Source organism: Hemicordylus capensis, chromosome 4 (genome assembly GCF_027244095.1).
Source record: "Hemicordylus capensis ecotype Gifberg chromosome 4, rHemCap1.1.pri, whole genome shotgun sequence".
NCBI classification, from domain to species: Eukaryota; Metazoa; Chordata; class Lepidosauria; order Squamata; family Cordylidae; genus Hemicordylus; species Hemicordylus capensis.
In genome coordinates, this window is record NC_069660.1 from 23,150,021 (window position 1) to 23,726,736 (window position 576,716).

At 44.8% G+C, this 576,716-nt stretch overlaps 6 protein-coding genes, 2 long non-coding RNA genes and 1 other non-coding gene across 26 annotated transcripts; 3 read left to right on the top strand and 6 right to left on the bottom strand.

Annotated features, from left to right (window-relative positions):
* Positions 1–35,179: 35,179 nt before the first annotated feature.
* On the bottom strand, positions 35,180–68,482 carry CSTF1 (cleavage stimulation factor subunit 1). 5 transcript variants are annotated; one of them, XM_053250169.1, is made up of 8 exons: positions 66,661–68,482; positions 65,345–65,578; positions 59,665–59,860; positions 58,197–58,474; positions 56,437–56,634; positions 54,975–55,365; positions 46,425–46,469; positions 35,180–35,904 (listed from the first exon to the last, which is right to left on the bottom strand). In XM_053250169.1, the coding sequence occupies exons 1-8, from the start codon at positions 66,778–66,780 to the stop codon at positions 35,645–35,647; spliced, it is 1,722 nt and encodes a 573-aa protein (XP_053106144.1). In that variant the 5' UTR covers positions 66,781–68,482; the 3' UTR covers positions 35,180–35,644. The 5 variants fall into 5 exon arrangements, with proteins under 5 accessions (XP_053106144.1, XP_053106145.1, XP_053106147.1 ...); XM_053250173.1 differs by lacking the exon at positions 35,180–35,904 and adding an exon at positions 44,400–44,428; XM_053250170.1 differs by lacking the exon at positions 46,425–46,469 and having other exon boundaries at positions 66,661–68,481.
* Positions 68,483–68,553: 71 nt separating this feature from the next.
* AURKA (aurora kinase A) lies at positions 68,554–92,750 on the top strand. Of its 8 annotated transcripts, none has more exons than XM_053250183.1 (10): positions 68,724–68,759; positions 70,357–70,426; positions 71,024–71,083; positions 72,762–73,026; positions 74,332–74,428; positions 81,849–82,040; positions 83,141–83,279; positions 85,014–85,162; positions 85,635–85,809; positions 92,055–92,750. In XM_053250183.1, the coding sequence occupies exons 3-10, from the start codon at positions 71,030–71,032 to the stop codon at positions 92,244–92,246; spliced, it is 1,263 nt and encodes a 420-aa protein (XP_053106158.1). In that variant the 5' UTR covers positions 68,724–68,759; positions 70,357–70,426; positions 71,024–71,029; the 3' UTR covers positions 92,247–92,750. The 8 variants fall into 8 exon arrangements, with proteins under 8 accessions (XP_053106152.1, XP_053106153.1, XP_053106158.1 ...); XM_053250175.1 differs by lacking the exons at positions 68,724–68,759; positions 70,357–70,426 and adding exons at positions 68,861–68,904; positions 69,257–69,305; XM_053250176.1 differs by lacking the exons at positions 68,724–68,759; positions 70,357–70,426 and adding exons at positions 68,861–68,904; positions 69,257–69,305 and having other exon boundaries at positions 74,347–74,428.
* Positions 92,751–98,126: 5,376 nt separating this feature from the next.
* Positions 98,127–115,188, bottom strand: FAM210B (family with sequence similarity 210 member B). The gene is made up of 3 exons (XM_053250185.1): positions 114,335–115,188; positions 100,806–100,969; positions 98,127–99,737 (listed from the first exon to the last, which is right to left on the bottom strand). The coding sequence occupies exons 1-3, from the start codon at positions 114,887–114,889 to the stop codon at positions 99,521–99,523; spliced, it is 936 nt and encodes a 311-aa protein (XP_053106160.1). The 5' UTR covers positions 114,890–115,188; the 3' UTR covers positions 98,127–99,520.
* A 27,320-nt stretch (positions 115,189–142,508) lies between these two features.
* LOC128324948 (uncharacterized) lies at positions 142,509–144,211 on the bottom strand. The gene is made up of 3 exons (XR_008307173.1): positions 144,033–144,211; positions 143,002–143,147; positions 142,509–142,569 (listed from the first exon to the last, which is right to left on the bottom strand). It is a non-coding gene; the product is annotated as an uncharacterized LOC128324948 (long non-coding RNA).
* Positions 144,212–150,471: 6,260 nt separating this feature from the next.
* LOC128324949 (uncharacterized) lies at positions 150,472–228,701 on the bottom strand. The gene is made up of 3 exons (XR_008307174.1): positions 228,596–228,701; positions 152,869–153,007; positions 150,472–150,571 (listed from the first exon to the last, which is right to left on the bottom strand). It is a non-coding gene; the product is annotated as an uncharacterized LOC128324949 (long non-coding RNA).
* Positions 205,177–428,660, top strand: LOC128324941 (uncharacterized). 7 transcript variants are annotated; one of them, XM_053250167.1, is made up of 19 exons: positions 205,177–205,265; positions 207,664–207,746; positions 214,241–214,400; positions 340,494–340,628; positions 347,988–348,074; positions 356,816–356,989; positions 358,844–358,992; positions 363,955–364,128; positions 369,234–369,633; positions 370,479–370,638; positions 377,610–377,721; positions 379,945–380,035; positions 382,554–382,640; positions 384,173–384,325; positions 393,588–393,717; positions 393,858–393,890; positions 398,587–398,690; positions 401,522–401,605; positions 428,468–428,660. In XM_053250167.1, the coding sequence occupies exons 4-19, from the start codon at positions 340,521–340,523 to the stop codon at positions 428,570–428,572; spliced, it is 2,151 nt and encodes a 716-aa protein (XP_053106142.1). In that variant the 5' UTR covers positions 205,177–205,265; positions 207,664–207,746; positions 214,241–214,400; positions 340,494–340,520; the 3' UTR covers positions 428,573–428,660. The 7 variants fall into 7 exon arrangements, with proteins under 7 accessions (XP_053106142.1, XP_053106141.1, XP_053106139.1 ...); XM_053250166.1 differs by lacking the exon at positions 205,177–205,265 and adding an exon at positions 205,542–205,981; XM_053250164.1 differs by lacking the exons at positions 205,177–205,265; positions 207,664–207,746; positions 214,241–214,400 and adding an exon at positions 262,840–263,020.
* MC3R (melanocortin 3 receptor) lies at positions 231,527–235,205 on the bottom strand. The gene has a single exon (XM_053250184.1). It carries the CDS (start codon positions 234,853–234,855, stop codon positions 233,872–233,874), a length of 984 nt encoding a protein of 327 aa, XP_053106159.1. The 5' UTR covers positions 234,856–235,205; the 3' UTR covers positions 231,527–233,871.
* On the bottom strand, positions 353,403–353,474 carry TRNAA-AGC (transfer RNA alanine (anticodon AGC)). Its single transcript has one exon. It is a non-coding gene; the product is annotated as a tRNA-Ala (tRNA).
* A 50,099-nt stretch (positions 428,661–478,759) lies between the features above and the next one.
* On the top strand, positions 478,760–513,348 carry CBLN4 (cerebellin 4 precursor). Its single transcript, XM_053251019.1, has 3 exons — positions 478,760–479,901; positions 491,889–492,005; positions 511,838–513,348. The coding sequence occupies exons 1-3, from the start codon at positions 479,617–479,619 to the stop codon at positions 512,033–512,035; spliced, it is 600 nt and encodes a 199-aa protein (XP_053106994.1). The 5' UTR covers positions 478,760–479,616; the 3' UTR covers positions 512,036–513,348.
* The last annotated feature ends 63,368 nt before the right edge of the window (positions 513,349–576,716 follow it).

Here is a 576,716-nt window from a genome sequence, read left to right on the forward strand (position 1 = left end):
ATCCTCACAATCTCTTGGTTTTTACTACCCTAAATAGTTTGGTGTCATCTGCAAATGTGGCCACCTTGCTGCTTACCTGAACGTCTAGATCATTTATTAACACGTTAAAGAGCACTGGTCCCACTACCGATCCCTGGGAGACCTCACTTCCCTCCATTTAGAGAACTGTCCATTTATTCCTACCCTCTGTTTCCCTTCCTTCAACCAATTACTGCTAAGTTTTCTCAAGAGCCTTTGATGAGAAACTTTGTTGAAAGCTTTTTGAAAGTCCAGGAATACTATATCAACTGGATCACCTTTATCCACACACCTGTTGACATTCTCAAATAATTCCAAAAGGTTACTGTGGCAAGAGTTACCTTTCCAGAAGCCATGATGGTTCTCCTTCAGCCGGGCCTGTTCTTCTATATGCTCTTGACAATGTTATCCTTGAGAATGTTTTTCATCAATTTGTCTACTACAGACATTAAGCTAACCACCCTGTAATTTCCTGCATCTCTCCTGGATCACTTTTAGAAAATCTGTTACATCGGCTGTTTTCCAGTCCTCCGGTACAGAGCCTGATTGTAGGGATAATTTATATATTTTTGTAAGGAGCTTGGCAATTTCTCATTTTGAGTTCTTTCAGGACTCTCGGGTGGATGCCATCTGGCCCTGGAAACTTGTTAATTTTTTCAGATAGTTTAGAACATCATCTCTCATCACTTCCATCTGACTCAGTTCTTTAGCCTCTGTCCCTGAGAAGCTCAGTTAAGGCACAGGAATACACTCATTATGCCATGAAGACAGATGCAAAGAACTCGTTTAGCTTCTCTGCAGTCTCCATATCCTCCTTAATAATCCCTTTCACTCCCATATTTCATCTAATAGTTCAACCACCTTCCTAGTAAGGTTTCCTGCTTCTGATATATTAAAATAAGTTTTTGTTATACTCCTATATGCTTTTAGCAAAATGTTCCTGAGACTCTCTTTTCCCATCCCTTATTGTCTCCTTGGATTTCTTTTGCCAGAGTTTGTGTTCCTTTCTGTTCTCTTCACTTGGGTAGGCCTTCCAATTTCTGAAGGAATTCTCCTTCTCCTTTATAGCTTCCTTGACTAGCCTTGCAGGCATCCACCAAGACTTGATGGTACCTTTCCTCCTTTTCAGCAAATATTTTAACTGGGTTTCTATCATGTGTTTTAAATAAACTCCATGCATTCTGGATTGAAATGACTCTCCAGATTTTCCCTTTCAGTTTTCTTTTCACAAATTCAAAATGTCTGCGTTAGACTTCCTTGGCGATTCTCTCCTCACATGTTTGCTGAATTTGATCACACTATGTTCACTGTTCCCTAAAGCTTCCAAGACACTGACATCTCACACCAGGTCCTGTACACCACTTAGGATTAAGTCCAAGATTGCCTCCTCTCTGGGTGGTTTCATGACCAACTGTTCTAGGGCACAGTCATTCATCATATCTAGAAACGTAACCTCTTTGTCATTAACTGACTATAAATTTACCCAGTCTATGAGTGGTTAATTGAAGTCATCCATTATTACTGCTCTGTCTTTCTTTGACTCCTTTCTGATTTCCTCCTGCAACTCCTGGTCACTGTCAGCATTTTGATCAGGAGAGTGATGGCACGTCCCTAGTAGCACATTTCCTTTCAGGCCTTGTATTGTCACCCACAGAGCTTCTGTGGAGGATTCCAGTCCTCCTAGGTTTTCTACCTTGTTAGATTAGATCACTTCTTTAACATACAGTGCTACTCTGCCTCCAAGGCACCCCTCCTTGTCCTTTCTGAGTTTATATCCAGGAGTAACGGTGTCCCACTGGTTCTCACTGTTCCATCATGTTTCTGTTATGCCCACGATATCTATTTCTGTGTTAGAAACCACTCCAGCTCACCCATCGTGGCTCGGAGGCTTCTGGCATTGGCATATGAGCACCTATATGCTGAATCTCTTTCCTGGTGTGTACTATCTTTCTTTTGGCCATTTGATCTCTTTGACCAGCTAGCACAGCCTTCTGTCTGCTTTTTATCCAATTCTACTCTGTCCCTTTCTTGTTTATCTGAAGCATTTAGGGATGGCTTATTAAGATGTTTGAGTAAAGTGGAAGTGTTTAATACACCTTTGTAAGGATGAATGCAGAGCAAGTGAGTTTTCTCAATTAATTATCATGCAAGTCAAGGAGGTCTTTCACGCAACCTCCAGTGGCCACTACCAAGGGCTGCAGGAAAGGCCCGCATCCCAGGGTGCCTGCGCTATGAGCATGGTGGATGATCTCCTTAGAGCATCCACCACCTGGTGCGGCCTCTCCTTCCCCTAGCTCACAGCCGGAAATGGTAGCAGGTCTGGGGGAAGCCTCTTAACCCAGCAGCAAGTCAGCAGCAAAATCCACAGCACGCTAGCATGCCATGGCACACTGGTTGATAAACACTGCATTCAGGCACTAAATGTTTAGTACTTGCATGAAGGTGCATTTTAAATACAGAGAACTGAGGCTAATACCAGAGTTGGCTCCAGGTTTCAGGGGGCTCTCTGTAAGGTGACCTCTGGATGGACCCATAGGGGTATGATGATTATCTTGCAGTGGGGGTGGGGGTGAGAAAAACTCATTTAGGTCCAGGCTGCAAAATTACCTAGCTGCACCTCTGCAATTCCAAATGGTGTCACCTGGAGACTGTTGCTCTGCAAAGCAGGAGTTACTGTATGGAGTTCCACAAGGCTCCATTATGTCTCCCATGCTCCTTAACATCTAAATGAAACTGCTGGGAGAGATCATCAGGAGATTTGGTGCAGGGTAGTTATCAATATGCTGACAACACAAAAATCAATTCCTCCCTATCAAATTCATCAGGAAATGGCATAGCTAGCTTCCCTAAATGCCTGCCTGGAGGCAGTAATGGGCTGGATGAGGGATAACAAACTGAAGCTGAATCCAAGTAAGATGGAGGTACTGATTGTGAGGGACCAAGACTCGAGAGATGGTTTAGGTCTGCCTGTTCTTGATGTGGTTACATTCCCTCTGAAATATCAGGTACATAGCTTGGGAGTACTCCTGGACCCCAAACTCCCTCTGGTGTCTCAGGCTGAGGCAGTGGCCAGGAGCGCTTTTGATCAGCTTTGGCTGATATGTCAGCTTCACCCATTTCTGGAGGGAAATGACCTTAAAACAGTAGAACATATGCTGGTTACCTCCAGGCACTCTATGTGGGGCTGGCTGCCTTTGTTCATAGTTCAGAAACTACAACTGGTCCAGAATGTAGCACTCAGGTTGGTCTCTGGGACTATCCAAACGGACCATATCACACTTTCTGAAAAAATTGCATTGGCTGCCAATTTGTTTCCGAGCGAAATGCAAAGTGCTAGTTATTATCTATAAAGCCTTGAATGGCTTAGGTCCAGGGTACTTAAGAGAGTGCCTCCTTTGTCACGAACCCTGCTGCCTATTAAGATCATCTGGGCAGGTCTGTCTCATCCGGCAGCAATTCAGGGTCAGGTCTTCTCTGGCTGCCCCAGAGAATAAATATAAAAATAAGAAAATAATAAGAGCTTCTCCATCGCTGTGTGCTTTTTGAAAGACCCTTAAGACACACCTATTTTCTCAGGCATTTAATTAAAAGTAGTTTTAAACTGTTTGTTTTAATTGCTTTATTATGTGACTCTCTCTATATAAAAGGCTAAGGACATACGTGGCAAGCCCCACCCACACAGTGCTTTACCAATCGGAGGTAACAGAGCAGAAATACTGTGTTGATTGGGCAGTGGGGACTCCATATGCAGATAGGGAGGAGGAGCTTGTGATGGTTAAGGTCAGTTGGAATGCAATTGTTACTGGCCAGAAAAGAGAGAGAGAGAGAGAGAGAGATGACAGGGGTCTGTGAAGAGAGAGGTCGTGAGGGAGGAAAGAGCCCCTTCAGAGAAGGAGGCTGCCACTGTGCGAATTAGATGAGGAAACAAGATGAACAAGATCTGTTAACTCAGGAAGGAAGAGAGAGAGAGAAAGAAAAGGGAAGGGAAGAAAGACAGAGGGGAAGAGCTAGAGGAGGAGAGAGAGAAAAAGAAAAAGAAGGGAGGGGAAGAGAGCAAGAAGGAAGGGCGAGGGATGGGCCCAGGCCTGTCAGCGGCCTGAGGGGAATGAGCTGCCATGGTGGAGGTTGTAGCGGCAGTGAGGAAAGGCCTGGTCAGCTGCTGCCACTGCTGTTGTTTGAGCCTACCAAGCCAACGGCAGAGGGAGGCAGACGGACAAGGGATGGCCCAGGCCTGTCAATGTCCTGAGGGGAATGAGCGGCCATGTCCATGGTGGCAGCAAGGAAGGGCCCAAGTATCTGCTGTGGCTGCTCCTGTGTGGAGGAACAGGAGCAGGGCTCAGGTGAGGGTGGGGAGGTCTCTGGGGTTAGGGGGCTGCAGCTTGGCCAGTTGATGCCGGCAACATCACAGCCGCGACCAAGAAGCGTGAGGGAGATGGAACAATGGGATGGAGGAGGAGCAGGAGCACGGTTCAGGTGAGGGTGGGGAGAACTCTGAGGTGAGGGGGCTGTGGCCAGGGGTGAGGGGAGCAATCAAGTACTAGTGCACAGATGCTCCGTGTGGGTTAAAATAGTTGTTTTTAATTGCTTTTATTCTGTGAATGTGTTTTAATAGTTTATTTTATTTTTATTTTGGAATTTGGATTATGTACCCCATAGATAGGTAGGTAGGTAGAGATAAAATATATTAATATATATGCATTATATATAATGGCCACACATTATATGTGTAAACTGTTGCACAATTCAGTTTGTACTATTTTTGCACTGTGCCAACGTTATGTTCCATTGCATGCATAATGTTGCACAGAATGTCAGCCTGAGAGAAGAAAGTCGGTGTGTGTGTGTGAACACTCTGTCCACAGGCCTCTTAGAGTCTTAAAAAGGCCATCAGTGAGACTTGCTTCTCAGTAATCATGCATAGGATCAGGCTGCACATGATCTTGATTTTGCATCCTGGAAGCTAATTCCACGTGCAGTGGCTTGCAAGGAAATCTCATTGAAACCAATAGGTCTGAATAAGCCAGGTCAGGAGACAGCAGTTAACAGGGGTGGTCCAAGAAACGATGCTGCCTGAGTAGAAGGAGAGTACAACTACGATGCCCTCGCCATCTGTGTGTTGGTGCGCTTGTGTGCTCTCAGCATGCTCAGGCCATGCTGTTCCCCAAGGTTCTCCAAGGTTTCAGGCAGGCGCCTTTTCCATCCCTACCTGGAGATGCTGCCAGGGATTGGGATCGTATGCGTTCAGAGCTGGTGCTCCCACTGAGCAACATCCCCACCCCCATCCTCAACTACTATGGGAACCACTCACAGGAGCCTGATGCTTAGAAATACCCAAAGACAATTCTTTATCAGCATTCCAGGAGCAATTTAGCAACACAGCACACCAGGATAGCAGCCCAAGCAAGATGAACAAAGAAAGGTACTTCATTTCTGAACAGATCTGAGATATTTTCAACATTCCCCCAAACCCCGATCTTTTAAATCCCATCCATGTTCAGCACTTAAAAGCTACCGACCTACCTTTGCAAATGTCCTGAGTCGAATATTGCTATCCATACTTGTCACCAGTGACTGCTACTATTTCATGCATCATAATCAACCACTATTGTGGAACCGCTTAGTTTTGCAAAGTCAGCATCTCAGGAAGTACTATTTCAAGAAAAAAGGATCCGAAATTGTATTCTCCAAAAGGCAGTGAGGAAGCTGAAGACAAATGAGCTTGGAAAGGGGGATCTCCAGAGCAGTCAATAATCAATAGCAAGTGTCAGAACAGCATTCTAGCTGCATTCAAGCCTGGTGGCATGTTTTCTGCAAATAACCACACAGGAAAAAAAAAAAAAACCCTTTTGCCTTGCTTCATCTTCCTGTAGTTCCAAATTTAGACAGCTGATAGGACGAACTAGCTGCAAACATCCAGGAAGAGCTTGGTACTGTGCTAGACTTTAGAAAGACAACACTTTTCAGTAGTGTCTATATTGTCGTTGATCAAAGTTGGGTGATCTTTTCAGCACTGTGGACCAGATTGGAAAAGCATCAGGAGATGCTTAGTGTTTGCAACAGAGTTTGCATATGCATGCTGAACGTGAGGAAGTGAGGGGAAGCAGGAAGTGTTTAAAACAATGATCAACATAAATCCAAGTATGTTGCTTCAAAAGATGGTATCCCTTTTTTCCTGCCAGAAATATAAGGGTCATGCAGCCCTTGGAGACATAAGAACAGCCCTACTGGATCAGGCCCAAAGCCCATCTAATCCAGCATCCTGTTTCACATAGTGGCCCACCTGATGCCACTGGAACCCTACAGGCAGGAGTACAGGGTGTGCCCTGCCTCCTGCTGTTACTCCCCTGCAAGTGGTATTCAGAGGGATCCTGTCTCTGAGGCCTCCATAAAGTTATCCAAACCCCTCTTAAAGCCATCCAGATTGTTGGCTGTCACCACATCTTGTGGCAGAGAATTCCACAAGTGGATTATGCATTGTGTGAAAAAGTACTTCCATTTGTTGGACCTAAATTTCCTGCAAACAGTTTCATGGGATGACCCCTGGTTCTAGTGTCATGAGAGAGAGAGAAATTTATCTCTATCCACGTTCTCCACACCATGCATGATTTTATAGACCTCTATCATGTCTCCCCACAGTTGTCTATTTTCTAAACTAAATAGCCCCAGGTGTTGTAGCCTAGCCTCATAAGAAAAGTGTTCTAGGCCCTTGATCATCTTGGTTGCCCTCTTCTGCACCTTTTGCAGTTCTACAATGTCCTTTTTAGATGTGGTGACCAGAATTGTATGCAGTGCTCCAGGTGTGGCCTCATCATAGTTTTGTATAAGGGCATTATAATATTAGCAGTTTTATTTTCAATCCCCTTCCTAATGATCCCTAGCATGGGATTGGCCTTTTTCACAGCTGCCGCATATTGAGTCAACACTTTCAATGAGCTGTCCACCACGACTCCAAGATCCCTCTCCTGGTCAGTCACTGACAGCTCAGATCCCATCAGTGTATACCCTAAGTTGGGGTTTTTCGTCCCAATGTGCATCACTTGACACTTGCCAAAATTGAACCGCATTTGCCATTTTGTCACCCGCTCCCTCAGTTTGGAGAAATCCTTTTGGAGCTCCTCACAATCTGGAGGAGATTGTTTAGGAGATTGTTTAGGGATTTCACTACCCTAAAGAGTTTGGTATCATCTGCAAATTTTGCCACCTCGCCGTTTACCCCAACTTCTAGATCATTTATGGGCACAGTCATTCAGCCTATCTAAAAATTTGACCTCATTGTCATTACCTGACTGTGAATTTACCCAGTCTATGTGTGAGTAATTGAAATCACCCATTATTACTGCCCTGCCTCTCCTTGAAGCCTCCCTGATTTCCTCCTGTAACTCCCAGTCACTGTCAGCATTTTGATCCAGAGGGCGATAGCATGTCCCCAGTAGCACATTTCCTTTTTCTAGCTTGTTAGATTCTATCCCTTCTTTAACATACAGTGCTACCCCTCCTCCAAGGTGTCCCTCCCTGTCCATTCTATAGAGTTTATATCCAGGGATAACAGTGTCACACCGGTTCTCACTGTTCCACCATCTTTCTGTTATGCCCACTATATCTATTTCTGTGTTAGCAACCAAGCACTCCAGCTCACCCATCTTGTCTTGGAGGCTTCTGGCATTGGCATATAAGCACCTGTACGCTGAATCTCTTACCTGATGTATGCTATCTTTCTTTTGGCTCTTTGACCAGCTTGCACAGCCTTCTGTCTGCTCTTTATGTTGTTCTGCTCTGACCCCTTCTGTTTTATCTGAATCTTTTACACCCTTGCACTTTAAAGGATGGCATTTGCCAAACCGGATACTGCCCAGCGCCTGTCGGCTATTCCCCAGATGTCATTTTAAAAACTGCTCTGCAACCTTTTTGATTTTAAGTGCCAGCAGTCTGGTTCCATCATGGTTCAAGTGCAGCCCATCCCTTTTGTATAGGCCTTGCTTGCCCCAAAATGTATCCCAGTGCCTAACAAATCTAAACCCCTCCTCCGGGCACCAGCGTCTCATCCACGCATTGAAACCCCTCAGCTCTGCCTGTCTCACTGAACCTGCACACAGAACAGGTAGCATTTCTGAGAATGCTACCTTGGGGGTCATGGATTTCAATATGCTACCTGTCAGCCTAAATTTGGCTTCCAGGACCTCTCGACTACATTTCCTCATATTGTTGGTGTCAACGTGCACCATGAAAGCTGTCTCCTCCCCAGTACTAACAGCCTATCTAGACGCTGCGAGATGTCTGCAACCTTGGCATCAGGCAGGCAAGTCAGTACTGTCAACATGCGGGTTGCAAACCCATCTCTCTATACTTCTAATGATCGGATTGCCTGCTACAAGTAGGCCCCCACCCCCCAGAGGAGTATCTCCTGTGCAAGAGGATATGGGCTCATCATCCACAGAAGGGTTCCCTTCTAAGGGAGCATTTCCCTCTTCCTCAGACTGATGTCCTCCTTCCCTGAGACCTTCATTCTCCCTGACTGCAGAAGAGCTGTCAGCTCTGGAGTGTGATGCCTCTATCACGTCCCTGAAGGTCTCGTCCGCATGCCTCTCTGTCTCTCTGAGCTTCTCCAGATCCGTCACCTTGGTCTCAAGGGAACAAACTTGTTCCCTGAGAGCCAGGAGCTCCTTGCACCGAGCACACACCCATGACTTCTGCCCATGGAGCAAATAGTCATGCATGTGACACTCTGTGCAAAACACTGGAAAGTGCCCTCTCCCCTGCTGGCTTTCTATCATCATAACTGGTTTTCTTGGCAAGTTTACAGTATTTAGAGATACTATAAACTGTATCTCTAAATGTATGTAGAGATAGCCTACCTTCTAATAAAGTTAGGTCTCAGCTGTACTGGTCAGCTATTTAACTGTCTAAACTTCCTTTCTCAAGAATATGAAGGAGGGAGTGGTACTTACCTTCTCTTCCCACTGGGCTCCTTGTGATCAAGGGGCCTCATTTCAGGCTTCCACTCACACTTCTCTTTAATTTAATTTAATTTAATTATTTCAGGCTTCCACTCACACTTCTCTTTAATTTAATTTAATTTAATTATTTTATCCCCCCACCCCCAATTTTTATACTGCCTTTCATAAGGCACTCCAAGGCAGTTTACAAAAGTTAAAAGACAATAAAGCTCCATAAATATCATATTTAAAACCTTAAAATCAGTTAAACAGTAAAAACCATAAAACATCAAAATGAAACAAAATGAAAGAAAAACCACACACACACACACACACACACACACACACACACACACACAAAACCACCATTAAAAAGACAAAGACAAACAGAATCAGAAGAGCTAAGAGAGCTGGCAGCTCCTAAGGAGTAAAAGCCTGAACAAATAAAAAGGTCTTTTAATTGTTTTTTAGAAGCAGTCAAAGAGTGAGCATTCACTGGGAGAGCTTTCCAGAGTCTGGGGGCAACAACAGAGAAGGCCCTGTCCTGAATGCATGACAATTTAGCCTCTTTCAATGTCAGCACACAGAGCAAAGCCCTTCTGACAACCTTGTTGAGTGGGCAGAAACCCCTGGGAGCAGGTGGTCCTTCAGGTATCCAGGGCCCAAACTGTTAAAGGCTTAAAAGGTAATAACCAGCACATTGACTTGGATGCCAGTAGAAGGGTGGACGTGCACCCTTCTACTTGAGTAATAGCCTGGGGAAAAACCTTGGGCTACCCAGCAGGGCAGCACCAGGATTGGGCTCAATCACAGCACTCCACCAGGGCAACCAAGGCAGTTACAGTCCCAAACCCAGGGCGAAAGCCAGATTGAAAAGGGTCTATGATATAATAAACCATACCACCCAAGACTCTTTGCAGCTGCACAGACATGACACGCTCTATCATCTTGCTTAAAAAGGGAAGATTTGAAAGAGGCTGATAGTTATCAAGGTTGGTGGAATCAAGGGACGGCATTTTAAATATTGGTCTTACCACTGTCTGCTTGAGGCTCAATGGCATCTTGCCTTCCCTTAGTGAAACTTTAATAATGGGCTTCAACCACCTACCTGTTCCTTCCCTGGCAGATTTTACTAGTCATGAAGGGCAAGGGTCCAGAGCACATGATGCCTAGGATCTTGTCCATTTCCTCAGGCTGCACTAACTGAAAAGAATCCACCACAATAGGATCAGATGGTTGCCTAGGCACATCTCCTGCAACTGCCAAAATCCAAGAGTCCAAATTGGCACAGATACAAGCAACCTTATTTGCAAAGTGACAAATTGGTCACAGTGAGCTGCTTATGGTTCTTCCCCGTCACATGGGAGCCGGTGTGAAGCAGTGACTTTGCCACACAAAACAGCTCCTCTGGCCTACACTGGGCATATGCAATGGAAGCAGAGAAGAAAATGATTCTTCGCCACCCCCACTGCTAGTGATGTGCACGAAATGGTCCGCAGGCCCTGTTAGAGGCCTGCGATCTGGTTCACAAATGGCCTGGTCCGGTGGTCCAATGCCTGGGCGGGGGGGGGGTCCTCGCTTTAAGGGTGTGGGGGGGTTGTACTTACCCCTCCCGCTGCTTTCCCCCCTCTGGTGCTCCATTTTTCAGAGAAATTTTCGGGGCGGCAGCGTTCCTCCCTGACGCTCCTACCCCCTTGTTGACCAGTAAAAGCAGAAGTAACTTCCGTGCATGCGCCCGCCGCACACATCACAAGTTGCGTGCGCACGCTGCGTGGCGGGCGCATGCACAGCAGTTACTTCCGCTTTTACCAGTCCGTGCACGGTAAATGCGCAGGTCCTCCACAGTCTGTGCACATCCCTACCCACTGCCACGGAGTAGTACCTTAAATGGGCTCTAGCTTGTGTTCAATCAGATTAGTTATAGCTAATCTGTTATGCCTCCAGCATCACTCTAGCTGTTGTCTGGGTTGTATAATTGTCCTAAGCTCCAAGAAGAACCAAGGAGCGGATCAAGCTCCACCAAGCCAGAGAGGGCATTTAGGAACGACCATGACAATAGACTGGGCTGTCTCCACATTCCAGAGATTCACCAGGGCCTCAACAGAGACACTAGTTCTGGACACTGGAAACTCCCCAAGGAGGTCAGGAAACTGAGTGGATCCATAAGCCTTTGGGGGGTGGACCATTCTAATTGGTCCACCACCCCTGCAGAGGTTGGTTGTAGCAGTCAAACTAAACCCCACCAGATGATGATCTGTCCATGACAAAGGAGTTATATCAAACTCCCACACCTGCATATCATTCAGTCCCAATGGACCCAATATTAGTTGAGGTAGAACTATGGTTGTCATGGTGGCCATGAAGTCCTGAGCCACTCCTACTAGGGGGCCCTTGGTGCAGACATTTAAGCTCTCCAAGACATTAAGCCTAGGGGAACCCAACACCACCTCCAAGACCACTCCCACCAGCTCAGGGAGAGAGACTGAGATGCAGTGGGGTGGTTGGTAGACCAACAGAATCCCTATTCTATCTTGTAGGCCCAACCTCAGCAACAAAATTCTGATATTACCTAACTGGGTTTCTGGAAGAGGGAATGGACTCAGGGTAAATGACTGCAACTCCTCCCCAACCCTCAAGGTGGGGCTGCTGCAGGATCATAAAACTTGGAGGGCAGAGGTGGGCGAGATCCACTCCACCAAGCTTGCCCAACTAGGTCTCAGTCACACACATCAGGTCAGCATGGTCACCCACAATTAAAAAATGGATGAGAGATATTTTTGCATTTATTGACCTGGCATTCAACAGCAGAACCCTAGTCCTTGAGGGAGTGTTCCCAGAACTCCTGGAGCTGCAGGACTGGGAGAAGAACCAGAAAATGCAATAAGCCTCAGTAGCCTAGACTGTTTCCCCCTGTAACTGCCATTTGTCCCTCTGCCCGCCACACCCAGACTACCCCCAGTAACCCTCTTTCCTAGGCACATGCTAAACACCAGCTCCTGTTATGGACACCACAACATATTAGACTCAGAGGTACCAACCCAGAAGTAGGTGGAATATAGGCCTGTGTCTGATTTCATTTTATATTAAGAGTTCAATTAAATGCCTGAACTTGAGGTGAACATGACACCCAGATCTGCCTGGGTAATGCTTGATAATTGATTTGTAAAGGCAGAGGTAATCTAGCATTGGTTATCAGTGTTTGTGGAAACTCACTGAGACACAATGGGTCAGGCTTAATTACCAGTCTCACACTGCTGAAATTAACCTGCTATCCAGTAATCCCCTTAACTCACTGACAGGATGCTTCTGCCATGTCCAAATGTGTTGATTAACTCGCCTCACACATGTGCCCCTTTTTGATGTTACTTTGAATATTCTTTTGTTATAAATACACACTAGATAGAGGTACACAAGAAATAATGTAATTGCTGTCTCACACAAATAGAACTAACTCTCCCACTAACTCTGGACTTTTAACACCTTTTGGGACCAGGCTAGCACATCTGGGGGCCCATTTGCTCAGAGATGCAGATTTGCTTTGGGCTATGTCCCCTCCTCAAGATAGCAGCTAACAGAAGATGAGATTGAGATCTCTCTGAACTGACCAAATATCCTGAGAGATTTTTGGTAATTAAAAGACAATATTCAGAGGATAACAGGAATAAACGCCTTTTGTGATCCAGAAGACTCAAATGGACATCAAAGGATGGAACAACTATAAGAAGGAGTCTCTGGACATGGCAGATTAGCAGTCATGTGCCTACGGGCAATCTTTTGCCTAGAGCTGCTCAACAAGGATCTCAGAGTTTGCTGCTAAGCTGTGGGGCAAAGCAGGAACTCTGTCCATGGGCAGGAGCTGTCTGTGACTTCTACTGCACAGTGAGAAGTCAAGACCTCCCCAGCCATGGTGCTCTGACTCTCAGCCGTGATCTGAGCAACTGCAACAACTCCTGTCTCCAGCCAGAGGCCACACTCCTTCAGCTGAAAATATCTCCGCTCTCAAGTCTCTGATCCTAGTAAATATGCTGCCCCTACAAGCCTGGAATCCCCTCATCCCTTCCCCTTCCCCTGCTCCCTTCCCCTCTCCCCCTGCTAATTCCTGATCTCCCCCAAACCATGCCGGCCCTCAGCCTTCCTCCCCGCCCCTTTCCCCATCTGTATCTGAATTTTATTAGTCTCTAGGAAGATTTAATACACACACATATGGTAGTTAGGAACACTGGTTGTGGCTAGGATGTTCTATTTACTAATACTGTTAGCAATATTGATAGAGTGTTCTGCTTTCTGCTAGATTATGTTGTTACTCTTTTATACTCAATAAAGCCCATTGAATCTTTGAGGATTGGTTTGATCTCCTTTCTTCCATGCGCCCAGATCCTACATGGTCACCATATAAAAGAACTTGGTCACTTGGTGACACTATGAGCCAGACCTAATTTTGTATGCTAGCTAATGAGCATATTTAGTATATAAATCAGGCCTGGACGGTAACACTCCCACAGGTGGGGCAGAGTTTTAAAAGTTTTCTCAAGGCCATGCAAATCCCAGGTCACAGACTGTTCTCACAGGCTGAGAGCACAGGATGAGAGCCCTTGGGCTCCTGCCTTTAAGCTTGCGCTCTGCCTCCAGGTGGTCTCTTGTCCCTGAAGAAGGGGAGGGGCAGAGCAAACAATTTAGGGCTCCACCCACACGCTTCTATATGGCACAGAAGTTAAGATGGACACTTTAACTTGCGATTTCCAGGCTTTTTAGAGCATGAGTGAAAATGTAAAGCATCTGAACTCACATCTTAAACCAAAGGTTTTGGGGTTAATGAATATTCTCTAGATCTTGCAGTCATCCCAGTCAGGGGTGGAGCCACTATTGAGCGAACGTGTCCAAAGAACTCAGGGGCCACGCCTTGCACCCCTGATATGCCTCCTGGGTCCAATGTCAGATGCGGGGGTGTGGTTGAGCTCCCAAACGGAGCCATGTGGCCCTATTTGGGAGCTAAACCACACCCTGCATCTGATCCTGGACCCAGGGGGCGTGGCTAACTGCTCCCTATGTCAGATGCTGATGCTGGGGGCAGGGCTAGGGCGGTTTCAGAGGCCACCAATGACTTCGCTCTGTGCCTGGTCCAAGTGTCAACTTCAACAAATTCGGTTTTCAGAAGCAATAGCCCCTAGCAGTGCCACTGTCATGAATAGTGAGGAGCACATAGACACCCTCCCCACCCCATAACACTCAGAGAACTCTTTGTGTGTGGGTATGCATGTGTGTGGTGGGGAAGGAAGTATCTCATGTCATGCTGAACTTAGGAGCTTGCAAAAGCAATGAGAGAGAAGGGTCAATAGTGACCACAATAACGAGTACCTTTGGGGCCGAGCCGGAATGTGTGGACATGTCATGCTGCCTCCTCCTGAGTCAGAACTTTGGTCCATCATGCTCAGTATTGCCTGCATGTACTGGTAGCGACTCGCTGGGGTTTAAGACAGGGGTCTTTTTCCAGCCTGAGCTGGAGATTCCAGAGACTGAACCTGACACCCTTAGTATGTGAAGCACATGCTTGACAGCTATCAACAGCTCCTTCCCCAGTCACCTGCTGGAATTCTAGACCTCTAGTAATGAACACCCATGAATGGACCAGCTCTCCAGCTGGGATCCAAAGAAGAGACATGCACGATCAACAAAGAATTGCCTGCACAGCTGAAATGTTCTGACTGCTGAAGATGCAAGACACTGTTTTATTTTGTTTGAATTGCTTCTCATTTTAGCAGTGGGCACTCTGATGACATCAATAGCAAGAAAAGCTCTGGCTCTATACCTGGTTCTTTGCTACACTGATATTCCCCCACTCCTTTTTCATCCCAAAAAACATCCAGTTTCATGGGTTATTAAACATGCTGCAGCACATGTGTATGTCACTGAATGGGACATGGCACAGTCTATTAAGGCAGTATTTCCCAACCTTTTCCCCACCCTGAAGCACATTTATTTTTTTAAAAAAATAAAAAAATCCTCCTGGGTGCTTTCCAGACTGAGTGGGAGAAAGTGGTGTGTAATCCGCTAACCCTAACATTTTGAAGATGGTTAGAGTTAGCTGTTGGGTTTTGCCCCATTTTCTCCCATGCTGTAAGAGAGACAGAGAAGAAAAGGAGGGGGCAGGTGATGGGATGGCTTTCCCTCCCCCCCCCCATCCCAGTGAATTTGCACAAATGCACAAAATATATAAATAAATTGGCGATAGCAACTGAAGGAGGTACCGCTGGTACCGCTGCACAAGAGAATGAAAAGGAGCACCAAAGCAACACACACACACACACACACACACACACACACACTGTCTCCCTAGACCAAGAAGCAGCTGGGTCATTTCAATTACTCACCCAGACTCAATAATAATCATAAAACACCACAGATACATACACCTCTAAAAGGCACAGAGGAAAGAACGGTCTCCCTCTCTACAAGCCACGCTTCTACAGCTGCAATCCTATGCACTCTTAATTGGGAGGAAGCCCATTGAAATAAATCATTTACTTCTTAGTAAACATAGCAAGCTTGCAAACTGCTCTCAAAACTAATAAGTTGTTCTAGTAAGTAATCAGCTTACTTTTCTTTCTTTGTCTATACAACTGGACTAAATTTGGTTCAAATTGAAGTCTACAAACTAGATCACTTGCACCTCAAATGTTCACGTATCCACCATCTTGGATCAGGGTGCATGACATCATTACAAACTACACTATTAAGGTGTCCCTGTGTGTCACTCACTACAACAGTACCTTATTTGGACCAAATCGGTTAGACAGTCCTCAAGTTAGTGCATTTGCACCTCAAAAATTCACGTCTGCCATCTTGGATTGGGGTGGATGACATCATCACAAACTATGACATTGTGGTGACCCTATGTACCACTCATTCCAACTGCACCCAAATTGGTTCAAATGGATTAGGCAGTCCACAAATTAGCCTGATTGTGCCTCAGACATTCACGTGGCTGTCATCTTGGATGAGGTGGATGACATCATCACAAACTACACTATTGAGGTCCTGCTATGTGTCCCTACAGCTGTATCAAATTTGGTTCAAATCAGTTAAGAGGTTTACAAGTTAGCTCACTTGCTCCTCAAAAGCTTATGCATCTGCCATCTTTAATCAGGCTGGATGATATCATCAAAAACTACACCATTGAGGTGTCCCCTGTGTATCACTCATTGCAAGTGTACCTAATTTGGTTCAAATTGGTTAGACAGTCCACAAATTAGCCTGCTTGCACCTCAGATGTTCATGTGGCTGCCATCTTGAATTGGACTGGATGACATCATCACACACCACGCCATTAGGACATCCCTATGTATGCCTACAGCTGTAGCAAATTTGGTTCAAATTGGTTAGGCAGTTCACAAGTTAGCCCACCTGCGGCTCAAAAATTTATGCATCCGCCATCTTGAATTGGGGTGGATGACATCATCACAAACTATGCCGTTGAGGTATCCCTATGTGTCCCTACAACTGTACCTGATTTGGTTCATATTGGTCCAGGTGTTGCAAATTTGATGGTGGGGACACACAGACACATGGACACACACACAGAATGCCAGGTGATCTCATAAGCCTACTGGAACGTTGGCTAAAAAAAACCCAGCTACTATTTTCTTATGCACATACAATGCTTTAAACCTGAAACATCAAGATAAGATCTGAATACAGGCTGTGGCTGTGCGAACAGCACCTTGCTGATCCCATACGCAAAATCCAGATTGTACCAACGCAAACCAAACCTCTACATAGCAAAGCAATTTTAAATTGCCGTCTGGAAAGCACCCTGGTGCATTATGGGGCAAGTCAGCAGCAAAATCCACAGCACACTAGCATGCTATGACATACTGGTTGCTAAACACTGTATTAAGGCACCAAATGTTTAGCACTTGAATGGCATTACTGCACATTGATAACCTTGTCAGTCATTTTGCAGGCCGCTGCTTGGATCACAAAGCCTGTGACTGCTCCCTCCCAATGTTCAAATGCCTCTTCACAACAAAAAAAAATATTTATATACCACTTTTCAACAAAAGTTTCCAAAGCGGTTTACACAGAAAAATAAATAAATAAGATGGACCCCTGTCCCCAAGAGACTCACAATCTCAAAACAAACAAACAAACAAACAAACAAACAAACAAACAAACAAACAAACAAACAAAACATAAGATAGACTCCAGCAACAGTCACTGGAAGTACTGTGCTGGAGTTGGATAGGGCCAGTTACTCCCCCCTCCCCCGCTAAATAAAAGAGAATCACCATGTTAAAAAGGAACATTGGTCTTGACGTGAAGTGTTCTTTTTCCTGGTGGTAGGAGATCCTCATAATCGGTTAGGAACTGCGCATGCCCGAGACAGAACTGGTCATGTGACTCTTTGTAGGCATAGCTGCCTCCCCAGTTCCAGTGCTATAGAGTGAGGCACGCCTGAGTACCTGGAGAGAGCTGCATATCCGTGGTCTGATCAGATGAAAAGCGCAGAATACTGAAAACAGAAAAGGTAAGTAACAAGGAAAAAAACACCCCAAAAACAGGACAGCGACAACAGTGGAAAACTGTAACCCAGAGAGAAACGCTTCTCATAAAACATTGCTAACCACTGTCCCATACCCCCAAGAAATTCCAACGAAGACATCTGGGAGGGGCTGAGGATCTCCTACCACCAGGAAAAAGAACCCTTCACGGTAAGACCAATGTTCCTTTTTCCCCGGTGGTAGGAGATCCTCATAATGGGACGTGCACAAGCAGAAGATACTGGTCCCAGGGTAGGGTAGGCTGTCTTCAGAGAACCTGCTGCAGTACCGTGCGCCCAAAGGCTGCCTGCTGTTTGGAAAAGTCTGAAATCTTATAATGCCTAATAAACGGCGTTGACGAGGACCAGGTGGCTGCTTGACAAATCTCGGACAATGGTATGTGAGCAGAGAACGCTGCAGATGTTGCTGTGCTCCTAGTTGAGTGAGCAGAAACCCCCCCCCCCGCCAGAGGAGGTAGGTTGAGGGCCGAGTAGGCTAGAAAAATACATACTCTAATCCAGCCTGCCAGTGTAGAGGCCACTACCTTACTCCCCGATGATGGTGGGTGGAAGGAGACGAAAAGGGCATCTGCCCTACGGATGTCTCTAGTCCTCTTCATGTATGTGCGTAGAGCCCTACGAACATCTAGCTTATGCCACAGCCTTTCCTTCGTGTGGCTAGGTGAAGGGCAAAAGGAAGGAAGTACAACCACCGGGGCTCTATGGAAAAGAGAATTCACCTTTGGTAAGAAGGTGGGATCCAGGCGGAGGATTACAGAGTCGCTTTGAAAGGTACAGAATTCTTTCCTGGACGACAGGGCGCCCAGCTCCGACACCCGCCGAGCGGACATTATTGCCACCAAAAATAAAACTTTGTACGACAAAATCTTCAGGGGAATTGTCGAAATGGGTTCAAATGGGTCCTTGGTTAAGGCATTGAGCACCTTGTTGAGGTTCCATGTGGGAAAGCATCTAATTGGAGGGGGCGCCAAATTAGTAGCGCCCCGTAGAAATCTCGAGAGGTGTGGATGTAGAGACTGAAGGTTGCCAGATAGGTTTAGGATGGAGGCTAGCGCCGACACTTGTCGACGCAAGGTGGCAGGTCGTAGTTGCATGTCCAGACCGGCCTGAAGAAAAGCCAGCACTTGAGGTACCCCTGCCAATAGTGGATCTATACTGGCGCTGCTAGCCCATCGAAGAAATGCGACCCATGTAGCCTGGTATATTCTATGTGTAGACTGGCGCCTGGATGCCAAGATAGTATTTTGCACCACTGTGGAGTATCCATGTGCCTTTTATTTAGAGCGCTCAATCTCCAGGCGGCGAGTTGTAGCCACTGGGGTTCCGAGTGAAGAAGAGGGCCTTGACAGAGGAGGTCCAGGCGCGTCGGCAGATGCCAAGGTGGGCTGATTGCCAGTTCTATGATGCTGGAGAACCACGGCCTGCGGGGCCAGAGAGGTGCCACGAGGATGAGTTCTGCCCTTTCCTGTACTGCCTTCCTGAGGACTTTCATCATGATAGGAACGGGTGGAAAAGCGTAGAGAAGTGTCTTTGGCCAGGGGGAGTGAAGAGTGTCCATTGCTTCCGCCAGTGGAGAGTGGTACCTTGTGAAGTAACGAGGAAGTTGTTGATTCGAGTCTGAGGTGAAGAGGTCTACCTGAGGGCAGCCTAGGTGATGGGTCATTAGGAGGAATACGTCGGGATGGATCGACCATTCGCCTGGATCGATGTGGCTGCGACTGAGCTAATCTGTAAGATCGTTCTCCTCCCCTTTCAAGTGTTCTGCTGATATTGACAGTAGTTTTACTTCTGCCCACTGGAAAAGAAGATTCGATTCCTCCATCAGCATCCTGGACTTGGTGCCCCCCTGCCAGTTGACGTGAGCTTTCACCGTGACGTTGTCTGTTCTGAGTAGGACGTGTTGGTGTTGGATCAGATCCTGAAACTTTATGAGTGCCAGATGGGCCGCTCTGAGTTCCAGCCAGTTGATCGGTCATTCTGCCTCCTCCTGAGACCATGAACCTTGTGCCACTTGGTTCTGACAATGGGCACCCCATCCCGATAGACTGGCGTCCGTAGTGAGCACCACGCGTGGGGGTTCCTCCAATGGATGACCCTGTCTGAGAGCTGGGGACAGCCACCAGAGCAGAGAAGTTCGAACATCCTGAGGAAGTGGTACCTTCGTCTTTTTGCAAGCCATGATGTCACCTTGCCAAGGAAGGAGAAGCCACTGTAGAGAACGGGAGTGCCATCTGGACCAGGGCGTGCAAATCAGGCAAGCTATCGTGGAGCCCAATGCTTGAGATAGGGTCATAACATCCTCCGATGTTTTGTACAGTAGAGGGCGCAGCTGTTGACTGATCTTGTCCCTTCTTTCCTGTGGGAGACGAATGACCCCTCGAGCCGTGTCAAATAGGGCTCCCAGATGAACCAATTTTTGGGATGGTTTTATGTGGCTCTTTGAAAAATTGACTACGAACCCATGATCTCTGAGAGAGTTTAGGGATGTGTGAATGTCCTTGATGGCCTGTTCCCTTGAGTGGGCTCTTATGAGTAGATCGTTGAGATATGGGTGAACATGCACCCCTTGCAGGCAGAGATGAGATATCAGGGAGACCATTACCTTGGTGAATACACGCGGAGCGGACGAGAGCCCGAAGGGGAGGGCGCGATATTGGAAGTGTATTCCGTTGTAGGTGAAACGTAGATGTTTGCGTGAGCTGGTCTTTATGGTGATATGTAGGTAGGCCTCTGATAGGTCTATTGAGGCCAGGAAATCCCCGGGTTGCACAGTCTCCTTTATGGCGTGCAATGACTCCATTCTGAATTTTCTCTTGCGGACGTATCGGTTGAACCTCTTCAGATCTAATACAGCTCGCCATGAGCGGTCTTTCTTGGGCACCAGAAATAGCATGGAGTAGGTACCCTTGGACTTTTGGGAAGGAGGTACCGGTTCGACTGCTTTCATGCTGATCAGATGCTGTACTGCCTGAAGCATCTGGAGATGTTTGTCCGGATTGGAAGACCTTGGTGTAGGAATGAAGTGATCTGGGGGTGACGAAGAAAGCTCGATGTCGTAACCATTGGTCACTACATCCAAGACCCATGTGTCTGAGGCTGTGGCCATCCAGGTGGTGCAGTAGTCCAACAGCCTGCCACCCACTAGAGTGGTGTCATTGTTTCTTGTAATTGGGAAAGGAACTGTACGGTTTGTGGGAGAAGCCTCTCGAAGTGCCCCTGAAATGCTGTGGTCTGGATGCGCCCCTAAAATTAGAGAAACGGACCTCCCTGGATCCATAACCTTGGTTGTAATTCAATGAGAATGCTTGGTTATAGGGCTGCCTGTATGGCCGAAAAGGACATGAGGAGCCTCAAAAGGAACTGCGGAAACCCTTGCGGGCGGAAGGTATTACTTTTTTCTTGTCCCATGATTCAACTAACACTGGTTCTAAGGCCGGACCGAATAGATCCGCACCCGTAAAAGGAGTAGATATCATGGCTAACTTTGACTTAAAGTCCACGTTCCATGTCTTAAATCAAATGGACCTGCGAACGGCCACTCCCACCGCCATGGCTCTAGAAGAATGCTGGATACTATCTAAACTGGAATCTGCCATTAAGGCAGCTGCCTTGGCCATTTTATTAATGCCCTGCCGTAGTTTAGGTATCTCAGGTGGAACAAGTTTGATCAGCTCCTTAGCCCAGAGCAGAGACGCTCTGGTGAAAATGGAGTTGGTTGCGGAGATCTTAATGGACGACGCTGCTGCTTCATGCACCTTTTTTAACAGGGTGTCACAGTGCCGATCCTCCTGAGATTTAAGCTGTTCTTGGCCCTCAGCCTGTACTACAGCTCCCGAGACCAACTGGGCCACTGGGGGAGCCACCTTGGGATTAGCCAGTAGTTTAGTAATATCAGTGGGAACCATATAATGCTTCCTGGGAATATTACCAATAGGTTTGGGCACCATTGGATGTTGCCACTCTGCGCACATTACCCTTCAGAATAATGGTGGGAATGGCACCACAGGAGTGACCGGTTCGGATGCAGGAAAAACCTGCTGGTCAAGCGTAGAATTAAGCCCTTCAGGTTCTGAAGGAGAGATATCATTGATAGTATGCTTCGCTTTAGAAAGAAGGACTTCAAAATCCAGTGGGGAGAACAGCCTAGCCGAGTTGGGAATCAATGGGGCTACGTCCTCCTCTGATAGTTTCCTCCTCCTCCCTGTCTGATTCTATGGGTCCTTCCGGCTCATGCGGAGATCCTCCTTCTGAGGAAGAGTGGATACGTGTCGGAGCCACGGGATTGTCTGGTCTTATGGGTGCGAGTTGAGGAATGACAATGGGGAGGGGCGGGGAGGTTGGAATTGGGTGAGCTGGAGGTAAAGGAACTGGTCGTTTAGGATGAGCATGTTTCCCTGCTTCACTGTCAGCAGATGAAGATGGTGAAAATCTGCGCTTTCCCCCCTGTCTCTGGGGCAGATGTCTGCGTATTAAAAAGCCCCGTTCAGATAGCGGAATAGCCCTACGTCTAGGACTAGAGTCCAGTGAAGAGGATGACAGGCGCTCGGAAACTCAGCGGTTGAGCTCCCTCCTGCGCGCAATTCTCTGCCCTTGTAATGGAACTTGGAGTTCTGATATACAAGGTTGTACATCAGGAGGAGCTGCAGCAGTTTGCACCTCAGGAGCTACTGTAAAATCTGCAGCAGGCACTATAAATTCCCGCCTAAAGAATTCTCGCAGCCACTGAGTGGCACCCGGGGGAAACGGGTATTTACTCACATTAGCCGTACCAGTCGGTTCCTCTGCAAGCGGCGGTAACTTGGAGCTAGTAGGCTTCAGCAGTTCAACAGATAAGCCCTCATTAGGCAAAGGAGCCGTAGCCGGAAAATCGCCCACCGGGCGCCGATCGGCTCTTTTAGACTGTGAGCGCTTCTTATAAGAATCTTTGCCTTTGGCGCCATTTCCAAGCGTTTTAGTCTTAGAGCGGCAGCAAACCGCCTGAATTAGCAAGCGCTCGCTAAGGCACTTGTGTCCCTCCACCTTTACTAGGGACTCTTTGCGCTTCTTCTTCTTTTTGGAAGATTGCTCTCCTAAATGCTTTGACTTCTTTGGGGCTTTTGTTGGTAACTGCCCTGAAGTCAAGAGTTCTATTGACAGCACCACCGGTGCAGCAAAGGTAGGAACTACAGGCATAACAGTCACGGCGGGAGCTACTGCCGAAGTGGAGTGATTTCCCCACGCGTTGCCCAGGTTCTGCGGCAACTGAGAAGCTTCCGACATTGAACCTTGCAAAAACTCCTCTGCATGAGAAATGTCCATGAGGACTAAATGTTCTTCAGTGAATAACGAAAAATAAAGAAAGCTAAATTTAAACTCGAGCCAATGAACACTGCCAATTTAAAGTAAAAAGTAATTTTGTCGATAACAATTTGGGTACCAGATAAGGCGTAACTCTCTTCCCCCCCAGCACAAAATTAAGTAAGGAGATAGGAAGGCGGCAGAATGCCTCAAGCAGAAAAGAATCGAAGTGAAAAGGGACAACCAATTAGCTATAATAACAGAAGAACAGACCAGAGCCTCGAATAATCTGCTAGTGAAACTGAAGAGCTCTCTCCAATACGTCTAGTCCTGAGCGAGACAGAACTGGAACTGGGGAGGCAGCTACACCTACAAAGAGTCACATGACCAGTTTTGTCTTGGGCATGCGCAGTTCCTAACCCATTATGAGGATCTCCTACCACCGGGGAAAAGGTGCCTCTTTGCCCGGTTAGCAGGGGATAATCTTCAGTTCTTGCGATCCGAACGGAAGACCAGTGGTGCTGTGGTTTGTCTTCTGCTTAGCTGTGGACCATTCTTCAAACCCACAGCTGTCCTCCTCTATTTTCTCTTAGAAAGCTCTCTTAAAATGACAGTTTAGAAAGCCAGGGGTCACCATTAAGCACAAAGTTAAGCATGTTTCAATCCACTGGGCATAATCCAGACTAAGTTAATCGTTACCATGTCCCAATGAAATCATTTAGCACCCCTTAGCTACCATGGTAGTTCTCTTATGTTTAGCAGGGGGAGAACCCCTGACCCTATCCAGCTCCAGCATAGTATTTTTCCAGTGGCTGTTGCTGCTGTGCTCTCCCTTGTGTTTCTTTTTAGATTGTGAGCCCTTTTGGAACAAGGCACCATCTTATTTCTTTTCTTATGCTTTGTGAACTTTTTTGTTGTTGAAAAGTGGTATTAGTAATAATAACGATAAAATAATAATAATGACAATGATTTCAGTGGTGCTTAGTGATGACTAACGAGTCTGGAAGCTGCCCATGGGTCTTAAACCGTCCAAAGTGCTTCTTTTTTTAACTGGCCCTATCCACCCCCAGCACAGTACTTCCAGTGACTGTTGCTGGTGTGTGTCCTATGTTTCTTTTTAGAATGTGAACCCTTTGGGGACAGGGAGCCATCTTATTTGTTTTATTTCTCTTTGTAAACCGCCCTGAGCCATTTTTGGAAGGGCGGTATAGAAATCGAATTAATAATAATAATAATAATAATAATAGTAATAGTAATAAGATCCAATGTACTGAACACAACAGAGACTGAGGTCTGAAGTTTGCATTACATTGGAATTCTGCGATTGAAAAACCATGGTGGGGGTGACAGTTTGGATTAGGCCAAAGGCATGGAGGGAGGGGGTCCAACCCTTTCCTCATGCTGATTCCCAGGCTTATATCACCTGAGTGCCAGCGGCCCCCGCCCCCCAGCTACTATTAGCTAGAGAGGAGGAAGTGATTTTCACCAATCCCCCTCCCTTCTCATGGAAGCACTCCCTGAAAGCCAGAAGTACATACCTGAGGGCAGTGTGACCTTCTCAGACCTATTTCCAGGTTTCATGGAGTACTTCTGAAAGAGGAGGGATTGGCAAAAATCACCCCTTTGCTCACATAAGCCTCTACACTTCAGAAGTGAGGCCGTTAGCCCTGTGCATGAGCTTTTATTGGCTGTACATGCACAGTTAGTGAGGATTTTGGCCACTATAATTTTTTTTTGGTTCCTTGCTTTTATTGTGATGCTTTTAATAAATATATCTGGTAAACTGCTGTAGGAATTCCAGAGTTGCAGAGTCAGCAATTAAATGTTTAAAACAAAGACAATAAAATAAATGTACCAGTACATTTCAAGTCCACCCAGAGACAGAGGTTTGGGGCAATCTACAAATTTGGAAAATGAAAATAAAATAAAATAAATAAATAATATAATATAATTCCCACTAAGTTCTGTGGGGCTTACTCTCAACATACCTGTGCACAGGATAGCACCCTAAGTGTTATTCACCTATTAGTAGGCCTCAGAGTACTGCAAGCACAGGAAAGCTCATTTGTATATAGATAAGGCAAATAATGGGTAATTAATCAAGCAGGGTCTCCAGCCAATTCTCACATGCTCCATCAACTCCTCACCCCTTCTGGCTTATTCCTCTTCCAGTAATTTATTTTATTTAGCACATTTTTATACCACCCCATACAGGAGGTCCCTGGGCGCTTCACAATCTAAAAACCACCACTAAGATAGCAATATGATTAAAACCATTTAAAATGCAAATTTAAAAAAAATCTAAAACTCGAAGCCTTAAACCTATAAACTAAAAAGCCTGGCTAAACAGGTATGTTTTCAGGTCCTTCTTAATAACATTCTGGGAAGGGGGAGACTCAAGTTAACCCCTGCTAACTTGGCAAAGAGGCACCTTTTAACATGGTGATTCTCTTTATTTAGCAGGGGGAGAGTAACTGGCCCTATCCAGCCCCAGCCCAGTACCTCCAGTGACTGTTGCTGGTGTCTATCTCATGTTTCTTTTTAGATTGTGAACCCTTTGGGGACAGGGATCCATCTTATTTATTATTTCTCTGTGTAAACCGCCCTGAGCCATTTTTGGAAGGGTGGTACAGAATTCGAATAAATAATAATAAATAATAATAATAATTTCATTTGGTTGATGTTCCAAGGTCAGAATCCCATTAGAGAGAAGTTCAAGTTTGCAGTAGAAAGGAACCCAAAGTAGCTACTCCCTTTCACAGCAGGTTGGCAATAGGGCAGGAGCTCAGAGAGGAGCTCTATTCTCCTGCACAAAGCAATATACATTTGTGTGTGTGTGTGTGTGTGTGTGTCATAAGGAATCGAAGGCTATCCCTCTTTAATCATATCTTATTGTGGGCTTTCCCTCCCCCCAGCAGGCTCCCCCCCCCCCGCCCTGGCCCCCTGCTGCTGGGCACATCTGGTTAAGCAAGCCTGATCGTAGCACAAGCAGCCGGAGAGAAAAAGGAAGCAGCTGCAGCTGGCCTGCCTCATGTATATGCAGAAGGCACAGCCAGGACCACACTTAAGAGATGTCACGGTGGGCAGCTTCCTCCCCGCCTGAAACCATTCAGAGTCTAGCAACCGCTCTAAAGCCCTGCATCTGCCTGCTGCACCTCACCCACTTCCTTTGCACCTATTATTTCCGTAGGAGTTAAAGCCAGTTTGATTGATGAGGCACAGGCGTGTCCTGGATTGAAACTGGAGGCAAATTCAAGGAAGGTACACATATTTATTTTGCCCAAGCAGCTGATTTCTCAAGCCAGCAGCCGCCCCCTTCTTACAGAAGAAGCACTGCCCTTTGCACAGTCAGAGGGGGGCTCAGGGCAAGAGAGATGCTTCTGAGATCTCTCTAAACCCACCAGCTGCAGGGCAGGCTCCATTAGGAAACCCCAGTGCCCTTACTCTCACCTTTTAAAACTAGGTCAAAGGGAAGCGGAGGCAGGGGTGGCATGAACACCGCACAAGACTTCCCCATTCTTGATAGCAGCAAAACTGATGGATGCAGTCACCATGTGGGGTTTCATTTTTCAAGGCATTCTTCTGCCCCTCTCACATACCATACGGAACAAAGAGCAAATGTAGGGGCCCCAGAGTGTGAGCTGAGTCAAGAAGGCTGGTCCAAATTTCACTTGATCCATGAACCTTATGAATAAGCTGGGCTTGCTTGCTTAGTAAATGTACATAGGATTGCATTTCAGAGGCATTAGTCAAGCCAGCTTTCTTTCAGTCCCTAAACTGCAATATGGGGAGAACCCTGATAGATATTACATGACTGCTACAAGGATTAATAGGTTAATGTAGATGGTGTCCATTTTAGGAAGAATGGTAAGAAACTAGAATGGGTTCTAAAGAGGGCGACCAAGATGGTGAGGGGTCTGGAACCAAGCCCTATGACAAACTTATGTTTAGCCTGGAGACGATTACAGGGAGAGATGAGATCATTTGGGGAGGTCCGGTGACAGTTACCACCGCCTCATTTAGTGGCAACTTGGGACTGGGGCTTCTCAATGCACTCCCTGTCAAAATAAGAGCCTTTCCATCTCTGGCTGCCTAAAAAGAGGATTTAAGATACAAACAGTGTTCTCTCTAATTTTTTTCATCTGTGTGCGGAATGAGTTTTGTTCTGGGAGGCAGTATCAAGGCAGTATATGTGCACGTATATTCAGAAGGGGACCTTCCTGATTCAACCTGAGCAGGATCTAAAATTAACTGAGCCATCAAAAAATCTGTGAGCGGATGCACGTGCGCACACCTTGGAGGCAACACTGTGTACAAAACACATTTATGACTGAATATTGATATAGTAATCTAGAACACTGAAACAGCAGAAGCTATGTTCAATAATTAGCCAAAGTGCAAAATCCTGTGGTATTATTCACAATATGTAATCACTGACTTTGATAAAGTTTATTCAAAGATGTGGCCACCCACTCTGGTTAACTTATGGATCCTTTCTTTTTGTTTGTTCACCACAATGAACAAACTGGTAGCCCATTCACCATTCAGGAGTTACAGATTCCATGTGAACTTTATCAAAGTCAATGATTATAGATTATGAATAATAGGATTGTATTTTGGATAATTATTGAGCATAGCTTCTACGGACTGAGGCTTCTAGATTACTATATCAATATTAAGTAATAAATATATTATATGTTTTGTGTATTGTACCTTTGGTACTCTTTTATTCATACAATCTTTGCTTAGATCAGGGACACACCTTGTCTGCTTGTTGCCTTTAAAAGACCCTTCACACACCTATTTAATTTAATTTATTTATTTATTGGATTTTGATACTGCCCCAAACCAAAGTCTCGGGGCGGTTCACAATAATAAAATAATACAAATAAAACATTAAAATCAATTAAAACTCCCCCCTCAAGCCTATTTTCTCAGGCTTTTCGTTAAAATATTTTAAAATTGTTTTGTTTTATTCTGTTTTTAATGTTGCTGTATTTTTAAACAATGTTCACTGCTGAGACATATGTATATCTGGCAGTCTACGAATATGATAAATAAAAAACATGATAGCCATTTTCAAATATCTTAAGGGCTGTCACACCGGAGGAGGAGCAGTTGCTCTCTGTTGCTCTTGAGGTCAGGACTAGAACCAGTGGGTTGAAATGACAAGGAAGCAGATTTAGGCAAGTTGGGGAGGACTTTTCTAACTGTAAGGAGCTGTTTGACTGTGGAGCTGTCCACCTTACACAGTGGTGGGTTCTCCTTTGCTGGAGGTTTTCCAACAGGGCTTGACAGCCATCTGTCAGGTATGCTGTAGCACTAAGCTGGAGGTTGGACTAGAAGACCTCCCAGACTCCTGACATTCCATGATTCTCAGTGCTTTGAACTGAATTTTGAAAGGGTGCTCCTGTTATTGAGACAAGTGACACATTCTCTTTTACTCTCAGCTGTGATTTGGCAGTAAAACAAGTTCTGCAATTCTCAAAAGCAAGGGAATGGTTAGTAGCAAGGCATTTGTTATCAATATCGTCACTTGTCACCTAAATCAGATTTTATAACTAGCCACTCATCTGGTTGCCAAGTGCAGAGCAAACACTCCTTCCTGCTCACAAGGCAGGTGGCTCTTTCTTTTAGGCTGCAAATGGCTAACATACATGTATGAGTAGCTGACAAAGATTTTTCTTTGTGAGCCAGTAACTTTGCTAGACTTTGCAAGACGAATTGTAAGGGAACAAGTTGTTCTAGTAAGAACAAAGCAGCCCACTTTCCTTTCTCTGTCTCTACAACTGGACTAAATTTGGTTCAAACTGAGGTCTACAAGCTAGATCTCTTGCACCTCAGACTTCAATGTGTCCACCATCTTGGATTGGGGTGGATGACATCATTACAAACTTCACCATTGAAGTGTTCCTGTGTGTCACTCATTAGAATTGTACCAAATTTGGTTCAAATTGGTTAGGTGGTTCACAAGTTAGCTCAATTGCGCCTCAAAAGTTTACACATCGACCATCTTGGATTGGGGTGGATGACATCATCACAAGCTATGCCATTGAGGTGTCCCTGTGTGTCACTCACTACAGCTGTACCTAATTTGGTTCAAATCAGTTAGCCAGTCCACAAGTTAGCACACTTGTGCTTCAAACATTCATGCATCTGCCATCTTGGATTGGGGTGGATGACATCATCACAAACTACACCATTGAGGTTTCTCCATGTGCCCCTACAGCTGTAGCAAATTTGGTTCAAATTGGTTATGTGATTCACAAGTTAGTCCACTTGTGCCTCAAAAGTTTATGCGTCTGACATCTTGGATTGGGGTGGATGACATATCACAAACTATGCAGTTGAGGAGTCCCTATGTGCCCCTACAACTGTATCCGATTTGGTTCATATTGGTCCAGGTGTTGCAATGTTGATGGGGTGCAGGGTGGGGACACATGGCCACACACACAGAATGCTGGGTGATCTCATAAGCCTACTGGAAGGAAGGCTAAAAATGTGAAGCCAAGTAGGTGACAACACAATGAAAAAGTAATCTAAATAATTAAATGCCAAAATATTGCCAAAAATAATTGAGAAAGGAGCCACTAGCAATTCTGAGTAACTGAAAAGGATACCACAGAAACAAAACAAACCTCACCACAAAAACCAAAACTGAAAAACCCTAAACTGAAAAACCCTCCAATTCATTGCTAAGATCTTGCACAAGTAGCAGGTTATAAAAGACACATTGACAATATAGTGTTTGCTTTTTAAATTGGGCATGGTGATTAAGATTCATGTTTACCTTTTCAAGGGACAGACAGTATAAGGGCTGAAATACACATTTGTTTGTTGCCCCCATCACAATATGGATTTATTTATTTAATAATTATATTTGCATACTACCCCAAACTCACCTCTTTTGCCATGCAGCTGCTATTTACCCCAGGAAGGAAGGAAGCTCTTGCTGATGTTAATGACATCATCTCTCCCAGGGCAAATAGCAGCTATTTTGGGGTGGGGATTTGTTTTGGAACTGTGGTGTTGGAAAATGGTTGAAGTTTCTTTCCTCTATGCCAGGCTCCTGATCCAGACCTGCATCCCCTGGCTGCTCTCAGTAGCTATGATATGGCACAGAGAAACAATAATGCAAGGGACAATCACATGATGGTCGTAATGAGCAGACTGGCCCTAAGCCACAGCTGTCATAGAAGACATAGCAGCACCTGGCTATTGAGGCAGCTTTGAAATGGATAACATCAAATAAGGTATCTAAAAATGTGCATGCTAAATGGACTTTGCATAAGGCAAGCCTGGTAATCTTGTGTGCGTGAGTGTGCATATTGTCTCTAAAATACAGAACAAGTGTTTCACTTCTCACTAAGAATGGAACTATTTTTGGTGCTTTTAAAATGGTTAGCCAAAAGAACTTACAGAGGAGAAGTTTGGGAAGCTGAAAAAGCTTTTGTCTTCATCGCAACACTGTCTCCAAGTGCAGCACATTACTTTTCCTGTAGGAATGGTACTAGCCACATATGGGGGAAACTAAAGAGGAACACTCAGGGACACAGTTTGGAAGGTAGATTAAGCCTGGCTCCTGTGCCTGGTGGTGACTTAAGATATTATTTATTTAATTCTTTGTGGACAAAATCTCTCGTATTCGGGTCGACTTAGATTCCATCTCCACAATTACTTCAGTGTCTGATGTGGTGTCCAGTGACTCCTCTTATGTGGTTAGGCTGGATCAGTTCCAGTTTGTGACTCCCGAGGATGTGGACAAGCTGATTGGAACAGTGCGGCCCACCACTAGTTCTCTTGATCCTTGCCCGACATGGCTTATATTATCTGGCAGGGGGTTCTCGCAGAAAGCGTGGTAGAGATTATAAAAGCTTCTCTGAGGGAAGGTAGGATGCCTCCTAGTCTTAAGGAGGCAATTATTAGACCGCTTCTGAAGAAGCCTACTTTGGATCCCGCAGAGCTGAGTAACTACAGGCCTGTCTCCAACCTTCTGTGGCTGGGCAAGGTAATTGAGAAGTTGGTGGCCTCCCAGCTTCAGATAGTCTTGGAGGAAACGGATTATTTAGACCCATTTCAAACTGGCTTCTGGACTGGCTATGGGGTGGAGACTGCCTTGGTCGGCCTGATGGATGATCTCCAACTGGGAATGGACAGAGGAAGTGTGACTCTGTTGGTCCTTTTGGAACTCTTGGTGGCTTTCGATACTATTGAACATAGTATCCCTATGGAGCGTCAGAGGGGGTTGGAGGCGGGAGGCATTAGTCTGCAGTGGTTCCGCTCCTACCTCGCAGGCAGGTTCCAGATGGTGTCTCTTGGAGACCGTTGTTCTTCAAAATCTGAACTTTTGTATGGTGTCCCCCAGGGTTCCGTATTGTCTCCGATGTTGTTTAACATCTACATGAAACCGCTGGGAGAGATCATCAGGAGATTTGGTGCAGGGTGCTATCAGTATGCTGATGACACCCAAATCTATTTCTCCATGTCGGCATCATCGGGAGAGGGCATAACCTCCCTAAATGCCTGTCTGGAGGTGGTAATGTGCTGGATGAGGTATAACAAACTGAGACTGAATCCAGCTAAGACGGAGGTACTCATTGCATGGGGTCGAAACTCGAGAGACGATTTTGATCTGCCTTTTCTGGATGGGGTCACACTTCCCCATAAGGAACAGGTACGCAGTCTAGGGGTGCTTCTGGACCCAAGTCTCTCTCTGGCGTCCCAGGTTGAGGCAGTGGCCAGAAGCGCCTTCTACCAGCTTCGGCTGGTAGACGCAGCTTCAGCCAGCTGCGTCCGTTTCTTGAGGTGAATGACCTCAAAACAGTGGTACATCTGCTGGTAATCTCCAGACTGGATTACTGCAATGCGCTCTATGTGGGGCTGCTCTTGTATGTAGTCCGGAAACTACAGTTGGTCCAGAATGCGGCAGTCAGGCTTGTCTCTGGGTCATCTAGGAGAGACCATATAACTCCTGTATTGAAGGAGTTACACTGGCTGCTGATATGTTTCTGGGCAAAATACAAGGTGCTGGTCATAACCTATAAAGCCCTAAACAGCTTGGGCCCTGGGTATTTAAGAGAATGTCTTCTTCGTCATGAACCCCAGCGCCCATTGAGATTGTTAGGAGATGTCTGTCTGCTTTTGCCACCGGCTCGTCTGGCGGCTACTCAGGGACAGGTATTCTCTGTTGCTGCCCCAAGGCTTTGGAATGCACTCCCTAGTGAAATAAGAGCCTCCCCATCTCTGACAATTTTTAAAAAGTCTTTAAAGACACATCTGTTCAACCAGACTTTTAACTGATATTGTTTTAATGTTTTTAGAATATCGTTTTTTTAAAAATTGTTTTTAAATTGCTATGTTTTAAATTTTGTTTCAGTTTTTTGTTTTTAACTAATGTTTTATCTTTGTTTTTACCTGGTTGTAAACCGCCCAGAGACGTAAGCTTTGGGCGGTTTAAAAATGTGTTAAATAAATAAATAAATTTAATTTAATTTAATTTAAAATATTTCTATACCACCTAAAACTTGCATCTCTGGGCAGTTTACAATTAAAATAATTTAAAACATCAAATCAATTAACAATTACAATCAGTTAAAACATTAAAAACATTTTAAACTCAGTATTAAAAAATTTAAAACTATAAATCTAATTAAAAGCCTGGGTGAATAAATGTGCCTTCAGTGCCTTTTTAAAAGTTGCCAGAGATGGGGAGGCTCTTATTTCAACAGGGAGTGCATTCCGCAGTCCAGGGGCAGCAACGGAAAAGGCCTGTTCTCAACTAGCCAAACGAGTTGGCGGCAACCGCAGACAAACCTCTCCAGATGATCTCAACAGGTGGTGGGGCTCATGGAGAAAAAGACGTTCTCTTAAATACCCAGGGCCTAAGCTGTTTAGGGCTTTATAGGTAATAACCAGCACCTTGTATTTTGTCTGGAAACTTATCGGCAGCCAGTGTAGTTCTTTCAACACAGGAGTAATATGGTCTCTTCTAGATGACCCAGTGTCAGTAATCTGGCCACCCGGTAGGGAAGTCTAGGATGATAGTTCACAAAAGACCAAACTGGGTAGCAGAAGAGAAACATGGTTCTCTCTCTCTGGCTCAGGCTGAAAGCTGTCGACATTAAGAATGACATACATTGCCTTCCAGCGGCTAACTGCAAGCTGTAGACATGCTTTATAGTTCAAGCTGATAAATCTCAGCTGGCAGGGATTCAAGGCTTATCAGCCCTCTGCAAGAGGCGCTTACTTCTCCTGATTGATTCCAGATGTGCCTGCCGCCTTGTGACCTGACTCTGCTGTGGAATCAATGGGGGGTTGCCTGCAGAGCTCATCCTCCAGTTCGTCAGTCCCTGTCTCTGCTGCCTCAGACTGCTGTGCCTGCTCTGAGACATCAATCGGACTGGACTCCGCCATCTCTTGGGAACCGACAGTCAGGCTCTGCCCCTCAGGCACCCCTGCATCAGCTAAAGGGCTGCCAGCATTCCCTTTTTCCTTGCTATCTGAGAGCGAGGGCGTGACACCCAGAGACCAACCTGGCCTCTTCATTCTGGACCAACTGTAGTTTCCGGACTACATGCAAAGGCAGCCCCACATAGAGTGCATTGCAGTAATCCAGCCTAGAGATTACCAGCAGATGTACCACTGTTTTGAGGTCGTTCATCTCAAGAAACAGACGCTAGCTGGTGTATCAGCTGAAACTGATAAAACGCATCTCTGGCCTCCTCAACCTGGGACACTAGGAAGAGGTTTGGATCCAGAAACAGCCCCAGACTGCGTACCTGTTCCTTCTGGAGGAGCGTGACCCCATCCAGAATCAGCAGATCAAAATCGTCTCAAGTTCCGATCCCATCTTAAGTACCTGCGTCTTATCAGGATTCAGCCTCAGTTTGTTATTCCTCATCCAGCCCCTTACTGCCTCTAGGCAGGCATTTAGGGAGGTTATGCCTTCTCCCGATGTTGACATGGAGAAATAGATTTGGGTGTCATCAGCATACTGACAGCACCCTGCACCAAATCTTCTGATGATCTCTCCCAGTGGTTTCATGTAGATGTTAAACCGCATTGAGACAATATGGAGCCCTGATGGATACCATACAAAAGTTCAGATTTTGAATAGCAACTGTCTCCAAGAGATACCATCTGGAATCTGCCCATGAGGTAGGAGTGGAACCACTGCAAAGTAGTGCCTCCCACCCCCAGTCCCCTCAGACGTTCCAGAAGGATACTATGTTCATTAGTATCTCAATAATATTGAGAATCAAGCATGTTCCAATGTGTATAGTCTCCACTCTTGTTTCTTGGTCACACTGGAATGTGATAAAATGCTGGAAACTGGCTAAACAGGAGATCTATTACAGCCAAAAGATTAAACTTCTAGTCTACAAGGCCTATCTTGTGCTTCCCAGATGTGTATTGTACAGAGTTCACATTTATTCAGGCTGTACTTAGGCAGACATGCCTCCGGCCACTCTCTGATAGTTAATGCTAACTAAACATCCCATCTCATTCATGCTATTAAGATTTTCATCCAATTTCATATGGTAATTAAAACAGTTTTGATTGAATCTAAATGACATGGGTCATAAAGTCATTGCACCACAGATGTCCTCTTATGTGACATCTATATTCTGCTGAATTTTGTCCTTAGTTTGACACGCTCAAGCAGGTAGGAACAAGAGGCTTTGTTTAACTGAAAGTGATGCCTTTCTTGTATAAAGGAGCCTTGGTGGCCCTGACAAATCAACTAAAATCACATTCCTTATCTACACAATTATATACAGTAAGCAGAGATGTAGAGACTGTCACACTGAAGCGAGCAGTAAGAGAATGACTATCACTAAGGCTTTCTTGAGGCCCAAAGCTGGAGCGTGAGTGTGTTTGGAAACAATGCAGCTCATCTGGTGAAAAAATAAAAACCGATTCCAAGCATGTTTATGAAGGCAATCTTACTGTAGGCCTTTTAGCGCTTTGTGAAGGATCCCTTATTTAATATTGTCTCCATGTGGAAAGCTGATGTTAGGAAAGATATTTTTTTAAAGGAGGACTGTTCATGCCAGAAAGAGCATCCTTGCCCTGGTTGTGACCAGAGATAAAGAGGAATTTCTCTTAATGGTGAACGTTTTTCAAAATTCACTGCTAATTATATTGTTTTTAAATGCAGCTATCTGCATGAAGTCTTGAGTACAGGACAGTTTAAAAAGCCAATTTAAACAACACCCCCCTCATTTTAAGCTGGCTGTACTTAACATCCCAGACACCAAATAGTGCAGGGCCCTAGAAAACCATTGGTATCCAAATATTAGAATATTTTTCAGTCCTGATTTAAACATTCTATCTTGCAGCTGTGATGCAGTAACAGGATAATAATTATAATAATTATAAGATTAAGACAAACCATTTTAAGAATGAGATTTAATAAGAGCATTTGAAGTTTAACTGATCTAAATAATAGTTAAAACACACAAAAGAATGGTACAGAATTCCAACTCAGAGCTAGATAACTACAAGATGAAAAAAATATATACAAAACAGCAGTTAACTGTACATTGAATGAATCGAGGAAGAAGTTAAGGCTCTTAAAACATAAGGCCAGGTTTGGTTAATGAACACAAACCGCCTGTTCTATTAAATGTGAACAGACAAACAATGGGGGTGCGGGAAAGGTTTTAAGCTATCACAGTTGTTTTCAACATTTTTTTTAAAAAAATATGTTACCTTCCAGGACCTTCCATCTTACCTTCCAATATGGATTGTTTTTATTTCTAGAGGAGAAAATCCCATCCAAAACTACTTAAATTCAGTTATGGTAGAAAATAGAAAAATGGAATAAAATCCAGGCAATTATTTCACAAGTGCAGCTTCAGTCTGTGGTTGACCTTCGGTACCAAAATCGAGCTCTGTAGTCATCACTGCAGGTCATGAAACCAGGATTGGTAGGAGAGTGGACAATACAGCGAACTATACTGTTATGCCCTAAGGAAAGAAGATTCCTTCGTTCAGCAGTTCGTGAATCCCAGCAGCAAAGGCTAATGGTCCTTTCATCGGGAAGCAGCACATAGTCTTCTGTGTGGTTGAAGACAGCTTGTGTCCTATGAACCTGGCGTCCACTCAAGCCAGCTCCTGCAAGTGTAGCAGCATACATATTACATTAGAAAGTTTAGAAACAAGTCAGCAAAACCTTTTTTAAATAGTGAATTTCATCTTTAAACTCATGTGCTGCTGGCTAGCCTCACATCAGCAATGACTAAATTCCCAAAATACAGTCTAATAAAAAGCAATAGAGTACGCCTTAGTCAAATACTCATTCCTCAAGGAAGCAAGGACATTCCTAAAAAGAAAATCCTTACTGACTTTTCTAAAAGCCTCCATAAACTGTCTCACGATAGCATCCTTTCATGTTTCACAGTTCCAGGTCCAGTACAGAAAGTGCCCCACTTCAAATTAATGGTACTCAGGCTTGCTCAGATGGGGGCTGGCCGTCAGACCTGGATGAGTTGGCACACTTTAAGAAATGCAGGGCCCAGGCTTCAAAGAAGTCATACATCAGCACTTCAACTTGCATCCAGAAGCTAAACAGACAGCTAGTGTAGCTGCTCAGTAGTGAATGCCTACATTCCTGCTACAGGAGGAACGTAGATCAGGAGGATACAGATCAGTAGGCACACAGAATTTTGCTTGAGGTGAAGCTCTTGAATGGTCCTGAAGAGCCAACCATGGAGAGCGCATTGCAGTAATCAAACCTGGAGGTTACAGAAATAAGGATGGTTGCTAGATTGCTGCTTCCCAGATAAGCGAGCAGTTGACAGACCAGGTGACAAATGGCAGAGGGGCCTTCACCACTACCTGTTTATCAAGGGCTCTTTCCAGACTGTAAAACAATTGATTGATCAGTTCTGCCCATCTTTAAATCAATCAGATGCTCTCCCTTTCTGCAGAATCCAAAATTCAGTTTTCATAATGTTCACTTTCATCCAATTAACCACAATTTAAGATGCTGCTTCAGTGCCCCTCAGTTCAGTGAAAAGGAGTTACGTGCCTTCGACATACCAAATGAAACCTCTCTCCAAGAACTACACATTATCTCCCTATACAAATGTTTAAAAAAAAAACTGTGGAGAGAGAATGAAGCCAAGGTACCTACGTCAGCTCTTACAGTGATAATAACACTTGCTTATTCTTACACTTAGAATTTCTGGCTACAAGCAAACATAATCAGGCAAAACCATTTACCAAATCTCACAGAGAGCCCAACAAGATTAAAGGATCTGCAGTACCAAAGGGTGCTGAGAGATCTAATGGAATTAAACATAACAGTGTTTCTGTTATCAAAACAACAAAGAGCCTTCTGGCCACCTTAAAGACTAACACATTTATTGTAGCATTAGCATTTGTAGTTAATAAAAGTTATAAAGGTGGTCCTGTGCCTACACTGAAAAACAAACAGAAAAGGGTCGAAGAAATTTGCTTTATATTAATCCCAGAAAGTCTACAGTTACGGTGTAACAGTCGATCCAATTTGTCTTCCATAAATAAACAAAATACAAGAAGAGGTGGTAACTACAGGTTGCTTACCTGTAACTTTGGTTCTTCTAGTGGTCATCTGTCCTTTTACACCAATGGGCTATGCACCTGTGCAGAGACCTCGTTGGAACCTAACAAGCTCAATTCTCCTGATTTAGGTGAGAACCCTGCCTCCAGCCGCTATATGCGGCTGTGCCACTCCATATCCCTTCAGTCATGGAGTCTGTCTTCAGTAGACCCAGCGGGGAGAAAGGGAGGGTGTGTAAAAGGACTGATGACCACTAGAAGAACCAAAGTTACAGGTAAGCAACCTGTAGTTCTTTGACGTGGTCTCTGTCTTTTACACCAATGGGCGCATAACAAGCTAGCACCAAAAGGAGGGGGGAACAAAAGGAAACAAGGATGCACTCTGCAAGAAGTATTTATTTCAAAGAAATGAGGTACATCAACTGAAAACAGACTGCAGGACACTCCTGCCAAACCTAGCATCATTCTTTGCCATGACATCAATGGCATAATGACTAATAAAGGAATGGGGCGAAGCCCAAGCAGCTGCTTGATAGATAGTGTTCAAAGGGACCGCATGATCAAAGGCAACAGAAGCCGCCATGGACCAAACTGAGTGTGCCTTAATGGTTGCAGGCAATTGTTTATGTGCCAAATTGTAACAAAGTTTAATAGTACAAACAAACCACCTAGACAGGGACTGAGCAGAAACTTGCAAGGCCCATCATGCAGAACAAACACAAGAACAATGCCCTTTGAACATCCAAACGTTCTGTGCCAGATGAAAGGTTAACCCTAAACCTACCATTTCATTTTATTTAAAACTTAAAGAGAAAGAGAAAGTTGATATTGATTATATTTGTCTATTATGGAATCAGGATCTTGAATATACCATTCCAGTAGACCAATGGTTAATAGCATTAAGGATAATGAAACGAGCATATATAGATCTTAAATTGAAACTTGTTCAGCAATTTTTTTTGTTTCACTCTTACTGGACTCCCCAGAGGATGTTCAGAAAGGGCTGGGTTCAGAATGCGGTTTTCTGGAGATGCAATATTTATGAGGGGACATTGCTGCATATGGTTTAGTCATGCCGAATTATAGCATCTTTTTGGGATGAAGTCCATAAAATTGTAAATAAGAAACTGCAATTATCATTGATTTTTAAAGATAGCTATGTTCTCTTGGGATATATTCCCAGGATATGGAACTTATCAACAACTATGGATTCTTCGCGTTTGGGGAGTGGCCAAAAGGGCGGAATAGAAATCGTGTTTGGAAGGGCGGTATAGAAATCAAATAAATAAATAAATAAATAAAAAGATTATAATTCAACAATGGAAAAGCAGATTCACTCCGGAACTTCAGCTTTGGACTACTGAAATGTGTTCATTGTCCGCATTTGAATTGGTTTCCCCCCGCGGTTTAGACAAAGAAGAAGAGTTTCAAGCTATATGGTCAAAATTTAATCAATTGTATGTGCTTTAGAAGGTGATTGCATATAAATGCATTGTTTGTTGGGGTTTCTTTTCTTTCTTTTTCTCTTTTTCTTTTAAAACTTTATATGAAAGTTTTTCATTCTTAGGAGTATCTTAAACTGTAATATTTGGGGTTTTTAAAAATTTTTTTTTTAAAGTATAGTCCCATTCATCAGCCACTACCAAGAGTTCCTGTCCCGCGAAGGTATGGTCAGGCATCTGAGTGGGAGACATCGAGGCCACCGGAGAACTAGTAGGAAGGCGAGGGTCAGTAGAACTCGGTATCGGAGGAACTGGTACCATGGCCAGGTGACCTTCTGACACCTGGTCAACAACTGCCATGCCATGTCCCGAAGATGCCAATTTCGGCTTCTTAACCAGCAGAGCTTCCAAAGAAGAGACTGGCGGGGGCTTCTTCTTTCTGGGGATAGGTGGAAGGTGTTGCCTTGCTGGCAGATGCGGAACTAGCATCGGTTTCTTCTTCTTTTGTGGTACTGAAGGAACCGAAGGGAGGTGTGGTACCGAAGGTAAAGTTCGCTTAGGCAAGTCTTCCAGTGGCACAGAAGGGGCCAAAACCATGGAGAGGTATGCGGCAGGCATTGACGACACTGGTACTGAGACCAGAAGTTCTGGTGCTGGAGGAGTGGAGTCCAAGCACTTTGACTGCATCAAAGAAGCCATTTAAATGATTGCTTCAGTGACAAGGCCTCTGAAGAATGGAGGGCCAAGTCCCACAGGGCAGCGTGCAAGCGAGAAGCCCTATTCTTTCAAGCTTGTTTCGTAAACCTCTGGCAATGAATACAGGTCTCAACAATGTGGGATTCCCCCAAGCAGAGAAGAGACTCGGTATGAATATCATGGGAAGGGATCTTAGATCCACAGAGAACACATTTCTTAAAGTTTTTTGTGCCCGGCATAGAAAACCTATCCTGGCCGGGATCGAAGCCACAAAGATTTGGGGGTGGAGTGGGTGGACACAGTAAAATGCCAAGAAAAAAACACTAACTGCAAGAAGTAAAGAAAAACAAGAACAGGTGTGAAAACAGGAGAAAAACAAGAGGATTCAAGAATAATCCTACTCGTTGCCGAGCCAAAGATTCCACAATGTCTACTGAAGCGCAAATGACAAAGATTGAAGTGATGTGCAGTGGCGCAGCCACACATAGCGGTTGGGGGCGGGGTTCCCACCTAAATCAGGAGAATTGAGCTTGTTAGGTTCCAACGAGGTCTCTGAGCAGGCACATAGCCCATTGGTGTAAACGACAGAGACCACGTTGAAAGAACTGTCATGACCGGCAGTATAAAGCAAGGTTAAAATGAATGAATGAATGAATGAGAGGACTTTTGACCACTCCATGGAATTTTCTTTATCTGCAATGAAGCTTTACAAGAGAACTGCTAATAATTATTTAACCATTTCCTCTACCTCCAACAATAGCTTTGTTGCTACACACATTAGCAATGTCTGCACAACAAATACAGACATTAGCAGTTGACCATGTCTATCTATTTCCACATTAGGAAAGATTCATTTCTGTAGATTAAGCTTCTACTAAAAGCACTTGTTTTTTGCCCAGTTAGCAATTTTAATGAACCATTTCCACCAGACGTAGCCTTTCCAGTGTGACTTAAAAATAAATAAATCCAAAAACCTAGATTATATGTTGTTACACAACTCCATAGAATATCCTGGAAGTAGCTTAGCTGAAACTGATCCAAACAATTGTGACAAGAGGTTGCTAATGAGAACTCCAGTTGAGTTTCCACTTTATAGTGCTAAGTCACTGCAGGTGTGATCAATTTTATTCATTAAGTGCAAAGCACACACTGGAGCAAGTTATACAAGACTAGATTTCCGGGCAGAAATTCCCACAACGTAGCACTTCTCACACCAATTAAACCCCCTGCTAACTCTGCAAGGTGCCATGTAAATGGGATGGTAGCAGAGAAAAGCCAACTTCACCCCCACCCCCTTAATTTCCTTCAAATGGCCTCTCTGCCATATTCTGTCAGATTTATTGCAAGTCTTTTGCCACTTGTGCTTAAGCCATCTACTGATATTCAGGTGCCATACATAAGGGAAATTCTGCAGAGAACAAAGACAATAAGTTACTGTGTCAAGAGCTGAGGTAATTCCAGAAGCAGATGAGGTAACTGACAGAGCAGCTATTGGTAATGATGGATAGGTCATCTTGGAGAGAATTCCAACCCACAACTGGATCTATCAGTTTCTGAGGGAGACCTCTCCTCATTGGTCTGCCCCTCCTATGTAAGCAGCAAGATGTAAGAACCTATGTTTTCACAAAGTCTTACAACCAAAAACTGGAAAGACATTTTGGAAGTTGATCTAGAGGACCTACTGTTACAAACATGGCCCAGTTCCTCCTGATGCAGTTGAATCTCCTCTCATACAATTCTCTTCTATGTCCCATATTCCTATGCTTATTTAATAGAACTATATGCCTTATAAGCCACTGTACTCAATTGCTTAACTGTTTGGTTTGTGTTCAGTTGATGATGCTGAATTAATTGTTCAGTTCTATATTTTCACTGAGCCTCAAAGCAGAAAAGCTACAAGACAAAAAGCACTATGGGAAAGGAAGAAGCAAATTGCTGTCTTAAGCACTGTGTATAATTGCCTATGAAGGATTTATGAAAGACCTTGTTTACTGCTGGAATGTGATTTCTATTCCATGTACATTCAAGGTTAGAAAGGATGGCAGAATTCAAAACAAACTATGAGGAGAACATCTTGTTAAGAGCAACATTGTTGTACTTAATGTCTATAGATTAGAGGAACTGACACTTTCTGTATTATTTTTGCGATATGCAAGGCTATGACATGCTTTAACTGTATGTAAGTGAAGGTATCATGGCTTAACTCCCCCAAATTCCAACCCCAGCCCTTTCCTTCACCTCTATTCCTATATTGAGCACCAATGGACAATGCCTAAGACAGGCCAAAAGATTGACAACACTGTTTATAGCGGAATCCATCAAGGTAAGAGGACTCTAATTCACAGCATTTCCCAGAGACATTCTGAAACAGCAACATCTTGTGAGAGATAAAGACTTGGGTTCAAGACACATTGATGCCAGGCTGGCAGAGGAATGACAACACTTGGACCAGAAACTAGAATTTGGGCATCTGAGTGCATCTGAGCTGATGCAGCCAAATTGAATTGGGCTGCCTTGATGAACTGAGAGCTGACTGAACCAAGGGAGCATCAAAGAAGAACCAAAGCTATAACTGTTCTGGACCAGGGGAAAGAAGCCAGAGGAGTAGATGAGACCCCAGTCTTATCACCATCTCAAACACGTGCTGCTTAACTTAACTCTCTAGCTACTTTGTACAACTCCTCACGGCATCTCTACAATCTACAGCATCATTGGTAAGCTGAGGATGATTCAACCAATCTGGCCAATTGAAAGACTAGTGCAACATACATTTCTTTTAAAATCCTCCCTCTCCCCTTACTTTTATTATTGTAACCTGGTAGGTTAGGGACTTTAGCTTGCCTGCCTTGCCTCTTTTCTGTATGCTATTTTCTTTAGTAAATGTGCCAAAAGATAATTCCTGGTCTGATCTTTGCCTCTATTCACACACTGGCTGAGTAGATGAACTCACTCCACAGAGTAAATTAAGGTGCCTTTCTTGCTGCAAAGCTCTGTGGGTGCCCACTACAAGTGACGGTGCAGTGCAGCCAGATAGCACAGGTGGAGTAGTTCCACAACCACTGAGCGCTCAGCAAGGATAGATTGGTTCAAGTCCAATCAGGCACACTTACTTGACACTAGCCCAACCAGATAGGTGGGGGTTAGCCCTGCCAGTGGCGGTCCTATCCTTAATAGGGAAGCAGCCTGGCAAGTCAAGAACTTAAAACTGTAGCCTGACAGTGGTGGTGCCACCTGTAGAGGGTTGGTTTCCTGACTGCAATGTTCAGCAGCCTCACACAGCGACAGGGAAATCTTTGATCTGCTGCCTGAGAAACGGCAGTACAGCCTTGTGGCTGTAGCCTGACAGAAGAGGTTGGGAGTGGTTCAGTTAAGCAACGCTGTGGAGACAGCCCTTTTCCTAGAAGAGAGTGGAAGATGCCGTATGGGATTGCTGGTTAATTGACACTCTATTGATTTAGTGATGGTGTGGTTGCAGAGACTGCAGCCAGAGAAATTGGCCAGTGACAGTATGGGAGCAGAAATTGCTGCCTGACAAATGGGCAACAGTGTGGAGACACAAGCTGTGGATGGACAAATTGCCAATTTTGTTAAGGTGCAACTGCCTAATACAATCTGATGCCTCACTGGTGGGAGCTCATTGCCCCCATCTGGTGATGTTTAGTAAAATTACAGTTGCAGCTGGATAGAAAGGAAGACCTCATGCCACCCAGAGCCCTCTGAGGTGTGCCCCTCAACAAGACAACCCCGTTTGTTTGTAATTGAAAGAGCAGCTATTGGTAATGATGGATAAGTCACCTTGGAGAGGATTCTAAAATACAATAGGACCCATCAGTTTCTGAGGGAGACCTATCCTCATTGGTCTACCACTCCTTTGTAGGTAGCGAGATGGAAGAACCCGTGTTTTCACAAGGTCTTAAAAGATCTTCCACAACCAAAAATCAGAAAGACATTTTGGAGGTTGTTCTAGAGCAGCGATTTCTCAGCGTTGGGTTCCCAGTTGTTATTGGACGTCAACTCCCATAATCCCCAATCAAAGGCCACTGGAACTGGGAATTGTGGGAGTTGAAGTCCAACAACATCTGGGGACCCAACATTGAGAATCCCTGATCTAGAGGACCTACTACACTTTCCTTTTAATTACCATGAAAAAGAACAGTGTTTCAAGTTGGGGGGGGGCAGGGGCAGGAATGGGGCTGTTAGATGAGGAGGAAATAGGATAGAGTTATTCATCCAGGAGTCAACACCAACTTGACGGTACAACCTTTCCTTTCCCTTTATTAATCGTAGGTTATTTTTACAGTGAGCAATCCATCCCCCCACCGCCCCACATTAAAGTCATACCTTCAAGTCTATGGGGAAGTAGATATATGAACCTTTCTTTTTAGAAGTACTGTATTCACATTTTAAAGAGAGCTAAAAATGAATTAATCCCCAATAACACTATACACCAAGCCATAGTTATAATAGTTACAGAATGTGGGGAAAACAACTGGAGAATATCATTGTAATAGCAATTCTAAAAAGAATTAGGGTAACATTGAAAGACTGAAAGATTATAACACACTGAATAAGAAAGCCAAGAATGTCATTGAGGGTACATACAGATGTACAAAGATGGAGGAGCTGGTACATTCTTTGTGCTGCAAGATGAACAAAGATTGAATTCAGAGTAGGTGATCTTAGAGACTATCACTAAAGAGAGACTGACACTAAACTATTCAGGGTAGTAAAATCTAAAACAGATTGTGAGGTGCTCCAAAAAGATCTCTGCAAACTGGGTGAGTCGACAACAAAATGGCAAATGCGGTTCAATGTACGCAAGTATAAAGTGATGCATATGGGCGGGGGGAGACACAACTTTACAGTGATGGGATCTGAGCTGTCCATGACTGACCAGGAGAGGGATCTTGGGGTCGTGGTGGACAGCTTATTGAAAGTGTTGACTCAGTGTACAGCAGCTGTGAAAAAGGCAAATTCCATGGTAGAGATCATTAGGAAGGGGATTGAAAATAAAAATGTTAATATTATAATGCCCTTATACAAATCTATGATGCAGTCACATTTGGAGTACTGCGTATAGTCCTGGTCACTGTATAATAAGAAGGACATTGTAGAACTGGAAAAAGTGCAGAAGAGGGCATCCAAGATTACCAGGGGCCTGAAGCACTTTCCTTATGAGGCAAGGCTACAACATCTGGGGCTTTTTAGTTTGGAAGAGGGGCTACCAACAGAAGGAAGTATTTTTTCACACAGGACATAATCTATGGAATTCCCTGCCACTGGATGTGGTTATGGACACTATCTTGGATGGCTTTAAAAGGGGCTTAGACAAATTCATGGAAGACAGGTCTACCAGTGGCTACTAGTCTGGTGGCTATAGGCTACCATCCAGCCTCTGAGGCAAGATAGCTCTAAATACCAGTTGCAGGGGAGCTACAGCAAGAAAGAGGGCATGCCCTCACCTCTTGCCTGTGGACTTCTCAGATGCATCTTGTGGGCCACTGTGAAAGAGGATGCTGTACTAGATAGGCCTTGGGCCTGATCCAGCAGGGCAGTTCTTATGTTCTTAGAGCAGCTATTCTGGTATTTAAGTAATATCTAATGTTAGATAACACCAATTCACTAACAGAGTAGAGATGATTTATTTGTTTCATTTTCTATTATCTAGGAGTTAAGGGAAATTGTTTACACAGCAACTTAGAAACAGGAATTAAGCTAGACAGGTTTTAAACACGTTTTTAAAAGTCTGAAGTTCTACACCAGAGACAGAAGAAAATGGAAATGTTGAATAGGAACTACAAAAAGCTATAAATATATCAATGCTTATTGGGACAGCGAAAGGTGTCAAAACACCACCGCTGTCAAGGCAACATAAGGAACAAGGTTTCTACCCTCCTATGTTCCCACAGGAGTGCAAGGCCAGTTAGACTGGTCTATGCTTAGAATTTCATGGGGTCAACTGGATTCCAGAACCATCTGGGAGTGACTGTCAATGGCCTTCTGAATTTATGGAATAGCAGACTGACATGAGCCATCAAAACAGTTGCTCCCAAGTACTTTCTCTCACCACTTTGCTGGCACAGATTTCCCCAACTTATGGAGGACCCAAGGCAAACTAAGTGGGAAGGGAAACTATTGCGCCAAAGCTAACTGACTGTGGCGCAGAGTATCTGTTAAAGTTTATGGCAGTTTCAAAGTTATCACATCTGCAAAGTGCCATCCAAAGCTATTTCTGGTAGTAAGCAGCTACATGAATGCATGCTCTCTCTGTACAGAGTCAGATACATTGAACACCTGCTATCTAATAAACAGACAAAAATGGCTTGAATTCCATTTAAAGTAGCAGCTACCATTTCAAGCACAGGATCAATTTGAGGTACTGAAATCATTCAGGGAGGATGGATTGCAATTGTGTGGCTCCTGCTCAGAAAAAGATGATAAAAAAGAAAAGTGGATCTTGAAAGGTTATGAGCAAATAGTTGTCTTCTAGATATGCCAGGACATACTGTAATCCATTTTCCAGACCAAAACGGCTTTTTGACCTGGGTTTGGCATTGCCCTTACAAACCTGGTTGAAGATCTTCACCTAGAAACTGACAGGGACAGGTTTACATATGGTCCTCCTATGCTATCTGATCAAGATCTAGCAACCGGTGTTCATAACCTCAAGGCTAGGCTACTGTGACGCGCTCTGAGTGGGGCTATCCTTAATGGTTGTCTGGAAACTCCAGATGTTACACTGTAAACTTTTTTGAATCGGCTTTCATGGCCAGGAATAAGCATGAGTAGATAATTTTTATACACTTTTTAGATTCAATTTTACTCTATTGTCTCTTTTTAAAAACAATGTAACTTGAATCCAGCACTCAGGATGGGGGTGGTTAGAAACTGAAATAAACCTAATCTTGGCAGAATTGGTTAAATATTATTCATAGTTATATAGGTCTGACTCACCCCAAGAAAGAGAGGTTGAAGCCTTTCTTTCTAACGTCCAGATTCCTAAAATTTCAGATGAGGAAAGGAATAGGTTGAACCAACCAATTGCAGTTAAGAAAGTAAGGCAGACCATTAGACAACTTAAGAATAGCAAACACCAGAAAATCCTCAAACCAGAATTTCACAGCTTTGCTGGGATCTTAGTAGATCCTTCAGTTGATATAATTACTGAATACTGTATCCCTTAACCAGACAGTTACCGTCATTTTGGAAAGTAGCTAAGTTACAGTAGATGCCTAAGAGGGCAAGGACTTGGTTATACCAGACAATTTCTCTTCTAAATAAAGAATATATACCTTTATCTCAATCTTGGCACAAATTTGTTCAAACCTAAATATATCATGAAGGATGTACCAGCATTTATGCCCAGTTGAAAGTGAAAGATATGATATTTGAAAGCCTATTTGTAGTAATCAATCTAAAAAGAAATGATTGTCCTCTGGTCATGTCCTTTTGGAATGCTGAAAAAGCTTTCAAATGGCATGAGTACAACTTTTTGTTCACTTCCTGGAAAGTACTTATTTCTATATAACTACAAATGTGTAAACAATTTCTAAAAGTTGGGCGAATGATAGTTTGCCAGAATCTCTATTTTGAGAAATGGTAAGTGACAAGGATATTCCTTTCAACTATTTATTAGTAATGAAGTTTTAGCTTTTGTTTTCGGAGGAAGTGAAGTTATTACAAGTTCAGAGACAGCACAAAGAGAAACTAGGTTAATGTGCAGATACTATAATGCTATCATTGGCTAGCCTTCATTACTCTTTGAAAGAAGTTAAAAATGTACTGAGCCATATAGTTCTATCATCAAGATTCAGCAATAGCTCACTAGAAAACTTTATGCCCATGCTTACGAGTTAAGTGCCCTTCAACTCAGTGGGACTTAATTCCAAGCATATGCCCATCAGATCAGGCTGCATGCTTTTGACTTGTGTGAATAAGTCTATTAGACACATGAAACGGCGGGGGGGGGGGGGGAGAACAGCTTGGGACCCACTGGATATGTGGTCCTGCTAGATATTTAGAAACTCAATTGACAAATTTTGTTACAGATCAAAATTATGGCACAACTCAAGAGGTGCACAGCTGCTTAGATATTGTTTTTATGATTTGGGAAAGTTACCTTAAAAGTACAAGAGTTTAATACCTTTTTATTCCTCCACATCCAAACCCAATAATACACTTTCCACCAAAGGCTTTGCAAACTTAGCAGAGGCTGAGCTGCAAAGGTTTTGTAAGGAAAAATAGGGAATCTAGAATCAGGCTAGAATTTGTCAGGGTTTAATCTAGTTCAGCATTCAATTTCTAACAAGTGGCTAACCAGATTCCTCTGAGAAGCCTACAAGCATGGCATGAAAACAGCACCGTCACCCACCGCCATCTCCAGTGTCTGATATTCCAAAGGATATTCCTATTGGACTTGGAAGTTCCACGTAGTAATCATGCTCTATAGCCGTTCATAGACCTATCCTCAATGAATGTCTTGTTATGAGCCATCTATGCTAGTGGACAACATACTATTTTATGGCAGTAAAGTCAATAAGTTAATTCAATTATGGCGATACTACCAGCATTCATGAGGTGTGGTAATCAATACCCTTTTTGTTGTTGCTGTTACAGCAAGGAACTAATGGCATTCATTTAGAATGTTTACCATACATAGCCATGGAAGAACTATAAAATGCATGTAGTTTAAATGTTGTAAGTTCAAAACTGAAACTCATTTAAGAGGTTTCCTCTTTGAATTCTTCCTTCTTTACAGGGTACTCTCCAAATTTTACATAAAAATGGGAACACAAGACCAAACTACTTTTGCTGTAGTACATATAGTAGAACTTTTGACAGTTACTAAAATAAACTACTACCCACTGTAAAGCCCTGTGTGAAGATACTCAGCAATACAACCAACATGATCAGAAACTCAATAATTGAAATCCTTACTAACAGGGCACATGTGCGGCTAGGGATGTGCACGAATGGATTCGTGCACTCCCGTGAGGCGGAGGATGATTACCTTTAACGAGCAGGGAGGGTGCTCATCCCCCCACTGCCACTTCCCCACCGTCGGCACTGTCTCCAAAGCTGGCGCGGTACCTCCTTGCAGCCCTGGTCAGTCTTGTAACGGAAGTGGCTGATATGCGTGCATGACCTGCATTGGCCACTTTCAGTACAATGCTGACTGGGCCTGCAAGGAGGTATGCAGCAGCCTGGCACCAGCATTTTGCGGGGCAGTGTCAGAATGAAAAAAAGCAGCAGGGTGGGATGGGCACCCTCCCTGTTCCTTATAAGGCAACCCCGCTGCCTCCTAACTGGTCTGAATGCCAGACCTCCGGACCAGTTTGGCGGTCTGTAGAAGGACCACTGAACCGGTTCATGCACATCCCTAGCCCTGCCTAGGCTCTGCAACCCACAGAAACTACTCTGGGGTTGCACAGAGTGCCCCAAAGTGTGTGTGTGGGGATTGGCTATAATCCCACCCCTGACCTGTGGGGGCACCATGCTTCAGAAGCAGAGCTCCGAGCATTGTGAAGGTCCTTTTTTGGCTGCACATGTGTGCTGCTAGTGAGGATATTAGTCAGTATGAGTCACGAGGGAGGAGAGCTGGTCTTGTGGTAGCAATCATGACTTGTCCCCTTAGCTAAGCAGGATCTACCCTGGTTGCACATGAATGGGAGACTTGATGTGTGAGTACTGTAAAATATTCACCTTAAGGCAGTGATTCTCAAACTTGGGTCCTCAGGTGTTATTGGACTTCAACTCCCATAATCCTCAAGCAAAGGCCACTGAGGCTGGGGATTATGGGAGTTGAAGTCCAATAACACCTGAGGACCCAAGTTTGAGAATCCCTGCCTTAAGGGATGGAGCCGCTCTGGAAAGAGCATCTAGGTTCCAAGTTCCTTCCCTGGCATCTCCAAGATAGGGCAGAGAGATTCCTGCCTCCAACCTTGGAGAAGTCACTGCCAGTCTGTGAAGACAATACTGAACTAGATAGCCCTATGGTCTTACTCAATATATGACAGCTTCCTAGGATTATGTAAAAAAGATTTAATTCTGATGTTAATAGCTCCTAATGCGAAAGCAAAGAATGTGTACAATAATTAATATTACAAAGTAGAAAAGAGACCTAAAGAAACTGATCTCAGGAGAAATTGATGAAGGACAACCTCCTAAAACTTATCGAAAAACAAATCCAAAAGACGGTGGTATTACAATCCTAGAATTTCGATACCAGAAAATTAAAGGTGCAGTATCGTTAAGGGAGACTTGTACCACATATGGAAGTCTTTCACACAGGTTTAACAAGTTGTTCTAGTAAGAACTAATCCTTTCATTATCCCTACAGCCGGACTAAATTTGGTCCAAATCAGTTAAGGCAGTTCACAGGTTAGCCCACTTGTACCTCAAACATCCATGTGTCCACCATCTTGAATCAGGGTGGATTACAAAATATGCCCTTGAGCTATCTCTCTGTGTCCCTAAAGCTGTAACAAATATGGTTTAAATCAGTTAGGCAGTTCATAAGTTAGCCCACTTGAGCAAATGTTCATGCATCCACCATCTTGAATTGGGGTGGATGACATTATCATAAACTATGCCGTAGAAGTGTCCCTATGTATCCCTTCAACTGTACCCAATTTGGGTCATAATGGTCTAGGCATCGCGAAGTTGATGGGGGAAGAGCACACACGCAGAATGCCTACTGCACAAGTCTACTGCATAGTAAGCTTAAAGAAATGAGATAAGTTATGACTTTTTAGTTGTGACCTATACAGGCCATTGGGGGATATTTGAAAGAGGGAAACAGCAAATATTTTGATTGCATGATACAGGAGAACCTCGTTACAACCTTGTTACTTGCGAGGGTTCTGTTCCTCAGCTACTACTGCGAGTAACGAGGCATTCCAGCTATGGGGAAAGGGGATTAGGTTCCAGGGTGGAGGAGAAAGTCCAAAAAAACACCCCCCCAAAGCCCAGAACCTTCTGTGGCATGCTCTGCAGGTCTCTCATATACCAAGTAATGCCCCACAAAGGAAGAAAAACTTCAAAAAATATTGCGAGAAAGTCTGATTTTTGGACGGAACGAGCCACAAAATGGGACCTTGAGACAAAATGGAGGGTGGAAGTGACTTCCGCGATCACTTCTGGTCCTCTAGGAACTGCAAATATGCTGTTCTTAACACTATTTTATCCGCACGAAATGGAACAGGTATCTATTAGACACCCCGTGGATACATGAAATCACAAATAATGGGGCTCTCCTGTACTGAAGGAAAGTCTATATTCCCCTGAATATGCACTTGGCATTTATAGGCATGGTAGATTAAGAAATATATAAATACACATTGTAAGATATTACAAGGAGTGGAGAGAGATTATATTTCTTCCCGCACTTTATGACAAAGCTGAGGAAAGTACATAGTATATTGTCAACTTAGACTATGTTTTATTTACCTATCCTATTTTTTAAAAAATTAATTTTAACTCTGTTCTGAGTTTTCCATAAATCTCTTTGTAAGTGTTCAATAGATTATATGGGTTACCTTAATGGGCTAACTATAGAGTACATTCACTAATTAACAGGAACAAAACCATCAACCAAATGGGTTGAAACCTCTGAAGCTGAACATATGAAATAGGTTTGGGCATTCCCTCATTCCCTAGGCACAATTACTGGTACACTCATAGTGAAATCTTAATCATAGTGAAATCCTACTTCATTATGCTCCAGCATAATGAAGTAGGATTTTAGCCATCAAAAGTTTACACCAACTATGTATTGTCCATTAGCTGGATGACAAATCCTCTCCCTGATTCTGAGATAAGGGTCTTTAAAACTTACTAAGGTTTATATACTGGCATGGCATGGGTTAAATGTATATTACCAGTGTTACTGTAATTAAGAGTCTGATATGCCAGAGTAAACCACCCAGAGTGCAATGGGACACTGTTCATAGTAAACACTTTGAGGTCTGAAGTCTTGTTCTGTATGCAGAAGTTATATTTAACTATTATAATTATTTTATGCCCTTCAAAGAACGTAAGAGTCAATAACATTTCAGGAACTTGGCTGCTCCCTGCTGGTCTAAAGCATTAAAAAATGAAGCTCAAATTGGACGATAGTCATCTTACCAATCAATTCTAACATCACTATTGCACCAATTGCTTTGAGAGCTCTGTATTAGTGCAGCAGCTTATTAGGTTATGTGTGCATTGAAACAGTAGGTCTGTTCAAATTTGGATTTGAAAATTCAAATTTTATTCATAATTGCCCCAAATAAGTAAAATCCAAATCCAATTATTTTAGAGTTGGATCAGTAAAGTTGGAATTAATTCTGCAATATCAAAATTAATTTCAGAAATGCTTTGGAATTTTTGAACTGGCAAAATGGAATAGGATTTTTCCAGAGAGGTGAATGGAGAAGTAGAAAATATCACTGGTTGATCCTAGTCTTGAAACTTGCCACACATGCGGCAAATGAGGTCAGGGCCTCTTGTAGTGAATTTGAATAGAACTCACCAATCCCTTGATTTTTGGTGAATTTTTGAAATTTTTCTTTAAAAACCGTTAGAAATTATGGAATTTTATTTTATTTTTAGATGGGGAAGTAACACAGAGTCCTGCCAATGTGGATTTCATTTTTGAACATAAGAACAGCCCTGCTGGATCAGGCACAAGGCCCATCTAGTCCAGCAACCTGTTTCACATAGTGGCCCACCAGATGCCTCTGGGGAATCCACAGGCAAGAGGTATGTGCATGCCCTCTCTCCTGCTGTTGCTCCCCTGCAACTGGTATTCAGAGACATCCTGACTCTGAGGCTGCAGATGGCCCACAGCCACCAGACTAGTAGCCATTGATACACCTGTCCACCATGAAACTGTCTAAACTCCTTTTAAAGCCATTCAAGCTGGTGGCCACCACCATATCCCATGGCAAAGCATTCCATAAATTAAATATGTGCTGTGTGAAAAAGTACTTCCTCTTGTCGGTCCTAAATATCTCAACTTTCAGTTTCATGGGGTGATCCCTGGTTCTGGTGTTGTGAGAAAGGGAGAAAGGTTTATCTCTGTCTACCGTCTCCACTCCATGCATAATTTTATATACTTCAATCATGTCTCCCCTTAGTCGCCTCATTTCCAAGGTAAAGAGTCCCAAATGCTTTAGCCTAACCTCATAAGGAAGGTGCTCCAGGCCTGATCATTTTGGTTGCCCTCTTCTGCACCTTCTTAATATCCTTCTTACAATATCCTTCTTAAGATACGGTGACCAAAGCTGTACGCAATACTCCAGATGTGGCTGCACCATAGATTTGTATAAGGGCATTATAATATTAGCATTTTTATTTTCAATCCCCTTCCTAATGAGTCCTAGCACAGAATTAGGCTTTTTCACAACTGCCGCACACTGAGACAACACTTTCAATAAGCTGTCCAGCACGACCCCAAGATCTCTCTCCTGGTCAGTCACCAGCAGTTCAGATCCCATCAGCATCATAACTGTATGCCATCCATTCAGGAGATATAAAAGTGGGGACAAAAGGGGCATGCTGTTACCCCTTGTCATGAAGGCAAAGGGAAGATTTCTCCACATGTTGGTGGAATGATGGTTCAAGGAGGGTATTCAGTTCCAGAAGGTTTTGTAAATTTCTGGCTTGAAACAAGCCAGACTTCACCATTTTTAACAAAATTTCCAAAACTTCACAAAAAGTCATGGAATTGACCAATTCTATTCAAATTAATTACATGTATTTATGCCCTGATCATCTTCCCCACATGTGTGGCAAGTTTCAAGGCTCTAGGGCCAACTGGTGATCCCCCCACCAATTTCCCTATTGACCACTATGGAGGAAAATCTGAATTTAAGTTGGAATTTGGATTTGAATTCCGAATCCAATCCACTATCACCATAGAATCCAAATCTGATATTGTCAAACTTGGACTGGGTCGAATCCAAATGTTCAGTACACACACAGGCCTACCAAACAGCAAAATGGCAAGCACAAACTTTGATGCTGTTTCTTCTGATCCAGCAATAAGAAAATCAAATTGGCAACACCATATTTGTACCAAACAGAACTGAAAAGAAACAAGCTGATGCACCATTTCAGGAAATTCTCCTCTGGGCTCCAGTGGTTGGAATAAGAGCTGTGCAAAAGCAGAAGTATGTTCTTGGGCAAGTTTGCATACTACACCTTAGTTTCTCCTGGATCTAGCAGAAGACGTTCCTCCCCCTGAACAGATGAATTATTTACTTACAAGAATGGACCTGCAACAGGTATGCATGTGTTACATTATCCAAGTCTGTGCCTGAACACATGGAAGTCTTTAGGCACCTTTTGCTCTCAGAAGCAGAATGGGTTGCAATTGTCTTGAGGGAGTATTCTTCAAGCTGAGAAATGTCACACTCATTTTGTTGAAACCCTCCTTGCCCCTCCATTGCCATTCAATTCCATTAGCTCTGCCCATCCGGTTGTCTGCTAACTTTCCTCCGAGACCACAAATATTCAGCTCCTTTGACTTATGCTGGGGCAATATGGGTCACCCCACCCTTCTGCCCTTTCTCTTTCAGATTTTTGTGAAACCAACATATTTGCAGGTTACCCGAATCTGCCAATACCTTTTTTTCTCCCTCACCTCCAAGTGTCACTTTGACAAACTTTATATAATCTAAAAGCTCTATTTACAGTTCTTCCTCAAATCAACCCACTACAGGTAGACCTCATTATCTGCATATTCGCACATCCATGGTCAGGAAAAAGACACCCAACTTCGGCATATGTGGCCGGGGTGTGTGTGTGTGCTGCCGACCTTGCATATCCATGGGTTGGAGGTGGCCAGAAATGATCGCAGAGATAATTTCTGGCCACCATTTTTTTCAAAGCCACAAAATGGTTCCTGTCTTTGTTAAAGGGGGGGAAATACACATACCAATTTTCAGGCAATTTGGGGGCACAGCACGACTCAAGGGGAGCAGCATAGCACGGTAAAAATCTCCCCCTGTAAAAATTAGCCGATTTTTGGCCAACCAGGAACCTAACCCGTGCAATCCCATAGCTTCCAAAGACTGCAGCCGGAATGAATCCCATAAAGTTGCAGCCGGAATGTAACCCTAGTGAATATTGAAGTTCTCCTGTATTCAATCTGTTATAGAGAGTTGCAGCAACAACATTTTGCTCAGCTGAGCAGAAGAAAATGCTTAGGTTCCCATGGTTTTCAGTCTAACTCTCAACTCACTGAAATAATTCTCCTAACTCAAGTCACCCACCCAGAATAAACTCCCTCCATGCACAAAGACAAACCCCTAATTTGAAGATGGGGAACCAAGGTAGAAAAATGGTTAGTAACTCAACAACAGTTGGGTTTTGTACACGTAGTAGAAAACCACTGCAAGGAGATATTAAAGCCCATCGAGCTAGAAGCAACAGCTTGTGGAACGACGGCTAGGGTTGCAAGAAAGACTGAAAACTCTATTACTTGGAAGAATATTTTTCAGGTTAGCTTCTACCCACCTGTATACTTGACCAGTGTTCTCCCTGTGGATATCTCCCATAACTTAGCTACAGAGTCCTTTCCACTTGACAGAATATATTTGGAGTTCTTGGAGAAAATGGCAGAACAGACTTCAGCCCCATCATGCGCTTTCTCAAAAGTAGTGATACAGCGATTTGAAACGCCATCCCACAATTTGATGCATCCATCTTTGCTGCCTGTTACATACATGTTTGCACTTGCATTGTAATTAACTGAGCATATGGCATCAGTGTGCTGATCTTGAGGATTGCAAGATACAAAACACTGGAAAGTATTGACGTCGTATAGTCTCAGAGTGGGATGCTGGGTACCGACAAGTATGAAGTCTCCAGAAGGATGGAAAGAGATCGAACGCAGCATTTCTGCTTCCTGTTAAGTTAGAAAATAGGCAATTAACATTAAAAGACATATTCCTGTTACTAAACACCACTGTGCTGGTTGCTGGATGGAACACAGAAGGAATTCATTTCCATGAAAGGCCTTTGTGATCAACTGCTAACTATTCCATGGCTTCTAAATCTGTTTATCAAACTATGTCACTTGCCTTCAACTTATTTGCAAATAGATTTGCAAACAATTGAATAATGATCAGTAGCAGAAAACAGAATAGTTTTGTGGCTATGACAAATCAAAGTTTGGAAGGAAGGAAACTAATTTAAAAGGCATAGCTTATGTAAATATTCCACACACTGTACATCCTAAATCCTTACCCCACACAAGACAGAAGCAATTAGGAATGCTAGCCAGTATTTGGGGCTAGGAAGATTTAAGTTCTGCTCACAGAAGTCACAGACCACAAGAGTTGAAATGAGTTCAAGTCTGTTGAGAGCTATCTTTGTGCCAATTGTGTAAAATAGGGATATGCATTTCTTCAGTATTTAACTGAGAAATAAGATTTCAACTTTATCAAAGATCTGAAAAATTAGATCCAAACTAGATGTTACACAAATTCTGTCTTACTTTCTTCCTAAATAAATAAAATAAAACCCCGAACCAAACCCAAACATAAGCAACTTTGGTATGTGGTCTGTCTGAGAAGAGAGTGGCTGCCCAATTCCCCCCCCCCCCCCCGCCCCCTGGTCCCTTTTCAGCCCAACTAACTTGTGGGGAAAATATATGAACACTCATTTTTTCCCTTGTGTGTGGGAAAGCAATCTGCAATGTTGCTTTTCTGTTTTAAGAGTTGGGCAAAAAGTCACAGAACACTGTGTTCCATCTAGTTGAGTCCTTAGGCTTAACACATAGCAGCTGAATGGCCTCATCCACAAGTACAATGTAATCGAAAGTTACAACCTGTGGTTTTCTTAATACTAGGATGGTCTTAACTTCGCAGATACTCATTTACACAGTTCAGTGAAATGAACAAAACTTCTAAGTCAAATGCTTTCTAAGCCAAAACTAGTTATTTGTATGTAGAAAGTTATGATTAAAGGGTCTAACCTGGATATATTTGAAGGCTCTTTTTGCAGATGGTTTCGAGTAGTCAAACAATTTAAGTGTGTAATCCCTTGAGCCAGAGGCAAGAATCTGTTCTGTTGGATGGAAAGCTAAACATGTCACCTCATCCACATGATCATAGAGAGTCCTAATAACAGGGTGGTTCTCCATGTTCTGCTGGGCTGTTTCATTCATCATGACCTGAAGAAAACATTTAGAAATATAGTGTTGAAAGTAGTCTTTTAGCTGCATGAGCTAAGGTACAAGTAAACTTACACATTTATCTGGAAGGAGTTACCTCCACAGAGAACACAGTGGATCAGTAGGTTCTAGCAAAGATTAGGGCTGTGTGTCGTATGCTGTGATAATCTGCAGCACTGTGTTGCTACTGTGCAGAGGCAACCACTCGCAGCACAGACATTTCCACACAGTTCCTCACATTTCTGGTGCCATGGAAACCAGAACATGTGGGGGCTGGCTGGGGGGGTATGTGGGGACATCTGGGAAATGTTGTTCTGCAGAACTACATTTCCCAGATGTTTCCGTGCCCTCCCAGCGGTGTTCTAATTTTTTTTCATCTGTGTGCGGAATGAGTTTTGTTCTGGGAGGCAGTATCAAGGCAATGTGTGCACATGTGCATCCAGAGTGGGGCCTTCTTGATTCAACCTCAGCTAGCTAATCGATCCGTGAGGTCCCTGTGCAGGCGCAGAACCCATTCCTTATGAATGCAATGGATTGCACTCCAGATCTTATCTTGCAAATGGGAAGTGAAACAGTGAGAGATTGGGACTGGTCCAAATTTTGCCAATCTGTGGCTGTGTCTACATTTGAACATCAAAGTCTAATAATACCTACTAAACTTAACAATGTGAATTTCATTCTTACAAAAGGATGCTTCTTATAGATATTCAAAAATAGTTATCTACATCTTAATAAAAATTGACACATATCGAAATTTCTTGAAAATTTTATTATTCTCAACTTGTATAATAATCTCTAAAATAAAGATGGTTTGTTTAAGTTTGAAGTCATTGTTCTCATGACTGCTTGCAGACATATCTTCTACCAAGTCATTCCTGTATAGAACTGGGATAACCAGATATGTGCTCCCAAGAAAACTACAGATATGTTCAGCAGCTGCATTACCTCCAAAAGTAACACATTTACCTTGTTTAACTTCCCATGATGTGAGCTACTGAGGTAGGAGGACAAAACTGAAATGACCCGCTTAAGACTGTGTAGTCAGCAGTATAACAAAAAAATGAGACTCGAATGCTAAGTTCCAGTTCACCAGAGAGCTGTCAGGATCTCAGATTAAACACATTTACCTTTCCAAAATACATCCGTGAATTGTGTTGAAGGAAACAGATACTCTTAAAATCTAATCACTAAACACATCCAGAACTCTCATAAGCAAAGTGCATAACCACTATAAAGGCCACAGAGTCACACTGACAGAGGGGCCAAAAATTCCCCAGACCACCCCACACACTCTGGTTCACAATCAGAGAGCTACAAAATGAGCACTTATGTGACTCAAATATCCCTTGATCACTTTCTGATCTAGGAAGACAAGAAATGTATTCCGATACCAAATATGGTGGACCCCAAACCTCACCAATCTGGTCTATGCAGCAAGAAAATGTATTTAGAAGGGAGGAACAACTTCACCTATCCAGCATCCTCTCTCTTTGAGATAGCCCAAGCTAACCTGAAAATGCCAAAGAAAAAACAAAATTGTGAACCTCCATGCGGTTTTTTACCTCGATGGGCATAGCACTCTTTGCCAACATTCTCTCTGTATCAAGTATTTTTATTGAAGCATCAGCTGATCCAGTAGCTATTAGCTGTCCATCTCTACTATATGTAGCTACGCGACATGGTCCCTTGTGAGATGTGACATAACATGTCTCGTATTCAGAAGCCTCTGGAGACATCGTCTGTACATCTGCATCAAATTCCAAGTCAATACCTGTGCCAGGGGCTACGGTATCAGAACGGCCAATAGCATACTGAACGGCACTATCGTCATTCTCCATTCCTAGAAGAAAAGAGATTACAGAAGTCTATTTCCAAAAGTAGGCAGACCCAGACTTTGAGCAGGCAAGACATTAGTGACCGGTTACTGCCACTTTGGGGCTATTCTCACAGCCATTCTGAAGATTTTGCAAGCAGGAGGGGGACATATAAATACACCACAGATCTGTTGCTACTCTATGCTGTTTATCAACTAACACTTCAAACCTCATGTAGCATGTTCACAGTAACAACATGCTCATAAGTCTGACTGATTTCCCCGAGGTTTTATAAGTCTACATATTCTATACCCAGGGTTGCAGCAAATTCTGATCTCAGGAAAAGGACTAGATAATTTAAACATCATGTTTTCTATTGTTGTTCTTGCATTTCAACTGACTAAAATTAAACAGAGAAATTGATGTAAGTAACTGAGCCTGAAGAAATTGTATACCATTTGGAAATCTAAATCTACATCCAGCTTATCAAAGAAACTAATACTGACACACAGTTTCTGTTGAGCTGGATGGAAGAGCAAAAGCATCTCAGAAAAAGCTCTCTGCAACTCAGCTGAAATACTGGAAAAGCATGGGAAAGCTTGTAGATTACCGTCACAACAGAACTACATCACTAAAGATAATTACTTTTGCTATATATGAGAGGTCCAGTTATATAATACTACTCTTATTACTTCTTTTTTAAAAAACCTAAAGCTAAAACAGTCATTTACTACTGTGCCTTCACCTAACACAGAGACACAAACAGCTGGGTAGGCACCAGTTCATCTTCAAAGAAGAATGAGGTGGTATCAGGGACAGTGTAGCATTTCTACACATGTATAGTGTTGTTAAGATGCACCATGCTTGTAAACCCAGCTGAACTAGTTTTACATTGTCGCTCTGGCAATATACTGGAAGACATTATGTACATATGTTGTGGCAGCTTTATATTCTGCTCTGAGCAGGCTTATAGGACATGACTGTACATTATATATTTTTGTCTAGTTATACATTGTAATCTAGGGCAACTGATGTTTCTTAGGGACTGTTTCAAAAGACTGGCAAGTGACTGTGTTATGACCTGAAAAACCACAGATAAAGAGGGAATTTGATTTTCAGAAGTACTTGCTAAAATAGCTGTCTCAATGTAAAACCAATGTCATATATCTCACCTTAAGCATATCATCCTGAATTTTTGTCTGATATCACCACTTACCTAGTTTAATAAGATGCAACAGCTGTTCAGAGGGTGCACATACAGATTGTGGCTTTACCTCATTTATTAGACCATTAGCAATGTTGATGTATCCATCATATAACAATTGACTAATAATCAGCTTGTAAAGTTGCTGCCTGTCTTTCAGGCTTACTTTTGGCCTATACATTGTGAACAAGGGCTGTCTTCCAACGGTCTGAAACAAAGAGTGGGGGGAGAGAATTGCTTACAATGCAACAGAGACATTTATACTATAACAAAAGTGCAGAACTCTATTTATGTCATTCAATTTATATACCACCCTTCCTTAAGTGGTTCAGGGCGGTTTACATTACAATTTTTTTAAAAAAGAGAAAATCAAGCAACATTTAAACCAGATTAAATCTCATTAAAATTAAGGTTAAAACTAGATATCATTAAAAGCCAGGCTGAAGAGATGGCTCTCCTGAAGATCTCCAAAGAAGACAGTCCTCTTATGACCATGGGGAGCACATTCCATCTAGGGGCGGCGGCAATTGAGAAGGCCCGATCCCAAGTTGCCACCAGTTGAACTGGTAGCACCCAAAGATGGATCCCTCCTGATGATCTTAATGAGTGGTGGGGATCTTATGAAGAAAGGCTCTCTCTCATGGACCTAAGTCATTTAGGGCTTTAAAAGAAATAACAAGCAATTTGTACTTTGCCTAGAAACATATTGGCAGCCAGTACAACTGTTTAAAAACAGGCATAATGCGATCATGGATGCAACGGTGGGCTGTGTGTCTGTGTGAAAGAAAGAAAGAAAGAAAGAAAGAGAGAAAGAAAGAAAGAAAGAAAGAGTTGTGACAAAGGAGGAATGTGCTATTGTTTATCATGAACCAACACGGGATGATTCACTTGTAGACTTTATTGTCACAAGATTTTGTCATGGCCAGATTTAAAAGAAAATTAGACAAACCCAGGGGGAGGAGAGCTCTACTGACATCTATTAACCATATTATTATTATTTTTACATTTATTTCCCACTCTTCCTCCAAGAAGCGGTGTACTACATACTTGAGTTTCTCTTTCACAACAACCCTGTGAAGTAGGTTAGGCTGAGAGAGAAGTGACTGGCCCAGAGTCACCCAGCTAGTTTCATGACTGAATGGGGATTTGAACTCGGGTCTCCCCAGTCCTAGTCCAGCACTCTAACCACTACACCATGCTGGTTCCAGTGTGGTGTACAGTGTGGTGTACATATCCAGTGTGGTGTACAATGGAGTCAGTGGTGTAGACTAGAGATGTGCACGAACCTGTTCAGCATTCTTTTCTAAGAACGCCAAACAGGTTCTGAACCGGTTCGAAAACGAGGGCAGGGGTGGTTTTAAGGACAGGGGTACACTACCCCCGCCAGCTTCCTCCTCCAGCACTCTGTGGATAAATAGTCTGGTGGGGTGGCAGCATACCTCCTTGCCGCCCATTGTTTTACTGACTGAAAGTGCTGTGCGACGTAAACGCGTTGCGGGCATGCACAACATGCGCCCACAGCACTTTCAGTCACTAAAACAATGGAGTGGCAAGGAGGTACGCAGAGCTATCCACAGAGCATTGGAGGGGCAAGCGTGGTGGGTGGGGGTAAGAACACGCTCCCCCAAAGCTACCCCCGCCCCACCATCAGCTCGAAGGGAGCTGGTTCCATGCACATCCCTAGCAGTGTTCCCTCAAAGACGTGTGCGTGTGCACACGCTCACATGTTTTTTTGATGTCTGCTCAGTTAATTTTAGATCCCACTCAGGTTCAGTCAGGAAGGCGCCATTCTAAATGGATGTATGTACACACTGCCTTGATACTGCCACCCAGTTCACAATTCATTCCACACACAGATGAAAAAGATTAGAGAGAACAATGATCCCTAGTGTAGACATTAGAGAGAACAATGATCCCTAGTGTAGACAGAAAGAAAGCTTTAGGAGCAATTCCTCACTTAAAATTTTGGGAGGAGAGGAAAGATACTCAAGTTGGGGGAGAAAAACTGCTTTGGTGATTGAAGAAATGGGTTCTTAGGTTTGCTGGGGAGCAGGCTCCTCAAATGCTTAGGAGGGGCATCTGCACCCTGGCAACATGATCCAGCAAAGTTCCTATATTTTTAGGGCAGAGTGGCAGGGTAGGGGAGGCTTTTAAAAGTATGGCATATTTCAGATATGGCACCAAATCAAAGTTACAGTGCAATCCTATGCAGGCCTCCTCAGAAGTAAGTCACACTGTGCTTGGGGTGGGGTGTTAACATAAGAACTGCCCTGCTGGATTAGGCCCAAGACCAATCTAGTCCAGCATCCCATTTCACAGTGGCCCACAGGCAAGAGCTGAGGGCATGGCCTCTCTCTTGCTGTTGCTCCCCTGCAACTGATATTTAGAGCTATCTTGCCTTTGAGGCTGGAAGTGGTCTATAGCCACCAGACTAGTAGCCACGGAGAAAACTGTCCTCCATGAATTTGTCTTTAAGCCCCTTTTAAACCCATCCGAGCTAGTGGCCATCACCATTTCCTGTGGCAGAGAATTGCATAATAATGCGCTGTGTGAAAAAGTACTTCCTTTTGTCTGTCCTAAATTTCCTGGCCTTTAGTTTCATGGGATGATCTCTGGTTCTAGTGTTGTGAGAGAGGGAGGGAGAAAAATTTATCTCTGTCCACTCTTTCTACTCCATGCATAATTTTAATACACCTCTATCATGTCTCTCCATAGTTGCCTCTTTTCCAAACTAAAAAGCTCCAGATGATGTAGCCTTACCTCATAAGGAAGATGCTCCAGGCCCCTGATCATCTCAGTTGGCCTCTTCTTCATATTTTCCAGTTCTACAACGTCCTCCCTAAGATACGGTGACCTGTACGTGGTACTCCAAATGTGGCCGCACCAAAGATTTGTATAACGGCATTATAATGTTAGCCTTTTTTGTTTTCAATCTCCTTCCTAATGATCCCTACCATGGAATTTGCCTTTTTCACAGCTGCCATGCACTGAGTCAACAACTTTAATGAGCTGTCTACCTCAACCCCAAGCTCTCTCTCCTGATCAGCCACTGACAGCTCACATCCCATTGATGTATATGTGAAGTTGGGGTGAGGTTTTTTTTGCCCCAATATGTATCGCTTTCAGGGTGGATTTGATTTAAATCAAACTGATTTAAATCACGATTTAAATCACTAGCAGGGTGGATAAAAAAAAAATCCGATTTAAATCAAAAAAATCCAATTTAAATCAAAAAAATCGGATTTTTTTTATTTAAATCGGATTTTTTTTTATTTTTATCCACCCTGCTAGTGATTTAAATCGTGATTTAAATCAGTTTGATTTAAATCAAATCCACCCTGATTGCTTTACACTTGCCTACATTGAACTGCATTTGCTGTTTTATCACCCACTCACCCAGTTTGGAGAGATCCTTTTGGAACTCTTCATAATCTGTTGTGGATTTCACTATTCTAAAAAGTTTAGTGTCATCTGCAGATCTGACCACTTTGCTGCTTACCCCAACTTCTAGATCATTTATGGACATATGCATAAGTGTGATCCTTTTGGCTCTCTCAGTGGCTTTCAATATCTTGACCATGGTATCCATCCTGAAGGGGTTGGGATGGGAGGCACGGCTTTGCAGTGGTTCTGCTCCTACCTCTTAGGTAGGTTCCAGATGGTGCCGCTTGGAGACTGTTGCTCTTCAAAACAAGAGCTCTGGTATGGAGTCCCACAAGGTTCCATAGTATCTCCAATGCTTTTTAACATCTACATGAAACCACTGGGAGAGTTCATCACGGGGTTTGGTGTAGGGTATTATCAATATGCTGGTGACACCCAAATCTATTTCTCCATATCAACTTCATCAGGAAATAGCCTAACTTCCCTAAATGCCTGCCTGGAGGCGGTAATTGGCTGGATGAGGGAGAACAAGCTGAGGCTGAATCCAAGCAAGACGAAGGTACTCATTGTGGAACGTCAAGACCAGTGTTCCCTCTAACAGAGATTCCCAGATGTTGTTGACTACAATTCTCAGCATTCTCTACTGCAATGGCCGTTGGCTGGGGATTATGGGAGTTGTAGTCCACCACATCTGGGAATCCCTGTCAGAGGGAACACTGGTCAAGACTTAAGAAGTGGGTTACATCTGCCTGCTCTGGATGGGGTTGCACTCCCCTGGAAAGAGCAGGTACGTAGTCTGGGAGTACTTCTAGGTCCAAACCTCCTCCTAATTTCTCAGGTCGAGGCAGTGGCCTGGAGCGCTTTCTATCAGCTTCGGCTGATTCACCAGCTATCCATTTCTAGAGATAAATGACCTTAAAACAGTGGTGCATATACTGGTAACATCCAGACTTGACGACTGCAATGTGCTCTATGTAGGGCTGTCTTTGTACATAGTTCAGAAACTGCAGTTAGTACAGAATGCAGCAGCCAAGTTGGTCTCTGGGGTTGCCTGGAGAAATCATATAACACCCATTTTGAAAAAACTATACTGGCTGACAATTAAGTTTCTGGGCAAAATACAAAATGCTGGTCATTATCTATAAAGCCCTAAACAACCTGGATCCAAGGTATTTAAGACAACACCGCCTTCTTCAGCAACCCCGCCACCTATTAAGATCATCTGGGGAGGTCCGGTTGTGATTGTCACCAGATTGGTTGGTGGTGACCCAAAACCAGGCCTTTTCTAGAGTTGCCCAGGACTTTGGAACACACATCCTAATGAAATTAAGAGTTTCTCCTTCTCTGAATGTTTTTAAGAAGGACCTGAAAACATACCTGTTTAGCCAGGCTTTTAGTTTATAGTTTTAAAGCTTTGGGTTTTAGCGTTTTTATCGGTATTTTTAAAATTGTTTTAATTGTGTCAAGGTTTAATGGTTTTTTAGAATGTGAACTGTCCAGGGACTTCTTTTTTTTTTTTTGTATGGGGCAGTATAGAAATGTAAGAAATAAATAAAAATATTCAAGAGCACTGGTCCCAGTACAGATCCCTCCCTGAGGGACCCCACTTCTTACTTCCCTCCATTGTGAAAACTGTCAATTTATTCCTATTCTCTGTTTCCTGTCCAACCTGGCACAGGTAAACCTTAAATATGCTTTCCATCAATTTACCTGGCCTGAAGTTTCCCGGATCCTTCCAGGGTCCCTTTTTGAAAAATGGATTTGTAGGGACCAGTTACATATTTTTGCTAGGAGATTTGTTATTTTTTTAGTTTGCAGGACAGTTTAGAATATCACTTCAAATTGGCCCAGTTCTTCAGCCTCCAAGCTGGAGAAACTCAGTTCTGGATTGGGTATATGGCCAGTATCCTCCACCGTGAAGACATGCAAAGAACTCATTCAGCTTCTTTGCAATTTCTGTAACCTCCTTAATAAGAGGATTACCCTCTAATAAGTGGAAGAATTGTAGCCTCAGTGAGCGAGGCAACACAACTTACCTTCTACATTCATAACATTTAATTTCATACCCACACTCCACCCAGCAGCTATCTTTCTTCTCTTCACTCCCATTTTCACCAAACCTTTCTCCCGCGCTACTGCCATGCTCTCGCTGTAAACCAGCCCCTTCTTTTCCCATCCCACGTCTCCAAGCTATTGTTAGAATGATCGATAGGGTGGGGCGGCTGCTGAATAAAAGGGAATCTTCGCTTACATGCAAGAAACGACCCCGGGAGCAATAACGAAAAATCAAAAAGCGAAACCTACTCACCAGCCCGTCTTTTGGTCTTGATCGCTCTCCGCTCAAAATGGCTGCAGGAGAACCGAGAATATCGATGTGCGTCTGTAGAGGCAGCTGGAGAGAAGCAGACGGAGGAGGAGGAGGAGCAGGTGGGGGAGGCGGCGGCGGTGGCAGAGGAGGGGGCGGTAGCAGCTGCCTGGACCGAGGGCCGCTCCGCCGAACAGGCTGCTGTGTCGAGCCTACACACATCGATTGAAGACGCAACTGGGAGGGAAGGTTCCAGCTGTTACAGAGAGTGGCTATGTGCATGCGCCATCAGAAAAGCAACTTCAAACATTACTAACTCTAACTGCAGAGGAAAGCGCGAACCTGTATTAATGTGGCGGGACATGAATAGGAATGTTTGGAAAGGAAAGAGCGAGGATCTGGCCCAATCTGTAGAGAACAGGGATTGCTATCAGAAATTCTGCGGGTGATGCTTTCAAAACCATTGCTGAATTTCTCCATGCAGAGATTTTATTTCATTCTTTAATTTCTGGCTGTCATGACTCATGCCACCAAGTTATTTTATTTTAATTGCCACTCTTCAAAAATGTATACAGTCTGGTGTACAATTTAGCATACATTCTGTCTAACCTCTCATTCTGCTTTCACACTGATATCCTGAAAATGCTTGTGCACTGCTAGTTCTATGACTAATTTAAGTTTCAGGAGCTACTAAAAGCTTTGGCACAGGAGAATGTTAGGGAGAATCCTGGGTCTGAAAATGATATTTCTAGGTTCTGATGTCCAGCTTGAAATAGGACAGTACTGTATTAAGAACTATCGGATCTTGACCCAAAAGTCCTGAACTCCCACCCACCGGGGCTGTTTGTATCTAGAATTGTCCCATCATTCTAATGGATGGGAAGCAGCAAACTTGCTTTATGGAATACCATAATCCTAGAAAATTAGAATATTCATTCATTTTTATTTGTTTATTTAACATATTTATATACTGCCCAAAATGCAAATCTCTGTGTTAATAAATGTGTTAAATAAATACACTTAATATGCAATGGAGTTCAGATGCTGTGGAAGATGGGACAACCTAGAGATTTCTGGCAACCTTAATTCCAGCTTGATTCTAGTCTCATTCATCCAGAAGAAGGACCCTTGAGCTTCCTCCCAACTGTGTATAGAATTACAGCCTTAGGCAGTTGAAGGAAATGAGCACTGTTCAGTGACCAAAAAATAAAATAAAACAAAGTTTGTGCTTGAAAGCAGTGCCTTGGGGATTTCCTATTTGTTTGATTATTCGGGCTCAGATAGTCCCAACCACAATACCAAGAAACAGTTCTACTCACATCAACCTCCAGAAATGGCAGTCGCATTGGCTGTGGTTCATTGGTGGGTGATCCCATGGTATTCATGCCCCATAGAAGCTGCCGTCTATCACATGCTGAAGAAATACGACGACTTGACATTCTTCCTCACAGAACTAGCAGCAACTTAACAGACACTCTTCAAATTTCACTTTGAAATTCCCAGCAAGTGATGTGAAAATGACCTTCTGCCACCTTTGTGGCAATATCACAATATCAATCTTATTGATTTAAGATTGTGGCAATATCACAGTATCAATCTTATTGAATCTTATATCTGTTCTGGTCCCTAAAGCAACTTTGGGGTCACTTTCACAGTTTTCCAAAGCACATGGGCAGTAAGAATCTGCCTACATTCACAGTAGCCTTGACTGCTAGCTTGGTATGACAGAACAAGTGAATGGTTTGACAATCAATGCAAATTTTACTTATTGTGGGAAACTTAGCCTGGTAGAATGTTCTTTCACCCTTGCCTGAAAACAGAAGTTCTTAACTGTAGAATGACTCTAGTTTGATTTAGTAGCCAAATGCTCCCACTGTATAGTTTGGTTGATCAGACACCACTATTTTGACAAAATGAGGAAAATTTGCACGTCACATATGCTTTTTTGGGCTCCATGAACTGTAGGAGTCATCTCATCACCGGAAGACCAGGTGGTTGCATAGTACTACACATCCTGATAGTGCCGTAAGTCACAGCCCCTACCAGCCCAACATCCTCTTCACATTGCTCCCGTTGAGCTCATAGGCAGTATTAATTTACAGTTGATTCACGTTTGGAGGACAACAGTTTAGCATCCCTTCAAGATAGCCCTTCAGTTGTAAATCCAGCCATGTGCCACTTAGAAGTCGTGTATCTTCTTTGTATGCTTGCTATTACTTACTGGGAGCAACCCAGAAAGAGTGTATGATCCTACTGCCTTGGTGAGCCCACAGTCATGCTGTAACCCTATTTTGCAAGTTAGGGCTGTTTCCAAAATGGCAGTGCAGTCTTTCAGAGCTGGCCTGATAGACCTGTGCTCTGGGGAAAGCCAGTTCTTACTGTGCAAGCACAATTGCAGCAGCCCACTTCACTTCTTGTATTTCTCCTTCACCTTGTGGCACACAGAAGCCACAGTTTCCAGAGTACAGCTGCAGGCCTTGCCACCGCCGTCCTGGGGGAATATGGAACTGCTGGCCACTATATATTATAGGACACTGGTGGCACCCAGTTACCCATCAGCAGTGGCCCAGGCCCAATCTTGTATGCATCTAGGCTGGTCTGCTCATGTCAAGTGGTAGCCTCAAAAAACACATGTGTCATTGGATGGTGGGCCACACACAAGGGCCCTGAGCTGGGCCTACCAGCCTCATGAAGGACACAGAAGCCACCTCAGGGTAAGGCTTTTGCCCTCAAAGGGTGTGGGTGTGTGAGGATAGATATTTCTGAGCCTCCCCGCCTCAGCCTTATACTGACACCATCATAATCGACCGAGGAAAGGACTGTGTGCGTGCGTGCTTGTGTGTTAGAATGGGGTCCTTCAGCCACCGTTAGAACTGCCTGAGGCGATACGCTATTTGCGTAAAGGAGAAGCCTCTCGCCACCCGCACCAGGCTTTCCCGGCTGCAGACTCCTGCGCGCGACAACTTTACGCAATCGGCGTAGCGCCCAACACCTCCGCAAGAGAAGAGACGCAGCGGAGCGTTAAGCGCGCACGTGGAGTCAACGCTCGCCCTGCTGGGCAACTCAGTACAGGAAGAAAGAGACTAACTGGCCTTCCCGGGCCCTCAACTTCCTTTCGTGCGTATGTACCAGATGATGGGGGACCGCGAACGAAGACGGTTAGGAACCAATGAACGGGCTGCGCTGTTGCAGGGGAGCCAACCGGCGCCCGGCATTCTCGATGACGAGGGGAGAGGCCCGCCAATCGGGGCGCGCTGGCGGTTTAAAGGGCGTTGAAAGAGGCGGACCGAAATTTGAATTAAAAAAGCGTTGGAGTGTTGTGGCAAAAAGGGAGAGCGATATATGAGGTGAGTCGGCTGGCAGCAAAGGAGCGGTAGTGAGGCGGTCTAGTCTGGGCCAAGGACGCGCTGTGGGGCTCGTAAGCGGGGCTAGGGTGCCGGCCAGTCCCTCTCAAGCTGCTTCGGTTGTCTGCGGAGGACTGGTGGGGGGCGGAAGAGAAGCTTTCTAAAGAGCTGTGGGAGGGCTGAGCGCAAGATGGGGGCTCATAGTTGTCTTTCACCCGGGTGAGGGGCGCCTCTGGGAAGTATGCTTTACACTGAAAATATGCATGTATCTCTGTAAAATAAGTGTTTTGTTTCTGGTACCTGGTTTTGCCTAAAACAATGCTTGCTCAGACTTGGGGATTTGATAAAAGAATATCTCTGTTAATAAATGGAATAAATTTCCCGAGGTTCTCTGTAGTGTTCTCAATAGAGAAGCTATTGGAGCTTGTAAAGTGATATGCAACCCCAGCTGGTGTTAGGTGGATGTGAAAAAAATTGTAGGTTTGCAGTTTTTGTGCAAGGCATATGTCATGAGAAACTGAAAGCCAAAAGTGTATTTTATTTACATTTCTATCCTGCTCTGCTTTCAAAGGACCTGGAGCAGTACATGGTTGTGTTTATCCACAAAACAATCCTGTGAGGTAGGTTAGACTGTGATAAGTGACTGGCCCAGAGTCACCTAGTGAATTTCATGGCTGATTGGGGATTTGAATTTGTGTGATCCCGGTCCTAGTCCAACACTCTAACCACTACACTACACTGGTGGTTACTGAGTGCAGTGGTGTATCTCAGGTTAACTGATATAAGGTATTGGACTTGCTTGTAGGAATGCATGCTTTTGTCTCCACTTGATGCTCAGCATGTGTATTTATAAATAAAATCATGTGAAGGCATAGTAAGTTACCAGTTACTAGTTGCCTTTCTCCTCCAAAGGTAGCCAAAGCTTGGATAGTGTTGCCTTTTGAACTTATTGCTGTTCGTGGAAGTGAGAAGTGCATATCATGACTGTGTCACCTTAATGGCACAGCAGGGAAATGCTTGACTAACAAGCAGAAGGTTGCTGGTCTGAATCCCCACTGGTACTATATGGGACAACAGTGAAATAGGAAGATGCTGAAAAGCATCATCTCATACTGTGCGGGAGGAGGCAATGGTAAACTTCTCCTGTATTCTACCAAAGAAATCCACAGGGCTCTGTGGGTGCCAGGAGTCGAAATCGACTTCATGGTGCACTTTACCTTGGAGAGGAGAGCTGGTCTTGTGGTAGCAAGCATGACCTGTCCCCTTAGCTAAACAGGGTCTGCCTTGGTTGCATATGAGTGGGAGACTTGATGTGTGAGCATTGCAAGATATTCCCCTCGGGAGATGGAGCCACTCGGGGAAGAGCAGAAGGTTCCAAGTTTCCTCCCTGGCATCTCTAAGATAGGGCTGAGATAGATTTCTGCCTGCAACCTTGGAGAAGCCATTGCCAGTCTGTGAAGACAATACTGAGCTAGATAGACCTATGGTCGGACTCTGTATATGGCAGCTTCCTATGTTACTATGATTTCTTAATTGGCTCATGGAAGAATTGGCAGGCAACTGTCTTGCGACTGGGAATAGCTCAGTTAATATTGGCCTTTGACTAGTACAATGAAGTATCTTGTTCTTAGTTAAAATAGCTTCCTGATTTCCTGTCCTCTCTTACCACAGGGTAGTTGGGGATGAAGGCTGGAACTACTTCCTGCACAATGATGAAAGCTTCAGGCATTTCCCCACACATGTCAGTTATTGCTAAGCTGCATTGGAGAATGCTGGTGTATGTTTACTACCTCCTTTGTTAGATGTCAGTGCCCACATGTTGGCAGAGTAGAAGTCAGTGCTACTTCAGGCTATTACTGCTTTGACACACATGGGTTGGTTAGCACATCCAATATATGATGGCTTGATTTTTTAAAGCATACTCATTTAAGAATTGCCGGCATAGGCTGTGGAAACAGCAGCCTCTAGTTGTGTAAGTGGGGGCCTGATTTAGGGATGTGCACAAACCTGTTCGAAGGTTCGAATGACAGGCGGTTCAGCCAGTTCGAAGGTGGTGGGGGATACCTTTACTTCTCCTGTTGCTTCCCTTGCCAGAGCTGCAAGTTAAAAGGGTCTGGCGGGGTGGCAGCATACCTCCCTGCTGACCTGTTCCCTTGACGGACCGGAAGTACTTGGTGCATGTGCGCATGCCGTGCATGTGAACGTGGTGGTAGGGGTAAGAGCACCCTCTCCTGCCATTAAAGGTATCCCCCCCCCCAGTTCCATGTACCTCCCTACTCCTGCTGTATAAATGTTGCATCCTAAACATGGTGAGTGACTGGATTTTGATTCTCTTAAGGTAATAATGGACAAAACTGGCAAGGAGAACTCAAGTGGGAGCACAAATCACAATGTCAAGGTAAGGTGATCCAGTATTTGACAGTGTGCAGATACTGGCTTTATTAATGTAAGTTGCAGTTCTTGCACAGAAATTTCATCGTGAGATGATTAATATTGATAAAAATAGATATCATTATTCAACAACATGTCAACTTATTAATGTGCTGCCCATATTACTAAAAATTAGCATGTTGAATAATGTTCCAGATCTCTGCTTTTCTGGTCTGTTTGGTTGTCTGTGTGGAAGAGGTATTACAGAACAGCTGAGAGAGGGGAAGGTAATGAACTGTTTGGGCAATCTGTGGGCAATGCCCCTTTTCTCCCTGGCATGTTTTCTCAGACAGGCAACAGGCTGCTGGAGTAGATACTCCCAAAGTCAACCTCCAGACAAGTAGTAAAATGTCCAACTCGCGCTTAGTTTTCTGCATTAGTGGTGTGCATGGAACCGCAGAGCTGCGGTCGGGCACTGGGTGGGGGGTTCCAATAAGAAATGGGGGGGGCGTTACTTACCCCTGAGACAACCACGCCGTAATTCACTGAGCAATCGGGCGGCAGGATATCTCCCTGCCGCCCGCTTCATTCCCCGCTCGGCGGCTCCGTCCTCCTTATGTACTCAGAAGAATCGTCCTCCAGTATTTAGAACCTTCAAAGCCCCGCTGGCGCTGGGCTGGCGGCGCCCAAGAAGACCCTGCTGCCCCCAAGACGCCCTGCGCCCCTTCTTCAGAAATCACCTCCCATTGCAAGGGGACGGCAGGAGAGCTGCCTGATGTCCCCCTTCCGCTTTGCCGGTCTGGCTGCAAATGGCTTCTAAGAAGCCCTTTTGCAGCGCGGCTTCTTAGAAGCCATTTGCAGCCAGACCGGCAAAGCGGAAGGGGACGGCAGGCAGCTCTCCTGCCGTCCCCTTGCAATGGGAGGTGATTTCTGAAGAAGGGGGCGGCAGGGGTCGTCTTGGGGGCAGCAGGGGTCTTCTTGGGGCGGCCGCCAGCCCAGCGCCAGCGGGGCTTTGAAGGTTCTAAATACTGGAGGACGATTCTTCTGAGTACATAAGGAGGACTGAGCCGCCGAGCGGGGAATGAAGCGGGCGGCAGGGAGATATCCTGCTGCCCGATTGCTCAGTGAGTTACGGCATGGTTGTCTCAGGGGTGAGTAATGCCCCCCCCCATTTCTTATTGGAACCCCCCACCCCATCCTCCTGAACCAAAACCACCCCGTGTCCGGACCGGTCTGGAGGCCTTTAGAATGGCCTCCGAACCGGTCCGTGCACATGACTATTCCGCATGGCTGCTTGTGTAGTATTCAACATGGCTGTTTGCAGGACTCCTTAAAAGTAGGGAGAGGAGAGCTTATCTTGTGGTAGCAAGCATGACTTGTCCCCTTAGCTATCTGCTTTGGTTGCATATGAATGGGAAACTAGAAGTGTGAGCACTGTAAGATATTCCCCTCAGGGGATGGAGCCACTCTGGGAAGAGCAGAAGGTTCCAAATTCCCTCCCTGGCATCTCCAAGATAGGGCTGAGAGAGATTCCTGCCTGCAACCTTGGAGAAGCCGCTGCCAGTCTGTGAAGACAATACTGTGCTAGATAGGCCAATGGTCTGACTCAGTGTATGGCAGCTTCCTATGTACTGCAGCTAATCATGATGGACTTCTTGGCCTCCCTGGTTTACAGATAAAGTGTGTGGTTTTTTCTTTTAAATCAGGCAGCTGTTCTGGATGGTCCAAGACGAGTTCCTGTAACCCACAACAGGACAGCTGGAAATGGAGTCCCTCCACAACGTGTTCTGACTCATTCAAATGTTCCCCAGAGAGTGCCTATTCAGTCCCACGCACAGAAACCTGCTGTTGCCAACCCAAAACGTCCCAGTCAGTCAACTCAACAGCAACCAACATCTCTCGTTCAGCCAACATCTCGGAGTCTAGTTCAAACTAAGCCTAATAGAACACCTCAGCAGCCTTACATATCTGGTAAAACCTTCATTGTCTCTTTCTCTGTAAGAAATCTGTTATGTCCTGTTCCTATATCAACATGAACAAATGACACACTTATCTATTTGTATGTTCCTTTGTTTTAAGGACTGTATTCAAAACATTTGTGGGTGCATAAATCACCAAAAACCGGCTTGGTGTTGTCAATACTATACTTCAGCACTATTTTCCCTGTGTGTGTGTGTTCTCCCTCTGATTCAAGATAGTATCAAAGGAATACAACCTGGTTTGCTATCCTAAACTTATCTGAAAGTAGCTAGAGACCTAGATCTGCATCTGGGAAAACCTCTTATTCAAATAACTGCTTAGCCATGAAGCTCACTGGATAGCCTTGAGCATTGGGCTTAAACAAAGTCATGGAGGACAGGTTTATCAATGGCTACTGGTTGGGTGGCTATTGGCCACCTCCAGCCTCAGAGGCAAGATGCCTCTGAACACCAGTTGCAGGGGAGCAACAGCACGAGAGAGGGCATGCCCTCACCCCTTGCCTTTGGACTTCCCGGAGGTATCTGGTGGGCCACTGTGTGAGACAGAATGCTGGACTTAGATAGGCGTTGGGCCTGATCCAGCTCTTATGAGCAAGCTGTAATTGAGAGCTAAGCTGCTTAACAGGTTTGATCAGAGGACAAAAGAGAACCACATATATACTAAACAAGTGCTTGTAGTGCAAGTGTTTGTGTCCAAAGTGCCTCATGTTTTCCCAATTACCTCTTAAAACAGGCCATAGGAGTCTACTTCCACACCTGAGTTATAAAAATGATTTTTAGGCTTTGTTCTTTTACAAGGACAACCAGCCAGTTGTCTTTATGAGTTTAACTATTGATGAGACCTGGCTTCTTCAAGAAGTCTTGTTTATTATTTGAATGGAAGCTTAGAAGCAGCTGCTTAAACCATTGTCTAATGTACAGCATGTTATGGCCTAAGTGCTGCTACTCCATAAAATATATCTACTACACTGATTTTTGTATTGCTGATGAGGCACTCTGATGTGAACAGTGATGTGCCCAGGGGCATCTGAAGTTCTTGTGACTAAAATGAGATGTACACCAGGAGATTTCCAGTTCAAGATACCACACTAGCTCTGGAGGAAGGGCAGAATACAAATGTTGAGTAAATGGAAGTTGACCATGCAAGCAGACTAGAATAGGAATGTTAATTGGTTGGCATTAGTGCTTGGGGTCAATGTAGTTATGTTCTTAAATTATAGTTCTGTTGAGAAGGATATTTTAAACACTTAATTGTGAGAAAATACTTGCTTCAAAAATGTGAGCTTGTCTTATTTAGCTTGTCTATATGCAGAAAAACCACCTGAACCAGAAGGTGTATCATATCAGAAGAATGAGATAAAAGGAACATCAAATCCAAAAACTGAAACCAAAAAGTAAGTTGTGGTGTTGACTTGATCTTGTGGAAGGATGTGTGACAGTGAATTCAACTGTTCTATGTATGTAGCTACTGATTAATAACATATAGCCATGGTAGAAGTATAGAGCAAAAGATGTTCAGTGCCTTTTTCTAACTCTTTCTAGTCTGCCCCTTGTCAGTTCTGCAATAATTCTAAGCTGAGATGCTTTGAACAAATGGGTTAATCACTGTGAAGTGAATACATCAGTCACCATTTCTTAGACATCTAAAGATGTGTTGGGATGCATCTAATCACTGGTGACTGACAAATAACCTGTTTAAATGCAACTTGTTGCATTTCAGCTAACTTTAAAAACACAACCTGATGTGCATTTTCCCTCAGAGGAGGGTTGTATCAGCAAAGGATGCTGGGTTGTCTCGACCTCCTGCTCCTAGGCAGGGCCAATCAAAGCTTCGGCTCACGGCAGGATGGAGGGGCAACCCCCTCAGACTCCAGTTCTTCGCCCTGTCTGCTCTGAGCAGGTGTCCTTTTCTCTGTGCTCTTCAGTTTTGCTGTTTTTTCCATACTGTCTGGTCCTATCTCCTTGCACTTTGCCCTCCTAGCCTTCAACTTCGAATTATTTTGGTACCTGGCATTAGTACAGAGGTTAGCAGGGAGGCATTAGGACCCAGTATTCCTCTGCCGCCATCGCCTCCTTTGGCCTTGTTTGTATTGCGCTGGAGATGCAACGCAGCGAGAGAGAGGCTTCTCCTTCTCTCTCGGAGGACTCCGTGGCGCACGCTGTGTGCCAAGCCGAGTGGGCAGCGGCTTTTTCTCCTGCGTCCAAACCTCGGCCCCACAAGACTCAGAAGGCTCACAAGGCCTCCAAAGGCAAGAGGCGGGACAAAGATGGGCCGAAAGAGAAGCGGTTGGCTGCCTGCCTTTCTTCAGGCAGCAGGGCTGTTTTGGAGCGTCGGGCAGCTCCAGCTACAGAAACCGCCGCTCCGATTCTGCAGCGGGAGCCTGAGAGCTTCAGCCGGTGAGCTTCCCAAAGATGTGGAAGGGCCCTCGGGGGAGGGGGGTGTTCCCGCCTCTGAGCCGCCTGCTAAGCGCGCGCGCTCGCCAGCTACAGCAGCGCACCCCCTGCTCCCCTCCAATCTAGAGCCGGGCAAGGAGGACATTCACCCGGCCTTTGCAGCGTTGTTGTGCTGTGTGGTGGCAGAGCAGTTTGCGAAGCTGCCCTGGCCGCCGGTCCCTTTCTCCTCCCAGCTGCTGCCTTTAGCTCCTCAGTTTCCCGTGCAAAATTCTCCAGCCGCCATTTTGGGCTCTGCCTCAGCAGCCCCAGTCGCTGCCCCGTCTTCCTCTCCTATCCTCCCTACTGGGGCTGGAGGACCTCCAGTTTTATCCCCTTGCCATCTATTGCTCCCCTCAGGTCCAATAGCCCTTCAGCCCCCTTCTCGGGAGCCAGTTTGCCCTTCTGATGTTTCTGATTCAGATAGGGAGGAGGGGGAGCTGTCTGGGGATGAAGATGATGTTCCTGCAGTTCCTCAGCAGGCCCCCGCCTGTTTTCACAGGCTGATTTCCCAGTCTTGCTTCATAAGGTTAAAAAGACCTTGCGATTGGGTGGGGGGGTTCCGCCTGTCACAGAGGGCGTTGAAGGGGATCCAGCGGTGCTCCCTTCCCTTCAGCCACCCGAAATCGCCATGCCTTGTCCTCAGTTGTTCCTGGAGCTGTTCCAGTCTGAGTGGGACAAGCCCACAGAGGGGAAAGGCCCCTCTGCCACTGTGAAACGTATGTATAACTCTAGTAGCTCTCTCATGGAAAAGCTCAGGGTGCCTCCGGTGGATGCAGAGGTCGCTGCGCTGGTGACAGGGGCCGTTCTCCCTAGGGAAGGCGAGGATGTCTCAAAGAATGTGGAGGATAAAAAATGTGATGCTGCCCTTCGTAGGTCTCATGAGGCCACTGATCTGTCCCTCAGGGCCTCCTCTGTGACGTCCCTCTTTGCCAGGGCAGCGGTCCTGTGGGTCAAAGAGCTCACACCTTTAGTGCCACCCGAATTGACCACTCTACGACAGGGCAAGAACAAACTGAGGAAAACAGTTACCTTCATGGCTGATTCCTCCTTAGATGCGGCTCAGCTATCTGCTCAGGCCCTAGCATCAGATGTTACTGTGGGTCGCCATTTATGGCTCAAAAATTGGAAAGTGGACCAAAAGTCTAGGTCCAATCTTGCCAATTCTCCATTCAAAGGGGGGAAGCTTTTTGGCGAGATTTGGACCCTATTTTGATAGAGACCACGGATAAGAAAAAGGTGATGCCTTCTTCTTTTTCTTCCTCCTCCCAGCGTCGGGATCGGCATTTTTCATCATCCTTATCTTCCTCTTCTGGTTTTAAGGGCTTCAAATCTTCCTTTCGTCCTTGCCAGAACAGGCAGGACCGGTCCCCCTGGTTTAAGGGTCAGCCTTCCTTTCGAGACAACAATTCTTTCCGGAGGGTCCAGCAGTCCGGCCAGCCTCCCAAGCCCAGCTTCAAGCGTAACCAGGCCCAATGACTGCCCACTGGAGCCCCAGACACTACAGGTAGGGGGCAGGCTTCAGCAGTTTGCACAGGTTTGGGCTCAGACCTGTACGGATGCCTGGGTTCGCCAGACGGTAGCCCAAGGCTACTCTTTGGAGTTCTCAGCTCGACCCCCGGACCGTTACCTTCCTTCGCCTCAGTCCCGCAAGGACTCCAAGCATCAACTGATATTGGAGGCTATTCATCATCTGGTTGCCATTCAAGCGGTCAAGCCTGTTTCTCTGGAGGAATAAAAGCTGGGGGACTACTCGATTTTATTTCTAGTCCCCAAGAAGAACGGGGAATGGAGGGCAATACTGGACCTTAAGTTTGTGAACAAATATCTCTGAAAAAGGGGGTTTCGCAGGGAAACCCTGCACTCGATCCTTATGGCTCTTCAGGAGGGGGATTTCCTAGCTTCAGTGGACCTCAAGGAGGCATATCTGCATGTGCCTATCCACGAGCTGGACAGACGCTTCCTGAGGTTTGCTTACCTATCTCATAATTACCAATAGCGGGCGCTACCCTTCGGTCTATCGACTGCGCCTCGGGTGTTTACCGAAATTATGGTGGCACTCGTGGCACACTTGAGGACCAGGGGAGTCCACCTTTACCCCTTTTTGGACAAGCTGCTGATCAAGTCAGCCTCCCTGCTCAGAGGCCAGCAGGATGTCCAGCTGACTCTCTCCATGCTGGAGGCCCATGGGTTCATAGTGAACTACCCCAAGAGTTCACTTCTTCCTCAAACCGAAGTTCTTCACCTAGGAGCTCTGATCAATACAGTCCAGGGGACAGTTTGTCTATCCCAGGAACGCAGAAACTCGTTAGCGTCCCGCTGTCGCACACTGATCTCCCGCCCCAGCTCTGATGTCCTGTCTCTGTCTCAACTGCAGGGACGGTGTCGACACTGGGCATAGTGCCCTGGAGTCGCTTCCACTCTCGTCCGCTCCAGGGGTTACTTCTCAAGTACCAGGATCAGGTGATGTGCAGATCCAGAATGTGCCTAAGACTGCTGCCTCGGGTGGTGTGGTCTCTGCACTGGTGGATGTCACCGGCCGTCAAAAAGGGGGTCAGGTTTCTTCCAGTGGGGCGTGTTCAAGTCACAACGGATGCCAGCCTCCAGGGCTGGGGGTGCTATTGTCAGCATCACGTGGCTCAAGGTCGGTGGTCCGCGGCCGAACAGGTCAACTCCATAAACTGGCTGGAGCTGCGTGCGATCCAGCTCTCCCTCATAGAGTTTCGGCCAGAAGTCCACGGTCACCACGTATTGGTGCGCACGGACAGTGCTACAGCCAAGGCCCATGTCAACCGGCAGGGTGGTTTGAAATCCCGTGCCCTGATGAGAGAGGCCTCGCTTCTGCTGGCATGGGCAGAGCAACATCTACTGTCCCTAGAGGCAGATCATGTAAGCGGAGTGATGAACACAGTCGCGGGCTGGTTAAGCCAGTCGCAGATAGACCCGGCGGAGTGGTCTCTGGATCCTCGAGTCTTCCAGCAGATCGTCTGGACGTTCGGTCGACCAGTCATGGACCTTTTTGCAGTTCCAAGCAACACCAAGCTGAGGCGTTTCCTCTCCAGGTATCGCTCTCCCGGGGCGGAGGGAGTGGATGCCTTGACTTTTCCCTGGCCGCCTGGCCTGTTATACGCCTTTCCGCTGTTTGCCATCATTCCGCAGACCGTTCGACGGGTCTGCCTGTTGAGAGCGGAGGTTGTGGTATTGGCGCTGCCGACCCTGGTTTTCGGACCTGGTGGAGTTGTCCAGCAAACCTCCACTTTCTCTGGGACGCGACAGCCACCTTCTCCGCCAGGGTCCAGTTTTCCACCCAGAACCAGAGTGACTCAATCTCGTCGCATGGAGATTGAGCAGGGGTCATTAGTAGAGTGCGGTTACCCTAGTTTGGTCCAGGACACTATTTTGGCTTCTCGTAGGCCTTCCACAGTTAGAATCTATCAGTCTACCTGGAAGGCCTTCGCTCTCTGGTGCGACTTACGGGGGGTGTTGCCGCTGTCCGCTACGGTGGCCCATGTGTTGGGGTTTCTACAGAGGGGTCTGGATGAGGGGCTTTGCCCCAATACACTGCGCCGCCAGGTTTTCGCAATTTCTTCGATTCTGCAGTGGCAGGGGACCTGTCTTCTGTCTCAGCATCCCCACGTGCAGAGGTTTTTGAAAGGGGCGGCTATACTCAAACCTCCCACAGTCCATAGGTTTCAGACGTGGGCCTTGAACCTGGTTCTCCGGGCTCCTACTAAAGCCCCGTTTGAGCCCCTATGGTCCGTTTGCTTACGTTTAAGGTCTTGTTTTTGGTTGCTATCACTTCCGCCAGGCGGGTTTTGGATCTGCGAGCTCTGTTGGTGCGGAAGGAACTATGTCTGGTTTATCCAGACTATGTCCTCTTATGCACCGACCCGACATTTATTCCTAAGGTCAATTCAGTGTTTCATAGGGCTCAAGAATTGATGCTGCCTTCATTCTGCCCCAATCCGCCTTCACCTAAGGAATGTGAATGGCATATCTTGGATGTACGTAGGGCGGTAAAGATTTACCTTAGGCGCACTAAGGTTTTTCGGGTATCGGATTTCCTCTTTGTTTCATTCAGGGATTGTTCATTGGGTAAACAGGTCTCAACATCCACTTTGTCGCGCTGGATCTGTCAGTGCATCAGGTTGGCCTACTCTGTCTTGGCTACCCCGGTTCCAGAGGGGATTACAGCCCACTCCACCAGGAGTGTGGCCTCCTCTGCTGCCTTCTCCACCTTGGCTCCCTTGGTAGATATCTGTCGAGCAGCCACATGGGCCTCACTCTCCACCTTCGTGAGGCATTACAAAATCCACGATTGGACCTCGGCAGATGCTGCTTTTGGGCGGAGAGTCTTGCAGTGGGTAGTTCCTTCTTGAGGCTGGATCTCACAGCTCCCTCCCAGTGGGTCAAAGCGGCTATGGTAGGTCCCAGCATCCTTTGCGGATACAACCCTCCTCTGAGGGAAAATGAATCGTTGGCACTTACCTGAAAGGTCATTTTCCTCAGAGGTACGGGTTGTATCTGCACCCGCCCGCTTGTTCATCCGGTCTATATATTCTTCTGTCCTGATTCCAGCACCCTTCTGTCCCCTATATTTCTGTGGGGTGGTTTCTTTCCTAGGGTGGTTTGTCCTCCCTGCGGGGTTTTTTTCAGTTAAACCAGGTGCTGTAAAGGGAATAGACTTTCTTGTCGGATGTACTGCTGTTTTGCTATGGCGCATTATCCGTTTGCCTTTTCTGCTTGTTTCTTACCTATTTTGTTCTGGAGCACGTTTTAGAGCTGGCTATGAACTGGAGTCTGAGGGGGTTGCCCCTCCCTCCTGCTGTGAGCCGAAGCTCTTATTGGCCCTGTCTAGGAGCAGGAGGTTGAGACAACCCAGCAATCTTTGTGGATACAACCTGTACCTCTGAGGAAAATGACCTTTCAGGTAAGTGCCAACGATTCATTTCATTCACAAATGCCTACTGATCGGAGAGAAGAGTCTCAGAAGTGCTGTAAGTGGCATAAGTAAAATCTTGGAGATGAGTAGTTGAAATGTGGTCAAGTATGCATAGATGCAACTGTGCCAGAGTTCCTTAACTTACCTGACTCATTAAACTGGACAGATGACAAATGAGGCTGAATGTGAATAAACACAAATGAAATAATTAGGCTTTACATACTGGCTGAGGCCTGAATAGCGAGTGACAATCTAGCAAAGAGGGTTGTGGTAGCTATCATGATGAAAATAACTGGGTGTAATAGCAGTGGAAAGCCATATTTCTCTCTTGGATTATTAAGGGACTACAAACAAAAGTGCCTTTAGCATAATGCCAAAATGATCAAGGGTTTGGCAAATCTTCCCTATGAGAGAGATTGAGGCATTGGGAATGTCTTAGTTTTAGAAAAAGAGTACTGGGATTGATGAAGATTTATAGTACTATGAATTGTGTGGAGAAAGATACTATTGCCTAACAAAACTGACTTGCTCAGAGCTGTCATAACTGTATGAAGTAATATGCAGCATTCATTGCCACAAGATGAGGCAGTGGCTATATGGCTTTAAAAGGGATTAGATGAACTAATGGATGCCAGTTCTATCTATGACGGTTGGCCATAATAGTTAAATGGAACCTCAATGTTCAGAGGAAGCACACCTCAGAATAGCAGTTGCTCTGGGACAAACTGAGACTGCAGGCTTTATGTTCTGCTTCTTAGAAACATCTGGTTGACCACTGTTGAAAATCAGATGCTGAACTAAATAGACTCTTGGTTGATTTGGTACAGTTATGTGTTGATGGAATCACATGCAATCAATGCCAGATTGTATTTCTAAATGAGAGAGGAGGATGTCTATTTGTTAAAGTTGAGTACTTACAAACAGAAAACTCTCCATATACTAGAAAGGAAACAAACGACTCATTGCTTGTAACCTTCTTTAATATCTCCTTTGATGCCCAGTAAGATAGGGCAGCTTATATGGTTGATATTAGGGTAAGAAAAGCCTCCTATCAGGACTCTGCAGTCACGATTCTTGATCGTGTGTCAGTTAAAAACAAGGTTGGGGGTGGGAAGCTTGGTCATAACTAAGCCCCAATTGGGTAGGATAAGCATACTGTCCTCTGATTTGGCACGAGGTAGGAAGAAATTGTCCTACCCAGCTGGGGCTGGGCATGATCAAGCTCCCCACCTCTGACCTTGTGTGTTAACTGACACATAATCAAACATGGGAGCATGCAGAGCTCTCAAATTAGGGGAGAATAAGTCTCCTAATGTTGATTGTGTGAACTGTCCTAGAACTTCCTTTAACACAGGAACAAGTGCATGATGAAGTAACTACTCACTACAGAGGCAGCATCCCCCCACACAACCTAATCTAAAATATAGCTTTAAATCTTGTAGAAAACAGTGGTCGCTTGATGACTTTGAAATTGGTCCTCCTTTGGGAAAAGGAAAATTTGGTAATGTGTATCTGGCTCGTGAAAAAGAAAGCAAATTCATCCTGGCACTGAAGGTTTTGTTTAAAACACAGTTGGAAAAAGCAGGTGTAGAACATCAACTGCGGCGAGAAGTAGAAATACAATCTCATCTTCGGTAAGCTTGAATTCAAACTGTCTCTCATGTGTTTGTAGAATTGCTGTTTCCTCAAATTGATTTTCGGTGGTAGGAAGCCCACCACCTTCAAGGTCTCTCCACATGGCATTCACATTGTGAAGCCACTCTTAAGTAAATTTGCTGGAAGTCATAGATGTAGTCCAAACCTAAAATGACTTGCTGCTGGCAAAGTATTTTTAAACTTTTTAAAATGAGCTCTGGTTTAAGCTGTATAACTTAGTGACAATCCTCAAACTTAACTAAAATGCGAAGTTCTAGACTACCATTCCCAGTCCCTGCATGCAGCTGGGATGCCAGCTGTCTCATGGAAGGAAAATGCCTACATTCATGCTTTTCTTTCCCCACATCTGATGGTAGGAAAACCTTATTGCATACATGGCTTGCCTTGAATGAATCAAACTTCACTGAATATTAGCTTTAGGGTGTGTGTTTAGCTGAGATAAATGGCTAGGACTAGGTGTTGAGAAATCCCTGCAAGGTGGCTTGAAGTGCACAACACAGTTCTTCAAAAGGATGTATCTGGCCTTTTGCACACAAGCTGCAGACTTTAATAGAACTGTCCAGCAGAGAGTTAGCACTAATTAACATTGCTATAAACTATGAGTCTGAAACTTTGAGTGGTGAGCAGAGATGTTTCCTATCCAGTGCTAACCAAAACATCTTAACTATATATCTGTTATCAAATCTCAGGCCTCATCTATGGCTGCGGAGTATATGCTATTGATTCTGGATGTTACACTCCTAAAGATCTATTAATCTGAGTACAAATTTTGGTAGATGGTGACTCTCCACTTTATGTAGCAAGGATTCAATCACTGCAGCATCTATCAAATTGATCTGATGTAATATTTTTTCTTAGAGTAGCTAAATCTTTCAAAGTACCACTTGGAACTATAAAGTCGAATAACAAATAGAACTGGTTTGAACGTAGTCAGATCTGCAATGACTTGGTATTGGTTGCAGGAGAATAACCTCCAATCAATCGTACTTTATTTCTTTAGTAAATGGGAGGGAGGCACAGAACTGCAACTTTTAAATAAATGATTGTTAGGTTGTAAAACATGAGCATACTTTTTTAGGCACCCCAATATTCTCCGGTTATATGGCTATTTCCATGACACTACGAGAGTCTACCTTATCCTGGAGCATGCGCCTCGTGGAGAAGTGTACAAAGAGCTTCAGAAACTTACCAAATTTGATGAGCAGCGAACGGCTACGGTATGCTTATACAAACATTAATCAGCTATGCAAATATGACCCAATCTAAAACACAGTTGCAAGTTTTGGTCCAAAGAAAGGCATAATGGGGCTCCTTCACAGACTTGAGACAGGGTTATTTCTTTTTGTTGGGGTTTCTTCTCTACATCCACCACTCCACCCCCAGAGAGGCAAAATGAAAAAGGGTTTTCTACCATCTTGGAACATCTAGCTGGGACAGTCTTTATGGCTGAATAGTAACTTCAGTTAGAGAACTCGTTTACAGAAGGAAGCAAAGAGTTGATGGGAGCAGAGAACTGTTGCAGGCTGCCTTGCTTTTCCTAAGGAGAACAATAGTTCACAACATTATATCCCACACAGCTAAGGTCATAGTGCATCTTGTGAGTAAGCTGAATAAGGTTTAGCTTGAAAATCCTTGCCTTCTAGGGAAACACTTAAGTCAAGCAGTTGGAGCTAGTGTCTGAAGAATGTAACACAGGACACATGGAGTATACTACAGTTATGCTGTAGAATATTACAAATATCAGGAAAGCTTTGTAGGGTCTGCGTTCTAATGAACTTCCATTTAATGACCTAACCTATTAGCAAACATTCAACACTGCTCAATGGGCTCACATGCCAATCTTGGGCAAAGCTCCAAACAAGGTGCTATTCTATATGGTACTGATTTTAATCTTTTCATGTGACGTTTGTAAACTGCCTTGGGATGTCTTGAAGGAAGTATAGAAATTTAACAACAAATAGTACAGGTCTGTTCTTGGTGCATGTAAGTGTATATGCCTGTATAACTTTTGTAGCAAAGTGATCCTACTGTTAAGTGAGCTGATTTTTTCCATTTCTTGAATATTGTTTGGAATACTCCTGCTGTGAGTCTCTCTTGAAATTATAGCCCTAATGACTATCCCTTGCCTCAGAAGATGGACTAGTAAATGGGGTGGGTGGAGGGGAGTGCTCATTTTGTGATGAGATGACCCTGTCGGTGAATGTAAGAGCTTACTCAACTTAGGCTCCAGTGTTCTTGCCATTATCACGTTTACTCAAATAGAAGATTACTCTGAAATTAAGATAACCCTCTTCTAAAAATATGTTATACATGTAATTATCCAAATGTCAGAAGACTCTGAATTTAAGATGACCCTCTAATTTCTAATATGTAAGAACTTGTGGACGGGGGTTAGTTCTGGATTCAGTTAAATACAGTACTTGGCTGTTGAAGAAAAAGGCTTCAATTTGATATATAAGTGTTTGTCCTATAAGAAGGTCTTGTATCTGTTGTTACTAGCTGAGCTTATTCTGCCTGGCTCCCAGAAGCCTCCCTGTTTACAGCTGCATCTCCAGGCTTGGATACTGCACTTCTGCTATGCTCAGGGGCTGCACCATAATGTGAGCTAGTTTGTTATACATGGGGTCAAGTTATGTAGTTGGCAATGGACTGGTCGCCCCTAGATTTGGGCTGCAAGTAACACAAATTGCAAAGGGATTAGAGTCACACTCCCTCTCCCTATGTGGGAGCTCAGCTAAGCAGACTCCAGAACTAGCTATTGTGAGTTAACTGGCATCTGAGGTCATTTTGGACTTAGGATGAACTCTAAAACTCCCCTCATCCTCTTGCAAGAGAGATAACACCTGATGCTAACAAAGCAATTAGTCCAGGAAGGGAAGGCAGATAAGACAAGAGTTCAGGCAATCTTTCATCTTGGCACCTTTGATCTTGCATTTTTGTTTCTTCCACAGTATATGACTGAACTGGCAGGTGCTCTATCATATTGTCATTCAAAAAGAGTAATTCATAGAGACATAAAACCTGAAAACTTGCTGTTGGGATCAAATGGGGAACTAAAGATTGCTGACTTTGGATGGTCTGTGCACGCTCCATCCTCTAGGTAAGAGCATTGAATGCCCAAGTTAAGAGCTAAAGTGTGTGAAGAACCCAATAGAATCAAAACTGGCTGACTTTGGCAGAAACTGATTTGAACTTTCTGTAAGCAATAAAGATATGTGCAAACAAGCAGAAAGTTCTGTGATAAGAGCTGAATGCAATGGCATGAGAGAAGGAAACTAGACTGCAGAGTTGGTGAGCAGATGCTGAACTTGGTTTTCCCATAAGGAGCTGATATTTTCAGCATTTAGCTGAGGTCAAATAGACCAAATATGCTTTATTGTCTCTAGCATGTTTTTAGTTATCATAAACAAAAGCTCACAATGTCTGGGAAGTATCAATCAAGATGGAGAATACAATTCTAGAAGAATGCAGGGGTGATGTGAGAGGTAGGAAATGCCCACAGCAGCTTCTGATTTGAGCACTTCTTCTTTGGGCTAGCAACCTCTTAACTTATACATAACTTTGTATTATAGGAGGTCAACCCTATGTGGTACCCTTGACTACTTACCACCTGAAATGATTGAAGGGAGAACCCACGATGAAAAGGTGGATTTATGGAGCCTTGGTGTCCTCTGTTATGAATTTCTTGTAGGAAAGCCTCCTTTTGAGGCAAAAACATATCAAGAAACATACAGAGCCATTTCAAAGGTGAGTTATAATACTGCTTGATCTGGATCGTGATCCGTTGCATTCATAAGCAATGGGTTCTGCACCTGTGCAGGGACCTCATGCATAGATTGACTGGCTCCTCATAATGCCCATTCTGCCCTGCACATGCTCCATGCTTCAGTTGAAATCAGCAGTTGGGGGCGCCATTCTCTCAGTTTCTATGTGACTGCCAATGCATCAACACCTTGTTGCTGGCTCCTAGATTCATCTAGATTCGTTTGCCTGAAAGAAAAGATAAGAAATTGGTTTCATTGTTCCTATTTGACTTTGGACTGTATTTGACTATCCTTACGTGTTACGGATTGATTATTGGTGTTTTGGGGACTTTTTCAGTTGGCTCCAAGGCTGCAGCCTCAAGGCGCGCCTCTAATGGCAATGGAAAACAAGCAAACGTTTAAATGTTGTGTGGACTGCCAGGCTAAATTGCCATTGACTTACTATCATGACTCATGTTTGCTTGCTTAGGAGAGCAGCATAACCCAGTTGCATGCAAGATATGCTGTTCTTTCTCAAAGCAAACTTGGAAAAATTGGGTGCTATGACTACATGCAGTGCTTTATGATGAGGCATTCCACCCACCAACACCAAGAACAAACTACCCCTCGACATCAGGGTCAGGATCGAGATTAAAGTTGACATCATAATCGAGCATGCAGGGATCTGCAGACATGCAGTCTAAAACTGCTGCCAAGGATACAGAACAGATGTTTAAGAGACCAAAGGAGGTTCAAAGTCGCTGCACAGACATAAAGACAAGAAGAGGAAGCCCTCCTTGGATGAGGAAACAGATTCTTCACTGAGAAAAAAGCATTGTATCAAATCAAAATCAAAGGGCAGTATGCCTTCTTCAGTACTGCAAGCCTATAGCCCACCTTCAACATATTCATCGGATCCATCAATGGCGCACCCCTTGAGTTTGACGTCAACATCAATGGAGGAAATGCTTGAATTAATAGACTCCAGGTTGTGCCTCCAAAAGTTACACATCTGCCATCTTGAATTGGTGTAGATGACATCACAAACTATGCCATTGAGGTGTCTCGGTGCGTCACTCAGTGCAACGGTACCCAATTTGGTTCAAATGGATTAGGCAGTCCACAAATTGGCCTGCTTGCACATCAGATGTTCACATGGCTGCCATCTTGAATTGGAGTGGATGACATCACACACACCACACCATCCCTATGTGTCCCTACAGCTGTAGCAAATTTGGTTCAAATCGGTTAGGTGGCTCACAAGTTAGCCCACTTTACACATTCACCATTTTAGATTAGTAGATGATATCACAAACTATGCTGTTGAGGTGTCTCTACAGCTGTACCTGATTTGGTCTAGGCATTGCAAAGTTGATGGCAGGGGGGTGGGGAATGCCAGGTGATCTCATAAGCCTACTGGAAAGTTGGCTAAAAAGAGGATGCTTCTGATCACGCCCCCACTGCAGATGCTTATTCATCTGAATCCTCAGAACCAGATTCGGCTGGGGCTAGCCATCCTTCTGATCCACCTTTTGGTAGTACATCCAATACATCAACTTCGCTCTCTGAGGTACTAAAGACCTATCATGTCCAAATCAGGGAAATGGTGGAGGGCTTGGGTTTGGACGTAAAACAACCAGAGGCAGATCTGCAGGACCCAGTCTACAATATGACAGCCTCCCAAGACATCACATCTAGTGGCACTCTCCATGCTGCCTCTGATTAGTAAGGCAATGCAGTCAGCATGGGACGTGTGACTGCAGTAAGTCCAGATGCATTATAGGACAGGCTTGCTGAGGTGTACAGGAAGATTACTGCCATCACTAGGCAACACCTGAGCAAATTCAAGCATTTAGCTGAGACTGAGTCGTGGGCTATGGGAATGGCAGTAACAATGTGCCATCACAACTGGCTAAGATCTACAAGCTACAACAGGATATGTGACCAGATAGAGAACTTGGCCTATGTTCAGTGAGAGCACAGACTCCACTATGGAGTAGCTTAAAAAGTCAAAATATAGAGCTAAGACTTTAGCAAAGCGAAACATTGCACAACATTGTGTTATTGCCCATATGGGAAACAGACCAATTACAGACACAGGACTGGAAGGATTTCCGGCGACAATACAGGCCATACCAAAGAAATAAGGGCTTTGGTCAGAGGCTGAAGGGCCAGAACATTGGGCCTGCTAAAAGCAAAAAGCCAAAGCAAGCGGACTCTGATCTGCTCAACTGTCCACCACAATTTTGAAACACCAGCAACCACCTGCCAAAGCACACACCTGCTTTGTAGTTGCCATCAGTTCCATCAAGATGGCAAGGCATGCCACCACATAACATCAGACCAGTGGGTGCTTAGAATTATCAAGACTAATTACGTTATAGAGTGCAAGAGTGTGCCTGTTTTCGGGAATTAAATATACAAGAGCAACCCCGATATTGCTGAGGAGGGGCAGGTGCTGTTGGAGAAAGAGGCGATCGTCTCTGTGTGGTGGGACGGAGATGATGTCTGGATTTTATTCACGTTATTTTCAAATCCCGAAGAGGGATGGGGGAATTCGGTCAATCATGGACCTTCAAGGCCTCAATTGGTTCGTGTGGATATGCAAGTTGCAAGAAATACTGCCTCTTTTGTGCAAGCAGGAGTGAGTGGCAATGTTAGACTTGAAGGATGCATACTACCATATAGGAATAAAAGAAAACCATCACAGATACCTACATATTTTTATGTCTAACCTAGAACCAAAAAGGCACATGTTACACTGGGGCAATTCTGGATGTGCAGTTAAAAAAGGCATTCTTACCAATAGAGCAATATCAACAAATTGGAGATCTGGGTTATGACAGATGTTACCTACTAGGGTGGGTGGTACATTGTGCTGAGCATCAGGTGCAAGGCCTGTGGACAGTGCAACACTAGTTTCAACTCATAAATTACTTAGAGCTACTGTTTGTGTTTATGGGGCTGAAGGCATTAGAACCCTTGCTATGCAATAGGGTGTGCAGTTCCAACTTGACAACACCACTGCCATAGCATATCTCAACTGGGGTGGAGGGCAGCAGTCTCCTACTCTCTTTGAACCTTGAGCTAAAAAATATGGGAATCGTGCATCAGTCACAGTGTATACCCTCTGGCTGTATACATCCGTGGTGTGGACAATGTGCTGGCAGACAACCTCAGCTGTGCTATGCAGTACTACCAACACAACGATTGGGAGATCAACAGCATCTATCTGAGGCGGGTGTTCGACTTATGGGGACATGCGGTTGTGGACGTGTTTGCAACTGCTGCCAACAAAATGTCCAAAATCTTGCTTGTGTGCCAGTTTGTTTGATTTCTATACCACCCTTCCAAAAATGGCTCAGAGCGGTTTACACAGATAAATAAATAATATGGATCCCTGTCCCCAAAGGGTTCACAATCTAAAAAGAAACATAAGATAGATACCAGCAATAGTCACTGGAGGTACTGTGCTGGGGGTGGATAGGGCCACATTAAAAGGTGCCTCTTTGCCACGTTAGCAGGGGGATGTGTTCCAACATGTGGTGGGTGGGGAGGGCTTCTTTACCTGTTTCTGTCTCGGCCACATATCAACCATGTACTGGCACAGATCTTGCAGGACAAAACTACTGGGATTCTGGTGACGCTGTGGTGGCCTCACCAGCCATGGTTCGCACTGCTTCTCAAACTCTCTAAGGGGTTTTCTCACAAAGTGCCACTACGACCAAATCTTCTGGTGCTAGATGGAGGGGCGGTGCAGCATCCAGATGTAAGGGCTCTGCAGATGATCGTTTGGAGAGTCGGCTTCTAAGGAAAATTCTAATTAACAATAATCCTCTAATAAGGAGACCATTGGCGCAGTGGAGTTTGTCCTCAGTTTTATCAACATTCACAAAGAACCCATTTGAACCTCTGAGTGAGGTTTCACTGAAGTGGCTCACCTTGAAAACTTTCTCCATAGTGATCAGTACTGCGAGACGTGTAAGTGAATGGACGCCATTGCGCAAGACATTCCTTATATTCAGTTCTATCCTCATAAGGTAGTCATGCAGTTAGATCCACAGTTCCGTCCTAAAATAGTGACGGAATTTCATTTAAATCAAGACATTTTTACCTACCTATTTCCAGAATCCAGAGTCACTGTTGGAAAAGGCACTGCATTCTCTGGATGTGAGATGTTCTTGCTATACTATCTAGAGGAAACAAAAAAAAATTAAAAAATAGAAAAACAAAAAGACTACTTGTCACCTACCAAGGTGGGGCCAAGGGACAACTGATATCTCAACAGAGACTCGCACATTGGTTGGTGGAGTTAATACTGCAGCATATAAGCTCCAGGGTATAGATCCACCATGTAAAATACGGGCACATTCAACTAGGGCTTATGCATCCTCAGCGGCAAATCTGTCTGGAATCCACATGGCTGACATCTGCATGGCTACAACATGGTAATCACAGCAGCTATTCATTAAACATTATGCCATTGATGTGCTCTGCTGAGCTGGCAGGTTTTGGGAGAAGTATTTTGAAATGGGTGTTGCCATAGGCTTCAGGAGTTACTGTACCTGCCACCATGGTTGGAAGCTGGCTAATCACCCATTCTTTAATGCAATTGATCATGATCCATAAAAATGTTCCAAACAAATGTTGGAAATGTGGACATTGTGAAGGAACTTTTTTTCATATGTGGTGGTCTTGCGGGAAGGCAAAGGCTTTTTGCGATATGATATATAATGAGTTGAAGAAAAAAATTTAAATGACATTTCCTAAGAGGCCAGAATCCTTCCTGCTGCGAATAACGCAAGGAGAGTTTTCCAGAAGAAACTTAACATTTTTAATGTATGCAACCACGGCGGCCAGAATAGTATATGCGCAGAAATGGAAAGACAATGAAATGCCCTCAAAAGAAGGTTGGTTGATAAAAATTTTGGAATATGCTGAGATGGCAAAACTTACAGTACTGATAAGGGATGAAAACTTGGAATCTTTTAAAGAAGATTGGAAACCATTCTTTCTATACTTAAAGAACTATTTTTCTAATATGGACCTTTCAGCAGGGTTTGAAAATTAGTAATAGCAGGTTGGGTAGAGTAAAATTGAGTTTGCAATGTGTAGGATATATGTTTTGAATTACTATAGCAATGGTTGACTTGTATAGTTAATGAATCATGCAGATTGATGAGCGGGAAGTCTATATTTACTTAATTAGATGTAACGGGATTGTTAAGATATTGTAAAAACCAATTAAAAAAAATTTTTTTAAAGCAGTTGATCATGATCCAGATAAACAGGTTGCTCACCTATTTATGGTCTGGTAGTGATTTATTGTATCTATAAGACCCTCCTGACCCACCCCACTACAGTAGCATTTAGTAAAAAACAAAAACAAAAAAGCACTTACCCATATGGTCACTAGAAGATCATCAGGATATGGCAGTCTGCAAGAAACTGAGAGAAGGATGCCCCCAACTGCCGATTTCTATGGAAGCATGGAGCATATGCAGGGCAGAGTGGGCGTCATGAGGAGCTAGTCAATCTACCCACGAGGTCCCTGCACAGGCACAGAACCCATTCCTTATTAATACAACGGATCACTACTAGATCATAAGTTCCAAGTGAGCAACCTGTTTATCTACTAAAATTCAAAACTGAGCAGGCTTTGACACATAGTTGGCCCTAATAGTTATTGCTCTGTTATGGCTTTGGGGCTTTTTCTAACAAATCAGCATGGCTACCTAACGAGTTTTCAATACTGACTAATGTTGCTTGTCTAAGCTGTCCGCCCCTGATTATTTCATCCTTTGCAAATAGGTTTTAAATGGCTCTCGTGGCACTCCTAAGCTCCAGTATCCTCCATGTAACCCACCAAGAGATTAGAATTTCCACTTGTCGAATGGGTCTTGACACATCTGCCCGGCATATTCTATTCACCTACTGTAATGAGAGGTGGGGCCCTTTCTGTGTGGGTTCTGCACTAGGGAGGCAGAATGGAGCAGAGCAGACTGTACAAGCAAAAGAGGTCTCCCTTTTGAGGTAGCTCAAGAAATGGAGAAGGAGAGCTATTTAAATGATAGGGTTGTAGGGAAATACAAAAGAGCTAAAATTAAATGGGACTGGTCAACAAAATTGGAGGCTAACATTGAAGGACTACTGCTGGGAGTGGGAGGGGACCTGATAGCTATTCCTGTAACAGCCTGTGTGCTCTGAATATGCCTTGCATCTAATGACAACTATTTATTTGGGTTACAGGTTGACTACAGATTTCCTTCTTTTGTAACAGAGGGAGCTAAGGATCTGATTTCAAAGCTCTTGAAGCACAATCCGTACCACAGGCTGCCACTGGAAGAAGTGCTTAGACATCCATGGGTTACAGCAAACTCTAAAAAATCTTCAAGGCACCAAACTGCTGATACCGCTGCTACTAACACAAGCCAATCGTAGGATGATGGATGCAGCTTTCATAGTTAATTACATTTCAATGTAATCAATATAGGCTGCTTAAAGTTGGATTTTAAAAACACAGAATATCTTGCATTATGATCTGTTGACTGTGAACCTTATAAAATGCAGCTCAATCTTATGATTTTCCTGTTGGCGCATTATCACAGGTCATCTAGTAGTTTTGAGTATCTTAACATACTTGAAGTCCAGTTGCACATGGTTCAAACACTGAGGCACAGTTGGAGGTCCTTCTCAACCACATGACTGTCATTTGTGTTGGTTTACTCTTTTCTTGATAGCAACATAAAAAGGAGCTGTGGCTTTCTACAACCGTGCAATAAAATGCCCTTTGAGGCTAAAGTTAACTGCATGTGCAGTGATGTGAAATAGGTAGAATTGTATTCTGCAATTGTATGTGCAGTCCCTAATTGTTCTGTCCTGTCCTGTCCTTGGTTGTGAGGCCTTTGAAACTTCTATTGAATAAAGACTTATTTTTAAGGAACATCCCAGCATCCTAAGACAACTTGTAATATCTGCTGCAATAACTGTTAATTCAATGCTCCTCCTTCAAAGCAAGAGTGTGTTTCTGCTTGGAATGCTAAACCTGAAAATGTACAATTGCCTGACTTCAGTGGCTTCTGATAGAAAAATAGTATGTATGGAACATGCAAGTTGTCAATATTAAAGCTGCAGACTAGGCATGCATATCTGCCAGTAAAATTTCACTACAAAATCAATGAGATTGTACTGACCCTACATAACTTGCAATACTAGTCCTCAATTATATGTAAGAATTCCAGAAAAAATCATTTGCCCAAGCAGTCCATTCTTGGCTTCAAGTTACATTTAACTGCTTGGATAAAGCAGTTAACTTGTACGGGTCTTGGAATAGTAAGCTTCCTTGTCCATCCTCTAGGCTTATCCAAAGGACTGTTGTAAAGGGCCACTATTGCCTGAAGTTGGGGACTTATTATATTTTGTAGTGCTGGTGTGAACCTATTAGAGAACTTGATCAAGGGCTGAGGCTTCAGAACTTGGACTGCTTTGGGTTTCCTTCATGAAATATTATTTTTGTTTGGAGTATTGCACTCATGCCTGTCTGCCTCAATTCAATAATTTGAAGAGGCATACATATTTACCAATGAACGTGCTCACAGATCTATGATTAGTAAGTGATGGAAGTGCTGTCCTGTATCTCTAGACTGTGATGTGCAAGATTACAATAAGATGGTTTCAAATATATGTATTCAGCACATGAGCAGGCCCTATGCTTGTTTTGTTCTACATTGGACTGGAGATGGCCTACTGTTAGATCAGGTGGGTACTCTTTGGCTTGTTGCAATCAGTTTACAGAAGTAGCAGATACTTGATCAACCTTTTTTTTATCAGGTTTATGCTAGAGTTAGGAACATAGGAAACTGCCATATACTGAGTCAGACCATTGGTCTATCTAGCTCAGTATTGTCTTCACAGACTGGCAGCGGCTTCTCCAAGGTTGCAGGCAGGAATCTCTCTCAACCCTATCTTGGAGAAGCCAGAGAGGGAACTTGGAACCTTCTGCTCTTCCCAGAGCAGCTTCATTCCCTGAGGGGAATAGCTTGCAGTGCTCACACATCAAGTCTCCCATTCAGATGCAACCAGGGCAGACCCTGCTTAGCTATGGGGACAAGTCATGCTTGCTACCACAAAACCAGCTCTCCTCTCCTAAAGTTACAGATTAGGCAGTCTTGCTGTAATTGTTTGAAAAAGTTTCTTGTCAGCACAGATTACAAATGAATATAGTGAGAATGCCACTTCCTTGGAAGTGGCAGTGACCTAACAAAAAATATTCTCTCTGAAATCTCCCAAGGTTTTTACTGTAACTGTTCCATATAGAGCTATCCTTTCAGAAACTTCAGCTGGTTCTGAGAAATTCTGAGAAAGTTGGACTGCTGTCAGTCTGTGGACCTATTGTAGGGTGAGTGTGATACCCTTTTAAAACCATGCATGTTCTTGAGTGTTTCCCAAGGCATGTTAAAGTATGCCTTGGGAAGCACCCTGGCTTTTGCCTTTCAACTTTTTTGAGGCAAGAGACCAGTCTAGGCTACATAGTATAAGACTTTGAGGTGGGAGAACTTTCCTAATGGAGGCTGTAGTGTGGAACTTCATAAGAAGGGAGATCAGCCTTGGCTAGAACTAGGTATTGAAGCAAACAAGACTCTAATTTCTGCATTTTACTTAAAATATGCAAATTGGGATGGGGGCTCCTTTTTGGAAGGTAAAAGTGGCAGGAGCAATGCGATATTTCACTGCTTTCTTCCAGGTTGGTGTTTCATAATCACATGGGGGGAAACCAGCATGTGTACGTACATGTACAGAAGAGAACTGGCAAGTGGAGAAGGGGTTAAGTATCCCATGCAAACCATACCCTCATGCATACACTACTTGGTGGAGGCAACAGAATTAGGCATTTCTAGTTCCGCTTCAAATATTATACATTCTCTCTCTGACTCTTAATGGGTTTGTTATACAGCTAATGACTGGCTCTTTAATGCTGATTTAAAGTACTGGTAACTCATTTCCTCTTTTGTAAGGTAGTCAGAGCCTTGTAGAACTGAGCAGGATGCAAGTGGAATAAATACAGGCTGTAATCTCATCAAATTCAGCTGGATAGCTCAAACAAGTTGAAGCTGTTGTTTATATGGACTCTGTACTGTGCTGACAAAAGTTGGAAAGAAATCTGCTTGTCCTAATGAAGTACAAATGGTCATTGCTCTAGTTTCTCAAGTGGTTAAACTGGCTATACTGCTATTTCCCTCCGCTTGGGAGTTGGGCTCATGCCAAAGGTAGTGGATAGGAATCTTGCTCTGCCTAGCTCATCCATGTATTATGCAAAGCTTTTGTAACTGGTATTGCCAGCATTATTCTGTTTGTGGCAGATATTGCATGTTGGAATATACACTGGCCCTTTAATGTCCTTTTTCAGTACAGCTTTATAAAATTTCTTAGTTCTTGTCTCTTAAAAACTACTAGTAAATGTTTAATGAGTCTTTATCTAGCTTCACTATCTCTAAAGGTTGATACAACTTTACGGGTTAAGGATTCATCTGTTGCTGCTTAGCCTGACAAGTTATTCTACCACTAGTCCTGCATATTATCAAACTTTTTAAAGTGTACATACTTAAATTTGTGATTGACTAAGCAAGCTATAGCACACCAGTTGTAAATGGTGGCCTTGAGAAGTCTCCTGTGTCTGTTGCTTGGGATTGTACTAACTGCAGCTGTTTTAACTCCAGTACTTCACTGGGTGGAAGACACTTAGGTTGGTGGCTTACAAACTCTGTCATCTTGGCTGAGAGTGAGAAGGCTGTGAACTGTCTTAGACACTACAGGTGTAAAGCTGTTCCTACTGGCAAGCAATCCGCCCCAGAGTTGTGTATTATTCCCTCTAGAAGTGAACAACAGCCAGACTGGAAAGGAGCCTTCTATGAATCACTTGGTGGTTGCAAGCTTTATGTAGAAAGACCCTCTTCTTTACTCTGCCAAAAAAAAAGGGTGGGGGCAGTAAAGGGCAACAGATGCAACTCAACACGGGTAGAAAACCCACTGGGGTGGTCTCCCTCCCCATGATCTCATAAAACCACAAACTGTTAGGATTACCCCTAGACTATGACATGCAAATAGGAGAGGGGTTGCTTTGAGCCAGCCTCTGTCTTCTGTGTGTGTGTGTGTGTGTGTGTGTGTAGCTCATTTGTCAGATGTGGAATGTACTATCAGGTCAACAACTAAAAGTTAGTGGTGATATCCATTCAGAGGTTTGTTAAGCATGTCTTTTTACATCAAGACATTAAATATGCAACCTTGGCCGCTTAATTTTTCAAGAGTGTCTCTGTAGTTTGCTTAGGGAAGAGACATTTAAACTAATTACTGTTGGAGCTAAGACTTGGCAGCATCAGCTCAGCTGCAATGCCTCATAATGACCATTGGGGTTTTTTTAGGGTCATGGATAAAAGTGCTGGACTCCACTCTCTGTTCTTCCAGTGTTGGTCTCCATTTTGTCTCTCCAGAGATGGCTGCTTGTTTTGGTCTCTCTTCAGCCATGAGCTACAGCTGAAATTAAGTTGCGGGCTTTTTCACACTTGTTTGTAACCTTTTCTTTAAATAAATCCTTGTAGTTCTTCAATACTAAAGAACTGTCTCAAGACCTTTTGCTTTGCTGCTTTCTCACCAAACTGGTTTTGCTTTATTTGGGGACTGAACTGCCATCCTTCCCTTACAATTACAATCTTCACTTTCCATATAGGGTAATTTCCAGCCAGTGTCTACCAGTAAAGGCCCTCAAGTGTATGATGGTGGTGGTGGTGATGATAGTAGCCCAGGTGCAACTACTAACTCGATCAGTTTGTGTTCTACCCTCATTTGGTCTCTACCCTTTGTCCTATTTTGTTTCTACCCTTAGTTGTCTTAGTAGACTAGAGTGCATCTCTGTCATTTCTGATGGACCTGTGGCTTTTGATACAATCAATCATAGTACCCTTCCAGACAACATTGTGCCTACTGAGCTTGATCCCAACAATGTTAACAAGGCTGCACTCCTTCCTGAAGGGAAGAAAATATTGCTGAGGGAAGGAAGAGGAACTGTTTAAATGCCCTAATCCTTGTCTTATGGGACTCCGTGTTGTGCCCCTGTGCCACCGAACATCTCCATTAAATTCCTAGGAAGATCACCTGGCATTCTGAAGTTGGCTGTTGTCCATATGCAGATAACACAACTCTATCTGCTTATACTCAGTCCAGAGAGGCTGGGGCAGTCCTGCGTATGGACACTAATGATGAGCAGGACAAGCAGAACCTGTCAGCACAAGACCCAAGAGTGCTTGATCGGAGGCCCCAGCAGCCCAGTGATAGGTTGGTAAGCCCATTCTGCAGGGGGTTGTATTCCTTGCTGAAATAACAGGTTCAGAGCTGGAGGATGGCTCCTATAATTAGCTCTGCTCCTAGCAGGTGTACCTGAGAGTACACCTTCCATTCAGCTTTTCACTGGAGTGCTGATTACTACACCAGTTCCTGGAGATAGTATGCCTGGCCATGGTAATAATGCCCTAGGTATACTGGACTCCTATAAATGCCCTTGAACGTTTTGGAAACTTCAGTTGGTGCAGAATGTCACTGGCACAGTTCTATTTGGTGCCAGGTTTGGGGAGAAGGGGCTAATTACTAGTCCATTTCTGGGTTCAGCTCAAGGTACTGGGTTATTGCCTCTTTAAAACCCTAAATTTCTTTAGAACCACCATACTGAATGGACTGGCTTACCTCATATGAAACTGTGTTAAAGTTATCACCTGCAGCCCTTCTGCATGCCCCATTACCTCCAACGGCAGGGGTTCCCGTAAGACAAAAGCCATCCAATGACGTAAGGAGCCATGGTTAGGAACCCCTGCTCTAAGATACAGTTGGTGGGGCATGTGAGAGGGTCCCTTTAGTGGCAGTGCCCAGATTACAGAACATAACAACTAGTGTGGTGTAATGACTAGTGTTGGACTAGGAGCAGGGAGACCTGAATTCAAATCCCTTTTTCAATCATGAAACTCACTGGGTGACTTTGGGCCTATCACTTAGCTCTTAGGGTTGTTGTGGAGGAAGAGGATATAAGTGTAAAAAATAAACTCCCTGCTGCAGAGTCCTACACTTTGGCAATGTTCCATCTGAAGACATTTAGTTGCTGGTGAGCTTTTGATTTTATCTGCTGCATAAGAATATTATTAGTTGCAATGTTGCTTCTGAGTGGGGTACATTATATTCGTCTGCTCAGTTAGAGATTGTCTTTATGATATATTTGTAAGCCAGCTGGAAGCAGAAAGACAATTGTTTATAAATAAAATACTGCTGGAACAGACCCACTGATTTCAAACAGACTTTACCAGAGTCCCAACAATAGGAATCTAGAGATATTTACACCCCAATGAAATGAATGAGATCCTGCATACAAAGCTTTCCTCACATCAAGGCTGTGCCCCTAAATTTCAAGTCTCCTCAAATCCAGAAGAACAACAGGCAGTTGTGGCCCATCATGCTGTTGCAAAACAAAATAAAACCTCTTAGTTTAGCTTGCATGGTGGTTCCTGGTTGGGAAGCCATAATGGAATAGGAAATATGCTACCCGTTGCTGGATACATCCCACTTTCCTGCTTGCAACAGCTTTTATGTGCATGACAACAGATTTGTTTGAATTGAAATATTAAAACCACTACTTTACAAGACACAGTAAGCAGGTTACATTAACAAGGTTGGGATATAGGTACTGATCCAGACTTCCATTTATCTGCTCCAGCTAAATCACATATAGCAGGGCTGCTAAACTTCAGCCGTCCCACTGTTTTTGGATTACAGCTCTCGGCATCCCCAGCCACAGTGGCCAAGAGTCAGGGATGATGGGAGTTGTAGGCCAACATCTACAGGAGGACTGATATACAGGAGAACCTCAAGATTTGCGGGGGTTCCATGACTACACTACTACCACAGATATAGAAACCACAAGTACTAAGTAATTAAGGCAATAGAAACCCTGGGATTAGATTCCTGGCGGTTGGGAAAATGTCAAGAGCGGTTAAATGGCCCTAGAAACATGGGAGAGGGGAGTGGCCTACCATGCTCCATGGGTCCCCAGCAATCCAACAATCTCCCCCAGGTTTAAAAAATTGGCCAAAAATCATCATTTTTTTGGGAAATGAATCATAAAATGGCTCCAGATCTCTTCCAAACTCAAGATGGCAGCTGGAAATGACGTCTAAGGCAATTTCCACCCAACTCCAGGCAGATCTACCCCCCACCACAACACACACATACATATATCAAGGCTGGGTGTCCATTCCTCGAATGCAGATATGCGAAACCGCAGGTGCTAGAGCCACAATTAATGAGGTTCTCTTGTACAGCAAATGTGGCTTACCAGAGTTCTTTAAACAGTCAGTAGTTATTCCTAACATGTTGTAATAAATACAATCCCATATGTATATACTTGCATATTTAATGTTAAGGTGCCTAACGTGATTTTCTGACAGAGCACTCCAGGAGCAGGCATTCATCTGCCTCTGTTAGCTGTCACTGGATTTAAGGAAGAAAGATTTCAGAATTTTAAAAGCAAATGTTTATCTCAAAGACACCACCCTTGAGAACAGGGGCCATGCAATAGTGGTATTCCTGCAGTCCACACAGGGGCACCACCAGGGTGCAGCAGTTCTCTAGGTCTTCTATTAATAAGCAAGGCATCACTCTTCTTTTTCCCAAGGAATTAATCATGGGTTTGGAGCCGGCGGTTTGAAGAAGCCTATCTTCCGGAAGTATCTGACAAGCAGTGGCACAGAGACTAAGGTGATGCTGATGCGGACAGGAGCAAACAGTTTGTGGACAGCATAGGCCAATACAAAAGTGCTGGTGCCGGTGGCCAACTTGGATTGTACAAAAGCTTCATCAAATCCCAGTTTGAAGAGAAGGGCAGTCATGTCTACTCCACTAAAGGGGTTGGGGGAGAGAGAAATGAAACGAAATGGAGGATCAGTGGCAGCTGAGATGGTTCCAACAACACCACAAGAGCAGCTGATGAAAAAACTATTTATTACAAGATAGTTTTTTTTAAAAAAAATACACAATTTTCATGCTGATAACATGAATACAGACAACAGCCACAACCTTTAGCTTACACTGGATGTAACAAACTCTTCATCTTGAGCCAATTGCATTATTTACTAATGTGTTCCTGAGCCCAACTCAAGGTGCTGGTTGTCATCTTTAAAGCCCTGTACAGTCTGGGACTAAGTCACCTTAAGGACTGTCATACCTGCCTGGGTCTATGATCTTAATCTCAAGCTTTGGTCTCTGGTCCTCCACTGATGCAAATTAGATTGGCAGGGACAGAGCCTTTTCCATGGTGGTGCCTCATCTCTGAAGTCCCTATCCAAGGGGATCCAGCATGTCCCACACTTTCAAGCAAGCCCTTAACACCTGTCTGTTTAGACCAGGAATTCTCCACATTGGGTCCCCAGATGTTATTGAACTTCAACTCCCATAATCCCCAACCAAAGGCCATTGGGCTGGGGATTATGAGAGTTCAAGTCCAACAACATCTGGGGACCCAAAGTTGAGAATCCTTGGTTTAGACTGTGAGGTCATTCACACAATCAAGAACTATGTTCTACCTGGGTTTGGGAGCTGTGTCTGCTCCTAATTTTCAGATGTGTGGAAGCAAGGTAGGAGGAAAACCTGTCCTGAGTAGCTTTTCCTCCTGCCTTGCTTCCACACAATCACTTCTACCCAGGTTTTCCTCTTACCTTGCTTCCACACAACCAAAAATTGGGAGCACACACAGCTCCCAAATCCAGGTAGAATACAGTTTTTGGTTGTGTGAATGACCTCTGGGCGTTAAATGAAACTTTTTGCTTTGGACTTTTGTTTGGTTTTCCTTTTGTTTTTATGTTTTATGTTTTTATGTTAGTGTAAACTGCTTTGTATGAGATATTTTTTAGAGAAACAGTATATAAGTATTTTAAACAAATAATACACAGAAAGCTAAAGAGAACATACCTTGATACAGCCAGATAGAACATTCCCAGAGACATCAATGAAATGCCAACATGGAAGGAAACTCCCACGGCTCCATATTCCTTAAACACTTTCTTTAGTTGCTGGGATTTGTTTGGTTTCTTCCCAGGATCTTGAGGTTCATTTTCTGAGAACCCACCAGCATCCTGCATAAAGGGGAAGAACTGAGCCTCTTACTCAAATACATACTGTTGTTTCTACAGCAATTGTACTTTTATTTTGGTGTCTGAGGTTGTATGAAGACACTCCAAACTTGGTTCATATAGGGCTTTGTTCAATCATTTCATTATGGTATGCAGGCATATGATTCTATGATAACACAGTACCCTTGCCCCAACCTCCACTATTTGTATGGATATTTGGCTTCTGCACAGAGATGAGATAAAAGTGATTAGTATCTTCCTGCCAAAGACTCACTGGCTGCCAACCAGGCTAATCCTCCACTGATGCATCAACTGATCAACATTTTCTGCTGCAAAAGGAGAAAGGGCAATTTTTAGCGATCTTCCCTGCACAAGGAAATTGTGAAAACAAGCAAAAACATGGAAAGGAAGGAACAACTTCTCAGTGGGAAGAGCCCTTTGTTACATATATAAAATCCCAGGCTTGGGCATCTCCAATTAAAAATTCTGTAGCAATGGCATGGGGAAAGGACTTTTTAACTGGAGTACACACGGCTGAGATACTTGGTCCATGTCACTGACTCAGGCTAAAGGAGCTAGATCGCAAGTTCCAAGTCACCACAATATGGCTTGCATAGAATCTGAACCCAGGGCTTCAGCCATATTTTTACTAGCAGCTTCCTCTCAAGCAGAAGTGTAGGTCCCAATCCTGCAACCAAGTTCATGGAGGCTACCTTGCTTCCCATATTCTGGCTTTCCAAATCCGGGTGACTAATGTGGATAGTATGTAAATTGGCTTGAAAATAATTTTGCATGTGCAAATTAGCAGCTGCACTTTCCAGTTGATTTGTATTTACTCTGGATATCTACCAACAATAGTTGGGGAGGATAACTTTGTGTGACCATTTTCCTTGACATATTAACAGCAGCAATAGAACAACAACAACAACAACAAAAAGCACAGCTTTTTAATTAAGGCTGAAATTCTGTACGCACTTATTTGAGAGAAGATCTTCTAAGTAGACATTCATTGAACATAAAGCCAAGGAAGTCCTTAAACAGTACATACACAGTCTGGTAGGCAGGTAGTGATTCACATCAAAAGCAAGCTATCCTATCAACTGCCCGAAAGATATCCCCTGCTGCTAACCACCAAGGCAACATTCCTGAGGGGATTACTGTACTTGTGGAAGTCAAACCCTCCCAGCTAGCCTCCTGTGCTCTTCCTCTCTTAATCCAAGTCCAGCAATTGAGCAGAATAGTGACTGCACATTTTCCTCTATAACTCTGCTTCTACAAGGGCTAGAGCCTACCTTAAAAAAAAAAAAAGAAACCCGAAATCCAGGCGAATCCAGGTGGGCTAAGCAATCTGGGAGAGATGCTTGAAATCCAGGTGAAACCCAGAATTCTGGGGGGCATGACAACTCTAATGGAGGTGCACAAGCTGCACACCGAGAAAGAACTACGGAATTTGAATCCAGGTTATGATGTCATAACAATTTTTGCTTCCAACTTCAGCAGCTCAGCCAAAGAGTATAAATCCAGTGGGGGCAGAGACGACTGTACTGCCGCAGGCAACATGGTTAGTAACTCAGGAAGCCATTTGACGTGTGTGTGTGTGTGTGCGCGTGAGAGAGAGAGAGAGAGAGAGAGAGAGAGAGAGAGAGAGAGAGAGAGAGAGAGAGAGAGAGATGCTTACTCAGAATAACTCATCCTGATAAAGGCCAGCATTTTATGCTCATACTATGCAACAAACATGGAAAGGAAAGGGATCCATGGGGAACTACTTCACAACTGCTTACTGACAAGGATAGTTGTAATAGCCTATCCCTGTGCTGAAATACTGCAGACTTGGATGGATCCATTTCAGAGGGGTGCAAGTCTGTTGCAGCGAACACAACAAAGTGGTGCATTAAAGACTAACAGGTTTATTGTAAATGTGTTAGCCTCTGCTGTGCTATTGACTTATTGTTTTTGCTAGAACTGCCAGTTTAGCACCCTGAGACGGGCCCTGAGGAAATTCCAAAGGCTCTGCACAGGGCAATCCTGCCTGCAATTTTTAATCAGAAATAAACAGGATGTGAAAAGATGGAGGGAGGAAAACAGAACATCTGGTAAGCCTTGGGGACCCAAGAGTGGTTCTCCATCCAGGACTGCCCCCCCCCTTTGTAAAGGGGTCTTTACAAATTTCAAGAAATTATCCCAATGGGTAGATAAACAGAAATAGGGGTTTTTTGTTTTTGTTTTAAAAAACTCTCTTAAAAAGCAGTTATTTATGTTCACCTTCAAGATACTTTACAGAGTACATAGGAAGCTGCCATATACGGAGTCAGACCATAGGTCTATCTAGCTCAGTATTGTCTACACAGGCTGGCAGCGGCTTCTCCAAGGTTGCAGGCAGGAATCTCTCTCAGCCCTATCTTGGAGATGCCAGGGAAGGAACTTGGAACCTTCTCTTCTGCTCTTCCCAGAGTGGCTCCATCCCGAGGGGGATACCTTGCAGTGCTCACACATCAAATCTCCCATTCATATGCAACCAGGGCAGACCCTGCTTAGCTATGGGGACAAGTCATGCTTGCTACCACAAGACCAGCTCTCCTGGAGAGGACTGAAAGAAAGGGGTGGTAGGAGACAGGGAAGAATCATTTCAGTTCCATGTACTGAGGCCTAGTTACAGTTGACTATGCAATTATTTCAGTTACATGTACCTAAAATAAGAGAATTCCGGGGCTGGAAATAACTTTGCAGGCCTTCTAGTCCAAAGCCCTGCTCAGTGCAGGACTCTGCTAGAGTACCCTAGACAGATGACCATCCAGCCTCTGTCTGAAAAGCTCCGTGAGGCAGACTGCTCCATGGTCAAACAGTTCTTGCAGTCAGAAAATCCCTCCTAGTGTCTAGTTTAAATCTGCTTCTTTGCAATTTCAAGTTAGGCTTAGGGAAACTGCCCTGAGCCACTTTTGAATAGGCAGCCTATCAATGAAATGATAAATAATAAAAAGATAAGTTAGAGCAGGGCAGGGGGCTTAGGTTGTACTAAAGGCTTTGAAGAGGGATGTAAAGGAAGTAACAGAGGAAGCATATACAGGTGAAACTCGGAAAATTAGAATATCGTGCAAAAGTCCATTAATTTCAGTAATGCAAATTAAAAGGTGAAATTGATATATGAGACAGACGCATTACATGCAAAGCGAGATAAGTCAAGCCTTAATTTGTTAGAATGGTGATGATCATGGCGTACAGCTCATGAAAACCCCAAATCCACAATCTCAGAAAATTAGAATATTGCATGGAACCAAGAAGACAAGGATTGTAGAATAGAACAATATTGGACCTCTGAAAAGTATAAGCATGCATATGTATTCAGTACTTGGTTTGGGCCCCTTTTGCAGCAATTACTGCCTCAATGCGGCGTGGCATGGATGCTATCAGCCTGTGGCACTGATGAGGTGTTATGGAAGACCAGGATGCTTCATTAGCGGCCTTCAGCAATTCTGCATTGTTTGGTCTCATGTCTCTCATCCTTCTCTTGGCAATGCCCCATAGATTCTCTATGGGGTCAGGTCAGGCGAGTTTGCTGGCCAATCAAGCACAGTACACTGTATACTTTTCAGAGGTCCGATATTGTTCTATTCTACAATCCTTGTCTTCTTGGTTCCATGTAATATTCTAATTTTCTGGGATTGTGGATTTGGGGTTTTCATGAGCTGTACGCCATGATCATCACAATTATAACAAATTAAGGCTTGACTTATCTCGCTTTGCATGTAATGCGTCTGTCTCATATATCAGTTTCACCTTTTAATTTGCATTACTGAAATTAATGGACTTTTGCACGATATTCTAATTTTCCGAGTTTCACCTGTATAAGGAAACTGCCTTATATCAAGACAGACCATTGGTCCATTCAGCTTAATATCATCTACACCCAGGGCTCCTAACTTTGTTTGCCCTGATTATGTTAGACTACAGCTATTGACTGTAGTTATTGACTGAAGTTATAGACTACAGTTATTGACTGAAGGCCCTTGTGGCTGTGGATAATGGGAGTTGTAGTCCAGCATCTGGGGACCCAAGGTTGGGAACCTCTGGTGAACACTGACTGCAGAGGTGTTCTTACCCCTGGATTTCCAGGCCAATGTCCACAGCCTCTACACTCCCTGGGGGCCCCCAAATCCTCTCTAGTCCGTCCTGAGTAGTGTGGGTCACTCTGCTGTGCTGCACTGGGCAGCCGAAAGTGACCTCTGCTTTAGAGACAGAGAAGGGGAAAAATATTTGGGATAGGAATATGTTTAGTTGCATGTTGAAATGTTTCTGCTAATGCCTTATATTTGTATAAATATTACTGTTTTATATTCTTACATACTTGTGAGTTCAGCTGCTGTTTGTGTTCGCAAGAACCCACGTGTTAAAAATACTATTTGCGTCACTGTGTGTGTGTATGTGTAGAGATATGAGGTTTAACTTGCGGGGCGGGGGGGAGGCTCCAAAGACCTTTAGGTCTAGGCTCCAAAATTACCTAGGTACACCTCTGATTGACTGACAGTGGCTCTTCAGGGTTTCAGAAGGGGCTATTTCCAGGGATTGAACTTGGGATCTTCTTCATGTCAAACATGGGCTCTACCACTGGGCTATGGCCTCATCCCCATGCTGGAGGTCATAGGAAGCTGCCATATACTGAGTCAGACCATAGGACCATCCAGCTTAGTATTGTCTACACAGACTAGCAGCGGCTTCTCCAAGGTTGCAGGCAGGAATCTCTCTCAGCCCTATCTTGGAGATGCCAGTGAGGGAACTTGGGACCTTCTGCTCTTCCCAGAGCAGCTCCATCCCCTGAGGGAAATATCTTACAGTGCTCACACATCAAGTCTCCCATTCATATGCAACCAAGGTGGACCCTGCTTAGCTAAGGGGACAAGTCATGCTTGCTACCACAAGGTCCCAAATTCAATCCTTGGCATCTCCAAGTAAGGCTAGGCAAAACCCCTGCCTGAAACTTTAGAGAACTGCTGTCAGTCACTGTAGACAACACCGACTTAGATTTATTATTATTATTACATTTATTTCCCGCTCTTCCTCCAAGGAGCCCAGAGCGGTGTACTATATACTTAAGTTTCTCCTTCACAACAACCCTGTGAAGTAGGCTAGGCTGAGAGAGAAGTGACTGGCCCAGAGTCACTCAGCAAGTATCATGGCTGAATGGGGATTTGAACTCAGGTCTCCCCGGTCCTAGTCCAGCACTCTAACCACTACACCACGCTGGTTCTCAGCGCCCCAAGACTTCACTCAGTACAAGGCAACTTCATATGTTTATAGCACAAAACAGCATCTAAGCAGGCTCACACAACTTGTATCCCACAAAGTTGAATGCAGCTCACCAGAGGCTCAATAAGCCTATTGTCTTTGCTGTTTGACTGGGGTGGCAAAAATGGGGAGGTTGTCCAGCACCTTAGCAAGGCACACCACGTGGCTTGTGGATTCTGTTCAGATTGGTGGGTCACAAGTTCGGGAGGCCCGATGTTGCAAAGTAATGTGCTGCTGTGCTGGGTGGGCAAGATGTACCCTCTTGACAGTCGTTCTTTCATTTCTGAGCATCAAAGTTTGCTTTTGTACATTGGGTGAGAAACACGACCGAAGCCAAGAACCAGGAGAAAGGCTAATTTGTTTTTATTTTTTAAAAAGCAAACAAATGCAGAGACAAGAGAGACTGTGGGCTATTTTGCTTACTGTGGAAAGTCACGAGGAGGGGACAGACAGCTTCTTTTCAACGAGACAATGAATTTGGCAGTGGCGGTGCCAGACTGAGATACAATTTGGTTCTCATTCAGGGTGGCTGGTCCTGAACAACAAAGTCACTCAAATGCTGCATACCCATCTGGGGGCTTCTGATTCTTGCTTGCCCAGTGCCACAAGCTGAATGACAGGCAAGGAAGAAGAGGCCAGAGAGGGCTTCCACCTCCTTGTTTCACCTTCTTGTTTCTCTCCTCACACTCCCAAACATCTTAACAAACATTTTGCAAATCTGAAAGTATGTGTGTGTGTGTTTGTCTGTGTGTTCAAAAACTCTGTTCTACCCGGGTTTGGGAGCTGTGTGTGCTCCCAATTTTCAGTTGTGTGGAATCAAAGTAGGAGGAAAGCTACCCAGGTTCTCCTCCTACCTTGCTTCCACACAACTGAAACTTGGGAGCACACACAGCTCCCAAACCCGGATAGAACACAGTTTTTGATTGTGTGAAGGACCTGGGCATTTCCTCCTTTGTGAAGACATAGGGCCAACAGCACCAGATCAGACCTGTGGCTTTCTGGCAAACATTTTACTGCTCAGAGACCAAAATAAAACTGAACTGGCAAACTTGATCTCTAGCTCTTCCCTTTTAGAAATTCGAGCATTGCTCTCCCTTACTGGTCATCTGTCAATCCTTGCCTGTCTAATCCAGAATGCATTCTCTGGGCACCTCTATACTCTCAAAGCAGTCTATCTGCCACATTGCTAGCACTACATGATGCACAGGTGTACGGAAATGGAAGAAGGGCTGCACCCTTGCCCAGAGGCTGCAGCGTACAGTACCAGAAGAGAAGGCTTCTTCCACAACTATATGAGGGTGGAGGGGGACGGCGAAGCAATTTTCACTTCTGTCTCCACTTCCCAAAGGTAGAAATATAACCTTGAAGGCTGTACAACCATCAGGGACATATTCCTATCAGATAAGGGAGGGAAGGGAGAGCAGCAAAAGTTCTTGCCAGTCCTTCTTCCACTCTGCTACAGCTCCACAACATGTGGGCTAGTGTCTAAAGATGTTGCTAACAGCAGATTGCAAATTCAAATAGAGTAACTGGGGCTAGAAAACACACCCTCCAGTAAGTGTCTTGTTTGTCATGTAGATAAGGAAGACATGCAGTGTCTTTGCAAAGCAGACATTTTGTGCATTGGGCACGTTGCCTCTTTTAAGCAAACATGGCCATACACTGTTTCATCTAGCTTCTATTCCACATCCCACAAGCTAGTTCTGCTACTTATAGTGCTGCAGCTATTAATGAGAGTGAAATAATCAACAAAGCTTCACTTGATTAAATGGACAAGGGTAAATATTAATTGGTGGGAATGAAAATTAAAGGCACGTTTATGTAGAATATTTTGGTGTATTGCTGAAACAGGGAAGGATAAAGAAAATATTAAACCTGTCTTTCCTTCTAAGAAGAGAACATTTTATATGTTGTCTCTGCTTCCCTTCTATGGCTTAAAAAGGCACTATATTGAGGTTTTGGCAAAATATGCATCCATTTATATTTAACTGATCAATTAATTAAACCCCTGCTAACTTGGCAAAGAGGCACCTTATAATGTGCTGATTCTCTTTATTTAGCGGGGGAAAGTAACTGGCCCTATCAACCCCCAGCACAGTACCTCCAGTGACTGTTGCTGATGTTTCTTTTTAGATTGTGAGCCCTTTGGAGACAGGGAGTCATCTTATTTATTTGTTATTTCTCTGTGTAACCTGCCCTGAGCCATTTTTGGAAGGGTGGTATAGAAATCGAATGAATGAATAATTGATGCAAAGCCTGATGATTAATCAGTTGAAATGTTTTTATCATTTGACAGTCCTAAGAAGGGATGGAGGTGTTTTCTTTTGAAGGGAAAGGAGCTGGTTTAAACTGCCAAAAGGCCCCAAATGTTAAACAGTAGCAGAAAAAAAAACATCTGCAAAAGAGATAGCCTTTTCCTCTACAAAGGCAGTTTCTTTCTATAGTTGCAATTTGCCAACTTTGTTACTCTTGTGTTGCCCCCTAAAAACAACATCCCAATCATATTTGAAAATGTTAGCAGCAAAGGTCATACAAGAGGCTCTGCCAAAGTGCTTTAACCCAACCAAGCGAGGGGCAGATGGATAAAAGCCTGCAAATCTGTAGGTGGTCTGAAAACAGGAAGAGAAAGGAACTCGTCAAGAGCTTTAAGTGATGGGAATTGGCAGCCATTCAGCTCCTCATCATTATGCTGCTCTCCTCAGACACTTCTGCTCAAAATAGCATCAAGTGCCTCCAGCTGAAAAAAATCAGGCCAGCAATGTAAGAGGCACAATGAGGCTACAACCTCTATTGACTTCGGTCAAGAATGGGCATGAGGAGGGTTGGGGTCATCAGCTCTGCAGAGAGCATGCCGGGCAGGTTCTCGGGTTCGTAAGAGCAGCCCATTCAGGAAGAAAATTGGGCCTCAATATTTGGATTTAGCCATTTGTGGGGGCAGGGGGGGGGAAACGGGACGGGGACACAAACATAAGATAAAAGCATCCAAAAAATGAATCCAAAAATGATTTTTTATATAGAAGAGGGTAAAGATCCAATACATGACCCTAACGCTCTAAATTATTTATTTCTTATTTTATTTACTATTTATTTTATTTATATACCAGCTGACTCCAAAGGCTCTAGGTGGGTCACAAAAACACACACAAGAAAAATAAAATAAAGCAAACTGTTAAAAACAGCAGTTTAAACATTCAAAATATTCAGAAATTACTAAAAGCCTGGCTGGAAAAAAAAAACATGTAAGGGTTCTTTTGAAGGCTGGTAAAGATATCAGGCAGCTGTGATATAGGAAGGTGCTGAAAGGCATCATCTCATACTGTGCGGGAGGAGGCAATGGTAAACTCCTCCTGTATTCTACCAAGGAAAACCACAGGGCTCTGTGGGTGCTAGGAGTGGAAATTGACTCAATGGCACGCTTTACCTTTAAAGATGTTAAACCACAATGTTAAACCATGAATGTCTATAAGGAGCGCGTTCCACAGCCTACATAAATAAATTGCATTTATTCATGGTGAAAGTTTATGTTCATTTGCAAAAGTCAGCTAACTCTGTTTTTCTTTTTCGTTGATGTTTAAAACCGGCTATTTAATGGAATTATGCATGAGGAACTTATACCTTATTATAACTATAGGTCATTATGATGCTTGATATTTTTGTAATTTTTTAAAATGAAAATGCCCAATACCATTCTATTCTTTTTACAAATACAATGGTATTTGTAAAATACATATCATTGTAATTTTAAAAAATGAAAATGCTGAATAAAACATTTAAAATTAAATCTAGGGGTATTTGTACCCAGTGATGGGAACCCCTTGGCTATATCATGATAGGAGTTGTGGTCTAACAACATCTGGGGAACCAAGGCCAGGCATGCCCGCGCCAGAACCTCGCTGCATATTGTGCAGGTGTAAGTATACAGGAAAGAACAGAAGAAGCTACCTTATAGCAAGTCAGACCGCTGGCTCATCTAGCTCAGTGAGGATCCCTGCAAAGTGCAAACTGAGCAGAGAGGCACCTTATAAAATGCTTGCTTCGCTCTTGTTTGATAGCAACCCCAAACTGGGCCTTCTCTAGGGTTGCCCCAGAGAATGTGCATTTGGAACATGCTTCCAAATGAAATCAGAACCTCTCCATCTCTGGCTTTTTGTAAGCAACTTTTGAAAACAGACATCTTATCAGGCTTTTATAATGTTTTAAAGTTTTACTGATGGTTATTTTAATTGGTTTTATACTATTTAAAGTTTTTTATTGTGTTTTAATTTGTAAACCATCCAGAGATTTTATATGGGGCATTCTATAAGTGTGATAAAAAAAGAAATAAATGAATTAATAACGTGGCAAATGGTTAATATTTGCCGGAGGAGAGCATCCCTCCAGTGTTGTTGCCTGTGTCTAATTTAGGAACACACTGAACTCATACTGTCATTGATCCATCTAGCTCAGTACTATCTACACAGATTGGCAGCAGCTTCTCCAAAGTTATAGGCAGGAGTCTCTCTCAGCACTATCTTGGAGATGCTGCCAGGGAGGGAACTTGGAACCTTCAGCATGCAAACATGCAGATGCTCTTCCCAGAGCAGCCTCATCATCTAAGGGGAATAAGTGCTCACATGTAGTCTCCCATTCAAATGCAAACCAGGGTGGACCCTGCTTAGCAAAGGGGGTAATCCATGCCTGCTGGGCAGAAAACCATCGTTATTTATTATTAGTTTATTTTTCAATGTAAACTGCTTTGAGAACTTTTGCTGAAAAGTGGTATATAAATATTCATGGTAGTATTGTTTACACTGACTGGCAGCAACTTAGGGCCTCCCTGCAGGAGAAAAAAATTACGACAAATATTTATATACCACTTTTCAACTAGAGTTCCCAAAGGAGTTTACAGAGATATAAATAAATAAAATGGCTCCGTGTCTCCAAAGGGCTCACAATCTAAAAAAAGAAACACAAGATAGACACCAGCAACAGCCACTGGAGGGACGCTGTGCTGGGGGTGGATAGGGTCAGTTGCTCTCCTCCTGCTAAATAAAGAGAATCACCATTTTAAAAAGGTGCCTCTTTGCTCAGTGAGCAGGCGATGACTCAGAAATTGAGAGGAGAGTCTGGAGGAGTGGGAGGGTTGCCCAGATATCAAGGAAAACAGAAAGAGGCGGGGCTCCTGTCTTCTCCATTGGCAACTAGCCATTGTTCGATAAGCTGTTCCTTCTTTGAGCTCTGCCTTCTGAGACAAGGACAATATTTCACCTGGCTCTGGTGAGTGGTCCTCAGGGTTCTAGCATAAAACAAGTTAGACTCCGCAGGCCCACTGTGGCCTGTTTGCTTCTTCCAAATCCTGACATGCCAGTTGCTTTGGGTCTACACTGAAGAATCCTCTCCCTTGTGGGCACAAGAGGGCAGTTTTTGCACGCTGTTTGCCTTAAGCAAGGGTGTATTTTCAAGCAGAGAGAAGATGGCCCCTTTATTGTATGGAACTCTTCAGCTGTCAGATTCTCCTGCCTCCCTGCAATTCATGTATATGGCTACCCAACCTCTGGCTAGGCAGCTGAAATGGTGGTCGTGGTGGGGAGGAGGGGACAACCCAAACACTTCCCCTTGCACACTTACATACATCACACACACAAAGAATTCAAAGTCTTTCCATGTAAAGTTCTTATTCTCTACAGCAGGGCTTCTCTTATTCATCTTCCCTTATTTATTCTTTATTTTTAATATGTAAACCATTTCGGAAACTTTGCTGAAAACTGGTATATAAATAGTATTCTTATTCTCAAAATTGTTGATAGTCTACAACTCCTATCATCCCCAGCCACAAAGGCGAAGGGGGCTAGGGATGATGGGAGTTGTAGTCTGATAACATCTGGAGAGGGAACCCAGGTTTGGGAACCCCTGTGCAATTGACCAAATGTCAACAATGTGCAACAATTTCCCAGTGAAATCTCTCTTCTAGAGCACTAATGACATTTTTGTCAGAAATTCGGTTTTGGTCATATACATGTGGGGTCTTAACATAGTGTCACTTAGAGTGAGAACATTTGAAAGATCAGGTGGATTCTCTCACACACTTCTATGTGAACAAGAAACATCTTGCGACATGCTATAGGAGTAAACATGAAGAGGCTTCACTCCTTGTTACCAAAGAACACTGACCTAGGCACAGTGTGGCAATCACTGGTTTCAAAAGCCTGCAATTTCTGCACTATGCAGAATGAAACCCGAAGTAACTACAGCCCAGAATACCAGGAGAACAAGTCTTTTGCATAGTGTTCACTCCTTAATGCAGATTATCTTCTTCTTAACATTCTTATAACCAGAACCCTCTTGGCCATATAACTGAGGTGGTTAGAGAATCATAAAAGCTGGATTCTCCCACCCGCTTTTTAATGCACATTTCTGTGGGGAACTGGAATGACAATCTATGTTAGTGACCAATAGTACCAAAGCGTGAAAATTATCCTGGATTAACAGATTTAATGTACAAGGATGCAATTTAGTGTAGCATCTGAGCACAACCGTTTAACACTTAATACCAAAGGTGTTCTAGACCTTATACAGAAGATCACCAGGTTCTTGCGTGCGTACACACACACAGCATGCACACAATGAGGGGTGGCAGGGGATGCTGGGAGTTGTTGTCCAGCAACAGCTGGGAGAGCCACAGATGAGAGCCAGGGTGGTGTAGTGGTTAGAGTGTTGGACTAGGACCAGAGAGACCCGAGTTCAAATCCCCATTCAGCCATGAAAACTAGCTGGGTGACTCTGGGCCAGTCACTTCTCTCTCAGCCTAACCTACTTCACAGAGTTGTTGTGAGGAGAAACTTAAGTATGTTGTACACTGCTTGGAGGAAGAGCAGGATATAAAATGTGCTAAAAAAAAAAAAAGATTTACCACCCAGATCTACACTATGCAGATGAAAACATCTACCCTAAAGGGGTGTTGTGTGAGATAATGAATGTGGAATGCATGTGACTTTACCCAAGTAGAACCCCCTATCTTGCAATAACGATTAGTATGGTGGTTGTGTGTTTTTTTTTTTAAGTGCCACTGCCTGGAAGGTAAAGTAATGTATACCTAGGGGTGTAACTACCCTTAGGCAAGGGGAGGCAGTCGTCTTGGGGCCCCACTGCCTCAAGGGCGCCCCCAGAGTCACATCACATGACTCCCCACCCACCCATGTTGCACCCCCTATGAATTATGTTGAGTCTCTTGGAGATCAGCAGGAGCAGAGAGTAAAAAAACTAGATTCAATGTGAACTAGATATTCACCGTATTCATAATGGGGGTGTGAGTGCACGATATATTGTGAAGTGTGTTTGTGTGTGTATATCAGCGAGGGGCCCATTTTAAAATCTTGTCTCTGGGCCCCCTCCAACCTTGCTACGCCCCTGCCAGGGGTGTAACTATAATAGGGCAGGGGGAGACAGTTGTCTGGGGACCCACTGCCTTGCCCCCCCCCAGAGGCAAGTCACATGACTGACTCCCCCAGCTTCGCACCCGCCCGGGCTTCCTTCAGTTGTATTCATCCTCCGAAATTGATGTGAGGGTTAAGACCTGGAGCGACCACAACAGCATGTCTTTCTCTAGTACCATTAAATGACTTGCATCATCCACAATTTGCAAAACCTTTTAAAAAATAATTTAGGGTGATGTTCTATTGTGGCACATAGGTGTTATATAAAAAAATAAATTTTACTATGCTTTTTGTTACCACTATTCAGCCTTATTTAAGAGTTCTTTCCTTCATGAGCTGAGCTTCAGTGAGGGCGGGGGGGCATTTTAAAATCTTGTCTCTGTGCCCACTCCAACCTTGCTACCCCCTGTGTATACCCTATGCCCTGGGAACCCAGCCCCCTAATCTCAGACGTGTGGGGTTTGGCGAGCAGGAAAAGGCACTCTGCATGTGCTTAGAGAGTCTCTTCCTCAATATCCAGGGGCGGCTGAAATCGAAAGGCAGGTAGAGCGGCTTCCAGCCAGGAAGCCGCTCTACTCCAGTTTGGGCGCTGCACCTCTAGGCCGCCTCCAGATGCATTTCTTGCTGCAACTCCTCGGAGTCCCCGTCGTCGTCCCCCCCCCCCCCCTTCACCCACCTTCTGAGATCCGACGAGGCTGCTACTGCCTCTGTTGCCGCCGACTACGCCTCCACCGGCGGGGAAATCGCTCGCAGCGGCTTGCAGGGCTATCTTGGGCAGCTGCGGGCGGGAGTCGGCCGCCTCCACCCCAGGAGAAAGCAGCAACAGCAGCAGCAGCTCGCCCTCCTTGCAGCGGGGATCAGCTAGACGGAGCGAAGCCGCGGCGGTGGAGAGGCAGAAGCCGCCGACGGGACGCTGCAGCGGCGACCCCCGCAATAGGCAGTGGAGGCTGCGCCCCGCTTGCCAAAGCCTGGCCCGCCTCTGGGGCCCCCTGAGCGGAGCCTCCCCCGCCTCCGTGGCCGAGCTAAGCTGCTGCACCTGGCCGCCGCTCAGGAGCCCCACGCCGGCGGATCGAGCTTCTGCAGCCTGGCGGAGGAAGAGACGGCAGCGGCGGCGGCTGCTGTTGCTAATATTAGCCGCCTGCCTTGAAGCCAGGCTCCGGGTTGCGCCCTGGAGCAGCCGCCCCTCGGGGGGAAGCGCGTGGAGGGCGCAGAGCTGGCCTAGCCAGCGCATGGCAGTAGTGGGGCGCACGCCTCGTCTCAGGGGGGTAGCCCGGCCACAGGAGGAGCGGCAGATCAGGCCCAGGGCGAGGAGCGAGCAAAACAACCGCACCCACCGCCTGCCAGGCACCCTCCTCCTCCTTAAAGGCACAGCGCCGCCTGCCCTGACGCCGAGCAGGGGCAATGCCTGTGGCCTCCGGGATGGATCCCTGGCAGGCAGCAGAACGCGTTTGCTTGCTCTGCCCGCCCCGCTTCTTCTTCCAGAGACGCGTGGGTAGCACTAGCTGAGGCGGGAAGGAAAGGAGGCTCTTTTCCCTGCAAGTCCTGGAAACTCTGTGCAGCGTGCATGCTGCCAGGAGGAAGGGCGGAACGTACGTGTCATGGAATAAATGGGTTAGCCAGTCTTGCTTGAGCAGGACTGGCTGAATGGTATTCCCCAGGTGAGGATTGGAGGATCTCTGAACCCTATTCCCATTTCCTCAGCTTTTGCATGACTTGTCCCCTTCGCTAAGCAGGGTCTACCCTGGTTGCATATGAATGGGAGACTAGAAGTGTGAGCACTGGAAGATTTTCCCCTAAGGGGATGGAGCCGCCACTCTGGGAAGAGCATCTGAGATTCCAAGTTCCCTCCCTGGCAGCATCTCCAAGATAGGACAAGATTTTTTTTTTTAATAGGACCAGATTTTTTTAATTGAACCAACAAACTACCAAAGCATACAGTACGTTGCCAAAGCACAATTATATACAAAGTAGTAGTTTGTACATCATGTATCTACAAAGATTTACACACAAGGATTTGGAGACCCACAGGGTTATAAAGTATATGCAGGCAGTACTGTAACTCGGGGATGGGGGATTACAAGGCACATCAGGTAATGGGGGGGGGGGTTTACGTCCAACGTCCATTTCCACAATTTGTCCCATTGCTGTTTAGAAGAGATACACTTGTCTTTTTGCACATAACCATACAAACTTTCCCAGAAGAGATTTACTGTCTCATCCACGTGAACCTCTTGGTCACGTCTTCCCTCCCTATTCCTATGTAGGAGCATTGCATAAATGACATACAGGTTTATTAGCCTGATTACGAGAAGGGGAACGTTCCAATTCCCTAGTATGAGGGCACCTGTTCCATCCCGTTTACTTGAAGGTTTCTTTCTGGGACCTCGAAAAGAGGTTCTATCACTCAAACCCAAGGTTAGTTCTTCCCAAGTCTGTTTTTCCAAATCAGGCCACTCTAACAATTTGCTTACTCCCTGCCACACTAATAGGGCTGAAAGAGATTCCTGCCTGCAACCTTGGAGAAGCCGCTGCCAGTCTGTGTAGACAATACTGAGCTAGATAGACCAATGGTCTGACTCAGTATATGGCAGCTTCCTATGTCTTTTTTTTTAAAAAAAAATTCAAGTAGGGTAATGTTTCATAAGGGACCGACCAAAACGGGTGAAATATCCAACAGCTAGCTTCCGAGTCCCACAGAATTATTCAGCAAACACAAGTCACTCATGCTTTAAGGGCAGAGAAGGGTGCACTTACATCCCCTGCCACGTTTCTCCCACGGGTGCTCTCTTAAAAACCGGTCTGGCGGGGCAGCAGCGTACCTCCCTGCCGCTCCGTACCCTCCTTGGTCTGGAAGTGACCAGAAGTATCCTGCGAGGGAGCGTGACATACGCAGGGTACTTCCGGTCACTTCCGGACCAAGGAGGGAACAATGCGGCAGGGAGGTATGTTGCCACCCTGCTGGACCAGTTTTAAAGAAGGTGCCAGAGGGGGAAATGCGGTGGGGGTGGGGGTGGCAAGTGCACCCTCCCCCACCTTTAAAGGTCCCCCCCCGCCTTCGAACCAGCACCCGCCGGTTCCGTGCACATCCCTACCAACATCTTGGGATCCAAACCTGAGAACCTCTGGCTTACGTGAATCCTTCTCCCTAACATGGGCTGCGATCCAAAGGGCTGTGCATGGCCCACTAGATGTTCATAGGGCCTTTTCAGCCCCATATTCTATGTCTTAATCCCATAGACCCTGAAAAGTCACCCTGGGCTATTCCCAGGTGGTGATTTTACTTTCCTTCACCACAGGAAGGGCAGGTGTGCATTCACATTTCATCTAGATTTACATCAAAAGTCCCAGCGAGCTATCAAAGAGCACGCCATAAATGATCTGAGTTTTAAATCGCACATTGGAGCTTTGCCTGATTTATGTCTGGGGTTAAAAAAAAATCCACTTTTTACATTGATTCTTTTTGCCAAATTCAAAATATCCAATATGCTTCATAACTTGCATTACTTCACTCCTCTTCATCCCACGGCAAAGACTGTTGTCTGGGAAAGGCTCTTTAAAAATTCACTGTAAAAATTAAGTGAAATGTGTGAGATCAAGCATGTGCAAATGTATGACGTGTTTTCTGGGTTGTTGAGAAACTTTTTTTTTTTTTTTAGGAGGTACCAGTGGAAATAATGCAGTAAGGACTATGCCTTTGCTGTGCTTTTCAAGCAAAGCAAACCCTAACAGAGGGTCAAAGACTGAAAAGTCTAAGAAGGGCACAAGCAAGGCAAGAACATGCTTCAGAACATTCCATATGCCACAGAAAGATCTGGATATAGAGAACCAGCCCTACAATGCACAAAGCCTTGATTCAGTGCTTGCAGCTCGTAAAGTTTGCAAGAACAGCCTCTCAGTTAATGAATGCAAAGCTCCCTTGAAGAGACTCCTGAAGACGCATCTGCTTTGCAGTGCATCATTACTCTGAATGTAGCCCCCACATTGCTCAGCCCACCCCCCACTCTCCCACCATGCTGTTTGGGCATTGTATCATCTGGTGTTGATCTCTGCAGTTCTCTTGTGCTCCTAAGCAGGAAGCCTTCCAGGCAGGAAAATTCTTGTTTGGCTTAGCACAAAGTTCACACAACACTAGAACCATAAAGAGGAAACAACATGTCTAAGGAAGGATGGATAATGAGAGATCAAAAGAGCCCCTTCGGTGAGCCAATGTTTTGTATCAGATGTGATGGTACCACTTATGCTCCAGCAATGATCCTTTTGAAGCTGAATTTTGCCAAGGTCCCATCTTCCCACCAGCGGCAATGCTAGGTACTGAAAAGATCTGGGGTCTATAGGTCCTGGCTCATGCTCCAACTTCCACCACCACCCTCCTATTAGTATCTATTCTATGATGGTGAAGTCACCATGCTTTCCCTGGCTTTTTTTGCATTTACTGTATTTCTCGCACTGGTTCCATAACACCTCCCACTCAGTCCTCCCCGCTTTATGTGGTGACAAAGCTGCTGTGCAATTTTGTTCTTGTTTATTACCTCCCTCATCTTCTGGCCTCCTCCATCTCTTCCTCCTCTTCCACCTCCTCCTTTAACCCATCCGTGTGTGTTGCTGCTGGGCACACATTGCATTATATTTACCTTTTTAGGATTCCCACCCCCGCCACCCCGGAATCAGGTGCTAGAGAAGGAGATAAGAATGCATTAAACACTGGAGGCATGATAGAGGTTTATAAAATGATGCATGGTGTGAAGAGAGAGAATTTTTTCTCCCTCTCGCAACACTAGAACCAGGGGTCATCTGATGAGAGTGAAGGCCAGGAAATGTAGGACCGACAAAAGGATTCATGTGTACTCCTACAAAATCCATGTGTGTGTTACGTTTTGATGTAACATTTCTCTTGAGTATTCTTTCATGAAGAAAGAAATTGTTGTCATGACATCAAGCTTCATTTTGTAGCAAAAATATCTGTATGGTAAAAACAGTAGGGCTTGCCTGACTCAGTGTTATCTAAACCCACCACTCGGGAATTGGTGGACCTGTGACCCAGATAATAAGCATGCAGAGCACACAATAGCCTTACAGTACAAGCAAACAAAGCATTTGCAAAGCTTGCTGTAAAACAGGAAGGAAAGTGCATAAATAGCTGTTCCTGGGTAAGAAATATTACATATAAATATTTGTTTTATTTATTTATTGTTTGGTGTTTATACTGCCTTTCATTAGAACAATCTAAAGGTGGTTAGCAAATCATTTAAACACAATACAAAACTACTAAACAGTTAAAACAATACAAATATTAAACTGGAACATAAAAATACAAATCTAATTAAATAGACACAAACCTCAGCCATAATAATGTGAACCAATCAAAATTATTTGTTTGCACCGATAAATTAAATCTATAGCTGAGAGATACCTGGGCAGTTTGTAGTCTGGCCTCTCATTCTTTGTGTCTTATGGCAGTATTGCCTATTGGCCTGAGGCGCCACTGTGACCTTGCTAAAGGTAAGCAGGTCCAGAACTGATCAGTGCCTGGATGAGTGTGTCTGCCTTGAAACCTCATGTACTCTGGCTTGAGTTCCATAAGGTAAAATAAATGACCTGAGTCCCTTTCTGCCTATTACAGAACAGGAGTTAGTAAAGAGGTTCCTCTTTTGTTCCAGAGAGCAGGACTAAAACTCATGAGTTGAAATAGCAAGGAAGCAGATTTAGACAAGATATCAGAAATAAGTTTGTAACTGAAAGAAGTGGAACAGCTTGTCCCAGCTAATGGTGGGACATAGGAACATAGGAAACTGCCATATACCGAGACAGACCATTGGTCTATCTAGCTCCGTATTGTCTTCACAGACTGGCAGCGGCTTCTCCAAGGTTGCAGGCAGGAATCTCTCTCAGCCCTATCTTAGAGATGCCAGGGAGGAAACTTGGAACCTTCTGCTCTTCCCAGAGCAGCTTCATCCCCTGAGGGGAATATCTTGCAGTGCTCACACATCAAATCTCCCATTCAGATGCAACCAGGGCAGACCCTGCTTAGCTATGGGGACAAGTCATGCTTGCTACCACAAGACCAGCTCTCCTCTCCTGAGCTAACTCCTGCTAACTGGGCAAAGCGGCACCTTTTTAACGCGGCGGTTCTCTTTATTTAGCAGAGGGAGCGTAACTGGCCCTCTCCACCCCCAGCACAGTACCTTATGTTTCTTGTTAGATTGTGAGCCCTTTGGAGACAGGGATCCATCTTATTTATTTATTATTTCTCTATGTAAACTGCTTTGGAAACTTTTGTTGAAAAGCAGTATATAAATATTTGTTGTTGTTGTTGGACTATCCTCTAGACCGAGGATTCTCAACGCTGGGTCCCCTGATGTTATTGGACTTCAACTCCCATATTCCCAACCAAAGGCCACTGGGGCTGGGGATTATGGAAGTTATAGTCCAATAACATCTGGGGACCCAACACTGAAAATCCCTGCCCTAGACTATGGCTGCCTTTGGATGCAATGTGGAACCATGGGTCCAGTGGACTCACTGTTCTGCACCCACCTGCCCACCCCACTTTCCCATGCATATTTGGACATTTATGAGGGCTCCCTCTCCACAGTCCCACTAACTGCACAGAGGAGGGGGGACTGGCTGCCAGGGCTTCCTTCTTTACTGAAGAACAGCCCCAGCAGCCAATAGCAGCTGGAGTGAGGGAGGAGCTTCCTCCCCCAACTCTGACTGCAGAAGGGGGAAACTGCGGTGCCAGTGTTTGGATGTAACACTGCAGAACTGGAGGTCCAGGCAGTGGACCTCCAGTGGCTTTAAGAGGGGATTGGATAACTTCATGGAGGAGAGGTCTATCAATGGTTTCTCGTTGGAGGGATATACAGGCCACCTCCAGTCTCAGAGACAGGATGCCTCTGAGTACCAGTTGCAGGGGAGTAACAGCAGGAGAGAGGGCATGCCCTCAACTCCTGCTGTAGGCTTCCAGTGGCATCTGGTGGGCCACTGTGTGAAACAGGATGCTGGACTGGATGGGCCTTGGGCCTGATCCAGCAGGGCTGTTCTTATGTCCTTTTGCCCTTACTACAAACCGAAGGTACAAAACACAGTTCGGGGAGGGAAACCGTGAATCAATTTTTAAACAAAATGGTGGATGCCTGCATTAGAGCCCCTGGTGGCGCAGTGGTAGAACTGTCACCCTGTAACCAGAAGGTTACAAGTTCGATCCTGACCAGGGGCTCAAGGTTGACTCAGCCTTCCATCCTTCCGAGGTCGGTAAAATGAGTACCCAGAATGTTGGGGGCAATATACTAAATCATTGTAAACCGCTTAGAGAGCTCCGGCTATAAAGCGTTATATAAATGTAAGTGCTATTGCTATTGCTATTAGGATGTACACTTTCTGAAACCAGAGGTCCCTTCACCTCCGGTTTCCTGTTATGTGTGAATGCGGCCATTGTTGGACCACAAGCCATCATCTCTAGCCACAGTCATTGTGGGATGCTGGGGATGATGGGAGTTGTAGTCCAACATCTGGGGACCCAACTTTGAGAATCCCTGCCTTAGAGGTTTTCAAACAAAGGTTGGAAGGCCATCTGTGTGAGGGGTGCTGTAGCAATTTCCTGCACTTAGCAGGGAGTTGGACTAGATCACCTCAAAGGTACTTCCCACCTCCAAAATGCTGCTATTCATATAGAGCCAAACTCCTTATTCCAGAAATACTCAGCTACAGGTTTTTTAAAAGATTTAGTTCTCACAAATGAAACAAAAAACATTTGTTTTAATCCCTTCTCATGTTATTTCAAATACATTTCTTCATATATCACTGGAGTAATTTCAGATTTGGGCAAGGAGGGTAGGGGATAAAAATGTTGTCTTAGATACATTGTAAAACTGAGGCACCCAAACAGATTTCCCACATGCTGTTTAATACAGGGTTGCCATATTCAAGCTTTCCAAATCCGAGTGGCCTAATTTGCATATTATGCAAATCACATGTCAACTAATTTGCATTTTATTTATTTATTTATTTGACAGGTTTGTCTACTTTCCCCTCCTTCTCTGCCCTCCCATGTGATTGGATCCAGAGTACAATCCGGGCAATCCGGGCAGCGCATTTGAAATCTGTGTAAATCCAGGTGGGATTTAGCAGCCGGATGGAGGAGCCAAAATCCGGGGGCTGCCCGAAATTCCAGGGGACATGGCAACCCTACGCTTAAAGTGCTGTTGAGCCTCTGTTGTAGAAATGGCCTTGTATCAGATTTGCAATTCAGATTATGACTATGGATGGAAGAAGGTGGATTCACAATTGAACTTTCCTGCCCTGTTTGTGTCACCTGTGGCCAGGAGTATTTGACTTGAGGGGCATTTTCAAGATGTGAAACAAACCAGAATGTTTGCCTTTTGTATGCAAGAATACCATTGGCAAGGCCCTTGCCTGGTATGCAAGAAGGCAAATGGCCAAAATGCTTTTGTTGTATACAGAGTGAAACCAATTAGAATCCTTGCCGTATATACAAGGGTGGCATTGAGGAGAATACTTGTCTTGTATGCAAAGTGGTACTTAGGGTGACTGCATCTAAGCCAAGTCACACGGCACTGTGGTCCCATATCCAAAGCAGTGCGATAATTAAAGCACTTTCAAATGTAGCTGTGATTATAGTCCTTGGACAAAGAAAGCAAGCCTGACCTGAAAACTCTGGCCTATTGTGGCTGATCACCCGGCAGCTTCCTACCTTAGTCAGAACTGGATGGTGTGGGACACAAGCTGAATCTGCCCCTGACATTCCTCAGATCACCTGTTTATTTATTTATTTATATTTATTTATTTTACATATTTTTATACTGCCCAAAACTTACGTCTCTATCTAGCTCAGTTTCAGACCTCTTGCAAGGTTGAGTCCTGGCATGACGGGGGTCTCTCACCTCCTCCACATTTCTATTGCTAAATGCAACCCTTGTGCATATGAACAGACGATGGAAGAAGACCATTTTAAAACAGAATAACACCTTCCTGTCTTCCCCCAGATTACAAAGATGGGAACTGCAAAGACCAGTCACATGCCCAGCAACTCTACAGATATTGTCTGTGGGGAAGACAAGTTTTTGCTGCCTTCCCCGCCTCCTGCCCTCAAGCCCTCTCACTTGATCATGAGAAAGGGCTCAACTTGTTGTATGTGTAGTCAGACATCTGTGCACATAGGAAGCTGCCATATATTGAGTCAGACCATTGGTCTATCTAGCTCAGTATTGTCTTCACAGACTGACAGCGGCTTCTCCAAGGTTGCAGGCAGGAATCTCAAAAAATCTTGTCCTATTATATATATATATAGTCCTATCTTAGAGAAGCCAGGGAGGGAACATGGAACCTTCTGCTCTTCCCAGAGCACCTCCATCCCCTGAGGGGAATACCTTACAGTGCTCCATATATCAAGTCTCCTATTCATATGCAACCAGGTCAGACCCTGCTTAGCTAAGGGGACAAGTCATGCTTGCCACCACAAGACCAGCTCTCCTTTCCTCTCAAAAACACCCATACATGTTTTTGTGTGAATAACTTTACTTGTGTTCATTATAAAAGTGAACCCGGGTACAAGTCCCTCAACTGCATGGCACAGAAAGGAAGCATATGGCTATACCTGTGTTCACTATAACGTGAATACCCATACCTGCATACACTGTATATTTTCTTATTACACTTTAGGCTCCCCACTTGTATGAGTGTCCATTATATACAGGCAGAGTTATTAACATATTATGTTGAACACAGGTACAGAAGTACATTTCCTATCTGTACCATGCCTTTGAGGGATATGTTCCCAGGTTTACTTTTAAAATGAACACTATAGCTATTCACACAAAAACATGTATGAGGGTATAGGCATCTGTACATTCATACAATATAATGTCTGAATACTGCTAGATTGTGCGGGTGTTGAATATGACGTGTGAATGGGACTATATCTTCCTAAAAATGCAACCATGTAGTGCAATCCTATGCACATTTACTCAGAAATAATAGCTCTTACTCTCAAGTAAGAGTGCCTAGGAGTGCAGCCTTAATGTTTTCTGTACAGCTAAAACTGAAATAGAAAGCTGTACTGGTAACTGCATAACATCTCCAGCTGACTTAGCTTTGAGACATTATCCCAGAGCATGAGCAAGAAAAACATACCACAAAGCACGGTTCATGACCTCTAACTACTAAATGCTGCAGCTCAGCTCATTTATATTTGATCTCCATGTAGCTTTTCTGCTGCTCCCTTGTGTTCAAAGCCCCTCCTTGGACTTGTAAAGTATTTACCAGGCTTAGCGTTACAGATCCCAGTGGGAAACATGGAATTCAAATTCTAGACCTGATGGTGAATGTACTAGCTACTGAATATTCATGAAGAAAAACATGATCCTCTGCCTCCTGGTGGTTGTATTTCCCATGAAAATAGAATAATCCAGCTCTTTTCAGCTGTTTGGACGTGGAGAGCATGTTAGCATAACTGCCGGGGTGTCTGAAAACATATATATATATATGTTTTCCTGTATATATAGTCACTACTGTGTCTTCCATCACTATGCACTGAATTCAAGTTTTAGCACTCCTTGAGAAGAGTACTTTCCCCAGTGTTTCCCAACATGTCATGACATCTGAAGAGGAGAGGAGAGGAGAGCTGGTCTTGTGGTAGCAAGCATGACTTGTCCCCATAGCTAAGCAGGGTCTGCCCTGGTTGCATCTGAATGGGAGACTTGATGTGTGAGCACTGCAAGATATTCCCCTCAGGGGATGAAGCTGCTCTGGGAAGAGCAGAAGGTTCCAAGTTCCCTCCCTGGCTTCTCCAAGATAGATTCCTGCCTGCAACCTTGGAGAAGCCGCTGCCAGTCTGTGAAAACAATACTGAGCTAGATAGACCAATGGTCTGACTCAGTATATGGCAGTTTCCTATGTTCCTATGAATCCTGTACATGGCAGTGTGCATGTGTATAGCCAGCTCATCATGGGAAAGCTTTTCAAGTAGTATTCCCATGGCCACCATAAGTTCAAAGGTTGATTCAGGGCTGAGCCTTGGGCAGACATTAGGGATGTGCAAACCAGTTTGATGTCGAACGTGTTTGCTGTCAAACCAGTTTGGTTTGACTATTCGGGGTCAAACTGAACCACCCCTGTTTGGTCCAACCATGGACCAAAACCCTCTGGGGGTTCACAATTTTTTTTAAAAAATATTTTTTTCCAGGGGAGTTGTCTGAGGCGGTGGCAGTGGTGGTGGTGGTTGGTCCACAGAGGTTCCCCCTCCCCCCCACAGGCCTCCCTTATTCTAGAAATTAACTGATAGGTCGCTCTTCAGCTGGTTTTTGGCCTCCCCCCCTTGGCGCAGTGGCCATTTTGGAGGCCACCGCACCTGCACAATGGGCCTCTGCAATGGGCCACTATCATGTGATAGCATTAAGTGTTTAATTCAATTTAACACAATGTGAAATTCCGGAGCTTTCTTCCCATCCATTCGAGAGTTATTAATCTTTTTCAGTTTTCCAGTGATCCCTATGGAGAAATTATCTGATAAGGCCAATGTTCAATTCTTGCACGCGGGACCCTTCAAAAGGTTGTTATGCCACTGCTGTGCACAGCTGGGTCACCATATCTCAAAAAGAATATTGCAAAACTGGAAAAGGTGAAGAAGAGGAGAACCAAGATGATTAAGGGCCTGGAGCACCTTCCTTATGAGGCAAGGCTATAACATTTGGGACTTGGTAGTTTAGGGAGGGAAAGACGACTAAGGGGAGATATGATAGAAGTTTATAAAATTATGCATGGTGTAGATAAAGTGAATGGGGAGAAGTTCTTCTCCCTTTCTCACAACACTAGAACTATGGGTCATCCCATGAAAATTTCCAGGAAATTTAGAATTCACAAAAGGAAGTACTTTTTCATTCAGCACATAATTAATCTATGGAAATCTCTGCCACAGGATGATGGCCACCAGCTTCTATGACTTTAAACAAGACTTAGACAAATTCATAGAGGGCAGGTCTGTAGGGGAAGAATGACAGTTCAGTCTCCAAACAGCAGAGCAAAACCAGTTTGGTGAGAAAGCAGCAATGCAAGAGGTCTTGAGACAGTTATTTAGGACTGAATAATAACAAGGATTTATTTATAGAAAAGGTTACAAATGAATGTTAAAATGCCTGCAGCTTAATTTCAGTTGTAGCTCATGGCTGAACCAAAACAAACAGCCATCTCTGGAGAGACAAAATGGAGACTAACCCTGGAAGAACAAAGAGGGGAGGAGTCTGGCACTTTTATCCATGACCCTAACCCTCACCCCCAGTGGTCACTATGAGACATTGCAGCTGAGAGCTGATGTTGCCATGGTCCTAGCTCCAACAAGGTCTACCAAGGGCTATTAATCTTGATGGCTATAGGCTACCTCCAGGTTCAAAGGCAGGATGCTTCAAAAAAACAGTTGCAGAGGAGCATTGGCAGGAGAGGGGGCATACCTTCATCTCTTGCCTGTGGGCTTCCCAGGGGCATCTGGTGGGCCACTGTGGGAAACAGGATGCTGGGCTAGTCAGGCCTTGGGCTTGATCCAGCAAGGCTTCTCTTATGTTATTATGTCCCTGATTCATCACTCTGTCACTTAACCACTATCCTTCACCAGCTCAACTGTTACCCTAATCACATCCCATTCCATTCTACTATAGTGTCTTAGAGAGGAAAGAAGACCACACACACTAGTTCTTAACTGGGAAGCATTTCCAAATCAATCATTCCAAAGAAATCCTATTGACTGGGACTGATCCTACACTCATTCCATTTAAAGCATACACAGAGTGGCTTAATATCACTCCCTCACCACTGCCTACAATCATAGGAACATTTTAGCCAGCCATCTGCTATTCGCCAAAATACCTGAAGCAGTCATTGCAAAAGCAAAGTTTTATTTCCTCTTCTGTTCTCTCGCTTTTCCTCAGCACTGAACTAGATGGTTCTGACATTCTAAGATAAGGAGGAGGTGAGAAGGAGGTTCTCAAGGTGAGAAGGAGGTTGATGGGGCCCTCAATAAATAAACTCATGTATTGGGACAGAGGTGGGCAACCTTGGCTCTCAGCTGTTGCTGAACTACAGATCCCATCATCCCCAGCCTCTACAGCTCTCATCATCCCCAGCCTCAATAAATTGTATGGGGGGGGGGGGGGCGTGATAGGAGCTGTAGTTCAGCATCTTATTTATTTATTTACTTTTTCTCCATGTGAACCGCTTTGAAACTTTTGTTGAAAAGTGGTATGTAAATATTTTTGTTTGTTTGTTGTTGTGGTTGTGGTTGTTAGGCAAACTTATTTGACTCTATAACTGACCCACATGCAAAAAGGTGTAACTCAGTCCACCTTATGCAGCAAGATGTTGTCCCTTGTCAGTCCCTATTAGTGTATCATTAGGGGATCGGGGTGCTCAGAGTGGCAGGAAGCTCCTCCCTGGCTGGATTGCCGAGCCAGCCCCAGAGTCCACCCAGCAGCAAGCAGGGAAAGGGCCTGGATGGCAGCCACCTTGTTATGCTGCCCAAAGTGGAGCCCTGGGACTTGCCCGATCGAATGGGGAACGGGGGCAGAAGCCGGAAAACATGCAAGGCAAGAAGGGCCAGCCAGAGCCGAGAAGGCAGGCAGTGAGGAGTCCAGCCCAGCCACCTCTCCCCCTGCATGCCTGGAGGGCTCGCTGCAGTCCCTGATGGCAACTTTGAGGCTGCCGGGCTTGGCCGAATTAGAAAGTGCCGCCGTTCCCCTCTGTCTGCCTCTTCAGATTGCTCGCCCTCACTGGAGGAGTACTCCCCTCCCCTCTGCCTCTACCCCCTCCCTCCTATTATTATGGCCTCTGCTGTTGGATTTTTTAAAAAGAAAAATTTATTTCCCCCCTGGAATCGCTTGTGCAAGGCTGCAATGATGAAAGACTTTGTTTTTAAATGCCACTTCCCCCTGCTGGTGGATTTGCACAAAGCAGCTGAGAAATTTTTAAAAAGAAGAAAAACAAAGGTTGTCACATCACATACACACACACACACCCCCAAATGGAGCAGGAGGAGGGAGCAGATAAATGTGTTTCAAGGAGAATATGGACACCTGCCTGCCTGGAAAACACATCGCAGTGGACAGAAATATGAATGGCCACCAGCCTACAACAAAGCATTGAACAACCATACTCTTGGCTTGAAACTGTTGCACTATTCCATCGCACTTTGCAACCATTTGCAAACCTCGTAGTCCGGAAAACACCTTGATGGTGCGTACATCTGTTTTCTTCCAAGGACAGATGTAGAAAATGAGATCACTGCAGGATGATTTCCAGATTCCATGCTGCAATGGGGTGAAATGCTTCGGCTTGGCAGGATCGTATGGAAGACAACCCCCAGAATCTCAAACTTCTACAATAGGAAAATACAGCTATTATTCTGCAATGGACCTGCAACATGGTAGCACTATACCACAAAGCTACAATCTGAAATAAGGCATCAGAAATGTGAATGGCGTCTTGCTGTCCGCACAGGGACTGCTGTGGTGTCACCACACGGGAAGTACGGAAGGACACTGAGGAGACCCGTAGTGGTCTTGTTGTAGGGTTTAATCTGGAAAGCGCCCAGGAGAGCAAAAGCTTCAGTGAGGCTTGCTTTAAGATATGTCTGCATGCATCTTTAGTCAGAGAATGCCACCTAGTGACAGGATTTTGCATGAGCTCACTCCATAGGAAAAATGTGAGCAGAAATCTTGACTTTATTTCTTCTTTAATTAGTCAATCAATTAACACACACACGTGGTCTAAATATTAGCTTGATCTCTACCAATCACTGGGGTAAACAATGTATACATGTTTCTCCTTTTAAGAACATAGGAAGCTGCCTTATGCCAGGACAGACCAATGGTCCATCCAGCTAAATATTGCTCACACAGCTTGCCAGGCACTTTCCAAGATTTCAGGGAAGAATCTTTCCACTTTTAAACTCAAGCAAGTAATTTTCCTAGAGAGCACGAGCTTGCTTGTTTAAATCCCTGCTGGCGTGTTTTCCAGAATATGAGAAACACCTATATCAGGCAGCTGTGATATAGGAAGATGCTGAAAGGCATCATCTCATACTGCGTTGGAGGAGGCAATAGTCAACCCCTCCTGTATTCTACCAAAGACAAGCACAGGGCTCTGTGGGCACCAGGAGTTGACACTGACTCGATGGCACAACTTTAACTTTAAGCCTTATCATAACCAGTCATGGCTGGTGTCTCCAACATCCCACACTCACACATATGCCCCCAAGTAAAAAATGCCTCCAAGCTTGCCAGGTTGCTCATACCTTCAAATGTGCAACCCAACTGGAAGACAAGCAGCATCTTCCACCCATTTCTCCTATCCAGTCCTCTTTCACACCCCACCTGAAGCTTCTTGAGCAATCAAGACTCTGGCTGCCTTCAGACATAATGCCTCCCTCCAGACATAATACCCCCCAGAAGCTTAAAAGCACAGAACCAGCAAGCTCTTGCTCCCTAGGAAAATTACTTCTCTGAGTTTAAAAGTGGAAAGATTCCTCCCTGAAATCTTGGAAAGCCTCTGCCGGGCCATGTGAACAATATTGAGCTGGATGGACCATTGGTCTGTCCTGGCATAAGGCAGCTTCCTATGTTCTTAAAAGGAGAAACATGTACTGTATACATCATTTACCCCAGTGATTGGTAGAGATCAAGCTAATATTTAGACCACATGTGTGTGTGTGTGTTAATTGATTAACTAAGGATGCCTGTGAGTACCAGTTGCAGGGGAGTAACAGCAGGAGAGAGGGCATGCCCTCAACTCCTGCCTGTGGCTTCCAGCAGCATCTGGTGGGCCAGTGTGTGAAACAGGATGCTGGACTAGATGAGCCTTGGGCCTGATCCAGCAGGGCTGTTCTTATGTCCTTATGTCCTCTTATGTGCTTATGTTCTCCCCTCACTCTCCCATCCGCATTCAGACGTTCAGCAGTCAGTGAGACTACAGAGAGGTGGCTGGCTGTACAGGCTTCCTTCTTGACAGAAGGACAGCCCATACAGCCAATCTGGCTGGAGTGAGAGAGACAGAAGCTTAAAAGCACAGAGCCAAACAAGCACACACAAGCCTGGGCATATAGAAAAGCTTCCACCTGGGTCTGGAATGAATGGTACCAGGGGGGAAGGGATTCTGCAAGCAATTAGGGGGCCAACACAAAAAAGGCCTCTCCCAGAATCCCCCACCTGCTGCCTCTCAGATATGGTGGGAACCCCAAGCCAGGCCTCCAAGGCAGATCTCAATAGCTGGGGAGGTTGAAAACAGAGTGGGGGGTGGTGGAGGGAACAGATCTCACAGTACCTTGCCCCCAGGGTCCTAAACCTTTCTTCCAAGTCTAGAACAAAAGAATGCAATCTTAACTTCTGCTTTTGTCTTGCCATGCAGCTGTAGCCTGGAGCTCAGATGCAAAATCTCTGCTTGCTGGCACTAGGTAAGGCATCTGGGGACCCATTCCTGCAAAACACCACCTCTCTAATGTGCTGTCCTCTAACTTCCGCTTCTCCGTGAGCAAAAACACAGTGAGGCCCTAGCTGAAGCAGTCAACAGCCTCTTGCGGCAGAAATTACACAGCAGTCTAAGTAGGAGGTTGCACATTATCGATAATTACACTTAACCCACCTATCTGCTAATTAACCTACATTTGTGGTAAGAGGGAATGGTGCTCTTTGCCTTGTTTGGTGCTCTCCTGAGGGTCTGAATTGATGAGATGCTGCAATTTTGGAGCATATAATTTAAAGCTGTGCCACGGGGTAAATGGCATGGATCATTTGTACTCTGACAACCATGGCTTTGCTTGGATCAGCGACGGTGTGTGCATGAGTGAATCAGTATGCCTGCAGCTTAGCCCACAATGCTATCACGTTATGGGCAATAAGGGAGGAATTCTTCCATTGTGTGCCCTCTAGGCGAGAAGAATCAGATGCTAGGACTGACCAGCACAAAAATCTGTGATGATGGAAGGAGCCAACAAGACATGCTGGCTCCTTCACACATGACGACATTTCCTACACAATGAGAGTGATGTCACAACTGCATTTTCAGAATGCTTAGGAACATAGGAAGCTGCTTGATACCGAGTCAGACCATTGGTTTATCAAGCTCAGCATTATCAACACTGACTGGCAGCAGCTCTCCAAGGTTTCAGGCAGGAGTCTTTCCCAGCCCTACCTTGGGAGAGTGAACCTGGGACCTTCTGCATGCAAGCAAGCAGATACTCTTCCACTGAGCTATGACTGCCACCCCCTTAAGGGGAATACCTTACAGCATTCACATGTAGTCACCCATCCAAATGCAAACCAGGGAAGATCCTGCTTAGCAAAGGGGACAATTCACGTCCGCTACCCACAAGTAAGGATGTGCACGAACCGGTCTGGAGGCCATTGTAGAAGCCTCCAAACTGGTTCGAACGTGGCACAGTTTGGCGGTTCGGCACTGGGGGCAGGGTGGTTCTTTAAGGGCTGGGGGGTGCACTTACCCCTCCCACCGCTTTTGCCCCGCTGGCGCGCCTTTTAAAAAAGCAGTTTTGGGGGCAGCTGCATACCTCCCTGCCGCCCTGGCCCCCATTTTCGGCCAGAAGTGGCCAGAAGTACCATATGCACGTGCATATATTGGGCGGGCGGGCAGATCAGTCGGGTGTGCATGATGTGCGCATGTGCGCACGGTACTTACGGCCAAAAACGGGGGCAGGGGTGGCAGGGAGGTATGCTGCTGCCCCCAAAACTGCTTTTTAAAAAGGAGCGCCAGTGGGGGGAAAGTGGCGGGAAGGGTAAGTGCACCCCCCACCCTCAAAGAACCCCCCCCAGCACTGAACTGTGGAGGTGCATATCTACCCACTACCCACAAGACCACCTCCCCTCCAGCATGCAGCAGCCCCATCTCCCCCCCCAGCGTGCTTTACGGTGGCAAGCAAGGAGTGTGTGTGCCTCTCACTTGTATTGGCAGTTTCCTGGGCAGTCCAGGATCCCATATATTTAAAGTCACATCTGATTTGACCCTTAGTGACTGATCCAGGGTCGAGTGAGCTTTATGGCTGAGCAGGGATTTGAATCCAAGTCTTCCTGACCCAAGTTCAAAGTCCTAGTCACACATTAGTTTCATTGCATGTACAATCTGTGTACAGATGATTTGGGGATGTTGCCATATGAAATAACATTTAAAAGACAAGATATACACTATACTAATAAATCAAATGACCTGTATCCCCATATAGTTTCAATGCATGTACCAAGCACATGATCTTGTGCTTCGGGGATAAGACTGAGGGTTGGGGGCAAGCCATAAAAAGTTGCTTTAAAAAAAACCCTCTGTCTTTATTAACTCGGTCGATGCAGGTATGTGTTTTGGTGTATCTGGAGATGGGGGCGGGGCGGTATTCACTGTCCCTGGGGCTATTCCAGTGACGGTGAGGAACAGAGGAAGATGTGGCAGCTGTTGGGAATTATCTCCGGTAAGAGATACCCTTCTATTACAGCAGAGTGCACAGAGCCACAACACAGCGGAGTCTGCCTAGGCATGTGTGTCTGCTGAGAGCAAAAGAAACTTGGAGCCAGTTCATAGTTTCAAATCAATATAAGGAGTCTTTATTGGAGAACTCCATTCTAGATAGGAAAGTGGAGAGATAGGATCTCTAATCTAGCTAGCTAGCTGGATGCCGAGGGATGGTTTCTGCATCTCTGCACGCATGGTGCAGGGAGAGAGGAGTGTGTGTGTTGCAAGGGATAAGAGAGGGAAGGAAGAGGAAGTGGCAAGGCAGGCAGGCAGGCAGGAAGTCCCTGAGAGTAGCAATCTACATATCAAAGGGATAGTGTCAGAGCAGTAGAGAAGGGATGAACAATATATCAACCCCTCTAGTCCTCTGACTCACTAATCTGTCCCCCTCTGTCACTGAGACATGAGACAGCGCAGAGTCCTTCACTTCCAACAGCAGCAAGGTAGCAGGCTGTTACAGGGAAGGGAGATCAGAAATTTAATAGCTGTTACCCCTTCCAGCCCCCCTGCCAGCTCTTTGACCTTGGGGAACAGTACCAACCTCCCAAGGAACCAACCTCAATACCAACCTCACCTTGCTTCTTTGTAATGCCAGGTCAGTTCAAAATAAAACCGAAATAATCCATGATTTGATTGTGGACAATGGAGCTGACCTGGTGTGCATTATAGAGACCTGGATGGGGGAGGCAGGCTGGGGGTCCAATGTGGACCTAGCTTGTCCCAGCAGGATACTCTGTTGAGGGCAGGTGAGAGGACATGGAAAGGGAGGAGGAGTGGCTGTGGTCTATAAGAATAATATCTCCCTTACCAGGCAGGGTTCCTCTCAGGGAATTGGCCTATACTGAGTGTGCACCTGCAGCTGAAGACCAAGGATAGACTGGGTCTTCTGTTGGTGTACTGTTCACCCCGCTGCCCAACGGAGTCCATAACTGAGCTGACTGACTTGGTTGAGGAGCTGGTGTTGGAGTCTCCCCAACTGATAGTTCTGGGCAACTTTAATGTTCACTTTGGAACCAACTTGTCAGGATCAGCTCAGGAGTTCATAGTGGCCATGACAACTGTGGGCCTATCCCAAGTGGTATCAGGACCAAATCACATTGCTGGTTACACTCTCGATTTGGTTTTTTGTTCTGATCAGGATGGTGTTCTGTGGGTGGGGACTCCTGTGCTTTCCCATTGTCATGGATGGACCACCATCTGGTTAAGGTTGGACTTACAGCCACAACCCTCTTCCACAGGGGTGAAGGACCTATTAGGATGGTCTGCCTGAAAAGGCTATTGGATCCAATAGGATTCCAAGTACATAGGAACATAGGAAGCTGCCATATACTGAGTTGTCTACACAGACTGGCAGCAGCTTCTCCAAGGCTGCGGGCAGGAATCTCTCTCAGCCCTATCTTGGAGAAGCCAGAGAGGGAACTTGGAACCTTCTGCTCCTCCCAGAGCGGCTCCATCCCCTTTGAAGGATTTAACATTGGTTCTGCTAGTGATGTTTCCCTGATTAAGACTTGGAATGATGAACTTACTAGGACAGTAGACATGATTGTCCCTAAGCGCCCTCTCTGACTCATCTTGGTATACAGAAGAACTATGGGTGCTGAAGCGATAAGGTAAACGGCTAGAGTGCAAACGGAGAAAGACTCAAATCCGACAGATTACAACACAGAGTGCATTTGAAGATCTATGCTCTGGCAATGCACACAGCAAAGAAACAGTTCTTTTCTGCCAGTAATGCTTCTGCAAGCTCACATTCAGTGGAGTTATCTAGGGCTGTGAGAGGGCTAGCACATGGTTCTCCTCCCTTTAATGAGAATTTGGATCCATCAGTTACCTGTTGTGACTTTTATAATGGTTTTTTTGCAGATAAAATCTCCTGTATTCGAGCTGAACTAGACTCCACAATTACTGCAGAGTATTTGGAGGTGTCCAGAAGCTTTTATTGTATGATTAAGTTGGATCAATTTCAGTTTGTGACTTCCAAGGATGTGGACAAGCTGCTTGGGACACTTCGCCTTACTACTACTACTTATTTATGAATTTATTTATTTGATTTCTATACCACCCTTCCAAAAATGGCTCAGGGCAGTTTACACAGAGAAATAATAAATAAATAAGATGGATCCCTGTCCCCAAAGGGCTCATAATCTAAAAGAAATATAAGATAGACAACAGCAACAGTCACTGGAGGTACTGTCATGGGCATGCTGGAAGACTCTGAGGAGGAGTTGGAGGAGGGGGATGGAGCTGACAGCAGAGAAGGGAAAGCAAGGACCAGAAATTGCAAAGGAGAGTGGGTATGATGCATGGGGAGTTGAAGATGAGTTAGAGCCGGGTGAGGCAACTCTTGTGGAGGAGGCGCGACTGGTCTCAGCTGTGGAGAGGTGTTGGCCCAAGAGACAGCAAGAGTTAAGTTGCTGCATGTGTAGAACAACAGGTAAAGCTGCTGACTCAGGAAATCTTGATTAACAGCACCGGGGGTCAGCCTATTTAAGACGACTGCACCCCAGCTACCCTGCTGATAGCAACGTCAATTTCCTTTGAGCTAATCGGCTGTGTTTGTGTTTTGCCTTGACTGTGTTGACCTTGCCCGTGGATTTCACTCTGGACTCTGTTGGATTTATTGGATTGACTCGGACTGGCCCTGGTTTGGAGAATTCCTTTCTGCAAGACTTTGCTGTTATACTTCTGCCTGCCTGTTTTATGCTCCATCTGGCTAGCCTGACAGATTTACAACAGGTACTGTACTGGGAGTGGATAGGGCCATTTACTCTCCCCCTGCTAAATAAAGATAATTATCACATTAAAAGGTGCCTCTTTGCCAAGTTAGAAGGGGTTACCAAGTTAGCAGGGATTGACAGGGGTAGACAGGGAATACCTGCCCTCTTGATCCTTGTCTGACATGGCTTATACAATCTAGCATGGAGGTCATTGGAGAGAGTCTTGTTAAGATCATTAATGCTTCTCTGAGGGAGGGCAAGATGCCTCCTTGTCTCAAGGAGGCAATTATTAGACCTGAATTAGGCAATTATAGGCCTGTCTCCAATCTCCCATGGTTGGGCAAGGAGAATGAGAGGGTGGTGGTGTCTCAGCTCCAGGCAGCCTTGGAAGAAGCATATTATCCGAATCCATTTCAAACTGGCTTCCGGACTGGCTATGGGGTTGAGATGGCCTTGTTTGGCCTGTTCGATGATCTCCAATTAGGAATCACCAAGGGGAGTGTGACTCTTTTGATCCTTTTGGATCTTGTGGCGGCTTTCGATATCATTGGCCATGGCGTCCTTCTGGAGTGCCTGAAGGGTTTGCAAATGAGAGGGACTGTTTTTCAATGATTCTGTTCCTACCTCTTGGGTAGATTCCAGATGGTGTTGCTTGGAGACTGTTGCTCTTCAAAATGAGAGCTATTGCACTGTGTCCCACAGAGCTCCATTCTATCTCCAAATATTTTTAACATATACATGAAACCACTGGAAGAGATCATTGGGGGATTTGGTGCAGGGTGTTATCAGCATGCTGATGGCACCCAAATCTATTTCTCTGTGTCAGCTTCATCAGGAAATGGCCTGACTTCCCTAAATACCTGCCTGGAGGCAGGATGGATGAAGGAGAACCAACTGAGGCTGAATCCAAGGAAGATGGAGTTACTCATTGTGGGAGGTCAGAACTTAGGAAGTGGCTTAGATCTGCCAGTTATGTCTGGGGTTACACTCCCCCAGAAAGAGCAGGTACGTAGTCTGAGAGTACTTCTGGACCCACACCTCTCCCTGGCCTCTCAGGTTGAGGGAGTGGCCAGGAGGGCTTTCTATCCACTTCAGCTGATATGCCAGCTACATCCATTTCTGGAGATAAATGACCTCAGAACAGTGGTGCATATGCTGGTAACATCCGGACTTGACTTCTGCAATGTGCTCTACATTGGGCTGCCTTTGTACATAGTCTGCAAACTGCAGCTGGTACAGCAGCCTGGTTGGTTGCGAGGGTTACCCCAAAAGATAATATTACTCCAATTGTAAAAGAACCACACTGGTTGCCAATATGTTTCCGAGTGTAGTACAAGTTGCTGGTTGTTACCTATAAAGCCCTGAATGGTTTGGGTCCAAGGTGTTAAAGAGAACACCTTCTTCTTCATGAACCACACTGCCTATAAAGATCATCTTGGGAAGTCCAGTTGCGGTGCTGGTTTCCACTGGTGGTGACTCAAAACTGGGTCTTTTCTAGAGTTGCCCCAGGACTTGGGAACACACTTCCTAATGAAATGAAAGCCTCTACTTCTCTGGATGTTTTTAAGAAGGACCTGAAGACACACCTGTTTAGTCAGGCTTTTAGTTTATAGTTTTCAAGTTTAAAATTTAGAAGTTTTTTTTCTTTATTTTAAACTGTTTTAATTGTGTTTTTGTTTTAATTGTTGTGTTTTTAGATTGTGAACCACCCAGGGACTTGCATATGGTATAGAATGCATTAAATAAATCAATAAATCAATAAACTAACCAACAAACAATCTGTAATCTACATTTTAGGGGGATCCAGTCCACATGTTGACTTTTAAAACAAACATATGTACAAACATACTCATTTACACAAAAATGTGTTCACACATACAGCTCTATATGTGCATACAATAAAACATGTGAATAGCGTTCTATGCTCCAAACTGCATTTGCATACAATTGCAAGTAATGCTCTGGGAACCTCTGGCCCATTCAACTCCAGTTCCATGTTACGTGCAAATGTGGCCTATCAGTTTAACAAATGGGGGCTCAGAGCAGGGACAAAGACAAGGTTAGAGAGGGTCCACTAACTTGCTCTCTCTACTCCTAGTGCCCCTAGTGGTCAATAGGATTTGCAGGTGCAGAGTCAATGCCTTCTCGAGTTTGCATCTCCAACAGATCAAGCATACCCATTCCTCCACCCCCTGCCAAAGACACTTCTTGCAGACTCCCAATGCTACTCCTCACTCACCAAGACTTCACCATTGAGTATAACATTATCGAGTAATAGTGATGTCAAATTCTCAGTTCTAAGGATTTTCTCCCCTTCTCTGTAGGCTTCTAAATGTCATGGGATGTGACTTTAGGCAGTAAAATATGAGTGTCAGACAAAGGAAAATGCAGAGGTGTGTGTTGTAGCAATGCATGCTATGTGTGCGGATTACACTCACATAGGGACATAGGAAACTTCCATATAATGAGTCAGACTATTGGTCTATCTAGCTCAATATTGTCTTCACAGACTGGCAGCAGCTTCTCCAAGGTTGCAGGCAGGAATCTCAGCCCTATCTTGGAGAAGCCAGGGAGGGAACTTGAAACCTTCTGCTCTTCTCAGAGTGGCTCCATCCCCTAAGGGGAATATTTTACACTGCACACACTTCTAGTCTCCCATTCATATGCAACCAGGGTGGCTCCTGCTTAGCTAAGGGGACAAGTCATGCTTGCTACCACAAGACCAGCTCTCCATATCATTGCACAGTTCTGAATTTTCCTTTTAAAAAGCCCAACCTGGTGCAACTCATTCAAACACACACCCTGTGGTTGCTATGAAATAAATGCAGGTTATCATATTCATATCCAATTTGTCCCTAACCCTACTTGAAATTCCAATCAGCACCTGATTGTGACCTGCCAAATGCTAGTGATCAGGTTCATAAAGTGAGGCAAAAAATGAAACAGAGCTCATTAACTTAGAATCTACAAATTTGACTCCCATGCAGAAGGCAGAACCTTCCTTCCTCTACATCAAAGAGCCAATTTTCCAGGAAATGAAGGAAGTCAATTTAAGAATGATTTAGAATTCTCCAGCCAGCATTTGATTTAAGAAGTAATTGCCCATACAACAAATATATGGCAGAATCTCAAGCATCAAGCAAGTATAATTTGAAATAAAATGGGAGCAGTACAAATACCTGGGTTTATGGGATGGGTGGACAACGAAGAAAACTTCTGTTTGGCTGCAGTCCTATGTGTAAAGGTAAAGTGTGCCGTTGATTCGGTGTTGACTCCTGGCAACCACAGAACCCTGTGGTTGTCTTTGGTAGAATACAGGAGGGGTTTACCATTGCCTCCTCCCACTTAATATGAGATGATGCCTTTTAACATCTTCCTATATTGCTGCTGCCCGATATAGTACCAGCAGGGATTCGAACAAGCAACCTTCTGCTTGTTAGTCAAGCATTTCCCTGCTGCGCCACTTAAGGTGGTAGTACTATGTGTACCTACCTTGAAAGAAGTTGCATTGAACTCAGTAGGAATTACATTTGCATATATGTGCATGGATGCTAATAAATTTAATGATACCTCCTGGTTTGTTTTCTAAATTATCCCATGAACACATCATATGCGGTTAACATATATCAAAAAGGGTGACATGGTTGTGATCTCCTACACACAAAAACAAGCAGCGGGGGGCGGGGGGGGGGACTTCTATTTTTCACTTCTGTTGAGCAAAGAAAACTGGAAAAGGGCAGATTTAAAAAAAAATACATATGTTAAAATTAATCAAAGCACAACAGAGTTAATTGAGGGAAGAAACCTTTCCAGCGGTGCTGTAGAATACGTTCAGTTGGCATTTCAGCTAAGGAAAATATGATGGGAAATGTATAGGACACTTTTGGTCTCCTTCAAAGGCTTCCTGCTAGAAATGCAAACTCCTGAGGTGTTCATAAATCTGTCATGTTGGCAGCAGAATCTGTTATGAACACAGAGATGGCTTTCTCCATTGATAAGCAATGGCCCATCCTGATGGAAAGTCAAGAGCACTTTCCTCAGCTGCTCTGAGAGTTGATCACAGAATACACAGTGAGAGATCCAACTATTGCTGGGCTCATGAGAAGTTCTGAACTACAGGTGAAACTCAGAAAATTAGAATATCGTGCAAAAGTCCATTAATTTCAGTAATGCAAATTAAAAGGTGAAACTGATATACGAGACAGACGCACATTACATGCAAAGCGAGATAAGTCAAGCCTTAATTTGTTATAATTGTGATGATCATGGCGTACAGCTCATGAAAACCCCCAATCCACAATCTCAGAAAATTAGAATATTACATGGAACCAATAAGACAAGGATTGAAGAATAGAACAATATCGGACCTCTGAAAAGTATACAGTGTACTGTGCTTGATTGGCCAGCAAACTCGCCTGACCTGACCCCATAGAGAATCTATGGGGCATTGCCAAGAGAAGGATGAGAGACATGAGACCAAACAATGCAGAAGAGCTGAAGGCTGCTAATGAAGCATCCTGGTCTTCCATAACACCTCATCAGTGCCACAGGCTGATAGCATCCATGCCACGCCGCATTGAGGCAGTAATTGCTGCAAAAGGGGCCCAAACCAAGTACTGAATACATATGCATGCTTATACTTTTCAGAGGTCCGATATTGTTCTATTCTACAATCCTTGTCTTCTTGGTTCCATGTAATATTCTAATTTTCTGGGATTGTGAATTTGGGGTTTTCATGAGCTGTACGCCATGATCATCACAATTATAACAAATTAAGGCTTGACTTATCTCGCTTTGCATGTAATGCGTCTGTCTCATATACAGGTGAAACTCGGAAAATTAGAATATCGTGCAAAAGTCCATTAATTTCAGTAATGCAAATTAAAAGGTGAAACTGATAATGATAATTCACCTTTTAATTTGCATTACTGAAATTAATGGACTTTTGCACGATATTCTAATTTTCCGAGTTTCACCTGTATTGCGGTATAGTGGAGTGAGCCTTATACTTGGACTGGGGAGAACTGGGTTCAGATCTCTGCTCCAACATAAAGCCCACTAGGAGCCTTTACAGGCAGGGCTTCTCGCTCTCGGAGTATCTGGCCGACAAAGCCACTTCGAATGAGACTTGCTGCTTTAGGGAAGCATCCTCTTTCCTCTCCACATATTTTTTAGCCTACTTTCCAGTAGGCTTATGAGATCACCCAGCATTCTGTGTGTGTGTGTCCGTATGTCCCCCCCACCCTCAACTTCACAATGCTTGGACCAATATGAACCAAATCGGGTACAGTTGCAGGGACACATAGGGACACCTCAATGGCCTAGTTTGTGATGATGTCATCCAACCCAATCCAAGATGGCAGATGCATAAACCTTTGATGCACAAGTGGACTAACTTGTAATCGCCTAACAGACTTGAACCAAATTTGCTACAGATGTAGGGACACATAGGGATGCCCAAATGGCATAGTGTGCAATGATGTCATTCACTCCAATTCAAGATGGTGGCCGCATGAACATCTGAGGCGCAAGTGGGCTAATTTGTTTACTGCCTAAGCTATTTGAACCAAATTGGGTACAGTTGCAGTGCGTGACACACAGGGACACCTCAGTGGCATAGCTTGTGATGATGTCATCCATGCCGATTCAAGATGGTGGACATATAAACTTTGGAGGCTCAAGTGCACCAACTTGTGGACAGTCTAACTTATTTGAACCAAATTTGCTACAGCTGAATGGACACATAGGGATGCCCCAATGATGTAGTTTGTGGTGATGTCACCCACTAAGAATATAATGCAACCTCTTTCTCCTTAGTGTGGATTCCCTGTGTTTTTCTCTGTGATAATTTGACTGATGTTGGAATAGATCAGTGGCTGGAAGGACCTGAGTTTGAGCCCACCACACCTTACTGGATTGTAAGGATAAACCAGGGGAGAGAGATGTACAGATGTCTGTACACCCAGCAGATTATCTATTTCTCCTTACTTTCCCCAAACATAGATGGGCTTTTTTGAGGGCCTGTATGAATGCTCTCCCTTCAGAATTTTCAGCTGGTAGATACAGTAGAATTCCAATTGAGCAGAGATATTGCCCCTGTAACTCTGATGAGATCGAGTCAGTTGCACATGTGCTTCTGTGGTGTGTCTTTTATATAGACCCTAGGGGAAGGTCTTTTACATAATCTGCCAGGTTGATTGGATGAATTCTACATCAAATATTTGCTAATAGATGTGAATTGGTCTATAACACACAGAGTTGCAAAATTCTGTTGTCCTGCAATACGAGTTTGTCGCATTCTGCTTGCTAATGGTTAGATCCAATGTACAGTTATGTTATTAATATGGCTATGTTTAAAATTTTATATTGTTTTAGATGCTGTGTTATTGGTCAAAGACCATAATAAAGACTGACTGACAGATGTCTGAATTCTGAACTCTTTGGAGCAGGGCTGTCCTTAGGGCACGGCAGGCAATGCAACTGTCCCGGGCCCCGCTCTTTTAACCCCCATTAGAATTAACTGGAAGGGGGCCCCACACTGGCTGATTTGCACCAGGTCCCACACCCCATCAGGGCTCTCTACGTACAGCCCTACTTTGGAGGAAGGGTAGAATATACATGTAAATAATACATGTTTATTGAACACCAAAATGTGCTGGGTGCTATACAAAAATAATAGATTCAGCAGTAAGGGGAAAGACTTCCTTTGTTGACTACAATACTTAGGGTTTCTATTTTCAATCTTTATTTTATTTCTCCCCAATTCCCACCATTCCACTGAGGACAGACAATAGACTGACTTAGGAGCACGAGGATCAGTTCCACATGAAATTTCCTCATTTACCCAGGTGGTGGGGCAGGGCATTTCCACATCAAAGGGGCTAGCAAGGGAGAGGAGATCCCTAAATAATGGTGGGCACAGCACTGTAATGCTGAAACAAGGCTTACTTTAAAATGACTGGAGGGGTCTAATAGCTCCTTCACCCCTGACCCCTATATGAATGTCAAAGTCCAAGTGGGCTTGTACTACCATGGCCTGTTCCTTCGTCCGGTTTCTGGATCAAATGGACTGTCTTGTCCTCAGAGTAGGAAGCCGGCTTTGCCCTGTCCCTGGCGCACAACTCAAACGCCCCTGTGGGCCGGATGCAACGATGACTTGGTGTGTTGGGGCCAAGTTCAATTTCCAGCACATTAATTATATCGTTAAAAATAATTGTTAAAAATATTAAGGAAAGTGAGTGGGCAGAGCTTTGGAGTTGGGGGAGAGGTGAGGGGAAAGAGGGATGGCGCCAATTGGCTGTGGCCCAGGGGTGGGGGACATTTGTTCTCAAATGGCCAACTGCATTGAGCTGCTGCTGCCCGAGAAAGGACAGGACAAAAGCTCTTCATGGTTCGTTCTGGTGCTGCAGGACTGTGGGCCAGCCAAAAGGTCCCTGTGGGCTGGATCTGACCTCTGGGCCTTATGTTGTGCAGGCCTGCTGTAAGGCATCAAGCAACCTCCGTTGCAGCAGGAGTCTAGTCTCCTCTGCCTTCAAGCCTTCCCCTCACCAGGGACCCTCTGAGCATAGAAGGGGCGGGGCCTCAACCCCTCCCTTCAGCAGCAGGTGAGGGGACAGAGTTGGCTCACCTGTCAGCTCTATATCGGGCTCCAATCTGTCCTCCACCATAGATTTAAGAAGGACTTCAACTGGGGAAAAAAAATATTGGTGGTGTTACCAAACATCACACCCAGAAAAGTCATTGCATTTCAGGATATTCTTTTTGAGGGAATTGGTTATGTATTCTGGTGTGTGTGTGTGTGTGTGTGTGTGTGTGAGAGAGAGAGAGAGAGAGAAATAGGATTGCAAAGATGAATGTTCCATTTGCATATTATTTATTTTGGCCTCTGATTCTGTTTTCTGTGTTAGTTGGCTGCTAGAGTGCGGACTCCAACAGGACCAAGGAGAGCCAACATAAACATGCATCAGATCATGTATTACCTTAATATAATCTTTATAACTTGTGCATAAAGGGAGCACAAATCTAATTCACAGATATGTCACCAATCCCTACCGTGCTCAGGGTTATTCTTTGAACTATTAATGGCAACAAGCAAATGGAGAATTCTCATCACTTTTACCTTAAGTTGCAGCAAGCATGCTGTTCCTGTTGAAGCCAGTGGGTGGCAGTGAAAGCTCTGATATAGACGAACCACAGCCAGTTTAGTCTTTGAGAAATTATTGCTGTGCCTTGATGCCTGTTTGTTCAGTTTTTAAACCAGAGGAGCTGTAAAGGCAATTCATTTTGTACTGAGCAAATATGTGACTTGCAGGCTCCACACAGGTGTTAGTAACACAACAGGTATATTAACGGGGCACAGATCTCTGTATATTAATGAGGCACAGATCACCCCCCACATCTGGATCATGGAGCACCAGATGGGGAGGAGGCTGCTTCAGGAGGTGAAAAGGGTTATATGATGGTAGGTACCCCGGGCAGAGATGCTTTTGCTGACCCTCCAAGAACTAATCACACTGCCTGGCTCTAGAAGCATCCCTACTGATGTGAGAATTTAGATCCATTTACACATTATGTTCAACACTTGAACAATGAATGTACAGAGGCACACATCTGTACACAAGTACAGTCATTCACATGTTATGCTGAACACAAGTGCGGACATATACTTATTATCTGTACCATATGAAGGGCCTCAATCCAGGTTCACTTATAATCATTCACATAAACACATGTATGAGTGTACAGACATCTGTGCACTCGTACAACATAATGCCTGAATAAGGCTTTCAACTTTCTTACTCTGGATCTGAGAATGCAACATAATGAGTTTTTCTGGAGCAATACAGTAAGGCAGGGATTTTCAAACTTGGGTTGCCAGAGGTTGTTGGGCTACAACTCCCATCATCTCCAGAGACACATCTGGCAACCCAAATTTGAAAACTCCTGCAGTCAAGCTAAGATTAGGGATGTGCAAGCCGGCTCAGCAAGGCCCGTAGCCAGCTGGTGGCATGGTGTATACTTATCTTACAGTGCTCACATGCAGTCTCTCACATGCAAAATAAGGCAGACCTGTCATGCCCCTAACTTTGGATAGTGAAGAGGAGGACGACGCTGGTAATCCTCAAACAGAGCAACAGGAGGAGAGTTCACCTGTTGGGTCACAGGAAGAAACAGAGGCAGGCCAAGTTGGGACTGCAGATCCCGGGGGGCCGTCAGAGGCTGCACAGGAGAAATGGGGTCAGAGCCAAGCCCGGAGCCAGAGAGCATGCAAACAATAACACCCCAACAAAGGAGATATGAGCGGAGACAACAACAGCTGGAAACCCTTAGATGGAAAAAGAGACTGCATAACAAGCAAGATAAATGCTTAATCATTGGCAGCTGATCGGAAGAGGAACCCCATTAGTCAAAACACTATAAATTAAGGCCAGCAGGCAGTGAACACTGTTGGAAGTAAAGAGTCTCTTTTGAGCCTGCTGCAGCTGAGCCTCAGTCTTTCAGAGGAATCTCAAAGCTTTGTGTTTGGCCTCTAGAGACCCAGGCTTTTCCAGATTGCTACCTGACTGAGTCCTGACAACTGCCCTAGCTGCAACATCTCCCCGGGGAATGCCTTGTACTCCTTTTGCTCTGGACCCATGCTATCTGGTTAGTGGACTGAGTTTGTGGGGGAGACTGTCTGAACCTGATACTTTGAGTAAAGTTTCTCTTGTGTCTTCTTTGTAGACCAGAGAGGATGCCGAGGGACTTCCAGCGGCCATGGCGGAGACCTTGACTTGGACACCAGATGGAGAGGCTCTTGACAAGACCCTGCTGAGCAAAGGGGACAATTCATGTCTGCTACCACAAGACCAGCTCTCCTCCCTAGACCAGCTCTCTTCTCTATGCACATGGGATCTTTTAATGGATACACAGGACCCTTTCCTACTGAAGGCAAGCATACAGACCCTTGGGAGGGGTATGGCCAATGAGCAAACCAATGTTGGGGTGAGGCCAGTGGCCATGACCTGGCTTCCCCCTCAGGTGCTCACATGGGGCAAACATCAATACAGGGCTTTACTCGTGAGTGGCTGGCATATTGCACTGCAAGTCACCCATCAAAGAGGGAAGAGTGCCCACTGCTTCTGAGCCAGCCAGGAGCCCATCCTTGCAGTTTTCGAAGGTGGAAACTGCTCCGTGCCTATGTAGCTGCTCTTCAGAGTTGCTGTGCTGCTACTGCCATTATTCCTAATGGCAGTAGAAATGTAGCAGTGACAACACACAGTTTCATAAGCAAGGACTACGGGAAATTCAATTCGAGTTTGACTCACTCGATTCACATTGAGTTGAGCTCAAATCGATCCAACATGAACTGATTTGCACATCTTTACAATGCACTGCTTCATAGGCATGGAGCAGTTTCTTTCAAGGTCAATTGTGCTTACAAGGAGAAACATTGGAAACTTGAAGTTTCCTGAGAGAAACAGGTATTTTCTCTTAAGACATTTCAGATAACATGGGAATGGGATAGAAACCACTCCATCCTAGAAAGTCCATGTATTTCTGGGTGGTTTTCCTTCCAGTTGACTTAACATGGGAATGGAATAGAAAGTACCTGCCATAGGGAATTCATTTTTTGGGGGGGGTGGAGGTCTACCTTGTGCCATCTTTGTATTAATAATATAAATATCATAACTGGTGAGGGGCCATACTTTTGGATATATTGCTGCACGGATGGGCTTTTAGCTGGCTCAGAAGCAGTGTGTGAGCATTCCTCTTGGAAGAGGTAGTTTGCTGCACAGTATATCAGCCAGATCAATATATTTGCTGGATCAAGGCCATTGTCGACAACATGTTTTATTATGTTTGGCCTGAGCGGCTTTCAGCACAGGAAGAATGGCATTTATTATTATTATTATTATTATTATTATTATTATTACACTTATATCCTGCTCTTCCTCCAAGGAGCCCAGAGCGGTGTACTACATACTTAGGTTTCTCTTTCACAACTACCTTGTGAAGTAGGTTAGGCTGAGAGAGAAGTGACTGGCCCAGAGTCACCCAGCTAGTTTCATGGCTGAATGGGGATTTGAACTCGGGTCTCCCCGGTCCTAGTCCAGCACTCTAACCACTACACCACGCTGGCTCTCCAATATATGATTTAAAGAAGTGGGTAATGCCCCCACATACTTTTACAGTTTGAGAACAGAGGGTTTAGACTCATTGCAGTGAGTTGAACTAAGCTTCCAGGAGAAAAAAAGATCTTATCTAAACAGCAGCCTAACTGGTGATGAAAAGCAAATAGCAAAACAAAGACTGGGGTGGGGGGAGTGGAAGTGTGGCTCAGATCCTCTCATATTTTAGATTATTAACAAACAAATAACAGGACCAACCCCCACCCCCATATAATTAAATGTCCATAGATTCTGCAATAAGAGAGCAGCAGTACAGCTTGGGATGTTTCTGAATTCCTGGGGCTTAAAGACAAATAGTATTAGCATTAATTCTGGTGGCAAAGGCTTTTTTCATAATGAAAATTATAGTGTGATTCTGTCCTCCTATAAGTGATTTTCAGACACAGCCCCCAGCTGCCTGGGAGCGGATGGTTCCCAATTATGTAATTTTTTTGATGCTCTCATTATGTTTGACTGTTTGACATGAGCCGCTTTTGACTCAGATACAGGAAGAACGGCATCAAAATGAATTTAAATACTTAACTAATTGGGCATGAGGGCTTTGTGTGGCGGATGCAACCAGGTGGGCCGGGCTGATTGCATGGGTCTTTCCCACAGATCATTGGGTGGAAAATGCTTATGTGGTCAGCCTGGTCTGCATGGGTGCATCACTGACTAGCTTCCCTGTAGAGATCATGGGAATGTGGCTCCTTGTTGGGACATCACGGGCACTCAGACCTTGGCCCTGATTATGAGACCTTCTTCTCTGAGGAGGAAGAGTGACTTGATCCTGCGGCAGCCCACAGCACAGATCAGGATGCTGTGCCCTCCAAACCAGATAACCAGAGCCACTCCCCAGATGACACCCCACCTGAGGGAACTCCAACAGTGGGGAACCCAAAGCCCCTTGTTGAGATCCCACTCCTACTGTGGACCCTCCCTAATAATCCACAGGAGTGACCACAACGATAGACCTGGGTTGAAGTTCAGGTCTGGCATTGCATGCTTATCTGGCAGCTGAAGATCTCCCATCCATGAGGCCCGATTGGGAGGTGAAGGTATGCCCCACCCAGGCTCCGAAAGGGGACCTTGAGCAGATACAGGAAGAAGACATCCGTCACTGGATGCTTAGAATTATTTATTTATTTGAATAGTTGCACTACTGTTCAGGGATGTGCATGAGCTGAGGTCTGTGCACAGGTTTGGCACAGAACCGGTTCGGGAGAGGGCTGAACCGGTTCGGTGCTCCAAGGTGCTGCCTTGCGGGGAGCCATGAGTGGCACCTTTTACAGGAAGTACAGCAGGTCCATACCTGCTCTCCACTGCTCCATGCAGCTTCCTGCTCCAGTGGCGCTCCCCTCAACAGCCCGTGCAAGGTGGCCTTGGAGCGCCAGCATGCACATGAACTCTGCACATGGCGCGGAAGCCATTTGCTGAACCATGTGCACTGCAAGGACACCGTAAGTGGGCTGTTGAGGGAAGCCAGCACAGTAGGAAGCTGCATGGAGTGGTGGAGAGCAGGTAAAGACCTGCAAGGTGCTGCTTGCCCCTCCCCCTGCAGCAGCGCCTTGGCGTGCCGAACCGGTTCAGCCCTTGCCCAAACCGGTTCAGCACCAAACTTGCGCATGAACCTCGGCTTGTGCACATACCTACTACTGTTCATGGCTCACAAATTGGTGCACAAAGAACATGATCCAGCTGGTTGGTGCCATCTGTGTAGGATGAATGAAGACGGTGATTTTTGACAAGGTCTCCATCCCTGGAAATGGAAAATAGATTATAGCAATAGCAATACTTTCATGCCATGTTTTAATCGTCCTGACCGTTTGGCCTGCAGTGGCCAAATACGCCATGGTGTTTTAAAAGCTTTTACAAGTTTTCAAATCATGAAAATGGCTATAAAACTTCATTGATACTGTCAGCGGAATGAAAATGAAAATTGGCAGGAATGTCCTCCAAAGATCATTCCATGGAAAGAGTACAACAATTTGTTCATTGCTGCCTGTCCCTAACCCTGGCCCTAACGCCTTCCTCTTGGCAAAAATGACTGCAATTTTACCCTAATTGTTTGGGGGTAGGGATAAAGAAGGGTGGTGATAACACTGAGAATGCTGTAAGTGCAACAATGCTATTACCTATTTTCCATAGGCCCATTCACATGTTCTGTTCTACACTCATACAATGAATGTAAAGTGTATGCAGGTACAGCCATTCACATATTATGCTGAACGCAGGTACAGAAGTACACTTCCTATCTGTACTGTGTGTTTGAATGGCCTGTATCTAGGTTCATTTTTAAAATGAACACAGGCACTGTCGCTCACACAAACGCATGCACAAGTGTACAGACATCTGTAAACTTGTACAGTATAATGTCTGAATCAGGCTCATCTCTAAAGGTGTAGATATTGCCAAAAATCACTATGAGCATTCGTCCTCTGAGACAGTACTGATGGTTACAGCTTTTGGGCCAGGAGATCATGAACTGAAAGGCTCCACGAGGACATGCTTCACTTAGTCTTGTGAATCTAACCCCTCTTATACCCTCAGCAGAGGTGCACCTAGGTAATACCTAAAGGCCTTTGGAGGGCCCCTCTCCCTTGCAAATTAAGCATCTTCATGCTTGGCTGAGTGACCATACAATCCGGGACAGACTAAAGAGGATTTGGGGGCGGGGGGCAGGGGCTTTGGAGGCCCTGGACTTTGGCCCAGAGGTAAGAGCACCTCTGACCCTCAGCCTTGGAAGTGAGTTTCATGCTCTGGCTGCTTGGGATGACCGCATCCAGCTCTCAGAAGTGGTGGAGAGGGACGTTCCCATGTGGTGAGGGCTGTGTTTGAAGGGCTCCATGAACAAACCACAAACTAGCTCAGGAGTGGTATAATTAGACATAGGACACTGCCATATACTGAGTCAGACCATTGGTCCATCTAGCTCAGTATTGTCTACACAGACCGGCAGCAGCTTCCCCAAGGTCACAGGCAGAAGTTTTCCCCAGCCCTACTGGGAAATGCCAGGGATTGAAGCTGGAACCAGCAAGCATGTAGATGCTCTTCCACTCAGATATGGCCCCATCCCCTAAGGGGACTATCTTACAGCACTCACATGTAGTCTCCCATTCAAATGCAAGCCAGAGAGGACCCTACTTAGCAAAGGGGACAATTCATGCTTGCTGCCACAAGACCAGCTCTCCTCCCTTTAACAGGAATTTGAAAATGCAGACAGTTAGAAATACCAAGTGGTTTCCATGGTACATAATGTACCTTGAACCAATTGCACTCTGTCAATTTTCTACTGGTTTGGAGATCATTATGGTTCTAATTTTAGGGTGCTGTGAATCAATGTACTGGACAACTTCTGCTTTCAGTGTCAGTACAGACTAACCTTGTGGATAACGAATTTGGGGAGAAGAAGCTTGACTAAGGACCTTAGGCAGTATTACTTTTGGGGCCCACATCTAGTGCTGCGGCCTCCTTTGCTTTTCAAACATACAGCCAGGAAAGCTCAACTAACAGTGCCTACTTTCTAATATGTCACATAGCAAAAGACTCAGGGAAAAGAGAACATCTTCTTCACTATTAGTCCCATTGCCCATTGAGATCATCTGGAGAGGTTCATCTACAGCTGTTAGCAGCTCAACTGGTGGCTAAACTAGGACGGGCTTTCTCTGTTGCTGCCCGAAGAGTCTGGATTTGAGCTCCCTGCTGGAATGAGCTGCTGAAATAAGCTCCCCATCTCTGACAACTTTTAAAAAGTCTTAAAGACACATTTATTCACCCAGGCATTTAAAGTTGACTGACTGACTGACTGAATGAATATGCAAAAAGGGTCACCCGTGAGATAGGAAACTGCCATATACTGAGTCAGACCATTGATCTATCTAGCTCAGTATTGTCTTCACAGACTGGCAGCGGCTTCTGCAAGGTTGCAGGCAGGAATCTCTCCCAGCCCTATCTTGGAGAAGCTAGGGAGGGAACTTGAAACCTTCTGCTCTTCCCAGAGCGACTTCATCCCCTGAGGGGAATATCTTGCAGTGCTCACACATCAAGTCTCCCATTCATATGCAACCAGGGCAGATCCTGCTTAGCTATGGGGACAAGTCATGCTTGCTACCACAAGACCAGCTCTCCTCTCCAAATCCCAGTCCTCTTATTGATTGATTGATTGGATTGGATATGCTTTGTATACCATCTGAGACCCAACTGACAATGGGCCAGTGTATAATAAGAAGAAAAACAAAGATTAAACAGCATTAAAATCCAATCAATGACAGTGCAAATTAAAAATGCATAAAACACCTAAAAATAATTAAAAAACAGTAAAGCTGATAAGAGCCAGCAGCAACCAGTATAAACAACAGAAGTATAGGCCAAATGCCTGATGGAATAAGAAGGTTTTAGGTTGGCACTTACAGTATAGAAGGTGGTCTCCAGATGGGTCTCTTTAGGGAGGGCATTCCACAGTCAGGGGCCACTACCAGGACTGTTGGAGATGCAGCTCCTGATGGCATTGACTCTTGGCACCAGCAACCCTAAAGACCACTAGGGGTATTAGGGATAGAGACAGTGAGCAAAGGAATCCCCTCTTGACAACACTTTCTCTACCCTACATAAGAACAGCCCTGAAGGATCAGGTCCAAGGCCTATTTAGTCTAGCGTCCTGTTTCACACAGTGGCCTAACTGTACAGTTGCCTCTGGGGAGCCCACAGGCAAGAGATGAGGGCACACCTTCTCTCTCCTGCTGTTGCTCCCCTGCAACTGGTATTTAGAGGCATCTTGTCTCTTAGGTTGGAGGTGGCTTATAGCCCTCAGATGAGTAGCCACTGATAGACTTATCTTCCATGACTTTATCTAAGCCCTTCTTAAAGCCATCCAGGCTGGTGGGTGTCTCAACATCTTGTGGCAGAAGATTCCATAAGCACTGCCATGGAGCTAAAAAGTGGCTGTGTAAGGTGCCTCAAATGATGCAGCTGACAAAAAGAAATCTGTTTCTTAAAAATGAATAAATATTGGAACATACTGTATTATTTTTCTTTGAAGAAAAAAAAGAGAGAGATTTTTCTCTCAGGGAGTGATATGTCATTTGCTTCCTTTCACTTCTTGCTTGGTTATTTGCAGTTAGAGCCTTCAAACTAGGTGTTTGGGTGACAAAATGGCAAATGTAGTTCAATGTAAGCAAGTGTAAAGTGAGGCATATTGGAACAACCCCCCACCCCCCAACTCACTGATGGGGTCTGAGCCATCAGTGACTGACCAAGAGAAAGATCTTGGGGTCGTGGTGGACAGCTCATTGAAGATGTCAACTCAGTGCATGGCAGCTGTGAAAAAGACAAATTCCATGCTTGGGATCATTAGCAAGGGGATTTAAATTAAAATTGCAAATATCATAATGGTGCAGCCACATTTGCGGCCATAAAATCTATGGTGTGGCCACATTTGAAGTATTGCATACAGTTCTGGTCACCATACCTTAAGAAGGACACAGTAGAACTGGAAAAGGTGAAACCAAGATGGTCAGGGGCCTAGAGCACCTTCCTTATGAGGAAAAGCTACAGCATCTGGGGCTTTTTAGTTTGGAAAAGACGTGACTATGGGGAGACATGATATAGGTGTATAAAATTAGGCATGGAGTGGAGAGAGTGGACAGAGAGAATTTTTTTCTCCTTCTCTCACAACACTAGAACCAGGGATCATCCCATGAAACTGAAGGCTGGGAAATTTAGGAACAAAAGAAGGAAGTACTTTTTCACACAGCACATAATTATTTCATAAAAGCACATGAATGCTTTTAATAATTATGAAAGCACAGCACATAAACGTATTTCAGCTGCCCACTGAAATAAGAGCATCTCCTTCTGTTTGTTTTTCAGAAAGACTCTCAAGACTCACCTGTTCTCTCAGGCTTTTAATTAGAATTAATTCTAATAATTTGTTTTAATAACTGTTTTATCCAATTGTTTTTATTGTGTTTCGTTGATTTTAATCTGTGACTTTTTATATTGTTTTGATTTTTTTTACACTGCCTAGAGATGTACATTTCAGGCAGTATAAACATATGACAGACAGGTAGATAGATAGATTTCTATGCCATGGGATGTGCTGATGGCTACTAGTTTGGATGACTTTAAAAGGGGCTTGGACAAATTCACGGAGGACAGATCTATTAATGGCTACTACTCTGGTGGCTATAGGCCACCTCCAGCCTCAGAGGTAAGATGCCTCTAAATACCAGATGCAGGGGAGCAACAGCAAGAAAGAGGGCATGCACTCGCCTCTTACCTGTGAGCTTCTGGTGGGCCACTGTGTGAAGCAGGTTGCTGGACTAGATGGGCCTTGGGTCTGATCCACTTCTTATGTTGTGAGCTGTGCGCTGTTCCTCTGAAATTGTTTATGATGCCAGATTGTCCTCCCATCCTCAGTTGTGGGCTTGAAACAATCACATTCCCTTGAACTCTCAGGAAGGAGCAGCCATCTGGAGTCACATCATTACGCTGAAGAAGGCTGTCAGATTGCAGCTTCCAAATGTGGCAGCTGTAAATTAATATCTCTCTGGGGAGATTTGGCACAATTCAGGGATGTTCTGAGAATTTGCTGGGATGTTACATGGGCCCCCTTCAGCAGTTTGATCTGTGCGGGGAGCTGAAGAAGCTTGCAATTATTTGTTAGCACATTGGTTTGGCAGCACAAACCCAGCAGTCATCAGAAGAACCTTTTCCACTCAGATCAGGAAGAAACTGAAAGTGACTTTAGAAAAGCACAGCAGGGCAATTTGTTTGCAACCATAAAAGCCTTTCCTGAAGACTGATTTTGCATGCAATAAATACATTGTTATTATTACCATATCCTTATTTATTACAAGGTGTATCCTATCTTTCCTTCAAGGAATGGAGCCATAGCCTGGAGGTAGTGCATTTGCTTAGCATGCAGAAGGCCCCAGGTTCAGTTCATTCATTCAGTCCGTTTATATGCCGTCCTTCCTAGGGTGGTTTACATTAAAATAAAAAACACATAATAAAACAGTTAAAATCAAAATACATTTAAACCAGATTAAAACTTGATACCATAAAAGCCAAGCTAATAAGATGGGTCTTGAAGGTTCTCCTGAAGACCTCCAAGGAAGATAAACCTCTTATATCCACGGCAAGCGTGTTCCACAACCCAGGGGCGACAACTGAGAATGCCCAATCCCAGGGCGCCCCAAGATGGACCCCTCTCCTGATTATCTTAACGAGCTGTGGGGTACTTGTAGAGAAAGGTGATCTCTCAGGTAACCTGGATCTAAGCCATTCAGGGCTTTAAAGGTAACTAGCTGGGCTGGGTGCAGAGCATCTGTGCCTCTAGTTCTCCCACCTCCACCACCGTTTTCATTGCTCGCCTGCCCCCCGCCGCCACCGTTTTCTTCACCCGCCCACCTGCTGCTGCCATTGTTTTCTTCCCCGCCCACCTACCACCACCATTTTCTTTCTTTCTTTCCCCCCTCGCCTTATGAATTTGCACACAACAAGACATTCTAGAAGGTTTATTTCCAGGTTGCATTTCTCTTGAGGGGAAGTGAGATGTTCCTAATATTGGAAGCACAGCTACACATTACATGCATATGGATGCCACATAAGCCATGTGGCAACTATTTCTGAGGGAAAATCTCACAACTCTGAAGATTCTTTATAGTCCAGCAGGATACATGGAGGATAATAATATTACTAGGGTACAGGCCAAATTCAACAGACATTCCTACCTTAGGGCCAAATGACACAGGATGCAGGAAATCCATGACTGGACCTCATGATATCTTTTTATTTCCTAAAAGTAGCTGCAAGGGAGCCTGATTTAAATCATGGCCTAAATGCATGGGATGTGGAGGGTAACCCTTTCCTCCAGTGCAAATCACTCTCCCCCAATCTGCTAGTCATACATGGGAAAACATACAGGTACCAAACTAGATGTGATATGGGCTATCTGTGTTTGGAATTCCCAGAATGATTTTTGTTGTCGAAAAGCAGCTCTCTCTGTGTGTATGGTATGTGTGTGCGGTATGTGTGAAATTGGTGTGATACAACAGGGTAGGGGGTGGGGCTAATTATACCATAACCCAGTTCCAAATCAGCAACTCTGAAGCAGCAATTAGCTACAGAGGGGAAAAACTTAAGGGCAGAACAAAATTGTGCCTGTCAGTTTCCCTGTCCATGATAGCAACTTCTAATTAAGGACCATTTAAGGCCATTTTCATATGTCCGTAGACTGTGGGACATTCAAAGCTTTCTACAAAATCCAAGTACAATTGTACCCCCCCTACACATGTTGCTGCAGGCTTCCATGCTATTTCCTAGCATGATCTTATCCTTTGTACATATGCTAAGTAGGGACCTTGTGCAATTTTTTGCAGCTCCACCTGCTTGTAAGATCTTGTACCCCATGATCCCCTTTCCATTTCTACTTTTGTGGTTACTGGGCAAATGGGTGGCTTCTTCCCGGAATGCAAGAACTGGCCAGCAGGTAGTACTGCAAAAGTTGCACAAGTTCCCTACTCAGCATGTATACAGAGGGTAAGATTGAGCTATTGAGCTAGGAAGCATGGAATAGGGATGTACAAACAGGTTCAATGTCGAACGTTTGGTTTGACTGTTCATGGTTGAACCGAACCACCTCCTGTTCGGTCCAACCTGGGGCCAAACTCCCCCCACCCCGTTTGGGGGCTTCATGTCCTTAAAATCCCCCCCCCAATACTACCTCTGGGGGAGTTGTTTGAGACAGGGGAGGGGTGTCCCGCGGAGGTTCTTCCTCCTCTGCCAGCCTCCCTTAGTAAAAAAATTGACCATTCTTCAGCCGGTTTTTGGCCTTTCCTCCCCGGTGAGGGGACCATTCTGGAAGCTGCTGCACCTGCGCAACAGGCCTCTGCGTGGCCTGGTTCATTTTTTTACTAAGGGAGGCCAGTGGGGAGAGGGGGAACCTCCACAGATCCCCCCCCCGCCACCTCGGACAACTCCCTCAGAGAGGATAAGTTTGATAAATAAATAAATAAATAAATAAATAAATAAAGCAAGCTCGCGGACCCCCCCCGACTGAATCGAACTGGGGGGGGGTTCATGGGGGTTCCAGACCAAACTGGCCTGGTCCAGTTTGGGTCCAGTTTGGACTTGAATCGAACTGGACCAGCCGGTTCCGTGCACAGCCCTAGCATGGAAACCTGCAGCAGCTTGTATATGGAGAATAAAATTGTGCTTGGAACTTGCACAAGAGAAAGCTTTGCATATCCAGCACTTTCTTGCCATATCGAAGTGGCCTAAGTAGAATAATTGTTTCTAGAAAAACAATATTTGTTTAATAAAGTTCATGTTAAAAATGTTCTCTAAAGTTGTATCTTTTCCCTTTTCAACAATGAACAGTCCACAGAAGCTCAGTGCTTAAATGCAGTGCTTCATCTTGGGAATAGTGTGTATAAAATTGGTGGCGCACATTTGCTTGAGACTTGTTTTTATTAAACTACACTAAGGAAAATAATTAAAAAATTTTTTTAAACAAAATGGTTTCACATTAATAATTCAAGTAGTCTTTGAAGCTCAGTCTGCTATCTGACACAATGTAAGGTGTAGCCTTGATTAATTCTCTAGTTGCCAAGGGAGCAAAAAGCCTATTACTAAGAGGTTAACATCCAGAACAAACACAATATACGACAGGTTTCCTTTATATTCTTGGAGTGTCGTCTATATCTTAAACTAAGTATTAGAGCAGGCTTTTATTAGTATTAGATCAGACTTTTAGCCTATTTGAACTTTCCAAACCAAGCCTAGCCCGGCAATGAACAATTTTCTGTGATTTTGAATGTTTAGAAAACCAGGGTTAGAAAACCAGGGTTAGAAAACCTTGGATCTCCTGCTGTTGCTGAACCACAATTCTCATCATCCCCAGCCAGTGGAGATCAGTGGAGATGCAGTCAGTGGCTCTCCAACACCTGGATTGCTAAGAGCAAACAGCTGGAGAGCCAAGGTTGCCCTGGTATAAACATACATGCTGACTTCCCATCCACGGTCACATCTTTGTCCTTAGCATCAGAGTTCTCTGTGGGCATTCCCTTGATTCCTCTGCCCTCAATCCCAATATACCTCTATCTGTTAGGGCTGTGAAGTTGTGCCACCCTGACAGGCATGTTCAGATGCAGTTCTGCACCGACAGCAGTGTGAACTCTGACAGACTTTGCAACTTTTGCTCAACTCCTGCTGTCAATGTGGAGCTCCACTGAAGTTCTGACATTCCTGTCAGGTCTGACAGGACCTGCCCTTTCCCCACCCTCTCCTCTTTCTCAAGGATTTGTAATGTCTTTAAGGGCTGCAGCCACCCTAGTGTCTAAAGAACTCCTGACTCCTGACATGGACCTTTCTAAGGTCCTTTTCTGAAGCCCTCTCTAGGTGGCTGGAGAAAGGGGAAAGGGCCGTCTCTTTTAGCATCTCTACTGTGGAATGCTCTCCCTAAGGAAGCTCATTGGCACCAAATCCCCATGTCTTGTCAGTGCTGGCTAAATATCCTTTTATTAATCCAGACTTTTAAAAGATATCATTCAATTGGTTCTATCCTACTGATTTGCCCTGGTGCCCTGCTTTTAAAATTGCATCTTGATTTCTTTCTTGATTTCTTTCTTGATTTCTTTCTTGATTTCTTTCTTTCTCTCTTTCTTTCTTTCTTTCTTTCTTTGTAAATAGCAGTTATAAGCCACCCTGTAAGTTTGTTCAGTGGCATTAAATAGTTTCAATCAATGAAAATATTAAAATCTGTCAACCAGGAGAGCTGGTCTTGTGGTAGCAAGCATGAGTTGCTCTTTCTGCTAAGCAGGGCCTGCCTTGGTTTGCATTTGAATGGGATACTCCATATGAGCACTGAAAGGTATTCCCCTTAGGGGATGGGGCATCCCTGGGAAGAGTACCTGCATGCTTCCATGCAGAAGGTTCCAAGTTACCTCCTTGCCATCTCCAGATAGGGCTAAGAGAGTCTCCTGCCTGTAGGCTTGGAGAAGCTGCTGCCAGTTTGTGTAGACAATACTATATAATCTGTCCCTACAATCAGGCTCTGTACAGGACAGGAAAGTAGCCAATGTGACTCCAATTTTCAAAAATGGATCCAGTGGGGACCCAGGAAATTAGAGGGCCGTCAGCTTAACTTCGGTGCTGGGTAAATTGATGGAAGGTATACTTAAGGACAAAATTGTTAAGCATATAGAAGAAAAGGCATTGCTGAAGGAGAACCAGCATGGTTTCTGCAAAGGAAAGTCTTGCCTCACTAACCTCTCGGCATGTGGATAAAGGTTATCCAGTTGACATAGTATACTTGGACTTCCAAAAAGCTTTTGATAAAGTTCCCCACCAAAGGCTCTTGAGTAAACTTAGCAGTCATCAAATAAAGGGACAGGTTCATGTGTGGATTGGTAACTTGTTGAAGGACAGGAAACAGAGAGTAGGAATAAATGGAGAGTTTTCACAATGGAGGTAGGTAGGAAGTGGGGTCCCCCAGGGATCGGTACTGGGACCAGTGTTCTTTAACTTGTTCATAAACGATCTAGAAGTTGGGTGAACAGTGAACCGGCCATATTTGCAGATGACACTAAACTATTTAGGGTAGTGAAATCCACAACAGATTGTGAGGAACTCCCAGATGATCTCTCCAAACTGGGGGAGTGGGCAGCAAAATGGCAAATGCATTCAATGTAAACAAGTGTAAAGTGATGCACAGTGGGGCAAAAAACACCAGCTTCACATATACACTGATGGCATCTGAGCTGTCGGTGACTGACTAGGAGAGAGATCTTGGGGTCATGCTGGACAGCTCATTGGAAGTGTCATCTCAGTGTGCGGCAGCTGTGAAAAAAGCTAATTCCATGGTAGGAATCATTAGGAAGGGGATTGAAAATAAAAATGCTAATATTATAATCCCCTTATACAACTCGATGGTGAGGCCACATCTGGAGTATTCCGTACAGCTTTGGTCACCATATCTTAAGAAGGATATTAGAGAACTGGAAAAGTTGCAGAAGTGGGCAACCAAAATGATGAGGGGCCTGGAGCACCTTCCTTATGAGGCTAGGCTACAACATCTGGGGCTCTTTGCCTCCAAAAAGAGGTGACTAAGGGGAGACATGACTGAAATGTATAAAATTATGCATGGATTGGAGAGGGTAGACAGTAAGAAATTTTTCTCCCTCTCTCACGTTAGAACCAGGGGTCACCCCATGAAACTGAAGGTCAGGAAATTTAGGACTGACACAAGGAAGTACTTTTCCACACAGTGCATAATTAATCTATGAAATTCTTTGCGATGGGATGTGGTGATGGCCACCAGCTTGGATGGCTTGAAAGGGGCTTAGACAGATTCATGGTGGACATGTCTATCAATGGCTACTAGTCTGATGGCTTTGGGCCATCTCCAGCCTCAGAGGCAGGACGACTCTGAGTACCAGTTGCAGGGGAGCAAGAGCAGCAGAGAGGGCATGCACATACCTCTTGCTTTTGGGCTTCCCAGTGGCATCTGATGGGCCACTGTGTTAAACAGGATGCTGGACTAGAGGGGCCTTGTGCCTGATTCAGCTATGTACTGAGCTAGATGGACCAATGTTCTGATTCAGTAGAAGGCGGCTTCCTATGTTTCCATATAATCATAAATAGATACCGCATGCCTGAAGGCCATGTAAATCCACTCCTCTTTCTACAAGAGCCTATTAGCAGCCAGCTGGCGAAGCTGCTTAGTTACAGACCTTCAGATCAATGCCTCCCAGCCATCCCTGGTTGCCTTGCAACACCATGGAGTTCATTGGGATGAAGGGAAAGTGATAGCTCTCCATCTCACTTTGCCTTTTATATCCATTTGCCATGACCCATAAAGTTAAACATGCAGCAGCAGGCCACATATGGGTCCCTGTGGAAATCTATATGTGCAGCCACCACACTGGTTGCTGGGGGAGTTGGGGGGTGGGGAAAGGCAGAGAAAGTTTGGGTAGGGGTAGCCAGCTTCAAAACAGTGCAATAAACAGCTCTTTATGGGCACACACATCCAATGCTGTGCCACAGCCTGATGCTCAAAAAGCATCTGTGATTCTCCAAAGCTGCCTTTTGTTATTTGAATCTCTCTCTCTCTCTCTCTCTCTCTCTCTCTCTCTCTCTCTCTCTCTCTCTCTCTCTCTCTCTCTCACACACACACACACACACACACACACACACACACACACACACACACACACACACACCCATCACTTTCTCTAGGCTATAGTAATAAGGTAGACTGGAATTGGTCATATCAGAGACTTTTATTTTTGTAAAAGGCCTGTAGCATAAGATGCTGCAATGGTCGGGCATCGTTTTCTTCGATTGTTATCTTTTATCAAGGTAAATAACACTTGCAGCAGGGAGAAACATTCCTTAGTCCATGATGTTCTGTGCACTAGTCTTTCTCTCCAGTGAAAGCAAGTAAGCCTTTTCAGCTAAAAGAAATATCTTTCAGGAACCTGTTTGTATGTTGAGCAACCAGATTAAATCCTGCTGGCTGTTTGGATTCTGCTGAGTTCATTAGGAAGGTGAATAAAGCACCTTCAGTGGTGTGGGAGCCCAATCAGCCTGCTGCATGAGTTAAACCATGGCATTTCAGACATCGGCAGGGATGAGAAAAAATGTTTCTTAGATGAACCATAAGCAGCTGTTGAGTGGGAGCCCACAAACTAGGAACCACGGGGTCAGAACTGTGGGCAAGGGCAGCTTTGCCATGACATGCAAGTTGGTTGCCTTAGATGTTGGTTTGGGGATATATGCTGGCTCCAGCAATCTCTAGGGCAGAAGTAGGCAACCTTGGCTCTCCAGCTGTTGTTGAACTACAACTCCCATCATCCCCAGTCACAATAAGCTGGTATCTAGAATCAGCAGCCTAACATAATATCATGAGTCCAAAATAAGAATCCCCAAACTGAATGGCTGACATCCTGACTTACAAAAGTGCACAATATTATAAGCTTTCCATTGCTTTCAGTGGGAGAGAGCGAGACCCGGAAGCTGTTTGACTGCCTGTAACGACTGTCTTTTCCTTGCTATTGGCATGAAATTCTTAGACATTTTACAATCCCTTTGAAGGAGCAGACCTGCTAAATATCAGACAGGTAGGCCTTGAGTTTCTTGTTTTGTAGGCAATTTGAAAAGGTGCACAACAGTAGGAGATTTCAGTGGGAGAGAGTGACACCTAGCTGCGTTCATGCTACTTGTAACTTTGGCATTCTACAACCCCGGGGCAGCCCAAGGATTGCTGTGCCCAAGATGAGGCACCAAATGACGAGGCCCCATGACCCTGGTGGGGGCCAGCCCCCTTTCAATACCAACTCTGGTGACCTTTGAAAGTGGCACAGAGGGACCAGGGAGGAAGCAGGAGCGAGGCCACCATTGGGCTAATGGGTTCAAAGAACCTGGGCCGCCACCCCCAGGGGCCACGCTTCGTGGCCCCAGACACACACCGTGACATCTGACATCAGGCGCGGGGGGTGGGGCGTTATTTCACTCCCAAACTGGGCTACGCGGCCCCGTTTGGGACTGAAATCAGCCCGCACTGTGTTGGCTGTGCGGCTGGAGTGACTCTCCCTGCCTTTTAAAGGCAGGGCAACAATGAAGCATCTATTACAATCTTGTTTTCCCCTGCTCTCTGCTTGCCAGATGGAGCCTATGACCGCAGTTTGATCTGTAGGAATCAGCAAGCAAAGCTTTTCACAGCACGGGGATAAACATTGGGTCTGCCCAACCTGCAGTAAATGGTGGGCTTCTCTGCATGCCGTCATCACAATCTGGCTGGGTGACCTGCAGTCTTTTGCTCCCCTTCTACCTTCTTATTCTCTGGCCACTTGTCAACCAGGGAGCTCACACAATTTTGCAGTGCTACCTTCTGGCCAATTCTTGCATTTAGGGATTGACTCACGATTGCCACAAAAGTAGTTAGGAAAAGGGTGGGTTAAAATAACGGAATGGAAGAGATGGCCACAGCTAGGGGAGAGGGGCCCCATGTTCGGCCATCTCTCTGGCGGCCCCTTGGAGTAAGGGAGATAATGAAGGGGGCACCTCAGGAGCTGGAGGGGGGCAGGTTCTTTGACCCCATTTGCTCAATTATAGCTAGACCCCTAGCTGGCCAGCAGGTGGAACTGCCAAAATTTTGCAAGCTCCCTGCTTGAAGTGCGGCCAGAAAATATGACTGCAGAAGAGAAGAGAGCAAAAATCTGTGGGTCTGTCTGTACAGCCAGTCAGATCATGCTGGCCACTTGTGGGAACGTCTGCAATTGATTGCTATCTTGACAGACTCATTATCACCTACTAATATCTATGTATCAAGCTGTTAATAGTCATAGCTGCACTAGCTAACATAAAATTTGGCAGCCTTGCTCAGAGGGTGTAATGAACAGCTACTCCAGATTTTACCTGTTCACCAACTCAATTATTCCGATTGTGCCACCTACGCCCATAGCACTTTACAATTATTCCAAGTCAGTTATTCTGATTGTGCCACCTACGTCCATAGCACTTTACACAGATGAATGTTTTGGAGGAGAGAATCCACTGAATTTTGGAGGAGATCTGGGAGACTGAAGGCTAGATTCTGCTCTAGAAGACTTTGATCACACACAGACAGACCGTTTCTACAATGATCTATCAATTGGGCAAGTCATCATGCTCTTGGTTTCTGGGAATAAACATTTTTCAGATGACAACCCTGTCATCCCTAAATGTGGTGGTGGGGGGGAAATCCTCTTATGAACCAGGTCTTTATGAACCGTTTAGCAATAAGTTCTTCATCTCTATTATATTCCTAACATCCTACCATTTGATGAGCTGATTTAGGTCTTTAGCTCCATTAGTCTCAAATTATCTGTGAATGAATGGATTAGTCATTTCTGTTATTGTACTAGCCATTTGGAAACTTTTTTTCACACCCTTCTGCTAATAGGTAGTAATGAATTCATTTTTGATACATGCTTTTAGCTACCCATGAACCCCAGGGAAACCTTTGAGACAAAATGGTAAAGTTTGACCTAGATTAAAGTATAACTTTTGGTTCATTCCATACAAGCAAGAGATATTCCTTTCCTTTCCCTTCCTTTCCTGCAGAGGCGTATCTAGGGAAAACGGCGCCTGGGGCAAGCACTGAAATGGCGCCCCCCACACCCCCCCAACATACTACATTATACTTAGGTTTTTCCTCACAAGCGCCCGCCGCTGCCGCGAAGCCAGGCCACTGACTGGCCGCCAGGCGCCAGCAAAGCAATGGGGGGGGGGCACGGGCAGCGCGGAAGGGACCGCTCGTGGGGGAGGGGGCGCCGACGCGCTCCCTTGACTGCTGCAGTGCTGCTGCACTGAGCAGGAAACATTTGTATTAACAAAAAATTTTAAAAAAAATTTTTTTAAAAAATTTGTCATGGCGGCGCCCCCCACATGACCAGAAAAGATGGCGCCCGGGGCATGTGCCCCCCCTGCCCCCCCTATAGTTACGCCTCTGCTTTCCTGGTCTCCTTTTCTTAATTAGGATTGCTTCCAAAATGGTTTTCATCTGAATTTATTTTAGGATTTTATAGTTCTGACTTACCTGATCAGGTTTCTGAAGTGGAATTGATGCATTAAGAATCCTCCATTGTTCCTTTTAATTTTTTTTTTTAAATCAGTTTCTTCAGAGGCTAACATCCTGACCTACAGAGACCTGTGCTGCATGAAGAAGCACGAGGGATGTATGAACCGGCTTGATCTTGATACAGTTCAAGCTTGAGCCAGTTTGGTTCAAGGGCACAACCACAAACTGAACCGTCACATCTCGTATCATGCAAATGGCCCATGTGCATGCATGGTGGCCCAAAAATGGCTGCTGTGAGCATCAACAGGGCTGAAACGTCCCCAAGGTGGGCCAAAACAGGCCATGGGGAGATGGGGAGAGACCAGCAGGGGAGGGGGAGCCTCTACAGACCCCCTCACAGCTGCAGCTGTAACCTCCGAGGCAGCAGAAGCCCTCAGCAGCAGCAAGTCAACCTTTTTTTAGAAACAAATTTATTGGCACCCGGCATCCCCAAACTGGGCCCGAACCAGTTTGAATTTGAACTGAACCAGGTCCCCCATTGGGGAGTGCCAAAACTGAACATGCCCAGTCCGGTTTGAATATGATTTGGATTCGAACCAGGCAAACCGGATTTATGCACATCCCGAAGAAGCACCTATGCTACTGAAGAGTTCCTGACTTATGCAGCACCAGTGCTTGTGTGGGGTGTGTGTGTGTTTGTGTGTGAATTTTACTGATCTCCTCTTCCCCCTGAAGTGCCCTGTGCCACTGGAAAATATGTCCCCAAGGGTTATACAACCCTTGGGGACGTATTTTTAGGTGGCACAGGGGATTTCTAGGGGAAGGGGAAATCATTGAAATTCACCTCATCTGTGTAATTGCTGTTGGTGAGTTAGTTGAACCCATCCTCAACACATGTACATCTCATGCAGTGCCGCATCCATTTGAGGGGGCCAACTGGGCACTTTAGGCCCCTCCCTGATTCAGATCAGGGCTTTGAAGGGAGGTGCCTAAAGTGCCCCATCAAATAAACCCTGATTCAAATCAGGGCTTTTGCAAAGCTTCAGGCTTTGCAAACCACTCAATGCTTATTGTAGTCTCTGATTATCTGGTTGGATAGGGTTATTTGTATTCACAAGGCAGGTTATGGAAGAAAACATTCATTCATTTTTCATGCTTCTCTGTAGAAGAGCAGGCATTCTTTGAGCTCCTGCAAGTGACTGTCTCCAGAGTTTGCTGGCCAGCTCTCTCACCATTCTCCACTTGTTATCGTGAGTGGCAGTATTTGAATCACATAATTTCTTCAGAATGGCCTCAGCCATGGCCCATAGCAGTGCCATGTTTTGGAAAAGCAAAAGAAACGGAAAGAAAAATAATTCCAAAGCACAAAGTCATCCTTGGGCACCCACCTAATTCCTCCTCCTAACTCTGCCATTTGTTTCTTTGCCATTTGTGCCATTTACACAAGCTGCAGAAATATAATGTGTGTGTATGTGGGTGTGGGTGTGCAGCCTGTCACGAAAAGCAGCAGTATGGAGCTCTTTCTTCGTAGCAAAAGTCTTCCCAACTTTGGGTGCCCAGATGTTGCTGGACTATAACTCCCATCATCCCCTGTGGCCAGGGATGATGGGAGTGGTAGTCCAACAACATCTGGGGACCCAAGGCTAGGAACCCCTGCCTTAGCAGATCTTTTTTGAGGAGGGGGGGCCAGAGGGCTCTTCAAGTGAACACTAGAAGCGCTTCCTAGCTAGCTAATTAACTGAAGACATTTATGGAGGGAAGATTCACTGGCCGGCAACCTGCCAATTTCAGTGATGAGCAAGAAGTCTCTTCCATCTGCAGCTCTACTCCAAAGGAAATGGATAATGACTCGCATCTCATAGATCATCCTGGGAAGGGAGCTTGTTTGCTTGTTTATTTAACATTTTTGATGCTGTTCTTGGACCATAACAAACTCAACTCAATTTGTTTGTTTTAACAACTTGGTGTCGCTTTTCTGTTGCCATAGTGGCCATCCAAGTGGGGTAAAGTGCACAGGCCAGCCAAAAACACATTAAAAACCATGTCTGAATCCTGCTGTTTGCAAGTGTGCCGTTCTTTGCAGCTTGTTTGCGCAAGCCATGGAGAAAATCAATAAAATACCCATTAGAAACAGTTCTCACAGAAAAACATCCACCTACAATCAAATCAAGAATTTTTCAACCAGCTCTACAAGACTGATTGAACAGCCATGCTTTCATCAGGTGCTGAAATGCCATGAGATCAGTAACCAGAAGTGCTTCTGATGAGAGCATCGTCCAGAGCAAGGAGAGGCAACCTTGGGATGCCAGCTTTGGTGGAAATATAATCTCCATCAACCCTGGGTACAATAATTAGAGGAAGGGGGGATGATGGGAGTTGTAGTCCAACAACAGCTGTTGTGCCAAGGTTGCATAGCCACCAGTTCTGAGAAGATACAACTGGAAGCTGTTGCAGAATTCACTTCTGGGAAAGCTGGGGCCTAGAGCAGAGGGAAGGGTTGCAGTTCAATGGGAAGGGTTGCAGTTCAGCAGTAGAGCACATGCTTTGCACTGAGAAGGTGTCCAAACCCTGGCATTCTTCACTGAATCTCAGAGAGCAAGGCTCAAAAAGACTTCTGCTCAAGATCTTGGGAGGCACCAATCCTCTTGTGAAAATGTGTTGCAGTGGTGCTATGTCTGGAGTGTGCATCACAACCAGTGTTGCGTTAGTGCATGTGCATAAGCGCAAGGTGCACAACTGGTGGCCTCCCTTGTATGTTTTGCAGGAATCTTTGGCAGAAGAAGAGAAAAATGCAATTCTGAAGTCCCCAATTATGAAGCGACAGTCTTCTTGCACTAGTGCAGCTTTGTTGGGCAAGTGCTTCATTCGTCTTGGTGTGGGTTAAGAATTGATTGAATGTATGTATGTATGTATGTATGTATGTATTTCTTTATTTGTTTTATTTAATACATTCCTATACTGCCCAAAATGCAAGTTTTCTGGGTGGTTTACAAAACAATAAAGACAGCCAATAAAAGATTAAAACATTCCAACAATTAAAATTAAAAAGTTAAAACTATTAAAACACAATTAAAACAGTACCTAGTTAAAAGCTTGGGTGAACAAATGCATCTTGACTGCCCTTTTAAAAGTTTGAGAGATGGGGAGGCTCTTATTTCAGCAGGGAGCATGTTCCAAAGTTTCAGGGCAGCAGCAGGGAAGGCCCGTCCCTGAGTGGCCACCAGACAAGCCGGTGAAAACTGCAGACGAACCTCTCCAGATGATCTCAATGGGCGGTGTAGTTCCTAGCGAAGAAGACGTTCTCTTAAATACCCAGGGCCCAAGCTGTTTAGGGCTTTATAGGTTATAACCAAATCCTTGTACTCTGTCTGGAAACTTACCGGCATTCAGTGTAGATGTTTTAAGATAGGAGTGATATGGTCTCTCCAAGATGACCCAGAGACCAATCTGGCTGCTGCATTCTGGACTAACTGCAGTTTCTGGACTACGTACAAGGGCAGTCCCACATAGAGTGCATTGAGTAGTCAAGTCTGGAGGTGACCAGCAGATGTACTACTGTTCTGAGGTCATTTATCTCAAGAAATGGATGCAGTTGGCGTATCAGCCGAAGTTGATAAAAGGCACCTCTGGCCACGGCCTCAACCCAGGACACCAGGGAGAGGTTTGTGTCCAGAAGCACCCTCAGACTGCAAGGAAGCCCCCAGGGTTCAACATATGATCATGGCTGACTGGATAAGGCAGATGGTGTATTGGCAGAGGCAGTGGACTGGGTGCTGCCTACATCAAGTCACACCCTCCACCCACACAAAGCTTTCCTGGCAGCAGTGTTGTCCCAATCCAGCCTGTCTGGCAACCATAGCTGCCACCCTCCCTTCCCCACCCCACCTTCCAGAGGACAGGGAACAGAGTAGCAGGGTGCCTCTTTAAACTACTTTGTGCTGCCCTCTTCCCTTTGAAAAAGCAGAGTGCAGCGAGAAGCAGAAACAAAGGTTGCTGCTTCTGGCTTGGCTGCCATCATGATATAAGTCACTGTCAGGGCTGCTCAACTTTGGGCCTCCTGCAGATGTTGGCCTGCAACTCCCATAATCCCTGGCTATTGGCCACTGTGGTTGGGCATTATGGGAGTTGTAATCCAAAAACAGCTGGGTGGCCAAAGCTGAGTACAGAGGCGTAACTAGGGAAAATGGCGTCTAGGGCAAGCACTGAAACTGTGCCCCCCTGTGCCCCCCCCCCCGCCGCCCAAACATCTGACATGCATCTTTCAGAAAACTTGTATTTTCCTATTCATGTGCAACCAGGGTGGATGCTGCTTAGGTAAGGGGACAAGTCATGTTTGCTACCACAAGACCAGCTCTCCTCTCCTTCTTGAACTGCCATCTGCAAAGCATGGGGTAGGGGGCTTTTGGAGTAAAAATCTATTTTGGGACGGTGGCTTTTCCTTGCCACAGACCCAAGACAGATTCTTACTCCATACCACATAGCTGCTATTTAGTAAACAAAAGCTAAGGGCATCAGAATCAAGGATGCACTTAAGAGAATGTGTAGTTACTTGGGGACCTCAAGAAGCGCAGATGAAGTGCTATGATTCTGGTAATGGAAAGAAATGATATAGAAGTTTGTTCAAACAAACAAACAAACAAACAAACAAATAAATAAATAAATAAATAAATAAATAAAATAAAATAAAATAAAATAAAATAAAATAAAATAAAATAAATAATCACTTGGACTACAAGCTATAATGTTTCCCAGCAGGGAAGAAAATCATGTATAGAGAAAAGAAATCCATTGTGCCTTGCTGTGTCTGGTTTTAAAGTTCATGCTGAGCTAGTTAGACTCACTAGCCTGCTGAATATGCATTTATACAGTAGGGCAACAACAACTTCCCTTCATGTGTGCAACCTGCTCTTCTTCATCCTGGCCCAACCCGCTCCTTATCTATCTAAACCTATAACTCTGTGCTGTGGCGACTCGAGGCTTAGTATGTAAAGATTGAAGCCCTATACACCCACCCACCCTAGCCCCCTCAAAATCTGTTGTTGAAAGTAAGAGAATTCCTCAAAATAGCATGAGATGGGGGGGCAGGGATCTGTAGCAGGAGGAGCAATTGGCTGAAACGAGGGCGGGTGGGGGGGGGTCTTGTGCAAGCAAAACTATCTTTTCACTCACACAAGACACCTTTTGATCCAACCTAAATGGGATTTATTTCAGAGTATTTATTTCCAAAACCCATGATTTCCCCACCTGTTTTGAGGTTGCCTTTGTTTGCCCAACCTTTCCATAAGTTCTCCCCCCTCATCCTTTTACAAGTAGGAACAAATTTGGGGGGTGGGGTGGGGGCGGTGCGGGCGTCCACGTGACATGGCAATGTTGTGCCCCCTACCAAGTGGCACCCAGGGCACGTGCCCTGCCTGCCTACCTCAGTTATGCCTCTGGTTGAGTAGGCCTGACATAAAGGATTGCTGGTGAAGAGAATCAGAGGGGCTTGGGAGGGGAAATTGGGAGAAATCAGCAGGGCTTGAGAAGAGTTTGCCGGGGGAATTGGCAGAGCCTGGATTGGGAATAGTAGGGCTTGGAAGACCATCAGCAGAGAGATCAGTGGGGATTAAAAGAGAGAAGCGGTGGGGCTGGGGGAAGATTGGTGAGGAGATTGGCAGGCTTGAGGGAATCAATGGGTCTTGGGAAAGGAGATTGGTACAGGAAGAATTGGTATCAGCTACAGATGTACCTTCATAATGGTGCAGCGGGGAAATGACTTGACTAGCAAGCCAGATGTTGCCAGTTTGAATCCCTGCTGGTATGTTTCCCAGACTATAGGGAACGCCTATATCGGGCAGCAGTGATATAAGAAGATGATGAAAGGCATCATCTCATACTGAACGGGAGGAGGCAATGGTAAACCCCTCCTGTATTCTACCAAGGAAAACCACAGGGCTCTGTGGGCACCAGGAGTCGACACCGACTCGACAGCACACTTAACCTTACAGATGTGTACTAAAATTAGGGTTGGCATATTCAAGCACTCCAAATCCGGACACCCTAATTTACATGTTATGCAAATTAGCCTGCAAATATTTTGCATACCATGCAAATTAATGGATGCACTGTCCAGTTGACTTGTATTTCCTCTGGATATTTACAAGGGCAAAATAATTTTCTAGCACAAAGTACCACAAAAATAAATGAAGACTACACAAAGTTTGAAATATTAAAAAATCACACTGAGTTTTTCAGTTTGGCCACAATCCTATACACACTTACTTGGGAGGAAAATCTGATTGAAACCAATGTTACTTCCAAGTAGGCATGCATAGAATGGATTGCACTATAAAGCCAAAAACCTTAAACATTACAATGCACAGGTAGGCAGTGATTTACATCAAAATCAAGCTAACCTCTCAGGTGCCCTATAGAGATCCCCTGCTGACAAAAAATAAAGGCAACATTCTTCAGGGGATTACTTATTGTGAATCTCTCACAAAGAAAAACAAATCTAAGTGTTGCATGGATTGACTACAAGAAAGCCTTCTATTCATTGCCTCACACATGGATACTAAAATGTTTAGAAACAACTGGTGTCAGCAAAAACATTCAGATATTTATTTAAAAAAGCAATGGGCATGTGGAGTACACAGTTAACAATCAATGGCGAGGCACTTGGACAGGTTAGCATTAGAAGAGGTATTTTCCAAGGGGACTCACTATCCCCTCTATTGTTTGTAATCGCCATGACCCCACTTTCACAGATACTAAATAAAACAGGCCTCGGATACCAAACATCTAAAACATCAAGTCAAATCAACCATCTGCTGTACATGGACGATCTGAAGTTGTATGGAAAGTCCCAGTCAGAAATCGAATCACTGCTAAACACTGTCCGTATATTCAGTAGCGATATAGCAATGGAGTTTGGACTAGACAAGTGTGCTGCATTAATAATGAAAAGAGGAAAAATAACAAAAACAGAAGGAATAGAACTGCCCAATGGAAGCAAGATCAAGAACCTGGAAGAGAAAGAACCTTACAAATACTTGGGCATTCTCCAGGCTGATAACGTCGCACACACTGAAGTTAAACGAAAAATTGGAATTGAATACATCAGGAGAGTTAGAGAAATCCTCAAGTCCAAACTCAATGGCGGGAACACCATACAAGCCATAAACACCTGGGCTATACCTGTTATCAGATACACTGCAGGAATAATAGACTGGACCCAGGCAGAGCTAGAGACGCTAGATCGTAAGACCAGGAAAATCATGACCATCAATCATTCTCTGCACCCCCGCAGTGATGTCGATAGGCTATACCTCCCTCGCAGCTCAGGTGGAAGAGGAATGCTGCAAGTCCATCAAACGGTAGAGGAGGAGAAATGAGGCCTTGGAGAATATATCAAGGACAGTGAAGAAGATGCACTTCAAATGGTCAAGAACGCGAAACTATTCAACACCAATGAAACAAAGCAGGCCTACAAGAAAGAACAAGTCAAGAACCGAGCAGAAAAATGGAAAAATAAGCCCCTGCATGGTCAATATTTGCACAATATAAGTGGAAAATCAGACATCACCAAGACCTGGCAATGGCTTAAGAATGGCAACTTGAAGAAAGAAACAGAGGGTTTAATACTGGCTGCAGAACAGGCACTAAGAACAAATGCAATAAGAGCAAAAGTAGAAAAATCCACAACAAACAGCAAGTGCTGCCTTTGTAAAGAAGCAGATGAAACAGTGGACCACCTGATCAGCTGTTGTAAGAAGATCGCACAGGCTGACTACAAACAAAGGCATGACAAGGTAGCAGGGATGATACACTGGAACATCTGCCAAAAATACAAGCTACCTGTAGCCAAAAATTGGTGGGACCATAAAATTGAAAAAGTGGTAGAAAATGAAGATGCAAAAATATTATGGGACTTCTGACGACAAACAGACAAACATCTGCCACACAATACACTAGATATAACTGTACTTTAGACGAAAGAAAAACAAGTTAAAATAATCGACATAGCAATACCAGGGGATAGCAGAATAGAAGAAAAAGAAATAGAAAAAATCACAAAATACAAAGATCTACAAATTGAAATTGAAAGGCTGTGGCAGAAAAAGACCAAAACAATCCCAGTGGCAATTGGTGCCCTAGGTGCAATTCCAAAACAACTTGAAGAGCACCTCAACACCATAGGGGCCACAGAAATCACCATCAGCCAATTACAAAAAGCAACTTTACTGGGAACAGCCTATATTTTGTGACAATATCTATAATAACAGCAACAACATTTACAATAAAATCCAGCCATCCCAGGTCCATCAGGAGGACTCGATGTTTGGATAAAACAAACCAGTCAATAACACCTGTCTGACTGTGTAAACAACAACAACAACAACAACAATAATCTGACTAAGCAATCCTGATGACTTGCTTAAAATCCTGGCGTTACCTGGAAATGCAGTGGCTCAGCCTTCCATCCTTCCGAGGTCGGTAAAATGAGTACCCAGAATGTTGGGGGCAATATGCTAAATCATTGTAAACCGCTTAGAGAGCTCTGGCTATAGAGCGGTATATAAATGTAAGTGCTATTGCTATTGCTATTGCTATTGCTATTGCTAAATGGCAACCCTAACTAAAAAGGGTGCTTGAATATGCAGTAAAAATGGTCTGTACGAGTGCATAATCATCTTCATTTTATGTTGCTTAGTTCAGACCTGACAGGACACAAGGAAAAACACAGAAGTCCCAAAATGTAACTGTTTGTACATTCCTACACTGCTCTGCTAACATCTGTGGTCTGATTGAAAAGCGATGCAGGGTGAGAATGAAGAACTTTCTTGTCTAGTGTTGCATATTCTGTCACCTCACCTTTGTGTGAAGCGGAAGCACTCCAGAGATTAAAACACCAGGAGGATGTCATGATGCCATTACATGAAGGAGAATAATTCACAAGGCAAATCAATAGCACGATGTGGTCTATATTTTTGATTAAGTGAACACAGCAATGTTACTGAGCACCAGCTAGGCAAGATGAAGATCTGTGGCAGAATTTCCTGCTCTTTAGATGTTTGTGAAAATAGCAACAGAAAAGCCACCTAGAGATGTACATATCAAGTGGTATTAAAATATGATAAATTAATGAATGAATTTATATTGGAACCACATAATGGGGAAGAGGGCCAGAGGGGTTAACCATCTCCTCCTTTTCATAAGGAAAAATATTAATCCATCCTTAGAGCTATTTAGGGAAAATGCATATATGTGGATGTTCTCACTGACAGGGCAAACAGCAACTTGGGGTCAATTTTATTTATTATTATTTATTTATAACATTTATATACATTTATTTATATACATTTATTTGTTATTTGAAACTGAATCAATCAATCAATACCGCCCCATCCAAATGGCTCTGGGCAGTGCACAGCAACAAAAATAAAACCCATGAATCAATCCTTTAAAAACAATAGTTACAAAACAATTTAAAAACAATATAAAACCATTAACAATTAAAACATTTAAAACAGCTTACAAACCCTGCAAGGCCAGGCCAAACAGATAGATTTTAAGGGCTCTCCTGAAGGCCAACAATGAACTCAAGCTATGGATTTCTGCCGGGAGTGCATTCCACAGCCCCGGGACAGCTACAGAGAAGGCCCGTCTCTGAATCGCCACCTGACATACCAGTGGTAACTGGAGACAGACCTCCTCAGATGACCTTAAGGTGTGGTGGGGCTCATGCAGAAGAAGGCGTGCTCTAAGGTAACCCAGACCTAAGCCATTCAGGGCTTTAAAGGTAATCACCAGGACTTTGTATTTTGCCCAGAAACGTAACAGCAGCCAGTGCAATTGTTTTAAAACAGGCATAATATGGTTTCTCCGGGTTACCCCAGATACCAGTCTGGCTGCCACATTTTGAACTAACTGAAGTTTCTGAACTACGTACGAAGGCTGCTCCATGTAGAAAGCATTGCAATAGTCAAGCCTGGTGGTTACCCGCTGATGCACCACTGCTTTGAGGTCCTCCTCTTCAAGTAATGGATGCAGCTGTCGAATCAGCCAAAGCTGGTAGAAAGCACTCCTGGCCATAACTTCCACCTGAGATACCAGGGTGAGGTCTCGGTCCAGAAGTACTCCAAAGGTGCCTTTGTGTTCCTTCTGGGGGAGTGTAACCCTGTCCAGCACAGGAAGATCTAATTCATCCCACAAATTCTGAGCCCCTACAATGAGCACCTCCATCTTGTTTGGATTCAGTTTCAATTTGTCACCCCTCATCCATCCCATTACTCCCTATAGGCAGGCATTTAGGGAGTGAATGCCATTTTCTGATGATGAAGATGACAAGGAGAAATAGATTTGGGTGTCATCAGCATACTGATAACACCCAGCACCAAATCTCCTGATGACCTCACCCAGATGTTTCATGTAGATATTAAAAAGCATTGGTGACAGAATGGAGCCCTGGGGGACTCCATATAACAGCTTCTGTTTTGAGGAGCAACTGTCACCAAGTGCCACAGTCTGGAACCTACCTGGGAGATCGGAGCAGAACCACTGCAAAGCAGTGCTCCCCATCTGCAGCTCCCCTAGGTGATCCAGAAGGATACCATGGTCAATGGTATTGAACACTGCCAAGAGATCCAAAAGAACCAGCAGAGTCACACTCCCTCTCTTGATTCCCCAGTAGAGGTCATCCATCAGGCCAACCAAGGCTGTCTCAACCCCATAGCCTGCTCTAACGCCAGTTTGAAATGGGTCTAGATAATCAGTTTCCTCCAAAACTGCTTGGAGCTGGACCTTACCCTCCCTTAGTGATTATGACATGGTCATTAACATGATAAGATGGAAGCACTCTTTAGGAATGCAAATAAAGCTACTTTGCCTAGATGTGAAGAGTGGGGGAAAACAGTTTTCAGAAAAACCACTTTTCTCAAGTTCTAGTTACAAAACTTCTGTGTATGCTCAAGTTGACTTTTTTGAACAATATTAGTCTGCTTGATTAAGGTTTTCACTGGTTAAAAAAGAGGTTTTACCAACAAACTGCTGTAAAGCACACCACACATGTGTTGGGAAAAAGGGAAGAAATCTGTGAGTGTATACCAGTGCTCCCAGTCTATGACACGAGGTTTTGAAGGCAACAATGTTCCTCCCATGGAGCTCCCAAACACACACACACCAAGGGCGTAGCTAGGGGAGAGGGGACCTGTGTTCACCCTTCTCTCTGGTGGCCCCCCAGAGTGAGGGAGACAATGAAGAAAATAGGGATGGATGGAGCTGGAGGGCCCTCAGGGACTGGGGGCCCGTGTTCTTTGAACCCTTCCACTCAATTATAGCTACGCCCCTGACTCTCTCTCTCTCTCTCTCTCTCTCTCTCTCTCTCTCTCTCTCTCTCTCTCTCTCGGCTAGAAGAAAAATATGGAGGCATGCAATGTGAACCTGCACAAAATGAAAACATGGGAGCAGAGGGGAGGGGCGCCTTCCCTCATGCTGCTAATGTAATTCGAAGTGGCTTCACTCATCATATACCCTGAGAGCTGGAAGCCCTGTCTGCGAAAGCTCCCAGAGCATTCCCAGATGGTGCTTTTAGCTCACTTCTCTTCCAGAAGGGAGGGTGTGCATTCACATATCGGCCAGATTTACACCAAAGTCTCTGCAAGCTATTGGGGAACACTCCAGACACGATCCAGATTTGTCATCATTTTTTAGCGTGCAGCCCCATTTATGTATGGGCTAACAAAATCTACTTTTTGCATCTTTTTTGGGGGGGGGGATTCAAACTTGCAGTAAAGCCTTGCAGTAAACCCGCAGTAAAGCCTGCTGTCCAGAAATGCGCCTAGGTGAGTTTTTCCTTTGGCCCTCAGAATGGAGAGAAGGTAGCTTTTTGCTCTGCATCTCCATCCTTCTGCTGAGAAGGAAAAGGTTCCCTCCATCACCTGCTCCTCCCTCTGCTTTCCTTCCCTCCTCCTCCCTCCCTCTCTTCCAGCCATCCCTGTTCACTAAAGTTAACTTGCACCTTGAAAGAAATGTTCCCATATTAATAAACACACAGCACAATACAATAATTGTCTAGGCTTCCGATAGAATTCTGTGTGATATTTTTCACAGTTCTTCAAATGATGACAAAAAAGACCTGTTGGGAAATTATCCAATCCTTGCCACATATTTCATTTCTGTTTCTTTAACGACTGTTAGACATGGCAATACATTACTATAATAATTAGGAACAGCTGTTAAAAATCATGTGTGGGAGGGATTGGATAGTGCCTAGGCCTTGCCCAGATACCAAAGCATAGAATATAATTTGCAAGCAAATTGTTTACTAATCTGTCTCCTTTCTACAGAGCTGGGGTTCCCCCCACCAACCCAAGAAAAGTCTTTAGACTCACAGTGAGTTTGCTGTTACAGTGTTGCTAATGTGCACTGTTGTTTTTGTGCGTTTTCTTTCCCTTTGCAATTTCCAGGGTTGTTTTTTTACACTGAGATGGAAATATTAGCCATTTACAAGCAATTTCCATTTTGAGTGGAATCAGCCAAAATTGCCCCTAATTCTCAAACCGGGTGATGTGTGCCCTGACATCTATAAAAAATATTTCACCATTACAGCCTAATATGGATTGAAGCTTCCTTTGCAGCACTGAATAAATTTCTTTCATTTATTAGATTTTTCTCTTGTGCCCCAAGGTCACAATCCTTCCTTGTGTGGGCAGAGCATCCATGCACAGTGAGAACTTGTATGGGGCATAACAGAACTCTCGTTTCCTCCTGAGCACTCTCCAGATTACACGCGGCAAAGGGGTAAAATACTTTGGCTTGGCGGGATTGGATTGAAAACGATCCCCAGAATCTCAAACCCCTACAATGGGAAAATACAACCTAGCTTTTTGTGATGCACATGCAATGTTGTAGCACTATAATGCAAAGATAAAACCCGAAAAAAGGCATTAGAAATATGAACGGCCCCGTGCTGTCAGTGCAGGGTTCTGTGTTGTGACTGTGGTGTCACGACACAGAAAGTACAGAAACACACTTAGCAGATTTGTAGTGACCCTGTTGTAGGGTTTGGAAAGTGCCCTGGCGTGAAATCCCATTACCATAAGGGAAATCAAACTGAGTCAAAATCAAAGCTATGCCTAAGGAATACAAACATCCTCAGGCATGGCTTGGATTTAGTCTCAGTTTACATTAACATATTTCCCCTATTATATCGGATGCCTGACTAACAAGCAGAAGGTTGCCAGTTTGAATCCTCGCTGGTATGTTCCCCAGATGGGAAACACCTATATCAGGCAGCAGCAAAATAGGAAGATGATGAAAGGCATCATCTCACACTGCAGGGGAGGAGGCAATGGTAAACCCTCCTGTATTCTACCAAGGTAAACCACAGAGCTCTGTGGGCGCCAGGAGTCAAAATTGACTTGACGGCACACTTTACCTTTCCTTTCCTTTAGATCTTGCAAAATTTGCTGGATGAAACGGAAAAAGCAACTTGCTAAACAGTACCTTGCTAACAGGCTCTCTAGAACTGGGAACAAGAGAAAAATTGCTTATATAGGAAATTGTAGGACATGCATATGTCAAGCTCCTTGTCAGCTCGGCCTTTGGGGAGGCTCAGCTAGGTCTCAGAGTTGTTCTATGGTCCAGAGCTCCTTCTCCTTGTCAGGGCTTGTTGAGCTGACAATGGCCTTGATAAATTGCCACCCTGGGCTTTTGCCAAGAGAAACCCTCCTTGCATACTGGCCCCTCATCACCAGCCTGTTGTTCTTTATATAGCCCCTGGCACTTGGAGCAACTTTCGTGAGAGTTCGGTCCCAGTCGAGATCTCACTCCAAAATCTCATGAGAGTTTGGTCCAGCCTCGTGAGACGCTTCCGGGCTCGCATGTTCCCCTGCCACAGACAGGGAGCTCCCTGCCATCTGGGAGGGGCCAGTTCTCGCTGCCGTGGGTGGTTGGAGCAGCACCACTGCCACATAGAGGGGTAAGCGGCATTACAGGATGCTTCTCACCATGAGCGGGCACGTTGGTTTCCACCCTCTTTTATGTGCCTCCTTATATGTGACATGGGGCCCTTCCAGATAGCTATAAGAAGTGCTGCGAAAAGAATGTGAGTAAGTTGAAGGTGAGAGCTTTACTCTGCATCCACACACTTGCGCAGACTCCTGCAATCTTTCCCAGGGCAATCCCATGTACAGGTCACATGGACAGCAGTGACCTCATGCAAATGCTGCAGCGCCACCTGCTGGCCTCCTCTTGCTTTCTGTCATTAACCCACCTTTTGTCAGGAAACTAGTATTGAAAAGTGGTGGATTAATAATAGAAAGCAAGAGCTGGCTGGCAGGTGGTGCTGTGGAAATAGCACAAGGTCCCTGCTGGCTGGATGACTTGTACATGAGATCCCACTGGGACAGACATCCGTGAGAGGGTTGTTGAGTAAGCTCTTGCCTTCAGCTTACTAGCAAGCTCTTTTCAGAGGGCTGTTTATTGCTGCCTGGAAGAGCCCCACCTCTCTCAAGAGCTACACACCCCAGAAATTCTTAGCTCCCACTGGCATTTCTTGCACACAGACCAATGGAGTCAACAGATGTGACACCCAACTGGCAGCAGGAGTGAGGTACGAGGACCATAATAGGGTCATTGAGATCTCCAGGACAGAAGAAGCCAGTGTTGCTGATATGATTTATATTATGTTATTTATGACTTCTTATTCCAGCCCTGCTGCCAGCAAATTCAGGGCAATGTGTTTAGTGCCCCAGTTCTTATCCTCACAGCAACCCTGTGATGTAGTGTAGGCTTAGAGAGAGTGGCTGGCCCAGGGCTACCCAGAAAGCTTTGAAGGCTGAGTGGAGATTTGAACCTGAGGCTGTCAAGTCTAACCACTACACCATACTCCAGGTGCTACAGAGCACCTGCCACTGCCTCACCAGGAACCAACAGCATCCTGACTTTGCTTGACCATGAAGGTAAGCACTTGATAGTGCTTTATCTGTCAAAGAACTTGCTGATTCAACTGGAATCTAGAATCAAGCTGGATCAAGCATTGATGCCGAGACTAAGCCTTATGGGTGGAAGCAAAAGGTTAAAGGTAGGTTACAGGCATGGGACAGGGGACTCGTGTTCTCCCCTCCTGTGTGGCAGCCACACCCCCTGTGCATGGTGTCACCTTCAGGGGCCATGGAAGATCCAGCACAGCCCTCCAGAACTCATTTCCTAGCCAGCTTCATTGCTGGCTGGATATTTTCTTTGTTCTCTCCCTTGGGAGAGAGGGAGAAAACAAAGAAAATACCCAGCAGACCGTGAAGCTGGCTGGGAATGAGGTGGCCAGGGGAGGGAAAAGCCAGGTGGCCGCCAGGAGCTGGGTGGCTCGGGATCTTTGAACCATCCGCCCAATTATAGCTCTGCCCCTGGTAGGCTATGTTAATGACACTGCTCTGGAGTGTTGTCTCTGCACCCCTGACTAACTCTTGGTCTGAGGTGGGTAATCAGCAAATCTAGAGTGAGCAGTTTGCTACAGAATAAATTTGTGCAAAGGAAATCACTGACAGAGAGTGTTGTAGTCAAAATAGATTTTTTGAAAGGTCATAAGGGGTACAGAGAGGGAAAATGGATTAAAAAGCAATACAATATTAACTGATCAAACAAATAAGACTAAACTGAAGCTCACAAAGAAGCATTTTAGCTTCAGATCCAAATTAAAATCAAGGCTGGCTGGAGAAATGGGACTTTAGAAAACAGCGTTAGCAGTGGTATAGGGAGGCCAGCGGCGGCCCTGGTTCAGCCCTCTGCCAGCGCCCCCACAGCGAGTGAAACCTCATCTCCTGCATCTGACCTCAGATGCAGGGGGTGTGACTGGGGCATGAGGCGTGGCCCCTGAGCATGGTGGCCCGGGTTCTTTGAACCCGTTCACGCAATGGTGGCTCTGCCTTTGAGCTTTAGATTTTAAAGAGAGTAAGGAGAGCAAGAGAGTTTGGAGCATAGATTGGTTAGTATACCTGAATCCTTTTGATGGTGTGTGTTTGACACTTGCTACTCAGCAGCTGCAGAGGGACTTCTCTCTCCAGGAGCAAGCAGGAAAATAGGATGCAAGGGTGGAGGCAAGCATGCCACTTGCGAGCCTGGAAGCCAGTAAAAGTCTAAAGGCGGTCTGATCTCAGGAGACCAGTTCTCTGATGCAGCCAAGCACGCTGAGGGCAGAATGGGCACAAGGGCCAAGATACCGGATGACATAGCAGACACAGGTACATGTGGAGGGTGCATCTGGCGAAGAGACACACTGTTTGATGGGGTTTGGGATACAAAGGGGCAGAAACCTGCAGACCACATCACATTCCTGAGAAGGGTGGCATCTGTGGTGGACAAAAGAATACATGTTGTCCTATTCAACTGTAGGTGGGTGTTCTCTAAGGCACAATGAAATGAAAAGGTCTAGGCAACCTGTATGTAAAAACATTGAATAAGCAGACTCAGAAATTCTTTCATGTCAGGAAGACCTTCCAGATGGAAGACTGGAACTTCCTTAACATAATGAGCTTTCTCCCTGTGCTTCATGCTAGCCATTAACACTTGTGTTAGAGGGAAGAGCCTGCTGCAACCTTATCTGTTCTTCCTATGAAGGTGATTAGCTAGACTGCTAATCCTCTGTGCTGACAAAGAGAGGAGTTTTCTGCTACTCCGTAGAGAAACAACTTCTCTTTTAACTCAGGTCTACTCAGCATCTTCATCTGTGCTTGAACAGGGAGGAGAGCATGGGAAGACACCTTAAAGTCGCATGTTAGGCTTGACCTAGAGATACCTTCCCATGCTATCTGCTAAGCGACTTATCCTTGGGAGTTAGTCCATGTAGGCAAATGATGACCCCATGACCCCGTGAGTTCAGATAGTCAAAATGGAAGCTACAAGCCTGTAGTTTCAAATCACATGTAGGGGTACTGCTGGGAGCCCCCAAACAGGCTGTTTTCTGTTTTAAGGCTGAGGACTGACAGACTTAACTACTTTTTTTCATCAGAGCCTTGAGAGCTACCAGCACGGGAATAGGACTGCAGCCTCCCACCCACCCCGGGAAAAGCCCTCCGGACACCCATGGCTGCACAGTATGTGAGCCTCTGGAGACCAGAGGCCTAATGCCTTTGCTCCCATCTGTTCTGAAACAGTAATGTCCCATCAGCCTTCTCACTGCATGCTGTCTGATGCATGCTGCCTGGGTGCATGTAGTCATGCTTGCTTTAAGAGAAGCTGATCTAGCATTAGGTAGCTTAGGAGCTAGTGGTAGCTCCCAGGCTTTTCTGAAGTAGGTCTCCATTGGTCATGCTTCTCCCTCCCTTCCCTTCCACTCCCTCCATTCTGTAGATCTGATTGGCTGGCTGAGTGGACGGGCATCACTGTGCCATTTATAATTTCTCTTTCTCTCCCCGGGAGTTCAGGGTTGCTTTTACTTTCTCTCCCATTAATTCATCTCCAGCTTCTTCCCCATCAAAGCATCCTCCCTTGCTCCTTTCCTGTCCTGCATAAAATTTCTCCTAGAATTCTAGTGGGCAGGGTTTGATGTTAAAATCCCATACCTGTCTATGTTTGTATTAGCTGCTACTCTGCAACTGGTGTTTTCTCCATCCAGGGAGGATGCCCCCTTGCTCCCCCACGCCCCAGATGTGCATGTGTGCAGTGCCCCACTGATCCAAGACTAGTCCCAACCTTGTCCACACTGCCAGTGAGCTTGGAGAAGCTCTGTGGCCACTAAGAATGGCAGCAGTAGTGATGATCCCCTCATCATTCCCAATGGAAGAAGCATCATCTCTTGATGCAATTCTTAGTCGCCCTAGAGCATCTCTACACTAGCTAGTGTGATTGGGGTTTGGGCTTGCATCAAACCAGCACACACCTCCTGCTTTTGGATTGGCAGAGAGCTGCACAGGATGTAAGTTCAGAATGCACAGGAGAATTGATAATGGAAGGAGAATGTCTGAAGGGCTTTGTCTCTTGTATATAATTAAGATACATACATAGGAACAAAGGAAGCTGCCTTACACTGAGTCAGACCATTGGTCCATCTAGCTCACTAATGTCTACTCTACAGAGACTGTCAGCAGCTCTCCAAGGTTACAGGCAGGCGTCTCTCCCAGCTCTTTCTGTAGATGCCAGGGATTGAGCCTGGGACCTTCTGCATGCAAAGCGGATGCTCTACCACTAAGCTATAGGGATGTGCATAGAACTGGTTCAGAGGCCCTTTATGGGCTTCCAAACTGGTTCGAATGACTGGCAGTTCTGCCAGATCGAAGGCGGGGGGTTGACTTTAAGGGTGGGGGAGGGTGCACTTAGTGGAGGGAGGGGTAACTGCACCCTCCGCCACCCTTAAAGTCAACCCCCCTCCTTGAACTTCCCCCACCCGGTTCTGTGCACATCGCTACTAAGCTATGGATGAATGGCTATAAATACAGATCAGGCAGCCAGCAATGTAAAGAGCTTAAAGAAAGGGACCTAAAGAAGTGAAAGGATAATAATTAATGCACGCTGAGGTCATTCACACAACCAAAGAGGTCATTCACACAATCAAAAACTGAGGTCATTTACACAATCAAGAACTGTGTTCTACCCAGGTTTAGGAGATGTGTGTGCTTCCCATTTTTGGTCGTGGAAGCAAAGTAGGAGGAAAACCTGGGTAGCTTTTCCTCCTGCCTTGCTTCCAGTCACTTCTACCCAGGTTTTCCTCTTTCCTTGCTTCCACCCAACCAAAAAAATGGGAGCACACACAGCTCCCAAACCTGGGTAGAACTGTCAGGATGCTGCGTTACCTGGTTGCCTGCATGACCCTGTGGAGTCGGGCAGGGAGCGCGGCATCCCTCCTTTTATCTGGGGAGAAGGTGAGTGAAGCACAGCCTTCTGCCACCCCCCGCCCGCCTGCCATCCCTCCCGTGTGAATGACCTCATTGTGTGAATGATCTCAAAAACTGTGTTCTACCAGGGTTTGGGAACTGTGTGTATTCCCAGTTTTTGTTGCGTGGAAGCAAGGTAAGGACTTTGTGGGATGCACTGTGGGCATGGTGGATGCCCAGAGGCTGGGACACTTTGTCCTGGCCTGTGGAGCTCTGTGCTGCCTGGCAAAAGCGCTGTTCTTCTGCAAGTGTGGTCCGTGCTCCCAGCAACATTCGAAGGATCATCTGGGGGGAAGGTAAGGTTTTGCAGCCTCCCCCCTGCTGCCCACTCTCCTGCCCTGCCGATCAGTTGCGTGAATACCTCCCTTGATTGTGTGAATGACCTCTCTAACTTTCCATTAAGGAACCTTGTAATGGATTTGACCTCAGTTGTATGGTTAACTTGATTGGCATCTTTCCCCCATGCTTCTCACTTGGCCTGCAGGGATTTTGAAATTGTAACTCATTTTGTGAGTCTAATTCGGTTTCTGTACTCTGATCGCTTTCGCTTGCTCTTATATATATATAAAATGATTTTCTTACTCTGTCTTTCATAAAAGGCTTGCAAGAAATATCTTATGATGAAACTGGTTCAATCAGTTCTAAACCTTTAGCTAGTGATTATCTATGATTATCATCTTCTTCTGCACTCTCTATATTATTTTGCAGTTATTGTAACCTCTGTACAATTTTGAAAAGTGGAAAACAAAAAACTACATTTACATTTCCAGTTTGTATAAAATGATCTCTCATAAAATGAACTAGTTCTCTCTCATGTTTAAGTTGTTATTTTCAAAAAAAGAACCAGTTTAGTTCAATTCAAATTTACTTGCTTAAAGCCGTATGTCATCACAGTTGCAGGGGAGCAACAGCAGGAGTGTTGGTATGCCTTCATCTCCTGCTTTTGGGCTTCCCAGAGGCACCTGGTCAGTCTCTGTGGGAAATAGGATGCTGGAGTGGATGGGCCTTGGGCCTGATCCAGCAGGGCTGTTCTTATGTTCTTTAATTGGCTGATAGCACAGGTGGTTCTGCACTGCCTGCACTGTTGCAGGTATCTAAAACAATGGTGGTAATGTTGCACAGGAGCCCTTGTGCTAATATGTACATAAGAACAGCCCTGCTGGATCAGGCCCAAGGCCCATCTAGTCCAGCATCCTGTTTCCCACAGTGGCCCACCAGATGCCGCTGGAAGCCACAGGCAGAAATTGAGGGCGTGCCCTCTCTCCTGCCATTATTCTACTGCAACTGGTACTCAGAGGCATCCTGACTTTGAGGCTGGAGGTAGCCCACAGCCCTCCGAGTGATAGCCATTGATAGAGCTCTCCTCCATGAAGTGATCCAAACCCCTCTTAAAGCCATCCAGGTTGTTGGCCGTCACCACATCCTGTGGCAGAGAGTTCCACAAGTGGATCATGCGTTGTGTGAAAAAGTACTTCCGTTTGTTGGTCCTAGACCTCTGGCAATCAATTTCATGGAGTGACCCCTGGTTTTAGTGTTGTGTGAGAGGGAGAAGAATTTCTCTCTCTCCACCTCCTCCACACCATGCATGATTTTATAGACCTCTATCATGTTTTCCCACAGTCGTCATTTTTCTAAACTAAAAAGCCCCAGGTGTTGTTGTCTTGCCTCATAAGAAAGGTGCACTAGGCCCCTGATCATCTTGGTTGCCCTCTTCTGTACCTTTTCCAGTCTACAATGTCCTTTTTAAGATGTGGTGAGCAGAATTGTATGCAGTACTCCAATAGTGGTCGCACCATAGTTTTGTATAAGGGCATTATAATATTAGCCGTTTCATTTTCAATCCCCTTCCTAATGAGCCCTAGCATGGATTTGGCCTTTTTCACAGCTGCTGCACATTGAGTCGACACTTTCAATGAGCTGTCCACCATGACCCCAAGATCCCTCTATTGGTCAGTCGCCGACAGCTCAGATCCCATCAGCATATACTTGAAGTTGGGGTTTTTCGTCCCAATGTGCAGTTGTGCAATGCCATTATTTTCAATAGCTGTTGTGTCATCCAAGTGTGTTTTCACAATTTTAAGTTTTAGCACAAGGGTGCTCTTGTTTAATAGTACCACTGTTGTTTTCGATGCCCAACAGCAGCATGGGTGGTGCAGAACTGCCCATGATATGCTGCGGGTCATGTCTGCCATTAAAACTACATGCACACTAGTCAACCTTGTGGCTCATAAAACAAGGTAAATGAAAACAAAGCTACAACTCAGCAAGGCTAAAACTAAATGATCTCTAAACCAGGAAGCTACATTAGATCATACATATTTGAGTCTGATCCAGAAGATGATACAATTGTCTTGTTAAGACAGAAGGCCACATTGCAACCCCAGCCCCAATGAAGACAGGACATGCTTAGTTGGAGTAGAATAGGGCCACTTTATTAATGTACAGCAGAATAAGACTTGCAATGAGGTACCTAACTAACCAGAGCGTGGGTACTCCTGTGTGGGACCGCCTCCTAGGGAGGGCTATCCCCATACAAGGGTGAAGGGCTGGGTACTGATTTGGTCAGGCACCAGGTCCTGACCTCCTCTCACCATGAGGCTTTCCCCCACTGAGGGGGTAGTAACCCGGCCCACCCCCAACTCAAGCCACCAAAGCTCTAGTTGGTGAATCGAACCATCCCCCGAGCAGGGGCCATTCCCTACCCTCTGGGCTGCAAAAACCCTGAAAGGCTGTTCCTTGCCCCCACCCCACCCCAAATGGCTCTCCAGCCAAACAGTTAATCAATCTACCTACCCAACACCCACACTCTCCTGCCAAGGGACCGGTTACCTTCAGTGCCTACCTATGACCCAAACCCAAAGGACTCAGTAAGAAGTAGGTGAAAAAAGGCCACACCGAGTGCCAATCTGGTGCAACCCAAAAAATTCCTACTTGGAACCCGCAGGCAACTGGCTATCCCTCACTGAATACAGGGTGGATGGGAGGGTGCTGAGCTGTAGAGCAACTGCCTGGAATCGGCCCGCCTCCTTCCCCCATTGGTTGACCCCTGTCACATGCAGATCAGCCACCACGAGGAATCACAGGTGAAGGGAGCCCCCATTATCAACAATCCCAGGAAAGTAGGGTGGGCATACCAGGCAAAACCAAACATGGATATGTGCCAATGAATGACCGGACAGGCAGAAGGACTGCTTCTCCTCGGCAGTCGCCAGGACAGAGAAAGGTGTTGCTGGGATACCCGTCCCTGCAGCTTGCATGTGTCAAGCAGCCAGGCTGGGTGGCAGCTGCTATCCAGCCCACATGTGTGTCTCCATGGTCTTTCACTCTCACAGAGAGCAGTCCTTTCTGGAGCAGCATCTGTCATAGTCACAAAGGAGGAATCTCTCCTCTGACTTGAGGCAATACTGCTCCTGCTGGACAGTTCTTCTGATGAGCAACACCAAGGACTGCATGCTTCTACCCAAGTGGAAGGGGCTGGTACAAAAAATACAACAGAGCTATTCAAGAATTCCTGGGTGGGGCAGCCTTTTAAATCCTACCCCGGGTATCACTGTCCTGCCATATGTTATCTTTGCAGTGATCTAATGGGGTTGCCCAGTTTATGGTGCCACTGTAGCTGCCTGTGCTTGTGAACATGCTTCTTTATTGATTCTTTTGTGTGTGTCATGTCATCTCTTCCCTTTCTCTTCTAATTGCTGGCGGGGGTGGGGAGACAAGGGACACAGTGGAAAGCGAGCATCCCCAAATGTGACCTTTCCCTTTGACAGGCTTAGAAGCTCGGGATAGGACAATGCAGCATCCCTGTTGCTAGGCAACAGATTGAGGAGCGTGGAGACAGGGCTGGGGCAAGTGCTCAGAGAAGTGGCCAGAAAGAAGTGCGGCAGGCATGGATCGAGCACATTTATGGGTGGGTCTGGACCACCCTCTGTGATTTCAGTTCCAGAAATAGCACAAAACTGCAGTTATGGTGCCATCCACATTTGGAAGTAATGCCAATGCCCTGAAACCTCAGGTTGGAGCAACGATTCTCACAACAAACCAAAAATTCAAACTGGAGTTTGGCAAGGGAAACCTTGGGCTGCTTTTGCTGCAAAACCATAGTTTCCCACATTCAGACGTACATGGAATCCAACCTCTGCCCTGTTTCACTCCCGTTTCATGTTACGTGTGACTGAGGCCACTGAACAAGATTCCCGCCCCACCAGTCCGATATGAATATAAATTGAAGAAAAAGAAGGTTCGATGGAGAAGGAAGAGACAGGAGCTTGATCAACCTGGTGTGCATCTGTAGTCCTCCACATGATTAATGAACTTTGTATATATGTACATATGATGTGCATCAATTGATTTTTTTTATTTGGGTACAAATCGAATCACCCATGATTTGTTTTGGGTCTGAATCTGGCCAGTTAGCACAGGGTGATTTGTTTTGTCCACAAATCTCCTGCAACAGGTAGATTCGGGTACAAATTGTTTTGTACCCATATGGATTCGCACAGGCAATGATTCTCTCAACAGCAGGAAGGGGGTGAAAATGTTTTCTTTTCTCTTTTCCTCAATCAGGAAAGCAGGAACAAACAGCAGAGAATCCACTCCAGGCAGCAGGCAGGCAAAGCAAAGCAAAGCTCCTCTGGCTCTCTCTTTCTCTCCTCCCACAAGGCAGAAAGGCAGAATGGTGGCTGCCTGCCTCCTTAAATTCATCTGAAAATCCCTCCTTTGAACTCTCCCCACCCTTCTTTATCCTAGCCAATGCGGGGTCAGTCACCCCGGCAACACAAGATTTGAATGGAAACAAACCAATCTGGAAACGGGGGAATCGCCAGCCAATCGTTGCACACTGTAAGTCAACAATCTCAAACTTGGGAGGGTGGGATTTTCAAAAAAATTTCTTGACACAAAATGGAGACAGCAGAAGAGATCACCACAAAATGGAGGTCCGAATCTACAAAATTTTCAGGTCCAAAATCTGGGCGAATTGTTTTGGACCCGAATCTGGCCAGCTAACACAGGGGCGATTTCTTTTGTCCACAAATCACCCCAAACAGGTAGATTTGGGTACAAATTGTTTTGTACCCAAATCAATTCATACATCCCTTATATATATATATCACTTGAGTAAAATTTATACTCTGATGAAGACAAAGCTACCCGTAGACAAGGGTTTATATTGGTTTCCATACATATCATTTTAGATTTTTCATGTATGGGTTTTATATTTCATGAGAATATGTGTGAGAACCAACTTGTATAGTTTAATTTGGATACAATTTGTAATTCAAATACGTAACTATAGTAAAATTGGGTTCTCTTTGGATCATCCCTCCACAGGATTGGCCAGATTGGGAGGTAAATATTGCTCAATACAGCTCAGATTATATTTTCAAGGAAGTCCGGTTATAGCTCATTCACACAGCCAAACAGTGACTGGTTTCCCAACACAATCCCACCCCCATTACCTGGAGAAACATATTGCATACACTAGCAGTCCATATATTTGCTTTGTATCAGTTTTCAGAATGAAGAAGCAAGGATGGCTTCAGCAGATTCCCTTTCTCCCATTATCATTTATAACCGTGTGAGAAGTAGCACCTGCCAAAATCTCCCACTTCCATTAACGCCCCTGCTTTCATTAACATTGGGACCCTGCCTGCTACTGAATCTAGCAGTCACATGTCAGAAAGCTACAAGGGTTTCTCTGAGCGACACTGCGGTCATTCACACAATCAAAAACTGGGTTCTACCTTCGTTTGGGAGCTGTATGTGATCTCAGTTTTCGGTTGTGTGGAAGCAAGGTAGGAGGAAACCTTGGGTAGAAGTGATTGTGTGGAAGCAAGGCAGGAGGAAAAGCTACCCAGGTTTTCCTCTTACCTTGCTTCCACACAACCGACAATTGGGAGCACACACAGCTCCCAAACCCAGGTAGAATACAGTTTTTATTGTGTGAATGACCTCATTCTCTCTTCTTTCAGACTTTTAAATTACTTTTCTTCTGGATTTTTGTTTGTTTGGCAGGGAGCGCAAAAGGAGACTTCAGCAGATCAACCCTTCCTGAACATATACCACAACAGACTTGTTCTGACCAAGTTTATCAAATAAATTCCTTTCAGGTAGTGAGTTAATTAGCGAAACCTGCAGCAGATCCACTGCTAAGTGAAATAGCGATGAGTGTTTTCTATTACTCAGCTTTACTGAGCAGGAAAATGCAGGCATAATTTTCTCAGATGAGGCTACAAAGGTGCCACAAACCTTTACTTGTGCAATTACTTGTGTGAATACAGACAATGACCAGGAGGAGGTATGTGCATGATAAAAGCTCTTTGCTGCTATTTCTTGATGATAATAATGTGCCGCTGTAATAATGGAGGAAGAGCACACGTTGGTAGGGATGCAAAGAACTCCTTGTCCTCTACACCACCAACGCACATTCCTTCTAGCTGCTCATAATCCAAGTAATGATAGCAATGATAGCTTTATTGGGCAACACAGAGCAAAACACAGCAGGGCACTAAACAGCAATAAAAGGAAGGGAAGGAATGTCAATTGGTTGCCCCAGAGGTCTTTCCAAGATCCTTAGGGTAGGGGAAAAGGGCTGATCTTGTGGTACTGAGCATGAATTGTCTGCCCTGCTAAGTAGGGTTCACTTTGGTTTGCATTTGGATGGGTGGCCACATGTGAGTGCTGTGAGATGTTCCCCTTAGAGGATAGTGCCATAGCTCATTGGAGGAGCTTCTGAGGTCTCAGGCTAACTCTCTGGCATCTCCAGGTAGGGCTGGGAAAGTCTCCTGCCTAAAACCCTGGAAAGGTCCTGGCAAGGATTACCTCATACATAAAGAATAAACTAGTGGATTCATTTGAACTTACTTGGAAACCATTTATATGATGCAATTTGCTACAGAGTCGGATACCTCATCTGAGATTTGGATTTTCTCTGCCAATAAATTCGTGAGTGAAACGTTTTAAATGTCAGTATTGATTAACTTTGATCCCAAATTTACTAAGACATTTTTAATTGGAGGTCAATAGACTAAATCGAAATGAAAGCAGATAGAATAGGGTGTCGATACGATAGAGAGTTGAAATCCGGGTTGATGTATAAGATACATATGAGATGTCATTTGCTGCATTTTTGTAATTTTCTTTTTATGTTTTTCTTTTCTGTAATTTTCTTTTCTGTTATAAATAAATATATCTATATCTATATCTATATCTATATCTATATCTATATCTATATCTATATCTATATCTCTCCTGCCAGTCAATGTAGACAATATTGAACCAGATGGACCAATGGGCTGACTCAGTATAAGGCAGTTTCCTATGTTCTTAATCTTGGGCTCCAGATTTTGTTGGACTACAACTCCATCATCCTTAGACACAGTGGCAACTGTGTTGAGGGATGATGGGAGTTGTGGTCCAATAACATCTGGGGACTCAAGGCTGGCAGCCGCTGTCTTAGGGTGATGAGATGTGAAAAGGTCCCAGGTTTCTGTACTTTTCATAGTGTTGTTGTTGTTTTTTTGGCCACATTTATATCCCATGGATGAACTCAAAGTGGCTTAGAACCCAAAACAATGGCTTGCAATCTAATTGACACAATTATACATTTATTTCTCCTAGGCATACCTATCGCTAGTCCCATTTGTGGCAGCTCTCACGAGAGTTCGTGAGCAGCTGCCGGACTAATGACGGGGATGGGGAGAAAACAGCCGCTGGGATGAGGAGGTGGTGGTGGGCTGCCCCGGCCCTGCTGCTGGGATGAGGAGGCGGCGGCGGGCCTGGCCCAGCCCAGTCGCCGGGATGAGGAGGCAGCGGGTGTGGCAGACCAGCCCAGCCACCGGGATGAGGAGGTGCCGGCAGGCCGGCTCGGCCTCCGGGAGCAGGCGGCGGGCAGGAGGAGGGGATGTGCCGGCTTTAAAGCTGGCCAGAAACCGTGGCTGGGTGTGGGGGAGAAGCAGGCCAGGCGAGCCGGCAGAGGCGCAGATGCTCTGCACATGGTCCAACTAGTACAAATATACTGTATAAGGAGGGAAGATAAAATAAGCAAATGCAAGTACCAGCTCTTACATAATAGAACGGAAATATTACATAGGATGGAAATGTTATCTGAGGGTTGCACTTGGACCCAATTTGCTCCCAGCAACTCAGTGCCAGCTGTGATCAGGAGCACCTTTGTTCAGTTTTGCAACTTTGTACACCAGTGGTTTATGACCCTTCCTGGAAAAATCAGATCTGACCACTGTCACCAATGCCTTTGTCACATCTAGTTAGATTACTGCAATGTGGTCTATGTAGGGCTGCCTCTGAAAAGCATTTGGAAACTGTTAACAGGTGCAAAAGGCTGTGGCCTGATTGGTATTCGAGACCTTACATATGCTGCATATTACTCTATTATTTTACTTGCCAAGGTGCTGTTCATCACTTATAAAGTTCCGAACAGTTTAGACCCAGAATATCTTCAGGACCATCTGCTCTCACTTGAATCTACCTACCTATTAAGATCTATGGGAGAGTCTCCTACCTGCATGCTGATGCCTTCATAGGCTTGTCTGGCAAGTACATGAAACAAGGCCTTCTCTGTGGCTGCATCCAGTCTTTGGAACTCCCTGGTGCAGGACGTTTGTACTACTGCATTTCTTTTGACTTCTTGATGGCTGGCCAAGACATGGCTGTTCTTCTTGGCTTTTGGAACTGCGTGAGGCTAGGAATTCCCTTAAGCTCTAGTGCTGCTGTGCTCCTACGTGATTATCCTGCCCTCATTGCTTTTACTTTATTTCTGCTTCTAACTAACTTGCCTAGGGAGCAAGAGGTTGCTGGTTCGAATCCCCGCTGGTATGTTTCCCAGACTATGGGAAAAACCTATATTGGGCAGCAGCGATATAGGAAGATGCTGAAAGGCATCATCTCATACTGCACAGGAGGAGGCAATGGTAAACCCCTCCTGGATTCTACCAAAGACAACCACAGGGCTCTGTGGTCACCAGGAGTAGAAATTGACTCGAGGGCACTACTTTACCTTTAAATATATTGTGCGCTACCTCAAGGCTGAAATGAATAAATAATGACAGATGGAACGGTTGGTGCAGTTGCCAGTTCTGAGAGGGGAGAAGCGAATGGTGGTTGGTGACAGCTTGGCTGATGAAGGGCCTTTGTTATCTCACCTCTCCCTTTGAAGTATCCAGACATGTAGAAGAGGGAATGTCAACCGGTATGACAATCTGCACCTGCCCAAATCCCCCTCTTTCAAGTGAAAAGGTAGGGGAAGCTTTGCATCTGTTCATCCTGCTGTTTTTCTTTTTAAAGATGACATGAAATCTGAGGTGATTTTATGTTCTGAAGTCACTGGAAGGAGTTGCCAATGGTTTTGGCCATCCTCTTTTATGAAGAGCCATCTTGAGCTTGGGCTGTATTTATATACACTTGGCTGTATTTGCTGCTTTTGCTGTCTTATGCAGAGTAGGAAATCTTCAAAGTACTGGGATTTTTACATTGTCTTAGAGTAGGATGGGCTAATTTCAGTCTTTTGTAGCCTATTTTTTTTAAAATAAAGTAAGATCCTTAGGATTTACTTAAAAATAGAATGATAAGGGTAACCCCTTCCTCAGCCCAAAGAATATACTTATGGGTCTCCCAGGCAGTACCAGGACTTTTCAGGTCCACCTTGACATTACCAAAGATCAAACAGAACATGGTATTTGACAATGGAAGGTGAGAGAAAGTTTGGCAGAAGTGCTCCTCTCCCCATGCTTGATGTCAATAAATACATAAAGTAATAATAATAATAGATGATATCTATAATAATAACAACAACAATGATATTGATAATAAAATTCAGCCATCTCAGGTCCTTGGGAAGGATTCGATGTCTGGATAAAACAAACCAGTCAATAACACCTGTATGACCATGTAAACAAGAAATAATAATAATGATGATGATGTTGATGATATAGCAATGGAGTTTGGACTACACAAGTGTGCTGCATTAATAATGAACAGAGGAAAAATAACAAAAACAGAAGGAATAGAACTGCCCAATGGAAGCAAGATCAAGAACCTGGAAGAGAAAGAACCTTACAAATACTTGGGCATTCTCCAGGCTGATAACATCGGACACACTGAAGTTAAAAGAAAAATTGGAAGTGAATACATCAGGAGAGTTAGAAAAATCCTCAAGTCCAAACTCAATGGCGGGAACACCATACAAGCCATAAACACCTGGGCTATACCAGTTATCAGATACACTGCAGGAATAATAGACTGGACCCAGGCAGAGCTAGAGACGCTAGATCGTAAGACCAGGAAAATCATGACCATCAATCATGCTCTGCACCCCCGCAGTGATGTCGATAGGCTATACCTCCCTCGCAGCTCAGGTGGAAGAGGAATGCTCCAAGTCCATCAAACAGTAGAGGAGGAGAAAAGAGGCCTTGAAGAATATATCAAGGACATTGAAGAAGATGCACTTAAAATGGTCAATAACGAGAAACTATTAAACACCAATGAAACAGAACAGGCCTACAAGAAAGAACAAGTCAAGAAGCGAGCAGAAAAATGGAAAAATAAGCCCCTGCATGGTCAATATTTGCACAATATAAGTGGAAAATCAGACATCACCAAGACCTGGCAATGGCTTAAGAATGGCAACTTGAAGAAAGAAACAGAGGGTTTAATACTGGCTGCACAAGAACAAGCACTAAGATCAAATGCAATAAGAGCCGCGTCCTGACCCCAGCGGCCACACAGGGCTCCCCGCCGCCACCTCTTCGCCGTGGATGGTCCTGTTGCCCGCTGGCCCGCCGCCATTTCTGGGACGCATCCCCACACATCCAGCACAGGGACATCTACGAAAATTAATAATAATGATGTGTAAATAAGTACTTCCTTTTGTTGGTGGCATAGTTTTTTATTATGTCATCTACCCCGATTCAAAATGATGGATGCGTAAACATTTGAGGTGCAGGTGGGCTAACTTGTGGACTGTCTAACCGATTTGAACCAAATTTGGTACAGTTGTAGTGAATAGCACATAGGGACAGCTCAATGGTGGAGTTTGTAATTATGTCATATACCCTGATCCAAGATGGCAGCTGCGTGAACATTTGAGGCACAAGAGTGTTAACCTGTGGATCACCTAACCAAACTGAACAAAATTTGGTACCGTTGTAGTGAGTGACAAACAGGGACACCTCAATGGTGTGATTTGTGATGATGTCATCCACCCAAATTCAAAATGGTGGACACATGAACATTTGAGGAGCAATTGGGCTAACTTGTGAACTGCCTAACTGATTTGAACCAAATTTGCTGCACGTGTAGGGACACAAAGGGACGGCTCAAGGGTGTAGTTTGTAATGACATCATCCACCTTGATTCAAGGTGGCAGACATGTGAACGTTTGAGGTGAAAGTGAGAATCAATTTGGACTAAATTTTGTACAGTTGTAGGGATACCTCAAATGCATAGTTGTGATGATGTCATCCACCCCAATTCAAGATGGTGGATGCATGAACATTTGAGGCACAAGTGTACTAACTTGTGAACTGCCTGATTTGACCAAATTTAGTCCAGTTGTAGGGATAGTGAAAGTAGGCAGATTAGTTCTAACTAGAACAACTTTTTTCAGGTTAGAAACAGTGACTAAAACCTAGCACCATGGCTACATCATGAAACTGAGAGCCTAGCCCCCTTGCGTTCATCTTCTCACAAGGTCTAGCCTACCTCCATGCTTTGCAGTTACATTATATTAATGTATTTTGCCTATCCTCTCCTTTTCTAACCTGTCTCTGACTTGTTTTTCCCCATGTCAATTAACCCTCTGCCTGTCTCAGAAACCATCTGCTGGTAGCATTGCCATGTTAAGCAGCTAGTTTAACAATAAGGAGACTCTCTAGGAATTGCATCTTTTAAAACTCCATGTGCCGACACTGAGGGAAGTTCAGTTGTCGTGCATGCAAGAAAGAGCCTTCTCTGTTGTTTCCCCTAGGCTCTGGAATGTTCTGGTAGAGGGTGTCCATTCTCTGGCATCTGTGACTGCTTTAAAACAACTAAAAACTATTTTATTTGTTCAGGCTTTTACCCCCTAGGGGTTGCAAATCTCTTCTTTCTGGCCACTCGGTCTTTGCTTTTTATGGCTGTCGCTTTTCGGTGCTTTATGTTTTTATAGTTTTAATTCATTTTAATATTTTAATGTGATTTTATGGAATTTTATTGCATTTTGTAAACTGCCTTGGGATGAGTTTCATGAAATGTGGTATATAAATGGAACAATAAATACATTCACTTGAATGAATGCTATTTAACTTTACTTTTCTGTCTTCTATAAGATGAGTTTAGTCTATTGAAACCCCATACGTAAACAATTTGGTTTGCTAGCATTACAGTTAGGTACCTATTTTATTGATTCCCCCAAATGAGCATACATATTTTGATTGTCATTCAATAAATGTTTGGCATTTTGCACTAGAAGTTAGTTTCCTCCCTTTTGTATTGTCCTCACATCGGTGCGCAGGTTAGTTCTCACAGCAGACTCAGAAGCTCTTAACAGTTAAGGCATATCTCATCTATGCTAAGTGACCAGGAGTATGCTCTCTCTCTTAAGAGCCGAAGTGCCTTGCTGAATCCGATCAAGATCCATGTCCAGCATTCTTTGCAAGCATCCTAGGAACCTGCTGGTGCTAGCTGGCCCATCAGAAATTGGCCAGTGTTTACAAGGAGACTGTTTACAGAGAGGAGGGGGAACTAGCTGTGTGGGCTTCCTTCTTGCTTGAAGGACAGCCCGCACAGCCAATCATATCCGGAGAGAGGGAGGAGCTTCCTCCCTCAACTCCTGTTGGAGTGAATGCAGCCTCCAGTGCTGTATCCACACATAACGCTCCACAACTTGAATCCTGGTTATGAGCAGTGAAGCTCACTACAAACCGAAGGTTCAAATTGGAGTCTGTGGAGCACAACCTTGGGTCACTGGATGAACAGGACTGGAGTTGCATTCATTTGGTCATAACAGTAGGGAAAACTCTGACCCCCTGCAAATCTAGTTCCACGTTAACGTGCAAATGCAGACATTGTATGATGTTAGGTTGTAACAATGTAATAACGAAAATATTAATGTGATGAACAAAATAATTAAAACCAAATTCAACCAAGTCCTAACAATTCAGCAAAATTATATACGTGCACATTGTATGATGTTAGGTTGTAACAATGTAATAACAAAAATATTAACGTGATGAGCAAAATAATTAAAACCAAATTCAACCAAGTCCTAACAATTCAGCAAAATTATATACGTTCATAATATCAATGATTTAGTATTAATTATACTGCACAGCTGTTACTCTTTATTATTCAATTATCCCCTTGGCAACTAGCAGCATGGTCTTTTAAGAACTTGTGTACAGATATTACATATGTATAGGACAGCAGCCACCTTCTTGATAATAATTATCTGAACTTAATAAGAGGCTCAGTTTCTGAAAAACTGACCAATAAGCCTCCCCTCCTGAAAGAGGCGTCAAATATTATTTGGTATGTGTTTTATAGTTGCAGAACACCATATAATGCTTCATATCCTCAACTTCCCCACTACCACATATGCACTTACTGTTGAAATAAGGTATTTTCATTCACCTTCCATCTAAAACAGCTCTTGGTAATGGCTGGATTATAACTAGTGTGAAAACTCTTCAGAAAGGAAATTTGTCCAATAAGCTTACAGTCACGTTCTTCTTTTAGTTTACCATAACAGAGCGTTTTTGAGCATTCCCAAGCCATTTCTATTTTTCACTGTCTAAATGTATCTTGGAGACCCTTAAATTAAATTCAGGTCAATTTGAAATTCAACAAAAAGTGCATCTCAGCTATCAGAAAGTTGAAAAATACTGTTGCAGAACATTTCAAGATGATCCATTTTCTTGGTACATGAAATACAGAGTTTTTAGCTGTTGGTTGTGCACAGAAGCAGCTTGCCTGCCTTTATAACTGCTTTACTCCTCAAACATAGCAGGTGAAATTTTCCCCTTCTCATCTGCTTAATAATGCTTTCTATCAACTTACAGTACATGAAACAGCCATTAAACCAACTGGATCCAGTGTTCCCTCTAACAGGGATTCCCAGATGTTGTTGACTACAACTCCCAGAATCCCCCGCTGCAATGGTTTCTGCTTGGGGATTATGGGAGTTGTAGTCAGCAACATCTGGGAATCCCTGTTAAAAGGAACACTGCCTGCATCCCCTCTGGATCCTTTTTTAAAATAGTGGAGTTACAATGGCCTCTTTCCAGTCCTTAGTAATATCTATTTTACCTTTTAATCTGTTACGATTTAATGTGTTGTGTGTTTTTATTTCATGTTTTAATGTTGTGTTGTGAGCTTCCCAGAGAACAATTTGTTATGGGACGTCTAACAAATTAAACTGTTGTTGTTGTTGATGATGATGATGATAATAATAATAATTGAGGTGTTTCACTTCTTTCATATTCATTTTCAGCTATGCCTTGTTGCTCTACCACTGTTCCTTCAAGATCTGCTGGAGAATTTCTCGGCGGTTCATGGTCCGTATCCTCACTCTGGATATTTTGCTGGAGTTCGTCCAGTTCCACATCTGTAAATACTTTCTTTCACATTATAAATCAATGTTGATCCACTAATCTAAGTTCTGTAATTTCCAAGTTTGGATGTTTTTGTCTCCAAATTTCATACATTCTTTTCTGGAATCCACGTTTTGATGGGTTCAATTTAAAGTCACAAATAATAATTTCTCGATTTTCTGCAACTGTATACTTTCAACGTTGAGTTTGTTCTGCCAGTAGCTCTACAGTCTCCAGCCCTGGTTGCTCAGCTGAAGATCCTGAGTCCTGTAACCCATTTTTTGACAAGTGCCCAGGTTTCGACAAGTGCCCAGCACGTGATGCGGCCCTTGTTGACCTGGGCGATGACCGATCCAGTATAGAATTCATTTTTCTTGTTCTCACCATGGTTATGAGATTAGGCACATTTAGTCTGACTTTTCAGCAGAGACCTGTCTGCTTTGGGTGACCCTGCAGCATAGCCCTCTGCATCCTCGAAGCTCGCAAGCCACTCCACCTCATTAAGGTAGTTCTCGGCGGAGGGGACGTCTAATCTAAAATAGATTAGATAATTTTCTAATCTAAGAAATTATGATTTATTATTTTAAATCAAACCCTGTCTGGATTCCAGCAAAGAATGTATGAAATTTGGAGACAAAGACATCCGAACTCAGAAATTATGGAACTTAGATTAGCGGATCAACATTGATATATAATGCGAAAGAAAGTATTTACTGATGTGGAATTGGACGAACTCCAGCGAAATATCCAGAGTGAGGATACTGACCATGAACCACCAAGAAATTCTCCAGCAGATCCTGAAGGAATAGTGGTAGAGCAACAAGGCATAGTGAAAATGAATACGAAGAAAGAAGTGAAACACCTCTGTTGATTGTGCCAAATTCTCAACATCATCAGCTAACTGAGATGCAAAAAGAACTGAAAGGAAAAATTGTTGAACATATGAAAGTAAGAAAGGATTGTAAAAGACTGCCTTCACTGAAGCTGGTGTCCAAAAAAGATCTGGCACAAGCATTAAATGACCTAAACAAAGCTGTAGCCAAAGACTGAAACATTACAGGGAACAAACCAGCTCATGTAAGCGCGGCAGCAGTGATCACACAAGAGCTTGGATATGAACTTAACAAGCCAAAGATACAACAAAAGGGAAAACCAAAATGGAAGGTTAGACTGGAAAATAAGATCAGTAAGTTAAGGGCAGATGCCAGCAAATTGAAGGACATGAAAGAGAAAAAGTTTAAAGATGAAAAGATCAATGAATACTTAGTAAAGATGTACCACTTGGATACCAGGAAGATCAAAGAAGCCCTCAAAATTGTGAAACAGCAAATTTCAGCAATAGAGAAGAAAATCAGCCAATATGATGCTCGTGTACTGCAATACCAACAAAATTTCCTTTTCTGTTCAAATCAACATTGGTTTTATCAGAGTGTTAATGGATAAAAATTGGATTAACATTTTGCAGCCAGACAGAGAACAGCTACTCAGGTTTTGGAGAAACATTTGGGACAACCCTGTTGATTACAACAAGAATGCAGAATGGATAAAAAAGGTTGAGGAGAAATTGGATGGAACCAAAATGGATGACTTGATAATAACACCCCAACTGGTTGAAAACTGAACAAAAAAGATTAAGAATTGGTCAGCACCAGGAATGGATGAAGTACATGGCTTTTGGCTCAAACATCTGACCAGCTTACATAGAAGATTAGCCAAGCAATTGAATGATATCCTGGAAGGTGGAGAAGTTGATGACTGGATGACAACTGTCAAAACTTGTCTTCTTCTGAAAGACTATGAAAAAGGTGCAGTACCAAGTAACTATAGGCCAATAACTTGCCTTCCAACAATGTTCAAGCTCTTGACAGCAATTGTAGCAAATGCCATGCAAGACCACCTAGAAAGGAACAGTTTGTTACCAATGGAATAGAAGGGAAACCGTCGGAAAACAAAAGGCACAAAAGATCAGCTTCTTATTGACAAAATGGTTTTGGAAAATTGTAAACGAAGGGAGAAGAATCTAAATGTAGTTTGGATTAATTATAAGAAAGCATTTGACTCATTACCACATAAATGGATTTTAAAATGCCTGGATATGACTGGAGTGAATGATAATATTAAAAACTTTGTTAAAAAAAAAAAAGGCAATGAACACATGGAAGACTCATTTGCTAGCAAACGGAGAAGAAGTGAGGGAAGTTAACATCTGGAGAGGAATATTTCAAGGAGACTCATTTTCACCTTTACTTTTTGTAATCTCCCTAATTCCACTATCCATTATCTTGAACAAAACAAACCATGGATACCAAACTTCAAAAACATCAGTTAAGCTTTCCCACCTTCTTTTCATGGATGATCTAAACCTTTACAGAAAGTCAGCATCCGAAATTAAGTCATTACTCAATATGGTTAGAATTTATAGCTGTGATATCGCAATGAAGTTTGGATGAGACAAATGTGTTATATTGGCAATAAATCGAGGAAAAATAACAACTAGTGAAGGAACTGAGATGCCAAACGGAAACAACAAAGTGACAAGATCAAGCATGCTGAAGTGAAGATCAAAGTTAGTAAGGAATATATCAGGTGAGCAAGAAAGACACTGAAGTCTAAACTTAATGGTGGTAACACTATCAAAGCAATCAACACATGGGCAATTCCTGTAATCTGATATACAACAGATATTGTTGATTGGACACAAGCAGAACTGGATGCGCTGGATTGGAAAACCAGGAAAATAATGACCATCAATCATGCCCTGCACCCAAGAAGTGATGCTGATAGGCTGTACCTGCTAAGAAATGAAGGTGGACATGGAATGTTGCAAGTCAGACTGTCTGTTGAAGAAGAAAAACTAGCATTGGCTGAAAACATCAATGAAAGCCAAGAAGAAATGCTACAGGAAGTGAGTAAGACAGGACAGTTGAAAATAAAGGAATCAAAGGACGAATACAAAAAACAGCAGATGAGGAATCAACGAGAAAAATGGCACAACAAACCATTCCATGGTCAGTTCTTTAATGACATACAATAGAAAGTCAACAACAGCACAACATGGCCGTGGTTAAAGAAGGGGACACTGAAGAAAGAAATGGAAGGTCTCATTTTTGCAGCCCAGGAACAATCACAACAAACAGATGTTATAAAAGCAAAAATTGATAAGACCCAGAAAGACAGTAAGTGTCGGTTATGCAAGGAAGCAGATGAGACGGTTGAGTACCTTGTATGTTGTTGTAAGAAAATCATGTAGACTGATTATAAGGAAGGACACAATAAACTTGCTGTGATGATCCACTGGAACTTTTGCAAGAATTACAAATTGCCAGCAAGCAAGAATTGGTGGAATCATCTGATTGAGAAGGTCACAGAAAATGAGGAGGCAAAAATCCTTTGGGATTTTAGACTACAAACTGATAGGCATTTAGTGCACAATACGTCAGATCTGACAGTCATCGAGAAGAATTGGGTTCTGATAATTGATATTGCAATCCCAGGGGATAGACGAGTCAACAAAAAACAATGGGAGAAAATAACTAAGTACAAGGACTTTCAGATTGAAATTGAGCAGCTCTGGGAAAAGAAAACAATAGCAGTGCTAATAGTTCTTGGTGCCGTTGGTGCCCTTGGTGCAGTACCAAAAGAAGCTGAACTCCATCTCAACACCTTGGGCATCGATAAAATTACAACACATCAGCTACAGAAGGCCACACTACTTGGGACAGCATGAATACTATGACACGATCTTTAATTTTTCTTTGGTTATCCTAGACCCTTGGAAAGGGTCCGATAACTAAAGTACCAAATCTAGTCAATAACATCTGGTAGACTGTGTGTAAACAGCATAACAACAGCAACAACAGCAACAACTTTGTTGGTCTTAATGTTTTTAGTCATATTTATTTATTTAACATATTTTATAGCACCCAAAACTTGCATCTCTGGGCAGTTTAATAGGCCCCTCAATGTCTTTTTTTTGGAGGGGGGGGGAGGACTCATTGTCTGCTTGCATTTTTTTTGCCAGAGTTTGTTTTCCTGGGCCCCTGAGGGGAATACTTAGGTAGCTGTGTGACAGCTTGCTCTTTCTTCTTTGTTCTCTCCATAATGCCTCTCTGGAGAAGGAGACAGGGGCTCATCTTGACTTCACGTCCCAGGGCCTGCTCCCCACCACTCCCCTGAGTCCAGCCTTGTAGTGGTTGCGGTGATTTTCTATTTTCAGGAAGTTTTTCATGCAGAGGAGTCTCCTAAAATGCAGCCCCACCTGCAGTGCAGTCTGAAAAACTTCAGTCTTTTCTACCACTTCACTCTGCTGCTAGAGTTGGCTTTTGATCTTTGCAGGGTTGGAGAATTTTGCCTTCTCAGGGAACCAAAGTGTAAAAAAAGCAAAAGTGAAAGCCATAATTACAGTACACTTAAAAACATCCAGCACTGCCAGTACAAGTAACTTAAGTGGGGACAGTATTTAAATCCTTGAACATTGTCCTGAACTATTAAAACATGCACACCATGTATTGCTTACTGCTGTCTCATCATTCAACAGCAGCACTTCGTGCCCAATTGAACAGGCTACTTACTGAGGTAACTGCTAAACCTTTAGCTTTATAACTATACCATTGCTATTCTGTGCATTTTTTTTAAAGCAAGGGAATGAATTATTCTAAATGAGTTGCTTAACTGTGGGCTGCTTAAATTGCACATGGATATTCTGGAATCTCTTATGTGAAAATGCACAAGACACTTTTTTTTGGTTAGCTTTGATGCAGTGGAAAGTATCTGGGAAATAGCTCCAAATGTTAGGATGCTGAGGAGCAAGAGTGGGAGAGGGCTGGTGTGTTCAAGCCCGACTTGTGGGCTTTCTGGAGCATCCGTTTGGCTCCTGAAGGATACAGGATGCTATACCAGATTGACCTTTGTTTGGTGTCATCCAGCCAGGCTCTTCATCTGTTATGTCTAAACCTTAATAGAGTTGCCACTTTTTTCCTGCCTGGTTCTGGTGTCTTTTAAAGAACAAAACAAATTCAACAAGTATAGTTTCTTCCCAAGATGGCTTCACTTGTTAAATTTCTAGCAGTTACAAAGCAACCTTGCCAGGGGAAAAAAAAGAGAGAGAGAGATGGCACTCTAGTGTCTCTCCCAGGGGACAACACCACATCAGAAGGGCTGGGGTACCACATCAGAAAGGTTGTGTACTCAGTCAATAGATTTAGTACACAAGGCAATAAAGAAGCAAATACTAGATACATGTAGATGCTTTTTTACAGCTTCAGGATCAGGTTAGTTCACCTCCCCTCTCTTCCAGTTTCAAGCTAACACCCTCCAAATGTTTCCTCACATCAACAGGCCCCATCTCCCCACCAATCTCTGTTCACATCACAGAGAATAATGGCGGTTTCCTCTGTTACTTCCACAAGCCACTTTCCAGGAGGCCACCAGCCTTTCCCCAACAGCCTGATGGCAAAGATCTGCTCTTCTACCTCCTAATCTCTCTGGGCGTGTTCTCCTCCTCTTCCCACTCTTCTACCTCTTATAGGAGGGGGAGGGGGAGGCAGGGGTGGCAGGCCCACCTCCAGCCTCCTATGTGCTCTGGCACCTAGGTGTGGCTCATTTGCAGGCAGGTAATCTTTCTAGGCAGCTGTTGAGGGTGGGCCACTGTGCAAAACGGGATGCTGGACTAGATGGGCCTTGGGCCTGATCCAGCAGGGCTGTTCTTATGTTCTTATGAGCCTTGCTGCATGGGTGGGGCACGGTGGGCAGTGCAGGGCAGGGCAGGGGAGGCATTTGACATCAGGGTTTGTGCTAAGTTCACCCCCACCCCACCGAACTGCACAAGAAGCTGGTGCAACTACCCACAACTCCTTCCTCCCCAAGGACCCCAAACTATAGTTGAGAACTGAGGCATTTTCCCCTCCTCTATTTCTACAACTCTGTTCCTTATTAAATCCCCATGTTCCCCATTGAACAAAATGTTTTTAGCTGCACATTAGAATAAATCTTGCTCTCTATGCTTCAGAAGCCTTTCTCCTTCTCTGCACCCATTCATTGTCAGATGATTCCCTCCTGTAAATTGGCCACAGAAACTCTGGTCAGTGTTTCTCTGCCCCTGACTTGTCAAAACACTGGCCGCATTCACATGTAATGGGCAACTGGAGTTGAAGGGGACAGAGGTTGTCTAACCTGTACGTCTGAATGTGTGCAACTCTGGTTCCATTTGGAAAGTGTCCTGAGCTGCTCTGCAAACTCCAATTTGTACCCTCAGCTTATAGTGAGTTTTGCTGCTCATAACCGAGGTTTACGTTCCAGAGTGTTACAAGCGAATGCAGAACTGGAAGCTGCATTCTCTGTAGCTGCAGTTGAGGGAGAAAGCTCCTTCCTTTCTCTGGTCATGATTGGCTGTGTTGGCTGTCCTTCATGCAAGAATGAAAATTGCACAGCCAGATCATCCTCCTCTCTGCAGTCTTCCTGACTGCAGAGAGACTGCTCTCTTTTTGGACAGGAGAGTGGGGTGGGTTGGAGGGGTGGGGAGTGGAACTGCAGGTCCATTGGACCTGTGGTTCTACATTACATGTGAATACAGCCATTTACTAGTCTCTCTCTTCAAATATTTCCAAGCAAAATATGTAACTAAGAACTCTGGAGTATGCTTTGGAGGTGTGTATTTCTCTCTGGGTGAGAAATGTGGATGTGTGTAATTGTGCAGGATGTGTGTAATTACACACATGTGGGTGTGTGTAATTGTGCAGGATGTGAGGGAAGGCAATAGAGTATGATTGCTGTCATTTTTGTTCCTGGCAGACAGATATCTCTGCACAAGAAAAAAAAAAACACCTGGCAGGTGAGGCATCCTCACCAATCCACCCAAAACTAGTAAAGCTCACCTGTTGAATTTCTGCCTGATATGCTGCCCTGGAATGTATGAAGCTGCCTAATACTGAACTGGACCATTGGTCTAGTCCAGGGCTACTCAACTTCGGCCCTCTTGCAGATGTTGGCCTACAAGTCCCATAATCCTTACCTATTGGCCACTGTGGCTAGTGATTATGGGAGTTGTAGTTCAAAAACAGCTGGGGGGCCTAAGCTGAGCAGGCCTGGTCTAGTCTAACCTCTACTGTCTGCTGTATCAGTGGTTTTGCTATCCCTGCTCTCTGAGTCTGGGTTTATATATTCTGCAGAAGCAGATGTCAGAGTGCTGCAGGGGGTGGAATGGACCAGAATCTTTTCTCATGTCAACCCCTCACCCCCCACTGCAAACTGATAATTAGTATGCTCAGCCTGCTGTGCTGAGTTTCAATCTGCAGGAATTTGTTTTAATATAGGGCAGGCTTCCTCAACCTGTGTCCCTCCAGATGTTGCTGAACTACAATTCCCATCACCCCCAGCTCCAAGTCATTGTGGCTGGGATTATGGGAATTGTAGTTCAGCAACATCTGGAGGGCCGCAGGTTGGGAAAACCTGATATAGGGGATAATTCAAAAATATAATTCCCCACCCACAGCACCTCAGCATGCTGACACTTACTTCTGCTGCATGTGTAAACTGGAGCTGAGATGCTTCATTTACTTTTTTTTCTAGACAGAATAACAATCTGTTTGAAAACAGAAGTTCTTACCACTTCTCCACCGGACATTCAGATGACCATTGGCCATCACGCTATTTCCTGGTACATTTAAGATAGTCTCAAAAGACCTGATTCTCATTATGGATTGACAGCAAATGGACAGCAGCAATTAGCGCTGCAAAACTGCACAATGACCATGAACGTCATCTGAATGCCGTCTGAAGAAGCAGTAATAACTTTATTTTCAAAGGGAGTGTGTCTCTGTCTGGAAACACCCCTAGAGATGCCAGGGATTGAACTTCAGTCTATGTACCAGAAAGCAGAGATGTGCACAAAACTGGTGTTTTGTGTACACTGGTTCTAAAAAAATTAGAACCAAACTCAAACTTACTCTACTGGTTTGGGTTCTAAACTGTTAGAACCAGACCATAGTTTGATTCAAATTAGAACCCTCTAGAACTGGTTCTAAAAAGTTCTCCATAGGGAATAATGTGGCATGAACCAGCCCATTATTCTCTATGGGTAGTACCCAGGGGTACCAAAGTGATGTATGTAGTAGATCCCCATGGGTGCCAACTACCACCCCAATCCCAAAGCAGTTGTTCAGAGGGGTGATTTTTAATGATTTTTTTAAAAAAAGATTTTAAAATTTTATTATTTTTCCCATAGGGAATAATGGAGATTAGGTTATTTGATGTCATATAGATTCTACATAATGAATTCCTATGTAGAATCTATGTGCCATCAGAGAATTCAACACCATTGACATCAGAGAATCCACATTTGCTGGATTCTCTGGTGGCACATAGATTCTACAAAGGGATACAAAAATGGCCAGAGGTCTGAAGCCAGGCTAGCTGGCTGGACAAGAAGCAGGAGAGAGGATTAGGGCCCCACCATGCACTCACTCACTACACACCCACCAATTTTAAGCACATTACAGCCAGCCAGGAAATAAAATACTTAAAAATTGTTAATTTCTTTAAAAACAAAAACAAACAAAAAAAAAAGAATTCCAGACAGGTAGCGAGCTTCCAAAAGAAAAATTGGAAGGAAGCAGCTGCATCAATTCCTCTCTGGCGAGGTTTGCTTGTGGCTGCTGTCAACTTGTTTGGTGGCTACTCAGGAATGGGCCTTCTCCGTTGAAGCCCCTAGACTTTGGAATGCGCTCCCTGTTGAAATAAGAGCCTCCCCATCTCTGGCAACTTTTAAAAGGGCACTGAAGACACATTTATTCACCCGGGCTTTTAATTAGGTTTATAGTTTTAAATAATTTTAATATTGGGTTTTAAATGTTTTTAATCTTTTAAATTATTTTAATTGTAAACCGCCCCGAGATGGACATTTTGGGTGCTATAGATAATGTTTTAAATAAAATAAAAATAATAATCAATAATCAGAAATACATTTTAAATGAATTTTAAAAATCCTTTAAAAAAGAAAAGCCGCCAGCGAAGGGAGTTAAAATTGGGGGGAAATGGGCCTGAGGTCTGAAGCCAGGCTAGCTGGCTGGGCAACAAGCAGGAGGGAGGATTAGGGCCCCACCATGCACTCACTCACTACACACACACACAAGTTTAAGCACACTACAGCCAGCCAGGAAAATACTTAAATATTGGAAAAATTTATTGGAAAGCAGGAGTCAGTCAAATCTCTCTCTGGAGACCACCAATCCCGATCGCAAGGCAAGGTAACCAAAACAGCAGCAGCAGCGTCACTCTCTTTCAGGCATCAGGCAGACCAGCTGCACATGAGCAGCAGAGAGAGAGAGAGATTCTAAGCCACAAAATGGTCTTTATATATACTTTGAATAACCCTTCTTGAAGCACCTCCCCTTGTCCTCCCCCCCGGCCAATGGGGTGACAGGTGTCCCTGAGTGACACACTTTCAAAGCCACTCAAAGGGCCAGACACATCTAGCCAATCAGGGGATCTGCAGCACAGCCAATCGCTCCAAGTGACACAAGTGTCACAAAATGGAGGATAGCATCTTTCTTACACAAAATGGTGCTTGAGCTGGTTCGAACTGCCTCTGTTAGAACCAGAATCAGTCCAGTTTGATCTAGAACCAGCTCTAATTTTTATTTTAAAGTTCATGCTCAACCTAGAATTGTCAAACCGGGGTGGTTCTATCTAGAACTGGTTCTATCTAGATCCAGTTAACACATCCCTACCAGAGAGCACAGATACTACTCCTGGGCTTATGGATTCTCCCTGTTAAAGTCACTCAATGAGATGGATAAAAGATGACAGTTCTAGAGTGGAGATTCCAGCTAGTTTGTAGAAGACAATACTCTCTTTAGAACCCAAAAGTGGCAATGCCTCTTTCCTATACCTTGACACTTAAAGATGTGTCCTTGTCATGAAAGTGATAGTTCTTCAAGGTCTGGTGATGGTGATTTTCCAGGTTGTTGTTTTATGGTGTTTTAATTGTTTAATTGTTGTTTTATGCTGTTTTATAATTTCTGTTTTAACTGTCAATTGATTTTAATGGTTTTGTTTTAATTGCAAACCATCCTGAGCCATTCTGGAAGGGTGGTATAGAAATTGAATGAACAGACAGACAGATAGATAGATAGATAAAATCAGGACACTTGACAACCCTTAGGTGGTTTGATCAGCTAAACCGGTCAGATATTCTTAAAAGTTCCCTTCAGTTGTCTGTTTGACATATTTTGTGTTAAATGCCATCGCTTTGACAAGGATCTGGAAAATATATGTTTCTTTCCCTTTCTGCAGCCTAAATATTGTGCAGCATTATTTTGTGAATTTCTTTGGTCTTTGGTGATGGGGAGCGGGGGATCTGCTTCTAGAGTTGTAGAAGGGGCGACATGCGGTGGGTTTTTTAGGGCAGTGTTTCCTAACCATTTTTATCCTGAGGCAAGGGTGTGAGCACACACACACACACACATACACACACACAGAGATATATTTGGGGCACATTGCCTCCCAAGGAAGTCAGTCAACACATTTTTGTGGCTTTATCACTGCACACTTTGGTTTGTTTATTTAGAGTAAGCATGTTAAACTCCCTACTTTTGGAGCAGGCTCACCCCATAATGCACTGGGAAGGAAACATCCTCCCCAGGGCATTATGGGGCAAGTCTGCTTCAAAAGCAGGGAATTTAAAGGCCCCCGATTTGGAGCTCTTGCTTCCTTATGCACTGGGAGGGACATGTCCTTCCTGTTGCATTATGGGTCAAGTCACCTCAGAGCAAGCCAGCATGGTTGGGAAACACTGTTTTAAGGCACAGCACATACAAGATAACCCAACAGGCTTGCATGAGCCAATGCCTTGCATGGACTGAGTGTCCCTTTTAGCGTGTACCCCAGAATCTACTGAAACAAACAGCAGTTCTACTGCAGACACAGAGGAGGCAAACTGATGTGGCAAGAGATCTTTGAGGTTAAAACATCTGAAAACCACATATGTTGACAATTACAGGATAGCCTTCATTTATCAAGCAATGCATACCTCTATGTTTATTTTTCATTTAGCTCTCAGTGTCTAAAAATAAAATCAAGGTTAGAACTGTTGTTTATGCCAGAGCTGGTACAAAGGCATGTATTAGAAAAGGAATACAGGAATAAAATCAAGGTTAGAACTGTTGTTTATGCCAGAGCTGGTACAAAGGCATGTATTAGAAAAGGAATACAGGTACAAAAGTTCATCATATTAATGGGGGGGGGAACCCTATTCATCAAATAAAAAGGGGTGGAACCCTGGCTTTCTAAGCCTCTGTTGTGCATATTTAGCTTTCTGCATGCTTGTGTGCGTCTTTCTTGCTATTGAGCGCTAGTAATTAATTTCATCATATAAATGTTTATATCAGTCTGCATTGGGAAGTGGATAGTCATTTGCAATTAAGCTCCTCAAAGCCATCCTGGTACAGGGGAGCAAACTCTCCTGATCAACAGGACTAATTAGAGATGTACTGCGAGGCTTCATGGAGGAGGACTGGGAGAGCGTGGGTTGGAAATAGGCACAGATGTATGAAAGTTTTCTATGCTTATGTCTGTTTTAATGAGATTAAATGAAAGGCTTTAATGCATTTTCAACATACTATGTTATGGTCTTTTGTTCTGCAGCTGTTGGAGAATGCTGCTGCTGACTCATATGGAGTGAAGCCACGTTTGGAGATAACACCAAACCATAGGCAAACATGCCAGAGGTTGGTGTTTGTGATCTTCTGAATACATAAAACTGCAGTTTTGTCACCCAACTGTAGGCTCGTTTTTGCTCCCAAAACAGAATCTGAACCTTCAGTTTGCAGTGAGTTTTGCTGCTGAAACCTGAGTTAGAAGGCAGCACTGTGTCATCTGAATTCTGCCACCATTGTAACCTGGGTTTTGTGTGCAAGCTCCTCCCGCTACCATCAAGAGGTCAGCTCAGAGCAGCCTAGATATACATCAGTTCTAGAAAAGCTGCATTTCTTGTGGCCACCTCTCAGAGCTGATGCCCCACCTTCTCCCATCTCCTTTCTCCTCTTCCTGATGCTTAGCAACAGGGACACCACATCCCTGAGGTTCCTGCATTTAAAGGGAAAGAAACACATTGGTGATTGCCTGCTTTCCCCTGCGTCTTATTGGGCCCCCCTTGGCCATCTGCACTAAAAAGATGGGAGGACAAGATGGGGACAGGAAGAGAGGTCTTCAGCAATTCAGGACTGCTGTGATTTGTGCACAAATACTTTAAGCCCCGATAACACCAGAAATTGAATAACTAGGTTGTTTTCCCACAAAGGGCACACATGCCAGGCTGTTGGGGGAATGATACCATGGCACTTATTTATTATTTTATTTAAAATATTTATTCCCTGCCTCTCCAGTACACTACTGCTCGGGGCGTCTCACAATAATAAAACAGATACAATAAACAACAAAAGTATTAAAATTAACCAAATTAAGTAAGCAAGTTAAAAGTCAGGTTAAAAACCACAATCACTATTAATTTTTAAAATAAAAGTTATTTTAAAAGCTAAAAATTGAGAATTATAAAAACTAAAAACCCTACCAGATATAACCAAAGATGGATCATTAAAAAGCCTCTTTTAAAAGGTGTGGTTTTAGTTGTTGTTTGTTTAAAACACTGAGGGAGGGAGCATGGCAAAGCTCTTCAGTGAAGGTGTTCCAAAGTTGAGGGGCTACAACCAAAAAGGCCCTGTCTCTAGTCCCCACCAACCAGTTCTCTGTCAGTGGGGGGCCATGAGCAGTGCCTGAGATGATGAAAAGAGGGCTCTGGCAGGTTCATATGGACGAATGCAGTCCAACAGGTACCCCGGCCACAAGTCATGTAGAGCTTTAAAGGTCAAGACCAGCACCTTGAATCTAGCCCGGGAGCGGTCCAGTAACCAATGAAGCTGCCGCAGGATGGGTGTGATACTCATGAAGCGACTCGTGCCCACTAACATCTTTGCAGTAGCATTCTGGAGCAGCTGAAGCTTCCAACCAGTCTTCAAGGGCAGCCCCACGCAGAGCACATTACAGTAGTCCAATCTGGATGTTACCAATGCATGAGTGACTGAGGTCAGGTCCGACTTCTCCATGTAGGGTCACAGCTGGTGTACCAGCCATAGTTGGGAAAAGGCACTCATGTACCTACACCTCCAAGGACAATGTCGGGTCCAGAAGTACCCCCAAGCTGCCGACTTTGTCTTTTCAGAGGTAGTGTGACCCTGTCCAAGACCAGATTTACCTCATTACTTAGATGATCAGTTCTACCAACCCAGAGCACTTCTGTCTTATCTGGATAAAGTTTCAGCTTGTTTGCCGCCATCCAGTCCAGAACAGCCTCCGAGCCCTGGTTCAGAGCATCCACCGTCTCCCTGGAGTCTGCTGACTTAAAAGATAGGTAGAGCTGGGTGTCATCAGCATATTGGCGATGCATAAGCAAAAAAGGCGACTCACGAGCAACCAAATGAGGTTAACGGAGCACTCACTCTATTAACCTCATTTAAGGAGAGGGGGAATTAGGTGGGCTAGCCAGGCTTGCCTGCGAGCCCAGTGGTTCCCACGATCCCTCTAAAGTGGGCTAAGCTCCATTAACCTGCTTTCCAGTGATCGTGGGAATAGCCTCAGTAAGTGTTTCAAACAAACTGGACCACATCAAGACAGTGAGCCGGGTCCCACAATCCGTGAGACCCAGTTTCATTTGGTGAGCGGGCAGGGAGCCCTGGGCGGCCGGATCGGCCACCCACACGATGGCCAGCTCCGAGACGGAGCTGGCGGGGGCTGGGGAGCTCGGTGGCTGTGCGGCCCCTGGAAGCCCCAGTATGCCCTGCGCGAGGCATACTGGGGAGACCCCCGAGCCGGGAGGCTGCTTTTAAGCCTCCCGGCCGGGTGTCTACTCATGAGTAGCCACTGCGCGGAGCCGTGGCGCGGCTACTCGCAAGCAGTTAGCCTGGGTTTGCGGAGTGCTTGCTCCGCAAACTCAGGCTAAGAGGTGGGCTACAGGAGCGGGTTAGCCGCTCCGGAACCACCGGACTCGGCTGCGAGCCCGGAGGTTCTAACGATCACAGAAATCGGACTAGGATTTTCCTAGCCCGATTTTTGTGATCGTAAGAATAGCCCCAGTGTTTGACGCATTAATACAGAAACAAATAGGGGTTGCTCTGGCTAAAAGTGAAATTAATGACAGAGTTGTGGAACACAGAAAACCAATAGAGCCCCTTGGAACAGAGCCAGTAGCCCCAAGAGCACAGGAGTTAATGCCTCCTAGAGCCAAAGAGAATGGAGCACTGACTAAGCAATTCCTCCCGAGAAATTGTATCACATTGCAAATTGCTTTCTCGGAGATTAGCAGGGGATGATGGGGTTCAAGGAAAGTGATTATGCACTCACTGGGTCAGCTTTTAAGATTGGAACAGTCATCCATAGACCTGTTGAATTGGGAGAGACTCCCAAATACATTCCTGGGAATGCATCTCCTACTAACTTTTGGCCAAGCTCTGATCCCTTCAATCTTATTGAAAATGAAAATATTTATATTTCTGTCATTTAAAATATCACCAATTGCTGTTTATAAAGAAGTGAAGGTCTGCTGAACACTAATTAGAAGTAATGCAGCTCCTGGGCAGAATGACCTTGAGCTACAGATGACTACTGGGAGGATTCCAGAATCTTCAGCTTTATCTGAATGGCTAAGCAAACAAGCCACAAATCTACAAAGTCCTGTTAACCCCACAAGACTACTCTGCAGAAGGGGCCAGGTGCAGATTAATGGAGAGGCAGAGGAGGCATCTGCCTATGGCAGCAAAATTTGAGGAGAAGTTCCTCAAATTTTGCCACGCCTCTCTGTGTCTGGGGACAGCGGTAGCAGGGGGTGAGAGGAAAGTGCCCTTCCATTGACTTTAATTTTTAAAATAGTCACAGTGGTGGCAGTAGTTGCTGCAGGGAGGGAGGGTAACCCGGGCAAGGGGAAAGTTCCCCTTTTTATCCACTAAAGATCACCACTGAGGGTGGTGATCTGGGGCTCAGTGGCAGCATCTGGCTGCAGGGGGGGGGCAAGGAGGGGAGAGTGCCCCCTTTCTATTACCTATAAAAGCCCGCTGCTGGGTGAGTGGCAGACGAGCTCTAAAAAAAAAATTTCACCTCCGCCCACGTGTGCATTATGGTTGTTTTCTTACCTCAGACATCATTAGAGTGTGGCTGGATTGATGAATCGGAATTCGCGGTATGATGCTTTGCTGTTTGTGTTTGGATCAATTATGTTCTGCACTGTAAATTTTGTTCTTATAAAGTTTTTATTAAATTAAAAAAATAGAATATATTAGCTTAACCCGCTCAGAGCATCTGCGAGTTAGTACTTGATTGCTCCCCTCACCCTTTGCCACAGCCCCCCCTCACCTCAGAGGTCTCTCTACCCTCACCTGAGCTGCACGCCTGCTCCTTCTCCTCCCTCAGGTTGCTTCCATCCCCCTCACCCCTCCTGGTCACTCCTCTATCCCTTTACTTCATTCTCCACATCCCTCCTGGTCACGGCTGCAGCTTAGCTGGTGCCTATTGGCCAAGCTGCAGCCCTTTATCCCCAGAGACCTCCTCACCCAAGCTCCGCTCCTGCTCCTTCCTACAGGAGCAGCAGCAGCAGTTGACCAGGCTCTTCCTCACTGCCGACGCTGCCATGGCCGCTTGTTCCCCTCAGGCCACTGACAGGAGGGCCTGTCCCTTGCCTGCCTGCCTCCACCAATCGCCTCGGTAACCCAAAACAGCAGCAGTGGTTGACTGGGCCCTTCCTTGCTGCCAATAGGTGCTGCCATGGCCACTCGTTCCCCTCAGGCCACTGACAGGCCTGGGCCCGTCCCTCGCCCTTCCTTCTTTCTCTCTTCCCCTCTCTTTTTCTCTCTCTCTTTCTCTCTCCTCCACTCACTCTTCCCCTCTGTCTTTCTTCCCCTCCCTTCTTTTCTCTTTCTTTCTCTCTTTCCCTCCATCCCTTCCTGAGTTAACAGATCTTGTTCATCTTGTTTCCTCATCTAATTCACACCATGGCAACCTCCTTCTCCTGAAGGGGCTCTTTCCTCCCTCAGGACCCCTCTCTTCGCAGACCCCTGCCCACTCTATCTATCTATCTATCTATCTATCTATCTATCTATCTATCTATCTATCTATCTATCTATCTATCCCTCTCCGCTACAATCAAGAACATCTCTTCTGACCAGTAACAGTTGCATTCCAACTGTCCTTAACCATCACAGGTTCCTTCTCCCTATCTGCATATGGAATCCCCACTGCCCAATCACCATGGTGCTTCTGCTCGCGAACTCTCGTGAGAGCTGCCACACATGGGATTAGCCATGGGCACACCTTAGAGAATTATATATATTGATGGTAATGGTGAGTTCCGAGACTTCAGTGCTACCCATGATATAGACTTTGTGCACAAAGATGAACCAATATATTCTTTTGGTGATGTCCCGACAACCGTTAATGGCTATCTTCAACAGTCCTCTTTATTTGAATGCATGCTATTCATTTGATAGCTAGTACTAAAATCAAGGAGATGCTGATGGAAGAAGAAGAGGATAAAAAGGTTGCTGAGATCATTCTGCCAGCAACAATAAGTATTTCTAGGCTATATTTCAAATAGGTGCTATTTGCATAGGATTACTATAGTCTGAGGAAGGCAATTACAGTAGCAGCCAGTGATGGATCACAAGGAGGGAAAAGAGGAGGCAATCTCATTAAGTAAGTCTGATGGTCTCTGTGCCAATCAAATTTTCACAAAATGTTCTTTTTATGCTCCATGTTTCATTGGCATTTTGTTTGGCTTAAAACCTCTGCTAGAGAGGGTTTTGTAGGTAAGTTCACTTTCTGCTCACTCCCTTTCTGAATGTTCTTTTTTCTTTGAAAGGAGTTGATGGGAAGCAGTTGATTAATGTTGAATTTTTTAGGCAAGGTTTGGAAAAGAAGTAGGTGGATGTGAAGCAACCAGTGTGGGCATCAGAAAAAAAACATATGAGAGGGGCACAGAAGGGGCAAAGTGCATTTCTGGGTTTGCAAGCTGTGTCCTACACATTTCTGAATCAGAAATTGGATGGGGGAGAGTTGGGGGGCACAGCTATTTTTATGAGGGGGAGCTTGACCACCCTGCCCGTCCTCTGGAATAGGATAATGTGCAGAAAGGGGAAGCCTTGGCCAGGGCTGTCTGAAGGGAGGGGCTAGGGGGATGTCACCCAGAGCCCTATTCTTATGGAGATATTTAAAAATTCAGCCAGTAGGAATTAGTTGCCTACAGATGTCAAGAGACAAAAATGTGGGGCATTGATGTTGACATGAAACTGTCCTCCTGTGGTGCCTATTCCTATGGAGCCCTGCACACTATAGCACAGCAACAGTGACACTCTGGCTGAGCAGGAACAATTTTGAGTCATCATAGGGGCTCCTGCAAACAATTACTGCCGAGGCCCCACAAAAGCTAGAGACACCCTCGCCTTGGACAAGTCTGGATAGGTTGGCAGAGGCATCTGCTTCTGGGAGAAAGGGCTGAAGGAGAGTGCTGTGTTGTGGACTGCCAGGTGTGGAAGTAGGCTGTAGCTCAGGGCTGCACAACTTTGGCCCTCCTGCAGATGTTGGACTACAACTCCCATTTCCCGTCACTATTGGCCACTGAAGCTGAGGATGATGGGAGCTGTAGTCCAAAAACAGCTGGTGGGCCATGACTGTGCATCCCTGCTGCTGTAGCTACACTCAGTGCACAGAAAACAGGCACTGATTGGCCATTGTGGCTGGTATTGATGGAAATTGTGGTCCAATAACAGCTGGAGGGTTGAAGTTGTGCAGCCATGTTCCAGTCCAAGGAAAGAGACAAAGAGGTCAGGTTTGGGTTTTTTTTTTTTAAAAGGAAGAACCTCAAGACGTACCTGTTTTCTCAAGCTTTTAACTGAATTTTTTTTAAAAAGCTAGTATGTCTTTATCTTTTGAGATGGTTCTTTTTACCTGTTTTTAACTTGTTTTGTGAATTTTAACTGCTTTATAATGTTTTACATTTGCTATGTTGTAACCTTGTACATCGCCTACAGATGTCTATATCAGGCGGTACAGGAATATGGTAAATAAATAAATAAATAAATAAATGACTTGGGATGGACCCTAAGGGCATACTGCACAATTAACTCACATTCATTAATTCACGTCCATACAACACATTTGCCTTTGCTTGTTATCTTTGCAGTGTTAAAACATGACAAGAGGAAGATTGCTTGTGGCAAGAAGCGAGGAGGCAGTTCTAGGAACAGGGAGCAGCATAAAAGCAAGTGGATTCGCAGCTGCATGCTAATGAAGAAGCAGCACTTAAGTGCCCCAAATGAGCTCATTCCAGGTTATGACTAGGGGTGCGTTTCAGAGTGTACAAAATGTAACATTCATTTAAATAAGCACTGACATGCATGCAGAATCCAAACGAGAATAATATTCAAAATGAGTGAGATGAATATCAACACACCATTTTGCTTATACGATGGTAATTCATGCACTGTCAACCGGACCACACCTTTCTCTGCCTCATTTCATCAAATTATTGCTGAAAAGATGTTGATTTGGCTTGCTCTTCACAGCAACTCCTTTTCAAGACAAGCATATGGAATTATATGCATTTTAATCGTACCAACTTTAGCTGGACTAAACTGGCTCAAGTTGATGTATTCTTTTGTGGCTTCAACTAGGTTTCAGATTGGGTTGCTACCCAAGACAGTATGAGTCTCATCAAAGTCCTTTGTGTTCTTGACTAATAACATTCCAGGACTTATAACAGAAGAAGCCCACAATCCGTAACACATTAATACGCAGACTCCCACAGGGTTCAGTAGCAGGGATTTAGCAGACAAAGCTATATCTCACTCCTCACCTCAGACACGACAGGAGCACAGTTTCATGTCAACATCAACAGTCCACATCTTTGTCTCGTGTCATGTGTAGGCAACCAACTCCTACTGGTTGAATTTTTCCCCTAGCAAGGGCACACATACGTGCTTAAAATATTAAAAACGACGACCACCACCACCAGGCAATCAATTCATGTTTTCTTTTGAATGTTTTGTGTACTGGGATACTGCAGACAGCCTGGTGGTTTTTGTTTTTTTTAAGGCTTACTTATTTTGCCATATCTTGCTTATCTTGTAAGATCAGGCTTACTTATCTTACTCTTCTTCAGAATGTGTGCATTTGACTGCTTTTTCTCAGTGGGCAGTTGTCCTTCCAACAATTAAAAAGCCATCAAGAAACCTGGGTTGTTACTTCACTTCAGCAATGTAGGAGACATGGCAGAATCACTCCTTCATTCACCCCCAGGATAATGTGAGGAGACCACGACCATGAAGGAATCATTCCTCTGCTAGTGCAGAATAATGGGGGTTTCAGCTGCCTTAGTTAGAACTCCCAGGGGAGGTGGCACCAGAGTGGTGCTGATGCCACCCTACATTGTTAGTGTAGATTCTCTGGTAGCAAATGAGAGTGGATTCATTTTCTATTACAAACAATGAATCCACTCTCATTTACTACACTCAGAATACCTCAGAAACAACAAAACCCAGTGCCCCATGGGCTTGTGGGTATGGGGGTGGTTGGCACCCTATGTGCACTACACCAACACTCGCTCTAGGCCATCCCGGTCCTCCTCAAGTGGAATGGGGGGGGGGCTGCTGAAATCCCCATTATTCCCTATGGGGAAAAAGCTTAAAGACGCTCAAACTTCACAAATTCTTTAAAAGCCACCCCTTTGCCCAGTTCCTTTGAAATCTGGATAGTAGCAGGCACCCATTGGGGCACTACCACCGAACCCACTATCTGCCCCCAACGCCCCCTTTCTGCCCCAAATCTGCCCCAAAGACACACAAACAAGAAATTCTTAAAAAATCAACCCTTTGCCTGATCACTACCACCCAACCCATTGGGGCACTCCTAGGAGGCACCCACGGGTAGAAATGGGCACTGTCTGTCCCCATTGTCCCATAGGTTGGATGCAGCACACATCATCAACAACAGAGGAGCTTGGCAAAGAACAAGGTTTCCAAAGGTCATGCACATCCACTGTGTCACACACACACACCACATCCACTGTGTCCCACCATGCCCCCCCCCAGAAATGCAATTGATCTACACACAACAGTGTGAAACAACAACAATGAAATGTACTGCCCCACATGCCCCCTCCCAATGCAGGGTAACAGCAGCAGCCAGCAGCAAGCAAGCAAGCAAGTGTGATATCAAAGATGCAGCCGTCTAAGGCAGCAGGCTTGGGCCAACAACAGCATCAAATGTGCCCTGCCCTCCCCACCCCAAGTATTTTTCATCCACAAGCAACACACACAGCTACATTTGTGGCACCTGGCCATAAAAGTGGGTTAAGTAAGGAAGGGTGCAAAACAACATTCTGCCAGTGGAACAGTGAGGTTTGGTCCCCCATCCCACCTACACAAGTAAAAGAGTGATGATGACAACAAAGGCACACAATTTTTTGGCGCATTTTTTGACATTTCTGCAACAGATCGGAGCCTGTGGCACCAGCACAACCTATTGTAGATGCAAGCAATCTAGTTTGAATAAAAATTATGATGATGCTAGAAGTCACAATATGACCCAATCGTCATTGCAAAGAAATACACACACACACACACACACACTCCTGTGCCCATCCATGAGGTCCCCAAAATACAGGCACAAGAAGAAACCATCCAAGGCATTTGAACTACATAATATATATACTGCTAGACTTGAGATTATGTAGGGGGAAAGCATAGTATACCTATGCGTGTGTGCTCTGCGAAAGGGTTAATGAGTTTAGGGTTAATTTCTGCCATGGCCTCAGAATGCTGCAGTGGGTGGGTGGGTGGGTGGGTAAATGGGCGCAGGGAGGAGGCTAGAGTCTGTGCCTTCCTTCCTGTCCACTCAGATCCTGTAGGCTGCTGGGCAGAGAATATTAATACTGATATGTTATGGGCACAGAGGGCTGGAGGACAGGCTTTTGTTTTTTAAAAATGCCCCCCTCCCAAATATTTGGAATGGGGAAAAAGACAGAATTGTTTTTTAAAACCACGAGGCTACGCTACCCTTCTAACCACCTACTAATACTAGATAACAGGGATCCCACACACACAGAACCCCTGTTTAAACTTCTTCTAAATAGCACACAACTTTTTAAATTCAATTGCAACCAAAAACTTTCCTCCAAACAGGAAACCCCCCCAATAATACACAATTCCAGAGGGGTGTGTGTATGTGTGTGTGTGTGTTAAAATGGGCACTCACTCACTCTAAGGCTTCACTCACATTGTGTCCAGTTGTCCACTTCTGTGGTCTGGTCTCTGAGTCTACTCTTTCTTCTTCTTGACTTCTTCTCCTTCTTCAGTCTTCAGATTGGGGAGGGTGGAGGGGGGGGCAAAGCCCTGGAAAATCTGGGGGGAAAGGGAGTGGCATGCCAGGTGGCCAGTGGCCACAGGAGCTGGTGGCTGGCACAGACACAGAGCAGGCACAGGCAGGCAGTGATTCTCTCAAGGGGGTGAAACAAAGAATTCTTCTCAGGAACAAAAAAGCAATGCAGCAGATAATCCATTCCCAGGCTGACATGCATGCAGTAGCCAGCAGGGGCAGGTAGGCTGGATGGCAAGGCAGGCTGGGCTCAAGCTGGCAAGGCAATAGGCAATGGTATGGCAAGGCAAAGCAAAGCAAAGCTAGATATCTCTCTCTCTCTCTCTCTCTCTCTCTCTCTCTCTCTCTCTCTCTCTCTCTCTCTCTCTCTTCTCCCATGAGGCAGAAAGGCAGAATGGTGGCTGCTGCCACTTTAAATCTGATTGAAAATCTCTCCTGGAACTCCCCCCAACCCTTGCCCCTTCTTCGACCCTTCCCCTGGCCAATGTGGGGTCAGTCAGGAGTGGCAAGAGCCAAAAGAGCCAACCAGAAACAAGGAGACCATTGTCAGCAGATCAGCCCATGTTTTCGTTCACTGATCTGAAGCTTGGAAGGGCGGGAAATTCAAATACATGTCAAACACAAAATGTAGACTACATGGAGATCACCACAAAATGGAGGTCCGAAACAACAAAACTTTCGGATCTGAAATTTGGGTGATTTGTTTTGTGCACAAATCTTTCAGCACTTGCAATCGGGCGATTTGTTTTGTGCACAAATTGCCCAAAACAGCCTGATTTGGGTACAGATAGTTCTGTACCTGAAACGTTTTGCATATCCCTAGACAGTGTAGTTCTTTTAGTATAGGAGTAATATGGTCTCTCTGAGATGACCAACCTGGCCACTGCATTCTGAACCAACTGCAGTTTCTGGACTACATTTAAAGGCAGCCACATAGAGCACATTGCAGTAGTCAAATCTGGAGGTTACCAGTATATTTACCACAGTTCTGAAGTCATTTAACTCAAGAAACAGATGCAGCAGGCATATCAGCTGAAGCTGATAGAAGGTACTTCTGGCCACTGCCTCAACCTGGAATCCCAGGGAAAGGCTTGGATCCAGAAGCACCCCCAGACTGCAACCCCATACTGTTCCTTCTGGGGAAGTGTGACCCCCATCTAGCACATTATGAAACAGTACATTATATAGCACATAATTAATCTGTGAAATTCTCTGCCATGGGATGTCATGGTTAGTCTAACCCTGCCATGGGATGGCCACCAGTTTGGATGAGTTTAAGCGAGGCTTAGACAAACACATGGAGAACAAGTCTATCAGTGGCTATTAGTCCTAATGGCTATAGGTGACCTCTATGTTCAGAGGCAGGATGCATCCAAATACTAGTTGCAGTGGCAGAAGAGAGAGTATGCCTTCATTTCCTGGTTGTATGGCTCTCCAAGGCATCTGGTGGGCCACTGTTTGAAAAAGGGTGCTGGATAAGATAGATTTGATCCATCAAGGCTGTTCTTATGAGTTCATGGTTAAATCTCATTTCCATGCGAGGTCCCCAAATCTTGGGAACACACACACTTTCTCCTTTGCCTGTGAGAGCCTCAGAATAATTCCTCATCCAATTGTGGTTAGAAATAAATCAACAGTGATCATGACATCTGAACTGACCAATCTGTCCCATTCTAACCAACTTCTTTGAGATAAACTGAAATCTGGATCCAAAGTCTGAAGTAGGCTTCCGATATTGGTTTTTTCAATCAACTTGGTTAACATAAACCATGACGGGTTGGTTCAGACATCAGGACAAATTTTGGTTCATTTTTAATGGCAATTGGAAGTGGAATTCTCCAAAATTTCATACACTCTCCCTTCCCTGTAAGAAAAGGGAAGTGAAAGTGTGGATTCTGGGGGCTGGAGACAGGAAAGGTATTTTGAGATTGAGAGGATTGGCATTTTCCATACTTTGAATTGGTTCAGAAAATTATGCAATTTCTTTCCAGGTTGGCAATGGGGAGAAGAAATCAGATTCAGGGGTGCAACAAGGTTGGAGTGGGCCCAGAGACAAGATTTTAAATCACCCCCCCCGAAGCTCAGCTCATGAAGTAAAGAAATCTTAAATGAGGCTGAATAGTGGTAACAAAGCATAGTAAAATTTATATATATATAACCTATGTGCATATAACCTATGTGCCACAATAGAACATCATCCTAAATTATTTTTAAAAAGGTTTTGTAAATTGTGGACGATGCAAGTCATTTAATTAATAGTACTAGAGAAAGACATGCTGTTCTGGTAGCTCCGGGTCTTAACACTCACATCAATTTCGGAGGATGAATACAACTGAAGGAAGCCTAGGCGGGTGCGTGGCTGGGCGAGTCAGTCATGTGACTTGCCTCTGGGGGGGGCAAGGCAGTGGGCCCCCAGACAATTGTCTCCCTTTGCCCTATTATAGTTATGCCCCTGGTCGGATTGTATTCAAGGCAATTCAAGACAAGAAAGGGGAGGGTTCACCCACCACTAGCAGCAAATATGGCAGCTTGGAATCAACATACTTGCTCTGAGAGAGCTTTAGAATTGGGATCTAAAGAAGTTGAAGGCAGTTTGCAACTGAAGCAAGCAGAGACAATTTTAATAGTAAAAAAAGAAAAGAAGAAGAAGAAAAGGGGAAATACCTACACAAGGCCAATGATATACAGTTATTGTAAGGGACTGAATGAACATTGATGAGTTCAGCAATGCAGCTGAGCTGCCAAGGCTCTTCATCTACAGTCACAAAGAACATTTTGTAACAAGTTGTACCAAACCTATTTATATTCCTTTCATTATGCTGAATGAACCCATTTCATTTGACATATGAACATGATGTTGCAGATGTTTACATATCATGTTTTTTTAAGGCGGATGACTTGCTAAGCAGGAAGGTTTGTAGGGGTGTGCATGGAACTGGTTTTGGCAGATTGGCTCTAATTTGAACCAAACTGCTGGTCTTTGAACCAGCAAAGTCTCGCCGACTGCAGAGAGGCAACTCTTCTGCAAATCTAAAAGCAGATGGGATTGTGGGCTGTGTGTGTGGAGCCATGGGTCCATTGGACCTGCAGTTTCACATTACGTCTGAAGGTGGCCAGAGTAAGAGAAGCTGTTCATGAGAGCAGAGTGTTCCATGTGAACAAAATGTCCCAGCTACTCCCTAGAACTTTGGATACCATAACACATGAGGAAAAATGGTTTTATGGTCCTCTATTCCTCCTAATGGGGAAAAAAAGGCATTTGGTCCCCCAAATTGACACATGTCCACTATAAAAGTCCCTAGTTGGCAACCCTAGGAAGAGAAAATGTTATAAACCCATGCCACACACTGCTTCTTCCTGGCAAAACATCTCCTTCCCCACCACTGCAGAGTGGAGAAGCAGCGGCTGTTGTTCCCAGGCCTTTTTAGTAGGGGTGTGCACAAAACTGGCTGGCCTGCTTCGAATCTGAATCGGACCGGACCAGGACTGAACCAGATCGGTTTGCCTCCTATCGAACCCTGCCCTGAGGTTCAGTTTGGCTTACAAGTCATTAAAAAAAATTAACTTAATGTAGTACTCTCTGGGGGGCTTCCCCTCTCTGGGGGGCTTCTCCAAGGCAGCAAGGGGTGGGATTACAATAAAGAATCCTAACACTGGTGGCATATACTGCTTTGATTCTCAAACAAGATGTGTTTCTTCCCTTGGTGATACACGTTGCGAAATACTAGGGCAGTTCACTAGGAGACAAGTCCTCCCCAGTTTCGGGAGCTGAGCATGCTCCCATTTTGCAATTGTGTGTTAGATAAAAACAAAGTTGGAGGTAGGGGTGTGCACAACACCAGATTTTGTGGTTCAGTTCAAATTCAAACTGGACTAAAACTGGGTCTCTTGGTTTGAGTACTATTTAGGTCAAACCAACCCCTTGTCCAGTTCAAGCTCGAACCAGTTCTAAAAGGTTCTGCCATAGGGAATAATGGGGATTCGAACCAGCCCATAATTCCCTGTGGGTAGGGCCTAGGGTTGGGATGCAGGGACTGAAGCAGGTTTGGTGGTAGGACCCCATGGGAACCAACTACCATCCAATTCACAAACCAATTGGACAAACAGGTGATTTTTAATTAATTTTTCTGTAGTGTGGATTCTCAGTTTATACTGAAGAGTCCCTATGAAGTCAGTACAAACCAAGAATACACACTACAAACAAATTCTTTAAAAAACCACATGTTTGCCTGATTGCTTTGCGGGTTGGGTGGTAGGCAGTACACATGGGTCCCTGCCACCCAACCTGCTTCAGAGTCCCAGGGCACTGTCCACAGGGAATAATAGGCTGATTTGAATCCACATTATTCCCTATGGCAGAAAGCCAAAAACCAAGAATCTACACACATCATGCACTAACATTGCAAAACCCAGGAAAGATTATCGCCCCCCCCCCCTCAAAGATTACATAAGAACAAAAGAACAGCACTGCTGGATCAGGCACAAGGCCCATCTTGTCCAGCGTCCTGTTTCACACCATGGCCCACTAGATTCCACAGGCAAGAGGTATGTGCATACTCCCTCTCCCCGGCTGTTGCTCCCCTGCCAGGGGCGTAGCAAGGTTGGAGTGGGCCCAGAGACAAGATTTTAAAATCCCCGCCCCCCCCCACTGAAGCTCAGCTCATGAAGTAAAGAAATCTTAAATGACGCTGAATAGCGGTAACAAAAAGCACAGTTATATATATACACACACACACGTAAAATTTATATATATATAAACCCTATGTGCCACAATAGAACATCATCCTAAATTATTTTTTTAAAGGTTTTATAAACTGTGGATGATGCAAGTTATTTAATGGTACTAAAGAAAGATATGCTGTTCTGGTAGCTCCAGGTCTTAACACTCACATCAATTTTGGAGGATGAATACAACTGAAGGAAGCCCGGGTGGGTGAGCGGCTGGGGGAGTCAGTCATTAAACCCCTTTTAAAGCCATCCCAGCTGGTGGCCATCACCACATCCCATGGCAAAGCATTCCATAGATTAATTATGTGCTGTGTGAAAAAGTATTTCCTCTTGTCGGTCCTAAATTTCCCACCCTTCAGTTTCATGGGGTGACCCCTGGTCCTAGTGTTGTGAGAGAGGGAAAAAAATTTCTCTCTGTCTACCCTCTCCACTCCATGCATAATTCTATACACTTCAATCCTGTCTCCGCTTAGTCACCTCACCTCTTCTCCAAGGTAAAAAGCCCCAGATGCTGTAGCCTAGCCTCATAAGGAAGATGTCCCAGGCCCCTGATCATTTTGGTTGTCTTCTTCTGCACCTTTTCCAATTCTACAACATCCTTCTTAAGATAACGGTGACCAAAGCTGTATGCAGTACTCCAGATGTGACCACACCATAGATTTGTAGAAGGGCATTATAATATTAGCATTTTTATTTTCAATCCCTTTCCTAATGATTCCTAGCATGGAATTAGCCTTTTTCACAGTTGCTGCACACAGAACCAACATTTTCAATGAGCATTGATATCTCAAGAGAGTGATCTTGGGGTTTCACTTTCACCACAAACCCAAGATCTCTCTCCTGGCCAGTCATCGACAGCTCAGATCCCATCAGTGTATATGTGAAGTTAGGTTTTTTGCCCCAATGTGCATCACTTTACACTTGCTTACACTGAATCACATTTGCCATTTTGTTGCCCACTCCCTGTTTGGAGAGATCCACTTGGAGCTCCTCACAATCTGTTGTGGATTTCACTACCCTGAATAGTTTACTGTCATTTGCAAATTTGGCCACTTCGCTGTTCACTCCAACTGCTAGATCATTTATGAACAAGTTAAAGATCATTGGTCCCAGTACTGACCCCTGGGGGACCCCATTTCTTACCTATCTCCATCGTGAAAATTGTTCATTTATTCCTACTCTCTGTTTCCTGTCCTTCAACCAGTTACCGATCCACACATGAACCAGTCCCCTTACTCCATGACTGCTAAATTTACTCAAGAGAACATAAGAACATAGGAACATAAGAACAGCCCTGCTGGATCAGGCTCAAGGCCCATCTAGTCCAGCATCCTGTTTCGCACAGTGGCCCACCAGATGCCGCCGGAAGCCACAGGCAGGAGTTGAAGGCGTGCCCTCTCTCCTGCCATTACTCCCCTGCAACTGGTACTCAGAGGCACCCTGCCCTTGAGGCTGGAGGTGGCCCACAGCCCTCTGACTAGTAGCCATTGATAGACCTCTCCTCCATGAAGTCATCCAAACCCCTCTTAAAGCCATCCAGGTTGTTGGCCGTCACTACATCCTGTGGCAGAGAGTTCCACAAGTGGATCACGCGTTGTATGAAAAAGTACTTCCATTTTTTGGTCCTAGACCTCCTGGCAATCAATTTCATGGAGTGACACCTGGTTCTAGTATTGTGTGAGAGGGAAAAGAATCTCTCTCACTCCATTTTCTCCACACCATGCATGATTTTATAGACCTCTATCATGTCTCCCCGCAGTCGTCTTTTTTCTAAACTAAAAAGCCCCAGGTGTTGCAGTCTTGCCTCATAAGAAAGGTGCTCTAGGCCCCTGATCATCTTGGTTGCCTTCTTCTGTACCTTCTCCAGTTCAACAATGTCCTTTTTAAGATGTGGTGACCAGAATTGTACGCAGTACTCCAAGTGTGGTCGCACCATAGTTTTGTATAAGGGCATTATAATGTTAGCCATTTTATTTTCAATCCCCTTCCTAATGATCCCTAGCATGGAATTTGCCTTTTTCACAGCTGCCGCACATTGAATCGACACTTTCAACGAGCTGTCCACCACAACCCCAAGATCCCTCTCCTGGTCTGTCACCAACAGCTCAGATCCCATCAGCATATACTTGAAGTTGGGGTTTTTCGTCCCAGTGTGCATCACTTTACACTTGCTAACATTGAACCGCATTTGCCATTTTGTTGCCCACTCCCCCAGTTTGGAGAGATCCTTTTGGAGCTGCTCACAATCCGTTTTGGATTTCACTACCCGGAAGAGTTTGGTATCATCTGCAAATTTGGCCACATCGCTGCTTACCCCTGCTTCTAGATAATTTATGAATAAATTAAAAAGCACCGGTCCGAGTACAGATCCCTGAGAGACCGCACTTCTTATTTCCCTCCATTGTGAAAACTCTCCATTTATACCTACCCTCTGTTTCCTGTCTTTCAACCAGTTAGCAATCCACACATGTACTTGTCCCTTTATCCCATGACAGCTAAGTTTCCTCAGGAGTCTTTGATGAGGAACTTTGTCAAAAGCTTCTTGGAAGTCCAGGTAGACTATGTCAACTGGATCACCTTTATCCACATACTTGTTGACACTCTCAAAGAAGTCCAAAAGGTTGGTGAGGCAAGAGAGTTGGTGAGAGCCTTTAGTGGAGAACTTTCTGGAAGCTTTTTGGAAGTCCAAGTCTTCTTTGCCAAGTTAACCCCTGCTAACTTGGCAAAGAGGCACCTTTTAACGTCGTGATTGTCTTTATTTAGCAGGGGGAGAGTAACTGGCCCTATCCACCCCCAGCACTGTACCTCCAGTGACTGTTGCTGGTGTCTATCTTGTGTTTCTTTTTAGATTGTGAGTCCTTTGAGGACAGGGATCCAACTTATTTATTTATTATTTCTATGTGTAAAGTGCCCTGAGCCATTTTGGGAAGGGCAGTATAGAAATTGAAATAAATAAATAAATAAATAAATAAATAAATAAATAAATAAATAAATAAAAATAACCTGCCTGCCAAACATGTTCAAATTATTAACTGGAATAATAGCAGATGAAGTGATGCAACACTTATTAACTAACAAAGTAGCTTCCAGTTGAACAGAAAGGAAATTGCCTGAACACCAGAGGCACAAAAGACCAGATGCTGATTGACAAAACAATTTTTGAAAATTGCAAGAGAAGAAAAACCAATATAAGTGTTGCATGGATTGACTACAAGAAAGCCTTCGATTCATTGCCTCACACATGGATACTAAAATGTTTAGAAACAACTGGTGTCAGCAAAAATATTCAGATATTTATTAAAAAAAAGCAATGAGCATGTGGAGTACACAGTTAACAATCAATGGCAAGACACTTGGACAGGTTAGCATTAGAAGAGGCATTTTCCAAGGGGACTCACTGTCTCCTCTGTTTGTAATCGCCATGACCCCACTTCCACGAATACTAAACAAAACAGGCCTCAGATACCAAACATCTAAAACATCAAGTCAAATCAACCATCTGCTGTACATGGACGATCTGAAGTTGTATGGAAAGTCCCAGTCAGAAATCGAATCACTGCTAAACACTGTCCGTATATTCAGTAGCGATATAGCAATGGAGTTTGGACTAGACAAGTGTGCTGCATTAATAATGAAAAGAGGAAAAATAAGAAAAACAGAAGGAACAGAACTACCCAATGGAAGCAAGATCAAGAACCTGGAAGAGAAAGAATCTTACAAATACTTGGGCATTCTCCAGGCTGATAACATCACACACACTGAAGTTAAAAGAAAAATTGGAAGTGAATACATCAGGAGAGTTAGAAAAATCCTCAAGTCCAAACTCAATGGCGGGAACACCATACAGGCCATAAACACCTGGGCTATACCTGTTATCAGATACACTGCAGGAATAATAGACTGGACCCAGGAAGAGCTAGAGACGCTAGATCGTAAGACCAGGAAAATCATGACCATCAATCATGCTCTGCACCCCCACAGTGATGTCGATAGGCTATACCTCCCTCGCAGCTCAGGTGGAAGAGGAATGCTGCAAGTCCATCAAACAGTAGAGGAGGAGAAAAGAGGCCTATAAGGGACAGTGAAGAAGATGCCCTTAAAATGGTCAAGAACGAGAAACTATTCAACACCAATGAAAGAAAGCAGGCCTATAAGAAAGAACAAGTCAAGAACCGAGCAGAAAAATGGAAAAATAAGCCCCTGCATAGTCAATATTTGCACAATATAAGTGGAAAATCAGACATCACCAAGACCTGGCAATGGCTTAAGAATGGCAACTTGAAGAAAGAAACAGAGGGTTTAATACTGGCTGCACAAGAACAGGCACTAAGAACAAATGCAATAAGAGCAAAAGTAGAAAAATCCACCACAAACAGCAAGTGCCACCTTTGTAAAGAAGCAGATGAAACAGTGGACCACCTAATCAGCTGTTGTAAAAAGATTGCACAGACTAGCTACAAACAAAGGCATGACAAGGTAGCAGGGATGATACACTGGAACATCTGCAAAAAATACAAGCTACCTGTAGCCAAGAATTGGTGGGACCATAAAATTGAAAAAGTTGAAGAAAATGAAAATGTAAAAATATTATGGGACTTCCAACTACAAACAGACAAACATCTGCCACACAACACACCAGATATAACTGTATTCGAGAAGAAAGAAAAACAAGTCAAAATAATTGACAAAGCAATACCAGGGGATAGCAGAATAGAAGAAAAAGAAATAGAAAAAATCACCAAATACAAAGATCTACAAATTGAAATGGAAAGGCTGTGGCAGAAAAAGACCCAAATAATCCCAGTGGTAATTGGCGCCCTGGGTGCAGTTCCAAAAGACCTTGAAGAGCACCTCAACACCATAGGGGCCACAGAAATCACCATCAGCCAATTACAAAAAGCAGCTTTACTGGGAACAGCCTATATTCTGCGACGATATCTATAACAACAGCAACAACAACATTGACAATAAAATTCAGCCATCCCAGGTCCTTGGGAAGGACTCGATGTCTGGATAAAACTAACCAGTCAATAACACCTGTCTGACTGTGTAAATAAATAAATAATAACCAAATACAAAGATCTACAAATTGAAATTGAAAGGCTGTGGCAGAAAAAGACCAAAATAATCCCAGTGGTAATTGGTGCCCTGGGTGCAGTTCCAAAACCTTGGAGAGCACCTCAACACCATAGGGGCCACAGAAGTCACCATCAGCCAATTGCAAAAAGCAGCTTTACTGGGAACAGCCTATATTCTGCGACAATATCTATAACAGCAACAACAACATTAACAATAAAATTCTGGCATCCCAGGTCCTTGGGAAGGACTCGATGTCTGGATAAAACAAACCAGTCAATAACACCTGTCTGACTGTGTAAACAAGAAATAATACTATGTCAACTGGATCACCTGTATCTACATGCCTATGACACTCTCAAAGAACTCACCTTTTTCCTGCCTGCCTCCCCTTTTCTTCGCCCCCACCAAACCTGTAGGAGTCGGTGGCAAGGAGAATGTTGAATCTGGCACCCTCCGCTGCACTCTTCACGTCGCCTGGTAGGTGAGGAGCACATGAGGATAATGGAGAAGGGCAGAAGGAGGAAAGGAGAAGAGTTCTCCATGCAAGCACAAGCTACAGTGTGCTTCTTAATATGGCCAGCTTCCCTACTGTACCACTGTTGCTGCCACCCAGCACAGGGCATCTCACATTAATTTCCGGCCAGCTTCCCCCGCTATTGCTGCTGCCACTGGCCAGCGCGGGTAACCTCACCTGGCCCTGTCTGCCCTGTCCCTGTGTTCAGATGGCCTCTGCACATGTGTGGAGTTCACAAATGCATGGAGGCCATCTGAGCCCTGGGGGTGGGGCCAGGTACCAGGCGAGGTGCCCTGTGCCGGACGGCGGCAGCAGCAACAGAGGGGGAAGCTGCTGGCCATGACCACAAATTAGAGCAGGGGGAGGTGCAGGGGCTGTGGTGCGGGGGTGCAACCCAGCAGTGTCCCATCAGTGGGAGAAGTACCGGGTTGCTGTCCCACCCCCCACCCCCCTTGACTGTACCCCTGGGCAGGGGTCTCACTGAGGGGTAGGAAGGATCAGTGGGGAGGAGGATGAGAGAGGGGTCATGTAGCTGGGCTAGCAGCCATCAACTCCTCTTCCTCCATGGGAACAGCTTCCCTGGCAAGGGAGCACTCCCCCACCCCAGGTGGCAGCTGAAGTGCCTGGCCAGGCTCTTCCAGATAAGAGAGCCTGCCTGCCACCACTTCACTAGAGCTAAAAAAAAACCTGGGGAGTGGGTGGCTGCCCATCCCGCCTGCCTCACCCTGACCCCCACCCTGACCAGCCATGACACCCCTCCCTCTGCCCGTGACTCTGGTCCGAGCTCTACACAAATCTAGCACAAATCTAGCAGGGCACAAGGGGTTAAAACAATCCACTTACTGTGTCAGATGTTTTCTGTTGGTGTCTTTATCCAGTGTCCAGGTGAGGGGCTGAAGGCCCAGCACACACTCACAGCCAGTGGGGGAGGGCAGATGGGGACAAGCAGGGCCACCCACCCACCCAAACAAACAAAATAAAACGCAGCACCCAGTGAAATCCACTGAGTGCTGCACCGAATGAAAATAAGCCAAAAGGCCAAAAAAGAAAAAGAAAAAAGGAGACAGAGAAAAAAGACAGATCTCTGTCTCAGGCCCAGTGCAGTTTAGAGGGGTGGGGGCGGGGCCCCCGGAGGGGCCGGGGGGGCCGGTAGGGGAACTGCAGCAGCAGGGCCTGGCTGGGCAAAGAGCCTGGCTGACTGGGCAGGCAGCAGCAGGAGCAGGCACAGCAGCACTCCTCTCCTATTCTTGAAAAATAAAAGCAGGCAGCCAGGAAACAGCAGCAGTCCAATAAAGCAGAGCAGTTCCTCACAGGTGGCAGCAGAAGCAGCAGTCTCACAGCAGAGCAGACTCCGGTCAGGTCAGGTCTCCTGATCTCCACTCAGAGAAGCAGAGTGCTTTAGACAGGCCAGGGACTGTCCTTAAATACATTTGAATCCTCCTCCTTTTTTCTCCCTCTCATCCTTCCCTCCCTAGCCAATGAAGGCTGAGTTGCCCCGACAACACTCTGATTTAAGTGGCACAGCAGGGAAATGCTTGACTAACAAGCAGAAGGTTGCTGGTTTAAATCCCTGCTGGTAATATATTGGGCAGAAGGGATATATGAAGATGCTGAAAGGCATCATCTCACACTGTGTCAGAGGAGGCAATGGTAAACCTCTCCTGTATTCTACCAAAGAAAACCACAGGGCTCTGTGGGCACCAGAAGTCAAAATCGACTTGACGGCGCACCTTACTTTTAAACTAACTGAAGGAAAGGACATTGCTAGCCAATCAGAAGCCAGTGCCAGGACAACCAATCAAACATTTTAAAAAAATAATGTCAAAACAGACCTAAAATGGCCACTACCAGCTCTGAAATCGCCGCCACACACTCTAAAGAAACTCTAAATGGCCACCGGACCATCAAACTGGTTCAGACCTGTTTGAATTGAACCACGTTCAGTTGTGTTCAAACTTGGACAAACAGCCTTATTTCTAAGTGGCCATTCCAGTTCAACCCCAAACCAGTCAAACCAGGCAGTTTGACATGGAACCTGGTTTGACTTGAACCGGCTCACATACCCCTAGTGGGGGACAATCATCTGTCAAGCCTGAACAGGATAGAACAAGTGTGCCCTACCAAAATCCCACCCCCAGTTTCTGAATGAGAGAGTGGGGAAAATCATCCTATCATCTCCTTCCAGTTTACAGTCATGTGAACTGCCCTACTATCTGATAAGTGAACTCTGGGATATTGTGTTCTGTAGAAGTTGTGGGACTTTGAACACCTGGGCGTAGCAAGCTGGCTCCCATGCCACCTACCTACCACCCTATTCAATTGTGCTTCATATTTTAATGTTGGACAGTGAAGTGATGGTTTTTAGACTCTGTTCTGGGAAATCCTGGGGTCCTTCAGAAGCTAGGTAATGCCAAACTTCTGTGAAGGACAACTTCCTTTCTCCACCATCAAACGTTCCTTGCAAAGGTTAGCCTCAGGAAAGTGTGTTTAGAAGTACTCTCAGTTCACATATGTTAATGAACTGCTCTAGAGTGTTGGCTATGCACTCCTGACTAACTTTGGACTGAGGTGGGGAATCAGTGAATCTAGAGTGAATTTTCATTACAGGATACATTTGTGCAAAGGTTTGGTCTTTGAAATTACTGACAGAGAGTTGGAGTCAGAATACAATCAGATGTACTAGGGATAATAAGGGGTACAGAATGGGAAAATATTAATAAGCAATACAATATACCTGATTATAAGACTAATATACCTGATAATAAGACCCCTGCTAACTTGGCAAAGAGGCACCTTTTAACATGGCGATTCTCTTTATTTAGCAGGGGGAGAGTAACTGGCCCTATCCACCCCCAGCACAGTACCTCCAGTGACTGCTGGTGGTGTCTATCTTATCTTTCTTTTTAGACTGTGAGCCCTTTGAGGACAGGGAGCCATTTTATTTATTTATTATTTCTCTGTGTAAACTTCCCTGAGCCATTTTTGGAAGGGTAGTATAGAAATTGAAATAACAACAACAACAACAACAACAAGTCTAAATTGAGACTTGAGGCATTTTAGCTTGAGATCCAAATAAAAATCAGCTCAAGGCTAGCCAGAGGAGCAGGCCTTTAGAGAACAGCCTTAGACTTGAGAGAGAGAGCAAAGCGGGAGGTCAGCAAAATAGTTTGAAGCATAGTACGGTATAGTTTGGACCATGGTTGGTTAGTATACCTGAATCCTTCTGATGGTGTGTCGGACATCTTGCTCAGCAGATGCTTATGGGCTTCTCTCTCTAGGAACAAGCAGGTTGTCATTTAGGCTCCTAGACAGACTCAGAACAGACAAACTCAGAACTTATCTCATGTCAGGAAGACTTTCCAGGTGGAAGATTGGAATTACTTTAACATAATGAGCACTTTCCCTGTGCTTCATGCCAACCATTAAAGCTTGGGTTAGAGGGATGCGTTAGAACAGATGCAATCTTATCTGATAGGGTGGAGATGGGCCAAGAAGTGTAGAGATACACACATGTCTCCAAATGTCTGTGTTTCCAAGGACAGGAGGAATTCTAGACCTAGTCAACACATTCATTCTTTCTTTCATTCTTTCTTTCATTCTTTCATTTATATACAGCCTGATATATACATAATCCGCTATAACAATTAAACACTTTCACGGAAGAAAAACAATTAAAATTTAATACAAAAAATGAAACAACTAAAACAATTTCAGAGAGTAAAAAAATTAAACAGATTCAAATTAGCTTTAATTAAAAGTCTGAGAAAACAGGTGTGTGTTAAGGGTCTTTTTATTTATTTATTTATCTATCTATTTATCTGTCTATCATATTTATATACTGCCTGATATATACAGCTCCAGGCAGTGTACACAATCCAAATTACAATATAAAAAATAAAAACAAACAACTGGAACACTTTTACAGAATAAAAACTATTAAAAACGATGCACAGGATGAAACAATTAAAATAATTTCCTAGAATAAAACCACCAAACAGTTTTTAATTAGTTTTAATTAAAAGCCTGAGAAAACAGGTATGTCTTAATGGTCCTTTAAGAATAAATCAGAGATGGAAAAGCTCTTATTTTGACAGGGAATGCATTCTAAAGCCCTGGGGCAACCACAGAGATGACCCAACCCGAGTTGTCTCCAGATAAGCCGGTGACAACCATAACCAGACCTCCCCAGATGAGGTGGCAGGATTCATGACAAAGAAGGCAGTCTCTTAAATACTCTAGACCTAGGCCCTATAGAGGTATAGGCATATGTACTACTGTATTAATGTCATTTAACTACAGAAATGGGTGTAGCTGACGTATCAGCCGAAGATGATAAAAAGTGCTCCTGGCCACTGCCTCAACCTGAGAAACCAGAGAGTTTGGGATCCTGGAGCACTCCCACACTATGTAACCTCATCTCTCTCAGTGCTTGACCCTCCCCCCCCCCAGGAATCAGTACCTCTGTCTTATTTGGATTGAACTTCAGTTTATTATCCCTCATCCAGCCCATTACCACCTCCAGACAGGGATTTAGGGAAGTTATGCCATTTCCTGATGAAGTTGATAGGGAAAAATAAATTTGGTTGTCATCAGCATATGGATAACACCCTGCACCAAATCTCCTGATGATCTCTCCCAGCGCTTTCATGTAGTTGTTAAAGATCATTGGAGACAGTATGGAGCCTTGTGGAACTCCACCCTCGATGACTCACAGTGGACTCTACACTTTGCTCACTCAATACTGATTCAATAGAAAGACTTACACTCCTCTATGGCTCCTTTCTTCCTTTTTTCTTACTGCCCGTTATAGCCTTATAGTCTGGCCGTTATCCAGTTTTATTACTTAGGCTTTTATGCATTTTTTTTCTTTTCATGTCTTTTAATCTTTTTACATCCCTTTTTATGGCCCCTCCATCCTTTTTATGCACTTTTATGATTTTCATGCCTTTTCAGGCTTCTTATGCCCTCATACTTCTTGTGTACTTTCTATTATTTCTATAATTCTCAATATCATTATGTACCTTACATAATATTATTAATTACCATACCAGTTGAAGAAGAAATGTTTGCATGAGTATGTGAAAGATGTTTCTGATCTTTTTTCAGAGAACGGCTTGAACTCCAATTTGTCTAGCCTGCAGTAGGATCTGGACTCACATTTCATTGAAAAACAATGGTGCATTCTTTAGTAAACCCACCTGTGAGATGGGATTTGCCCATACCATATATATTAAACAGCTAGGAAAGAGAGTCAGTGAAAGTTGGCTTCTGTAATGGTTCTGTGTTCTGGGAAACACAGGAACAAACACCAAAGCTCTCTAAAAAGCAATTGTTAGCTTGTCTTTTCAATATTTAGATTGCTCAAGATATGTCATTTAAAACAATACTGGCTGGCTTAATGATTTGCATGATTTTTTTTTAAAGAGTGGTTGGCAGTCCAGAATACAAGAATATTACTTACAGTGCAGTCCAAAACACTTTTACTCAAAAGTAAGTCTCTTGAATTCAATAGAACTTTCTCTCTAGTAAGTATATTTGGAGCTCCATACTTCTTCTTTTCTAGGCTAAAGATGCTTACTAAGCCTGCCTAAACACAGTGGGACTTCCTTCCAAGTAAATATGTACAGGATTGAACTGTAAGCACAACAGTAAGCAACTGTAATCTAGGATGTCCAAGTTTTCCTCTACCTTTAATAATTGTGTAGATGAGAGAACTCTTTCAGGTGCAGCTTTTCAAACACTGGCAGCAAATTGATATGAGAAGGTGCACCAGTTGAAATTATCTCTCCAATGTAACTATGAGGAGCAGGAGAGCCATAATACTGATATTTACAGCAATTTCTCCAAATCCTGTAATCAACAGATCACCTTATCCCCAACTGCATGATTTTGCTTCTGTTATCACTAGGTAAATAGAACAAAATTGCATAAATGATTATCTACCTTTTCACAAACCTGTTACTGAAAGGGAACAAGAACAAAAAAAGCACAGATCCTTGCCATTATTCTTCCTTAACCCCTGGGTGCTTATGAGCACTATGACACTTTGAGACAGTGTTAAAGTTTTTGTTTCAGTGTTAACCATTTAATGACTTCACAGACAACAGAGGGTTAACGCTTTAGAATACACACTGTCCCGAGCTCATGCCATAACAGCAGCAAACAATTTCCTTAAATGTCTTTCGCATCTCCATGCTCCGGAAAGCATAAATCAGAGGGTCAATGACCGAGTTGCACATAATGAGAACTAAGTAAGTGTTAAAGTGTGAAGTGTAGCAAACACAGTGCGGATTTGTTGGGCAAGAAATGATCAGAATGAGGTGAAGGAAAAAAGGTGCCCAGCAGACAATGAAGACCCCAAGGAGAATTGTGATTGTAACTGCTCCTTTCATACAGCTACGCTGGTGGGGGGCGCCATCCACGGGGAGGGCAGCAATGCGTTTGACATGCAGGCGTGCAAACCAGAACATGTGAACGTACAGTGAGGCCATGAGAAAAAGCATGGTAAAGAACATGGTGATGAGGCAGACAATGACAGTTTTGCTCTCATAGTAGACAATGAACATGATGCCACAAATAATGCACACGATCCATATAACCCCGATAAGAGCCAGGGCTTTCTTCACAGTCATGATGCTGTGGTACCGGAGTGCATAGAAAATTGTAATGTACCTGTCGATAGCTATGACCAAAAGGTTGCATATCGAGGCAACCAAAGAGATACAGATCATTGAGTCAAAGACATTGTCCATGTGTTGAATGAAGCGATCATCAATGATTAAATATCCATTGCTCAAGATGGCTATCATGATGGTTTCCAGAGCATTGGACATACTCACAAGTATGTCTGCTGCTGCCAGGCTACAAAGAAAAAAGTACATTGGTGAATGTAAGTTTCCATTCTTGATCACTGCAAGGATGACGAGAATGTTCTCCAGAAGGCTGATGATCCCCAGTGTCAAGAACACCTCTGCTTTAATAGAGACTTGTTCACAGAATCCATTGTCACCCCTGCTGCGAAAAAGAACTGAATCGTTGACCTCTTCAGTGGCATTAATCAACACAGGCTGAAATGTAAGAGCCCAGTATATAGTAGTGTTCATTGTTGAAGTAGATGTTCAAGTTTCTAGGCAATTATGGAAACAACTTTCGGACTTTCAGAAATGTCTCAGTGCTCTTTATTGAGTGAGATCAAGCAAAAGTTGGTTGGAAAATGAAGTCCTCTTCAGAGCAGAGTTCCAAATCCATTCTTCAAAAAATCTTTTTTTCCTTCTGTGAAATCAGATGAAGCGGCAAACTCTACAGCTTTACAACAGGAAAATGGAATGAAGTAGTGCTTATAGTCCTTTTTATAATTCACCCATAGATTTAAAATGACTGATCTGCTACTTTGTCCTGTTGCTGGATTGAAGGTTCAAAAGCACTTCATCTTTGCCTGCTTCATTTGTGAGGAGGAGGATGGGAATGGTAAAAAGCATTGGATTTTATATGTTCATGTATGGGGGAAAATACTCCTACTTAATCTTTCGTGCCTCGCAATGACCAGTGGAGAGCAAGCACCTCTTTGACTGACAGCCACAGTCACACACTGTAGAATTCATCCTTGCTCTAAGCTTCAGTAGTTGAATACAAAACTATTTGGTGCCCTCTGCAGATCAGAGATGTAACACACTTTTAAAAATAGTATTTGTCTGTTACAAACATGACAACAATCTACAATAGAATAAGAAGAACATTTTCTGAACATATGAATAATAAATGAAAATAATAGCCTATTTGTGAGCACGATCCTTCCATGGGATTATTTTCATTCTAAAAGACTATGAACGATTTCCAGATTTCAAGAATAATAATGCATCAACATTTGCCTACCTAAACACAGTGGTATAATGGCAGTAAGCTACTAAAACAGTATGCCAAGTATTCTTACATTATTCCCTGACAATATGTTACTACTTTTCTAGCTTGCTATAATCATTTTGGCAGCTTCCCAGCAAGTATTCTGTGTTTGTTTGTTTTACATCTCTTCACACATGATTTAAAACAGGGGTGTCAAATAGAAACAGATAGGAGGGCTAGATTCTGGACCTAGCAGATACTCAGGACTATGGCTGGTCCCCCTTTTTTCTCCAGGCTCCTCCTTTTTTCCAGCACTTTTTATCCTGGCTTTTGTTGTTCTGTCTGGCTTAAATTGTCTGAGTCTGACAACAATCACAAGATATTGACCAACAAAAACGGCAGTTCTGTTTGCCCAGCGTCTTAAGTTCTTGTTTCCTGGGCCGACGTGCCTCTGGGGACTAAATGGATTTGCTCCAATATCTAGCCCACACACACACCCCACCCACCCTTTTAAAGCAACCATTCCACATGTTGAATATAAAAAACAAAATGGTGGAAACAGTTCTATTCCTTCACAATACTCAGTGGAAACACCTCACAATAATGAAGTTCACAGACAAAGTTGCTGTGCTTTTCCGCTTCTCTATAATTTTATAAGGCATAATGTGTCATGACCTCAACACGATCCATCTCACATAATTGACTATTGACTAGGGGTGTGTGGCAATTCACAGCACAACATCACACCACATATGGGGCTTGTTCTCACAACCATATGGGGGTGGGCTAGATGTAGGGGTGTGCTCAAAACCGGCTTGGCTTGTTTGGTTCGAATTTGAACCAGCTTCGAACCAAAGCAGGTAGGTTCAGTTTTGGTTTTGCTTGAACCCCCCTGGTCAAATTCAAATCCAACTTGAACTGGTTCTAAGAGGTTCTACATAGGGTATAATGGGGACTCGAGCTGACCCATTATTCCCTATGCAGAGCACCTAGGGGCACAAAACTGGGGTGCCTACCACCACTGAACCCCAAAGCAACTGGACATTCTTGCAATTTTTAATGATGCAATGAATTCCAAAGCCCTGGGGCAGCCACAAAGAAGGCCTGGGCCAAAGTCGCCACCAGATAAACCGACAGCAACCATAAGCAGACCTCCCCAGATGATTTTAAGAGGCAATAGGGTTCATGACAAAGGAGACACTCTCTTAAGTACCCTGGACCTAAGCCGTTTTAAAGTGGCTTCTAAATGTTTTATCTGCTCCTTATATCTGGTAGGTCTTTTTGTTTTACGTTCTTAATTTTTAGGTTTTTTATTAATAACTTTTAATTTGAAACTTTAAAAATTTGTAATTTTAAATATAGTTTTAGCCTGGTCTTTAAACTTTAGTTTTATTAACACATTATACTGTATCTATTTTATTAATGTTGTGAGCCGCCCCACAAATAATAATGTACTGGAGGGGTGGGGTATGCAGATTTCAAACAAACAAACAAACAAACAAACAAACAAACAAACAAACAAACAAACAAATAAATGGGCCTGAGAGCCAAGCGAGCAGCTGAAGGAGGCAGCTGATAGCAGGTGGCTGGTGGCAGAAGCATCTGGAGCCCCAGCCAGTAGGAGGGAGGAAAGGGGAATTTGGTGGCTCCTGGATGCTCAGAGGTGCTCCTGGAGACAGATGGATTCTTTGAACCCATCTGCCCTGTTATAGCTTCATCCCTGATCTGGGCTCTCTTCGGAGTGGACCATGGAGGGTAATTTGCCAAGGGCTCCTTGAAAATTTGAGCCCACTCTGACTCTGAGTGAGCACCATTGTTCCCTCTGATAGGGATTCCCAGATGATGTTGCTCACTACAACTCCCACCACCCCAGCTGCAGTGGCCTTTGGTTGAGGATTCTGGGAGTTGTAGTCAACAACATCTGAGAATCCCTGTTAGTGGGAACACTGGGGAGCACTCTCAAACACATTTAACATGCCTCTCAGCTGTGCATTCCATGGGAGGATTCCTGTGAACAAGTTGTTTTTCTGGTAAGTTTGTTTCCCATGATTCATATTGATCTTCTCATTGAGGAGCCTCTAATAAGCTTCCAAATAATCTAAGGGTTCCTGGGAGCACAGTTTGAAGCCCATCGCCTTGCCAAATGATAAGGGAAACTGGCTGGCACCCAGAGGAAGGAAGCACCGGAATAGTGAGAGGAGCAACTATTAACACTTCCCAACTAACTGTAATGGGGCACTGGGGAAGGGTTGATTTTTGATAACCCCTCATTCCCAAGGAAACCCTCTGTGCCAACAAAAATTGCCCCTTTCCTGGAGCACCAGAACAGTTAGGAAGAGTTGTTGGTTTTCTCCCCTTCATGCACCAGAGCTTCCATGTTCTGGATGCCAGCTAGGAATGTGCACAAAACCAATTGTGCACCGGAACAACCCCCCTCCCCACCACCACCCGAAAAGCCAGTTCAGCTTGAATCGGATTTGAGTAGGGCTGTGCACAAAACTGGGTTGCCCGGTTCGGTTTGAGTCTGGACCAAAACAGGACCAGGCATGTTCAGTTTTGTGCACCCCAAACCACCAGGTTGGGTTCAAGTTGGGGGCTTTATGATTAAAAAAAAAATAAAGGAAAAAAACTCACTGCACTGCCCCAGGGGGCTTCTCCGGAGGTCCCCCCTCCCCTCGCTGACGTCTATTACTGTCCAAATTGCCCAGTTTGGGTGGTCTTCAGCCCATTCCAGGCTTGCCCATGCCCTCCATGGTGGTGGTCATTTTGGAGGCCATCACGCATGCCCAATGGTACTCTGCGTGGCCAAGTCATGACTGGTGGCGGCAATGAGTTTTCCCCCGTAAAGGTTTTTTGTTTTTTGTTTTTTTAAAAACTTAGAACTCCCCAAACAGGCCGGGAGTGGGGGGGGGGGAGGTTCAATATCAAATTGAACTGGCGGAGGGGTTGATCTGATACTGAGCCATCAAACCAAACTGGTTTGATATCTAACAGGTTTTGCACATTCCGAGATTTGAGCCAACCTGGCTCATTCTGGTTCCATGCACCATCGAACCAGACACAGTTCGGGTTCAAACCAAGCCAGTTCAAAAGGGTTCAGAGGTGTACTGGTAAAGGGGAATCCGGTGAGGATTCTGTTTTACCCATAAAAGGTAATGGGGTGTGTAGGGGGGCTTCTCTAAAGTAGGTTGGGCAGGAGGAGACTAAAAATGTTCCTCGAAAGTGCCTCTGGCTGTGCAAGCTCCACAAAGCCGGTGAATTGGAACCAAAGGCTTATGCCTGAATATACGTGCCATGTGATCAGTAATGATGTTGTGCAGTGTCACAAATTGTGGTTGCTTCCAACTTGCCCTCCATGTACCCACACTTCTCCTTGGTCTTGGAGGTCCAAATCAAGATGGGGAGGAGGGAGTCCCTGGCACCAGCAAAGATGCCCCTCTACAGGATTTGAACTCTGCTTGATGTTCCCAGTTAAATGCCAGTTTGCTGTGGCCCAAATTTGGGATCACTTAGAACTTCTGGGTTCTCACGAGCAGAAACCGGGAACAAACCAGGAATTTTAATCTCAGGTTCTTTGCTTATCCGGCATGGTTGTGAATAATAAGCCCTTAGGGTATTTTATCCAGCTCTGATCAGATCAGGCCTATACAACATATGGTCACCCCACCTGGAAATAGACCCTCAGGGACAGCCCAAGTCCCCCACACCGCCACCTGAGGTAGCGTGATAAGGCGCCACACACCCCGCCCCCCCCCCAGCAGCATGCAGAGCATGTTCCTCACCAACCTTCTCCTGCGTGCTCTTGGTGGGCCGAGTGTGCTGCTCTCCAATTCTCCCCTTGCCCTCACTCCCTCAGTTACACATATCATTCCCCACTCCCCACTTACCTGGGAGGAAGAGACCAGAAGCAGTGGTTTGGGGGATGTACAGGGGAGGCACTTGGCAGTGGGAGGGGATGAGGAACAGGGGATGAGAAAGGGAGGAGTGGTGGTGGGCGGGCAGGCAGGTGGTTGGGTGGTGCCCATGGAGGATGGCAGAGAGAGAGAGAGAGAGTTAGTTAGTTGTTGGAAGAATAACCAACCCTGTAACTAACCAAAGAAGGGAAGCAAGCAGACTCAGCTGACAACCTCTGGATCCAATCCAATTCCCCTTTCAATCATAATATTCAAACCGAAGCCAGACAGGCTTAATTGAAAAAATGCTTGGTAGCCTATATAGACTCTCTTTTAAATTATGATGGACTCTTGAGTGCTTCTGAGTAATAAATGTTCAGTGTTCATCTCTTTTGAACTCACTTGTAGAGCAAGAAACCAGGGAGAAGCACTTTTAGAATGTATGTAGAAATCATCTTTCTGATGCTCACATATTGCACATATTTCTTGTGTCTGCACTAAAATGCGTATTATTGGGCTTCTGAACTGCTTAGCACAGACTTAGGCATCTCAAGTACCTCATCTTTGATTTAAAAAAAAAATGCTAGCGGTTGCTTGCTGCAGGAACAAGCTTCAGTTTAATGCAGTGCAGGGACACAGAGGAGCATATATCGTTTGGGGGGCCAAGCCAGTACATTTGTCATATGCTAGTTTGGAGGCTGGAACAATCTGGTCCCCTTATGGACGCTCAAGTTCTGTAGTAAAATTGGCATCACCTAGCAGTGGGGGCTTCATAGATCTGTAGCATGATGAGGAGGTCATCAGATGGAATTTAGGAAGGAGCCTCAGTAGTGTGTAGGGTTTTTTTGGGGGTGGGGGCTTAAAAAAAACACAACACCATTAGATTGTGAGCCCTTTAAGGATAGGGATCCATCTTCCTTCCTTCTTTCCTTCCTTCCTTTTTCTCTATGTAAACTGCTTTGGCAACTTTTGTTGAAAAGCACTATATAAATATTCTTTGTTATAGTAGTAGTGATAGTAGTAGTGATAGTAGTAGTAGTAGTAGTGATAGTAGTAGTATGAATAATAATAACAACAAATTATTATTTTTATTTATTTATTTGATTAATTTATTGATTAATTTATATACCGCCTGACTCCGAAGGCTCTAGATGGTTCACAATGAGATGGTGTCAGGAGTCAGGACCCCCCAGTTTCTGGAATCTGAATCAGATGCGATCCCATCAGTGAGAAGACCACTGCAGACCCCAATATATATGAGGGCCAGAAGGAATCGACACTTCTTAGTCAAGGCTTCAGGACAGCAGCCACACTGGAGTCAGATGTATACACATATAGGGATGGTGGATGTATCGGACTCCACCAAACCCAAGGACTCTCAGATATATACACCATCCCCACATTCTCTGAATGTCACAGCACCATCAGGGCTGCCTCTCCAGTTTCGTCGCAGCCTCGGCGGGCCCTTAATGCTGACGGAAGCCTGCTTGTCATTTTGGCTACTGTATCATAGCTTCTTTTCCATACCGATGAAAGTATGAGAAAATATTTTCCCATACATTGAGAAAAATGTGGTAGTCCTAATGTCTTTGGTGGGGGGGCAGATCTAGCCTGCATGCCCCCTTTTGGCTATTTGTGGTGCAGCGGAGTGTTGGACTAGAGAAGGAACAATAGGGTTGAAATCTTAACTCAGAAATGGAGTTCACTGGTTGACCTTGGGCCAACCACTATCTCTAGTCTAACCTACCTCACAGGGTTGCTGGGAATATAAAATGGGAAAAACCATGGATACCATCTGAAGCTCTTTGGAGGAATGATGGGATACAAATGTGCAGGGGTCCACCAATTTTGGCTGGCCATGGTAGCAAGCCAAATGTTGTGCTCACCATTGACATTGCTCCTCTCCTAACTTAGGGAAGGGGCATGGTCTTGTCCCTGACATCTCACTGAGTTTCAGAAAGGGTGCTTCTGTGCCTCCGAACTCAGCCAAGATGAGGTCAAAGAGAGGCTTGGGAAAGGGGCTCTTTGACATTGTGATGAATTTCAGAGGCACTTGGAAGCACTCAGATTTCTCATTGCTTTCTGAGTGCCTCCAAAGCCCAGCTCAAGATCAGACTGAGCTCTCTCTCCTGTCTCTCATTCATCTGTCTCTCACCAAACTAAGAGATGAGCTTGTTGCTGGCAAATGCATTTCTGGACCCCTGCACACTTCAAATGTCTCCAAAAACTGCCACAAATGCTAGATGGTATTTGTATCCTTCATTCCAAGGCCACTTGTGCTGATTTAGCCCCTGTGAACCATCATTTGAGTGGTTTTTCAATAGTCCAACCTTGGAATTTGGAGTATGGTAGTGATTGCTCGCTCTAAATGGTCTTCACTTGATTGATGCTGATGGAATGACAGTGTTTTACTCCAGACAAGGGATTGCTTATTTACATTTGAATCAAACTCCAGCTTCCTTGTTAAGAATGACTTTCATGTTTAATGCCATAACTGATGTATGCCTAGGAACCTGATCCTCATCAGGTTTATTCAGAAATGTCCCATTAATTTCAAGTATACATAATAAGTATCCGTAGTAGCCATGGAATTCTGGTGAAAGGCAAATGGAGTTAGAGGGAACATAAAGGTTGAGGCACTTACATAGGAAGCTGCCTTATACCGAGTCGGACCATTGGTCCATCTAGCTCAGTATTGTCTACACAGACTGGCAGCAGCTTTGCCAAGGTTGCAGGCAGGGGTCTCTCTCAGACCTGTTAATGTTCAGACATTAACAGCAGTTAATACTAACCAGAGTTAAAATTACAAACTCCAATTCGTGCCACAGACATACAACTAACTGCCCTTAGGAACACAGGAAGCTGCCATATACTGAGTCAGACCATTGGTCTATCTAGCTCAGTATTGTCTTCACAGACTGGCAGCGGCTTCCCCAAGGTTGCAGGCAGGAATCTCTCTCAGCCCTATCTTGGAGAAGCTAGGGAGGGAACTTGAAACCTTCTGCTCTTCCCAGAGCAGCCCCATCCTCTAAAGGGGAATATCTCACAGTGCTCACATGTAGTCTCCCATTCAAATGCAAACCAGGGCAGACCCTGCTTAGCTAAGGTGACCATTCAAGCTTGCTACCACAAGACCATTCTTCTCCCTTACTTTAAGCCCCTATACCCTTCAATGTCTCAATGTCTGTAGCATGTCTGCTCTGCTTGCCATCCTTTTCAAAATGTAAATAAGTAGTTATTAATTCTTAGTCTTTTTTAAACCAGCAATCTGTATATCTTAAGTGTTAAATGATTAAACATTCATAAAAACAGAGAGCACGGAACTCGTAAAGGTACACACAAAAATATCCTGTTTGCCATCAAGATGTAATGCAGTTTCCAGTCAAAGTATAATGTTTAAGCAACAATCAATTGTGAAATGATCCTCATTAAATTCAATGGCCCTTATCCAGAGGAGGAGGCTACTTGCCCTCAAATCTTGCTGCAATCAAGGAGACATGTTTGTCACAATTAACAGAAGTCCCATTGATTTCCACTTGACTTAGGCATGACTCATTTTCTTTTGATTGGGAACGATAAAATGTACACATTGTCAAAGAAAGAACATCAACAGTGTTTTTACAAAAGAGAGGTAAACCTCAGAATGGAAGTGCAAAATGTTTAATTCTAGACAGCATGAAATGAAATCTAAAAAAGAACACTGGAAAGACATAATCAAACAGCACTTACCATATGCTCAGAGGCAGGTTTCCATTTTTTTCTTAAAGGTTGCTATAACACATACCACTGCTCCCCAGTTTTTTTTTAAATTTTATTTTATTTTATTTTATTTTATTTTAAATATTTCTGTACCGCCCCAAACTTGCATCTCTGGGCGGTTTACAAGAAAAATAATTTAAAACATCAAATCAATTAACAAACAAAATCTTTTACAACAATAAAACATTTAAAACATTTAAAAGCCAGTATTAAAAATTCTCAAATTTCAAATTTTAAAATGTGTCTTCTGTGCCTTTTAAAACGTTGCCAGAGATGGGGAGGCTCTTATTTCTACAGGGAGTGCATTCCAAAGTCCAGGGGCAGCAATGGAGAAGGCCCCTTCCTGAGTAGCTGCCAGATGAGTTAACAGCACCCGCAGACGAACCTCTCCGGACGATCTTAACAGGCGGTGGGGCTCATGGCGAATGCACTTTCCCCTGCTAACTGGGCAAAGAGGCACCTTTTTAACGTGCTGATTCTCTTTATTTAGCAGGGGGAGAGTAACTGGCCGTATCCACCCCCAGCACAGTACTTCCAGTGACTGTTGCTGGTGTATGTCTTATGTTTCTTTTTAGAATGTGAGCCCTTTGGGGACAGGGATCCATCTTATTTGTTTGTTATTTCTCTTTGTAAACTGCCCTGAGCCATTTTTGGAAGGGCGGTATAGAAATCAAATTAATAATAATAATAATAATAATAATAATGATGATGATGATGATGGCTAAGAGCTATTTTGCTGTTGCCACCAGCCTACTAGTAGGCCACCAGCCTACTAGTGCCCTATTGGGTTGGAGCATGGAGGACCTAGCCCAATGGTGTTCCCATCGTTCTGATTTTGTAGGCCAGTATACTATCTCAGCTTGACATCCAGTCTCATGCCCTCATGGCATGAACGTCATGGACCATCAAATATACTCACTTTTTGGAGCTCAGTTGTAGCTGCCACACCCATACTTAGCCCTTCAAAACAAAGGTTGTTTGAAAACGGATTCAGAAACCCAGCACAAATATCTTATCTGCCTTTCAGGCTATTTCTAATCTGCCATCCCATTCTCCAAACATTCTGCCACACTCTAGCATCACCTTGAAACAGATCCCAGGATTCCACTATGTCGACAGATGCTAGTTTGGTTCTTAATGGTTGGTAGTACCAGGGGTAAGTTTAACCCTCAAATGGTGAACCCCTTTACTTTCTGCCATATAAATAGTTGCCGGGAGTCGACATTAACTCGACGGCACACTTTACCTTTACCCTTATTCAGACAATGGCCAGTAGAAGTTAGAGTGCTGGATTAGGACTGGGGAGACTTGAGATCAAATCCCCATTTAGCCATGGAACTCACTGGGTGAGTTCTCAGCTTAACCTATCTCACAGGGTTGTTGCGAGGATAAAAATGACCACACATACTGCTCTGGGCTCCTTGGACAAAGAGTGGGATATAAATGTAAAAAGAAATACAAGAAATAATGAATAAATTATGTGGGCCGTCAGCGCATGTGAACAGGACGGAGCTCACCAAGAAGATGCCTGTTGGGGTATCCTCCACAGATGCCTCAGCATTCTCCCAGTGTGTTTCTTGATTATGTGTGCAGGCTATTCATCTGAATGGCCCTTAAACATGTACTCCAAATACTTGTTATAGGGAGCATGTGTTTAGGGTCCATTCAGATGAACATCTCCCACACATGGATTAAGAGACATGCTGGGAGGGCATCAGGATGTACCTGGAGGATGTCCCAATGGTGCTCCCTCTTGTCCTTCTTGGTGCTCTCGTTCTTGTACACATGTGCTGATGGGCCATATTGTTTGAACTGGCCCATTATGTTGTATGAGTGTACAGATGTCTGTACACTTGTACATGTTTTTGTGTGAATGACTGTACCTGCATTCATTTTTTTAAATGAACCTGGATACAGGTCCCTACAAATAGGAAGTGCACCATTGTACCTCTGTTCAACATAACATGTGAGTAACTGTACACGTATACTGTGGCTGGTATAATGCACAACACTATATCAGTCTCGTAACTTTGCATGCACACAAGTGGTATAAGTTATGCAAATGCTGTTACATGAAAGTAAGCTCATTATTTCCAGTGGGCTTACTCTTGTGCAATGTCATTTATGCAAATTTTGCATTTGCACAACTTGTATGCATGCAAAGTTACTAGACTGCTGTACTATTGTGCAGTATATCAGTTACTGTACACAGATTGTATAAGTGTTGAATATGATGTGTGAATGAATGTTCTTAATAGAGAATAAGAAAGCATGCTATTTAGGGACAACATTAGCCCTATTCAGATATACAGGTACAGGTGCTTGTACAGGTGCTTGTATACATGTATATGTATTTCTATGAACAACTGTATGTGTGTTCATTTTAAAATTGAGCCTCAATACAGGCTCCCCTCAAATGCAGGGAATGAATAGGAATTGTACTACTGAACGTGTGTGGAGCATAATGAATTAATGACTGTTCATGTGTACAAATATGTACAGGTATATACTATGCACAGATTGTTTGAACATAAGGTATCAATAGGGCTATAGTGATGAAAACAATGGACAGTTGGTAGCCTGGCTCTCAGTGACAGGGATTGAGTAGTGCTTAGTTAAACCATCCCCCATTAGACTTATCCAGGGGTGTACACAGAACTGGTTTGGCTGATTCGTTTCCAGTCTGAACCGGAATTGAACTGACCTCACCTGGTCCAGTAACATGTCTGCCCAAACCGGGTCCGGTCTGGTTCGGCCATCAAACTGGGCCGAACTGGTTTGGTGGATATATTGTAAAGGGGACTCCAGTGAAGATTCCCCTTTAGAAGTACAGGGGCTGGGGGACCCTTTCAGGGATAAGGAGAGGCCGGGTGCGGGCAGAGAGTAAGTGTGTAAATTGTTAACTGGCCAGTGCGGCTGCGAATGCAGCCCTTATTTATTTGTTTGTTCGTTTGTTTATTTATCCGATTTCTATACCGCCCTTCCAAAAATGGCTCAGGGTGGTTTACACAGAGAAATAATAAATAAATAAGATGGATCCCTGTCCCCAAAGGGCTCACAATCTAAAAGAAACATAAGATAGACACCAGCAACAGTCAATGGAGGTACTGTGCTGGGGGTGGATAGGGCCAGTTACTCTCCCCCTGCTAAATAAAAGAGAATCACCACATTAAAAGGTGCCTCTTTGCCCAGTTAGCAGAGGTTAGCCCTTCACCCTCCCAGCAGCCCCAAACAATGTGCTTCTCCCTCTTTTACTGAACTGCCAAAAAAACAAGCTTAATCAACGCCATGTTTACTTGCTCACCGTCCCTGCTCGGCCCCTTTATCTTGCAGAACCAGTTGCCCAAACCAGGCATGGTTCAGTTCGATCATGAACCAAACTGCCCCTGGTTCGGTCTGTGATCGAACCAATGAACCGGCCCTGGTTCGAGGTGAACTGGTTCAGCACGAACCATTTGTGCACACACCTGTACTTATACTCTAATCTTGTTCTGCTGCCAACTGACCATTCTTTTGTCACACAGACTGCTGTAGTAGCTCAGCATGGGTGGCTGAGGGGAATTAACTCCATTTCCCTTTTTTTGAATGAAGTACCAAAGGGTGCAAAAGTCAGGTGTGTGTTTTGTGCGTGTGTTAAGAAACAGCAGTTGGCAGTTTGAAAGAGACACAGAGAGATCACTGTGGGTTGCTGAGAGCTGAAGATTTCTTGCTGTGCAGGGCCTGTGAGTATTTGATCAGGGTAGTAGACCGGTTGCCTTGTAGGAGTGCCTGCTGTTTGCCTCGACTGATGCTCTGCTTGTATAATTGGGAATATAGAGAACTGTAAATCTCCACTGCACTCTCATTCAAAGGAATTGAAACTTGCTGCTGCTGTCCTGGAACTATTCACCACTCAAGGAAGTCTGTTGAGACAATGGCCGGCTTCAGACATTAACAGCAGTTAATACTAACCAGAGTTAAAATTACAAACTCCAATTCGTGCCACAGACATACAACTAACTGCTCTTAGGAACACAGGAACATAGGAAGCTGCCATATACTGAGCCAGACCATTGGTCTATCTAGCTCAGTATTGTCTTCACAAACTGGCAGCGGCTTCCCCAAGGTTGCAGGCAGGAATCTCTCTCAGCCCTATCTTGGAGAAGCCAGAGAGGGAACTTGGAACCTTCTGCTCTTCCCAGAGTGGCTTCATCCCCTGAGGGGAATATCTTGCAGTGCCCACACATCAAGTCTCCCATTCAGATGCAACTAGGGCAGACCCTGCTTAGCTAAGGGGACAAGTCATGCTTGCTACCACAAGACCAGCTCTCCTCTCCTGCCTCTCTTAGCCTAAGTGGAGTAGATGGAGAGGGGAGCCATTCCCTGCCGCTCGGCCTCCCAGCCCAATCCCAGCCAGCTCTGCGGCCAGACTGTGGGCAAAGCATCACTGTGTCAGCCGCTCAGCTGCGATTGGTTTTAAAGTTCCATCTGTGCACCATATGCAGATGAGTGGGCACAGGGAATCACAGGAGAGGCCACTTCCGTCTGTTCTCCTGGCCCCAGGGCAGCTGGGTGGATCGCTGGGACTGCTGGCAATGGCACACCTGTGCACAGGTGCCGACAGTTGGGCAGGGGCCTGGTTTCCCTGGCACCTCAACTGCCATCCCCAGGAGCAGGAAAGCAGTCTCTGGGACACCCCTGCCCATCGGATCCCAACACAGCTCAACTCAGAGTACCCATGGACTGACACTCTCATGAGTGGGCATAGTCTGCGTGGCCATTTAGTCACCACACCCATCATTATATTTGGATGAGGAGTGACCGAGGCTTTGCTCATGAGTAAAAAAGGGGTTGTAACCCCCACTCTGGGAAGTGGCTGGGCCCCACGTCCCCACCCTTTCTTTGTAAAAAAAAAAAAAAAAAAAAAAAAGAACAGTTCCCCATGAAACCTGCCCAAACTTGTCCCCTATGCAATCACCCAGAGGACATCTAGACACTCCCTTTCACTAGCATGTGCGCAGTTTTTTGTGGAGGGATGGACACAGGCACAAAACTTTCTGAACATTCAAGACCCCTGGTTCCTGGTCCATCCTACCACTGCATTGTTTGAAAGAGGCAATAGTTAGACCTCTTCTTAAGAAGCCTACCCTGGATCCCTCAGTGATGGATAGTTATAGGCCAATCTCCAATCTCCCCTGGCTGGGCAAGGTAATCGAGAGGGTGGTGGCTAACCAGCTCCAGGCGGTTTTGGAGGAAACTGATTATCTAGACCCATTTCAAACTGGCTTTAGAATGGGCTATGGGGTTGAGACAGCCTTGGTTGGCCTGATGGATGACCTTTACCGGGGAATCGACAGAGGGAGTGTGACTCTGTTGGTCCTCTTGGCGGCGTTCGATACCATCGACCATGGTATCCTTTTGGGTCACCTGGAGGAGTTGGGAATAGGGGGCACTGCTTTGCAGTGGTTCCGTTCCTATCTCTCGGGTAGATCCCAGATGGTGGAGCTTGGTGACAGTCGCTCCTCAAAGCAGGAGCTGTTATATGGAGTCCCTCACGGCTCCATTCTGTCACCAATGCTTTTCAATATCTACATGAAACCGCTGGGTGAGGTCATCAGGAGATTTGGTGCTGGGTGTTATCAGTATGCTGATGACACCCAAATCTACTTCTCCTTTTCATCTTCAGGAAATGGCACTCACTCTTTAAATGCCTGCCTACAGGCAGTAATGGGCTAGATGAGGGAGAACAAATTGAAGCTGAATCCAGGCAAGACGGAGGTGCTCATTGTGGGGGCTCAGAATCTGTGGAGTGAGTTAGATATCCCTGTTCTGGATGGGGTTACACTCCCACAGAAGGAGCAGGTGCACAGCTTGGGAGTACTCCTGGACCCCTGCCTCACCCTGGTTTCTCAGGTGGAGGCCATGGCCAGGAGTGCTTTCTATCAGCTTCGGCTGATTCAACAGCTGCGTCCATTCCTTGAGGAGGATGACCTCAAAACAGTGGTGCACCAGCTGGTAACCTCCTGGCTTGACTATTGCAATGCGCTCTACGTGGGGCTGCCTTTGTACGTAGTTCAAAACTTCAATTAGTTCAGAATGCGGCAGCCAGATTGGTCTCTGGGACAACCCAGAGAGACCATATTACGCCTATTTTGAAACAATTGCACTGGCTGCCGATATGTTTCCGGGCAAAATACAAAGTGCTGGTGACTACCTTTAAAGCCCTAAACGGCTTAGGCCTGAGTTACCTTAGAGAGCGCCTTCTTCTGCATGATCCCCACCGCACATTAAGGTCATCTGAGGAGGTTCATCTCCAGTTGCCACCAGCTCGTCTGGTGGCGACTCGGAGGTGGGCCTTCTCTATGGCTGCTCCTGGGCTGTGGAATGCACTCCCTGCGGAAATCCGTAATTTGAATTCTTTATTAGCCTTCAGGAGAGCCCTTAAAATGTATTTGTTTGGCCTGGCTTTCCAGGGTTTTTAAATTCTAACCTGATTTTGGGGCTTTTAATTACTGTAACTGTTTAATTGTTGTTTTAAAATGTTTTTAAATTGTTAATTTTTGATATATTGTTTTTAATATTTTTTAGCTTTTCATTGTTTTAGTGGCTTGTTTTAATTGGAAACCGCCCTGAGCCATTTTGGAAGGGCAGTATATAAATCAAATAAATCAAATCAAATCAAATAAATAAATAAATAAATAAATAAATAAAAATGAAGATCTGCAGGCATGGGGATAGATGGGAGAGGAGACCCCTCTGCTCTCTGAACAGCATTGGAGGATGGGGTTGCTGCTCCAGGGCGCTGGAAAGGGCACAACTGTGCAGATGGATGGGCAGGCAGGAAGGGGGCAGAGTACTGTGACAGCTTACCCATGATCCCCCAGTCTATGCAGAGCACCCATGGTCTGACACTCTTGTGAGGGAGGTGTTTGGTGGAGAAGGGGATACATTGCCCTCTTGAATCAGATATGCCTTTTCTGGGCACATTACTTCTTTCCTCTCCCCTCTCATCCCTCTCATGAGCTGTCTGAGGTGTCCCCATGGCCTGCCACTCACATGCCCAGCCACTGTGCCCTGGGCCGGCCAGCTGTGTCCTTGAAAAAGGATTTCAGCTGACCCAAGACTGTCCTCAGTGACCTGTCCTGCTCAAGCTAGCCTCTTTGGGCATCTACCCTGCAAAGGGAAAGGTGCTGGGCCCCCCTTCCCACCCTTTACATGTGAAGAACAGAACTTGGCTGCTCTGGAATCCCTTCTGGGCCTTGCAGACCCTGCCAGAGCACCCCCACAGAAACCAAGGATGGTGTGGGCAGTGGAGTGGACCCTTCCAGCCATTCGAAATTCCTGGACCAAGCAGGGGCGTAACTATAATAGAGCAAGGGGAGACAGTTGTCTGGGAACCCACTGCCTTGGTGGTAGGGATGTGCATAAAACCGGTTTGCCCGGTTCGGTTTGGATCCAAACTGGGTCTGAACCGGGGGGGTCGGTTCGGTTTTGGTTTTGTCCGAATGGGTTCAGACCTCAAAAAGTAGCTGGGATGAAAGCTGACCTTGTGTTCCACCTACCACCCAAACCTCAAATCGATCGGACCTTCCTCGGATTTTTCACAAATTTTTAAAATATTTTCAAGTTTTGCCCATAACTCCCTATGTGGAGCACTTAGAGGCAAAAAGCTGGGGTGGCTGGTAGGCACCCATGGGTGTCATTCACCCCAAGAATCCCAAGGCAATTGGTTGCTCCTAGCATTATTGGTGAATTTTTGAAGAAGAAAAATTCCCATTGGCTAGAATGGGGATTTTGGGCAGCCCCGTACCCACCTCTGTGGGGCGGCAGCACCCCTAAAGTGGGTCTGGGGCCATGGCAAAAATGGCCTCAGTCCCTCCCGGCAATCCATGGATAGATAGGAGTGATGGATTTTTTAATTAGAATTTCACAAGGCTTTAAATAACTATCTAATTGGAAAGAATAGAATGTGTGTCAGTGGGTGAAAGGTAAAGCCAGCAAGCTCAGAGAGAAACAGTTATTTAAACCTTTAGGAAATTCTAATAAAAAAACCCATCACTCCTATCTATCCGTGGATTGCCGGGAGGGACTGAGGCCATTTTTGCCATGGCCCCAGACCCACTTTGGGGGTGCTACCACCCCACAGAGGTGGGTACGGGGCTGCCCAAAATCCCCATTCTAGCCAATGGGATTTTTTCTTTCCTTTTCAAGAAACCCACCAACAATGCTAGGGGCACCCATCAATTGCCACCCCAGCTTTTTTGCCCCTCTCTCTGGGCGCCCTAACACATAACACCCAGTCAGTCCACCTTAATACCTACCTACCACCTACCCAAGCAACTAAGATGACACTCAGAGAGACAACATCAACTCTCTGATCTAACAAAAAGGCCACTGCTGCCGCTGCCTGCCAGTAGCAGCAGTGGAGCAGCACAGCACAGCACACACACAGAGAAGAAGCAGGAGGCGGAGCAGAGCAGCAAACCTGCTGCTCTGCATGATGGGTGATGTGATGCCCAAATAAACCACCGCCTCACTCAGTGCCTGCCACTGACTAGGCCCGACAGACAGAAGCCAGCCAACCTGCTCTGCTCTGCTGCTCCTCCTCCCCACGGATGATGCACACACACCCTACATCTGTGTCCAGGCAGGCCAGAGGGACCGATCCAAACCAGACCAAGTGCGCAGAGTCAGCACAGGACAGCAGCCAGCCCAGCAACAACAACAACTACTACTACTACCACCACAACCAGTGTTGCTACACCAACATTGCCAGTCACACGCACCACAGCCTGAGCATAGCACACACAGCCAACAGCTGCTGCCAGCCAGTGCCTAGCAAGCCAAGCCAACATGAGGAGAGCTAAGTAGACGGCACACGCACGCCAACCCATCACGACGCAACTGCAAGGGGAGAGGGCACAATTACTGGCAGAAGGAGGAAAGGCAATCCGAGCACAGATTTGAAAGTTAAAATTCAGGACTTCTACCACCAGCTGTAGTGTCTAGTGAGTGCAGTGAGTGCAGCTGAGCTGAGCTGCATGTGAGGATGATAGTTAGTTTAGTTACAGCAGACTGAGGATTGAGCATGGGCAATGGCATTGTCAAGCAACACAACACAACACTCACCTGCTGCTGGTTCTAGAAGTTGTCTCTTGTCTTCACATCTTCTTCATGTGTGCTCAGTGAGTGCATGCCTTTTGCCTTACTTGAAAGAAATGGTTCTCTGGTCCACCACATATTTGCTCAAGGACACAGAGAGGCCCAAGGCAGGTGGTGGCACCAGTGTGAGTGCAATGTGTGCTGGTGTTTGCAGCCTATAGGAACTTTCAATTTCACAAAGCCCAAATTATTGCACTTCCAGAAACCAACTGCACTTTCACAGAGAGAACCCACTGCCCAAGGCAAGCAAGCAGGCAGCAGCAAACACTTGGCACCATGGAACATCATCATATATCTTCCAAACATAATGATCTGGGGTGGGGCGGGGTGAGTTGTTGGGGGGAACCTGTTAAAAAACCACCTGCATGCAATGCAACACACACAGCAGCAACCAATTTCTTCATCAAGCAAGACACAAGTTACACAACAGTACATGATCTCCAAGGGTCCCTCCTCCTCACACTCAAATGCATTTCAAAATAGGGGTGTCCCTATTTAAAACTGCCAACTAGGGAGGGAAAGGGGGCAACAAAAGGTGCACAATTGCACACGCACTAACCCCTCTTCTTCCGGTCCTTCTCCTGCCCCTCACTGCTGGTCACGGATGCGCCGCCGCCAGCCAGCCACCCCTGGGCTGGGACACAGACAGGGCGGCCACACGAGGCACACAGGCAGCCGGGGTAGGTAAACGATGGAGGGGCAGAAGTGAGGAGACAACACTAATTTGTGTCGCTCAACTCACCATCAAGCAGAGACAAATGAAATGAACAACTTTCAGAAAAGAAAAGAAAAATCCAATGGCAGGGACCTCCAGGTGAGGTCGGAGGTGGTAGGCTACTGTGTGGCTGCAGCTGTGGGAAGAAGTGAAGGGATGGAGGAGAGAGAGAGAGAGAGAGAAGAGAGAGAGAGAGAGAGAGAGGAGCAGGAGCACGGAGGGGGGAGCTGTGATGTAGCAGCAGAAGGGAGGGGGGATTCAGGTGTTGGGGGGGAAGCAGCAGCAGCGGTCCCAAGAGGAGGGACCAGAGGGTGTGTTTCAGGGGGGTTAGTGTGGCAAGGGGTCTGGGGTATGTAAAGGGAGTCGGGGGGCAAGAAGAGGAGAGACCAGAGGGTGTGTTTCTGGGGTGTGTGTGAGTGTGTGGCAAGGGGTCTGGGGTATGTAAAGGGAGTCAGGGGGCAAGAAGAGGAGAGACCAGAGGGTGTGTTTCGGGGGGGGTGAGTGTGTGGCAAGGGGTCTGGGGTATGTAAAGGGAGTCAGGGGGGCAAGAAGAGGAGAGACCAGAGGGTGTGTTTCGGGGGGGTGAGTGTGTGGCAAGGGGTCTGGGGTATGTAAAGGGAGTCAGGGGGGCAAGAAGAGGAGAGACCAGAGGGTGTGTTTCTGGGGTGTGTGTGAGTGTGTGGCAAGGGGTCTGGGGTATGTAAAGGGAGTCAGGGGGGCAAGAAGAGGAGAGACCAGAGGGTGTGTTTCTGGGGTGTGTGTGAGTGTGTGGCAAGGGGTCTGGGGTATGTAAAGGGAGTCAGGGGGCAAGAAGAGGAGAGACCAGAGGGTGTGTTTTTTGGGGGGGTGAGTGTGTGGCAAGGGGTCTGGGGTATGTAAAGGGAGTCAGGGGGGCAAGAAGAGGAGAGACCAGAGGGTGTGTTTCTGGGTGTGTGTTTCAATGTGGCAGGGGGGTGTTGGGAGGAAGGGGAGGGGGCATCAACAAACAGCAAACGAAAAAGCTGAACTCAGGCAGGCAGCAGCAATGGGGAGGAAGCTGGATGGAAGGGGGGATGGGGAGCAACTGGGGTGGGGAGTCTTGGAGGAGGGAGGGTGGGGGGAGCAGGCAGGGCCACACAGAGGGGAACAAATCAGTTAATAACAATCAGAGAGACAAGCCAATGATTTGAATCAAAACACCCAATTTAAATCAATGGAAAAACCAGCAGCAACAGAACTGGGCAGGAGAAGATCTCGGGGGGGGGGGGGGGACAAACCAAAAAGGCCCACTCAACCACCAAAGGAGAAGCAAAAAGACAATAAACTAATTTCAACAATAATCTAAACTAAAAACCTCAGTCTCTAAGGAAGCTGAACTCAGGCAGGCAGCAGCAATGGGGAGGAAGCTGGATGGGAGGGGGGATGGGGAGCAACTGGGGTGGGGTGGGGTGGGTTTGGGGTTCTGGATGGGAGAGGGGAGGGCAGGAGCAGGTGCACAGAGTGGAGGGGAGCAATCAGATAATGCAAATGCAATCGAATCAAAGAAAACCAATTAAAATCACAGCACAGGTAAAGCAATAGCACACATATTAATTAACAATTGAACCAAACAAAGCAGCAAATATATAAATTAACACAGCAGAAGGAATAAATAACCCAATGGAATGAAAATCAAAAGTTGGGGGGGAGGGAAGGCAAGGCACAAATAATAACAGCAAGAAATGAAAGCAATTCAGAAGATGGGTGGGGGAGGGGAAGCCAAATAGTCAGAGGAGGAAGAATGAGAGAGAAAAAAGGAGAATGAGGAAAGGAGGGGGGGGGAGCAGAAAAGCAACAGGAAAAGTTGGGAAAAGTTGAGGGGAAAGTAAAGAAGGTAACTTTGGACAGACAGACAGACAGTCACAGAGGGCAGATGGACAAAAGAAGGTGGCACAACAACACAGAGAGAGAGAGAGAGAGACACAGAGACACACACTATAGGACACAGTCAGGGACTCACAGACACCAGCAGCAAAGAGCAAGGGTCTCAGATGATAATCCCACAACTGCAGCCAAAGAGAATTTTCTAGGCAAGAGGCTTGGTTTATATAGTAGGTTTGAAAGTCCCTCCTTTGGGAGCCTCCACCTTTGCACTCCCCCCACGGCCAACAGGGTGCCAGAGTGCAAGACTCATTCTGGCCAATCAAAGGATCAATAGCGCAGCCAATGCAATGCCTGAAAAATAGCCTCACAAAATGGATGCCAGGAGCAAAAGTTGCAGGAAGGAGCCACAAAATGGAGGACACACTTTAAACTGTATTTAAAGGCCTATACAGACCTATGGCGCATCTGAACCGGTTCGGAAAATCTGAACTGGTTCAGATCTGAACCGGTTTGGATTCGGTTTGGATCCGAAACGTTTCGGATCTGAAACACCCCCGGTTCGGTTCGGATCCGAACCGCCAAACCAGGCTGGTTTGGATCCGAATCGGTTCGGATCCAAACCGAATCGCACATCCCTACTTGGCGGGGCCCCCAGAGGCAAGTCACATGACTGACTCCCCTAGCCGCAAACCCGCCCGGGCTTCCTTCAGTTGTATTCATCCTCTGAAATTGACGTGAGTGTTAAGACCTGGAGCTACCAGTACAGCAGATCTTTCTCTAGTGCCATTAAATGATTTGCATCGTCCACAATTTACAAAAGCTTTTAAAAAATAATTTAGGATGATGTTCTATTGTGGCACATAGGTGTTATATATATAAATAAATTTTACTATGCTTTTTGTTACCACTATTCAGCCTCATTTAAGATTTCTTTACTTCATGAGCTGAGCTTCGGTGGGGGGGGGATTTTAAAATCTTGTCTCTGGGCCCACTCCAGCCTTGCTATGCCCCTGGGGCCAGGGCCAGCATTGCAGTGCATATAGATCTAGAGGCACAGAGATTCCCAGGAGTAGAGAGCCCCAGTGGCTCAGGGTTTGACAGTGGCTTGGCATCACTTGCCCGAGTGCCCATCCCCACAGCTTTCCTGCATGGAGCATCCTCCCTCACTCCCCTTAGCCTGCCGCTCTCACGAGAGAGTGGTCTGTGGGGTAATGGGCTGGCATTTCAGCCTACAACATGAATAGCGTTGTGTAAATTTTTCAATTAGTGCCCAACAGACAGTTCTTTTCATGAGTAAGACTAAGGGAGCAAACATCCTCTCTCTGGTGAAGAGGCTGGGCCCCCCTTCCCCATGTTTACTGGGTGAAAAATAGAACTTGGCTACTCTAGAATCCCTTCTGGGGGCCTGCCTTTCAGACCCCGCCAATAGCACCCCCACGCAAACCATTTGCACGGACGGTGCAGGCGCTGGGCTGTGGAGTGAATCTTCCCAGCCATTCACAATTCCCAGGCCAGGGCCATCATGGAAGCATATTATTTATTTATTTATTTATTTATTTATTTATTTATTTATTTATTTATTTACACAGTCAGACAGGTGTTATTGACTGGTTTGTTTTATCCAGACATTGAGTCCTTCCCAAGGACCTGGGATGGCTGAATTTTATTGTCAATTGTTATAGATATTGTCGCAGAATATAGGCTGTTCCCAATAAAGCTGCTTTTTGTAATTGGCTGATGGTGATTTCTGTGGCCCCTATGGTGTTGAGGTGCTCTTCAAGGTCTTCTGGAACTGCACCTAGGGTGCCAATTACCACTGGGATTATTTTGGTCTGTTTCTGCCACAGCCTTTCAATTTCAATTTGTAGATCTTTGTATTTTGTGATTTTTTTTCTATTTCTTTTCCTTATATCCCGCTCTTCCTCCAAGGAGCCCAGAGCAGTGTACTACATCCTTGAGTTTCTCTTTCACAACAACCCTGTGAAGTAGTAAATGAGCCACCGTGGGGAACCCCAGGCAAGGGGAGATGGCAATTCCAGCTATCCCTGCCAAGCCATGTGGGCATAGTCAGCAGAGAAATCCATGCCTATGTGCTGTGGGGTGACCTGACGGCCAGGTGAGTGCTTGTAATCCTGGAGTCCACCATCCACCAAGATCAGGAAAGGTGTGGCTGGGCTACGCTTCCCTGGGGCTTGCAGGGACATAGTATTCCAGCCATGGGTGCACCTAGGTCATTTGGGTGCCTGGACCACACCTGGTGGAAGGCCCCCCAGCACAAGGCCCCCCCTTGGCACAAGCCCCCCCCCAGCACAAAGCCCCCCAACCAATTTTGGGGGCCTCCTGCACCTGCTGCACTGATTTGCCAAACTTTCCTTTTAAAAAAGATTTTCAGCCACCGCACGGCCGAGAGACGACTGCCGGGGGCTGAACCCAGCAGTCCTTCTCCCCCCACCCCTGGTAGCTGCAGCAACCCCTGGGCCTGCTGTTCGGCCCACCATCTCTAACTGTAAGGTGTGTCTGCTCAGTTGTGAGACATTGTCGCCAGCCCCTGATGTCATGGGCTTTCAGTGCGCCTCGCAGTTAGTCAAAGATGCTGGGCCGAACGGCAGGCCCAGCACTCACTCCGGTCACCGTCGGGGGGTGGGGGAAGAAAGACTACTGGGCTCACCTCCCGGTAGGAATGTGCACGAACCAGTCTGGGGCCATGTGAGAGGCCTCCGGACCGGTTCGGAATTTGGCCAGTCTGGTGGTCCGGCGGGTGTGTGAGTGGCTTTAAGGGTGTGTGTGTGGGGTAGTACTTACCCCTCCCGCCGCTTTCCCCCCTCCGGCGCTGCACTGTGGTGCAAAGTTTTTGGGGTGGCAGAATTCCTCCCTGCCGCCCCTGCCCCCATTGTTTTCTGGGACAAAGTGAAGTGGCCGCCACGCATGCGCCCGTTGCTGTTGCCATTGCGTGCGCGCCGCATACGTCGCACATTGAGAGTGCCGCATACGTCACAACTCTGCCGCCCCAAAAACTTTGCACCACAGTGCAGTGCCGGAGGGGGGAAAGCGGCGGGAGGGGTAAGTACTACCCCTCCACTCCCTTAAAGCCACACTCCCCCCAGTGCTGGACCGTGCCTCTGTGGTTCCGTGCACGCTCCTACCCCCCGGCAGCCACCCCTCAGCTGTGTGGAGGTTGAACATTTTTTTTAAAAAAGAATGTTCAGTGCGGCAGGGTGGGCGCAGGAGAAAGCTCCCCTGGCCATTTGGAGCCCCCCCGGACATTGGAGCCCACGGGCCAGGTCCCCAAGGTCCGGGGTTTAGAGCACCTCTGATCCCAGCTGGGCATCTGCAGCCCTCCGGCCCGCATGTGTGCCTCTATGGCTTGTCACTCTCATGAGAGAGCAGTCCTGGTCTGTAGTGGCAGGGCAACCTCTAGGTGCAACGCAGGAGCATTCTGATCACTTCCCTGGATGGTTCTTCTCATGAGTAAGACTTAGGGAGCAAAAGGGGCTGCCACCCCTCCCCACCTTTCCTTTTGTGAACGATAGAACTTGCCTGCTCCATGACTGCTCACCCTGAGTGGCGTGACAGGATGGCTGGTCCGGGCTGGGGCGTGTTGGCATCCCTGTAGCCTGGCAACTTCATAGCTAAACGGCGGACAGGAGGGGAGGGGCTGGTTTTCCAAGCGGCTGCCAGCAAGAAGTGCTGAAAGCATGCAGCAACCGCGTCTTTGGGGGGGTCTCCGCTGCCATCTCTATGCCTGGAGTTTGGATATGGGTGCTTAACTGCAGTTAGGGATGAGTCTTCCTTTGGGCGTAACGCTTTAGCAGCAAAACTGCGGTTATTGGCAGCGAAGCGTGAAGAAAACCTCAGGTCCCAATTGGAGTTTGTTGGGCAAACTGGAGTTTACATTTGAGGCTTAACTGCTGTTTTGCACGTTCAGGTGTACTACAGTTACAACTAGCTCTGGTAGCTTTAACTGCAGTTAAACTGTACGTGTGAACCGGGCCAATGCATATATTTGTGTGAAACGCACTTGAATGGAATCTCCATGACATGTTGTTTATGAACCTATGAAGCTGCCTTACACTGAGACAGACCACTGGTCCATTTCACCCAGTATTGTTTGCTCAGACTGACAAGGGTTTCAGCAAAAGTCTTTTCCTAATTGGAGAAACCAGGGAATGCAGCTGGGATCCTCTGCAAGCAAAACATGTACTCTAGCACTGAGTTTTAACTTCTTCCTTAGGAATTTGTATCCATCTTAAGACACAGTGGCCTACGTGATGAGGAAAGTTACTCACAGTAAGACTATTGAAATTAAAAGCACAAGTTAGGCATTCTTCTCCTTTTAATTTCGGTGGGACTGCTCTGAGAAACTTTTGTCATCATGTCAGCCAGTGGTCTGAAATGCCTATAATAAAGGCAGGAGGAGCAGACGTTGTTCCTAGCCTTTTCTGCCAACTCAGTTTTTCTACTAGTTCTAATGAGAAGAGTCTGGTGCCACCTTCTGGCTTTGACCATTATTTTAAGGGACACTTCCTGGGGCAGAGCACAGCAGCTTGGACCAACAGAATAGCCTTGAAACCAGGCTTGAAGATCAAAGGTGTGTGTGTGTGTGTGTGTGGAGAATGACATCCGAAAATAGCTCATTTCTCCTAATCAGATTCTGAACCTGTGTCAGACCCTGTTGCAGTCTTCTTGATAATGTCTTTGGGAATACAATCGGGCTCAACACTATCTGCTCCCCCACTGTAAATGCCCAACACTTGACTCAGCTGACTACCCCCAAACTCCTTCCCCGCCACTAACCTTTCCTCTTGTTCCAGTGGTGGCAACAGGATAATGAAGGAATGGCTGGTAAAACTCCAATTCCCAGCACACTTTGCATCTGATATGCAGCCATCGCAGCATGCCAGGCACTCAGAAGGGAATGAGGAGGGTAAAGTAAGAGAAAGGGAAGGGAAAGTTGGTGGGGGCTTGGAGGCAGGGGTAGATGGGAGGATGCATGGGCAAGAAGGAGGTAGGGAGAGAGGGTTTGCATTCCTTTCCCACTCAGAATAAAATCTGATCTGCAGAACTCTTGGTTCACAGTGCTGGTTTTGCCTTAGAGGTGTGCATTTCGAACCTGGTGGATTTTATTTCCAAGCTGTGGTCTAGAAGCTGTAGCTGTGCATTTAGAAGCATCAACACACAGTGTCATGGATCCCACCATGCCTGCCACCACGTGTCACAGCCTGGTCTCAACCAGACCCGTGATCTTAAGCGTCACCACTGCCACTTTAAAATAGTTCCATTCAAATCAGTAGTCCTTCGGGAAAATTTAGTACAAAACAGCAAGGAATAAATATAACTAGCTGGAACATCTGCACCTCCAGTGGCCCACCCACCCAACACCACCTTTCTCCCCCACCCACGGCTTTCTGGCCTGCACGCTTCTTCTCTCTCTTGCTACTCCCCCCCCCCGCCACTTTCTGGCCAGCAGGCCAACTGGCCCACTTCTCCCCCCCCACCGACCACCCTCCACTTTCCAGCCGGCCAAGCGGCCCCCTTCTTCTCCCCACCAGTGCTTTCTTGCTGGTGGGATGGCCGGCCAGCTTCTTCTCCCCCCACCCGGCCTACAGGGCTTTCTGCTTTCTAGCTAGCTGCTTCTTGACTGCTCACCCTCCCTCCCTCCGACCACCCACTGGCCTCCCCTGCCTTCTCCGCCTGCCCGCCAGCACCATTGTTGTTTTCCCGGCCGGCTGACGAGCCAGCCATTAACTCCTGGGTCCACTGGCTGGCTGCTGCCATTTTCTCTTCCCCCCCATTTCCATCGCTATCCGGCAGCTCTCCGAATGCTCATGAGAGCTGCCATGCATGGGCTTAGCGATGGGTACGTTTCAGAGAATTAAATATATATATATATGATACTTTATTATAATGCATCCAATCTATCCTACACTGATTGTGGGCCCTCACACAGAACCCTTACAACGAGTCCTCTTCAATCACCCCTAGTCAGCTTCTGCAACAAGCCTGGCTTGTCCCTTGCTCAGCCTCAAGTCCTGCTCTTCCTTCCCAGTTCTGGGGGTTCAATCCCAAACTGGTCCTTCAGCTGCTTTGGGAGTGATTCAGTCCTCCAGAGAGTCTCACTCTCCCCATGATTTCTCAGCTGTCTTTCCAGCAGCTTTTCTCAGTTCTTCTTTCCAACTCCAGCTCCGATTCCTTGTGACTCTGCTTCTGACTCTGACAGCAACTTGTCTGCCTTGAACTCCTTCACTTGAACTCTTCAGCTCTCCAACTTGCACCAAAACTATGCTGAAGGCAGCCTCCTTATATTCTACTTTCCCCCTCCAAATTTTTTTTAAACCAATCAAAACAGCTCAAGAAAGACTCCTGCCTGAAACCTTGGAAAGCTGCTGCCAGTCAGTGCAGACAATGTTGAACTAAGAAGGACCATGGGTCTGACTCAGTATAAGGCAGCTTCCTATGTTCCCATATATGTTCCTATGTGCCTCAGGTGGGTGCCAGGGGCTATTTGATTTCTGGCCAATGCCTGCCAGTCAGAGAGAGAGAGAGAGAGAGAGAGAGAGAGAGAGAGAGAGAGAGAGAGAGAGAGAGAGAGAGATGCATAGATATAGATATCTATCTAAAATGTCACTTTTAGAAACAAAAATAAAATGGGGACATATTTCCATCATATACACATGATAAAAGACAGTACTTACAAATTGATGAACCTATATAATTCTGTCTAAGGTACGACTTTATTAGCATATGTATCTTGCCCTTCCTTCAAGATGCTCAGAGCAGCCCATATTCCCAAGGCATCTTCCTGTTTGGCGCAGGGCAAGTTCTATGAGTCGCTTAATTTCAAGATGGAACTATATTTGGTGCCTTCAAGTCATCTTTTCCCAAGATCTAAAAGTGTTGTGTATTATATCACTTTGTTCAGAGGTATTCAATTTAAAAATAATTGTGTATTTTGTAAAAAAAAAAAATTGCAATTCTTAATAACACACACCTTGTTATTTTCCAGAACAAACTAAAACTGACCAATATTTACAGGGATATGTGAAGCGTTGACACCCAAATCAAACTGGCCCAAATGCACTTGATTCAACCAAAATGTAGAGGTTTCCTGCCTACATTTCCTTACATACCCTGCATCACTGATTTTCTTTATTGACATTTTATTTTTATTGGATTGTGATTTGACATATATAGATAGATATAGATACAGATATTTAATTAGATGTGAGCCACCTTGAAGAAGTATCTTTTGAATGGAAGGTGAGATAAACATCTCTTTAATAAATACATAAACATCCCCTTTGGAATCTGGTCTATCTCCTGCCGTCCCACCCACCCTGTTAGCTTTTTAAAACTGTAAATCTCTGCATCAAATGTCATCACCACTAGATGTCTCTATCGGCTTTCTGTATGCATTCTCAAAAACTCTGCCAAAAGTTTATTTTACATTTTAAAAAACATTTAAATAATTAATTGCCAGTTTCTTTCTCTGTACTTCCTCTTTTCTTTTCTTTTTCTTTTTGGACATGTTAACACACAAGAGAATCCCTCCCGTCCAATATTCAATCAGCCTTAAGCTGCAGAGCAACAACATTTCTCTTGCTTAAAAACGGGATCAAAATTAGGCTGCACACACGAATTAGATGCTCCCTATGACTTCATTCCGAGAATTAGATGCTCACAGAAAAAAAACCCCAGGAATTAAAATTAAAAGATGAACTGCGATGCATCAGATCATTTCTGATAATCACAGCGAGTGTCATGCTCTTTCTGATCTAAGGCTCTGCAGATTGCTCCCCCTTGTGGCAGCTTTCTGCACTGCCATGGGTTTTAGGGTGTTTTTTTTAAAGGCCCCGGGCATGCCCTGCCCTTTGTGATAACCCAATGGCTTCCTCTGAAGCAGGAAAGAGAAGAGGCTTCCTTTCTGAGCCAGGCCTTGTCTGGGAAACAAGGTCCACTTGTTCTGCTTTGCTTGTTCCCTGCTTGCTTTGATGAACCATCTGCTTAAGTTGGCTTCTGGCATGTTCTTGACCTTTGGCTGCTGCTCTGATGGCCAAGCTCTTTGCTCAGCTTGACCTCAAGGTATTTATTTATTTATTTATTTATTTATTTTATTATTTATTGAGCATATTTGTATACCACCCACTACCGAAGTCTCTAGGCAGTTTACAACATTACAACAAACAAATAGTTTTAAAAACAATTTCAAACATATAAAAGTTCAAATTAAAATAACTACCCATAAAACCCACTAAACTAAAAAAGCTTGGCTGAAGAGATGTGTCTTCAGCTGTTTCCTAAAGGTCAACAGGGATGAAGCAGCTTTAATCTCAGCAGGGAGTGCGTTCCACAGCTCTTGGGCAACTACAGAGAAGGCTCACCTCTGAGTTGTCACCAGACGAGCCAGCGACAACCTCAGACAAACCTCCCTTGAAGATCTTAATAGGTGGTGGGGTTCATAATGAAGAAGGCGTTCTCTTAAATACAATGGGCCCAAGCAGTTAAAGGCTTTATAGGTAATAATCAGCACTTTGCATTTTCCCCAGAAACCTACTGGTAGCCAGTATAGTCCTTTTAAAATCAGAGTAATATGGTCTCTTCAGGACGCCCTGGAGACCTATCTGGCAGCAGCACTCTGCACCAATTGCAGTTTCTGGACTACTTACCAAGGCAGCTCTACGTAGAGTGCACTGCAGTAGACAAGCCTGGAGGTTACCAGCATGTGCACTGTCTTAAGATCACTCACTTCCAGGAAAGGGTGCAGTTGGCGAACCAGTCAAAGCTGATAGAAAACACTCCTGGCCACCACCTCCACTTGAGGTATCAGAGAGAGGGTTGAGTCCAGAAGTACTCCCAAACTGCGGACTTATTCCTTTCTGGGAAGTGTAACCCCACCCAGAACTGGCAGATCTATCCCATTTTCCGAACTGCAGCTTCGTATAGTAAGCACCTCTGTCTTGATTGGATTCAGTCTCAGTTTGTTATCCCTCATCCAGCCCATTACTGCCTCAAGGTAAACATTTAGGGAAGTTATGCTATTTAGGGAAGGTATTGCTTGAGCAACAACTGGCTCCCTCGCTTGCCATTCCATTGCTGCCACATGCCTCTCATCTAGTCTTAATCATCCAACTGCTAAGAGTTCTTCATGGCTCCTGCTCTTGCTGCAAGAGCCAGCAAGAAAGTCTCCATGGGCTGGATCCGGTCCTCAGGCCTTACGTTGTGCAGGCATGTGCTAGATGGACCAGTGGTCTGATTCGGCCTAAATCAGTTTCCTATGTCTCTCTGTTCCTATGCTGTATGCAAAACCAGTCCACGCAGTTCACAGAATACCTGAATAGGGCTCCTGCAATGCTCCCAATGACATCATTAAGAGCACAATGAGGCCTGAACATCCTCCACAGCCCGTGAAACATCCAGAATCTCCAATGAGTTCCAAGCCCCTCACCCATGGACCCCAGCCACCTGCCCCTTCAACTTCTTCATTTTATCCCCAACATGATCTGTCTGCAAGATAAATGACTGGGGACTTTTACTCACAGCAGGTTTTACCGCGAGTTTATGAGGAGGCTTAATGAGAACTTGAAGTTCTCCCAAAAAACTGTCACAAATAGTGGATTTTTTTTAACCCTGGATATAAAGCGGGCTACACTCTAACGCACAATGAAAATCCCAAATTGTGTGTGAACTGCTCCCTGATAACTCGCAGGGACCTCAGGGTAAATCTAGTCGATATGTGAACATACCTCCTCCATTCTAGAGGAGATGTGAGTTAAAGGGCTTCTAAAACCCTGTGTGAAAAGCTTGCGGAAAGCTTCTCTGCAAGGCTTCCTGGCACCAGGAATACTGACATGGTGGCACCCCAAGTCTTAAGGATCCTAGGACATGTAGTTTCCTATGGCACCTAGGTACTCTCAAGAGACATCAGGTTCCCTGAAAATTATATCAAGAATAATGTGCATGCTTGCAAATGAATAATTTGCAATAATAATTTCTGCTTGCAAATGACAGACGATTTGGTGTTGAGCATCTCTAACGGTTGATGGATGAAGCATTTTCTGCAAATACAAATTCTGGCAAACTTCCTCTTGAGGCCTGATGTGACTAAGATTTTTGTGGGTGGGTGCAGAAGTGCTTGACGTTAAGAACTGAAGTTAAAAACTTCTCCACATTTTTTAAGCAACCTTTTTCACTGGAGAAGAGTGGCGAAGAGTAATACTGGGTGGAAATTGATTTACTGTACATAATGCTGATGGCCACAGGAACATCGGAAGCTGCCGTACACCGAGTTGGACCACTGGTCCATCTACGGTCTATAGTGACTGGCAATTTGGTTCTGTAAGGTTTTCATTGCGGAGTCCTTTCCAGTGCTACCTGGAGATGCCAGGGATGGAACCTGGTACCTTCTGCATGCAAAGCACATTCTCTACTACTGAGCTAGACTTTTCTATCCACAACTGAAAACCAGGTTTACTTATGAGTTGGACCAGGCAGGTAATTTTGGAGCCTGGACCTAAAGGCCTTTGAGCCCCCCCCCCCAATTAAGCATCATCATGCTCGGCCAAGCAACCACACCACCGGGACAGACTAAAGAGGATTTGGGGGGACACCAGGGGCTGTGGAGGCCCTGGACTTGGGCCCAGATGTCCAGGGGTAAGAGCACCTCAGGAACCAGGAAGCAAAATACATTCTGCACATGCTCAGAGGCACACACCCCTCCAGCCCCACCCTCAGGTATTGATATAAATGTATTGTAGTGAATTTGCTGGCCTGCTCTTTTGTTGAGCAGATTTCTAGCTGTCAGTGCAGGAAGCGAGAAGATGTTCCTGAATAAAGCACTGATGGCCTTTCCCCCCTCACGGTCCTGGAAGGCCATTAAGGGAGTCTTGCAGGATGGCACTGCAGGTGGTTACAAGCACCTGATAAGAGAGGTTGATGAAAGACTGTAAGATGACCCTTTCTCTTCTTCTTCCCCTGCTAGTCAGAGGTGTCTGTGCGGTTGGTAAAAAGGGAGCTGACAAGATGGGAGAGGCAGGATTTTTTTTGAGAGGTTGGCCTGGAAAGGCCCAGCAGGAGAAAGCTGTGTTGGGCTGGCTCTTTGAGGAACTGATATCACCTGTTGCTAACGTGTAGGAGTGTTCTGCAAATCCAGCCCTGTCTAATGTTCAAATAAGCCAAGCAGTAGCTCTGAGCATACTGAAAACAATTGGAAATGATCTGACAGGGAAATAATCAGAAGGACATGACCCCCTACACACACCCGCCAAATGTTCAGGTTTGATCAGATTGTGTTAGAAATCCAACCGTTTTTCAACACTCAGTCAGATGCTTGCCCCTGCCACCTGCTATCATTCACCTTTCAACCTGAAGCTGTGAGTGGATCCAGTGTTCCAAGGAGAAAGAAGAGGACTTTGTGAGTGCTGTTTCCTTCACCCGCTGAGGTCCCAGGTAAGGGAGGGGTAAGGAGAGAGAAGGCCGAGTTCTGATAGGCATGTCAGAACTCGGGCAGTTTCACATTGACAGGAGGGGATTTTGTTGGAGTTCCGAGTGCTGGTGGAGTTCCCTTTTGTGATCACAGAACTCATTCTTAAAAAGCTCACCATAGGGCATAATGGGTCTGACATGCCTGTCAGACCATTCTGACTATACAAACCTACCAAGCAGTACAAAGCCCTTGGAGAAGTGGAGAGTGGAGGGCATGTAACAGTATCCACATTACGGATGGCAGAACATTTTGAGGTCAAAGTTTTGAGGTCAAAGTGTTTCAACTTGAAACGGACTATTTTGAATGTTTCAAGCTCGAAACGAAACACCCTTTTAATAAAGGGCATGTTTTGAGCTCGGAGCAGAACAACCCTGTTTCAACTGAAACCTTTTGACATTTTGAGCACTATTTTAGAGGACGGTTTTCCCCTTGCTGATTGGCTTCTGGCACTGGCTTCTGATTGCCTTGCTTCTTGGTTGGCTTGTTATCAAGCAAATCAAAAATTGTCATGGGCAACTGTGCCCCTATTGGCTGGGGGCGGAGGGGGGAGGAAGGAGGGAGGGGATTTCAAAATGTATTCAAAGTGACCAGTAGGCAGAGAGAGCCCTTATTCCACTCTTGAAGAGGATACATCAGGAGAGAAGGAGGAAGGAAGGTTTTATTTTTGTGGTTTTCTTTTCTCAGCACTGAAAATAATATGCTGTGCTGTTGCTGATCTATCTATCTATCTATCTATCTATGAATCAAGTTGTGCCATTGCGTCGGTGTCGACTCCTGGTGACCACAGAGCCATGTGGGTGGTTTTTTTTGGTAGAATACAGGAGGGGTTTACCATTGAGAGTAGAGCTTGTCTGTAGCAAGCATAACTTGTCCTATTAGCTAAGCAGGGTCTGCCCTGGTTGCATTTGAATGGGAGACCACATGTGAGCACTGTAAGATATTCCCCTCAGGGGATGGAGGTGCTCTGGGAAGAGCAGAAGGTTCCAAGTTCCCTCCCTGGCAGCTTCTCCAAGATAGGGCTGAGAGAGATTCCTGCCTGCAACCTTGGAGAAGCCGCTGCCAGTCTGTGTAGACAATACTGAGCTAGATAGACCAATGGTCTGACTCAGTATATGGCAGCTTCCTATGTTCCTATCTCCTGGACAGTATGAGATGATATATTTGTGCAATCCCCCAAACTTCCATCTCTGGGAAGTTTACAACAACATACAGGTGAAACTCGGAAAATTAGAATATCGTGCAAAAGTCCATTAATTTCAGTAATGCAAATTAAAAGGTGAAACTGATATATGAGACAGACGCATTACATGCAAAGCGAGATAAGTCAAGCCTTAATTTGTTATAATTGTGATGATCATGGCGTACAGCTCATGAAAACCCCAAATCCACAATCCCAGAAAATGAGAATATTACATGGAACCAAGAAGACAAGGATTGAAAAATAGAACAATATCGGACCTCTGAAAAGTATAAGCATGCATATGTATTCAGTACTTGGTTTGGGCCCCTTTTGCAGCAATTACTGCCTCAATGCAGCGTGGCATGGATGCTATCAGCCTGTGGCACTGATGAGGTATTATGGAAGGCCAGGATGCTTCATTAGCGGCCTTCAGCAATTCTGCATTGTTTGGTCTCGTGTCTCTCATCCTTCTCTTGGCAATGCCCCATAGATTCTCTATGGGGTCAGGTCAGGCGAGTTTGCTGGCCAATCAAGCACAGTACACTGTATACTTTTCAGAGGTCCGATATTGTTCTATTTTTCAATCCTTGTCTTCTTGGTTCCATGTAATATTCTAATTTTCTGAGATTGTGGATTTGGGGTTTTCATGAGCTGTACGCCATGATCATCACAATTATAACAAATTAAGGCTTGACTTATCTCGCTTTGCATGTAATGTGTCTGTCTCATATATCAGTTTCACCTTTTAATTTGCATTACTGAAATTAATGGACTTTTGCACGATATTCTAATTTTCTGAGTTTCACCTGTACAATAAATTAAAATAGACTTAAACACCTTTAAATGATTTAAAACCCCAAGTGTAGTTAAACAGCTTAGTTGAAAAAAGTTGTCAGAGAAGAGGAGGCTCTTTTTTCAGCAGGGAGCACATTCCAGAGTCCTGGGGCAGCAACAGAGAAGGTGTGTCCCTGTCCCTGCAACTGCAGACAAACCTCTCCAGATGATCTCAATGGTTGATGGGGCTCATGGTGAAGAAGATATTCTCTTAAATACCCAGGGCCTAAGGTGCTTAGAGTTATAGGTTATAACCAGCACCTTGTATTTTGCCCTGATACTTATTGGTAGTCCGTGTAGTTCTTTCAGTACAGGAGTAATATGGTCTCCTTGAGAAGATCCAGAGACCAAGCTGGCTGCCAAATTCTGTAACAACTGCAGTTTCCAGACTGTGTTTTAGAGGCTGTTGATGTGCATTTTAAAAACAGTATTTAATTAAAAGCCTGGGTGAACAGATGCATTTTTAAGGACTTTTTAAAAGTTGCCAGAGATGGGGAGGCTCTTATTTCAGCAGCGAGCGCATTCCAAAGCCTTGGGGCAGCAATGGAGAAGGCCCGTCCCTGAATAGGCACCAGACGAGCTGGTGGCAACTGCATACGAACCTCTCCTCATTATCTCAATGGGCGGTGAGGTTCATGGTGAAGAAAATGTTCTCTTAAATACCCTGGGCCTAAGCTGTTTAGGGCTTTATAGGTTTTAACCAGCACCTTGTATTTTGCCTGGAAACGTATTGGTAACCAGTGTAGTTCTTTTAGTATAGGAGTAATATGGTCTCTCTGAGATGACCCAGAGACCAACCTGGCCACCGCGTTCTGAACCAACTGCAGTTTCTAGACTACATATAAAAGTAGTCCCACATAGAGCACATTGCAGTAGTCAAGTCTGGGGGTTACCACATATGTACCACAGTTTTGAGGTCATTGATCTCAAGAAATGGATGCAGGAGGCATATCAGCTCAAGCTATAACTATCTGGTTTTGCTGGATATAAGATTGACAAAGGCAGAACCTGGGTGCCTTCCTTCCTTGAGTTGTGTTTTGTTTTGTTTGTAAGTTAGTGTTGTGGTGAGAAATGGACAGTAGTTGCAGCTCTCTCTGTGTAACATTTCTTGTCTATTACTGTGATGAGATACATGTTTGGCCTTGAGACTAACGAGTTTTAATCACTACTCTGGTCTGCTCTGCAATCTGCATTGCAAGGTAGACTCAGTCAAAATTTGGCTGAAGCTGCTCCAGTTGAGCTAATGGCTATGCTTGCTGCTAAGTAAGGGTGCTGCTGTGGCAGCTGTTGCAATGCTAGGATGTAAGGAGTCATATTTGTATGTGAGAGAGCAACTTGTGCCAATAATGCCAGTAATGTTACTGCAGCACAGGCACTGTTGTCACTAGAGTAGCTCAGTGATTCCTTTTTGGCCATTTTTGGATTGCATTTGAAATGTGTGTTCTGTGTTGGGAGGGACAGATTCCCCTTTACTGTGTGCTTCTGTAGTGTTTTTCAAGGCAGGGTTGCAAAATGCATTGCAAATTGCAGTGCAAAACCTGTGAGTGCACTCTGTGAGTGTAGCTTGTTCTGGCCATAGGGAGCAATGAGGAAACTTGAAACACCCCATTGATTCCCATGGGTAGCTCCTAGGGACACCAAAGTGGCTTGTGTGGTAGGGCATGATGGGTGCTACCTACCACCCTATCCACAAAAGAAATTTAACAAATTTTTAACCTTTCCCCCAAACCCCCATTGGACCATGGAAGTTTCAGTGGGAGACAAAATCCTTGTTCTCACTGAGGTGGTCAACCTAGCCATATTCAAAAACATACCTATGGATATGAATCCATGGATGCAGAGTAGTGGGATCAGGGTTTTTAAATTGTTTTTTAATTGATTGTTTTGGGGTATTTTAGGATTTTTGTTTTTGTTGTTGACTGATTTTGACTGGTTTTGTTTTGTTTGTAAACCGCCCTGGACCAAATTGGGAGGGGCGGTAGAAAAAGGCAATAAATAAATAAATAAATAAATAATCATGTCCAATGGCCTTGGCCCTGTGATGCTGTGAAGAGAGCTTATGTGCATGCAGGGAAAGAGTCTATGCATGTGTAGTTTGTTTGTATGTAGACTCTGTTTACATGAACATATGAAGGGTGGGAATGGGGCCAGGAGGCCAACCCTTGGACATATCATCTGAATATCGCTCATTTATCTCAGCTGTTCCTCTTCATACTGGAGATGCACAAGCTGCATGTTCCTCTATCCGGGGGGGCGGGGAGGGGGGAGGGAATCCCTCTACACTGAAAAATATGTCAGTGAGAACTGGATTCTAGTCTAGCCTTCTCCCTAGCACCCTAGTTTTCTACATGCGGGGAAATATGTTTTATATGGAGGAGCCATTAGTCCTTCATCTGCCATCTGATGTGCTATAACTCAACGGTTTACCAGTTCACTGAGAACTCGGCCAACGATCTCCCCATTTGTAGCCAGCTGCTGTTCTCTGGCAGTTAAGTACAATGAGGCCAGAGAGCAGTATATATATTTTCAGACTCTCTTCTGCCTGTAAATGTTTCTTGACCTGCCTCTTTATCTTGCCCTGGAGATCCATAACCGCTAAATGGATTGCTTTCCTCTCCTTTGTGTGTTGCAGTTCAATGCAAAATCTCTGCTTTCTTTGGTGTGCCGTGCATGCTAGTCCTGCCTTGTGATATTGCCGTCCTTGGAGACCCGCAGTGTCACCGCCGTGTTATCCAGAATCTCAGCAAGTACCTATTAGCCTGGGCTGAGTCATGGATTCTTTCAAGCGCAATATGCATTTCTTTTGGTACATCTAGGACTCCCCTCTTCATCCTCCTCCTCCTCCTTATTAGCTGAGCTTTGTTTTCTCCTCAATGTCATCAGGCAGAAATAAAACAGAGAAGACATTTCTCAGTTCTCCAGCTCTACCACTTGTTTCCCCTTTGGCTCTGTCTACACTAGTGCAGTAGTGGTTGGGGCAGGCATCACCAGTGCAGTAGTGAGAGGCACCTCTAAGGGCAAATCAATAGCTGCTTAGCTCTGCTACGGCTGCACCTGAACACTGCTCAGAGCAGCAGTGCGCTGCCCAGAACCCCCTGTGGCAGGGATCACCTCCAACACACACCTGGCCCCCGCAGAGCCGACCCCCCACTGGAGGCCAGGTGAGTGGCGGAGGTGATCCCTGCCACAGGGGGTGCTGGGTGGAATGCTGCTGCCACTCTGAGCAACATTCAGGTGTGGCTGGAGCAGAGGCAAAGGTAAAGTGTGCCATCGAGTTGGTGCCAGACCCATAGCCAGCTGGGGGTATGGTGTGTACCTGCCACACCAAAAAATTCTCTTTCCTCCCCCACCTCACTGACTGTTTTCACGGAACATTTTATAACCTGCTTCCCCTGACTTCTGCAATCCCCCCATCCATAAACAAACAAACAAACAAACAAACAAACAAACAAACAGATAGATAGACTTGAGGTTGGCTATAGGCCTGGTCGGTATCAACTTCTGGCAACCACAGAGCCCTGTGGTTGTCTTTGGTAGAATACAGGAGGGGTTTCCCATTGCCTCCTCCTGTGCGGTATGAGATGATGCCTTTCAGCATCTTCCTACATTGCTGCTGTCCGATATAGGTGTTTCTCATGGTCTGGGAAACATACCCGTGGGGATTTGAACTGGCGACCTCTGGCTTGCTAGTCAGGTCATTTCCCCACTGCGCCATGTGGCTGGATTAGAGGTAGCTGGAGTGGAGGTAGGCACCTATTAATTTACCCTTAAAGGTGCCTCTCACCAACCCTCCCTCACTACTGCACTGGTGGCTCCTGAAGACCTGACAAAGGAGGAGGAAGTGTATGAAAGATGTACAATATATCTCTCTAAAATCAACAATGCTCTTTTCTAGAGCAACCAGGGCATTGCTGAGTGCTGAAAAAATCTGGGCCCTGGGCCCACAACCTTCTCCATTTTGATGATTACATCTTTTTCTCTAAAGGAATGCAATGCACTCTTCCAGGTTTTTTTTTTTAAGCCTTTACTCACCAATGCATTCACTAGTGTTGGGCAGCATAGAGGATTGAGTCACTAAAGAACTGATCAAGGGCATGTGCCCAGGTGGCCTCGCGTTTTCAGTGCCCCATAGTGCAAGCTAGCAGCAAACCCTTCAGTTCCCTTCCAGTGATCTTTACTGCCCCCAGTGACAGGCACTGCTTATCCTGACTTCTAGCCACTGGTGTCACACAGAGATGCGGATTAGGGTACCAACACTTGAAATAACAAAGTCTAGTATCTGGGCAAGGCCTGATGGGCTGAGCTTTCTGAGTCAAGAGGGCAGAGCTCAGGATACAGTCCATAGGATACAGTCAGTCATTTTGGCAGGATTTTCACCTAAGGTGCACAGGGAAAGAAAGGAAGGAAGGAAAGGAAGGAAGGAAGGAAAGAAAGAAAGAAGGAAAGAAAGAAGGAAGGAAGGAAGGAAGGAAGGAAGGAAGGAAGGAAGGAAGGAAGGAAGGAAAGAAAGAAAGAAAGAAAGAAGGAAAGAAAGAAGGAAGGATGGAAGGAAGGAAGGAAGGAAAGAAAGAAAGAAGGAAGGAAAGAAAGAAAAGAAGGAAAGAAAGAAAGAAAGAAAGAAGGAAGGAAGGAAGGAAGGAAGGAAGGAAGGAAGGAAGGAAGGAAGGAAGGAAGGAAGGAAAGAAAGAAAGAAAGAAAGAAAGAAAGAAAGAAAGAAAGAAAGAAAGAAAGAAAGAAAGAAAGAAAGAAAGAAAGAAGCCCTTTCCCTTGTTTTGGGGAGGTGAATTGGCTGAAAAGCACCACTCCACCAACCTGAAGGTCCATTTGTTTTTTGCTGCTTGAGAACCGTAACATGGCCAATACCAACAGCAAAAAAATCCCAGACCTCTGTCCTATTCAGTACATTTCCACAGTTTCTTTCCAGCCCCCACGTGAGCAGCTGGGGTGTGTTCAGGAGTTAGCAGCTACCAGCCAGCAAAACTCAATTAAACAAGTATGTTCTTGTTTATTCATCAATGTAATTGCAGGACCGAGGATCAAACTAGGAGGCTTTTCTCATGAGCAGCTGAGACCGGACTAGGGCAGCTAAGCCTGGGCTTGGCTGCCTGTGAGAACCGGCGGGAGCTACGTGGCTTCTGGTGGCACCGCGGCAACAAGTCCACCTAAGGAGCCCTCCGGCTAGCCGAAGTTAAGGGCAGGAGTGCACCCTTAACTCGGGCTAACTGCTCATGTGTGAGTGCCAGCGGCTCCCAGCCAGCGCTGGCACAGGTGTGAGCTCCTGGATGTGCACTCACATGGTGCATTGTGGGATTTCTAGGGTCCGGGAAGACACATCCCGACCCCCACATTTCCGCACTGCCTAGGGCAGCTGTGGACCATCTGGGTGCACGATCCATGCGCCCTGACTCACCCATTGGATTGTCTGCACAACTGTCCTCAAGCCCTCTCAGACAATCGTGAGAAAGGGCTCTAGATGTGATAGGAATGGCACTGTCATTCAATTAAGGGCTCGGTATTACTCTAATGTGTCAGGGGCTGATACAGATCAGGCCAGTGATGCAGAATTAGGGGGTGTTTAACCTGGGCCATTTCCCTGCTGAAAGTCACTCAGGAAGTTATCTAACCCCCAAAGTGCCATAGTAGGGAATAGCCCCTTCAGGGTTAAATAATGTTAAATCATCATTTGAGGAGGGAGGATTATTGGTGGGAAACTGGTATCAAAAGTAAATACTCTCTATTTCTGTGCCATGGTTCTAATCTAGATGGGATCCCCACGGCACTTTCCAGATTGCACGCTATCACAGTGTCGCAACAGGTCCCTTAAGTGTGCTTCCGTATTGCCTGTGATTTGACATCACCGCCCCTGTGTTATAAGGAAGGTGCCATTTATATTTCCGATGCCTTCTTTTGGATTTTATTGCCATGTCACAGCCCTATAATGTTGCATCTGTGTTGCCAAAATAAATAAATAAATCTGTATTTGCCCGTTGTAGGAGGCTTGCCCCCTTACATCAGATCTCTAATGCGGTTTGAATTCGGCGCCACAAAATGTTGCAGTTTACACCGCTTTTTGCAGTGAAAGGCTTGCAATCTGGAAAGCACCCATGTTATTATTATTTACATTTTATATCCCGCTTTTCCTCCAAGGAGCCCAGAGCGGTGTACTACATACTTAAGTTTCTCCTCACAACAACCCTGTGAAGTAGGCCAGGCTGAGAGAGAAGTGACTGGCTCATAGTCACCCAGCAAGTATCATGGCTGAATGGGGATTTGAACTCAGGTCTCCCCGGTCCTAGTCCAGCACTCTAACCACTACACCACACTGGCTCTCTATGTGGTTGCTATTTTAAAATGAAAGCAATTAAATAGATGGATAACTCTTTAATGGAATGTTAAACCCCTGCTAACTGAGCAAAGAGGCACCTTTCAAAGTGGTAATTCTCTTATATTTAGCAGGGGGAGAGCAACTGGCCCTATCCAACCCCAGCACAGCATTCCTCCAGTGGCTGTTCTTGGTGTCTGCCTTATGTTTCTTTTTAGATTGTGTTGACTTTTGGGACAGGGAATCATCTTATTTAGTTCTTTTTCTGTGTAAACCACTTTGCAAACTTTTGTTGAAAAGCAGTATAGAAATATTAGTAGTATAGTATAGTATAGTATAGTATAGTATAGTATAGTATAGTATAGTATAGTATAGTATAGTATGTTTAGTTTAGCTCTGAGTAGTGATTGAAATTGGGGCCTTCCCTGTTCTAGTTCATATTGGCTCTTACAGCTGACAATAAGCACTTTGGAAATATTTGGTATGCACAAGCCCAGAGAAAGTCCTCTTATTGGCAAAGAATTTTGCGGGGTTATATACAGCCCCATCCTGAAGGTTTACCACACCCCAAGATTAGCTTTGCATCCTGGAGCAAAGATCAGGTTATATTAGGAATGCAGCTGTAAAATACGGAAAATATATTCATCAGGGAGTTCGCCACACAGCAGGTTTTACTGCGAGTTTTCTGGGAGGCTTTACTGAGAACTCAAACTTATCCCAAAAAGCTGATGCAAAAAGTGGATATTTTTTTTTACCCCAGATATAAATCAGGCTGCCTTCTAATGCACAGTGAAAAAACTGAATTATGTGTGAAGTGATCCCCTATAGCTTGCAGGGACGTCAGGGTAAATCTGCCTGATATGTGAATGCACACTCTCTGTTCCAGAGGCGATGCAAGCTCAGGGGCTTTAAAAGCCCTGTGTGAAAAACCTCCGGGCGCTGCAATGCTGTTGTACAGGGCAAAGAAAACACACAGGCTCAATAGGGGGAAACAAACAAAGCAAGCCATCACTGCCTTAATAGGGGAAATCCAAAGCTGGCCATGGAGCAAGGCCAGCTCAAGCAGGGGATTTTTTTTCACTACCTTAGGTTAATTAACATTTTATCTCTTCCCTTGCTTTCAATATGAGGCTGGTTCTACACAGGCAAAATGACGTGGTAGAAAGCAGAAGTGATAGCATGGATTACGTCCCTCTGGAGTTCAGGGTGGAGATACAATTCTGGCTGCTTACCTATAAGAAAAAATCCCTGCCAGTAAAAACAACAACACCCTAGCTTTAGGGAGAAAGGATCTAGAATAGATCTCTACTAGTTTTTCATGTATAAAGATTTCTGTAATAGGGGGACTTTCCAAAGAGAACCTCCCTACCTGCAGCCTGTCATGATACAAGCTCATCAAAAGTCTTCTACCTCACACCTACCTCATTCTTTTTTTACATGGAACCTCAGCCTGATAGTGTGCTGACCATCCTGGTCATCAAGATCTGACCAGGATGGTATTTTCATATTTTATTTTGTGTTGCTCCTTTCCTTCTTCCCCTTTGCAGCTGCATGTATGCTCTGTGTAATCTTTCAGAAGAGCTCTGAAAATTCTGGATTCCACCCCCTAGAATGCAGGGGGCATGCAGGGCATTTCACCAAGTGGCTGAGCTAGTTTAGTCTAAATCTTGCCCAAACAGAAATGGATCAGACTGATTCAGGTATGGAACATTAATAGAATCGACCCGAAAGAGTATGTTCATGCCTAAAACTGACCTCCATTTTAAGATTTGCTTTGATAGAACCATTTGTTTATATTGAAAGATGATATCCGAATGATTCATGATGCCCCTATGAAGATGTCTAAAGATTCTGTGTTTTCAGACTCCTCATTTTTCATTTGAATGGCTGTTTAGACACAAGAGGAACAAGGCTAAAGCCTCGGGGGGGAAAGGAGATATGTTGTTTATTATTAACTATCTCTGGTACAAAGTCCTGCACATTATATCAGCAGAATCTGTTAAAGCTATCAGGCCTAAACATACTGTATACAGCTTCATATATTCACATATTCAGAAATGATCTGGGTGACATTTATTAGTGTGTTCGCACGGACTTTGCCATCATGTTGTGTTTACAAAAAGGAATAAGGCTAGAATGCAGATACCGTGTGATATAATGTTCTGTTTAAGAAAATAAAAGTTGTCTTGCTAGGTTTAACCAAGGTTCATCTTGTCATTAAAGTGTTTTATTCAAAAAACAGCTGAGGGCTACTGACATTTTATGATGTTCAATGCATGTATAGCCGTACACACAGTCTGTACCCTACATTTGAGGAGTCTAGTGCCCAGGTTGACTTTTAAAAGGAACAGATTGACAGTCATTCACACAGAAACTTGCCCATGTGTACAGACACTTGTGTACACATGCAACATAATGTGTGACTAGTCCTCTATAGCAGTGGTTTGCAACCTTTGGTACCCAAATGTTGCTGGACTAGAACTCCCATCATTCTCAGCCACAACAGCCAAGTCCATTGTGGCTGGAGATGATGGAAGCTGTAGTCTAGAAACATCTGGAAATCCCAAGGTTGGAAATCACTGTTCTTGACAGGTGCCACTAGAATGGCATGGAGGTGATGATAACCTCTCATTGTTTCTCCCCAGCGTCTGGTACTCAGAAGCATATTAATGGAAGTCCTCTTTAAGAACCATGGCGAATAACCATTGATAGATGTCTCTTCCATGAATGTATTTAATTCTTTTAAAAAGCCAACAACACTGGTGGCTGTCATCACATCTTGTGTTAGCTAATTCCATAAGTCAGCGATTCTCAAACCTGGGTCCCCATATGTTGTCAGACAATAAAATCCACCATCCTCAGCCACAATGGCCTTGCGTCATTGAGTCTGGGGACCCAAGTTTGAGAACACGTGCTGTAAGTTACTTATGAGTTATGCATACAATTCAGTGAGTTAATCAGTTATTACTTCTTTGATTGCCTTTGCAGGAAGGGATCTTTACCTGGATTATGTAATCCTTTTCAAGAAATTCATGAAGGGAAAGTTAAGCTAAGAAATATCTTTCACTCATATAAGGTTAAGGTTGTGCAGTCAAGTCGGTGTTGACTCCTGGCAACCACAGAGCCATGTGGTTTTTGTAGTTTACCATTGCTTTCTCCCACACAGTATGAGATGATGCCTTTCAGCACCTTCCTATATTGCTGCTGTCCAATATAGGAGTTTCCCATATTCTGGAAAACACACTGGTGGAGATTTGAACCAACAGCCTCCTGGTCTCTAGGCAGTTTGCTTCCCCGCTGTGCCATATATTAGCTCATATACATCCATGTATATTAACTCATCTAGCTTAGGTATGTGCACAAAATGAGTCAGTTCAGTTCAGTTTGAATCTGGGCCAAATTTAAACCGATCAGGCCTGGCTCAGTTTTTGCACCAGTCAAACCAGATCCAGTCCAGTTTGACCACCGAACCGGCTTGAACTGGCTTAGAGCTCTACTGGTAAGGGGGAATCCGATCCAGATTCTCCTTTACCGGTAGAGCTCCAAGAAGGCTCAGTTAGGACAGGGCCCAGTTCAGTTCAAACTCAGATTGGCAGAGGCCAGTCTGGTTTGACCCTGAACCTGTCCCAGGCCAGCTCGACGTTAAGCCTGGTTTGAACTGAACCAACTAACACACTCTAATCCAGCTTAGGTTTTAAAGCAGAGTATTTCAAAGAGTGTTGATTTCTTTGGCAAGCTTTTACGCATCACCTGTGCTTTATGCCATGAATGACCAGTGGGTGGCCTATGGGCATGTCCATGCAGTTCCTAAAGCTATTTTATTTGGTGGTGCCACTAGTGGGACTCCCAAAAATGTTCCTTTTTAAATGTAAGGAATTTAAAAATTCCTTACATTTTTAAGGAATGTAAATTTTACATTTTTAAAATGTACATTTAAAATGTACATTTTAAAGGAATGTACATTTTACATTCCCTTCAGTGTCACACCTTAAAGTGCAAAATATTAGTGAGTTCCCACAATGTGGCATCTGAGGTTTGTGTGACCTCCCTCAGTCCCAGGAGCATGTGATCCCTGTTTCCAAACCCACATGAGTGGCCTACGTCACTTGTAGGCTGTGATACACCAAGATTGGTTGCAATGTCCATATCCACCAATCCAGGTGTATCCTAACCTACTTCTCCAGGGAACCTGAGATCTGCACCCAGGAGTTGAAGTTAGTTTCAGATCTTGGGTTCCCTGGAACAAGTCGGTTGGGATATGCCATGATTGGTGAGTTCAGACATCATGAGCAGTCTCAGCATATCCTAACCTACAAAAGAAGTAGGTACTCTTGCAGGGATAGGAGGAGGGTGCACACTTACCCTGGGCTAAGGGAGGTTTAACACAGCTCGGGTTCCACATTATGTATACATATTTGTAGGTAATACAGGGATCTGTATTGTACAGGATTCTTTTTTAATCCTGTATTTTTTCAAAGCTATGGGTTAATCCCCTGATTTATGGAGAATTTTTGAAAGTTTCTTAAGAGGAGTAAACTTCTTCAGTTTCAGAAGGAGGAGTGGCTTCAGTTTCTGATTTTTTTTTAATGGTTCTGGCTCAAAACAATTCCCAATTTTTAACCATTTTAAAAGAAATTAAATGTGAATCCAATCCGATATTGCCAGAGCCCATAAAATCCCAAATCTAATATTGTCAAATTTAGATTGGGTCAAATCCATATCTGAATTTTCTGAATGTTCACAGGCCTACCAAACAGCAAAATGGCACATACACTCTTTGATGCTGTTTATTCTGGTCCAGCAATAAGAAAATCAAATTGGCAATAATGTATCTGTACCAAATAGAATTGGTAAGAGACATGCTGATGCACCACCTTAGGAAAATATCTTGTGTGGGCTCCAGTGGCTTAAATAAGAGCTGTGCAAAAGCAGAAGTATGTTCTTGGGCAAGATTGCATACTGCACCCTTAGTTTCTCCTGGATCTAAGAGAAGATTTTTTATTTATTTTTTGCTGAACAGATACATTATTTACTTACAAGTATAGACTTGCAACAAAATGTCGCAGTCTATCACAGGTATGGATGTGTTTTTTCCTCTTATTTTATTTGTTCCTTTACGTTCATATGGCTCCTGCTTCTTTGTATTCTCCCTCTTCATGTGCCTTGTCCTACTGGGAGGTTGGTGGCCATAGTTCATGGTCCCTAGAATTGTGGATGATATCTTCTGTGTCCATTTCTAGCCATTCTTTCTAGCCAAACTCAATAGTTTTTTTTCACCTTACCTCATTTGAGCTGAATTTGTCGTGTCAAGTGGATGGATCACAAATGTACAGAGTTGTTTTCACCATACCAAGTGCAATACAGTATATTATATATGATGTGTAACATCTTTAGGGTCATCTAAATGTATTCTGTTGGTGTGTTAGTCCTGTTTAGACATATTTATTAGCAGGTTTTTGAAGTGTAATGACCTGTAATAAGTTGTGGATTTAGAGTTCAGGATCTGCTATTTGTAAGTAATTGGATGTATGGACACATACATAAAATTGGGATTGAGTTTTCAAGCATCCCTTTTCTAGATCATTAAGTCACGTTGTGTATTTCATTTATTTCGTTCAGTATATTACGTGGCTCCTGTTGAGTTTGCCGAGGTCTATCTTTGTGCCAATTGTGCAAAATGGGGATATGCAATTCTTCAGTATTTAACTGAAAAATAAGATTTCAATGTTATCAATGATCTGAAAAATTAGATCCAAACTTGATGTTACACAAATTCTGTCTTACTTTCCTCCTGGTTAAAAATAAAATAAAACCTCGAACCAAACCCAAACAAAAACATAAGCAACTTTGGTAGGTGGTCTGTCTGAGAAGAGAGTGGCTGCCCAATTTCCCCCCTCTGGTCCCTTTTCAGCCCAACTAACCTGTGGGGAAAATATATGGAGACTCATTTTTTCCCTTGTGAGTGGGAAGCAATCTGCAATGCTGCTTTTCTGTTTTTTTGTTTTAAGAGTCTGACAAAACGTCACAGAACACTGTGTTCCATCTAGTTGAGTCCTTAGGCTTAATACATAGCAGTTGAATGGCAACATCCACAAGTACAATGTAATCGAATGTTACAACCTGTGGTTTTCTTAATACTAGGATGGTCTTAACTTCACAGATACTCATTTACACAGTTCAGTGAAATGAACAAAACTTCTAAGCCAAATGCTTTCTAAGCCAAAACTAGTTATTTGTATGTAGAAAGTAATGATTACAGGGTCTAACTGGGATATATCTGAAGGCTCTTTTTGCAGATGGTTTCGAGTAGTCAAACAATTTAACTGTGTAATCCCTTGAGCCAGAGGCAAGAATCTGTTCTGTTGGATGGAGAGCTAAACACATCACCTCATCCACATGATCATAAAGAGTCCTAATAACAGGGTGGTTCTCCATGTTCTGCTGGGCTGTTTCTTTCATCATGACCTGAAGAAAACATTTAGAAAGATAGTATTGAATGTAGTCTTTTAGCTGCATGAACTAAGGCACAAGTGAACTTATACATTTATCTGGAAGGAGTTACCTCCACAGAGAACACAGTGGATCAGTAGGTTCTAGCAAATATTAGGGCTGTGCGTCGTATGCTCTGATAATTTGCAGTGCCCTGTTGCTACTGTGCAGAGGCAACCACTTCCAGCACAGTCATTTCCACTAGGGATGTACACAAAAATGGTTCGTGCAATCTTGGGAGGATGGGGGGTTTCTTTAAGGGGCAGGGGAGGCACTGCCTACCTGCCAGCCCCTGTCCTGCCACTCCCCTCCTCCCCCACCGGCGCTCTTACAAAAAGTGGGTGCACAGGGCTTCAGTGTGCCTCCCTGCAGCCCTGGTCAGCATTGCTATGCAAATGGCCGACGTGCACATGTCGAACTGGCTCGAACACTGGTTGACAGAACAGTTCAGCACTCCTAGAATGGAGCACTGATTTCCCTAATTTCCACACCATTCCTCACATTTCTAGTGCCAGTGGACCCTCTTTGATATCGGACATCACCAGAGCCCACATTATCCAAATCCAAAATTGTCAAAGTCAGATCGGGTTGAATCAGAATACAAATGTTCTGAATGTGCACAGGCCTACTAAATTGTAGCTTTGATTAACCAATTAAAGGAAGTAACTGAAATAAAAATATTGTGTTCAAGAAAATGCAAACAACTTTTGTCCTTCCCTCCCTCTGGAGACTGGTTGCCAGAAGGAGGCTGGTCAACTTTCCTTTCTGTTTGAGTTGTGAGCATACAAGGAAGTTACAGTCAATTAATTAATAATCGCGCTGTTGAAAGATTCCCAGGCAAAGGGGGAAACAGAGAGAGCAAGGCTGCAGGAAAGCAGGTGTTCTTCATGAATAAACAAGCACATGGAACCTTAAGGGATCCTGGAGAAGTCAAGAGAAGCTATGGAGAATGCAAAGGCACTGGATATGGTTCCCCAGGTAAAAGAAGGCTTTCTTTTTGCTTAGATACAAAGTGAATTTGCTAGACAGAAGTGATGTGTCTGATGGTAGCACATGCTTTAAATGTCCCTGCTTTTTTTGATATCTGTCCCTGGTAAATCATTGTTTCCATTTTATCCCTGGGTTTACCTTTTGGGAATTCCTTGTTAAAGTTTTCTTGAATTCAGGTTGTCTTTCTGTAGGGTTCAGCTTCCTCTCCAGGAAGGGTAGCATGCAACTTTTCTACAATGTAACAAATATCCATTTGAGGGATCTGCTCTTTATAGAACAATCTTGTAGACCAATAGTCAACATTTTAATTTTAAGACCCATGAGCTATCTTTAGCTTGAACATGCATTACAAGAACCAATTCTCTCTCTCTCGCTCTCTTTTTAAATACTTAAGGAAGGGCCCAGTCAACCACTGCTGCTGCTGCTCCTGTGGGGAGGAGGAGGAGCAGGGCTCGGGTGAGGGTGGGGAGGTCTCTGGGGATAGGGGGCTGCAGCTTGGCCAATAGGCACCAGCAACGCTGCAGCCGCGACCAAGAGGGGCGAGGGAGATGGAGTACAGGAGTGAGGGACCAAGGAGGAGTGACCAAGAGGGATAAGGGGGATGGAAGCAACCAGATGGAGAAGGAGGATCAGGAGTGAGGTTGGAGAGATCTCTGAGGTCAGGGGGGCTGTGGCGGGGGATGAGGGGAGCAATCAAATACTAGCGCCCAGATGGTTAAGCTAGTTATTTATTATTTTATTTAGTACATTTCTATACTGCCTGTAATGGAACGTACATATAGGAGCTGGAGAGTGAGTGCGTGAGAATGCGTGTTGCCATAGTAACCAGGCACAGAATGTTCTGGGGGATGGATTTAAATAAGGACAGTTGTGGGAGCTAAGGGTTAGCAGTGAAAGGTTGGACAGAGCATAGCTGAGAGATTGTTCAGGGGTTTATGTGAAACTTGATTGGTGGATTTATTTACTAATTTACAAATATTTATATTTGTAAATATTTTTTTAACAAAAATATTTTCAACCAAAATATTTTTGTTTTTTTTCCAACAAAAGTTTCCAAAGCAGTTTAAATAGAGGAATAATCAATTTTTAAAATGGATCCCTGTCCCCAAAGGGCTCACAATCTAAAAAGAAACATAAGAATGTGTGGAGACTGTGGAACCAGAGACCCGAGTTCAAATCCCCATTCAGCCACGATACTAGCTGGGTGGCTCTGGGCCAGTCATTTCTCTCTCAGCATAACCTATTTCACAGGGTTGTTGTGAGGAGAAACTTAAGTATGTAGTACACCGCTCTAGGCTCCTTGGAGGAAGAGTGGGATATAAGATGTTAATAATGATGATGATGATGATGATCTAAAAGTGGGGGAGTGTTAAGCCTGGGAAAGAAATCCTGGCTGTAAAAGGTGCCCAGAGGTGAAACCTCCTAGTAGCAGACAAGGAATTCTGGGGAAATTCACTGAGTCTACAAACCATGTTGTATTTACCTCTCTTCCAGTTATATCACCTCCTTAAACTTTTCATGCTATCAAGAAGGAAAAACCACTCAGAGAAACAGCTGATGTATTTAGCAACTTTGTAGATACGTTTATATGCCCTGCCTCACAGAGATCTTTATTCCAATCAGTTGGAAATAATAAACTTATTCCTATTTGTTCTACATCTCAAGTTTTGTTTCATTTGTACACTGAACATATACGCCTATCCTGCACTCACGAGGCTACATAACCAAGATGTTGAGTACTGAGATCAGGGTAATAAGTGATCATATGGTGGCAGTGAAAGAAAGTAAAAACTGAATAAATTCCCAGTACCACGAGACTAAGTTGTTATAAAACAATATAAAAACAAATCACTTCCCTGGACTTGAGAAGGAAATCAGGGTGGGTTACTGATGCCACCCTAAACAAAAAATGTCCCTGGGCAGTTCACAGTCTAAAATGATGTATGATGTTAGTGCATTGGTGCAACCACCTTAGGTCAGGTGGTGACCTACTTGTAGGTCCCAGCAACGGCAGGGCTGTAATAGTGTCCAGTGGTGGCTGGTGGTTCCTGGGACTGGTCGGGGGCACTAGGCAGAGTAGATGATGGGTGGGGTTAGTGAGAGGTGTAGCCAGTTTTGGGCAGTAGGGATGTGTGAACCGGCTTGCCCTCAAGCCGGTTTGTCATTGAGCTGGCCCAGCTCGAGGGTGAGCCAAATCCCCCTGACTGGCTCGGGACTGGTTCAGGGATTCTGTGTGGCAATGTTTCTTAGCTTACCATCTCCAGTGACCTCGGGGGGTGCTTCTGCAGCCACAGAGGGGGTCTGGTGGTTCCCCCTCCCCCGCCAGCCTCCCCCCGGTCTTATAAGGGCCCTTTTGGCCGGTTTCAGGGCCTTTTTGGCCCTTTCTGCACTGGTGGTAGCCATTTTGGAGGCCTTTACACATGTGCACTGGCCATTTGCATGGCTGGGTCAAACTGAACAGGGTTTTCTGGTTTTGTGCACACCCCTAGTGGGCAGCTGTGGAGGTGGAGCCAGGACTAGGCAGGTGCCTTAGCAATAACTGGCAAAGTGCAGATTTGTAGCTAATGGGTGGGATCAAAATACAAACACACACAGAGAAGCACACACATATCAATGGCTCATCAGCAGAGATACAGAGAAATATGGAAAATATCAGTTGCTTTATGGTGTTTAACAGGACTACAGTAGTGTGTAGATTTGTATCTAATACAGCAGTATAACCACACTCGGGAAAAGAACTATACATGCCACAAGTAAAACACAGACCAGCCAGAAAAGACTGCTTCTATGGAGAGTAAATGCATTCCAAAGTCACCAGGGCTGTGTGCCTGACTATTTAAAAGAGAATACTAAGGATAATAATAAATAACATCATCAACAATAATAAATAACAACATCAAGAAAGAACTCTGAGCCAGAGTGGTACAGCGGTTAGTAATCCAAGTTCAAATCTCCATTCAATCCAAGTTCAAATCTATATTCAGTCATGAAACTCATTGGGTGACTCTGGGACACTTATCTCTAAGCATAACCTTCCTCATAGGGCTTTTGGAGGATAACTGTAACCATGTGCACCACTCTGGGCTTCTTGGAGGCAGCACAGGCTATGCATGTAAAAGTAAATAAATCTACAGAAGCCACAGGAAAAGCAGAGACCAGCTACAAAAGTGGAGAACAAATGCATTCTGAAGTTACAAAGGCAGTTTTGTCTGCCCATTTCAAAAATGCATATGTAAATAATAGAGAAATCACATGTTTTTCACTGATGCTTGCTGCAGCTATGAACCATGTCCTGTAACTTAGAGGAAACTATGGGAAGCAAAGATGCATGTGGACATCCTCTCCCTACTCCATGCCTGCTGAACAGCTGGGTGCCACTCTCTGCTTGCCTTGAATGCCCATTACTTAGCCTGAGTGTCCATCAAAGCAGGCAGCATTTTTTAAATATAAAAGAGAGATCACTTCCTTAATCCTTGCCCAATGAACCATCACCCCAGTGAACATATTTATGTTACAGATACTGGCCACAATCCAGAGAAATACCTGGTTAGCTCTCTGCATAGCAAATTGATTTTTAAAGTTATTTTCCTTAGAACAGAATCCGTTCCTTCTCTACATACACCACACCCACATGGAAAGCCACTTCTGCTATTATTTGAAGAGCAGTTTGGACTCAAAAATTCAGGCATATGCCCTAAAATAACTTTCTGGCTTCTTATTTGGCATAAGAAGCCAGCAAGTTCTTTTAGGGCATATTCATGATCACTCATCCATATGATCACCCATATGCCAGTTCACACATCCCTAGTTCTGAGGAGGAGTACATAATCTGTTTATTGGGCTTTCAGAAGCCAAGGGTTTCCCTGAAGTATTGATTTCTTTCTTATTGTCTTTATTTGAGGCTGGCTGCTTGCTATCTTCTTAGATCTCTTTCAAAATTTATAAAAGATCCCTCTGCACCCACAGTAATTTTGGGTGATGAGACCAGGGATCACAGGACTAAGGCAATGGACTTTAGATGGTTTTCCAGAGAATTAGTAAGTTTGTGTTAAAGTACTATACTAGTATGGTGCAATATATATTTGCACAGATTAACTAACTGAATAACAAAATACAGTTGATTGCTGTCAGGTGGACTAATTCAAATCACCAGAATTTATTGCATAGGGAAATAACCACTGAAACATTTTTTGCATGCTATTGCTTAGCAAATAGCTCTCCTTCTATTCCCTGGTCACCCAGAGTGATCATTCCTCTTGGTTATAAGTAGAGCTGCAACTTTAATCAGTTTGCAACTCTGCTTGTTCTAAGCTAGGGAGAGAAAGAAAGCAGCCAGCAAGTGAGCAAAGCACCAGCTGGGAAGGACCCACAGTTCCCCACCTACACTTTATTTGCCAGCTGAGTGTTTTCCTTCTCTCCCTCACTCCAAGTGAGGGAGAGAGAGAATGACCCTTCTTGGAATTGACGATGGCCGAGTGATTTGGCAAGAGATTTAAATGTCATGCGGACACTCGATTGTCCAGTGGGGAAATTCATCTTCCAGCTAGTCAATTATTCAGTTCAGGGGAGGTGGGACGTGATATCCATTATGTCCCTTTGTGCCTCCTTTCTGTCAGTTGGAGCTTGTCTGTGGAGCTTCTCACTCCTTCCACCCTTAAGCATGGTAGGGATGTGCGAACCGGTTCGGATCCGAACCGGTTCGGGTCCGAAGCGGTTCCGGTTCGGAGGTTCGGATCGAACCGAACCACCCCTGGTTCGGTTCGAATCCGAACCGAACTGGGGGTGGTTCGTTTCGAACCGGTTCGGACCGGTTCGGATCGGTTCGGAAAGCTGAAAATTGGTCAGATGGTAGCTGGCACCCAGGGGTACCTGTCACCCAAACCCCAAAGCAATCGGACACTCGTACGATTTTTTATGAATTTTTGAAAAATATTTTTATTTTTCTCTCATAGGATATAATGGGACCCGAACCAGGCCATTATTTCTTATTGTGGAGCACTCATGGGTGCCAACAACCATGCAAACCCTGAAGCAATCAGACACCCCTATTATTTTTTATGAATATTTGAAATATTTTTAATTATTTTTCTCATTGAGTATAATGGGACCCGAACCAGTCCATATCCCCTGTTGTGGAGGACCTAGGAGCACAAAAGCAGGGTGGGTGGTAGACAGGCATGGGTGCCTACCACCCAAAAAATCTCAAGGCAATTGGACACTCCTCTGATTATTGGTGAATTGTTAAGTGTTTTTGAATTCCTCATAGAGAATAATTAGGATTGCAGCAAATGTATAGCTTCACATCGGGGGGAAAGGGGTGTCGTAGAGTGCAGTGTGGTGGGTGGTAGTTCCTAGGGTGGGCAAGGAAGCTATCAGAATTATTTGAAAGGAATTGGGCAAAGAGGTGATTTTTAAGTGATTTTTGAAGTTTACGCGTCTTTAAGGTTTTTCCTCATAATAAGTTATAATGGAGCTTTCAGCAGCCCTATAAGTGCACATGGGGGTGCTGGGGTGGCCCAGAGCAAGTGGTGGTGTAGTGCACATAGGGTGCCAACCACCCCCATGGGTTTCTAACCCATGGGGTACAGGGATCTCTGGTAGGGGCACCCCCATGGGTACAGGGTTCTCTTGTTTCTGAGGTATTGAGTGTGGATTCTATGATAGCAAATGAGATTTTCAATGAGACACCATCAATCCACTCTAATATGCTATCATAGAATCCACACTCCGCCTCCTGCTTCTTCTCTGTGTGTGTGCTTAGTAGGGGTGTGCAATTTGGGATTTCGGGTGATTTGGCTCGGACCCGAACCGAATCACCCCTGTTCTGTTTTGTGCCCGAATCTGGGTCACCCGAATCACCCTTGATTTGGTTCGGATTCGGATTTAATCTGAATCTGAATCCGAATCGATTTGGGGGGGTAAAAAGGGGCCCAGGGGCAAAATTTTGGGGTGGGGTGGTAGTGCCCAATGGGTAGAGTCTATCACCCCAATTTCAGGGGGATTGGGCAAAGGGCTGATTTTTGGTGAATTTTTAAAGTTTTAGTGACTTTGGGGCAGTTCGGGGGCATAGCATGGGATCTGGGCAAAAGGAGTGGGGTGGGGTGGTAGTGCCTAATGGGTGCAGGCTACCACCCCAATTTCAGGGGGATTGGGCAAAGGGCTGATTTTTGGTAAATTTCTGAAAATTTCATATCTTTGGGGCATATTGGGGCATATTGGGGCAGAAAGTGGGGCCTGGGGCAGAATAGTGGGGTGTGATGGTAGTGCCTAATGGGTGGAGGCTACCACCCCAATTTCAGGGGGTTTGGACAAAGGGGTGATTTTTTTGAGAATTTTTGAAGTTTTAGTGACTTTGGGGCAGTTTGGGGGCAGAAAGTGGATCTGCCCCAAAATAGTGGGGTGGGGTGGTAGTGCCTAATGGGTGGAGGCTACCACCCCAATTTCAGGGGGATTGGGCAGAGGGCTGATTTTTTGAGAATTTTTGAAGTTTGGGTGTCTTTGGGGCAGATTGGGGGCAGAAAGTGGATCTGCCCCAAAGGAGTGGGGTGGGCTGGTAGATAGTGCCTAATGGGTGGAGGCTACCACCCATCCCCAATTTAAGAGTGATTGGGCAGAGGGGTGAATTATGGTGAATTTATTTGTATGAGGTTTGTCTTCATAAGGTGAAGTGTGCTAAATTGATTACTTCCTCATATTATTCATAGTAAAGGAAAGTGTGAAAAAGTAAAAGTGGGGTCATGAGAGTTGTTTATTTGAAAAATATCTCATTTGCTATGATAGAATGAGAATTCACACCTTTTCTATTCACCATAATTCACCCCTCTGCCCAATCACTCTTAAATTGGGGATGGGTGGTAGCCTCCACCCATTAGGCACTACCACCCCACCCCACTATTTTGGGGCAGATCCACTTTCTGCCCCCAAACTGCCCCAAAGTCACTAAAACTTCAAAAATTCTCAAAAAATCACCCCTTTGTCCAAACCCCCTGAAATTGGGGTGGTAGCCTCCACCCATTAGGCACTACCACCACACCCCACTATTCTGCCCCAGCCCCCACTTTCTGCCCCAATATGCCCCAATCTGCCCCAAAGACATGAAATTTTCAGAAATTTACCAAAAATCAGCCCTTTGCCCAATCCCCCTGAAATTGGGGTGGTAGCCTGCACCCATTAGGCCCTACCACCCCACCCCACTCCTTTTGCCCAGATCCCATGCTATGCCCCCGAGCTGCCCCAAAGTCACTAAAACTTTAAAAAATCGCCAAATATCAGAGGAAGGTCCAATCGACTTGAAATTTGGGTGGCAGGTAGAACACAAGGTCCCCTTTCAAACCAGCTATTTTTTGAGATCCGAACCAGTTCGGTTCAGATCCGAACCGGGGCGGTGGTTCGGCAAAACCAAAACCGAACCACCCTGGTCCGGTTCGGACCCGGTTCGGATCCGAACCGAACCAGGAGAACCGGTTTTATGCACATCCCTAAAGCATGGTCTGGTGGGCCTCAGCTAGTCACTGAGATGACAGTGCAGGGCTGAGAAGTGACTTTTCCTGAGTGCTAAAGTTGTAGAGTCAGCTATCTGGAGTCGGGTTCCTTCCGTACTTGTTCTTCTTTAGCACTCTTCAGACTTGCATAAAATAAAAGGGATGATGTACTCAGGTACAGCATGCCAAGAGCACGTCTGGAAGCCTGATGCACTGAGAAGTATCAACCTTCTTTCCTCTGCTCTCCATTATTATGGTGTTTGCCCAAAGAGGCAGATACCTCCAGTGTGATGGGGGCTCCTTCCATGATCAGAAGGCGGGGGCACCTTCCAATCAAGGAAATGACCTCCATCACAGATACGGTGTTTGCCTCATCAGACAAATGCCATAAGTTTGGATAAGGTGGCAGCATGAGATTACTTGGTACATCAGCACTGGAGTGGTACAGGGCTTGCCAGCACAGTCTCAGGATGCTGTACACAAGTATTGTGCCCCTTCTCTCTTTGCAAGTCAGAAGAGGGCTTCAGAGTTATTTCAATGGGCTGCTTCAAACAATTCTCATGGCAGCACACATGAAGAAGGAGGGGGCATGCTAAGGTGCTGCTGCCGGGACGTCCTCAGTGGATGTTCCTTTGCCCTTCCGGCATGTCCCCTGATCACATGTGGGGGCTGTTCATCCGAATGGCTCTTCATACATCCTTTAAACACTTGTTTAAACAATCAGGCATGATCCCTGAATGCATGGAAAGGGGTTCTGAGTAAGGGTTTGCACAAAACTGGGAAACTCGGTTCAAGTACAACCAGACTCAAACCAAACTGGGTCCAGTTTTCTGCACGTTGAGCCAGGCCCTGGTCTGGCTCAAGTCGAAACTGGTTTGCCCTGGCTTGAGGATGTGTGTGTGAATTTTTTTTAAAAAGCTTACACCCTCTGGGGGTGCTCCGTGGCCACATGAGGGAGGTCTCCGGTGGTTCCCCCTCCACTCGTCAGCCTCCCCCCATTTTAAAAGGGCTGTTTGGGCCTGTTCTGGGGCCTTTTTGGCATGCGCACCAGCCATTTGTGTGGCCGGGTTGTGACACTTTTCCATCTGCAAGTGGGTGTTCGAGGGAAGAAGCTGTAGAGAGAGCTGGTCTTGTGGTAGTAAGCATGACTTATCCCCTTAGCTAAGCAGAGTCTGCCCTGGTTGCATATGAATGGGGGACTACATGCGTGAGCACTGTAACATATTCCCCTAAGGGGATGGAGTCACTCTGGGCTGCCAGGATTGCACAGAAGGTTTCAATCTCCCTCCCTGGCATCTCCAAGATAGGGCTGAGAGAGATTCCTGCCTGCAACCTTGGAGAAGCCACTGCCAGTCTGTGTAGACAATAGTGAGCTAGATAGACCAATGGTCTGACTCATTTTATGGCAGCTTCCTATGTTCCTATGACCTGCCTACTGATAGACTAATGCAAAATTCAGTGCTAGGTAGTTAATGTTTTTGTATTTTCTTTTGAATTCCGGTGTGCCTTATTTGCTACCAGTTTCCTCTATTTCCCCCCATTCCTTATTCTGTGTGCAACCCTTGTTATATAATAAAGTTAATATATTTAGAAGTGGCTTCAGTCTGATTTCACTGGGTTACTTGCAAAACTCTTCCCCATGCGCCTCATAAGGTCATTCACTACTGTTGAGCTGATTTCAGAATAATATCTTGTCTAGAGCTGTGTTGTGTGGACTCTGGCTGTGCAGTGCCTGTAAGTCCCAAGTCAGACAGTTTTAGGTTGTAGAAGCCATGTCTAAGCCTCATCAGTGGCTTTAGATCAGTCTTCAGCTCGAGGCAGCCTACCTTGAAGGTGTGGCATGCTCCTAGATTTGGGATCAGAGCAATGGATCTACTGAGGGTAGATCCCAGGAAAGCATAGAGGAACCCCTGTTTCGAGCACCTCCAGAGGCTGCCAGAGATGGTAAGTTTTTTTAAATAAAAAAAATTCCCATCATAGGACCCTTGAACTGGCCCCGAGTTGGTCCGAGGCGTTCTGCTCAACCTCGAGCTGAACCAGGCCCAGTCGGGCTCGAGGGCAAGTCCTTGATGTTGAACTGGCTTGAGGTCAAACCAGTGCACACATCCCTTGTTCTGAGGAGGACTATATAATCTGTTTAATGGGCTATCAGAAGTCAAGGGTTTCCCTGAAGTATTGATTCCTTTCTTATTGTCTTTGTTTGAGGCTGGCTGCTTGCTATCTTCTTAGATCCCTTTCAAAATTTATAAAAGATCCCTCTACACTCACAGTAATTTTGGGTGGTGAGAACAGGGATCACAGGACTCATCTCACTTGCATGCTGGCTTGAATTGCTGTCAATAATTGGGGAAAATATTGCTCTCAGTTTGGGCTTTCTGTATTGTTGGCCTAACCTGCACTTATCCACTTAACCTTTCTTCAAAGCCCAAAATAAAGCTGTAGTGTGCTAACATCCAGTCTGTTGTGTTTGCCTCCCTTATGGTTTGTCTTCTAAAATGGAATCCAATTTTAAATGGTGAGAATGTTAATTGCAAGTTTTAATTGGTGTGGCTGAGAGTTAAGGGATCAGAGTACACTGTTCATTTTTTTAAAAGGCTGTTTTGGCTCCAGTGACTTGTAGTACAACATTTAAAGGGAAATATGCCAGATTGCTTTTTCTTGTAACTACATGGTAGCTTAATAGGTTAGGACCAGGATACGGAAAGACCTCTTTCTCCCATATGGACCTGCCCAAACACTGAGAACCTTGGGCTGGAGGGACTCTGTTTTGGGTTCTACTACCCCAGGAAGTGTGGTACATGGGACAGTGCAGAACCCTGGAAGTGGCCTTGGACAGGGCCTTTTTGTTGATGGCACCTAAGTTGTGGTATATCTTGCTCCTGGAGTGCAATAACTTCAGATGGAAACATGGAGATGCAGAAATGAAGTAAATGAAATTTTCTTGTGTGCAATTAGATTGAACCAAAGGTAGGTTTTGACTGACTTCTGTCTGCCGTGTGTGTCTAATAAGTAAAAATTTACGTTTCTCCTCTGACTAAAGATATCTGTGGGCACACAAATGGTAGCATTTCAGTACTGATTCAACAACAGAAATGTTTTCCTAGGTAAACTCAGTGCACTTAAGATATCAAATATTATCTGGAAGCAATTTGGAGCATATCAGCGTTTAGAAATCATATGCAGGTGCAGGAAACTATAGCATGACACTAACGTATTCAGTCTTCACACTTCCTTTATTTGGCTACAGTCATAGGCACAATTCACGGAGAGTAAGCTCCAAAAAACAGTGGGCTGGTTCACATGTACACTTTAACCACAGTAAAAACTGCCAGAGCTTTTAACTCTAGTATGCCTGAACACACAAGACCCCTATTAAGGATCAAAGATTAACTCCAGTTTGCTCCGACAAACTCCAATCGGGACCTGAGGTTTTCTCAATGGTTCGCTGCTGATAACTGCGGTTTTGCTGCAGAAGAGTTACACCCGAATGCTGACTCGCCCATAACTGCAGTTAAGCACTTCTGTCTGACAGCAATTACCTCTCAAAGATTCAGTACTGCCCCCACATCTTTCTCTTTCTTCTCTATTCTTTCATGAAATTTAAAGAGACACAAACCTCTTACTAATTCCTGCTACAGGGTGCTGTAAAGTATTTTGTTTCCCAGTAAAGTAAAATCATTCTTTCTATATCCAGTGTGTTTCTTGCAATTAGAAGTCACACACACACACACACACACACACACACACACACACACACACACCCTCTAAAAGCAAGTCACACTTCTGAAATCCTATGCACTCTTTCTTACTTAAGAGGAAGCCCATTGAACTAAACCATTTACTTCTGAGTAATCCCAACAAGCCTGCAAACTGTTCTGGGATTATGCAGAAGTAAATGATTTCATTCAATGGACTTCCTCTTAAGTAAGAGGAACAGTTCCCTCTCCCTGCCCTGGACTGCTCCATTGCTTGCTTGCTTGCTTGGAAGGGGAGAGAGGAGAATACAAAAGGGGTGGGGAAAAGGACTGCATTGAACACCTCTCTCTGCTGCTATGTTTCCTTAATAAAAAACACAAAATAGAGGAAGATGGGGAAAAGAGGAGAGGAAAAGTTAACTGCTTTATAGAGAATAAAGAGGGGACCTTGCATGCCATGTTCACCACCCCTCTCCTCCTCTCTGCACTTCATGGAGGAAGCAGTCCTGGATGCATGTGTTATCTGCCCTAGCACCGCATAAAAACCCTTTTGATTTACCCACATCTATTGTTTCAACAGTGTGTATTCCTTCTCTTCTTCCCTCCCTCCCCTTCTCCCTCTTTCCCTTTCCCTCTGTTCTTCTCTCACCTCCCCCCCAGCATGCGCAGTGCGAAAGGTCTGGCTTGGGGGTGGAGAAGAGATGGAAAATGAACTGGGAAAGATGTTTGTAAAGTACAAAATGTCAAAAAACATTAAATAGTTTTTTAAAAAATGAGGATAACATAACTAGGAGCAAAATGAGGAAAGGGCTAAGCTGTCATCTGCCCGAGGAAACTAGTGGAGCATGAAGGACACGCCCCCTTTGAGATTGTGGCCAGTCACAGCCACTTTGCCGTTGTTGTGATGCTTTGCCCGCAGCTGGGCTGCGTCGCTTGCTGGGATATCCTGGAACTGGTGTTTTGTTAGCTGTACGTCTCTGGGGCGAATTGGGAGTTTGGAATTTTAACTCCAGTTGGTATTAACTGCTGTTAAGGTGTACATGTGAAGCTGGCCTGCGAGACCTACTTTGAAGTAAATATGCACAGAATTAGGAGGGCTGTCCGCATGACCCTATATAGGGTCGCAGGAACACCCAACCAGGGTAGGAGAGCTGGGCACACTCCGAATTGGTGCTCATGTGAACTCAAAAATTAAGGTAAGAGGAGGGGAATGTGATTGTGTGGGAGGTGGGAGCCAGGTAGGATGGGTGTGCCATATTCACATTCTCTCCCTGGCGTTTTACTAAGGGTGGATGAAAATCCTCCCCACCCAACTCCTACCTCCTGCATGATCACTCTCCACCCTTACCTTGTTTTTTGAGTTCACACAACCGCTGATCAGGGGTGCGCACAGCTCTCCTTCCCTGGCTGGGTTCTACTCTGACCATGTTCAGGGTTGTGCGAACAGCCCTATGGCCCTCTCTTCCCATCAGTCTCTCTCTCTCTCTCTCTCTCTCTCTCTCTCTTTTGTATGCACACACTCACACCACACAGACACTAACCTGACTAGCCCCAAATACATGCTCCTCACCACACTCTCCATCTCCCACACTTACTTGGCTGGGTGGTTGTTGCTAGGGCAAATGTGGGGCAGGGCAAGGGGCAGGACTCAGAAATCCTGCTGTGTCTATCAGTGATGAGTCTTGATGATGCAATTAAGTCTCCTTGCATCTGATTACTGAGGCAAGTCCTGCAGTCACTGCACGTCACAGTGGGAAAAGGTAAGCTTTGTAGGTAGTCTGGCTTCGCCTCTCATGTCTGATTGCGCCTCGCAACACTATCCTTGTCCTTATTAGGCCTATTCACACATTGCATTAAACACTTGTACAATGAGTGTACAGTGTACACAGGTACAGATCTATACACAGTACAGTTATCTACACATCAAGTTAAACACAGGTATAGCAGTACATTTTCTATCTGTGCCATGCATTTGAGGGGCCTGTACTCAAGTTCACTTTAAACTGAGCACAAGTAGAACCATTCACACATAATCACATACAACTGTGCAGACATCTGTACACTTGTACAACATAATGTCTGAACAGGGCTACTGTCTGGCTCAGTTGTGCTCCAGGATGCCTTTTGTCCACCCCGCCCCTTCACCCAGACATGAGGTACTGTATGTTGTTCCTGAAGATTTTGTTATCTGCCCCCTTCCATGCTTTTTTTCATGTGGCCCAACTGCTGTGTTTGTCTCCACGTTACAGTACATGGTACATGGGGGAGGGAACAGCCAGGAAAACAGTGAGTTACTGGGACTGTTCCCTATTTACCTTTGCCATTCCAGTGGCAAGGCCACACAGGTGAAAGACAGTCCGTCATCCCTGGTGGGGATGCACAACCCATTGTCCTCCCATCATGGGGACATTTGAGGTAAAACTGACAAACATTGCTATGACTTCGGTTAGGGTTGGTCAACCTGTGGCCTTTCACCTGCTCCAGTCACCCTTGGCTATTGGACATTGTGGCTGGGAATGATACAAGTTGTGGGTCCAAGCTATATAGAGTCTATAGCTTTATAGACTCAGAGACTATAGAGTCTCTGGCTGGACACCCTGATATAGGGTTGTCCCATATGGCAATAAGATGGGTCAGAAGAGCTTCTGAGGAAGTTCTAGGTGGGAGCTTACTTAGCTTAGCATCCAGACACTCCCACAGACTTCCAGACGTCTTTTCCAGTTGGATCTTATGCACAGGTCAGATGGCCAGTGGGATCTAGGGATGTGAATGAAGTAAGATTTAGACACCAAATCATGGCACATCCCTTTAAAATGGAGGGATTACACATCCCCTTTAACATGCAGACCAAGTCCATACCTGCTCCTCCTCCACTTGCCACCACTTCTGTAATCATGGTGCTCCCCCCAGTGCTCACACACTGGCAGGGCATCTCCCAGCTGCCCTTGCATGATGTCCACATGCACATGGCTGCCACACATGCACAGAGCCCATGTGCATGCTGGCATTGTGTGGGGGCAGCTGGAAGATGCCCCACCAGCATGCGAGCATAGCTGGGGCGAGTTCCACAATTAGAAGTGGTGGCGAGCAGAGGAGAAGCAGGTATCAACCTTCTCTCCCCCGTGTTAGAGGGGATGTGTAATCCCTCAATTTTAAAGGGATGTGTCGTGAATCATTTTCCGAATTGTGTTTCACTCGCATCCCTAGTGGGACCTCAAATGATCTCCGCAGTGCCACCTGCCAGCCAGCTCTTGCTTTGTGAGATGAACTCACTTCTTTTCAATTCTACTTTTCAATACAACTTTTCTGGTCAATGGGGAAAAGGGTGAGTTAATCTCAGAAAGACTGGCAGAGAGGGCAGTGTGAAAATTTCAGGGGTTCCCTGCTGTCCATCTGCCTGCTGAAAAAGATGACAGACTCACCAGACTTGCAAGCTCTTCTCAAAAGAGCTTATTGCCTTCTGAAAAACCCTTAGGTGATCCATTCTAAATCTATCCTCCACAAACCTCTCCACTCTCCTACTGACAGTATAGTCCCCTGGATGCCAATCTTGGGAAGAACTTCATCTGTTGGGAAAGAAAATGTGGTGATTGCAATGATACACACTACTGCCAACCCAAATTCCAGCATGCTTATCATGCCTCTTGCAGGCAGTGAAAATGAAGGAGGGTTGGGAAAGTTAATGGGGGGGGGCATATACTTCATCAAAAGTTTTGGCATGGGGGTGAGGGGCAAGTTATTGATATTTCAGGCAGTGGCAATATCCTCCTTCTTTTAGCTAAAAGTGCCACATCTGTTTGAGTGAAAGTGGCTGCAACAGAGTCTGGCAGGGTCCTAGCAGCATAAGGGTTATGCTGACAGTAATCTCACATTGGCACAAGGGTATTGCTGTGCTTGTGAATCTCTGCCCCCACCCAGTGTAGTGTTGTGCTCTGTGAGTGCAAGAAAATGTAGGAGTGATCCTATCCCACTGAGCTGGCATAACCTGGGGACAGGATTTGTTTTGTTTAAATTGTAGTTATCTCTTGCTTTCTTTGAAAATTAGCTGTATTGATGTTTTGGGAATATGTGATTAATTAATTGAATGGATTCAATGTTTTGAGTTATAACTGCTTGTTCATGTGCAAATGTCTGAAAGCATGGTCCTTGGAATCTACACTGTGCATTGCGAGCCCTAGATCCACTTTAAATTATGCACAGCTCATCCTCTGGTGGCTCCAGATGAGACCACACCCTTATTCACATCAAAGGAGGCTTCCAGTATCACTGTTGACGGATTTGAGCTGGCGACTCTCATGTATTGTAGCTATTTGGTGAACTTTTAAAAGCAACTCTTTCAGTGTGTTAATCAGGATATGTGTCAATAACAGGTATCTGAGGAGTTGTAATTAGACAGTGAATAATTGTACTGAAGTTATGGAAGTCAGTTTAGGTATCTAACTGCTTGAAATTGCACTGCCTGTTACCGTTTTGTGTCTTTTCTCATCTTTTGTACGAGAAACAAATAATAATGATCTGTGTCCTAAACTGCAGTGCCCATGTACAAGTCCGTTGCGTTGGGGACAATCTGTTGAGCTAGCTGTTTGTGCAAAGTCTGAGGCTTGCACCCAGACAAGCATTATGCTGGTACAAGCTATGGCACACATCCTACATTCTGAAGGGAATTTTGATGAAATACTGCAATAGCATATTAGCGTAATTCCAAAAATCCCCATGATGTTGCATGGCTATGTGATCTCCTTTCACTAGGACACAAGCAGAACATTGCCAACCACTTATTATTGGTTGGCAATGGACAATGCCAACTTCTCATCCTCCTCCTCATCCTCCTCCTCCTCAGTTATAAATAATAACATTAACCAATATAAAATTAAACGATATTCAATTTTACAGAATTAAGCAATAACAACAGAAGCATCCAGCTGTTCAGTGGGGTCCAAATGAGCTTTGCAATCTGAATGGGGATTTGCATGCATACATGCATCAGTGAGGGCTGTGCATGGGCCATATTATCAGCCCAGTCCCAATCCTGGCCATTCTTACATCGCGCAAGTTGCAGATGCTGGTCAGGAGGATTACATTGAGCTGATAATCATCCATTTTATTTATTTATTATATCTCTGTGTAAACCGCCCTGAGCCATTTTTGGAAGGGTGGTATAGAAATCGAAATATTATTATTAACAACAACAACAACAACAGCGGTGAGCTGATGATCGTTATCAGCTTCATGCGTCAGGATGGGAGGGGTGCTTAACTTAAACGAAGGCCTGATCTTTCGCAAAGAAAGTGGCTGTCTTCCAGCAGACACAGCAGCAGCATTTCAATTTCTCCTCCACTGTACCACCCTAAAATGCACCAGGCAGCACTGTACCACCCTAAAATGCAACATATCACGACACTGCATCCTTTCCCTGATGCATTATAGAGAAAAGAAATGGCCGCGCAGCACCATATAGTTATAGGGCGTGCCATTTCCCCCCAGTAATGCACCAGGAAAAGGATGCCATATCATGATATTAATTCCTGTCTTGATGCATTTTAGATGGTACTATAGGAGGAAAGGCAGCATTCTGAAGCGCTTCTGCCACCAAAAAGCAACTGCTTTCTTTGCAGAAGCCAGTTCTTCACTTAAGGTAAGAACGACCCCAACCTCCAATCTTTACAAATCAGTATGACATCAAATTGGCTCCCGATATCAAAGGAATGTTTATCCAGAATAGTTTCCAGACAGAAATGGATCATAGGGACATTGGAAGCTGCCATATACTGAGTCAGACCATTGGTCCATCAAGCTCAGTATCGCCTGCACTACACAGACTGGCAGTGGCTTCTCCAAGGTTGCAAGCAGGAATCTCTCTCAGCCCTATCTTGGAGAAGCCAGGGAGGGAACTTGGAACCTTCTGCTCTTCCCAGAGCGGCCATATCCCCTAAGGGGAATATCTTACAGTGCTCACATGTAGTCTCCCATGGAAATGCAAAGCAGGGTGGACCCTGCTTAGCAAAGTGGGCCAGTGTTCTCTCTAATTTTTTTCATGTGTTTGGAATGAATTTTGTTCGGGGCGGCAGTATCAAGGCAGTGTGTGCACACATGTATTCAGAATGGGGCCTTCCTGATTCAACCTGAGCGGGATCTAAAATTAACTAAGTGGACATCAAAAAACATGTGAGCACGTGCACACGTGCATGCCTTAGACGGAACACCGAAGGGGGCAATTCATGTTTGCTACCACAAGACCAGCTCTATCTGATAGGACTTGCATCACCTCAGAGATGATTATCAGTTCGATGTGATGCACAGCCCTAGCATCAGCTGTGCCTATGTCAGTCTGCTTTTGTACATGGATCCCTTTGCTGGATCAAGGCAGAAGACGGTTTCCCTTCATTAGTAAAGTGCAAGCAAAACTGTCTGTCTGGGGGTGGTTGTCATAGGAGAGCCATCTGCCTCCTAGTTGTGTCTGGGAAAGAGAGCTTGCTGGAGCTGTTTTAAGGTGGCTGTCTGAGTTGTAAAAGTCAGAGCCCCCTGGGCTTAACTTGTGTGTTATTTCAAATAAACACCATTCCTATTCTTTTGTTCATAACCGCTGGCTTTCCCGAGAAGCTGGAAAACATCTCTAAAAGTATATCACACTATCTTCCCACTTACTGAACTCTTTCTGGGCAGGTCTCATTCCAAATTTGCTTCAGTTCTGATCAAGAGGACATCAAAATGCAACATTTATGCAAAAGAGACTAGGATTTGAGCTGCAAAAATCCCTTTGGTCCATGAATACACATGCCAGGAGAGAGAAAAATTAATTAATGTTGCCTTATTTAAATTCAATTGATCACTTGATGTTTATATACAGTGAAAAATCAGCCTCAGACAACCTTGCAAAGAACTGAGAAAAAATCAATTGCATGGGAGAGGTGGCCTTTAACTAAAAGTCTAACAAAATTGATAAGAAGCCTGGGGAATATGTTGTTGTAAAGTGGTTGATTAAAACAAAGTGAGCTATAAAAGTAGGAGGAGGACATGTGGCCCACTGCCTTGATACCAGGAACTGAGATCTTGCCAGCATTTGCAAGGTTCATAGAACCAGAGATTATTTTTTTAAAAAAATGGCAATGGGAGATCAGCAAAGGAGACTTAGAAGGAAATATCGGTGTAATTTTTAGTCCATGACCATGAAATCTGTTGCAACCATAGCAGTGGAAGCTTTATGTGATACCAGAGCTGCATGGAAGCAACTACTTGTAGAGCTGGGAAAGATGCAGGGAATGGTCATCCAAGAAGATCAAGAACTTAGAACAACTCTTTAGTGGGACAGGCAAAAAGTATTTGGGTTTTTTTTTTAAAGTTTATTAAAAAGATGACGGGGTGGCATAATAGAGGCTTATAAAAGGATATGTGGTGCAGAGGAAGTATATAGAACAGGGCTGCTCAACTCTGGCCCTCCTGCAGATGTTGGACTACAACTCCCATAATCCCTGGCTATTGGCCACTGTGGCTGGGGATTGTGGGAGTTGCAGTCCAAAAACAGCTAGGGGCCCTAAGTTGAGCAGGCCTGATACAGAAGAATACTCTTCATGATATTAGAATTTGGGGTCATCTAACATATTTGGTTGACAGTAGATTCAGGACTGGTAGAAGAAAGTGAAATAAGAGAATGGAGGACAAGTGGCTACAGTCTACATCCATGTTCAAAGAAAAGGAGGCCTCTGAATACCGGTTGCAGAGGAGCAACAGCAGAGAGGGATCATATTTCTCTCTCTCTCACACACAACACTAGAACCAGGGTCATCCCATGAAACTGATGGCCAAGAAAGTTAGGATGAAAAAGAAAGTATTGTTTCATACAGTGCATGATTAATCCATAGAATTCTCTGCCATGGAATGTGGTGATGGCCACTAGTTTGCATGGCTTGGAAGAGGCTTGTACAGAGGCAAGAAAGGTTGTTTAATGTTCTTACCAGCTCACTGCCACTTGCTGCCCCCCAGTACACCCCAATTGCCTCTGGAATAGCCTTTTAAACAGGCAGCCTGTGCAGCGGCAGTGTGGTTCTGGCCTCTGTGGGTGCGCAGAATCCATTGGCGTGGCCATGGAAATATATGGAGACCACATCAATGGCCTTGATAAACAACCTTTCTTGCTACTTGCCTGCCACTGACCTCCCACCCTTCGAGGTCATACCTCTGGAATAGCCCTTTAAGCAAAGCCCCCGCATGACGGCAGTGTGGTTCTGGCCTCGGAGGCCATTTGTGTGGTTTCTGTGCATTTGCGTGGCCACACAAATGGACTCCGCACATCCACAGAGAACGGAACCACGTTGCTGCTGCGCGGGGGTCCTGTTTAACAGGCTATTCTGTAGGGGATTGGGGTATACTGGGTGGTGGCAGGCGGTGGGAGTGATGAGTGGTAAGTGGCAGGGAGCTAGTAAGAAAATTATGCAACCCTCCTCGCCGCTCCCCCACCACTGGCCCCCTGCCCTTTGATGCTGAACTGGTTCACATCAAACTGGGTTTGGTCTGGTTTGATCATGGACTGAACCAGCTCCAGTTCAGTTCACTATTAAGCCTCTGAACTGGCTCAGTTCGATGTGAACCAGCTCAGTTTGATGCGAACAGTTCATGTACACCCCTACTGGTGGGCCACTATGGAAAACAGGATATTCGACTAGATAGGCCTTGGTCCTGATCCAGCAGGGCTGTTCTTATATTCTCCTGCTTGTGGACATCCTGGAGGTACCTGGAAGACTGCTGTGGGAACAGGATGCTGGTAAATAGGCCCCTCCTCAAATTTTGCTGCCCTTCTCTGTGGGCAGCGGCAGTTGCAGCAAGGGTGGAGCGGATGAGGAGAAAGTCCCCCCTTTTACCTTATATTTTAAAAAGGCAAACCTTTTTTTGTTTAAGGTAAAAGGGTGGCAAGAAGCTTAATCCGCCCCTGGCTATTCATGACTGCTACATGGAGTCTCCATGTTCAGAGATTATATATCTCTGAATACCAGTTTCTAGAGAGCAGCAACCTTGCTTGCTGGGTTCCTGAAGGCCTCCAGTGGGCTCCTGTGGGCAGTAAGATGCTGCACTAGATAAACTTTGGACTGATCCAGCATAGTTCTTATTTTCTTAACAGCAAAAGCAACAGTAATTGTGAGGATGAAACTGGAATTATGTGTGATGTGGGGGAGTGGGGGGGCTGCTGTCCAAAACAACTTCACTCTATTTATTGCTTTCTTCCTCTCTCTACTGCTACTATGAATAATTACGTACCACTTTTCAACAAAAGTTCTCAAAGCGGTTTACACACACACACACACACACACACACACACACACACACACACACACACACACGATAATTCCCTGTCCCCAAAGGGCTCAGCATCTAAAATAAAACAGAAAGTAGACTAGGCCTGCTCATGCATGCAAAAGTCAGGATCAGGTCTGACCTGATCTCATCTGATCCCCAAAATGTCAGTTCAGGGTCCTTTGGACCCCTTCAAAATCCTGGATTGGGGTCAGACAAAAGTATTTCAAAAATTTAAAAAGTAACCATGGATATTCATTGTGAACCCGGAAGAAAAGAGAGCTGTAGGGGAAATGAGGTGCCATCAGAGAGTCTAAAGGGAAGTTACCTCACACAAGAGAATCGCAAGAGAAACTCAGAAATGGCTGGTGGCTGCAAATGTGAATGGGAAATGGGCTTAAAAAGATGTGATATGGACAGACAGGCAGGCAGGTGGACAGATAGAGGGCAGAAGATTGGTTCTGCCCTGCCAGCCGTGATTGCTTAAAAAGAAAAAGAAAAACCTCTTGCCACCATTTGGAATTCTGGAAGTTTTTCCGAAGGGAGTCGGAGAAGTTCAATCTGAACTGGGGTTTTTAAGTCTGGGTTCAGATACTCTCTGAATGACATGGTCCAATTTTACCGATCCAATTTTGCACAGGCCTAGTAGGCAAAAACAACAGCCACTGGAGGGATGCTGTACTGGGGATGGATGGGCACAGTTGCTTCCCCCTGAGAATCACCACTTGGAAAGCTGCCTGTTTGCTCAGTTAGCAGGGGTAACCTGTCTGTAATGTAAAAAGCTGCAGAACACGTGATATCACTGCACTGTGAGTGTCCCTACTCCTTTACCAGCAGCCTAGGAGTAGGGAACAGAAATTCACAATGCTGTGTCCTCATGTCAGATATTTTGTAGCACTAAATGCTACTGGGGAAGCCGGGAGGAGGTGGAAACATAGGGCTGCTCTTTCTGTGGCAATCAGCCAGGGCCCAATGGGGATGTTGGGCTGTAACTGCAAAAGATGTCATCCTAAGTACACTCAGAAGGACATGCCACTGACATCAAGAGGACTGACCTGCACTTCACAGGTAGGGTTACGATATGAACTCCCGCAGGCATCTGGAGGAGATGCCAAGATGAATTATTTACTCAGACAGGCAGGTCAGATGAGAGAGCTTTTAGCACGGTGGCAGCCAGGTTTGCTGTGCTCCACCAGAGTGAGACTAACAAGCAGAAGGTTGCTGGTTTGAATCCCTGCTGTTATGTTTCCCAACTATGGGAGACACCTATATCGGGCAGCAGTGATATAGGAAGATGCTGAAAGGCATCGTCTCATACTGCGCGGGAGAAGGCAATAGTAAATCCCTCCTGTATTCTACCAAAGACAACCACAGGGCTCTGTGGGTGCCAGGAGTTGAAATAGACTTGATGACACACTTTACTTTTACTTTGCCAGAGTGTTGGCAGTGCAGGGACCCCCTGCTCACAATGCCAGCAGAGGCTACAGCTCTGATGGGCTGGCAAGAATTGTCAGGTGTGAGAGTTAGGGGAGCTGGTCTAATGGCTAAGGATATATGGCTAAGAATATGAACCGTCAAGTCCAAATGGCATCTCAATTGAAGCCCTGTCCGGATATTATGCTGTAGATGCATACAGATGTCTGCACATAGATTCATTTTTTGTGTGAATGATTGTATTTGCATACACTTTGAAAGTGAACCTGGGTAGAGGCCATCTCAAATGCAGGGTGCCGCTAGGACTGCTGTATGTATGCTGAACACATTGGCTGACGTGTAGACTAATGAAGCACTAGAGGTCTATTCACATGCTATGTTCAACACTCGTACAAGTGTACAGTTCTGTACACAGGTATGGTCATTCACACATTGTGTTGAGTGTAGGCACAGAAGTACACTTCCCATCTGCACCATGCATTTGAAGGGCCTATATCCAGGTTTACTTTTAAAATGAACACCGGTACAGACATTCACACAAACACATGTACAAGTGTACAGACATCTGTACACTCGTACAGTATAATGGCCACATTTACATGTAACGTGTACCATCCAATGTACCCACAGTTTCATGCCCCACTTATCCCACTCTCCCATCCTAATTTGGCTGTAATGAAGAGTGTCCTCTCTGCAGACAGCAAGACTGCAGAGAGGAGAAGGAGGAGCTTCCTTCTTGACTGAAAGACAGCCCACACAGCCAATCATGCCAGAGTTGAGGGAGGAGTATCCTCCCTCAACTCTGATTCCAGGAGACACAGCCTGCGGTTCCACACAGTGTTCCCTCTAACAGGGATTCCCAGCTGTTGTTGACTACAACTCCCAGAAACCCCATCTGCAATGGCTTTTGCCTGGGGATTCTTTCTGGGAGTTGTATTCAACAACATCTGGAATCCCTGTTAGAGGGAACACTGATTCCCCATTCAGACATACTGCAGGCTGCGTCCAACCTCAGTTTGCAGCAATGAAACTCACTACAATCCGAGGGTTCAGATTGGAGTTCCAAATCAGAACTCTCAGTTTCATCGCTGCACCAGGGGAATTTCCCACATTGAGGCATAACATCTGTGGAGCCGCTGGCCAATTCAACTGTGCTTCCACATTATGTGTGGACGCGCCCATTGTCTGAATCGGGCTCAGGGCTTCATGCTTGCTGATGGGGGAAGGACTAACTTTTGCAGATCTCCCCTTATTCCATCTTATTTGTTTGTTATATCTTTGTGTAAACCGCCCTGAGCCATTTTTGGAAGGGCGGTATAGAAATCGAATGAATGAATGAATGAATGAATAACTATATGCACTATTCTTGGGTAACTTGTTGTTTTTGGACAGCAATGCCTACCATCCCCAACCTTCAACTACTGTGGCTGGAGATGATGGAAGTTGTAGTCCATGACCATCAAGTTATTCAAGCCTGGTTTATGCTGCGCACCAATTGCACATGTGTTGAACAGAATGTGTAAATAGGGCTTGAGCTAAACTTGCTAGCTGGCCTTGGACAAATCAGTACTGTATCAGTAGCCCTTCTACAATAAAAGGTTAATAATTCTGGCCTGTCTTACAGCATTGTAATGAATTGCTGAAAGAATGTTTGTGAAGTACTTTGAACACCTAGGTTCTGATCCAACTCTAGTCATACTTTGTTGCATCTGAGCGGTACTTCCAGGTAGGGATTTGTGTCCACTTCTGCACCAGACAAACCTATTAAAGCCTTGAATTAGGGGATGAGTCCGCATGCATAAGGTCCTAGGCTCACTCTCTGGGATTTCCAGGTAGGACTGGGAAAGACCCTTGTCTGAAACCCTGGAGAAGCTGCTGCCAGTCAGTGTAGACAGTTCTGAGCTAGATGGACCAAGGGTCTGACTCAGTAAAAGGCAGCTTCCTATGGTCTACACAAGTGAAAGAATGAGGTGATAGAATCCTGAGGTGGACAAGTGGCTGTACCACTTTGGGCTGTTGTAGGGTCTAGTTTGGAAAGCGCCCTGGTTAAAAAACAATCAGGGAGAAAGGTTCTAGGCCAGCCCATACCCTCATGTGCTACCTTTCTACTTGCAGGGAGCTTTCCCCATAGGTGGACATTCCAAAATGGCATCACCCACCTGCTGTGTGAAGTGATGCAGTCCTTTCTAATGTCTCAAAGCTCCATCACCCCATTCTGCTGCATGAATAGATCGAGTCTTAGTTCCGTGGGGACCAGCCAAGAATGGGAGCATACATTCACATCTGGATGCCCATCCACATCAGATGTGTATGCAGATGACCCATGTTGGATTGTGGCAATCCGGTCTAAATCTGACAGGATCCCGAATGAGACGAGTACTTAATATCACACAAAGGAAGCATACAGAGAACAAGCTGCTGAAAATCAAGCACTGAGCTAGCCAATAACTCTTCCACATCTGGGTATGTACATTGACACGATGCTCATAAGCCAGATGGACTGTGAATATTGGTGAAATGTCATGAGATCTTTTGAAGAAGGGCCATTTCAGCCACGGAATTATACTGCCTGCCTAGTAGGCAATGGACACTTTGTCAAAATATTTGGCAGCAGCTGCTAAAGTGCTTGGTCCAACTGAGCAAAAAAATAATGATCAAACAACTCAGAGGAAATTGCTTGCCACTAGCGTCAGAAAGAGAAGCACCAAGTCACAGCAAACTCTCTCTCTCTCTCTCTCTCTCTCTCTCTGTGATTCCAGCGGATGACAAAGTCCTAGCTTCATTACTGCTGGTTGGATTATCCAAGGCCTTTGTCAGCCTAGAAAGAAGAGGTGACTCCCGTGACTCCCCTGTCATTATGACTTTTCTCATAGATCCGGTGCAGATTTTGTGCTGCTAAAATCTTAACTACGGCGAAGCATTCAAGAGCATGCAGTGTAGTCATAGGCTGGAGAGCCAGTCTTGTGGCAGTGAGCATGGATTATCCCCTTTGCTGAACAGGGTCCACCCTGGTTTGCATTTGAATGGGAGACTAGAAGTGTGAGCACTGTAAGATATTCCCCTTAGGGGATGGGGCCGCTATGGGAAGAGCATCTAGATTCCAAGTTCCCTCTCTGACATCTCCACGATAGGGCTGAGAGAGACTCCTGCCTTGAACCTTGGAGAAACCGCTGCCAGTCTATGTAGACAATACTGAGCTAGTGGTCTGACTCAGTATAAGGCATCTTCCTATCTAACCCCTGGTGTAGACATTGCTGTGCTAGATGGACCAATGGTCTGACTGGGTAGTATAAGGCAGCTTTCTATGTTTGTATGTGAATTCTGTGTGCTGTAAGATATTCCCCTTAGGGGATGGGAGCATATCTCAGTGGTAGAGCATCTGCCTGTATGCAAAAGGTCTCAGGTTCAGTCCTGACTCCCTACCATCTCCAGGCAGGGCTGGAAAGACTCTTGCCTGAAACCTTGGAGCACTGCGATCAGGCAGGGTAGACAATAGTCAGCTAGATGGACCAATTGTCTGCTGTATAAGGCTGCTTCCTATGTTCCTACCCCAGAGCGGCACAACTTTGGCTCGCCTTCGGATGCTGGACTACAACTCCCATAATTCCTGACTATTGGCCGCTGTGGCTGGGGATCATGGGAGTTATAGTCTAAACACAGCTGGAGGGCCGACGTGGTCTGTTCTACCCTTGATCTCTGTCTTTGGAGTGCTAGTTGCATTCAGAGAATATTGTTATTTCCACACGGTGGTTTCTAGGGGTGATTTTGTGTTGATGCACAGTTCACATGCATGATTTCTCTCTGTCATGTATGAATGAGTTTCTCAAACAGGTTCCCAGATGTTCTTGGACTACAGCCCCCATGATCAGTGGCTTTTGGCCATTGCGGTTCAAGCTGATGGGATTTGTAGTCTAACAATATCTGAGAATCTAAGTTTCAGAACCTCTGATAAAAGACAACCAGTCTGGACATGTGGACTTGCAAATCTGTATTCGTTCATGCCATGCATAAGCAAATGCAAACAAATTCATTTTCTTTGATATGATACAAGCTTTTAAAGTTTAATAATAACTGAAATGTACTTCCCAAGTCTCGGACCCCAGGAAGATTCCTGGGTGCCTGTCCCTAAATCTGGCCTTGAAGGTCACCAATATGCTATGTGGCTTCCTTTACCTCTTTGCAGGATTGTGGCATGGAAGCTTTTATCTATTTTTAAAATTTATTTTATTAAAATACATCCCCCCTCCAGTTCAATATGCCCTTCCAGTACATTAGTCTTTGGGGTGGCTTGCAAAAATAATAAAGTATGAAACAGATAAAATATAAATTAATGAAATGCCAATTTAAAGGGAGACCCAGTTAAAATGAGATCTATTATTTTTTTAAAAAAACCCACTTGATACAAACAGCAAATAAATTTTTTTTAAGCCTCTCTAAATATATTAGTCTCCAAATGTCTCTTAACAACTCTGAGAGACGGAGCTTTTTAGGGAGGGTATTCCAGAGTTGAGGGGCCACAACCGAAAAGGCCCCATCTCTAATCCCCACTAACCGAATCTCAGTCAATGGGGGGGGGGGCTGTGAGCAGGGCCTGAGATGTAGAATGAAGGACCCTGACAGGTTCACATAGGCTCTACAGGCATATAGGTTGGATATTTATATACCGCTTTTCAACAAAAGTTCCCAAAGTGGTCTACATAGATGTAAATAAATAAGCTAAATTAAATGGCTCCCTGTCCCCAAAGGGCTCACAATCTCAAAATGAAACATAGGATGGACACCAGCAACAGCCACTGGAGGGATGCTGTGCTGGGGATGGATGGGACCAGTTTCTCTCCCCCTGCTCAGTAAAGAGAATCACCACATTTAAAAGATGCCTCTTTGCTCAGTTAGCAAGGGACATGAATATTTATTTATTTATTTATTACATTTTATATCCCACTCTTCCTCCAAGGAGCCCAGAGCAGTGTACTACATACTTGAGTTTCTCCTCACAACAGCCCTGTGAAGTAGGTTAGGCTGAGAGAGAAGTGACTGGCCCAGAGTCACCCAGCAAGCATCATGACTGAATGAGGATTTGAACTCAGGTCTCCCCGGGCCTAGTCCAGCACTCTAACCACTACACCACACTGGCTCTTTCATTCTGAATGAATGTGTCTCTAAAACAGCTTTCTGTTGAAACGGAACGGTTAGCCTTCAGTGAGTCAAATCTTTTTGCTTTAAGCTTAGGAAGCTATAGCACTGACTGCCTCTCGCCATAGTCTACTGCAGTCCGTAATTAATGAAGGCTGAACGTATGAAGCTGCCTTCTGCTGAATCAGACCATTGCTCCATCTAGCTCTGTACTTACTGACAGTAAGTACAGCAGCTCTACTACTATCCTACTTGTACCCTGGGGGAAAAGACAGTCAGTAGGAACATAGGAAGCTGCTATATTTCGAGTCCATCTAGCTCAGTATTGTCTACACAGACAGGCAGTGGCTTCTCCAAGGTTGCAGGCAGGAATCTCTCTCAGTCCTGTCTTGGAGAAGTGTGAGCACTGGAAGATATCCCCCTCAGGGGATGGAACCACTCTGGGAAGAGCAGAAGGTTTCAAGTTCCCTCTGTGGCTGCTTCAAGATATGGCTGAGAGAGATTCCTACCTGCAAGATTCCTACAAGTCTGTGAAGACAATACTGAGTTAGATGGACCAATGGTCTGACTCAGTATATGGCAGCTTCCTATGTTCCTATGAGATGCCAAGGAGAGAACTTGGAACCTAGATGCTCTTCCCAGAGTGGCTCCATCCCCTGAGGGGAATATCTTGCAGTGCTCACACATGTAGTCTCCCATTCATATGCAACCAGGGCAGACCCTGCTTAGCTATGGGGACAAGTCATGCTTGCTGCCACAAGACCAGCTCTCCTCTCTGATGCTGTGCTGGTGTTGGATAGGGCCAGTGGCTCTCTCCCTGCAAAATAAAGATAATTGCCACTTTTTAAAGGTGCCTCTTTTGTCCAGTTAGCAGGTGGTTCTGTGTCGCACTCCAACTGGCTGATAGTTAGTGTGGCGATTGGTGTTCAGAGAGGTAAAGGAAGCACCCAGGAATGGAAGACAGGTCTATCAATGGCTACTAGTCTGAGGCCTATAGGCCGCCTCCAGCCTCAGAGGCAGAATTTCTCTATACCAGTTGCAGGGTAACAACTGCAGGAGAGAGGCCGTGCCCTCACCTCTTGCCTGTGGGCTTCTCAGAGCCACCTCATGGGCCACCTTTGGAATCAGGAAGCTGGACTAGATAGGCTTTGGGCCTGATCCAGCAGGACTGTTTTTATGTTCTTGTGTTCCTCAGTCTGACTTCAGGAATCAGGCCAGTCTGCCTCCTTTTTGCATGCTATCTCAGCTTCTCTTGGCCAGAAAGAAAGCCTTCCAGCTAGCGAAATGGTTGCAAGCCCCCAGACTTTGGAATGCTCTCCCAGTGGCTGTTCGCTCCTCGGACTCCATTACAGCTTTTAGAAAGCTTGTTAAATCGTGGCTTTTTATCCAGGCTTTTACATAATTGTTTCATTGCGGCTTCTATGTGTTTTTATCTGTGTATCGTTTTTATGCTTGTATTTTATAGATTTTAAATTTTTTTTTGTTTTTATATTTTTAGCTTAATACTTTTATTGTCATTTTGTTGTATGTTTTTTAACTTTTGTAAACCACTTTCTGATTGTTTTTAATGAAAGACGGTATATAGCAATAGCAATAGCAATAGCAATAGCACTTACATTTATATACCGCTCTATAGCTGGAAGCTCTCTAAGCGGTTTACAATGATTTAGCATATTGCCCCCAACATTCTGGGTACTCATTTTACCGACCTCGGAAGGATGGAAGGCTGAGTCAACCTTGAGCCCCTGGTCAGGATCGAACTTGTAACCTTCTGGTTACAAGGTGGCAGTTTTACCACTGCACCACCAGGGGCTAAAATAAATGCAACAGTAAATAAATAAACAAGCAAGCAAGCCGGCCTGGAGCTTTCCCACACAGCTTCCAGCTCTCGTGGTAAATGTTGAGTGAAGCCACTTCGAATTACACTCATGGCATGAGGGAAGCAGCCCCTCCCCTCTGTTCTTGGGTTTTCCTTTTGTGCAGGTTCACATTGCACACCTTCATGTTTTCCTTCTAGCCAATAGAAGCCTCTGAGAGAGTGAGTGCAAAGGTGCACCTAGGTAATTTTGGAGCCTGGATCTAAACTAGGCTTTGGAGGCACCCCGTCCCCTGCAACTTAAGCATCATCTTGCTCAGTTGGGCAACCACACCACCCGGAACAGACAAAAGAGAATTTGGGGGCCCCCAGGTGTTGTGGAGGCACTGGACTTTGGCCCAGAGGTCCAGGGGTATGAGCATATAGGAACATAGGAAGCTGCCAAATACTGAGTCAGACCATTGGTCTATCTAGCTCAGTATTGTCTACACAGACTGGCAATGGCTTCTCCAGCATAGCAGGCAGGAATCTCTCTCAGCCCTAAAAAAAATATTGTCCTATTTTTTAAAAAAATATATTGTCCTATCTTGGAGAAGCCAGGGAGAGCACTTGGAACCTTCTGCTCTTCCCAGAGTGGCTCCATCCCCTGAGGGGAATATCTTACAGTGCTCACACTTCTAGTCTCCCATTCATATGCAACCAGACCCTGCTTAGCTAAGGGGACAAGTCATGCTTGCCATCACAAGACCAGCTCTCCTCTCTGAGAGAACAGATGTCTTCCCTTTTTTCACACACAGACATGGTGTGCTTTACATCAGTTTGTTAATAAAACCTCTTTTTAAACCAGCGAAAACCTTAAGCAAGCAGACTAATATTGTTCAAAAAAGGTTGACTTGAGCATACGCAGAGACAGAGGTTTTGTAACTACAGCTTTCAAAGAGTTTGCTTCCTGAAAACTGGTTTTTCCACTCTTCTCACACCTAGGCAAGGCAGCTCTTATCATGTTAATGACTCTGTCAGTGCCTCTCTCTATTTGCCCTGGTGTTTTCAGGAAAACCTGCTTAAAACCAGGATTTTAAAACCCTGGAAATACATTGAGATAAGCTAGAATTTGGAAGACAAAGCCCAATTTGTGTGTGGGGGTGGGGAGGTGGGGGTGCTTCCAAAGACTTCGAATGGACTTTGAGGAAAGTTTGGCTGGTGTGTAAATGCACACACTCTCTTCCGAAGGAGATTCGCTATGTGGAAACACTCCTGGAGAGACTGAGGAAGTGCTTGGGGAAAAGGCAGACTGACCCTTCCCCTGACATCAGCATGGGGGGCATGGCTGGCTGCATCTGAGCATCACCTCAAGACTTGACACAGATTGAAAATGTCACTGGCTCCTGAGTTATAGGTGAATGTGGCTCCAATCCATGTAGGGTTTTAAAGGTCATAACTAGCCGCACTTTGAATCTAGTCCAGAAGCCAACTGATAACCAGTGCAGCTGCTATAGGATGCGTGTGATACTCATGAAATAACTAGCACACCCACAAGCATCCCTGTGGAAGAATTCTGGACCAGGAAGAGCTTCCCAACTGTCTTCAAGGGCAACCCCAAAGAGAGCGCATTGCAGCAGTCTTCCATTGTAACTATTTTTAAACTGAATTGTTTTTAATCTGTTTTATGTCTGCTGTGTTTTAAGCTGTTGGGCAGCACCTCGAGATTTCTATGTGAGGTGGTTTATAGAAGTGTGTGTGTGTGTGTGTGTGTGTGAGAGAGAGAGAGAGAGAGAGAGAGAGAGAGAGAGAGAGAGAGAGAGAAGGGGGGCAAAGGAAAGGAAAGAGTCCAACAAAATTATTTTCAATTTTTTAAAACTGGTTTTAAACTGTTTTTACATTTGTTTTTATACCATGTTAAGCTGATTGTTTTAAATGGTTGTTTGTTTGGTTGGTTGTTGTACACCACCCAGAGCCTTTGGATGGATAGGGTGGTAGAGAAATGTAATAAATAAATACAATCTGGATGGACCAATGCATGGCACTGAGGCCTCAGAGGCACAGTGACTCCCAATACCAGTTGCAGGGGAGTAACAGCAGGACAGAGGGCATGCCCTCACCTCTTGCCTGTGGGCTTCCCAGAGGCATCTGGTGGGCCACTGTGTGAAACAGGATGCTGGACTAGATGGGCCTTGGGCCTGATCCAGCAGGGCTGTTCTTATGTTCTTATGGGTGACTGAGGTCAGAGTGACTTCTCCAAGTAGGTTTGCAGTTGGCATACCAGCTGAAGGTGGTAAAATGCAATCCTATCTAAAGCCCCAAATTTATTTATTTATTTATTTATTTATTTATTTAACCCATTTGTATACCTCCCCAAATTTGCACCTTATTGAGGTTTACCCCAAAGTAAGAACAATAATAAATAACCCCCAAGCAACACTTTAAGTATTTGGTCCTTGACAGGCTGGTGCCTCCTACTGCATAAGGTAAAATAAAGGCCCAGATCTGTAAACAGGACTACTCCAAATGGTCTCACAATAATTAGGTCAGGTGCCACCAGTTAACAGCCAGATAATCATTGTTTCAACACAAGGCTAATTGGATTATCATGTTAATAAGCAATATGATAATACAGCTCTTATTACTTTGGATAATTTTAATTACTCATTAAAAGGCACAGGGCATTATTACCTTGGTAATGAACAGATGCAGTGATATGTCAACAGCTTTCTATATTATTTTATGCATAGTTAATTAAGTAACAAACACTTAAAACTGCACCAGGGTACTGTGCAAAAGCACTGAAAAAGCCAGCACCAGAAGGTTTGGCATTTTGCAGACAATGACATGCTGGTCTTTGCCTCAGAGACAGAGCGGAAACTGAGAAAAATAAGGAGCATTACAGAGGTGTTGGGATGTCTCTGTGAAAATCAATAGGATGACTGCATAGGATTGGGAAGCCAGTCATATTGATGGGTCATCTTTTGTCAGTGGAATGCTTCTGAGTGAAATGCTCATCACCATGGCAGGCTGCTGGATATACGAGGAGGGAGAAAATGTGGAGGATGTGTATATTGCAGTGCCCAAAGGTAGGGGGAGGCGTAATATGTTGGTGTGAGCTCTATGAATTCTGAGGCCGAGTTCAGACATACAGGATAACCACAGTAGTAGCTGGCCGAGGTTGTAACTGCAGTATGCCCGAATGTGCGAAACAGCGGTTACGGGCCAAAAGTTCACTCCAGTTTGCCTTGCCAAACTCCAGTTGGAACCTTCGGTTATCTCTAAGTTCTGCCACCAACAACTGAGGTTTTGCTGCCGAAGCATTACTCCCAAATGCTGACTCACCTATAACCATGGTTTCATGCCTATTCTAAACTACAATCATAGAGGCAGCAGGGATGTGCCTTGGCAGCCAGGCAGCAGGGAGGGGCTCCCCTCTCCTTCAACTGGAGTTTGGTATGGTTTGGTGAATATCTGCAGTGAGATTTGGAGTAAGGAACGGAAACCTTGGTCATGCTTAACTCCAGTTAATACATCTGAACTTGGCCTAGGAGTGTCTCTTTTGGTGGCAGTTGGGCCACCCCATGCCAGGGGTGATGTGTGGATTTTCTCTCCACTGAAACATTTCCCCTAAGCATGCTACTACCTTTCGTCATAGCAGGGGCAGTCTTTCCATGAGGCAAGATGAGGTGGTTGTCTCAAGTGAAGGATTATTGAAGCACCAGCGGAATGGCAAGATCCCAGTCTCGAGAAGGTAGATCTGGCCACAGTTACCCACGCCTTAGTCCCAGCTGGATTACTCTAACGTGCTCTACATGGGGCTGACCTTGAAGAATATTCAGAAACTTTAGCTGTGCAAAATGCGGCAACTAGGATTTTATCTAGAGCTGCCCACTGGGATCACATCACATCCATTTTGAAAGAGCTGCACTGGCTACCAGTTTGTTTCCGGGTCCAATTCAAGGTGCTGGTTTTGATCTTTAAAGCCCTTAACGGTTTGGGCCCGAGATACCTGAGGGACCGCCTGCTCCCAATGGTTGCTGCCTGCTTGACAAGGTCATCTGAGGGGGCTCTGCTCTGGGTGCCGACAATGAGGGAGGCTCAGCTATCGTGCATGTGGGACAGGGCCTTCTCTGTTCCTGCCCCCAAACTCTGGAATGCTCTCCCAGTGGCTATTCGCTCCTCGGTCTCCATCACAGTTTTTTAAAAAGCGTGTTAAATCTTGACTTTTTACCCAGGCTTTTATATGATTGTCTCTACTGCTGCTTGTTTGTATTTTGTACAGCTCTTTTGCTTGTATTTTAAATCTTTTTAGTCAGATTGGTGTTTATATTTTAGCTTAATATTTTAATTGTGTCATTTTTATAGTCTTGTTTTTAATTTTTGGGTGAACCACCTTGGGATTGTTTTAATGAAAGGCGGTATACAAATTGAACAATAGATAGATAGATAGATAGATAGATAGATAAAATGCCTTCTGACATTTCACCTGCCTGCCTGTGTCATCCCCCTCTCATCAGAGCAGCCCTGGCCACTGCTTGGCAAAGAGCCACACCTCTCCTTCTCCTCCCCTTCCATTTTACCACTCCCTCCCTGCCTGCCTCAATGTGGGGTGAATGCACCCTTCTCCATCTCTTCTGCCTTCTCCCCCATCCACTGCTGGACTGTTTATACAAAGGGGGAAGAAGCAGAAGAGGAAATGAGGAACGGGCAGTAGAGTATTGGAGAGGTTTCTGTTTGCTTTGTCTCCTGTAGTGTAACAGGAGCTTCTGAGAACTGAACCAGCCCATACCTGCATAACTATGGGGCTCCATTTCCTTGTCATGCCAGAGTGTGATGGATCACACATACCTCACTGAAACAAATGTGAGGTGCATGAAAAACATATCTGTCCTCTTGAGGACAACCTTTGCATTTCAATGGGTTCATGCAGGGGAAGTTGCTGACCTGCATTCTTAAAAGTTACAAGCTGAGTTAATTAAAGTGTACATTCTCAAACTCTTTTCAGCTTGACCCAATACAATACAGTTTAATACCCCTGCCGCTGGTCAGAACAGAGTCAAATCCAGAACTCAATGTTCTCTTCACTCAAACTGAATAGAAATAACCAACCCAATCAAATAATTTTTCAGATTGGCTTTCTGGACAGAATAATAATAAAAAGATTCTGAAGACTAGTTGTAGAGACGTAATGCCCTCTGAATATTAGCTGCAGGGGAGCAACCAAAGGAGAGGAGGTGTGCTTCATCTCCTGCTTATGGGCTTCCTAGAGGCATCTGGTGGTTGGTCCTGCTGGGCTGGGGTGCAGACAAGTGGAAAGCTTGAGGAGCAACTTCTTGCTTAATTTTTGTGGGGAGAAGAAACCATTTTGTGGGGAGTTTTTTTGGGGGGAGCTGGTTTTGGGTTTGCAAACATGACTTGCCACCTTTGCTAAGCAGGGCCCACCCTGGTTTGCATTTGAACAGGAAACTATATGTGAGCACTGAAATATATGCCCTTTAGGGGATGGGGCTGCTCTGGGAAGAGCATCTGCATGTTTGTATGCAGAAGGTTCCAAGTTCCCTCCCTGGCATCTCTAGATAAGGCTGAGAGAGACTCTTGCCCGTAACCCTGGAGAAGCTGCTGCTTCTGGGTAGTCAATTATTGTCTGGGTAGACAATACTGAGCTAGATGGACCAATGGTCTGACTCGGTATAAGGCTGATTCTGATGTTCCTGTTTTCCTAAAAACTCTTTTGGGGAGGGGGAGAAAAATGTTTGGGGTTTGCTGGGGTAAGTTCAGAAGATTGAGGATGGAGGGACTCTTAAAATGCTTTGGGGGGGATCTGCATCCTTCTGGGTTTCTGGACCTGATGATGCCAACTGCTGAAATGGACTTAGCATGGAACAGGGGACCATGTCTTCCCCTGAAGGGAAACAGCAGCATTGGGAGAGATCAGGAAAACTGTGTGGAGCAAAGAATTAAGCACCCCTCCCCCAATATCATTCTCTCTTTTAACTTAAAACCACAACCACAGGAAATCCAATCACGGATCGACCAGTCATTGTCTTGTCTGGTGTACGTTTAATAAATGGACCCACTTTCTCCATGTGGAAAGGATTACTGATATATGAACTAGAAAATCAGGGATTCTCAACACTGGGTCCCCTGAGGTTACTGGACTAATTCCCATAATCCCCAGCCCCAGTGTGGCCCCTTTGGTTGAGGATTATGGGATATGAAGTCCAATAACATTTGGGGAACCCAGTGTTGAGAATCCCTGAGGTAGATGCATGCATGACACAGAAATAATCAGCTTGCCTCTTGTTATTAGTTGCATGTTGCTGATTTCCCAGAACAGGGAGAAAACCCAACTATCAGGAAATAAGTATCTAAATACAAGATTGTGGTTAGAAGAAGGGGAACATGTGCCAGAAAGAGGGAGAGCGGAATGTGTTAAGCCAAGAGGGGAGGGGCCAATTTTCCACCGTTCTACCGGTTGGCCCATCACTGCCATCCACGCACTGAGACACCACCACATTTTCCTTACCACATTCTGCCATTCAGGTAAGTTGTAGTGGTGGGGGACTTGTAGGGGATTGCAGAATGGGAGATCCATTGCAGGGCTTTGCTCCACCTCTGCGGCTTGGTTCACTTGCATGAATTGTGTGAAGGGATAGAATCAGGATAGAAGGGATAGAATGCTGAAGGGATAGAACGCTGTTCTTATGTTCTTATCTAGTTGGAGGGTTAAAGGCCACCTCCAGCCTCAAAGGCAGGATGCCTCTGAGTACCAGTTGTGGGGGAGTAACAGCAGGAGAGAGGGCATGCCCTCAACTCCTGCCTGTGGCTTCCAGCGGCATCTGGTGGGCCACTGTGTGAAACAGGATCCTGGACTAGATGGGCCTTGGGCCTGATCCAGAAGGGCCGTTCTTATGTTCTTAAAGGATGATAGCATTGGTGAAGAAGCTTGGAGTTCTTCTAGTCTAGTCCCATACATTTGCAGAGGTATTTGCAGAAGGTATTTGCTCTGCTCAAAGAAGAGTATTTGCTCTTCTTCTGAAAGAACATTTATGAAACGGCCTTGCTTGTGGCATATGATTGTTTGGACGGTGTACATTGATCTTTTGGTGGTTGGATCAGTTTTTAGATTGTGAGCCCTTTGGGATAGGGATCTACCTTACTTACTTACTTGTTTAATTTTTTCTTTCTCTATGTAAACTGCTTTGGAAAGTTTCATTGAAAAGAGTTATCTAAATATGTGTTGCTTGTTGCTTCTTTGGTGGTATTGTCCTGTAGCAGCAAGTCCATGCGATGGTATTTTGTTGCTTTTGGGAGCTGGTGTTGCTAAGAGACTGAGCTCTGAATAAGAAAGTCCTCACTTTGAATGTTGCCTTTGCTTGAGTGTTCTCAATGGCCCCTGGACACTCTCACCTTCATTTCTTTCCATCTGTAATATTGCAGGATTAACACAGACCTGTCTTAAAGGGTTACTATACAGATTACAAGAGATATATTTCCAATATATCCTGGCTCCCCAGATGGTGTTGGACTACAACTCCCATAATCCACAGCCACAATGGTAAAAAGAAAGTGGGGAGTCCAACAACATCTGGGGGAACCGCTGGATTTCAATAAATATAACGTACGTGACAAGCTTTGTACAGTGATATATAAATGCTAAGCATTATAAAAGGGCAAAAGAAAGACCAAGACAATTTACAAGCTTCCTTTTTCTCTTTGATAATCCTGCTCCCCATCCCTCTGGCTGCCCGTGGAGAGATTTTTTTTTTTAAAAAAAAAATAGATCACCTATATAAATTACACAGCAAAAAGAAAAGAAACACCCGGCATTATCTTAGGACCCTGTACACCAAAAGGCAATTTTTCAGAAAGGTTGGGGGCATCTCCCTCCTTCACCTCTCTCTCTCTCTTCTCTCCACCCCCCGCCCTGCTCCATATTACCAAGGCTATTTTTCATGCCATTTTCAAATGGGATCTGGTCTGTGTGGAATGAGAGCTGGGGAAACCTCAGCATATTTCTTGTGATGAGTCCCTTTGCTGCAAAGGGCTTCTCCATGGGCCTTGCTCTTTGGTACTTCATCACAGCAGTAATGCTGAGCCTGCGTTACACCCAACCAAGGACTGTCAGCTCTGATGAAGTAGTGCATAGCTCCGATTGGAACAAGGGTGGATTTTGGGTGCTTTTTAAACTTTCCTTTTTATTGTTGTTATTGTAAAGAGCACCATCACTTTCTTGACACGCAGACAGCATGCAATACCCTCAGAGAATGCGTGCTGGTGTAATATATAGAGATCTGCCAGGGAGATTCCTTTAGAAGCATGGCTTGGGGAAAACACACACACACACACACACACACACACACACACACACACACACACACACACACACACTCTTAGTACAGTATTTAGATTTGGGGCTTAATTCAAACGTAAAGTGCAATGTGAGTTGTTGAATAGACTGTTGGTTGCTCTGATAGTGTTGATTAATGCTGTTGGGAGCGGCATGGACCGCTTGCTTTTGGAGTCAGAGATCTGAGCTATCCCTTTCTAGGGATGTGCATGAACCTTTCAGAGGCCCTACTGAACCGGTTTGAAAGACAAGCAGTTTGGCCAGTTCGAAGAGGGGGGGTGCCTTTAAGGGCAGGGGAGAGGGCTCTTACCCCTCTCCCCGCTTTTCCCCTGCCAAACGCTGCATTTTAAGCCATCCAGCAGGGTGGCAGCGTGCCTCCCCTGCCACCCCGTTCCCTTGTTGGACCAGAAGTAACAGGAAGTATCCGGTGTGCATGCACACGTTGGTGAGTGCATGCACACGTCGCGAGCACCTGGCATGCACGAGAGCGAGTGTGCCGTGTGTGCACACATGCCCAACATGCACATGCGCAGCAAGTGCTTCCTGTTACTTCAATTCCGACGAGGCAACGTATGCTGCTGCCCCACCGGACCGGTTTAACATGCAGTGCCTGTGGGGGGAAAGCGGCAGGAGGGGTAAGAGCACCCTCCCCTGCCCTTAAAGGTATACCCTCGCCTTCGAGGCCCCCCCTCCCGGTTTCATGCACATCCCTAGCCCTTGCATGAGGCGAAGTGAGGCATAAGAACATAATAAACATCCTGCTGGATCAGGCCCAAGGCCCATCCAGTCCAACATCCTGTTCCACACAGTGGACCACCAGATGCCTCTGGGAAGCCCACAGGCAAGGGCTGAGGGCATGCCCTCTCTCCTTCTGCTACTCCCTTGCCACTGGTATTTAGAAGCATTTTGTCTTTGAATGAATTTATCTAAAACCCTCTTAAAGCCACCCATACTGGTGGCTGTCACCACATCTTGTGGCAGAGAATTCCATAGACTAATTACGCGTTGTGTGAAAAAGTACTTCCTTTTGTTGGTCCTAAATTTCCCTAAATTCAGTTTCATGGGATGACCCATGGTTCTAGAGTAATGAGAGAGGGAGAAAAATTTCCCTCTATCAACTTTCTCCACAGCATGTATGATTTTATAGACCTCTATCATGTGTACTCTCCGACGTCTTTTTTTCTAAACTGAAAAGTCCCAGCTGTTGTAGCCTTGCCTCGTAAGGAAGATGTTCTAGGCCCCTGATCATCTTGGTTGCCCTCTTCTGCACCTTTGCCAGTTCTGCAATGTCCTTCTTCAGATATGGTGACCAGAACTGCACACATTACTCCAAAACTATGGTGCAGCCACATTTGTATAAGGGCATTACAATATTAGCAGTTTTATTTTCAATTCCTTTCCTAATGATTCCAAGCATGGAATTAGCCTTTTTCACATCTGCCGCACATTGAGTCAACACTTTCAGTGAGTTGTCCTCCTGACCCCAAGATCCCTCTCCTGGTCAGTCACTGACAGCTCAGACCCCATCAGCATATATGTGACGTTGGGATTTTGGCCCCAATATGTTTGTTAACACTTGTTAACACTGAACCATTTGCCATCTTGTTGCCCACTCTCCAGTTTGGAGAGATCATTTTGGAACTCCTCACAATCTCTTTTAGATTTCACTACCCTGAATAGTTTGGTGTCATCTGCAAATATGCCCACTACACTGCTTACTCTTCTTTAACCAGTTTCCAATCTCTTTTTCCTGTCCCTTTCCCATGACTGCTAGGCTTATTCAAATGTTTTTGATGAGGAACTTTGTGAAAAAAGTTCAAAAAGCTTTGTGAAAGTCCAGGTATACAATGTCAACTGCATCACCTTTATCCACATACTGGTTGACATTTTCAAAGAACTCCAAAAAGCTTTATGAAAGTCCAGGTATACTATGTCAACTGGATCACCTTTATCCACACACCTGTTGACACTCTCAAAGAACTCCAAAAGGTTGGTGAGGCAAGGTTTATCTTTGCAGAAGCCATGCTGGCTCTCCTTCAGCAGGGCCCGTTTTATATGCTTAACAATTTTATCCTTGAGAATGCTTTTCATTAGGGGTGTGCATGAAATCCGCTAGTCCATTTTGGTTCAAGCGCAACATGGGCCTGAACCGGACTTCGGTCCGACACTCCCTTGAACCTCCTCCGGTTCAGTTCGGATTTCCAGGGGGTGGTTCGGTTCAACCTCAAACTGTTGAACCAGTTTGCACATCCCTACTTTCCATCAATTTGTCCGCAACAGTCATTCACCTAACCAGCCTGCAATTGTGTTATCTGATTGTATTAAGAGGAGCTAAACTTTGAAGTACAAATTCAGTGGCCTGGATCATATGTAACAGAACCGTGGTTCAGTGGATCTGTGGTACTGTACCCCTCCCTGTTCTCTCCCATATACATTCATACATTTGGGAGAGCAGTCTCTCTGTAGTCAGAGAGACTGTAGAGAGGTGGGGGAGCTGGCTGTGTGGGCTTCCTGTCTTTCTTGAAGAACAGCTGGCACAGCCAATAGGAGCTGAAGTGAGGGAGCAGCTTCCTCCGTTAACTCCAGTTTTAGAGTGGTTAAACTGTGTGCCAGTGTTTGTACATAATGCTGGCACGGCTGGGCAAACTGAATTTTGAGAGAACCAAAAATGACAAAACACAGTTTGGGGAAGGAAACCACAGGTCCATTTTGTTAAAACTGTAATTTCCTTGGGTTTTTGTTTGTTTGTTTGTTTGTGGGGAGGGGGTTGTAATTTTTTTGGGGGGTAATTCCAATTCCTGGTTCATACATTCAGGTTTGGGAACTGGAGGTGAAGGGATCTCTGGTTTCCCATTACATATGAACCAGGCCATGATTTAATAGCTGTTACAGGTGAGTTCATTTCTACAGAAAATGAGAGGAAATAGACATCCCACAAGGCAGGATTACACTGCCACTATAGAAGAACCTATCCACAGCAGGTAGAAAGTGTTAGACTTGCAAGTTGGTTTTTAAAGGGGACTGTACCCCTCCAGGAGTATGGGGCAAGGCACCATTTGCACCTGGCATTAGGTACTGCCATACCTTGGGCCACCCCTTGGCTATGATACAGGCATCACTGCCTATGGAGTGCATCCTCTTTCTACAGTCATCCCTGTTTTTGAAGGCTTTTGTAGTGCTTCAAAAACCTGCCCAGCCTATTTGACCAGAGATAACCAAGAAATGAGTGTGTACCTGGAACCACTTCTGACTCTTTGAGACACAATTTGCCCCTAGCAGTATACTGGATAATAAAATAAAATAAAATAAAAATAATAAATTAATACACTTTATTTGTTAGCTGCCCCATAACAAATTGTTCTCTGGGTGACTCACAACACAGCATTAACACATAAAATAAAAACGCAAAACACATTAAATCATAACCAGACCAAAGGTGGGGGAGGGGAGAAAATAGAAAATACAATATAGATGACAAAGAATATTTATACACCACTTTTCAGCCAAAGTCCCCAAAGCAGTTTACATAGATATAAATAAATAAAATGTATCCTGTCCCCCAAAGGGCTCAGAGTAAAGAAAATGAAATATAAGACAGACACCAGCAACAGCCACTGGAGGGATGCTGTGATGGGGCAATTTAAAAACTCTTGTAAGATTAATTTTAAAATCAAAATCAAAATTTTGATGATAAATTTAAATTAAACTTAAATTAATAGGCAGACAATTAACTGCCTATTTCTGTGGCAGCTGTCAGATACAAATATCCCATGCAACTAGGAATGCCGGCACATAGGTGGCAGCTTACCTTTTAAAAAATGGCATTATGGTGTCGTTTGGTAGCAAGGGCAGGAGTGAGGACTGCTTGCCCTCTAGCTCTGCAGCTGTCAGGGGCACATCTACCAGGACAGCAAAGTTTCTCCTACTGGCTGCTTGCTATAACTGTGTCCCCAAACAGAAACACCAGCTCTCCACAGTGGCAAAAGTCCTTGGGAGAACTACAGTTTGACTTTATGTTGCTTGCTACAGGAACCAGGAAGTATCTCTTCTGCAGAGTTCCTGGGAGGTCTTAAAAAAAAAAAAAAGAGTGAGCCGGTTCACATGATCATAAACTGGGTAGGACAAGCATCCTACCCAGGAGTAGGAGTTGTGTGTGCTCCCGATTTTCAGTTGTGTGCTAGCAAAAAGCTAGGCAGGAGGAGGAGAGTGATTGTCTGTGAGCCAGGAAGGATGACTTTTTCCCCTGGGCACAAGTGCTGGTAGGACGGCACCTAACAATATCTGAAAAGAATGAAATCAAGCAACTAATCATATCACAATAACACAAAAAAGCCCTTGCATACTTGAAAGATTGGTAAATAAGGGCCACTTGTAATTGGTGTATTGAAGATGCTATCCCATTCCAGTAATAAAATCAATGGCACTTTTTGCCACTTATTTCAGCAAGATGTTAGATTATGCTTTTAAAAAATGGGAAAACAAATTTTGTGCACTTAATTCTTCACTTACTGGCAGGTTGATCAAATCTGCAAACAATTTCAGTGATAGCTCTGTACCCTAAATAGGTTTAATGGACTAAACTGGCTTAATCATTGACCAAAAGATATTTTTATGTCTCCATGAGTCACTTGGCATGAATATTTTACGTCTTGTAGTCTTGGATCTGAAAGGCAACGTTTATGAATATTTCTGGCACTGTTTCGATACATGTCTGCTGGCTTCATCTGTTTGCTTAAAAAGCTGGTTGATATTAATGACATTTATTTGCCAGCTGACTCCATATTTACTTGCCTGTCATTGTCAGCAATCTGTTGACATTGTTGTCCCTACAGTTGCTCCTTCTCCCTGTTAAAGGAAGGGGAAACAGCCATTGCTCTGTGCGTTGGAAATAGAAACCCTATGCTTAGGGGCAGTATAGCTTTCCATATCAGGTATCAGGAACAAACAGGAGAGGGCTCTAGCTTTCCAGCCTACTTGTATGCTTCTTGGAGGTGTCTCCTCAGCCACTGTTAGAAATGGTGGCTGGCAACCAGATGAATCCTGCACTAGTGCAGATATGTTGCACTAGTGCAAGGATGTTGTGCTAACAAGTTCCTAAGCTGGCTGATTGCATTTCAGACTTGTGTGGCACTGGTGCAACAGATGCACTTGCACAATCTGTGGTGCACCCCCTGCTGTGAAACCTCTTCATAGAGTTATCTTAGAGAGCGCTGCCTTCTGCATGATCCCCACCGCACATTAAGATCATCTGAGAAGGTCCATCTCCAGTTACCACCGGTTCGTCTGGTGGCGACTCAGAGGTGGGCCTTCTCTGCGGCTGCTCCTGGACTGTGGAATGCACTCCCTGCAGAAATCCGTAATTTAAACTCTTTATTGTCTTTCAGGAGAGCCCTTAAAACCTTTCTGTTTGGCCTGGCCTTCCAGTGTTTTTAAATTGCTGTAAACTGTTTTTAAATTGTTTTAAATGTTTGCCCTGGTTTTCCAGGGTTTTTAACTGTTGAATGTTTAATTGGTTTTAATTGTTTTTTTTCTGTTGTAAACTGCCCTGAGTCATTTTTGGAAGGGCGGTATATCAATCAATCAATCAATCAAATAAATAAATAAAGCAAGCTGCAGGGAATTATACAAAGCTATGTGCATAATGGCACAGTGGGGAAGCAATCTGCCTAGAGAGCAGGAGGCTATTGGTTCAAATCCAAGCTGGTGTGTTTCCCAGAATATGGGAAACTCCTATATCGGGCAGCAGCGATATAGGAAGATGCTGAAAGGCATCATCTCATACTGCGTGAGAAAAAGCAATGGTAAACTAATCCTGTATTCTACCAAGAAAACCACATGGCTCTGTGGTTGCCAGGAGTCGACACCAACTTAACAGCACAACCTTTATGTGGGGGATTTAACCACAATCCATATCTATCTATCTATCTATCTATCTATCTATCTATCTATCTATCTATCTATCTATCTATCTATCTATATCTTCTTAATAATACTTCTCAATCAAATTTTGCAGGATGTAATATAGGACCACGTGGAAGGCAGCTCCTCTATAAACTATAAGCATGACACTAACTGGCTGCCATACTAGTGTGATAAGAAAAACCAGATCAAACCTACCAGCCTCAAAACATGGCAAATAATTCTCAGTGAAAGCCATTTTAAAAGTTGGTTCTATCACATGACTGCATTATTTGCCTCCTAGCTCTTGCTTTTACCTTTACCTACTTGTTTATCTCTCAGAATGCTACAGGTCTCTTTGCTTCAAGGCAATTCCTTGAGGTCTGACTTGTTTGGCTTTGTGGGACCCCTTTGTTGTATCGCATTGCTTCACTTTTAAAGACTGTCGCTTTGAACAAAAATGTGTCGGATTGAATGAACCTTTTTGATCTCTTAGCTTTGTTTCTGTTTTGGAAGTAATAATAGGATTTGGGAGCAAGGGTAGGGCAATGGTAAGGGAGAGGGCATATCCAAATGGATCTAATTCTGGGGTCCAGGTGAAAAAATTCAGAGCTCCCCATCCCAATGGCCCAGATTTGGAGGAGGGATGTGCGGTTCAGTTCGACAGATTGGGGTTGAAGCGAACCACCCCCTGGTGGTGCCATCCTCCATTGCCTGCTCTCTGTTCACCCCATCCAGGCTGCCACCTCCATCCATCTGCCTCTCCGACCATTTCATTAGCAGGTGTGCAGATATTCCTATTCACTGGCAGGGTCTGTTTGTTTTGTTTATTTGTTTATTGAACATATTTCTATACTGCCCAAAACTTGAGTCTCTGGATGGTTTACAATTAAAACCACATTATCATTAAAGCCATTAACATGAAAATCATTGAAATCGCAACGTTACAAGTATCAACGTTACATAAATCTAATTAAAAGCTTGGGTGAACAAATATGTCTTCAGTGCCTTCTTAGAAGTTGCCAGATATGGGGAGGCTCTTATCTCAACAGGGAGCGCATTCCAAAGCCCAGGGGCAGCAATGGAGATGGCCTGTCCCAAATTAGCCACCAGATGAGTCGGTGGCAACTGTAGATGTACCTCTTCAAAAGACCTCAATGGGCAATGGGGTTCATGGCAAATAAGACATTCTCTTAAAAACCAGGGGCCTAAGCTATTTAGGATTCTAGAGGTTTGTTTGTTTGTTTGTTTGTTTGTGGGACAGGAATATTCCACAGAACATTATAGAGGGAAGAGGAGAGCTGGTCTTGTGGTAGCAAGCATGACTGGCCCCCTTAGCTAAGCAGGGTTCACCCTGGTTGCATATGAGTGGGAGACTAGAAGTGTGAGCACTGTAAGATATCCCCCTCAGGGGATAGAGCCACTCTGGGAAGAGCAGAAGGTTCCAAGTTCCCTCCCTGGCTTCTCCAAGATAGGGCTGAGAGAGACTCCTGCCTGCAACCTTGGAGAAGCCACCGCCAGTCTGTGAAGACAATACTGAGCTAGATAGACCAATGGTCTTACTCAGTATATGGCAGCTTCCTATGTTCCTATATTGCAAATGTACTTGCCTTTCTGTAGGACAGAGGTTCCCAGCCTTTGGTAGTCCAGATGCTGAACGACAGTTCCCAGTACCTGAGCCACAACAAAATTTAGCTTGGGGTGATGGGAGTTGTCATTCAGCAACATCTGGAGTACCAAAGGTTGATAACCCGTGTCCTAGAGAAAGGCAAGTAGGGGCCAAAAGATTTATTGTTTTCCTTCTGAGCAAACTGGCCTTTAAAATTTCTTTCAGAGATCACTTGCAGGACCAATTTGGATTTATTTTACTAAATTTATCCTATGCCCTATAGAATAAGTAATTCGCCCCTAGCAAGCTATATCATAGTCTTCAATATATTATGGTCACCACTGTGGTGGCGGCAGCAGCGGCAATGATTAAAAACAACAACAGTTCAGGTAAGAACTAATACAACTACTTTCCAAGTGGCTACCATCTTGGATTGGGGTGCATGATGTCATCACAAACCATGCCGTTCATGGATAGCAAGGCAATCCCATAAGGGTACTTTCCATGAGGAAATTAAGCTAAAAATTCTTTGACAGCGATTGTCTGAGCTGTCCCTTATATCACAGATGTCAGGAGGAGTAGAAGGTTGTCATTGGTTGAGTTCAGATCATAAAGAGGGGGCAGCGGAGGCTGAAGCTAGTTAAAGAGCAGCAGGTTCCCGAGAAAGCAGAAGTCCAAAGAAAGCAGAAGGCCTAGGAAAGGACAATTGGTCCATTTCCCTTTTCTGGAAGTGGTCCAGAAGAATGATGGTGAGATAAAGATCAGGGGAAGAGACTGATAAGATATGGGAAACTGGGAGAGAGAATGGGCAAGCACAGGGCTGTCCTTAGAGAGCCCTGGTGGGGTGCGGGGCCCGGGGCAAATCAGCCAGTGTGGGGCCCCCTTCCAGCTAATTCTAATGGGGGTTAAAAGAGCGGGGCCCAGGGCGGTCACCCTGCTTGCTATGCCTTAAGGACAGCCCTGGGCAGGCATGAGAGATGTAGCTAGGAACTGCAGAAGTGAATTACTGATCTGAAATAAACTGCCCAAGCTTTGAGAGCAGGCTTCTAGTCACAGGGCAATGCTGTACACTAGATGATGCTTTAATGTGCTAGTTGTTTAATTACATTTGGCTGTGGACAGTCTTGCTTCTGTGCCAGGGGCTGAGCTTGATGACCTTCAGGTGCCCTCCAATTCTACAGCTTGAGGCTTACATGATTGAAAACATGTTGTCACATAGACCAGTTCATTGTGTTACATCTGGTTCATTACATCTGGTTGCACCAGTCGTATTTTGTTAGACCATCAGACAACCATCTGTCTTTGTGACATTTCATCGAAAGAAACCTGCTACCTGTTTAAAAAGGGGGGGAGGTTTGAGAAAAAAGAAATATCCGGAGAATAACAGAAAAGGTGACATATGAAGAGAAAAGCCCCATCTAGATTTTAAATGAAAACTGTCAGGTGTGCTCACTACTTGCTTTCAAGTTTAAAAAAAAAATCAAATTAACTTATTGCTGTCAGAAGGTTCCGTTAAATTGGAAGTCTTCAGGCAAATAATTTTGTGCAAGCTCTCCAACCAAAATGTTGTTTCCCCTCTCCTATGTGTTAAAAACTCCTCACTCCTTTACCTCCCCAACATCTGGTTACAGATGTGCAGTGAGACTGTGAACAAAACGGAAACTCTTTAAAAGAGAAACGTTTCCTGCATTGTTTTCTTTGGCTCTGTCTCAGGGGAATACATGAAAGAGCAGCAGGCAAACTTTGTAACTAATCTTTTGAAATAAATGCTATCTTAAAAAAGAAGAAGCACTTGCTTCCCTGCTGAACAATACTTGTCTTCATACATACATTATGAAGGAAATTAAGATTGCTTCATTGTTACACGCACACCACAGAGAAACAGAACTCTCTTAATCAAACATATGATGATCTCCAGCTGAAGGAAAGGGGTTCAGGGAAGAAAATGGGGAAGTGGGGATTTGGGAAAAAGCACGTGTGTGTGTGTGTGTGTGGGGGGATGCAGAAATAAAAGGCTTGGTTGTCCCGACCCCTCCCTGGCTCCCAAACCAAAGTGTCAAGGTGTAGTTCCCCTTTTGCAGTCCCTTGCTGTGCCAAATGCCCCCAACCCAGCAGTGCCCATACACACTGTCAGCGTGCCAGCGCTGTGGCTTCTCCTTCTGTGTGGAAATGCTATTGTAATAACATTTACAACCCTTGCTAACTGAGCAAAGAGACACTTTTTTAAAGTGGCGATTCTCTTAACTTTAGCAAGGGGAGAGCAACTGGCCCTATCCATCCCCAACACAGCATCACTCCAGTGGCCATTGCTGGTATCTGCCTTATGTTTCTTTTTAGATTGTGACTCCTTTGGGGTCAGGGAGCCATCTTATTTATGTATTGATTATTTTTCTACATAAACTGCTTTGAGAACTTTGGTTGAAGAGCAGTATATAAATATTTGTAGTAGTTGTAGTAATGTAATATGTCCAGCCAGTAGGTGGCACTAGCATTTGCTAGTAGTGATCCTAATTGGAGGCGGAGTCCTTTCCTCCTTCCTGCCCTGTACCTCTTGTTGAACTTGTCTCTTCCTGTAACACAGTAAGGAAATCTTAGCCTATAAGTGCTGCCTTGCTCTGAACTGTCATGTGGGGAGAGAGGGGGAGAGACTGAGAACTGGGTAGGAAGGAGAGAAGCACCCAGAGGGTATTTGGTCAAGATGGATACTGGGATACTTAACAGAAATCACAGGCATCTCTTTGACGCAGAGGAGAGCTGGTCTTGTGGTAGCAAGCATGACTTGTCCCCATAGCTAAGCAGGGTCTGCCCTGGTTGCATATGAATGGGAGACTTGATGTGTGAGCACTGCAAGATATTCCCCTCAAGTCTGACTCAGTATATGGCAGCTTCCTATGTTCCTATGACATAAGGGATGTGTACGAACTGGGTCTGGGCCAGTCCGTGGTGGTGGTGGGTTACCTTTAAGGAGGTGGGAGGGTGTTCTTACCTCCCCACCACCGTGTTTCCCCTGCTGGTGCTGTGACGAGAATCACTGGCCTGGGATGGCAGCATTCCTCCTTGCCGACCCGGTCAGCGTCCTCCCAGAAGTGGCCGGTGTGCATGCACGTGCGCAACGTGCACACATGCACCAGCCAATTCCAGGAGGATGCTGAGGTGGCAAGCAGGTATGCTGCCGCCCTCACTTCTGGGAGGATGCTGAGGTGGCAAGCAGGTATGCTGCTGCCCCGTGTCAGCGATCTCCACCACAGCGCCAGCACCCTCCCTGCTCCTTAAAAGTACCCCCTGCCTCTGGTTCGGACGGACACTAGACCTTCTGAACTGGTGTGGCGGTCTGTAAAAGGACCGTTGAACCTGTTTGTTCACATCCCTTCTTGTCATATCCGAGAATGAACAACCTTATGTGGAAGTAGAACCTGCAACCCCAAGTTCCTCTGCAGAGATTGTGCTGGGGCCAGCTACCAGAAATGACGATGATACCAGTACTCAGCTCACTACTTGTTCTGGCTGAGTTATCCAGAAACCCTTGAGATTTTGAGATGAGTAATGGACCTACAAATTGCCAAAAGGTTAGGTGTGCTGTTAAAACAGCAAGAATAATATAATACATTGTTGTTGGTTCAAGAAAGGCGGCGGGGTCGGCAGGAGATGCATGGAAATGTTATTGTAATATGTCCAGTCAGTAGATGGCACTAGCATTTGCTAGTAGTGATCCTCATTGGCGGCAGAGTCCTTTCCTGCTTCCTCTTGTGGAACTTGTCTCATCCTGTAACACAATAAAGAAGTCTTAGCCTATAATGGCTGCCTTCCTCTGAACTCCCATTATTTGACAGCCACCTGGGAACCTGGTGCAGCTCCTCATCTTAAAGGTAAAGTGTGCCGTCAAGTTGATTTCGACTCCTGGTGCCTCATAGATCCCTGTTGGTTTCTTTTGATAGAATACAGGAGAGGTTTACTATTGCCTCCTCCCACTCAGTATGAGATGATGCCTTTCAGCATATTCCTATATCATTGCTTCCCGGTAGAGTACCAGCGGGGATTTGAACCGGCAGCCTTCTGCTTGTTAATCAAGCATTTCCCCACTGCACTACTTGTGTATGCTTTGTTTAAAAAGGGAAGGGAGTGGAAGAGGAATTGTGGAGGAGAGGAGCCTGTGAGCTAGAGCACTGAAGCAGTCTAGCTCTCCTGTCCTCCAATATGCAAGGGAAGGGATAGCAGAGGTGACCAGCTGCAGCTTCATAAATTGGCCTCATGTGTGGGCTGTCCATGGCTGTACAGCATTCGCACATACATCCTCAACCCTCCCTGGGCTTCTCTTTTCTACAAATGAAGAAATCCTATAAACCAGGGATCCTCAACGTTGGGCCCCCAGATGTTCTTGGACTTCAGCTCCCATAATCCCCAGGCCCAGTGGCCTTTGGCTGGGGATTATGGGAGTTGAAGTCCAAGAACATCTGGGGGCCCAACGTTGAGGATCCCTGCTATAAATGATCCTGCAGATGCCAGGTTTTACTGGCAATGTTCCCTTTGATAGAACAATTCATTGAGTAATTTAAAAGATTTGTACCCAGCACACAGTACAAGACAAAGGCTGCATTTTTGGGGCGGTATAAAAATCCATTAAATAAATAAATAATAATAAATAATAAAACTATGGGTCCAATGGACCCGTGGTTCTGCTCCCCCCTGCTTTCCTGTCCGCATTTGGATGTAACAGATAGGAGGCTCAGGGAGACTGCAGAGAGGAGGGAGAACTGGCTGCATGGGCTTCCTTCTGGACTGAAGGACAGGCCCGGCACCCAATCGCAGCTGGAGAAAGGGAGGAGCTTCATCCCTCAGTTCCTGTTGCAGCACAGTGGGACTGCGGTGCAGCTTTCAGATGTAACACTGGCACCGTCAAACCACTGGTAGGTGCGGCAAAACCCACTACAGATTGAAGGTTCAAATCGGAGTCTGGGAAGGCAACTTTGGGTTGCTTTTGGGTTCGAACCACAGTTGCATGCTTTCGGATGTACAAAAATTCCAACCTCAGGAGATAGCTGTCAGAACCTGTGGGGAAGTGACACCCTCCCCAGCTAAGGGTAGAGTTGTGTGAGTGAGTGTGTGCAAGTGTAGCAATCAGCCTTCCCTTAACCTAAAGAGTGAATCGGAAGTGAACCCGGTCCTGACTGACAGGCAGTGACTTCTAGGGATCAGCCACTCAGCACATGGTGACTGGGACCTAGAGGGTCTGATGGCAGGAAGTGAACGGGGTCTTTGTGCTCAGAAGGAGCCAGGAGGGCGATGAGAGAAGATGGGGAGCAGGCTGCCATGATGTCTTGCTGCCTCATGGCCAACAGCCAGCCTGGAGACTTCTCTCATGGAAGGACATTCTCAGATCCTTCAGAGACAGGATGGCAGGAAACTTGAATTATCTCCTGGAATTTGGGGTGAGTTCAAGGGGAAAGGAAGCCAAGGGCTTTGGCTTTGGGGAAAGGTTTAGCCAGGGAATCGTGTGTTAGGTAGCCTGCATTATATTTCTTTTGATTTTGTGCTTTTGCAAATCCTTACCTCCGTTTGTTGGTCTTAAATTTCCTGGCAATCCATTTCATGGGATGACCCCTGGTTCTAGTGTTATGTGAGAGGGAGAAGAATTTCTCTCTATCCATGCATGATTTTATAGACCTCTATCATGTCTCCCTGCAGTCGTCTTTTTTCTAAACTAAATAGCCCCAGGTATTGTAGCCTTGCCTCATAAGAAAAGTGCTCTAGGCCCCTGATCATCTTGGTTGCCCTCTTCTGCACCTTTTCCAGTTCTACAATGTCCTTTTTTAGATGTGGTGACCAGAATTGTATGTAGTACTCCTGGTGTGGCCGCATCATAGTTTTGTATAAGGGCATAATAAAATAGCAGTTTTATTTTCAATCCCCTTCCTAATGATCCCTAGCATGGAATTGCCCTTTTTCACAGCTGCCGCATATTGAGTCGACGCTTTCAACGAGCTGTCCACCACGACCCCAAGATCCCTCTCTTGATCAGTCACCAACAGCTCAGATCCCATCAACGTATACTTGAAGTTGGAGTTTTTCGTCCCAGTGTGCATCACTTTACACTTGCCAACAACATTGAACCACATTTGCCTTTTTGTTGCCCACTCACCCATTTGGAGAGATCCTTTTGGAGCTCCTCACAATCCATTTTGGATTTCACCACCCAAAAGAGTTTGGTATCACCTGCAAATTTGGCCACCTCGCTGCTTACCCCTATTTCTAGATCATTTATGAATAAATTAAAAAGCACCAGTCCCATTACAGATCCCTGGGGGACCCCACTTCTTACTTCCCTCCATTGTGAAAGCTCTCCATTTATCCCTCCCCTCTGTTTCCTCTCCTTGAACCAGTTAGCAATCCACACATATACATGTCCCCTTATCCCATGAATTCTAAGTTTCCTCAGGAGTCTTTGATGAGGAACTTTGTTGAAAGCTTTTTGGAAGTCCAGGTATACTATGTCAACTGGATCACTTTTATCCACACACTCGTTGACACTCTCAAAGAACTCCAAAAGGTTTGTGAGGCAAGATTTACCTCTTCAGAAACCATGCTGGTTCTCTCCCGGCAGGGCCTGTTGTTCTATGTGCTTTACAATTTTATCCTTGAGGATGCTTTCCATCAATTTGCCTGGAATTGATGTTAGGCTAACTGGCCTGTAATTTCCCGGATCGCCCCTGGATCCCTTTTTGAAAATCGGTGTTACATTTGCTACTCTCCAGTCCTCTGGTACAGAGCCTGATTGGAGGGATAAGTTATATATTTTAGCAAGGAGGTTGGCAATTTCACATTTGAGTCCTTTGAGGACTCTTGGATGGATGCCATATGGCCCTGGAGATTTGCTAATTTTTAGTTTTTTCAGACAGTTTAGAACATCATCTCTTGTCACTTCAATCTGACTCAGTTCAACAAATGGAGGTAAACAATGCCTCCTTGTAAACAATAATCAACTTGTGGAATTTTCTGCCACAAGATGTGGTGACAGCCAGCAACCTGGATGGCTTTAAGAGGGGTTTGGATAACTTCTTGGAGGAGTGGTCTATCATTGGCTACTAGTTGGAGGGCTATAGGCCACCTCCAGCCTCAAAGGCAGGATGCCTCTGAGTACCAGTTGCAGGGGAGTAATAGCAGGAGAGTGGGCATGCCCTCAACTCCTGCCTGTAGGCTTCCAGTGGCATATGGTGGGCCACTGTGTGAAACAGGATGCTGGACTAGATGGGTCTTGGGCCTGATCCAGCAGGGCTGTTCTTATGAAGGTGCAGATCCTTTCCCTAGAATCTGACAGGAGCTGGTTTGCTGCCTTGTGAGAGTGCCTGCTGTTTGTCTGCACTTATGCTTGGCTTGCATATCTGTAAATACAGCAGCTGCTGCAAAAACGCTTTAAGTCCCCAGTGTTTTCTCATCTGAAGGAAACCAAACATAGGTTACACCTACCCATAGAGCTTTTCAGCAGGGCTTTTAAAACTGTGCAGCCAGGCACAAAACTTGCAGTTCCTTATTTATAACAATAAGAAAAGTAAAGTGAGTGGTCCAGGCTCCTCTAGAACCTAGAACCTGATCAAGTGGACCTATTTCTCCTCCCCCTGCCAAAGACACTTCCTGCAGATTCCAGTGCTACTCCTTGCAGAATCTTCACCAATGAATCCAACATTCTTCCGAAGTAGTGCTGTCCAGGAAGTGAGGAAGCCCATAACACAGGTTTTCCCCAGGAAGCTTCACTCCTAGGGCAAGATTTTGGAGAGGGGCCACAGCTCAGAAGAACACCATTTTCTTGGCATGTGGACAGTCCCCAAGTGCCATCCCTGGTACCACAAGCTGAAGGATCACAGGTTGCCATGGAGGGGACGATAAGGAGAACTCCTAAAGATGCCACAGTATGCCCACTGTGTAGACTTTTGTCCTGTAAGACTGGCAGGGAACTTAATGAGGGAGGCAAGGCTCAGGGCAGGGCTAGGGGTGTGCACAGAACTGGACTGGGCCAGTTCGGTCCGGCACCCCCTCACCCCCCCTCCATTTCGTTCTGGTCCAGGCGGGTTCATGAGCTTTTAAAACAAAATTAATGTTTAAAATATATTTACTCCCTCCAGGAGGGGTTTCCTCGGAGGTGGCAGGGGGGTCCGCAGAGGTCCCCCCCGGCTTCCCACTGCCCCCCAGTGCAGCGGTCATTTTGAAGGCCACTGTGCTTGAGAAATGGGCCTCTGCATGGCCTGGGTCATGCCAACTTCGTGGCCTGGGACTGAAAAGTGGGTGGTTTAGTTCGACCCCGAACCATCAAATTGGCTCGACATTGAACACTTTCGAGGTTGAACCTGTTTGCATATCCCTAGGCAGGGCTATTCCCAGTTTCAGTTATGACAAGAAGCATCTTCTGTTGCTGAGCTCTTGGCTCCCCTTGCTCAACATAACAACTCAGCAGGTTGACTTGGGCTCCTGGCTTCCCCACCGTGCCATGTTTTGATCTGAGAGCAATGCCTCAAAGCCTCGGCCATGCTAGGTTTCAAACTCTTGCTGCTCTGCAATCTGCCTACTACCCCTGCTTACATATTCCAGCCCAGCTGCTGTCCTTGATGCTGTCTCATGCCTAGTAGCTATGATAGAAGAAGAGTTTCTGCCCTTCTTAGGAGAATTCAATTCTCCTGATATCATTCATGTGCAATATTTTTTTTTCATCGCAACCAAAAATGTTGTAATAATTATCATAAGGTGATGTTGTTGCTGTTGTTGTTGTTTACACAGTCAGATAGGTGTTATTGACAGGTTTGTTTTATCCAGACATCGAGTCCTTCCCAAGGACCTGGGATGCCAGAATTTTATTGTCAATGTTGTTGCTGTTATAGATATCGTCGCAGGATATAGGCTGTTCCCAATAAAGTTGCTTTTTGTAATTAGCTGACGGTGATTTCTGTGGCCCCTATGGTGTTGAGGTGCTCTTCAAGTTGTTTTGGAATTGCACCTAGGGCGCCAATTACCACTGGGATTATTTTGGTCTTTTTCTGCCACAGCCTTTCAATTTCAATTTGTAGATCTTTGTATTTGTTGATTTTTTCTATTTCTTTTTCTTCTATTCTGCTATCCCCTGGTATTGCTATGTCGATTAGGAACATAGGAACATAGGAAACTGCCATATACTGAGTCAGACCATTGGTCTATCTAGCTCAGTATTGTCTTCACAGACTGGCAGCGGCTACTCCAAGGTTGCAGGCAGGAATCTCTCTCAGCCCTGTCTTGGAGATGCCAGGGAGGGAACTTGAAACCTTCTGCTCTTCCCAGAGTGGCTCCATCCCCTGAGGGGAATATCTTACAGTGCTCACACATCAAGTTTCCCATTCATATGCAACCAGGGCAGACCCTGCTTAGCTATGGGGACAAGTCATGCTTGCTACCACAAGACCAGCTCTCCTCAAGATTATTTTAACTTGTTTTTCTTTCTTCTCGACTAGAGTTATATCTGGTGTATTGTGTGGCTGATGTTTGTCTGTTTATTATTTCTTGTTTACACAGTCAGGCTTGTTTTATCCAGACATTGAGTCCTTCTCAAGGACCTGGGATGGCTGGATTTTGTTGTTGTTGTTGTTTTATTTACAGCATTTATCTTTCAACTTCTCAACCAAGAAAGTTACCTGAGTGCTTTACACAAAGGAAAAGAATAAGAATATGGTTTCCCTGTCCCCAAAAGTCTCACAATCTGAAACTGACTGGCATGTTGTGCAATGCCCCATGCATGTTGCGCACAATGCGGCGGCTGTTGCATCTTCCTAATGCAAAGTGCAAAAGCACAACTTGTGCGAATGCTGAAATTGCACAGAAAGCCGGGCATGATTGCCCGCTTGTTGGAAATAATGGCTGTATGATGGCGCAAGTGCCTTGTGCAACATTAGAAAGACACAGCAGCACCCAGGTGAAGTGTTGCACAGTATGTCAGTCATCAGGATCAGCTACCTGAGGGACACTGTGCAGGCACACACAGAAGGCTGAACTAATCCGACTTATAGAATTCATCTTGGTTTTAAATTATTTTATTTTTTGTTTTAGTCTGTGTTGTTTTATTACAAACCATCCAGAGATGTGCGTTTTGAGTGGTATATAAATATGCTAAATGAGTGAATGTTTAACCAGCAGGTAGTTTGGTCTGAAGAGCCACACTAGACATTGCAATGAGACTCCCTGCTGTGTATTCCCCCCTTAGATTTTCACAGTGGCGAGGGGAAAGAGGCACATGTGAAGAAGAACTCGTAGATGGAAAGTGTGCACTCCTCACCCCAGTTCTCCCCTACTAATGCCTTCCCCAGCAGTTTTTATTTTTTCTCTACCCAGCCTCCAAAGTTAGAATTGAATCCAAGTGGGTTAAACCCTCTTGCTCATTGGGGAGGAAAGCTGGTCTTGTGGTGGCGAGCATGAATTGCCCCGTTTGCTAAGCAGGCTCTGCCTTCATTTGTATAAGAGATGACACATGAACACTGTAAGATCTTCCCCTTAGGGGATGAGGATGGGGATGATGGAAGAGCCTCTGAGTTTCCAGGTTCACTCCCTGGCATCCAGGGTTGCAGCTAGGTAATTTTGGAGTCTGGACCTACTGGGGTACTGGGCCCTCCTTGCAAAATAAGCATCCTCTCTCATACACCCCCCCATGGTTTCACCCAGCTTCTCATTGGTGACGGTAGGCAGAAACAGGGAGGCAGGCATAGAGCGCTCTGCTTTAGACAGCTGCTCCCACCACTGAACAGCTGAAGAATCCACACAGCACCTTGATCATTCACCACAAACCAACAGGTTTGGGCTAGAGTGCATTAGAGTGCAGGGAGGAAGGGGCGGGGGGCAGACCACACCAAGTCTGTTCTCACACACAGCCTAATCGAGGATAGGGGAGCCCAGCTTGGGTTAGGCTGTGTATGAGAACTGCTGGGATCAGGCCTGATCCCAGCAGGGCAGTGCCACCTAGTCCCGATTGTTAGCGTGACTGCTAGCCGAGGTTAAGGGAGTGAGCACTCTCTTAACCTGGACTATGGGCTTGTGTGAGCTGGGCTACTATTAGAGCACCCGTCTCTTGGGGGAATCCCCCAGTGCATTGCATGTGTTGTGCTGTGCATTGTGGGATTCTCGGAGGCCGCGAGAATGAATTACCTTTGCTTACCAGCGCTGTTGGGAGCAGTGTAGAGATTCATCCATGCTGCTCTCTGCAGCACTGGTCATGTGGGCACGCAGCTTGCATGCCATCCAGGTTGAATCCTGCTTCCTCCCCCTGCCCAACATACGCTAGTGTGAACAACCCCACCTTCTTCATCATCCACCACAAATTTACAGGTGTGGGCCAGATGGCAATTGTAAAAAAAGACAACATAACCCCCAATGGGTTCTTGACCATTCTCAAACCAACTGGGACACAACACAACATTTGTCCCTTGCTCCACAGTTCAAACACACACCAGGATCCCAAACCAGCTTGGACATATAGTGCATTTGTAAGGGGAAAAGTTAAAACTACAACAAATGCCTCTTGCTTCACAACACAGGCCCCTTGCTTCTGGATTGCAAACCAACTTGAGCCTAGTGCATATATATATAAAATTTGGATGTTAACAGCTCCACTTTCATTAGGTGCGAAGTACTCTATGGATAGAGATAACTCTTTTTGGCAGCTTTACTGCAGTAGGGAAAATAATTTAAAATCAATGGATTGACCGATCTGTTTCCAATTAAATATACACAGCCCTCCCATCCTTCCCTGCACCTGTGTTTGATTTGAAAGCCATTCCAGGAGATTTAAAGGTTGGTGCCAACAGGGGGTGCTTTACCCTTTTTTAATAAAGGCAAAGGTCAGATTCTGCCCCATGAGGATGGAATGAGGGACCAAGGTGGGGCTCCAGTTCTAGAAATTTTTGTGATTTTCTGCCATGAAAACAAGCCTTTTATGGGACTTTTTAATGTTTTGTAAACAAGTTCAAAAATATTTATAAAAAGACAGATTGACCAATCTGCTTCAAATTAAATATACCGAGTCCTCCCACTCTGCCCTACATCTTTGCCTGATATCAAAGCCCAATGGCAAGCCATTCCATAAATATACAAAGGGAGAATAACCACAAAATGGAAATCCCATCCCTCCATTGCTGGCTCTGAGAAGGAGGCAGGCACAAGCTCAGCATACCAGTAGGTGATGGAAGGTAGGGCAGGGCAGAGAATGTGCACAGCACTCTGGTGAGCAGCCAGTGCTGGCCACTCTGCCTCCTTTGTTTCTCTGCTGCCTGAAGGCAGCCTGCCAGCCCAGCTGGAGCGCTTCAGGGAGGCTGGCAGAGAGGCCTCTGGAAGTGCCACCCACCCACCGAACAGCTGATAGCCGGGTAGGGGGATCTGTAACAGGCAGCCTGCCCTAGCATGCGCGGAGCCTTCCAGGAGACAGGAAAGTCACCCGATGATGGCCAGTGCCCTGCTACCAATGTGTGGGGCATAGAGGGGGCATCACAGAGCCCGTGATGGCTGTGGGGCAGGGAGGGAGGTGTGCGGGGGCCCTCTAGGAAAGAGAGGCCACTGAAGACCTGCACCCCATGGTCTGGGCCAAACAGCACCTCTGCTGACATTTCCAGGTAGGGCTGGGAGAGACGCCTGCCTGAAACCTTGGAGATCTGCTGCCAGTCAGTGTGGACCAGGGATTCTCAACGTTGGGTGCCCAGATGTTATTGGACTTCAACTCCCATGATCCCTAGCCCCAGTGGCCTTTAGTTGGGGATTATGGGAGTTGAAGTCCAATAACATCTGGGGACCCAACGTTGAGAATCCCTGGTGTAGACAATACTGAGCTAGATGGACCAATGGACTGACTCTCTACAAGGCAGCTTCCTGTATTCCTGTGTTCCACTGTTCTGTTCTAAGGTGCCTCCCTCATAGCTCCCACACTGGGACCACACATTTGCTGAGATAGCATCGAATTCCCACCTGTCATTAATAAGCCTTCACTTGGTTGATTTAAAAGCAATAAATAATGCATGTGCGTAAGTAAGCTTGTTCACAGCTTTCCCTTTTTTCTTTATGTGCAAGAAGGAAGTGTCATGCTTCGCCATGAACAAATTCCAACAAGTTTCTGCTAAAACCAGGAGTGAATGCATTTTCATACACATTCTAGCTAAGCTCCCTCTAAATATCTGATGTTACCAGTTTAGCGTCTCACCATTTGTTATGTAGTGCTTTGTGCTAGCAGAGAGAGACCCGGGCATGATGCATTCAGAACTGATATGCTTGCTTTCTTGCTAGGCTCAACTAAGTCAGAGAGATTTCCTCCTAGCAATCTGAGCACCAAATGCTACCACCCGTACTTCAAAATCGTACAAAGTCTTGTATATTTGATATCTTGTAGGTTCTTGCTAGGCTTCAAAAGGAGATTATATTCACTGGGCAGGTTGTCGATAAAACATAAAATATGAATGAAATAGTAATTTTATGGCTGATCCTGCAGATGTAGCTGTCACGAGCCCTGCTACAGCCTGAGCAAGTGGGTAAGCGGGGAGGGGGGGTCTCCCCCAATTTTTTTTAAAATACAGGCCATTATTTTTTCAGCTAAGCCAAGAAAAAATCCTGAAAATAATGAAGATGGTGAAAAACAAGGAACTGAGTGTTGAAGAAGCCTTGGATTTGGCAGAAAGAGAGAAAAGCATAGAAGAAAAAGAAGAGAAGTCACCCACGCTTTTGGTGGTAAAGTCACAACTCCATGTTCTTGTGCAATAATATTAACCAATATAATATTTTGAACACTCAAGTACTTTATTTATAACTCTTCCCTTCCCTTCCCTTCCCTTCCCTTCCCTTCCCTTCCCTTCCCTTCTCTTCTCTTCTCTTCTCTTCTCTCTTCCTCTTTATCAGCCATCTGCAGCATTCTATCCCCCTTTGCCAATATTCTGTCACAGCCCAGTGTGACCAAGTTCACCACACAAGAAGTGACTAGGGATGTGAACAACTGGTTTGGCCTGTTTGGTTCTAATTCAAACCCAATTCAAACCAAGGTGGTTCGGTTCGGTTTGGTTTTGTCCGAACCCCCCCCCTTCTGTGGTTTGGTTCGAATTTGAATCCAACTCAAACCAGTTCTAAAAGGTTCAACATAGGGCATAATGAGGAGTTGAATCAGTTGCTACTAGCCTGGTGTCTATGGGTCACCTCCGGCCACAGAGGCAAGACACCTCTGAATACCAGTTGCAGGGGAGCAACAGTAAGAGAAAGGCCATGCCCTCGCCTCTTGCCTGTGGGCTTCCCAGAGGCATCTGGTGGTCTACTGTGTGAAACAGGATGCTGGATTAGAAAGGCTTGGGCCTGATCCAGCTGGACTGTTTTTATGTTCTTATGACATTGGCCCAGCTATCTCAATACACTGGAGTAGATTTCCTGTGTACACAGACCCACAAAGAATGCCCTGTACCCCAAATTATTGTAATATACAAGCATTTTCATTTATATGCTTCTCATTCCAAAGCGGAGGGGCTGTAGCTGATTGGTGCATGGTTTGCATTCAGAAGGTTCCAGGTTTGCTCTCCAGTATGAAAAGGGAGCAGGTAACAGGTGCTGGCAAAGACCTGTACTGGAAATCATGGAGTGTCATTGCCTATCAGAGTGAGTAATGTTGGGTGAGATAGCCCAAGGGCCTGAATCGGCATTATTTATTTATTTATTTATTTATTTATTCATTTATTTATTTATATACCACCCTTCCAGAATGACTCAGGGTGGTTTACAACAGAATAAAAACAATTAAAACCAGTTAGCAATTAAAATAAAAACTATAAAATCAATCAATCAATCAATATAGCCAACTAAACATTCAAACAGATAAAAACCTTGGAAAACCAGGGCAACCAGTACAAAATAGTTTACAGTCATTTAAAAGCCCTGGAAGGCCAGGTTTTAAGGGCTGTGCTGAAAGACAGTAATGAACTCAAATTACGGATTTCTTTCTGCCGGGAGTGCATTCCACAGCCCAGGAGCAGCTACAGAGAAGGCCCACCTCTGAGTCGCCACCAGATGAACCGGTGGTAACTGGAGACAGACCTCCTCAGTTGACCTTAATGTGCGGTGGGGATCATGCAGAAGAAGACACTCTCTAAGATAACGAAGGCAGCTTTATGTGTAATTAGTCACTCTCCTCAAATTTTGCTTAGCTGCTCTCATCAAAACCTAGTTCCCAAAGTTCTGTCAGTCTGTAGCATGACCAAGAAATGGGCTACAATTGATGCAGTGCTGAAGGAGAACTAAAGCCCCCAGACTTGAGGTCACCAGGGAGTTCTTCACACAGCAGCCTTTACCAATGGCGGCCCGTGAACGCGCCTCCGAGGGGGGCGGCAGGAGGCACCTTTAAGAGTAAATTAATTCGGTGCTCACCTCTGCTGCTGCGGCACCTGAATGCTGTTCAGAGCCGCAACATGCCTCCCAGCAGCCCCTACGGCAGGGAAGCGCCTCCGCCACTCACCTGGTTTCCACGGAGCCGAGCCCCCGCCAGCGGCCAGGTGAGTGGCAGAGGCGCTTCCCCGCCATAGGGGCTGCTGGGAGGCATGTTGCGGCTCTGAACAGCATTCAGGTGCCACAGCGGCAGAGGTGAGCACTAAATTAATTTACTCTTAAAGGTGCCTCCTGCCGCCCCCCCTCCCCCCGGAGGCATGTTCACGGGCCTTTACTGTGGGTTTTCTGCAAGGCTTAATTTGGAGTTGTCCCCAAAAGCCAACACAAAAAGTGGATTTTTTTAAACCCCAGATATAAATTGGGCTACTCTCTAACCCTCAAGGAAAGACCCGAATTGTGTGTGAAGCGTTTTCCAATAGCTCATAGGAGTATATGAATGCACACTTCCCGATATATGAATGCACACTCGCTATTCCAGAGGAGATGTGAGCTAAAGGGCTTTAAAAGCCCTGTATGAAAAACACCCAGAGGCAGGGAGAAGTTATAAGTACCTAAGCTAACATTATCACTGGATCCACTCTTTACTTTTTCTCATGGAAGTGAATGACTGTAATAGGGCAAAGCAACATGCTGCCGTTAGATACATGGGCTGAGATGTTGTTCGAAGCAATGCCAGCATTTCTGACCCATGGTGCCTGCTGCGCATGTGAAAGCCAGCCTTGGCAATGTTGCTCAAGAGCACACAGTTGCACTACAGTGCACAGGCTCTTGTGCTTCAGGACTTCTGCAATGGAAGTAGTGCTGCATAAGTGTCTTTGTGCTGTTTGAAGTAGTTGTGAAACTGTGCTCTTGTGCAACACTGTTGGGACTGACGTTCACATGTGCAGCAGCCCCGGTGGATCAGAAATGCCAGTGTTGTCTTGTGCAACATGTTGCCCATGGTTGCAGTGAGGGCAAAGCTCTCCACTCTTGATACTGGCCAGCGTACAGGCAGAGATCCTGCAGAGTCAAGCACCCTTGAGGGGTCATAGGAACATAGGAAGCTGCCATATACTGAGTCAGACCATTGGTCTATCTAGCTCAGTATTGTCTTCACAGACTGGCAGCAGCTCTCCTCTCCTACCCAGGTTTTGCTCTTACTTTACTTCCACATAACTGAAAGCTGAGAGCTTACACAGCTTCCAAAGCCAGGCAGTTTTTGATTGTGTGAATGACCTCAGAGATTCAGAACTGTTTCTCTGTCTCAAAAATATCGACCTTGTCACTACTATATTATTGCAAGCAGGCATATTTAAGCTCCAAGTTGCTATCATGGTTCACACGATACCTGCTAGCATTGCCAGCTACATCTTCTTGTAATAAAACTCCCTCAGTAAAGCAGAGAGGGCCACACCGTGCTTAATGTCTAAAACGTGGGTTTATTGTACAAGGTTAAGAACTACAGTACTTTCTTTCAGTGTTAGTCTATTAATGATTTACTTTTGTTGCACAGAAAGACTGTCAGACATGTTCAAGAATTCCCTTCAGTTCTCTTAATCTAGTCTCCTTTTACACACTACGGCATCTGTTATTACAATTTCTCAACTCTTCACATTTTCCCCACAGGGTAGGGATGCATTGTTTTCTAGTTCTACAGATATGGAACGCAGACTTCTAGGGATAAGATGAAGGCACTCAGTATTCACAAGCTCCTATAGACAAAACATCAAATGGATGTATCAGAAGCCACCACACTGAGTGACGTTGTGAAATCTTCAATGCCACCTATAATATATAGTTTTTCGCAATCAGTTCCTTTGCAGTTTTGCATTTGCTCTTGCTTATGATTTCTTGTCTTTTTAGTTTGCAGACTGATATTGCCTTCCTGTTGACTTGAATGAGAACATTAAACAAGTGAGAGCGCGATCCAGCCAATCAGTTTTAAGTTTCATTTTATTTCAAAGGGAAAGTATCAACTCTCCCACAGAAATCAGTGGACTGCAGAAGTCTGGCTGGATTGAGTTCTACATCTGTCTAACTATACACCACTTCTGATAATAATGGAAGCTAGTAGGGATGTGCGAACCGGCACAGTCTTGAGGGGGTTTGATGTCGAGCTGAACCTCCCGGGCCAGTTTGGGCCAAGTTCGGGGGTGCTGGATGCCCATACATTTGTTAAAAGTTGACTCATCACTGCTGAGGGCTTCTGTGGCCTTGGGGGGTTCTTCTGCAGCTGTGTGTGTGGGGTGTCTCTGGAAGCTCCCCCAGCCCTGACAGCTTCCCCCTGTGTCCCCATGGGCCAGTTTGGCCCATTTTGGGGCTGTTTTGGCTCTCTTTGCATGTGTGGGCCATTTGTGTGACCCAGGTCGTGACCCGGGTCATGCAAATGGCCCAAGTGCATGTGAGGCAGCCCAAACCATGTTGGACGCATGGACAAACAGGACTGAAAGGGCTCAGAAACAGCCCGTGGGGATGTAGGGAGAGACTGGTGGGGGGAGGGAGCCTCTGGAGACCCCACGTGGCCACAGCAGTAGCCCTCAAGGCCGCAGAAGCCCTCATCGGTGGTAAGTCCAGAGTAGAAGCCCTCAGAGACAACCTTTTTTAAAAAACAAATTTATTGGCACCCGGCACCCTTGAACCAGTTTGAATTCAAAATGAACCAGGCCCCCCATTTGGGGATGCCCAAACTGCACATTCCCAGTCTGGTTCATATCCTGTTTGAATTCAAACCGAACTGGGCAAACCGGTTTTGTGCACATCCCTAGATGCTAGGGCAGCACTTCAGGGAAACACACCTATGGCCAAAGGAAGGGTGTGGAAATAGGACCCGCCTGGGCTAGGCTGATTGGCCTTCCTTTATATACCACAGACAAAGGAAGCTCTGGAGGTGGCTAATGAAGGGGAAGCCAAAGAATGCGAGATCACTTGCCACGTCGCCTATCTTTACAGTGCAGGCAGGAGAGCTCTTAAGTAGAATGAGCCCCAAGAGAGGACTCTCAGCCTGGTCATTGGCTAATGAGCCAAGTCGATCAGAGGACCCAACCTGCCAGTAGTGGGGTGATGCTACAACCCCACAACTGAAGCAAACAAAACTTCCAAGGAATTCTCCACCTTCTTTTTTTCGGCCAGCATGTCTCCTCAGACCTGTTGCAGAATTGTCCCCCTGGCATGAGGGTCCTGAGAGGGGCCTTTAATTATTTGCCCCCAGCACATTCCTGATCTAGATCCTTGCTCCTGTGCCTTCTGTTTGCTCCAGGAGGGAAGGTCCAATTGGCATCGATGGGACCTTCTACCCTGGGGCAACTAGCCATTGCAGGGAAAGCAAACTCAATGAAGACCACTGTAGGAGACACAGCCCTCTGGCTCATGCTGTGGTCCCTGATTCAGATCACCCCTGCTCCTGCTACTTATGGAGGGCAACTCTGTAACTGGTTTCAGGGATCAAAGAATCAACCAAGAATATTATTTGGGGATCAAGGATTTTGTTACACATTAAAAACTTACAGAGGTAAGGTAATCAATGTTGTTATTGTATCTTATTAATGAAGCTTGCTCGACGTTTTCAAACTTATTCCAAAAAAATGGGCCACATTCCTCTTCAGTAATACTGTCTTTTGGATTAAGCCAAATCTTTCAGGCTACTCTCCAGGCTCGTTGTTTCTTCCAGTCCAAAACCATGTAGCAGGAAAGACTGGGGTGGGGAGAGAGGTCAGTACCAGGGCAGCTGAAATCTGCAGGGGAGATGGCTTTATACCTTGCTGCACACATGGATTGGATTACCCAGTCTAGTTCCTGGCCAAGAAGGAAATGACAAGGGGTTGGCCTGGCTTCTGGGAGGCTGAAGGAGTTGGTTACCTTCCTGGCTGCATCAGCTTCTCCTGCTTTCTCTGGGGTAGAGGAGTGAGTGAATGAGGCTTCTTTAGATAACAGAGGTCATTTGAAATAATTAATTCAAGCTGTAGGGCCATACTAGAATTGTCTGACACTTTGGCACCAGACACTAGAACTTCCAGGCAGGGGGATGGGGAAGCAGGACGTTTTACAGAGCCTCAACTACCCCTTCTTACCCACTGGAGTCACCTCAGTAGTTACCATTTTTAAAAAGCCTGGAAGAGCTAAGCATGCACTTCTTGTAATCGGACCCGCAGATTAGCTCTTTGCCATGCTGTTTCCACCTATTTTGTGGGAAGGCTGCAAGAAACAAATGCCCAGTTCAGACATAGCATGGAACCATGGGTCCAAGCCCCCACTTTCCCCATTCTCCTGTCTGTATTTGGACTACAGGGAGTGCTGTCTCTTTGCAGTCAGAGAGACTGCAGAGAGGTGGGGGAGCTGGCTGGGAGGACTTCCTTCTTCACAGAAGGACAACCTGCACAGCCAATCGGGTTGGAGTGAGAGAGGACCTCCCTCCCTCAACTCTGGCTCTATGGGCCCTAACTGCAGTGCCAGCATTTGGATGTAATGCTGGCACCGCAAAACCAGAGTTGTTGTTATTATTACATTTCTATCCCGCTCTTTCTCCAAGGAGCCCAGAGCGGTGTACTACATACTTCAGTTTCTCTTTTCACAACAACCCTGTGAAGTAGGCTAGGCTGAGAGAGAAGTGACTGGCCCAGAGTCACCCAGCTAGTATCATGGCTGAATGGGGATTTGATCTCGGGTCTCCCCGGTCCTAGTCCAGCACTCTAACCACTACACCACGCTGGCTAAGTTAAGGGTGGTGAAACTCGAGTGGGGTTTAGTGGGGGAAACTGCAGGCCCCCTTTCTCCCTTAGCTCTGGTTTTCTGAGTTCGGACGACTGGCTTCAGAAACCGGAGGTGAAGGGACCTCCAGTTTCCTATGTCGTCTGTACTCGGCCAAAGCCAATGAGGTGCAATGATTGTAATTTAATGCAGGGAAACTGCTGATTACCATTGCACCTTATTGGATGGACGTTGTATTTTTCCTCTTATTGGTTTGGCCCTTTCTCTTTCATGCCTTTCAGCTTAAAACTTTTTTTTTTTGGCCAAACTCCATGTGTAGTGTTTCTCCAATGCATTTGACAATCAGAGTTATTGTTAGTGTTCAGCAACTACAAGTCAGCTTGAGTTGCCAACACAATACATTAAATTGTGCCGTTGTATTGATACAATGGTTATTGTAGCCTATTCTAAACCATAATTTGCTGGTACAGCAGCTCCTGGAATTGGGAGGGTTTTCAATAGCTCTTAGGAGAGCTGTTGAAGTTTTTAAAATTTGCCAAGATCCTCAATCTGCAAATCTAAATAGGATTAAATAGGCAACTATGATTTGTTAATGTGGAATGCCCTTACTAGTCCAGCACTCTAACCACTACACCACGCTGGCTAAGTTAAGGGTGGTGAAACTCAAGTGGGGTTTAGTGAGGGAAACTGCAGGCCCCCTTTCTCCCTTAACTCTACCCTGAACTATCTATAGGTCAGCCCTTTATCTGTGTTGGCTGGTTTGCTTACAGATTCTTTCCTCATCCTTTTACACTCCAAGCTCCCGCTGCTCACAAATCATTAGGATTTGTGGATGCTGAACACTTCAAAAAATCAATTCATTAAAGTGCTACAATTCATCTTGGGGCAGATGTGTTGCAAATCATGGAAGCACAAAAGGGAATGCTGCAGCACGAGGAACAGAAGGAGTTCAATGACTTATCCAAGTACGCTAATCTTTTGCAGTATCCCCAGGACCTGCCGAACTGCTCGCAATTCAACTTCAGCGTCTACAAATATAAACACTACCGGTGGCAGAAAAGAATTTTGCAGGTAACTTTGTGAATGTCACCTCCCATCTTGTGGGACCGCCTCCTCCCATGATTCATATAGCCCAGGGATTCTCAAATGTGGGTCCCCAGATGTTGCTGGACTACAACTCCCATTATTCCCCACCACAAATGGCCTTTGACCATTGTGACTGGGGATGATGAGAGTTGTAGTCCAGCACATCTGGGGTCCCAAGTCTGAGAACCTTTGATGTAGGTTGCACAACTTCGGCCCCCAGTTGATTTTGGACTACAATTCCCATCATCCCCAGCCACAGAACAATTTGTTATGGGGCAGCTAACAAATAAAGTTTATTATTTATTATTATTGTTATTATTAGTGGTCAGTAGTCAGGGATTTTGAGTTTTGTAGGCCAACATCTGCAGGAGGGCTGAAACTGTGCAGCCCTGATGCAACTCAACCCAGAGCTTGTGTGGATATCTAATGTGAGAGGATTCTCAAAGTTCTTAGGTCCAAAGGCCAATTCATGTACACAGCAAAACCACGTGGTAAAATTTTCCTGGACTGAACCACTCCATGTTGCAGCAGGAAGAATCACATGAATGAGGACCTGAAACATGTTTGTGCATGCAGAACAAACATGTCAGGGAGAAGCATTCTTCACAATATGCCATTCATGTGCAGTGTTTTTTTCCACTCCAAGGGGTAGCATTCAAACCTGTAATGAACATAGAAGTGTATCTGAGAACATTGTGTATGTTTGTTTAAAAACATAGAATGGGAACAATGGCAGCAAACTCAACCCCCTTGCTGGTGAGTATAAGAAACAAGCATGAGTTTAAGTTCTTCTTTCATGGATTAAAGCCCCATGAAAACTTCCTGTGCAGGCTGAGAGTTTGCCTGCGGACAATATACCTTGGTTATGTGCAAAAGCGTGGTTACGGGCCAAAAGCAAACTCTGGACCGGATCTCACGATCAGTGAGACCCGGTTTTAACCTGTGAGCGGGAAGAACGGGCTAAGCCCGCTTCCCCGCTCGCGAGCGGGCAGGGAGCCCTGGGTGGCTGGATCGGCCGCCCACACGATGGCCGGCTTCGAGACGGAGCCGACGGGGGGTGGGGGAAGTGGGGGCAAGCCAGCCCCGCAAGCCCCAGTATGCCCTGCGTGAGCGCGCAGGGTATACTGGGGAGACTCCCGAGCCGGGAGGCGGCTTTTTGCCTCCCGGCCGGGGGTCTACTCATGAGTAGGCGCGGTGTGAAGCCACACTGAGGCTACTCACAATGGTAAAAAGCAGGTTTGCTTGAGCGCTCGCTTTTTACCAGTGGTTCTTGAGTGGGTTTGCCGCTCAAGACCCACCAGGCTCGGCTGCCTCTGGTAGCCCAATTTTTGCTGCTCGTGAGAAGCACCCCACTACTTTTCCAAGCCAAATGGCAATTGGAACCTTCAGGTTTCTCTAAGCCAGGGATTCTCAAAGTTGGGTCCCCAGATGTTTTTGGACTTCAACTCCCATAATCCTCAGCCAAAGGCCACTGTACTTGGGAGTTATGGGAGTTGAAGTCCAATATCATCTGGGGACCCAACATTGAGAATCCCTGCTCTAAGCTATGCCGCCGACCACCAAAGTTTTGCCATTGAAGTGTTATGCCCGACTGCAGACTCAGCTATAACCGTTTCACGCCCATTTCTAAGCCCCAGTAACAGGCGGCAGCGAAGACCCTCCCAAGGATGTGGCTGCTGCATGCTTTTGGCACTTCTCACTGTCAGCCTCCCAGAAAACTGGCCACACCCCAAATGTCAGCCGTACAGCTATGGAGTTGCCAGGCAACAGGGAGGCCACAATGCCCCATCCTGGACTGGCCAGCCTGTAAAGCTGCATAGCCACTTGGAGGCACCCCAGTTCCCACACCGTCCCTTGCTCCTCCCACCTGGCAGGTGGTAGGGTGAGGGCACGGGACGACAGGATGGGCACTCAATGCCTTGCTCCTTGAGAAGGGTGCAACAGTCATGTATGTTCACAAGCACAAACAGTCCAAGTGGCAGCATGAGCAGGGCACCCCATCATGGTGCCAGGAGGGCTAGGGGGGGGTATAATGGCTGGGGGGGGGAGTATAACAGGCAGACCCAAGCAGGGAAGCTGGAGCAGCCAGGGTCTATTTTTTTACACAGAATGGGTGTGGAACGGGGCCCCCAGCCCCTTCCCCTGGGGTGCACACATGCACCCCATATTGGCCATACCTCATAAGAAGAACTGTCCCGGGTTACACCTAGATATTGGTGAGCTTAACCCAGCAATAAAGCCAAGTTTCATGATAAAATCTTAGACATCCTCCCAAGGACTGCTCTCTCATGAGAGTGACAGGCCATGCATGTGCAGGAGCCCAGCTTCCAGTGTCGAGACAGCTATGCTGACATTGAGTGTGTTGTGTGAACGCATCAATGCCAGCATATTCTGCCCTACTTGTGGTTCCGAAGCCAATATCTGTAACCAAGATTTGAACCGATGAACAGGTGGTGGCTTCTAGACCTCAAGTAGCGCAGAATATGCCAACACTGGCAGGTTTGGACAACATGCCCACTAAAGGCTGAGCCATCCCGACTCCAGAAGTTGGGCTCCTGCACATGCTGGGAATGGGCAGTTCTCTATGACATGTGAAGCCATCACTAGAAACTCCCCTGGGGGCGGAGGGGGGGGCGGAATATCCAACTTTCTTCTTTAATCTTCTGTTTCTCCTTATTTTAACCCCAGTCAGTTTCTACTTGATGGCTTACCCAGCTTCCATTTGCCGCCAGCTTCATTACAAGTTTCTCCCCTGATGCCGAGACTCGGGAAGTATTTAATAATTAGCTCAGGAAATCACAGTTTGTAGGTTTAATCATCCAGCCTGGAGTGGATTTTCTCTTTCAGCCACTTACTACATTCATGCACATTATTAGAAATCAATGCTGTGTACTGGTGTGAGGCAGTCGATACTCCAGCCTGCAATTTTCATCTCTGACTATATCCTGCTGCACAAACAGCTCAAAGCAAAGGGGAATTCTTTGTTTGAAAGAGACCACCTTAGCCTTTGTTTCTTGGTCATTTCCTAGCACAATTACGTCAGCACAGCAGACAACCACCTTAGAGTAACTGGGATGTCTTCCGTTTATTGGGAGGTATTTGAGTGGATTCTCAAGATGACACAAACTCTTTTGAAGCAATGCATTGTATCTCTTTATGATTAATCAGTTTGTCAATTTTTTTCCAGCCAGATCCCTTCCATAAAACACATGGGTAAAAAAAGAGTAAAATTAGAGCAATGAATTGTATAATTATGGTTTGTCTAGATGTAAGTCTTACTTGTATGTAGATGATGAAATAGGTCAAGGAAGCTTAAACCACAATAAAGACATTAACTCCTTCTAGGCTGTTCATAGAAAGCAGTGGCTTATATACAGAACAAGGATTCACCACTAAGCAGCCTAACAGAACTTCCTGACCAACTGTATCAGCGAGGAAGGGGAAACTTTTGACACCCTCCCTTTCCCCAGAAATCCCTTTCTGCCATCTGAAAATATGTCCCTGAGGGTTGTGCATCTCTTGGGGACATATTTCTGGGTGGAACTGGCTTCCTAAGAAAGGGGAGGCTGTCAAAAATTGCCACTTCCCCATTGCAACAATATAGTTAGTTGGGAAGTTCTGTTAGGCTGCATTCTGGCTACACATTGGCTCTGCATCCTTAGCTCTGTATGTTAGCCAGCATGTTTTTTGTCAGCCAAGCATCTTATACAGGGATGGGGTCTGAGCTGTCAGTGACTGACCAGGATAGAGATCTTGGGGTCGTGGTGGACAGTTTGTCGAAAGTGCCGACATTTCAGGAGACTCCGTGCGCGGCAGCGGTGAGAAAGGCATATTCCATGCTAGGGATAATTAGGAAAGGGGTTGAAAATAAAAATGCTAATATTATATAATGCCCTTTTATAAATCCATGGTGCGGCCACATCTGGAGTACTTCATGCAGTTCTGGTCACCGTATCTTAAGAAAGACCTTGTAGAACTGGAGAACTAGAGAGCCAGCGTGGTGTAGTGGTTAGAGTGCTGGACTAGGACCGGGGAGACCCGAGTTCAAATCCCCATTCAGCCATGAAAACTAGCTGGGTGACTCTGGGCCAGTCACTTCTCTCTCAGCCTAACCTACATCACAGGGTTGTTGTAAGGAGAAACTCAAGTATGTAGGACACTGCTCTGGGCTCCTTGGAGGAAGAGCAGGATATAAATGTAATAATAATAATAATAATAATAATAATAATAATAATAATAATAATAGAACTGGAAAAGGTGCAGAAGAGGGCCACCAAGATGATCAGGGCCCTGGAGCACCTTCCTTATAAGGCAAGACTATAGCATCTGGGGTGTTTTAGTTTGGGGAAAAGGCATCTATCCTGCTCACACCCACACCCACCCTCCACCACTGGCATTGTCCTCTTCCTCCTCACTGAGCTGCCTCACTTTCCAAGCATGCCACAGCTTGAAGTTGTAGGTCAGTGGTGGTAGTGGGGTACAGCAGCAAGGACAGGGCTCCTTGCATGCAATGACACCCCCCTCTCCCCCCCTCCTCTTTGCTTTCCACCAACAAACGTCTCTGCTTTTTCTGCTCCTAAAATGCTGCAGTGGAGCAGCACAGTTGCCAACCTTTTATTTTGGCAAGGCTCTTCTGCTTTTAACAGCAATGGAACAAGTAGAAATCAAGTGTAATAAACAAGTGCAGTTTATTGTATCTGGAAATATCCATGGTAAAGTCACACCTGCTGTTTTCTTCTGATGATGGAGACATAAAAAGGCCAAAGCCCTGCTTGGAGAAAAAAAGTGCTGGTGGTGTTTTAATATTGCCTTCCTGCATTTCTGTCTGTCCATTCCCTCCAGTTCAATGGCTAGCTGTTCGTACTATCTGATACATTGTATCTAGCAAACAGAACTTTAATTCATCTTGACAAAATTAATTGGAGGTGAGAAAAGGATAAATTCACAGACTAACGAATACTGTACTCTTCTGTGCATGCACTTGCACATGCGTGTGTGCGCGCACGCACACACACAAGGCACATCACAGCTCAGGTGCAAAATTAAAAATAACTCCATCCTGAATTTACCTGATCATACTTTAGGAGAAGACAAACAGCAGGACTTCATATGCTGAATGAAGCACACATAGGAAGCTGCCTTACACTAAGTCAGACCATTGGCCCATCCAGCTCAGTACTGTCTACATTGCTTAGCCGTGCTTTTCCAGGGTTTCAGGCAAAAGTACATCTCTACCACCTAGAGATGTACATATCAGGCAGTATAGAAATATGATAAATAAATAAATAAATAAATGTCTTTCCTAGCCTTAACTGGAGACGCCAGGGATTGAATCTGGGACCTTCTGCATGCTAAGCAGATGCTCTACCACTGAGCTATGGCCCCACCACTCGGATGGTGGTGGTAGTGAAAATCAGCAGGGCTTCAGATGTTGAATGGAGTCCATGAGTAGGTTTGTTAGGAATGGAGGAAGTCCGTTGAGATATCCTGGCCCCAGATCATTTAAAGCCTTAAATGCTAAGACCAGCATTTGGAGATGGACCCAGAAACAAATTGGTAGCTCATGGAGTCGGAATAACGTTGGAGCAGCATGGTCCAAACATCTCAGTCTCAACGTATCAAACATCTCAAACTCAAAGTAGACAAAAGCCTGGCTGCTTCACTCACACAGTTACCGTCTCAGCTCAGCAGGGCAGCTCAACAGGAGGCTCAGCCTTTAACATCAGAGCAAAAGCCAAGCCACAAAGGCTGCCCGTCAGCGTTTCTGGTGGCAGATATTCACCTGGCTTGGCAGTGCACACCCAACATTCTGGGCCTGCTTTGTGGGCCACTTCAGAGCCCTGGATCGAAGATCTGAAGCAACCCTAAGCAGTTGATTTGGGCCTGCCCTGAAGCTGCAGACAAACCATGAGTTTCAAAGGTCTTGCAGGAACAGCATGAGGCTCTTCTCATGATCCGTGAGAAGAGCCTTGGGAGGGTTAGCAGGGAGAGTGAGCTTAACCCACTTTCCCCGCAGGTGAGCAGGGCGGCAGCCCTGGGCAGCCGTAGCAGCCACCCACATGACTGCCGGCTCTGTCACAGAGCTGGCGGGGGCTGGGGAGTTTGGGGGCCGCATGGCCCCCGGAAGCTCCAGCATGCCCTGCGCGAGCGCACACGGCATGCTGGAGAGACCCCCAAGCCGGGAGGCTGCTCCGGTCGGGGCTCTCCTCATGTGTTGCTGTGACGCAGAGCCACGCCGCAGCAATTCACGATTTAAAAAAAATAGGTTTGTGGAGCAAGCGCTTCACAAACCCGGTTTAAGGGTAGGAGTAGTTTGGAAGGTTAACTGCCTGGAGGCCACCGGGCTTGCCTGCAAGCCTGGTGGTTCTCACGGTCAGGCAAAATCGGGCTAGGCTCCCCTAGCCCGATTTCGCCTGATCGTGGGAATAGCCTCCATGTTTTTGCTGCCTTGCTCTGACAGGCATGTAGCCTTATCCTACGTGAGTTTACTCAGAAGTAAGTTCCAGTGTGTTTGATTATGCTAGCTCTCATTAAATGTGCATAGGGATGCAGCCTAATACAGCACATATTAATTCAATCAAAGTATTTGGGCTTGTCTTCAAGTGGTGTTATTCTGAAATAACAATTCAGCCCCACCTGTGCACTCCAGGTGGCCCTATATGTGTGTGTACATTGGCTGGCATACTGGGTTAGGTTCTTTCTGCCTTTGAACAAAACGTGCACACACAGTTGCACAAGAGTGCTCTTGCGCAGATGCACGCCATTTTGCAAAAGGAGTTGCACGAGGGCCATCCATCATAAAACTGTGTTGGTGTCATATTTGCATTGGTGCAAGAGTGCTCTTGTGCAACTGCATGCATGTTTGGCAGAAAGAACATTGTGAAATATGCCAGCCAGTGTGTGTACACACACAGAGAGAGCTGAATGCACTCACAGTTATTTACGCATTATGTTCAAGGCTAACTGTACCCTGCATTTCAGGGGGCCTGTTTCCAGGTTTGTGTTTAAAAGGCGCCTGTACACTATAATGCCTGAATAGTAGGCCTGTGTGTTGGGATGTCCAGTTGTTATGAATGTGCACAACCCAACTCCCCAGTACTGCGTGTCAGCAGGCATTCCTAGTGTGATCAGCTCCATGCAGGATCTGCCATTTCTGGCACTGGGGGAGCCTCTTCTACAGAACTGGAGCCCACTGGGATGTCTGGAAGGTGCATGGGGAATGCTGGGAAGGCTTGCAGGGATAGCTGGGAAATGTAGTTGCTCCCAGTGCTTTTCCTATGATGAAAACACTCCCATGAACTCCAGTATTCCCATGGACCTTCCTAGGTATCTCCACGCCCCTTTGAGCCATCCCTATCGGTTGAAATTAGAGGTTTCCCTGCTCCTAGAATGGGCAGATATTGCACAGACTGACTGTGCTGTGAATGTCTGTCTTTGCACTGCCCAAGGGGTGGTGCCACACATTTCTCAGAATCAGATATTCTGACCCACAGGCCTACTGAAAGGTGCATGCCTGTCCCCAACAGTGCTGAAGGGCAGTCTTCATTGCTTGACTTTCTCTTGGCTTTTGCTCTGATGTTGAAAGCTGAGACTCCTGCTGAGCCACCCTGTATATTCACAGAACGTGGAGGGGGAGAGGCAGTGCACCAGTTAGCCATGCCACCTCTACCCACACACTTGGTCATGCTTCCAGGCATCTAAACATTTGGTGCTGTTCTACAGAAGGCAGCATTGAAGGCAGGGAAGGTTGCTTGATGTGATGTGGAATCCTGGGGGTCCCTAGGTTCTATGTCACATGATGGAATCCTCCTTGAATTAGGCCCTGCCCTCTGCAAACCAGCATGGAAGATACAGTGATTAATGTGGTGAGATACTGATTGAAAAAGGTTTCGATGATACGTCAAAATGAGTTATTAGAATGAGTGGCTAGAGCTGCTACTTATTTATTATTTACATTTTCTTACTGCCCTTCACTCTGAGACCCCAGTGTAGTGAAATATAAAGAGTGATAATATGTAAATAAAAGCATCCTCAAAATAAAACAGATACAGCTACAACTAATTGGCCATCTGGACCTCGTATGAGAGCAAATGTCATAGCCTAGAAGCAATCACTGAAAAGGCCCTGTGACACATGCTTGACAAAGGAGCATCAGCGGGTGATGGCACACAGAGAAGAGCCTTCCCAGCTTACCCTATTCTTCAGGTTTCAGCTCTGTCCCTCAAGTCCTTTGACATTAACTCTCATAGTGGTATTAGGATTTCCAGGGGGGTCTTAATCTTCAGACTCCCACCTTCTTCGTGGGGTCCATCTCACCGTTTGTGAACCAGGGTATCAGACTGAAGCCACAGTTTTCACCCAAGCTAATTTCCTTCTGTGTGAGGCTTGGTTGTTGCCTTGGGTAGACCAAGACATTGGAAAATTTCAAAGGAAATAACACTTCAGAATGATAAATCGATGTGTATTTATCAAATACGGGGATAAGGAAGCAGCAGACAGAATCAATCTATATTTGGTCACTAACTTAAATAAATATGTTATGGTGACTAAGTGATGAAGAGAATGTTTGTCTTGATTATAATCATCAATAAAAAGATACATTTTCTCAGCCAGTCTTTTTACCAAGTGGTTGCACATGTTAATTTGAGAGAAGGCCTTTGGCTCTTCACTTGGGGGGGAAGACAGCCGTGAAAAATATCTCACCAGGAAAATCACTGTTTCTCCAGATTGATCTGCACTCAAAGACCATTTTTAACATAGAGAAAGGAATCATGAAGAAACAGTTTCCATTTCCCCAAGTTAAATCCTGTGCATATGGTGAAGGAAGGCGCTTCAGAATCAGCTTTCATGAGCATCAAGACTATGAACTGGAAGCGGCATCATTGGATGACAAAAATAAAGTAAGTTAAAGTGAAGACTTCTGATCCTATAGCATGATGTCTTTCTGATGATGGTGACTACTATTTGTGTGAGAGCCAGCTTCTACTTGCGTGAGAGCCAGCGTGGTGTAGTGGTTAGAGTGCTGGACTAGGACCGAGGGGACCTGAGTTCAAATCCCCATTCACCACACCATGATACTTGCTGGGTGACTCGGGGCCAGTCACTTCTCTCTCAGCCTAACCTACTTCACACGGTTGTTGTGAGGAGAAACTTAAGTATTTAGTACACCACTATGGGCTCTTTGGAGGAAGAGTGGGATATATTAAAAAATGTAAATAAATAAATAAAAATAGGGGTGCTGATCTTCCCTAAGCATTGGAGGGGTTGCCCCTCATTTTACTGAACCCCCATCAAACTTAACCCATATCTCCAATCCTCAAAACATGTGTTTCTCCCCTCCCCACCTTTCCTCCCAAAAACTTAAGTGAGGAATTGCTCCTCAAGTTTCCCTCTGTCTGTGCCCCTGACTACTACTACTATTCATATATAGTTTTTCAACAAAAGAAGTTCTCAAAGCAGATTAAATAGAAAAAAGCATAGCAAGAAGAAGATGGTTCCCTGTCCTCAAAAAGCTCGTAGTCTAAAATAAACACATGGTAGACACCAGCAGCATCCATTGGCGGGATGCTGGGTTGGGGTTGGAGAGAGAGAGATACTTCCCCTATGCTTAATAAAAAGAGAATGGCCACTTTGAAAGGGCCCCTTTGCCCAGCTAGCAGGAGTTGTAACAAATGTGGCAGGTGTTGCTACAAATGGAGGGCAAGACACTTAGTCTTCCAAAGCACATGGGAAGGTGCATCCTCATTTACCCCATGCAGTGGAAATAGGGACCATCTTGGATGTTTTGTGTCTGAACATACAGTAGGATGCAAATGTGCATAGAGGCAAATCCACATTAATCTGCCTGCACAGACCTTCATCTAGCAAGGAAACCAAGAGTGTCACACTGATCCAGATCTTGCTGGACCAGAGCAAAGTTAACCTTACAGCAGCTGACCAGAGAAATGCCTTTGGGAAGCTGATCAGCAAAGGATAGATTCTGTCACAGCAATGCAGAATTGCCAATTCTCAGTTCTTTGTCTATGTCCACAGACAAAGCAGACATCTTCTGTCAAATGTACGGTACTTTTGTTGCATTGTGCTTATAGCAGGCACACAACACTCCAGTACCCTGTTCTGGGACAAGCTGGGGTCTCCACAGAGGCAGAGATCTAGAAGGGATGCAGACCTGGGACAGCTCCAAAGGCAAAAGGGTTCAAACCTTGGTTAGCTCCAAGCAGATACCCATGCGAGTTGGGCCTAGCAACATAGTGGGGATGTTGCTCCAGTGGCTGTTTGGAACAGACTGCTGGGTTTTATGGCTGCTACTTGGGCAGAGTGAATAGGCCTACCCCTTCCCTAAGGAAGAGTCTGTTGCTTAAAGGGGCCTTGCCCAGTTTTTAAAGTACTGGCTCTTTTGGTGCTGGAAGACTAAAGCCCACTACTAGGGCTGGCAGATCCTCAGAGGACTCCTTTGAGTCAGGCAATGAATGCAGGGCAGTATCCTTTGGCTGTGATCGAGATGCTCTCTGGAGCTCCTCTGATTCTCTTAGTATAGGGGGTCATCTGAGATCTGAGTCATAGGATCTTCCCACCCTGTCTCATACCTTGGACTGTCCTCCTTGTCTCCCAGTTTGAGGGTCCTGGATCTGAGGTCATGACATCCATTCACCTGCTGTAACCCTGGTGTTTTTCAGTTGTAAGCTTCCCTGTACAGCTTTGCCAGGGCTTTGATATGTAAAGCAATGCCTCTTCTTCCACCATTCACGTTGCAGATAACTCAGCTTATGAGTAAAGTCATACAGAGCAATGCCTGTGAAGGACTTGCAGAACCCTCCTATGGCCAGCCCGGCCCATGTGATGTGATACACGAAGGACTCTTGGACTTGCAGCTTGAGATGGCAACATCTGTTCAATGGGTGAAGTATGACATCCAGAGATCATCTAAGTAATGGTAGTGCGGTTATTAGTGGATTAATTTAATACATTATAGCTCACCTTTCAGTTTTAGGGAAATTCTCAAGGTGGCTTAACAATTTCAAACAATCTTTATTAAAATATCATTAATACATTAAAAAGTAACCAGCAATAAAAATCTCAAAAGGGTTGTAGTGGGCAGCCAGCCAACACTGTTTGTGGTACAGCGGGAAGGATTAACCCTATCCCACCAGGTTGTTTCCCATGAAATTGCCCATGAAGCTGCTATTGGCCACCACCGGGGTGGGGGTGGGGGGTGGGAGATAGGTTTTTATATTGTATCAGTATGTGGAAAACATACAGGTATATGTGTAATTGCATTTGTTTTCTTTGGAATTTTTTTAATAGCAGCCACATTGGACCCTGATTTGGAACATAAGAACAGCCCTGCTGGATCAGGCCCAAGGCCTATCTAGCCCAGCATCCTGTTTCACACAGTGGCACACCAGATGCCTCTGGGGAACCCACAGGCAAGAGGTGAGGGCATGCCCTCTCCCTTGCTGTTGCTCCCCTGCAACTGCTATTGAGAGGCATCATGCCCCTGAGGCTGGAGGTGGCCCACAGCCACCAGACTAGTAGCCATTGATAGACCTGTCCTCCATGAATTTGTCTAGGCCCTTTTTAAAGCCTTTCAGACTAGTGGCCATCACCACATCCCATGGCAAAGAATTCCATAGATCAAGACCACAGCATGTGGGGGAGAGTCTAAACATGTTTTCTCACAGAATCATGACCCCCAATCCAGATCACCCCTGAGGCTGCTAATAACTGTGGAGGAGAAAACTTAAAAGCACAAATGGGGTTTTCCCTTTCCATGGCTAATTGCAGCTTTACAGGATAATTGAAGTTAAGAAATTGGTTTGTGGCCAAAGTATTAAACTCCTTCCCTGGAGCCAAGGCCCCACCCAGATCACTCTCCCCATGACTGCCTTTTGCGGGAGTGGGAGGACATCAAGATCTGGTTCACATAATGATGGTAATGTGGGCTCTGTGGGAAGCCCAGATTTCTGAGGTATGCACACTCCTGTGAAGCATGTTGTGTGGATTTGGATGTTTTCCTGGAACCGCCAACTGGCACTGCAACAGACTCACATCAAGCCCACAAAGATGTCAGCTGGGTGTGAGTGTGCCACACCCCCAATCAGGAAAATGTCCAGATCCACAAAACACACACTGTAGGAGTACAAACGCCTTGGCTCTCTGGCCATAGCTCAGTGGTAGAGCATCTGCCTTGCAGGCAGAAGGTCCCAGGGTCACTCCCTGCCATCTCCAGGTAGGGCTGGGAAAGACTCCTGCTCTGCCAGTCAGTGTAGACAATACTGAGCTTGGTGGACCAAGGGTCTTGCCTGGCATAAGGCAGCTTCTTATGTTCTCATGGAGCCCTCCTCCTCCTCCTCCTCCTCCTCATCATGTGAACCTGACTCGAGATTTTCATGACTGGCTTCATGTTATACCTAGTTTGGCCCTAGCCTAGAACTGGCTGGGCTGCAGCTTCCCAAGGTCTCTGGCCAAGCTGCCTCCAGCATCTATTAAGTGGTACCTTTAGGGCTGAATGAGGATGGATAAGGACTGAATCTGGGACCTTATATATTTGAAGCATGCACTCTGTCACTGAGCTATGGCCCTCCCTAGGATGAGCCTTTCCCTGGAAGGCTGAATACAGGCAGCATGTATTTCACAGACTCTGTTTAAATGATAATATATGATTATGATCTTGTCTGCTGGAGATAAGGGGGGCGGGTTGGAAACACCTTCAACAGAAAACAATTACTGTCTCTGGGCAAATGCATTCACATGGCATTATTTAAAAACAGAGTATTAGCCAATATTGGCATAGCCACTGCAAAAAGATAGAATCTTAGGGAGAGAGAGGATTTGGCCTTTGGCCTAATGCAAGAGTCTCACACACCCGGGGGTCCAGCTTTGCCACATCAGTACTTCGCTTTTGCCATGGCTTCTACCTCTACGTTGCTTTGTGCCTTCTTGTTAAAACACTGCAAAAGTTTGGGTGCAACATTTGGATTGGCATGATTATACAGACTGTGAAGTCCCCCAAAGTCCTGCATGCACAGGAGGGAAACATCTGTGCATGGAGAAGGTGGGGAGTTGCTAATTTCCCCTCCCGGCTACAGCTCCTCGTACTGCGCTGAATGGCCCTATAGAGACTCCTCTTTAGGAACAGCATTTAGCAAGGTTGAGTGGCAGTGGGAGAACGCACTCTCCTCAGAAAAACCTGGCTGCCTGGAATACTGTGCCAGCCTTTTGAATCCTCAGCTTTGAGCGTAAGAAACAACTAAATGGCATAATGGCTGGTTTGAATGAGATGCCAGGCACAACATGGGGAACCAACAAAGGCTGGGGTTGTGCTGAGAACATCCCTGCCCTGACATCACTGGAGAACAAAATGCTTGATTTAGTTCTTGTGGTGGAACCTATCAGACATGAGAGCCATTGGAGGTACAAGACATCTTTGAGCTCTGCTCCTTGAATAGATAACAGAAATCTATTTCAGAGTATTTGGAGATCAAGAGACTGAGGCATTCAAAATCTTGCATAAGCTCTGCAACTCTCAAGCCATTTGTCTCTTCCAGCATTCAGATAACTGTGTCATCACCCATTGAATTTCTTTATATTCAGCTATTATCTGTTATGAGTTTTGTGTTATCACCTATTGGGGTTTTTGTACACTGTATGCTTACGCCTTACTTATATATATATTCCTTTACCATTGGTATTATAGTATACTTTAACATTTACTAGGTACTTCTCTTTTTTGTGTTTCGCTACTGCATTTGGAACCCACGCTTCCCATTTTCCGTCACTGGAGGATGTCCCAGCACACTCTCAGCATATCCCTTTATCACATGGAGGGGCTGTTAATCTGAATTGTGCCTTCACACACACTCCTGTTTCAACAGGTATTGGGAATGCACAAAGAGGGGTGATTCAGAGAAACAGCTCCCTCACATGATTGAGGGATGAACAGAGAGTGTGCTGGGACATCCTCCAGTGAGGTCAGGGCACGCAGGCTTTTGGCATAACCTGGTCCAGATTGCGTGTCGCAGCTGGCATCTCATTCAAACTGGTCCCTTGACATAATAACATCATATTGAAGATAATGATGTACAGTGGCTACAAATGCCATATAAGAGAAACAAAGCACGATCACAACTGTGCAATTTGCTAAGAGAATAAAAAGTGATTGTATGGATAGGGTGCACATGGAAGGAAAAGCTTGCATGATTCTTCCTTTTCCTTTGCAAGGAGTTGTGTGTGTGTGTTTAAAAGTGGTGAAACAGGGTAAAGGAAGGGGGCACATAACCTTCCCCCGGTGTCCCCCTTCCTCAGACTCCCACCCCCAGCTACTTTTACCCTGCTATGTTTCTGACCAATCTTTGCAAGATAAACAAAGGTAACTCTGGAACTCTGATGGAGGTAAACATTGCCGGAGAGAGAAATTCCAGGGGAAAGCAAGCTGGCATGAGGGGCTGAGCACCCCTTATCCACTACTCCTTCTCTGCTTCAAAATGGCTCTGCGTGTGCACATTTTGCAAAGGAGAAGGCCTTCCATACTTCTGCAGTGTAACATGTAGTTTCCCCCTTAGTATGATATAGGCTGTGCGTTGGCCAGATTATCAGAGTGATCCCAATAATGATCCAGGCTGTTCTTGCATCGTGCACACAATCTGGGGTGGGGTGGGTCTGGATCACATCAAGCTGATAATTGGTATCAGCTCAATGCATTGGCATGGGGGTGGGGTGGGGCTTACCTTTGAATGAAGCTTCAGTTCCTCTGAAGATATCAGCTTGTCTTGTGGGCAGCTGCAGCAGTGGCGTTTCAAATCACCACCTTTCCTTCCCTGCTCTTGTCCGATGCACCAGGAAACAAAGCAACACTCTGATGTTGTATCATTTTCCTGGTGCATTCCAGAGGGGAAAAATGTCCATGACCTGTACTTACAGGTTTTACGATTATCGGCCCAATATGATGCACAAACCTAGTACAATACAATCAGATGGTATCGGAAGACAACTTAAGTAAGCAGTAAACAAAAGGATATTTAGTAAGCATTGAATATTATATGGGAAGAAGGAAACTTGAGAGGCGTCAGTTTCATTATTTGCCAGAGGTTTAAAGAAAAATGTTTATTGATCCTATATCCTGTGTATGGTTTGGCTCAATATTGAGGCAATTTCCCCCTTCCCTCTGCATTTTGACAGATAGGAAGAAAAATATGATGCTTTCGTTAAAACAACAACAACAACACCATCAACTATTTATATACTGCTTTTCAACAAAAGTTTCCAAAGCGGTTTTCATAGAGAAATAATAAATAAATAAGATGGCTCCCTGTCCCAAAGGGCTCACAATCTAAAAAGAAACATAGACAGACACCAGCAACAGTAACTGGAAGTACTGTCCTGGGAGTGGATAGGGCCAGTTAAAACAGCGAGGCTTATTTTGAATGCAACGGAGGAGTCTACAGAGCCGTGGCCACAAGGGTCCTTTGCGGGGCCTGATCCCCTCGGGGATCTTCCAGGCTTGCACTCTGAATGTTCAGCTTTCATTTTTTTAAAAGAAAAGAAAGAAAAAGAGAAAGGAAGCCTCTAGCTCTTTCGCTTTTGCAGAGATATCAGGGAAAGCATGCAGGGAGTATCTTTCCTAACTGATCGCTAAGACATGAGAGTTTTGTTAAATCATTTTAAGCATACCAAGTTACCTATATCTGATGTTCTGCAAAGATTGCTCTGTAAAGAGTGCTCCCACCCTTGCCCTGATGGCTCCCTTCTTCACAAAATTTCGGACAATAGGCTTGATGATGACTTACCAAGACCAATTAGTCATCAGTGCGAGTGTGTATGCCTAACTTTCAGTACATGCTCCCATTGTCACCTCTTTTTCCTCTAGACACTTTGTGCAGCTGCGAGACCGGGAGCTGAGCTTACATTGCATCGACCAACACCAGAAGGAGATGGCGGGCCCCGTAACAAAAACAATTAACTTGTCAAGTGGAGATGCCATTGTCAGCGAGGAGGAGGGTTGTGGTAGATTCTCCCTGCAGGCAAAGGAAGCCAAGTATCTGTAAGTATTCTCAGGATGGTGGAAACGCAGACATGCACACTCAGGGAGGTCTCATTCAGGGTGCAGCACTAAGCTTTCTGAAGCTGCCTTATCTTGAATCATAGCTTTGGTTCATCTGGCTCAGTCTTGTCTACAAGGACTGGCAGGAGTGATCAAAGGTTCAGACAGGTAACGGCAGTTCCAGAGTGAGGGAGCAAGTGCCCCCCCCCAAGAAGTAGTCCCCCTCCTCAATTCTCTTTCAGAAATCTGGTATGTGGGAAACAGCTCACTCACCCATAAATTCACTTTGCCCCTTCTGTGTCCCCTAACAGGTTCCCCTGCCTCCGTTGCTGCCACTGGAGATAGGGGTCTTTCTCAGCCCTACCTGGATGTGTCAGGGATGGAACTTGGGATTTTCTGCCCTGAAAAGGAGTTGTGGCTGCTGAGCTTGTGTGTCATCAAGGCAAATGCAGCCCATGAACCATGGAATGTGGCTAGCAGGGTCTTTGAACTCCTTGCAGTTTCAGCATGCAGTATAACCAGGAGGTTTATTGAGCCTCTGGGATATAGAAAGCTGCCTTATGTCAGACCATTGGTCCATCTAGCTCAGTATTGCCCACACTGACTGACTCTCCAAGGTTTCAGGCAGGAGTCTCTCCCAGCCCTACCTGGACATGGCAGGGAGTGAACCCAGAACCTTCTGCATGCCATCATGCAGATGCTCTTCTACTGAACTATGGCACCATCCCCTAAGGGGAATATCTTGCAGTGCTCACATATAGTCACCCATCCAAATATAAACCAAGGTGGACCTTGCTTAGCAAAGGACCACCAGACCAGTTCTCCTCCCTGTCTAGCTTAGTATTGTCTACACAGACTGGCAGCAGCTTCTCCAAGGTTGCAGGCAGGAGTGTCTCTCAGCCCTGTCTTGGAGATGCCTGGGAGGGAACTTGGAACCTTCTGCTCTTCCCAGAGCGGCTCCATCCCCTGAGGGGAACATCTTGCAGTACTCACATGTAGTCACCCATCCAAATGCAAACCAATGTGGGCCCTGTTTAGCAAAGGAGAGAATTCAACTCGCCCATCCCTAAGTTGTGCAGGTCTGGCAATTGCCTGGACTGGGTCTTGGATACCATTTCCCTCTAGGTTTAATAGGCTATAGTTTGGAAGTGGGGAGGGCCTCCACCTCTCGCTCTGCACCTTGGCTAGCCTATTTCAGAACTAGTCTAGGTGTTACTACAGGGATTACCATCCCTTTTGAGAGTTTCCCATTTTTTCTGTCTGTATCATTTGGTACAGGGGTCTCAAACTATGACTCTCCAGTTGTTGGACTACAGCTCCCATCAGCCCCAGTCACAATGGCCAGTAGCCAGAGATGATGGGAGTTGTAGGCCAACATCTACAGGAGGGCTGCAGCCTGAGACCCCTGATTTAGTAGAACCCAGAACATAAATTTTGCCCATCACATAGTGGGTTTCTCTACGTGCATATTTATGGATGGGCATACATACTGTCCCATGTACATGTTAGGTTATATGTCTAGTTATATGGATATCTGGGTAGAGCCCTGGGGATGGTGTGAGTTTGCATGAGTATCCATCACTCGACAGACAGTGTAATATGGTATGCACGTACTTCCATAAATATGCACATGAAAACAAATAATAAATAATACACCTGAATCCCACAGATAAGATTATTACACCAGGGATTGTGTGAACTGTAAAATTAAACTAAACCAATGAATTGTCAGCTGATTCTAGTGGCTTACATTCTGCACAGTGCCCCACCAATCCAAGGGTGGGGTGCATGTTTTGGTTCCATGCAATTCATCAGCCAATCCTCACAGCTAGCAAAGGCAAAGAGGCTCAGTGGCTAATAAGAATTGTATCATTGCTGTAGAGACACTTCGCCCATTATGAATGATGGGAGGATTATTGCTGGCACAATGACACAATTCTTAGTAGCCACAGGGCACGTGCAGAGCCAGCCAAATGGCCGCCTGGGTTTGAGTCTGGCCCTGCCCAACAGCCCCTCTGACAGCTTCCTGTACGTGTGACTTCACACGCACAGGGTGTGCCTGGCCCAAAGAGAAATCCCTTCCATGCCCACGAGTGAGCGCTTGCCCATCCTTCAGGCAGCGTTTGCTGCCTGAAATGACAGAGAAGTGCTCGGTTGGGCTCTTCAGAACCTGAGGCCACATCTCCTTTGCACGTGATGTCACATGCAAAGGGGGCATGGCCTCAAGCTCCAAAAAGTCCATACTAGTGCTTCCCTGTCATTTCAGGCAGTGCTTGCTGCCTGAAAGCATCTATTCTCCCTTTCTGAGAGGAAGAGAAAGGGAGAATAGATGCTTTCAGGCAGCAAACGCTGCCTGAAAAGGACGGGCAAGCTCTTGCTTAGTATCCAGGCGTGGGCAGGGGGAGCTTGTTTGGGGCTCTTCCGGCACCTGAGCCATGCCCCCCAGGGGCTTCAGAGGCCCCTACTATTGGTGGCCCAGGTTCTTCGAATCCGTTTGCACCATGGTGGCTACACCCCTGCCATAGGCCCTCTCTGCTTTTGCTAAGCAGTGAAGACTGGCTGTTGAGTCTCATGGAACCAGAGCATGCAGCCCACTCTTGTATTGCTGGAGCACTGTGCAGCTTGTAGGCCACTGTGTTTCACCCCCTCCCCCCAATAAGTCTAGGTATATAGAATTAATCATTTGATCATGTGCGTTTATGTTTTGAACAATGAACCTGGATATCCACAGGCCCCATTCATATTTGGTTTCATTTTGCTTAAGTGAATGTGACATGAAATGAATTGCAACACATGGTGATGAATGGAGGTTCTGTATTATGAGCCCCCACACATTGCCATTGTCTTTTCTTTTTTAAAATAAAAGAATGAGTGTTTCTTACTTGCAATCAGTTGCTGCAGTCCATTTTAAAAATGAGGCTCACCATTTTTGGACCCATGTTGCCCCCAATGAGGCTGCATGGCCTGGAGGCAGTAATAGGCTGGATGAGGGATAACAAACTGAAGTTGGATCCAAATAAGACAGAATTACTGATTGAGGGGTGTGTGTGTGTGTGTGTGTGTGTGTGTGTGTGTGTGTGTGTTTCAGAACTCGAGAGACGGTTTAGATCTGCGTGTTCTGGGTGTGTTTACACTCCCCTAGAAGATCAGGAATGTAGCTTGGGAGTGTTCCTGGATCCAAAACTCTCTCTGGTCTCTCAGGCTGTGGCAACAGCCAGGGGTGCTTTATATCTATTTTGGCTGATATGTCAGCTATGCCCATTTCTGGAACATAGGAACATAGGAAGCTGCCATATACTGAGTCAGACCATTGGTCTATCTAGCTCAGTATTGTCTTCACAGACTGGCAGCAGCTTCTCCACGATTGCAGGCAGAACTCTCTCTCAGCCCTATCTTGGAGAAGCCAGGGAGGGAACCTGGAACCTTCTGCTCTTCCCAGAGTGGCTCCATCCCCTAAGGGGAATATCTTATAGTGCTCACACTTCTAGTCTCCCTTTCATATGCAACCAGGGCAGACCCTGCTTAGCTAAGGGGACAAGTCATACTTGCTACCACAAGACCAGCTCCCCTGGTGAACTTAAAACAGTGGTGCATATGCTGGTAACCTCTAGGCTTGACTACTGTAATGCACTCCACTTAGCGTAGACTGGTGGAGACTGATCTCTGGGATAACTCAAAGAGACCATGTAACACCAAGAACTGCACTGGCTGCTGCTTTCATTCCGAGCAAAATACAAAGTGCTGGTTATTACCTCTAAAGCCCTCAATGGCTTGGGTCCAGGCTATTTAAGAGAGTGCCTCCTTTATCATGGGCCCTGCCTATTAAGATCATCTGGAGATGGTTGCTTTGGTAGCTACTTGGGACCAGGTCATTTCTGTGGCTGCCCCAGGACTCTGGAATGCACTCACTATTAAAATCAGTGTTTCTCCATCGCTGGTTGTTTTTTTAAAAGACCTTTAAGGCACACCTGTTTTTTCAGGCTTTTAATGAATTTTAATTGGTTTTATATCATAATTGTTTTAATCATTTTATCTCATTCTTATATTTGTTGTATTTTCACTTATGCACACTGCCTAGGGATGCACATGTTGGGCAGTACAGAGATATGATAATTTCCTATCTATCTATCTATCTATCTATCTATCTATCTATCTATCTATCTATCTATCTATCATATTTATATACCGCCTGATAGGTGGTGTACAATAAAAGGTGGTGTACAATATAAATTAAAACAAACACTTTCACAGAATATAAACAATTAAAAACCATTCATAGAATAAAGCAATTAAAATATTTCCCCAGAGTAAAACAACCAAACAGCTTAAAATCAGCTTCAACTAAAAGCCTGAGAAAACAGCCAATGAAAATGAAAATAAATGAAAATAAAAAGAAAACATTTTTTCTTGCACATGCCTAGAATCCATGCACATAATTTAGCACTATGAATATCCAACTGAGTAGATATGCTTAATTTCTAACGCTGAAGGTGCCAGGACTCAGGACCACCTGGTGAACACCTTCTCCTTCTGCTCATTATGAGAAAAATCCTGAGGCTGTTTTGTTGTATTAGACACACTCCAGATATGATTGCTGGAATTAAAAACGCATTCTTGTGGTTAGTCCTGATAACTTTGATTATGTGTCTCAGCGGAACATAAAACAGAACTAAACACATGTACTTAGCACAGTTGACAAAAATGATCTGCTCTTGGCTTACAAACCAAAGAAGGAATAATCTCCCCCCCCCCCGCCCGCTTAAGTGGAGAGATTAGAGCTAGACAGCGTCTTAACTATGTCTTCTTAAGCATGAAGTAATTGTCCCACTTACCTTAAAGAACACAGACTTACAAGGGGGGAAAGATTCATCTGATTCAATAGAGTGCAAAAAATAAAAAAATAAAAATAAAAAATCTCCGCACACTTTCCTTAGAAGTCTAAGCAATTAACTCAGCCTGAAAAGGTCAGAGTCAGCAGGGCCAGCTTTTTTGACAAGTAAAACTGTCGAACATCAGTGGGCTCGAAACAGAAATGATTGCGGTTGTGCTTGTTGGCATTTCATGTACACTATTTTGAGTTCACGCATACCATTTTTGAATTGTAGATTCCAAATACCCTTTACTGTCCAGAACAACAAGGTAGAGGACATTAGCAAGCTCCGGAATGAGTGGTTAATGCTCATAGACAGATCTTGCTCATTGCCGAAGGCCAGCATGCTGACTCAGGACGATGCCTCGGAAGATGCATATGAGAAAATGCATGCTCTAAAAGCAGAAGAGATGGAAGAGCCCCCCTCTCGCACTGCGGGTCCCCCCACAACCCCAAAGGCTGTGACTTTGGTCCATACACCCCAGGAAGACTCCTCTTCAGTTTTGGCAATGACTCCACTCCCTGTAATGATAACAAACAAGGGGCTCCCTCCTCCTTTGCCGAAGTCATCTAACCCATCTGCAGTATCAACAAGGACAAAAAATTTTCACTGGGATGTTATTCCTCAAGAAAAGGTTTGGAACTCAATTATAGATGAGTGCAGAGGGTATCAAAGCAGATGATTTGAAGATTTTTGACTGAGTTTAAAGCTTTAAATCACACCTTTGGATTTAAAAAAAAATTGCGAGCTTTAAAAAAAAGGAATGTATGCTTTAATCTGAAATTAATACAAAGAGGTGAAGGGAACACATTTCTATATGTCCCATTTGGGGCTGTGCATTTGCTCATTGTCCAGAAACTACAGTCTCTACTTCCCACAGAGGAAGTAATTCGTAGGTCTGTGCATTTGGAATGCATTGGAAGTTCAGGCATGTGCTACCTCCCCATGTCACATAGAAGTGTGTGCTCCCAGCAGAGGTGCACCTAGGTAATTTTGGAGCCTGGACCTAAAGGCCTTTGGAGCCCACCCCCCTGCAAATTAAGCATCATCATGCTCTGCCAGAAGACCACACCACCCGGGACAGACTAAAGAGGGGGGTGGAACTTTTGTAGCAGAATCAGAAGCTGCTAAAAAGAGGCTGAGAGGGTGCACGGGGAAGGCTGGGAAAGTGTGTTGGAGATGTCAGGGAGGCACATGGGGGTGGTTGGGAGGGTGCAGGGATGCTAGGAGGGTTCATATGGGATGCTGGGAAGGTGCATGGAGATGCCTGCAAACTGCAGTTTCTCCCAGATCTTTCCCCATGGGCAGAACTCCAGTCCTGGACCAGTCCTGAACTCTAGTTCCAAATGTGTTGGAACTTTGAAGCAGAACTTCCAACATGTTGGAACTTCCAAATCGAGCCTGCAGAAGCTCAACCATCACTAATTATTATGATGCCAACCCTTTTCCAAAAGCATGCTTGCTGTTTTATATTTTCAGATACAGAAGTCAATGTGGACATCATGCCCAGGCAAGAAAAACATAGATGTGGCTAGACTTTATGACCAGTTTCGCATTCAGCAGACGGCAGGATTTCCTGGCAATGAACCTCTGGTGATATCACACATTATGCTAAACCAGAAAGTTGCACATAACTTCAGTAAGTGTGAGAATGCTAGTTTGATTACTCAGGGAATATAGATATAAATCATCCTCAAGGTTTTAAGGGGAATAACAAAAACATCTTTAAATACAACCAAAGCAGGAAACCTGCCAGGGAGGCAGTTGGTAGGGATGTGCATGGAACCGGCCGGGGCCAGTTCGAAGGTGGGGGGAACACAGCTTTAAGGGTGGGGGAAGGTGCACTTACCTCTCCCTCCACTTTCTCCCCACTGGCACTCCATTTTTAAAGTCCCCATCAGGGCGGCAGCGTACCTCCCTGCCACCCTGTGCCCTCTTTGACAGGAAGTAGCCGGAAGTGCCAGGTGCGTGTGCACACGCCGGGCATGTGCGCACACAGGGGGAAAGCAGAGGGAAGGGTAAGTGCACCCACCCCCGCCCTTAAAGCTATGCCCCCCGCCTTCAAACCGGCTGATCGAACTGGTTCGGAGGCCCATAAAGGGCCTCCGAACCATAAAGAGCCTATGAACCCGTTCTGTGCACATCCCTAGTGGTTGGATTCTTCGATGACAAGGGAGTGAAAGAGATTATTAAGGAGGATATGAGGACTGCGAAAAAGCTAAATGAGTTCTTTGCATCTGTCTTCACAGCGAAGTATACTGAGCATATACCTGTATGTATAAAGAAACATCAGATAGACACCAGCAACAACTACTGGAAAAATGGTGTGTTGGGGTTGGACAGGGAGAGTGGATCTCCCCCTGCTAAATATAAGAAAACTTCCATAGTTTTTGTTAATTTTTACTACTGTGGCCAAGAGATGGCTGCAGGGGAAGGGGGCAGTGGAGCAGTCCTTCTCCCCCCCATCTCCAGTGATGATGGGGTCTGGAGCTATGCTGGGCCCGTCCATTCAGGCCAGCTTCTTTTGCCAACTGCGAGGCACGCCTGCGCAGTTGAGATCATTGCAAGCCCATGACGTCATGGGCTTGCGACGTTCCCTCAGCTGTGCAGGCATGCCTCACAGCTGGCAAAAGACATTGGCCCGAATGGATGGGTCCAGTGTCGCTCTGGCCCCTGTCGCCATCGCTGGGGAAGTGGGGAGAAGGGAGAAGGACTGCTTTGCCCTCCCCCCTGGTAGCCACCCCTTGGCTGCGGTAGTAATAATAATAATTTTAAAAATGGAGGTTTGGTGGGGCGGGTGCATGGTGGCTGCTGGAGGGCCCTGGCCCCCAGACCCGGCCATTTGGAGGCCCCCCCAGACCGAGATCTGGAGCAGGTCCCCAAGGTCTGGGGGTTGGAACGCCTCTGCCCACTGTACACCCAGTCCATTTCTTGGCCAGGAAGGGAATGAAGGGGTTGGCCTGGCTCCTGGGAGGCTGTAGGAGTGTCTTACCTCCCTGGATGCTTTGGCATCTGCTTCTTCTTCTGGGGTAGTGTGAATGAGTCATCTTTTCTGAAAAACAGAAACCTTTTGAAAATACTCAGTTCTAGACATAGGACTATAATGTACTATGGCTGTATTGTAAAGTTCCAGTCTGGTGGAGAGGGGAGCAAAAGGGGAAGAGGAAATGTTTTCTGGGGAGCACCCACTACCCCTTTCTGCCCCTTGGAGTAATCCCTCACTAGAACACTTCCCCAAATCCCCACAGCACTCAGGTTTCTTGGTAGACAAGTCCATGAAAGTAGAAAGTGAAAAATCACTTTTATAAAAGAGAACCCTGCTTTCTTTGTGAAGGCAGAGTGAAATCTGTGAAGGATTTGAAGCAAATATATTTAGCAAGGTGTCATCATTTCACCTCTGTGGATTCAACTAAACAAAGAAACAACCTTAGCTTGATCTGTAAATTTTAATTGGGACACCTGTACTGAAAATAAAAGAAAAGAAAATCCTCATGCACAATTAAAAACTGGAATTACCATATCCATTGACCAGCAGGTAAAGTGTTAGAGCAGACGCGCATGTTGAGAACTTACTGGTGAGGTTAAAAAACAGCATCTTTTAATAGCACTTCTGACTCCTCTAAATTTGTCCAGTTTCTTTCAGGAAGCACTCTTTTCTGCTGTGCACATTGAATGAGTCCCTGCTTTCAGCTATTTATGTCTGAGTTTTTAACATCGCGGCACTACATTGCTTTTCTGTGGGGCTCTGATTTTCTTCAACATCCCGCTGTTTTTATTCTGATCAAAAGTTAAATTGGTCCTCAGAGGATTGTTGATTATTCTGATTACATATGAAGGGAAGGTTGCCACAATGCCACACAGACATTGGTCATATCCCTTTAAATCTCTTCCTAAAGCTCCCTTTAGGGTGGCAAAAATGTTGTGGCACCTCCCACATTTCATTTCCATGGTCCTATCACTTGTCCCCCTCCCTCACCTGCGGTGTGGCACATCTAGAGTCTTATTTGCCACAGCTAGTTGGGTGTGAGGTGTGGGTGAGAAGGCCAGAGGCTGCCTTATTCATTGCTCGGGGGGGGGGGGTGGAGTTGAGATGTAAAGGCCTACATACAATGTCTGGGGCAGGGGTGTAGCTATAAATGAGCAAAAGAGTTCAAAGAACCAGCCCCCCCCAGCTCCTGAAGGCCCCCCAGCTTCACCCCTCCCTATTTTCTTCATTATCTGCCTCACTTTGAGGGGCCACCAGAGAGAGGGGTGAACATGGGCCCCCTCTCCCCTAGCTATACCCCTGGTCTGGGGTGGGTCAGATGGCCTGCAGAAATTGAGAAGAGCTGGTCTTGTGGTAGCAAGCATGAACTGTCCCCTTTGCTAAGCAGGGTCCACCCTGGTTTGTATTTGAAAGGGGGGACTACATGTGAGCACTGTAAGATATTCCCTTTAGGGGATGGGGCCACTCTAGGAAGAACATCTGCATACTTGCATGCAGAAGGTCCCGGATTCCTTCCCTGGCATCTCCAAGATAGGGCTGAGAGAGACTCCTGCCTGCCAGTCTGTGTAGACCAAGGCTGCTCAACTTTGGCCCTCCTGCAGATGTTGGCCTACAGTTCCCATAATCTCTGGCTATTGGCCACTGTGGCTGGGGATTATGGGAGCTGTAGTCCAAAAGCAGCCAGGCCTGGAGTAGACAATACTGAGCTAGATGGACCAATGGTCTGATTTGATAGAAGGTAGCTTCCTATGCTCCTGTGCTCCTGATGCTATAATTAGGAAGGAAGTGGCGGTTCCCAGTGAGTGCACACTCCTGCCGCTCACCGGTACTTCTGCCCATTCTCATTTTGTCTGAACCCAGAAATCTTGGGTGGAAATGTCAGTAACCCTCCTCCATGGACTTCAGCTGTTGATTAGGAAAGTTGGGTTGACAGAAGACTCCCGTTATTCTCCACCCAACACACCCAAGTGCAGTGGGAGTGTGCGCTTGTTAGAAACTGCTGCTTCTTTCATGGCAACCCTACCTTCAGATGCTGTCAGAGCCACTAGCTATCCTCTAAGGACCAATTAAACTTTGGATAAAAGGGAATGGGTTGCAAGGTGGTAGACCTAAGTAGGAACATAGGGAACATAGGAAGCTGCTATATACTGAGTCAGATCATTGGTCTATCTAGCTCAGTATTGTCTTCACAGACTGGCAGCGGCTTCTCCAAGGTTGCAGCTGCAGGCAGGAATCTCTCTCAATCCTATCTTGGAGAAGCCAGGGTGGGAACTTGGAACCTAGATGCTCTTCCCAGAGTGAGGGAGAATATAACTTGAGGGGAATATCTTGAGGAGAATATCCCTTGAGGGGAATATCTTGCAGTGTTCACACTTCTAGTCTCCCTTTCATATGCTACCAGGGCAGTCCCTGCTTAGCTAAGTTGACAAATCATGCTTGCTATCACAAGACCAGCTCTCCTCTCCTAAGTGATAGGGACAATTTTTTTTAAGATAGAGATTTGAAATTAATAATGCTTTAGCAGCAGCCATTAAATTACACTTCAGTCTCTAAAAAATTATTGTAATGCAAGAGAGATGATTAAAATGAGTGGGGGGAAGTATAAGCAGGTGAAATTCAATACAAAATATGCCTTATGGAACACTGTAATGAGAAAACTTGTTACATTTATTGGGGTGAGATTATTGCATCCACCTCCATTTCTTAGCCTCAGCCTTTCCTTTGCTGCGTAGTGGCACCAAGGAATGTGATGCTGAATCTTCTTAGTCTGGTGCTAGAAACTGGCTCAGCCCTTGGTGAAAGAACAGCAGAAGCCTCAAGTGCTGCTCTCTTTTTAGCCCTTGGAGAAAAACACGTACTCAAACACAAGGCCCAGGGATGTGAGTGTAACTAATCTACATCACGCAGTGTAGCTTGCAGTTCCACAATCCACAGTCCTTTTCACAATCCACACTGATATTTGAACCCCTTCCGGTGCTATGAAGCAGGTGCCCTTAAAATTGACTTTTGAGCTTCACAGTTGCATTGGGTTATCTCAGAGGCAGAAGGCTTGTTCACATGATCATTAATGGGGTAGGACAAGCATCCTACCCAGCCTCTAATTTTTGGCAGAGTGTTCGTGAAAACCTAGTTAGGAGGAATGGGGAGAAATGATCTATTAGATGCGAGCTGGGTAGGATGGCATCATCCTACCCAGTACTTATACCCACATTTTAATGAGGTAGGAGGAAAAGCTGTCCTACCCAACTCCCATCTCACAGATGATCACATCCTCCTCCTCCTACCTAGGTATACAGTAGCACACAAATGAAAATTGGTAGCATGGACAACTCCTGAAGCAGGTTATGATGGTCTTATCCCATTAACATTAAGACTGTCAACAGTCTTAGTGTGTTGAGTTCTAATGTGGTTTACTATTTATCCATAGCGGGGAGTGCTTTCTTGTGCAGAAAATCCCAGCATCCAGGTTTTGTTTGGGGTCCTTATATCCTAGAAGGCAAGTGTTAGCCCCTCAGGAAAATATTGGTTCTCGCTCAGCAAGAGAATCTCACAGTATGTGATCAGTGTGTGAACTTGTTTTTGTTGCCCTATTGTGGTGGGTTTCAGATTGTTTTCTGGGAAGCCCTGGAGTTCTTAAAAAGCTTATCAAGAGTTTCTCAATGGAATGGTTCTCAGGCACCTCACAATGTCAGGAAATTGAAGGTTCCTAGGGCGCACACACTGCCAATTTCCAATTGTAAGCATCTGGAAAGTTCTGGCAATGTCAGGTTGGTGGAGATTGGTAATCTGGGATTTGATCTAGGAGGGAGGATCTCCATTATATATTGGGTTGGCACAGTGCCAACCCAACATTACTGAAAATGTCTGGGCTTTTGGGATCAGAAATTGGGAGCACGCTGTAGGTATCTCCGCAGCATCTCAACGATAATGAGAACCAACCTATTGAGAAGTTTAGTCATGGCAAATAAGCTTCCCCGAGAAGCAGTTTGCCATCACTGTCAGTTCCCCCCTGCAATCTGCAAATGCAGGGGAATGTTGGGTCAGATGCAGGGAAGTAGAGGGTGACAATGGGATTCAACATGACAATTAGATTCTGCATGAATGGAGTGTGGGTGGCAAATTATTTTCCAGAATATATTGAGAGAGGATCTGAGATAGCCATACATGGGCTCCTCGGCAGACAAGGTGATGTGAATAAGATTCCCTTATGGTAGCAAGCTTGAAAGCTGCTGACCTATTGTACAGAATTTATATTATTCTAACCTTTGCATCTATGTACCTGGTACTTTTCTTGAACTGGCCGACATCTATTTTAACAGAGTATGAGTGCTAGGTGAGATGTGTGTGTACTGCAGATTGGTTCAACTAACTCAGCAGCGGCGATTATGTGGGGCAGACAAATTTTGACACAGCCCTCAGGGATTTTGCACAGCCCTCAGGGACATATTTTTAGGTGACACAAATGATTTCTGGAGGAAGGGTAGGTTGTCAAAATTCACCCCTCCGTGCGGGCATCAGAGCTGCTTTAGTTAGGGAACTCAGCCACAGCACTGGTACCTCTCACAAAACACACAGAGTTTATTAGTCTGGATGACAGTCACTGTAAACATTGCAAATAGAAAGTGAACTACTTTTGGTTGCAAAAATACTGTTGTTAAGCCTCACACCAACTTCTTCTGACTCCCATCAGAAGCTAAAACAAAACAAAACAAAACAAAACAAAACAAAACAAAACAAAACAAAACAACCCTGATAAATGTATGCTCTTTTTATTCCAAACACATGATTAAAGTATCCTGAGCCATATAGAGGCTTGGGGTGAGTCCTTTTAGATTTTTTCTCCAAAGGATTTAACGAAGTATTCTACCTGGTGTGCAGAATTCCCCAAAGAAGGTCAATAAGTGTAGGTCTATGCATGGGTATTAGCAATAACAGTTATGGAAGTGCTACATGTGGAAACTGTGGACATCTGATTACCAGTTGTAAGAACTATTTTATTGATGCCTTGCTTGTGGCATTCCCAGGAGCATCTGCTGGCTGCTGTAGGAAGCACAATGTTGGACCTTGGGTATGATCCAGCAGGAGACTTCCTTGTGTTCTTATGCTAGGGACAAAGAACAGGAGGTGGGGATGGTTAACTTTTAGGGTAGTGCTTTGAATAAAAACAATTAATTGGGATTGGGTTGATACCAATCCAGATAATGAGCACCATGCATAGCCCCTACTATATCATGTCCTGCTTGTGAGGCTCAAGAGGAAATAAGTTGACTGCTGTGGAAAGTAAAAGAATGGGGCAGGTGAATTTCAGCCTCGGATCCAGCAAGGTAATTTCTGAATTCTTAACCAAAATAACTAGATAAGCGTTTGAGTGCAACTAGATGACAATGCCTTGATTGTTCTTCCAATGAATGCACTGTCTGCTCTTCAATCAAATATATACATATGGATTCATTGGTGTTATTTGTACTTACAGATACTAGAAGCCTGACTTTTCATCTTAGCTTTTAGTGGGCACAAAGCAGACACTAATTCTGTGGGGGAAGCAACTGTGTAAGGTCCCCAAGTTCCCTCCTCCTCCTTTGCACATTTATCTGCAAGTAATCAAAGAATCGTTTTCCCCCCAGACATTTTTCTTAAAAGTTTCCGCATAAAGCCAAGCCAGCTGAAAGAAAAATTATACATTATACATGAAGACAGTGGTGGACTTAGCGATGAGCAGATTACAGCGCTAAGAAGGTAACCTTTTGGATCCAATTTTTTATTTATGACAGATATTACTTTTGAAAACAGCATCATCTGGGGCAAATGAAAGGAAAAGTGAGTGGATGTGTTTACTGGAGCAGCTGATGTAACCTGCTCGCTGCATTGGAAATTAGGGATGTATCTCAAAATTTTATTCTCCAATACTCTTTTTTCTCCAAAGAAACCATAAGCTACTTCGCTGCTGGTAATGCGAAGCTTTAGGGAAAGCGAGCAACAAGACAGGCCAATGCAGAAGCTGGTTGAGTCAAATTCCTTAGATTTAAACTGAATTAATCCCATTGAACAAAGGGCCGCTCTGCATGCGCGCTCTCTCTCTCTCGCTCTCTCTCACAGAGGCTGCTTGAAATAACTCCTCTGCCTTTGCCTGCCACTTCCATAATGCGTAGCATCCCTCTCTCTCCACTTGATTTGGAGTGGAGAGTTTCTGTGATGATGCTTTGGAAACTCTCTGCACTAGGTGGAGGAACCATGTGGATAGTGGCAGTACATGTTACAGCACTGGCAAAGTGAAGGCACCATGCGGAGGTTCTTTCAAGGGCCCTCAGCATGTTGGCACAGGCTTTCTTACTCGCTAGCAAGTTCTGTTGCAATCAATGAGACAGACTTGCAAGATTGTTGAGACAGTCTGGATTTGGGCTAGCATGCAGAGGGCCCTTGAGACCTCTTCTGTTATGCACAGTACCCTTGGATGAACTCAGTTGTTTTCAGACTGTGTCCTTGGAAGTTTCTCAGGGGTTCCTCCATGAAATTCACAGAATCATAGAGATGGAGGGGGCTTTGCCTTTTATCCAGCCCTTGACTTGATACAAAATATCTGGAGCTACAACACCCCCAACATATGGCTGTCCAGCCTCTGCTTGAAGATCTTCAACCATGGAGAGCCCAGCGCTGCGCGAGGTGATTGGTTTCATTGTCAGACTGCTCTCCCAGTTAAATCATCTTTTCTAGCATTCAGTTGGAATCTGCCTTCCTGTATCTTAAGCCCAACTCTAGTTCTGTCCTCAGGGGCAGCAGAGAGCAAGGATTTTGCCTGCTCCTATGTGACAGATTTCCTTGGAAGGTACTAGGTTACAGATGCAGGAGAGTGTAGAGTGTGTTCTAGGTCACTGTCTCAGTTTGCAAGGGGCAAGAGAGAGGCCTAAGGGGTCTAGCCATCACCCCATATGAGCTCTGTGTGTGCATGCCTTAGAACACAACTCAGAATCTGCCGCCATGCACTGGGAATCCATCCATGAGAGATGTACAGGAGTACCTTGGTAGATAGGAGCCCTATCCAGACATTATGTTCAGCACTCATATCTGTGCATAGGTACAGGTTTTCACATGTTAGGCTGGGCACAGGCAGAGCAGTACACTTCCTGACTGTACCATGCATTTGAGGGGCATGTGTACAGGTTCACTTTTAAAATTAATACAGGTGCAGTCATTCACATAATCACATGTACCTATGCACAGACATCTGAACATAGGAAGAACAGCATAATGTTGGAATAGGGCTATGGTGTTGTTGAAAAGATATCCTGAGAATAGGACATTTGAAACCTGGGGGATTAACAGCCAGACTAGGTATGAAAACAAGCACATCCTTAGCAATTGCATGCATGTCCCCCACACTCCACTAAATAGCAGCTGCAGCATTGGAGACTGATTAAGATCACAACTGGGACATAGTGGAGGGGGGATTTAATCCCACCATGGTTCTGATTCAAGGCCTCTCCCCATCACTACTTATGGGTTAACCCCTGCTAACTGGGCAAAGAGGCACCTTTTTAACGTGGTGATTCTCTTTATTTAGCGGGGGAAGAGTACCTGGCCCTCTCCACCCCCAGCACAGTACCTCCAGTGACTGTGGCTGGTGTCTGTCTTGTGTTTCTTTTTAGACTGTGAGCCCTTTGGGGACAGAGAGCCATCTTATTTATTATTTCTCTAAGTAAACCGCTTTGGAAACTTTTGTCGAAAAGCAGTGTATAAATATTTGTTATTGTGTAAGCAATGTGATATATTAAAAATATCTTATTTCCAATGGGTCAAATATTTGCAACATCCCAGGACTGTGTTTTATAAAAGCAAATGTAACACAAGAAGTGAACCCATATTTTAACTGATATTATGATGTCACATTCAACGAAATGTTCATAATTGTGACTGAGAGTTATTGGAATCAGGAATGCTATTTTTTTTTACTGATTTCTGCAGATATCAGCCCACTGCAAAGGATATAGAAATGTACCAGTCTTTCAAAGGTTCTCCTTCAGAACTGCATCTGGTGGATCAATTCATGCTAGAAGTAAGAGATGTATCTGTGGTTTAAATCATGAATTTGTACATGTCTTATTGTTGGCATGGGTGGCTGGGTGCATCCCTTCCAGAATCTCACGCATGAAAACAGGGACATGCCTGTGGATATGTAGGAGCCTGGCCAAGCAACCTGGGAGGCATGGTGTACAGTTCTGACTACGAGCATGCCAAACATGGAAGGCAGGTCGTAGCAAAGTAAATGAGCTTCACCAAAAGTTCACCAAAGTAAATGAGCTGAGCCCATACCCTCCAACATTTCACAGAAAATAGACTTATAATGACCTATACCAAGGATGGTCGCCCAAGCCCTGTACCTAATATTACACATTGCTGAAATCTGGATTTCACCTGCTATATGCAGTGCTGTATACTGCATGGTGTCATCATGCTGTGCACCCGTTTACATGCAGGAGCACTAGAGACCTGATCCATCCACTCACCCACTTGGGGAACTGCCAAAGGTGAAAGGACCATAGCTCAGTGGCAGAGTAATCTGCTTTGTGTGCAGAAGGCACCAGGTCCAATCAGAGGTGCACCTAGGTAATTTTGGACCTAAAGGGCTTTGGAGCCCCCCCCTGCAAATTAATAATCATCATGCTTGGTTGGGCAACCACACCACCTGAAACAGACTAAAGAGGATTTGGGGGCCCCCAGGGGCTGTGGAGGCCCTGGATTTCAGCCCCAAAGTCCAGGGGTAAGAGCACCTCTGGGTCCAATCCCTGGCATCTCCAGGTAGGACTGGGAAAGACCTTAGAGAGCTCTGCTAGTCAGTGTAGATAGTACTGAGCTAGATGGTCCAGTGGGCTGATTTGGCCTAAGGCAGGTTCCTAAGTCCCTGTGAGATTTAATTCCCAGAGGCTTTGGGGAGACTCTTGGGAGGGAGTGGAATCTTGAAGAATGGCAGATCTAGCAACTCACATGAGCAAAACTGAGCCATTTTGGGAAGGGCAGTATATAAATCAAATAAATAAATAAAAAACAAGGTAACCCCAAGAGGCAAAGGGGGGGGAGGTTGTGGTGGTGAGACCAAATAGGGACAAATTCCAGAAATTAGGAGGTGTTCCTGGTGAACAGGAACAGTTGGCGCCTATGGACCATGATGCGGTTGGGGTTAAAACTTCCCACCTCCCACTATGATCCCAGTTCATATCGGGGGCCCAATATTGGGGTCAGTAGGTCTGTCATGTCTACTGACAAAAAAAATGCAAGCATGCCAGGAGCATGATTAAAATCATGTCTAGATGATATATTTGCCACAGAGATCAACATCCCTTTGGAGATCTTCCCTATGGTGAAATATCTCCAGCCATATCATTACAATTCACAGAGGCTTTTCATACGACTGGGTGTGTGCGTGTGTGTGTGTGTGTGTGTGTGTGTGTGTGTGGCTGAGTGGTGGTGGGGGAAGGCTGAGTCCAACTCACCTCCCCCCTAGACAATGACATAAATGTTGCAAGCAGTGCAGATCTCCAGAGGCCGGGACGACCTCCAGCCATTCCTCAATGCGCTGCGTGATGAGTGCAGTGCATTGGGCCATTCCCCCAGGAGACAGGTGCTCTAGTGCCTGACTCAGTGTCTGCTCGGGTTGCAAGCAGCCTGAGCAGACACATGATCCTGGCAGCCAGGTGCACTTGCCCCCTTAACCCGGGCTAGCAGCCGGGCTACAGAGCCGGGTTTGACAGCCCAGCAGAACTGGATCCCGACAGTCCTCACGGGCACTTGGGCCTGGGCTTGTCTGCCTGAGCTTGGGCTTGTCTGCTCGTTAGAAAAGCTTTACTGTGTAAATCAGGGCCATAAGCCTTTCTCCCACCAAACGAATGCCATTGGCATGGGTTGTCAATAGGGAAATTCACTCTGTGGTTCACTCAATTTATGTGGCGAATTGTACCAAAAGATATGGTCTGAGGCCATATAGCAGGTACACAGGATCTCAGTCCTGTAAGGTAGGTCAGTTGCTGACCTCCCGACTAAATTACTCCCGAGTAGTCCTATTGAAATTAAGTACTCCTTTAGAGTAACTCAGTGGTGAAGGGCCAAGTTAGCTCACCCCTGCCATACGCCCTATTCAGACATAATGCTGTACGAGTGTACAGATGTCTGTACACTTGTACATATTTTTGTGTGAATGACTATACCTGCGTTCATTTAAAAAGTGAACCTGCATACAGGGCCCCTCAGATGCATGGTACAGATAGGAAGTGTACTGATGTACTTCCTTTTGACATAGCATGGGAATAACTGTACCTGATTATCATATAACTGATTATATGTAGACAATACTGAGCTAGATGGACCAATGGTCTGACTTGATATATGGCAGCTTCCTATGTTCCTAGAGAACAATGACTTGATTGACAAGATGGAGTTGGGAAATACTCTGCCTGAGAACCTGGAAGTCTATTGAAAGCGGAAATAAATAGTATGGACCAATGGGCATGTCTCAAATGGTCATATATATATGAGGACTGGAACCTTTTCTGAATTAATATTTTCTTGTCCTTTTGCAGATGTGTAAGATACCCAATTTAGGCCAAAAGCTGGACCTTTTGCTTTCAGTGCGTGAACTTCCATCATCTATGGCTGATTTGGAGCCAGTAAGTGTCACACATTCAGTATTTGTGTGTCTGTCTTAAATCTATCACATTAAAGCACCAGATGTTCTCAATGTAAATTTCAGAAGTCAGCGTGTATGTGTGTGGTGAGCTTTCCCTTGGAAAAAAGCAACTCACCAGTCATGATGTTGACATGCATATTGTAATAATACAGGCAGCCTGATGTATAAGTTGTTATTTCACTGCATTATTCAAAAGAAATGTGGGGAACGGTTTTGATGATCTATGCTACTCCTGGATTTTATAGGCAAGAGAGTCATAACTAGTATGAAAGTAAATCTGAGATTGTCTAGATTTGAAATACAATATGTGCTACCTGCTGGGCTATCTAAAACAGCCTTGGGCAAGCTAAAACCTGAGAGAGTTCATTAGCAGAAATAGCACCTCCAGAAAGTAATACCTCATGAATGATGACACAGCTCATGCCAATCAGCATAGCTGATACTTTGTAGACATTGTTTGAAATTTAATTTCTGAGATATTTGTCATTCTTGTTTATGTACTGAAACACAGCCTAGGAGTCCAAGTGATGCATCCAGACCTGACTATTTTGTTTTGCATAATAATGAAATTCTAAGTCTGGGGCCCAAGGAGTTCACTGTCTAAAGTAACACACACAATTGCTGCCTCCCCTACTCTGGAACTCTCTTTCCTCCTAGATTCGGTACACCTCCTCCCTTCAGCTTTTAAATCCGTACTGAAGACATTTCTTTTCTGCCGGGTGTTTGCCCTTTAATTTAAGTGGGGTTTTGTTTGTTTTTTGTTTTAAACTCGGATGCTGTTCTTGCCGTGTACACTGCCCCAAGTCTGTGGATTGGGCCGTAGATCTAATCTTTTAATAAATAAATAGTTAATAAATTGAGTTGAAAGGAATTTCAGGCAGGGAGTTGCAATTGATCTGAACCCAAAAATGAGTCGAGTGGGGTATTTCAGTAAAGAAGAACTGAACCTGAGTAAAAACCGCAATATCCTCCCCAGAGAAGTTCATGTGGTACTTTCTTTGTTGAGCTTTAGATTTTTGTCTACTCAAGCTTTTTAATGAATGGTAATCTCAAAACTATTGCATTGGACCAGTTCACACAATATGTCCAACTAGCCCCACCCACCAAGCCATAAGGGACATGAATGCAAACTTCCTGTTTCCCTTCCCAGAAGTCCCCTCTGCTTCTCCTAATTGCTTATAGGAACTGACTGGACATAATCGACCAGATTATGGGGCAGGGATCATTCAAGGTGCATTCACAATATTTCAGGTGGCCTTGGGATGCAACCCAGTAGTGTGGGTGATTCTTGAGATCATCTTCTTCTGCTACTTTACAATCTTCTCCCATACAAGCTCCACTGAAATGCGGGAGAACAATGCAATCTCAGACTTCTTTCATAGCTGTTTTAAAGCACACCTTTAGGAAGACCCACCTTACAGCTTGAGACCCTCTGACTGACAAGAAGCCAAGTGAGACCCTAGTTTAGTCACTCCTGACAATTTAATCAGGCATTTTGTGTCTGTGTTCCAGCTGATAAACCAGAAGATCCGTGCATGCAAAGAGCTGCAGGACAGTTCGAGATTTGTTGCTGTGCTGCAGTATATCTTAACCATTGGGAACTACTTAAATGAAAAGGGTGGGAGAGAGAGCGCCAAAGGGTTTCTGCTGTCTTCTCTGGCTAAAGTAAGTGTTTTTGTTGTGAAAAGGCTTGGCTTTGGACTGGAATACAATTTTCATTAAAAATCTGTTTTTTCTTAGAATGGATAAATGCAGCAATATACAACTTTGGCAGTCTCTTATGTTTTGTTGATGCTCCAGATCTTTAAAGTGTTGATTAGAAAATAAATATAATGACCAACCTGATGTGCAGTGTAACATCAGCATCTCTTACCTAGTTGGGTTGCTGTACATGTGAAAGTCAGGCCTGGCATGTGGTGCAAGAATACTTTCTACCTAAATCAGTGTGTGTGTGTGCACTTGTGCAGCACTGCTTTCATCCAACAGAAGTTGCATGATGCAAGTGCACACACACTGTTTTATGTCAGAGGTGCTCTTACCCCCGGACCTTGGGGCTCTGGCCTGTAGCCTCCTAGGACTGGAGATGGGGTCTGCCAAAGGTCAGGGGCTCCTGCAGCCACTCCGCACTGCCCTGTCCTACCCTGCTCCCACCCCACTTGGAAGCTCCAGGACCAGTGCACCTTTCTGGGTGGGGGGGGGCATGGCTGTGTGGTGGCAGCACTAGCTGTGGGGAGGGGTGGTGAGGAGGGGAGAGTGCCCATTTAAGGATATGTTTACCGAGGGGAGTGTGGGATGGGGTGTGGGTGGTGGCGGTTGAAAGGAGGGTGGGGAGGCGAAGAGGGGAAAGTCACCTTACGAACCAGGCTTTTCGGGGATGGAGGCTAAAGAACTGAGTGAGATAGAAGTGACAAGAGATGATGTTCTAAACTGTCTGGAAAAACTGAAAGCTAACAAATCGCCAGGGCCGGACAGCATCCATTCAAGTGTCCTCAAAGAACTCAAATGTGAAATTGCCGACCTCCTTGCTAAAATATATAACCGATCCCTGCAATCAGGCTCTCTCCTGGAGGACTGGAAAGTAGTAAATGTAACACTGATTTTCAAAAAGGGATCCAGGGGTGATCCGGGAAATTATAGGCCGGTTAGCCTAACGTCTGTTCCAGGCAAATTGATGGAAAGCATCCTCAAGGATAAAATTGTAAAGCACATAGAACAACAAGCCCTTCTGGGAGAGAATCAGCATGGCTTCTGCAAAGGGAAATCTTGCCTCACCAACCTTTTGGAGTTCTTTGAGAGTGTCAACAAGTGTGTGGATCAAGGTGATCCACACCTTGTACACCCGCTCTTCCAAAAAGCTTTCAAGAAAGTTCCTCATCAAAGACTCCTGAGGAAACTTAGAAGTCATGGGATAAGGAGACAAGTACATGTGTGGATTGATAACTGGTTGAAAGATAGGAAACAGAGGGTAGGTATAAATGGAGAGTTTTCACAATGGAGGAAAGTAAGAAGTGGGGTCCCCCAGGGATCTGTACTGGGACCAGTGCTTTTTAATTTATTCATAAATGATCTAGAAATAGGGGTAAGCAGCGAGGTGGCCAAATTTGCAGATGATATCAAATTCTTTTGGGTAGTGAAATCCAAAGTGGATTGTGAGGAGTTCCAAAAGGATCTCTCCAAACTGTTTGAGAGGGTGACAAAGTGGCAAATGCGGTTCATTGTTGGCAAGTGTAAAGTGATGCACATTGGGATGAAAACCCCCAACCAAGTATATGTTGATGGGATCTGAGCTGTTGGTGACTGACCAGGAGAGATCATTAGGAAGGGGGTTGAAAATAAAACTGCTAATATTCTAATGCGCTTATACAAAATTATGCTGCAGTCACACCGGGAGTACTGCATGCAATTCTGGTTACCACATCTAAAAAAGGACATTGTCGAACTGGAAAAGGTGCAGAAGAGGGCAACCAAGATGATCAGGGGCTTAGAGCACCTTCCTTATGAGGCAAGGCTACAACACCTGCGGCTATTTAGTTTCGGAAAAAAGATGACTGCGGGGAGACATGATAGAGGTCTAGAAAATCATGCGTGGTATGGAGAAAGTGGATAGAGAGAAATTTTTCTCCTTATCACATAACGCTAGAACCAGGGGTCATCCCATGAAATTGATTGCCAGGAAATCTAGGACCAACAAACGGAAGTACTTTTTCACACAACACATAATCAACTTGTGGAATTCTCTGCCACGAGATGTGGTGACAGCCAACAACCTGGATGGCTTTAAGAGGGGTTTGGATAACTTCTTGGAGGAGAGGTCTATCAGCAACTACTAGTTGGAGGGCTGTACGCCACCTCCAACCTCCAAAGCAGGATGCCTCTGAGTACCAGTTGCAGGGGAGCAACAACAGGAGAGAGGGCATGCCCTCAACTCCTGCCTGTAGGCTTCCAGCGGCATCTCGTGGGCCACTGTGCGAAACAGGATGCTGGACTGGATGGGCCTTGGGCCTGATCCAGCAGGGATGTTCTTATTTTCTTATATAGCTGTGAAAAAATGATTTGCTCTTGCCAGGCTGGCTTTTGTGCATGCAGCAGCCCTGGCAGTTAAGAAACCCTGATATTATACTGCACGTCATGTTGGCCTATGTTAGACAACCTGACTAATACCAAGATTAAGTTTTAAAATGTAAGCTTCTTAGGTCAAAGAACTGGGTCTGTAAAGAGCAATACATATTGATTACACTTTATTTCTTCCTCTTCCTCTTCCTCTTCCTCTTCCTCCTCCTCCAGAAAAAAAGATTCAATAATTCAATAACACATATGTACTGGACTTATATACATACATGCACATTTGACATGGTGAAATCACTAGAAGGCATTTTTGGTGTGCTAAGCTGTTTTATCTTCATTGGCTGTGATCCTAACGAACGAAGCATGTATATAAATAGCACTTCTGAACATGCAGCAGGATCGCCCCTATAGCTCTGTCCGCTCCCTTACACTACTATTTGGTGCAATGGTGTACTTCTCTCAGAGCGCTCTCCTGTTCTCCCAAAGCCCTCTGCCGCAGCAGAAACACATAACTGAGGGCAGCAGCAACTGGTTTCTGCTGTGACAGAGCGCTTTGAGAGAGCAGGAGAGCACTCTTGGAGAAGTGGCCACTGGCTCCGTTGCTCAAAAATGCACACGTATGGGAACTGATGGAGTTGCAGGAGTGGTCCCACTGTGTGCTTGGTGGTGGTATTTGCATGCATGCTTTGTTAGTCAAGGAGGTCTTCTAAATGGCAGTTTGGTTCAGCTTCAGTGCTGATTTCTATGGAGGATGTTGCTGCCCAAATACATGATGCATGTATAAAACCGTGCTTTTCTGCCACAAATGGCCACCAGATTCGTGCTATAAGTGGAGCCATAACAACAACAACAACAACAACATGTCCCCTGAGTGTGGGGAATGTGTTTTGTGATAATTTTAATGTATACCTTTCCTCCATCACTCTCTCTTCCATCCTCCTCTTCCCCCTTCTCCTGCCCTGGCATGGCACTCCCTGGGCTCCTAACATGTTATCTCTCTCTCCCCTCTTCCTTCCCACTCCTTCCAAGGCTGCTGCTGCCTATGGCTATCCCACTGCCCCTGCCTTCCTGCCACTGCTAAGAGATCGAGCAAAAAACTCTAAAAAAAACAAAAAAAACGGGCCAAGAGGGAAGGGGCTAGGGCTGACCCAGATTGCACAGCAGCAAGGGCACAGTTGGAGTGTATATAGAGCCCACACTCCCTGGATTAAATAAAGTGCACAAACCCACCAATCCTTCCGCAACTAACCCTCTTGTTTGGAAATGCTCAAGATTTCTGTCTGAATTTTTAGTGCTGCTGATTTTTCTGCCATTTTATTTTATTGGGTGGTTTGCTTGCATTTTTATCCTATGTTTCTTCTTGATTGTGAGTCATCCTGATAGATCTTTTGAAGGCAACCTTAACATCTTTTCAATACATTTTAGAAAAACCCAAGGAGCAGAGTACATTTGGGATATCTCAGGTCTTCATGCGGGTGATAGTCTTCTTTGAAGGTGCTCACGGCAGAATCTCCCTACATGTATGAAACGAGAACACCATAGTGCTCAAGAATGCTCCATGATCTGCTTGCTTTACACATTCAGAAAGGTTTTAATGCATGGGTCTCTTGGAGACTGTGCCCACTTGCCTTGCTTCAAGTGTGAATAAGCACATCAAGGAAGCATGACTCTCAAGAGCAAAACCATGTTCATGGTTTGATGAAGACAACTCTCGATGTTGTCTTCATCATCTCAACCAGTGGCACAGCAATGCTGGCAGCATTGTCTAAATTTTTGGGGTAGCTGCCACTGCCGCCGCCACCACCACCACTGCTGCAGCCCATCCCACTGCCTGCCTGCTGCTGGCCTCTGCTGACCACAGCCCCTGCTCAGCACTGCCATTGTGGCCTGCTTGCTCTCCTTTGTTATACATTGTTATAATTATGTCACCACCCCAGCACAAGCCCATTGCAGGGATAACAAGCCACTGGGCAGTGACAACTTTAGGTTGCATCGTGGCTGACAAAAGGAAGAAAGCAGGCTGTGATGGTGGCAGTGAGTAGAGGTCAGCGGAGGCTAGTAGTGGGCGGGCAGGCAGGCAGGTGCTGCAGTGGAAGCAAATGAGTGAGTGTGGCAGCTCTCCTCAGTGTCCCCCGCTAGCGGCCCATGTGCAGAGCACAACAGTAGAGATCCCAACTGTAAACATTGTCCCTCTGTCCCTTTACCAGATGCACACACAGAGAACTAGAACAAATACAAGAGTGGTGTGCAGTACATGCAGCGACATGTTGCCCAGAGCTCCATGCCACATGGCATCTCCCTTAAAGAGCATTGCTTCCCTTGCCAAACTGACACAATGTGACCATGGGCAGCCCCCATGTGTTTGTGCCTGAACCGTGAAGAAGGATGGCGAGTGGATCATCCAGCTCTGTGGCAGGGGTTGGATCACGCGGGTATTTCTCCCTTCCAAACAGAGCATTTTTATTTGCTTATGCGTTAAGAGCAGATTCAAATGTTTAAAAGTAGCATATGGTACGGTCCTCCTGGGAATTGTACTTTGAAACACAGCTCGAAACTGTATGTTATTAGGAATTGTTGGAATAGGTACACATTTCTGCAAAAGAGAGAGAGAGGGAGGGAGGGAGAGAGAGAGTTAGTTTTGTGGCTTACATAGCAAAAGGAATGAGAAAGTGGTTCTCTGTCCCAAAGGGCTCCCAATCCAAACAGACACAAGGGAGACACCAGCATCAGCATCAGCACCAGCATCATAGGGCTGCTATGCTGGGATAAATATGGAGAGTTGCTCTTCCCCTGCTAACTAAAAAAGAGCCATTCCTTTAAAAAGTCCCTCTTCAGGGGTTCTTTGTTTATTTGTTTATTTGGGAGGGGGGGGGTTGGTGGGTTGATTGGTTGATCCATCCTGCCCTTAATCCAAGGAACTCTAAGACAGCATAGATAGCTACCTCCTTTCTTATCATTATAACCATTCTGTGAAGTGGGGTAGAGATTGTGAACCAAGGCCACCAAGTGTGCATCATGACCCAGAGCATCATGCAGACCTTGTGCATCATCCAGACCTAGTGTGCATCATGACTCAGTGGAGTCATGACCCAGTCGGAGTCCCAGGCGGTGGCTTATATATTGCCCAGCAAGCTGCCTGTCTAAGCATCAAGTAACGGTTGGAGCAACCAAAGGAACTTGGGGGCCCCTTTAAACCCTGCAGAGGTGGCTTGTGAAGGTGAGGAGACTCTTCTGCTACTATTCAGTACGTCCTCGCACTCTCACTGTTCTACTAATGCGGTAGCCGTGGGAGTGTGAAGACACACTCCTTAGTAGCAATGGAGCCTTCCCACCTTAGCAAGTCACGCTGGTGGGGGTTAAAGGGACTTGGAAGCAGCAAGCTCACTTGCAGGTTAGACAGGGTGCTCTCTGTGCAGTAGATAAGCCAGTATCCACACAGCCACACTGGCTCTCCTATACCTATCTGAATACCCACATCAAAAGTACGTGTGCATGGAACTCTAGAGTGTTAGGGAGAAATCTGATCTGCCTAGAAGGGGAGTCTTCACAGGTTATATAACCCTGGGAGGGCTGTACCACATACAGGGCCATAGCTGTAATTGAACAAGGAGGGGACAAATGTTCCTTGGGCCGCTGAGGGGTGGGGTGGGGTGGGGGTGGGGGCTGAGTGGGCCACAGTTCAGTCTTTGCTGTCTTCCTCCTGACTTACTGACATGCTGCTGGATCCTAATGGGAGGATTCATCATGGCTTCAAGCCAAAGTATATAGGTTGAAAAAAATGTTTCTGTGCCAGGGAAATGTGTGTGTGTGTGTGTCTGTGTGTGTGTGTGTGTGTGTGTGTGTGTGTGTGTGTGTGTGTGTGTGTGAAAGTGTCTGCCTGCATGGGTAGTGTGTGATATTATTTGCTTAGGAGCGAGAGAAATACTGTGCTGAGAAGGCATTGCTCTGCACCATGCCCTCCTTACAGTTCTTCTGGGGCAAAAATGTGGGGGGAGCAATACCTTTGGCACAGGGCTTGAGTGGGCCCAGGGGTCCATCTCTACTTCTTGTCCCAGGGCCCATTCCTAAAAAATCGTCCTTAACTGACTTATCGATTGCATTTTCAGTGCCCCCTTGCAGAACTTATTATTTGCCTGTGGGAAAACATGTTGGAAATAAGAACAGTTGTCTCCTCCTCCTCCTCCTGCTCAGATTCACTGACTGTCTGCATCTGTTCCTGAGTACATATTCTCTAGGCAGCCTTGAACCTTTAAGGATATTATCAAATTCTGCCACATCTCTAAATAGAAGAGGAAGTTATCTTTTTTCCTCCTTCCCAGGGATTTCAATATGTTGAGTGAATGATTTATGATGTGAGCGACAATTCTAAGGCCCAATTTGAATGTTTTCCTTCTTTGTAACTGCCGAAATACCACATCTATCATAATGAAAAATGTCTGCAAAACTTTCCAGTGCCAGAAAACATATTTCTCGATTCAGCTAAGAAGACTTAAAGCATTATTTTACATGGACAATTTTTTTTAATGTTTTACATCAGGGTGGCAAACCTTTTGTCTTTGTCCGGGAGAATTACATTCTCAGTGTTAAATTGACCAATGGGTTGCTCCCAAGAGCACATATTTTTTCTCCCATTCAGATGTGGTGACATTCTTCCCCATTGTTTCTAACATGCAAGTAACCCAAAGGGGAGTTGGGGGTTATCGCTCACTGGAAGAGCACGTGCTTAGGTCTCAGCTTCAATCCCTCGGTAGGCTCTTCCCAAGTAGGGAAGGCTCTTCCCTACTTGGGAAGAGCTACTGCCCATCAGTGTAGACAATGCTGGATGAATCAATAGTCAGAATCGGCATAAGGCAGACTAATACATGCTGTATTTCCCTGAATAGAAGACAACTCTGAATTTAAGATGACCGCCTTAAAAACCAAAGGTTAAATGTAGGTTATACCTATATTTACCTAAAAGGACTCTGTATTTAAGATACACAGCCCCTCACCACACCCCAGTTTCTAACATCAAAGAACTTGGGGTAGGGGAAAACCCTAGTATTGGATTTAGGTAAATACAGTAACACATAGCTCACTGTGTCTTTTAGGTCTGTGTCAAGTCTGACAGATATGTTCCCTGAAGCTGCAGCCTCAGAAAAAGATCCCAGAATCACCCATACCACTCACAGGACCTAGAAGGGAATGTTTTGACTTAAGAAAGTGGGGGTGGGGTAGGAAGTCCCTTTTAGATTGAAGCCATGATGGAAGGCACCTCGGGGTGTGTGTGTGTGTGTGTGTGTGTGTGTGTGTGTGTGTGTGTGTGTGTGTGTGTGCTCGCTCCAGAGCGAAGATCAAGCCATGGGCAGCTGATCTTCTGCCCCCATCCAGTCAAAGATAAAAGAGGAGGAGGAGGAGAGGGCATGTTGGATCTCCGACAGTGCCACTGCCATGCCCTGTCTTGTTAGAATCTGACATTTGGGGCCACATACAGGCCCGGCATCTATTGAACGAAAAGGGCTTCAGAAGGATCCATTATCCTCAAGAAGACTTTAATATTAACACGAGAAGAACAATTAAGAGACCATCAAGCTGGGAGAGGGCTTGTAGGCTAAGCCGCTGCTTGATGCAGGGAGTTCAGAGCTGGAGTATCCCCAGCAGATTGCTGTCCAGCCTCAGCTTGAAGGCCTCCAGGGAGGAAGAGACTAACAGCTGACTGCATAATTGGTTCCGTAGTGAAACTGCTCTGACTGTTGGCCTGCAGAAAGAGGCAGGCAAAATGGCACCACACTGTTTTCCCCTCTTCCTTTTGTAACAGAAAATGGAGGGGAGGGGAGAGGTGTGAAAATGGATTATGATTATAACAGAAAAGAGAAGGAAGGGAAGGGCATAATTTTGGTGCTCTGCTTCAGGCAGCAGAGTAATATGGGCTGGCACTGCAGCAGCTATTGTAGTGCACGGACAAGGGTGCCATGGACCCAATAGGGAGGGGAGTCTTATGCCAAGCAATGTTTCTTAACCTTAGTTCCCATTCTGTAAAATGATAATAATTGTTATCAGCTTTGTAGGTGTGACACAGAAAGGTGGTAGTTGTCAGAAAGGTATTAGGCCCATTCACATGTTATGTTCACACTTGTTCAACCAGTGTACACAGGTACAGATCTGTACATAGGTACAGTCATTCACATGTTATGATGAGTACACTTCTGACTGTAGCATGCATCTGAAGGGCCTGTATCCAGGTTCACTTTTAAAATGAACACAGGTACAGTCATTCACACAAACACATATACGAGTCTACAGACATCTGTACACTCATACCACATACAAGAACGTAAGAACAGCCCTGCTGGATCAGGCCCAAGGCCCATCCAGTCCAGCATCCTGTTTCACACAGTGGCCCACCAGATGCCTCTGGAAGCCTGCAGCAGGAGTTGAGGACATGCCCTCTCTCCTGTTATTGCTCCCCTGCAACTGGTACTCAGAGGCATCCTTCCTCTGAGGCTGGAGGTGGCCTATAGCCCTCTGACTAGTAGCTGTTGATAGACCTGTCCTCCAGGAAGTTATCCAAACCCCTCTTAAAGCCATCCAGGTTGTTGGCTGTCACCACATTTTGTGGCAGAGAATTCCACAAGTTGATTATTCATTGTGTTAACAATATAATGTCTGAAGTGGTCTGTTGTAAAGGACTTTGCACAGTGACCTCTCTAAATTCTGTTACATTGAATAGGATAGTGAAACATTTTACTCCCACTCTAGTTTTTCTCTCTCTTATTAAATTTACCTTGGGCCTGAAGCATTCCCACTGTCCCCATTTCTTTAAAAAAATGATAAATAAAGGTAACCCATGTCTGTCAATTATCTTGCTGTATTCCATTTATAGTTATCATTGCTGCGAGGTAAGGAACGGAACTTCACCTTGCTGCATGCCCTTGTGGAACAGATCTTCTTACACGAGCCTGATTTGGCTAAATTTTCTCAGGAGTTGACAGAATTTAAAGCTGTTTCTGGTGGTAAGAGGATTTCTTTTCTCTTAAAAATAGTCACTTTTCTCAAAGCACCCATTTCCACATTATATAATGTGGTTCCTATATGTCCTTATCATCTTTCTTCCCCCTCCCCCTGACCTGCCTTCCTTTCTGTTTTGCTACAGCTTCCATCAAAGGTCTCAGTGCTGAAGTTGAAGGTATGTAAATACAGTGTCAGATTTCACCAAAAGAATTTTCACATATTGTGAAGCCACCTGGAACCAGATTTCCTCACACTGAGTTTGTAGGTTTCAAAGAGAAGTTTTTTTCTTTAAGGTTCAAACTACTGAGGGAAGTGGTTGCCATGGTGATATTTTAACCTGCCATGTTGCAGCAAGGGACTTTGAGAAGAAATATTTAAGTGATGTCCACAAGGTTCCCAAATCAAATGTGTATATGTATTAGGATGTCTCAGATAAATAGAGATTTCAATTGCATTTTGCCCTAAACCAGTGCCCCGTTGACCTCGGAGGAGGTGCAAGAGGCAGGGAGAAACTGTGTGGCTGTGAAACAAAGACTTGAGAGCTAACTCAAATCAAAACGTTGAGTTAGGCATCGAGGAAATATGCTGCTGATTGGCCAAAGGCTCACCTATCTCCTGGTTTGGTGCACAGTGTGTCCGGTATCCTGCTTAGTAGCCAAGCACTTCTGGAGAAAGCGACCTTGTGTGTAGTGCAGAGAAGGGAAAAGGGTGCTAATATTGAGCAGGGATGTACAGAATCTCTATGGGAAACCACACTACCATTCTAGTTTTTTGCTGCCCTCAAGATTCTTCAGATGTTTCTTCTGAATCAATGCATTTCCCTCAGAGTTTCACTGAAGACAAAATCCTGTGGCAGATGTCCACTGAGCACTGGGAAGAAGTGGTGGTGATGATGACAAATTATCCAGAGATACCTAGTAATGTGGCTCCTGTATAGTAATGTGACTCCTGTATCAGGCAGGCAGTGGTGACTGTGCCAGTGGGGCCGGCTGGATGGGGTGGCGGGTGGGGTGGGCAGGTGCCTACCCCTCTCTCCCTCTCCCCTCCCCCCTGCCTCTCTGTATCCTCTTAACCCATCCCAGCTTTAACTGTTGCATGGGCTAGTAATTTGTCACGTTGCGGATTGAAATGGTCAACTCAGCGAATGACCTGAAGAGCTCAAATTAACGTGAGTGGGCGGTGGGGTGGGTGGGTGGGGGGTTGAGCATAGATAGAGAGGCAGAGTGGGGAGAGAAGAGAAGGAGGGAGGGAGGGAGGGAGGGAGAGGAACATAGGAACATAGGAAACTGCCATATACTGAGTCAGACCATTGGTTTATCTAGCTCAGTATTGTCTTCACAGAATGGCAGTGGCTTCTCCAAGGTTGCAGGCAGGAATCTCTCTCAGCCCTATCTTGGAGAAGCCAGGGAAGGAACTTGGAACCTTCTGCTCTTCCCAGAGTGGCTCCATCCCCTAAGGGGAATATCTTACAGTGCTCACACTTCTAGTCTCCCATTCATATGCAACCAGGGCAGACCCTGCTTAGCTATGGGGACAAGTCATGCTTGCTGCCACAGGACCAGCTCTCCTCTCCAACAGCTGCAGCCTGTTCTTGCCCACCTGCCCCCCTCGCCCAAGCAGCACCAGCCACCACTGGAAGCTGACCCCCCCCCCCACCGCCCATGAGTGGGATGAGGTACACAGTTCAGGGGATCAGATAGGGTGGGAAGACCATACAGCCTAAACTTGGGTGGCCCTGATCAGTGGCTTGCAGGCCAAGTAACCAAAGAAGAAGAAAGATTATTAGCAATAGCAATAGCAATAGCACTTACATTTCTATACCGCTCTATAGCCGGAGCTCTCTAAGCGGTTTACAATGATTTAGCATATTGCCCCCAACATTCTGGGTACTCATTTTACTGACCTCGGAAGGATGGAAGGCTGAGTCAACCTTGAGCCCCTGGTCAGGATCGAACTTGTAACCTTCTGGTTACAGGGCGGCAGTTTTACCACTGCGCCACCAGGGGCTCTTTAATGATCAATGATCAGATACACAAAAGCCAAAACACCCCCTGTTAGCAGTATACAATACAATGAATACAATCGGTCAAATTAAATACAATGATACCTCTGACATACAAGATTGAATTAAATCTCATCAGAGGTCCTCTGTTGCCTAGTTTTAATGGCTGCCTAGCAAATATTAGCTACATTTTGGGTAGTGTCTACACAATTATCAGAGAGGAGAAGCAGTATATAGTAGGATTCATCCTTACCTGGCCTATTCAATGGTATGATCAACCTGGCACATAAATCTTTATAAAAGGATCTCAGGCAATCCTTCACCATCATATCTGGTGCCAAAGAATGCTTTGCTTTACTTAACTTAGAAAAAGTAAGTGCCAATAGATATTTTGCTGTGGAAGGGTTAACACTTACATAATACTCTCAGTTGAAGCAGAGATCATTTTGGCATTCTACCTAATCTCTTCTCTGTGCAAGTACCCTCTTAGTCTGGGCTAGGCCTAAGGACAACAGGTACTCTGGGAACAGTCCATAAGACAAAGGTTTCTCCCTGAGTACCATCTCCCACCCTGATCTATAGTTACCGGTACCAGCCAGAACCAGAGGGACCAAACCCACAGGTTAAGCTTCAGCCAATAGTTGCCTATCAGCCTGCATGCCCTTGTCTCAGCTCTTAGAGTCCTTTTCTCCAGCCTCAGATTTGCGCTGGACATGCATCTAGGCACGCCGAGGATTGCCCTCAAAAATTTAGCTTGAATAATCTCTATCTCCTTATGCTTGATATGCATTCCCAGTTGTGAGACTTATAAAATTTGGGCCAAGGGCTTGGCCCCAAACAGCTTTGGTGCAGCTGGCACCAGATTCTCCACCTTTACCATAATAGAATCTTAAAGTAGCTGCAGAGCTCCTCTGAGCTGACTACATGGTGCTGCTGTCATGGGGCTTCCAAGAGTCCATAACACTAAAAACCACCCCCAGATATGTAAAGGTGCACTCCTGTTCAATTATATTACCCCTGACTGACCAATTTATTGCTTGATGTCCTTTGGTAAAAAATAGAATTTGTGTTTTTCTGATAATTGATCTCCAGCTGATTTCCCAAACAATACTGAGAGACACTCCTAAGGGCTCTCTTCAGGCCAATTGGTGTGCACGAAATTACCACAGCGGCATCTACTTAAAGAAAAGGGGGGGAAAGGAACCTGAGTACTTGCCAATGTTGGAGCATGAAAATCTGGATTATCAAGGCGAGTGGCCAGCAAAATTAAAAAGAGAGGGAGCCAGAATGCAACCCTGTCTGACTCCCTTCTTCACAAATATTGCATTCGATAATAACCCCTAGGGGTTACATCTTACTCTCAATCAAGTGTTGGAATATAACTTTTGAATGAGTAGAAGCAGACACCTATTTATATCAGTTGTTTTAAGTTTTCCCCCCATAGAATCTGCCTTAAAATGGAATCAAACATGAACCTAAAGTCCACAAATGCCACATAATGTGTGCTGGAATATTTTGCCACTAAATGTTGCAACACCAACGCCTGATCAACTGTAGAACGCCCTTCCCTAAAACCACCTTAAGCCCTTCCTAAGAAATCTTCTGTTTCTAACCACGCCTGGAATTTCCAGTGGAGGCGTCTCGCATACAATTTGCTGACTATACTCAGGAAACTAATTGGGCAATAGTTGACCAGATTGACCTTGTTGCCACTTTTATATAAAGGGACTATGACCGCAACCCCCCCAGTCTTTGGGGACATGGCCAAGTAACCAAAGATGTCAGTCAGTCAGAAAAACTCAGCCTGGGTTGAGCTGGAGAAAATCCAGATGTAGGACCAGTAATTCAGCATGTGACCAGCAGGGCGCACCTTGGTAATTTTGGTGCCCAGACCTGAAGGGCTTTGAAGCCCCACCCCCATGAGTTTTTTTTAAAAGAAGGGAACCTGCATTTTTCGAAGGCCTCCCATGGAGGGCCTCCCCAGTAGCATGTCACCACTACCTTGTGGTGCCAAACCGCAGCACTGAAAACTTCAAGAATTCTAGCCACCATGTGCGTGGCCGGGGTGTGGGGTGTGTGTGGTGAGCTGAGCAGGCCTCCCTCACCCCCATGGTGGCGGCGGCAGGTGGAGCAGGAGCTTGCAACACTCTATTCCAACCACGCAGGCGTGCTCAACTGGAGTGCCTCTCAGTTTTCAAGGGCCGCTGGGCCGAATGGTCAGGCCCAGTGGCCATTCCCACTCTACCCACTACCACCACCACCATGGGTGTGGGGGGAGGCCTGCTCAGCTCACCCCACACACCCCACATCCCCAGCTGTGCACATGGTGCTAGAATTATTGAAGTTTTTGGTGCTGCGGTTCGGCGCTGCGGGGCAGTGGTGGGGCAGGCGCTGGGTGGGGTGGTGGTAGGAGGCCCTCCTGGGCCTTTGGAGCCCCCCCTGGACCTTGGAGGCCACAGACCGGGGTCCCAAGGCCCAGCGGTAAGAACACCTCTGGTGTCCAGTAAGTTCCTCTGCTATAGCATGCAAACAATGTATTCATATTATGATAAACTCACCATGGCTAACCTTTTTCCATTTGATGCCTGCTCTCTTCATGTGCTAAAGAGAATATCAAAAGGAGGACCAACACATGTTCAAAACTTCAAATATCCCAGCTGTCATTTGATATTTTCAATGGCAAATCTGATTGTATGAATGTGCTTTACCAAAAAGAAAAAGAAAAAAAATTCCATTGCGAATAGAATGTGTGTCTTTTTGTTTCTTATTTTTGTGAGATGTATCAGTGCTTAACATCAATCAAACAAATGAAGTTAAGAACTGTGCTAGGTGAAATGCCTCATTTCCTTCCTTTTCACTTTGTGATTAGTTTTACGGAAAGAATTAGAAAGCATTGTTGAGTGCAGACGGCTAATCAAACCCAAGGTTATCAAGGCAGGAACTCTGGAGTCTCATTTCCACAAAGATCTAAAGGTAACTTTGGCCACAATTAGTAGATTATGTATGAAATTTCACAGGTGGGAGGGAGGATATTATGGATGCAGGAATAGAAGTGTTGAGTATACTTGTTTGGGAGTGATGGAGAGTTTAGATAAGTTCACGAGTCTAGACCATAATTCCCTTGCTAACTGGGCAAAGAGGCACCTTTTAACGTGGTGATTCTCTTTATTTAGCAGGGGGAGAGTAACTGGCCCTATCCACCCCCAGCACAGTACCTCCAGTGACTGTGGCTGGTGTCTATCTTGTGTTTCTTTTTAGAATGTGAGCCCTTTGGGGACAGGGAGCCATCTTATTTATTTATTTATTATTTCTCTGTGTAAACCGCCCTGAGCCATTTTTGGAAGGGCAGTATAGAAATCAAATTCATCATCATCATCATCATCATCATCATCATCATCATCATCATCATTATCATCATCAGTGGAGTCACCAATGGTGGCCCACCAGGTCCTTGATGAACCGGTCATGTTCAGCTTTGAAGATCCTATTTTGTGGAAGCCTGTTCTGCAGATGAATCTTCTTGAGAGAGGCAGAGGTATCCAACAGCCAATCACATTCAAGCACATAATTATAATTGTACATAGGAACAGGCCTGTGGGACTACAACCATGGCCCTCCTGCAGATCTTGGCCTACAGATCCCATTAACCTTGGTTACTGACCATTGTGCCTGGGGATGCTGGGAGCTGTAGTCCAACAACAGTTGGAGGGCCATTGCTTGAGATCCCTGGACTATAGGAAACAGGGAAACATTTCTGTCCATTTCTTTACTGTCTCCTTCTTCCAACTGTTCTATTTATTTTCCTATCCATGGTCCAGAGGAGGTTGGTGATTCCCAAACTCAATTGCTGTTAGTTAGATGGGGATAAAGTCTCTGCCTATATGAAAATTTGACTTCCAGTGGCTTCACTCACTAGAAGATCTCTCCTATTTTGCTAGGATATGAGGAGACACACATGGAGAGGGCTTTTGCTGGTTTCCTGTTCCAGTGGCAGCCCCTTGAATCAAATTGAATGCTGCACAAGAGGTTTCCCTAGATTGACTTTTTGGGGTGCCGCTACTGGAATGTGAAAGCTTAAAAGCTCACCAAAGATATGTGTAAGAGGCTTGAGGCTTTTGAAAAAATGGATGTATAGAAGAATGTTGAAAATATCCTGGATAGTTAGAGTCATCAATTTAAAAGTTCTGCGAAGAATGAATAAAAAATATGGAAATTTTAAGAACAATAAAAGAAAGGAAACTGGAATATTTGGGACACAAGATGAGACATCAGAGATATCGTCTTCTTCAATTAATATTGCAAGGGAAGATTAAGGGCAGGAGGAGGGCAGGAAGAAGGAAAACAGAATGGTTGAAAAACCTTAGAGACTGGTACGGTAGAGGCACTGCTTTGCTATTTAGAGATGCAGTGTCAAAAGATCAAATAGCCTTAATGATAGCCAACCTCCAAAAGGAGAAGCAACAAAAGAAGAAAAGCTGGTACTATGTATCCACAGAACACTCAGTTTACAGGGGTGCACAACTCACACATAGCAGTGGGCCAGAAACAACTATGACTGTGTATGTGTGTGTGTGTGGGGGGGGGAGTCTATTTTCAGTGCATTGATTACTGCAGTAACATTAATTATAAAGATTAATATTAAAGCAATTGTTAGTTAATTGTAGGTCCTTCCTTCCCCGCAGGGGCCCACAGTTTTAACCAAGGATAGTGGCCTGAAAATAAGCCCTGTCCTTGCTCAGTCAGTGGGCACCTGATTGTTCCAGCCCCACACAAATGCCATATTTTGGGGCACATGCTGTTGCTGGCTACCTGGGCCATTAAAAATGACCCTGTGGGCTGGATCTGGCCCTTGGGCCTTAAATTGTACAGGGCTGGGCTGTACTGATCCCATGATGATTAGAAAATAAGCAACTGGCTGATGAGTAAATCAGCGCTAAGAAATAACCATCATTACACAAGAAATGGATTATAACCCTAATATGGAGACAAAATAAGCAAACATAACATTTCTTTTAAAAAAGGATGCCAGTCACTTTTTAAAATGCAGTATGAAAACAGTTCTCATTGCGTTTCTGCTTGTCAGATGGCTATGAAATATATTGCCAGGAAACAGCCTAATATTATAGACCTATGCATGAGATCATGAGAAAGATCTTATTATTTATTTATTATTGTATTTATTTTATTTAGCAAATTTATTGACCATCTGACTTCTTTAGATTCGAGACAGTTTACATAAATTAAAACAACAACAGCGAAGACGAAAAAACAACAACCCACAAACACACACACAAAACTTAAAGCCTGGCAAAATAGACAAGTTTTCAGAAGCTTCTTAAAGGACAGAAGGGAGGGGGCATTACGAATCTCAGGAGGCAAGGTGTTCCATAAGGAGAGGGCTGCAACAGAGAAGGCCCTCTCATGTGCCCAGGTCCCACGTACATCCCCTGGGCCCAGAACTCTGAGAAGGCCCACCTGAGCTGACCTCACAGAGCGGGTTGAAGTTGGATGGGAGAGGCAGTCCTGAAGGTACACAGGTGCCAAACCCTGAAGGTCTTACTATTCAGATGGTATCATCAAATGCTTGCCTGGTTTTTTTTAATCAGGGTGATTGTGCAGTGCTGCAGCATTTCCGGATATGGAGATGCTAAGAGGGGGAAGTTTTCTCCTTTTGAACTTCTGCTTCTTATGCAACTATTAAAAGGCCCAGGAGTTCTGACAGAAAAATTAGCAGCAATCCTATATTATCACCTATTGTTTCTTTAGTATTGTCCACTCACTCCAGATTGTGCTCTTTATTCCAGGATCTGATTCAGAAGTATGAAGGAGAACTTTTGCAGCTCTCTAAAAGATGTGCAGAGATGAAAAAGGCCTACCATGACATACTGGTATGTTTTATTTTTTTGCTATAATTTGAAAGGAGATTATGTCTTTTAAATAATAATTTCTCACCAAATTCTAGGAGCACCTGCAAATGTCACAAAGGAGGGGACCAAGTAGGGTGATGCTTCTATCTGACCTGGCCCACATATATGGAGTTAAAGCTTTTTAAAATGACATTGAAAAAAGCTTTTTTCAATGTCATTGAAAAAAAGCTTTGCAGTGTGGAAATGCGTATTTTATTGGCCTTATACCATCCTATATAGAGTTATGTGACAGCTGTTTACACTCTCCAACACCCTGCATGCCTGACCCAATTCTGGCATCCCTAGAACATCCACACTGGTGTATAACATTCAGACCAACTATGCACATAAAATGCATGTAGGTGCTTTTAGAGCAACTGGCTGACATCCAGACAGTGTACATGTGCGACGGGGGTATGGGAGAGATGCATGCGCTGCTAGCAGTCCTGCTGCTGAAACACGGAGTCTTGCATGGGGGGCAATTTTCAGTGACCCTCCCTCTCCCAACTCTCTGCATGACCCATAAGTAGGTTCTTGAAGGTCATATGGATTGCTTCTGGCAGGAAGGGGAATACGCGAAAATTGCCCCCTACACGTCTCAGCGGCACTTCAGCAGCAGGGCTGTTAGCAGTATGTGTGTGGTTTGTTCCCTGCACATGTGCACCTTTGTTCCCTGCACATGTTCCCTGCACATGTGCACCCTAGTCAGGATATCAGTTTCCCAGATATAATCCAGGAATTGACCCCATGATCTAGGCCTATGCACACTGGAGTTTATGTATATATGGCACATCCAATCATTATGTGCCCATGTGGACATCTGGGAACATCGGGGATGGGGTAGGTGCACAGGATAGGCAGAAGGGACAAGTACTTCTAGGACTGCCAACTCTGACTGAAGCCATTCAGATTTCCCACCCCCACCCCGATATTTAGAATTTTAGATATTTAGATTAGTAGTCCCCCCCTCCGAAAATATATGAAATATTTTTCACATTTTCAAGCCATTAAAATCTCCAGAATTGCTTTCAGGAGTCATTTGGCGATTGATGATGATTCTCAGAGACCCCAATCCAATTCTACTGGCCTGGAACCTTATTACCTTCAGACATATGGGCTGTATTGGGGAGAGGTATTAGTTGTCCCCTTGAGTAGTACTACTCACAGCATGGCTCTTAATTGTTTTACAGCCTAAAGTCAGTTTGCTGTCTTGCTTTTAAGCAATTTATGCAGTCAACGTTAAGTTAAAGAATATCAATATAAATTGTATTTGAAGATGTTTAATTAAAGTAACATGGCCTTTTCTTTTTTACTAAATAATGCAGACAAATCTTCATTGTGTGGAAATTCTTAATGCATTTCCTGAACTAAGTGACTGTTTGCATCAACACCATTATCTGTGAATTCCCTTTCACTAGGGGATGGCTCCTATTAAAAATATGATGAATGCATGGCTAATGTAAAGTAGTGTGCAAAAGAAGGATTTGGAACAGTTATGCATAATTTCCTGGCTACTGTAAACCTCAGCATCTTGTGCTTTCACAGGCTCATGTTCTTACAGGAACTCACCAGCTTAAGGTGTGAGGACAGCCACCAGGCTGAGGCCACTTTTGACTACGTTTAGGGATGTGGGAGCTGCTTCAGAATGGTTCCTTTCCTCTCTGCTTGTCAGTGGTGGAAATCTGAATGCCAAATATATGGGAATTTTGGTTATTCAGTAATGAAGGAAAGGTACTCTGCACATGTGCAGACAGAGTTACTCTCTCCTTTATTATCTTCAGATGCTCCAAGGATCAACATGGGGATGGGACCCTAGCTTAGTGGTAGAGTGTCTGCTTTGCATGCAGGTTCAATTTCTGGCCTCTCCAGGTAGGGCTGGGACAAAATCTTGTCTGAAACCATGGAGAAAGGGGCATAGCTATAACTGAACAAAGTAAGGTAGGGGACAGATGTCCCTGGGTCCTTGAGGAGCAGGGCCTGCCAGCTGGGTGGTAATTCACTCTTCTGCAGCAAAGAGAGAGGGGAGGTGAAAAAGGCAGATGGCCTGGGTGGGCCAAGGGGCCCATCTTCACTTTTCGTTCCAGGACCCACTATAACCTTTCTACTTCACTGCTAGTCAGTGTAGCCAGTACTGTGCTAGATGTCCCAGTGCTCTGGTTCACTACAAAGCAGCTTCCAATGTTCCCATGAACTCCTACATCGAAAAGAACTCCTAGAGCTATGCCCTGGTGATGCCAGACTCAGATTAAACCATGTCATAGATTTAGTGGATGTTACCAGCCACAAAGGGGTACTTTAATGAAGCAAGGTGAAGCACAATAAGCAACAGTTCTCTGGGATGAGGCAGGGGTGGCAAGCAGCTCTTCACTGAGGGGTGGCAGAGCCAGAGCTCAGCAAAGAGCCACTACAAGATAGTCCTCTGCCTCCTCCTTGCCAGCTGTGTACCCTCCTACTTCCATCATGTGCCACTGGCAGGCTAGTAAAGAAAAAGGGAAGGAAGGAAGAAGAGCAAATGATTAATACTTCCTTCCCCCTTTTCATTATTAGTGCAGCAGTAACATGTGAGGGAGCGAGTTGGGTGGGTGTGTACCAAACCAGGAAGAGGTGGGTATTGGTATGCATAGTTTTAAATGTACCTAATGAAGTGGTGATGCCCCCCATGGCTTACATGAGGAGGCAGCATTTAGTGCTTTGTCTAAGGCATACTATAGGTTTGGGCTGCTGTGGTTTCCAGCTCTCACAATCTTCTATGGAACCATCAACCAGAGATAACTAGATCTCACTCTGTGGAGACTGATTATTAAGACTGTGATAGAAGTTAAATTTTTTATCCATTCTGGGCTTGTAAACCTGAAAGGAAATAATATTTTTGATATTTTCTATAGTTCCTCATTTGCCATCCCACCCGCCGCCGGGTCTTATATGGTATAGTTTACAAAAATGCTTTGCAACCATAGTTTCCATTTACATCAACCGGGACTGCTGGCACTTGGTATTTTTGATATTTGCACCATTGCTGAATACCACACAGTACTGAAAGGTGCATAGAAATGAAGCAAATAAACAAGCTTTTAAGCACTTTGTCATTCATTGCTGGGTTTTGCAAGAATAATAATGAACTGTTGTAATGCCTACATGAAGCAAATGAGATTACACTCTTGGATGTTTAAAGGGAAGATCTTTAATAATTGTCTTCATTTACAAAACATTGCTTCTATTGCACAGTTATCTGATCTGGCTCCACACCTGTAGCAGTGATACGAATATAACTAATAACAATATTACTACTACTACTACTACTACTACTACTACTAGCTGGGCCAGGCACAGAGCATTTGTGCCTCTAGTTTGCCTCAGCCGTTATCTCTCCACCCCCCTCCGCCCACCCACCAGTGCTTATTTTCAGCCGGCCGCATCCACCCACCCTCCCGCCGGCCGCCTCAGCCTGCCAGCTCCTCCAGCCCAGCACCTTCTGCTGGCAGTCGCCTTTTCTCGCCGGCTTGCTGGCCTGCTGCCACACTTCCTCCTAGCGGCCGGTCGGCCCGCTTCATCCAGCCTGCCACTGCCACACTTCCTCCTGGTGGCTGCTCCAGCCACCTGCCTCCTGGGCCCGCCTGCCGGTCATGGCTGCTCCAGCCACCCACCTGCTAGTCGTGGCCGCACGCCTGTCTACCAGTCGCAGCTGGCTGCCCACCCGCCACTGTCTTCTGTGGCCGCCTGGCTGCCCACCCGCCACCACCACTGCCATATTTTTCCTCTAGCCCTTCCCATGGCTATCCGACAGCTTTCCGAATTCTTGCGAGAGCTGCCACGCATGGGATTAGCCACGGGTACATCTTAGAGAACTAAATATAAAAAATATTATTATTATTATACTGTCTTGAGCCATTTTTGGAAGGGCGGTATATTTATTTTATTTATTATTTATTTGTTTGATTTATATACCATATAGTAATCAAATTAATAATAATAATTAACATGAATACGTTGGCTGGGATCTAAAGAGTTGCACACAGTCTTCTGCATGCACACTAAGGATTTCCTGACTGCACGCCCTGTTAGACAAGGGACATCCAGAGCAGTAATCAATATAACACGAGCTAGATTTTGAATGGCTAATACTGTACACACATTGCTTCACTATGTACACATGGAATCCAGCAGTGATTATTGCACTATATTGTTATTAATCAATGCTATTATGTCACTGTATAAATTACTTAACTTTACATTATTGTGGAAGTGAAGCAATGCCTTGATTAAGACCAATGATAGAAGTCACAAAGTAGTGAACATCAAGCTTTCGAGATATCCAAAACTCTTCATCAGGCTAGACAACAGCAGGAAGGGTGATGGTGGTGGTGATGATGATGATGACTGCTGTTGACAATGACTGAGTGACTGACATCCAGAATGATGAAGCGCTGCTACAGCTAATGATGTGCTGGTCCTATGGGGGCGAGGTGATTTTTGTCAATCTCCCCTTCCCTCTGAAGCCACTGTGCTTGCCAAGGTGGATCATGTCTCAGTAGAAAGCAGAAACTGTGGTGTTGATGGTGAAGATGAACTAACAAAGCACAGTGACTTTGTTATCTTTTAGACTATATCATGCTGGTTGCGTCCACTTCATGACAATTTGTTACCAGTAAAGACTTTGGATTACTATTTTCATTCAGACTACTTATTTGATTTTCTTTTTACATACACACTACATTGCTGCAGGTCTCTGGACCTACATGTTCTAATTTGTACAATTGGACAGTTTGTTATAGTGTTGGTTATAGTTTTTATGGTCTGCAGCAGATGTCAGTCATTTTTGTATGAATACCCATTACTTGCAGTAATGGGTACTGCAGTAATGGGTACTTGCAGTAATGGGTACTGGGAATACCCAGTAATATATATATTACTGGGGAGTAATTAAGGGATAATAGTAATAATATTCATCATGAGTAGTCTGTATGGTTATCTGTGACATTATGACGTCACCCTTAGCACATTTATTCACTGTTTTCTAATTAGTCTACCATTGTTCCTCTTGGCTTTAGAGGGGTTTTTTGATCACTTATTTCCGGGTTTTTTTTGTCATTATTCGTGATCCCCCCTTTTTTTTTTCTCCTCCACTGTTGGGCATGCGGAGATGTGAGGGTGGCCACACCCCTTCCACACCCCTTGGTGTGGCCACACCCCTTCCACTGGTCCTTCAGCTGGCCCCACCCCTTCCACCTGGCCCTTCTGCTGATTCAGGGGGTGTTGCCAGCACTGGGCACAGACACATGGCACATCCAACTAGAGAGCGCTTTCTTTGCTGGCCCAGCGGGGTGCCTTTTCCCTCTCCCCCTCTTGCTCATGAGGGAGAGGAAAGAAGCACCCAACTGGGCCAGCAGAGAAAATGCCTGCAGGCTAGATGGGCTGCATGCCTGTGTCCAGTGCTGGCAATGGTCCCTGCATCGGCTGTGGAAGGGGTGTGGCCAGTGCAAGGTAGTGTGCACAGCGGGGGCGGGCATAATGACACCCACCCTCTTATCCTCATATCAGCTTGGGCTCTGGGTATTTAAGAGAACGCCTTCTTTGCTATGAACCCCACCGCCCATTGAGATAATCTGGAGATGTTAATCTGCAGTTACCACCAGCTCATCCGGTGGCTACTCAGGGGAGGGCCTTCTCCACTGCTGTCCCGAGGATTTGGAACACACTTCCTACTGAAATAAGAGCCACCCCATCTCTTACCACTTTTAAAAAGTCAGTCAAGATGCATTTGTTCACCCAGGCTTTTAATTAGATATTGTTTTAATTGTGTTTTTAATAGTTTTAAAGTTTTACGTTTTAAATGGTTGTAATGTTTTAATCTTTTTAGCTGTTGTTTTTATTGTTTTGTTATAAGCTGCCCAGAGACTAATAAATAAATACATACAAAATATCCCATCCTGGGATGCTGCCAGCCTTCCTACTCTCCTGCTAGATTTTTTTGTGGGAAAATGCATCTGTAAGGATGAATTAAGGCTTCAGTAAAGACAATCTAGTTTGTATGATTCAGTTGTTGGTGTTGTGGAGTTTGAATTAGGAACCATATTGTTCAGACACTGGCTCCAGCTTCCTGCAAAGCTCCAGGGCTGCTGAGAAGAGGAAGGAACTGCATGCATTTCTAGCTGGGACATTCATATAGCATCCCATAATCCTCCTGACCTGGGAAGTCAGATGATACCAGAGGACCAATCTAGTGCCACTGGCCGATTTAAGGACTCCCAGACGTCTACTACAGTAAGGGCAACTTGTTGAGGAGGGAGACCAGCAACCTCCCTCCTTCCCTTTGGCCTGAACAACTCAACGTGTGTTCATAGTTTCTGCATTCATTCTTTGCAAGGTCAGATGTCAAGAGGTGGAAATTCAGTTGTCTGTCCCTCAAGCCTGGCCTGTGTATGGGCAACAATGCAGGACTAGTTTTATTTTATTGTGACCAATAGCCCAGCTTTTGCCAATTACTTGTGGCAGGTTGTGATAGTTACTCACTAATGAGAGAGAGAGAGAGAGAGAGAGAGAGAGAGAGAGAGAGAGAGAGAGAAGACTCTGAAGATATTGTCAGAATAATGTCTTGCTGAGATGCTGGGTCACCAAGGCTCACAGGGCTAAATGCAGGGAAGCTGCTGCCAATACCTGTGACAATTAAAGAACCAATGCCAGCATCAGTGAACCTAGATCTTGATCTCAAACTTTGAGATCTCAAGCTCCAGATCTATGAAAATAGCTATTATTTCATCAGTGTCAACTGCCAGTATATGAGTATGTCAGACTCTGCAGCTTAGCTAGCTGGAAGTCACTTGACCATGACTCAGCATGTCTTTGAACAAAGACACTACGGGGTGATGGAGTGGAGATTTACAGGTGCAATGAACAGTGACATTGCCTGATTACCCAACATACTTCAGTGTTGTAGCTGATGTCTGACAGTCAGGAGACGGTGGTCAATATCCTGACTAAGGCTGCATGTATGCCCGTAAAGCAGAAGGTTTCTGCTAACTCAGCTATGGCCATGAGGTGGGGGTAGGATTTTACTAATTACAATGATTTCCCCATTGTCATGGACGGATCACTACCTGGTTAAGCTTGGTTTCACAGCCACAACCCACCCCTGCAGGAGTGATGGACCTATTAGAATGGTCCACCCAAACAGGCTGCTGAACCCAGCAGGTTTCTAAAGGCCTTGGAGGGCTTTGAAGCTGGTGCAGCCAGTGATTCTGTCAATACCCTGGTGGGAATCTGGATTAGGGAACTCACCAGGGCAGTAGACATGATTGCTCCAAAGCGTCCCTCCCAACCTGCTTAAAGAATGGCTCCTTGGTATACCAAGGAACTGTGAGGGCTGAAGCGGCTGGGTAGGCGACTGGAATATAAGTGGAGGAGAACTTGGCTCAAATTTAACAGTATGCAGCATAGGACCCATTTGAAGGCCTATGCGGCAGTGGTGTGTGTGGCAAAAAAGGGATTTTGGTCAGCATGCACTGCATCTGCGGGTTCGCATTCAGCAGAGCTATCCTGGGCCATGAGGAGTTTAATTTCTGCTCCTTCTGCTTCAGATCATTTTCTGAAAGTGTTCTGCTGTGATGCTTTTAATGGGTTCTTTGCAGACAAAATCTCCTGTATTTGGGCTGACAGACTTCACTATTTCTGCAGGGTTTATAAAGGAGTTGTTGGGTTGGATCAATTTCAATCTGTGACTCCTGCGGATGTGGACAAGCTGTTTGGGGTGGTGCGGCCTACCACTTGTTCTCAGGATCCTTGCCCGACTTGGCTGCTTCTATCTAGCAGGGAGATTGTTGAAGGTGGCCTAGTTAATATCATAAATGCATCGCTGAGGGAGGGTAGGGTGCCTCCATGTTTGAAGGGGGCAGTGGTTAGACCTCTTCTTAAGAAGCTGTAATGATCAGGCAGTAATGGCCCACCCTTACCCTAAAGAGTTAACTGGAAGTGAACCATGTCCTGACTGACAGGCTAGGGAACAGCCACTCAGTTCACGGCAGGACCTTGAGGGCCATGCGGCAGGAAGAGATGCATGTCTTTGTCCTCAGAAGGAGCTATGAGGGGGATGAGAGAGGATGGGGGAAGGCTTAGTGGGGAGCGATGGAATCTTGCTGCCTCATGGTCAACAGCTAGCCTGGAGAATTCTCTCATGGAAGGACATCTGCAAACTGGATTACAGGAAGCTTGAATTCTCTCCTGGAGTTTGGGGTGAGTTCAGAGGAAAAAGAAGCCAAAGGCTTTTGGCTTTGGAAAAGTTTAGACAGAGAACTGTGTGTTAGAGTGCGTTAGATTTCTTTCTTTTTGTGCTTCACAAATTGTTACAAATTGCTTTATTGTATTTTTTTCTGAAACGTAAGGAATCCAAGGAAAACAAACCAGCACTCTTTCCAACTAGGGCGTTGCAAAGGTCTCTGTAGACTCTCAAAGGTGCTTTTTGTATTTTCTTACATTTGGGTCCTTTGCAACTGGGGAATCATGATTTTCAAAATGTGCCACCCCAATATCATCTGAGGGTGCTTTTTGAAGTATTCTTGTAGTTATGGAGTGCTCCTTTTTCATGTAACTAAAAGCTGAGGAAGCCCCAGACTGAAGCAGTCTGTAGTGTTTTGAATATAGTTTTCTCTTTGTATTCTTTGTATTTTACCTGCCTCTGAGTGGATTTTTAACTCAGGAGAATGGAGTTTTTACTCTGGTGCAAACATGTCTCAAGATTGATTGCTCAGCACCTATCTCTACCAGGTGTGCTCATCACATGTAGGCTGCACGTGGAAGAGTTTTTGGACTTTTCCCTTAGGAAAGGGAAGGAGTGTCTCCTTGGACATTTACCCCAAACCAGGTGGGGGCAAACTCTGTAATAATTAGGGTGTGGTGGCAGCGAATCAGCTACTGAGGAAGCAGTTTAAGTTTTTAAAAAGGAACAGCCTTTGTTGAGCAAACATGGAGGGAATGAGTCAGCATTTTTCTTCCCCCTACGTAAGCTTGCTTTGAGACAAACACTGGGCTTAAATCCGCTACAGAAGCCTTCCCTGGATCCCTTAGAGATGGATAGTTATAGGCCATTCTCCAGTCTCCCTTAGTTGGGCAAGGTGATCAAGAGGATGGTGGCCAACCAACTCCAGGCAGTTTTGGAGGAAACTGATTATCTAGACTCATTTCAAACTGGCTTTAGAACTGCCTATGGGATTGAGACAGCCTTGGTCAGCCTGATGGATGACCTCTACCAGGGAATCGATGGAGGGAGTGTGACTCTGTTGGTTCTTTTGGATCTCTCGGCAGTGTTCGATATACTATTGACCATGGTATCCCTCTGGATCACCTGGGGGAGTTGGGGATAGGGGGCACTACTTTGCAGTGGTTCTGCTCCTACTTCTTGAGTAGATTCTAGATGGTGGAGCTTGGTGACAGTTGCTCCTCAAAACAGGAGCTGTAATATGGAGTCCCTCAGGGCTCCATTCTGTTACCAATGCTTCTTTTATATCGTCATGAAACTTCTGGGTGAGGTCATCAGGAGGTTTGGTGTTAGGTGTTATCAGAATGCTGATGACACCCAAATTTACTTCTCCTTTTCATCTGTGTCATCAGGAAATGGTGTGCCTACAGGCAGTAATGGGCTGGCTGAAGGATAACAAATTGAAGCTGAATCCAAGCAAGACAGAAGTGCTCATTGTAGGGGTTTAGAATCTGAGGGAGGAGTTAGATCTCTCTGTGCTGGATGGGGTTACACTTCTCCGAAAGGAGCAGGTACAGAGCTTGGGAGTGCTCCTGGACCCAGGCCTCACCCTGTTATTTTAGGTGGAGGCTATGGCCAGGAGTGCTTTCTATCAGCTTCAGCAGATTCAACAGCTGTGTCCATTCCTTGAAGAGAGCGACGTCAGTACAGTGGTATACCATCTGGTAACCTCCAGACTTGACTACTGCAATGCGCTCTACTTGGGGCTGCCATTGTATGTAATTCAGAAACTTCAGTTATTTCAAAATACGGCAGCCAGTTTGGTCTCTGGGGCAACCTGGAGAGACCATATTATGCCTGTTTTGAAACAACTGCACTGGCTGCCAATATGTTTCTGAGCAAAATACAAAGTGCTGGTCATTACCTTTAAAGCCCTGAATGGCTTAGGTCCAGGTTACTCTAGAGAGTGCCTTCTTCTTGCATGATCCCCACCACACATTAAGGTCACCTGAAGAGGTCTGTCTCCAGTTACCACTGGTATGTCTAGTGCTGACTAAGAGGCGGGCCTTCTCTGTAGCCACTCTTGGGCTGTGGATTGCACTCCTGGCAGAAATCCATAATTTGAATTCTTTATTGACTTTCAGGAGAGCCCTTAAGACCTATCTGTTTGGCCTGGCCTTCCAGGGTTTTTAAATTGTTGTAAATGGCTTTAATGTTGTAACCTGGTTTTTCAGGGTTTTAAAAAAAATTTCTGATATTTTGATTCTTGATGTTTTATGGTGTTTTATAATCTCTGTTTTAACTGTTAATTGATTTTAATGGTTTTGTTTTAACTGTAAACTGCCCTGAGCCATTTTGGAAGGGCTGTATAAAGACTGACTGACTGACTGACTGAATAAATAATCTCCCATTCCCCTGGAAGTGTTCTGTGCCTCCTGAAAATATGTCCTTGAGGGTTGCACAGACCTCAGGGACATAGTTTTGGTAGTTTAGGGCACTTCCAGGGGAAGGGAAGATCAGCAAAATTCCCACCCCCATCCCATGTAAGCACTTCTACTGTGGTAGTCAGGAAGCACAGGCACTTCTTCCCACAGTGTACATTCAGCTTTAGTCACAATGTCAGCAACAGTTGTGCCGGCCATTATGCTGGACCATCATCAGTAATTGTGCCAGCCACTGTGTGGTTCCTGAAACTTAGTAGCCCAGTGGCAACTCAGATTAAATATCTGTCCAGATAAGATGAACTGATCATGCAGCATTGATTCCCAAATGATCATTCAAAGCTAATTTGCTATGCTGCACTGTACTTCTACTTTTATTTTTAAAAGCCTCTGAGAGACATTGAGAGAGACCTTGGTACATTATTATGAAAAGGTTATTTCCAGTAAAACCTCACTAATTACATTTTCCTGGTCCAACATCACTTTAATCTTCTGCCTCTGTTCAGATGGTGCTCCCAAAGGTTGTGTGGGCCTCAGCATCACATTTTGTAACATTTTGTGTAATAGCAAGCTAGAATGGGAGGAGGTAGTCGTTTTCAGGGCCATTTCAGGTGTAACTTCAAAGCTCTTCCATAGATCCTTTGTAGTGATCACATGAAAGTTTCCATGTGGAAATTGCATGGAGGTGGGGCGGGTTTACAATTCTCAGTAGTATGTATTAAGAGCATTTCTGTCTGGTCCTGTTCATGAGGATAGTTCTGGAAAGCAAGAGGATGGGGCCATAACTCAGCAGCACAGCACACACTTGGCATGCAGGGACCCCAGATTCAATCTCTGGCATCTCCAGGTAGGAATAGGTAAAGACTCCTTTCTGAAATGCTCTAAAGTCACTAGTGAATATTCCCGGGCCTTACACATATTTGGCAAATACTTACTTTTCACTGTTGGTATTGGTCATCCAAAGATTTAGTTGCAGCAGGCAGTGGTTGACAGTATCTGATGGCTGTCATACAATAGCTATTATTCTTTGACTTTATCTAATAGATGAGTTGCAGTAGAATTGAATAGATTTTATATTAAGTTCATTCAACCCAAAGAGTCACATTTTGATGTCAGATTGCAATGATAAAATCTGGATAAATATGGGTGCATTTCAGCATCAAAATCCAAAATGTGAAATTTACCAAATTTTCACATTTTGAAAAATTTCATTTGATCTCTGATTATAAATGATTTGCTTAATTTAGAATGAAGAAAGCAGGTTAGGGATGAGCATAAGTAATTTGTCTCAACATAAGCTCAACATCTGGGGTGCATATTCAAGAGCACTGCGAATCAAAGGGTTCCAGTGGATAGCATATTGGACTCCAAGAAATCTGTGCTCAAGGATCACATCCTTGAACTCACAAGTGGCCTTGAATGAGTTACTGTCTATAAAATGACGTTCTTGTGTGTCTTCTCAGCCGTCTTTGTACCAGCTTGCACACGATATGGTTGTAAACTAATTCAAATGCGTGCCTAAATATTTATGTCTTCATATCATTTGGTAAATGGATTTCCACATTAAATTGTGTACTATCCAGCAAAATATAGTTGCAGCCAAGACCTAGCTCTCACTGAGGTGATATACCTATATCTGGGCTGCACTCCACTTTTTTTTGTAAGGGGACACCTTATATAAACATATAACTCTTCCTCACTTTATGTGCAGGTAAACATCCATGCTGTTTAATATCACAGTATGAAGAAACTGTAAAGAAAGAAAAGTATAAGGCTGGTGTCTTGTATTTAAGTAGTTCTTGAAGTAGTTCTGTATTTAATCCCATAATGGTCAGAATTTTAGACAACATATCTGGGTTTGCATGACTGAGTGGTCTGCTGTTAATAAATAAATAAATAATCCTACCATCTAGAGAGCTACATGTCAGGGAAATGTTTCTAACTCAGCCTTCTCCCTGACTTGCAAATTTTCTGTGTGGAAAGAGGTTTTTTTCTGGAGGAGCATTCCGTCTTATGTACCCTCACCTGCCTTCTGAAGAGGCACAGCCCACTGACAATGTGGTGCTTATCTTAACCTTGACTATGCTCAATGGGACCTGCAATTGATAATAGATATGTTTCTTTGGAAATAGGTTCCACTGAGTTGAACAGGACTTGCTCACTAGCAAGCACACTTTAAATTAAAATCTTGGGCTGCAATTCTGACCATACCTACTAGGGAGTAAGTCCCACTGAACACAGTAAAACTTACTTCCAAGTAAATATGTTAGGATTGTCCATTCCATTTGCTGGATTGTACCCATTGAGTGGTGCTGGTTTCCACTGAACATCTCTACTAAACCATCAAATTTCCAAACATGTCAATAGTCTTAAAGATACCCAGAAGCTATCAGGAGAAGCTATACCATCAATAATGTAGACATCTATATGTTTGTGCTTGTTACTTAATTTCTTTATGCTTCACAAATAGATTAGCAATAGAGATGAGGAGATTTGCTTACAATATACTCTCTTGGAGGTCAGTTTCTTCCATATGTTTGGTCATTAGCTGTAGAGATTGCCTTTTCCCCACTATTGCTTAAATTATCAGTGAGCTGTTGGTGGGTTGGAGGCTGTGTTAAAATCTACAGGCTTCCATCACCCCAGAGGTGCAATTAAGGAGCACAATGTGAGAACTATTGATTAGTCATCAATAGATGAAGTTAAGTTGATTGGTGAGTGAATTAGATTTGGAATGATTCGTGGCACTTTGCCTTGGGTAATCATAAGAATCTGTGTTCAAATTACTCATTTTATTGATGCAGTAAATTAAAGAGAAAGAGAGCAAATGAACAATCAATGATGATGAGAAGAAGTGATAACATTTTATTCGAATCATTTGTTGCTGTAGATGCCAGACCATAATACTATTTCATGCTTCCCATTTCCCCAGGAGGTAGGAGCAACTTCCAGAGGCAGCTGTTATAGTGCCAGTTTGCTTGGAAGGAGAAATATTGGAGACTGACAGGATTTTTGCAATATTCCCCTGTTTACAAATATGCAGAGTTTTGCTAGATCAGACCAGCATCCTGTTTCCTACAGTAGTGAACCAGCTGCTTTTGGGAAGCCCCCAAGTAGGACATGAAGGCAATAGTTCTCCGCCTTTAACTGCCCCCAGCAACTGGCATTTAGGGATGTGCAGAAGCTTTCTGAAAAATTACCATTGTCTTACAGAAAGTCATTTGCTTCTCTTGAGAATTCTCAGATGGTTTGCCTTAGGAGAAACCTTGAAATTCACGTTGAATGTCAGTGGCTGATATCCTGACTAATGAACTGCTCAGTGGCTGACCTTGTTATTAGCCAGTGTCACTGCATAGGTGCTCCTAACTAGGGTTGCCAACATTCTGTTGGCCAAAATCGAGACACCGAGGGGGATCCAGGGGATGGGATCACAGGGACCCCACCTGGGGCAGGACTTGCATTCACTGCCCCCCTCCAGGGGGCAGCCTCCGGGCACACTTACCTGGTGGTGGTCACCAACACCAGGTCCAGGTGGTGGCTGGCGACTGGCTGCTCCTGCGCGGCGATGGAGCAGGGACAGTGGCGAGAGCTCCTGCCACCTCCCAACAGTGAAGTTTAGTACTAGGTAGGCACTTAGGTTAGGACACATTCAGCAGGCTGCTGCTCTGGGTGGGTGCATTCACTGCGCCGAAGGCAAGGCAATGCAGGCAGGGCTTGGGAGAAGGTGGCAAGGAGTCTCTACCCAACCAGCCTTCCTCCCCCAAATGAGGAGATCCAAACTGATTTCAGGCAAAGCGGGTAGCGTAGGGTTGGGTAGCGAGGAAGGAGGGTCAGACAGGAATTCTTCACTGCCTTCTTCCAAGCCTTCGGTGAACATGCCTGCCCAGAACAGGTTTTTTTAAAAAGCGGGAGAAAGCTCATCCCAAATGGGATGAGCATTTCCCCACTGAAATTTGGGACATCCCACACAATGCGGGACAGTTGGCAACCTTACTCCTAACATTAGTGCCCATGCCGCTCTAGCCCCAGTAGCAGTTGTATCGGGGTTAGGGTTAGATTGGGTGGATTGGAGGGGGTGGTAAACAAGCCTCAGGTGAGGCTCCTTCTCACTCCTCTTGCCCTGCTCCAGCTGTGGTGTTAGCCCCTTGCTTGTAGAGATGTGCGAGCTGGCTTGAGCTCAAGGGGCTCAACCTCAAACCGAACCAGGCTTGGTTCAGTCCAAGGTCAAGCCAACCCACCCGAACCGGTTTGGGCAAAAGGCAGACTTACCACCGCCAAGGGCTTCAGGGGCCTTGGGGAGTGCCACTGAGTCTGCAGGGGGCTCTCTGAAGTTCCCCTCCCACCACCATGCAAATGGCCCACCACATGCATGTGCAGTGGCCTAACAAATGGCCGCCACTCAATCAAGCCTTTGTGGGGAAAAACTAATATTAACATAGGAACATAAGAAGCTGATATATACTGAATCAGACCATAGGTCCATCTAGCTCAGTATTATCTATCCAGAATGCCAGCAGCTTCTCTAAGGTTGCAGGTAGGAATCTCTCTCAGCCCTATCTTGGAGATGCCAGGGAGGGAACTTGAAACCTTCTTCTCTTCCTAGGGTGGCTCCATCCTCTAAGGGGAATATCTTACAATGCTCACACATCAAGTCTCCCATTCATATGCAACCAAGGTGGACCTGCTTAGCTAAGGGGGCAGGTCAGGCTTGCTACCACAAGACCAGCTCTCCTGTCTGGCACCCCTGAACTGGGCCCAAACCAGTTCAAAATTGAACTGGACCCCAAGTTTGGGGGTGCCAAACATGCCTGGTCTGCTTCCGAGTCTGGTTCGGACTTGAACCGAACTAGGCAACCCGGTTTTGTGCACATCTCCGCTTGTATGTGGGTTGATCATTTGCCCAGTTTCCCAACCCATTGAATGACCTGCCCACATGCAAAGTGTTAATGCTGCACTTGGTCACAGCAAGAGAGAGTGAGGCAGTAGGGAGAGGGGAGTAAGAATGAGTTTACAACTGAGGCTCATTTATCACTCCCCTCGATCTGCCTGCACCAGCCACCACTGATGACAGTGCCGGCAGCAGGAAAAGCAACTGAGGAGGGCACACATGGGGCAAAGTGTATTTCTGGGTGAGCGAGCTGTGTCCTGCACGTTTGAAACAAGAAATAATAGTATGTTTCTCATTAACACTTTCATCCTGAATATACTTTCACTGATGAGTTCTGTTGAGTTCATCAAATCCTGTTGAGTTTATCAAATCAAATATTTATTACAGTCAATGATCAGCTCCATATAGTGAATAATCACTATTTAATAACAGCAACCGTAATAACAGCAGAGCAAGGAAGTTGCTCTGCATAGTGCATAGTGTTGAGTTCATAAATAGGCGGCAAGTGGGAAGGCAAAGTACCTTTCGGGGGGGGGCACGTGCCCACCCATGCTCCCTCTCTGGACCTGCCCCTGACTGAATAGCCCCTTGCTTGGTTTCCAAGCTACTGAAGTGTGGGCGCTCTTGCACAAGAGAACAAATAATTTTGGGGGCTTCCCTGCACTCTGGAGGCACTTTGTTAGTGTGGTAACATGTTACTGAGAGTCAAATGGTGGATTTCCACTCTGACAGAGTGCTGCTGAAGAGTGGGCATGCTTCAAAGGGTATTGGCGCTCTTGCACAAGAGCACCTGCATTTTGGAAGCATGGAGATCAGTGCGTGGACTAGAACTGCAGGAGTGCTATTGTTGGGACCTCCCACGCTGCTGTCTTAGTTGAGCAGTCAACCACGTTTTCAAAATATTTCATTTATTTTTTTATTTAACATATTTATATGCTGCCCAAAACTCACGTCTCTGGGTAGTTTACAGTAAAACAGCACAAATTAAAACAAAATTAAAACATTAAAACTATTTAAAAATTTAAAACAATGTTAAAATCTATACATCTAATTAAAAGCACCAATTTTGGTGCCAGCTCGTCTATTGGGGCATACTTGTTAACTAGCATGACCAATCATTGTTAATGTTGTATTTACCTGTATCGAAGACTAGGTTTCCGCGCAAGTTCTTTGTTGTTAGAAATCAGGGAGTCATCTTAAATACAGAGTCCTTTCTCTTTGAGAAATATAAGGATATAACTTATATATAACCTCTATTTTTAAGGGGTTCATCATAAATTCAGAGTTGTCTTGTATTTGAGCATGGACCCTAGGGATGTGTCAACCCAGCGTTCGACTCAAACCAGTGGGATTCGAGCGGTCCAGGTTTGAACAGTCCAAGTTTGAACTGGATCAGTTCGGGGGTCTACTGGTAAAGGGGAATCAGTACTGGTAAAGGGGAACTGTTAAAGGGGCAGGGGGCTTCCCTATGGCTAGAGGGGGTGGGAGGGGAGTCAGGGGTTCATACTAGAAGGATTTGGTGGTGGTGGTGGTGGTGGTGGTGGCAGCTTCCTCCACCCCCTCTAGCCTCCCCCAGAGTAGCCTGGGCTGGTGTCGGCCCGGTTCGGGCCTTATGAGGCCCAGTTCGGGCCTCTGCACATGCAGATTTGAACCGAACTGGCAAAAACGGTTCTGTGCATACCCCTAGTTAAAAGAAGCACCCATCTTCCAAAAGTAACTACAGCCCTTTGTTTCTCCTTCGCAACCAGCTGCAAAACTCTGATTGTTTCTTATTCACTGGTTAAAAAACTGTCCTTGTTTTCTTCTCTTGCCACACACACACAAAGCTAAGCAGAGAACACTGGTCTCAGCTATCACCTTGGCAGATAGATGTGACCTGTATTCCTAGCTGCCCTTGAGCCCCCTTTGATCAATATTCATTGTTAGTGGCCAAGCCACTAAGCAGGAGAGTGTATGGCTCATAACAATACACTGCACAGTTCAGCTATAGATTTTGTTGTCTATTAAAAACTCACTTATTAGAATCATTTTGATCTTGCTTTTAGGAACTTCCCTGGTCAATTGCCAATTCTACCAGCCTGCATTCTGTACCATATCAGTTGCATTAAGCACATGCCCTTGGAAATGGTGACACATCTCCTTAATTAAATCCCAGGAAGTGATTTAAAACCAAGGGTCTGTTTATGCAATTTACTTGCAAATGCTGCATGAGGTTTTCATGAAGGAGATCTGGACAAATAAGTGTCCAACTCCTTAACACCATATGCTGCATAACCTTCTATAGAAATATCTGCAATTGTTCATGGTTTATGGAAAAATCAGATATTTCATTAAGAATAGCCTGCTGAAATTGGGCCAGGGAGAGTGCAAACAACAGAAGTAAAATTTCACAGGTACACACCTTTTCTTTTCTAACTCCATTTTTGCTTTGAAGAATCCATTCCCTGGTCCTAACCAGTGTGCAAGAGCACCCAAATAATTAAGAGTTCCTCTGCAGTCCATTCCAAGTTTTGTATTAAACTTGAAGGGAATATATTGAGCTAGTTTGCCATAGGCTCTAAATATCGCTTTTTACCAGGGACAGTCTTTATTTTCTAGAATCTGACCCTGCTAAATCACTATCCCCAATTGTCCAGATTTTTGCCTCTTGGGAATGACTTGTTCAATTTTCTTCACGAGTTGCTAGATTTGTCATTCTTCTGGCTTCCGCTCCCTGCCCAGAGCTTCCCCAGAACCTCTAGAAATTAAACCTCCAAGTTGGTTGACAGATACATCAAGTCTCTAGAGCACCTGCATGTCAATGGGTGGACAATACTATGCAATGGACAGCATATAGAAGGGCAGAATCCAGTAATGTTGGGATGCCACGTCACGTGGTTGCCTGCGTGGCCCTGTAGGGTCTGATGAAGAGTGTGGCATCCCTCCTTTCAGGCTTCTGTCTTCCTCCAAAGGGAGAGTGGGGTGAGATGGTTCCAGGCTGGTTGGGTCCCGGTGGGGGTTGTGCAGGTGAGGCTGGGAGAGCTGCAAGGAACGGCTCCAGTAGGGCTGCCATGTTGGGAGTATCAGGAAGCAGGAAGTGAGAACAGAGAGGGGGCATGGCTTGGAATAGGCTTTAAGCCCTGTCAGCTCTGTACTAGAGCATTTAAAGCCAAGGTAGCCGATGATAAGGATTGCTTTTGAGCATGGAAGCTGGAGTTCCACTGGAGAGGGAACCGGCTGGATGTAGCAAACCAGGAGGACTAAGGTGGTGAAATAACCTCCTCCCCTGGCTTACTCTGAGGCTGACCTTGGCTGTTCTCACCCTGGGATTGTGGAGTCAAAAAGGGCCAGGGACACACCTCCTCCCCCTTGAAGCATGACAAGTAATGTGTAATAGTGGTTGGGAAGCTTGGACGGTAATCCTTGGTATGAAAATGGGTTGCTACAAGTGTGACCCGATTTTCATTAGTGAAATGTTGGAGGTTTGGGGCTTGGCTCATTTGCTTTGGTAATCTTGTTGAGTAGTGGCTAGGGTGTTGAGCTACAACTGGGGAGACTTGAGTTCCAACCCAATTTCAGCCATGCAACTCACTGGGTGACTATGGGTCCGTCACTTCTCTCTCAGTCGAACCTACCTCACAGGGTTGTTGTGAGTATAAACATAACCATGTACACTGCTCTGAGCTCCTTGAAGGAGGAGTGGTATATACATGTAAAATAAATAAATATGGAACAATGTGCTTTATGTGCATTTGTATCATGCTTGGAGTCAGAATTGTATCCCACGGTGCCTCCCTGGTTGCTTGGCCTCATCCCCTACACATTTACAGGCTTGACTCACCTTCATTGGTGAAATGTTGAATGATGTGGTTCAGTTGTATTTACAGTACATTGCTGACTAGAGGCTGTTTAATACTTGATTCAGAATGGTTTGTGTATGTACACTGATGCTTGTCATTGTTGATATCACAAAGTGTGAAGGGAGGGAGGGAGGTCTGCCTCTAAAGACACAGAGATGAATGTGGCCCAGATATATGACTGGCCACTGTTTTCTGGTGCCATGCATTATGCACTTAAAGTGCTCACCATAGCAAAAACTAATCTATGTGCGCTGGACATAGCTGTTATGTGAAAGGGACATAGGCAATATGATCGATTGATTGAGAGGTCAAATCCTCTCAAAACATTTTAATGTAATTACAACTCAAAATAACCAAATTCCTGCTGCAGCTTTTGGTAGTCCTTAAACTGCAGCAGGTCCAGTGTAAAATAATCCCCAAGGAAATGGTCGTCAGGAAGATTCTGGAAGCTGATGAGAGTAGCAGCTGTAAATGGCAGAAAGATCTGGGGAGACAACGTGGCAGAATTTCTTGCTCCATGCTGATCATGGAAACAACCACTATCACATTTAGAGGCTGACATACACAGCAAGGATGCCCTGATGCAGCAAGAGCGTAACTAACAGAACTGACTAACTGTGCTGATGTTCTGGGGACACGGCAATTTCGATGCCCTCCACTTTTCCAGGAAGCCCTCAGTGCCACTCGAAAATATTTTCAGGTGGCACAGAGGGCTCCTGGCGGAAGGGGAGAGCATAGAAAATTGCTGCTTCCTCCGTGCAGTTATTGGGAAATTTTGTTAGGCTGCTCTCTTGCTGTACCAGTGCATCCTTGCTCTGTATGTCAGCCACAGTGCTTACCTCTTCAGACAAATGCCTAAGCATGGAGAGCACAGCAGCAAGGGGGTAGGGATGTGCGAACCAGTTCGGATCCGAATTGGTTCGGATCTGAACTGGTTCCGGTTCGGCGGTTCGGATCCAAACCGAACCGGGGGTGGTTTGTTTTGAACCAGTTCGGACTGGTTTGGACCGGTTCGGATCCCTGAAAATTGGTAGGATGGTATCTGGCACCCAGGGGTACCTGTCACCCAAACCCCAAAGCAATCGGACACTCGTACGATTTTTATGAATTTTTGAAAAATATTTATATTTTTTCTCATAGGATATAATGGGACTCGAACCAGGCCATTATTACTTATTGTGTAGCACCCATGGCTGCCAACAACCATGCAAACCCTGAAGCAATCAGACACCCCTATGATCTTTTATGAAATTTTAAATATTTTAATTATTTTTCTCATTGAGTATAATGGGACCCGAACCAGTCCATATCCCCTATTGTGGAGCACCTAGGGGCACAAAAGGAGGGTGGGTGGTAGACAGACAGGGATGCCTACCACCCAAAAAATCCCAAGGCAATTGGACACTCCTCTGATTATTGGTGAATTGTTAAAGTATTTTTGAATTCCTCATAGAGAATAATGAGGATTGCAGCAAATGTATAGCTTCACGTCGGGGGAAAAGGGGTGTCGTAGAGTGCAGTGTGGTGGCTGGTAGTTCCTAGGGTGGGCAAGGAAGCTACCTGAATTATTTGAAAGGAAGTGGGCAAAAGGGTGATTTTTGGTTAATTCTTGAAGTTTACGTGTCTTTAAGGTTTTCCCCCATTAGATATAATGAAGGGTGTATCGCTTCACGTCGGGTGGAAAGGGGTGGCCTAGAGCAGTGTGGGGTTGGTGGTAGTGCCAGGTAGGGTCAAGGAAGCTACCTGAATTTTTTCAAAGGATTTGGGCAGAGGGCTGATTTTGGGGGAATTGTTAAAGTTTATGCGTCTTTAAGGTTTTTCCTCATAGGGTATACATGGAGCTTTAAGCAGCCCCATAACTGCACTTGTGTGGTGCTGGGGTGGCCCAGAGCGAGTGGTGGTGTAGTGCACATAGGGTGCCAACCACCCCCATGGGTTTCTAACCCATGGGTTACAGGGTTCTCTTGTTTCTGAGGTATTGAGTGTGGATTCTATGATAGCAAATGAGATTTTCAATGACACCATGAATCCACTCTATATGCTATCATAGAATCCACACTCAATACCTCAGAAACAAGAGAACCCTGTACCCCATGGGTTAGAAACCCATGGGGGTGGTTGGCACCCTATGTGCGTTACACCACCACTCACTCTGGGCCACCCCAGCATCCCCCAAGTGCACTTATGGGGCTGCTGAAAGCTCCATTATAACTTCTTATGAAGAAAAACCTTAAAGACGCGTAAACTTCAACAATTCACCAAAAACCAGCCCTCTGCCCAAATCCTTTGAAAAAATTCAGGTAGCTTCCCTGCCCCTAACCGGCACTACCACCAACCCAAACCACTCTAGGCCACCCCTTTCCCCCCGACGTGAAGCGATACACCCTTCATTATATCTAATGGGGGAAAACCTTAAAGACACGTAAACTTCAAAAATCACTTTAAAATCACCCCTTTGCCGAATTCCTTTCAAATAATTCAGGTAGCTTCCTTGCCCACCCTAGGAACTACCAGCCACCACACTGCACTCTACGACACCCCTTTCCCTCCGACGTGAAGCTATACATTTGCTGCAATCCTCATTATTCTCTATGAGGAATTCAAAAATACTTTAACAATTCACCAATAATCAGAGGAGTGTCCAATTGCCTTGGGATTTTTTGGATGGTAGGCACCCCTATCTGTCTACCACCCACCCTGCTTTTGTGCCCCTAGGTGCTCCACAATAGGGGATATGGACTGGTTCGGGTCCCATTATACTCAATGAGAAAAATAATTAGAAATATTTCAAATATTCATAAAAAATCATAGGGGTGTCTGATTACTTCAGGGTTTGCATGGTTGTTGGAACCCATGGGTGCTCCACAATAAGTAATAATGGCCTGGTTCAAGTCCCATTATATCATATGAGAAAAAAAAAAATAATTTTCAAAAATTCATAAAAAATCATACGAGTGTCCGATTGCTTTGGGGTTTGGGTGACAGGTACCCCTGGGTGCCAGCTACCATCCTAGCTACTTTTTGAGATCCAAACCAGTTCGGATCTGAACCGAAGCAGGGGGTGGTTCAGACAAAACCAAAACCGAACCACCCCCTCCTGGTTCGGACCCGGTTCGGATCTGAACCGAATCGGGCGAGCCAGTTTTGTGCACATCCCTACAAGGGGGCTTCTCAGTATGTCAGTGTCAGGGACAGGATTTCTCGGCTTGTTCTCAGGTTGCTATACGCAACTACAGAGTCTCTTTTTTCTCTTTTCAAACTTTGTCTGAAGTTTGTTTCTTCTGAAATCATTATGATAGTGAGTAGTCAGAACACTGTCAGGTGCTCAAAAGATGCAGTAAAGAGGGAGTGCTAAGTGATCTGAAAAAATATCTACCCTTAATGATTTACCCATTACTGTTTTAAAGTACCCACTATAATCAGAATCACAGTGGTTAAAAGAATTTTTCCCCCTGGAGCACTTAATGATGGCAAAAGATGCGGGGGTGGGGGGATCCCTAGAGGAACAGAGACACTGCTGTGCACACTACAGTTAGCTGGCTGGCTATCTAAGCTGTAGTCATGTCAGGGCTTCAAGCACCCCAGCATTGCACCACTTGTCTTGTTATTTCTGATTTCCCATGTGCACAGCTGCATGAGGCCTTTACAGGGTTTCTGGACAGAAGAATCCACCCGGCAACCAGTAAAAAAATGCCAATTGCTTTCCTCAATTGGTTTGGAATCGCTGAGTCAGTCTCAGCAATCGCAAACTCATTGTGGAAGGCACAATTAGGTAGGGGTGTGTGAGCTGACCCTAACTGAGCTCAGCTAAAAGGCTCACGCTCGAAGCGAACCAGCCCCATGAAGAAGGAAGCCAGTCTCACTTCGAGTCAAGTGAAGCCCGGCTCAAAACTCCGACTCGCAAGCTGACTCAAGGGTTATACTTGTAAAGGGGAATCTGGCAAGGTTTCCCCTTTACAAGTAAAGGGCTTTTCCATAGTAAGCACGGGGGCGGTGAGGGAAAAGGTATTCTTTAGGGGATGAGAACTGTGGCAGTGGCTATGGTGGCAGGGATGATGGTGGCAGAGGCTCCTCAGCCACTTCCTGCTGGCCTCTCAGATGAGAGACTGGTCATTCTGTGGCTCATTTCTGGCCTCAGTGCATGCAGGGCCACCATTAGAGTGTCCTCTGTGCATGCGCAGAGGTCATTTGCATCACCACATGCAGAGGTCCCTCTAATGGTGGCTGCACCTGGGCAGAGGCCCGAAATGGGATGCAGCATGACCGACCTGTAATTTGGGAGGCCGGCAGTGGGATTGGAAGTGTTCTCGCTGAGGCCACTGTCCCTGCCGTCTTGTTTTTTAAGGTAAGGAATACCTTTTCTCTCCCCACTGCACTGTTATGAGCTGTTACTCCTTTTCTTGACCCTTTTTAATGTATCGGTGTTGTCTTGTGATATAAGAGTAAAACTGGTTTGTTTGAGAACAAGCTCCACTATTTCTTCACTTCCTAGTTATAGTGGCTGACATACTGCACAACAGTAAGCCAACCTAGCAACATTGTGTTTGTGTAATTTGCATTACATAAAAATAATCCTATTGGAAATAATGGGCTTACTTGTGTATAACTTAATCTGTACAAATTTTGCAATTGTTCAACATGCACAAATGCAGTGTTATTAGGCTGATGTACTCTTGTGCAGTATGTCAGCCCCACAAACTTTGTTTTACAGCTTATGCTATTCAGTTGTTCATTGTACCCTTACTATCCATATCTCTTATGAAACAAACAAACAAAAAATTCACATAAGAACAGCCCTGCTGGATCAGGCCCAAGACCTATCTAGTCAGGCATCCTGTTTCACACAGTGGCCCACCAGATGCCGCTGGAAGCCTACGGGCAGGAGTTGAGGGTATGCCCTCTCTCCTGCTGTTACTCCCCTGCAACTGGTACTCAGAGGCATCCTGCCTTTGAGGCTGGAGATGGCCTATAGTGCTCCGACTAGTAGCCAATGACAGACCTCTCCTCCATGAAGTTATCCAAAGCCCTCTTAAAGCTATCCAGGTTGTTGGTTGTCACCACATCTTGTAGCAGAGAATTCCACAAGTTGATAATGCATTGTGTGAAAAAGTACTTCCGACTGTTGGTCCTAAATTTCTTGGCAGTCATTTTAATAGGACGACCCCTGGTTCTAGTGTTATGAGACAGGGAGAAAACTTTCTCTATCTACTTTTGCCACACCATGCATGATTTTGTAGACCTCTAACATGTCTTTTTTCTAAACTAAAAAGCCTCAGGTATTGTAGCCTTGCCTCATAAGGAAGGTGCTCTAGGCCCCTGATCATCTTGGTTGCCCTCTTCTGCACCATTTCCAGTTCTACAATGTCCTTTTTTAGATGTGGTAACCAGAACTGTATGCAGTACTCCAAGTGTGGCTGCAGCATAGTTTTGTATAAGGGCATTATAATATTAAAAGTTTTATTTTTAACCCACTTTCTAATGACCGCTAGCATGAAATTGACCTTTTTCACAGCTGCTGCACATAGAGTCAGCACTTTCAATGAGCTGTCCACCACGACCCCAAGATCCCTCTCCTGGTCAGTCACCAAGAGCTCAGATCCCATCAGCATATACATGAAGTTGGGGTGTTTTGTACCAATGTGCATCACTTTACACTTGAAAAGTGATGCACAACCCCTTAGGGAGTGGAGCTGCTCTGGGAATAGCACTTGCATGCAGAAGGTTCAAAGTTCCCTCCCTGGCATCTCCAGAAAGGGATGGGAGAGACTTCTGCCTGTAACCTTGGAGAAGCTTCTGCCAGGCTGTGTAGATAATACTGTGCTAGGTGGACCAGTGGTCTGTCGTGGTAGAAGGCAGCTTTCTGTGTTCCTATGCCAGTTGTTTAATTACTGGTGTTCATAATGAATTTACTGTAAAGTAGACTTTTACAAAACAGTGGTACATTTGCTGGTAACCTCCAGACTGGATCACTGCTATATATGGGGCTGCCCTTGTATGTAGTTTGGAAACTAGAGATGGTTCAGAATGCGGCCGCCAGGTTGGTCTCTGGGTCATCTTGGAGAGACCATATTACTCCTGTATTGAAGGAGCTACACTGGCTGCTGATATGTTTCCGGGCAAGATACAAGGTGTTGGTTATAACCTATAAAGCCCTAAACAGCTTGGGCCCTGGGTATTTAAGAGAACGTCTTTTTTGTCATTAACCCACTGAGATCATCAGGAGAGGTCTGTCTGCATTTGTCACCGGCTCGCCTGGTAGCCAATCATGGATGGGTCTTCTCCGCTGCCACCCTGAGGCTTTGGAATGTGCTTCCTAGTGAAATGTTGTTGTTGTTGTTGTTGTTGTTAATTATTCGATTTCTATACCGCCCTTCCAAAAATGGCTCAGGGCAGTTTACAAAGAGAAATAAAACAAATAAGATGGCCCCCTGTCCCCAAAGGGCTCACATTCTAAAAAGAAACATAGGACACACACCAGCAACAGTCACTGGAAGTACTGTGCTGGGGGTGGATAGTGCCAGTTACTCTCCCCCTGCTAAATAAAGAGAATCACCATGGTAAAAGGTGCCTCTTTGCCCAGTTAGCAGGGGAAATAAGAGCCTCCCCATCTCTGACAGCTTTTTAAAAGTATTTAAAGACACATCTGTTCACCCAGGCTTTTAATTAATATTGTTTTAATGGTTTTAATGCTGTTTTAAAATATTGTTTTAAACATTTTAAATTGTTGTAATGTTTTAAACTTTGTTTTCCGTTTTAACTAATATTTTACTTTCTTTGGGGTTTTTTTTTGGGGGGGGGTGTGTTTGTAAACTGCCCAGAGACGTAAGTTTTGGGCAGTATAAAAATATGTTAAATAAAATAAAATAGCCTGTTATGTAAGTTAATGCCTTTTCTGCATGGAGGAGTAGAGGGAAGGACTCTGACTTTCTTTCCCCCCACACCTTTCCCTCTCCCTCTGGCAGAAAGGAGGAAAATATTCAGTCAGTGATGTGTGTCAGGAACAACAACAAAAAGTAACTCCCACCTAGAAATACAGCTGCCCCAACTAATAAGGAAGGCTGTCTATAGGGCTGTATTGGCCAGGTGGGATAGCAGTTGGGGAGGGGAAAGATCTGAATACTTTTAGGATTGAAAACAGACCTGCCTGTCTTTGGCCTCTTTCATCTGTTGCCACTGTTAAGCTATACTTTAATTTATATTGGAGTATTCAGAGATGAATTTTGATTTGTTAGTCATATGGACAGAAGGCATCCAAGTTCTGGATTCCCCTAGACAACCATTTCAAACACTTTAATATCTGTAAATCACCATTTTGTATTCCAGCTCTTAATTGTGACTGGGAAATTCTGTCAATCACCCTGCAAAATCCTCCACTCACCCATGGGAAGCAGGCGAAATTTTTATCTCCCTTCCGTTCCAGATTCTTTTCTAGCATAGTTAATATATGAATAGCACTAAACAGCCCATGTTCTTGTCTTTCTTTTGCAGATGAAATTTGCGGAAGCAGAAGATCGAGACTCAGAAGAACTTTTTGGCTGGATTGCTACATTTATCAGTGAATTCAAGAGGGTCTCACTAGAGATTATGCCATGAAGACAGCAATTGCATCAGGAGAAATTGCACATTGTTGACTTGAAGTCATTAGTGGCAATTAGTGGCAAATAAAATAAAATAAAATAAAATAAATAAAATGATGTGTGGGTCATTGTGTTTGTCATTTTTGTACATAAATGAATTTTGGTCTGAATGGTATTCATTTTTAAATGATCTTGCAGGCCCTGTGGAAAACCACTGGAGGGAAAACTACTGTTGCGAAAGTAGCTCTGCAATAGGCCCTATAACTATATCTTCCATGTAAAAAAGATCATTCAGTGTCTGATCATGTTTGAGGTGGGGTGAAATGAGAAATTGACTTGTTTTCAGGTGCTCTGAGGCTTAAGTTAGAAACCTCAGGGTCTGATCCTCATCCTAACCTACTATGGATTGTGTGATTTCTTGTGAAGTAGAGAACAGAGATGTTCCACAACAGCTCCTACAGTTGGAAAGAGGTATATGGTCTCTGGATCAGCTAGGCTTGGTTACATTCATTTAGTCTACCAGTTTGTCTTTTCTGGTCAACAAAGCATTACTTCCTAGTTGTACTTGCTTTACCTCAGGTTCCCACTCAAGCCACTGATCACAGGGATTCTGAAATGGAGAACACACCCTCCTGGTGTAGGTTTGAGAACAGGTCCCACAGTCCTGGGATGGGACTATAGCTCAGTGGAAGAGTATCTGCTTCGCATGCAGAAAGTCCCAGGTTGAACCCTTGATATTTCCAGGTAGGGCTGGGAAAGACTCCTACCTGAAAACTTTGGAGAGCTGCTAATGGCAGAGTTGGCAATTCTGAATTAGATGGACCAGTAGTCTGTCTTGGTATAAAGTGACATTGTAGCTCTGTCCTGACCCTGAGACTTGCTGGTAAGCAACCACTCAGCTGCCCTGTTCAATTCTTTGTCTTCCTCCTCCTCCTCCTCCTCCTCCTCCTCCTCCTCCTCCTCCTCCTCCTCCTCCTCCTCCTCTTCTTCTTCTTCTTAAAAGCCTGTTGGCCATGGTTGGCTTTGAGGGTGGGGGGAACAGTGGCAGTGGTTTAGGGAAGAGGAGGCTGAAGGACACAACATTCATGAAGCAAAACTTGACGGAAATATGTGGAAGAGACCTTCATGAAGTCTGAGTGAAATTCTGTTTCCATACCAGCTTAGATGCTTCACCAGAGATGTTCTCTTCTATGCATAAGGAACCAACGTGCCCCCCTCCCCCACATCATCAGCAGCATCAGCATCCCTTTTTTCAAGTAACACAATGTATGAACCAGGTTGTCACAGATACAGCTGAAAGCAATTCCTATTATTATGAGGGCTGATGATTATGAGGGCTGGACAAATTGCCCTTAGGATCATGGGAAATTGCTGCCAGAGGAGGGTGTTCACATTATATTTGGTCATACATGTGCATACACAAAGAAAGACAAGGCAGCTAACAGACAGAACAAAATGTTTTCTGTAAAGTGACTTTAAATATCAAAACTTTCCCAAACGTCGATGAGCCCCAATATATATTTTTTAATTATATGAAATGAATATGATTAACGAATTATCCAGAGCAAATTTTGATAGTGAATGTTTTCTGAATATCCACTTGGTATGCCAATATTCTCAGAATGTTTGGCAAATATTTTGTGTTCAGCATCAACATTTGGCAAATATTTTGTAGTAGCAGACTGCATGCTTTTTGACAGTACCTGGTACCTGGTATGAAAGAGCATTTTTGACTATGTCTGATGGTAACGTGATAACCCATTTAGTCATTCAACCAATCATTTCAGGAAAATTTTGAATTCCAAATTTTTGACATCGAAATCTGACATTTTAGTGGAAGGGCCAAAACACTTTGCATGCAGTAGGTTCTAGTTTCAATCCTTGGCAACTCCAGGTAGGGCTGGGGAAAACCCCTGTTTGTTTGTTTGTTTATTTATTATTATTATTATTATTATTTATTTACTTATATTTATATACCACTGTATCCAAAGGCTCTGGGTGGTGCACAGCAACAAAAACCAAAAAAACAAACAATCATTTAAAACATCAGCTTAAGACAGTATAAAAACAATTTAAAACAAGTTAAAAACATTTAAGAGCAGTTCAAAAACCTTGATAGGATAGACCAAACAAGTAAGTTTTAAGGGCTCTCCTGAAGGCCAACAATGAACCCAAGCTTCAGATTTCTGCCAGGCGTGCAGCTTCAGATAAGGCCCAACTCTGAGTCGCCATCAAATGCATCAGTTGCAACTGGAGATGGACCTCTCCAGATGACCTCGACATGCAGTGGGGATCATACAGAAGAAGGTGCTCTCTAAGGCAGGCATCCCCAAACTGCGGCCCTCCAGATGTTGCTGAACTACAACTCCCAGCATCCCTAGACACAATTTTTTGTGGCTGGGTATGCTGGAAGTTGTAGTTCAGCAACATCTGGAGGGCCACAGTTTGGGGATGCCTGCTCTAAGGTAACCCAGACCTAAGCTGTTCAGGGCTTCAAAGGTAATAACCAGAACTTTGTATTTTGCCCAGAAACGTATTGGCAGCCAGTGCAACTGTTTAAGAACAGGCATAATATGGTCTTTCCAGGTTACCCCAGAGACCAGTCTGGCTGCTGCATTTTAGACTAACTGAAGTTTCTGAACTATGTACAAAGGCAGCCCCATGTACAACACATTGCAATAGTAAAGCCTGGAGGTGGACGCAGCTGTTGAATCAGCCAAAGCTGATGAAAAGTGGTCCTGGCCACAGCCTACACCTGATATACCAGGGTGAGGCCTGGATCCAAAAGCACTCCCAACCTGTGTACCTGTTCCTTCTAGGGGAGTGTAACCCCATCAAGCACAGGAAGATCTAATTCATCCCTCAGACTCCAATCCCATACAATGAGCACCTCCATCTTGCTTGGATTCAGCTTCAATTTGTTGTCCCTCATCCTGCCCATTACTGCCTGTAGGCAGGCATTTAGGGAATGAGTGCCACTTCCTGATGATGAGGATGATGACAAGAAGAAATAGATTTGGGTGTCATCAGCATACTGTTAACACCTTTCACTAAATATCCTGATGACTTCACCCAGCTGTTTCATGTAGATGTTAAAAAACATTGTTGACAGAATGGAGCCCTGGGGGACTCTATATAATAGTTCACATTTCAAAGAGCAACCATTACCAAGCTCCACCATCTGGAATCTACCCAAGACATAGAAGCAGTACCACTGCAAAGCAGTGCCTCCTTTCCCCAGTTTCCCCAGGTGATCCAGAAGGATACTATGGTCGATGGTATCGAACGCCACCAAGAGATCCAAAAGAACCAACAGAGTCACACTCCCTCTGTCAATTCCCTGGTAAAGATCATCCATCAAGCCAAGCCAACCAAGGCTGTCTCAAACCCACAGACAGCTCTAAAGCCAGTTTGAAATGAGACTAGATAATCTGTTTCCTCCAAAACCATCTGGGTGCTTTCCAGATTAGCCACTTAAAAGTGGCTAAATGCCTCATTCAGGCAAATTGCTGTCAAAACGTAAAACCTGCAGGGGGAGCAGTCTCAAAAAAACTAACAACCCAGAAAAAGACACATTTTTTACACCGGATAAACATCATTGCACTAAATCGCAGTGATTAAATTAGAAACAAGGCATCTGACATATACACGGCACCCTGCGGTCAGTGTCGGGACTGCGATGTCACAACACAGGAAGTGAGGAAACACACTTCAGAGACACGTCCTGACCCTGTTTTAGGGTCTAATCTGGAAAGCTCCCTGGAGCTGGTTAGCCACCACTCTCTCAGTCACCTTGCCTAACCATGGGAGATTGGAGACTGGCCTATAACTATTCCTTGCTGAAGAATCTAGGGAAACCTTCTTAAGAAGCAGTCTAACCATTGCCTCCTTCAAACAAGGACGCATCTTACCCTCCCTTAGAGTAATGTGTTAATAATATTAACTAGGCCACCGCCAATAATTTCCCTTCTAGATAGAAACAGCCAAGTCAGGCAAAGATCCAGCAAATAAGTGGTAGGCTACAGAGCCCCAAGAACTTGCCCACTTCCTCAGGAGTAACAGATTAAAACTGATCCAATCTAATACTGCAGGAGGGATTGCTGGACACCCCCTTAATAGATTCTGAAGAAATAGTGGAGTCCAAGTTGGCCCAAATAGGAGGAATTTTATCCACAAAGAAGCCATTAAAAGTGTTACAGCAGAATGTAGTCTCCAGGGACTGATTCAAAACAGAAGGTACGTGAATTAAACTCACTACCTGGGATAAATCTGCTGAACACGGACCCGCTGGTACAATGCATGCAGACCAGAATTGTTTTGTGGCACACATCACTGCCACATAAACCTTCAAATGGGCTCTATGCTGTGTCCTGTCAAATTTGAGCCGTGTTCTCCTCCATTTGTGCCCCAGTCGCCTACCTTGCTATCCTGTGTCTCCTCTGTATATCAAGTGGCCACTTTTATAGCAGGTTGGAAGGGATGCTTGCCTTCCCCAACCAGGTTTCATATATGCCAGACCATATAAGATGCCAGACCTGGCATATAAGATGCCAGGTCTTATATATGCCAGACCAGCTCCCTCATCCATGAGCTGGATGATGTTGGTCTTATTCTGATCTGACCTGGCATTACAGAGGAGCATGGCCAGGCTCTCTGAGTAGTTGGAAGTGTTCCCCGAGGCCCAAGAGCTGACAGGGCAGGCAGAAGGGGAAACAGTTCCTAAATTACTAGTTTCCCTCCCCCTGGAATGGCCAGATGCTCTGCCAACCCTAATTCTTCTATTCCCCACCACTAATAGCTGCCCGGATGCACCCCTAACCCTAACCCCTCTCAAGAAAGCCTAAACACATATTTGCAAAAAGGCCTGACACATGCCAATAAAAAGGCGGACCAACAAATTCTAACCCAAACCAGCCTTGCCAACAAACTCCAATTGAGCCCCACACTAATATAACTCCCCCACCAGGAAGAGAGCTGGTCTTGTGGTAGCAAGCATGACTTGTCCCCTTAGCTAAGCAGGGTCCACCCTGGTTGCATATGAATGGGAGACTTGATGTGATATATATATATATCCCCCCTCTTTATTTATATATATCCATATATATCCATATCCCCTAAGGGGAATATCTGTAAGATATTCCTCTTAGGGGATGGAAGAACATCTAGATTCCAAGTTCCTTCCCAGCATCTTCAAGACAGGGCTGAGAGAGATTCCTGCCTGCAACCTTGGAGAAGCTGCTGCCAGTCTGTGTACACAATACTGAGCTAAGTGGACCAATGGTCTGACTCAGTATATGGCAGCTTCCTATGTTCCTATGTTCCTGTTCCTATGACCGCATGCAGACTGCCTAATGGTGCCTCTACTGACAGCTGTGCCTCTGGCCAGCCCCGGTCCTTTTAAGCCAAAACACCCAAGACCCCACCTCTCATGTGGGCTCTGGAGCCCAGCTGATGGAAACGGACCCCCCACACAGCTGCAGCTCATCCAGGCAATCAGGACTGTTGCCCAAGCCAGCAACTGGAATCCCAGCGGATGGTATCCTTTGCTGGTCAAGGCTGAAGGGAGGAGGCATCAAGGCTAAGCAATCTCCCGGCTCAAGCCAGGGAGATGCAGATGGAATAGAGAGTCCCCATCCTCTCAGCTAGCACTGTCCCCCACCCAGTCTTCCTCACTGCTTCTAGCCTGCCCCCTCCAAGGCTTGGCACCTTGGAGAGCTTCTACCAGTCAGTGTAGACAATGCTGTGCTAAAATGAGCAATCCGTGGTCTGATTCAGAGTAAGGTAGCCTCATATGTATTCAATTCTAAATGACAGAATGTTGTTTCAACTCTATTTGTAACTTTCACATCTCCAGCATCCCAACACGGTTTTCTTCTGGTTGATGTTGCCAATACATCTCATCACAATTATTTCTACATTTAACAAAATGATTGATTAGTGGGAGACTTTACAAAGATCAGGAACCCTATTAACATTTACAGTTCTCTCCTTTTCAGTACCTTTCTTTACTTTTGAGCCCTATGAAAATGCCTGAAGTATTCCTCAAGAGAAATGAATTCTCGTTTTATGTGGTTCTCTCTTCACTCTTGTTGAGAGCAATTTGGCTAAATAATATATCAGGTGCATTGTAATGAAATGTGGACAATTTACCCAAAGAGGGAAACATTTAAGAAAACTCATGTTCAGCCACTGCTGCTACAAACTGGGAATGAAGAAAAAGTCATGGGAAGGAAAAGAAGGCTGATCACTTGTAAGACACACTATAATAACATCATGCTTCTTTTTATGGCTGATGCTGCTTTTAGGGTAATATGAAGTTGGAGTGATCTGAAATATCAGTTGTGTGGGTGGAAGTGGCAAAATGTTAGGAATAGAAGGAAAAAAAGGGGGGGGGAAGCAATTAGTTGCACAGAACTTAAATAATGCATTTCACAGCTAACTAGCTCAACCCAGCTAAATGAATTGTGCATTCCTGATCCATTTGCTGGCTTTGGTGTTGGTTTTAATAATGGAATAATTAACGGAAGTACAGCAAATTGCCTCTGAGAGTGGGGGGGAAACTTGCAAATGTGTGACCTTGGAAGTAGAAAGTAGTGTTACTGTATTGATTGTAACTGGAAAAAGGAGACTCAAGAAGTGCTGTCGTCTATATGCCTTCCCTCCCTGTCAAGAGTGCAGACCATCAGTTGAACAGCAAGCTGCTACTAGCCCACGGCTGTAGACAGATATAAGCAAGCTAGTGTAGAAGGGTGGCTAAGTGACTGAGCTGTGAATCAGAACTTCCCCAGGCAGTGGTGTAACCATGTTGACTGTGGCCCGTGTTCAAAATCTGGCAGCTGCTGCCACAGCATAGGAACATAGGAAGCTGCCATATACTGAGTCAGACCATTGGTCTATCTAGCGCAGTATTGTCTTCACAGACTGGCAGCGGCTTCTCCAAGGTTGCAGGCAGGAATCTCTCTCAGTCCTATCTTGGAGAAGCCAGGGAGGGAACTTGGAACCTAAATGCTCTTCCCAGAGTGGCTCCATCCCCTGAGGGGAATATCTTACAGTGCTCACACATGTAGTCTCCCCTTCTTATGCAACCAGGGCAGACCCTGCTTAGCTAAGGGGACAAGTCATGCTTGCTACCACAAGACCAGCTCTCCTCTCCACTGCAGCTGCAGCCACGCCCCCAACTGACCTGTTGCCTTTCTCCTCCCTGGGCCCCACAGCCACCTCCTCACCAGCTGCCTCCATGGCAGCTCACCTGTGGCCTCTCTTCCTCTCACCTCACCGTAATGTCACAGCAACTGTCACTGGGGCATAATGTTTTAATATTACCTGGCAATCAGGCAAAACATAGCTGGCCACAGCAGCTCCTGGAGGCATTAGGGCCTCTGTGGAGATGGCAGGCCAGGGGAAGGGGAGGCAGAACACGGGGGGTGGCCTGTGGGGAGAAGCAACAGGCAAGTTCAACAGGAAATATTTCCTGGTTAGTATATTTGAATTTTCAGCCTCAGGGAGGATGTTAATAGGAGCATGGTTTGGGGAAAATAGAAAACCTGGGTGCTTTCCAGACTAGACCCTACTATGGGGTCAGGACGTATCTCGGAAGTGTGCTTCCACACTTACTGAGTTGTGACACCGCAGTCCCTACGCGGACAGCAGCGTGCCATTCACATTTCCAATGCCTTGTTTCAGATTTAACCACTGTGAAACAGAGCTAGGACACTGGATATCTGGTGTGAAAAGGTTGCTGTTTGGGGGGGTTGTTAGTTGCCGCGAGACTGTCTCCCCCTACTGTTTACATTTTGAATGACTTGCCTGAATGGAAGCATTTTGCTGCTGATGAGCAGCTAGTCTGGAAAGCACCAAGGAGTCAAAATAAGTCAGTTGAGATTTTAAGATTTTAATCACCATTTTAATGTATGCAATACATCTGCAATCCAGTGTAATCTATTGTAGCCTACTTTATACCAAAGACCATAATATATTTATACCCAAGACCATAATAAAGACTGATTTGATTTGAAATAATTCAAACCATTTTAGTAAGGGCTACTGGGAGAGTGGTGGACTTCATGTGGTGGACCACCTTACAATATGAGACATGAACAAAGCACATGAATGGAGTTTTATATATTCTAAGTCTTTGGGATAGATAATTAAGAATGCAATTTTCCCCTCAATCTTTTCGCCGACATTTGCATCTTTGATGTGGCTGAACTGCTTACAAGGAATAATGCTCACTTTGCCAAACATTTACAATTATTTTTATGGCCTGGCACGCTTTTATTCTTCTAGCTGCCATTTTTTCCTTGGCACTGGTTTTCTTCTTCTTCTTCTTCTTGGCACTAATTTGTCTCTGCATCTGTTTAATCTGTTTGGCAGCAGTAAGCCATCCAATTATATTTACAGGTGTCCATGACATCACCATAAAAAGACCTGAAGTTACTGACAAAATTATGGGGATTACCATAGACAATAAACAACAGTGAAGACAAATGAAGTCAAAGGCCATGAGGACAATAAGAAGAGGGGACTGAGAAGCAGCAGCAACTGGGGGTCCTAAATAGCATCAAAATAATGCAAATATTTTTGCAATATATTTGCAAAATATATTGACAGCCAGCATAGCATAGCGGTTAGAGTGTTGGTCTAGGACTGGAAAGACCCGAGTTTGAACCCCCATTCAACCATGAAACTCACTGGGTGACTCTGGGCCAGTCATGTATCTCTCCGCCTAACCTGCCTCACAGGGTTGTTGTGAGGATAAACATAAGCATGTACACTGCTCTGATCTCCTTGGAGGAAAAGCGGGATATACATGTAAAAAATAAAATAAATAATAAAATAAAATAAAAATAAGTGTGACGTTTTCCTTAATACACAGGGAGGGGGCAAGCTCCCCACTTTTTCCTACTTGCAGTATCCCCAAGCGTTCCTGGTTGGCTGCTGCAAGCGGCAGGATGTTGGACTGGATGGGCCTTGGCCTGATCCAGCAGGGCTTTTCTTATCTTAGAGTAGCAATGAAAAATCTCACAACACAGAGATAAGTGTGCATAAGCATTAGGGGCAAGAGGAAGGAGACCGTGACATGGGAATGCTGGTTTTGTTGGTAGCCTTAGTCATAATCAGGCATTAGGTTGTACCTGCATTCATATGTCTGGACACACATACATGTCTTTGTGTGAATGGGTGAATAGCTGTGTTCATTTTGAAAGGGGGCTGGGCAGACATTCCTTAAATGCTTGGTACAGATGAGAAGTGCACTGCTGTTGTGCTCAGCATACTGTTACATAACGTTAGGTGGGTTCAGAAGTCTGACTGCTTGTAAGTACTTACCAAGTCAGTAGAGAGGAACCAGAGATTGAGAGGGTGTAGTTGCATGAAAGGGAACGATCCCCTTGAATATTGTATCTCGAGGAGGGAAAATTTAGTATCTGTGTCAGGATCTCAGCCATGAATTGAACTGGAATGCATGTGCCAGCCCCCATGTAGGAGGCACAGGATCTTGCTTGAGAGTTAGTGGATTGTATAAAGCATTCTCTCTCCCTCTCCTCTCTGCTGAGCTCCTTGATTAGTTAGGGATATAATTAGCTGCATTGCCTTATCTGCATTCTGTGTGGGAAACATGGTCATTATATCACCCTTCTCTGGGCACCTGTGTTTACCTATGTTTCGTTCTTGCATGCCCATGTGTCAGCCAGCAGAGTTTATTTGTAAGCAGCTATAAAAGGCAGCCCTTTTTTGGGAGTGCTTATTGGATCTCACCAATGGACTAGTGCGCATAGCGCCACGGACCTCGCCAGAGCCACATCTGCTACCACAATGGGATCCCCTCTAATGTGTGTTTTGAGAGTTGTAAGTCTTTTACTCCTTTATCTTTCTCTGATTCAAATGGCATCGATTCACCTTCCACTTGTGTATCTCCGTCTTGGAACTCAGGAAATAACCTCTGACCCTGGCACAACAGAGAGGTGTGTGCTCCTGACAGGAATGACATCTGAACCTCCCCAAGTTCTATTCCTGAGATTCTGTACCCAACAGTCTCCCAACTTCTGGACCCAAAGTCTGGAATGCAAGAGAAGAATCTTAGGAGAAAATCAAGCAAAGAGCATGGGAAAGTAAAAGTTAAGAGCATGGGAACTGGAATTGGGCGGGTTCAGATGTCCGATGGAATCTTTGGTTCTTTTCATACCTACTTGGTAAGTTTATACAGGAAGTCATCTGAACCCACCCATTGAATAACTGTACCTATGTATAAATCTGTGCCTGTATACACTGTACACAGATTATATGTGTGTTGAACATAACATGCAAATTGGGCTCCTATAAGAACAATGTGCAGTTCCACCCTGGGCCTAGGAACATTAGGGAAATGAGGAGCCATGAAACAATATTTAATGAGAGTATATTTAACTTAGTATATATTTGGAAATATGTTTCAAATATATACTAATATTAAAATATCTACCAAGATATTCTTGGCTTTACTTTCCCTGAGACAAATAGAAAGGATAGAGAGCAGCATGTTAAATAGGAAAGTGCTTGCATTTTTAAAAATCCTCTTTTGGATTCTTTTTTGAATTGTCAAAAGTTGGAAAGTGTTGGATGACAAGAAGAACTTGCCATAGGAATGCTGATTTTGAGAGCAGTCCTAGTCAAGAGTAATGTGTAGTTTCACCCTGGAACGCCCCCCTGCCTCAAGGAAATTGAGAGCCATGAAACAAGATTTAATAAATGAGAGAGTCTTAAATGTTGGTTGGCAGTGAGACAATAGAAATTAAACAGATATTTATACATTTTCCCTGCATCATGCCAGGCGGCTTGCATCAGGTCCAAATGGTGCCTTCCTTTTCCCTTTCCAAGGCCTTTTACATTTCCAATATCTTTTCTTATTTTCTTTGCTACTACTCATGGCCGTTTGCCACCCATAATCAAAGTTAAGCTGATTTTAACATGCACACAATTTTCTGTGGCTCATTAAGTTCCTCACATCAGAATGTGCTTCATTTATATGTGAATCATGTAAAACAACACTGAACACAATTGCTATTTCTATGGTATCCAGATCCCCACATCCCCAAACAGCATAAGTTATGGTCACAATAATTTCCTGGTTTCTTTCCCTTCGTCTAGGTTAGATGGAGACCACCAGAAGGCTTTTTAGAAAACAAAATAGCTTTTTTTTCTTTTTAACTGCTTGTCCTTATTTTACAGCTAGTCGGCATGCCATTACCCCTGCAAAGTAAGTGTGTGTGTGTGTGTGTTGTGTGTGTGTGTCTTTTGGGGTGTGTGTGTGTGTGTGTGTGTGTGTGTGTGTGTGTGTGTATCAACCCAAGTTATGTGGCAATAAGAACCTGCAAAAAAGCATCAGGAAAATAGGGGGCAGAGAGGCTGTAGAAATTTCTTTCTGTCATCTGGCAATGTATTCACAGAAGCTACTCTCTATATTTAAAGCAATGCAGATCACGTAGCTTCAGGTCACCGAGTTGACTCAAAGTCCCTGAGAAAGCCACATGTTGTGAACATCAACGCCCTGCGCAAGCTTGCCTACAATTTAAGGTGTGTCATTTAAGATATGACATACAACTATTTCTTCCCCTCAGGAGGCGGAAGAGGGTCAACAGGAAGCTTCTCAGCGCGGCTTGCAAATTAAAAATAGATGCCAACGGCAGCTACTGTGCAGCATAGAGCATGGGGCGGGCGGGTGGTAAAAATACATCTGGCACTCTGCAGTGTTGAAGGATCCACCTTGAAAAATACACATGCAAAGAATCTAACATTCATTGTTCACCTCACTTTCTTCTAGCCCTGATGCCAGACAAGGGAGGTGGCTTTTATCTGAAAATTGGACCTTGCTTTGGTATAGAGTCAGGGTTGTTTACCATCAGATCTGAAGTCTAGCGACACTGCAAAAACATACAATCCTTTTTTCATTTAGAACCAATTTCAGCAACAGTGCTGATACCGTCGTTGGGGCTTCAATGAGCAATCCATGATTTAAGGCTGGGATCTGGTCCAGTGAGCGACTGGAGACTGTATGCACTCAGGACTTTGAATCTTCAAATATGGAAAAGAATTTGGGGGATACACCTATAGTTGCTCAGTGGCAAAGCAACTGCGTTGTGTGCAGAAAATTCCAGGTTCCCTGGTATCTCCAGGGAAAGAAAGACCTGAAACCTTGAAGAGCTGCTACCAATCAGAGTAGACGATACTGAACTCGATGGATCAGTGCTCTGACTTGTTATAAGGCAGCTTCCTATGAATAATGGTGCTATATAACACCAGTCCTATGGTTGGCTAGCAGATTGTCCAGCCCAGGCATAAATAGTAGGAGCTTGCCATTCTGAACATATAAATGTGCTTATATGTATTAATGTATTGCAGTGGTTAGAGTTCAACCGTGAAACTCCCTGGGAAGTTTTTCACATGAGGCTTTTAAAGCCCTTTAACTTGCATCTCCTTCAGAATGGAGGGGATGCATTCACATATCGGCCAAATTTACCCCCAAGTCCCTGTGAGTTAGGGAGCAGTTCACACACAATTTGGGTTTTCACAGCACGTTAGAGTGCAGCCCGATTTATATCCGGCTAAAAATCCACTATTTGTGTCAGTTTTATGGGACAACTTTGAGTTTGCAGTAAAGCCTCCCAGTAAACCCATGGTCAAACCTGCTGTTTTTTAAAGTCCTCAAGGACTCTGAGCCAGTCACTTATCTCCCAGCCTAACCTACCTCACAGGGTTGTTGTTTGGATAAATATGACCATGTACCTGATCTGGGTTTCTTGGAGGAAGAGTGGGATGTAAATGTAGTAAATAGCACTAAAATAAATAAATGTATTTTCCCCCCGAACATATGTGTCTTATAGTGAATTAGATCATTGGTCCATCTAGCTCAATATTGTCCACAGAGCCTGATAGAACCTCTCCAGTCTTTCAAATGACCCACATCTTTCCCAGTCTTACCTGAATATACCATGGCCTGAACTTGGAACTTTTGGCATGAAAAGTATTTGTTCTGCCACTGAACTACAGAGACCCTCCCTCTGGTCAGCCTTCTACCTACTACATGTTGGTCTTCTGTCTCCACCTCAAGCCAAAGACCTCCCGGCCAAATCTTCTCCCTCCCTGAGATCCTAACATACTAGTGCATCTCAAGAGCAATTATATTGATCTTCTTTGATCCAGAGCAATTATATTCAATTTATGTGTCAGCAACATGGGGAAAAATATGTCCTTTCTAGAGAATAAAGGGCAAGGAAGGCAATGCTGGAGAATCAGGCCATGATTTGGTGAGCCTCTTGATGCATATGTAGAATGCTGCATGGTAGGCCATGGGACTTTGCTCCAAAAGCATCCTTCACAGAATAACAGAATGTTATAGTTGGAAGGAGCTGTGGAGGCCTTTTAGTCCAGCCCCTTGCTCAGCACAGGAAATGGCCACACCATCCCTGATAGATGGCTGTCCAGCCTCTGCCTGAAAACCTTGAAAGAAGGAGGGGCCATGTGACTGCCTGAAGCAGATTGTCAAACATTGAGGAAGTTCTTCCTAATGTTGAGACTAAATCTGCTTCCTTGTAATTTCAACACATTGGTTCTAGTCCTGCTCTCAGGAGTCTGGGATGGCAGAGGGCAAGCCCACCTCTTCTTCTATGTTACAGCCCTTCAGATACTCGAAGACAGTTATCATATCTCCCCCGAGTCTTCTCCTTTCCTGGCTAAACATACCGAGCTCCTTCCACTGTTCCTCATAGGACTTGGTTTCCAGTAGGGGTGTGATGAACCGGTTACAATGGAAACAAATTTGATTCAAACCAGCCTGGTTTGACCCATTCAAACTTGAACCAAACCAGCCTGAAAAAGAGAGAGCCGGTCTGAAATTGAACCAAACCAGACCCAGTCTGGTTCTGGTTGAATGGACTTGTTTAACCCAGTTCAAAGGGCTATGCTTGTAAAAGGGAATCCAATGAGGATTCCCCTTTACAAGCAAAGGGGAATTGCTTGTAAATTCACAGGGTCCTCACCAGATTTCCCCTTTTTAAACATAGACCCTCAGTTTGAGGGGTCCAAATAATCAGTTTAACCCAATTCAACCAAATGGATCAGACCACTGGCTGGTTTGACTGAACTTGTTCTGGGACAAGCAGTTCAGTCTGAATTTGGTTTGAATTTGAATCGAACTACCAAAACTGGTTCTGTGCAGACCCCTAGTTTCCAGACCCCTCAAGAGCTTTGTTGCCCTCATTTGAAGTTTATCAACATCCTTCTTTAAATGTGGGCTATGATATTATCTCCATTCCTTTCCCCGTTAGAACTTTTCTCAGAATTAAGAACAGTTAGATTCTGATCTTAGATTCCACCATTCATGCTGATCCTGTATCTTTGAGATTCTTTATTTGGGTACAAACAAATGCATGAAGGGAAGTGGTCAGGAGTATGTCCACTGCCCCATCCCTCTACCCTCCACACATTCATGAGTGTCCCGTTTGCAATGGAACTTATACATGTGCACATGTCATCCAGGTCCCTCCTTTTGCCCCCACACCAATGAAGACATGAGGCACAATTTGGAAGAGAAGGACCACAACTTTATTTAATTGAAATAGCCATTTAAACAGCAAAGGGGATTGGTGCTCCACCTCTGCCCCCAGCCATGGGGAATCTAATCTCAAGCAAAAGCCCAACTGTGAGCACCCTAGCCTACATTTATCTGAGATTACATCCTGGCTCAGAGCATCCTCACAGCATCCAATGACAAGGGTGGTATCATATTTTGAGATGCTCCCATATAAGGCAATAACAGCATCACCATCTAAATTTATACATACCCTTGAACTGAGAAGTATATTGTATATGCATCCCAAATGAGAGATGCTAATCAATTATTTTGAACTTCTGAATTGCCCATGAAAAACATAAGCTGCAAAATACCCAAAGAATTAATGGATGCTGGCTGATATTCAAGCTTCTACTCCCAAGTGAGCCACTTAGCTTATGGCTCTGTTCAAGAAGCCTGGGCTGCTCTTTCTGACCTTTTGATTCCAAAGAGTTGTAGCTACATTATATTAAGTGGCTGGCCAAGATGAGGAAACGTCACTCCTCCCAGCTGAGTCACCAATGGTTCAAATGTCCACTTTTCCCAGTGTTGCCAGATTATCAGTGTGGAATGCTCAGTCAGCACCTCTAATCTCTCTGTTTTTGCTTAGAATCCCCATACTTGGGGAAGGGGGACTCCAAACCATGGTCTCTTCCCAGCATTCCTTACCCTATCTCTCACAAAAGGACCATAAGCCGCCTCCAGAAAAAGGTGGAGGATCACACTTTGTGATCTACCAGTTCCTCAGCAATTTCCTCTTCTCACCGCATGCAGTGGTAAGCTCAGACACAGGGCCAGCCCACTAATGAGGCACAATGAAATGACTGCCTCAGATGGTGTATCAGCAGGGGCAGCTCATTATTCACCTGCATCGGCCCACCGCCTCTGGCCACCTGCTAGATCAACTGCTCCATTAGCAGGTGGGCAGCCACCCCTCCCAATCAGCACCACCAACAGCAACAGTGCCCCTGCTCCCATCTCCACCAATATACCTCTTCCTACTTATCCTCTTCCTGCAAGGTGGTGGTAGGAAATGGAGAGGAAATGGTATCCTCCACACACTTCCTTTCATTCCATTCCAAAGGCAGGGAGTGAGACAAATAGGAGGAGGAAGTGTGTGGGTACTGCCACTGATGCCACTAGGAAGTAAGGCTGGGATTAATGGGTATGGTTGAGGGGGAAATGGGTAGATCAGGAGAAATTGATACAGGGGTGGGGGAAATTGGGGCAGGAGGAAATTGGCATGGGGGAGATTGCTACAGAGAGGGGTGGAAATGGGGCATATCAGGGGGAGAGCTAGAGATATAGAGGGTGATGATAATCCAAGAAATGTACTCTTGAGTATTTGAAATGTATCTTTCCTTCAAGGGCCCAGCAATTGAAAGTGGAGAAAAGCTATTTGTCTGAGGGGTTGCTTGGCCTTCCTTTCACCACCCCTGTCCTGTCTATGCCTATCAGCTGCCATTTCAGGTGTGGGATGGTGCTACTTTGTGTTGGGAAACCAGATGGTCCTGAAGATAAAAGTATGCTTACTCATTATTGCTGGGGATAAAGTTGCAAATCAGCTATGAAAAAAGCCTGTGCTTTCCAGTCCAAGTTAAGCATTCCCCCACCACATTGACTGTGGCTGCTGCTGCTTCCTTGTGGGGAGTTTGTGCTGGGCTGGGGCCTGGGGTGAGTAGGAAGTTCCTGGATACCACCTGCCCAGACAAGCCAACTCTGGCCTATAAAGGAATACTGCTTGTGGTGGCAGGCCTGCCAATGGCAGTGTCACCACTGAAGGGGTGACAACAAAAGGGGTTTCCCCTTTGGGCGAGCCACTTCACGGGACAATGAGGGTGACGGCCAGTCTCCCTGGCCCAGAGATTTACCTGTGTTGTTGTGTGGTAGTGGTGGGTGTAGCAGCTGTTTAGAAAGCTTGGTTTTTAATGTGTCTAGGCTTGTCTGCAGACAGGGAGACAGGGGTTGTATCCACTGATAATGGGACAGTTATTCTGATGGTAGCGGAGAATAGAAGAAGTAATGTTGGCAAGTCAGCAGGTCATAACTTACAGGGGAAGGAAAAATCAGAAATCTACTTGTTGTAGCCCCTTCTGGCTGTCCCACCAGCTCTTTGACCCTGGGGAGCAGTGCCAACTACCCACAGAGCCTTACCTTGCTTCTCTGTAATGCCAGGTTGGTCCAGAATAAATCAGAAATAATCCATGATCTGATTATGGATGAAGGGGCCAATATGGTATGAATTACAGAGACATGGATGGGGGAGTCTGGTGGCCCAGTCTGGTCCCAACTTCTCCCTCCAGAGTACTCTATTGAGGAGCAGGTGAGGGGAAGTGGGTGGGGATGCGGAGTGGCTGTGGTCTACAAGAGCATCTCCCTGGTGTACCAATCATCCCACTGCCCAACCGAGTCCCTAAGTGAGCCGACAGACTTGGTCTTGGGCTCGGTATGGGAGTCTCCCAAGCTTGGGGTGGTGGTGGGTGCCAATGTTCACTTTGGGACCAATTTGTCTGGAGCAGCTCAGGAGTTCATAGTGGCCATGACAACTAAGAGGCCTATCCCAACACATGTTGCTGGTCACATGATTCATCTGGTCTTTACTCTGATCAGGTGGTGTTCCGTGGGTGGGAACTCCTGTATTTCCCCTTATAACGGACAGACCACCATCTGGTTAAGACTGGACTTACAACCACATCCCACCTCTGCAGGGATGAGGGGGCTATTAGGATGGTCCCCTCGAGAAGGTTATTGGATCCTTTAGGATTCTAAGAAGACTTGGAAGGGTTTAGTGTTTGCCCTGTCAGTGATCCTGTTGATGCCATCATAGAGAATTGGTACAGCAAACCCACTGGGCAGTAGACATGATTGCTTCTAAGCATCCTCTCCGAATCACTTTAAAACTGGCCCTTTGGTATATGGAAGAACTACAGGAGCTAAAATGGCAAGATAGGCGACTGGAGCACAAGTGGAGGAATACTTGACTTAAATCTGACAGAATACAACACATAGAATGAATTTGAACACCTATGCTCAGGCAATACATGCGACAAAGAAGGTATTCTTTGTCTGACCCTATTGCATACATAAACTCAAGCCAAGCAGAGTTGTTCAGGGTTGTGAAAGGGCTAATGCATTCCCCACCTCCCTTGAATAAGAATTTGGAACCATCAATTACTCACTGTGATGTTTTTAATGAGTTATTTGTGGATAAAATCTCTTGTATTTGGACCAACTTAGACTCAGACGCCACAGTTTCAGTAGTGTCTGATGCTGAATTGTCTGGAAACTCCTCCTTTGTGGTTAGGTTTCAGTTTGTGACTCCTGAGAATGTGGACAAGCAGGACAAAAATTTGGACAAAGAGGTGTGGCCTACTATTTATTATCTTGACCTTTGTCCAACATGGGGCTTGTTGCAGAGGGCATGACAGATATGATAAATGCTTCTCTGAGGAAGGGAGGGCAGGATGCCTCCTTGTCTTAGAGAGGCAATTATTAGACCTTTTCTGAAGAAGAGTGCTTTGGATCCCTCAGAGTTAAGCAGCTATAGGCCCATCTCCAACCTTTAGTGGTTGAGCAAGGTAATTGGGAGGAAGGTAGCCTCGCAGCTCCAGCAGTCTTTGAGGAGACTGATTATCATTCTAGACCCTCTTCAAACTGGCTTTTGGGTGGGCTATGGGGTTGAGACTGGCTTGGTAGGCCTGTTGGATGATCTCCAATTAGGAATTGGTAGAGGGAGTATGACTCTGTTGGTCCTTTTGCATCTCTCAGCAGCTTTCAATAGTCCATAGTATCTTTCTAGAGTGTCTGAGGGGGTTGTGGATGGGAGGCACAGCTTTGCAGTGTTTCTGCTCCTACCTCTCAGGCAGGTTCCAGATGGTGTAGCTTGGAGGCTGTTGCTCTTCAAAATCTGAAATTTTATACGGTGTCCCCCAGGGCTCCATACTGTCTCCAGTGCTCTTTAACATCTACATGAAACTACTGGGAGAAATTATCAAGGGATGTAGTGCAGGGTGTTATCAGTATGCTGATGACATCCAGATCTACAGTATTTCTCCATATCAACATAATCAGGAGAAGGCATAACCTCAGTAAATGCATGCCTGGATGCAGTGATGGGCTGGATAAGGGATAATTTATTATTCATTCATTCATTCATTCATTCATGCATACATTCATTCAATTTCTATACCGCCCTTCCAAAATAGCTCAGGGCGGTTTACATTTAAACAAAACAGTTAAAATCAATTAGCAGTTAAAAACAGAGGTTGTAAACCACCATAAAACAATAGCAGTTAAAACATTCAAAACAGCTTAAAAACCCTGAAAAACCAGATTACAACTTTAAAACCTTTTACAACAATTTTAAAACCTTGGAAGGCCAGGGCAAACCGAGGGCTCTCCTGAAGGCCAATAAAGAATTCAGATTATGGATTTTTGCAGGGAGTGCATTCCACAGCTCAGGAGTAGCTACAGAGAAAGCCCGCCTCTGAATTGCCACCAGGCGCACCGGTGGTAGCTGGAGATGGACCTCCTCAGATGACCATAACATGCGGTCAGGATCATGCAGAGGAAGGCACCCTCTAAGGTAACCTGGACATTCAGGGCTTAGTTAATCCAATTAAGATGGAGGTACTTATTTTGTAGGGTCAGAACTTGGGAGACTATTTTGATCTGCCGGTTCTGGATTTTGTCACACTTCCCTAGAAGGAACAGGTATGCAGTCTGGGAGTGTGACTGGATCCAAACCTTTCCTTGGTGTCTCAGGTTGACGCTGTGGTCAGAGGTGCTTTTTATCAGCTTCAGCTTAAACACCAGCTCTATCCATTTATTGAGGTAAATTACCAAAGAAGAGTGGTACATATACTGGTAATCTCCAGACTTGATTACTGCAATGCACTCTATGTGGGGCTGCCATTGTACATTATCTGCAAATTGCAATTGGTACAGAATGCAAAGCCAGGATGGTCTCCGGGTCATCTCGGAGAGTCAATATTACTCCTATAGGAAAAGAGTTACACTGGGTACCAATACATTTCTGGGCAAAATACAAGGTGCTGGTTATAACCTATGAAACCCTAAGAAGCTTTGGACCTGGGTATTTAATGGAATGACTTCTTCGCCATGAGCCCCACCACCCATTGAGATAATCCAGACAGGTTCTGCATTATCTTGTGAATTCTCTGCCACGAGATGTGGTGACAGCCAACAACCTGGATGGCTTTAAGAGGGGTTTGGATAACTTCATGGAAGAGAGGTCTATCATCTATTACTAGTCAGAGGGCTACAGGCCACCTCCAGCCTCAAAGGCAGGATGCCTCTGAGTATCAGTTGCGGGGGAGTAACTTCAGGAGAGAGGGCATGCCCTCAACTCCTACCTGTGGCTTCCTTCCAGTGGCATCTGGTGGGACACTGTGCAAAACAGGATGCTGGACTAGAAGGGCCGTGGGCCGGATCCAGCAGGGCTGTTCTTATGTTCTTATGTTCATCTGCAGTTGACACCAGCTCATCTGGTGACTACATGGGGATGGACCTTCTCTGTTGCTGCCTCGAAACTCTGGAATGCACTCCTTGCTGAGATAGCCTCTTCTTCTCTGACAACTTTTGAAAAATCTCTAAAGCCTTGTTTTTTCACCCAAGCTTTTTAACTTGACAATGGTTTTAAAATTTTTTAAGGATTTCATTTTTAGTCTATTTTATAAACCACCCAGAGATGGAAGTTTGAGGTGGTCTACAAATTTGAAAAACAAACAAACAATAAATTTAAGCACAGGCTTAAATCTCTCAATGAAATCAATGGCATTAAGCAGCATTTAAATTTTACCTAGATCACACTCATAAAATTTAATACAGGCCTGAGGATGGTGTAACCTTATGCACTTTGGTTGAGATATATCAAAGCACATGCTTGTAGTTTCATATTGCCTTTTTTTCTATTAAAATACATTGAAATTAAGTGGGGAGCTGTGAAGATACTTCTCTTCTGTCCTCTATGATTGCTAAAATCCTTGTATTACTGGAAGCATTCTGAAGGTGTTATGGATGTGGATGAAAAGCTCAAATATGCATATTATTTGCCTGGATACTAAATGCCTCTGCTACAAAAGGTTCTGCCATTTTATTAGTATTCAACAGCAGAGATATGCAGCCCTGCCAGTCTTTAAGGGCTGCCAGGGGCTAGTAAACTTTGGAAAGTCTGGCATTGCTTTGCTTTGATAAAAAAAAGTCATTATAATATTTCACCAGATGAGTCACTTTCTTCTTGCTATGAGGGGTTGGCTATTCTTTTTTGTTTTTTTTAAAGATACAAACATTAACTGGAAATGATTGCTGCAGACAATGAAATTTAAAGAGGAATGTGATGGTTTGTGAATATTAAAAGACATTTCCCTGATCCCACACTGGATAGTTGTGAGATGAAATTCATTTAGGAACAAGTTGTTCTAGTAAGAACTTATCATCCTACTTTCCTTTCACTGTCTCTACATCTTGACTAGATTTGTTGCAAATTGAGGTTCACAAGTTAATCTCTTGTACCTCAAATGTTCATGCGTCTGCCATCTTGGATCGGGGTGGATGTCATAATTACAAACTGCACCATTGAGGTGTCCTTGTGTGTCACTCACTACAGCTGTTCCAAATTTGGTTCAAATCAGTTAGACAGTCCTCAAGTTAGTGCACTTGCACCTCAAAAGTGTATGCATCTGCCATCTTGGATTGGGGTGGGTGACATCATCACAAACTACACCATTGGGGCATTCCTATGTGTCCATTCAACTGCAGCAAATTTGGTTCAAATCAGTTAAGCAGTTCACAATGGGTTATGTGTTTCACGTTAGCCCACTTGTCCCTCAAAAGTTTACACATCCACCATCTTGGATTGGGGTGGATGACATCATCACAAATTATGCCGTTGAGGTGTCCCTCTGTGTCCCTACAACTGTACCTGATTTGGTTCATATTGATCCAGGCATTGCGAATTTGATGGGGGAGACACACGGATGGACACACACACATGGACACAGACATGGATATGGACACGGACACACAGAATGCCAGGTGATCTCATAAGCCTACTGGAAAGCAGGCTAAAAATGATAATTTGTGTATAGCATTAATTATGATAGAACAGACTGAGTCATCATATTACTGCTCCAATAGCATGTATTGGCTCCAGTGGGGAACTGGATCTTTACTCACCCATGCTTTTTAACTAGACTTGTGGTTTTAAATTGTTTTAAGGTTTTAATTTCTGTTTTAATTTATTTTTGTTGCTGTAAACTGGCCAGAGATGGAAGTTTAGGGTGGTGTACAAATACAATAGATAGATAGATAGATAGATAGATAGATAGATAGATAATGATATGACATGGAATCTAGCTGCAGAGAAGTGACAAATAAATAAATGAGAAAACAAGAGGAAAAGACAAGGTACGATTCTTAGGGCTAGTCTTTTCTAGAGTTTGATTTCTAGCTGGCTAGGAGTAGGGATGTGCCTGGAACCGGCTGGACTGGTTAAGTTCGAGTCCAGACTAGACTCGAACCTGACCAGGCCAGTTCGGTCCAGCACCTTCGAAAACCCCCCCCCCCAGTCCGGGTGGCTTTGCAATTTTTTTAAAAATTTAACCTTCTGCCCCTTCAGGGAGCTTCCTATCCCCCATGGGGGGGGCACTGAACATTCCCCTGCCCCCCCGCCAGCCTCTCAAATCACCACCATGGCCTGTCTGCACCCTCTTTTTTGGCCTGTTTCAGTGGCCATTTTGGAGACTACCGCACATGTGCAAATGGCCTCTGTGAGGCCTGGCATGGCCCAGGGCCTCACAGAGACCATTTGCGCATGTGAGGTGGCCATTTTATTTTTATTTATTTATTTATTTATTTATTTATTTGATTTTTATACCGCCCTTCTGAGCTGGCTCAAGGCGGTTTATAATTAAAAAACAGAAATGATTAAAAACAATTAAAACAGAAATACAAATATAAACACCAATTTAAAAACATCTTAAAAAACAATTAAACTATCAAAAAAATTAAAACCCTGAAAACCAGATTAACATTAAAACAATTAAAACTAATTAAAAACCCTGAAAGGCCAGGCCAAACAGATGGGTTTTAAGGGCTCTCTTGAAGGTCAGTAAAGAATTAAGATTACAAATTTCTGCTGGGAGTGCATTCCAGAGCCCAGGAGCAGCTACAGAGAAGGCCCACCTCTGAGTCGCCACTAAACGAACCGGTGGTAACTGGAGACGGACCTCCCCAGATGACCTTAATGTGCGGTGGGGATCATGTAAAAGAAGGTGCACTCTTTTTGGCAGCCTTTAAAAGAAATTTTAAAAAATTGGCTGCCGCACATGTGCAAATGGTCTTTGCGAGGCCCTGGGCCATGCCAGGCCTTGCAGAGGCCATTTACGCATGCGCGGCAGCTTCCGGAATGGCCGCAGCGACAATCTACCAAGGCCCAAACAGGCAAAAATAAGAGGTCTGGATGGGCAGTGGCAGTGATTTGAGAGACCAGCCAGGGGAGGGCGAACCTTCAAGGACCCCTCCCCCACGGCCCACAGGAAGCCCTCCAAAGGAGCTGAAGGTAAAAAAAAAACCTTTTTAGATTTGTTTAAAATAAAAAGTAAAAAATCCATGAACTTGTGCAGGGATTCAGTTCCGGTCCAGACGGAACTGGGGGTGGGGTTTCAGTTTGACCCTGAACCCTTGAACTGCCAGACCGAACCGCTGGACCCCCGAACCTGTTCGCACATCCCTAGTTAGAGGTTTGTTTTTGCTAGGGTATTTGCAGTTTTAGTTGTGCCTAGAGAGACAATGGGTGGGGATTAGCTGCATGGCATGATCCAGGCCACGCAGAGGCCCATTGTGCAGGCATGGTGGCCTCCGAAATGGCTGCCACGCCTGTGGGGGCCCCCCAGAAGGGCCTAAGAAGAGCTGAATGGCTCATTTTGGAATTAAGGGAGGCCAGTGGGGGATGGGGAACCTTTGTGGACACCCCACCACCACTTTGGATAATGCCCCTGGAGGGAGTAAATTTGAAAAAAATAATAATTTTAAAATAAAATCTCAGGACCCCCACCCCCAGACCAGACCAGGGTGGAGTTTGAGGAAGTGCCAGACTGAATTGGCCCAGTCCGCTTCAGGTCCACTTCGGAATCAAACCGAACTGGACCAGCTGGTTCCATGCACAACCCTAGCAGATGAGTCAAACAGCTTGTGGGAGAGGCCATATTCCTGTGGAGGCTCAGTTTAGAAGCAACTCTTGAGAAGCCAAGGTTCAGCTTTGCTACCTGAATCTTTGTGAAAAGGAGTTTGCTCACAGATATCAAAGGGGTTTTACATGGAGTTTAGTGGGCAAATGTGTGTGAAGGCACACAAATGATCCCCCTTTACAAATACGAATATGATGAATATTTATATACCGCTTTTCAACAAAAGTTCCCAAAGTGGTTTACATAGCTATAAATAAATAAAGAAAATGGCTCCCTGTCCCCCAAAGGGCTCACAATCTAAAAAGAAACACAAGATTGGCGCCAGCAACAGCCACTGGAGGCATGCCATACTGGGGATGGATAGGACCAGTTGCTCTCCCCTGCTAAATAAAGAAAATCACCACTTTAAAAGGTGCCTCCTTGCTCTGTTAGCTACCTCTTCAGCAGATACAGATGGTGTCCCTTGAAGACTGTTGCTCTTCAAACATCATCAGGAAAAGGCATAACCTCCCTAAATCCCTGCCTGGAGGTGGTGATGGGCTGGATTGTGTGGGGTGAGAATTCAGGAGATGATTTTGATCTGCAGGTTCTGGATGGGGTCACACTTGGCCAGAAGGTACAGGTACACAATCTGGGAATGCTTCTGGATCCAAACCTCTCCCTCATGTCCCAGGTTGAGGCGATGGCCAGAGATGCTTTCTATCAACTTCAGCTGATACATCAGCTGAGTCCGTTTCTTGAGATAAACAACCTCATAACAGTGAGGCATATGCTGGTAACATCCAGACTTGACTACTGCAATGTGCTCTATGAGGGGCTACCTTTGTACATAGTCCAGAAAGTTCAGTCGGTACAGAATGTGGCAGCCAGGTTGGTCTCTGGGTCATCTCAGAGATACAATATTACTCCTTTATTAAAAGAACTGCACTGGCTACCAATACGTTTCTGGGCAAAATATGATGTGTTGGTTATAACCTATGAAGCCCCAAACAACTCAGGCCCAGGGTACATCTTCTTCAATATGAATCCCATCATCCACTGAAGTGGATGATGGGACTCATCATCTGAAGAGGTTCATCTGCAGTTGCCACCTGCTCATCTGGTGGCTACACAGGGAAGGTTGCCTGTTGCTGCCCTGAGACTCTGGAATGTGCTCCCTGCTGAAATAAAAGCCTTTCCATCTCCGACAACTTTTAGAAAGTCTTTGAAGACAGATTTATTCACCCAGGCTTTTATATTATATTCGTGGTTTTAATTTTTTTTAACGATTTTAAATTTTAACACTGGAAGTTTTGATTTCACACTTCTCTTTTTTTAATTGGATATCTGGTTTGTCAAAGTGATGCAGAACTTCCTGAAGTTGAGTAGCAAGTTCCTCCTCTGTTGTTCCCATAATCAGGACATCATCGAAGTTTGGCACACCTGTAATTCCAGAAAGCAGAGACTCTGTGAAGTGCTGTAACATTCCAGAGGCCACAGAAATGCCAGACTGGAGATGCTTAATTTGGAATGCCTATGCGATGGGTGATTATTGTTCAGACATCTGCTGTTGGACATCAACAGCCAGTTGCTGGTATGCTTGGGCCTGATCAAGTTTTGCAAAAACCTCCCCCTACCCCGGGCAAGAACAGTAAGCAGTTGATTCATTGCAGGCATTGGAGTGCTTAAGTGCGTTATCTACAGTGCACTTATAATCTCCACACAGTCTCACCTTTCCATTAGGTTTCAGTACTGGCACAAATGGTGTTGCCCACTGAGTCTCTGTGGTTGGTTCAAGAACTCCTAGTTTGATAAGGTGTTCAAGCTCTTCCATTTTGGGGCTATTCATTGGGAATGCACTGCGGCCTCCAAAATAGCTGCTGCCACCAGAGAAAGGGCCAGAATGGCCCACAAAAAAGGCTGAACCAGCCCTTTTTAGAACAGAAGAAGGCTGGCAGAGGAGGGTGAGATGGTAGAGACACGCCCCCCCCCCCCCGCAGCCACTGGCACCAACCCAGACCCATTGGTGAGTCTGGTTAAAAAAAGGTTTTTTACACTTAGACCCACCTGAACTGGCTCCGAGTCAGCTTGGAGCGGTTCAGCTTGATCCTTTGAGCTGGCCCGGTTCGATGGTGAACTGGCTCAACCTTTCACATCCCTAAGTATACTGTAGATACTACAGACCCAGAGCCAACTGCCATCTTGCACTTATGACTATTAATGAATTCTGTTGCAAACACTGCAGCATCTTGAGGCTCTTTGTCACAGACATTTTGAACATGATACAACTCTTCACTACCTTGTGGACAGTCAAGTTCATGCAAAGTTAAGTAGTGTGACTCCTTGTTACAATTCCTTGGTTTGTTACTGATTTACTTTGAATGGCATACTCACTCAAGATGGCCCTTCTTCATAGAATACTTGCATTCCACATCCTTGAATCTGCACACAGAGTGCAACCCTCCACAGCGTGACTGGTTGCTAGGCCTGGGCCTATCTGCAGAAATTGTGGAAGGTGCATGTTTTGTTTTCTGCTAACCCTGTTCAGAATCTTCAGTCTGAATTTTCACCCTGATTTCTGTGAGTTATAGTGATGTAGTGGCTAATGCCTTTTCTTGAACCATTGCAAATGTCAAATTTGGTTCAGATAGCAGCCTTTGTTGAGGTGCCTCATCATAAATCCCACACACAAGGTGATCCCTCAGCATATCTTTTAAGAAGTCTCCAAATTTGCAATGTCGAAAGAGATTACAATGCTTATATCCACACTTCCTGCTGGTCTCTCAGCAGTTCCCATCCTTGTCACCAAAAGTGCTGTGTAGGTAGCATGAAAAATTGAGGGAACACATAGACCTAAAAAAATGGAAGTGCTCTTTACTGATACACTTAGGATCTGCAGATGATCCACCCAACAGCTACAGCGCCCAAAAAACTATGCAAGCGCCATGTGAACAAAAAGCACAACTAAACAACACAGCACTCCCTGGCATACACAACATACACACATGGATATCACTGAGTTAGGGGTGATCTGCTCCCTGCCCTTCTTGACTTCAGTATTTGGAGATAGAGTGAATTTTATTCCCTCTCGGTTATGTCCCAGATAGTATTTCTTGTTAACAGTAGATGGGATGTTTGGAACTGGCTTTCATAATAGATCAGTTGTACTGGCTGAAAAACTGCACATCCTCCTGTGCATATTTAATGCAGTGTGGGCACTGCTGCATCTTTCTAATGGCAGTTGCATATTTGCAGACATGCTGAAATTGCACACAGGAGTTGTGCAATTTCACAGACATTCTTTCCAATCGCCATGCATTTGACCAACTCTCTTGCCCAATTTTAGATTTGTGCAAGTGTCGTCCCCCTCCAGCTGCCCTTAGGAAGACATGCCCTTAGCACCCATGATGTGCTAAATGCATGTGGGAGGGTATGCAGTACGTCAGCCACCATATTTACATGAGGAAGCTGGGGGCATGTTTGCTATCATGACACACAATTATGGCAGCCATCTTGTATGTTTGATAACCAGAAGTGGATTGTGGCAAGGAGGTGGTGATGTCTGGCTACCTGAAACAAGACATGAAATACTGCAGAGGTGATTCTGAGGCTGGTGGAGGTGGTGTTAAAACTCTGGATGGGTTCATTTGGGGCCTTCCCTGGCAGTAATGGATGCAACAATTCCTTTCAAAAAATCAGAGGAAGTCCCATCCCCAGTAAGGAGAGGAGGTGTCTGGAGCAGGAAAGAACTGACAAGGAAACTTGAGCATTTGAAATGAAAACCTCAGTCAGTAGGTTTAGATTACATGCAAGTTGATCTACTGACATACCTCACTATGTGGTTTTTCTGTACCTGAGGCAAATTATATCTCTTTCTCCAAATGTGCTCCCCTTTTAAATATTAGGCATGCAAGTAAGATGCTAGCAACAGAAGAATTTACTTCTTCTGGAGTTTTAGATGCTTTAGAACAACTCTGGGTGAATACCGAAAAAACACACAGGACCATCTATCAAGAGGGAACTTTCCACACTGGGCAAGTAACCATCTGGTAAGCTGGCGCTGAGGAGAATGTTGCCTCTTAATGGCACTTCCTAAATGATGCGGAGAATATTACTCTCCTTTGCTTCTAAAATTTTCTGATGGTGCAGGATGTCATAAAATTCTACTTCCCCTTTGTTAGAATGATGCAGAGACATAAATCCTATTTAGACATTGGCCACCTTTGGACATCATGCAGAACTGTGGGTCCAATGAACCCATGGTTCCATGCCCCCCTCTCCCTTCTCCTGTCCAAATCCAGATGTTCTGGAGAACTCCCTTTCTGCAGTCTCACAGACTGCAGAGAGGAGGGGAAACTTGCTGCCTGGGCTTCCTTCTCTACTGAGGTCCAGCACCGGCAGCCAAGAGCAGCCGTAGTGAGGTAGGAGCTTCCTTCCTCAACTCCAGTTGCAAAGCAACCAGTCTGCGGTGCCAGCATTCGGACATAACGCTGGCACCATGGAATCAGACGTCCAGGTGGACCTCACTATAAAACAAAGATATAAATCAGTGTCTGCTGGGGAAAGAAACAGCGGGTCCATTTTTCTGTGAAACTGTGGTTGCCCACATTCGGATGTAGTGAAAATGAAACCGGAGGTCCCTTCCCCTTTGGTTTCACGTAATGTGTGAATGTGGCCATTATGTTGTATGTGCATACAGATGTCTGAATACAAGTACATGTTTTTATGTGAATGTGTTCACTTTAAAGGGGAACCTGGATAAAGGGCCCCTCAAATGCAGGGCAGGGGTGTTCATGGAACCAGCTGGACCTGAACTAGACCAGGCCAGTTCAGTCCAGCACCCCCTCGAACCCCGCCCCCGGTCCAGGGTGGTTTTTGGGTTTTTTTGTGAATTTTTCTTTAAATTCTTTTTCAAACTTACCCCCTATGGGGGAGTTGTCCAAAGAGGCGGCAGGGTGTGTGTGTCCACAGAGGTTCCCCTTCCCCACGCAGGCCTCTCTTATTCCATTAATCAGCCACTCTTCAGCTGGTTTTTGGCCTTTCCTCCTTGGTGTGGTGGCCATTTTGGAGACTGCTGTGCCTGTGCAATGGGCCTCTGCATGGCCTGGGTCCAGCTGAAGAGTGGCCAATTAATGGACTAAGGGAGGCTGGCAGGGGAGGGGGAACCAGGTTCAAATCCCCCCTTTGTCACAAAGCTCATTGGATAATTTTGGGCCAGTCACTCTTTCTCCATCTATTCTATCCCACAAGGTTTGTGTAAAGGTAAAATGAGGGGAAAGAACCTTGTATGCCATCCTGAACTCTAGAGAAAGGGAGGGATTAAAAATGAAACTCATCATTAACCCTGCAACCCATTCATTTCAATCAGGCTTGCGCAGGAGTGCTTCCCAATGGATTGGGACCCTAAAGTCAGATCTCTTGGCCTCCCCCTTTGATATTCTAATGGTGCTTAAACCCACCCACCTACTGCTCCACACTGAGATTGCTGTGCCACTTTGCCTCGTAAGTGTTAGCAGAGTTGGGTTCTAAAGAAACCACTTGGAACCAGAATTCATAACAGTAAGAAACCTTACTTAAAAAATAAGAATAACTTAGCTGGGTTACATGTCTATTTTATATGGAGAGAGAAGTCTGTGAGGTTGTGCACATGAGTTTGCCAGGGAGGGTGGGTGGACTGCAGGGAAGGCAGGAGTTTGCCTGTCTTCCCCGGCAGATGAGCAACTGCCATCTTCCCCTCTGCCATGCTGCACGCCCACATGAGTGGTGATGTGGTAAAAGGATATGCTGGGAGCAGGAGGACGTCCCCACATCCCAGGGTGCTCTAGGGAATGAGCACAGCTGCTCCTCCCCCTGCATCGCTGCCGGAAATAGCAGTGGGCCGGGGGAAGCCGTTTAACCCGGTGGCAATCACCCATATAATCACTGGCTGAGGTTACACAAAGCATAGGTTCAGGGGCGTAACTATCATAGGGCAAGGGGAGACAGTTGTCTGGGGGCCCACTGCCTTGGGGGCCCCCCAGAGACAAGTCACATGACTGACTCCCCCAGCTGCGCACCTACCCCGGGCATCCTTCTGTTGTATTCATCCTCCGAAACGGATGTGAATGTTAAGACCTGGAGCTACCAGGACAGCATGTCTTTCTCTAGTGCCATTAAATGACTTGCATCGTCCACAATTTACAAAACCTTTAAAAAAATAATTTAGGATGATATTCTATTGTGGCACATAGGAGATATAGATATATAACTTTTACTATGCTTTTTGTTACCACTATTCAGCCTCATTTAAGATTTCTTTACTTCATGAACTGAGCTTCAGTGGGGGAGGGGCATTTAAAAATCTTGTCTCTGAGCCCACTCCAACCTTGCTACGCCCCTGCATAGGTTTGCTTAATCTTGGCTGGACGCTGAGTTATAAAGTGGAGCTTGTTGCAGGAGTTGCGTGGGGAGCACTAACCTGGGTTAGGCTGCACGTGTGAATACTCTTTTGGTCTGTTAGTCTTTGTCTTTATCTGTGAGTTTTTGTCTTTTTGTGTCAGTAAAACAGGTCTAGAGAGATTCAATTTACATCTTAATCCCCTCCACATCCTTTCACCTCTAAAGGTGAGATTAACTCTTTACTTTCTGGCTGGGAATAATCCCATCACCACTACAATGCCCAACCATAAATCCTGATCATAGAACATATCCAGTGTGATTGAATGTATGTGCCAGTGAGGGTGGAGAAATGGGATCACTGCAGCAGGCTTTATCCCCAGTCTATGTTCATTTCATTGAATGTCTGCATGGATGTGTGCACAGCTCTCCACACAATCATGGAAACTGCAAAAGCAGGGTCCTATACGTGTGCAGTTGTACAAGCATAGGCCCTGAGCAGATGGTCTACTGAATGTGCATAGGCTCTCCCTCTACACATGTTTACTCACTGTCAGGAGAGTGATATTGAAAAAACACCATATACATGCAATTATGAACCGTGTATAATAATCTGTAGAAAAATTACACACCATTAATCAATATTGTATTATCAAAAAACCATTGTATCCAAAAGATGCCATCCAAACAAATTCCTAACACATCTGTGATAATTCACAAAATGGACAATTGTTTAAACATATTAACAATAAAGAAGCATACAATGGCAATGAACGAATCCCAAGGTTGTAGCTGAAGGGTCAAGAGCGGTCAAAAGGTCCTTTTTAGATGTACAATAAATCATTAGCTTCCTGTAGGGTGTCACAGGGTCAGTACAGTGTACACAAGTACAGATTTGTACATACATTACAACACGGAACCAGGAGCCAAAATCGACTTGACGGCACACTTTACATTTACTTACAATTATTCACACAGTCTGTTGACTCCATGTACAGCAGTGCACTTCCTATCTGTGCCATGCACTTGAGAGAAGTGTACCCAAGTTCATATTTAAAAGGGATGCAGGTACATTTATTCACACCAAAACATGTGCAGGTGTACAGAAACCTGAACGTGCCCATACAGCATAATGTTTAAATAGGGCTTCTAATTTGGCACAGGTCTGCTCTAAAAGTAAAGTGTGCCGTCGAGTCAGTGTCAACTCCTGGCAACCACAGAGCCCTGTGGTTGCCTTTGGTAGAATACAGAGTAGGCAGGCCTTAATTCCACTCAATATTATAATCCAATTATATCTCAACTTAAATGCCTCCTACCTCATTGGTACCAGCAGCTGCTTTGGCTTCAACAGGTTAAAAAAAGGTTAGGTTTCATTATAGCCTAGAAAACCTGGAGAAGAAAAAATATCTATAAATAAACTCTTTGAAATTTGCTAAGTACCACAACAGATTGCATTTCACACCAAATATGTGAAACTTCTCAGGTGACTAATTTTGAAACACTTAGGCATGTAGGTCAAATGATAGAAGTTAATGGCCAAAGGGAATTCTACCTGATATAATATGCAGGATTACATCAAGGGAAGTTGCCTGGTGCCACTGCAAAAAGCCTGAAGTTGTGCAGTGCTCCAAGTTTGTTCTGAACCACAGTAGCAGCAGGGGGGCGGATTTCTATTTCTTTTCCCTCCCCACAAAAGCCATTTTTGCTTGCAGGAACATGTCCAGTAGGAACCACTATAAACAAGAAAGCTTTCGCCAAATGCCTAAATGCATATAAAGAGGTTGCCAAGTGGGTGTCTCCAGGGAGGGCATTCTACTGGCATGGGGTCACTACTGAGAAGGCTCTATCCCTGGTAGCCATCCATTGTACCATTGTAACCAGTGGAACCTGGAGCTTCTGAAGATTGCTTTAAAGGAATGGGAGGAACATTTTGGTGAAGATGCTCCAATACAGTTCCAGCACTTCTTTCCATTTATCAAATCATATTTATTTACTGCTTGGTTTTCAGGCTATCAAGCTAGAATTCATAGGGTTCTCAGGAGTTTCTTGTATGAAGGATGGAACTCGGGACCTTCTACATGTAAACTAGGTACCCAACCACTAAGCCATTGTCCCCCAAGGGGATTTAATTGATTGATTGATTGATTGATTGATTGATTCATTCATTCATTCATTGTATTTATTTATTCCAGAAGCTTGGGGCAGCAACAGAAAAGGCCTGTCCTTGTGTAGCCACCAGACAAGCAGAAGAACCTCTTTGAATAATCTCAATAGGTGGTAAGGTTCATGGCGAAGAAGACATTCTCTCAAATACCCTGGGCCTAAGCTGTTTAGGAATTTATAGGTTATAACAGGCACCTTGTATTTTGCCCAGAAACATATTGGTAGCCAGTGTAACTCTTTTAATACAGGAGTAATACAGTCTCTTTAAGATGTCCCAGAGACCAACATGACTTACACATGCTGTACCAAGTACAGTTTCCAGACTATGTACAAAGGCAACCCCACATAGAGCACATTGAAGTAATCCAGTCTGGAGGTTACCAACATATGTACTACTGTTCTGAGGTAATTTATCTCAAGAAATGGAAGCAGCTGGTGTATCAGCCAAAGCTGATAGAAAGCTTAGGGAAGCAGAGGAAGGAGAGCTGGTCTTGTGGTAGCAAGCATGACTTGTCCCCATAGCTAAGCAGGGTCTGCCCTGGTTGCATATGAATGGGAGACTTGATGTGTGAGCACTGCAAGATCTTCCCCCCAGGGGATGGAACCGCTCTGGGAAGAGCAGAAGGTTTCAAGTTCCCTCCCTGGCTTCTCCAAGATAGGGCTGAGAGAGATTCCTGCCTGCAACCTTGGAGAAGCCGCTGCCAGTCTGTGAAGACAATACTGAGCTAGATAGACCAATGGTCTGACTCAGAATATGGCAGCTTCCTATGTTCCTATGTTCTTAAAGCACCTCTGGCCATCGCCTCAACCTGAGGCACCAGGGAAAGGCTGGACCCAGAAGCCTCCCAGATTGTGAACCTGTTACTTCTGGGAAAGTGTGACTCCATCCAGAACTGGCAGATCAAAACTGTATTCCAAGTTCCGACCCTGCAGGCGAGCCTGGTGGCTCCCAGGTAGTTAACCCGCCAAAGTACCCCCCCTTAAACTGGGTTTGTGGAGTGAGCACTCCGCAAACCCGGGGTTTTTTATCATGAGTAGCTGTGGTGTGGCTCCGTGCTACTGCGTAGACCCCCAGAGGGGAGGCAAAAAGCCGCCTCCCGGCTCCGGGGGTCTCTCCAGTATGCCTTGCGCACTCGCGCCGGGCATACTGGAACTTTTGGGGGCATGCTTGGCTCCCCAAACTGGGTCTCAGTCTGTTATCCCTCATCTAGCCTATCACTGCCTCCAGGCATGGATTTAGGGAAGTTATGCTTTCTCCTTATGATTTTGACATGGAGAAATAGATTTGGGTGTCATCAGCATACTGATAACACCTTGCACCAAATCTTGATCTCCCCCAAAGATTTCATGCAGATGTTAGAGCATTGGAGATTGGGAGATGCCATATAAAAGTTCATGTTCTGAAGAACAACAGTCTCCAAGTGACACCATCTGGAATCTGTCCAAGAGGTAAGAGTGGACCCACTGCAGTTCCTCCCATTCCCAACCCTCTCAAATGGTCCAGAAGAATACTATGGTCAATTGTATCACAGCTGTCAAGTGATTCAAAAAGACCAACAGAGTCATATTCCTTCTGTCAATTCCCCATTGGTGATCATCCATCAGACCACCCAAGGAAGCCTCCACCCCATAGCCCACCCAAAATCCAGTTTGAAAAGGGTCTACATAATCAGTTTCCTCCAAGATTGCCTTCAGCTGGGAGGCCACCACCCTCTCAATTACCTTGCCCAACCATGAATGTTTTGAGACAGGCCTATAGTTGCTTAACTCTCAGGGATCCAGTGCAGGCTTCTTCAATGTAATCTTCAGGATCCAATGCAGGCTTCGTGTAATGATTGCCTCCTTAAGACAGGAAAGCATCCTGCCCTCCCTCAGAGAGGCATTTATAATATCTACCAGGCCTTCTACAACAACCTCCTTGCCAAACAGTATAAGCCATGTTGGGAAAACATCAATATAACAGGTGGTAGGCCACACTGTTCCAAGCAGCTTATCCATATCATCAGGAGTCAGAAACTGAAAGTGATCCAGCCTTACCACATAAGAGGATTTGCTGGGCACTTCCACATTAGACTCTCTAATAATTGGCGAGTCTGAGTCTAAGTTGGCCCAAATATGAGCAATTTTATCCATAAAGAACTCATTAAAAATGCCACAGCAGGTTGATGGTTTCAAATTCTGATTCAAGGGAGGATGGGCATGTACTAGCCCTCTCACAACCCTGAACAACTCCACTTGGCATTAGTATGGATGCAATAGGGTCAGACAAAGACCCTGTTATTTGCCACATGTATTGCCTGACCATAGGTCTTCAAATGCGCTCTATCTTGTAATCTGTCAGATTTGGGTTGAATATTCCTCCACTTGTTCTCCAGTTATCTACCTTGCCACTTTAGCTCCTGTAGTTCTTCCATATACCAAGGAGCCAATTTTAAAGCTGGCCAGAGAGGATGCTTAGGAGTGATCATGTCTACTGCCCTGGTGAGTTTGTTGTTCCATTTTCTCCACTAGGGCATCAACAGGATCACCGGCAGATCCAACACTAAATTCTTCCAAGGCTTCTTGGAATCCTATTGGATCCAATAATCTTCTTGGGTGCACCAACCTAATAGGCCCCTCATCCCTGTGGAGGTGGGATGTGATGGTGAGTCCAACCTAAACCAGATGGTGGTCCATCCCATGAAAATGGGGAAATCCTAGGAGTCCCCACCTACAGAACACCAGCTTTCTATCATGATGTAAAACAAGATGGCAGAGTCTATTCTAACCTTCTTTTTAATACTTCACAAGCAGCCACCAGCATGCCACCCACTTCCTGCCCACACAATTTTTTGTAAGACAACTGGAAATTTGCAAGGAAAAATGAGAAATTATTCTTTTCTGTGTTTGCTTTGTAATGCAATGTAACTGTTGTCTCCCTACATATACAGTTTAAATAGATATCACTAAGAGTCAATCAATACCTTTGACTAGTCAAGTAATTAGTCCCATATGCTATTGATATACGGTTATGCACATTGAAAGGAAACAGTATTCATTGCATCAGGCCAATAACTGGAGCTGATGTAATGTCAGCCTTATTGGGCAATTTTTCATTGGATACAGTCCAATGAAAAAATTGTCTAAAAACATACAAAGCAATACACTGTTATATTGTATTATATCAGACTGTAATGTGCTGGCTATCACTTTTAAAGCCCTGAATGGCTTAAACCTGGGTTACCTTAGAGAGCACCTTCTTCTGTATGATTTCCACCACATGTTGAGGTCATCTGAGGAGGTCTGTCTCCAGTTGCCACCGATACGTCTGATGGCGACTCAGAACCAGGCCTTATCCGTAGCTTCCCCTGGGCTGTGGAATGCACTCCCAGCAGAAATTTGTGGCTGGGAATCATTGTTGGCCTTCAAGAGAGCCCTTAAAACCTATCTGTTTGGTCTGGCCTTCCAGGGTTTTAAAATTGCTTTTAAATGTTTCTAACTCTTTTAATGGTTAAACTGTTTTTAAATTTGTTTTTACATTGTTTTAAGCTGATTGTTTTAAATTATTGTTCACTGGTTTTTGTTTTATTGTTGTGCATTGCCCAGAAACTTTGGATGGGGTGGTATAAAAATGTAGTTAGTAAGTAAGTAAGTAAGTAAAGGTGTGGGTAGGGGGCTTACCTGAATGGAAGAAGTTGGCTTTCTTCTGTCTTCTAATTGACAAATGACTGACTTCTAGTGCTTCAAAATGCTGCCTTTCCCCTTTTGCCTCCCCCTGTCAATCATCCCACAATCCCCCAGAGAAGTAAGCAATGTCATGACTTCCCTGGCATTACCGGAAAAAAAATGGCTACAGGAATTTAGTTACAGGAAGTGGCCATTTTTCCCCAAGCAAAGCTCCAGGATAAGGAGACAATGCTGTCACACTGTGTCCTTTTCTGGGCCATGTGGAGCAATTCTGGGAGGTGGGGGAGGTGACATTTTTAAAGCACTGCTGCTGCAGCTGCCTGGTAAATAGCCAATTTTCAATTAGGAGACAGAAGGAAGCTTCCAGTGTGATGTATCAAACCGAGCTGATATATCGACTTGATTTCATGCATAAAATCCTGTGCATCAGAGGCACGATGCAAATTAATCAGTATCAGATTGGAACTGTTACCAGTCCTGATAATGTGCTTAGTGCACAGCCCAAGTATTCATTTTCTATTTTTCTCCTTTTTCTTATCAATTTCTTTTTAAGAAGCAACCTAACTCCTATTAAATGTTCTATGCCCAGCTGCACAAAAAATATTTGACACTGCATATTTTTGTTTGACACTGCAAAAAAGTGCCTGGCTGCAGATTATAAAAACCAATAGTTGGTCCATATAGTGTTTCCAGGTGGTCTCCCATCCAGGCAATAACCACCAGACCCACACCTGCTTGGCTTCAGCAGAGTCGTTGCCTCATGTGCTTTCATACCATGACCTGGGGCTATTCTTGCTGTCTGCCTGGGATTACAAATGATTGCTGTCAGATGTTTGGTGGCAGATTTCCATAGATGGTCAGTAGTGGATTGTCTTTGGTTCAGTGGGTCTCAGGTTCTGCAGGCCTCTTCTAGAGCAGTCAATTGCAGGCAACCTTTCTTGTGTAAGAGCCAGTGTGTTTTAATGGCTAGACTGTTGGACAAATTGGGGTGATCAAGGTTCACCTCAGCCATAGAGGTTGTTGGGTATCATTAGGCCAGTCATCATCTCTCAGCCTAAATCAGGCTGGCACCAGGTTGCTCTGGGTGCTGGGGCAAGGGTGGGTCCATGTAATGTGACATGGGTCCAGAACTCCTCACAAATGGTGTGCAAGTGCCCACAGAGCTCACCAGGTGGGCAAGCAATGGTAGCTCCTCTAGTACAGGGTTAGGCAACGTGGGACTCTCCAGATCTTGCTGAACTACAACTCCGATTACCCATAGCCACTTTTTATCATAGCTTGGGATGATGGGATTCATAGCAAAGAGACAGCTTTTAAAGTGGTGATTCTTTTATAGTTAGCCCAAGGGGAGAACATATTATATAAAGAAGGGGGAGAGGCCTTCAGGAGAGCCTTAAAGTCCCAGATTTTTAGCCTGGCTTTTAATGATATCCCATTCTAAGGTTATCTAGTTTTCATTGTAATTTTAATCTGCTTGTAATTGGTTTTTGACTTATTGTTATGTATCCTTTATTGTAATGTAAGCCGCTCTGAGCCACCTTTGGAAGGGTGGCATATAAATCAAGTAAGTAAGTAAATAAAACTGGCCCTCTCCAACCCCAGCACAGCATCCCTCCAGTGGCTGTTGCTGGTATCTGCCTTATTTCTTTTTTTTTATTGTGAGCCCTTTGGGGACAGGGGGCCATGTTATTGATGTATTATTCATCTTTATATGTGAATAACTTTGAGAACTTTGGTTGAAGAGTGGTGCAGCGGGGAAATGACTTGACTAGCAAGCCAGAGGTTGCTGGTTTGAGTCCCCACTGGTATGTTTCCCAGACTATAGGGAACGCCTATATCGGGCAGCAGTGCTATAAGAAGATGATGAAAGGCATCATCTCACACTGTGCAGGAAATGGCAATGGCAAACCCCTCCTGTATTCTACCAAAGATAACCACGGGGCTCTGTGGGCACCAGGAGTCAACATTGACTCGACAGTAGGCACACTTTAGTAGCAGCTCAGCAACATCTGGAGAGCCACATGTTGCCCTACTCCTGTCTAGTCCTTCTCTTCCTCACCCTAACCCATGTTTGTCCATGTGCGCTTTGGCAGCAAATCCTCTTTCACTAGCCAATAGCTTTCATTCAAAAGATCCTGCATTATTACTGGGGAAAAGTTCACTGGCTGTTCATTGGGTAGAACAAGGATTGCTGCTCCATTAGTTGCATAATAGCTGAAAACATCAGAGTCGCATATAGAGATAAGAAGATTGAGTCACGGTGCAACTCTTCATTTTCTTATCTCTATATATGTAACTCACTGCACATAGCAACTCCTCCATCGCAAAGGATCCTGGGTGGGCCTGACTCAGTCCACTTGTGATGCCAGCCCGAAATCTAACCCACATCACAGGGTGAATGTGAGGATAAAAAAGTGGGAGGGGCTAGAAACTGTGCATGCTGCTCGAAGTTCCTTGAAGGGAGTATGAGTTAAAAATCAATATAACAATAGTTCTCAGAGGGGAAACTTTGCTAGTCTGTTGCAAGAAAAACAAGAAAGAGCCTCATGATACCTTGAAACTGAACACATTTAATGTAGTGCAAGCTTTTGAGGACTAGAATCCAAATGCATGAGACACTAGCTGGCATACCAGGGGTGTAGAACTATGGCTCTCCAGTTGTTGTTGGACTACAACTCCCATCTTTTCTGACTGTTGGCCCACATGGCTGAGGATGATGGGATTTGTAGTTCAACAACAGCTGGAGGGCCAAAGTTGTGCAGCCTTGCTTTATGCCTAAATACAGAGTGACTTCAGGATTGGTTCCTCAGTGCACAGCTAAGCTATAATTGAAATGGGTTTTTCTATGAACTGTCACCAAATGGATTCCTCCATAGAACATGGTGATGGTAGTTTTTTGGAGGTCCTAGTTCCTTGTCTGATCCCCCGTTTCTTTGTTTGGAAGCCAGAACAGTTAAAGCAGTTTGTCTCTAGTTTTATATACATGGTATACCTAATTATTGATTCATATTGTCCAAAGTAAGCTACATATTTAAATGTATTCAGGACTGAAGTCTAATGAGCAATATTTGTTTCGACAACATTACCATCTGTCCAGCGATATTAGCTCCTAATGACTTTGGCTTGGGGAAGGAAAACTCTCCTTGAAGCCAAAGTGAAAAGGGGGTTGAATTTCAAGGCAGATGCACTTGACTGAAGTCTATCATCTGCTTCAGGAGAAACTAGAGTCCTATTCAGACATTATATCGAACCTGCATTCAGATATACACATATACATACATATTTGTTGTGATTAACTGTACCTGCATTCATTTTAAAAGTAAGCTGGTGTACAGGCCAGGGGTGTGCATGGAACTGGTTTGGCCAATTCAGTTCAAATCCGAACTGACTCCAAACCAACCTGGCCCAGTCCGGTCCTAGCCAAACCGGTTCCGGTTCGGTTCGGCCATCGACCAGGCCGAACCAGTTCAGGGGATATGCTTGTAAAGGGGAATCCAGTGAGGAATCTGCACTCATACTATAGAATAACTGTACAAAGGGGTGGAGCTACCAATGTTCTAGGGTGTCCCTGGAATATGGACCCTTCCACACCTTGGGGCTTCTCGGGGAACCCCTCACCATCTTTCCCCTTCCGCCTCTGACTGGCCATTGACTGCTTCTGCTGCCTGGGCTGCTCCAGCCACCTCATGCATGCCCATTGCATACCCATTTTCCTGGCTCCTGCCTACCTCGGCCTTCACCTCTGCCTGCCTGTACATTGCTGCTTTTGCCATCCCTTCCTGCTTCCAGTCCAGTGGTGGCAGCAAGGTGCTACTGTGGGTGAGTGGAAGGGGTTGTGCAAATGTCGCCAGTGCAAATGCTTCAGCAGAGGGCCACACACCTCTGTGGAGGGCTGTGTGCTGCTGGCGAGGAGGCCCACACACTGAGGTGGTGAACACAGACCCCTTCAGCAATGGCTATGCTAGTGACTGTACCTGCGTACAGATCTGTACCTGGGTACACTGTCCACAGATCGTATGGGTGTTGAATGTAGTGTGTTAATAGGGCTTGCGGGGTGTGGCTAATTCTGTTAAGCTACTCAAAGCAGCTGCCACCAATTTCTGTCATTCTTTTTCCTGGGAACATGTTGTATAATGCATGTGTCATCAACAGTCATTGCGAAACAGTTTAAAGTCAACACAATCACTTTGCTCACCACCATCACAGAGCTTCACAGAGCACTTTTGGGAGGGTTCACAGTGATAACATGGCTCAATAACCAATAGCCACCAGCACAGGTGGGAGAGGCAGGGCAGTAAAGAAGCCACAGGTGGGGCTGATTTCTGCTTTCCTCTCTCTGCCCTGGCTGCTGCACTTGGCCTTGTCTCATCTGCTGAGGGGTTAAACCTACTGTAGCCATACGGGCTGGTAATTTGCCTGGTTGGGGAACCAGGTGAATAAGCAGTAAGAGGTAACCTTGTGGCAGCTGGAGTGGGGAGAAGAGAGTGAAAACAAGCCACAGCTGTGGCTTGTTTAATGTTCCTCTGTCCCGCCTGTACCAGATGCTACTGTCAATAATATATACAACAACCCTATGTATCAGTATGATTATCCCCCTGTTGCAGAGCGAATGGGATGAAAGTCACCTAGTCCCTTACTTAAGGCTAGAGATGTCACCAAGATGTAGCTTTTGGGAAAACTACATTTCCCAGGGATTACTTGTGCTTGGTGCTCTGCCTAGCAGCCAGGTTCTTTGGGGGACGATTTCCCTCCATTCCTTTCTCCTTCGTGTTACCACCAGAACAGCAGCTGCTCTTGGGGATGAGGCCATAGTTCAGTGTGAGAGCATTTGCTTAGCATGTAGAAGGTCTCAGGTTCAGTTCCTGACATATCCAGATAGTACTGAGAAAGAATTGTGCCTGAAGTCATGGTAGGACCAATGACAATTAGAACAGGCAGTACTGATCTATATGGACCAATGGGCTGATTCAATAGATGGCAGCCCTGAGTAAGTGGGTGGAAGGAAGTAGGGAGAGGGCTTAGAGGATCTTCGGTTAGTAGGGGATGGGCTCAGAGATGTATTTGCATTACAAAAGAAGAGCCTTGTTGGATCAGGCTGGAGGCCTCTCTTGTCCAGTGTTCTGTTTCACACAGTGGCCCACCAGATGCCTTTGAAAAGCCCACAGGCAAGAGGTTGGCTTGGAAATAAGGGCCAGTTGGCTTGGAAATAAGGCAAACATTTTGGGAGGGGGGTTTATTCTAAACCAATCTTATTTGAACCCAGATTACTATCTAGACTAGAGCCAGTTTCTGCTTGTGGTGCATTTTGAACGGCAGGATTACTACTAGCAGCACACAGTCATACAAATCAATTCAGTGCATATTTACCAGGAAGTAATTCATACTGAGTTCAGTAGGATTTACTCTCGTCTAAGGGTACACTGGAGAGGAGAGCTGGTCTTGTGGTAGCAAGCATGACTTATCCCCTTAGCTAAGCAGGGTCCACCCTGGTTTCATGTGAATGGGAGACTAGAAATGTGAGCACTGTAAGATAGATTTCGCCCCCAGGGAATGGAGCAACTCTGGGAAGAGCAGAAAGTTCCAAATTCCCTCCCTGGCTTCTCCAAGATAGGGCTGAGAGAGATTCCTGCCTGCAACTTTGGAGAAGCCACTGCCAATCTGTGAAGACAATACTGAGGTAGATAGACCAATGGTCTGACTCAGTATATGGCAGCTTCTTATGTTCCTATGTACACAGGATTTCAGAATTAGCCACTAACAACACTAGCTCTTGCATATCCCTTATTGGATTGCTCTGTATAATGTGAAAAGAAAGAGAACATTCTAAAAACCCCAACCCTATCTAATTACTCCCCCAGTCTTATTGAGTAGACATGTAGCTGGCTTGATAAGAAAGTTTAAAATTCAGCAACTCTAGAAAGTTGCAACTTGAGAGGAGAGGAATATGATGAGATGAAAGGAAGTGGAAGCTTGGGAAAGGGAAAGTTACTACAGCTCATGTTACCCAAAAGTAAGCAGAATTGTTGAGGCCCTTAGGAACAAATTAGGATCATAGAACATGGAGGATGAGCTTGGGGTTGATTCAATTCTTCAGTGCAAGACACAAGTAAAGAACTTCAAGCCTCTTACACCAGAGCCATCTTTTGAAACTAATGCGATTACTCCGAAGGAAGAGGATTCAAGGGTTACATCCGCTGAGATTAATTTTTCAAAACATTTGCCAAGTGATTTATAAAGTACCTTGAGCTCTACTAAGACAAAGCTTTCATTTGAGGGGACAGAAGGGAACAGGCCAGGAGCTGGGAGTTAATTTAAATGTATCATTTTACCCTTTGCCTTCTCCTTTCTGGCTGTGTATTGAAAGTTTTGAAACTCCTGCTGTGTGGTGCAGAAAATTCATCGATCCTAAATCTCTCAAATAGAATGTCTCAGGCTAGTTGATAAGAGGCCTTTCTCCTCTTTAAACAGTATATTATTTATTCAATGACATCCTTGTGATGGTTTTACTAATCAATCAATCAATCAATCAATCAATTAATTAATTAGTAAAGCAATTAATTAATTTTTAATCCCTCTCACTGGAAGAATTTTGAGAAATTGACTATGACAAGAAAATAACCATTTATTCAGCCTTGCAAATCAGACCACAAATGTTACTAGCCTAAGGACATTTTCACCTTGATCCAGCTACAGGGTTGTCTGGTCTGCTGAAGCACAGACACTGATGTGGGGTGGGTGGACCAGGGGGCTAAGGGGTGGAGGCTGGTAGGATTGAGGTGGAGTTAAGTGATGCCCACTTACAAAAATTGCCTGCCCCCCTCAGTCCCTAAGATGTTATTACTTTTCCTGGAGACTCTGAGAAGAAAGCTAAAACCTTAAAACTTCAGGCCAGTCTTTGAGACTTAGCAACCCTAGCTAGAATCATAGCTGGCTGGGGAATGGTGCATGCAAATAGCTGCCCATGGGCACTTCTGCTCAGCCCAGCTGACAGCTTAAAGAGAAGAGCAGAAGCCCTGCATCATGAATCTGCTGATGGACTGTGCCATGTCATATAGTGAGTGAGGAAGTGAATGTTTGGCTGCTCTACTGCATAAAATATTCCTGACACGGATCTTCATTTGCTGGGATCTTGTATTTAATTGTGCTCTTCATAGTAATGTTGAAATACCTGCTGCTGTCTCTTTATTTTGGCGTTATACATCTTTTTTTGTTCTGTTCTGTGGGTAGGTGGAGGATATATGCACCTACCCACTTAGGTGATCTGACTTAATGGGCATCTGACTTAATTATTTATTATTATTGTTATTTATTTATTCGATTTCTATACCGCCCTTCCAAAAATGGCTCAGGGAGGTTTACATAGAGAAATAACAAATAAATAAGATGGCTCCCTATCCCCAAAGGGCTCACAATCTAAAAGAAACATAAGATAGACACCAGCAACAGTCACTGAAAGGATGCTGTGCTGGGGGTGGAGAGGGCCAGTTACTCTCCCCCTGCTAAATAAAGAGAATCACCACATTGAAAGGTGCCTCTTTGCCAAGTTAGCAGGGGTTAATGGGCTGTGGCTTACAAAAACTTGTACCACAATAATGCATCATATTGGGTTTCCAGGTATTCAGTTCTATCTGTATCGCACTTGATCTCTCATCAGTTGATAACTCAACACAAGCCCTTTCCATACATTTTTCTCTATAGAAATTCATGTGTGTTGGTAGAGGCAGAAGCAGGCTCCATCCTTGACTTATGGGCCTGAATGTCAACATATGAAATGAGCCTACATGCAAATCAGTGTATTTCAGATGTTGAAATGAAGGGCAGAGCTCCCTGGTGAAGCTCCGTATGTGCAGCGTAGGTCCATGTTGCCATCTGCTGCCTATGTGGATTCATTTCTTCACAGAACAATGTCTGGAGTGGGCTTTGATGATGCACATCTGCAAACTGAATCAAAATAATGTAACAGAATATTGTTATGCCCTCAATTCTGTCCGGTGGGGGGGCAGATTTGCTCCACGTGGACTTAGAAGCTGCATGGTAGGGAAGAGGGTGGAGTTTCGTTGGGAAGGCATGGTTTCTCAGGGGCTTGATGTCTCATTTGGTGCAATCACTGACATCCTTCCCTAGAAGGCAAAATGGACTTGGCTGGTCACCCTAGCAGGAGGGAATTTTCTACTCCCCAACAAATTGGTCTAGTTGGGAATTTTTACCCTGGCCTCATTCACATGTAACACAGAACTTAGCGTCCAGTGTACCCATGGTTCCACCCCTCCCCCTCCCCCCACTGCCTTCAGACAAAACTGATAGGAACTGAACTGCAGTCAGGGAAACTGCAGAGAGGAGGGGGAACTGGCTGTGCGAGCTTCCTTCTGGCATGAAGAACAGCCCTGACAGCCAATCACAGCTGGAGAGAGGAAGGAGCTTCCTTCCGCAACTCCAGTTTCGGCCAGTGAAGTCAATAGTTCTGCATTCAGATATATAGCAGGTGGCTAGAAACCTTGGGTACATGCAGTGAAACTCACTAGAACCCAAGGTTTCAGATTGGAGTTTGGCAAGGGAAACTGCAGGTCACTTTTAGAATGGGACTAGGGTTTCACACATTCACATGTACAAGTGGGTCAGCCTCAGGCTTCTTCACTTCCACTTTCCCATTATGTGCAAATGGGCCCACTGCTTCATTTTGTCCTCTTTAGTGAGTTTTGTTTACAACTGGCCAGTTGAGTGTGGGCAGGGGATAGCAGTAGGGCTGAGTTTTGTGTGTGTGTGCTCCCTTGGTTATTTTGAATAAGGAGGGAGGAGTTCAGGTGTGTAACTATAATAGGGCAAGGGGAGACAGTTGTCTGGGGGCCCACTGCTTTGCCCCCACCAGAGGCAAGTCACATAACTGACTCCCCCAGACGCGCACCCGCCCAGGTTTCCTTCAGTTGTATTCATCCTCCAAAACTGATGTGAGTGTTAAGACTTGGAGCTACCAGAACAGCAGGTCTTTCTCTAGTGCCATTAAATGACTTGCACTGTCCACAATTTACAAAACCTTTAAAAAAAAACCTTTAGGATGATGTTCTATTGTGGCACATAGGTGCTTATATATAAAAAACTATGCTTTTTTTAACCACTATTTAGCCTCATTTAAGATTTCTTTACTTCATGATCTGAGCTTCAGTGAGGGGGCGCCATTTTAAAATCTTGTTTCTGAGTCCACTACAACCTTGCTAGGTCCCTGGAGGAGTTAGTTGGCCCTTATCAATTTGGCAGCATGAAGGCTAGGACTGGGACTTCTCCCTCCTTCGACGGCTTAACCCACTGCAAAGGCAGAATGACTTGGAGTAGGAGGGAGCTGAGGCCACTGATCCCTAAAGGGGCTGGTGAAGAGAAGCAAAGCCAGGCTGTGATTGCCCAAGCTGGCTTCGGGGGGGGGGGGGGGGGGGGGCGGGAGGCACTGGTGTTTGACCTCCCATCTGGAATTTAATGCCTACACTACTCAGGGGTGTAGCCTAGACTCACTGCAGTTATCTAGGTTTAATTTTATTTAATAAAGTTGTGGATTGACCCACATTTGCGTGTCTAAGTTGTTACTGCCTGCACTAGTCTGGAGAGGACTTGCTCAAATGACTTCCCTATTGGATTTTAGTGCCATGGATCAAAATGAATTTGTTAGGTGTTCCCCTCCTTGTCCTCATCCTCTCCTTGTCCTCCTTGTCCTCCTTGTCCTAGTCCTCCTCCCCCCCCTCCTCCCACACCTCCCCTATTTCTGTCATTTAACATGCTGATGTTTTGCTTTTAAACTGTCTGTATTATGTTGTGGTATAGATAGATAGATAGATAGATAGAAAGATATAGATGGTCCTCAGTAAAATATAATTAAGAAGAGATTAAATTGCATTATTCAGCTCTTGCTTTTTGAATGGCATTGTCTTGGACATCAATTTCACAGGTGGCGGGCTTTTTCTCCCCAGAACAGATTTTTATTGAGAACATATTAAGTTTTTCTCTTGACAGAGAACGCAACCTCTGGCTGTGAATTCATTAGGTTTTCACAAGCTCCTTATCTAAGATAGATTATTTCACAATTATCTATCTTGATAAGTCACTGAGCTTCTGCCATTCTGGAATTGAGACCTGAAGGGAAACAAAAATGTGGCATGTATTGTTGTTAGTGAACTGCAGGGATATGCACCATCCATCCACTTTGCTGACAAATCCCAAGAGGTGAAGGGGGTCAGGAATCCATCCAGTCTTTTGTGTGACATAATATCATCATCAGAAGTTCCAGTGCCTCCTACTCCATACTTCCTTGCTGCCTGCTATGCCTAGAACATCTTCTCCGAACACTTCCTCAGTCCCATTTCTCTTTCTTTCTTCACATTTTTTCAGGGGACTATGCTAATTGAAGGTGCCACCCTCTATCATAGTTGAAGACTCTTCCCATATCCCCATGTAGAATAGGGATGTGCACAGAACTGGATGAGGAAAGCTCTAAGGTGGTGGGTGTTGACTTTAAGGGTGGGAGAGGGTGCACTTACCCTCCCTCCTGTTTCCCCCTGCCAGTGCTCCATTTGCAAAGGGTCCATCAGGGTGGCAGCGTACCTCCCTGCCATCACGTTGCCTCGTTGAACCCGACATCTGTGGAAGTACCTGATGTGCCTGCATGTGTTGGTGCATGCACACGTTGGGTTGTGAGCGTGCACATCAGGTGCATGAGCATGATGTGCACACGCATGATGTGCACAGGTGCGTCGGGTACCTTTAGTGACCTAGGGTCAGATGAGGCAACGGGGCAGCAGGGAGGTATGCTGCTGCCCTGATGGACCCTTTGCATATGGAGCACCAGCAGGGGATAGCAGAGGGAGGGGTAAGTGCCACCTCCCCTGCCCTTAAAGTCAACCCCCCCACCTTCGAACCAGAGGAAGTGCCAGTCGTTGGAATCAGTTCAGAGGCCCATATACAGCCTCCGAACCAGGTCCATACACATCTCTAGAGTAGAGGTGATAGAAAATCTCCCAAAAAGCCTCCCTGTGGACCTGCACTATTGGCTACAGGGGAGCCTGCAGGTGAGTGTACCTGCTCCACTTGGACCTCAGTGGTGGAGTCCAGGCACTACCAATCCATTCTTAAGGAGGCCAGCAAGATGCCCAAGAGTGGTAAAACTGAAGGAAGCTGTGTACCAGCTGCAACAGGTGATTGCCAGATATCTGTGTGGAGGATGAACATAGTAGTTGCAAGGCCAGAAGATGAGTGAAGAACATCCATCCAGACCATCTTGAAGCGGAAACCTAGCAGGCCAGGCACACACACACACACAAAATAAATATAAAGCCCTGCACAAGGACTCAGAGGACTTGGTTGGGGTGCTGGGAAAAATGGCATATCCATGTAGGGATGTGCAAATAGATTCAGGTACAAAATGATTTTTACCCAAATCTAGCTGATTTGGGTGATTTGTAGACAGAACAAATTGCTCCTGTGCTCAATTGCCAAGATTCGGGTACAAAACAAATCATTCAGATTTGGACCTGAAAAAAATTGGGGATTTGGACCTCCATTCTCTGACCACCATAAGTTGGGTGATAGTGCCCAATGGATGGAAGCTACCACCCAGATTTCAAAGAAATTGGACAAAGGGGTGATTTTCAACAATTTTTTGAAGTTCACGCATCTTTAAGCTTTTCCCCATAGGGAATAATGGGGATTTCAGCACCCTTACTACTCCACCTGGTGGGGGGGACCAGGGTATCCCAGAATGGGTTGTGGTGGGTGGTAGTGTCCAATGGGTTCTCCAGATTTCAAAGAAATTAGGCAAAGGGGGTGATTTTTAACAATTTTTTGAAGTTGGTGTGTCTTTGTGGCAGATTTGGGGCAGAAAAGGGGTTCCAGGGGCAGAAGAGTGGGTTGGGTGGTAGTGCCCCAATGGGTGCTTGCTACCACCCAGATCTTAAAGAAATTGATGAAAGGGGTGATTTAATTTTTTTTTAAGTTGGCACATCTTTAAGCTTCCTCCCCACCCCCCACATAGGGAATAATGGGGATTTCACCCATAACTCCACTTGCAGGGCACCAGGGTGGCCCAGAGTGGGTTGTGGTGTAGTGCACATAGGGTGCCAACCACCCCCCAAAACCAAAAGACCATAGGGTACTAGGTTTTCTTGTTTTCAATGTTTGAGGTGTTCTGAGAATGGATTCTTTGGTGGGAAATGAGAGTGGATTCTAAGTTCATCCATCCTTTTGTACCAAAGAAGAATATGAATAAACAAAGATGAGCAGTGATAGTGGATTCTAAGTTCATTCATCATTTTGCACCACAGATAATGAATGAACATCTTTGTTCATTCATAATCCAAATTGATTTGAATTTGGATTTGGAAAGTTTGGTACAAATGGAATCTGGAGTGATTTGGGGGGCAGATTCAGACCCAAAACAAATTGGGGGTGATTCAGTTTGGGTACAAATCCAAATGAAAAAATCAATTTGTGCACATCCCTATATCCATGTTCACAAGCCAATAATTCTTGTTGGCAAACATCTGAATGCCCCTGCTAGTAGTATATGGATCTTGGAGCTCCTTTGGAGCCATTTGACATAAAGCAGCACCCAGTGGCGGGCTGGGGGGTGGTTACCCACAACACTCCCACATCCAAGCCAACTATGGTGAAAGCAAACCATTCTTTTGGACATCTGGCTGACCCTGCACTAAGACCTGGGCAGGTGGGTGCCAAGCTGATGTAAAAGAGGAGCACCAGAAAGACAGGGATCAGCCATAAAACTGTAGTCCACTATCCTGATTGATCCCCTAGTCTGTGGCTGCTTAGGGGGGAAAGCTGGTCTTGTGTGAGGCAAGCATGAATTGTCCCCTTTGCTAAGCAGGGTCTGCCCTGGTTTGCATTTGAATTGGATACTACATGTGTGAGCACTGTAAGATAGCCCCATTAGGGGATGTGGGCCCACTCTGGGAAGAGCGCCTGCATGCTCCTGTGCAGAAGGTTCCAAGCTCCTTCCCTAGCATCTCCAAGATAGGACTGGGAGAGATTCCAGCCTGTCACCTTGGAGAAGCCACTGAGCAATACTGAGCTAGACAATACTGAGTCAGATGGACTAATGGTCTGACTCAGTGGAAGGCAGCTTCCTGTGTTCCAGTGTTTTGATGACCACAACACAGCATCTCCAGTCCATCTTGAAGCCAGACAAAACCATAGTCCTGCTATCTCCACCTGTGGAGGAATGAGGGGGAGGGACACCATTATATAATTGGTTCTCTTTGTTTTAAATTTGGACTGCTAAGTTCTATTATGCTTTTATTTTTACATATGTTATTTGCCTTGGGAATTAATGATTAAGAGAGGGGATAGAGATGTTTTAGTAAACAAACACTCCCTGCTTTCCATTTCAAAGGCTCTTATATATACACCTAATGGCGCAGTAGGGAAGCATTCTGTCTAGAGAGCGGGAGGCTGGTGTGCTTCCCTGAATATGGGAAACTCCTATATCAGGCAGCAGCGATCTAGGAAAATGCTGGCATCATCTCATACTGTGCAGGAGATGGCAATGGTAAACCCCTCCTGTATTCTACCAAGAAAACCACATGGCTCTGTGGTCGCTGCCAGGAGTTGACACCAACTCAAGGGCACAACCTTTCCTTTCCTTATATATGCTAATGAGTGTAAAGATATTTCGTAGAAAACATTACTAGCACAGGTAAAAGAATTGTACCTGAAATAAACCATTAATATCACTGACAGATTTCTTGAGGATCTTTTGTCTCCTTTTTTGCACAGCATGAATTAGGAAAATGAACAAGACGAGACCACCTAGTAATATTTCCCAAAGAAGCCACTAGGCAGTGCTGTAAAGTAAAACCCACCAAAGCCCATCCTGAAAGTAGGAGACTACTGGGAAGCTGTATCATTACTTTTATTTGGAGCTGGGTATCTCTGGATTGCTTCCTTGGGAAAGTGAAAAATCTAAAAATAGTTTTTCAAAAAATCAATGCAATGGCTATTTGAAGAAATTGTTTGTGTGGTGTGTGTGTGTGTGTGTTGCGGGTGGGTGGGTACCTCACATATGTATGCATTTTCCCCAGCTTACAAGTTGGATGTGCTGCACATGATTCCAGTCTTGAAAGGGTTAATATCCTTGGCTGATGTATTCCCAGAGTGCTCTAAGTGAACACTGGGTCAATATTTAAAACACAAACATAAGAGGGGCACATGTGGGGGAAATACCTAGTGGAAGCCATCAACGGACAGAAAGATTTCCTGTAGTTCAAATGATCCTATTATATTACTTTAAAACATAAATTTAAAATAATTTGAAAAGTTATGCCCGGGATGACAGTATAGGAGAATAATACCCAGCGAGGCTCTAGACGCATGCAGCTGCAACGGCAATGGCTGTGCATAGAGAGGGCTGGGCATACTTCTGCATGCCATGACGCTGGGGGGAATTGTGGAAAAGAGCGAGGGAACTCCGCTTTTGCAAAGCATCGTGGCAAATGAGCTCAGCCACTGTGCCAGCGCCTGAGCCAGTTTGCAGGGCAAGCTCCTGCAGTCAATAGCTCGGGCGCGTCTGCGAGATTCCTGCAGGACACGAAGGGGAGACAGGATCGCGCAATGGAAAGAATCATGGCTACGTCAAATGTTTTTATTTCTTCCTGATCTCTCCCTCCCTCACTCTCTCTCTCTGTCTCTCTCTGTCTCTCATATCAATAATTCACCTTAGGGCTTCCCCCCCTCTCTTCTCCTCCTGGATGTGGAGGGGGGGGTTGGACGGCGAAGAACGGGGCACTGGGAAGTGCTGATTTTGTCTGGGCGGTGTTTGGAACAGTGTTTTCAAGAGCTCTTTAAGGGACTAAGAAGAAGAAGCAGCAGCAAAGAGAGAAGACAGACTTTTTTGCAGGGATTGCTGGAAGTGCGCAGGAGAAGCTGCTGCTGTGGCTGCTGCTGAGGCGCCGGCAGCGGGTTTTTCCTCCTCGCTGCTGGTAGGGCTGCGATTGCTGGCTTTTGTGGCGTGGTGTGTGCGGACGTGGAGAGGGGTGGAAGGAGCGTGGGGCGCTCCAAGCTCGGCGTCGCTGTCCGCCTCTCTTGGTGCTGAACATGGGCGCTTCAAGCAGGGCGCTGTCCATGGTGCCTACCGTCCTCCTGGCTTTGGCTCTCCCCACCGTCTGGGCACAGAATGACACGGAGCCCATCGTCCTCGAAGGGAAATGCTTGGTAGTTTGCGATTCCAACCCTGCTACGGACGCCAAGGGATCGTCCTCTTCTCCTCTGGGGATCTCCGTACGGGCTGCTAATTCTAAGGTTGCTTTCTCGGCGGTCAGGAGTACCAACCATGAACCTTCCGAGATGAGCAACAAAACCAGGATAATCTACTTTGATCAGGTAAAAAGGAAACAAATGCATACTGTGTTTTTAAAAGGAAGACACGCTAATCGTCCCCCCTTCCCTCGCTCCAGTCATTCAACAGATTTTTAAAAGGTGGGATTTTGGAAGTGTTTTGCCTAAGTGATTACTTTGTGCACTGTCTTTTGAGAACGGCTGGGGAACGGCTGGGGGGAGCTGGCGGTTCAATTGAGAAGAGATGGGCTCAGGGAAGGAGGTAGAGATCAACAGGTGGGAGTCGATCTGTGAACTCTTTAATGCTCCTTTGAGCGATCAGCTGAAACTTACGGAGCCAACTCTGGTTCAATTGACTCCGTTTCTATTCCCTCAGCTGGTACTTTTCTGCCATCTCAGTGAAGTTTGAGAGCCATTTTTCACTTTATTAGGCGAGGTTACATTTGCACGCTAGAAATGCAATTTCATGGATTGAATTAATCTTGGGAGCACACGAGAGCACACAGAGTGCTTTGCTCAGATAATCCAACTACTTGTTTTATGATTTATTGATTTCGATTTGGATTCAGCCATAAAACAAAGGCTCACGGTAGGTTATGTAAGTTCCAACATTTAGATATCCCCAAAGGATGAGCAACTGTCAACTGCTGCAAATCCATCCTATTCTAATCCCCAATGCCCAAAAAGTTATCTGAATGTAAGGAGAGAGACAGGATAATTCAGAAACTCAGACAGTTTTTAGGTGACTGGGGGCGGGGGGGGGATATAATGCAAAGGTCACACTGTTTCTGCTTGCAGTCTCCCAGCTTGCAGTCTTCCCATGCATTTTTACTTGGAAGCAAGCCCCACTGAGTTCAGTGGGGTGTGCTTCCATAAAAGTGTGCACTGGACTATAGCCTTCCAGTTTGGATTATTTGATATCTGAGGGAAATTTGTGAGAAAATATTACTGAAGGTTCTAAAGTGGGTGGGGGTGGAGGAATCAAATGTCGATTTCCAAAGGTACATCCAGATGCCGTGGAAGATTTCTGTTTGGTTTGTACTCCCATTTCCCCAGCAGTACAAATCTTTTCTCACTTTAGAATGTGTCAAAATCCATGAATGACATTTAGAGACAGCTCAGAATTTACCATCTTCTTATCCTTCTGCAATCACTTTGGCATAAATATAGCAATCAAGCAGAGTCAGGTAACAGTAACAGAGGAACACAGAGGCAGTCCTTTGAAAGATTCACCACATCTTAGTTGAATCACTGAAGAATTTTACAATGTTGGAAAGACTTCCCACACCCCTTGTTTCCCTCCTACCCCACTCCTCATAGACAGACACTTGTAATCCCTTTATCCAAGTATATGATCAGCCTTTGGATAAAACTGAAACCTTTATTCATTCCCCTTCCAAAGTAGAGTATTATCTTCTCAATTTTAGGACATTTACAAACATTAATCATTCATTTTACAGCAGAGGAAACAGATAGAATTTATCCATCTATCAATTTTATAATCCTCCCAAAATCTAGCATTTCTAACTTATTTTATTTTAATGGAGGAATGAAACATGTGCTTCAGTCTCTCCCTTTGAAATCAGTGCTATTTACCAGGGATTAATTTTGGCTGGATCAGGCCCATATGTATGAAAAAAGAGGCACTGCAATTATGTTGTGTCAGCTTCTGTTCAAAATGTGTGTGTCTTCTTGGGAATTGTCTAATATTCTACCATCAGCTATTTTCTCTATCACACTCTTCTCATTATGTACAATAGCAGGTGGAAGAGCCTTGCCTTTGCAAATATTAGCCCAGTAGTTTAATTAAGCCCTCCTAACTTACTCTTTAGTGTTTCAAAGCATATTCTCAGAGAGAATGATGGATCTTCAGCATCTCCCATGACTACAAAGAGTTCTGGGAATCTTGTACCTTGCTCAGTCACACTGTCATTAACCTTTTCAAGAGACCAGGAGACAGGTGGATATGTAGGAGACTTGCAAATGGTCAAAGCTCCAGACAGCTGCCTGTATCTATATGAAAGGAGTGCAAGGCGAGATACAGGACCCACCCCCACCCCAAGCATGAGAGATGAGTCTTGCATTTTAAAAGTGTATCTTTCCTATCACCACTTATGCATTACAAAGAAATACCATACAATTGATTACTCCTCTTCTTGTCTTGTTCTTTAGTTCTTCCTTCCCTGTGAACAACTACCCACTCACCTGCATTCATATTTTACTCAACTTTAGACATTCATTCCAATCAACAGAACAAGAAGAAGCCAACATATATTGCTTGCTGTATGCAAAGATGGTGCTTTTTCAATTGCCACGACAACTGAAGTCAATCCTCACATGAATCCAAAATATATATTTATTCAGAAGTCCTACTGGTTTTAGTATAAAGGCTCAAAGCAACTTAAGCAAACTAACCCCATGTAATTTCCATTGAACTCAGGTAAATGGCTGACATCCTGACACAATCTACTAGAGAAAGTCCAGTTGAAATGTGGTAGTCCTTTAGACTACTCCCTGAGAAGCATTATTGAGAAATTTAATTGGGATGTCAGCCAATGTATTTAGGAACTGTGGTGTAACAGGAATGAATGTGAGATCATTTGTACCAGAATAGTGCTACTTATGGCTTCACATGGTACATGATTTGCCTCCCAAGAATGATCAGAGGAGAAATCCTAGGAACACAGGAAGCTGTCTTATATCAAGTTAGACCATTGGTCCATCTAGCTCAGTATTGTCTGCACTGACTGGTAGCAGCTCCCCAGTATCTCCCAGTCTTACCTGGAAGATACATGCAGTTGCTCTTCTACTAAGCTATGGCCCGGTCCCCTAAGGGGAATATCTTACAGCAGACAATGTTCCCATGTAGTCACCCATCTAATTGCAAATCAGGGCTGATCCTGTTTAGCAAAGGGGACAATTCATGGTTGCTACTGCAAGACTAAATTTCCTCCCCACCAACTCTCCTCCCCCAAAATGTCCTGAAAATATTGCTTCTGGATTCTGCAAAATAAGAAATGTGATAATGTTGCCCATACTATGTCACACCAATGGACCATCTAGTTGAGTTAGGTCTACCCAGTTTGGCAGCAGGCTTCAAGGCATTGGTCTTTCCCAACCCTTCCAGAAAAGAGCCTACAGACTGGGTCTTGGACCTTGTGTACAGATCATATGCATTATCATAATAATCATCAACATCTAAACACTTCACATACATTCTGTTGCTTAATCCAGGGTAAAAATCCCTCTCTGGCTATGAAGTTCACTGGGTAACCTTGAGTCAGTCACTCTGTCTTCGTCTAACCTACCTCATAGGGTTGCTATGAAGATCAAATGAGAAAGGGACTGTGGACATCACCCTGAGCTCCTTGGAGAAAGAGTAGAATCAATATGACAGTCAATGTAACTAACTCAGTTTAGAACCCGACCATTTAGGGGAGGACTATTCTTCACCATTTTGCAAATGGGAGGCTGAGCAAGCAGTTTACTAAAGCTCAATTAGCCAACTCATGGTAGAAGTGATGACAATTGAGCAAGAGACTGCCTGATGCATAGCTCAGCCTCTTAGTCATTAATACTCTTTGCCACGACAGAAAAGGCAAGACAATGGGTAATGAAAGATGTATGTGAGCAAATACATTCTTACATGCTTAGCTGCAAGTTACATAGGAACCTAGCCTTATATCAAGTCAGCACAGGGCTGCACAGCAGTGTGCAGTGGCCGTGGTCAATTTTTAACACCTTGCTACACTAAAATTAAAAATATTATTAGTTACTTGTGGATCTATTCCCCCATTAAGGGACCCATAATTTAAACCAAAGATAGTTGTCAGAAAGTAGATCCTGTCCCTGCTCAGTCAGTGGGGCCCCTGGAGTGCATGTTAGCCCCAAATGCCAAGTCCTCTCCTCTCCCTAAAATGGCATTGCTTTCAGGCTGCAATTCTAGGCATGCTTATATGGGAGTAAGCCTCATTGGGTAAACCATGGAACATATTTTTGAGGAAACATGCATAGGATGATGCTATGAGGCAGTTTCCAGCTCCTGTGTTACTGAAGGATACTTGGGGTACAATAAAATAGTCCCTGCGGGCCAAATCCAGCCCCAGGCCTTAGGTTGTGCAGGCCCGAGTCAGAGAAATGTTACATCTATCTCAATATTGTCTATACCATGGGTTCTCAGTCTTGGGTCCCCAGATGTTGTTGGACTTCAACTCCCATAATCACCAACCAAAGGCCATTGGGGCTGAGGATTATGGGAGTTGAAGTCCAGTAACATTTGGAGACCCGAGGTTGAGAATCCCTGGTCTACACTGACTGGCAGTCAGTTCTCTCCAGGCTCTCCAAGGCTTCAGGCAGGAGTCTTTCCCAGCCCTACAGTACATGCAGATGCCAGGGATTGAACCTGGGACTTCCTCCATGCAAAAAAAGATGCTCTAGTATGATACTGAGCTTTGGCCCCATCCCAAAGTTCAGTTGGGGATGTAGAGAAGGGGCTAAAGCCACAGGCTTTGTCCAAAAGATGGGGTTTGAGAAAGACTTTGAAGGAAGAAAGAGAAGTGATACTACTTAGAAGTTCTGAGACAGAATTCCAGGCAGCTTGACCACTAAATTCTATGGTCCTTCTCTTTAAGTGGCTTAGCGATCATCACTCAAGAATATTAAAAGCATAACTTTCATTACCTCCTTAAAAAGCATGTGAAATTCAGCCAAATAATTTGAAGGATCGGAAGAGAAGTCTTTTTTCCTTTAAAAGGACTTGTAAGCAATGGGAAATACTGGTTATTATTGGCTTTCCCTGCCACCTCTCTTTTTCTCCTAGGTTACAAAGTGTACTTATTTATTTGTTTACCATTATGGTATTAATTAGAGATAAATAAAGGAGAGAATGGGAAGACCTTGAGAGAGAGGAGAAGCAGCAACAGAGCAACATGGCCCAGTTGTATGAATATGGATTACAATGGAGAACTGCACCAGTGTAAAAACAGTGTGGTGTAGTGGTTAGGGTGTCAGACTAGAATTGGAGAGAGCCAGGTTTGAATCCACATTCAGCTGTGAAGCTTAGTGGGTGACTTCAAGCCAGCCACTTAACTCTTCGCTGAACCTACCCCCCAGGGTTGCTGTGAGAATAAAAATAAGCACGTTGTACACCACTCTCAGTTCCTTGGAGGAATAGTGGGATACAAATGCATAACATAAATATATATAAATAAAACATGGCATTGCAGTGGCTCTGAAGCCAATATTTATTTAGCACATAGATATTTGGGAACTGATGCCTTGGAAGATAATGGCCATATATGTGTTGGTTTCCAAGGAACTGGGTTGTAATCACTACAACTGTATCTGGCAGGTCAGACATGTGGCATCCCAGATCCCACATGACCACAATCTCCTGAATTATATAATTTATACTAGGTTAATCTTAGCATGTGAGAAAACACGATGACCCGCATTAAGTCCTTGCTGTTTGGGTGACTGTTTGAGAATGTGCTGTGTGGAGGAGAAGAACCCGATAATGAGTCAGATCCCAAATATTATTTGAACTATTTGAAAGAATCTTTCAGAATACAGCTCAATGTATGTAATCTAACAAGATGGGTGACCAGGTATTGTGACACGAGGTACTCCTGGAAATAAAAGAAGGAGGTGGGAAATGATGTAGTACTGAAAAGCCAAGACAAAAATGGAGGAATTCACAAAGATGATGATTAAATATTCATCCCTTGTTTCTGCATCAATTGCCTGACATGTTTTGAGCTTAAAAGTGCTCTTCCTCAGAGGCAGCTCAATAAAAACAATTTATAAAATAATGCATTATACAATACACACAGAGAGAAGAATAATTATGAATTATTAGAACGTCTACAATATAAAAATGTATAAAAAGCAATGTACTCCTAAGGTACACTCACTGATGTTGTACTGAAGATTCTAGAGCTTGTTCTAGATTATTCTCAGTGGAATCCCTCCACCTTAAACATATGGGCCATGATGTAGCAAAGCTGTTGCCTAGGGAAGGACCTTAAGAGCTCTCTCTCTCTCTCTCTCTCTCTCTCTCTCTCTCATACCACATCTCAAATGGTCCTGATGTATGTATGTCTGCTAAGAGACATTCCAGACACAATGTTAAACACATCATTGGCCAGTTTGGTTCTTCTTCCTTTTATAATAGTAGATGGGATCTGGATTAGGTCAATGGGAGGTCCTAACCCAGGGTTTTTAACTCTTCAAAGTTGTTTAACTCTTTAATTCTACACCTTTGGGGCCACATAGCTACTTGGAGGTAATAGAATCAAAGGCTAAGGTATCCCCTGCTCCTCATGCCATGGTTCTTATCTGAATAATTCCTGCTATTTTGCTTGGCCTTGAGCTCTAATTTGAGTAAACAGTGATAGAACAAGCAAGGCCTGATTTGATGTTACAGAGTGATGGGGAGGCATATATGGGAGAAAAATGCTCCCTTAATTATACAGGACACAGCCATGAAGGGGCTTACATATCAGAACTGATGATAATTGGTGTGGTCCTGTGGTTGGAGACTTTGGTTTCACCTCCCTGCTCAGCCACAAACTTTGCTGGATGAACCTGAGTCAGTCAATGTCTTAGCCTTAAATATCTCAGAGTGTTATAGTGAGGATTAAAGTGGGGACCATGTGCGTTGGCTTGAGCACCTCAGAGGAAGGACGGGATACAAATGTAATAAGGAACAGGACCTTAAATTGCCTGGTTTAGGCCCCTCAGAACCAATGGACTACAACTATGAGCCACAAATGGAAGTACATATAAGTGGGATTCATCCCTTTGAGATGAATGAGGCTCATTTGTAAAGGGTTGTGTTAACGGCTGAAGAGTAAGTCACATGGATCTCCATAGAACTTAAACATACATCACTTTCTTTGAACTGTACCTTTTTGTTATCAACCAGCCAAGTGTACAGAATTCCCATGGTCAGCAAGAAGAAGAACAAAATACAAGTCTGCAAGAAATGCAGTACAGTCTCGCCTTTCTAGAGTAGACTGTAGCCATTGTCCTCTCAATGACAATTACTGCCCCCACACCCCAGCTGCAAGGAAGACATGGACACATTTCAATTGGGTAAAAGGGCCACAACTTTAGTAAATAAATTAGCTAACTGGCATAAACTCCACCCCCCCCAACAGTGCGGGCCTACTACAGGCTGGATTCAGACAATTTTGTCCTTGCCTGTGCCTTGAATGGGTGACACACCCTGACTCAAAGATAGCAGTACCACCACGGAGCCAGCGTGGTGTAGTGGTTAGAGTGCTGGACTAGGACCGGGGAGACCCGAGTTCAAATCCCCAATAAGCCATGAAACTAGCTGGGTGATTCTGGGTCAGTCACTTCTCTCTCAGCCTAACCTACTTCACAGGGTTGTTGTGAGGAGAAACTTAAGTATGTAGTACACCGCTCTGGGCTCCTTGGAGGAAGAGCGGGATATAAAAATGTAAATGATAATTAACAACAACAACAACAACAACAATAAGTAGTAGTAGTGGTAGTAGTAGTAGTAGTAGTGCAAACCTGCTTCATCTCCATCATTGCCAACCCCAAAGGGTCAGGGCAACTTCTAGGGCTTCACCCTGCCCCCCCCAAGCCACTCAGCCTTTAAGGTTTGTGAAGCCCTGAAGCAGGTGTCATGGCAATCGAAGTCCCTGAGCTGTGAAGCCTCTAAGGACCAATTGACCACTCCACCCTTTCAAACTGCCCAAGGGTGCTCACTGATCTCAAACCCTTCTACAGCCTGCACTCTACCTGCCCCGTTGTGACCTAATACCAACTAGCACTAGGAAAGATAGAATGGAGTAGGCAAAAAGACCCTCCAACACGGCCAATCAGTTGAGGGTCCAAAAATTCCTACTTGGCCCCCAAAAGGACAACCAGCAAAGCTAGCTCTGCCCCTAGGGATGGTGGGGAGGGGAAGCTGGACTAAAATGGACTGAAGAGGGGAGGGGAGGGGAGGGACAGCCTCATGGGTGCGCAAGCCCCGCCTCCCATCCAGCCCTGCCCAATCAGGGCATTCCTTTCAGCCTGGAGAGGCTTTCAGCACAAGGCTGCAGGATGGGACTTTCTCCTTGATCCAGAACCGTTCTGCACTTTCTGGCATGCACACAATGTATGTGCACAAATGAGTTTTCCCATTCGTTTCAATGGAGGAAGCACTTTCATGTGCACTTCCCTTTGCACACACAGAACTATCCTTTTGGTTTAAGTGAATGGAGACATGCTTTCAGGCCGTGGAGATCTGTGTTAGTATCAGAATTTCTATGCCCTCCCAAATCATTAGATCAGGGCAATTATACTAAGATTTGTGCTAGCATATGTGGTTCAACTCTCGTAATGCTGGCTGATATCCCTAAGAAGGAATTTGAGGCCTCCTAAAGTTTTGTTTTTATTTTTATATATTTAATTTATATATCGCCTGACTCCAAAGGCTTTAGGTGATTTATGCACTAAAATACAATAAAAGAGCTATTAAAACAACAATTTAAAACAATATAAAACATTAGTGCAACACCAAGCCTTGCACTGGTCCAGAGGCGTATCTAGGGAAAATAGCGACTAGGGCAAACACTGAAATTGCGCCCCCTGTCCAAGCATCTGACACCCATCTTTGAGATAACTTTACCATAATATCAGCTGAAAAATACAAGTCAGGCTCGTTAATCTTTTAATATTTCAAAAACTATTTTAGCAGTGGACTTAGCCAGACCAAAAAATGCTGGAAAACTACAAATTTCAGTATGCTGGGGCTCATGAAATACCCAAATACTATGTGGAGGTGTACTTGGAAAACTAAACAGAAGTGTCTGTCTAATTCTCTACTATGTATTGTAGCATCACCATTACATAAGTTTTAAAAATAAATGGAGAATTTGACTTTTCCCAGATACTCTGTAAATAATTAAAGGATATGCAAAGTAAACTGTGTCACTGCTTGGAATATATTCTAGTCTTTCAGAATGACAATTAAAATGAGAGAAAGAGAGCAAGAAACTCCCAGTGGGCCTTAATATTAACGATTTCACACTGATTCAAAGACGAATTCACCATTAATAGCCATATTAGCAAGACATCACATTTAACTCACTTATCACAAGAAGCAAAGTAAGAGCAAATGAATACAATCCTAGCTCATAAGCATCAGCTCAGTATTCACAAGCCCTGATTCTCTGTACATAGTGCCAATCTGAATATGTGTACAGTGACTTATATTATATATAATTATTTTTTTTACCTGTAGGCCCTTCGGGGGGCTTCCTAAAGGCTGGGGGGTTTGCAAAGGTTCCTCCTCCCCCCACTGGCCTCTAGGGCCTCGCAGGGACCATTTGAGCATGTGCAGTGGCCATTTTTAAAAATCTTTTTTTTAAATGGCCACTGAAAACAAAATGGTCACCGTGCATGCTCAAATGGCCTCTGCAAGGCCTGGCATGACCTAGGGCCTCACAGCGGCCATTTGAGCATGCACGGTGGCCATTTTGTTTTTGGCAGCCATTTTTTAAAAAGAAATTAATTTTACAAAATGGCGCCCCCCTTCAAGTGGCGCCCAGGGCACGTGCCCTGCCTGCCCTACCCCTAGATACACCCCTGCACTGGTCTGCCATGCTTCCAAAGCACGGGAGGTTTCGTGCTCTTGTGCAAGAGTGTAATTACTTTCAGGAGCTTATCTGAACTCTGGAAGTGTTCTGTCAGACCAGAAACATGTTGCTGGGTGTCAGGTGATGTGTCCCCAATTAAATAGAGTGCTTCCAGTGTACATGCAAGCTCCGGGAAGTATTTGCCCTCTTGCACAACAGCACAATCTGTCCTTGGAAGTGCAGTAGACAAACATCGAGGCTAGCACTGCTTTGGCACTGATGTCTATTTTATTTTATTTTATTTTATTTTATTTTATTTTATTTTATTTTATTTTATTTTATTTTATTTTTAATTGTTAAATTTATATACCTTGAAAGGATCCCAAGGCTGTTCACACAAAAATTTGAACAAGGCAATAAATAAACATCACACAATTAAAATATGGGCTAAAATATAAAAACATAGATCTGACGAAAAAGATTTAAAATACAAGCATAAGGGTTAGCAGCACCCACACTTCATTCATCATGATGTCAGCCCCTGCTCATATGATGGCTCTTGTAGTGGCATAGTGCCATTGGTAGCGGCCTGGGGTGAGAAATTTTGGTGCCCCCCAGCCATTCACCCACCACAAAGTCCCTCACCCCACCACTGCTATTTCTCACTACAGGTGAGTGCTAGCCCCTTTGGTGCCACACCATGCCTTGCCCCTCCTCCTCCTCCTCCTCCTCCTCCTCCTCCTCCTCCTCCCATTGCTGCTGCCATTCCCCAATGAGCTCACACAGCAGTAAGTGGCTGGGTGGGCTACTTCCTGTCTCTAGTAAATGAGGGAGGGAAAAGCCCATTCAGCCACTTACTGCTCTGCACGCTGGCTAAAATGTAGTGGCAGCAATGAGAGGAGGAGGTGGAGGAGGAGGAGGAGGATGGAGAGTGGCAAGATGGGGAAGGTGACTCCAAAAGTTCTAGCATCCACCTAAGGAAAAGGGTGACAGTGGCAGGGCAGTGAGCAAGACAGAAGCAGATCATGGGAGGTGAAGGTGGGCAGGGGGAGCTTCCAGTAATTCCTGGAAGCCCCCGGGGGACCGATGGCCCATGGACATTGGCCCCCTCCTGCTCCTTTATAGCCACATGCCTGACTGTAACACAGGCCACATAGGAAGCTGCCATATACTGAGTCAGACCATAGGTCCATCTAGGTCAGATTGTCTTCACAGACTGGCAGCGGCTTCTCCAAGGCTGAAGACAGGAATTTCTCTCAGCCCTGTCTTGGAGATGCCAGGGAGGGAACTTGGAACCTTCTGCTCTTCCCAGAGTGGCTCCATCCCCTGAGGGGAATATCTTCCAGTGCTCACACTTCTAGTCTCGCATGCTTAGCTAAGGGGACAAATCATGCTTGCTACCACAAGAACAGCTCTCCTCTCCATCACTGTATGGGCCTAGTATGCACTTTCCACCATACACAGGATGTCACAGATGTATAATTTGGCCTGTGCATACAGATACATACCAAGGAATGCTCATATATGGGTTTTTAAAAAATAGGTGTGGAAGGATTTCAAGAATCAGGCTTACATGTGAAACACCCAGTACACTTGTAATATCATATGCTTGGTTCTGGGTATGTGATCAGGTGTGTGACCCACTGATCACAATAGTTATCACACTGGAGACATTCCACATTGACTCTATCTCCACTGATGCCTTTAGGCCTCTCTGTCTAGCAAATGTGTAGAATTTGGAGCTTGGTGGTTTGGGATGTTTCTTCTGTCTTGTGTTTCAGTTCTGTACACTTGCACTGGCACATCTTCCTGCACTGTCAGATGCATTACGCAGAATATCACTGCACTGCTGGAGTAACATCACACCTTTGTCCTGCTGCTGTGCTGCTGATGCAGCTATTGGTATTCAGTGTGCTCTCCTGCTCACCGCCTTGGGTGGGGCCTGTATCACTGGAGCATTTTGAAAAGTGTGCTGCAAATACTTTTCTACACATGAGGAGCTCCACTCACTATGATGGGATGATTCACCTCCTTAAAACTGAGCAAGAGCTTTAGTGAAACTAGGGAATTTTTTATATAGCAGTGCGAAGCATGTGCGGTCTACTTCTATCCATGCATACACAGAAGGAAGTCCTACTGAGTTTGATGGGGCTTACTCCCACTAAGCTTGCATTGGATTTCAGCATTAGAAAGGAATTTCTCTGGCCCACTTACATCATGCTAAAAATAAACCTTTTCCTTGCCAGCAGATAATAATTTATGGACAATATGTTTGGTTTAAACATATTCGGAGGTGAAATAAAACACACACTCACACACCCCTTTAGATGGTAATAAGCATGGTAATAAATCTTGCTTCTCTCACAAATTAATTCTATTTGTTTCCGGAACAGTGAATCATTCCATTAATTCTTGTTTTTTCCCTTTAATTTGTAGATCCTAGTAAATGTGGGCAATTTCTTTACACTGGAGTCTGTCTTTGTAGCACCAAGGAAAGGAATTTACAGTTTTAATTTTCATGTAATTAAAGTCTACCAGAGCCAAACAATTCAGGTACGTTGGTCCAAAAATCCTTTGAAACATATTTGTTAGTATGTCCTTCCTTCCGTCCCTCCCTCCTTCCCTCCCTCCCTCCTTCCATTTTGCAGTGATAATTGGATAATGACTGAAACATAATTATTGTAAATAGAAATAGTTCAAATGAAACCATTTTGATGAATTAGTTATTAAATGATGTAATGGTGCAGCTTAAGAAATATATTAAAGTGCAGAGACAGAGGATCTCAGCTTGGTCAAAACAATTCAGTTTTAATAGTGTTGAAATAGCAGTGCTGCTCATCAGTTCTAGATAATGAGGTCCTACACACAACCTCCAGTGGCTGCCACAAAGGGCTGCAGGGAACGAGGAGCTCGTCTGCCTTCCCCAGCAGACGAGCAGTGGATGTCCTCCCCTCCACCATGCTGCGTGCCCACAAAAGCAACAGCATGCCGACGGCAGGAGGTGAGAGTGGGAGGACTTCCCCCCTCCCTCATGCTACAAGCATGGAGACTCCTCCCCGCCCCAGCTTTCTGGCAGAAATGGTGACAGGCTCAGGGGAAGCCTCTTAACCTGGCAACAATTGCCCAAACACTTATTCTGGTCTAAATAGGTTCGCTTGGCTAAATGCTGGGTTACAAAGTGAGGCTAGTGCGGTCTGGAGCAGCCTGGAGTCCTCCACTCCTGAAGCTCCAGGAGACGCGAGCCACCTGGGGTAACCTAGGCTGTTATGTTGTGAGAATAGCCTCGATAATTGATTGGTTGGTTGATTGATTGATTGAATATCTTATCTTTCTTCCATCATGGACCTCAAGCTGGCATACTTGGGGTTTCCAAGTGGCCACCAAACCTAAACTTGCTTAGCTTCAGTATGGTGGCTGCCATCTCAATCTCATGGTAAGCTCTCAAACTGTGCCCTTCGGTCATGGCTTAGTGTGTTCAAATAAAACAGAATTCTTCCATTCTAGTTACATGATGCCCTTTTCTGTGAATCAGAAATATAAGAAGTTGCTTCATAGTAACAAACATGATGGACATACCCAGGCAAAGACAGACCCCATTGATTTCAAGAGGAGTTATATTAGGCACATGTTTAACTCTCCCATTGGAACAGATGGCCCTAAAAAGTCTTAACTTTGGCAACATGTCTCCATGTTTACCTTTATATCAAGAAAATACAGTAAGAGAAACATTATTATGACTGAGGATGGTGATGATGATGATGATGGTGATAGCAACTGCTATCATATTCATATGACAACAACAACAACAACAACAACTAGCTGGGCTGGGTGCAGAGCATCTGCACCTCTAGTTCTCCCCTCGCCCGCCTGCCACTGCTGTTTTCTTCCTCTGCCTGCCCTCCACTGCCATTTTCTTTCCCACCTCGCCCACAAGCCTGTCCACCACTATACAACAACAACAACAACAATAATATGGGACTTTTGGCTACAAACAAACATCTGCCACACAATATACCAGATATAACTGTAGCCGTGAAGAAAGAAAAGCAAGTCAAAATAATTGACATAGCAATACCAGGGGATAGCAGAATAGAAGAAAAAGAAATAGAAAAAATAACAAAATACAAAGATCTACAATATGAAATTGAACAGCTGTGGCAGAAGAAGACCAAAATAATCCCAGTAGTAATCGGCGCCCTAGGTGCAATTCCAAAACTTGGAATTGCACCTTGAAGAGCACCTCAACACCACAGGGGCCACAGAAATCATCACCAGCCAATTACAAAAAACAACTTTATTCGGAACAGCCTATATTTTGCAATGATATCTATAACAACAACAACAACATTGATAATAAAATTCAGCCATCCCAGGTCCTTGGGAAGGACTCGATGTCTGCATCAAACAAACCAGTCAATAACACCTGCCTGACTTTGTAAACAAGAAGTAATAATATTAAATAAATAATTGTGAGTTAGTCTTAAAGTTGTTGGCACATTTATGTGGGTCTATTCTCAGAAGTATGTTTATGGCACATGAGTCAGTGCAAGGTGGTTTCCCTTCTCATTCAACACATAATAAAATAATCTTATGAAATCACCCCTACCGTAAGAAACTATTGTGGCAAGCAAGATCCGTTGCCTTTTGCAAGCACAAAGAAGATCCCCAAAGGCAATATCATGAACCTTTCACTCATACCTTCCTGACCTTCAACTAAGCCAACTGTCCCAAAATTGAACATGTCTTCTGCATGCAAAGCAGAAGCTCTCCCATTGAGTGAAGCCCCATTCCCTGACAACTTTTCCTTCAAAGATTTTGTGCCACAGTAGTCTTGTAAAACGGCCGCATGGTAATATTTCAAGTTACCATATCCAGAAGTATGCCAGAAAACAACAGCATGTTCTGTCTCCTACCACGTGCACAGAGCTGACTCTGGGTACAAGAAGAGCCCTTCTGAAGCAGACCAAAAGCCCATCTCGTCCAGCATTCTGTTTCCAAGAGTGGCCATCCAGAGGCATAGAAGAATTCTATAATTCAGGTATGAAGGAAACAGCCTGCCACATGAGAAACTAAGGTTCAGGATGCTGCCTCTGAATATGGAGGTTCTATTACTGTCATAAGTCACTCCTGGAGACTCCAGGTACATTTCAAACACCCCCAATCACTGATGTTAATATGAAGCCCTCCTGTGCTTTGTCCAGTGGCCTGCCCTGGAAGCTGCCTTCTGCAAATCATTAGTCCTTCTGTCTTAGTATTGTCTTCACTGACTGGCAGCAGCTCTCTAGGGCTTTAGGCCAGAGTCTTTCCCAGCGCTACTGAAGATACCAGGGACTGAACCTAGGACTTCCTGCAGTCAAAGCAAGTACTCCCACTGAGCTATGGCTGGCTTCTTTTCAGGATGTGCCTACCTTTTCCCAAAGGAACATGACTGTGCTGTGTCCACATGTATGGAGGGAAACAGGCTGCTGAAGAACTGTTCCTGGCAATGGCTGGGTGCATTTCAGTGTGTACCCCTGTCAAAGGGAAAGCACACCTGGTTGAGGACCAGTGTAGAGGGAGGAGGGGAACATAGGAAGCTGCCTGACACTGAGTCAGACAATTGGTCTATGTTGCTCAGTATTGTCTACACACTGACTGGTAGCAGCTCTCCAAGGTTCCAGGCAGGAGTCTTTCCCAGCCCTACCTGGAGATGCCAGGATTGAACCTGGGACCTTCTGCAAGGAAGCAGATACTCTAGCAACGAGTTATGGCCTCATCCCTAAGAGGAATATCTTCCAGCAGACAGGGCTCACATGTAATCACCCATCCAGATGCAAACCAAGATGAACCCTGCTTAGTAGAGGGGTCAATTCATGCTCAAATCCAGTGCACAAAACCGGTTTTCATGGTTCAGTTTTGGCCCCTCTGGACTGGCCCCCAGTTTGGTTCAAGTTCAAACTGGTCCGGACCAGCTCAAAGCCCCACTGGCCAAGGGGAAATTGATAAAGCACCAGGGGAGGCAGCTTAGGAACATAGGAAGCTGCCAGATACTATGTCAGACCATATCGGTCCATCTGTATTGTCTACCCAGACTGGCAGCTGCTTTTCCAAGGTTGCAGGTAGGAATCTCTCTCAGCCCTATCTTGGAGATGCCAGGGAGGGAACTTAGAACCTTCTGCTCTTCCCAGAGTGGCTCCATCCCCTAAGGGGAATATCTTACAGTGCTCACACTTCTAGTCTCCCATCCATATACAACCAGGGTGGACCCTCCTTAGCTAAGGGGACAAGTCATGCTTGCTAGCACAAGACCAGCTCTCCCTAAGTTTAGAGGGGAGTAAATAGAAGTACTTTCAAGTTGCGCCAGGAGTGGCTGTGGTGGTGGGTGGTGGGTGGCAGCAGCCCTCCCACATCCCCCTGAGTCTCCTGGGCCAGCGCCAGCCCAGTTCAGGCCCATTTTGGGCCTCTGCATAGGCGTGGAGGCCATTTGTGTGACCTCCGTGCATGTACATGGGCCATTTGCATGACCACACATTTGTATGGTCACACAAATAGCACATGCACAGAGGTCACAGAAATGGCCTCCACACCTGTGCAGAGGCCTGAAATGGGCTGGAAAAGGCCCCAATCAGGCCCAAATTGCTGCTGCTGGTCCAGGAGGCTTGGAGGGAGGCTGGAGCGGTTCTGGGGTGTAGCTGCCCCTCTGTGGCCTCTGCAACAACTTATAAGAACTTCTCTTTACCCCCATCTACACATAGGGAAGTCCCCCTCTGCCCCTTTACCAATAAAGGGGAATCCTCACTGGATTCCTTTTTGTTAGTAGGGCTTCAAGCCAGTTTGCACCAGTCGGTTCAGACTCGAACTGGTTCAAACTCGGGCCCAGTTCATTTTGAGGTCGAGCCTTCAAACCGACCCTGTTTGAACTTGAACTGGCTCAATTCAAGTCCGCACCTCCCTACTACTGCAAGACCGGCTTTCCACGCCCACTATGCTGATTTTGGGGATCAGCTCAGAGCACATGGTGGGAGAAAGATTGTTATTTTCTACCATATTTCTGGACATGTTGGGTCTTTTTATGAGAATACTTTGGCAGAAGAACTTTGAAGGAAAAGTTGCCAGGGGATGGGGTCATGGTCCAGTGAAACAGCATCTGCTTTGCATGCAGAAGGTCCCAGATTCAGTCCCTGGCATCTGATGGTAGGGCTGGGAAAGAGCTTTCTCTTTGTCTGAAATGCTGGAGAGCTCCCAATCACAATAGTCAGTGCTGAGGTAGATAGCAATAGCAATAGCAATAGCACTTACATTTATATACCACTTTATAGCCGAAGCTCTCTAAGCGGTTTACAATGATTTAGCATATTGCCCCCAACATTCTGGGTACTCATTTTACCGACCTCGGAAGGATGGAAGGCTGAGTCAACCTTGAGCCCCTGGTCAGGATTGAACTTGTAACCTTCTGGTTACAGGGCGGCAGTTTTACCACTGCACCACCAGGGGCTCTCACCAGATGGACTAGTGGTCTAACTAACTATAAGGCAGTTCTCTATGTACCTAAAAAATGGAAGCTTGAATTGAGACCTACTTCCAAATAAACACAATGAGGATTGAATTATATGAATTAGTGGAGAGTAAGTGACATGTTTGCTACCTTTCTAATTTTGACATTTAGGGTCCCCCCTGTTAAACTATCTGGCAGTAGATTGAGATCAGACAAAAGAAAGTAACAATTCACAAAGCTCATAATTAACTCATGAAATTGACTGCTACAGGATGTGGCCATGGCCACTAGTTTAGATGACTTTTAAAATGTTTGACACATTTTGAACTACTATTAGTCATTTGTTTGTTTGTTTATTATATGTACATCCCATGGGGGAGTGCAATTCGATTCAACCTCAAATAAATTTGGGTGAAATCAGGGTAATTCACAAATTCGACCCCAAATTGAATCCCCCTCAAAATAGAGGGCTCGATTCAAGGTTGAGGAGAATCACCCCCCCCGATTCAACCCAAATTGATGCAGGTGATTCAAATGCCATTTTGAGTCCTATTTGCCTAAAAAAAACCGGGCCTCAGCATGGCACTTTTTTCTGGGAAGAGCTGATCTACCGATTGTAATTGGTGGGTAGACCAGCCCCCTGCTCCAAACTTGGCTTGTAAACCTGCCTTGGAGGACAGATCTACTCAAGTCCTCTGAGGTGGGCAGATGTGCTAAGCCCAGAGTGGAGGGTTGGTCTACCCATAGATCCCAATTGGTAGACCAGCTGTCCCCAGAAAAACAGCAAAGCTGCTCTACCGATTGGGATTGGCAGGTAGACCAGCCCTCTGTTCCTGGCTTAGCTCATCTGCCTGCCGCAGATGGAATCCATGAGTCTCCAGGAGTGACTTATGACAGTAATAGAACCTCCATATTCAGAGGCAGCATCCTGAACCTTAGTTTCTCATGTGGCAGGCTGTTTCCTTCATACCTGAATTATAGAATTCGTCTATGCCTCTGGATGGCCACTCTTGGAAACAGAATGCTGGATGAGATGGACTTTTGGTCTGCTTCAGAAGGGCTCTTCTTGTACCCAGAGTCAGCTCTGTGCACGTGGTAGGAGACAGAACATGCTGTTGTTTTCTGGCATACTTCCGGATATGGTAACTTGAAATATTACCATGGGACCATTTTACAAGACTACTGTGGCACAAAATCTTTGAAGGAAAAGTTGTCAGGGAATGGGGCTTCACTCAATGGGAGAGCTTCTGCTTTGCATGCAGAAGACATGTTCAATTCCTGACATCTCCAGGCAGGGCTTTGAAACCCTTCAGAGCTGCTGCTAGTCAGTGTAAATAAAACTGACGGTACTGAGCTGGGTAGAGCAGTGTTCTGAATCAGTCTAAGACAGCTCCTTATGACTGTGGCTGTTTGTTTTGTTAAAGGGGATGGGGTGTAGCTCATGGCAACTCATTTTTCACCCTCCCAGCCTTGCCTGGTCACTGGATAAAGCATCTGCTTCACATGGAGAAAGTCCCAGGTTCAGTCTTTGGCATTTCCAAGTAGGTTTGGGAAATCCCCTTCTGTGCCGGAAATACTGGCGAGCTGCTGAAGATAACGCAACAAAACTGAGTTTCAATAGGACTACAATTTTATTTAACTACATTAGCAGATATACAATGGCACAGATCACGCTATTGTTTGAATCTAGGATTAATGGGGTTACCAACATTAGCATGATTGTGTGAACTCATACCAAGATGATTTATGGCCAAAGATGAATCTGAGACTCCGACCTTGGCATGAGTTCACATAACATTGGCAACTCACACTAAACCTAGATGTTCCTTCCTGTTTAATCTCAACAACAACAACAACTATCTATATACCACTTTTCAACAAAAGTTTCCAAAGAGAAATAGATAGAGAAATAATAAATAAATAAGATGGCTCCCTGTTCCCAAAGGGCTCACAATCTAAAAAGAAACATAGACAGACACCAGTAACAGTAACTGGAAGTACTTTTGTGGTCGTGAGAAGCCGCGGTGTGGCTTTGAACCGTGAGCCCCCCACCAGAAGGCTCCAACAAGCCTCCCAGCCTTGGGGGGCTCTCCAGCACTTGCATGGGGCATCCTGGGACTTCTGGGGGCTGGCCAGCCCCCAATCCCCACCGGCAATTGTGTGGGTGGCCAATTCGGCTGCCCTGAGATGGCTCCCTGCCCGTGTGTGAGGACTGCAGGCTAAGCCTGCTCTCTCCACACAAACCCTAACAGCGCTTCACACTAATCATGTGAAGCCCCTCAGTAAGTTGTACTGTGCTGGGGTTGGATAGGTCAACACTATTTCCGAGCTTCGCTTTGATTCAGCAATGTTGGGAGCTTCATCTTTAATATCACATATTTGGAGGTCTTGGATTCTGCACGTAGCATATGGAATTCTTGATTTATTCCCTTTGGAGTTGAGAGGGAGAAATGCCCTCTGTGTAAGATTTCAGGGTTGACTGGTTTGAGAATCAGACCTTGGCTGAGTAAACATATGCAGCAGTATAAACTGAGAAAATGCTGAGGTGGTGGAATAGTCCATGAGACAGGCCCACAAAATAGGTATGTGCAATTTGATTCATACACAAATAGATTCACACTGAATCAAGGGTGATTCACAGATTCAACTGCAAATTAAATCACCCCTTAAATGAAGGGGCTGATCCGAGGTTGAGTCGAATCAGCCCCAATTGGGAATGAATTGATTCACAGGATCTAAGTGGCTATTTTGGTGGGCTTTCCCCCCTTCCTGATTGGTTTTCTGGCACTGGCTTCTGATTGGCTTGAGGTCTCCTTGCTTTTTGGTTGTCTTGTTATCATACCAGTTGTGTTGGCATGGCAATTGTGCCCTCATTCACTGAGGGGAGTTGCAGGGAGGGCGGACTCTTTTGGAGGGAATTTCAAAATGATTATTCAAGGGAACTGGGAAGCAGAGAGAGAGAACTCTTATGAGGAAAGCTGGTCTTGTGGTAGCAAGCATGACTTGAACCCTTAGCTAAGCACGGTCTACCCTTGTTGCATATGAATGGGAGACTTGATGTGTGAGCACTGTCAGATATTCCCCTCAGGGGATGGAGCTGCTCTGGGAAGAGCAGAAGGTTCCAAGTTCCATCTCTGGCATCTCCAAGATAGGGCTGAGAGAGATTCCTCTCTGCAACCTTGGAGAAGCCTCTGCCAGTCTATGTAGACAATACTGAGCAAGATGGACCTATGGTCTGACTCAGTATATGGCATCTTCCTATGCAGAAGATGATACATTAGGAGTCAGACAGGAGATAGGTAGGTTTGATTTTGTGGTTTTCTTTTCTCAGCACTGACTGAGTATGTGCTGTGCTATTGCTGCTAAAATTGTTTTGCTAGATCTTATTGACAAAGGGGGAACAAAAAAGAAGGGAATTTCAAAATGTATTCAAAGGGACTGGGAGGCAGAGAGAGCCATTACTTCAGGAGAGGAGGAAGGAATCAAATAAGGTTTGATTTTGTGTTTTCCCCCTCAGCACTGAGTATAATGCTGTGCTACTTATTACTCCTAGAACTATCTAGGTTTGCTGGATCACAGATTGACAAAGGCAGAACCTGGGTGCCTTCTTTGTATTATGGTTTTGGTTTGGGCTGTCTGTGAGATGGTTTTGTAGTGAGAAATGGACAGTGGCAACTAAGCTCTGTGTGTGTGTGTTTGTGTGTGCAATGTTTTTGGTGACTGGTGTGATGAGCTCCATGTCTGGCCTTGAGACTAACTTGTGCTTCACTCGCTGCTCTGCTCTGCTCTGCAATCTGCATTGCAAGGTGTACTCAGTCAAAATGTGGCTAGTTGGACTTATGGCTGCAGGTATACTTGTTGACTGCTAAGGGTGCTGCTGTGGCAGCTGTTGCAATGCTGAAGTAAAGAGTCATAATTCTGTGTGAGAGAGCAACTTGTGCCAATGATGCTACTGTAGGGTAGGCACTGTGGCTGGCAGTGGGTTCTAGATCAGTTTTTAACATTCTTTTTTGGATATCGTAGTCTGTGTGTTCGGCAAAATGTGGTGTTCTGTGTTGGGAGGGATTGTGTGTGCTTCTGTTCTGCAATGTTTTGTTTGTTTGTTTTTTGTTTTTGCAAGGCAGCATGCAAAATATGTGCACTCTGTTTCACCCACAGGGAACAATGGGGAACACAAATAACTCAATTGTTCTCCATGGGTAGGTCTTAGGGACACCAAGGTGGTATTGTGTGGTAGGGGATGATGGGTGCTACCTACCACCCAACCCACTAAGCATTCAGGCAATCAGGCTACATTATATATTATTAAAATATATTATTATATGGGTTAGTAGGTCAATGATCTACTGACCCAGATAATGCAAAAAATAAAATAAAAAATAGTCTGATTGTCCAATTGTTTTGTGGGTTGAATGGTAGGTAGGTTGGGTCATGCCCTAACACTCAACCCACTCAATGTTTTCATGGATTTCTGATTCAATTTGTTGAACTGGCTGGCTAGGGCCGGCCAGTTCAATGAATTGATTTGATTTTTAGCAATTCAATTTGAGGTTGAATCAAATTGTAAAGAATGATTCATGCACACCTGTACCACAAATGTTGGCCATTGCTGCCATCTTAGTGAAGAGAGTTTCTCCCCATGATTGGGAATGCTGGTCACTGGCTGGCATCCTGACTGGTGAAATGCTTGTGGAAGGCCATTGTACAAGCGCAAAGCTATTGCACTGATACATGTGCTCAGTCTGGAGCTTGCACTCCAGACTAGTGTTGTGCTACTATATTTATTTCGTGTGTGTGTGTGTGTGTGTGTGTGTGTGTGTGTGTGTGTGTATAAAATTTGTACACCACCCCAAACTTTCATCTCTCGGCTATTATGCAAGCATAAACATGCTTGTGCTTGCACAACAATTGGGCGACTATTGAAATGGCATATCTCATTTTTTATAATGGGAACTTTTGAGTAAGAGTGCAGTTTAGCAGAAGAGTGCAGTTCCACCAATCCTCATTTCCCCCCACAACTATGCAGTCTTCTTGTGCTTGTGCAACTTTGTCCATTACACAAGTGCTTCATCAAGATGTCAGAAACAATGCTTTTGTTGCAGACAAACATTAGAAGAAAGCAGGAGATGTAGCTATGGAGCAGCATACTCATGTTAGTTCTGAACCTGGTGTGATGGAATGGAAAGATGTTAATTTATGTCGAAATTATATCACCCAGTTCTATCTGAGAATTCAAACTCCCTATTTATATAATTTTGACATAAATTAATATTAATACATCAAAAAGTCTACCCCTATTCACACATTATGTTCAACACTTGAACAATAAAGCCCTCTTCTGACATTTAAGGAAATGGTGTGGTAAATGCTCACATGTGCCGAAAGTGAGATGTTCCACCTCAGCCCATCACTCACTGCCTCCCCTGCACTGTTCATGGATATGCCAGCATGCATCTGAAGAAGTTAATGCTTTATTAGTGATGATTGGCGCTTCCATGATCAGGAGGTTGGGTGTCCCAACCTCCTGATCATGGAAATGTCTGCAATCATGGATACAGTGTTGACCTCCTCAGATTAATACTGGCATATCTGTGACCAGTGGTGAGTGATCGGCTGAGGTGGTGAGTGATAGGGAAGTGCAAACAAGTTTGACATTGAATGTGTTCGAAGTCAAACTAGTTTGTTTCAACTGTTTGGCGTCGAACCGAACCACCCCCTGTTCCATCCAACCCCGGACCGATCCCACCGCCCGGCCAGTTTGGGGCGTTTACAAGCTTAAAAAATAAATAAATTAAAATTCAAACTTAGTTGTCTGAGGCGGCGGGGGCAGGGGTGTCTACAGAGGCCTTCCCTCGCCGGCCTCCCTTAATAAAAAAATCGGCCATTCAGTGGTTCTTTGGCCAGGTTTTGGCCTTTCACCCCGGCATGGTGGCCATTTTGGAGGCTACTGCGCCTGCACAATAGGCCTATGCATGGTCTGGCATTGATCTTCTGCCAGTCCCAGCTGGGGCTGGCAGACTGCGGGGCTCCCGGCTGACTTTGGGGAGGGGGGATTCCCATAATGCACTGCACACTTGTGCAGTGCATTATGGGAGTACCAGGGGAGAGGGGGACGTGTTCCGATACCCTGACCCTCCGAGTTTCTGGCAGAAGCCGGCAATTGTCTGGGCAATCAATCTGGCTGCCTTACAACAAGAAGATCATCTGAGGGGGAGGTAAGCTTTTCGAAGCTGTCTCCCCTCACCACTTTGAGCCCTTCTCACAGATTGTGAGAAAGGGCTAATTATGTTTAACACAGGTACAGTAGGACCCCTCTTATCTGTCCCATGCATTTGAGGGGCCTATACCAGGGATAACTCCAAGGGGCAGCAAAGGATAGCAATGCTCCCCCCCCCAAATATTTCACAATCCCCGTTTTGCTCCCGTCCACTAGACTGGAACTATACAGCAAAGTCCCAAATGATACAGTCATAGGTCCCCTATCTTGAATTAAGGGACTTTGTGGTCCTGAAAAAAAGTTGTCCAGCTCTCTTGCTCAGAAGAAAGTTGTAAACAGATTTGCTTCTTGTCACAACAGCAGCTGTATTTAGCTTCATTAATAAGGCAAATAAATTAACTACATGATCTTACCTCTGCAATTATTTAATGTACAGCAAAATCCTCACTTCCCTAATAACATTATTTGCCATCCTTTTGCTCCCACAAACTAGTTGCTATAGATCTACCACCACCCTGCATTTGTACCCAGGTTCACTTCTAAAATGAATGAAGGTATAGTCAGTCACAGAAAAACATAGATGGGTGTCTGAATAGGGCCTCATATTAAGCCCATAATGTCTATTTCACCACACCAAGTACAGAGCCCGAAAGAGGGCTAGTTAGGGTAATGATTTCCTGGATTCTTCCTTCCTTTTGTTTTAATGTGTTACACTGTGTCCCTTCCAGTCCAACAAAGAGGCAGGTGTTTGTGATATAGTTACACACTTTTATTAAAATATGTACAGTTTCACATTTGAGTTCTTTAAGTACCCTTGGGCGAATGCCATCTGGCTCTCTGAAAAATTACTTTTTAAATTTTCAATTTGTTCTAAAACTTTGTTGCCTTTATCTTACACAATATTTCAGGTGAGCTGACAGAAAAATAATAGTTCTGGTTAGTGCTCAGCCAAACTGGGTGCAGGGAGTGGGGGAACATTTTGCAACAATCATTCCACACAATGAGCAATTTTTGTCCCCCATTGAAAAATGGTAGAAAACCATTTCCAAAGAGGTGGTTGTTGAGGGAAGGGCATGCATCCTCATTGCTGAGACAAACTGGCTGAAGCTCCCTCACTGGGATACACATCCAAATGCTCATTCCACTGTGCTTAGTGCTTAGGAACACTGTTTGCATTGGGATGCATCAAACCTTAGGCTTGTTCATGCAGTTGTTTGAATCTAGGTTTAATGTGGGCTACCAACATTGAAGTGATTGTGTGAACCTATGCCAAGGTGGTTTATTGCCCAATATTGTGTGCATCTTGGCATGGGTTCACACAACCACACTAATGTTGGTAACCCATTAGATTCAAACAATTGTGTGAACAAACTTTGTGTATATTACATGCAGGACTGTAAAAAGCCACCCTGAACCAAACCCTTCAGCCCCTTGAAGCTACACTTTGCCACTCCAACATTTCAACCCCACTAAATTACTTACCGGGACTAGCAGAGGGCAGGAGATAGACCTCTATTCTTTTTATTCATTCTCTGTTGTGACAGAACAAGCAGCCGCCTTCTGCAGTTTGATTTTTTTTAAAGGCAATGGTCACAGTCTCAAAAAAAGACTACAAATCTCAGGAGCACCTACCCAATTGATTAATTGATTAATTGACTAATTGTCTATGTATCTATCTATTTATTATATTTGTACACTGCCCCAAACTTTCATCTCTGGGTGGTTTACAGCAACATGAAACAAATTTGTATACCGCCCTTCCAAAATGGCTCAGGGTGGTTTACAATTAAACAAACCACTAAAACAGTAAAGAGCTAAAACAAATTAAAAAACAATTAAACAATTACAGTGATTAAAAACCCTGAAATCGGGTTTTTAATTTTAAAATAAACCAGATATTAAAACCCCCAAAATTTAGGAAGCTGAGAAAGCTTGGGTGAAAAGATGGGTTTTCAGATGTTTTTTTAAAATTGCCAGAGATGGGGAGGATCATATTTCAGCAGGGAGTGCATTCCACAATCTCGGGGCAGCGACCAAGAAGACCCGTCTCTGTGTAGCCACCAAATGGGTTGGTGGTAACTGGAGACGGACCTCCTCAGATTACCTCAATGGGTGGTGGGGCTCATAATGGAGAAGATGCTATCTAAGATACCCAGGGCCTAAGCCATTTAGGGCTTTGTAAGTTATAATTAGCACTTTGTATTTTGTCCGGAAACCTATTGGCAGCCAGTGTAACTCCATCAGTAAAGGAGTAACATGGTCTCTCCGAGATGACCCAGAGACCAACCTGAAAGAAAAATGAGGAGGACACACGGATGATGAAGAAGGAAAGAAACCATATACATAGGGACATGTATATAAACCATGTATATAATCTATAGAAAAGTTACACACCATGGATTATTATCATATTGCCAAAAAACCACATAGTATCAAAAAAAAAAGCCATACAAACAAATTTCTTACACATCTGTGACCAATGGATTGTACAATTGTACATTGTACAATTGTACAATGGACAATTGTATGGATATATTGACAATGAAAAAGCACACAATGGCAAAGAAAGAGTCCCAAGAGTGTAGCTGAAGAGTCAGAAGGTGATCAAAAGTTCCATTAGATGTATGAGTTAAACATTTCCTGTAGTGTATCACAGGATCAGTTCTTATATTTACTCAGTCTTGCTACTGCTCCAAAAGATCCATTCTTGCTGTTATTTGTTATGAACTCTCAACAGGTATCCTAGGCAAGCAGCTATCTAGGTAGTTTGTAGCCTGTTTCCTCCTGCTCTAAGCAGGGCTTCATCAGGAGAAGTTTTTAGCAATTTGTCTTAGTGGCTCATTCTACAAAGAATCAAAAAACCACAATAATACAGTGGTCCCTCGACTTACGAAGTACTCGACATCCGAAGATTTCGACATACGAACGACAAAAAATACCGGAAGTCGTTGCCGGTTTAGATGCGGCTTCCTCGACCTACGAATTTTTAGATGCGGTTTCCTCGACCTACGAATGTTTCCGGACCTCCGTGGATGTGCTTTTCGACTTACGAAAATTTCGACCTACGAACGTGCGTTCGGATCGGATTATCTTCGTAAGTCGAGGGACCACTGTACAATGATCCCTTCACTATTAAAATACTTTCAACACAATTGTTATCTAAACTCAAAGAGAGAAAAGGTTTACTTACTTTGTTACACCTTACTTTAGATAACTTTCATTATTGGCTCTTTTCCAGTAGTTTCACATTAGAACTCTACTGATACAAGGTCATTTTAAAAAGCAACTCCTGCAATGCTGCTTGATATACCCTTCAAGCTCCCTCAGCCTTATACATTTCCATTAATTAACAACTAAGTATTCATTATCTAATCAGTCATATAAATACCTCAGATTGCAGTTACATATGTGCAGAGAACGCCAACATCAAAGTATCACAAGAAAAAATGACCTTACCTATTCTATCACAGATAAAGGTTCAGAAGTCTACAAGAATCTACAAAATGTGTAAATGTTCCATTATTTACAAACTTAAGTAACACCAAAACACGTCTACATTTATCTCCACTTGTTGTTAGTCTTACAAGTAACTGGCCAGGTGACCTGATTTAAACCCAATGGTTCTAAAGTTTTAAGTTGGTATATGAAAAAAGCTTCCTTTTGCAAAAGAACAGTTTTAATATCCAAGTAGGAGAATTCTTTAGATTTTTGTTTGTAAATGACAAAAAACTCAAAGTCACTAGGGGAATGTCCAGCCTGTATGAAATGGCTAACCATAGGGCATTCCAAATTTCGGTTCCTTATATGAGTGCGATGTTCCAAGAACCTTTATCTGTAATAATCCAATAATGAAAGTTATCTAAAGTAAGGTGTAACAAAGTAAGTAAACCTTTTCTCTCTTTGAGTTTAGATAACAATTGTGTTGAAAGTATTTTAATAGTGAAGGGATCATTGTATTATTGTGGTTTTTTTATTCTTTGTAGAATGAGCCACTAAGACAAATTGCTAAAAACTTCTCCTGATGAAGCCCTGCTTAGAGCAGGAGGAAACAGGCTACAAACTACCTAGATAGCTGCTTGCCTAGGATACCTGTTGAGAGTTCATAACAAATAACAGCAAGAATGGATCTTTTGGAGCAGTAGCAAGACTGAGTAAATATAAGAACTGATCCTGTGATACACTACAGGAAATGTTTAATTCATTATACATCTAATGGAACTTTTGATCACCTTCTGACTCTTCAGCTACACTCTTGGGACTCTTTCTTTGCCATTGTGTGCTTTTTCATTGTCAGTATGTCCATACAATTGTCCATTGTGAAAATTATCACAGATGTGTAAGAAATTTGTTTGTGTGGCATTTTTTGGGATACTATGGGTTTTTTTTGGCAATATGATAATAATCCATGGTGTGTAACTTTTCTATAGATCATATACATGGTTTATATACATGTCCCTATGTATATGGTTTCCTTCCTTCTTCCAGAGACCAACCTGGCTGCCGTGTTCTGAACCAACTGAAGTTTCCAGACAATGTACAAAGGCAGCCCCACATAGCGCGCATTACAAAAGTCAAGTCTGAAGGTTACCAACAGATGTACCACTGTTTTGAGGTCATTGATCTCAAGAAACGGGCGCAGCTGGCATATCAGCTGACAGAAAGCACCCCTGGCCACCACCTCAACCTGAGATACCAGGGAGAGGTGTGGATCCAGAAGTACTCCCAGACTGTGAACCTGTTCCTTTTGGGGAAGTGTGACCCCATCTAGAACAGGCAGATCAAAATCGTCTCTAGAGTTCTGACCCCGCACAATAAGTACCTCCATCTTGTCTGGATTCAGCTTCAGTTTATTCTCCCTCATCCAGCCCATTACTGCTTCCAGGCAGGCATTTAGAGAGGATATGCCAACTCATGGAAAAATTTGACATGGAGAAGTAGATTTGGGTGTCATCAGCGTACTGGTAACACCCAGCTCCAAATCTCCTGATGATCTCTCCCAGCGGTTTCATGTAGATGTTAAAAAGCATTGAAGAGAGTACTGAGCCTTGAGGGACACCATACATAAGCTCAGATTTTGAAGAGCAACAGTCTCCAATTGACACCATCTGGAATCTATCCATGAGGTACAAGCGGCACCACTGTAAAACAGTGCCTCTCACCCGCAACCCCCTCAGATGTCCCAGAAGGACACTATGGTCAATAGTATCGAAAGCCGCCAAGAGAGCCAAAAGGACCAACAGAGTTACACTTCCTATGTCAATTGCCAATTGGAAATCATCCATCAGGCCGACCAAGGCAGACTCCACCCCATAGCCCACCCAAAAACCAGTTTGAAATGGGTTTAGATAATCAGTTTCCTCCAAGCCGCCTGGAGCTGAGAGGCCACCACCCTCTCAATTACCTTGCCCAGCCATGGGAGGCTGGAAACAGGCCTATAATTGCTCAACTCTGAGGGATCTAATGCAGGCTTCTTTAGAAGAGGTCTAATGATTGCCTCCTTAAGACAAGGAGGCATCCGGCCCTCCCTCAGAGAAGCATTTATGATTTCCACCAGGCTGTTTACAACAACCTCCCTGCTAGATCGAACAAGCCATGTTGGACAAGGGTCAAGAGAACAAGTGGTAGGCCTCACCACTCCAAGCAGCATGCCCACATCCTCAGGAGTCACAAACTGAAACCAATCCAGTCGAATCACATAAGAGGAGTCGTTGGGCACCTCCAGCTCAGACATCAAATTAATTGTGGAGTCTCCATCTAGGTCGGCTCGAATCCGAGAGATTTTATCTGCGAAAAACTCTTTAAACACATCACAGCGGGTAACCGATGGCTCCAAATTCTGGTTCAAGGGAGGGGGGCAGACACTAATCCCCTCACAAATCTGAACAACTCCGCTGGACGTGAACTCTCAGAGGCAATACGGGCAGAAAAGAACCACCTCTTTGCTGCACATTTTGCCTGAGCATAGATCTTTAGATGTGCTCTATGTCGCAATCTGTCAGATTCGAGTCAAGTCTTCCTTCACTTGCGCTCCAGTCGCCTACCTTGCCATTTCAGCCCCTGTAGATCTTCCATATACCAAGGGGCCAATTTTGAAGTGGGTCGGAGGGGACACTTGGAAGCAATTGTGTCTACTGCCCTGGTGAGCAAGTTGTCTCCAGAAGGGGAGACAGCTATTAAATTTCTGACTACCCTTCCCCTGGAACGGCCCACTGACCTGCCAACATTATTTCTTCTGTTCCTCACCACCACCGGGATAGCTGCCCCATAGTCAATGAAGGTGCCCCCTGTCCCTCCATCTCCAGACAAACGCAAACACATTACAGCAACTTCAACCCAAGTCTGAAACAGCTTAAAACTAATTAAACAGAAGCCCTCTAGCCCTCTCCCCCGAAGTGGCTCCCCCAAAGGGGCGACCCCCTTTTGTGGCCCACTGCCACAAGGAGCCTTCCTATAAAGCCCAAAACTGAGCAGGTGACCTGAGGAACAGCTGAGTCACTCAGGGGCCGGTCCCAATCCTGCCCACACTTCTGGCAGATGTTAACCTGAGGCTGCAGCCCCACAGGGGAAACAAAGACAGGCAGGCAACAGCAGAAGGAACCCCAGCACCCACCTGGTCTCTCACTCCAGGCAGCACTGGGTGGGAGGTGGATGGGCTCTCCCTTTCCCTCTCTGCTGGGCTTCTAAATTAAAATCTTAAAACAATTTAAAACTACAAGTCTAGTTAAAAAGCTTGGGTGGATCAATGTGTCTTTAGAAACTTTTAAAAAGTTGTCAGAGATAGGGGGGCTCTTATTTCATCAGGGAGCACATTCCAGAGTCTTGGGGCAGCAAGAGAGAAAGCCTGTCCCTGTGTAGCCACCAGACATGCTGGTGATAACTGCAGACAAACCTCTCCAGATGATCTCAATAGGCAATGGGGCTCATAGTGAAGAGGGCGTTCTCTTAAATACGTCTTCCCTAGGTTCCATGGGAAAGGGCACGAAGTTTTTTGAAAAGTCAAGCCTGAGAAGGTGGTGGCTTGCTTCCTCATCACAGGGAGAGAAGAGGAAGAACAGAAGCTTGTCTCTTGTCCCCTGCTGGTCCTTGTATGTACTTTTAGAGTGTACAGGTGGCGGGGAGGGGGGGACGGTTGGGAAGCAAAGCTTCGAAGGGCGAAAGGGTTCAGCTCCACTTCATCCCCCACTTCATGTACCCCACTGGATGGTACAACTTTTGTTGAAGGGGGTATAAGTAGACCCAACATGAATAAGTCCTAGAAGCTTTGCATGAGCCTATTTGCCTGCACTACATTACTTTCAAAGGTAATGCTAAACATACCTGTCCTGTTCACACAGTGAGGCTATTCTCATGAGCAGCCTAACCCAGGCTACTCATCTGAGAATCCTCCAATGCACTGTGCTGCTTATATGGTAAATTTTGGGGTTCCTGGAGGCTGGGACTCATTTTCCCAGCCTCCAGTGATCCACGCTGCTTGGAGCAGTGCAGATTGTGTGGACACGTGATGGCACACCAAAGAAGAGCTTGGTGATCATCGGGGGGTGGGGTAGGTTCATTCCTGACTTACCCCCTGCCTGCCCTCACTTCTCGCCCTCGCTGCCCAACCAAAGGTCATGTGCATGACCTCAACCAGGCCTGCCCTCCACTGAGGCGGCCATTTTGGAGGCTGCTGCACATGCCCAATGGGGCATGCAGAGGCCCCTGCAGAGGCCCATTGGGCATGCACAGTGACCTCCCAAATGGCCACTGCTATGGAGGGCAGGCCCAGAACGGGCTGAAGACTGCCTGAACTGGGTGATTTGGACATTAATGCAGGCCAGCGGGGGAGGGGTAATCTCCGGAGGGACCCTCCCCCCCGGCCTCAGAGAAGCCCCCCAGAGCGGTGATGGCGAATTATATTTCTTTTCTTAAAAAATTTAACATTGCAAACCCGAACCGAACCAGGGGATTTAGGGTGCACAAAACTGCCCTGTCCAGTTTGAGTCCAGTTTGGATTCAAACCAAACCGGGCAACCGGGTTTTGTGTACACCACTAGCCTGCTTCAACCTCACTACTACCCTGAAGCTGATGCTTCCTGACATTTGGATCTGCATCCAGGGAATGTAAATCTGGTTTACTTGTCCTCTCTCCCCACTATCCAAAGCAACAGATCAGTGGAGCAATGTCTCTGAAGAGGTATGAGAAAATGAATGGTAGTGGTAGGAGTGGAAGTATTTTGTTTTTTTCTGGAGACGTACCAGTTTTGAAATTAATTTTAAAAATGCTCCAAGTTAAACCAGAAGGTCGATGAAGTGGAATGTGGGACACAGCCGACCCACCAAACCATAATAGAATGGAAAAAACCCTTTCTCTGTTGCAACAACAAACAACAACAATTTACATACCGCTTTCCAACAAAATTTCCAAAGCTATTTACACAGAGAAATAATAAATAAATAAATAAGATGGATCTCTGTCCCCAAAGGGCTCACAATCTGTTGCAGATCAATGATTTTTAATGAGTTCATATTGTCTATTCCTTTCATATGCAAGCATATGATGATTCATTACTGATATTTTTGAATGCATGTTAAAAGCATGGAAAACAGCCTACAGTCCCCAAGCTACATGGGTCTCCTAATGATTCTTTGCACAGTTCATTAATGTCATAGAGTTCTCTGTTAAATTGAGTTGTTCCAGTGCTTTTCTTCTTGTAGGTGAACCTGATGCTCAATGGAAAACCAGTCATTTCTGCTTTTGCTGGGGACAAAGATGTCACTCGCGAAGCTGCTACAAATGGAGTCCTACTGTATCTAGACAAGGAAGATAAGGTTTACCTGAAACTGGAGAAAGGTAATCTGGTTGGCGGATGGCAGTATTCTACATTTTCTGGCTTCCTGGTCTTCCCCCTGTAAAGTCAATTTCCCTGTGACATTCATCCAGGTGTGGACCAGTCATTGCTTCTGTTCTTTGAAGATCATCTTCTCATCCTTTGGATTGATGTTTTCTTTCTTGGTTTCTCATGGGTGAATATGGATTCTATTTATGGCATTCGACCCTATCTGAACGACTTTGAGATCTCGCCGAATTTTTGTGTGTTTAAATACGGTGCATTTGGATTAAGACTTAAAGCAGACAATACATATCTATGCTTAATGTTACAGAATAAAGTTGCCTGCAAGATTTATTCAGAGTTCCTTTACTGGACATATTGGGAGAAGTGGATAATTATTGTTGTCTTTTCCCCCCCTCATTATATTTTTTAAAAGACTGGCAACCAGGTCTATAATTTAAGAGTCATTGAGTTCACTCTTCAATCAAGATTAATACATAGCTGCCAAAGAACTGTTCATTGATACATTAGTTATACCATGTCTTTGTTTCCCTTGCTCTAAAAATTAACATAAATCCATTCCAGTCTGTTGAGAAAGAATAGATAATGGTTATTGATAAGTGATTGACTTCATTACTCCTCTTTGTACAGTGTGCTGGAGGATGATTCATTTAGATGTTTTCCTTCAAATAATTAATCTCAAAGAGGACCACCCTGTTCAAAGTCTTTAAGTCATAGCTGGATCTTATTTGCACATGGAAGGAATTTATATTCTACAGAAAGTATTTTCTAATAATGAGAAGAGATTACACGCTAACAAAATTGCTTACCAGGGTTAAATGGGATCATTTTGGCAAACCTCTGCAAAACAGGCTTGCTCCATAGGAAAGTTATACTTGTTCTTCATCTTTAATGAACATGATTGATAATAACCACTTTATCAAAAACAACCGAAGGGATTCATTCCTTAGACACAGCTAATTTATTAGTCGGAGATGGAAATTCTCCCCTCTGTTTTGAATTATGTCCTTTCTCAAGCCTTCTGTGGTATTTGAGGTGTCATCTGGTTTTGCCTTAATTCCAGAAATGTATATAATAATGATAGATATCGTGAGCATGGTCCAGCCAAAGTTAAGCATGTTGAAAAAGACCTAATGTTGTCAAGGGTGGGAGGATTTAAGAACATGCTTAACTCTACCATTGATATCAGTGGGTCTTAAACATGCTTGATTTCAGCTGCATTGTGCCCGATGTGTTTAGCAAATATTCAGTCCAAATAGCCGGTACCTAAACTTGGTGCAATATCTTTTCTGTCTTTTTGTAAAGGCCATATGAATTCATAAATTTATTTATTATGTTGCTGTTACATAATAAAAATTAATATATGTTAGTGTATTTTTTTTAACCTTTGGGTGTCTGGAAAAATGTCTTGAGGTTTTTTATTTGCTATCAGTTGTTTCTTTTATGCACAGTTAAGAGACAGCTGGGTTGCTCTAGATGTCTCCATCAAAATCCAGATAGCAATCAGCATTCAATCAGAATAATTCCTATGTATAACATGCAAAACACCTTTGCTTTGTGAAGTCCTTTACAGTATTCTCTTTTTCTTTGCCCATCCAGCAATCCTATGGGATAGGCCACTGTTATTACCATGTTACACATTAAGGGACTGAGGCTGAAGGATAGTGACTTGGCCAAGGTGATAAAACAAGTTTGAGAAAGATATAGAACTTGAACCCGTAGACTATAGAACAGTGGTACCCAGCAAACAGCACAGGTAGATGGGGATTGCGGCATTCTCAACATGAGTAGAAGGATCTGTGGGTCTGGAATTTGCATAGAGCAGATTCACATGTAAAGTGGCAAGTAAATATGGGAGAGCCACTGGTTCCTGCTGGGCATGTGCCATTTTCATAATATCTGAAGCCACCAATGTAGGGCGGGGAATGTTGGGTACCCACCTCAGCCCAACATTCAGGGCTGGATTCAGGGCCAGTCCATCCACTAGGCAGACCTAGTAGGTCACCTAGGGCACCAGTTCTTGGGGGGCACCACAGCTCCCTGGCTGGATGTCAAGTGGGCAAGACCCACCTTCAAGCTAGTCTCTGGCTTGCTTTCTTCCTCCTTCTCCCTCCTCAGTATGTTCCGTCTTCATCCCCTCCCTGACTCATTCTGCTATGTTATTGCTGTGGCTGTTCAGGCGGGAGTCTCCATCCTGGTTTCTCAAGTGACCAGACCCAAAACAGGAACATAGGAAGCTGCCTTATACTGAGTCAGACCATTGGTCCATCAAGCCCAGTGTTGTCTACACAGACTGGCAGCGGCTTCTCCAAGGTTGCAGGCAGGAGTCTCTAGCAGCCCTATGTGGAGATGCCAGGGAGGGCACTTGGAACCGTCTGCATGCAAGCATGCAGGTGCTCTTCCCAGAGCAGCCCCATCCCCTAAGGGGGATATCTCATAGAGCTCACACATGTAGTCTCCCATTCAAATGAACCCAGGGCAGGCCCTGCTGAGCAAAAGGGACAATTCCTGCTTGCTACAACAAGACCAGCTCTCCTCAAATTGGAAATCAGTGGTGCGCATGACCGTTGGTCCTGTGGTCAGGCCTGGTTAGTCATGGAGGGAAGTTCCTCACAGCACCATTAAAAGCTGCCTCTTAGGAAGACACTGAGTCAGGTTGGCCTTGAGGGTCACAGGGCCTGCACCGCTGAGGAGAGGAAGGTGGTGGTGATAGAGGAAGGGCTGGTGTTGGGTGAACTCCGAGCTTCTCAATTCTTTCCCCTCTCCCGCTGTATCCCCAAACCGGTGTGGGCTAGTCACTCACTGGTCATTCACACAAGCTGTTTATTTAACCTAGTGAATGAGCAACTTGTGCAGTTTAGGGGAAAGCTTGGGCTCTGTACTTCTCAACTGTGTGGGGGTGTGGGCAGCAAAAAATTTTGCCCAGGGCACCCAAATCCCTAGGGCCAGCCCTGACTGGACATTTGAAATAAGCTTGACAAAAATGGGTTGAGGTGGATTGCTGACATTCCCTGGCAACTTTTGAGGGTTCATACATCGGAAAATGATGGTGGCAGCAGGAGTGCACACCTGGGAAGAACTTGTACTTATTTGCCATTTCACATGTTAATTCGCCCATAGAAGCACTCCTAGACTGCCTTGCAGGGTTGTCTAGCCACAGGATTATTTAACAAAATGACACATATTTAAGGTTTCATTGATGTACAGAAGTGTTCATGTTCACTGACTGAATAGACTAAAATGAAATAAAGAGACTAAAATCTGCTTCCTTAAGACTAAGATTGGAATGACTAAGATCTGAAAATAGAGTAAAAATTTCACATTAAGTGGGAAATGTTGCACCCTGAATGGCAGATTTATTTACAGATTTGGGGACTTAGAGGTACTGTTGCTTTCCAGCAAAGTTCTTTGGCTAGATAGATGGGTAACACATTGGCTCATTCTTAAATGATTTACATCTTGGGGAAAAAATACTGACACATTTGTAATTACATCTCATCAAACTTTATCACCAAGTTCTAAAAGGATATATGTTAATTAAAGTAGGATTGTGATACATAATTGAATGAGATATGAGACATGGTAATTTTTGACGACTGCAAGAACAGTTTTACAGAACATCATATCCAAAAATAAAAGGGGGGGAAATAATGGAGTTTTTTATAGCAGTGAAAAGAATTTTGGGGAGAAAATGTCTCCAGCAAATCCACACATCTGCATGCATGAATCTAAATCTGCACTCTTCTAATTTGAATGAATCATACAGATGCATTGTATATCAGAATCATATTCCCTTTTGGTGGAAGAATTGTGGAATCATAGGTATCCTATTATTTAACCAACCAACCAACCAACCAACCAACCAACCAACCAACCAATTAATCTGCTGGGTTCTTTAAGCAGAATAATTCAGCAAGATGGGGCCACAGGGTAGAAGAAGGGTCATAGCAGTGGCATAGGCTTTGGGGGGTGAGATTTGGCATGGCCCCTGCCACCTCCACCTCTGCCTGGCCACCCACCTGTTTCCACCCTGCCATCCTGCTTCCCACTGTGTGAGATTGCGGGCAGAGCACGGCCGCTTGCAGGTGCTGCCCACATGCTTGTAATCGCCTGCTTATTATTCCTTAGAGGTTCCTCTTGCCATCACCCCTGGGTGCTGCCCTCACTGGCCGCTCCTGCAGGGAACACTTAACTGTTATCCAAAGCTGGAGGTCAGGAGTGGATCTGTCCTTCCAATCTTGTATAATAATCCTTTTAGTAATTCTCCATGCATGAAGGATCCATAATTCTTGATGTAAGAAAAGATTAAATATGCTAGCAATATACTCCCCAAAAACAGAAACAGCCTTAACAAGCCAAGGTTGCTGCAAAGTCATATTAACTAAGTCACATTAATTAAGTTTTATGAATTTCTGTCAAAAATGAAACAATATTAGAACAAAACCAAACCATTGTTTGGTACCATTGTTTCCTGCAGCTGCTTCTGATCCAGTGCCATCCCCACCCAGCTTGGTGGCTACTTCTTTCTGCTTGCTGTATCTGTCACATGGATAATCCCAGCCAATCTGAATGCACACAGTAAATGGGATAACAACACAGATTACACATCCAAACAGATTTATCTTGATGATATAGGCCCCATTCACACATAATCGGAAACTGGAGTTGAAGGGGCCTGAGGTTAAATCTCTAGTACGTCCAAATGCGTGCAACCGCAGTTTGGACACAAAACTACCCAAGGTTTCCTTCCCCAAACTCCAATTTGAACCTTCAGTTTGTAGTGACTTTCACTGCTCCTACCTCAGGTTTCTTTCTTTCTTTCTTTCTTTCTTTCTTTCTTTCTTTCTTTCTTTCTTTCTTTCCGGTCATTACGTCCAAATGCTTCAGCAAGCTCTAACAGAGTTGAGGGAGGAAGCTCCTCCCTCACTCTGGCTGTGATTGGCTGCCAGGGTTGTCTTTCATCCCAGAAGGAAGCCCACATAGCCAGTTCCTCTGCCTGTGCAGCTGGTTCAACCTCCTCTCTGCAGTCTCTGAGACTGCAGTTCAAGTCCTGGCAGTTTTGTCTAAACGTGGACAGGTAACCATGCGGGGTAGGAAAGGGCAGAACCCCAGGTCCATTGGACCCTCGGTTCCACATTATATGTGAACACAGCAGGTATCACTGAAGGCAAATTAGGGTACTTGAGAAGAAGGCAATGCTTCCTAAATCAGAAACATGGGTGATTCAACCAGTCCAGAATCATATAAGAACTCTTCATACCTTCTAAGTTGCATTCACTGAATGCACAGAGAGGGGTGGATTCATAGCTGCTGGCCTTGCCCTGCCCTCTTTGCATCCAGAAAGATGCTCTACAAATGCTTGCAGTGTGTGCATATAGGATCTTCAATGATGATCATACAAGATTCCTGATTTCATGGAAGATCCATTGTGTATCCAGCTGTACATGTAGAGAGTCCCTTTTCATGTTATTTAGCTGAATATGTGGAGGTCAGGGGGATCAGCAGATGAATGGAGAATGGGGCAGGGCCAACAGACACAATTTCTTCCCTTCCATTCATATACTGAATATGTGAAGGAAAGGTATGAGAGGGATGATCATGATGACATCGTGATGCTCTACTGCCAAAAGAGCTGGCTATGTGATGATGTCACTGAGGGCAGGTGAAAACAGTGGAGAGTGAGGGCAGGTGAGGGCAATGTAAATGATCAGGCAAACATGTCTCATGGAGTGTCAAACATCAGTGAGAGCAATCATGAATGTTTGGTTTCATCGTGACTCCCCCTCTTTTAGGAACAATCCTTAAAGTACTCAGAGGTACTTTAGAGCAGGGATCCTCAAAGTTGGGCTCCCAGATGTTCTTGGACTTCAACTCCCATAATCCCTAGGCCCAGTGCCCTTTGGCTGGGGATTATGGGAGTTGAAGTCCAAGAACATCTGGGGGCCCAACATTGAGGATCCCTGCTTTAGAGTACTTTACTTCAGAGGTAAAGTTTTAAACAGAAGGTGCTATGTAAGTATGCTGCTGCTCACCTGGCCTTGTACTGGTCATGGTGGATTTAGCCCTCCCCTCCCTAGACTTGTGGTGGGGGGAAAGACTAGCCATGATAGGTTGGGAGGTGGCAAGAATGCAGAGCTGAGGAGCATGCGTTAAGCCAGCTGTCCTCCATCCACCATTCAGCCTGGAATAAGTGTGCCTCCCGCACATTCTAGAACACAGTGTGGCTTTGGTGGTCATCTTTTTGGGGGGTTGGGTAGGAATTATTTTGCTCTCCATAGATTGACAAGTTTGGGTCTAACTCCTACTGCCCCTCTTAGCAGGTCTTAGAAGGCCCTCCTGTACACAACTGGAAGGCACAGTGTGCATCTCTTGACACTTAGGCTAGACATTTGGTGAACAGCGTAATGGACACATGGGTAGGGATGTGCACAAACTGCTTTGCTCAGTTCAGTTTGAATCTGAACCAGATTCAAACCAAACCAGGCTTGTTTGGTTTGGCAACCCCTCAAGCAGGGCCAGATTTGGTTTGAATTTGAGCCAGTTCAGGCCTGGTTTGATGGTGGCAAGGGCAATAAAATTGAATTTAAAAGTAATGACTTACCTCCACTGAGTGCTGTGGTGGCTTTGAGGGGGTGCTGGGGCGGCTGCCAGAGGTGGTGGTGTCTCCAGCAGCTCCTCCTCCCCCGAGTCTCCCTGTGCTGGCCAGCTTGGCTCAACCTTGAACCAAACCGGGCCCGGCTTGGCTCGAGGCTGAGTCTTTGAGCTGAGGCAGTTCCAGCTCAAACCAACTAGATTTGGAACCAACTCTCACACCCCTAGTTCCAGGCTAGCCCTAGTTCTGCGTGGGGCTCCTTAACTGGGAAGCATCACCAGCCTCAAAGACTTTATGGGTTGGGGCTGCCAATATTTCCAGCCTGTACCTTGATCTTGTATGATTAGCTAGGATGAGCAGTCCCTGGCCTTACAGTCGGGACTTCGTTCTGAGCCAAGGTGGATTTGCCTAATTAAAATTAAGCAAGAAGCCCAGAAGGGGCCTTGACCCTAGCTTGGAACCATGCTGCAGGGGAGCAGAGTGCCAATCCCCATGCTTGCATTTTTGGACAAATTCAATAAAGCTGTGACCCTTTTCTTTCAATTTCCCACCTCATGTTTTGGGGGTGTGGGGCCAAATATGATTGCTGGTAGAGATGAGATGGAATTTGTGCTCCAGTGGAAGCCACAATAGTGCATTTGTTCAGTGTTGTCCAGGCACAAAAAATTCTGAGAAAACATATTGTCTCAGACAGTGAGCTAAGATGTTATTTATCTATTATCCCTTAAGCACTAAGGAAAAGGCTACAAAGCAAGATGATAAAATCAGAGTCTGTTATATAAGTGATGATGAGAATAAAGGGACAACTGGCCCGACCAATCTGTTTAACAAAAGCTGTGATCTATGGTATTTGATGAAAGCAATCTCTCTCTTCGCAGTTTGGGAAAAGAAAAAGCTGGTTGCATTGTTTTCTGTTAGATTCTCTTTTGGTCCTCTTGTGGCTCAGTTGAGCTGTAAAAAAAAAAATGGAGTCATAAATCAAATGAATTTTTTTAGGGGAAATGCTTTATTCCAAAAGTGCATGACGTGAAATGCTTGCTCATTTTATTCAACAACAAAAAGAAATGCCTTTTTTTAAGAGAGAAGAAAGAAAAGAGAAGTTTTGGATGCCCTGAACATTAAATGTTGGGTCTATTCATGTAAAACTGGTTTACAGTTAGAGTAGTGTGGAAGGCATTTTTTTCCTGTGCCCATATTGCTTTAGTAATGCCTGAAATGGTTCATTGCTTGCATGCCTAGCAAATGATTTATTTTTACTCAATTGCTATATACTTGATGGCTGGCAGCTGAATGTGTGAACAGACCCCATTGCATTGGAGGTGGCATGAGGTTCCCTGGACATTCTTTCTGTTATTTACATCTGTGGTCATTCATTAACACATGCAAGGCACCATTTGATGTTGTAGCCATCAAGTGATAAACTTGCAAGAGTGAACCAGTCCAAAGGGTCACGTAACCAAGTAATGTGTGTGCACAGTGAACCAACCCACAGTTAGAAGGATCCATATGGACCCAGGGGCACCAATGTATGGTTCGGTGATGGAAACAAGCAAAAAAGAGTTAAGTACAGGAACAAGATTCTCAGTAAAGTTCAATGGACTTTGGATAGCCTGAGATTAAACAATCAAATACAAATGTGAAAGGCTTTAAACACCTCACAGTAATTAAATATATAGTGCTCCTGGGGAATACTCATATCTGACTGTTTCAGAACCATGAGTACCTAGGAAGTAGGGATGATGATGATGATGATGATCGACATTTTCTGCAGTGCAATGATGGAGAAAATCCATCCTTGCAAAACAGCTGGAGAATAGCTGTATTGATACCTTGCTCTGTAGCCCAACATGGACAGAGGAAGAGTGGGTAAGGAAACTATGATTGCTTCTTTGCCTTCCCTCCCAAAGTTCTTTTTACTACCAAGAATATGTCCCTGAGGATTGTGCAGCCCTCAGGGTCATATTTCTAGCAGCAAAAATAAGTTTTGGAGAGAGGAAGAGAAGCTAAAATTGCTTCCTCTATAGGGATGTGCACAAAATCAGCTGGCCTGGTTTGGTTCAAGAATGAACTGGACCCAAACTGGACCAGGCCAGTTTGGTTCTGCACCCCTTTGACCCCCCCGTAAGGGGGGGGGTTCATGATACCTCTCTCATAGATAGATAGATAGATAGATAGATAGATAGATAGATAGATAGATAGATACTCTCTCCCTCATGGGGGCTTCTCCAAGGATGCAGGGGGGTCTCCAGAGGTTCCCCTCCCTTCAGCCTCCATTATGTTGCAAATTGTCCAGTCTGGGCAGTTTTTGGCCTGTTCTGGGTCTGCCCTGTGTGGCAGCAACCATTTTGGAGGCTGCCACGCATGCCCAATAGGCCTCTGCATGGCTGGCAGGGGGAAGGGAAACCTCCAGAGACCCACCATGGCCTTGGAGAAGCCCCCTGGAAGGGGTGAGAACACTTTTAAAAAAATGGATTGTGAACACACAAACACCCCCGAATGGCCGGGGGGGGGGTGGTTGTTCCAATACCGAACCGAACCAGGGGGTTGGTTCGATATCAGACTGTTGAACTGAACGACATCAAACCCGTTTGCACATCCCTATTCCTCTACCCTTCTGCGTGCACTGGCTTCAGCATAACAATTTTCCAGCAAACCTCCTCTTCCACCCTTGTAGTGCTGCAGAAGATGTGGTAATAAGTAATGTGGTAATAAGTGGTAATGTGATGAGTAATGTGGTAAAAGTAAATAAATAGCATAATTTAAAACATATGAGGGAGGGCGTTCTTCCCCTGCACAAGTCAGACAACAGGTTTCATTCATTCATTCATTCATTCATTCAGTACATTTATATACCACCCCATAAAACAGTCTCCAACCCTAGACAACTATGTCTCCACTGGATGTAAGTTTGTAGAAGCAATGCAGGCAGAAAAGAACTGTTCCTTTGCTGCATGCATTGACAGAGCACAGATCTTCAAATGCACTCTGTGTTGTAATCTGTTGCTTGAGCTGAGTCTTTCTCCACTTGAGCTCAAGACATCTACCTTGCTGCTTCAGCCCCTGTAGTTATCCTGCAAACCAAGGGGTTAATTTAGAAGTGGGTCGGAGAGGGCGCTTAGGAGCAATCATGTCTATTGCCTTAGTGAGTTTATTATTCCAAGTCTAAACCAGGGCATCAACAGAATCTCTGGCAGAGCCAACCTTAAAGCCTTCTATGGCTTTTTGGAATCCTATGGGATCCAATAGCCTTTTGGGGGTGGATCATCCTAATAGGTCATTCATCCCTGTGGAGGACAGTTGAGTTTGTGAGTCCAATATTAACCAGATGGTGGTCTGTCCATGACAATGGGGAAATCACAGGAGTCCCAACCCACATATCACCTTCCTGATCAGAGCAAAAAACCAATATGTGTTGGTCCTGTGACCACCTGGGATAGGCCCATAGTTGTCATGGCCACTATGAACTCCTGAGCTGATCCTGACAAATTGGCTCCAAAGTGAACATTAAAGTCCCCCAGAACTACCAGGCTGGGAGACGCGAACACCAGTTCCGCAACCAAGTCAGCCAGCTCAGTTAGGGACTCTGTTGGACAGTGGGGTGAATGGTACACCAACAGAAGTCCCAGTCTATCCTTGGTCTCCAGACATAAATACACACATTCAATATAGGCCAGTTCCCTGACAGGAACCCTGGTAAGGGAGATATTAGTCTTATGTACCACAGACACTCCTCATCCCCATCCATGCCCTTTCACCTGCCCCACAACAGAGTATCCAGCCAGGATAAGTTGGGTCCACATGGGACCACTAGCCACCACCCCCATCCAGGTCTCTGTAATACAGACCTGGATGTAATACTAGGGATGTGCACAAAACTGATTTGCCCAGTTCAGTTCAAATTCAAACCAGGTTCAAACCAGGAGGGGGTGGTTCGATTTTGGTTTTGCTCGAACCTCCCCCTGGTTTGGTTTGAAGTCGAAACGTTTTGAACCTGTTTGGACCGGTTTGGACTGGTTTGGACCAGTTCAGTCCTCCAAAAATTGTTAGGTTGATATCTGGCACCCAGGGGTACTTGCCACCCAAACCCCAAAGCAAACTGACACTCGTACGATTTTTTATGAATTTTTGAAATTTACTTTTATTTTTCTCTCATAGGGTGTAATGGGACTAGAACCAGACCATTATTCCCTATTGTGGATCACCCATGGGTGCCAACAACCACACAACCCCCGAAGCAATTGGACACCCCTATTATTTTTTATGAATATTTGAAATATTTTCAATTATTTTTCTCATAGGGTATAATGGGTCCTGAACCAGCCCATATCCCTTATTGTGGAGCACCTAGGGGCACAAAAGTGGGGTGGGTGGTAGACACCCAGGGTTGGGGGCAAAGGGGTGGCCTAGAGCAGAGTGTGGTGGGTGGTAGTGCCCAAGGGGGGCAAGGAAGCTATTAGAATTATTTGAAAGGAATTGGGCAAAGGGCTGATTTTTAAGTGATTTTTGAATTTTATGTGTCTTTAAGGTTAGCAATGAGAGTGGATTCATGGTTTGTCATTGAAAACCTTATATGCTACCAAACCTTATATGCTACCTTATATGCTACCAAACACTTCAGAAACAACAAAACCCAGTACCCCATGGGTTAGCAACCCATGGGGGTGGTTGGCACCCTCGCTCTGGGCCACCCCAGCATCCCCCAAGTCCAGTTATGGGGCTGTTGAAACCTCCATTCTTCCCTATGGAGAAAAACCTTAAAGCCACTTGTGGGGTGCTGGGGTGGCCCAGAGTGAGTAGTGGTGTAGTGAACAGAGGGTGCTGTTCGCACATCCTTATGTAAAACATACCAGGATGCCCAATCATGGATGATTTCTGTTTTATTTTGAACCAACCTGGCATTACAGAGAAACAAGGAGAGGTTCTGTGGGGATTTGGTACTGCTCTCCAAGTTCAAAGAGCCGCTAGGGAAGCTGGAAGGGGTAACAGCTATTAAGCTTTGGATCTCCCTTCCCCTGTAATGGTCTGCTACCCTTGTCAATGCCACATCTTCCTCTATACCCCACCACCACTGGAATCACCCCAGGGACAATGAACACACTCCCCCCAAGTCCAGATTCACATACCTGCATAGCGTCTAGCAAATAAACAGAGAAGTTCTTAAAGCAACAGCAGCAGCCCTCTGTCCCACACCTGAAGCCCACCCCCAAAGGCTGGCCCTCTTTGGGGGCCAGCTTCGACAGCCCACCCAGCAGCCTACCATCGACTGCACCATCAGCTGCGCCCCTGGCACAGCCCCTGGTTTTATAGGTATAGTGGCAATCAACTCCTCCTCCTGGCAGTAAACCCAGGTTACAATTAGCCAGAAGGGAGGAGGCAGCCCACAGAGTAATGGCAGAATCACAGCAAAAGAAACACAACGAGTCTAGCAGAATCCCTTTGCCAGCAGATCTCATAAGTTTCCTTGGCTGTCTGCAGCTGAAAAACAAAGTAAAATGGGGGAGGGGGAGTGGATCTGCAGACCTTTACCAGTTCTTCTCCCCCAAACCAGCAGTGTCCAGAGCCCACAGCAGAATGATGGTGATCAGAAAGGAATTACTCCAAGCAATGGGGTTCCTTCTAACACACACTGCCTGAGAGGCAGGAAATCTAGCCACAGAGTAGAACTTACAACACTACACTGGTAACATATAGACTGGAATTGGTTTAGGAAATTGGACTGAAAGTGGTATTCTTCAGGTACATAGGTAGATGCCTTATAATGAGCCAGATCATTGGTTGATCAAGCTCAGTATTGCCTACACCAAGAGGTCATGCGCATAACCTCATGGCCACTGCTGGGTGGGCTGCAGGGAAGGCAGGAACTAGCCTGTCTTCTCTGGAAGACAAGCAGTTGCTGTCGTCACATTCACCGTGCTGCATGCCCACACAAGCAGTGGTGTGGCAAAGGCTGAAGCCGGGAGCAGGAGAACTTCTCCACTCCCACATCCCAGGGTGCGCCGCACATGAGTGCAGTGGCTGCTTGGATTACAGCAGCCACCACACTCGGTGTGGCTGCTCCCTTCCCCTAGCTTGCTGCCAGAAATGGCAGCAGACTGGGTGGTGGGGTGAGCCTTTTGACCTGGCAGTGATCGTTCTTACAATTGCTTGCCAAAGTTAAACAAATATCAGTTTCATTGAACATAGGAAGCTGCCATATACTGAGTTAAACCATTGGTCTATCTAGCCCAGTATTGTCTTCACAGACTGGCAGTGGCTTCTCCAAGGTTGGAGGCAGGAGTCTCTCTCAGTCCTTTATCTTGGAGAAGCCAGGGAGGGAATTTGGAACCTTCTGCTCTTCCCAGAGCGGCTCCATCCCCTGGAGCAGCTCCATTTAACCTTGGCTAAAGGCCGGGATTAAAAGTCAGGTTGGCAGGAGGGCAGCTCAGAGACTGGGCTTGATCTTTGTGCTGCATATGAGCACAGCTGGGCTGCCCTAAACTGGGTTAGGCTGCTCGTGTGAATAGTCTTCAGGTATGGCCAACCTTAGGTTCTCCAGCTGTTGTTGGATTAGAACTTCCATTATTACCAGCCACATTAAATTGCAGCTGAGGATGGTGGGAGTCATACTCTGACAGTTGCTGAAAAGCTTTAGGTTGGACACAAACCAGTGAAATGGGAGAATCTGATACACCGTGCAGATTACTGGTAGCAAGAACTGGATATGGATGTCCTCTACTGTGGCCCCTGTGGCCTTGGACTCAGTTCAATAATGACAATGACTGATATACTGTGCAAAAGTAAATCAGTCTAGTAATGTTGCATTTGTACAATTTGCACAACTTGTGCTACACACGAGTAAGCCCATTATTTCCAATAGGCCCACCCTTGTGTAACAGAAGTCGCACAAATACAATGTTACTAGGCTGATGTTACTTGGTTACTGCTCATTTATCTCACACAGTTGTTACATGGGTGGAAAGATATATGTTGTTAAGTACTCTATTCTATGGGAGCCACCTAATGGCACAGTGGGAAAATAACTTACCTAGCAAGGAAGAGGTTGCCAGTTCGAATCCCTGCTGGTATGTTTCCCAGACTATGGGAAATACCTATATTGGGCAGCAGCAGTATAGGAAGATGCTGAAAGGCATCATCTCATACTGCGTGGGATATGACAATAGTAAACCCCTCCTGTATTTTACCAAAGAAAACCACATGGACACCAAATCGAAGGCACAACTTTATCTTTACTTTAAATGGACTGAAAAATAAATGTTTATGATGGATACAAGGCATGCTGGATCGGTGCAATATTACCTATGACATTTCACAATAACTAGGAACACAATACTAGTACAGTAGTGAGGATCACATGGAACAGAGTTTGCGAACACACAGATCTTATGTGTGATGCAGGCTTAAAGGCATATGGTGTGCATTGGAGCAACTGGCCAACATGATGTGCAGCCTATTGCCAGTATTTTCCTTTTAGCAGAGCTGTTGCACAGTAAAATCTAGCCCCAGCAGAGCTGTGCAATGGCACAATTGCACAATGACTCAGAAATGTGTACCTGCAACTTGGGGAAGTTTAAAGAGCAGATTTGCTCTACTGTCCTTTGCATGGACACACAACAATTTATTTATTTATTTATTTTTACATTTCTATACCGCCTTTCGTTAAAAACAACCCCAAGGCGGTTTACAAAAATTAAAACATACAATAAAAAAGCAGTAAAAACATCAAGCTAAAAACATATAAAAACAGGCATAAAAACAATACAACAGTTAAAAACACACCGAAGCAGCAGTAAAAACGATTATGTAAAAGCCTGGGTAAAAAGCCAAGTCTTTACAAGCTTTCTAAAAGCCATGATGGAGTCCGAGGAACGAATGGCCACCGGGAGAGCATTCCAGAGTCTAGGAGCAGCAACAGAGAAGGCCCTGTCCCGAGTGCATGACGGGCCTCTCTCATTGTCGGCACCCAGAGCAGGGCCCCCTCAGATGTCCTCGTCAAGCGGGCAGCAACCCTTGGGAGCAGGCGGTCCCTCAAAACAATTGTCTTGATCACCAGGAAATACTTTGGAGCATTAGATCACAGAAGTAAGTTGCTGACATATCAGCCTGCAGAACTTGAGGGTCAACAAAACAAAATCAGTCCACCAGCCACCTCTTGTGTCCTGCCAGATTCTTGACAATACCTTTGTTTTGCAGTCCCAGGCAAACAGCAAAAGCAAAACATAACTGTCAACCTGGTGGATTCTTATACATGGCTTGTGGGCTGAGGGATGGTTCACACATGGAAGGACTGGAGATGGAGCTGAAGCTCAGAAGCAGAGCATGTGTTTTTGAATGTAGAAGGCACCAGATTCAGACCTGGTATTTCTAGCTGAGCCTGAGAAAGACAAGTGTCTGGAAACCTTGAAGAACTAGGACCAGTCAGTGTAGAGACTACCGAGTCAGATGGATCAGTGGTCAGACACAGCAGAAGACAGGTCCATGAACAATGCTGTCATCTGGTTGTGAGCTTCCCAGTGGCAACTGGTGGGCCACTGTGGGAAACAGGATCCTGGACTAGATAGGCCAGCAAGACTCCTCTTATGTTCTTAACTGTGATCCACAGATATAGCTGCTGGGAGTTTCCCTTTGGCTGTGCTAAGGCTCCTTGGTGTTACATCCAAACTGGGCCTTTGGGAAACTCCACACATCCCCATACTGAGGTAATCTAGATGAGGAAGAAGAAGTGTGTCTTGTATTGGTTGAAGTGTAACTCAAGTGCTCTTTTGGATAGAACACCATTTGGGCAGCTGATATGAGCAGTGGCTGTTTGATTGGTGTACTTGAGGTAAAAAGTGCACTCTCATCAAACTTACCATTTGGTGAGAGTGTACTTTTGATCTTGAGTATGCTGATCAAGCACCCACGGCTCATGAAGTACACATTTTCATACACATAGAGATTACATAGCAAACAAACCTAACATGTGAAGCGATTGTGTGCTCCAGGCTAAATGGGTTCAAACCCAACTTCACTGATGATTATCATTGTGCAGTTTGGGTTGCATGTGGTGTTTTCATATTACAGCTATTTACGGACAGTGGCTGACATGTATGCAGCTTTATGAGGATGGAGCAAGAGCTCCAACCTCATAAGGAGCCTAAAAAGTAGCTGCAGGTGATGTTTGTCTTGCAGCACTGTATGTGGGGAGAAGTGATTTTTGCTTCTCTGAGGAGGCACTGGTAAACCACTCCTGTATTCTACCAAGAAAATCACATGGATAGACAAATCTATGTGATCGCTAGGAATCGACACCAACTCAATGGCACAATCTTTCCTTTGCTTTCCCCTCCCCACAAAAGCCCTTTTTGTTTCCAAGAATATGTGTCTGAGGGTTGTGCAGCCCACAGGGACATGTTCCTGGAAACAAAAATGACCTTTGAGGAGAGGGGAGAGGAGCAAAAATCTCCTCCATATCCCCCTACATTTGTACTGCACTGCAAAGCAAACCACACCCTCAGGTAGTTTTTAGGCTTCTTGAGAGGCTAGAGCTCTTGCTTTGCCCCCGCAAGGCTATGTAACATGTTAGTCATGCTAACTAGATGTGATGGCAGCACAGCATGTGTGTTATAAGTAAAGTAGAGCTGAATAGATATATAGCAAGTGAGGGAGCCAAGATGGAGAAGTAGCAGGGAAGGTTGAACTGTCCCTGTTTTATCCCCTGAAACCATCTTCCCCAGCTGCACTTACCTTGGGGAAGCTTGGAGTTACTTCTGATCTCAGTCTGAGCCCAACCAGGAGAAAGGCAAATTAGCAGCTGGTGCTGGTTTGTTTAGGGGCGGGGGAGTGTGGGTGGGAGGAGAGTGTGATGTCTCATGCCTAATAATCTCTTCTCTGCATGAAATTGCTCCTCATCCTAGGGGCCGTTTAGGGCTGAGGCAAAGGACAGGATGACAGTATTCTGAGGCTATGCTGCCAAAGCAGTGCGGCAACATGCAAGCACTCTCAGGTTATGCTAAGTCAGGCAGTGGTGGCAGTGAAATGTCTAGCTCATGTCAGGGTGGGGGGATAAAGAAGTGGACCCTAGCAGCGTGAGGAGGGGAAAATCAACACCATGTTGCAATGAACCAAGTGTGGTGCTTATGGTGGTGAGAGTCCAATAGTCTCTGCCACTGCACTGAACCTGAAGAGAACATCTCAGCCTGCCTCATGGAAGGGCTGCCTCTGCTTCATCGGTTGTTTTGTGTCTCTTCAGCTCATGTTCTAAAAAATGCGTCTGCAGCCATCACATCTAGTTAGAACCTGAGGAAGTGCAACATGACTAATTTATTAACTTAGAGCCTGTATCTCTAGCCATTTTTGATTTGCTGCTTTGAGGGTGCTTCTGCACCTGGGTGGTGACTGTGGAATCCCATGTAATTTAATTGTCTGATTGCATCTCATTGCGCAATCAAAGTGACTGTTCAAAGGCAGGTATGATGTTGCCTGATCTTGTATTTTTAACCTCTTTTAATTAGTGTTTACAGAGGGCTGAACTATATATTCTCAATTTTCAGTATGGCTTTTAAAAGTAGCTCATTGGATGCAACTGAACAAATTATCTTTCCCTCTCCACGCCACACACAAAGTCCTCACTAATCATTTATGCTGTTTTGATGCTACTGGTTTCCTCCTCTCCTGCCAGCTGTGACTTCTTCTCAGTCATGTTTTCCTTCTGCTTTGGCCTCGCAGTTCTTGGTTTCATTTACCCATTGCCATTTAATTGGCTTGCATGTGGCTCCTCATGCGGTTCTATTTATAAACATGCATGATGATATCATTGCATGACACATGGAATTGTGACATCATTAACAACAATGTGAGTGTAGTGTAGTGTGAGTCACTACAATCAATGGCTGACATCCTCACTAACTATATGGCCAAAGAAGAAATATCCCTGCTGCAGAAAGCTTCCAGAACTCCTCACTAGTGATTGTGAAGAAGGGGACAATTTTTGCTGACCTCTACTTCTGCCAGAAGTGCCCTGTGCCACCCAAAAATATGTCCCTCAGGGTCATGCAGCCTCTTCTGCTGGAAGGAGAAATAAGTGAAAATGTCCTCCCTTGCACAATCACTACTGCGAAGCTCCAGAAGTTCTCCACAGGGTTGGGGACACTTCTTCCCCTTGCATGGCTGTGTGGTTAGTGAGGATGTTGGGAAATAGGATTAAAGGGTTATCTCCTTCTTGGTTCTGTGGTCAATAACCACAATAAAGTAATCTGAATCTAGGATTAAAGGGAAGGTTGGGCAACAAGGCAGGGTGGCAAGAACAAGGAAGGTGAGACCAAGAAGAACAGAATCAAAACATCAGTGTTTTAATGAAGTGTGCTGAAAATCATGAAGTAGCTTCAGCTCAGGCCTAGTTTATCATAACTCTTGAGCACCTGGATGTATTCAGACTCAGTGTGTAAAGAAAATGTGTTCAGTTAGGTATGTGACTCGTTTATTACTGTATCTCTCCATTTGTTCTGGCATTGATTCATTAAATTCACATCCATTTCATCACAAATCCCCCCCTTTCATTTCCCTATTTCTTTTTGAGATGAAAAGGGTGGGGGATTTGCCTTGTAGCAAGGCAGGTTTTTCCCCTCGTGACAACTTACCAGAGGTATCTGTTGGGCTATGGTGCAAAATAGGATGCTGGACTAGATGGGCCTTGGGCCTGATCCAACAGGGCTGTTCTTATGTTCTTATGTTCACTGTTAAAATCACTTCCTGTTAAAATCAGAGTTTCTCCATCTCTGGCTGTTTTTTAAGCTGTTTTTTAAAAGACCCATAAGAAGCACCTGTTTTCTCAGGCCTTTAATTAATTTTAATTGGTTTTATATCATAATTGTTTTAATCATTGTATTCTTTTTTTATGTTAGTTGTATTTTAACTTATGTACACTGCCTAGGATTGCAAATGTCAGGTGGTATAGAAATATGATAAACAAACAGACAGACAACTGCCATGTTCCTCCCACCCCACCTCACCCACTCCATCCACAAAGCACTAGACTTTGCATGAGTTTGGATCACTGTGCTGAAAGAACGAAAGAATGAAAGAACAGTGACCACTATGAGTTAGCAGCCAGGAGGAGCATCCTTTACATTCTACAAAACAATTCAAGGAAATTCAGAAAAGTCTAGCACTCTGCCCCACTATAAGGTTAGTCCCCTGAGCCCCCTTGCCACAAAAATGGTTCTTTTGGGCCCCATGGTAGATCAATTGATCAATCAATCAATCAATCAATCAAGAAGAGACCCATGGTACTCCTTTTGTGATGAAAGAAGAATGAAAATGGGACTGAATAGATCCAGTGTAGTTCAATTTCTCATTCATTACAAACAAAATGCACACTTCTACTTCAGACTGTAAGCTTGCATTAAGTCCAAAATCTGGGGACTGAAGAATGTTAGGCAGAGATTCGGCTTGCACACCATTGCCTCTTCTGGCCAAAGAAGGAAACTACAGGGGAGCCATCAAAACCAGCAAGGAGTCTCTTAAGGTAATGTGATATTCATTTTTCCATATAAAGCTCCGAGGTCAGCATTGCTTACTGGCCTGACCAACAAGGCAAGGGGACTCTGTTGCTGTGTCTCCTGTAGAAATGACACCCATCTCTATCTCCCTCTGCTATATCTAGATTGACAGGAGCTGGATCTGACATAAAGTCAGCACAGAAAACATTTGTAGTAACCATGTGGTGGAATACCCGTGAGAGGAGGTCCTGGGAAGTCTTTCAAAGAGATGTTTCAGTCACTCGTCTTCCAATCCAAGTACGAAAAAGCATGCAAAGATCAGAAGACAGACAACATAAAATGAGTTGTGCCAACTTAAAAATCCACAGTATTCAAAATCTCATTTTAACAAACAACTCACTTACCCAGGCTTTTATTGGATCCTCTCTACTGCTGCTGCTTTGTATTTTGTACAGTTTTTATGCTTGTATTTTAAATCTTTTTGGTCAGATTTGTTTTATAATTTAGCTTCGTATTTTAATTGTATCATTTTTATAATCCTGTTTTTCATTTTTGTGTGAACTGCCTTGGGATTGTTTCAGTGACAGGTGGTATACAAATTTAACAATCAAAATAAATAAATAAAATAAGAGGGACGCAGATTTGAGCTCGAATCAAATCAGACTGATTTGATCTGAACTTGAATTGAATTGCAAAAATAAATTCAAGCACATCCCTACAACTGAGACTTTTTGCCCATTAGGGTGGATGGTTGTGAAGACTCCATGCCGCCCTGCCTCTGGAGCTTCCTGCCCAAGCCATAGGGGTCAGAGTGCTCTCCTCCCCTTTGCTGGCTCCTCCTCTGCTGGCCAGCTCACTCCTGCTGTAGCCCGTGGCCAGGCTCCTCTCCCTGGTGCCATGCTGCCCTGCCCAGGTGCACACAGTGCTCTTGCAGTCTGCTGCTGCTTCTCAGCTACTTGGAGTTCTGACAATCCTGAGGTGGCTGAAAATGGGAGTGTGCATGTGCATGCACTTCCTTTCCAGCTGCCTTGGAGTTAGAGCTGAAGTGTGGGTGATAGAAGCATGCCTCTGCTGTCACTGGGGGCAGGGAGGGAGGCTGCTCCTACAGCACCTCTGTCATCATTGCCTCCAGGGGAGTCTGTCACTGGGGTAGAGCACCCCCCATTGCTGCCACAGGAGGGCTGCTCATGCCCTCCCTATGCCACTGCTTTGTGAAGTTGTACAGAAGCATTCTTGAACAAGATGCTAGAACTGAGCAAACATAGATGCATGATAGAGAGTGATTGGGAATAATTACCTTCTGTCATGCAACTGTATTTGCGCAAGCCTAGCGTCTTGTGCAATTGCACAAATGGTCCATTGCTAGGCAGGCAGAGGGCTGAGCAGTATGGGAGCCGTGAATTTCAATGGGCTTTCATCATGACTACATTGGTTTGGGATCCTCTCCATTGATGCCAGTGCTGCTTGGATTCTTCCATTTGTATTATTATTATTATTATTATTATTTATTTATTTATCAGATTTATATACCACCCTTCCGCTATGGCTCAGGGTGGTTCGCAACATGATAAAAACAATTAAAAACAAATTAACAATTAAAATCAAACTATTAAAACACAATAGATGATAATATTCATAGCTGATAATATTGTAGATGATAATATTCTAGCATCATGCTTAAAATAATGGTTATGGTTTCTTTTAGACAACCCCCCTTCTTTTTTTTTTTTTTTGCAAATGAGGTCATCTATATATAATAAGCCTGTAGGACATTAACACCAAGGTGTTGGTATATATATCAAGATATCAGTTTCTTAAAATAAATTTTGGAGAGCAGTATTTTCTGTAAACAGCATGGGTAAATTTCTTTCATCATAGGAATGTGCAATTAAATAGCAAGCGGGATGCAGGAAAAAAAACCCACCCGAAAACGCACCTGTGTTTCTATATAGTTATACACAAGGGACTTAAATTGATTCTGGCATGTCTCCCATACCACTTTGCATGCCAGTATAAAAGGCTTAACTACTCATCCCAGACTATTTTTTGTCTTCTCCTATGGTGCCATCTTCAGTCTTCCATTGTGGAAATGCCCTGCTAAATCAAATTATGGCGATTTCAAATGAAGAAAGATGAATTCCCATAGGGAGAACTTTGTTTTGACTGGAAAGACAGGTCCTACATTGTTTCCTCTCCTGGGTAGACTCCAGTGGCTGAGAACCCCAACCTACCCAGAAGCAAGAAAGTGCCATTTCACCTATAAAAAGAGAAAGCAAGCAGAAGACTGGGAACAGACTTGGGAAGAATATGCCTCAAAGCATTCTTGAATGATTCTCATGGTGAATCTGTGAGGTGGGAAATTCCACAAATATCCTGCTGAATTTCCAATTATTCTTAGAATGTTCTCTGGAAAATTTTCATGCCGTGTCTTCATTTGCAAATAAAAAGTTAATCTGCACCTTTTGGTAAATCAATTACCAGCAATCTACCAGCTTAACACCAGGAATTAGTGTCTCTCAGAACTGGAGGTAGAACCATGCCTTCTCTGAAAAAGACAGTTTGCTTTAAGGTATGGAAGAAAGTATTCTTTCTTTTATTATACAATTTGATTTTTGAATTATCTGAGCATGGGATTGACATAAGGTCTCCTGGTTAGCTTTGTGGTTGAGAAGGAGAATTGGACATGGGTTCTCCCCCACTTCTCTGTGCTGTGGCCATGCTCAGATGTATACAAACAGACTGGTACCTTGCAACTCGAAAATTCTATTATTTCCCTGTCAGTCCCCAGCTGTGGCTGGGCTCCCTGATCACTCTATTGTCAATCGCAACATGATGGGAGTCACAGCTGGAGACCCAGGCTTGAAGGACTCCTGCCTCACCTCCCACCACACCTCACTTTGCCTCAACTCCAGCCTCACCTATACTCTGGCAAGGCCGCAGGCGAGGCATAGCAGGATGCTTGAGGAAAGGTGAGGCAAGACTAGGCAGGACGTGAGGCTAGGATGGAGGCCAGGCAAGGCTTGGCAGGAGGCTAAAGGCAAGGTGAGATGGCAGGCTAGAGGCAACGAGAGGCTTGAGATGACGCTCGAGGTGAGGTGGGAGCCTCGAGGTGAGGCTAAGTGGGAGGCTGGAGGCAAGGTCTTCAGGGCAATGGGGAAAGAACCCATATCCAATTCTTCTTCTCAACCACTAAGCTAACCAGGCAATCCTGTGCCAATTCCATACTCAGATTGATTTAAAAATCAAATTGACTATTTTTAAACAAAATTAATTCTTCCAAACTTTAAAACAAACTGGCCCCATTTGCACATAACAGGAAACCTGAGTTGAAGGGAACTATGATTGAATTTTAGTACATCCAAACACTTACAACCATGGTTTAGACACAAAAGTGACCCAGGGTTTTCCTCCTGGAACTCCTACTTGAACCTTCAGTTCGCATCCTACCTGAGGTTGCAAGGTCCAAGTGTAACCTCTGAATAATTCACTGAGCTGAAACTGGAGTTGAGGGAGGAAGCTTCTCCCTTTCTACAGCTGTGATTGGCAGCCAGGGCTGTCCTTCTTCCTAGAAAGAAGCCCAAGCAGCAAGTTCCACCTCCCCTCTGCAGTCTCCTTGACGGCAGTAGGGATCCTGCCTGTTACATCTGAATGTGTACAGGTAACCATGCGGTGGGGAGTGTGGAACCGTGGGTCCATTGGCAGAACTGTGTTATGTATGAATGCGGCCACAGTCTTTTTCACATGCCTCTACCTCCCCTGCTGAGAGACACTAAATCCTGGTAATAAACTGGTGATTGCTGGTAATAATCTGCTTCCACTCATATGTAAAAGAGGACAGATTTAACCTTTCACACAACCATCTTTGTGCCCTGAAGCAATAGGATTTTATGAATTTGAATGTTGGCTGTCTTTGAGAATATCCATGGTTGAGAATTTACTGATGCAGTTTTAATCTTTTAGCAGTTCTTTCCTGCTGCAGGTGCAGAATCTAATCTTAGCTATCTATCTATCTATCTATCTATGGGTGGAATTGAACTGTAGAATATTCTTTTCCAAGTCGTGAGAGGCTCGTGATCTGGGAGGTTCGTGATCTGCATGTGACTGACTGCTGACTGCTCTTTGGAACTTAGCTGGGCACATCAGCTGTGCAATGAGAATGAATGTGGAATGATGGTGTGAAACAGGATGCTGGACTGGATGGCCCTTGGGTCTGATCCAGCAGGGCTATTCTTATGTTCTATGCTCTAAGTCAAGGCAAATGAGTGAAGCCATACAACAGCAGACCAGAGACACTGTAACATCCATAAAAGCTGGAAGCAGTCACAGACAAACTACTTTGTTACTCAAATCCCTTCCAGCTGTTCATATTGGCAGCGGCTGGTTGTTTCCACATCAGTCCTGATTGCTGGATGTTATCAATCTTTTTAGGAGGAGAAGTATTTCATCTTCAAAGAATCCCTGAATACATTTTTGGTCAACAGTAAGAATCGCCTCCTCCTCCTCCTCCTCCTCCTCCTCCTCCTCCTCCTCCTCCTCCTCCTCCTCCTCCTCCTCCTCCATGTACAGTACAGTTTAGTGAAGCATAATAGCCTTCTCCATTACCTATTTTCTAAGTGCTTTACCAGCTACCAGTACTAGACCAACTTCTCTTCCTCCCTTTAATAGGCCCTCAGTACTGTTTTGTATTTGGGGCTGCGTGATGACATCACTTCAGCCTGACCAAATATCCCCTCCCTTGCTCTATTTCAGAGACATCATTTTTGATTTGGGTAGTGAGAGGAAAAGAGGTTGGGGTGGGGAAGAAAGGTCAAAGCTCCCCCCCATTGTGTTCATTGTGAATTGATTGATTGATTAAGTGTCGTCAAGTCGGTGTCAGCTCTTAGCAACCACACAGATAGATTCTCTCCAGCATGATCTGTCTTCAACTTGGCCTTTAAGATCTCTCAGTGGTGCATTCATTGCTGTCATAATCAAGTCCATCCACCTTGCTGCTGGTTGTCCTCTTCTCTTTCCTTCAACTTTCCTCAGCATAATGGACTTCTCAAGGGAGCTGGATCTTCGCATAATATGTCCAAAGTATGATAGTTTGAACCTGGTAATTTGTGCCTCAAGTGAAAATTCTGGATTGATTTGTCCTATGATCCATTTGTTAGTTTTCCTGGCTGTCCATGGTATCCTCAAAAGTCTTCTCCAACACCCAAGTTCAAAAGTGTCAATGCTTTTTCTGTCCTGCTTCTTCAAAGTCCAGTTTTCACATCCATAGAGTGTCAGGGGGAAAACCATTGTCCAAATGATTCTAATCTTTGTAGGTATAGACATGTCATGGCATCTAAATATCCTTTCCCAGGCCTTCATTGTAGCCTTACCAAGTGCTATTCTGCAGCATATTTCTTGACTGCTGGATCCTTTACTGATGATGGTCAATCCTAAAAGTCATTGTTACTATCTCAGATTAACCATAGATATACTCCCGAGAAACAATCAGGCCATTTAAAATGGGGTAGGGGGATTGCCCTCCCTTCTTGCCTAATTTTTATTATTTTCAACATAGGGTCTATGGCTCCTGCCTTTGCTGCTGGCGAGTCCTTGATTCTAGCTACAGAAGTCTGCATTCACCATCATCCAGTAACATGGAATGAACGTCCTAGTCATCATCACCTCTCTCTGCCACTTATATCCCATCCTGTGAGGTCTTCTCATTTGGCTCTTAGTTTCTTGGGCCCTGGCGTAGTGTGTGGTGCCTTCTCTGTGGCTGCCCCTCTTCTTTGGAACACCCGTCCCCCCAGATGCCTTCAGCCCCCTCCCTAGTGGCTTTTAAGGCCCTTCTCAAGACCTACCTTTTTTGCATTTGTGCAACAGCACCCTTGTACAACTGCAAGCAGGATTAAAATACACACAGGATGCTGCACAGAATGTCAGCCTCTGCAGTTTGAAAAACTCAGATCAGTTTCTGGAACAGATATTTATATCCAGAAAGGAAAAAGGTACCACTATCTAAATCCTATTAACCAGTTCCAGAGTAATGGCTCATAATATGAAGGACATTTATTCTGGAGGAACAAAATAAACAAATAAATAAAATAAACTCCCAGAAAGCAAAAACTACAAACAAAGAAATCAGAGGATTTTTATTACTATTATTATTAATAGCCTCTCTAAGACTTTAGAGGATGAGGGCAGTTACAACTAAAGAATAAAAATATACTCTATGTTGTCATCTTGCTTTCCCGCCCCCATTTTTCTTGGGTGGCCTTTTGGAATGATTTCTTTAAAATCATAATAATAATAAGCTTCCAGAGAGGAGAACTCATCTATCTTACTTGTCTTGAATTCAATACAGCTTAAGGAAGATAGTCTGAGCTTACTTTCTTGTAAACGATGATTCATCAAGCTTGATTTGGCTGTCAGTTTGGGGTGTGTATATGAATTTTACTGAATGATATGGAAAATGAGGTTCTCTGCAGGTCACTGAGATATTGTTGTAGCCATTTAATTATGTCAGACCAACAGCGTAAAGCAGGAATTGAAATATCAGATGTGGAGGCTATCTTGGATTCAAGATATTGACTCATCGGACTCTGATGAACAATACATTTTTTAAAAAACCCGGCACATATGTCACTAGCACATTAATAAACTGAGGGCTTGTCTCACAACCACTGATGCTGCTTTTTGTAATGTGCCTTGTGGATTGGCCAATGTAGTGGCATGATCAGTTATCTCCATGTTGTATCGAAAGCACTCCCCATCTATGTGGTGCAATCATGCGCCAGTACCCAGACATCAATGCACATCGTGGCGCTTGAAGAACCAATGTAAAGTAATTTAGGGCAGTGGGGGATGTGTACGGCATCACTTCTACCAAAAGCAAACATCAGAGGCATAGGATTCAATGCTGCTTGCAACAGCATGTGCAAAGCAATGTGCAGAGTGGGACAGTATAGTATGGATATTGTGCCCATACGCCATTGTAACCAAGCCTATGTGCGATTAAATAACCACATCATCTCCATTTCACCATGTCTGCTACTCCCTCCCTTTCCTCTGCTTTCTCCTTTGTGCTGATTTTTATATTGGGAATCTTTTGTTGCAGGAACCTGTCTTCTCATTCTTTGTGAAGTGCCATCATACACACAGAGGGCACAATATTAACAACAACAAGAAGCTGAAATTGCAGCTCCTTCTCACACCACTCCTAGAAACTGTTCTGGGCAGGAGCACTGAGTGGTAAAGAAGGAATTATTTGACTGCAGCTTACCACTAATGGTAAGATTAAAGTGTGGGGTTTTTTCGAGATCCTTTATGCAAAGGAAGTCTCTCCCTAGCTTCTTGGATGAGGCCTCAGTTCTGGGGAAAGCTATAGGAGCAGGAATGTTCTGCAGCCACCTCTAGTTGCCTTCTTCTTTGGATGCCTGCCTTCAGCTCCCTCCTGAATGCCCATACCAGGAGTTCAAGGGCCATCACTGAGCTCATCTGTTCTCCACTACTTTCCTCCTTCTCATCAATTGGTCAGCCCTTTTAATATCTGGCCACAAGCCCTGTGACTATTGCAAAAGTGTGAGCCCGTGCTTCACATGAAACCATTCTTCCATGACAGCAGTTTGACAGCTAGTGACAGGACAACTAGTTAGGGGGAGTGAAGGGGTGGTAAAGAACATTAGGAGAGTGAGGGTTTTGCTATTATGTCATTCTTATGACTAGCCCTACCTGAGTAGGACTGGGCTAGCCCAGGTAGTGCTGGTCATGAGAAGCCATGAGATTGTTCCCAATCCTGCTGCTCCTCCCCCAGGTAGCCCTGATCCTACCCTGGCTTATGGTGAGGTAGGAGGACAAGCATATACATCCTATCTCACCTGCTGGACGTGTGGGTCATTGGGCTGCCAGTAGCCATCTTGGTTATAGAGCTGGGGTAATGGAGTGGCCCAGCAGGAGGAAAATTTCCCAATGCACCACAGAGTGGGATACCTGGCAACTTGGCTCCTCCCCTCTCCCCGCTCCACAATTGCTGCCCAGCTCACCACAGTGCCACTCATGTGGGCATGAGGGCAATGGAGCCTGTTTGGGCTCTGGTTGTGTGGGGGAAGGGAGGTAGGCTTCTGCCTTCTCCCCAGTTCACCCCTTTGTGGTCATGTGAATGACCTCATGAAAAACTTTCAGAGGTAAGGTAATGCTTTTAGTTTATTTACCTTATTAGTGAAACTTAACACAGATGTTGTGACAAGAAGCAGATCCGTCTACAACTTTCTTCAGCTCAGGAGACTTTGACAACTTCCCTCCAATAACATAACTTCCCACATTCAGTCATTAATTCAAGCGACAGGACCATAATATGGTCCTGATGTGACCATATCATGACTGCGTTGTCTGACACTTTGCTGTAAAGTTCCAGTCTGGTGGAATGGAAGTACAAAATATTTTGAGGGAACACCCACTACTCCTTGCTACCCCTGGGAGTCATCCCTGCAGGACAGCCCCCAGCATTCCTCCATGTACCAACCATTCCACTTCTTTGTCTCCTTCCCTGATCGACCCTACAGCTCTGACCCAAACCTCCCAATGGTTGTGACCATCTTGGTTGCCTCCTCTCCAGCCCACCTCCCTGACCTTGCTGGCAAGGTTGGGTTCAACCATCAGCTGGCTATGACACTTCCAGTTCCGCACAAACAGGTCCTTTATTATGGTAAATCCATGAACAATATAGAATTTTAGCGAGGCTAAAATTCTGATAACTTGTTGAAGCAGATTTACCAACACAAGGTTACATAGGAAGCTGTCTTATGCCGAATCAGACTATTGGTCCATCCAACTCCGTATTGTCTACACAGACTGGCAGCGGCTTCTCCAAGGTTGCAGGCAGAAGCCTCTCTCAGCCCTGTCTGGAGATCCCAGGGAGGGAATTTTGAACCTTCTGCAGGCAAGCACACAGATGCTTTTCCCAGAGCAGCCCCATCCCCTAAGGGGAATATTTTGCCCAATGCAGAAAGCTCCCCAAATTCAATACTCTGGAGGCATTCAAACGCTTGTGTACCTCTACCCAAGGGGCCAAATAGGATGGGGCATAACGGTCCTCCCACCCAGGAGGTAGTGCTTTGCATGCTGTTCGGCCACAAAGCCAATACATTCCTGGTTCATCCAGGATAAGGCTCAGGAAGTTGCCTGATCCATATTTCTGTCCTCTCAGCTTCTTCTCCCCATGACTGAGAGATGTCTTACACCGACCATTCAGGCTGAAGCACCCTGAGTTACCTGCCACCCCCCTGTACCAAACACTGGCCAAAGAGTGATCCCTGTGGTAGGCACAGGTGATACTGAGCCATAGATACCAAAAAGGGAGTACCCCAGGTGTACGTGTCATCCCTGCATGTTTCATTTTCAGTAGCTGTCTTATGTACCAGAATCCCCACCCAGTCATGCACATATATGGTATTATACCATATTCCCAGGGACTCATTTTACCAGTCTCCCTCTGCGAAATTAAACAATGTGACCAAGGTATCTGTATGTTCTTCATCATGCAAAGAAAAATACTTCCCCACATTTAGCTGTGCCCCTTGACACTCCTCCTGAGGGGGTCCATAATCATCCTTTGCAGGTACAAACTCCCCATTCACAGTGTCAAAAAGCCAGGTGTGGGCACAATAGTCATGTGGCATCATTTTGGAATTCGGTCATTAGAATATATGACAGCATGTGTGCACACCCAGCAGTCCTTAAGCCAGGTGGCATGGACTACTGCCTGAAGGCTCTGTACCTTGGGGTGGGGTCCCGTTTGACCCCAGGTGGCTGGGAGCAATATGGTCACAGCAACCCATAGCCAAACCTGAGTACACTTATTCTGACTTCTGAGTTGGGGCACCCAAACCAATTTCTGTGAGCCCATATTAAGGAATTACATGTATATGCGTGCTGCAAGAGCTATTCCCAATCCCACAGTCACGAACATCAAGGCTCCCCGGCCTGGTTTGTCACACATTGTCTCTGGAACTTCACACGTAGAGGCTGGTTAGCAGTAGGTTGGGGACACAGGCTCTGATGGCGAATCCGGTAGCACTGTACATACACACTGTACATACGCCTGCTGTGCACCATCCCCCCTCACAGTCAAGTCAATGTCATTCGTGACACTTGAAATGGGAACCGCCCATTGAACACTTCAAAAGGGGCAAAAGGGTCGGACGCGCACGAAATAGAGCTAATGGCAATGCTCCAACCCAGTTCCAATTAAGCTCCAAAGCCAAAAGTGTCAAGTGTTTCTTAAAAAACTTATTCATCCAGGTGTTCTCCATGTGTTCTCCACCAAGCAAGGCTGCTTGATATTCCAAATCACAACGTGAATGCCCGCTCCCCCTTATTGACAACCACAACCTATCCCCTCCCCCCTTCTCTGAACGGATCCGGGTGTCAAGGATCAACTTGTGGTCGATAAAAGGCTGGGGCTGTCGAACAGGTAGAGTCACCGCCTCTTTCGGGGGATGAGAGGCACTAAGTATAGTGGGTATAGGCTTCTCAGGGCATGGATATATGCAAGGCCGTCCCCTGGACGTATACAGGCCTCCCTCAGACATCTGGCATCAAATCAAAGAAGTGACATCATTACATTTCCATCAGATGTTCGGCATCATTAACTACAGCACTCCGGGATGCATAAGAACCAGGAATAGGAAACCTGCATCATGGCCTTTTCCTTGAACCCAAAACAGGGCAGCCAATGGATGTTCCGCCATCATTGGCCTGGACTGGGAATATAGATGGGGAACCCCCCTTCAGGCAACTGCTGTTGCTGATGATGGTTAGCCTGGCCTGTCACAATGCCGGTCCTTCTGGGTCAGGACTGAAGGCTTCCTTCCCTTTCACTTGATCATTGCTTTGGTCCTCAACAGAAAGACATCCCTCTTGGAAACGACAGTTCAAGACAATCCTGCTTATTTTAGGAATAAAAGACAGATGCATGAATTTCCAATCCCCCCCCCCTCCTTGGGTAGGGACAGCATGCTGAGACTGAGTCCCTGAGCAGCCCAATACAATAAATAAACCTGAGGCTATTTTCTTTCCAACTTATGTTTCTGTTTTCCTGCTTGCCCTCCTTTTCCCCCCGAAGTCCAAAACAGGGGATAGTGTCCTCATTTGGGGCTTGTGACAACTGCTGTGGCTATGCCACAGGTAGAAAAGGCTTCACCCAATGAGCGATCCTGAGCAGGAGGCAAAATCAATAAAAACCAAAAGGGAAAACAATAATGAAGTCCACATTCTTCCCCCCTTGTGGGTTTGTGACTGAGAAAACATTAAAATCCGACAGGTCAAACATAGTCTTATCACTCGAGAGGCCACAACAGAAATTCCAGCACTCTCATATAGTCTCTCTTATATCCAGCTGTTCTTCTGAAAAGTCCAAAACAGTGTACGACACAAGCCTTATTTCTTTTCACAACAATCCTCCAAGGCAGGCAAGGCAGTTCAAGTGGCTGGCCCAGTGCCACCCAGCAAGTGTCATGGTCGAATGAGGATCTGAACTCGGGTCTTCCCGGTCCTAGCCCAGCACTCTAACCTCCACGCTGGCTGCCTACATACTTACAGACTTCTGTCAGGGCAATACACAACAATCCCCATCCAGTGTATCTAACTCCATCCTCCATAAAAGGGTAATTCATCAGTGACATCTGGCTTATGGGATTTCCACTGTCCCCATCAAATCCCCATCTAAGCCACGTGCATAGTGTTCCAGCTTTCCGTCTTCAGCCTCATCACTAGCAAGCTTGGTAGGGCTACAATATCCTCATAAAAACCTATAGAAAAGAAACAGTCCTTGCCCCCAAGCAAAAATGCTATTGTTGAAATAGGACTAATATCTCTTTCGCGAGGTCTAGAGTCTCATGAAACAAACAGGCTTCCTTATTAAAAGATATTATCAAGAAAAACGCCCAGAGGAGTGATGCCTGTGATAAACACAAGTTATCATCTAATCTCTAGTCAGGAGCTGTGAAAACAGAATACGGGTTTTATGACAACACTTGATCCCTTTCAAACTGGGAGGTTTTCCAGGTAATATGCAAACCAGTCCTTTGGAACTCCCTTCCACTTGCAGGAGTGGCAAAACAAAATTCCTTACACCAAATCTCATGTCTGGGATCCGGAATTTCAAGATCCAGCTACTGTGAAGGCAAAGCAGGGCTGGCGGTGGGTCAGATTTATGAATTTGAAGCCTCAGACCCATTGACAATACCCCCAGTTTACATCAAAAACAGTTAGCAGAAACATTTCATACATATTGCGAAGATATAAAACAATAACTCCATTTGACTATTTGACTTAAAATTCTTTTCCTTCTCACCCACAGCAACAAGTGGCTGTTCAGAGACCTTCCTTCTCACTCAGTATTTGGAGTGAGGAGACCAGACTCCGGTCATAGAACACCACGGGCTCGACTCCACATTGGAAACACTTTTCCATATACAGCCCATACAAAAAGAAAAACTTAAACAAAGTTAGAGGAACCTAAGAGCCCCCTCTTTCCCTTTCAAAGAGATATAACCGGCCTATGTAGTTTTTCTTTTACATACACTCAAGCAATTTCAAGCAATTACCATCAAGCGATTTCATTATAACCATAGGCCATACAGAAGACATAAAGAAAATCAAAAGTATATATTTATACAAAGCTTTTCCCCAATCTCCCTTTAGCTCAAAAAAATATTACAGGCTTAAAGAAGCCACTAAAAGCCAATACCACAGTGCAAGACCACATCCGACAAAAACAATTGCATTTTGAGTGACAAGGAGGACACATGCCACCTGACATTGGGAGGATGGAGTAGACAGAACTCACCCTTTCTTCTGCATATACATTGCAACCTAGCCATTTAGCAACATTCCCCCTTTTTGAATTCAATTTCAGGGCAAGTTTCCTTTGTAACAACTTACAGAATATACAGCAAGTCACTAAAACACTTTCACATATAACAAAAGTCCCATCAGTGCCATCAGATGAATGGCAGAATACGCTCTGCATTCTAACAAAATGTGGAATCCCACACAGAACTTAACAGAAACGGAACCTAACAGAAATAAAGTTCTCAGGAATCTGGGCTCCCATTAGAAACACACACACATATATACACACCCACAGCTCCCCTGGAATTAACACCAGACACAGTTAACTTTTAGACAAAGATTTGAAGGGAGGCAGATAAGTTCGCATGTTAGTGATACAATCAAATACCATTTTAGAAACATAACAAAATGAACAGCTACATATTTTAAACTGCATTTAAACAAAATAAAACTGTGGTTTCATTTAACATCTAATAAAATGTTAATTCATTTAAGCATGTTTACCCATGAGCAAATTAACCAGTCAAGCGGAACAAAAAGAACCCCCCAGATACACAGCCATCAGCAAAAAGATCTATAACAACATTCTATTCCCGACCTCCCTCAGATTGCATTCCTAAAGACACTGATGCATTTCATTCCTTTTAATAAAAACCTCCCTTTTGTCCTTCAAACTTCAAACCACATAGCAATACATTCCATTCAAAATTCCTTTTCTCACTTACAAACCTTTCTCTAAAGAGCTGAGGTTACGTTTTCATAGTACTCCAAATAGCTAATCAAGCAACAACAGCAACAGCAACAACAACAACAACAACAACCAACAAAAAACTGGAGAAGCGTTTTCACCCTTGCTCCCCCTTTCTCCCAGCTGGTTGAGCTCTGAGACAAATCACAGATAACACGAATCCAGCAAAACACAGTCATCCTACCCTCTCTCAATTCCATCCCATGAACCCTTGAACATACACTAGTAAACAAACTTCCCAGGCAGAATAGGATAATCTGCTGATAGTAAAACACACGGTGGAAATCTTTACAGTGGGCCGGCAGGTATCTTGCCAACAGCGGCCAATGTGGTCTTCCAGAACCCACAACCCTTCATCAGCTTGTCTCGAGACCAGAACTCCACAAAACCCTGAGCATGCTGGTGCTCCTCATATCTACCCGTCTGGGTAAAAAACAAAAGCAAAATATTTTGGTAGTCCATGGACAAAAATTAATCATTTCCTTCTTCCTCAACGGGTCGCCGCCCGTAAGAACCTGCCAGTTCCTTAAAACACATTCCAACGGGGTGCATGACTCCCCTCTCAATTTGCTCTGAGCTTTCCCCATCACTATGTGGGGCTCGGGATTCTAACCCAGTGAGTGGGACTTAAACCAACCTCGACTGCAATGGGACTTCAAACCCATAATGCAGTGTCTAGGACTGCACAACACTCACCCTCTCCTTGAAACCTTAATCCTTGCAACCTGGGACTCTAACCCTTGCGCGCTTCTTTCCATCCCACCGGCCGGACTGCACCCAGTGATCTGCCTCTCTGGACTCCTCACACTCCTCACACCTGACTCCAAGGGAAGGGAAAGTTTTCAAACAGCAATTCTAATTGCTGACAGGGACTTCCTATACAGCTAATCCTTGAAACTAGTTAGCAGACTGGCATTTTATCAGGCTACGCACTTCTGTATCTAATTTGCCATACATCATCTCCTCTCCTTCAGTTATCAGTGCAAAGGTTGATAACATTTGAGCCAATGTCAGATTCTCAGCAAATGAGAAAGAACACAGCTTAGCAGTTTGTACAAACTGATGTCGTACTGGAGCCAATGATTTGGGAAAGTAATATTAATAACAATCAAAAACAAAGGTGTGAAAGTCTCTGCAAGTGCACACATGTGATCATGTCTTTATAGCCCACAAAGACCCCTCTGTTTTGAACAGAACAAGAAGTTGTGGACACAGTTTGTTTAAGACAGAGCCGCCTGCTGCTACTTTGGGGTAGCCTGGAAGGAAACTTGATCTGTAGCATCATTTAACTGAAGGTCTTATGGGGAAGAACGAAAAGCTGACTGTCTTCCAGCTTATCATGGCCACTTAAATATCAAAAAAGACCTTCTCTCAGGGCTTTGTTAGAGATAAATAGCAACAAGAAGTTTGAACAGAACATTCCATAAATGGAACGCAAGTTCTCTGGGTGATTTACAAAACAATTTTTTAAAGCTAATAAAAACTTAAAACATTTCAACAATTAAAATTAAAAAGTTAAAACTATTAAAACACATTAAAACAATTAAAACAATATTGATCCCTGGCCCATGCCACAAACCTTGGAGTTCCCAATTTTGGGTCCCTAAATGTTGTTGGACTACAATTCCCATAATTCTAGGCCACAATGGACAAATGCCACCATTGCTTGGGATGATGAGAATTGTAGTCCAACAACATCTGGGGACTCAATAACTGGAACTCCTACGATAGTAAATATCAGTTTAACATTCCATTTGGAAATGTTTATATTCCGTTCTCATTGAAACAAGCAGGAACAATGCAAGAGGTCAACAGTAGCCATCTTACATCATTCACATACATTTTGATAGAGTTTACACAGGAGAGCTTTCTGTTGGATTATGCCTTCTGTTGCAGCTGCATGTGTTTATGTATTTTAAGTGAGTGCCAATATTTGGTGTATGTCAATATTCACCTGTGAATGTGGACAATCCTAGTGAGAACAGAATTATACTTTGAATATTGACTATCACTTAAATGTGATTATTAGCATTCACTTACATCTGAAAACTTTTGTTTCTGGGTTTTTGAAAACAAGTATTTGTCTCTTGAACTGTAATTTTTATCTGCCATCTTTGTTGGAGGTGGCAGGAGAACCAGTGAACAATTGGAACATAGGAAGCTGCCTTACACTGAGTCAGATCATCGGTACATCTAGCTCAGTATTGTCTACACTGATTGGCAGCGGCTTCTCCAAGGTTTCAGGCAGGAGTCTTTCTCAGCCCTATCTTGGAGATGCCAGGGAGGGAACTTGGAATTTTCTGCAAGCATCTTCCCAGACAGGCTCCAATCTTGCAAAGAAAAAGGAGACAATTCATGCTTGCTACCACAAGTCCAGCTCTCCTCCCATAAGGGTCCCAATTGCATCCTAGCAAACATCATCCTGAACACCCATAACTGCCCTGGGTTAAAGTATCATCCCACAGCAATGTGAGTTTTTTTTAAAAAATGGCCACCTTCATGAATTGTTTCATGCAGTGTCCTGGGACAGTTATTCAATCTCAGATGGTGCCCATCAGGATGTGGCCATGCCCTGGATTTATTGCTGTTGCCAATATAAGTGAAAGTGAAAACTAGATTTAAGGTAATTTCCCCCCATTTCTTAAAAAAAGCAAACAAATGAGGAGATGAACAAATCCAGATTCTCCAAAAGGGTCTTAACACAAATTGAAGATGGTCCAAATGGGCCTGCAATTAGTCAGTGTGAGCCATGACAGTGGATGGGGCTCCAAAATGAAATGAAAAGAAAAAATAAATGAATAAATAGCCGAGTGCTTGCCTCTATAATGTATGCACATAAACACCGGGTGACATGATTCATTCATCTTGACAAGACAGGTGCTACATCACTGCAGGGGGTTGGGGAGGCAGCACTCATGAACTCCTGAATAACAGTGGCTGACATTCTGCTCAATGTTGCATGCATGTTACAATGTAACATTCACACAAATGTGCAAGTGTGCTCTTGCACAAGCACAAAATTTGTACAAATGGAGTTGTGCACCAGTACAGCCATTGGAAACAATGTCCATACTGTTGCATTTGCTCAGTTTTTGCACGTGCGCAAGAGCACAGTTGCTCAGCTGCATGGATGTTGCATTGTGCTTAATGCTACATAGTATGTATGTCTTGAATGCCATTTGCTGTGTAGCCACAGTGGGAGAGGACTATTTGCCTACATGTCCTATTTGTGGGCTTCCTGGAGACATTTGGTTGGCCATTGTTAGAAACAAGATCCTGGACAAGATGGGCCTTCAGTCTGATCCAGCAGGCCTCTTCTTATATTCTCAACAAGCAGCGATGTATCCCAGTCTAAACAATGATCTTGAGTCAGAGTGGCTCCTAAATGTTTCATTACCAACAGATCAAGCTGCCATCTTCTGTGTCCAACCATTGGTCCATCAAGCTCAATATTGTCTATTCTGACTGGTAATGGCTCTCCAGGGCTTCAGGCAGGAATTTTTCTGAGCCCTACCTGGAGATGACAAGGATTGAATTTGGGACGTTCTACCCCAGGCCCAGGCCTAACCCCATCCTCGTTTAAACAGGAAGGATGATTCCACAATTTTGACCCATGCCACAAAATGGTGGTATTGGTTCAAACAGCTGTTTCTGTGTGTATCTCTCTGTGTGTGCGCACACATGCACAGGCACACACAGACACAGATACAGACACACACATACTTTTCTCTAGAAAAGTCAGCTAGCAAATTTGTTTTTCATGAAGCCCCTTAAGGCCCATGCAAAGTAATAAGTCAGCATCATTTTCTAGCTGTGGTTGATGACATTTATTGCTAATTCTTTAAAACCTTCTTTAAAAGAAAACAAGTCAGGAACCTGCACAACACCCCCAGGAATAATATTTCTTTCCCTCAGTTTGGTAATTCAATTGTGATTTGTAAACTTGTGCAGTTGTAGCAAAATAATAAAAAAACAGAGTATGCAGTCAACTCTAATCTGTCTTGAGGAATGGAAAAGTGCTTACTGCTACAGGTAGGGTAAATTTAGACCCTTTTTATAAAATAAATGTAATATTTCACTCAGAAACTGGGTGAAAACTCAGAAAATGGGGTGGTGGTAATAACTGGACAATTTAGAACATTTGAAAAGAGAATGAAGATTGATTGAATTTGGGAATGATGTTTAAATTCATACAACATTCAGATTAAATTGACACAAAATGAGGAAAGATCATTTATATTTTCTGGGGGTTACATGACACTGTAAGTGAACAGGAGGAAATTCTTACTCAGATTTTAATACATTTTGTGCAACCCAATCCTATCTACCTTTAATTTTTATTTTATTTTAATTATTTATTCAATTTCTATGCTGCCCTTCCAAAAATGGCTCAGGGTGGTTTACACAGAGAAATAATAAAAAAACAAGATTGCTCCCTGTCCCCAAAGGGATCACAATCTAAAAAGAAACATAAGACAGACGCCAGCAACAGTCACTGGAGGCACTGTGCTGGGGGTGGATAGGGCCAGTTTCTCTCTCCCTTATTTCAATTAGAAATAAGTACCACTGATTTTGATGGACATTTCATCAAATGGGTCCCTTCATTATGGTTTCTAGCTTTGAAATAGGGGCACAGAAAGGTAGAAAGTGCCTTATACCAAGTCAGATCATTGGTTCATATGGCTCAGTATGGTCTACACCAATGTTTCTCAATGTTTCTGGAGTCATGGACCGGTATATCCTTTGTGCACATTTTCTAGGACCAGCAGTTAGTAAAGGGGTCACCCCCCTCACCCCACCCAGGCACCCCCCAAAACAATTTCAAGCTGGGGGAGGGCACCGTCAGAGCTCATTTCTAGGCAGGCAGTCCTCGCTGTTGGGATTACACTAATTTAGCTTCCTCGAAATGAACGTTATCCCAGCAGCGAGGGCTGCCTGCCTATAAATGAGCTCTAGAGAGCTCCCAGCAGTGGTGGCCCCCACCGGCTTGAAATGGTTTGGTGGGGGGATTAATTCCTCATGGACCAGCACGGACTGCCACTCAACTCCTCATGGACTGGCACCAGTCCATGGACCAGTGGTTGAGAAACACTGGTCTACGCTGACTGTTAGCAGCTCTCCAGGGCTTCAGGAAGGAAAGTCTCCCATTCCTACCTGGAGATGCCAGGGATTGAACCTGGGACCTTCTGAAAGCAAAGCAGAGGCCCTGCCACTGAGCTATGTCTCCATCCTCGTGGAACACTGTGGTAAGTGTTGGAAGTTTGGAGAGGGAATAATTTGCAAGCTTCCAGTTTTACTGTGATGCCATGGAAAAAAAGCCACTGGGAAGGGGGTTCAGTGTAGGGATGTGCTGGAATGTGATTCGGCATTTTTACACAGCCCCTTTAACACAGAAGGGAGCAGGTCCATACCTGCTCCTCCAGTCACCATCAATGCCGCAACACCAGCACTCGTCCCCCAGCCATGCCCACATGGTGGCGGGGCATCTCCCAGCTGCCAGTGGATGATGGCAGCACACACATGGCCTCCACACATGCATGGCAGCCATTTGCATAGTCAGCTGTGTAAGCCCTTGGTTTTAAAGGGATGTGCCTGCAATTCGGATGCCAAATCCCATTTCAGGACATCCCTAGTTCAGTGGTCATATGTGCACAAGCAAATATGCACTTTACATGGGGCTGCCCTTGAAAAATATTCAGAAACTTCAGCTGGTGCAGAATGCAGCTGCTAGGGACTGCTCTGGAACTGCTCACTTGGAGCATATTATACCTATTTTGAAAGATGCACAGCTGCCAATTTGTTTTTGGATCCAATTCAAGGGGCTGATTATTACCTTTAAAGCCCTTAATGGTTTGGGCCCTGGATACTTGAAGGACTGCCTGCTCCCAAGGGTTTCTTCCCACCTAGCAAGATCATCAGGGGGCCCTTTGCTCCATGTGCCAATATTGAGAGGCTAAATTGTCATGCATGCAGGACAGGGCCTTCTCTGTTGTTGCCCCCAGGCTCTGGAATGCTCTCTCAGTGAATGCCCACTCTTTGACGTCTGTGGCTGCTTTTAAAAAAGAACTGAAGAGCATTTTATTTGTTCATGCTTTTACCCCTTAGGGACTGCCAGGTCTCTCAGCTCTCTTGCTTCTGTTTGTCATTTTAAATGGTTTTGGGGTGTCTATTTAACTGAATTTAAGGTTTTAAATGTGATTTTTATGGAGTCTTACTGTATTTTAGCAGTTGTAAACCGCCTCGCTCTGCAAACCCGGTTTAACTGCCAGGCTCCTTAAGCAGGTGACACGCTTAAGAACTACCGGGCTCATGTGAATAGCCTCATTTTCTTTTTTTCCAAAAGAGAACTTTAACCTTATGAACATAAGAACAGCCCTGCTGGATCAGGCCCAAGGTCCATCTAGTCCAGCATCCTGTTACACACAGTGGCTCACCAGATGCTGCTGGAAGCCACAGGGAGGAGTTGAGGGCATGCCCTCCCTCCTGCTGTTACTCCCCTGCAACTGGTACTCAGAGGCATCCTGCCTTTGAGACTGGAGATGGCCTATAGCCCTCCGACTAGTAGCCATTGATAGACCTCTCCTCCATGAAGTTATCCAAACCCTTCATAAAGCCATGCAGGTTGTTGGCTGTCACCACATCTTGTGGCAGAGAATTCCACAAGTTGATTAGGTGTTGTATGAAAAAGTACTTCCGTTTGTTGGTCCTAGATTTCCTGGCAATCAGTTTCATGGGATGACCCCTGGTTAACCCTGAAGTTGTTTTCTCAACAACTGTGAAGCAAGGCCACCTGTCTGATTGACTGATTGATTGATAGTACCATTTCTGTACTGTCTTTCATAAAACTCATCCCAACGTGATTCACAAAAGTTAAAATACAATAGAACTCCATAAAAATCACATCAAAACATTAAAATCAATTAAAAATAATTCCCATACAAACCAAAAATAAGCAGCAGCCATGAAAAAAGAGCAAGACAGAGTAGCAGGAGAGCTTAGAAGCTGGCACCCCTGAGAGGCAAAAGCCTGAACAAATGTAAATAAGTCTTTAGTTTCTTTTTAAAAGCAGCCACAGACCTCAGAGAATGGACACCTGCCAGGACAGCATTCCAGATCCTGGGAGCAGCAATAGAGCAGCAATAGAGAAGCCCTGTTGTGTGTGCATGAGAAATGGACCCCACTCAGAGGAGTATCTAGGGAAAATAGCGCCTAGGGCAAGCACTGAAATTGCGCCCCCTGTCCAAGCATCTGATACCCGTCTTTCAGATAACTTTACCATAATATCATCTGAAAAATACAAGTCAGGCTCGTTACTCTTTTAATATTTCAAAAACTATTTAGCAGTGGACTTAGCCAGACCAAAAAATGCTGGAAAACTACAAATTTCAGTATGCTGGGGCTCATGAAATACCCAAATACTATGTGGAGGTGTACTTGGAAAACTAAACAGACGTGTCTGTCTAATTCTCTGCTATGCATTGTAGCATCACCATTACATAAGTTTTAAAAATCAATGGAGAATTTGACTTTTCCCAGATACTCTGTAAATAATTAAAGGATATGCAGAGTAAACTGTGTCACTGCTTGGAATATATTCTAGTCTTTCAGAAAGACAGTTAAAATGAGAGAAAGAGAGCAAGAAACTCCCAGTGGGCCTTCATACTAAGGATTTCACACTGATTCAAAAACAAACTCACCATTAATAGCCATATTAGCAAGACATCACATTTAACTCACTTATCACAAGAAGCAAAGTAAGAGCAAATGAATACAATCCTAGGTCATAAGCGTCAGCTCAGTATTCACAAGCCCTGATTCTCTGTACATAGTGCCAATCTGAATATGTGTACAGTGTCTTATATTATATTAATTTTTTAAATTTTTTTTACCTGTAGTCCTGTTGGTGGGGCTTCCTAAAGGCTGTGGGGGGCGGTTGCAAAGGTTCCCCCTCCCACCACTGGCCTCTAGGGCCTCGCAGGTACCATTTGAGCATGTGTGGTGGCCATTTTAAAAAATAATCTTTAAAAAAAAAAAGGCCACTGGAAAAAAATGGCCACCACACATGCTCAAATGGTCTCTGCAATGCCTGGCATGACCTAGGGCCTCACAGAGGCCATTTGAGCATGCACGGTGACCATTTTGTTTTTGGCAGCCTTTTTTTTTTTAAAATTAATTTTACAAAATGGCGCCCCCTTCAAGTGGCGCCCAGGGCACGTGCCCTGCCTGCCCTACCCTGGATACACCCCTGACCCCACTCAGTGTTGGTATGCAGAGCAAAGGCATCTCTGACAACCTTGTTGGACAGGCAGAAACCTTTGGAAGCCGGCGATCCTTCAGATATTCAGGGCCCAAACCATTAAGGGCTTTAGAGGTGATAACCAGCCCCTTGAATTGGATTTAGAAACAAATTGGCACCAATTTGTTGGTGATCCACTCCAAAGAGCCAGGTGGCAGAATGATTGCTGTGCTTTACTTTTGAAACTATTGTTTTTATTTCCTCCATCATTTCCCTTAAGTTGCCTATAAACACTGATGTTCCTTTAATATTTTCTTTTTGCTGTTTTAGTAGAGTATCTATATATATAATATGCTAAGATCATACATGGCAAGCCCCACCCCCGCCACAGCCTCAACCAATGAGAACATGGCCCATGCATGCAGGAGGAGGAGGAGGAGGAGGAAACACAAATAGGAAGTGGCCATGGCAGATGCGGGGGGTTATTTTGTGCACACGCAAGAGAAAAGCTGGTTGAGCCAAAGAGGGGAAGGCTGAGAGCTTTCCATTGCCCTGCCACATCTGAGACATTTGGGAGGCAAAAAGAAGGCAAAAGTAAGGAGGTTTCGCTACCTTCACTGCCATCCTGGATGGCAGGGGGTGGTTTAAGGTGGGTGGGAGTGGGGGAAGGATGAGAGACAGGGAGAACTAGGGCACAGATGTTCTGCACCAGGATCAGCTAGTTTACTAGATTGTACTGAGGAATAACTTCTATAGTCTAGTCCTCCCTATGCACCACAAAACATTACATTACAATGGTTCTGGAAGCTACCCTAGTTGAACAGCTCTTGTTTTTTAAAAGGTAGGGGGCACCCCATAAGTATTTCAAGGCTTCAATCTCTAAGTGACTGGACTGATTAAAATAGGCCCATCAGTGACAATTGTTGATGTACAGGGCAATTTGATTTATTGGTGAGTTACTGCACCCCTTCTGTTACTTTAATTCATTGGTGAGTTACTGCACCCCTTCTGTGACCCATGGATCTACACAATCAGACCATTGATCCATGAAGCTCAATGCCTCTTTGCCAGGGTATCTTTCTGAAGATTTTTCCTACCTCTGTTACCCGAGATCCTGTAACTGGTGATGCTTAGTAATTAATCTGGGACTTTCAGCATGCAAAACACACGCTCTCCTGTTTATATCATGTGCCTCACCTTGATGAATCTCGCTCTGGAAAAAAGGCTTGTCATTAGGGTAAGTGTAGAGTGATTCAAAATGAGCTGGGGCCTTTTATGAGGAAGAGATGGATGAATGTTGAATGCTAACTTCTAAATGATGTAAACAAAGAAGCCTCTATATGTTGGTTATAGAGGTACACCATCTACAGGAGTCTTTTTTGTGTGTTTATGAACTCTGTTTTATAGGAATGATTGTGGCCTGAAGCCCCTCACTTCACAGCTACATTCATGCTATTAATTCTGCATGGCTGCAGCTCCCTAGTTTTCTTCAAAGGTGAGTCTGGAAACCTTACAGAACAAATGTGGTATTTTTCACACACCCAACAGGTTAAAAAAAAAGAGAAAAAAGCTAAAGGTCCTTGCTAGGAGTGTAAACCACGGAATCATAGAATTTTAGATTGGAAGGGTCCTTGGAGGTCTTCTACTCCAACCCACTGCTGAATGCAGGGAGAGCATAAAGAGTGTCATGTGTTATTTTGGCACTTAAAAATAGGTCATAAGGATTGGCATGTATACAATAAGAATAAAATAATAGAAAGAAAAGCACATACAGAAGATGAGGTGAGCAGTCAAGTAGGTATGTGAGATGAAAACTTGTTTTCATGTCAGGATACTCTTATGAAGCTTTCGCCTCACTTACCCACTGTCCTTTTTTGGGTTTCAAACTAGATGGTGAGGGGCTGCTAACAGGGGCATAGCTAGGGGTGAGGAGGCCTGTGTTCGCCCCTCTCCCCAGCAGCCCCTCGGAGTGAGGGGGATAATGAAGAAAATAGGTAGGGGTGGAGCTGGGCCCACCAAGTTCTTTGAACCCATCCGCTCAATTATAGCTACATGCCTGGCTACTAGTTAGCCAGCATCTGCAAACTTTCATGGTGCCTCGGGCTGCTTTGCTGCCTCTTGATGGTAAGGAAGGAAGTGCTCTTCCATTGCACCCGCAATGGCCAGAGATATACCTGCCACAGCTGGAGAAAGGAAAAGGGTTAAGGACATAAGGGCATAAGAACAGCCCTGTTGTTCTTCAGGCCCAAAGCCTATCTAGTCCAGCATTCTGTTTCACACAATAGCTCACCTGATGCCTCTGGGAATCCCACAGGAAATTGCTGAGGGCATGCCCTCTCTCTTACTGTCACTCCCCTGAAACTGATACTTAAGAGGCATATGAAGCTGGAGTGGCTTATAGCCCTCAGACTAGTAGCCATTGAGAGACCTGTCCTGAGAATTCCATAAGTTAAATTATGCGTTGTGTGGAAAAGTACTTCCTTTTGACAATCCTAAATTTCTTACCAATCAGTTTCATGGCATGACCCCTGGTTCTAGTTTTATGAGATGGGGCAAACAATTTCTCTCTAGCCACTTTCTCCACACCATACATGATTTTATAGACCTCTCTCATGTCTCCCTGTAGTCATAGGAACATAGGAAACTACCATATACTGAGTCAGACCAGTGGTCTATCTAGCCCAGTATTGTCTTCACAGACTGGCAGCGGCTTCTCCAAGGTTGCAGGCAGGAATCTCTCTCAGCCCTATCTTGGAGAAAGCCCCAGGTTTTGTAGCCTAGTCTCATAAGGAAGGTGCTCTAGGCCCCTGATCATCTTGTTTGCCCTCTTCTTCACCCTCTACAATTCTATAATGTCTTGTCTATGGTGACCAGAACACAGTACTCCAACTGTGGCTGCACCATAGTATTGCATAAGGGCATTATAGTATTAGCAATTGTATTTCCAGTCCCCATTCTAATGATTCCAAGCATGGAATTGGCCTTTTTCACAGCTGCCGCACATTGAGTCAACACTTCCAACATACACCATGACCCTAAGACCCCTCTCCTCATCAGTGCTGACCCATCAGTGTGTATGTGAAGTTGGGGTTTTTTGCCCCAATATGCATCACTTTACATTTGCTCACATTGAACCATATTTGTCATTTTGTTGCCCACTCCTCCACTTTGGAGAGATCCTTTTGGAGCTCCTCACAGTCTGTTGTGGATTTCACTACCCTGAATTGTTTGGTGTCATCTGCAAATCTAGCTATTCAACAGTTACCTTCTCTTCCTGATGGGCTCCTTGTGATCAAAGGGGCTTCTTTCAAGTTCTCCTGCACACTTCCCGGCTAAACTCCACACAAAACTTCTGTACACCTCTTTGCCAATCCCTGTTCATTAAGCTCTGGTTGCTAGAGAGTAGGCTTCAAACTGAGGCAAACAGGCTCAAGAGGAATGTGGCCCCTCCTACCAGGTGTGACTCACATCAGCCCTAGCTGGCTCCTCCCACTGTCTCTGTCCAGGTGAGAAAGAAACTAAAACTGAAAGCCACACAGTCACAAAAACCAGCCCTTGCAAAAACCAGCTCAGGGGAAAAGCACACACATACACAGGCACACATACTGGGTCTTCTCCCCTAAAGACATACCAGCTCCTCAAAATCTTCCCCTCCTTCAGTTTGTTTGAAAAAAAAAAGTTGTATTTTGTTTTAAAGAAAAAGCTTGCTACTGTCTCGGGTCTGCTTCTCCTCTTCCCAGTGTAGGTTTCAAACTGAGGCAAGCAGGCTCGACAGGAATGCGGCCCCTCCCACCAGGTATGACTCACCTCTACCCTAGCTGGCTCCTCCCACTGTCCCTCTCCAGGCAAGAGAGTACTTAAAAATAAGACACCCACCCACAAAAACAGGCCCTGGGGAAAACCACACACACACACGGTCTTCTCAACAGTCAGCTGGCACCAACACCTCCTCTTCCTGACAAAGTGAAACCTTCAATCAGCACCCTTCCAAATTTGTCCTCAATGGCCAAATTTTTCTCACCGCCTCCCTTCAGGAAGGCTCCCAAGCTTTTCACCTAACTGTTTTCCCTGCCTTTTAATAGGCTGAGCCACATCTCTGTCATCCAGCAGTGGTTTCCCCCCCTGTGTAAGTCCAGTTTACAGCTCTTCCATGTAGGGTGGTTTCATCCTCCATGTCCTTTGGGGTTGAGCTACTTCATAGGGAGCTGCCCCATCTCCCATTTCCACCACATGAACGTGGTAAGATTTCAGTTCCTCAGATCTGGTAGGCATAGAGTCATCTGGTGATGGATCTCAAGGATGTTCCATCACCATGGACTCCATTTCTGACTCTAAATAGATCCTCAATCCTCCCCTAAGAAAGGATCCCCAAAATTGTTACCAAGAAAGCCTGTTTGGGGGCTCCCCAGTGCACCCCTATACCTAGGGCTACCGGCTGGTAGTTACCACATTTTGCTGTTCAGATTCCACAGGACCATGAGATCTCTAATAGGTTCACAAGACCTAATTCATAGGGAATATCACTTATTGTGTAGCCTGGGAAATGGTGGCTCTCAGGTCGAGTTTAATTGGGACTGCAGAAGGACCTCCCTGCACTAGTCCCTTTGATGGCTTTCAGTATGGCTCAGCCTATTAAAAGGCAGGGAAAACAGTTAGGGGATGCCTGTGTAGACATGACTTAATCAAGCACTATTCTTTTTCAAGAATTAGCCAGGTATTCTCCCTGTGTTGACACAGCTGATCAGGTCAAGGTATCACCTTCTCAGGAAAAAGCAATAAGAGGTAGCAGGTCATCTCCTTTGCTAATGTCATCTCCTTTGCTAATGAGCATGTTAATGGCTGGCTCAGGACATGGGAAGCGAGCTTGTTAACATTCTGATTCATTCCCAAGGGACTCTAAAAAGAAATGAGATGAGCCCTGATGCACCCATTACATTTTGCCCTACACAGGTCTCTCAGACTTATTAATCCTTTGTACTGAAAGGAAGTACACTCAGCAATTTTGAATAGGACAATGATGTGTCCTGGGCTTTGTCCCTGATGCCCACCTTTCCAAGGTGCATAATGCCCCTGGGCAAGATTTTGGCTATTAGTAGTCAAGACACAATCAATCAGTGTGTCTCTCCCTCGGATTCACCAAGTGTCTCTTCCTCAGATTCACAAACTGCCTGTCACCATGTCTTGGCATTGGCACCTCCATCTTGCCTCCCCTTGACTCTCGCTTCTGTCTTGCTTGTTACCTCCAACCGGCCCTTTCTGTGCAGCGCTCCTTGCTGCAATAACCTGGTCTCCCGAGATCAGACCCACTTTAAATTTTTCCTGGCTCCCGGGCCCTTGCCTGCTCCCTGGGCTCCCACTCCTCCCTTTTGCCTTCCTGCCTACCCTGGAGAAGAGAGGTCTCAGTATCAACCGAGCCACAAAGTTCCAAACACCCCACTGGACCAATCGAGGTAGTAGCTAACCCCTGCTCTCAAGCCTCTCACTCTCCTCCTTTCTTGCTTTCTTTAAAATCCGAATCTGATTCTTTCCAGTGCCATTTCTCTGGTCAGCCTTGAGTGAACCTAATTTGGAACTCAAATCAAATTGCCTCTTTGTGTGCCGTAACTTAGTCTTATTGACCTCTTGCTTTTGTCAGTTTTATTAGTTAAATATTTTTGCCTATTAAACATTTCTTCTCTCCCTGTACCCTCAAACCCTATAATAAACCTGATTCTATTTTTGAACTTTCACTGCTTTATTCAGTTCTTTCCATGCCTGAAGGTTTGCACAATTTATTTCTGAGGTGGACTGCTCCATCCAAGCTCACTAGTTCCCCACACAAACCTAAGATGTAGCCAGGGGTATTTGCCAATACCCTGGTGCTGACACCTGGGCTAGCACATGAACAGAGGTAGTAAGTGGAATGGGTGAGATTTGTATAGACTTTGTATAGAGTGACTGTTTGTATAGACTGTCTGTATAGACTTTGTGTAGACTGATATGGGTGAGATTTGTATAGATGGCACATGACCCAAATCAGCAGGTATAAGCACAGGTTTGGGAGCAGTAGACACTACATGCTGGTTAGAAAGCACTGGCTGAACTGTAGCGTGAAAAGACACAGACTGCAGCACTGGAGACCTGTTTGGAGATTTACACAGCAAGGCCTTTTGCACCTTCTGTTGCCTATACTCTACTATGCAGCTGCAAAATTCCTGCAGATGATCTTTCCCCGCAGATGATCTTCAGCTTTGCCATTAGTAGTGCTGCTTTAAGAAAGTCCTGATTAAACAAATAATTAGCACTGCTGCTTTAACAAAGGATTGTGAGGTGTGCCATTTTAAGGTATTCCCATGATCTGTTAGCTCTGAGGAAGAGGTTGCAGACATAACCTTCAAAATGCTGCTTGCTCGCAGGATCAGTGAAAGAGTCAAATTCTTCTGGGAACTTTTCCCAATATTGTCTCTTTGGCACCTTTTCAGGACTCTCTAAGGGCAGCTCCAAAGCTGGTGACTTGCATTTTTTATTCATAAGCCCTCACAGACACAGCACAATACCAGAGATTCCAAATGGCCAATTCTCACCCTTGATATCCATGCTGAGTGGCAAACTTAAGCTGATCCATGGCGTTATTTTTTAAAACATTTCTATCTGGCACTTCCTCAAAGAAACCCAGAACAGTGTACAGGGCTATTTTTATCCCCACAACAACCCTGTGATGCAGGTTAAACCGAGAGTTAGTGACTGCCCAGAGTCAGCCTGTGAGTTTCATGGCTGAACTGGGATTTGAACTTGTGTTTCCTGAGTTCTAGTCCCACACTCTAGGCACTGCACCACACTGGCTCTCAGCACACAACTAGTTATTTCACTCCTCTACCTTTGTGGGAATATAATTTCCCACAACTGTGAGTCCCTAACCAAGTGGCCAAGATACCATGCCCATTTGGAGATTTTGGCAACCCAACATGGAAGCAAGCAATGGCGGGGAGAAGAAACAGTGAGCTGGTGGAATAAACTAGAGGAATAAGCAGCCCTGCAGGGTAGGGCAGCTCCAATGGCATGGCACTGGCACAACGCTGGCAGCTGTATCATAGCATCGCCTGTTCACACAATCATCAGAATCAAGGTTGGAGGCATTCTGCCTCGGTTTGCACGATGGTGTGAACTGAAATCACAATAATCTCTCCAACCAAGGCTGTTTAAGGCAAGGTAGTTCAGCTTTTTGTATTCTGCTTTTAACCAAGGTAGGATGAGAGGAGAGCTCTCCTACCTTGCCTTTCTGATCATGTGGATCCACCTACCTTTTCTATGAAGACAGCTGTGACTACAGGGGCTACTGCCCATGGATGTGACACTCTGCAAAGCACACTGATTCTGTAGCTGCAGCTGCTTCAGCAGGCCTGGGCCTGCCTCCTGCTGTTTTGAGGCCAATCATAGGAGGGCTGCTGATGTAACGAGACTTCCCAGACTACTGGCAGGGCAAAGCATGCTGGGAAGACCTGCTAGGCTTTTGGAGGACTTTCCGTGCTTCCAGCTTCCATTCGGCAATGGACACCTCGCCTGGCTTAATCATGTTTCCTGAGTTTGCTCACCTAAACAGAGGTTCTGATCATCTGCTGCTTCTTGGATAGGAGCTCTCTAATCCTCCAACCCACCTCCAAATGGTTGTGTGAACAGGCCTATGATGTTGCTGTGCATTGGAGTGCTTGGGCATGATTCTAGGTGCTCCAAGAATGGAGTGCCTAATGATAGGATCGGGCTACAGATTTCTCCTCCTGCCATTGCTTGCTTCCCCTCCAACCCCTGTCCCACCATCACAGCCCTGTTCCAATCCATTGGGATCTTCAGGTGCTACTCCCCACTGAAGCTTTTACCTGAGCATACCGACCAATGGCCGTGGCTGACATGCAGCACGAGGATGCACCAGTGCAGCAAGGGGAGTAAACTAACAGCATTTTCCAGCTAACTTTTTGGGTGTACCAGTTGTAGTCCAATAACATCTAGGGACCCCATGTCAGAAACTCCGCTTTAAAGCTAAGATGGAGTATGCAGCTGTCCTACTGCTGCAGTCCTCTTTCCCCCTAGCTGGAAAGAATAACATGGGGCAACAGCACTATACTGATTGCCTCTCCTGGCTTTAAAGGTTGTGGAAGCAGTGTGGACCAGAGGAAATTCCCCTCTGAAACATCAAAGTAGATCCAGATGTAGGAATGCTGTCAGGGACTGGCTTATAATACACAGTGTACTTTGGTTTGTTAAAGATGTTTTGTCAAAATTCATACTAGCTGCAGGAAAACTCATATTCCCTTTAGCATTCCATCTGATGTTGTCTCAGTGAATTGAGGTTAGCAGCTGATATTTATCTTTGAAATAGTTAGGGAATGGATTATTTATGTATTTATGCAGCATGTTTTCAAGAAGCTCATTTTCCCGCAGCAGATAAGGGAAACCAGTTTAGCCTTCTAAAAGTATCTGTAAGTGAAACAGCATTATTTCAGTCTTGCAGTGATACTGGGGGAATTGTTTTATAGACAACGTGGAATTTATGTGCCAGTAGCTTGCTAGTGTGCTAACCCCCACTGCTGTGCCAAAATAAAAATAAAATGAAATCCTATATATATCAGTGAGGGAGAGAAAGGATATTGTTTCATTTAATTGTGGTCAATAATGTCAGTTGGTGGCTACAAAACTCCAGTGGGGACCTCTGACTTGCATGAACAGCTTATGACAGAAATCTTGTTTATTTGGAAGCTCTGGCAATTGACCTTGGCACCTTCTCCATGAAAAGCATGTGGTCTATCACTGAACTATGCCTCCTCTCTGCTGGTATGTCCACAGAGATCCAAGCAGAGGCCCTTCCGTGATCTTTACAATACAAGACGATGTTCCACACAGTGGGGGATAATTATGACACTGATGGAAATCATTTCCTTTCCATCAGTGCCATACACTCAAAAACAAGAAACCCCAGCATGCATGAAGTACCTCTAGCTGTATTTTCATTGGGACCACCGTTGGGATTTTGTATCATCAAGCTTCTTTGCTTTCCCCCTCTCAATTCCATTTGGAGGAGCCACTTCTTACCAATCTTTTTGCTGAACGATGCTAGCCCTTCCTGGCTTTAAATACAGGGACACATTATTGAATCTGAATCCTTATAACTAGGAGAAAGGTTAATATAGATGTTTCTGTTGAAGAAAAAGAAATCCAAGTTAAGATTCTAATTTAAGGTCATAATGATAAGAAGAGCCCTATGCTGCTTTCTTACTTTCCTAGCCCTTTTTTTGAGAAGCGTAACTCTTAAGATAATAGAAATGGTTATAAATAAAAGAAGCACATTGGTTTAGGCTGCAATCCAACCTCTCATAACTCATGCATAAGTCCTGTTCAAGTAGTCAGGGCTTAATCATGCATATAGCTGATGACAGGATTGCACTCTGGATCTCCTTGCAGTAATATTTTGAATAATTTCTGCAGAGATGTTAAGGCCAGTGTGCAATAGTCTTCTTCACAGCAAATGCGCCTTTATCAGCTGGATTACTGGGATAGCTAAAGAAGCTATTAGCACATGGGAGACAGCGAAATGTTTACAGACTGCCAGACTAACATTGGGCTTGCACAAAAAGTTGTGCGCATACAAAAAGAATGTGTACTTGCCCCAAAACCCAAAAGTTGCTCTTGTAGAAATGGGCTCTGCAGCATATACAGACTAAGGCAATACTACACTTGATCTTAGCCAGAAGGCTGAGAAGCATTAGATGTTTATGCTAATGTAATACTCGCCAGGAATTCAAGCTTCCAATGCAGCACAGCTAGCTAGGTAAATAATTTCAACATGTGAAATTGCTGATCTCTTAGCAAAAATATGTAACTTGTCCCTATGATCAGGCACTGTACCTGAGAACTGGAAAGCAGCCAATGTAATGCCAGTTTTCAAAAAGGGATCCATGATCCAGGAAATTACAAGCTGTTTAGTTTAACGTCTGTCCCAAGTAAGTTTATGGAAAGCATACATAACGATGAAATTGCTAAATTCACAGAAGAACAGGGCTTGCTGAAGGAGAACCAGCATGGCTTTTGCAAGGGTAAGTCTGGCCTTATTAATCTCTTGGAGTTCCCCAGCACATTAGCACAACACCCCTCCAGTGGCTGTTGCTGGTGTCTAGCTTTTTAAATTGTGAGCCCTTTGGGGACAGGGAGCCATTTTATTTATTTATATCTATGCAAACTGCTTTGGGAACTTTTGTTGAAAAGTGATATATAAATATTTGCCATATTCATATTCCTATACATTCTATGTGAGTGTCAACAGGCATGTGGATAAAGGTGATCCAGCTGACATAGTATACTTGGACTTTCAAAAATCTTGTATAAAGGCTCTTGAGCAAACTTAGCAGTTTGGGGACAAAGGGACAGACTCAATTGTGGATTGGCAACTGGTTAAAAGACAGGAAACAGGGATGGACAGTTTTCACAATGGAGGGTAGTAAGAAGTGGGATCCCCCAGGGATCTGTTCTAGAGTGCTTTTCAATTTATTAATACATGATCTCGAAGTTAGGGTAAGAAGCAATGTGGCTAGATGTGACGATGACACTAAACTATTCAGGGTAGTGAAATCAAAAACAGATTTTGAGGAGCTCCAAAAGGATCTCTGCAGACTGAGTGGGTGAAAAAATGGCAAATGTGGTTCAGTGCAAGTAAGTGTAAAGTGATGCAGATTGGGGCAAACCCCTCCAACTTCACAAGTACACTGATGAGGTCTGAGCTGTCGGTGAGTGACCAAGAGACAGACAGATCTTGGTGTTGTGATGGCCAACTCATTAAAAGTGTCAAGAATGTGTATGGCAGGTATAAAAAAGGCAAATTCCATGCTAGGGATCATTAGGGAGGGGATTGAAAATGAAACCACTAATATCATAATGCCTTTATGTAAAACCATGGTACAGCCACTTTTGAAGAAAAGCATACAATTCTGGTCACTGCATCTTAAGAAGGACATTGTAGAACTGGAAAAGGTGCAGAAGAGGGCAACCAAGATGGTCAAGGGCCTGGAGCACCTTCCTTATGAGGCAAGGCTACAGCATCTGGAGCTTTTTAGTTTAGAAAAAAAAGTGACTGAGGGGAGACATGATACAGGTCTACAAAATTATGCATGGTATATAGAGAGTGGAGAAGAGAAATGTTTCCCCCTCTCTCACAACACCATGGTCATCCCATGAAATGGATTGCCAGGAAATTTAGGACCAAAAAAGGAAGTACTTTTTCACACAACCTGTAATTAATCTATGGAATTCTTTGCCGCAGGATGTGGTCAGGGCCACCAACTTGAATGACTTTAAAAAGGACTAGGAAAATTAATGGAAGACAGCTTTGCCAATGGCTACTAGTCTTGATGACTATAGGTTATCTCCAGGCTTAGAGGCAGGATGCCTTTGAATACCAGTTGCTTGGCAGCAACAGCAGGAGAGAGGGCATGCCTTCACCTCTTGCCTGTGGGTTTCCCAGAAGCAACTGGTGGGCCACTGTGTGAAATAGGATGCTGGACTAGATGGGCCTTGGGTTTGATTTAGCAAAGCGGTTCCTATGCTCTTATACAACATCTTTGCGCCTGCACATGTTCATGCCAGTGCAGTATTATTCTGGATGTCAGACACTGAAAAAAGCAAATTCCATTTCTTCATCATCTTAGGGCAGCAGAGAAAATAATTATTCTCAAAGTTATGGCTTTACATGTGTTACCAAGCTATTAATCAGTACATCATTTTTATGAATCAATGAATAATCTCAGCCTTTACATTTGCTCAATGACAGCTCATTTCTATCCAGAAATGTCTGTTAAAAAGCAATGATGAAAATCTGGATCGCAGCACATATGAATAGCTTTCTGGTGATTAATGAATTACACAATCAAGTATTGTAATTACACAGTATAGTACGGTAATAAATAGGACAGTGTTGAACACCATCAAAGTCAATTGGATGTATGAGATTTCACAGTCTGCTAATTCAGAACTGAAGGGATAAATTAGTAACTACCTACCTAATACATAAGAATTAGCTAGACTGTATAATGAAAAAATTGACAGCAAGCAGTGAAAGGATTTTAATATTTATTATTAAATTATTACATTTCTATCCTTCCTAATCCCTCAGGCTCTAGGTGGCTTACATCCTACATTTTCAATATGAAATGTAGCAAATGCAATAATTGCATACATAACACGAAAAGTATATAATTATCTATAACATAACACTGTAGAGACAGGTCTCAAACAAAAGTGAGTAGGACTAAGGCTGTTTTACATTGCTGAAATCCAGCAGTTTGAATTACAGGGTGTAGGGCTTTCTGAGCAGAAGGGTTTCAAGAAACTGCAGTGACTATTTCCACCTCTATAGAACGCCAACGGATGTGGAAAAAGTTGTCCCACTGGCAAAATAGAAATTGCCTAGAGATTTCTGTATTAGGCAGTATATAAATTCAATGAATGAATGAATGAATGAAATATGGGGCAAATATGTTACTCCAAATTAGAGCTGTATCAAACTGCCCCCCTTTCTCCCACTACTTCAGTTTTCAAAATGATTGAGTGAGTGAGTGAGTGAGTGAGTGCTGTCAAGTCAGTGTCGACTCTTAGCAACCACATAGATAGATTCTCTCCAGGATGATCTGTCTTCAACTTGGCCTTTCAGGTCTCTCAGTGGTGCATTCATTGCTGTTGTAATCAAGTCCATCCACCTTGCTGCTGGTCGTCCTCTTCTTCTCTTTCCTTCAACTTTCCCCAGCATTATGGACTTCTCAAGGGAGCTGGGTCTTGGCAGAATGTGTCCGAAGTATGATAGTTTGAGCCTGGTCATTTGTGCCTTGAGTGAAAATTCTGGATTGATTTGTTCTACGATCCATTTGTTTGTTTTCCTGGCTGTCCATGGTATCCTCAAAAGTCTTCTACAGCACCAAAGTTCAAAAGCGTCAATGCTTTTTCTATCTTGCTTCAAAGTCCAGCTTTCGCATCCATAAAGTGTCATGGGAAAAACCATGGTCCGAATAATTCTAATCTTTGTAAGTGTAGACACACCATGGCATCTAAATATCCTTTCCAAGGCCTTCATTGCAATCCTACCAAGTGCTAGTCTGCGGCGTATTTCTTGACTGCTGGACCCTTTACTGTTGATGGTCGATCCTAAAAGGCAGAAGCTGTCCACCACTTCACCGTCTTCATTTTCAGTTCTGAGGCTGGTTGCTGTAACCGTTGTCATTAGTTTAGTCTTTTTTACATTTAGTCGTAGTCCCATTTTTTCACTGTGCTCCTTGAGTTTCATTACTTGCAGTTCATCCACATTCTTAGCTATCAGAGTGGTGTCATCAGCATAGCACAGGTTACTGATGTTTCTTCCTCCAACTTTAAAACCACGCTCATCTTCTTCCAGTCCAGCTTCTCTCGGTATATACCACTAGGATAGCAGAATGGGACCCTTCAAATTGCTGTAGAAATTGGAGGGGCAAGGGAGCTTACTAAGAGCAGTGGTAGTCTTATTTTATTTTATTTTTTTAAGGCAAAAAGCTTTTGGGAGTAGTGAGCAGCAGCAGCAGCTACATGAAGTGAGGTGTCCTGTCGGGGTGCATTCTCCCCCTTGATTTTTATGTATTTATCATTACATTTTTACACCGCCTTTCAAACAATCTCAAGGCGGTTTACGCAACATTTAATGCAATGTAAAACTGTAAAAGTTACCCAATACAAATATTAAACCGGAATATGAAAATTAAAAAAAAAACTAATTAAAAGCTTTAAAAACATGCACAATATAGCCATAAAATACAAAGCAGCAACAGCAACAAAAACAGCACTCATCTGAAAGCCTGGGTAGAAAGCCAAGATTTCTCTTGCTTTTTAAAAACTGTGATGGAAATGGAGGAGCGGATGCCCACTGGGAGAGCATTCCAAAGTCTGGGGGCAATAACCAGTCCCACGTGCATGACAGCCCAGCCTCCCTCTTTGTCGCCATGTGGAGCAGAGCCCCCTCCAATGACTTTGTCAAGTGAGCAGCAACCCTTGGGAGCAGGCAGTCCCTCGGGTATCCAGGACCCACACCATTAAAGGCTTTAAATGTCAAAAATAGCACTTTGAATTGGAATTTCCCTGCAATTTGCATGCCCCCACTAAGCTGCAGGGGTTCCAACCAGTGTACCCTGCAACAGGGATTTTCAAATGTTGACTACAATTCCCATCATCCTCAGCCAAAGGCCATTTCACCTGAGGATGATAGGAGTTGTAGTCAACAACCTCTGGGAATCCCTGTTGCAGGGAATACTGGTCCCAACCCTCTGTCACCCCATCAGCAATGCGAGAATCACAGTGAAATGCTGGGATGGAATACTTTGATCCTTGACCTGCTCAAGTCTCTAGTCTGCTACCCTCTTTCAGACAACTGGGGTAACATCCTATCTCAGGAGCATTGTTCTTTACAGAATTCACATTGAAGTTGTCCTACAACTTATTCCTTTTCGGACTTTGTCACCTGCACACCAGTAAACAACACCCCCAACTTACCATTTACCATTGTTTTGTAAACCAAAAAGCAGTAGGGGTGCAAAACAACCCCAGATATCTATAGATTTTGCCTTTGGGGTGCTTTTTTGTCCTAGTTGAACTATTCAAAACTACTTGAAACAAATATTCTACCTCCACGTGAAAATATGTTTTCAGACTCTGTGTGTTTGGGTATTGAGAAATACAATAAGGTCATCCACATGACCATTTTCACCAGTGCTGGGGAGGGCTGGGGTGGGGAGGCAGAACAGTACCCACCTTCCCCCACATGATCCTCGCTGCTCCCAGGCTCCACTGCGTTGTGTGCCCAAACGACTGGTGCGCCCACACAGTTGGCTTGATCTTTGCAAATGCACAGATTAGAAGCATGCACAGCTCTCCTACTCTACTCCTCCTACCTTTTGATGGTGAGCATGAGTATCCTCAAGCCAAGGAATTGATTGATTAGTATGGATGTGCGAATCAATTCCGGTCCAAAATGATTTGTACCCAACTCCACCTGTTTTGGGCGATTTGTGGACAAAACAAATTGCCCCTGTGCTAACTGGCGAGATTCGGTTCCAAAACAAATTGCCCAGATTTTTGAACTGAAAAATTCGTAGATTCAGACCTCCACTTTGTGGTGATCTCTCTTGCTGTCTCCATTTTGTGTAAGGAAAATCTTTTTGAAATTCCGCCCTCCCAAGTTTCAGATTGGTGACTTACAGTGTGCAACAATTGGTTGGTGATTCCCCACTGGTTCCAGATTGGCTCATTTCCATTCAAATCTTGCATTGCCAGGAATGACTAACCCCACATTTGCTAGGGGAAGGGTCAAAGAAGGGTCAAGGGTGGGGGAAGTTCAAAGGAGGGATTTTAAATGCATTTAAGGAGACCGGCAGCCACCGTTCTGCTTTCCTACAGAGAGAGAGACAGAGAGAGAGAGAGAGAGAGAGAGAGAGAGAGAGAGAGAGAGAGAGAGAGGAGCTTTGCCTTGCTTACCTGCTGCCTGGAGAGGATTATCTCCCTTTTGTCCCTGCTTTCTTGGTTGAGGAAAAGAGAAGAATTTTTTTTCACCCCCCTTCCTGCTGCTGAGAGAATCACTGCCTGCACCTGTTGTCTGTGCGAATCGATATGGGTACAAAATTATTTGTATCCGAATCTACCTGTTTCGGGAGATTTGTGGACAAAAAAAATCACCTCTGTGCTAGCTGGCCAGATTCAGACCCAAAACAAATCAGGGTTGATTCAATTTGGGTACAAATCAAATTTTTAAAAAATCAATTCGCGCACATCCCTATTGATCAGAGCACATGGAAGACACCATCCAGCTGGGAGTTGTCCTACACAAACCCCTTGACAGTGGGGAACAAACTCAGGGGAAGTCTTTCTAGCTGCACACATGCACAATATCCTCATCTGTCACATTTTGACAATCTGTCACTTCCCGCCCCCTGCCCATACTGCATCAATGGAATGGATTGAATCAATGAAATAAATAATGGATTGAATGCATTGAATCAATGAAATAAACAATAACTAAAGACACATCTCTTCAGCCAAGCTTTTTAGCTAGCTGGTAGTTTTGATGGGTATTTTAATTTGATCTTTTTATATGTTTTAAGAAAAATTCTTGGTTTGTTTTATTGCTGCAAGCCGCCTAAGGATGTCAATAGTGGGCAATATACAAATATGTTAAATAAATAATAAATTAAAAGAATGAGGGGAAACGTGAGGTCTTTACCCTCTATAAACACTGAGCAGCTTGCTCTAATTACAACAAAATGTATCTTTTGTATGTTGTGGAGCAGCAGCAATGGCAATCTGAGCATCTGGTGATGAAGAATCAGGGTAATGCGATGTAACAGCTTACTCGTGTGATGCTGTTTTTATTCTTCTGCGGAATCTTGAGGGAATGGCTCATTAACAAGTCCATGCTCTCCTGACAATTTGGCAAGATCTTTCAGCACCCCCCTGCCACGCAATGAGCACTTCTTGTCCTGCCTAATTTGGCTCCGATGTTTTATTAAATGGGGGCGGGGGGGAGGAAATAGGCAGACTGTTGGATGAAAGCAGATCATTTCGTTGTTCCTTCTCCAGTCAGAGTAGAGCATCCAAACTGGTGTGGCAACTGAATTCTGGAGGGGGGGAGGGGAAACAACCAATTTCATGGCAGTCAGGGGCATAGCAAAGTTGGATTGGACCCTGATAGTAAAGGAGCCAGGGAATGGAGGCACAGGTTCTGCCCCATCCCCAATGACCCCACTGTGTGCACGTTCCCCTTGTGCATCACAGCACGTGCATGTGGCCATGGCCTGATTGCCAGAGGGCCCAAGCAATTCTCGTGGAGCACATTCCCAGCTAGTGTTTGCTGGCTGAGTGCATTTATTTCCCTTTCTCTCCCTCACTGGAGGGAGAGAAAGGGAAATAAATGCACCTAGCCAGCAATCGCTGGTTGAGAATGAGCTTTGGAGGCTTGCACGGCCCTTCCGTATCTCACGGCCAGGTTCTTTGAACCCATCCACTCAATGTTGGCTCCGCACTGGGCCTGCCCTGGGACCAAAAGTGAAGATAGACCCCTGCACCTCACACTTCCATTTGGGAGGGGCAGAGTGAAGAGCATGCTGTCACTCAGCTGGTGGGCCCACTCTCCTTCAGGGGTCCATGGATATGTGCTCCCTGCCCCTTGTTCAATTATAGCTACACCCCTGATGGCAGCCTTTTGGATCAGGTGAAGCTCATTTCAGGATTTGGTCTTGAATTCTGTGATGGGTTCTGGTGCTCGGATAAAACATGGGTCTCCTGACAAGCCAGGTCTCACTAGGACTACCCAGAAGCCTCTGAGGTTTGGTGAATACAAACGGTATCATTTGGCATGGATTGGACCCTCCCCATTGTTCCCATGGAGCATCCAAGGCCTCCAAGCCTGCTATGTTTTCCACAGATGTCACCAAGTAGGGCCCAATTCACATCATGCAGGCTGCAGGAAATTTGGTAGCCTCAGGCCCTTGTGTATGTCAATGGTATAACAATCATGCATCAGGATCATGGGCCTCTGGGCAGGCCAGGTAGAGTTCAGTGTGATGGAGGACTTTTTCCATCATGTAGCTCATAGAATCCACTGCCCCCTGAATTCAGCCATATAATCTGCCCTAAAGTATCGTGCTTCCGTTTATTCCATGTGTTTCTCTTCGGCGGATTTCCCCATTTCTAATCTGAATGTGCCTGTGCATCAGTGGCTGACATCAGAGGCATAGTGTGCAAAGTATCTCCACAGTGTTTCATAATCCAGAGTTGCACTGCACACATGAGGGCTTGATATTTGCCAGCTCCCCTTCCCCCTGGAAGCACCCTGTGAGACTTAGAAATAGGTCCCCAAGGGTCACTTGGCCCTCAGGGACCTGCTTTTGGGCAACACAGAGGCAAGGGGGGATTGACAAAAATTGCTTCTCTGCATGTAGCACAGCTATGGATTACTAAATGCTGCAGGGGAGCTTTGCACATTGTGCCTCTACACTATTAGTGGGGATGTCAGCTAATCAACTCCCAACCCTATCTTAAAATTTCAGCATGTTTCTCCACACTTGTAAATGAGCATATTAGAGCACATGCATGCAAAAGATCCTAGATTCAAATTTTTGGCATTTCCAGTTAATTTCCACCTGTGAAGACCCTGGAGAGCTGTTGCCTGCCGAAGTAGACAATACCAGGCAAAATGGACCAGTTGTCCAACTCAGTAAAACACAGCTTCATATGTATTCTGTTTTCATTCTGTTTGAATGTTCACAAAGACATATGAGGGGAAAACACACTTAAAGAAATAAATCTCTATTTTAATTATCTAAGCAGAAATTAAATATAAGATATATTGCTAAAAAAAAGTTAACTTAACACTTGGATTTTTAAAAAGTATTTAATCTTGTGGGGAAAAATTAAATAGTGGCAGCTCCGTTTTGTATCCTTTAAATATTTTATTGCATATTCATTTCGGAAATGCAGTTGCCAGTTTGTGTGTCTCATATCAGTTGCCATGAGTCCAATAAATTCATTAACAATAAAAATTCAGTGCAGTAATCCCACTACAATGAGAACTCTAAGCTCTTCTTGTCCAATCCTCTATTTTTGTTGAGCCCTCAGAGGGGAGCTGAAACCCAATATACTGAACTGGGGGAAAAATAGGCCTCAATGTTACTGAATAACTAACTTCCAACAGTTCAGCATTAGGTGGACCAGGAAACCAGAATTGTAATGCCAATGCCGAGACCATCTGCTGAATAAAACCACAGAGGGCATAGGAATTGTTGGCTATATATATGAGAATCACCACTGGAAATGGTGTGTTTGCCCAGTTAGCAGGTGGAAAATACAATTGTGCAAGGAAGAATCCCTGCTAACTGGGCAAAGAGGTACGTTTTAACATGGTGATTCTCTTTATTTAGCAGGGGGAGAGTAACTGGCCCTATCCAGCCCCAGCACAGTACCTCCAGCGACTGTCGCTGGTGTCTATCTTATGTTTCTTTTTAGATGGTGAGCCCTTCAGGGAAAGGGAGCCATCTTATTTATTTGTTATTTATTTGTGTAAACCGCCCTGAGCCATTTTTGGAAAGGTGGTATAGAAATTGAATGAATGAATGAATGAATGAATGAATGAATGAAGAAGGGCAATTTCTCTACTTTTGTTGGATCCCCTTCCTGCTGCATCCCCCCACCCCACCTCATGCCCTATGGCATCCTGCTCTGCAGAACCTCCCAGTCTGCAGGAGCCATTTTCCAAGGGGCACAGAGGACTGCAGAAAGAAGGTGGGATCAGCAAAAACTTTCATAGGAACATAGGAAGCTGCTTTATTTTATTTTATTTTATTTTATTTATTTGTTTGCTTTTATTAGATTTCTATACTGCCCTTCCAAAAATGGCGCAGAGTGGTTTACATTAAAAACAACACTAAAATCAATTAACAGTTAAAACTGAAAACTGTAAAAACAACATAAAATTATTATTAAAACAATTGAAACAGTTTTTAAAACCCTGGAAAACCAGGCCAAACCTTCACAATTTAAAAACAATTTAAAAACCCTGGAAGGCCAGGCCAAACAGATAGGTCTTAAGGGCTCTCCGGAAGGCCAATAATGAACTCAGATTGCGGATTTCTGCCAGGAGTGTATTCTACATTCCAGAAGCAGCCACAGAGAAGGCCTGCCCCTGAGCTGCCACCAGACATGTTGGTGGCAACTGAAGACGGACCTCCTTAGATGACCTCAATGTGCAATGCAGATCATGCCAAAGCAAGCGCTCTCTAAGATAACTTGGACCTCAGCCATTCAGGGTTTTAAAGATAATAACCAGCACTTTGTATTTTGCCCGGAAACATATCGGCAGTAGGGATGTGCACAAAACCGGTTTGCCCAGTTCGGTTCGAATTCAAACAGGGTTCGAACAAGGAGGGGGAGGTTCAGTTTTGGTTTTGCTCGAACCCCGCCCCCTGGTTCGGTTCGAATTTGAACTGTTTCAAACTGGTTTGAACTGGTTTGAACCAGTTAGAACCTCCAAAAGTGGGTGGGGTGGTATCTGGCACCTATGGGTACCTACCACCCAACCCCCAAAGCAATCGGACACTTGTACGATTTTTTTTATGAATTTTTTATTTTTCCCCCTCATAGGGTATAATGGGACTCAAACCAGCCCATTATTCCCTATTGTGGAGCACCCATGGGTGCCAACAACCACCCAAACCCTGTACCAATCAGACACTCTTACAACTTTTTATGAATATTTGAAATATTTTAAATTATTTTTCTCATAGAGTATAATGGGACATGAACCAGCCCATTATCCCATATTGTAGAGCACCTAGGGGCACAAAAGTGGGGTGGGTGGTAGGCACCCAAGATTGCCTACCACCCACAAAACCCCAAGGCAATCGGACACTCCTCCGATTATTGGTGAATTTTAAAAGTATTTTTCTGTTCCTCATAGGGAATAATGAGGATTGCAGCAAATGTATAGCTTCATGTTGGGAGCAAAGGGGTGGCCTAGAGCAGTGTGGTGGGTGGTAGTTCCCAAGCGTCTTTTAGGTTTTTCTCCACAGGGAAGAATGGAGCTTTCAGCAGCCCCATAAGTGCACTTGGGGGGTACTGGAGAGGCCCAGAGCAAGTGGTGGTGTAGTGCACAGAGGGAGACAACCACCCCCATGGGTCTCTAGCCCATGGGGTACTGGGGTTTGTTGTTTCTGAGGTGTTCAGAATGTAGATTCTTTGGTAGCATATAGGATTTTCAATGACAAACCATGAATGCACTCTCATTTGCTAACCTTAAGACATGTAAACTTCAAAAATCACTTTAATATCAGCCCTTTGCCCAATTCCTTTCAAATAATTCTGGTAGCTTCCTTGCCCCCCTTGGGCACTACCACCCACCACACTCTGCTCTAGGCCATCCCTTTGCCCCCGACATGAAGCTATACATTTGCTGCAATCCTCATGATTCCCTATGAGGAATATTTTTTTTTTTAAAAAATTCACCAATAATCAGAGGAGTGTCCGATTGCCTTGGGGTTTTGTGGATGGTAGGCATCCCTGGGTGCCTACCACCCACCCCACCTTTGTGCCCCTAGGTGCTCTACAATAGGGGATAATGGGCTGGTTTGGGTCTCATTATACCCTATAAGAAAAATAATTAAAAATATTTCAAATATTAATAAAAAGTCGTAGGAGTGTCCGATTGCTTCAGGGTTTGGGTGGTTGTTTGAACCCATGGGTGCTACACAATAGGGAATAATGGGCTGGTTTGGGTCCCATTATACCCTGTGAGAAAAAATTAAAAATAATTTTCAAAAATTCATAAAAAATCATACGAGTGTCGGATTGCTTTGGGGTTTGGGTGGCAGGTACCCATGTGTGTCTGCTATCACCCCAACCACTTTTGGAGGTTCATACCAGTTTGAACTACTTCTAACTGGTTTGAACCAAACCACCCCCAGTTTGGTTTGAATTTGAACCTGCAGCTCGAAGCTTATGGCTGGTTTGGTTTGATTTTGAACCATCAAATCAACCTGGTTCAAATTTGAACTGGTTCGAGTTTGAACCGGTTTGCACATCCCTAATCGGCAGCCAGTGCAGCTGTTTCAAAATGGGGATAATATGGTCTCTTCAAGTTGCCCCAGAGACCAATATTTATACTGAGTCAGGCCATTGGTCCATCTAACTTAATATTGTGTACACAGACTGGCAGCAGCTTCTTCTTCCTTCAAACAGGAATATCTCCCAGCCCTATCTTAGAGATGCCAGGGAGGCAACTTGAACCTTACAGATGTTCTTCCCAGAGTGGCTACATCCCCTAAGGCGAATATCATACATTGCTCACATATAGTCTCCCATTCATATGCAAACCAGGGCAGACCCTGCTTAGCAAAGGGGACAATTCATGCTTGCTACCACAAAACTGCTGCCCATGGAAGTTGAACTTCTTTCACTGTCAGCATTTAGGATGCAGCTCTCTTAGGGAGGACTTGCTTCTTCTTTTTTTAAAAATGTATTATTTCCCCTGCATTCATTGGTTTGACAACTATTTGATTGGTAGATGTATTCAATCCTTATGAAAGGGAGGGGGAATCTTAAGAGTCTTTAAAAACATGTTTCAAGTAGAGAGTTTTGGAGCAAAAACAAAGTAAGGGTAGGAAGTGCTCTTTGAAACTGCTGGCATACGTTTCTTTGCCAAAACACTCAGTTCACCATCTTAAATCTTCACTACTGTTTTCCATGGGAAATTCAAACTGATTTTTATCTGTTAAAATAATTAAAAATACTTTAAGATGACTAGATTTTATAATCAGTTTTTACAGAGCATCTTTTATTCTGTTTAATCAATAGCATTGATTTCCCACTAAATGTAAACCTTGCACAGCGCAACTTAAATTGCCACAGCAGTATCTGAGAGAAGGTTTTTGTCAGGTTATTTTCAAAGAAAGCATTCTTATTTTAACAGTGCAGTTGGGAATAAATCTTCATGAATTAGGGTTTTCTCCCCATGCTTTTAAAAATGAGAACTCTATTATCTGTTAGAAGAGGAGGCTGATCAATTTTCAACCACCACCCCCAACACACTTCAATCTGTGATGCTCTTGCTAATGCAGTTCTTCCTAATAATGTTTGAGATGTAAAAATTCAGATTTAGTAATACCTAATACTGAGCACTCCCTACATATTCAGCATGTTCCCTCTGCCCCACCCCCCCAATCATTAAAACATACATGCCTTAAAGACAGCTTCCTTCATTATGTTACATCATGGCCATTCAGATGAATCATCTTAGGAATATCACCCATGAATAATTTTTGAACTCAAATGCACTGTGAAGCGCATGACCCAGGCACACAGAGTCCCATTGCGCAGGTGCGGTGGCCTCCAAAATGGCCACCATGCCATGGGAGGAAGGCCAATGAGTGCCCACACGGCCAATTTCTTAAATAAGGGAGGCTGGTGGAGGGGAGAGGAAACCTCCATGGACCCCCCCAACCGCCTCAGACAACTACGCCAGAGGGGGTAAGTGTAAATTTTTTTTAAAAAAAAACCTTGCGCACCCACCCCACCCAAGACCGGACCAAACCAGGGGGGTTCGAGGGGGTGCTAGGCCGAATTGGCCCAAACCGGTTCAGGTCCAGTTTAGACTCGAATCGAACTGGACCAGCCAGTTCTGTACACACCCCTACTCCATGCCTTCAAAAATATGTCCCTGAGGGTTGTGCAGCCTCTTATTTTTAAAAGGTAACGAACACTTCTGGAGACAAGGAAGAATAGCAAAATTTGCTTTCCATACTGCATGTCCTCCATTACTGGGGAAGCTTCTGGCTGCATTAGGAGTAGTTTCCCACTGAGTCTTCACTTTCTTAGTGTGGATATTATCCATTGTTTGGTGGTGCCCATTTTGAATTTTTCACCAGCTAAACTTTCTTCAAAATTTTGGGAGGGTCACATCTGTCCAATTTATGGCTTCCTTGTTAGCTTTTCATTAGCATGTGTTGATTACTGTTGAAAGGAGAGTGCTGAATAAGATTTTTTTTTTGTCTGATGAACCATAATCCTTATTATCTTTTAATCCTTATTATCTATATTTCAGAATGAAGCTTTCAAAATGCATGTGTAGCTGACAGTTTAACAAAATATTCCATGCAGATGATGGGCATCTCTGTGATGTTAGGTTGACAAAAGAAGAGGAAGAGGAAGAGGAAGAAGAAATGTTTTAATAGATCTTTATCATTCTCTACATTTATCAGATATAGATAAATTTAAAATATATTAGGTGCTGTTCATGAATGCAGTCCACAGCTCTTTGCCCAAAGCTTACAATCCAAATACTAA

Coding starts and splice junctions, on each gene's coding strand:
- AURKA (XM_053250175.1), top strand. CDS start 68,876: ATGGGGGCTCATAGTTGTCTTTCACCCGG. Junction 74,429..81,848: donor CCAAAAACTGAAACCAAAAA/GTAAGTTGTGGT, acceptor TAAATCTTGTAG/AAAACAGTGGTCGCTTGATG. Junction 83,280..85,013: donor ATGAGCAGCGAACGGCTACG/GTATGCTTATAC, acceptor TTTCTTCCACAG/TATATGACTGAACTGGCAGG.
- CSTF1 (XM_053250169.1), bottom strand. CDS start 66,780: ATGTCAAGTCGTCGTATTTCTTCAGCATGTGATAGACGGCAGCTTCTA. Junction 56,635..58,196: donor AGAGTGCTATGCCCATCGAG/GTAAAAAACCGC, acceptor TGTTTTCTTCAG/GTCATGATGAATGAAACAGC. Junction 46,470..54,974: donor AACACTGGTCAAGTATACAG/GTGGGTAGAAGC, acceptor CTGAAATTTTAG/GAATCTGGACGTTAGAAAGA.
- LOC128324941 (XM_053250162.1), top strand. CDS start 334,781: ATGGAGGGGACGATAAGGAGAACTCCTAAAGATGCCACA. Junction 356,990..358,843: donor CATTGGATGACAAAAATAAA/GTAAGTTAAAGT, acceptor TTCACGTTGCAG/ATAACTCAGCTTATGAGTAA. Junction 364,129..369,233: donor GCAAAGGAAGCCAAGTATCT/GTAAGTATTCTC, acceptor TTTGAATTGTAG/ATTCCAAATACCCTTTACTG.
- FAM210B (XM_053250185.1), bottom strand. CDS start 114,889: ATGCGCTGGCTAGGCCAGCTCTGCGCCCTCCACGCGCTTCCCCCCGAG. Junction 100,970..114,334: donor GCCTCGTCGGATCTCAGAAG/GTGGGTGAAGGG, acceptor CCCTTTATGCAG/GATGCTGGTGGGTTCTCAGA. Junction 99,738..100,805: donor TTCTATCTGGCTGTATCAAG/GTATGTTCTCTT, acceptor CAACCCCTTTAG/TGGAGTAGACATGACTGCCC.
- MC3R (XM_053250184.1), bottom strand. CDS start 234,855: ATGAACACTACTATATACTGGGCTCTTACATTTCAGCCTGTGTTGATT.
- CBLN4 (XM_053251019.1), top strand. CDS start 479,617: ATGGGCGCTTCAAGCAGGGCGCTGTCCATGGTGCCTACCGTCCTCCTG. Junction 479,902..491,888: donor GGATAATCTACTTTGATCAG/GTAAAAAGGAAA, acceptor TTTAATTTGTAG/ATCCTAGTAAATGTGGGCAA. Junction 492,006..511,837: donor ACCAGAGCCAAACAATTCAG/GTACGTTGGTCC, acceptor TTCTTCTTGTAG/GTGAACCTGATGCTCAATGG.